This window comes from Triturus cristatus, chromosome 4_2 (genome assembly GCF_964204655.1).
Source record: "Triturus cristatus chromosome 4_2, aTriCri1.1, whole genome shotgun sequence".
NCBI lineage: Eukaryota > Metazoa > Chordata > Amphibia > Caudata > Salamandridae > Triturus > Triturus cristatus.
Window position 1 is genome coordinate 80,101,017 of NC_140586.1, and position 576,716 is coordinate 80,677,732.

The window sequence follows — 576,716 nt, forward strand, 5'->3', positions numbered from 1 at the left end:
AATGTCATAAAAAAATTCTGGGTGGGTCAGCAAAAGAAGGAATCAAATAAACTTCAGGCATTAGAATTTGTTAATTTAGAGAAAAAGATTAAGGTTTTTAAGAGATTCATTAGTTGAAGTTACACCTGGCTCCATGGAATATCGTCATTAAGGCCCATGATGTTGGTCTTAAGGCGGTGTACCCATCTTTGCTCTTTTTCAAACAGGTATTTGTCATTCGGTACTTGTTCTATGACTGTCCATGATATTTCTTCTGGTGTATGTGCAAAGTCAATGAAGTGGGTTGCCATTTTCGTTGCTCCTTTTTTGCACTTGATGTTGCTTTTATGCTCACCGATTCTTACTTTTACACATCGCGTGGTCATCCCTATGTATTCCAGTTGACACGGACATTTAATCAAATACACAACGTTGTTACTGTTGCAAGTGGTGAATTTTCTCTGTTCCCATTTGGTGCCGTCAAGAAAGGTGATGCTTGTAGTTTTTCTGGTAAGATTACAGACTTTGCATCTTCCACACGGGTGGTGTCCTTGGATTTTAGCCATGGAGGTTGATAGGCCTGTAGATTCATTGCTGCTAGGTCTAGTGTGGACCAACATGTCACGTATGCTTTTACCTCTTCTGTGTGCAAAAATGGGTTTCGGGAGGTTAAGTCCACCACTATTCAAAATGCGCCAATGTTTGTTCACAATTTTGGTAATTTTATTGGAATTAGTGTTATATGTAGTGATGCAGAATGGCCGTTCTTCTTTAGGTTTCGGTGTAATTGGTTCAAGAAGGCTTTCTCTGCAGTTGTTGCGTGCTCTTTTGTATGCTTTCTCAATAATTTGTTTGGGGTATTGTCTTTTAGCTAATTTAGCTTTAAGATCTTCCGATTGGCTTTTGAAGTCTTCAACTTCAGTGCAATTGCGTCGTAGGCGCAAAAATTGTCCATAGGGAAGGTTATCGCGTAGGTGTTTTGGGTGAAAACTCTGATATAGTAGAAGGCAATTTTTTGCTGTAGTTTTGAAATGAGTGGTAGTCACAAGTCTTCCATTTTTAGGTGATATATTTAGGTCAAGGAAAGTCAGCTCCTTATTAGATATCGTACTGGTGAAATTCAGAAATTCATCTTGGTAGTTGAGCCAGGTCATAAATTGATTGGCAGTGATTTCATCACCGTTCCAGATGATCAAGATGTCATCAATGTATCTTTTCCAGATACTGATGTTGCTCTGGAAAGGATTATTGGGATGTAGAATCCTCGTTGTTTCTAGATGATGCACATAGAGACCAGCTATACTGGGAGCAAAGGTGCTCCCCATGCTGGTCCCGTGCTTCTGAAGGTAGATGGTGTCCTCGTATCTAAAGAAATTTTCTCTCAATGCTTAGCTGCAGCATTCCATGATGATGTTTCTAGGTGTTTGATACACCCAATCAGTGTTGAATAGAACCTCCTCGATTATGTTTAGAGTCTCTGTGTGTGGTAAACTAGTGTACAGGCTCTCGACATCACAGCTAATAAGCAGTTGGTGTCTTGGGTCAAAAGGAAGGTCTTCTAATAGTACGAGGACATCTTTTGTGTCTCGCAGGTACGTAGATGTTTTTTGAACCATGGGTCTTAAGAATGCATCTGCGAATTTAGAAACTGGTTCTAAAATAGAACCTATACCAGACACAATCGGGCGACCTGGAGGGTCTTTTAGTTTTTTGTGTATTTTAGGGAGAGTATATAGATAAGGTGTTCTAGGTGGGTCTTGGATAAGAAAGTCTCCTTCTTTTTTCGTTATCCATCCATGTGCTAGTGCCTCTTCCACCATGCTCATAATCTTAATTTTCACCCTTTCAGTTGGATCATTTTCTAAGATTTTGTAATTTCTAGGATCTTGAAGTAAGCGTTTGCATTCTTTGTCATACTGTTCTTTCGATTGTATGACAATGGCCCCTCCTTTATCGGCTGGTTTTATTACCAAGTTTGGATTGCCATTGAGTTCTCGTATTGCTTGTTTTTCAATTGTCGTTAAATTCTGAAAGACATGATTAGTGGTAGGGCGGAGATTCTCCAGATCATTCATCACAGCCTTCTCAAAGGTGAGTAGTTCTATGGGAAGGGTGATATCCGGTGGAATAAAGGTGGATTTGGGTTTTAAACCAGTGTCTCCCTCTTGTGTTTCTCTATGTTCTTTGTCTTTAAAAAAGACTTGTAGTTTCAGTCTTCTCATGAAGTCTTGAATTTCTTTACATAGTAAGAAACCGTCCATGTTAGCTGTGGGTACGAAACCTAGTCCTTTTTCCAGGACTGAAACCTGTGCAGTTGTTAGTGGTTCCTCGGTAAGATTGACTACTAGATTCATTTCTTGCTTGTCGATGCCTTCGTCATGCTCCTGGTGGAAATTCTCGCCTGTTCTTCTTCTCTCGGTGTCCAATGGACATTGTTGCCCCTTCGATTCCTTCCTCTGTTTCTTCCTTGGCGTGTCCCTAAAAAAGGAGTTTGGTCAAAATAGGAGTATTCTTGAGGTGGATACTGCCATGGTGGATATGTCCCTTGAGGATGTGGGAATGGAGGTGGTCCATAAAATTGTGGAGGATACATGGTGGGTCCTTGGAAATTTCCCCATCCTCTCGGTCTTTGTTGATTGGGGCGTCTGTAGTTGTTCCTCATATTGGGATATCTGGGGCTTCTCCCATAGTTAGATCCCGAGCTGCTAGAACCAGTATCGGATGAGTCATCATCTGTAATCACTTCTTGCTGTGGTTTGTAATCCTCCCTGATATATGGATATACCCTCTCATGACTGAATTTACTGGTGTCTTTTTTCAATTTGTTATATTTACTCTGTTTGAGAGTAGCTTCAAAGTCGTTCAGCGTTTTGTTGAGTTCTTCTAGGTGTTTCTTCAAGCTGCTAGGTGACTCGTAACTTTTTAGTCGTATTTCGATAGTTTGAATTTCTGTTTTCAATTCTAATGCCAGTCTGCTAGCTGTTTTTATAATTAGAACGATCCAATCTCTCGTGCAATGCCACGATATCTGTGACCAATCTTTTTTGAACCTCATATCGTGTTGAAAAATGTATGGTTCATTGCGAACGATCAAACCCTGTGGCGCAGCATTCGCTTTCAGATATTCTGACATGAGTAATCCATGGAGGGCCGTTCTTATTTGGGTGCGTCTTAGTTCCTCTAACTCATCCCAGTCATTATTACCGAGTGAGGGTTCTGTAGTATTTAATCCTTCAAAAGTGCCTAGTGATGACAGGATGTTCTCTATTTCATCATCAGTGAATGTCAAGCCTGCGTTATCTGCCATTGTGTGTTTAGGAGTAACCAGATGGTGTTATGAAGGTATAGCCAAAAAACTGATCTAACTGCTAGATTGTACTCAGAGGAGTAGCTAAAGGGATATTGACCAGAATATGGTCAAATTTAGGGAAACAAACTCCCACAGCTGTACGCTGTCTAAATGCAAAGAAATAATCAAAGAGAGGGAGTGAAGAGGTATTAGGATAGAACCTACCTCCTATCTGATATTTAGTAAACAAAAGTGATTCTACCCTGTCATGGAGTGAAAAAAGTGATTATAAATTATTAATTTTTAATTTTGTAATGATAATTAAAGTGAGTTTTGGGTGATCCATGAAATGTCACGGAAAGCACTATGTGTTTTTAAAATACCCCTCACACACTATGAATCCCATAGTGTCATGCTTCATCATGGGGGTCTTCCCGTCCCTCTACGGGGCGGGGCGTGCTACTACCTACGACTACGCGGGAGCACTGTTGTTATGATGGTAAGGCTTATGTGTAGTGCAAGGGATGTGAGTGTTTAGAAATATGTGTAAAATATAAAGATTAAAAGAACCCTGGCTAGTAGAAAAAACAATTTTATTCTGTTCTCTAGCTGGGAGCGTTAAAAATGGGGAAGAGAGTAGGAGATATCACGAGTTAGTGGCTACCTACTGGGTCAACATGTTTCGTAAGCAGTCCCCACTGCTTTACTCATCAGGACCAGTAAATTATCCCTTAAACACTAGAGGGATATTGTATCAAGATATGTATGCCTATTCGTATCTATTAACAGACTTAAATGAAAGCTGCGCATGAGGGTACACTGACCCCAATGAAAAATATGACCAAATTGGTATCTGAAAAGAAGAAGAAGAAAAAACACTAGTAATACAAGGCTGTTTCATCGTTGTGGGGTATAAACACATCACCATACTTTAAGTATATCTTGCTGAGAATTCAGTTGATATCGTTTTCGTGATATATTTTTCTAAATATATATAGTTTTCGTGATATATTTTTCTAAATATATATTTTTCATTCTATATCTGAGCGTGTATTTTACTCATCACCCGAATTTAAGAAAAAAAGAAAAAAGGAAAAAGGAAGCAGTTAGACACAGAGGACAGACTATATGTGACATTACCACAGAAACAAACATATAGGTATTATACTATGTGGATTCGCTGGTTGTATACACATATATGGTATAATACGCATGATTGCCCACAGTCATTCACTACATGTAAAAAATCGTAATGTACATACTTTAATTAGGCGTAATGTTCAGGCTTCATGAGCACGCACTGGAGGGGAGGGCGCCTGGTTATAGTCACTATAGAATAGTAAATATCGTATTAGTGAGGGAAAAACGGCAGCCGCAGGTGGAAGGCGCAATGAACCATACATTTTTCAACACGATATGAGGTTAAAAACAGCTAGCAGACTGGCATTAGAATTGAAAACAGAAATTCAAACTATCGAAATACGACTAAAAAGTTACGAGTCACCTAGCAGCTTGAAGAAACACCTAGAAGAACTCAACAAAACGCTGAACGACTTTGAAGCTACTCTCAAACAGAGTAAATATAACAAATTGAAAAAAGACACCAGTAAATTCAGTCATGAGAGGGTATATCCATATATCAGGGAGGATTACAAACCACAGCAAGAAGTGATTACAGATGATGACTCATCCGATACTGGTTCTAGCAGCTCGGGATCTAACTATGGGAGAAGCCCCAGATATCCCAATATGAGGAACAACTACAGACGCCCCAATCAACAAAGACCGAGAGGATGGGGAAATTTCCAAGGACCCACCATGTATCCTCCACAATTTTATGGACCACCTCCATTCCCACATCCTCAAGGGACATATCCACCATGGCAGTATCCACCTCAAGAATACTCCTATTTTGACCAAACTCCTTTTTTAGGGACACGCCAAGGAAGAAACAGAGGAAGGAATCGAAGGGGCAACAATGTCCATTGGACACCGAGAGAAGAAGAACAGGCGAGAATTTCCACCAGGAGCATGACGAAGGCATCGACAAGCAAGAAATGAATCTAGTAGTCAATCTTACCGAGGAACCACTAACAACTGCACAGGTTTCAGTCCTGGAAAAAGGACTAGGTTTCGTACCCACAGCTAACATGGACGGTTTCTTACTATGTAAAGAAATTCAAGACTTCATGAGAAGACTGAAACTACAAGTCTTTTTTAAAGACAAAGAACATAGAGAAACACAAGAGGGAGACACTGGTTTAAAACCCAAATCCACCTTTATTCCACCGGATATCACCCTTCCCATAGAACTACTCACCTTTGAGAAGGCTGTGATGAATGATCTGGAGAATCTCCGCCCTACCACTAATCATGTCTTTCAGAATTTAACGACAATTGAAAAACAAGCAATACGAGAACTCAATGGCAATCCAAACTTGGTAATAAAACCAGCCGATAACGGAGGGGCCATTGTCATACAATCGAAAGAACAGTATGACAAAGAATGCAAACGCTTACTTCAAGATCCTAGAAATTACAAAATCTTAGAAAATGATCCAACTGAAAGGGTGAAAATTAAGATTATGAGCATGGTGGAAGAGGCACTAGCACATGGATGGATAACGAAAAAAGAAGGAGACTTTCTTATCCAAGACTCACCTAGAACACCTTATCTATATACTCTCCCTAAAATACACAAAACACTAAAAGACCCTCCAGGTCGCCCGATTGTGTCTGGTATAGGTTCTATTTTAGAACCAGTTTCTAAATTCGCAGATGCATTCTTAAGACCCATGGTTCAAAAAACATCTACGTACCTGCGAGACACAAAAGATGTCCTCGTACTATTAGAAGACCTTCCTTTTGACCCAAGACACCAACTGCTTATTAGCTGTGATGTCGAGAGCCTGTACACTAGTTTACCACACACAGAGACTCTAAACATAATCGAGGAGGTTCTATTCAACACTGATTGGGTGTATCAAACACCTAGAAACATCATCATGGAATGCTGCAGCCTAGCATTGAGAGAAAATTTCTTTAGATACGAGGACACCATCTACCTTCAGAAGCACGGGACCAGCATGGGGAGCACCTTTGCTCCCAGTATAGCTGGTCTCTATGTGCATCATCTAGAAACAACGAGGATTCTACATCCCAATAATCCTTTCCAGAGCAACATCAGTATCTGGAAAAGATACATTGATGACATCTTGATCATCTGGAACGGTGATGAAATCACTGCCAATCAATTTATGACCTGGCTCAACTACCAAGATGAATTTCTGAATTTCACCAGTACGATATCTAATAAGGAGCTGACTTTCCTTGACCTAAATATATCACCTAAAAATGGAAGACTTGTGACTACCACTCATTTCAAAACTACAGCAAAAAATTGCCTTCTACTATATCAGAGTTTTCACCCAAAACACCTACGCGATAACCTTCCCTATGGACAATTTTTGCGCCTACGACGCAATTGCACTGAAGTTGAAGACTTCAAAAGCCAATCGGAAGATTTTAAAGCTAAATTAGCTAAAAGACAATACCCCAAACGAATTATTGAGAAAGCATACAAAAGAGCACGCAACAACTGCAGAGAAAGCCTTCTTGAACCAATTACACCGAAACCTAAAGAAGAACGGCCATTCTGCATCACTACATATAACACTAATTCCAATAAAATTACCAAAATTGTGAACAAACATTGGCGCATTTTGAATAGTGGTGGACTTAACCTCCCGAAACCCATTTTTGCACACAGAAGAGGTAAAAGCATACGTGACATGTTGGTCCACACTAGACCTAGCAGCAATGAATCTACAGGCCTATCAACCTCCATGGCTAAAATCCAAGGACACCACCCGTGTGGAAGATGCAAAGTCTGTAATCTTACCAGAAAAACTACAAGCATCACCTTTCTTGACGGCACCAAATGGGAACAGAGAAAATTCACCACTTGCAACAGTAACAACGTTGTGTATTTGATTAAATGTCCGTGTCAACTGGAATACATAGGGATGACCACGCGATGTGTAAAAGTAAGAATCGGTGAGCATAAAAGCAACATCAAGTGCAAAAAAGGAGCAACGAAAATGGCAACCCACTTCATTGACTTTGCACATACACCAGAAGAAATATCATGGACAGTCATAGAACAAGTACCGAATGACAAATACCTGTTTGAAAAAGAGCAAAGATGGGTACACCGCCTTAAGACCAACATCATGGGCCTTAATGACGATATTCCATGGAGCCAGGTGTAACTTCAACTAATGAATCTCTTAAAAACCTTAATCTTTTTCTCTAAATTAACAAATTCTAATGCCTGAAGTCAATTTGATTCCTTCTTTTGCTGACCCACCCAGAATTTTTTTATGACATTTTGGTGGGTACATGATTGGTCTACCAAACAAGATAGACAATGTCTGAGGTCGATCCGATCGATTTACAGACCCCATTACAAACTCCCCCTTGAAGACAATGGGTGAAATACACATTCAGACATCTCTTTACGAACTATAGCACTCCGCTTTCCTGATGTTCAATGAAGTGCCAATGATCAGTCTGCTTTCCGTGTTCTCCTGCCACAATGACGGCGATATGTCTACTTTTGCTTCACTAAGCACTGAGGAAAATTATCAAGTAATGGACATCATTTTGAATGAATCATGAATTACCCATTTCTTTTTTCCTCCCTTTGTGATCGTTGTCAACTTTTTTGATTTCGGACGATTTTTGTGCCTCGCTCCCTGTCGGAGTGTTAACATGTGGCTGCTACAATACTCGCAAATATCTATTTTTCCCTTTGCTCGATATATTGACATTTTTAAAGATTCACATTGAATTATCGATTGATCATAGGTACCTTATGCTCTGTTTCATATTACGATTTTTTTACAACTTTTTATTTCCACACGTTCCGTAACCAGGAAGTGAGGGATTGGTGCCTCGAACAGTCCATGTCGGGCGGCCATTTTGAAGCCCTTTTACGCTCTAGTTTTGCGTCCTTTTCTTGCCTGCCCTCTGCCAATAAAAACACAGATACTCACTCCAGTGTTTACATCGACGGAGCAGCACGGAGGCACACGGAAGCAAGGAATGATCCTATAAACTGTAAGTTGTGACTCGGCCAAGTCGTTAAACCAGGTCAGGAGTCTGGTAGGCTCGCCTTCCACCGGCGGCTGCCGTTTTTCCCTCACTAATACGATATTTACTATTCTATAGTGACTATAACCAGGCGCCCTCCCCTCCAGTGCGTGCTCATGAAGCCTGAACATTACGCCTAATTAAAGTATGTACATTACGATTTTTTACATGTAGTGAATGACTGTGGGCAATCATGCGTATTATACCATATATGTGTATACAACCAGCGAATCCACATAGTATAATACCTATATGTTTGTTTCTGTGGTAATGTCACATATAGTCTGTCCTCTGTGTCTAACTGCTTCCTTTTTCCTTTTTTCTTTTTTTCTTAAATTCGGGTGATGAGTAAAATACACGCTCAGATATAGAATGAAAAATATATATTTAGAAAAATATATCACGAAAACTATATATATTTAGAAAAATATATCACGAAAACGATATCAACTGAATTCTCAGCACGATATACTTAAAGTATGGTGATGTGTTTATACCCCACAACGATGAAACAGCCTTGTATTACTAGTGTTTTTTCTTCTTCTTCTTTTCAGATACCAATTTGGTCATATTTTTCATTGGGGTCAGTGTACCCTCATGCGCAGCTTTCATTTAAGTCTGTTAATAGATACGAATAGGCATACATATCTTGATACAATATCCCTCTAGTGTTTAAGGGATAATTTACTGGTCCTGATGAGTAAAGCAGTGGGGACTGCTTACGAAACATGTTGACCCAGTAGGTAGCCACTAACTCGTGATATCTCCTACTCTCTTCCCCATTTCTAACGCTCCCAGCTAGAGAACAGAATAAAATTGTTTTTTCTACTAGCCAGGGTTCTTTTAATCTTTATATTTTACACATATTTCTAAACACTCACATCCCTTGCACTACACATAAGCCTTACCATCATAACAACAGTGCTCCCGCGTAGTCGTAGGTAGTAGCACGCCCCGCCCCGTAGAGGGACGGGAAGACCCCCATGATGAAGCATGACACTATGGGATTCATAGTGTGTGAGGGGTATTTTAAAAACACATAGTGCTTTCCGTGACATTTCATAGATCACCCAAAACTCACTTTAATTATCATTACAAAATTAAAAATTAATAATTTATAATCACTTTTTTCACTCCATGACAGGGTAGAATCACTTTTGTTTACTAAATATCAGATAGGAGGTAGGTTCTATCCTAATACCTCTTCACTCCCTCTCTTTGATTATTTCTTTGCATTTAGACAGCGTACAGCTGTGGGAGTTTGTTTCCCTAAATTTGACCATATTCTGGTCAATATCCCTTTAGCTACTCCTCTGAGTACAATCTAGCAGTTAGATCAGTTTTTTGGCTATACCTTCATAACACCATCTGGTTACTCCTAAACACACAATGGCAGATAACGCAGGCTTGACATTCACTGATGAAGAAATAGAGAACATCCTGTCATCACTAGGCACTTTTGAAGGATTAAATACTACAGAACCCTCACTCGGTAATAATGACTGGGATGAGTTAGAGGAACTAAGACGCACCCAAATAAGAACGGCCCTCCATGGATTACTCATGTCAGAATATCTGAAAGCGAATGCTGCGCCACAGGGTTTGATCGTTCGCAATGAACCATACATTTTTCAACACGATATGAGGTTCAAAAAAGATTGGTCACAGATATCGTGGCATTGCACGAGAGATTGGATCGTTCTAATTATAAAAACAGCTAGCAGACTGGCATTAGAATTGAAAACAGAAATTCAAACTATCGAAATACGACTAAAAAGTTACGAGTCACCTAGCAGCTTGAAGAAACACCTAGAAGAACTCAACAAAACGCTGAACGACTTTGAAGCTACTCTCAAACAGAGTAAATATAACAAATTGAAAAAAGACACCAGTAAATTCAGTCATGAGAGGGTATATCCATATATCAGGGAGGATTACAAACCACAGCAAGAAGTGATTACAGATGATGACTCATCCGATACTGGTTCTAGCAGCTCGGGATCTAACTATGGGAGAAGCCCCAGATATCCCAATATGAGGAACAACTACAGACGCCCCAATCAACAAAGACCGAGAGGATGGGGAAATTTCCAAGGACCCACCATGTATCCTCCACAATTTTATGGACCACCTCCATTCCCACATCCTCAAGGGACATATCCACCATGGCAGTATCCACCTCAAGAATACTCCTATTTTGAGCAAACTCCTTTTTTAGGGACACGCCAAGGAAGAAACAGAGGAAGGAATCGAAGGGGCAACAATGTCCATTGGACACCGAGAGAAGAAGAACAGGCGAGAATTTCCACCAGGAGCATGACGAAGGCATCGACAAGCAAGAAATGAATCTAGTAGTCAATCTTACCGAGGAACCACTAACAACTGCACAGGTTTCAGTCCTGGAAAAAGGACTAGGTTTCGTACCCACAGCTAACATGGACGGTTTCTTACTATGTAAAGAAATTCAAGACTTCATGAGAAGACTGAAACTACAAGTCTTTTTTAAAGACAAAGAACATAGAGAAACACAAGAGGGAGACACTGGTTTAAAACCCAAATCCACCTTTATTCCACCGGATATCACCCTTCCCATAGAACTACTCACCTTTGAGAAGGCTGTGATGAATGATCTGGAGAATCTCCGCCCTACCACTAATCATGTCTTTCAGAATTTAACGACAATTGAAAAACAAGCAATACGAGAACTCAATGGCAATCCAAACTTGGTAATAAAACCAGCCGATAAAGGAGGGGCCATTGTCATACAATCGAAAGAACAGTATGACAAAGAATGCAAACGCTTACTTCAAGATCCTAGAAATTACAAAATCTTAGAAAATGATCCAACTGAAAGGGTGAAAATTAAGATTATGAGCATGGTGGAAGAGGCACTAGCACATGGATGGATAACGAAAAAAGAAGGAGACTTTCTTATCCAAGACTCACCTAGAACACCTTATCTATATACTCTCCCTAAAATACACAAAAAACTAAAAGACCCTCCAGGTCGCCCGATTGTGTCTGGTATAGGTTCTATTTTAGAACCAGTTTCTAAATTCGCAGATGCATTCTTAAGACCCATGGTTCAAAAAACATCTACGTACCTGCGAGACACAAAAGATGTCCTCGTACTATTAGAAGACCTTCCTTTTGACCCAAGACACCAACTGCTTATTAGCTGTGATGTCGAGAGCCTGTACACTAGTTTACCACACACAGAGACTCTAAACATAATCGAGGAGGTTCTATTCAACACTGATTGGGTGTATCAAACACCTAGAAACATCATCATGGAATGCTGCAGCCTAGCATTGAGAGAAAATTTCTTTAGATACGAGGACACCATCTACCTTCAGAAGCACGGGACCAGCATGGGGAGCACCTTTGCTCCCAGTATAGCTGGTCTCTATGTGCATCATCTAGAAACAACGAGGATTCTACATCCCAATAATCCTTTCCAGAGCAACATCAGTATCTGGAAAAGATACATTGATGACATCTTGATCATCTGGAACGGTGATGAAATCACTGCCAATCAATTTATGACCTGGCTCAACTACCAAGATGAATTTCTGAATTTCACCAGTACGATATCTAATAAGGAGCTGACTTTCCTTGACCTAAATATATCACCTAAAAATGGAAGACTTGTGACTACCACTCATTTCAAAACTACAGCAAAAAATTGCCTTCTACTATATCAGAGTTTTCACCCAAAACACCTACGCGATAACCTTCCCTATGGACAATTTTTGCGCCTACGACGCAATTGCACTGAAGTTGAAGACTTCAAAAGCCAATCGGAAGATCTTAAAGCTAAATTAGCTAAAAGACAATACCCCAAACGAATTATTGAGAAAGCATACAAAAGAGCACGCAACAACTGCAGAGAAAGCCTTCTTGAACCAATTACACCGAAACCTAAAGAAGAACGGCCATTCTGCATCACTACATATAACACTAATTCCAATAAAATTACCAAAATTGTGAACAAACATTGGCGCATTTTGAATAGTGGTGGACTTAACCTCCCGAAACCCATTTTTGCACACAGAAGAGGTAAAAGCATACGTGACATGTTGGTCCACACTAGACCTAGCAGCAATGAATCTACAGGCCTATCAACCTCCATGGCTAAAATCCAAGGACACCACCCGTGTGGAAGATGCAAAGTCTGTAATCTTACCAGAAAAACTACAAGCATCACCTTTCTTGACGGCACCAAATGGGAACAGAGAAAATTCACCACTTGCAACAGTAACAACGTTGTGTATTTGATTAAATGTCCGTGTCAACTGGAATACATAGGGATGACCACGCGATGTGTAAAAGTAAGAATCGGTGAGCATAAAAGCAACATCAAGTGCAAAAAAGGAGCAACGAAAATGGCAACCCACTTCATTGACTTTGCACATACACCAGAAGAAATATCATGGACAGTCATAGAACAAGTACCGAATGACAAATACCTGTTTGAAAAAGAGCAAAGATGGGTACACCGCCTTAAGACCAACATCATGGGCCTTAATGACGATATTCCATGGAGCCAGGTGTAACTTCAACTAATGAATCTCTTAAAAACCTTAATCTTTTTCTCTAAATTAACAAATTCTAATGCCTGAAGTCAATTTGATTCCTTCTTTTGCTGACCCACCCAGAATTTTTTTATGACATTTTGGTGGGTACATGATTGGTCTACCAAACAAGATAGACAATGTCTGAGGTCGATCCGATCGATTTACAGACCCCATTACAAACTCCCCCTTGAAGACAATGGGTGAAATACACATTCAGACATCTCTTTACGAACTATAGCACTCCGCTTTCCTGATGTTCAATGAAGTGCCAATGATCAGTCTGCTTTCCGTGTTCTCCTGCCACAATGACGGCGATATGTCTACTTTTGCTTCACTAAGCACTGAGGAAAATTATCAAGTAATGGACATCATTTTGAATGAATCATGAATTACCCATTTCTTTTTTCCTCCCTTTGTGATCGTTGTCAACTTTTTTGATTTCGGCCGATTTTTGTGCCTCGCTCCCTGTCGGAGTGTTAACATGTGGCTGCTACAATACTCGCAAATATCTATTTTTCCCTTTGCTCGATATATTGACATTTTTAAAGATTCACATTGAATTATCGATTGATCATAGGTACCTTATGCTCTGTTTCATATTACGATTTTTTTACAACTTTTTATTTTCACACGTTCCGTAACCAGGAAGTGAGGGATTGGTGCCTCGAACAGTCCATGTCGGGCGGCCATTTTGAAGCCCTTTTACGCTCTAGTTTTGCGTCCTTTTCTTGCCTGCCCTCTGCCAATAAAAACACAGATGCTCACTCCAGTGTTTACATCGACGGAGCAGCACGGAGGCACACGGAAGCAAGGAATGATCCTATAAACTGTAAGTTGTGACTCGGCCAAGTCGTTAAACCAGGTCAGGAGTCTGGTAGGCTCGCCTTCCACCGGCGGCTGCCGTTTTTCCCTCACTAATACGATATTTACTATTCTATAGTGACTATAACCAGGCGCCCTCCCCTCCAGTGCGTGCTCATGAAGCCTGAACATTACGCCTAATTAAAGTATGTACATTACGATTTTTTACATGTAGTGAATGACTGTGGGCAATCATGCGTATTATACCATATATGTGTATACAACCAGCGAATCCACATAGTATAATACCTATATGTTTGTTTCTGTGGTAATGTCACATATAGTCTGTCCTCTGTGTCTAACTGCTTCCTTTTTCCTTTTTTCTTTTTTCCTTAAATTCGGGTGATGAGTAAAATACACGCTCAGATATAGAATGAAAAATATATATTTAGAAAAATATATCACGAAAACTATATATATTTAGAAAAATATATCACGAAAACGATATCAACTGAATTCTCAGCAACATATACTTAAAGTATGGTGATGTGTTTATACCCCACAACGATGAAACAGCCTTGTATTACTAGTGTTTTTTCTTCTTCTTCTTTTCAGATACCAATTTGGTCATATTTTTCATTGAGGTCAGTGTACCCTCATGCGCAGCTTTCATTTAAGTCTGTTAATAGATACGAATAGGCATACATATCTTGATACAATATCCCTCTAGTGTTTAAGGGATAATTTACTGGTCCTGATGAGTAAAGCAGTGGGGACTGCTTACGAAACATGTTGACCCAGTAGGTAGCCACTAACTCGTGATATCTCCTACTCTCTTCCCCATTTTTAACGCTCCCAGCTAGAGAACAGAATAAAATTGTTTTTTCTACTAGCCAGGGTTCTTTTAATCTTTATATTTTACACATATTTCTAAACACTCACATCCCTTGCACTACACATAAGCCTTACCATCATAACAACAGTGCTCCCGCGTAGTCGTAGGTAGTAGCACGCCCCGCCCCGTAGAGGGACGGGAAGACCCCCATGATGAAGCATGACACTATGGGATTCATAGTGTGTGAGGGGTATTTTAAAAACACATAGTGCTTTCCGTGACATTTCATGGATCACCCAAAACTCACTTTAATTATCATTACAAAATTAAAAATTAATAATTTATTAGTATTTGTTGGCACCTGAGGTAAGGAAGCTCTTTTGTGTTTGGCAAAGTTTAATGAAGCTCTCTTTCTATCCTTTTGTTTAAAGAATATTTAATGAGTTTTCCCCAACCATCGCAGCATTAAATCAACGTTACATACAATAGCCTCTTGCAAGAGAACTAGGTAGCATAGGACTTTTCAGGAGAAACTAGTTCCTCAACATTTTCTCCCCTAACACCCCCACCCCACCCCCTCTCTACCCCCACCCCCCCTTGTCAGTGTGCCCGCGTCAAACCCCATCCGGTTGAGGCATACAGTGCCCCATGTATCGAGAGAGCCTAACTCAAACTTATGGGGTGAGCCCCATCATTGTTCTCAAAAAGACCAGAGGCTTCACACTGCCCCACATATGCACACCACGCCTCCAACCCGACCACTCGGCACGTCTTAAGATATTGTACAAATGCCGCTTCCTCACGGAAAATACTCAAGTGGCCTCATCCTGAGCAGACTCCCCAGCGGTCCCAGGGGGCCCCACCGCAATCCCCATGTTCCGGACCATGCGTGCAGGAGCCCCACCTTCCCTCTCTTTTTATCCTTTATCTTGCAGAGAATGCTAATTTATTAAAAATTCATTTTCTACCTCCCAAAGTGAAATATTGTGTTAAACACACAAAAAGTGCTATTAAACAGAAAATAAGCCAACATGATCACACTGCTTCTGATAATAGATACACCTCAAATTAGGTTAATTTCAGGTATGTTCTAAAGCTTAAAAAAGCACGACTGAGCATCCTCTGCTTCTGCAGAGATTTGCTTTACAAAAGACACCTTGCTAATGCAGAAAAAATAAAATGTTCTTTTGTTAGACCCTCACCCACTCTAGTAGTGGCAACCTTGATCATCGGATCTCATTCTGTTCCCTAAAAACCAGGATGGGAGCTTTGAATATTTTTCACAGCCAGAGCACCTAAGAAGATAAACATTCCTTAAACCAACCTCAGTATCTATTTATTAAAGGTTGTTTGGGTATAATTGCATCAGAATCCCAAATTGGGCTAAGGATATTAGGGCCCAATTACCCTAACAATTGTCTGATAATTTTTCAGCCCTTCACCTATGTCCACCATGGTCCAGGGCTTTCATCAGAATGCAAAACACACTGCCCCGGATTTATATTCACACCATTCAAAACAGGCATCACTCTCATGCATGCAAGGTGAGATATTACTCACCTATAAATAGCTGTAATAGGTCTTGATTCCAAAGGTAGAGAAGCACATAGAAATCCAAACCATTATCCGCAAAATGGTGTCTTTGAAAAAGCTATATATCATCTTTCTTCCTGATCTTTCACCCACGGTGATGATCAATACTCGGGACTCAAACTTTGTTGGATATTTTAATAAAACTATTACACATGCTGTCATGAAAACATGTATTAGTCACTCATATATTGTTCTAATCGTACTGCAGGTGCCACGCTCTGTGTATGTTTATCTCACAGATAAAGTTTTAATCAGCATACCTTGCTTTGTGTTAATAGTGTCGCTTCGCAGTAGTCTGCGCGATATCATTCACACACTGGGATCTACCCTACTGTGGAATCCTAAATAACCACACGGGAGGACCATGCCCCTGTAGTCACACACTGTAAAGGTTTTGCATTAGCCTCAGAAAGTAGCGGGCAAAGGAATGCACTGAAGACCCCATACTGTAAAGTAAAAAAGTGAAGAAAAACAACCAAAAGGGTTGGGATAGCAATCGCTTGGTTCAGATTGCGAACAGCACCAAACAGTGGATAGCCACGCACTTCCTTTGTCAAGGGTGACATGCTGCTCTTCAACCTACTTGGAAGTCCTGCTCTCCACTCGGCTCGCAAACCAGTGAGAGCAGGACCCAGTATTTCAGTCTTCCCGTCGGCATCCAATTCCATCCGACGAAGCATGTGCAGCGACGTACTTGCGTCCTTGATCTAGCAGTAAGGATAACTTACCTGTAATCCTAGTTCTCTTTCAGGGGTATCCTCATCAAAGTCATAAGCGGGGTCCCCGGAGTACACACACACACACACACATATAGATATATATATATATATGGGTAAAAATTCAAAACCCTTAGGTACAGGATTGGTCTCAAACGAACATCCTTCTTGGGGATCAGGAAATAACAGGAATAACATCCCTGACCCCTTTCCTACACCTGAACAACATCTATCGAACCTTTCTGCAACAAGGCAAGAACCCCCTGCTGCAAAAGCAGCAAGTGGTCCTCTGAACACCAGTCCTGGCGAGGAGGGTAAGTAGGTGGAAACTCTTGAAAAGGCAGGGCGTACCCATTTTCCACAAAATTCAAAACCCAGCGGTCCGAAGTAACCGATTTCCAATCTTGTAGAAAATGGGACTCAGGCCCCCTGCAGGACCAGCATGCTCCAAGATGGGGGATCTACAGCTGCTTTCTGTGGTACCAGTGGTGGGGACAGGAGAGGAGGAGGAGGAGAAGTCGAGAAGCTCCTCGCAGACGGACTTGACCTTTTCCTCTATACGACCTGTACAGAGGGTTCTCCTGTTGCTGCAGCTGTTGATGGCCTCGAAAGGAAGCCACCTTCCCAAAGCCTCTGCACCTTTTGTATCCATAGCCTCTGGGCTGGGACTGCAAGCCCTACTGTCCTTGAAGTGCTGCAGCGCAGAATCCGCCTTTGCTCCAAACAATCTGGATACATCGAAGGGTAGATCAAGCAAAGTAGCTTGTACATCCAGAAAGAAGTCTGAAGACCTAAGTCATGCATGCCTCCCGGTAACCACCGAGGAGCCCATTACCCTGGCGACTGAGGCCGCCGTGTCCAGACCTGACTAAATGACCTGACCAGCTGCCGCTTGTGTGTTTGATAGCCCTTCCAAAAAGTGTACCCGATCATCTTCAGGCAACTTAGGAGCTACTTGGTTGACAGCGTCCATTAGTATATGAATGTACCTTCCTACAAACATGTGGCATTTGTTGACTTTAGAGCCATACTTGTTGAGGAGAACACATTTTTGGCAGACTGGTCAAGTTTTTTTGAATCTCTATCCCCCGGGGTAGTAGGGACAGACCCAGTTGACTGCTTGGAACAAGAAGCCTGAACTACCAAGCTTTCTGGCAAAGGATGGGAAGAGAGGAAAGCTGGATCACCAGGAGCAGGCTTATAGCGTATTGCCACTGACCTAGAAACTCCAAGAGCAGACAAAGGCTTCTGCCACACCTCCATAATCAGCTCCGTCAATGCCTTGTTAAAAGGCAGCACAGATTCAACAGAAGAGGAGGGAGAATGCAACACTTCAGTCAATATATTTTACCTCAGCTGAGTGTAACTGAAGGTCCAACAGATCAGCAGCCTTCCTGATGACTGTGTGGTAAGGGGCAACGTCCTGCGAAGGCAAGGCCTTCGGGGAAGAAAGTTCCCACTCCGGGGAAGTATCCAGGCAACTAGCCTCCTGTAGATCCTCGAAGTCATCCGCAGAGTTGAGATTTAACCTTCACATGTTCTTGCTGGTACTCCTCTTCCTCCAGCAGTTTCTGCGGTTCCCTCCTGGAACGCTGCTTCGGGATCAGCGGCGCCAGCCACCGCGCCGTTGACAACGGTGCCAGCGTTGAAGGAGGACCTTCTGAAGTGGGCAACAATGCCGCTCGAATCTGGGAAGACGTAGGTCCAACATCAGACGGCGCCAGAGATTGAGGTATGGGAGTCAAAAACCTCGGCGCTGGACACTGCCATCACAGAGCCGTCAGCATGAAAGGCATGAAAGGCGCCTGGGCATACTGCTGGGGGATGTCAAAATTAAAGGCAAGTAGACCCACGGGGCCAGACAGCGCACCAGTAGGGTAGGATGCCTTGGCAAACATGCTAAACATCGCATTAAGGAAATGCGACGGATCCGCTCCTGGTCCTGGAAAAGGTGGATAAGGATCCGAAGCCCCTTGGTCCTGATCTATTTGAGCCTTACGGGGCTGAGGCTGAGGCGCCAGAGATACTGGAGCGGGTACAGGTGAAGCCGCAGGAGCCAAAGAAGACTCTTTGGGTGCGGAGAATCTCTGGGCGCCGGCGAATCCCCCGACGCCAGAGAGTGGGCTGAGGTCTTTGTGAATGCCTTTGTTTTCTTCCAACATTTGGCTCCAGAAAATAAAGCTGTGTCCCACAATCCACACTGTAAGCATCTTGTAAGGAGGTCTGGATGCACCACTCAGATGGTCTCTGTAAATGAAATGGCAGTTTGGAAAGTAAGATGTTTCTAAAATAGTGGCTAAGATGCAATTTTGAAAAAAGACAAGAAATCATTGGTTGTTTAACAACCTTCTACACTGAAAGGTAGGGTGCATGTTTCTGTTTTTTAAACGCATGATTCTTATTGGTTAACAAAAAGTGCGTGAAAGAAACATTATATATGATAAGCTGATATGTTGAGAAGTCAAGCACACTTGCTGTTTTGATTAGCAACATTGTGTGTGCTGAACTTGTGACCTGTGTGCTCAGTACAGTGTTCCATGACCTGTTTCTATGGTAACGGGCAGAAGGCAGATTGGGGGAAGGGTTGAAGTTTATGTCATTTGGAAAGGGTTGAAATGTTTAACCAATAGAAATGTGTGTTTGCTTTTGAATTTATGTGGGAAGGAATGTGATTTGATGTTTACATGTATATGTGTGGAAAATGAGAGGGAAACTTTGCCATTCTTTGGTTCTGCTGACAGGTGCACAGTGCAGAGATTCTGTATAAGAAAATCTGGTGTGTGACTGATATCTGGTGTGTGACTGATATACTTCTTAATCTACAAAACATCTTGAAAGGTGAGTTATTTAATTGTGAGGGGATGTATGTAGACTATTTTTATTTTAATCAGACTAATGTATTTCTTCTGCTAAAGTGTAGGGAGTACTTTTTTTTCTCTACAATCTTATTGACAGTGTGTGTGCATGTAGAAACCATTTTGTGATAAGGATTTGTTTTTTTCATGTGTTTGTAGACATATAACTATGCAGTTTTTATATTTTGGTAGAATTAGAAACCAGTCATTGTTTATGAATTTGTGGAATGAGTTATGTTTCTGCAGTAAAATGTAGTACTCCTTGTAGATGAAGAAATGTGTTTTGGTATAGTGCAAGGGATAGTGTTGTTTGTCTAGAATCACACAGAGAGCCTGTGTGCATTTGGGAACCACTGTGAGAGAAGCATTTAGTAATATCTTGTATTTGCTGACAGATAACTCTTTTAAAACCTGTCATGTTGTCAAGTTTTAGTAGCATGAGAAGCCAGTGTTTGCTTATGCGTTGATTAAATGAGTCAGGCAATGATACAAAAGTGCACTTTTGAAATATGCACATTGTGTGCAGTTCTCTTACCACTTCCATAGTAGTAAATAAGGTTTGGTAAACTCGTAGGGATAGTGGTTGTTGTCTAGAATCACACTGTGAGTCTGTGTGCATTTGGGAACCAATGTGAGAGAAGCATATGGTAACATTGTTTATTTGCTGACAGATAACTATTTTAAATCCTGTCATGTTGTCAAGTTTTAGTAGCATTAGAAGCCAGTCATTGCTTATGCGTTGATTAAATGAGTCAGGCATTGACACTAAAGTGTAGTCGTGAAATATGTAGATTGTGTGCAGTTCCCTTACCACTTGCACTGTAGCGAATGAGTTTTGGTAAACTCCTAAGGATAGAGGTGCTTGTGTAGAATCACACTGTGAGTCTGTGTGCATTTGAGAACCACTGTGAGAGAAGCGTTTGGTAACATCGTGTATTTGCTGACAGATAACTGTTTTAAAATCTGTCATGTTGTCATTTTCTAGTAGCATCATCATCATTAGTCTTTATTCGATTTTAAAATATAAATCATAAAAGACACAAACATAAATCCAGACATCACATTTTTTTTAAAAAAGCATTAAACAAGTCAATATAACAACAAAGTTACTAATACATGATTAATAAACCCCCATCAACTACAGGATTATGAAGAATCAGTAGGCGTAATTTCAGACTGTGTTGCAACAATTTGGGCTAGATGGAGGGGATGTTTCTGGTGTTTACCACAGGCTTGCGCCCTTAGGGTCCATGCCCAACCCAAAAATTTGGCTATAGGTATAGAGATGGTTGGCGAAGTGTTAGTGCATAAAATTCTTAAAGCAACAGCACTGCTCCTTGTGCCCAAGTTTCTACACAAAGGTTTCAGCCACACTCGTCTGGGAGTGACTAGTACTGGGCAAACGAACAGGAAATGGGCAATAGATTCTGTCTGTAGCCCACAAGCAGGGCAGATTTCCTCTCGAGGACTAGACCACCTGCCTGTAAAAGATTTGAGTGGTAGGGAGCCTGCTCTCAGCTGGAAGTAGAGTTTCCTGTCTCTGGGTTTTGTAATCAGGTCCCAATATAACTCAAGGACGGGTGTGGTCTTCACCTCTAGGTAGCGACCAGCCATCCCGTTGGGGTTTGCTCCGCTCCATACCTGATGGTCAACTCGTTCCCAATAAATATCTTTTATAATTTTCTTAGTAGCATTAGAAGCCAGTCTTAGCTTATGCGTTGATTGAAAGAGTCAGGCATTGACACTAAAGTGCAGTCGTGAAATATGTAGATTGTGTGCAGTTCCCTTACCTCTTCCACTGTAGTGAATGAGTTTTGGTAAACTCCTAGGGATAGTGGTGCTTGTCTAGAATCACACTGTGAGTCTGTGTACATTTGGGAACCACTGTGAGAGAAGCGTTTGGTAACATCGTGTATTTGCTGATAGATAACTGTTTTAAAACATGTCATGTTGTGAAGTTTTAGTAGCATTAGAAGAAAGTTATGGCTTATGCTTTCATTAAATGAGTCAGGTATTGACAGTAAAGTGTAGTCGTGAAATATGTAGATTGTGTGCAGTTCCCTTACCACTTCCAGTGTAGTGAATGAGTTTTGGTAAACTCCTAGGGATAGTGGTGCTTGTCTAGAATCACACCATGAGTCTGTGTGCATTTGGGAACCACTGTGAGAGAAGCGTTTGGTAACATCGTGTATTTGCTGACAGATAACTGTTTTAAAACCTGTCATGTTGTCAACTTTTAGTAGCATTAGAAGCCAGTGTTTGCTTATGCATTGATAAAATGAGTCATGATTAGACACTAAAGTGCAGTAACATGTAGTATTGTCTTCACTGCACCAGAGCTGAAAATTTAAAAATTTTACCCAGGCACTGTCCTAGAAGTAGTCTGATGATTTAGTCAGTTTCTAAGTACTTATGTTGTTAACCATTCATTACCAAATAGACTGCTTCAAATGTCTATGCAGTATGCATGTAGTTCTCTAACCACCTACACAGTTGTTTTCACACCTTCAATTCCCTAGTCAGTATCCATACACTTCTAGGAAACACCCTGTCAGTCCCTTTGCAGTCTTCTAGTAACCCATTCAGCACCATGTAGTAATCCATTCACTGTGCCAAAACCCAAACACTTATAAATTCACTAAGACACTCTCTTTACAGTACTCTAATGATTCAGGCACTGTCTAAGTATTCATGCACTGAGCCAGGCCTTAGCACATGGACTGCTTAAAACCCCTATGCACTATGCATGCAGTTTTCTAACCACCTACAGACTTGTCTTTTACACTTTCAATTCCCTAGTCAGTATCCATATAGTCCAGCAAACATCCTGTCACTCCCTTTGCACTCTTCTAGTGACCCATTCAGTACCAAGTACTAATCCATTCCCTGTGCGAAAAGCCTACCACTTATAAATTCATCCAGGCAGTCTCCTTGCTGTAGCCTAATCATTCAGTCAGTACCCAAGTACTCATGCAGTGAGCCGGGCCTTAGCACATGGACTGCTTTAAATGCCTATCCAGTATGCATTCAGTTCTCTAATCAGCTACACAGTTGTCTTTCGCACCTTCAATTCCCCAGTTAGTATTCATATACTTCTAGCAAACACCCTGGTACTCACCCAGTGTGTCTCATTTTAGTAGTGTAATCATTCAGTCACTTAGCATGTAGTCTTTTAGTGAGGTAGGCTTTAGAGCATGAACTGTTTCAAAGTAGTATGAACTATGTATGTAGTGTTTTAATCATCGTCACACTTGCGGTTCAGGGCTATAGTTTCTTAGTCTGTTTTTATATAAAATGTGTTTGTACAGTAATGGAATACTGTAAATTTGAAAGTTATTAATATACATTTATTTGTGATTCTTTTTTGCAGATACTATTTTTCAACGTTAAAATCGAGAAATTATGCCAAAAAAAAAGAAAAAAAAAAAGTACAGAGACAGGAGGATTATTTGAAGAAACATCAACCACAAGTATTGAATGAACAAGATAATGTGGCTAAAAGGAAAAAAAATTCTGGTAAGATCACGAAGCAATTTATTAAAAATGTTTGTAGGAGCAAACAGAATGTATGAATGCTGCAACTTCAGAAACATTTTTAAGTAAGAAAAAAAATCAAAATAAGAGGAAAAGTAAAAAAGCAAATGTTCAGTCAAAGGAGATAAAGTATGGTAAAAGAAGACAAAATCAGTATAAGGAATTACGCAAAAAAATATTTTACAAGAGAGTAGTGCATAATTTGCTGAAAGATGTGAAGAAATATAAAAAGAGAGCTTTATTTTATAAAAAGAAGAAGCATATTGAAAGCATTGTGAAAAAGGCTTTTGAAGTAAAAAGGAAACTGTTTATTTTACTGTTAAACAGAATTCGATCACTAGATAAACCAATATATGTAATGAAGGCCAAAAGTAGGAGGAAAAGAGTTATTAATAAAAAAAAAAATGTTGTGATTTTTTTTTAGGAGAATGGAAACACAGTTCTAGTTCAGAGCCTTTTTTTAATGAAGAGAGTTATTCACTAAGTGAAAAATTATTGTAGGCAGTTGACACCAGTGGTAGAGGTTATGAGGTTAGTGATGGTTGTCCAATGGAGAAAGAGAAAATGGTTGAAAGAAATGCAGAAGAAGTGATAGCTGATGAAGTTTTAGGGAGACGTGCTAAAAACCCTGTGTACACTTGGGATTGCAGTAGTGTTTGTAGTGTACGACAGGAATCTATTGAAAAATGATGTAGTTTTTTACGAGTCTATACTAAAAAAAGTGTAAAACAAAAGATTAAGCTGTTGCAAGGACTAGACCCTTGCAGAGTGAGAAAACATACTGGTTTGCAAGGTCATTCTCTGGCTTGTCTTTCTAGGAAAGTTTGTGAAAGTGTTTTTCACCATTTCAGAATGCTGGCAGTACATCATACTCAAATGCGGAAGTTAGTGAGAAGGTTGTATTATGCAAAAAGTCCAGCACTAAAGTTAAGTGAGTTGAACAGTGCTCTTTTACGTAGGTCAGTTTCAGATGTGAAGCAGGTCTGTGAGGATATTGAGTTTTGTTACTTTGGACCTCAGCAAGAGAGTGAAGAAACTGACACATTAGTAGAACAAAATGTTGAAGACAATGTAGAACCTGTAATTACAGAAAAATTTGAGGATGAAATCACAAAGTTTAAGGTAATTTCAGGTGAAAGACCAAATGTTTCTTGTATTTGTTGTCGGCGAAATCACTATAAAAATCAGACTAGGGGTGTCAATCTGTATTTAAAAAGTGAAATAGAAGATAATGATAAGTGGATGGAATTTGCAACTTATTTGTTGGTAGAGGATTGTTTTGATTTGGGATGTGAGCAACGTATTTGCAAATATTGTTATAATAAATTAGATGAGAATAAAATGCCTGCTAGAGCTGTTCATAATAATCTAGAGTTGGTTGCTATTCCTCCAGAGCTGATTGATTTAAATACGTATGAGTCTATTCTGATACAATGTGTTCACCCGTTTCAGGCTATTGTTCGTATGGAGCCCAAAACAAGTACATTACCTCCATCAGAGTTGCAAAGAGGATTGAAAGGAAGAGTTGTGTATTTACCATTAGATTTAAGGAAACATTTTGAAACTATTGGTGTAGATCATGCAGAAAATGAGCCACTAGTCATTCTAGTTAATGGTGTTCCTACTAAGAATAAGAAAATCTGGCAAGAGTTAGTGGATGTTAGAAAAGTGCAAACTGCATCATTGTATCTGTTAAAAAATAATGAGTACTATAGAAATGTGTTTGTTGGAGAAGAAGAAATAGATTTAGCAGAAGATAGTGAAACATTAAGTGGACAAATTGAAAAAGTGTACATGTCCAGATGTGAAGAGATCTATGAACATTACAGTGTACATCCACTTCATTCCAAAGAGGTGATGGGGAATACAATTGAGTTGTTTCAAATGAAAAAAGCAACAGGAAGTCCCATGAGTGTATGGGAAGAGAGCTTGGAAGCTCGTTGTTTCCCGCAGTTGTTTCCAACAGGAAAAGGTGGACGATATGATGAACGTCCTGTGCAGATTCCTGCATCTGAATATCGGACAACAAGATTATATGCAGAAGATCCGAGATTTCGGCAATGTATCCCTTATATGTTTCATCTTCTGTTTGAAAGTGACTTGTCTGGACTTTCATATGCAGTAAATCACATTTTAAAAACTGGAATGCATCTTCAAAATGTAACTGCAATGGATTTTATGGATAAAGTGCATCAGAGAGATGATCATTTAGAATCTCAGTTGATTAATCTGATGGCATGTCAGCGTGGGACTAATGAATATTGGTACCGTCGACATGGAGAACTGAAATGCATGCTACGGAACTTGGGAACTCCTACATGGTTTGTTACACTAAACTGTGCTGAGTATGCTTGGGATGATTTACTTGAATTTCTTCGAGAGGCAAATTCCAATATAAAAAAATATTGAATACAAGACACCTGGAGAATTGTGCTCTTTGGATCCTGTCAATGTATGCAGATATTTCAATCATAGATTTGAAGCTATGATGTCTTTCATCTGCAATAAAAAGAATCCTCCTCTTGGAGAAGTTGTGGATTTCTTTTGGAGAAAGGAGTATCAAGCAAGAGGTGCTCCTCACATACATATGTTGTTATGGGTCAAGGACGCCCCCAAATTTGGAACAGATTCAGATGAAACTGTTTTGTCTTTCATTGAAGATTATGCTACATGTGCTCTTCCAAATAGCAGAGAAGAGAAAAACTTAAAACAACAAGTCTTACGATTTCAAAGCCATAGGTGTGGAAAATACTCTCGACGAAAGTACATGTCAAAGGATAAGTTCTATACCAAATGTCGTTTCGGATTTCCACGTCCTGTATTAGCCAAAGGAAGAGTGAACAGTTTTATGTCAGCTGTAGGACATACCATCACAAGAAAGTCTCCGAAAAACACCTACAACTTAAGAAGAAGCGAAGAATCAAAATACATAAATGACTACAATCCAGTTAATTTATCCATGTGGAAATCTAACATGGATATTCAGTATGTTGCAGACAATTCCATTGCTGTTGCTTGATATGTAACGTCTTACATTACTAAATCAGAAAAGACTGAATTGAAAGAAATGTGGGAAGAGATTTCTCACGAGAAGACTCCAAGTAAGAAATTATACAGTTTCAGTTTGAAGATGTTATCGCATCGTGAAATTGGAGCATATGAATGTTCAGATCGGTTATCATCTGCAAGTCTATATTCCAAAAGTAGAAGAATCATTTGGGTGAGTCTAGGTCTTGCAGGAATGCGAAATCGGGTACTGAAATCTGTTCAAGAAATTGAATATTTAGCAGAAAATGACCCTGAAAGTACAGATATTTTGAAAACCAATCTGTTGGACACATACTATCCAAAGAGAAGTCACCATCTTGAGAACATGTGTCTCTATGAAGTGCTGCAAAACTACACTTTTAAACGGAATATTACAGAGAACATCAACGATGTAAAATATGGAGTGATTGGTTCTGAAGGATGTCTGGTGAAACAAAGGAAAGAAAATTTAATTAATCACAGAAAACTGAGTTGCGACACTGCTGACAAAAGGGAATTTTACTATTTAGCCCTTTTGCAAATGTTCAAACCATGGCGTTCTGAACTGGAATTACTTGGAGATTTTCCCAGCTATGAAGATTCATTTAATGTTTGTAAAGATAGCATACAATGCAGTGCTTTCGCAAATTATGTGAAAATGTTGAATGATGAAATTGATCAAGAAGCTACAATTGCAGCTGAGATTGCTAGAGACAGTTCTCAAGACAGTCAAAGTTCTGCTGCACTGAGTCAAGATCCACTAGGACAACCAATTGTTGAAAATGAAGCAGCGATTGCAATGAATGAGGTGGAAACAGCAATGTATCAAGCACAAGAAGATGCAATACAGTTAGGAAACTTGGAAGAGCAACTAAATGTTGAAGAGAAACAAATATATCAGCAAGTGAAAGAGCAGATTGACCATGGAGTACTTCATGAAAAGAGAGTGTGCTCATGTACATCATTTCAACCTATCCGAATGTATGTGAGTGGTCAAGCTGGAACAGGAAAGAGTTTCTTAATTAAAGTAATTACAAGTTATCTGCAAAAAACAACTGAGTCGCATTTGTCTTGTGTTGTCACTGCTCCAACTGGGTTGGCAGCACATAACATTAAAGGAATTACTTTACATTGTTTACTAATGCTGCCAGTAGAGCATGAGAACAAATTGGAATACCACAAGCTATCTGGAGAAGCTTGGTGTGAAGTTTCAAGAGTGCTGAAGAAAATGAAACTTCTCATTATTGATGAGGTGAGCATGGTTTCAAACTTGATGCTTGCCTTTGTGCATTTAAGAATGCAGCAAATTCTTAAAACAGAGTATGACGTGTTATTTGGAGGAAAACACGTCATAGTTTTTGGAGATCTACTGCAACTGACACCGGTAAAAGGGCAACCGGTATTTAAAACACTTTCCCATGCAGATACCAGAAAGTCTCTTGGCAGTGTTGGTAATGTGAACATTTGGAGTAATTTTGAATACAAAAAACTGACAACAAATATGCGACAGGCAAATGATGCTGAATATGGAAGTATTCTTCAAGATATAAGAATTGGAATTCTTTCAAAAAAAGGGAAAGAAGCTTTGGAGAGTCGATTACTTTGCAATGTCTTTCCAAATGAAAATGCAGTTGCTGCAAAAGTGTATGTGGAAATTGCTAAAAATAAGTCAGTGATTTGCTTAATGCCGACACTGCGTGAGTGTTCAATATTCAACGAAGAATTATTAAAATTGGAAAATGAAGAAATTGTTAAAATGGAAGCCATCAATAAAATACTACATGAAGGAATCACTATTATTTTGACGGGTAAGTTGAGATCAAACCTAGATTGTTTAGAAAAAAAAATATCTAAAACTGCTGGTTTGGAAAAGACACTGTATGTGTGTGTAAACTGTCGGGTAATTTTAAGGCGTAATTTTGATGTAGAGAAAGGTTTTGTTAATGGTGCAATGAGTAAAGTGGTGGATTTTGTGAATTATCAGAAAAAAGAAGGAATTGAATTTTTAAAAATTAAATTTGATCAGATTGATGAAGTTAAAGAAATTGGTCGTTGTTCAGTTCGTTGTTTGCTTGTTAAAGATTTATATGTCCATAGGAAACAATTTCCATTTTCTCTGGCATATGCAGTGACTATTCATAAATCTCAAGGATTAAGTGTAGACAGTGCATTGGTGAACATTGGATCTACTTTATTTAAAGAGGGTGTGGCATATGTTGCTTTGTCGCGAGTCAGAACATTATCTGGTTTGTTTTTGATTGATTTTGATGAGACAAAGGTTACTGCAGATGCAAACTGTGTAAAAGAGTATAATAGGTTAAGAAGGGTGTATGCTCCAAATTTAGGTCAATATCCTGTATTTGAAAAGCGTGTGGTTGGTCGAAAAAAAGAAGGTTAGAGAATATCTGTACTGAAGATGTCAAGAAGGGAAAAGAACAAGATAATGTTGCGATTGCAGGTAAAAAGAAATTGGACACTGTTGAAGAGATTGTTGGTTATCAGTTTGAAAATAGTTCTGGTGTCAACTGCTATGCTAATGTAGTGGTCAATGTTTTTTTATATCTGGAAGGTTTGCAAGCACAAATTATGCAGAATCGGCAAAAAAGATTTTGTTCTCTGTTGCATTCTGTTTATGAAAAATTGACAACAGATAGACGTAAAATACAATCTGTTTCAGATGTTCGTAATCTTTTGGATGTGTGTTCTGGTTCTACACAATTTACACAAAATATCCAACAAGATGCTCAGGAATTTTTAATGTATATGCTTACAATTTTTGAAAATGAAGGTGTAGAAATAGAAAATATTTTTGGCCTTTCTTACAAATGGGAACATTATTGTGAAAATTGCATGTATACATGTAGCACCAATGTAGACACTGAGAGATTTCTGTATTTAACATTACCAGACTGTAAATCAGTGTCTTTCAATAAATTAGTGAAAGGTGCACTTCAAAACATGGAGTGTAGCCAATGTAAATCAGAAATGTTATCCACATTATTTTTAACAAAATATGGAAAATACATAATTTTAATGATGCAACGTTGTACAGCTGATGGAAGAAAATGGGATACTTTAATAAAGCAGTTTGTAGCAACACAAGTATCAATATCAGAAAGGACTTTTGTAGCAATTGCAATAATTTTCCATGATGGTCCTTCCACCACATCTGGACATTACACTGCCTATCTAAAATGTGACAAAGGCTGGACACTTTGTAATGATGCCCAGTTGGTTTTCAAACAATGTTTGCCTAGGGAATTACAAAATTCCTACCTAATATTTTTAAAGCTAAAGTATTAGGAAGATAATTCACTCTCTGAGGAATTTATTATTATAATTTAATAGGACTACCATTGGACAATTTACATAAAGAAGAAGTGCAAAAATACCATTTGGCCTCAAGGAAAGGTATATTTTTGAATTATGGACTTTTTGGTGGTCATTTATTCGGTGATTATTTTAATGCGGCAACATTTACAGTTTTTATAAGTTAAAGTTATAAAATGTTGTAATCTGTAAGCATTTCATATATATATGATTTGTATTTTCTGGTATTTTACTGAGAATAGTATGTTGTTTTTTTTTAACAATCTTTCTGATTGCTTTTTTTTTTGCCCGCTGTTAAGTGATGAGTACCATTGAAATCACTATTTGTAGTGAAATTCAATATATTCTGAGAACAGCAAAAAAGGCAAACAAATTACTTTGTGGAAATTATGTTGTGTTGTAAAAAATGTATTATTATATGTTCTAATTTTTTTTTTTTTCACAGATCCAAATTTTAAAATAAGCAATTTTTAACAATTTATATTTGAATGAAAAACAGCAAAAAATGAATACCATTTTTTATTCCTATTACTGTGAAGGTAAGTTTAACTAAGTCTCAATATGCAGAATGAAGAGGCCGGCAAGAAGCTACAAAGTTGAAACACGTTTCTAAAAACACTCTGTTTATGTAGTTTTGAAATCTGACCATAATCAGATATCATGTGACCTGCAAAAAAAGAGATTTGAGGGGTTCATAATATTTCACATTTTTAGCTGTTGAAGGACTGCAATCATTTCAATCATTCTTCTTTGAACATCTTTGTAGACAAAACTCTGTGCTTACTTTTATCATTCGCAAGGAAATTTAAAAACGGAAATATGTCACTTTTTGTAACATAGTTATTGTGCAAGATACTCTTTTATATTTACAAAGAGAGGAAAAGGCACTCTGTGCACTTTTTATACTCCATGTAAATACAACCTCATCATTTAGACCACTTTGTGTTGAAAGGGTGTTCTATAAGTGTTGTTGCGCATGATTGCACTTAAATCTCGATATGTGTGTGAATGGTGCACCATTCTACAATTGGTGTAGGAAAGCACAACAAAGATAATTGTTTTAATTTCTCCACATTTTTATATCTTCAATGCATGCTGAAATGTTCAGCATACATTGAAGGAGAAAAATGCATTTTCTCATTGTTTTTGTGCAGGAAGGTGTGTCTTCCTGTAGAAAAACAAACAGCACATGACACAGATATCCTTGCACTATGGTGCAAGTGTGCCTTTGTCACCACATGCCTGCAGTTTAAGCAGCCGTGCAGACAGAAGCATAGATTTGCAACAAATGTATGTACATATGTTGCATCCCTGTGCTTCGGAAGTACTACAGCACACTGGAGTTAAAGAGGTTACTGTGTGATGTCATTTGAGATGTCATCAGTGATGTCATCAGTGATGTCACTGACCATGTCATGAGTGATGTAATATGTGACGTCATCAGCAGTGTATTGCGGGGACGCGAGTTATAGTTAGCTGAACTAACTATAACAGGGGAATTTCCTAGGGTTTGCACGAGGGAAATGTCCAGCTAACTATAACACCCCTGAAACCTATGGTTTTTTCAGTGAATTTCTAAGGTTTTTTAAATGCCAATTCCTAATTATAACGTGCCTGAAACCTATGGTTTTTTCAGTGAATAAATATATATATTCACTGAAAAAACCATAGGTTTCAGGGGCGTTATAGTTAGCTGGACTTTTCCCTCGTACAAAACCGTTGAAATTCCCCCGTTATAGTAAGTTCAGCTGACTATAACTCGCGTGCCCGCAACGCACTGCTGATGACATCACATATTACATCACTCATGACATGGTCAGTGACATTACTCATGACATCACTGATTAAATCTAAAATGACATCACTGATGACATCACTGATGACATCATCCAGTGAATGTGTGTTTTTCTGAAAATTAAATATGTTTTATATATGTATATCTCAAGGTCGATGGAAGAATAAATGGGTATATAATTGTCTAAATGGATGATTTTTTTGGGAAAAATTAATTGTATAACTGACTAAGTGTATCTTAGTGAATACATGGCTTAGTGAGTAATTTTTAAATATATAAATATCTGTATCAGTCTCTCACTATAAGTGGCTGCATGGGTTGGTGAGTAGCTACATGAGTGTCTATATAGGTTATTAGTTGGTTGTTTGAGTATCAGCATGAGTGTCTGTATGGTTCGGTGGGGGGTATTACGTAGTGCATAGATGCATGAATGAGTGACTCACTGTTTGTATGTGTTGACGACAGCATGTGTGCAGGACTGTATGGGTGTATGAGTGTGTGTATGGGTGTGTTAGTGAGTGAATGACTGTCTCAATAGTGTCCTTATGAGTAACTACATATGTTTTAAACTAGTATATGTGACTATTGGTGTATATAAGTGAGTATATGTGAGAGTGAGAGATTGGAAGAGTTCCTGTATGAATAAGTATGTGTTTCTATAAGTGATTGTTTAAAAGACTAAGTATGTGTAAGTTTCTGTAGAAGTAAGTGTGGTGGTGTGTGTACAACTGTATATGCAAGTAAATGGAGGTTTGATTCTTTATTAGCATGAGTGACTATGTGTGTGACTAACTCTATGGATGAGTGGCGTTGTGTAACAGGATGTATAGGTGTATGAGTACATATGATGAGTGAGTACATGTAGGAGTGACTGTATAGGACTGTTGGTGAATGAGTGGATGTGTATGTGGATCTTAGAATTACTGAATAGGTTGTTGTAACTGGTATTAGTATGTCCATTGTTTTGAAAATTTTAGTTTCTATTTTTGAATGTGTGTATCAAAGATTATATTAGGTCGAGAGGAGGTCTGCCACTCTATCACAAGGATGATGTCATCAGTAATGTCATCAGTGATGTCATTTGAGATTTCATCAGTGATGTCACTGACCATGTCATGAGTGATGTAATATGTGACGTCATCAGCAGTGCATTGCGGGCGCGCGAGTTATAGTTATGAACTAACTATAACGGGGGAATTTCAATGGTTTTGTACAAGTGAAAAGTCCAGCTAACGCCCCTGAAACCTATGGTTTTTTCAGTGAACTTCTAAGGTTTTTAAAATGCTAATTCCTAACTATCTGGCACATGCATCAACAATGCCATTTGCGATTCCTTATTAGCGAAAAATAAGGATTCGCTAATAAGGAATAGCAAAAGGCTATGCATGTAGGAATCGCTATTCAAATAGCGATTCCTTAACTTTCCTTAATTGCGACTAGCAAATTGCGAGTAGCAATTAAGGAATGCCGTCCCATTCATTCCTATGGGCCTCCTGGCCCATAGGAATGAATTGTAGATTGCATGAGCAATTTGCGAGTACCAGTAGGTACTCGCAAATTGCTCATGCAATTTCAAGGGTGCAAGGGTGTCAAAATGACACCCTATTGCACCCCTGAAATTGATATGTGCACATATGTTGCACACACACATGCTCTAAGGGCATGTGTGTGCGCAACATGACACTTTGAAAAATGCACAAAAGTGCATTTTTCAAAGTATTTGCAAATTACCATGAAGTTCAACTTCATGAACGATCTCCACCTCCCCCTCCCCCCTTCCCCTGGACCTCACCCGAGTTTTTTGACCCTAGTCCTGATCCCTCCATTCGCACTACACACACGGGGAGCAGTTAGGCTGTTGGTTACGTTCCCTGACCGAACCCATGTCCAACCACAGAAAACAGTTGCTGGAAGTGTTATCCGACGCCCCCGAGGCGCTGCCCTACCTAGCGCGCTCTGTGTAGCACTGATGAGGCAGCAATGGCGCGCACTACGCGCAGGCGGCGGCTATGCCCGGCAAACGCGGAATGATCCACTCGAAACGCACAGCGTTGCATACCAGGCTTACACAGGCGCTCGGCGGCCTGGGGAGCGCACCACTGAGGGGACGATAGAGCGCCACTTACCGCGCGCATAGAGCTGAACTGCGAAGCTGCACACTGGGCTCGTCGGATATACACGCTGACATGTGTGTCTTTGTGAGCTATACTGCAACCTCCTCGTCGCGCTCCAACTTACGCCAAGAGTAGGACACCAGGGCTCCGTTGCCCGGAGACCTTGGCATTTGGTGGTGAACCTGGTGCCTTGCGCGATTCCCCCTACGGGCCTAGGGGTAAATCGACGGCGCCGCAATATGGGCTGGAACACAGCGCCCTCCTCTCTTGCAGGCAATGCGCTTCAGATGCGACACGACGAAACACAGAAAAGCACCATAGACCCACTTTCACACAATGTACATACCTGATTCCTATGCAAATGTTCAACTGTTTACCGCCGCCGGACCTCCGGGTTGCCGGCTGAATGGCTGTGTCTCACCATCTGGACATGTGTGTCTTTGTATTGCTGATTTGACGCTTTGGTAAATGGACGTACATTGTAAGTTGATGCAACTGCGGTTAATAAAGGTTTAAAAAAAATAAAAAAAAATGAAGTTCAACTTCATGGTAATTTGCTCCCCCTATTAGCGAAATCGCTAATTTTTTAACTTTAATGCATTGCATTTAAGGAATCTCAATTTGAGATTCCTTAAATGCAATCGCAATTTAAGGAATCGCTATTTAAAGATTCCTTAAATTGCGATTTTTGCATTTGGGATGATGCATCCCAAATGCAAAAATACCGGGAGCAAAGGGTCAGATTCTGAGAATCTGCCCGTTTGCGACCGGGTTTTGTGTTGATGCTTGTGGGCCTATAACGTGTCTGAAACCTATGGTTTTTTCAGTGAATTTCAAAGGTTTTTTAAATGCTAATTTCTAACTATGCCTACAGAGATAGGACATGTGAAGAAAGAAGAAAAAATGCACAGAAAGAAAAACAAGAAATGCAGAAAGAAGCAACAGAAGTCCTCAAAGACGAAGAAAAGTGCAGGAAGAAGGATAACGTGCAGAAAGAACAAACAGAAGAGCAGAAAAAAGCCTTGTTGCAAAATCATCCTGTACCCTCAACTTTTTCAGACGGATACTGGTGGTAACTGAGTCTGACTAACCAGTCCTAGAGCCAGTGCTATATTAAAAGTCACTTAGAATACAGTGAAAACACCTACATACACTAGGGAACACTATGCGTTGGGGTCCCCCTGTGATTAGCATGACCTCTTCTGTAAGCCCCTAGTATAGAATAGGGTAGGGGGTTTAAAACTACCTCTTAAAACATGCCACAGGGCGTGTTTGCACACGTCACCTCAGGCCCCGTCCCCTCCCTTCCCCACTGTGTAAACACGCCCTGTGGCCGTTTTTAGTTGGGAGATAAAGTCCCCTTGAATCCTGAGGGTCCCTAGGGTCCAACTAGCCCACTAGGTACCTCCAGTAAGCGCCACAGAGCTGCGTTGCAGAGATGTAAAAAGGGGCACGGCCTAGACCACCTCTCTGCAACGCAGCGCAGTGGCGCTTACTGGAAGCACCTGGTGGGCTAGTGGGCCCCCAGGTGCCCTCAGGATTGAAGGGGAATTATTTCCCCAACTTAAAACGCGCCATAGGGCGTGTTTGCACACGTCACCTCAGGCCCCGTCCCCTCCCTTCCCCACTGTGTAAACACGCCTTGTGGCCGTTTTAAGTTGGGAGATTAAGTCTCCTTGAATCCTGAGGATCCCTATGGGGCAAAATAGCCCACTAGGTACGTCCAGTAAGCGCCATTGCAGAGAGGTGTAAAAAGGGGCACGGCCTGCACCACCTCTCTGCAACGCAGCGCAGTGGCGCTTACTGGAAGCACCTGGTGGGCTAGTTGGCCCCCAGGGTCCCTCAGGATTGAAAGGGAATTATTTCCCCAACTTAAAACGCGCCACAGGGCGTGTTTGCACACGTCACCTCATGCCCCGTCCCCTCCCTGGACCACGGTGTAAACGCGCCCTGTGGACGTTCTAAGTTGAGAGATTAAGTCCCCTTGAATCCTAAGGGTCCCTAGGGTCAAACTAGCCCACTAGGTACCTCCAGTAAGCGCCACAGAGCTGCGTTGCAGAGAGGTGTAAAAAGGGGCGTGGCCTCAGAACACCTGTCTGCAGCGCAGCTCCCTGGCGCATACTGGAGATACCTGTTGGGCTAGTTGGCCCTCAGGGACCCTCAGTATTGAAGGGGAATTAATTCCCCAACTTACAACTCGCCAGGGGGCGCGTTTGCCGAGTGCTGCAAGGAGGGGGCATGGCATCCGGCGCGATGCCGGTCTTTTATTTTTATTTTTTTAAGAAGGGGGCTGTGTGGCCCCCCTTCTTTTTCTAATTTATTGGCCATGGGGACCCCATCCCCCAGGGCCAGCCCCCTAATTTTTTTTTTTAGGAAAAAAAATTTAGAAGGGGGCCACGTGGCCCTCCTCCCGGGGGACCCCAACCCCCGGGCCAGCCTTTGTATTTTATTATTTATTTATATATATATTTATAGAAACACCTAGGACATGCTGGACAAACCGTACGTACCTATCACCATGACGATTTGCGTGATATTCATTAAAAGGCGACTATGCATACAATTAATCCACGTGGAATGTATTTACACCGCTAGTGAAGCTCTGACGTGTCTGACGCCCTACCTAATCCCGGCCCCCTCGCCGGCGGGTACTCTCCAAGTAGACACCCTTGTCGTTTATTTATACAAACATGGGTAGCTATTGAAGGGCACATTTAATACACACTCACACCAAGCCATTAAAAGGGGATTCGACAAAAATTCGACAAAAACTATGCAAGAAACCCCCCTCACGGTTAATAAAACACACATCCACCGCCGGATGTGTAATACTTTTTTTTTTACTCTCTGGAAAGGAGACAAACCTCAATTGAGAGTCACAGCGCGCTCCTGGCTGAGCCCAATGCTGTGTTACACCCACCAGTGCCCGCCGAGTGCCACACACCTCTGTGTTGTATTCCACCAGCTAGTGCGTATGCTATGACACTCTCTAGCCCATGTGCACTGTAACACCACCCCGTGAACATGTCATGCCACATTTGCCTTCGCACAGGGTATATTGCCCCATCTAACGTGCCTTCCTTGATGCCTATGTTATAACGCACAGCGCTATGCCATACATGTTGCAATCTGGGATCCATATCTTTGTCACAGTGCATATGCAACGTTACACTCCACAGCACATATTTTATATTACAACTTTAGAGACTAGTTAGGTTACACAACACTGCCCTGTGCATATTACACTCCAAGGTGCATATCGCTTAGCACGCGCTAGTGCCTGTGCTATCTTGCGCTCTCCAATGAATCTGTCATTGCACACAATGTATTGCATATTATATTTCATGCCCCGGTTCATCTTATATCACACTTTTTGGGGCAAAGTTTATACCATACACTATATCTAGGTTTCATTTTCAATTGTGCTCTCAGGACTATATTCTATATAACACTACGTTCACCTACCCTTTTCACGGGCATTACATTTTGCGATGGGGGTGGAGGGTCAGGGGTGTTTCTGCCAAGTGAGCCCGGAGTCATAGTCACAAACGTCCTCTTCTTCCTGAATAAAAGTGAGATTATGCTGCATACTAGTTCATATTTCAAGTAGTTCGCACAGACACACATTTTGAAAACAATAAAGTTCCTAATACCCGTTTTGTCTGAACAGTTAGCTTGATGCCCCATCCACCTCCTCCCTATCCTCTGTTGTCTGAATACATGGACTAGCCTCCTCCCTCCTGCCATGCATGGTCGGATGTGCTGCCACTGCCCTCCATTTAGCATGATGTACCAGTCCACTCCTCCTGCCCTCCATTGCCCAATTCTATGCCCCATCATTGACCTCCTGCTTAGCCTCTGTGCTTAGCTTGCTGCCTCTATTCTCCTTCCCCCTGCCCTCCGATGTCTTTGTGCATGCCCCTGCTCCATCCATTTTTCCCACCATGTTCCATGGACCAGCCACTCCTATCTACTCTGAGTGTTCTGTTGAGCTGCCACTCCCCTCCCACCTGCCTAGCATTGTCAGATGACTGTAACCTGTCCCTGCCACCTCCACCCTGCCTGTCCACATTCCACACTCCTATCCCCTTCCTCCTGTGCTCCATGGTCCATTTTACTGCCACACCCTTCTGCCCTCCCTGGTCTGTTGTGCTGCAACTGCTCCTACTGCCTGCCCCGCGTGGTCTGTTGTGAGGCCCCTTACCCTGAACTCTCTTGTCTGTGCCCAGGTCCTGACCCTCCCTTCTTTCCTCCATTGTCTTTTGTGCATGCCCCTGCACCCTCCTTCTTTCCCATCATAGCCATTGTGCTGCCACTAACCCTCCCGCTTGCCATGCATGGTCTTCTGTGCTGCCACGGCCCCTCCCACCTTCCCTGTGTGGTCAGCAAGCTGCCCCTGACCCCCTCCCACCTTTCCTCCATGGTCTGTGTGTATGTCATCATAGTCTCACTGTTGCTCTCCATGGTGTGTCTTGCTTCTAGTGCCCATCCTGCCTGACCTCCATGGTCATCTTGCTGCTCCTGCCCTGCCCCCTTGCCCCCAGCCCTCTGTTTCCATGTGCAGACCCCTATTCCCTCCCTCCTGGCTTGTCTGTTCCATTGTAATGCCACTGATCCGTACCTCCTGCCCTTTATGGTCTGGTATGCTGCAACTTTCTCTCCTGTCTGTCCATTATGGTCAGCTAGCTACCATTGCCTCTTTTCCCTCTGTTCTCTGTTGTCCATGTACATGGTCCTGTCCCCTCCCTATTGCTTTCTATGGATTGTTGTGCTGCACTCCCGTCCCGCATGCCCTGTGTGGTGTATTGTGCTGCTGCAAACCCTGATGCCTGCCCTGTAGGGTCAGTTTGGTGTACCTCTCCATGTCCCTCCTGTCCTATGTTATCCGAGTCCATGTCCCTACCCCAATTCCTCCTGCCTTCCATGATCCAATGTACCATACTTGCGAACATTTTGAACTTGGTAAGAGGGAGATTTTGAAAAAACGTGAGGTATTGATTTTCCCCTTTGAGTTACATTGAAAAAGAGGAGATTGTGGACAGGAGACGGATCATATAAAGCCTATTTGAGCTTAAAAACATTGGATGTTTCCTGGCTGAATCGGGTCTGTTGGCATGTATGGTTATACTACCACTGCCTCTTCCTTCTGCCCACAATGGTCTATTACATTGCCACAGCCTCTCTTGCCAGTCCTGTATTGTTGGTTTGTTGCCCCTGCTCCCCTTTCCACTGCCCTCCATAGTCTGTTGTGCTGCCACTGCCCTTCCTGCCTGCCCAGTGTGGTCAAATTGTTGCCTCTGCACCCTCCTACCTGCCTTCAATTTTCAGAGTCCGTGTCCCTGGCCTCTGCCTCTCAACAGTATCCCAATGAACAACTAGATTGCTAACATTCTATATTTATTACAAAAGTGTGGAACGCCTGACGTCATCTTGATGTAATCAAAACTGTAATACCTAGAGCATTTCCGTTAGAAATTACATATATGAGAGGGTCTTATTTGCATCAAAATATGGTTAGTGCTCTAAAAATCTAAAAATGAGGACATATTTTCTGAGTTTTCAAATAGCGACAAAGCACTTTTAAATTATTTGTTATCTTTATGTTTTTTTATCCAGTTGACCACTTGATTAAATGTTGCACTTAGGGGAGAGGATGTGGTGTTACTTCCAGAGCTGCAGACGTTTGCAACTGGGGAACCAGGTTGGAGTTTCTGCTTCAGCTCGACATTCTGTGATTCTGGTCAAATCACTTAATCTCCCCATGTCTACAACCAAAATGAATTTGTTCTTGTGTGATGTAGCCAATGCTCATGTAAAGCACTCCAATACCTGACAAGTCTGCACTATATAAAACTGCAAAAACACAAAAAATAAAAAGTGTTTTGCAAACTTCTGTCATTGGGCTACATCTGGGTGGTATTTGTGCTGCATTTGGGCTCTTTTGTCTCTGGTGGCCATCTTGGGAGATTTATTTGTTACGAAGTTTCCTAATTTCCTCATTTACTGCAGTCTCCTCAATAGGAAATGCTTTCAGTTTTTTACTTTGATTCCATCAAGAAGGTATTCAGATATGTCACACATTTGCCATAAATTCTGAATGTTAGCACTCTAGTTGCTCATTAGATTACTGTAGTAAAGCTACTGCTCACCGGGGAAGTCTGCTGCTGGTATTCAAAGTGCATGTTTCAGTCTGTATGTCAGAATTTTTTAATGAAATAGAAGAGGATTTGAGAAGTCAAAATGTGCCCTAATTTTAATTTCTGCAGCACTAATCATAATTTCTATGGCAAAACGAAACCCCCTCATTTTGTTCCTTTGCAAATTAAATGTTTTAAGTGTTACCACTTTATTCCAATCAAGATGGCTTCAGGTGTGCCATACTTTTGTCATAAGTAAGACTGGTAGCGCTCTAGTTGTTCTTTAGAACACTCTGGGACGTTCTGTCATTGGGCTATACTTGGGCTACATCTGGGTGATATCTGTGCTACATTTGGGCTCTTTTGTCTCTGGTGGCCATCTTGGGAGACTTATTTGTTATGAAGTTTCCTAATTTCCTCATTTACTACAGTCTTCTCAGTAGGAAATACTTTCAGTTTTTTACTTTGATTCCATCAAGAAGGCATTCAGATGTGTCACACATTTGTCATAAATTCAGAATGTTAGCACTTTAGTTGCTCATTAGATCACTGTAGTAAAGCTACTGCTCACCAGGGAAGTCTGCTGCTGGTATTGAAAGTGCATGTTTCAGTCTGCATGTCAGAATTTTTTTACGAAATAGAAGAGGATTTGAGAAATCACTCAAAATGTGCCCTAATTTTTCTTTCTGCAGCACTAGTCATACTTTCTATGGCAAAATAAACCCCCTCATTTTGTTCCTTTTTAAATTAAATGTTTTAAGAGTTACTACTTTATTCCAATCAAGATGGCTTCAGGAGTGCAATACGTTTGTCATAAGTAGGTCTGTTAGCGCTCTAGTTGTTCTTTAGAACACTCTGGGAAGCTGCAGTAGAACACAAAGGAATCAACTGACAGTCTCTGCCCTTGTTGGATGTACATGTTTTACTGAGAATGTCAGACTTCATTCTCACATGACTGAGAAAGATAATGTGAATTTACAGAAAATATGCTCTCAGTTTAGCTTATAGATCACCTTCCAAACGTCTGTGGGAAAAGCATGAGAAAATAGTTTTCTCTCAAACATGATTCATGATATCCCAGCAGAAGGCTTTTTCACATGGTAAAATCACTTTAGAACACACCACAATTCCTAAAATGAGTATGGTACCATCAACAAGTGATTTATAATGTAACTAAAGTCTTAAAACCTTCTATTAACTGCAATGCTTTTTAATGAGGTGCTATCATGTATATTGGTCCCAAGATGTCTGCCAGCACTTCTTGGATGAAGTGCTGACAGCCAATCAGATCTCACGATGAGATGTGTGGTTAGGCTCCGCCCAGATATATATGTGATTTTACTTTTAATTTTCTCAGGAACTACTGAACGGATTTACACCATTTAACCAAAAGGCCCGACTCTGAACCAAGGGCTAACTTCTTGCCAAATTTGGTGTAATTCTGTTCAGCAGTTCGGGCTGTAGCTGGGATTAAAGGTTCCTATGGAAAATTGCATGGGGAAAACATGTTTTGGGACCCCCCTTTTTCTCGCCCCCGCTTGACGAATCACCCCTAGACTTTCAGGATATGAGCGGGCCGGAGCATCCCACCAGTTTTGAAAAGTTTGTGAAGATTTGTCAACCGGCGCCAAAGTTATTCCAAATAGAATGTTGCGGATTTCCTATGGATCATAGGTTCTAACTATAACTACCTACTGGCGACCGCCAGTAGGTAATTATATATATATATCCAAAACCAAAGACTTACCTCTAACGAAGGAGCCAATTTGAGTAATACTTGGAAGGCACTACAAGTTCCAGAAGGCCGTGTGTGCGGCCGCGCCCATAAGGGCGGAGGACTAAATAAAAAACAGGTGCAACATCCGTCTGTGTTTGCCAGTGTTCAAAAAACCAATGATTAAGGGCAGTGGCCCGAAACGCGTCTGGTTGCACTGAAATTGCCGTGCTTTTCCATCGCATCCATAAGGCAGCTTGGAATAAATACATTGCATCACTTACCCGTGTGTGGGCTCCTTCGTTAGAGGTAACTCTTTGGTTTTGGATGTTAAACGGCTTGCCTAGCCATGAAGGAGCCCCGCTGTGACTGAGCAGACCTGAGTGGCGCCGGAAGGCAGCTACTGTATCAGGACGGGAGCTGGATTCCTAGCAATGAGATGCCTGTGAGGTGATTATGGAGGGCAGAGCGACCCACTGTGGAATTTTAATGAACTTTATTACTGGAATCATGGCAGCTCATTTGAGTAATACTTGGAAGGCACAACAAGTTCCAGAAGGCCGTGTGTGCGGCCGCGCCCATAAGGGCGGAGTACTGAATTAAAAACAGGTGCACCATCTGTCTGTGTTTGCCAGTGTTCAAAAAACCAATGATTAAGGGCAGTGGCCCGAAACGCGTCTGGTTGTACTGAAATTGCCGTGCTTTTCCATCGCATCCATAAGGCAGCTTGGAATAAATACATTGCATCCCTTACCCGTGTGTGGGCTCCTTCATTAGAGGTAACTCTTTGGTTTTGGATAGATATATATATATATCTACCAAACACCAATCCTGTATTTCTCCTACAACAGATTTCACCGAGCCCAGTATCCAATTTAAACGTGGTTTATTTTTCCAGTTTAGACAAGGAACGGCTGTTTCGAAACACGTCGGGCGTTTGTTTGTCTAAACTGGAAAAATAAACCACGTTTAAATTGGATACTGGGCTCGGCGCAATCTGTTGTAGGAGAAATACAGGATTGGTGTTTGGTACTTGGAAGGATCGCGTCCTTGCCGAAGCCCGCCGCCATTTGTTGCAGAGGTAACGCAAAAACTTGAATTTATATATATATATTATTTTTCCACAAGCCAATGCAGCCTTCAAGAAAAACACAAAGCTAGCCAATGTTTCAGTTATTTGCTTCTGCATTAATGAACAAGATACTTATCTTCGGTAACGCTTTTTCTGGTGGATACAGTATCTGCCTGTGGTTTCCTCACCTTTTGAATTACCCCTGCACCAGCATTCCACGGAAATTCTTTTCTTAGCTCTTCCACGTCGACGAGGACGTCATAATAGCACGGCTCCGCTAGCGACTCCGTATGACGTCATCGGAGGCATAAGAAGACCTCGTCGGCGTGCTGACGTCAGTTCCACCCATTTTTACGTGCCCTGGAGGCAAACGGGTGGACCGACACCATAATCCCAGTATACACAGTATACAAAAAATATACACAAATACATACAGTATATAGGAAAAGAGGAAAAGCTAAAACCAAAGCATTTCCTAACAACAAACTGAATGGCAAGCAAATGATATATGAACGTCAAACAATAAGAACTTTATCGGTATATGCAGGTGGACAAAGCTGAGACAGGTGGGTTAGTGAGGAATCCACAGGCAGATAGTATATCCACCAGAAAAAAGCGATACCGAAGGTAAGTAACTTGTTCATCTGATGGATACATCTGCCTGTGGATTCCTCACCTTTTGAATTGAATCCCCAAGCTGTCGCTGTCCACCGGCCTATACCAAAAAATCTTGCAGCACAGAGCGTGCAAAATGGCCGTCCCTCCTAACCTCTGAATCCAAGCAGTAATGCTTTGCAAAGGTGTGGAGGAAGGCCCAAGTTGCCACCTTCCAGATGTCTACAACAGGACAACCTCTAGCCAAAGCAGAAGAAGAATACTTAGCTTTGGTGGAATGAGCTCTAATACCTTCAGAGGGCTCCTTCTTGGCCAAGGCGTAGCAGATCTTGATGCACAAGATGATCCACCTCGAGAGTGTTCGTTTGTGGACAGCTTTGCCCTTCATCCTTCCAATATAGCCCACAAACAGCTGGTCATCAACTCTCAAGTCACTGGTTCTGTCCAGGTAGAAGCTGACATCCCTCTTAGGGTCAAGGCGGTGAAGTCTCTCCTTCTTCTTGGAAGGGTGAGGGGGAGGATAGAAGGTAGGTAAGGAAATAGACCGCCCTAGATGGAAAGGAGTGACCACCTTAGGCAGGAAATCAGCCCTGGTCCTGGAAACCATCTTTTCTGCATGAATAGTTAAAAACTGAGGTTTAGAACTAAGAGCCTGAAGCTCACTTACCCTCGTGGCTGAGGAAATATCGATCAGAAAAACTGTCTTCAAAGTAAGAAGCCTCATTGGGCAACTATGAAGATTCTCGAAAGGAGAACCCATCAGGAAAGTAAGAGCCTAATTCAAATCCCACTGAGGCATAAGGAAGGGAGTGGGAGGAAACCTATTGGTGAGGCCCTTAATGAACCTCATAACAATGGTGGACTTAAATTAAGCAGGCGGGTCCGGCAGACAGAGAAAAGCCGACAAGTAACCCTTTACCGTAGCCACAGCACAACCTTGCTGAGCCAAGGAAAGTGAAAAACTAAGTACATCAGATAAATGTGCCTTTAAAGGATCAATGGATCTCTCTCCACACCATTTCACAAACTTGGACCACTTAGAGGAATAAACAGATTTGGTGGCATGTCTCCTGGAAGATAAAATAACATCCACCACATCCGGTGGTAGAGAGAAAGAGCTCAGGCTGCCCCGTTAAATCTCCAGGCATGAAGGTGGAGGCTCTGGAGGTGTGGTTGTAGTACCTGCCCCTGTGACTGCGAGAGGAGGTCTGCCCTGAGAGGACGACAGAGCGGACAATGCGATTAGAGGTGAAGAAGGTCTGTGTACCACACCCTTCTTGGCCAAACCGGGGCGATCAATATGACTTGGGCCCGGTCTTGGCGAATCTTCCTCAGAACACGAGGAATCAAGGGTATGGGAGGAAAAGCGTAAAGCAGTTGCAAGCTCCAACCCAACTGAAACGCATCCCCCAACGCTCCCTGCATCGGATATTGAAGATTGCAGAACAACGGGCAGTGCAGGTTCTCCTGAGTGGCAAAAAGGTCCAACCGAGGAAATCCCCCCATAAGAAAAATGTGATGGACCACCTCCGGATGAAACCCCCACTCGTGATCAGCCGAGCATCGCCGACTGAGACTGTCTGCACGCACATTTAGCACACTGGCTAGATGATTTGCAAATACACAAATCCTTTGGTCCTGAGTCCAAGACCAGAGTTATAGAGCCTCTCTGCAGAGACGTTATGACCCTACCCATCCCTGTTTGTTTATGTACCACATCGCGGTAGTGTTGTCCGTCAGTACCTGAACCGACTGACCGCGAAGGGTGGGAAGGAAGGCCTTGAGAGCCAAACGTATTGCCCGCAATTCCAGAAGGTTGATGCAAAGCAACCTTTTTTCCGAAGACCAAAGACCCTTGATCTCCAGATCCCCAGATGTGCTCCCCACCCTAGATTGGAGGCATCCGTGAATACTGTGGCCACCGGTGAAAGAGGTTGAAAAGGCTTTCCTTGAAACCGGTTACCCGGCACACCCCACTAAGACAGCTCCGCTGCAGTGTCTCTGGAGATTCTGACCTTCTCCCCGGGATCTCCATCTCTGTGCTGATACCACTACCTGCAGAGACACCACTGGAGTGCCCTCATGTGCCAGCGTGCATGGTTGACCAACAGTTTGCAGGAAGCAAACAGACCGACCAGGCGTAGGACCTTCAGGACTGGAACAACCGCTTCATCGTGAAACAAAGGAATCATCTCCTGGCTGTCGGGAATCCTCTGCAGAGGCGAGAAAGCTCGACACACAGTAGTGTCCATTACTGTCCCTATGAACAGCCTGCAATGAGAGGGCACCAGGTGTGATTTGGGTACATTTATCGAGAAACCCAAGTTGAACAACAGTCGCGTTGTTCCTTGCAAGTGACAAGCACCTTCTCTGGCAACTTTGCTTTGAGCAGCCAGTCGTCCAAATAATGGAAAACCGGAATCCCCAACCTTCTGAGATGTGCTGCCATCACCTTTGTGAAGACCTGCGATGCGGCAGTGAGACCGAATGGAAGGACCACAAACTGGTAGTGCTGAGACCCCACTGTAAAACGGAGATACTTCTGATTCGACTTCAGAATCGGGATGTGGAAATATGCATCCTGCAAGTCGATTGACACAATCCAGCCTTCATGCTGCAGCGCCAGAATAACCTGAGCTAGGGTCAACATCTTGAACTTCTCCTGCCTGAGGTAAAAATTAAAAACCCTTAGGTACAGGATCGGTCTCAACCGAACATCCTTCTTGGGGATCAGGAAATAACAGGAGTAACATCCCTGACCCCTTTCCTACACCTGAACAACCTCTATCGAACCTTTCTGCAACAAGGCAAGAACCCCCTGCTGCAAAAGCAGCAAGTGGTCCTCTGAACACCAGCCCTGGCGAGGAGGGTAAGTAGGTGGAAACTCTTGAAAAGGCAGGGCGTACCCATTTTCCACAATATTCAAAACCCAGCGGTCCGAAGTAACCGATTTCCAATCTTGTAGAAAATGGGACTCAGGCCCCCTGCAGGACCAGCATGCTCCAAGATGGGGGATCTACAGCTGCTTTCTGTGGTACCAGTGGTGGGGACAGGAGAGGAGGAGGAGGAGGAAGACTGAAGTCGAGAAGCTCCTCGCAGACGGACTCGACCTTTTCCTCTATACGACCTGTACAGAGGGTTCTCCTGTTGCTGCAGCTGTTGACGGCCTCGAAAGGAAGCCACCTTCCCAAAGCCTCTGCACCTTTTGTATCCATAGCCTCTGGGCTGGGACTGCAGGCCCAAGGATCGTGCAGTAGCCCTACTGTCCTTGAAGTGCTGCAGCGCAGAATCCACCTTTGCTCCAAACAATCTGGATACATCGAATGGTAGATCAAGCAAAGTAACTTGTACAGCCAGAAAGAAGTCTGAAGACCTAAGTCGGGCATGCCTCCCGGTAACCACTGAGGAGCCCCTTACTGACTGAGGCCGCCGTGACCAGACCCGACTAAATGACCTGACCCACTGCTGCTTGTGTGTCTGATAGCCCTTCCCAAAAGTGAACACGATCATCTTCAGGCAACTTAGGAGCTACTTGGTTGACAGCGTCCATTAGAATATGAATGTACCTTCCTACAAACATGTGGCGTTTGTTGACTTTAGAGCAGAGGTCTTCAAACTTTTGGATGCCGAGACCCCCCTGTCAACATTTTGAGGCGTAAGGACCCACTCCTGACAAAAAATTCTAAACCTGTAGGCAGGGCTACTGGAATCATGAGGCAGGTGAGGACCAAATTACGCGACAGGCTTGACTAAATTGCGTGGGAAGAAAATGTAAATGAGGTTATGTGATGCCGCGTATTTTGGGATAGAATTGCTTCATTATTTTGACATTTTTTACACACAGTAACACTAAGGAAAGATTTCACCCAATCAGTACCCGTTTATAACCAAAATACAGCAATTGTAATCAGAAACATTTCTAGTCAACCTTTGTGAACGGCCTTCCACTCTGCAGGAATAGGTGCTGCCACATTAGAAGCTCACCTGGCCCTGGCCGGGAGAAGCAGGGGTCCCTTAAAACCCTGGCGGTTTTGTGCAGAGTTAAGCAATTTACCCATGCAGCTTTCCTCTCACCCCCTCCCTTCCATCCCTCTCTCCTCTCCTAACCCCGGATCCCTCTCTCACTTTGCAGGCCATTTTCTTTCACTCCTTTTTACAATTTCTGAACTCTCCCCATTCAACCTCTCACTTCACCTTTAATCACCTCTTGCCATTCTGTCTTTTCACTGCCCTCACCTCTAACAGTCTTTTGCATTTATCTCATTTCCTCTTTGGCCCTGTAACCTCCCGTGCCCCCCAGCACTTCTCATTCACCTCGTCTCTCCATTCAAATTTTTGTCTATTTGTTCTAAAAGAAGCCCTCACCTTTGGCTCACAATCACTTCTTACGTGTCCACACTTCTCTTCGGCAATTCACATTTCTCCTCATCCCTGACCTCTTCAATCAAATTCTCTCACTCCCTTGCTGTCCTCTCTCATCCTCTCACCTCTCCTCACCAAGCATACGGGTCAGAACCGTATGCTCCTCTCGGCCTGTGCCACTCTGCTTATTGTTCCCTAATTCAAGAAGGCATGAGTTGTCTGTCTCGTAGTTTTGGTGCAGGCCGCGCAGTTATGGAACGTGCACCCTCCTTTGCTTCGCTCCACCAAGAATCTATTATCCTTTAGGAAGATATAAAAACCTTTCTCTATGCTCTGTAGGTCACCCCATTTGGCTTGTTCTTCTTCCCCTTCTGAGTGTTTCTCATTTGCCTTCAGGCAGCAGATGGTTATTACCCCCAGGACATCTTTTGGTAACAGTAGCGCACTACAAATGTAAATAATAATAGGCAGAAGCAGGGGAGTCACTAGACCAGAACTTCGGAGGGGGGTGCTAACACTCCCAGCCAGGGCTGGTCCTAACACTGGTTGCACACTGTGCAACAGTGTTTTTTGGTGCCCCACCCCCGTTTTCTCCTTCTCCATGAATTCCTTCACTGCCACTCACCAACAATGCACCTCATCTCTCTATAGCACCTTTCTGACAAACATTTAATTTTTTTATAGCACTACTCATAGTTTACTCACACTCATTTCTGTGATCTGCATGGTACATGTTCAATGTAGCAGGCACATTAACCCTCTGCACTGTGTGGGTGACAAGAGTGCCCATGTGAGTGCACGGTGAGCGATGCAACAGTGTGAGAGTAGGGCAAGAGGAGTGACTGCAGGGTGAGTGAGGTGGTGTATGAATTTACGTGCGGAAGCAAGTTCAGATTGGGATGAATGAATGTATGATTACTGATGGGCTTGTTTGATTGAGTTGCATATTGAGCAGTGAGGGGGACAGGTGAGTGAAGTGTCACATGAGTGCAGGATGAGTAGTGTACTTGTGTGACTGCAGGGTGAGGTATAGGGTGAACAGCGCAAATGCATTCTGAGTGCAGAGTGATCACTGTGAGTGCAGGGTTAGCGGGTGAATGGTGTGAGTGCATGGTGATCAGTGTGACTGCATGGTGATCAGTGTGAGTGCATGGTGATCAGTGTGAGTGCATTGTGATAGCTGTGAGTGCAGGGTGAGAGTGAAAGTGAAGGGCGAGAATGGGGAATGAGTTGTCTGAATGCGGGTGCATTCCCAGACCCATGAAGTAACTCAGCATGTTATTGACGGCGGGGTAGAGTTTAAGATCTAAGTTAAACTGTTGCGGCATTAATCGGGGATCGAGGGTGAAGGAAATAAATAATGTGCTGATCCTGCAACAAACTTACAGTCCTATGGTTAGGGTTGCCAGCAGATTATTTTGATGGCCCAGTCGGTACAAAAATAAGCAGTCACCTAAAGCTGTATTTTCAGCACTTATCTGTGCAAACTTCGAATAGCAAATATAAATAGAAAGCACTTTTAATTGTGTTCTAGGGCTGCCTCAGTGATACTGATAATTAAAGAGAACAAAGACAGAAAAGTCACATAACGAATGCATACATACTTTTTTATTTATAAGTCTATTTAGTGCCAAGAGGAGATCTTTGCAGGCTCTTTAAACAAAACACGGCAGGCATTTTTCTTTTGGCAAACCTACTTTATATTCTTTTTCATTAAATGCATTCTCACACTACAGCAGTAAATGTAAAATACCAATGTATGGAATAGGCGGAGTGGGGACCCAGGGGGTACTAGAACCCCCCCCAAAAAACTAAGCCTCTGTAACCAGTTTACAAAGGCATGTAAATATGCAAATGGTCTTTAAAGACCTGTGAAAAACTTGGTGCGCCGGAGATAAGACTCCAGACACTGCCCAGCCCCCAGCAGCTCGAGTTGCACTGCAACACCCAGGCTGAGACACAGGACGGGGGAAGAAGGGGGCTGAAGCCCTTGGGCTTGGGCAGAAGACAGTGTGACTGGGAAGGCGCGACCCCCTTTGCATCGCTCTACGGCCCCCCTGGGGGTCGCGCCCCACAGTTTGAAGACCCCTGCTTTAGAGCCATACTCGTTGAGGAGAACACATTTTTGGCAGACTGGTCAAGTTTTTTTGAATCTCTATCCCCTGGGGTAGTAGGGACAGACCCAGTTGACTGCTTGGAACAAGAAGCCTGAACTACCAAGCTTTCTGGCAAAGGATGGGAAGAGAGGAAAGCTGGATCACCAGGAGCAGGCTTATAGCGTATTGCCACTGACCTAGAAACTCCAAGGGCAGACAAAGGCTTCTGCCACACCTCCATAATCAGCTCCGTCAATGCCTTGTTAAAAGGCAGCACAGATTCAACAGAAGAGGAGGGAGAATGCAACACTTCAGTCAATATATTTGACCACATCTGAGTGTAACTGAAGGTCCAACAGATCAGCAGCCTTCCTGATGACTGTGTGGTAAGGGGCAACGTCCTGTGAAGGCAAGGCCTTCGGAGAAGAAAGCTCCCACTCCGGGGAAGTATCCAGGCAACTGGCCTCCTGTAGATCCTCGAAGTCATCCGCAGAGTTGAGATTTCCCCTTCACATGTTCTTGCTGGTACTCCTCTTCCTCCAGCAGTCTCTGCGGTTCCCTCCTGGAACGCTGCTTCGGGATCAGCGGCGCCAGCCACCACGCCGTTGACAACGGCGCCAGCGTTGAAGGAGGACCTTCTGAAGTGAGCAACGATGCCGCTCGAATCTGGGAAGACGTAGGTCCAACACCAGACGGCGCCAGAGATTGAGGTATGGGAGTCGAAAACCTTGGTGCCGGACACTGCCATCACGGAGCCTTCAGCATGAAAGGCACGAAAGGCGCCTGGGCATACTGCTGGGGGATGTCAAAATTAAAGTCAAGTAGACCCACGGGGCCAGACAGCGCACCAGTAGGGTAAGATGCCTTGGCAAACATGCTAAACATCGCATTAAGGAAATGCGACGGATCCGCTCCTGGTCCTGGAAAAGGTGGATAAGGATCCGAAGCCCCTTGGTCCTGATCTATTTGAGCGTTACAGGGGGCTGAGGCTGAGGCGCCAGAGATACTGGAGCCGGTACAGGTGAAGCCGCAGGAGCCAAAGAAGACTCTTTGGGTGCCGGAGAATCTCTGGGCGCCGGCGAATCCCCCGACGCCAGAGAGTGGGTTGGAGTAGGCGACGGCAAGATGGCATCCTTCTTATGATGCCGCTTCACAGGGGAGGCCGACTTCGATGCCCTGCCCTTTGAAGACCAACGCCGAGACCCATGTCTTCTCTTTTTCTTATGCTTCCTCGACTTCGAAGCATGCGAGGTCGATGACTTCGATCTCTTGCGACCTCTCCTTTTTTTTGCCCGTGCCATAAAGTGTTTCGCCTCACACTCTTTCAGCGCCTTCGGGTTCATCTTCCGACAGCACGAACACCCTTCGACGTTGTGGTCCGAAGAAAGACACCATAGACAGCCATCGTGGGGATCTGTGATGCACATATGACCCCCACACTCCCTGCATGGCTTGAAACCTAACTTATTCAAAGTAGCAAGTCTCACTGCAACACGAAGTATAGATAGAAACAATGTTAACCCATGTAAAATGGAGGGTCCTAGAAAAAACCGTTACGCGTCGACTGCGCAGAAAAAAGGGAACTGGCGTCAGCACGCCGACAAGGTCTTCTTATGGCTCGGATGACGTCATACGAAGTCGTGAGCGGAGCCGTGCTATTATCACATCCTCGTGGGAGAGCTAAGAAAATAATTTCAGTGGAATGCTGGTGCAGGGGTAATTCAGAAGGTAAGGAATCCACAGGCAGATGAATCTATCAGAAAGACAAATTTTCAGTTCTTGATTCTTTAAAACACACACATAGGAAGAAAAAACAGGAGGACGAAGAGACACTCGAACTCTCTTTAATGGACTGCAGAAGCTGCAATGTTACATAGCAGGCATTGTTAGCCCATGTGCTGCACTGGAAACATAAGAGCATAGAACATGAAAGAAAATGAAAGAAATCTGGCAACATGCCTTTAAGACAGCCATGACCCTCAGCTTCCCATCATGCCTCAGGGGTGACAGTTGGTCAGTTGTTCTTTGCGGAGACTCGAAAATCAGGGCACAAAGAGATGAACTAGTGGATGATTATTTGTCCGGGGAGGTGGGTGGGTTGCTTATGACTTTGTTGAGGATACGCCTAGAAGAGAACTTACCCTTCTCTTCCAGGGGATCCTCATCAATAGTCATAAGCACTGAATCGAATAGTAAGCCCATCCTCTACCTCTGTGGACAAATGATTTAGAATCAAGAGTAGCTGGTCTCAGTATTGGAATCTCAAATAGGCCTGGCCTACTTGAGTGTCTGCTCTCGTATCTGAATCGAGACAATAATGTCTTGTGAATGTATGTACCGACCTCCAAGTGGCTGCTATGCAGATCTCAGAGTTGGGGACATTGTGCAATAAAGCCACAGTAGCTGCCTTTCCCCTTGTGGAATAAGCCTTGGGAGTAGCCACAAGGAGTTTATTAGACAACTGGTAAGCTTGCTTGATACATGACTCTATCCATCTAGAGATGGAACGTTTGGAGGCTGGGATACCTGTTGTGATGGAACTATAATTCATAAACAAGTGATTAGACTTCCTAATATATTGTAATCAGATGGAGGGAAAAAGAAGCTGAGGTCCATCCGGCTTCCAAGTCGTTAGGTTATAAATCAAAATAGAATGGACCACTTGTCCTGTGTTTACCAAGGTCTTGTCGGCTGTTTCCGTCATAAAAAGACCCTCATACGTTTACACAGGTCGAGGGCGGTATATTTTCATTTTCCGCCTTTAGTGTACTGTTTCAGCATCATCATTGGGTCATTTTTAGTAAAATGCTGACCTCCACCTGGAGGAAGACCTTGTTGGTACTAACAGTAGTGGTCAGAGATAGGAGTGAATATGTGCTCGTGATAAAGTGAAAAAAATGGTAAAATCCCTAAGTCACTTTCAACCTCAATGATTTATTCGGAGGCAGTGATTGGGAGGTTTAAAAAGTGAGGTCGTGCGTTTAGAATGAGTAACTTATCGTACGCACTTCTGTATGGTCATTGGTCGACATGTTTCAGCCCTCTGTGTAGTCTTGGGGCTTTCGTCAGGACCGGATTATGAGTGTAGAATCTATTTGGTTCTGCACAAAAATGGTGAATTCACCACTCTCAATTATTGGCGGTCAGATCAATAGTATCTGTACCTAGGAGGGAAAGAAAGACATTACAGTATAACATGGGGTTTTTTCATGTAATGTTTTAGTCAATGAATAGCTGAAACAGCGTTTGTATGAACATCCGCATTGGGATAGTGTCGCGCATTATTGTGCGCGTGATTAATGGTGAAAAAAGAAGAAGAAAGCTAACATGGTAGTGCGGTTTAAAAACACAGAATTGCCAGTGTCATTATGTACATGTTCTTCAATCATACACATTCATCCCAGTGTCAAGCGACCAGCCGACATGAATGTCAGACTGAGAGCTTAAAACTCCTGTCTCATATTGTCGGAGGATAGGGGCGTTTCTATCTTGTACACCCAAATTGTCGAGTAGTTCATGTTTAGGTTGTTTTCTAGTTGCGTGAATAACTGTTATCAAAGGTGCAACGGGATAGTATTGGCATGCACGGTGACAGAACAGCAAGCAAACCAAAAAATAAATAAACTGTTGTGAGGCTTCAGTGCCGTTTGGCGTTCTCATTCAGTCATGCGAGTTAGCGATGCTCATTACCTTAAGCGCTCGGTCTATGCGCCTCATGGAGTCACCGGCAGGCTATAGAATGTGAGTTCATTCTAGGGGAGAGAGTAAAGATTAACGCGTCTTACTTGGAGACCTTTGGAGTCTTCAGAAAGGTCCGCTCGTACGCGGTTCTCACCCGTTACTTCTTCGTAATCTGCTTGTGCTGCCTCTAGCTGCGGTGCTCCGTGTGACGCGGGTGCCGGTTTCGGCTCGTTTATCATCCCGGTCATAATGAAAAGTGACAAGGGACTGTTGTATGAGTGGTTGGCATCAATGGTTGGCATGATGTCAGTGGTTCTTAAATCACGCTCATTTTTATATTTTTATATACTGCCATTGGGTCAATCAAATCGTTACTTGGTATTTAGTTATTGTCATCTTATTAAAATGAGTCCAGTTTTATCTTCATTGGAATTGACTGACTCAGGGATACAAATGAGTTCCTTCTTGATGCCCATGGAAGACAGACTTCAGTGGTCATGCAGACAAATTTCCAAAAGGATTGATATGCTTAGGAATTCTTACTTTATTGACAGAGAGTATGCCATGGGACATTATCATTCATCCCTTCTGTGTCTGTGTGGAGACGATAAACCCAGCGTTGTTCTTTTTCGTAGAGAATCTTCTCTGCGTTGTAGGGTTTTGTTGTCAAAGTCTCTAGGACTACCCATTTTAGGTCATCTGGGTTATGGTTTTGTTCGATGTAATGATTGCTCATTTTCGTGGTGATGCGTTTACAAGTTACATTACTCCTGTGTTCGCAGATACGGACCTTTACTTTTCGGCAGGTCATCCCTATGTATTTGAGACCACAGGGACATACGATCATGTAAATTACATGTGTCGTATTGCAATTCGTATGGTGACGTAATGTCCAGGTAAGGTTGGGTAGGAGTTGGAGTGTCTTCGTTGTTTTTGTGAGTTTACAGACTGAACAAGATCCGCATGGATAGTGTCCTACTACTGGTCTGTAATTCCAGAGAGTACTTACAGTAGTTTCCTGTTTGATGGTTTTAGGTCTTGTATGTACAAGAATATCTTTGATATTCTGCGTTCGTTTGTTAGCAAACCGTGGTTTGGGCCAGTCTAGGTTGTTCGATGTTAAAATACCCCAGTTTTTGTTGATCATTTTCTTCACCGTGTTTGTGAGTGTACAGTAGGTGGTTACACATGTCAGTAAGTCTACTGGATCTTCCCGTTGAACTGATTCAAGTAGGCTTTCCCTGGGCTGATTCCTTGCCCTCTTTTGGCATTTTTTGATGATCTTCAGGGGGTAGTCTCTGAGTTCTAGTTTGTGTTCCAAAGCTGCTGCTTGAATTTTGTAGTCTGTTAATTTACTACAGTTTCGTTTCAGTCGTAAAAATTGACCGTAGGGTAGGTTTTCCCTCAGTGGTCTGGGATGATGACTTTTGTATGACAGGATGCTGTTTTTAGCTGTTGGTTTATGAAAAGTTCTTGTTTGTAGGGTGTTATTCTCAGAGAAAATAGTGACATCCAGGAAATCTATTTTCTTGTTGTTTGAAGTATAAGTGAACTTTAGGCACTCATCTCTTGTGTTGATCCAGGTCATGAAGTCCTCTAACGTTTCTTGTGTGTCTTCCCAGATTAGTAGGATGTCGTCAATATACCTTCGCCAGAACCTCATCTGGTCGCGGAAGGGATTGGAGACTCCAAAGGTCTCCAAGTAAGACGCGTTAATCTTTACTCTCTCCCATAGAATGAACTCACATTCTATAGCCTGCCGGTGACTCCATGAGGCGCATAGACCGAGCGCTTAAGGTAATGAGCATCGCTAACTCGCATGACTGAATGAGAACGCCAAACGGCACTGAAGCCTCACAACAGTTTATTTATTTTTTATTTTTTGGTTTGCTTGCTGTTCTGTCACCGTGCATGCCAATACTATCCCGTTGCACCTTTGATAACAGTTATTCACGCAACTAGAAAACAACCTAAACATGAACTACTCGACAATTTGGGTGTACAAGATAGAAACGCCCCTATCCTCCGACAATATGAGACAGGAGTTTTAAGCTCTCAGTCTGACATTCATGTCGGCTGGTCGCTTGACACTGGGATGAATGTGTATGATTGAAGAACATGTACATAATGACACTGGCAATTCTGTGTTTTTAAACCGCACTACCATGTTAGCTTTCTTCTTCTTTTTTCACCATTAATCACGCGCACAATAATGCGCGACACTATCCCAATGCGGATGTTCATACAAACGCTGTTTCAGCTATTCATTGACTAAAACATTACATGAAAAAACCCCATGTTATACTGTAATGTCTTTCTTTCCCTCCTAGGTACAGATACTATTGATCTGACCGCCAATAATTGAGAGTGGTGAATTCACCATTTTTGTGCAGAACCAAATAGATTCTACACTCATAATCCGGTCCTGACGAAAGCCCCAAGACTACACAGAGGGCTGAAACATGTCGACCAATGACCATACAGAAGTGCGTACGATAAGTTACTCATTCTAAACGCACGACCTCACTTTTTAAACCTCCCAATCACTGCCTCCGAATAAATCATTGAGGTTGAAAGTGACTTAGGGATTTTACCATTTTTTTCACTTTATCACGAGCACATATTCACTCCTATCTCTGACCACTACTGTTAGTACCAACAAGGTCTTCCTCCAGGTGGAGGTCAGCATTTTACTAAAAATGACCCAATGATGATGCTGAAACAGTACACTAAAGGCGGAAAATGAAAATATACCGCCCTCGACCTGTGTAAACGTATGAGGGTCTTTTTATGACGGAAACAGCCGACAAGACCTTGGTAAACACAGGACAAGTGGTCCATTCTATTTAGACTTCCTAATAGCCTTAGACTTGTCAAGGTAGAACTTTAAGACTCTTTTAAGGTCTAAAGAATGGAAAGACCTTTAAGCTTGTGTGGTTTGATTAGGAAGAAAAGTGGGTAGTGAAATGGACTAATTGACATGAAAGTCTGACACCACCTTAGGTAGGAACAAAGGGTGGGTTCTCATTACTACCCTGTTGTTGTGAAAAACTGTGTATGACTCTTTAGAGCAGAGAGTTTGGATCTCGCTCACCTTACGAGCAGAAGTGATTGGCACCAAGAAGGCAGCCTTCCAAGTGAGATGCTGCAGGGTCGCTCGCTTTGTGAATCGGTTCAAAGGAAGGAGCCATGAGCTTGGAGAGAACCAAATTGAGCTCCAAGGGAGGAGAAGGGGAGCGGATTGGCAGAAAAACTTTCTTTAACCCTTGCAAAAAATCCTTAACCAACTGAAGTTGGAAGAAGGATTGTTCGGAGGGTGACTTTCTATATGCCGTAATGGCTGAAAGGTGCACTTTTATGGAAGCAAACTACAAACCTGAATTGGTCAAGTGCAGGAGATATGGTAAGATTATCTTCTCTTGCCCTTGGGTCGGTTGGAACCCTTTTTGCACACACCACATATAGAATCTCTTCCATTTAAATGCATAAGAATGCCTTGTGGAAGCCCTCTTTGATTCTTTCAAAATGATAATGCAACACTGAGGGGGTCCTAGATGGCCATACTGTAGGACCTCAGGAAGCATGCAGCCAAGTTCAGCGAGGGAAGGTTGGGATGATGGATTCTCCCGTTCAGTTTGAAGAGGGGATCCGGCTTGCACGGAAGCCTCCTATGTGGACGTTCCGAGAGATGTAGAAGGTTCGGGTACCAACACTGCAGTGGCCAGTCTGGTGCGATCACCCTCGCTCTGGAGTGGTAGATCTTGGTTATGACCCTCGGGATGAGAGAAAGTGGCAGAAAAGCGTACAAAACATCCCCTCATCAATCAATCAAAAGGGCATTCCCTTTTGTCCCTGGCCAGTAATATCTTGACAAGAAGTCTTGGCATTTTTTGTTGGTGTCGTCCGCAAAGAGATCGATACTTGGATGACCCCATTCTCGGAAGATGTCTGCCACCACCTAGTTGTGCAGAACCCTGTCTGGCTAAGTGACGACTAAGGGAATCTGCTTGAGCATTTTATTCTTCTTGCAGGGTGACTGCTGTAGTTGAACGTTGTCTGGACAGAAGCCAGTGCCAGATCCCCTGAACCTCCAAGGATGGGGGTGAAATCAGTTCCCTCCCTGCTTGTTTAGATAGTACAATGTTGTTGTCTGTCTGGACTAATATGGAGCTGGTTTGGATGGAGGGATAGAAGGCCATGAGGGCTAGATGCACAGCCTGAAGCTCCAGCATTTGATGTGATATGCCTGCTCTTTGGTCGACCACAGACCTTGAGTTTGAAGAGGGCCCATATGGGCTCCCCAACCCTGGAGGGAAGCATACGTGATTAGAGATTGCATTGGACGGCTCTGATGGAATGGGACTCCCACCAAGAGCTTTTTTTGACAAGTCCACCACGGGATGGAAGATTTTGCAGCCTGGGAAAGGTGGACCTTGTTGTCTCATCTAGCCGTCCGATGATCCCTTTTGTCTTCCAGAACCTGCTGTAAAAGACGCATCCTCAGCCTGGCATAGGGAACTAGGAAGATGTAAGAGGCCATTTATCCTCGGAGCGAGGCAACCTGCTAGACTGAAGGTTGAAGAGTGCGAAGAAGCTGGTTGCACTTCAAAGTGATAGATGATAGTCTCTCCTCGGAAGGATACACTTTTCCTGTGTTGGAGTCTAGTGTTGCGCCCAGATAATATATTCTTTGAGTAGGTTGATGAAGAGACTTTGCCAAGTTGACGTGAAGGCCCAGTCGCTGTAACAGAGTTGTAACAGGTCTGGTATTGGGTCTTTACACACTGGGGAGATGAACTCTTCAGAAGCCAGTCGTCGGCATAGAACAGCTGATACTACTGCCATGCATTTGGTAAACCCTCGAGGGGCTGACTTCAATACGAATGGGAGGACTTTGTACTGGTAGTGTTTGGACCCTACCATGACGGGCAGCAACTTTTGGTGGCGTGAACTGACTGGTACATGGAAATACGCATCCTGCAGATGTATCGGGCACAACCATTCTCCTTGCTGGATGTGAGGATATATTTGATGGAGAGCCAGCATGCAACTTTTTTCTCTTTGGATGGACTTGATCAGAATGGGCAGATCTACTATAGGTCTGAACTCTGCTTTGCAACCTTTCTTTCGCACCAATGAGTACCTTGAATATACTCCTTTCCCTAGTTAAGAGGGAGGAACTTTCTCTATGGCAGATTTTTATAGGAGAGTGGCTACTTCTTGCTGCAATAGTTGCAGCTGTTTGAATGTGGTCTTTTCTGGAGAGATCGCTGGAGGTGGATAGCTAAACAACAGAGAGTACCCATTCTGCAAAGTACTCAATACCCATTGATCACTTGTGATGCTGCACCAATCTTGCAGATGATTGGCAATACTTCCCCTCACTAGCGTGGGTAGCGGCGACAGGGGAAGTGACTGCTCATTACTTCGTTGGAGTCTTCACCGAGGAAGAGGACTGGGGTGGGGTACCTCTACCATTGGAAGAAGGAATACCCCTTGGTAGTGTGTTCTGGGCTGGTGTTGTTGTTGCCTTTGAGACCATTGAGGGGTTTGAACCCTGTGATGAAATGGCCTGAGGCCTATATCTACGACAGAAGTCCTTACTCTTTTCAAGGCCTACAGCCTTTAGAATATCAAGTTTTAGAGGTTTAGAATACGCTGTTGGGCTTCCAGCTTCAGTGCAGTAAGTCGGAGCCAGAATGATTGCCTAGAACATATTCTATGCGCATAGGAATGTGCAGCTAGATTTGCCCCATACGCTGCAGCGCTAATCTTCTGGTTTGCCATCAAGCCTCCTTCTTAGAGAATTCCTAGAAGTTTTGACAATCCTCTTTGCGCAACTTGTCTTTGAGTCTCTCCAAACAGTCCCATAGGGCCCTATCATAGCAACCTAAGAGGGCTGAAGCACTGGATACCTCCAAAAAGAAAACTGAGGTGCCACACACTTTCCTACCCCAAGAGTCCTGGGGTCTGCCTTCTTTATATAGAGGCAACGTTGAAGAGGACACCACTGCATGCGTCTTCTTTGCAGCTGCAATAATTACGGAATCGGTAGGGGGATCCGCCCTCAGGAACAGTGAATCTTGCTCCGGGGGCTTATACGTCTTCAAAATCTTCGCAGGAGCCGTCTTGACGATGCCAGCGTGAGGAAGGTGTCCAGGACTGGTTGAAGGAGCCCAGGTACCAAAGGTAGCAATGGTCTTGCTGCCGACCTTTGGTGCAAAGTCTCGAAAATAACAGAGGATGATGTTTGAGGAGTCGGCATATCAATATTCAACTTATGCGCTCCTCTAGCCAGCACCTCGTGGAAGGTATTAATATCATCCACTGGGGAGATTCTCAAAGGTGGACTGTCTGTCAAGGTGGGAGAATAGTCCCTTTTCGAAGAATGCGTGGAAGATGAATACCACAAAGGTGATCCATGTCTTTTATGGTGGTTACGAGCAGGGGACCTCCTTCGTGGTGATGGAGTTGCTGTTCGAGCACGTTGCTGACCTCTGGGAGTATTAGTAGGAGAAAGGTCTACCGCCTGTACCAAGCAAGCCAGAGGCGAACTGTGCAGAGGACTAGAGTAGTCCAGGTGTTGCTGCACTTGTATTGTAGAAGACTTCTGCCACTGGTGCACTGGTAACAGCCATCTGGGAGATAGGTGATCTCTGTCCTCTCTTCTATCACTCTGCAGGAGGATCTGCCGTCTGCAATGCCCCCTTCTGTGTTGGCCTATCAGGAGGCGTAGAAATAGAGCTACTCGACGTCGACAGAGGTACTTGTCTGCGATCCTGTAGACGCTGAGCGTCCCTTCAACGCTGAATGAATAGACTTCGAGCGCCTTTCCAATAGAGATCGGTGTGTCGACGCCGACAGGTATGAGTGTCTCAACGTCGAACAGCGTTGCACCATCGAGACGCCTTGAGCCAGCGCTGAGTGTTGAGAAGACACAGATGGCGTTCAAATTCTTGACGTCGGGAGAGATGTTGCAGACGGAGACTGGTGCCTTGATGTCAGGTCCATAAAGACAAATCCTCTCTCTCTCCTTGAGAGTGCGCCTTGTAGTCTTAGACGACGAGCAGCGTTTCACTACTGTCGATGGCAGTGGCAGCATCAATGGGGTAACCTGCAATGTTCTTTTCTTTGCCGCTGGAGGCATTTTCAACAGCGAGCCCGACGCCCAAGGAGAACAGATAGGATTCTTACTTCGTGAAGTAGATCTGGTTCTCATTTACTTGTGCCTTGATGGAGATCTTCCTCTGGAAGCAGCGGATTTCTGCTTTTCTGAGAGGCTCAGGAGAATGTGTCTCAGGGAGACAGAGAATACAAACACAGTGAGAGTCTGTTTTGGCCTTTCTTTGCCACAAGATGGGCAGGGATCAAAAAGAGAAGGCATATTTTGACAAAAGAAAAATTCTAAATTCTGTCAGAAAATGGTAGCGCCTCACTTCAAGAGGTGAAAGACGTCGAGTGAACATGAAAGTACAAAGGTTTTATAGGAAACATTTGACAAAAAGGCAACAAAATTCAGAGCTGAAACTCCAGGGTCTTGACTGAAGGAGTCGGAAAGAACTGATCTGTCACCCCTAAGGCATGATGGGAAGCTGGGGGTCATGGCTGCCTTAATGGCATGGTGGCAGTTTTCTTTCATGTTCTATGCTGTTATGTTTCCAATGCAGCCTATAGACTAACAATGCCTGCTAAGTAACACTGTAGCTGCTAGAGTCCATTAAAGAGAGTTCAGGTGTCTCTTTGTCCTCCTGTTTTTTCTTCCTATGTGTGTGTATTAAAGAATTAATAACAGAATATCTGTCTATTGATGCAGAAGCAGATTACCAAAGTATTGGTTAGCTTTGTGTTTTTCTTGAAGGCTGCATTGTTTTGTGGAAAAATAATATATATGTATATATGTATATATAGAAAAGCATGAGAAAATAGTTTTCTCTCAAACATGATTCATGATAACCCAGCAGAAGGCTTTTTCACAGGGTAAAATTACCTTAGAACACACCACAGTTCCTAAAATTAGTATGGTACCATCAACAAATGATTTATAGAGTAACTAAAGTCTGTTATCACCCTTTATACATTCTCCTTTTTGTGACCCTCAAAACCTTTCATTCACTACAATGCATTTTAATGGGGAGCTATCATGTACATTGGTCCCAAGGGGGCGTGGCCGAGCCGGCGACTAAGATGGCCACCTGACTCGAAAGCTTCGGAGCTGCCACACCGCAAATGCTACCAGCCAGCCTATTTCTGCAGTAAAACAACCACCCGCAACGCGAAGCAGTTGCCAGCGATGTGAGGAAGCGCCGGGTTTCAAAATGAAGTCTGGAGGTGCCCATACAACGAAGTTCTGAGCGCGGCGTTTTCCGAGCCCGACGCGGCCCTCGGAGGCCCCGACTGGACAGGGGACTCGGGTGAGCCAGAGGGAGGGGCTTGGAGCGCGCGAAAGCGCTGGCAACCTCCGACTTGTGAAAGGCACACTCAATGGCAGTGATGAGTGCATAGCGACCCAGTTGTATCGATGCCTGCATTGGCGCCTCTACCCAGAAGACTGCAGGTGGCGCGACACATCGCAGCGGGAGCGGGGACGGCTAATTACATATTCCATGATGGCGGGGAGGGCCGCGCTACGCGGGGCATACGGCGGCGCAGAAAATTCAATATGCACCACCCCACGGCAGCTGGCGCTGTAGCGGACGACTGCTGACTCCATGGCATGACCGGCGCGTATACTACTTTCAATGAGATGTGCCTCAGTGATTGAATTTCCCCCATCAGCTCATGCCCAAGCTTCTGCGCTGACTCCCACCTTAGTCGGATGCCTTATTGTGTTGCTGCCCCATTGTAGACTGCAGAACCAGGGGAAATATCATGCACTGCTATAGGGTTGGCCTGACCGCGATCTCTCCAACCAACCTGCTCCCATCTAAAGGATTGAGACGGTCTGGATTGCTGAACTGTTTGCGGGGGCCATCTGCCTTTCATACCTTGTAAAACGAACCCTCTGGCTGGCACTGAAGGTATAAGTGCCCCTCTCCTCCCACAGTACTGACAGAATGAGCTGCACCAACCCGAAGCAGCCGCAATTGAATTTTGATGGGGGTAAGACCCCCAGGCGAGAGGATACTGGCGGAGTCATCGACTCAGCAGAATCCGCTTGAGGGTGCGGCGGCCATTATGGCCGAGCTCAAGGTGGGCTTTCAAGCAATAGACGCCCGCTTAGACACACTTACCAACCATCTAGATGACATTAACGGTTGCTTAGAGGCGCAGGATACCCGGCTCGAGAAAGCAGAGCAGAGAATCTCCAACCTGGAAGATGGTCACTCCTCTATCCAGAAAAGGCTGGACAGGACAGACGGCCTACTCAAGCAGTTTACGACAAAAGCAGAAGATTTAGAAGCGCGCTCGCGCAAAAATAATCTGCACATAGCTGGGATTGCGGAATTGACTAACACAGGCCCCATGCCCAAGTTCATTGAAACCGTTGTGGACGATTTATTCGGAAGGGAAGCTTTTTCGACCGTGTTTGCTATTGAACGGGCTCATAGATCCATGGGCCCTCCACCGCCACCTAGAGCGACCCCCAGGATAATCATCGCCAAGCTCCTCAATTACAACAACCGGAATACTGCGCTTCAACTGTCCAGAGAGCATGGATCACTCACTTATCAAGGCTCCAATATCTCGCTGTTCCCTGACTTTACACCCTTGGTACAGGAAGCCCGCCGCAAATACGCTGATGAGAAATGCTTGCTTCAGAAAGCAAACATCAGCTATGCTATGCTATACCCAGTTAGACTCCGAGTGCAGATTGGAAATAAATCACATATTTTCCACACACCTGACGCGGCAGCCAACTTCTGGAAGAACCACCGGCAGATGTTGCAGCGAAATGACAAGGAGGGCCGACTCGCCTCTGAGGACTGAGACTCTTTTGAAATCTGCTGACATGTCGTGACCAGAGGATTTCGCCTCTTTCACCTAGCATATGACACATGATCTACCTTCTCTGAACTGCAACCCTCTGCGGCCTGGGCTGCTATCATATTGTCATCGCCTTATCTTTCCTTCATTATGATAGCACAGAACTGCATTCTAGTTGTGGATTCTGGCTGAGTGGTCATCTCCCGATTAGTGACTATCCTTATACGTGATGGCTCCGATGGAGTGTTGCTATTCCCCTCAGGAAAATGTCCTATGTCCTTCCCTATACCTTCCCCCCACCGCCCAACTCTGCCCCCCTCCCCCCCTTTACCTTGTGCTCACTGTTCTTCTTTGGGATTCACCGGGTGCTGTATATTTGAGTATCCGATGGGGTGGGAGTGGAGTTGCAATGGGTTGTTTATGTTTGTTTCCTTTTTAGCAGTCGTTTTCTTTGGTTGGAGCATATTAAGAGGGTACAGCATGACAAGCTTCGGTCTTTTTCTGCCAGCATATTTAACCAACTATTGTTGATAGTATGACTACGAGGGACTTTACCACTACTGATTTACACATTAGATGCCTCTCTTGAAATGTGAGGGGGCTCTCGTGCCCAAAAAAGAGTAGACAGTTGTTAGCTTATCTAACGTGGCATTCCATTCAGATTGCTTTTCTTCAAGAGACGCACTATGCGCCCCTCGCAACTCATGGGTTTGCAGCGTCATGGGGACAACACAGTTTTTTTTCCTGTTACAGTACCTACTCACGCGGGGTGTGTATCTTAGTTCATCGCTCTCTTCCCTTTCGAACAATTTCAGCTGTAACGGACCCGGAAGATAGATTTCTGTTAGTTCAGGGATGTATTGGGTGTATGCCCATATTACTTGTTAACGTATACGCTCCCAATGTGGATACACCCGACTTCTTCTCCACAATAACATCACATATTGATCGACTTAATTCATGCACCATACTGATGGGTGGAGATTTTAATCTTACATTAGACACTACAACTGACACTTCTCGGCCGGGCCGTGTCACAAAACCGCAGGCCACTAGAGACCTCCTCGCATTATTGCAGTCAGCCTTGTTGGCGGACCCTTGGTGCATCAACTACCGTGGGTCTCGAAATTTTTCTTTTTATTCAGGCCCACATGGAACTTGGTCCCGTATCGACCATTGGTATCTCACGCCACAGCTACTGCTAGAGGTGTAGAAAGTGGAGTACATTTACCGCACTATCTCCAACCATTGCTTTCCCATCGATTCCCAAACAGCGCCCCCTGTAGAGGTTCCCTGCGAATGCGTTACTGGACTCTGTATCTCATGGTGAGGTGGTAATGCTATTACAGAATTCTTTGAGCTGAACGATGGTTCCGTAGAGTCACAACTTACACTTTGGGACGCCTTCAAGGCATTTATTCGAGGAGTATGCATTTCAAAACACGCTGGAGTCTTGCGCTCTATCCGGGACAAATTTAATTTTTTTTAGCAGAAACTAAAAGATATTAATGTCCTAATGCAAGCCACCACGACATTGACAGTGCTCCGAGATCGTTCAGCTTTAATGACGGAGTTCACTGAGGCCGCGGTTCATGAAGTTAAATATATGAGTAAATATGCCAGAGCACATGTGTACGGTGAGGGGGAGAGACCCGGCAGAACACTGAAACACCTCCTTAGGCCGCAATACCAGTCTGCATTTGTCACGCAATTAGACATTGCTTCGGAAAGATTACTGACGACAGGGACAGACATCACAAAGACTTTTCTTGATTACTATACCAGATTATATCAGACTAGATTCCCACAGTCTGGACAGGCACTCAATGATCATCTACAAGAGATAGCTATGGTATGGCTTGAGGAGTGGCAACTACATTTTTTAGCTGCCCTAATTGAACGAAATCAAACAAGCAATTAAAGACTTAGCTAGCAGTCGCGCCCCGGGGTCTGATGGGCTTTCTGGGGATTTTTACAAAGCCTACCAACATGAACTAGCCCCTCGTCTCCTGGAAGTGTATGACGAGGCATTACAGAGCGGTTCCCTTTCGCCAACAGTGCGCGAGGCAATTATTACATTACTTCTTAAACCTGACAAGTCCCCCCATAAGTGCTAATCCTATAGGCCACTATATCTTCTAAATAATGATCATACAATCCTTACTAAAATACTAGCTACTCGAGTGGCATTGCTCGTAGACACCACACTATGCCCCTTCCAGGCAGTTTTTATTTTGGGACGATCTACGACGCTTAACTTACGCGCAGTGTTCTCGGTGATAAATCAGATGGAGCCAACCCTGCCACGGGCCGCAGTGATGCTGGACGCTGAGAAGGCCTTTGATTCTTTGGAGTGGCCTTTTTTAAGCGCAGTTAAGCAAAAATTGGGAATCCCTATTGGTTTTTTAAACTTGGTTCGCTTATTATTCTCTTCTTCAGTTGCTCGATTGAAGATAAATGGTATGATCACACCACAATTTGGTTTAACTCGAGGCACCAGGCAGGGATGCCCGCTCTCACCACTATTATTTATAATAGCTATGGACCCACTTGCTCGTCATATTCAAGAACGGCATTTACACCATGACTTGCAGCTACGTACAGGCCCACTCATTGCATCTTTTTATGCAGACGATGTGATGTTGTTTGTGCGTAGACCCGATGAGAATCAGCCCCCTCTTTTACGGGAGATGGTCCTGATCACACCATAATTTGATTTAACTCGAGGCACCAGGCAGGGATGCCCGTTCTCACCCATATTATTTATAATAGCTATGGACCCACTTGCTCGTCATATTCAAGAACGGCATTTACACCATGGCTTGCAGCTACTTACAGGCCCACTCATTGCATCTTTTTATGCAGACGATGTGATGTTGTTTGTGCGTAGACCCGATGAGAATCAGACCCCTCTTTTACGGGAGGTGGTCCGTTTTGGAGTGCATTCGGGCTTGATCATTAACTGGACCAAATCTGACACATTTTCCTTGACCACGGCTACTATTCCCTGTGATCTTGCATTCCCTCTGTGATGGTGCACTGACCCTCCCATGTATCTGGGTATCTATTTACATTGTAGCGCCTTCGAAGTTATCCGGTTAAACTATGGACCTGCAATTGACCAACTCCATTCACAAATTATTAAATGGACGAAACTTACGCTTTCTATTGCAGGAAGAATTGCTATTTTTAAGATGGTGGTACTGCCATGTTTTTTGTACCTTTTTTTAAACATTCCTATATCCTTAACAGTGGCCTTTTTCAATATGCTCCGTTCACTCCTAATACGTCTAATTTGGGCAGGTAAACAACCGAGAGTGAACTGGGCCACATTGACTATGCCAATTGAACGAGGGGGCTTCGGAGTCCCTGATTTTTAGGTCTCGCCTGAGCAAGCGCGCATACGCTGCTCTGCGAGACTTTTTGTAAGGGGGCTTCATTGATTGTACCTGGGGGGAAGTTGCTATTACTTGTTTGCACTGAATACTGTTAACCTTTTTTAACGGAAATAATTGTTTTTATGTGACACACAGTCATTTTTAAACACCAGTTTGCACCCGGGGAAAGCGCGGGGAGAATTTAGTTGGTCTCACCTACGGCCACGATCTCTTCCGCCGCAAACCCATTTTAGAGCACTTCCGCGTTCCTTATCGCGGTCTAGTGCTTGGGGGGAGTACAGCTGCTGCACAGCAGAGCTGATTGGTTGCGGGGTGAGCCTTAACTGCGACGCTGGAGCGAACGCGCAGCAGACGCGCGCAGAGGGCGCACCTAAGTCAAGCCCGTCTGCACCCATCCGCTCCCGGCCGGGTCCAGGGGCCAGAACCCCTGGTCCAATAATGAGATATTCCGCATTAGAACTGCAATCCCTAGCCACAGGTAACCATGTACTGAACAACAACGCCATAGCCAAACTGATAACCGAAAACATCCTGAGGCACAATGGAACAGCTAGCCCTACAAGCCTGATGCCAGCACCGCACAATAGCATCAGGCCGGGGTACCCTCCTGGTTTAAAAGTAGCAGTTTTAAACATGAGATCCCTACAGAAACATCATCTGGAGGACGGGGATATTGATATACTGGCACTCACCGAATCTTGGTATGGTGATACATCTGTCCCGGATATCTTCGCTGCCCTCCCAGGTGACTTTGACGCCCTCTGGCACAACAGGCACGACAACAGGAGAGGAGGGGGAGTGGCAATCCTTTTTGACACCAGGATCATGGCCACCAAGATAATAGCAGAGAGCGTAGATAACACAGACATGCTAGGAGTTCAAATCTCCTTTAAAGCCTCCTGCCCCTTCTCCTCGTAGTCTACCGCCCCCCCGGATGCAACCGTTGGGTTCCACAACTACTTCGTAGAGACCGTGTCTGATCTCAGCATACGCTACCTGCGACTCGTAGTAGTTGGAGATTTTAACCACCATTGGGCAAAACCTCTCGGAGAGCCACATGCCAAATTGCTCGACATGGCAATGTCCTCCATGGGGTTCCATCAACTGGTGGATCGCACAACCCACATTAAAGGGCACACCTTAGACCTGGTCTGGTCCTCTAATCCTCTGGATAAGCTAACTGATATTCTGCCCTGCGCCTGGTCGGACCATTCGTTAATCTCGTGCTGGGTTTCAATGGATAGCCCACTTTCACAAACTCCTCTCTAGTGGAGGAAAGTGCGGAGCTGGAACAAAATCCAGGCAGATAACCTAGTGGACACACTACAGAGGCTACCCTCACCCAAATTGGAGGAAGGTAACATTGACTTAGAAAGCGAAACTCTCACTAACACCTTACAATTCGCTATTGATCAGGTAGCTCCAGAACAGAGAGAAAGAATTAGACATAAAGGCAAGGGAGCCCCCTGGTTTAACGAGCCACTGAGGGAAAGGAAACAAAGCCTCCGCCAAGCCGAGAAACGGTGGCGGAAAGCTTACGACCCCGCTGAACTAACAACCTATAAATCTCTACTCACACTTTATAAAAAATCCATCATATCTAGGAAAGCTGAGTACTATGAAGCACGAATCGCCAACGCGTCAAATAAACAGAAGGAGACTTTTAAGATTTTAAAAGAACTCAGTAAAAAGTCTGATGCAAATCTCACATTAGCACCCACTGACTGCAACGTTTTACAGTCCTTTTTCCTTCAGAAAGTAACAGACATCCTCCTAGAGATTGAAAACACCCCCATCACTATGAGCTCCCGGGAGCTGTCCACACCTCTACCCCTCACCGGTCAGCTTCTCACTAGCTCAAGGTCTCTAATACTCCTGGCAAATGGCACCAAATCAGGCTCCCCTGCCGACCCATGCCCGCCACGGACCTTCAGGATGGCACTCCCTGCCCTGGAAAGTCAGATTCTCACCCTCCTGAATAATTCCTTGGTGACTGGCCAAGTCCCCGCAAACCTGAAGGAGGCCAGACTTACTCCTCTAGGGTCTGACAGGACCGAACAAAAAAATTATAGACCTATCTCGCAGCTCCCTTTCCTGGCAAAGGTTGTGGAGCAACACGTTTTGAAGACCATCTCTGCATTCCTGGAGGAACACGAGTTACTCCAATTTCACCAGGCAGGTTTCAGAGCCCACCACAGTATGGAGCTGGTTATGTTATCAGTTCCGGACGAATTTAGGATTAAGGCCGACAACAAAGAATCGAGCGCCCTGATTTTACTAGACCTGTCAGCGGCGTTCGATACGGTCTGCCATTCGAAACTATTGACCCGGCTGGCGGACTTGGGCATTCGGGGGCAGGCCCACAAATGGTTAGAATCCTTTTTATCAGGATGAGCGCAGAGGATCCAACTGGGCGAGCAGGTATTGGAAAAGGGCAATTTCTCGTGTGGGGTCCCTCAGGGCTCCGCACTGTCCCCCCTCCTCTTTAATATATACCTGCAGTCTCTGGTGACTGCGCTAGACAATATGGACTGCCAAGTAATCAACTACGCAGATGACACCCAACTCATCCTAAGGATCGATAATTCAGCTCATGCCCAACAGTCAGCCCTGAGCATACTCAGGTTCACAGTTAACTGGATGACTTCAAATTCCCTAAAATCAATCCAGACAAAACTGAAGTCCTAGCCATCTTGACTAAAAACAACCCCTGGAGCGATCAGTTCTGGCTCCAAGAGTTGGGGGCCACCCCTAACCCAGCTACCGTTGTGAAAAGCTTGGGCATTAAGATCGACTCTGAACTCTCTATGACCAATCAAGTCAATTCTGTGGTTGGAATTTGCATAGGTCTTCTAAGACAGCTGAGGAAACTGGCTCCTCTTCTTTCGGTCTCGTCAATGAAAACGATAGTATCAGCAAATATTGTTTCGAGACTTGACTACTGGAATGCGCTTTATGTCGGGCTACCTCAGAAACTTACTAACAAACTGCAGATAGTGTTAAACGACGCAGCCAGGCTAATCTTTAGGCTGCCCAGAAGAACTCGCGCCACTCCCTTGCTGTGCAAGTTGCACTGGCTGCCTATTAAGCAAAGAGCAAAGTTTAAGGGGTTGTGTATTACCCACAAGGCTCTACATGGACACGCCCCAGGCTACATAAAAGAACGCCTACTCAAATATGTGCCAGGGCGCATCCTGCGCTCAGCAGAAGCCGGCCGGCTGACCTGCCCACGCTTTAACACCATATCCATAGGAGGTCGAGCGTTTTCGGTCCTTCTGCCACAACTTTGGAATCAGTTGCCCGTTAATCTCCGTAAAGAACCCAAACTTCTCCCCTTCCACAAACAACTAAAAACTATCCTTTTTAGGGAAGCACTAGATACGGCTTAAAGTCCTTTAGTACCTGAAGACCTTCCCGTCTTTGACTCTGTTTCTCCTCTTCCAAAGCGCTAAGAGACCTGTCGGTGTACATGCGCTATACAAGAGCAAATTAACATAACATAACAAAATCTGACCACAGGCTTGTGCGTGTGGTTTGTTTTTGCTCGGAGGCTATTGGCCTTTGCGTGCGTCTTTCTAAGAAAGACAGCACGCAATTGGGCAAAGGCCGGTGAATGTCCCACCTTTGCTCCGCCCACGGCCTATTGCTTGCGGTTTTGCGCACGGGCACCATCTGTTTTAAATTATCATGCCCAGACGTGGGCACTATAATTGAAAACAGATTGCCTGGTGCTCGCTCTCGCGCGCACAGAATTTACCACAACAACCAAAGTGCAACAGAATGACAACACGCTACAATGATGATATTCAGAAGGGATCCTTCCCCTTAAGATTGGACACCTTCACGTGGAGTTCTCGTCCAGAGATCTGACAAGACTGGCGCGGTTCTTCTGCTCCGGGTCATACCAGAACCCCTGTTTTCGTCATTAATCTCCTCGCTGCATGTTGCTAGGATTACGGAGACTTCCAATCACACTGAAATACGCATACGGGCTCCGCAGCGAAGAATGTTAATTCACGTGCCACTCTGCATTGCTTCCAGGGATGGTCTGTACAGTTAAAGGACCCTGCACAGCTTCCCGCCGAAATGCAGAAGTCGGTAGTGCTGCCTTCAGAACAACTGCAACTGGTAAGAGGCCATTGCGGGCACCGCAACTTCCGGTGGCCACCGGACAAAAATGCTTTTCAGCGTTGGCCTCGCCTGACTCATTTGTGTTTTCATTTTCTGAAAATGATGACTGGCTTTATGAAGTGATTATTTTTTGTTTGTGTGGAATTCGCCGTAGCAGTTTGCATTTAGGGTTCCTAATAACGCTGAGTCCGAGTCCGGTAACCGAAGAGCTTCCACTAATGCCTCTCTAATCCACTTCCTTTACCTCACTCTTGTTATTGACGGTTGGATTCCAGGCCAGGTTTTCACGACTGCTCCCGCTGAACGCTGCGTTCAGAGCAAGAGTGGATGTGGAGGACGCCGCACTGCTCCTCGCAGGCTTTTACGCTGATTCATCCTGCCGAGCCCCCGAAGGCTTCAAAAGCCGAGCCGAGCCGAGCTGACACCCCCCGCGGCCCCCACTGTTGCTCCTGCTCCCGTGATTTGTTGTCCGTAGGTGCCGGGAACTTGTTTGGCGGAACTACAGGACGGAACCACCGGGCTGCCTGTGTTGCCTGTGCGTGGAGCAGGTGTACGGTGTGCTGCTGGGAGCGCGGTAGTGGTGGAGAGAACAAGCCAGAGGAGCCGGGCCGGAGCGAGAACGAGTGAAAAAGGCAGAATGGACATGGCAACGTGTCTTTGATACTACTATCCAGCATGTCACTAGCCAAAGCAAAGGCAAGAGCGAATCATATGCCTTCAGGTCAGTTTTGATTGCCAGTGCTTGCCGCGTTTTTGTGAAAAATTTGCAGTTGAAGGACCAAAAGTACAGCATATACCAACGGCGGTACCCTACCACTTAACTGAGAAAGCTTGGCCATATACCAGAGCCAGGGGCAAGACTTAGTGAGATTTAAATTAACGCCACAGCTTGTCAAAAGGTATAAGAAATGCGCCCAAAACGTAGAGTAAAACAATGTAAGGAAGCCAGAGAAGATAATCTGGAGACGAGTGAGATACTGGCGGGATCAAGGTCGTGGGAAGAAAGTCTGGAAAGCCAGGCCTCCCCAGAGGATACCAACAAGGGACGACTCAGGAAGAGGAAAGTCAAAAGAGTGACTAAGCAAGCCCCGCAAGCCAAAAAGGGGTTACCTCAATATCCATCACAAAAAAGAACACGGTAACTACTAACCCCATTATGGACTTTGTGGGCAAACATTATAAAGTATTAAAACTACCGGAAATCAATCTGGAAACTGAAGAACAGTCTCGATCCAAGAATGGAAAAAATGTAGAAATGGAGGAAATAACTCAGGTGGAAAGAAGCAAGGGAGGTGCTCCAGAAGAAGAAGCGGAAGAAGAGATAGAGGACCCCCTGTTAATAAATCTATCACTCCTGAGCCAAAATCCTATAATGGCGGCACCACGGCTATCATCATCCCCAAATTTATTTTCCCAGCAAATAGCAAGGAACGATGGGCCAACAGGAAGGGAAAGCTACGAGTCCAGTCCTATTTGGGGGGCAATAGTTAACCAACTTCTACAACAGTGTGGGGAGAAAAGTAACCAGCAGGACATAGAAAAGACAGGGAGCCAATTAATACATGAGAGAAACAGCCCCCAGGACCCGGACTTATCGGTTCCAGCCACGTCATCGATATTGGACTTATTACTAATGCTACAAAAAACTCTTCAGGGAATCTTAGAAGTATCAATGCTGAATAATGGAGTACTAAATTCCCAAAAGACAATCCTAAAAAAGATCGAAGAAGAACTAACAGGAATAAAAGGTCAAATGCCTCGTATGATAAGCCCAGTAGCGACCTCACAGACAATAGATCAAAGTGAAGGGTGTGTGTTGGATGAACCACAAGAGCCACCAGACAATGTGCATATATCCAAGAGACCAATGCTGGTAAAAAGGAGATGGGAACATGCAAGGCCCCACACTCAAAACAGGCCAAGTAAAAAGAAGGTCCCGCAGATAGCGGTAAAGGGAAACAAAAAGAAAAAGGCAGCTAAGGAAAAATTAAATATTTCGGCTCAGACCTTCGTACCATTAGGACCACTAGTGTCAGATGCTAGAAGGAATAAGGAATACATCAACTATACAAAAGCAGGATTGCGGCAGTAGGGTCCCAAAAGAGATGGCTCGAAAAATAAACCCTGTAAATCAGAAAATAACAACCTGTGTAAAGGGCCAAATACAGAATATACAGAGCTATAGTAATCAGGCAGGATTAGTACAACCATATGAGCAAGTAGCAGGGCCCCCAGGGAGGGAAGAGAGTAGGCAGCGAAACATAGCGTCCCCTGAGAAAGGAGGGGGGACGGGAAAGAATAAATGGATATATCTGGAACTGGTGCACACAGGCCAAAGGGGTAAGAATCAGAGGAAAATGAATCCCCTAAATAGAACCCAAGTTCTGTCAATGTTTTCCAAATGTATAAGTCTGGGATTGGCTCAAAAGATCTGAGACAGGTAGGGTTTTTAGAAAGCACAAGGGGCAGGGAAATAACAAAAGTATTACTATACTCGAACTTAGTAAAAAGGGCAATTGTGGAAGCAGCCAGTGAGATATACCAAGGGGGAGTAAGGGTGATATTAGAAAAGGAATTGAGTGAAGAAATACAACCGGGAAGGAACTTCCTAAAATACCACGCAGGCCTAGGGAAGCGTCAGGTGTGGCTGCAAAAGAGCAATGAAGAAGAGGGTAGCCGCCTGAATGTAATGATAAACAATACAGAAAAGGAGGACCTATGGGGGAATTGGAGTCAGATAAGCCCCCTAGAAGACCCCTCAGAGAGGTTTCTGGAAGGAATGGGCGAGGCTGGAGGCTTAAGTGAGATAGAATAGGAAGTGGGGTTGCCGCAAAGCCTAAGTCTCCTATCATGGAATATAAATGGGTTAGGCAATGAGCTAAAACAAGAACAGATAAAGTTGCACGTAAACAATGTAGCAATTGCCTGCCAACAAGAGACTTGGGCATGTGGCGAATCCTCCTGCTTTGAGGGCTATCACCAATTAAATCGTCTGGCCAAAAGGCAAAGATATGGCCGCCCCTCGGGGGGAATTATGACGCTAATTTCCACAAAAATTTTAGGTAATGTAGAAACATTAAAAGTAAATTGTAAATGGTTATTGGTTTGTAGGTTAAATGTTTTGACCTTGGATAAAAAGTGTGAAAGGATAATTGTTATGCATGTCTATATGCAGTGGGATAACATGGGAGAATATGTAACTGATGTAGGAAAGTGGGTTTTTGTTGCAGTAACCCCCCCTTTTTTTTGCCTAATAGCTGATGCAGTTTTCCTTGTTGTGCCCTGGGTTCCTGCCAATCAGGTGCCCAGGGCCTGTGTTCCTTCCCTAAAAACTGCCTAACTGACAAAACCCATATTGGCAAACCCTGGCCACATGTCAGCCCCTGGTAAATGGTACCCTAGGTACCCAGGGCCTTGTGACCAGGGAAGGCCTCTAAGGGCTGCAGCACTTATTGTGCCACCCTTACAGGCCCTGTACCCTAACACACACACACTGCACTTGCAGGCTGAGTGTCTGGGTACAAGACAAAACAGAGAGTCGACATGGCACACATCCCTGTGTGCCATGCCCACACCTAAACTGCCATGGCATACATCAGCCACCCCTCTAGCTGGGTGCCTTATGCCAATGGTGTGGGCACAGGAGCAGGAGCCCTGTGCCCCTACAGTACCCAGGTCTATTCCTGGGCTCTGTAAGTGCAGTGCTGCCCTTTAAGAGTACATGGTGCTGGGAGCTCGTCAAACACGAACTCCACAGCACCATAAAGGCAGCACTGAAGACTGAGGAGTTTGGTATCAAACTTCTCAGCACATTAAACCCACACTGATGCCAGTGTGGGATTTAATGTGCCAAGCACCCCAGAGGGCATCTTAGAGATGCCCTCTAAAACCTAACCTACAATCCACGTCTGTGCTGAGGCTGCCTAGGCTGCCACACACCAGACATGTTGCTGGACCCCTGGGTAGGAGAGCCCCTGCTCTCCTGGGCCTGCAACAATGCACATCCTGGGCAAGGTGCTAAATCTCCTCCCCCAGGATGGGCAGGGTGAAGCTTCAAAGGCATGCCGCCTCTGTGAGTTTCCCCAGGCCACTGCAACCCCCCACTCTGGCGGGAAGCTTGGCCGGATACCCCAAATAAGGACAAGGAATGTGCCAGCCTGCCAACCCCACCCCTCAGGTGGGGGAGGCGAGGTGAAGCACATCCCCGGGCTCTCGCCATCTTGAAGATGGGAAGCCCTACCCAATCAGGATTAGGCTACTGCCCCCCTCCCACAGGAGAGAGGCAGGATAGGGGGTGTACCCACCCCAGGACAGGGACCCATTGGTCCCTGCCCTTCACCTACCTGTAACGCCCCTAAATCTAGTATTTAGGGGCACCCTGAACCTTCCTTCCCCAGATCACAGATTCGAAACTACAAGAAGAGCAAGAAGAACAAAGACCTGCCCTGCAGCTGCTAAAAAGAGGAAGACACCAACTGCTTTGGCCCCAGCCCTACCGGCCTGTCTGCCCTCGAACCTGCTCCTGCTCCAGCGCGGCATCTCTTGTGGCCAGCAACCTCAGAAACCCCGGAGGACCTGGCTACCTTTGAACTCTGATCCCCTGGGACTCCCATGAGTAGAGGCTCTACTCAGAACCTACCTTTCACCCCTGGCAGCAGCCCGGAACCACGATCCCAGCCCACTCTGCACCCGCCAAGCCTGGCCGGTGCCGGAGTGAACTAAACCCACGAGGACGACCCCACGGCGACTGTGACCCCGAGTCCGGCACCCAAGGACCCCCCTCGACTAACCTGAAGAAGCTTGCAGCCTCAGAACAGAGTGCCACCCCAACCGCGATCAACAAGAGGGTAAGATTTCCGACATCAAAAGGCACCCCTGCACCCGGCGCCCCACGGCCCTCTGTGCCCAATCCCGGGGTACCTACCTATCCTCCAACTACCCAACTTACCCCTCGAAGTGGTAGTGGCACCTGAAGAGTCCTCGTCCCCGAGCCTGCAGTCTTTTTCCAAACCGGAGATTTCCCATAGAAATCAACTGAGCGCCTGACGGCTGAAAAGCACCCTGCACCCAGCCGCCCGAGTGGCCCTGGCAGTGAAAACTCTACTCTAACCTACTTCCCCACTTGCCCTGAGTAAATGACCAGGAGCCCAGCTCCCACAGCCGCGTGGCTTGCCCGACAGCAGCCACCAACCCAGGCCCCCCTATCCCTCATAGGATAACATTGGGCCTAACTCTCTCTGCACCCGGCCGTCCTGAACCCGCTGAGGGTGAACTGACTGTACCTACCTGACACTGGGGGAACCCTGGGTCTATGCCCAGAATTTCAACTCTGCCAGTCGAGTACTTACCCTTAAACCGCTAACTTCATTTTCCTCATAGGGTAACATTGACTGGCTTTTTCCTGAAATTTCTTCTAAGTGTGGACTTTTCAAATCTTCAAATATTCACCAAAAATCAGCCAAGTGACAAAAACGAATTTACTCACCTGTTCCTAGATGAACTCCCAGTGCTGGATCTTGGTACCCACAACTATACTTACCTTTAACTCATTTTTCTTCCATAGGAAACCATTGACTGTTTTTCTGTGAAATTTCTTCTAAGTGTTGATTTCTGCAATTTCTAAATATTCATCAAAAATTGTATAACATCTGAAAACGTAAATACTTACCTGTTTTGGATAAAAGTCCCAGTACTGAGTCTAGACACCCAGTACTGGATTACAAAAGTAACGATAACCTACTGTACCTGTAACCTACATTTCCTTCCATAGGGAATTATTGATTGTTTGCTCTGAAATATTTTCTAAGTGCTAACTTTTGAAATAGCTAAATATTAGTTAAAAATCATTGCAGTACCAAAGTCGACCTTCAACAGCTGATTCTGAGAACTGACCCAGGACTGGATCTAGGATCCAAGCCTGGAATTACAAAAGTAATCTAAAAAGTAATCTGTTGCACATAATTTGAATTTATCATTGAGCTCAATGTATTGTGTTTAGAAATAGAGTTGCCTACTGCAACTACTTGTAACTGTTTACTAAAAAGTCTATTGTCTCCTGTCGAGAAAGTATATTTTAATTCCAAATGTTGGTTCTAAAATAAAACAAGCATATATTTTTTATATACAAACCATTGGCCTAGAGTTCAGTTATTGAGTGTGTGGAACTATTTGCTGACTGAGTGTGTACAACAAATGCTTTACACTGTCCTCTGATACTGCCTTACTGCTCGATCAGGCTACCACTTTGGAGAGTAAGGTTATATCTAACTTTAACCTCTGTTAAACCCTTGGGGTCTGTGGACTCTGTACACACTGTACCTATTAAGGAACAGTATATACAGAGCCACTTTCTCACAACTGAAATGAAGAATTTTAAAGAGGTTATAGACTCCCTATTAGAAAGGTATCCCTCCGATGTTCTGTTAATTGCGGGGGATTTTAATCATAAGTTACATCCAATGAAGGCGGATTGCTGGCATGCAGAATTGTTGGACGCCTATGGAATTAAGTATGCTAGCTTCCCAGTATGTGACCCTTCGAAACAGGACCTAGACCTAGTTAATTACCTAGGGGAAAAGGGTCTATTTTGCTTAAATGGCAGATTTAAAACAGACAGCCCGGCAAAGAAGACCTTTAAAAAAGGGGCACAAAATTGCCCAATCGATTATATTTTTACACTAGCCTGGAATATGCCTCTTGTGCAGGAATTTAAGTTACATCAAAATGAGGTTAGTGATCATAATGCGCTGCAATTAACGTTACAAGGGGGAAGGATAGAACCCAGAGAAAAAGTGATTCACCAAGAAGTAGACTATCCTAGACGGGCAACAACAAGACTAACAGATGAGTACCAGGAAAAGTTAAAGGCCTTCCAATTAAAGATTGATTTAGAAAATCCTGGGAGAGTAAGCTTGGAATGGTATGAGGAGAAGATAGCTCAAGTAGTCCAGTGTCTTAGGGTAGAACTAAAAAAGAATAAAAGGAAAGGCACTATAAACCAGGCAAGTCGAGTAAAATGGTTTTCAATGGACTGTCAAATTAAAAAAAGAGAGATAAGGACAGAAGCCAGAAGGCTAAGGAAAGAGTTCAATCAAGAGAAGCAAAATCACCTTACTAAATCAAAACTTGAATTTAAAAGGATGGTCTCCGATGCAAAAAGGGCACATAAAGAGAAATGCTGGGGGGATTTACTAGACGCCATAGAGACTACAAATTTGAGACAATTCTGGAAATTGGTAAAATTAGCATCGGCCCCCCAAGTTGGGGAAATGAAGTGTGCCGTAAGTGAGGCAGCCTGGGATAAATACCTAAGGGAGCTGTATGGAGCACGTACGCCTATTGGGGACCTAGAGCCCCAAGGTTGGCAGGAACCCGCAGAAGATTTTAAAGCAGACTTTTCGGAAGAGCAAGTAGAAGCCACAATTAAAAAACTGAATTTAACTCGGGCCGCAGGGCCGGACAATCTCCCAGCGTTAATATTAAAGTCTCATACCAAATGGTGGGCAAGGTTCCTATCCCAGCTATTCCAAGTAGTACTAATAGAAGGTAAAATGCCATCAAATTGGAAGGGTGCAATAATAAGGCCAATTCATAAAAAAGGCAGTATGGGTGAACCCCAAAATTATAGACTGATAAACCTCCTGGATATAGGAGAAAAGGTATTTGCAAAACTTGTCTTAATTAGACTAAATACCTGGGTCAATGAGTGTCCAATAATACCCGTAGAACAGGGAGGGTTTAGAGAAGGACACTCTACAATTGACCATTGTTTCTCCTTATGGGCATTGGCAAGGAAGTCAACGGAACAGAACGGAAAGCTCTGTTGTTGCTTCGTTGACTTCCGTGCCGCCTTTGATTCAGTGGACCGGGATTGTCTCTGGGAACTATTAATCAATAAAAATATCCCAAATGATCTGTTGATCATATTAAGAGAACTACACAGAGGCACCTGGGCCCAAGTAATTAGGGATTCAGAGGGGTCACTAACACCAAAAATACCTATTGAAAATGGCCTAAGACAGGGCTGTGTACTGGCCCCCCTGCTATTCTCTATATTTTTATCTGACCTACCTGAGGGTTTAGAAGTGGAGGGCAGTGCCAGCCCTAGGATGAATGGCAAAAAGGTACCGTGCCTCTTATATGAGGATGACCTGGTAATAGTAGACCAGACGGAAATAGGCCTTCAAAGGAAGTTGAAATTTTGTAAGGATTATTGTGAAAAGAAATTTTTAACGGTAAATCTAGATAAGACGAAAACTTTATGCTTTGGGAAAAAAGCGATCAAGTTTAATTGGTTTTTAGGTGATCTTAAATTAGAATCTGTAAATGAATACCGCTACCTAGGAGTGTGGTTCGATAAAACATTAAACTGGCACACACACCTAGAAGCCCAAAAAGCGAAGGCACATACAACAATTGCTGGGCTAAAAATTTTTAACCGTGACTATGGCGATATGTCCCATCGTCCTTTACTAAAGGCTTTCAATGCAATGATACCATCACAAGTACTCTATGGAGCAGAAATCATTTATTTGAGCGGTAAAGATGTCTGGGACCTGGAGGAAGGAAAATGCCTGAAAAACCTCTTATCACTGCCCCCATCAGCAATGATCCAAGCATTAAGATTAGAAATAGGAACAATGGCGTGGGGAGTACAAGTACAAGTAGCAGCGATTAGATTTTGGAAACGCCTAGAGAATGATAATGGACAAAAAGTTGCATATTGGTGTCGTAATGAGATTCAACAAAGTAATTTAAGCTGGGCAAAAAGGTGTAGTAAGAAAGTGGTACAGGCCGCCGAGAATATAAAAGTGGTCTTATGCCGAGCGTTACTTAAGATAGAATGTACAAAAAAAGAGCTAAAGTGGAATGGTCAAGAAGCATCAAAAAGTGCAGACAAGGAATACCTTAGCAAGAAAAAAATCAGTAAAGTTTATGATGAACTCCTGGGTAAAGGAAAATTGGTTCCCCTATCTGGATATCTTACCAAATCCATGGTACAGACAGGAGATCTTAAGGTTCCGCATTGGGATTAACCCATGGCTAATAAATAAAGGAATCAAAAATAAAATGCTTGATCCCAAAGGGTGCTGTAAATGTAACCTGGGAACAATAGCAGACTCAGTACATATTCTGCTGGACTGTCTAACTATCCTAGAGCAACGCAAACTCTGGCTACGTCCAATATTTGTAAAATATGGCATAAGAAACCGGGCACATGCGATCGATGTAATCACAGAAATGCCCAATATAGAAATTGCAATCGCCTTGGGGAAGTTTATAAAGGCAGTACAGAATTTTATAATAAATTAGAACTGATATTTTAGAATTTTATAACGAAATATTTTATATCTTGTCTGGAACCGGTTTTTAATTTCGTAGGGAGTAGACCCACCAACAAAGAAGTGAGTTTTATTTATTAACAGATATGCATATAGGTCGAGAGGAGTTTAATTTGGTTATAATTTGGTCTGAATATTTAATTGGAAAAATTGCTTGTGTGATTGATGTGAATTGATTTTAAATTATACTAATTGTTCTGTATTGTTTAAAGATTACGATCTAAATAAACATATCTATGACTAATAACGCTGATGTGTGTCTTGAGGTTATTGTTTGTCTTTCTTCATGAAGACCGCTGAGTGGGATGTTCTTCTGGCTGCGCTTCCTGTATTGTTATCTGAGACCCCTTGGCCGATTTACGAAGTCAACTATTTAACATGCGACAACACCAGCCCATTCCTGGTCTCGTGGCCATAGCAAGAGGCCGTCTGTCGACGTCAGCACCACACTGTCCTCGGTGCATGGGGTGTGGGGGCAGAGGGCCTCTCTAGTCTAATGCCTGCCCTAACATCCAAGCTTCCTTCATGGCAAGCCAGACAGATTCCACTCAATTCCCACCCGCACCTCAGTGAAGTGAGGGATAGCAGGTTACCTTCTAAGTCTGAATCGAGCTGAGTTTCAACTTTTGCTTTGATATCCAAGCTTCCATGCATGGAACGTCAGAAAATGCCCACCCAATGTGCCTCCCGGAGAAAGTGGTCCAAAATCTGGATGTGTAGGTGATGTCTACCTTTTTCTCAACCCTCTGATCAGTACAGTGAAAAAAAGCTTCTTTACTTATTGAAACTGTTGCCACATGTTAAACCGTCAGGATAGCTCGGCGGGCGAAAACTGCCTTTGAAACATGCAGTGATCTGCAGGTCACGAGCTTTAGCCCTGGAGGGCTCCCCTAGCCTTGCAGCCTACCGAGGACGGCAATGTGAGAACTATTACATTGAGTAATTATACATGGTAAGTATAGCACGTTGAAGTGGTACTATTGTATCACAAAACGCTATATAAAAAGCCAAGTGATTATATTTAGCTGTTTCCTTCCCTCACAGGGTTTGTCAGTCAGTATTTTCATGCTTACCTGCTTTATCGATGGCAGCATACACTGTAGTCTTCTGGCTCTCGCACGCACCACTTGCGGGCTTATTCTTGCCTGCCTGCCGTCAGGACATGGGTTAGTAAATGCCCCCATTTACGGCGGCTGCCTGCGGTGTGTTTTCTTCCCCCTTGAACCAAACAGTTAACGCGACTCCTTTTCAGTTTCTAGCGGGAGAGCTTGGTACTCAGAGTAAGTAAAGGGGGCGCTTTGCTGTGGGATTGCAGGGGTCCGGCATGTAGTACTGTGTGTGTATATTGGCGATGGGGAGGGGAGTCATGTGTGTAGCCTTCTTGGTAACTTGCTAGATGATACAAATTGTGTAACATAGTATTTACATGTCTTGTATACAACCATATTGGTGGAAGCTTTAATGTAACATACAATGTTGTGTGTGCATTTCCGAATCTCTAACCAGGTGACACTGAAAGGACATACAATTTCACCCTCGCTATTGAAAAAGATGAGTGCTTTTCTGCGAGGCGGTGAAGGGGGGTTTCACATTTTGTTATGTGTTGATGATGGAGCAGGGTTTTTACTTTAAACCCGAATATCTGTTTCATTTTCGTATATTTGTATTAAAAGTACTACCGATTAATCAATAACTACTAAAGATTCGTAAAGTCTGGTCTAATCAACCTTACTAACAGAAGAATTACACGTGGGAAATGCTATTGCATGGCTAAAATAATAAGTGAACTAAGTTGGTGAACAAACTGACAAAAATAGATGTTGCTTATGTGATGTTATTGTGTTTTGCGCTTATAATTAAAATGCATTAATGGCTTTTGATGTCGCAAATGGCTAGATAAATACATACACATAAGGGTATTAGTAGGGGAATAACACTGTATAATCATTTCCGTGCAGTAATTTTGTTTTGTATTCTATTTTACTTAAGTTGACCAATGTGGCCTACCAAAAGATGGCTACCATCCGCAGCCTGCATTCAAGTTGCTGGAAAATTTGCAACGAAGCTTCGTGCTGCCTGTGACCTTGCCCTTTTGACGATCCGAAAAGCCATAATCATGACGACAAGCTCAGGAAGTCTGCCAAGTGCCCCTGAACATGGAACTGTTGCAAAATTGAAATATTGAATTATGAACTTGTAATGATCCCATAACTGAGATACATTTTATCCAATCAAGACATCCGTAGAAGTAACGAATTAGTGATGGACCCCTTATTTCCTATTCATTATTTGAGACGACCTATGTGTGAGAAAATCTTGCACTGTAACGCAAATGTACCAAGATGACATTATTTCCGCCATTCATCCGTTTTGAACAATACAAATGTAACATTGTGGAATGTAATTTTAGTATAAATATTAGTAGACTAGAGAGGTCTAGCGCCACTTCTTCCCGAACTGATGATCAGAGGTCCCGACGCTGACGGAGAGGACGGTGACTCTACATGACGGCTAGAAACTCTGATTTCTTTTACTGAGGACCGGTTCTGACTTAGAAAACGACTTTTAGCCAGAATAGGTAAACATGAAAGAAATGGTTTTGCATTCAATTGGCTTTTCTTACAATTTTAGATAAACAAATATTTCTGTTTGAATAACTGTGTCGGGTGGTTATTTCATTGTCATGTTATTGAATTTATTTGCATATGGTAAGATGTTTCTCCAGATCTTCAGCAACTAGTTGATGCCATTGACCTCAGGATATACGCAGATTGGTTAGGTATCGAAAGTGTTTCCCCTTGTACATGGCACGGATAGGGTGGTAGGTTGAATGTTGGTGTAATGGGCCCCACCAGCGTGTGATGTGTGTGTGTGCGTGTGACTGTGAGATCACTCCGTCCGTGGAAGTAGAGGGGATTCGGAAGCTCTGATCTGCACCAGTTTCTTGGTAGTAGAATGATGGTTAACTATTGTCTTGATCTGGCGAATTTGCGTGTATATAGGCTTGTTGATGATTGATTGATATTTGTACTAACACTATACATTGAAATTGTATTGAGTTTATGTATTGTGTACGGCTTCTGGGACGTAGGGAGTCGGTGACAGTTCCGTAGTAGGGCAGAGGGAGTGCTGCTTTCGGAAAAAGGCGGGATTGTTGGCCCTGTATGCAGACAGGGAAAATGCGTGATAATTGAAGTTGCGCGTCGCATTGTCTGGGTTCGATGAGGTAGCTTCGCCGTGTGTTGCCATTAGAAACGTATTTTCTGTGTGAAAGAAGTGTATATGATAGCGAAGGTTATCTGTGAAGTTCTGGTCTTAGGTCTCAGGGATCCGTATGGTATTCCGTTATCACTTATCACTAGAAAGGTAATAGGTATTCTCTGAGCTTGTTAGAAAGAGAGAGCAGAGGTAAGCGCTGCTTTGTTAACGTGTGATATAATTCTGTAGTAGGACAGACTGTTCGCTGTTCTCGGGAAAGACAGAATTCTGTGTGAATGTACTACGTTTTCTGGTGTGAAAGTGCGTGAATGAGAAAGCATTTTAGTTAATTGTGAAACTCTTAGGAGCATTCCGGAGAAAACAGTTAATTGGTGCTTGTTAGAAGGGTAGAGTAGAGGGGTGTGCTACTTTATCAACGGAAGTAACGATTCTGTAGTATGGCAGAGGTAAGCGCTGCTCTCGGGAAAGGCAGAATTCTCGTGGGAAAGGTCTTTTGCTGTTCTGTGGCTAGTGAAGCAGACAATGGAGATGTTTGTACGTTGTAACTAACAGACTCGTAGAAGTTGAAACTAAGTCTACCGAGTGGTCTTGTAAAGGAGGGGTAGACGGGAGAGACAGGAGACAGGAGCAGAAGCTGCTGCAGCAACTGCTGACGTCAGGAAGACCGCGCTGTGATTGGACAGTGGGTTAGAACGGTGGAAGCACGGTGATTGGTATGCTAGTGTACACCGCGCTAGGATTGGGAGACATACAGGGTGACGTAGACGCTCCAGGATTGGTGCGTTGGTGTGGGTCGCGCTGCGATTTGTGGACTAAGTCATAGACGTAGACGCTCCAGGATTGGTGCGTTGGTGTGAGTCGCGCTGTAATTGGACAGGAGATCGTACAGTTGTAGAAAGGACGAAAAGTTGTAGAAAATAAGGAAATGTATTACCATGCTGAAGACAAGAAAAAGAAATCCTTGTTTAGTAAGGTTAAGAACTGGTTCGACAAGGATAAAGATATCGTAACTAGGGAAGGACAGTTACTTCCTCCGACAAGGACCCCCGCATCCTTCATGGTTGCGAAGTATGGGTATCATACCTGTATATGGTTAGACAACTGGGTTAAGTATACCAGAGAAGATGGAGTTTTAGCTTTCCCGGAACATGGCTCATTTAATCTGGCCATACTGAGGAACTTACGGGAGCGGATGATGAGTCTAGAGCCTCGGCCTAGGCCGACACAATTCGAGGCATTAACCGAATGGGAAGATGAAATGCATGAGCGAGAAAAGCAGAGGAGTGGAGGAAAATATAGGTATATGTTTGGGCGAAAGTATGATCGCGAAACCCATCATGACCGAATGAGACGATGGCGTGATGCCAGCATGACTGAGGGATTATATCCTGTAAGACCAGCAGAAGAGACAGAAGGGAGAAAGTGTACAGAGAAAGAACATAATGTAGAAACAAGGAGGTATGGGGCGAATGAGTCTGATGATGATGTCTTAGAGGACATGCTCTACAAAAGACCACCTCCGTATAAACGAGAACCAGAGTTAGGAACAGCAGTTACCCCAATGAGAGACACCCTGAGGATTATAAAGACAGAGGGTACCACCCCTGGGTTGAAAAGCAGTTGTTCTCTGGCGGAAAGAGAAAGAGAGAGGGAAGGAGAGAGGCAAAGAGAAAAAGAGAGAGAGAGAGAAAGAGAAAGAGAGAGAGAGAGAGAAAGAGAGATAGAAAGGGAGAATGAAGTTGAGGATGAAAAGACCAGAGAACTAGCAAGGACTACCTTTGAATTGACGGAGAAAATCAGGGAACTGACTAAAAATCTTGAGGCAGTTACAGTACCTGAGACAATAGGTCCAGTTATGCCGATTTTCGACAAGCAAAGGATGGGTGAAAATGGGTTGACAGTTCCGTATGTGAACAATAGATTGATTGTTCCTCCAGAGCAGGCAAACATGAGAGCGGGAGTAACACAGTGGAGAACGGGAGAAAATCAGTGGAGACATACCATATGTGGAGGAGAATTGAGTGTGCAGACTAACTCAAGTTTGAATTCTGGATGTGTGGAAGGGAACAGAGGAAATCCTAGAACCACAAAGAGTGTCAGAACCAGGGGGTGCGGAGAAATCTGTGGGAATAACTGCTGAAGATTTGAATGATTGGCTGAAGGCTTTCCAGAGGAAAGAAAAAGAATCCCAGGGAATTGATGTAGCTAGGCTACGAATGGAAATGGAGGAGCTGATTGTAGGAACGATCCCTACAGAAACGCTGAAAAATTATCAGGAAGGAGAGATTCTGTTTTTATGTAAAAGCATCACATGGAGAGCAAAGAACATACATGACAGGTTGAAAGGAATAGCCAGTGAAATGGGGATTGACATGGACAAGGTAAAAGCTTTACAAAAGCCTTACCAAGTGGATTTTTCAGATAAGGATATTGAGAATTTGAACAATGCAGGCCGAACAGGGCAGATTAAGGAGATGATTGCTTTGCTGAGAAAATGGGGGGGATGTAGAAAGATGGAAAGATAGATGGTAGCGAAAGCGAGAGGATGGGGTAGATAGAACTTACCCAACATTCCCTCTGAAAGAAATAGAGAAATCAGTGACAGCTTACCCCATGAGAGAGATTCCAGGAGGTGGGTACGTACATGTCCCATGGACCAGACAGGATATTTTGTCCTTTACAAATGATTTCCCTCGACTAAGGGAGAAGCCCGTCGAGTGGTATAGACAGGTTGACAGATTTGTGAAGTTGTCAAAGGTGCTGTGGATTGACCTGAATAGTCTGTTTGATATAATTGTACCAGCAGACCTGTGGGCAGAATGTAAGATAGTCATAGACTGGCCCACTAAAGAATACCCGAGAGATCCAAAGACAGGTGCTCCAGATCCGGAGGTCATGAAAAAGTATGAACAGGTTATGGCCTTCTTGAAAAATAAGGTACCCCCCAAGGAAACAGACTGGGTTACAATAGACCGAACACACCAGGAAGTGAAGGAATCAGTCCATGCTTACTATGAAAGACTAATATTGGCTTTCAAACAGTTCAGTGGGGATGAACACCTGGGTGACAAGGATCTGAGTCATTTTGTATATAGATTTGTGTATGGCTTAAGACCTGAAATCAGTGAAATGATCAGGCAGCATACCGTAGACTGGCAGAGCAAAAAGATTGATGAGATCCTGAGAAATGCGAAATACTTCAGTGATGAGATTGAGGCAAAACAAAGAAAGCTGAAGGAAAAGGCAATGTGGGCACAGGTGAAAGTTGCAGAGAGACAGGAAGCTCAGTTGGTTGAACAAGCAAATAACCCAGGAAATAAACCCAGGTTTGGTCCAGGAAAAGGGAAAGGAAGTATTGAGGAAGCAAAAAAGAAATTCCCCTGTCACAACTGTGGAAAATTAGGGCACTGGAAATCCGAGTGTAAGAATCCACCGTCTACTAATAACGACAATCCATCATTGAATCCACAGGTGCAGAGTGAGGGGTGTGGTCAGCATCAGCAACAACAGAAGGCTGTTAAGCAGCAGAATCAGGTGCCAAAACCACCCTTGCCACAGAGAAGAGGATCCCAGAAGTACAGCCAAGAGTCGGGGTTCTACGATGAAGAACAGGTAAACAGGCCAAAACGCGCAGGCGCTGTCGCTCAATATTGGTTGAGAAACGAGGGAAGTGATTCTGAGGGAGACTTCTGACGGTGCCGAAGAGAGGAGGAAGAGTGCGTACTTGGCGCAACTCTAGAAATAGATCAGGCAGGACCTTTTGTAGACGGAAAAATCAATGGTGAAAGTGTTACTTTTCTAGTTGACACAGGAGCTACGAGATCAACTGTCAGGTCAGCCGATATAAAGAATCTTCCTCTCTCGGATGAAGCTATCCAAGTAGTTGGTGTGTCAAACACACAGATAAAGACTCATCTTACTGAACCAGTAAGGGTCAGAATAGGGAAATTCTCAGACATGCACCGATTCGTGGTGTGTGACACTAGTCCTGTGAACTTGCTAGGCAGGGACCTGCTGTGCAAGATGAATTGCACTATTTTCTGTACACCAGATGGAATGACCTTTGAAACACCAGATGAGGCTGTCTTATACAGAATGACCATGAATAACAGGGAATGTGAGGCTTTGGGAACATATGCTGTGTTTAATCCAGATGCATTACCCCCAGAATTGAAACAGACAGTGAAAGCAGCAGTTTGGGATTTTACTGGAGAGGATGTGGGCCTAATGAGAAATGTAGACCCAGTAAAAATTACTGTAAAAGAAGGAGTGGTTTACCCAAACATCCCACAATACAGACTGACACCTGAAATAATTGAAGGAATAACACCCATAATTGAGAAAATGATACAGCAGGGGGTGTTAAGAGAAATCTTGAGTAGCCCATGTAATTCGCCAATAATGGGACTGAAGAAACCTAATGGGAAGTTCAGAATAGTACAGGATTTGAGAAAAATTAACAAAATTGTTGTGTCATGCTGTCCCATTGTGCCAAATCCATCAGTGATTTTGTATCAGATTCCCCATGATGCAGAATGATACACAGTAATCGATTTGTGTCATGCTTTCTTTTCAATCCCGTTGTATCATGACAGCCAGCCGATATTCTCATTTAGATTTGGAGAACGAATTTTGGCATGGTGCCGAATTCCACAGGGGTACACAGAGAGCCCCTCTATATTTAATCAATTGCTGAAGAAATCTCTGGAGAGTTTAACAATGCCTGAAAATTCAGTCTTGGTCCAATACATTGATGACCTGCTTGTGGCATCAAAAACACGTAAAGCTTGTGAAGTAGACACTATTGCTCTACTGAACCACTTGGCAGATGGAGGATTAAAAGTATCTCCAGCCAAATTGCAATTTTGCAAGAAAGAAGTGCAGTATCTGGGACATAACATTGAGAAAGGTCTAAGGAAAGTGACCATTGACAGGATTAAAATCATTAGAGGAATGAGAGCCCCAATGACACAAAGAGAAGTGAGAATGTTCCTGGGAATGGTGGGTTACTGTCGTCAGTGGATAAGTAACTTTTCACTGATTGCCAAGCCATTGATTAAATTGACCAAAAGTGAGGTGAAAGACCCATTGGAACTAAACCCAGAAGAAATGGCAGCATTTAAAGAATTAAAGAACAGGCTATGTGAAGCTACTGCCTTAGGAATGCCAGATTACGAAAAAGAATTTGAGCTGTACTGTAGTGAGAGAAATGGATGTGCACTTTCAGTGTTAATCCAAAAACATGGACGTCTGAGAAGGCCAATTGCCTACTTCTCGTCAACACTTGACCCAGTAGCTGTGGGTTTACCAGGTTGCCTGAAAGCAGTAGCTGCTACTTGTAAAAGTCTGGAACAAAGTGAGGGAATCATAATGGGATATCCTGTATGGGTATTCGTACCTCATGATGTGGCAATCCTTTTAACAAGGAGCCGGACTCAATTCATGTCTCATAGTCGGCTGACTAAATATGAGAAAGTCATTCTTGGTGCAACCAATGTGAGCCTGGAAAGATGTGTGAATGTAAATCCAGCGACACTGTTGCCTGATGCCGAATGTGTGGGAGTGAGAAATGAAGTTGATCATGACTGCCTGGATGTGCTTGATTACTGTACAAAACCAAGACCTGATATAAGAGATCTGCCACTGCCTGAGAGTGATCATGTGTTGTTTGTGGATGGATCATGCTTGAGAACGGAAGAAGGAACATTGAGTGCTGCATATGCTGTGTGTATGGTTTCAGGAGTTGTGGAAGCATCACCTTTGAAAGGAGTTAAATCCGCTCAGGTGGCAGAATTGGTGGCACTGACGAAAGCCTGCAAAATTGGAAGAAATGTGAGAGTGACTGTAATGACTGTCAGCCAGTATGGCTTCGGAGTTGTCCATGATTTTGGCCAGCTATGGCTACAAAGAGGTTTCCTGACCTCAAGTGGAACTCCCATAAAGAATGCTGAAGTGGTTGGAAAATTGCTAGAGGCGATACAGCTGCCTAAAGAACTAGCAGTTGTAAAATGTGCTGCTCATGGTCAAGGTGATGATATTGTCACCGTTGGGAATAAATTCGCCAGTGACATAGCACAATACTGTGCCAGAAACAATCATTCCATTAACCGGAGTAAAGAGAGAGAAATATCTTCTTGTTCCTTAATGTTTACTAATGAGGTGGGAACATGGAAGGAAGTGAAACAGCTGCAGGATGAGGCAGGAGATGAAGAAATGAGAGATTGGGTAAAAGCAGGATGTGCACCAAGAGAAAAAGACCATGTGTGGGTCTATAGGGATGGAAGATCAGTTATGCCAAATAGCATGCTGTTAACAATGGCGAGGATGTATCATGGCCAGGGTCACCTGGGGAGGGATGCTATGATAAGGGCTTTTAAACAAACTTGGTATAGTCCAACATTCAGGCTGATAGCAGAGAGTCTCTGTCAGAGATGTCTGATATGTCAGCAATTCAATCCTGGAAAGAAAACAGTGGTGAGCCTAGGAACTATAGGCAGAGAGGGAGGACCCTTCACAAGAATGCAGATAGACTTCATTGAAATGCCCCAAGTCAATAGATTGAGGTATGTCCTGGTGGTGGTCTGTTTGTTCTCCAGGTGGGTGGAGGCCTATCCGACAAGAAGAAACGATGGGATAACAGTGGCCAAGCTACTGTTAAGAGAATTCATCCCAAGGTACGGGTTCCCAGTAACCATAGAATCAGACAGAGGAGGACATTTTTATAATGAAATCATGGGTTTGATCTGTGAAGCATTGAGTGTACAGCAGAAGCTACATTGTGCTTACCGACCAGAGGCTTCTGGTGTGGTTGAACAAATTAATGGTACCATCAAAAACAGAATTGGCAAAATGTGCCTAGCCACAGGAATGAAATGGCCTGATGTCTTGCCTCTAGTCCTGATGACCATTAAGTCTACTCCAGACAGAACAACAGGTTTGAGTCCACATGAAATTATCATGGGACGTGCTATGAGACATGCATTTGTACCAGTCAACAAGCTGATGACTATAACTGATGACATGATTTTGGATTACTGTAAAGGCCTGGCAGACGCAGTTCATTCTGTGTTTCACCAGGTTGGAGAAGACGCCACCACACTTGAAAAGAAACCAGCCCATGATCTAAGCCCAGGGGACTGGGTAAGGATAAAAGTCCACAGAAGAAGGAATTGCCTGGTTCCAAGGTGGGGAAGGCCAAGACAAGTCATTCTGACCACACCGACTGCAGTGAAGTGTGCTGGAGTGAAAAATTGGATACATGCAAGTCACACTCTGAGAGTTCCAAATCCAAGAGACGGCACTGGAAAATAATACTTTGAAGAATCAGAGTCCAGTGATGATACAGACAGTGAAGCAGTAAGAAGGAAAAAGAATCCTGAAAGTGGAGAAAGTGAGACAAGAGAAATTGTCATCCCACCAGAAGAGGTTCTAAAAGAAACAGTGCAAACCGCAGAGGCGAGTTCAGATTCTGAAGAAGTGCCTGAGGTTTCAACTAACAGTGACCAACACAAAAAGAAAGAAAGAAAAGAAAAGAACATTCCAACAGAAGCAACACCTGAATCAAATAAGGAAGTTGGACAAGTTCCACCTGAGATAAATATTGAAGAAGAAGGGACAGAAAAAGACAGAGAGGGACAGATTGCGGAAAAACCCCGAGGAGGTGTAGGGAACATCGACAAAAAGCTAGGTGAAGGGACAAGTAGATAGCAAGAAGATTGCGTGTCGGAGACCCGAGGAGGGACAGAAGTAGGGAAATCTCAATTGGTGGAAAAAGAGACTGTTGGAGAAAAAGAAGTTGTCGGAGATAAGAAAATTGTTGATGAACAAGAGGCAACTGAGACAGAGTCTGATGAAAGTGACAATGAAATACATGGAGGACGAGTTCTAAGAAAGAGAACTTGGCTTGGAGAAAGAAACAATAAAGAGGGAAGATAAAAGAGAAATGCTAAAGGTGATCTTTGGCCCAACAAGATAAAGAGACTGAGATACCGACTGACACGAGTTAACTCTTCGAAAGCGGAACAAGTGAACGAAGTGTCAAGTCAGAATCCAACGAAAGAAGAAGAAACAACGATATCTGAGAGAACTAAAAGAATCAGAAAACCAAACCAGAGGTATAAGTCACCAGAATGAGCGTATGTGGCACTGCCTGAACAAGGAGAAGAGGCAGACAGTCAAGGAAGTCCAGAGGAGGCTTTGCTGAAAGTGGTTGATGAAGAAGAAGCTGTGGGAATCCTGAGAGTTATCTTGTCCGACATTGGAGAAGAAACGGATGTTCAGGATTTAATACAGTTTGATGATGATGAAGAAACAGTGAAAAGTGATGAAAATCCAAATTGAATAGATCCAAAAGAAGACTGGAGAAGAAAGAAAAGTAGTAAAATTAAAACTAGTAAATTGTAATAATCTGTTGGGTACTTGCTGCCCTAAAGTTCAGTAGTGGAGTAGAAGAGGTTAAGTCAAAAGACACGGTCAAATTAACAAGATGGCTAACACTGACAATAATCAAAGTAGATGTACTTTCATGAAAAGATGGTGCAAGATGTGCTGCTGCTGTACAGGATTATTAATGCTGCTTTGGAGCGTGCTTGCTCTACTGATCTCTTTTAGAGTAACTATAGACACTTTAGAAGGACATACTGAGAACAGGACTAATATAGGGAAGAGTCCACTAAAGATAGTTCCAACTGGAACTAGTAATGTACATATACATAAGGATAGGTCAATTAATGATTTTTCTAGCAATGTGTTTTCAAAATTGTTGTATGAATACGTAAAAACAATGGAAGTAAAGGATTGCTACGTTTGCATGCAATTACCTGCTTCTGTTTCGGAAGGAGTGACTTATCATCATCTTCCAGCTACGTATGGAATTTCATGTAGTGTGTTGATTAGTATATTTTATCAGTTAGGGAAATTAGATTACAATATGCCTAATGTAGATAATATTCTTGGGCAATTGCCTATGAATAAAGAACTGAATCCTGCAAAAGAAGCTAACACTTTAGGTGGGATTTTTTTAGAAACTAGAGAATTAACCTTAGAATATGTTTTTAGAAACAATTTAACTTGTAGTTTGAAAGGAGAAGAGAAGAATTTTCTAGACATGGTTGAGAGAAGAAGGTTGAACATGCACAAAAAAGCAGAAGGGCATAAAATGAGTGAAACAATGTGGGATATTGAGAAAGAAAAAGAATTGAAAAATGGAGCCAGTCCAACTATGGCTATAGATGCACCACAGAAAGGCAAACTATGCATTACCAGGAAGAGATCCCAGTATGATTATTATTTCATAGGGACTAGTGAGTGCCATGATACATACTTTATTGCAACCGGATGGGGATTTAGAGGAGGAGAAGATCCAGTTTTTTCGGGAGTGTATTATATTTGTGGGAATAAGGCTTATTACAGGTTGCCTGACCATTGGTTTGGCACATGTTATGTTGGCCTGGTCTTTCCAAAGATTTTTCATATGGATAGAGTAGATGATGCTGAACATACTAATCCGTTAACATGCTATAGAAGAGAGACATGGACAGAAATTGTAGGAGATATTTTTGGAGCTTTAATTCGAGCAGTGGGAATTTCTTTGAATGCATTTGGCATTCGGAAGCTGTCAACAGTGGTAGATCGCTTGTCAACAAGCACCGCTGGAGGCTTTCTTTTGGTAAATACTGAAATGGTTGCTTTACGCGCTATGGCAATGCAAAATCGACTTGCCCTTGACATTCTTTTGGCAAAAGAGGGTGGAGTCTGCGGAATGCTGAAAGTTCAACATTGTTGCACTTACATTCCTGACGAAAGTAAAGATCTAAAAGTTTATATCAAAAATATTACTGATTTGCATGAAGAATTAGTACCACTGGAAGCTGAAAGTATCTGGACTAAAATGGCTAATAAAATGATTGCTATTAATAATTTTGTGGCTAAATTAGTTAGTACCATTTTTGGTAAAGTTTTGTTTCCATTAACGTGTGTAATTGTTGCACTGTTAATTCTTAGATTAGGGTGCATGTGTTGTAGATATAGAAGAAATAAAAAGAAAATTACAAAAGAAAATGTTAAAAAGAGACAAAAGAAACCAGAAAGAGATCCACAAGAAATAGAATTAGAAGAGCTAAGAGAAAGCATGTATATAGAAACTAAGAAAGAAGATGAGATGGAAACAAGAGTTTGAAAAAATGAACAAGAAGATATTTTGAATTTCTTCAAAAAGGGAAATTAAATTGATTTTTGGGGTTTTTGATTTTTATGGTGATAAGATATCACCAAAGGGGGGGTTGATGGAGCAGGGTTTTTACTTTAAACCCGAATATCTGTTTCATTTTCGTATATTTGTATTAAAAGTACTACCGATTAATCAATAACTACTAAAGATTCGTAAAGTCTGGTCTAATCAACCTTACTAACAGAAGAATTACACGTGGGAAATGCTATTGCATGGCTAAAATAATAAGTGAACTAAGTTGGTGAACAAACTGACAAAAATAGACGTTGCTTATGTGATGTTATTGTGTTTTGCGCTTATAATTAAAATGCATTAATGGCTTTTGATGTCGCAAATGGCTAGATAAATACATTCACATAAGGGTATTAGTAGGGGAATAACACTGTATAATAATTTCCGTGCAGTAATTATGTTTTGTATTCTATTTTACTTAAATTGACCAATGTGGCCTACCAAAAGATGGCTACCATCCGCAGACTGCATTCAAGTTGCTGGAAAATTTGCAAGGAAGCTTCGTGCTGCCTGTGACCTTGCCCTTTTGACGATCCGAAAAGCCATAATCATAACGACAAGCTCAGGAAGTCTGCCAAGTGCCCCTGAACATGGAACTGTTGCAAAATTGAAATATTGAATTATGAACTTGTAATGATCCCATAACTGAGATACATTTTATCCAAACAAGACATCCGTAGAAGTAACGAATTAGTGATGGACCCCTTATTTCCTATTCATTATTTGAGACGACCTATGTGTGAGAAAATCTTGCACTGTAACGCAAATGTACCAAGATGACATTATTTCCGCCATTCATCCCTTTTGAACAATACAAATGTAACATTGTGGAATGTAATTTTAGTATAAATATTAGTAGACTAGAGAGGTCTAGCGCCACTTCTTCCTGAACTGATGATCAGAGGTCCCGACGCTGACGGAGAGGACGGTGACTCTACATGACGGCTAGAAACTCTGATTTCTTTTACTGAGGACCGGTTCGGACTTAGAAAACGACTTTTAGCCAGAATAGGTAAATATGAAAGAAATGGTTTTGCATTCAATTGGCTTTTCTTACAATTTTAGATAAACAAATATTTCTGTTTGAATAACTGTGTCGGGTGGTTATTTCATTGTCATGTTATTGAATTTATTTGCATATGGTAAGATATTTCTCCAGATCTTCAGCAACTAGTTGATGCCATTGACCTCAGGATATATGCAGATTGGTTAGGTATCTAAAGTGTTTCCCCTTGTACATGGCACGGATAGGGTGGTAGGTTGAATGTTGGTGTAATGGGCCCCACCAGCGTGTGATGTGTGTGTGTGCGTGTGACTGTGAGATCACTCCGTCCGTGGAAGTAGAGGGGATTCGAAAGCTCTGATCTGCACCATTGACATTTGTGATTACTGCGCACACCTGGTTAGCCTTGTGCGAGGTAGGATGTTTGGAACTGCAAGTGCCCATTGCACAATCGGTCATGGGGTCTGTCCACAGTCAAAAGGGAGCGTTAATGTTTCTCATCCAAGGGAGAAATCTGTCAAAGGAACTTGTCTCTGGGAAGATGATAAAATCCAAACAACCTAGCCTTAAATACCACACAGACAACACACTTACAGAAAAACATGTCCAGGCATGCGCTGACTCCCACACAAAACGCATGGAAAGCACACCAAAACGCAGGGACCTACTCCCGCACAAAACACACGAATACACTAACATTCTGAAACAAGACGTGCGCGCCCCCCCCCACGAAAACTGTATCGTTCAAGCACATACAACTCCTCCGCACCCCTCCCCCCCCCCACCCCACCACACACAACCGCCCTCTTTGGGCTTGCACTGGGCTCTGTAAGGGCTGTCTGAAGAGAACCAGAAAACACTGTTGTTGTTGTTGGGATCATATTCAAAAGGGTCTGCTAGAGCCAATGACCCGCCACCAGCTGTCAGATTTGGCTCACGTGAACCCATCCAGGTCTCCACTGTGTGTTCTAAAGCTGCCCTCTCAGAGAGCCACCCTTCCTGGGGAGAGGGCAGGGAGGGAGGTCTTGGAACTGGATAGACCATGCTAGCATCCTGTTGACAATCTCAAGGTGCTGGAAAGATAACTTCTGGAGGTAGGCTCCAAGGTGGACAAAATGGCAAGGACTATAGTGATGACAGAGGCTGTGGAGAGTGGTGGGGTTAGGGCCGCTGCTGCCCTTGCTTCTTTAGCAGGGACTTGATCCCTTTACCTCAGTGTGAATTGGTCAATTTTGTTTCTCAGGGCCCCTGTGATGCTTCAGTGCTTGATCAGACAGGTGGCCTCAGAGGGGGCATCTGAGCCCTGGCTGTGTGCTAGCCAGAGCTCCAAGCCTCATCCCAAGAATCACTTTAGCATTTCCTAGATTCCAGGCCATATAAACTATTTTCTTACTGCCGTGTACACCACACTAGGGATTAGTGTTCCACAGCTGAAAAACAAGTGGCTTACATCGGAGAACACTTGCACATGTTGACTCCTTTGCAAATGCTCTCCGGTAGTTTCAGAAAACTTTCACAAAGGGGAGGGAACCCGCTCCACACGTCTCTTAGCAAGTAAGATGACTCGGCGAGTTAAAGCTGGCTGTTTATCACGTGACCTGAAGATCACCAGTTCGAATCCTGGCGAGGCACAGCCTGCCTTCCGTCCTCATCTGAATCGAGTATACAGGTAAATCGGGAAATAGCACCTGTTTACAGGGCTCATGAAAGGTAGAAGCACTCATTATTAAGCCATAGAAAAATGTAATTATTAGCTGAAGTGTGCACGACTGTTGTCCAGGTATTATAATGAGTAATCTAGAAAGTCGACAAGTTTATCGTTGGTCCCGTTTCAGCTAACACAGAGAGTTTCTGCAGCTTTCAAAAACATCAGACGTAATGCGATACCCATGCTTTTTTGGGACAATTGTTAATCTAAATTTAGTGAAAGCAGGACACCTGGCTCCTCTCTCTACGTGGCAGACAGGAGGAACTTCTGAAACAAAAAGAACAAATCCCATATCCCGTTGTTTATGCCCCCACCCACCCGCCTCCAGAACAAAAATAAACAATAACCAACCAGCATTACAACAGGCAGGAAGAAGTTGCCAGCATGACCAGGAGAAAAAGACTAGAGGTCTTTTTTATGTTAATTCTTTTTGGATAGGGTAGTTCAATTGTAGATATTGTCTTCTTGGTTATATATTTATAACGTAACAAATGTTTAAAAAACTTTTTTATTAAAACTTTTCAACATGCTGCACAGCAGCCGCAATGCTCTACACCATAGCTTAGAGAAATTGGCAAAAGCAATTGCTCTGGCTAACACTTTTAAGGTCCCAAAGGCGAGACCTATTGGCTATGCCAATGCTTGTTATCTTTACTACTTGGTTGCTCAAGTCCACTTTACGTACTACTGGTATCACCCAGACGCCCGGCTGCAATATCTCAAACCTGACAGATCGTAGGTATATCCTCACTCATTATCGACGTTATTGACCAAGGGTCTCCCACGCGTCCCACCAGCCATTCAAACTGTCCCTAACGACATGTTGGGCATGGACTAAACTGCGGAAGTACCTTAACTACACATCATTATACTCCCCACATATACCGTTGGAGGATAACCCGGCAATACCCCCTACTTTAGAAACGCTCACAAAGAAAACACTACTTAAGCATAGGCTCCTTAAGTTGGGTGATTTGTTCAGTGCCTCCAGACCATGCTTGACCACCGAATTGGCCAAACGAGGGGCTGCCACACATATGGACAATATCTTCCTCCACAGAATTAGTAGCTCTTTATTAAAGACTTTGCCAGATCTATCGTCCAAACCAGACGACTTCCCGCCACTCACACTTGTTATAACCTCGCCGGACAGTGCTCACTTGGTTTCTCGCATTTACCACTTATCTCTCTCCCTTTGCCCACCTGTGGGCATTAAGGCCCGCACATCCTGGTAACAGGATTTGGATATCACCATAACCGATATATGGCATTACTGCTGTTCTCAGTTGCGATACGTCTCTAGTAACTATAGACATAAATTGTTGCATTTTAAATATCTTCTTGGTATTTACATTACTCCAAAGTTATTATCTAAATGAACCCCGCAACGTCTAGTGCTTGTATGACATGTGGCACTCCTGAAGCAGACTTCGCCCATCTAGCTTGGTATTGTACTCCTGTAAACACTTATTGGGAAGATGTTTTCAGACATCTGTCCGTCATGGTGGAGCATACTATACCCCCCAAACCAATGACGGCCCTTTTGGGATGTTAAGCCATTCAAGAGAAGCATTAGACGTTTTAGTGCTATTGCCGTATTGATAGCTAAGCGACAAGTTTCATTACACCTGGGGCAGAACATAACCACCGTCTGTGCAGGCGTGGCTTCAAGACCTTACTTATTGTGATACTATGAGTGACATATATGCCACACTCCTACCACCCACCTTATGTCTATGTGATATTTGGCAGCCTCTTAAGGGCTATTTGCAGGCCCAATCCACAGACAATGAATGACGCAGACTTTTCCTCCTAAGGGAAATATGTACCTGTTGCTGGGACCGGGGGATGGGTGTTTTTGGAGCTACCCCTACATTGTATTATATTCAAGAACTGTAATGGTAGTGGTGTTATTATAATGGACAGGGTCATTGCTGTACTGTGAATGTTCCCAAGATATTATTTGTACAATAGCTCCACTGTATTTGACCTTTTGGTTATTTTTATTTTTTTCCTTCGTTTTCTGTAGAATGACAGGAAATGTATGGCTATTTAGCAAAATAATGCTATTGACCCGGCTTGTCACGGGACACCTGTTTTTTCAATTCCAGCTTGGTTGTAATATTTCTTGGAAAAAATTCAATAAACAAAGTTTAAAAAAATAAAAAAAGTATTTTGAAGCCAAGATGGCTGCCAACTCTTCTTGGATGAAGTGCTGACAGCCAATCAGATCTCAGAATGAGATGTGTGATTAGGCTCCGCCCAGATATATACATTTCTTTTTCCTTTAATATTTAAAAAACTACTGAACGGATTTACACCATTTCAAGCAAAGAGTGCACTCTGAACCAAGAGCTACCTTTCTGCCAAATTTGGTGTAATTCCGTTCAGCATTTCGGGCTGTAGCCACGACAAAAATTTCCCCTGGAAATTAACATGGAGAAAACAAGTGCTGGGACTCCCCTTTTCTCTTGGCCACCGCTTGACGAATCACCCCGAAACTTAAGACAGGGGCTGACCGGAGTGCCCCATTAGTTTTAAAAATTTCACGAAGATTCGTCAAACGGTGCCAAAGATATTGGCAAAAGTAAAAACCCTTTTTGAATAGAAACAAGGTCCTAACGATAACTACCTACTGGCGACCGCTAGTAGGTAATATATATATATATATACACATATATGACATCAACATCCACAATCGTGCGGATATAAACTGAGGCACTCCTTAGGGAAAATAACTATGCCGATTTATTGGGCTAAATCACAGGGTACTGACAAACGCGTTTCGGCAACAACACCTTTTTCAATGTCAGTTATGTCTTCAAAACAAACAATATTTAAACATTCAGGAAGTACATCACACATTCAAAAACATAGAAAGGGAAGATGTTCAAAGTGTAATACAATCCTGTCTATCCCGAGGCGGCCATCTTGTAATATATTGAATATCATAACAATCTATTCAGATGTGCACTAAATAGTATAAAGAACATCATTAAGTCATGATTTTAAGGGTGGAAGGTATGGAGATCTAATCCGGCAAATACAATGCTTTTACTCATATAGTCATGATAGTAGTATGGCTGTGTCCTATTTACAATCATCAAAATATCAAATAATCCAAAATCAGCCATACCTCTTAACTCAGTTCGATACTACCTCTAACATAAGATATAAGCAGAGCCCAGATAAAATCTCGCTGTATTTGGTTGATACAAAAGAACTTGAGTAAATCACGTTGCTATTGTGCTTCTGCTCGAAGTGACGGGCAGCCGGATAGCTTTGGTCCTTATTAGTGATTGCACGCATGTGTTTGAGTATTCTCTTTTTGGCAGGATGTATGGTGCTGCCGATTTATCTTTTGGGGCAGGGACATTCTAAGCAGTAGATTGTATATTCAGAATTACAATTAAGTAATTTCATAATCTTTTTATATGGGGCCCGTTCATGGGCGGGAATATTCAGTGCCTATGACTATTGGTGAGGATCCACTGAAAGAGAATCATGGAAATGGTGGTCCCAGTTCCTCTTATTTGACTCAAAACAATGTGCGCATTTGACTCCTTTTGGGACTGGAGCACCACAATTTTCGTATGCATCGCTAATGAATTAATAAGGGCCCTTTCTTTCAAAATATAGTCAGGTTGAAACTAATCCAATTACCTATAACAAACCTCGACAAATCTACGCGCCCACTCGCTATGGCGAGTCCGATTTTATCAGAGCGAGCTATATTTAGGGTCAACTAGTGAGTTCTGGCAAGCTGATAAAGTACAGTTATTCTGTTTTCTCAGAAAGCGAATAAACAAAAATATGCCTTTAAATCCTGTTTTTATCTTGTCATATTTACTCTGTGTTCAGAGACAGAGGTCAAATGTCAGATTATGTTTTACAATTTTCAGTCAGATCAACAATATTAAACACAAACTCCAGGATAAAAAAAGCAGCAAGGTTGGAGGATTTTGTAAAGTGAACTGTCTGGCAATTGTGATATACAAAGAGTGTGGAATGAAAGGCTGTAGGATGTCTATTTTTTCTAACACACAGCATTTAAATAGCTTGTAAATGATCTGTACAAAGATTTCAAAATGTATTTTAGTCGTTATGAAAACACTCTTTTGTAATTCTGTACGATGAAAAAGTGTATTTAGATAGGATGAAAACAAATCAGAACACTTTACTTGGTGATGTGCAAATGATAAACATTTTTGCTGAAACCCAATTTTCCCAAATTATTGTTTATACCATATATAGTTTTATCAGTAAAACTGCATGTAAATGGGAACGTTTGTGGCCATTTAAATGGAAAACTAGCTGTGCGCTATGAAATCATGCTTTAGTAATACATTTATTAAAAGTGAGTTTTGAAACTTGAACTGAGAAACATGCCTAGGGGTCAAGCACATAACATGTTAAATCGAACAGATTATTCAAGTCACTAGACCGGCAGGTCTAGTAACATTTTTATGATTTTTTGCGGCCTGCTATCAGACACATAATGTAAGTAAGCAATTGGCTGAAGAGTAAGTGAATGCTATTGCTCATTGGTCAATGGTATTGATCATCAAACTTTTGAGACGACCTGACATATTGGTGATGCATTAATCAAGGCACTTTTTATTAATTTAAAAAAAAAAAATATATATATATATATATATATATATATATAATAAATAGATAGATAGAGTCAAGTTGAAAGTTATTACATCAACTATAAGGAGTCTCAGGTCAGTGGGCAATTGGCTGACGTGTAAGGGATTGCTGTTGGTCAATGCTATTATTCACTGAACTTCTGAGACGGTCTGAGTGAAGGTGCCAGAGAGACAGATTTATACATAATGAAATAAGACATGCTCAGGCACTAATAATCAGGAATAAGTCATGCCTTAATAATATGATTTAATTTGTCTTGTAAAGAGGTGGAGGTCAACTCAGAAATACCCCAGATGTTTCGTCAAGGAAAAGACAGTCAAGAAAAAAGTCAGCATCACTGTACCAAATTCTGTGTCAGTTAGACTTCTACCACACATCTGGGCAATCGGTCAAATCATTATGGTATCTAAGCCAGGTTCTGCTTAAAGCAGTATACCTTGTAAAGACTTGGGACCTATTACAGAAAGTTCAACTGGTTCCAAGGGATGTCATCATTCAAGCCTTTCTCTGGGTCCCTAATCTGTACAGTATAGCCAACGTTGTTCTTTTTCTAGAAGTGTTTTTGTCATATAATCACTGTGTGATATTTTCTCTATAATGGTCCAGCATATATTGATGTGCTTGTGCTCTTTTTCTATGTAGTGTACTGTCAGTTTCGTCGATGTTTTCTTACAACAGATGGTACTACGGTGTTCACAGATTCCGATTTTTATTTTCCTCAAGGTCATTCATACATATTGTAGTTTACAATGGCACTCAATCATGTACACAAAATTTCCAGGATTACAATTTGTAAGCATATGTTTTCCCATGGTATTGGCAGGCATAGGTCCAAAGTCTTTTCATGACTAGTAAACAGACAGGCTGAACACTAGCCACAAGGATAGCCAGCTGTAACCATATGGAGATAGCAAAGGGTGTTTTGATTAGAAAAAGCATTTCTTTTTGGGTCTGGTGTGGACCACAATACTTCTGATGCTCTTAATCTTCGTAAATGAAAAGAGGGGGTTTTCAAAAGAAAACTGATGTGATGCCAGCAGTGATTAATTTGTAAAATATTAAGGGCCAGGGCTCTGACAAGGAAGCCAGTGCAGCTTGCACTACCCATTGCCCTTGTCATCGCTGCCAACACAACTATTAACCATCTCTCTCGCATGTAAATGCGACAGTTCAGATTATACTAGGTCCCCAGAGCTAAAGAAATGGCTGGGGTGGTAGGTATTAGCATTTTTAATGGATTTTGTTTTCCTAAACAAACCTTGTTCTGCTCATCTCTAAATTAGATGAGCAGCGTCATGTAGACTGTTCTAAGTTTGGTGTTGACAATTAGGTGCCGAACACCGGAAACCAAAAAAGTGCTGGTGCTGAGCACCAGCTCAAATTAAGCACGGGATCCCAGAATGCCCCAATGTTTATTATAATCTTTTAACTTGGTTGGAGGAGTTGTATGTACTGACACAAATCAAGCCGATGGTCTCCTTCTTCTTGTTATCCTAGAATAGGGCTTCCCTCTTGTTATTCCGGACTCCTTTTTCTGACTTCTAAATAATCAGTCTTGGATATTGACGTTGTGATAGCTTTTCTGTAACATTCTCTGCTTCCTTCAAGAAGTTGTTGACTTTTGATCAATTTCTCCTAATTTGTTGGAACTAGCCTACCATAAGGTTCACCCTCAAAGCCCGAGCGGGTGCACTTTTGAAGTGCAAAACACTGTTCTTGTCTGTTGGTGTGGCATATAGTTTTGTAGCAAACTTGTTTTCTTTTGACTGGATACTTAGGTGCAGGAAAGATATTTCCTGTTTACCACAGGTCATCATAAAGTTTAGAAAAGTATTGCAATCATTAAGCCTCGAAGAAAAGCGGCAGCTTTTATCTAATCGCAGTTCAATATTACAAAAACGTCAATATAGACATAGTTCTTCTCCAAACGGGTTGTTAACCCAAATGTGTTCTTTGAATTGCAAGCTATGCTGGGAGCTAATATACTCCCCATAGAAGTACCATGCTGCAGCAGATAAATCCTATCTTTGAAAACGAAATAGGTTTTTGTGAGTGCCAATTCTGCCAATTTCCTGATACGCTCAATGGGGCGGCGTGAATTCCTGTTCCCTTAGAAGGTAGACTCTCAAACTTTTGTCTTGAGGGATGCTGATATAAAATGCCTCAACATCCGGGCATGGCATCATTCTGTTTTGGGGTCTTATTCCAACTTACTCAGAATGTTAAGAGGTTTCATATCTTTCACATAAGATTTCATTTTTACCACGAGTGGTTGTAAGAACCAGTTGAGAAATTGCAATAGAGTTTCCAGAACCGAGCTGACACCTGATACAAATGGGCAGGCCAAAGCATGAATTCTTCCCTTGTGAATTTTGAGTAACGTATGAAAATACAGAATCATTGATTTAGACATAATCAGGAAATCAGCCTCCTTTAATGTTATCCATCTTTTTTCTTTTGCCTCTTAGAACAGAGTACTAATTATCAATCACCTGGAGTTTTTTGGTGGTATCTGACTGAAGTACTCTGTAATTTCTCTAATCCCTCAAAAGGGCTAGACAGGTTTCTCAGTAGTCTTCCTTAGTCTACAGTGCCATCTTTGTCTGCCTGTTTTATAGTTAGATGTGTCTTCCTAAGTAGAGATTTCAGGGCATCTGTCTCCTTACTGATCAGATTCTGGTATTCCATCCTGTTCATGTCCAAGTTCTTCACATCTTTAATAACAGTTTCCTCGAAGGCCAGCACTTCTGGAGGGATGGAAGAAATAGGTGGATTAAAAATTGAAAATGTAAATTGGTTGAGCCTTGTTCCACTTCTTTTTCTTGTGCGTTCTTGTAGTAAACTAGACTCTGTTGCAGTATCCCCCACTTTTTGCCTGGTATCCATCAGGATCCCTGTAAGTCCCTAGTAAGTGGTACCTCTGGTACTTAGGGCCTTGGAGCTAAAGAATGTCCCTAAGGGCTGCAGCATGAATTGTGCCACCCTAAGGGGCTCCCCGCCATGCTCATGCAAACTGCTATTGCAGCCTGCGTGTCTTGGTGCAGAGAAAAATGAAGAGTCAACATGGCACATACCCATATTTTTATACTACAGCTCACGATGTATGTCCAAATGTCACAAATATTAATAGTGGTTTTAAATTATTGTTAAAAGTAGAAAATGAAAAGAAGGTCCACCACCGGTAAATTGAAAGCTTCTTTATTCTGATCATCGACTCTCCTCACTTGACCAGATTATGAACATTCTACTGTAAGCTCATGTGGAACGTTCTATTGTGAGATGGAAGGAGGGGAGTGAGGGGAAGGAGGAAACCATGGAGAAGGGAGAAGGGTACAGCAATAATACAAGAAAATTAGAACACATCTCCCTACATAGGGGAGGGAGAAAGTTATGCTAAGTTGACAAGTCTATCACCACTCCATGTCTGTCCATTTCCCAGGCAGACCACATTCCTGCTTACCTTTACCACTCGTTGGGGAGGTTGGTATTTGCTCAGTCCAGTTTGTAAATGGGTGGGTTTCCTTACTAGCACAGGAATGTTAGCCTTGAGGTTATGTTCCTTAACTCCATGTTTCTGGTCATACCAACTCTTATATCTCCTTTGGTGTTGTTGGATTTTCTTTTGGCCCTCCCCCTGGTTGGGAATAACCCTCTTACCTTCTTCCAACCATAGGGGGTTCATCTTGGTGCTAGGTTCCCTCCTTCTCAGAGATACGAAGGGAGAAATCCCTGTGATGAGAGTTGGTGCAGTATGATATGCCCAGATGCATTCTTTAAGTGGGTCCTCAATCTTGTGGCCATTAGTGATGGCCAGTTGAATATGTTCTTTTACCATGCGATTTGTCCTTTCCACCAGTCCGTTTGCTTTGGGACAATAGAGTGCTGTTTGATGTTTAATTCCTCTAGGAACTCTCTCATCTCCTCGGACGTGAATTGCACTCCGTTATCTGTTACTAAAATTGCTAGTATCCCTTCATTGAAAAATATGTTTTTTAGAAATGAGGTAAGGTTGCTTGTCGTGGTGGAAGGTGTAAATTTAAAGTTGATCCAGTGGGAGGTGTAGTCTATGAGGGCAAACATGAACCTCTTTTGGGGCCCCAAGGCTTCCATGGGCCCAGTTATATCAATAGCTAATTTAGTCCATGGCACCACCGGTACCTCGACTGGAGACAAGGGAACCTTACGTACGGTTCTGCTTTTGTCACTTTTTGCACAGCTGGTGCATTCTTTAACTTTCAACTCTACCATAGAATCCATCCTAGGAAACCAAAAGCAACTTCTAACTTTGTTCTTTGTGAGGTTCCTTCCTAAGTGCCTCTTATGGGTCAAATCTATTATCTTGTTTCTGAAGTCGGCTGGTGGAACAACCTTTTCGTTGCGATACACTTTATCAGCCACAACTGTTAGTTCAAATCTCACTTCCCAAAAGTCTTAGATAGCTTCAGGGACCTCAGTGCGATTCTCAGGCCAGCCATTGACAATTAACTCCTTAAGAATGTTCATGTCAACGTCTTTTCTCATGCTCTCTTCCCATTCTTCTTTGGTGAGGGATGGTAGTTGTATGGCTAAGATGGGGACATCTAATTGTTCTTCTCTGGTACTGGCCTTGAGGGGAGATCTAGACAAGTAATCTGCCACTACATTCTGAGGTTCAGGTAGGTATTCCACTCTAAAGCAATAGTTCTCCAACCCCAGCACCCATTTGGATAGAAGTGGAGAATTGTTTTGAATACTTTTGGACGAAAACATGAACGATAGGGGCTTGTGGTCTGTGCGAATAGTGAATTTAGTTCCCCATAAGTAAAATTTAAAATGATTAACGGCCTAAAAGCATGCTAAGGCCTCTATGTCGATGACGCGGTGAGACTCAGGGACCGGGAGGCAAAGGCTATGATGGTTTCGCCATTCTCCCCTCTTTGAGATAACGATGCCCCCAACCCTTTATTGGACGTGTATGAGGATCCTAGGGACGGCGATTCAATGATCTCCTTCTTCACCGTGTCCACCATTTTGCTGAGTTTTTCTTCCCAAGTGAATTCCTTGTTTTGTTTTTTTTAGCAGTTCACGTAGTCCATCACACTTTTCAGAAAAGCTCTTTACAAACTTGGCCATGTATTCGACCAGACCTAAGAAGGACTTGAGTTCCTCTTTGTCAGTCGGGTATTGAGCATCCTTGACAGCTTGCATTAGACTGTACTTAGGTCTGAATCCTTCTTGGGAAATGGTGTGCCCCAGGTAGTCCACTGAGCCTACTTTGATCTTGCACTTGTCTAGTTTTACGGTCAGCCCTGCCTCTGCAAATCTCTTGCATACTGTGTTAAAAATCGTATTGTGTTCTTCAGCAGATGACCCATAAATCAGTACATCATCTTGGAAGCATAGGGTGTTTGTGATGCCGCTGAGGACTTGCTGCATTATCTTTTGGAAAACTGCTGCAGCAGAGCTAAGTCCGAAAGGCATCCTAACAAACATGTATGCTCCAAATGGAGAGGTAAATGCTGTTAACGGCCTTGAATTCGGGTGCAACTCCACCTGGTGGTATGCCATCGATAGGTTGATGACCGAAATGAACTTGGCCCTACCCATTGTGCTCAACATCTCGTTTATAATGGGGAGGGGAAACCTCTCTACCCATATGTTCTTGATGAGGTGGATACCTTGCCCATTGGCCTTAGAAGCTATGACTATGGGTGCCAACCACTCTGATGATTCTATGGGTTGGATGACACCCATCTCGCATAACTTATCCAATTCCTTCTTGAGGGGCTCTCTCATAAGGAGAGGGACCGGGCGGGGTCTGTGAACCACGGGTTTGGCTCCCTGTCTGACCTTGATCTTGGGTCCGAAGTCCTTCAGCCTTCCTAATTTATCCACGAAAAGATCAGGAAAGGCATCAAATAGAGCACTGTTACTGTTAGGAACTTCCACCAGAATGACTTGGTCTTTATTGTTTGGGTCAAGTACAATGCCCAGCTCTTTCTGGAATTGCCAGCCAAGGAGATTGGCTCCACACTCTACCACATACACCTTGCCCACAGTAGATCTGCCTTTGAAGCCTATGTGTGCCTTTATCATACCTACAAGGGGAATGGGGTCTTTGTTGTACCCTTCAGGAGAAATATCTGATTTACCTATTTCTATCCTTGAACCCCCCAGGGATTTTTCATAGTCCTCCAGATTGAGTGGCATGAATGGGGAGCAAGAGTCAGCATATATCTCCACTGGCTTATTGTCTATTAGAACCATGCATTTGGGAAAGTTAGGTTTAGAATACACATCTCCACTTTTAAACTGAAATACAGGGGCGTGGCCAAGATGGCGGGGTGAGCGGACGCTTCCTCCCGTAGCTCCTCCGGCCCGGCCAAGCTAAAGCCTTTTTGTTATGCTTTTCTCCCCCCGCTGAGGCTCGGCGCGGGAGAGGAGCGTGGCGGAACATCAGGGGCACACATCGGTGCTGTTTTGGTCCGGATCGCCCCGGGGGAACCCCCCCAAAAGTCCGTCTGAGATCAGGGGACGACGGCGGTGAGCCCGAGGGGCGGAGCGTATTGGAGAGCTGTCCGGGCGCCTCGGTTGGGCCTGGTGCTGAAAGCTGCGGTCTGGAGGGGATCTGGCCCGCCGCTCGACGGTGACTGAAGGAGCCTGGCGGGAAGGGGCCCGACGGTGTGGAGGGCTTGGGACGGGTGCCCCGGCACTCGGACTGGTGACGGCGACACCTGGCACTGCGGAGGCCCTGACCCCTAGCCGAGGTACGGCGGACTCCTTGTTGGGGTCGGATCATCTGGCCCCCTGTGCGTGACTAACGGGGGCCGGTGGTGGAACTTATTTCACGGCGGGGCACCTCGGAGGCCCCGGGGGTGTCGCCGGGCCTCGTCGGTGTGGCTTGCTCCGCCCGGCCGCCATTTTGTCCCCGAAGGAACAGTGGTGGCGACCTCCGCTGAGCCCTGGATGCTGGCTGCACACGACCTCCCGATATTGCTGTCTTGACTACCGGAGGGATGAGCTGTTGGGACCCCCTCGCTGCGGCCCCCTTGGTTGTCTCGCGCTAGCTCTTGCGGCTGACGGTGACCGGGCTCGGCCGCCATTTTGTCACCTGTGACGCAGCGACCTCACTTGTGGGGGATCCCCCGGCCCGAGTGCTTGCCGGCGGCTGAGCATCTCTGGGGCGCCTGGATCGGGGCCCGACTGCGGAGCTGACGATGGCTGGGAAAGGAGGCCCGAAGAAAGGGGACCGTACTCTGCCGGACATGCTTGGCAGGGCCCAGCACTTGCGGGACAGGACACAGCCCTCGCCGGGGCCCTCCCGGGCTCCGGCGGATGTGACTGGAGGGGAGCCACCCGTCACGAGGGCCTTCATGGAGGAACTGTTTAGCTCCCTCAGGGAGGACTTCCAGACACTGAAGCGGGAGGTGGCCAGCGAGGTCCGAGAAGTGCGCAGAGAGGTGGAGGGCCTAGGTGAGCGTGTGGAGGCGGTGGAGACGGAGGGCCAACAGCGAGCGGAGGAGATAGTCCACCTCCAGCAGGACGTTCTTCGCCTCCGGGAACAGTGTGTGGAGCTCCAGGCCCACTCTGAGGACCTCGAGAACAGATCTCGGAGGAACAACATCCGAGTGCGTGGCGTGCCGACTGCGGATGAGGGGTCCGATCTGGGGGGCTATCTGCGGGCCCTGTTCCGAGAAATCCTGGGGGAGGCCGCGGACTTTCCCATCAGCATCGACAGGGCGCATAGGGTTGGCCGCCAGCGCCAGCCATCGGCACCCCCACCGGACATTCTGGCCTTCCTGCCCGACTTTCCACTAAAGGAGCGCATCATGGCTGAAGCCCGCAGGAAACAGCCCCTGACCTTTCGGGATCGGCCGGTGGCGCTGTACCAGGACCTCTCTGCCATCACTCTACAGAAACGCAGGTCCTTTAGGATTGCCACTGACTTTTTGCGCGAGCATGAGACGCCGTACTCTTGGGGTCACCCCTTCCGCTTGATTTTTCGGTGGAACGGGGTATTGCATCAGCTACGCTCCTTGCAAGACATTTGTGGTGTCCTGGGGCTCACGGCAGCGGAGGAAGAGGGAGCTACGCCGTCGTGGAGGTCCTCGGAGGGACGGAATCGGCGGAGGTCATCGAGGCGGCGCTCAGCGACCAGTGCAGGGCGCCCGGACTCCCCTACCATTAGGGCGGACATGGCAGACGCCCTGAGGGCGGCGGCCGGGGACTCGATCGGCTCCTCTAGCGTGGCCTTGACGGCCTAACATACACTCCGGGGGGAGATGTCTTTAGCTTCTTAACATGCTTGGCACGGGGCGGGGGGGTTGGGGGGGAGCGGGCGGAGGTGAGTGGCTGGACGTCCACTTTGCTATTTTCTACGGACTTGCCCGTTTTGGGGCTTGACTGAGACTATGGGGTGTTTGAGTTTGGGGATGGCTAGTTGCCAAGGTTGTGTTTTGGGTGGGGGAGGGGGTTGTTTTGGGGTTGGGAAGGTCCCGTCCGATGTTGTCTTTGCCCGCTTTGTCTTGGCTTGTCCCGCGCTGCGGCCCCGCGCGCCCCACCCGCTGATTCCCTACCCATTGCATGGCGCTCCCGATCCCTGCGAGGAATGCCGGGCCTAAAGGTAGTGACCCTTAATGTTCAGGGTCTGAATAACCCGGTGAAGCGCAGGGCGATCCTGTCGTTGCTGGAGGGGACGCAGGCGGACATTTGCCTTTTGCAGGAGACACACTTATTGCCCCGAGACTGCCACAGGATGCGCTCTGCTAAGTTCCCCACCCAGTTCTTTTCCTCGGCAGCGAACAAGACGGCAGGGGTAGCCATTCTCCTAGCGGGCTCCTTTCGGGGGGAGGTGTTGCATAAGTGTGCTGAACAGAAGGGGAGGCTCCTTGCGTATCGCATGAGCCTGGGAGGCATAGCATTTACGGTTGGGTCCGTTTATAGCCCAAACGAGCACCAGGAGCGCTTCCTAGACTCCGCGCTGGTGGATGTCACTGCTTCCCCGGACCGACACGTTATCTTGGGCGGAGACCTCAACATTGTCTTTGACTCTGGGATGGACAGATCGGCGCAGCGCTTCCCGCAGACGGGGGAACTGTCCCAGGCTGGGAAAGCCCGAATTGCGGACATGGACTTGCATGATCTCTGGCGCTCCCTGCACCCCACGGATAGGGACTACTCTTTCTTCTCGCACGCACACCGCACTTACTCACGGCTGGACTACCTCCTGGTGAGTGGACCGATGCGTGCCGCTGCCACGGCGGCGGACATCGGGGTCCTGACCCTGTCTGACCACTCTCCAGTTATCGGCGTTTTCCAGTGGCCGGCGGCCTCCCCCTCTCGGGGGGTGTGGCGCCTCCGGGACACACTTCTACACAAAAAATCGGTGGTGCAACGCATCGGGGAGGTCATACAGGACTATCTCACTCACAATAGCAACACTGACACCTCGCAGGCGACACAGTGGGCGGCATTGAAGGCCGTCCTACGGGGGGAATTCATCTCTATCTCTGCAGCCGAGAATAAGGAGCGACAACTGAAGAGGGATGAGTTGACGGCTCAAGTTCGGGAGCTTGAGCAGGTCCACCGCCGTACGGGAGCGCCGAGGGTCTGGAGGCAGTTGAAGGCAGCGAGGAAGCTCCTCTCGGCTCTGGATCTTGATAGGGCGGAGTACGCCGCCTTACGTTTGAAACATGCCTACTACACTGGGGGGGACAGATGTGGCAAGCTCCTAGCACACCGGCTCCGGGTCGCGCAACAGCGCAGCGTCGTGAAAGAATTGGTGGGCGCGGACGGGGGGGTTGTCTCCGGGGACGCGGAGGTAGCGGAGTCTTTCCGCGGCTTCTACGAGGCGCTGTATGCTGAGGAGCCCTCCCCGCCACGGGAGACCGATAGCTATTTGGAGTCGGTGACCCTCCCGGTACTGGACCCGGCTCAGGCTGACCACCTGGAGCGGGACATCCATGTGGAGGAAGTGATTTCAGCTATTGCGCGGCTGAAACATGGCAAGGCCCCGGGCCCGGACGGGTTCACGTCGCTATTCTACAAGACTTTTTGCACGGCCGTGGCCCCTGTCCTTACGCGGCTGTTTAACTCTTTCTCCGCACCGGGAGCCATCCCTCCGGATCTCCTGAGGGCGACGGTCGCGGTAATCCCGAAGCCTGGGAAGGACCGGGCCCTTTGCGGCTCATACCGGCCCATCTCTCTCCTAAATGTCGACCTCAAGTTGTACACGGGGATTCTCGCAGCCAGGCTGGGTCCACACCTCCCCGACCTGGTGGAGGCGGACCAGGCTGGTTTTGTGCCCGGTAGACAGACGGTTGACAACACCAAGAGGGTGACACATGTTCTGGAGAAGGCCTCAAGGATCTCGGGGGAGCGGATGTTGTTGTCCGTTGATGCAGAGAAGGCCTTCGACAGAGTTCACTGGCCGTATCTTGAGCGGGTCCTTAAGAAACTGGGAATCGGCGATAAGTTCCGCACCATGGTATTTAATTGCTATAAGCATCCTTCAGCGTCGGTGCGGGTAAACGGGTGTAGCTCTGGTAGCTTTGCCATCGAGCGCGGCACGCGGCAGGGCTGCCCTCTCTCGCCGCTCCTGTTTGCCCTCTACATGGAGCCGTTTGCTCAGAGGATTCGTGACAATCCGGATGCTGTCGGGGTCCGGATGGGCCAGTACGTCCACACCGTCAGTCTCTATGCGGACGATGTCCTGCTGACTTTGGACGACCCTAGGAGGTCGTTGCCCACTTGCCTCCGAGAGTTGGACGCCTTCGCGGGGGTGGCCGGCTTCAAAATGAATATGAGCAAGTCGATGGCACTGGACGTGTCCCTGGCTGCGGAAACCAGGAGGGATCTTCAACGGCTCTTCCCCATGCAGTGGTCCTCGTCCACGGTGCCGTATCTGGGGATTCTGCTGGCGCCTACACTGTCGGAGATGGTTACGGCCAATTATGCCTCCCTCAGCAGGAAGATCAAGGACGAGCTTGGCCGCTGGAACAAGGGCCTGCTGTCCTGGCTGGGGCGAATCGCGGCGGTCAAAATGACGGTGCTGCCCCAGATACTATATCTTTTCCGGGCCCTTCCACTCCAACCCCCGGTGGGCTGGATACGACAAATGCAAGCTGACATCTCCCGCTTTGTCTGGCAGGGCCGCAGGCCACGCATGAAGAGGGTCCTCTCCACGCTTGCTCCGGAAGCGGGGGGTCTCGGCATCCCGGACCTCCGTAAGTACTTTCAGGCGGCACAGCTCCGCTATCTGGTGGAGTGGAGCAGGTGGGAGTCCGACAAACATTGGCTCTTCCAAGACCAGGCAGTGGCGGGCCGCACCTTACAAGAGGTTCCATTCCTGCGCCGCGCGCACCGCCCCGCTAATCTTTACGCTTCCTTTGTTACGCGGGTCCCCCTGCGTGTGTGGGACGCGGTCTGTGAGGCCCGGGGCCTTACCACCTTCCCTTCGCCGCTCACGCCCATTGCGGGCAACCCGGACTTCTCCCCTGGGATGGAGCCGGGGGTTTTCTCCCACTGGGTGCAGGCGGGCTGCAGGGCACTCTTCCAGATCTATGGCCCGGAAGGAGTGGTTCCTTTTCAGCAACTCCGCCAGGAGTTCGGCCTGACGGAGCTGGACAGATTGCGCTACATGCAAGTTCGGCATTGGGCCCTCCAGCCTCAGGTGCGTGCCGCCGCTGCCCGTCCAATTACACCGTATGAGCGGTGGTTGGCTACTCGGACCTCCGACGCTAAACTGATCACTGATCTGTACAAACACCTACAACCCCCGCCGTTTCACTACTACAATCCGGGGAGGGAGCGTTGGCACAGGGAATTGGGTAGGACACTCAGCCACAAGGAATGGGACAAAATTGCGTATCGGGCGCGGCACTCTGCATACCACACGGGCCTTACGGAAACCTTCACTAAAGTGTCCACATACTGGTACTACACCCCGGAGAGACTGTATGAAATGCATAGACACACTGACAAGAGGTGCTGGCGGAGCTGCGGGCAGGAAGGTACCCTTACACACATCCTATGGGATTGCCCAGTGCTGACCGCCTACTGGAAGGAAGTTCTGGACGAGGTGGATGAGCACTTTGGCATAGAGCTGCCGCGCCTCCCGGCGTATGTCCTGTTGGGCCTCCCCAATGACCTAATGTACCCACTGAAGTCCCGCAGGGGTAGGCAGATTGCGATAGCGCTGGGGTCTGCGGTTCAGAACATTCTGATCCACTGGCGCACATCCACCGCCCCCTCCATCACCGGTTGGTTGCACAGACTCTGGCATGTGCTGGGGATGGAGAAGCTGTCGCTTACGGTTGCGGGGGAGATAGACCAATTTGAGGAGCTATGGCAACCCTTTCTAGCGCTGCTGTCCACTGAATTCCGGGAGCTCACCTGCCCGAGGTATCTTAGGCTTCTCAGGCTGCGGCCGCCGGTGACCCCGGCGGACTAGCTTACATGTGAGATGGAGACCCCCGGCGGGGGGGGGGGGGGCTGTGCGGGGCTTCCTGGTTAGGGCTACTTTGCTGCGGGACCATAGGACGGGGGGAGGGGGGAGTGTTGTTGTTTTTGTACTGGGAGGATGGGGGATGGGAGGGGGGGGACTGTGTTCTGTTGAGGGGTTGATTGGGGGGGGTTTTATTGCTCTGCTTTTGGGTGTCGGATACGCGCGTGGGATTCCACAGCTTGTAATTCTAGCGTTCATTTACTGTGTTCTTCCCTCTGAGCCAACGCTTCACCTATTGCCAACCCTCTGGAGATGCATCCCTTCTTCTTTGACTGTATTCCACGTATCCTGCCTCCTGTCCCCCTCCCCCATGGTTTGTTTTGTCTCAATAAAAACGTTTTAAACATAAACTGAAATACAAATTCCTGGCGTTGTTCACCCTCAACATTAACCATTTTTACTATATTGCTGTCCCCAGCTCTACAAACTCTGGGGAAGTGCCCTCGTCTGTTACACTTCTTGCATGAGACGCCCCGAGCGGAGCAATGGTGACTGTTGGCCAAATGATTACTGCTGCCACACCTAAAGCATCTAAGACCTTGACCTTCTTTTATGGATTTGTTGATAGGTACATCTTTGGTTTTTACTCTGAGCACTTCACTGTGAGTATCTTCTACTTGGACGGAAACAAATACTTCTTCCGTAACTTTCATTTCTTTCATGCACTTAGCTGTATGTTCAATGGACTGCGCTAAAGTAATTGCCTCGCTCAGTGTGGGGTTTCTTGCAAGTAGTTTTTCTTGTACTCTGCTACTGTTTGTACACCTGACTAATTGACCCCTTATGAGGGAATCATTTAGTTCCCCGAACTCACATAATTGAGTGAGTCCTCTCAATGTCGCTATGTAACTGTTGATAGACTCATTTTTCCCTTGCGCTTGGCTAAAAACTTGTGACGTTCGAGGACTACATTGACTTTGTCCCCAAATTGTGTTTCTAATTTCATGAGCGTGACATCATACACATCTGGTTCATCATCTTCTTCCAGTTCTGGCAGTGTTTCGCACACCTTACGACCATGGACTCCCAAGTTATGCAATGGATGTGTTGTTTGCGCACTGCTGAAAATTTCTCCCCCCCCCCCCCCCCCCCCCCACCACCCCACCCCATGGCAATTAAATATGATTCGAATAAATTGGTCCATTTCTTCCAGTGAATTTCTGGTTCTCTGCTATCATTTAGGAAGGATGGTGGTTGACTAATACCAGGGGTGCCCATACTGGAGAAGAGGTGCTACTAAAGTACCTCAAAAGGATGAAGGGGTACTCACTGGCCAATGAGTGCAAGTACGCTGAGGTGGTTGGACTACACAATGTTCTGACAAGGAGGAAAGAAAAGGAAGGGACCCGGTACCGGGGAGGTGCAATTATGAAGATGGTGTGTGTATCACCGTAGATGGATGACACACAGTAAGGGAAAGTATGTAGTACCTTGGCGTAGGGGAGAGATGCCCTATGAATGGTAGATGACACACTGTGAGGTGAGTGTATCACCGATGACTGGGTATGCCTATATAAGGATTATAATAGGAATGCGGAGAGCGTATGCCACTGAGTAAAAGTAACATGCTAAATGGTGTGCGTGTCACCGACAGGGGGTAGCAGGAAAGCATAAGGAAAGAGTGCTCGAGCAGTTAAATTCCACACAGACGATGACTTTAAGATATGGTGAGGGCATCACCGAGAGGAAAAGGTAACACGCTAACTGGTGTGCGTGTCACCGGAAGAGTAGCCAGGAACTGAATTCAACCAAAATCTCTTATTTGTGGAGATGAATGGCACTGTTGAGCGAGACTGCCAATATGCACACACGTCGAGTGCTGACGGAACTTCTGCTGAAACCAAATGATGGCCGAATTGTCCCTCAAAACAGAAGGCGGCGGTAGATTCTTGAGGAGATGGTCAGCTGTGAGGAGACAATTATGATGTTGTCGCTGACAGGAAGCACCGTTGCTGCAGGAACCGGCTGAAGGGAGGCTGGAGTGCCGATAGGCAAACTTTCCCAGACGCTGGTGCGCTGACTGACGATTACGATGCTGTCACTGACCGGACACAGTTGAGGAGCCGGCAAGGAGAGGCTGGGGCGTCGGAAATCATCACAGGAAGGCTGGAGACACCGCAGGCTGAAGAGCTGAAGAATACCTTGCTCCCACAAGAAGTATGAACCGCCAGGCAAAGCTTTCACTAATTGGACCGGGTATTCCTCATGTGGAAATGAGGGTCGGGTGAGGTAGCGGGTCGGACAGAATGGTAGGTTCACACTGACGAGGGCTCTATGAGGGCTCGCGATGGCACAGACAGGGAGCCAGCTTGGAGCGGAGGCTTGTGAGGCAACTTAGCCCGACTGTGTCCCAGAAAGGCTATTACATGTGTGAACAGAGGAAATCCACTGGGAACTCAGTTTATGCAGTTTCGTGGGTTAATGATGGGAGACAGGAGAGGGTCCTACCAGTGCCTCGACAAAGGAGATAACTGCAGAAGTGTCCGGTATCAGCACACCACGGAGAAAGGCAAAGTCTCTAGAATAACGAAGAATGTTGCTGGACAGAGTACTGAAAGGGGAGATGACCAGCTGCCCCCTGCGCAGGATCGTCACCAGTGTTAAAAGTAGAAAATGAAAAGAAGGTCCACCACCGGTAAGTTGAAAGCTTCTTTATTCTGATCATCCACTCTCCTCACTGACCAGATTATGAACATTCTACTGTAAACTCACGTGGAACGTTCCATTGTGAGAAGGAAGGAGGGGACTGAGGGAGGAGGGTACAGCAATATTACAAGAAGATTACAACAATTATATTTGTAGCCACCCCTGACGAAGGGCTAACGAGCCTGAAATGCATTGGGTTATAAAGAAGATAGCTGCCCAAGATGAACTGTTTATACCCATGTGCTACAGAAAAAGGCCTGGATAGGCATATCTGCAGCATTAGAAACTATTGGGAAAACATGCAGCCTTCTATATAAACTGAGCAAAGTGATGAGACGAAATAAACAAGATGGATTTATATGGATTTAACAAGGATTAAAAATGGATTATTAAACTGATAATGAAGTCTGTTGTATACTTTCTGAATTCGATGTGCAACAGGCGAATGGAGTGAAATGTTGCTCCATATCTCTTGAAACAACACACCCCTGTGTGCTATGCCAGCAAAGCACTGCATGTGGTATAGGTAAGTCACCCCCTACAGCAGGCCATACAGCCCTAAGGCAGGGTGCACTATACCCCATGTGTAGGCATATCTGCGTGAGTCGATGTGTCCCTGTGATATCTAAGCAGAACATTAGATATTTCAAGTGCACAGGGAAGCCATGATGAGTACCTGGGCTGGACAGTCGTGATTATGAGTTTCCCAGCAACATGATGACTTCACAGTACCCCAAGGTGTGATACCAAACACCTCGTCTTGATAAACCCACACCGATGCCAGTGGCGGATTTATTAAGCAATGCACCCAGAGGCGACCTTAGAGATGCCCCCAGAAAACCTACCAACTTTGAAAATTGCCTACAGTCTCCCTTGGAGTAGAGGAGCTACTCCCATGCAGTCCGCAGGCACAGACAAACAGATACTTCGTAAGTAGCCCAGCTACCTTCATTTCTTCTCTGCCTGCTGTTTGTCCCTGATCGTGAGGTGAATGTTTGAGGACCCAGCCCAGCCGACCAAACGACTTTGCACCCGAGCTGCCTGGCCCGTGTCCCGACAAACTGGCTGTGCCATCTAGCTCCAAGACCTTGTGCGACCTAAGCCTCCATTTGGGAAATCTCTGACTTGCCCGCAAGTCCCCCTGTGCAGCCTATTTTCAGGTGACCCCCCCTTCATCGTAGCACGCCAGCTACCAGCCTCACCAGCACCCTGCTCCCGGTAGAACTCGGGCAGTTCCCAATTAACTGTTGATAGTACTTTGGAACTTGGCCCACTACAACTCCGTACCCTAAAGGTGTACCCCTGAAACCGAATGTACCTACCTTTATGCACCTTTGGCTGTACCTCCCATAGGATTGTATTGTGCGTAAAAGCGCACAGATATGAACGTTTTACTTACCTGCGAATATTTCTAACAAAAACAGTACTTACCTTTGAAAGAAGTTCTTGGTTTTGAAGCATATATAAAAAGAAATTTTATTTTTTCTAATTTGGTCTCGGATTTATTCTTTGAGTGTGTGTCTCATTTATTGCCTCTGTGCATACTTTATTCATTTATTTACTTGAGATTTATATAGCGCTGGCTAGACCCGTAGGTATCAGAGCGCTTTACATGAGGAAAGTTACATAGGTTACAAGTTACACATTGTTACAGAAGATACATACATCTGTTTCAAGTTACATCAGTTGGTTCATGGCGTGTCGAAGGGTAAGGGGGTAATGTAAAAGGGTAACAGGGAGGGAGATAAAGCGGAGAGACGAAGGAAAGTCTGCCCAATGCCCGGCTGGATAGGTGACAGCCGAGGGGGATGTCCACAGCCCATCTCCTCAATAGTTATCAGGTAGCTCCACCGGGCATCAGCCAAATAGTTAGGTCTCCACAGAGAAACATTTAAAGATCATAGAAGACGAGATGAATGGAGCGTGAAGGAGAAGGAGGGAGATACGACAGAGACGAAGGAAAGTCTGCCCAAAGTCAGACTGGGTAGGTGACAGCCGAGGGGGAAGTCCACCACCCATCTCCTCTTTAGCTATCGGGTAGCTCCACCAGGCATCAGCCAGAAAGCTAGGTCTCCACTGTCGGAGGAAAGTTCAACAAGGTCTAAGTCCTAAAGGGTAAGCATGATGGGGGATAGGATCACGGTCAGGTCGAAGTTATTGTCCAAGAGGAGTAGCACAATGTGGTAGGGACTACTGTGGCAGCCATCTTGGGGTCAGGCAAGGGAATTCTGACCTTGGTGTTACATTCAGCCGGTCCCATTATTGTCTTTCTCTCGAAGGGGGGTGTTTGTTGAGCAATGGAGCAGCTAGAGGCCAGAGCCAGTGACCGCTCGCCTCCCGAGGACGACAGTATTGCCGTGATATAGATACAAGGGGGAGATATGGCCGCCATTTTAGGATCAGGCGTGCGCCTCCTATATCCCTCTTACTCTCTCATAAAAATTAATCAGTCTCAACAAAAATGAAGCCATGATTCGTTTAGGGCCACAGACCGTTCGGACGCCTTGAATGTCATTTAGATTGCCGAGATGGTGGGGTAGAAGCAGCGGTGTTTCCACTTACACAGGAAGACGAGGCAAAGTAATGGAGGGCAGCAGGAGGGTGATCAGCTACTCACCAATAATTCCGCAGTGTAGTCCTTGCCAGGTGAAAATAAACTGAGCCGTGTTTGGAGCTGCGGACCACCGAGTGTAGTGTTAGGCCGCCCGGGTCCGCCAGGCTGCGGGTGCCATGTTGTGGTCAAGCGTCAGTCCCTCCAGCTCACCAAGAGTGTTGCTGATTTACGTCCATACTATTAATGCTTAGCACTACCCTCTGGTAAGCCTAACTGCTCGCCCACGCTACCACAAAAGAGAGCATTAGTATTATCTACTTTAGCCTCTGTAAACCAATTGGGAGGCCACTGGACTCTCTGCACAGTGTACTTCGTTTTAATACACTATATAGAGAGCCAGCTTCCTACAGTTCTCACTCTGATTTTACAGAAAAATAGTGCCAATTCGCAATCAGGATTTAAATGTATCCATTTGGTTGGTAGGGACATAACTGAGTCCCTTATTCAGAATTTTATTTTCGTCTTCTGTCAGTCTCTCTTTGGTCAGGTTGACCACCAGATTTATTGTCCACTTGGTTCCTTGTCTGCACTCCTTTGTGTCCCGGAATTTCCTCCTTACCCGTTTGTCTCTTCTCATGCCCCATTACGCTCTCCATCCACCTCCTCCTAAAAATGGATGATTTGGTTGAAAAAAGCAATGGGGGGTGGTAGGACCTGTAGTGGTGGAGAGTCATAAGGTCCTTGCCAATGATACAGTTGTTTTGGCAAAATATTCTGGAAAAACGTATTCTGGTAGATTTTCCCTCTAGGGTTGTTCCATCTGCCTCTGTTGCTGCTATTAGAGTTATCACTGGGCCAAACCTCAGACTCCTATCCTGAGGACCAACTGTTGTATCTTTGTGTTTTTTGTGATTCTGTGTTCTGTTTTTTATGGTCTTCCCTAATGTAAAGACAAACCCTGCGTGAGAATTTTTTTGATATCTTTCTACAATTTGGTAATATTGCTCTGCATTAAGAATTCTTTATAGTCTCCAATTTGTTTGTTCACTTCATCTCATTTCTTTTTAAAGACACTTATCCTGACTTGAGGGACGAAACGGCGTTTTCAATTTACAATATGGATTCAGGTATTGGATATGGGGAATGATAACTATCACCTTAGAAAATTTATAGTAACTTTGGCATATATTCATGCCGGTGAAATGAAAAATATACCAAACAGTCGATGGATGAAATATATATCAAAATTGACACTCAACGATATACAAATACAAGCCCTGATGAAGTTCAAGACTGCTTGAATGAAACGCTTTGGCTGGATGCTTTTATTGATTGGATTTTAGGATTTTGAATAAAGCAGGAACTTTCTAAATAGATCTAAGAACTCTTTGATTAACTTTATCACGGGTGCACCATTCCACTTGTTTTATCTTGACTTGCGTGTTTAAAAAGTCTTCACTAGCTTAAATTTTTACCAGCATGGCATTTCATAAACGTTTTGCTGTGTTGATAATTAAAATTAACAAATCACGGGAAAACCATCATGCGATCAAAGACCAAGCCTTTTTAAATTATTTATCATCCAGAAAGATCCTGGGTTCATTTTAACTAGGAGACCTGTGGAAGCAACTTTGGCCCTTAGATATTCTGTCATTATTAGGGGTGGGCGCATCTCGCAGAGTAGAATTCTGCAGTTACATAAAAACTCTGTGAGATTATGCTGAGCTCTGCATATGTTTTCCTATGGCTTGCAACAAATAATTTTGGAATTTATGTCAGTAAGAGGGGTGCCAAAATTGTGTGCCACTAGCCTCTGCCTGCCCCTGGAGAGTGACGCCCCGGCTGGGGTCTGTACGGGCTTGTTAGACTGATCTCTGAGCTGAATTGATGCCCGTCACAAAGGCCAGTAGTGAGTGTTTGAGGGTCTGTCTTGCTGTGAGTCAGGCTCTGAAGTCTGGAAAGGTGCACACTACCAAGTGGCTTGCTCTGAGCCCCAGATTGAGAATAACACTGGGAGGGGGGGGGGTGTTTCTGGGGCTTAGATCCTCAAAAACATGAGGCTCTGCCCACTACTGATCCGCTTGGCCCCCAGCGCTTTGTGCTGAGCCCCAAGTTCTGGGAGCTTCAGATAGCACTGGACTTTTAATTAGTGGAAACTCCACTATTTATCATTAATTGCCATTGTTACCGCCCACCTGGTCAATCGCCATGGAATTAAAGGGAGATGCCCAGTATGAGGAGGATCCCTTGGTTGCACTTTCATAAAATGATGAATTTTATGACGATGTTAATGCCTTGATATAATGGGCAGTGGAAGAAACATGGCACCCATGCAGCAGCATCTTCACAATAAATTGTGCATCAATGCGTGAAACTGGCCATGGGGGAGAGTTCTGCAACCCGTATCCCCCCTCCTCCATCCCAGCCCCTTTATAATGAACCCATACCAACCAAACGCCCCTGGGAGGCGGGGGTAGAACATGATGCCTTTGCATGCCTAAGGGCGTCTTTCTTGAACCAGGCCATGCCTGTCCTCATGTCAGGGGATCCTGCATCTAGCCTCACCCCCCCAGATGATGACACCCACGAGGACTCTGACGACGAGGCCGCTCCTTCCTGCCATGACGTCCTCCTCTTACACCCCCAGCCACTGGCACCTCCCCCCATGACAATGCTGTGGACATGCTAGACCTTGGGTAACTTATCCATCCCCATTCCTCTGAGTGGGCAACCTCTACGAAGGTGGCAACTTATGTGGCAGGGCAGATCAGAACCCCGCTGGGGAAAAAGGCACGTGACTACCTAAAAGCAGAATGCCCTCGCTTGTCTTCAGATGGCAAGGTAACCCTGACACCAGAGCTGGACCTCAGAATGGCCACTGGTCGGCAAGGCTGGCAGTAAGCAGAGACCGGTTATCAACTTACACAAATTAAGGTGGCTGGTTTATCGCCACTTCAAAATGGAGGGGATCCACCTCCTTCGCGATGTGCTAGCCATGGGATTGGATTGTCCACCTAGACCTGAAGGATGCTTACCTAACTATCCCAGTTTTTCCACCACACAGGGCTTTCCTCCAGTTGCTCGGGCACCAGCAAGTGTTTCAGTTCACAACTCTGTCCTTCGGTCTCTCCTCTTCCCCGTGGTGTTTCCCGAAGGTCCTCAAAAGTGTCATGGAACACCTCAGGGCACAAGGGGCCCGCGACATTATTAATTTGGACAACATGCTTTTCCTGGCGCAAGATCCCCGCCAGATGTCGTCCCAACTGCAAATGGCAGTCACCCTGCTCAAAAAACTCGGTTTTGTAAAAAAACAAGACAAAATCCCTTCTGACTCGCACCAAGAGCAGTTTTTCTGGGTTTCGTCATAGATTCCACAGAGGATACGCTAAGTCTCAACTCGAGGAAGGTGGCCAAGATCAGACACGAGTTGTGGCGAACGCTAACCAGACAGATTGCCCGTGCGGCAGATTGCCTGCCTGGTTGGTCTCTTCTCCTCATCCATCCAGGCCATCCTTCCAGGCCCTCTGCATTACTGTGCACTTCAGTGCTTAAATGCAACATACCTGCAGGTGGGACTCCCTTATTTCCAGTGGTCCTTTTGGAGGACGCGCACAAAGTGATCCTCTGGTGGCTTTAAAAGAAGGAAGCATGGAATGGCAGGGCTATTTTCATCTCGGCTCCAGATCTCATTATAGAGTCTGACAGCAACAGGTTAAGCGGAAGCGTGCAGTGTGAAAAGTTTTCAACAGGAGAGTTGTGGTCTCCTCGAGACCAGAGGTTACACATCAACTTTTTGGAACTTCTGGCAGGGTCCTTTGTGATCTGCTGTTAAACATCAGACAGGATCCAGTCCTGCACCTTCTTAAAGATGGAAAACATCTCAGTCGTCTGGTACATAAATCACCTGGGGGGTACTCAGTCCAAGGTTCACTCGGATTTAGTAACCAATTTTTGGCAATTTTGCCTGGACCATCAGCTATCGGTTATGGCGGAATACCTCCTAGGGCAGGACAACTTGGTGGCGGACTAGCAATCCCATCGCTTCTGGGACTCCAGTCTTTGAAAGCTTCACCCGGAGGTCTTTGCTAACCTCCAGGACAAATGAGGTCCGTTTCCAGTGGATCTGATCGTCTCCAGATTGGACCATCAGCTGTCCAGGTTTTTAAGTTGGAAGCTGGATCCTCTGGCAGCTGCCACAGTCGTCTTTCTGCAGGACTGTGAGCCAGAGAGAGGTTCTGTGTTTCCCCCGTTGGCGATGATTACCACGGCTTGGGCCCAGATCAGACGACAACAGGCGGATGTAGTGTTGATCACCCCGATATCAAAATCTTACGTTTGATTTCCAATTGTTCTGGAACTTTCTTGGGATTTTCCAATTCCTCTCCCCTTATTCCCAGATCTCCTCCTCAATAAGGATCAAGCTCTACATCTGATGGTGTTTGAAGGGTACGATGGTCGCTCCTAGGACTTTCGGAGCTGGCTGAGGACATCCTGTCAAAGGCATGGTAAGATGGCACCATCAAACGATACCGATGGGCTTGGAAGATATGGTGTTGTTGGTGTGTGCAATAGGGTTGCAATCCTGTGGCCACTGGGGTAGTGTAAGTTTTTAATTTTTGGGCCAATTTAGCACAGAAAGTTATGGCGTACCGATCAAATAACACTTTCCGTTCAGCTATTCAGGCTGGACATTTACCACTGAACGGGTCCCCAAAAGGGGAACACCCGTTTGTGTGTAGACTTCTACGTGGTATTAGGCTATCCTTACATTTGGAGCCACGTTGCCCAGCTCTTTGGGATGTCAACCAGGTTCTAAAGCTTTTTCTGTTAAGGAAACCTAATAGGTTCCTATCAAGAAAAGAACTCTCTGTGAAGCTGGCGATGTTTGTCTGTTTGGTGTCGCAGGGGGTTTCGAACATTCAAGCCTTAGACTTTACAGGATGGTCCTTCTTTCCCTCTGGAGTGTCGTTTATACTGAGCAGAAGTTTAAAATGTAATACTGGAGTTATAGAATATCCAGCATTCCCGGATTTGCCTAAACTGTGCGTAGTCCAGTGCCTTAAGGCATACAAGGAGATGTTAGGGGACTTCCGGCCACCGGGTGAGAGACAGCTCCTAATCACTCGCAAAAAGCTGCATAAAGCGGTTTCCGCGACGACCATAGCCAGCTGGTTATGTTGGGTAATGCAGGAGTAGATCTTAGCATCTTTGGTGCGCACTCCACTCGTGGAGTGATGGCCTCGAAGGTGTTCAGTTTAGGTGCTTGTCTGGAAGACATCATGAACGCTGCAACTGGTCCTCTGATTCAACCTCAGAAAGGTTCTACTTTAAGCCCGCGTTGGGCATGGCTCATTTGGCGGTAGGTAAGCTTTAAACTAGCATAATCCTCGTCTTTAGTCCTGACATAGAATTAAACATTTACTAGCTATCGTAATAGAAAGTTTCAATTCTATTAAAGACTCTGAGGTGAGGATTATCCCACTCGCGGAGTAATAATCCCAGCAACCCGCCCGGTGACTAGTAAGTAAAGATTTGGATTCTCTTGTTGTAATCTTGTGCAGTGTTGATAACTCAACAGAGTTGGTTATGCATATCCGGTGTACTGTGTTGACTTGCTTGTAGGCAAAGAAATGTTATTAGTTATACTTTACTTATGGATGTTCTAGTCGGTTGATATTCTTTCTCTCGTTCTCAGGAGCAGAGAATGGAAAACAGGATTTGTAAGAAAAGAGCTAAGGTGTGAGTCCCATGACAAAAGAGAAGTTGGTGATAGAGGTGGAGGACTCTGATGGCGATGCTGAGCTCTGATTGGACACCTATTGGATTATGGGACTGTTTGCACATTGTTTCTTTTTACCATTACCAGTGTTCCATGGGAAATGTGGTTCTGTTTAAGAAGTAAAAAAGGCCTGCTGTTAAATAAAGTGGAGAAAGATAAAGTATAATAGTCGCCTCCAGGTCCTTAATAGAATGAATTTTTCTGTTAGCACCAGTAGCATGTAGGCACCATGCGTTGCGCAAGAGCACGCTGACATTCGAGTTGATTTTGCTGCTACTCAAGTAGAAAATCAAATCGAGTTGCAGCAATCTACTCGAGCCGCAGCCCTCTGACCACAACCGCACGTGACCACCCACGTTACAAAATCACGCTAGGCGACGCCAAATCTTCCTCTCCAGCTTGCATTTCTGGAGCCTCATGGAAGAAAAATTCCACCATGGGGCAATTGCTGGAAATTTGCTGGAAATCCGCATTAAAGAGTAACACAGAGTGACCAAAATTCTGCCAATTCTGGGGGCGGAATGAAACATTTTGTCCACCCGATGTCATTATAGCCCCATGTAAGAGAATTTTTACTTGTATTTTTTTTACTAGTTCTGTTAGCTCTTTCAGATTCTCGGTTTGTGCTAAGGCCGTGAAATGCTTGTATAGCTGATAAGAGGCGGTGCAGATAACATAATTGATACCATTTCATCCGTGTAGGCCAGTCCCAAGTGTTCTGCCACAGTTGCTGTTGGAGGTAAGATTGCTCACCTATAAATAGCTTTAATAGGTCTTGAGTCCTATGGTAGAAACTTGCTAATAGCAATGCTATTCCCCTTGAACAGTCCTCTATTTCTCTTTCCTACTTGTGCTCAAACTTGGACTCGATTGGCTGTTCTGCTCCTTTGTTCTCAAACTTGAAAAAAAGAAGACACTTGACAACTCGGCTAAATAATGAATTCAATTTTTTTTAACACTAAAGTAATTCACTGAGAAAAATGTTCAGTAAATTTCTATTAGCACTAATGTATCTTGGTCCTCAAAATTCTGCAGATATCCAGTCAACCTAAATGTTAAGTTCCATGCTCCGCTTATTGTTGGAGACCACTTTGCTTCTGAGGCAGAGCCTCAGACGATTCCACTGTTAGAACCACCTCCCAGAACCAATCCAACTGCAGAGAATTTGACATTTGATAATCCCCACAAGGACAATTTGGTGGATAGAATGAACATGTTAAAGCAATTGCCAGATTAAAAAGATTAGTAGTCTGAGAAACCAAGCATTATGCTGGGAGACTCAGGTCCTGATTAACAAATGGCCACCACACTCGTGGTGGAGGCCCCACACTTGTGGGGGAGTTCCCACACTCAGGGCAGAATCTCTGCAGTGAGAACTGTTTTGACATGTATCTCAGGAATCAATTTGCCTTCAAATGTGCCGCCAAGAAAATACAAGAGTATTTCCTAAGGTGCAGGAACTCAACTCTTGTTGAGGTCATAGACATGTCAAAGAGCATTGAACACCCCATTCTGTCAAGTAAAGCAATGGTCAATGAAATCCAGTTAACTATATAAATGATACTGAGTGAGTGTGTGATCTTTCTTATAGAGATTAATCTGTTAAAATTCACCTGGGTAATTATGTATTTTGTCCAGCCCAGGGCACAAAAAATGCAATATCTGTAAAAAGATTAGGCATTTTTGATGTGAAGAAGCAGCAAACCTCGAGTCAAAATTAGCACTGTTGACGTCACACATGATTGTAGTATGAGTCTAACCAAGATTGTTCTGACTGTTGAGACACATTCTGATTTGTAACAAAAGCCAAAGGACATTGGTGGTTTGCGTATGTGAAGTTGCAGATGATGGTTGACTCACTCACTTATTACAATAATTTCATAACTTACTGTTTAACAATTACCGGATAAACAATTTTAATTAAGCATGACTGATGTGCACCCCAAAGCCTATGGTGAACAAGAAATTATATATTAGGGCTTTTTACAGATTCCTCGTTATGCCTGGGCAGAACTATAACAAAAAGGTATGTTGCAGTCAAAGGTTGAAATATTATAGGATGGCAAGACATGGAAAAAAGAGGTCTGCTATTGAAGCTTGGATCAGACAGTCTTATCATTTTGTCCACTTTCAGAGTTTCTACTGTAGATGATATGGATGCATATAGGAATGAGACTATGGACAAAAGTGTATGTAAATTCTGGACGTTTTTCAAGAACAAGTAGGATTTTTAAGTTGTTTTGAGCATCACATTAGATTTAAACCTCAATCTACACCTCGTATTCATAAATTAAGACCTTTTCTTGTCTATGTGACAGGTGAATTAAAACACGTTTGTATAGAATGTGCTCTGATGGTATTATTGAAGCAACTGACTCATCAGGATGGGTTAGTCCAGTAGTGATAGTGCGGAAAAAAATCAGGCAAGATTTGATTGTGTGCAGACCAACACGCCCTAAACAAGAATATCTTGGCCAATGGACACCCTCTGCCAAAAATACATAAAGTACTTACCAGTTTAGGCCAAGTATTCTTCTTTCCTAGACTTATGGTCAGTAGACCTCCAAATTCTACTGGCTATCGTATCACAAGCGTGGCTATATTTGTTACACCTCTCGAGCTTAATAATTATTACGCTTTACCCTTTGCACTAGCCTCGCCAGCAAGTTCATTTAAAAAAATGGAAAGGGTATATTGCTAATTGGTGCACCTAGAGTGCAAGCATTCCAAGATGATGTTTTAAATGTTGCCATTTCCTGTTAAACACAATATATTTTTAGAAAAGGTATTCAATATCTTAAAGAAAATGTTTATTATGATAAGGCATGGCAAATGCATATTTCTTACAAACTGGGTGCATTATTTAGGTTGTAAAATATTTGATACATGTATTAGACAAAAATGTTCTCTTTTTCAGGCCATCAATGGGGCTACATCACCAATTGGTAAAGATGCTCTGAGTTCTTACTTCGATTTAATTGAGTATGCTTGGTTCGCTGTTAGGCGTTTATCATCAAACCTCTTACACAGTTCATAAACAAGCCAACCGGTCTTGCCTTTGGGAACTACTGGCTTTGCTAATGGTTTTAGCCATGACTAAAGATTTCTTTCTTTCTTTAATCTTCTGACACAGTCATCCGCGTCATTTTAAAGGCGCATATCCCAAGCAGGGGGAAGCAACTCCGGGGAGGGGAGTATCACTTGGGGGAAGCATCACTGAAAGAAGCAACGCATAGGAGGAAAATAGCCTGGGGCTCGTGGAAGGCGGAAGCAACACTGTGTAAAAGGGGTAGAAGCAAAATAAGGACATCACTGCTGTGGGTGCGTGCCCTAGTTGTGCACACTGTCCCGTCCTAGTGTTTTTTCTTGCTTTTACCTTAAGTTTCAACCATGAAAGTGGGTGTACTCCTGACTCCCACCCCTGATGTCTGTCTCAGGAAAGGGGTCTTTTCACCCTATCTGTCTATATGGATGGCAACCACTGCTAACCATAGAGTACTAGTATCCGTGGTTTGCTTTAGCGCTGCAGATAACTAGTGGCAGATTCAGAGCACTTGCTATTAAGAGGAACTGGGAAGGTCAGAGATTGTGGCATCTATTTAAATGCAGGAGCTGTAGTCTGGAGCGGTCTACTCACAGGAGCTCAAAGCTGGGCTAGTCCTACTTCAAAATCTGTTTATTAAAATGGTGGATTAACAAGCGCTTGGTGTTTTGAGATCTCATTGAGCATAGCTGTTGGCGAAATCTAGACTGAGAGCATTTTTTCCATCTATGGTCTATGTCTTTTGCTACCATCAGCACCCCTTTAAATTTGACCCCTCTACGTGGACGTCAATTCACGAAAATGACAGGGGTAGTGGCAGTGGCTGCACATGCCCTTTGACATTCACATTCACTTTCACTCACACATACACATGCATTGCTTAGACATACACACGTATTCACACACACACTCTGCCTACACACACATTCAAACATACTCTCTTACGAAAACACAATGAAAACTGCAAGCACGCACACGTTTTTTACTTACCTCAGCTGCCAGGAAAAGTCACATTCCATGTATTTGTACTGTACTCCATTTTTTTATTAAACTAATTGCGAATAATTTAATATTATCTACTATTAGTATAATAACAAATTGACAATCAATCTTACCTAACTGCCGGGACGCTGTGGATCTGATCTTCGCTGCTGTACCCTGTGACGCTTTTGAGGCGCTACACCTCGCCGGACCCGCTTCGCGGGTCCCGCTTCGTTGCTCCTTGCTTGGGACTTGGTCGAAGGAGGGGCTGGTTTACCAGAGACTGCTGTGGGTGGCTGGGAGCTAATGCAGGGCTGCGAGGGGTGCAATCAGGGACTCCATTTCCCAGGAGTCCCTGTAAGCCTGACCAGAAACACCTGGCCCGCTCTCCCTGCTTGCTCCGCCCCCCAGCTTTTACCTCTATTTCACAGACCCTCCCTACCGCAGCACGGGAGCGCGCGGGAGCAGGCCGGGAGAAGGGCGGGACCGTTCTTTCCCGTTCCTGACCGTTCAAGACCGGACCGGGCCCTCCCTCTTGGTCTCAGGACACTAAGGTGCCAATTTGTGACTTTGTTTACTATGTCGGGACGCGAGCTGAGAAGTAAAGCTTCTCTTGTGGGGGGTTCTATTGCAGGAGGTATGGATACATTTTAATTAGGGCCAACAATTTGATTGAAAAGGAAATTTCTGTATTAGAAAAGCGTTTATCACATGAACTAATTTCTAAAAGATCATCCCTGGGAGCAATCGCCCTAGCTAAAAGCCCAGACAGGAACCTAATCCCAGTTATCACAATAACACAGCCAATAGAGCCCAACACTACCACAGGAATGGGGGGAAATGATTCGCAGGAGTTAGACATTCTAGTGAATGAAATTTCGCCCGAAATTGATTCACTCCTGTCTAATCATGGCGTCGCCCCTGAAAATGATACTACAGGGGCCCCTATTGTCAGCATTGTAAAACAAGGGCCCATTCAAGGGACCAAAGAAGGGGCCATTCCAAAAAGAAAACGGGTATATAACAGAAAAGATGGGAATAAGCCTAAACTAGCTAAGCTGCAAGGTGGTAGCTCCCAACCACCTAGGCCGATTATAGAACCAAAGGATGCAGGGATTGGAATGGTCGACTTAACCGAACCTATCTCTAATAATTCTGGGCCAGCACCTCTGGACCCTGGACTGTCTATAGAAAGCCTGGGAGCACTATTTAAATCCCTTTTACGATCTCTCGAGGTTAAACTAGAACAAATCGACCTTAGATTAAGTAACATCGAGAAAAATACAGCTGCGCTGGTGGCAAATCCAAGTGTGGCCACCAAGCAAGAGGTTGCTACCACCCCAGTCTGTGTAAATAGGGGGACTATACCTTCTATATATTTGAGTATGCCTAATAATAATAAAACTGGACTCCCTGGGCCAAATAAACCGGTGCCACAAGAAGTCCCTAAGCTGACTGTTGCTCCTTCGGTGGATGGGTGCGTTATTTCTGGGAATAAAGCGGATGGTAAGGTGGTTCCTCCAGCCCTAGTCAGAGAGTGTAGTAGAAATAGACCCCGATATCCGGACCTCCCACCCGATTCTAACCGTTTCACGGTGGTACTGGCAGGGGCACCGGCACTAGAAGAGGAGGAAGGTGAATCTTTCAGCTCCCTAAAAAGTAAAGTGATCCGCTGGCTAAATTGGAATAGACCTTTGCCATCCCACTTATCTAGTGAGATCCTGATGGTAAGACGGATACCTTGGCTGGGGAAATCGCCTAAAACTATAAATGGGGACTGTATAACAGTCAATTTCAGGGACCCTAGAACTGTTGCCCATAGTTGTGCTGGATTTAATAGGTCCCTGGACCATTCAAACCCTACCACTGTCTTTCTTTTATCCACCAACTAGCATGGAACACGGGAGAGGCCATGAGGAGTGGACGAGGGTTAATTCAAGGGGACACCGTAGGAGATATATTAGCAGGCCTGGTCCTATGTTTGCCCATGATCATTTCTGCGACTATAACCGCTTTAGCTGTCTTGACGCAGTAGATTGACTGCCCTCTGACAGTCAAATCATGGGTGACTGCTTTGATCAGGATAAAGGGCCCCTAGCGAGTAGCCTGGATAAAGTAGATGAGGTTCTGGGGGAGCAGATGCCTTTAGAGACCGCACAAGTTGAGAGTTTACCCCAGACGGTACCCATTAATTCTTTGGTACTTAATAAATCCCAACCCAGAGATGAGCCAGTCACCAGGTTATAGCCCCCTCTTTCCGTGGGAGAGCATATTGCTCCTAAGGTTAGTACCCTAGGTAAAGGTTATAATTTAGTGAGTTGGAACATCGCAGGATGGCGGAAAAAGATAGAATCCCTAGGTTGGCAGGAGTTCATTACTATGCATGATATACTCTGTCTGCAGGAGACGTGGCTTACAGAAGAGATCTATCTTGATGGATATGTCACCTTTAATTGCCTGGCACAGAGCTCAAACATGGGTAGAGCAAAAGGAGGGTTGGTGATTTTGCTCTCAGTAAGTCTTCCGGTGCGAGTCAAATTCTATACCACAGTCGGCTCACACTCTCAGGTATTATGGTTGCAGCACAGTGGAGGGCGTAATGTCCTAATCATTAACCACTATAATAATGTTTTTGATCAGGCCAGTACCCTAGTAGTTGATGAACTCGATTTAGCAGTCGACAGATTATGTGGGCTAAATCGCGTCTCCTTTGATATTCTGTGGGGAGGGGATTTTAACATTCATATGTGCCCTGATTCATTTACGAGCGTGTGTCGCTTTGAAGGGGACGGAGGGGTGGATCGGGCCCATTTTGTACATACGGCTTATGGGGAAGCTCTTAACACTCTTATGGAAAAACTGGATGTGTTAATACTTTTGCCAGGTAAAGATAATGAGGGCAATCAGGTCCCAACCTTCGTAGGAAGTAATTCAGCCACAATTATAGACTATTTATTAGTCTCAGAAAGTATTAATACTCTGTGTAGCACCCCAGAAATCCTAGATTTGGCCCTTAGTGATCATAATTGCATCACGATGCAATTGTTCTTCTGGGGGAGAAAGGATAGAATAGTGTGTGGGACTGTTGGGGATATTATCCCCCATAGACCAAATGGCACAAGGATTAAATGGGCCAGGCATAACGCAGAGCAGCTGTTGACTAAAATTGTGGTTGCCTGTCTCCAGGAGTTGGAACGCTGCCTCAATACTGATGTGGGTACCACTAGAATCCTTGTTGGGTTTGACAAAATAAATGAGATAACCAAAAAGATCTTGACTAACAACAAGGCTAAGGGACAAAGGGCTGCTATAGGCTGGTTTGATGGGGCATGCACAAAATCCCTACAAGAATTTAAAAAAAGCCCTCACTTGCAACCCCAGGGATAGGGATGTTGTCAGTTCGCTAAGGTGTATTTATAAGGAGCACTTGATCCGAAGAAAGCAGGAGTTAAGGGAAGAAGCATGGGAAAACTTGTCTAAGGCAGCTGTGTTCAAGGATACTAAGTTATTTTGGAATACTGTAAATAGTCCCTTTCTCCAGAATGAGGTTTACCCAGTATTATCTGCCCAGGTTAGCGAGGAAAACTGGGTCTCTTATTTTTCTAGTATTTTTAATCCAGGGGGGTCAGCTCTGGGGAGTGCCGTGCCTACTGACTCTAGTCCTAACACTTTCCTTAATATTACCATCGCTGAGGTGGATAATGCCATCCGGTGTAGTAAGGGAGGTAAGGCACCCGGCCCTGACGGGGTTCCGATTGACCTTTACAAAGCTGATGTACAGCTATGGAGTCCTTTTTTGACCAAGGTTTTTAATGCAGTTGCCATGGCCACCTTCCCCCGGTCCTGGGGTGAGTCTATAATCATTCCAATATACAAGAAAGGAGATAGGGGCGAGGCTAAGAACTATCGCCCAATCTCACTTCTTGACTCCTCCCTGAAAATAATGAGTAGGGTGTTATTGTTGCGACTGGAGGAATGGGCAGAGGTCAATGGAATCCTTGCTGATTCCCAGTTTGGGTTTCGCAAGGGGCTGGGCACGATTGAACAGTACATTAACCTAGATTTGATTATAGGTAAATATACACGTGCAAAACAGGGCTCTTTATTCCTCTGTTTTGCGGACCTTTCAAGTGCATTCGATCTGGTGGACCATGCATTACTGTGGACAACCCTACTGGATCTAGGTGCACCATCTGAAATTATTTATTTCCTGGCACGACTGTATAGTAAATTGTCGGCTAGGATTCGCTTTGGTCAAGCGGGAAAATGTACCCCCAATATTAGAGTGGATTGCGGTATTAGGCAAGGCTGTGTCCTCGTCCCCCTTCTTTTCTCCCTTTTTATTAATGCCATTGAGTAGAGTTGAGACTGGTTAATGCTGATGCCCCAACCGCTGAAGGACTAGCAATTCCAGTATTGCTTTACGCAGACGACACAGTGCTTCTATCTAGAACCCCTGTCGGACTGCAAAGACTCATGGATACATTTTTGGATTTTATTAAAGGGAGAAAGCTTAAGATTAACAATTCAAAAACCTTTATTATGGCCTGTGGGAAGAAAGTAAAAAAATTAAGAACCTTTGTGTTTGATGATCAAACGATCCAAGTGGTTGAGAAATGTTGTTACTTGGGTATCACTTTTAAGAGTGGTGGTATATGGGCTCAGGAGATGTCTAATGTTAGGGCAAAAATGAGGAAATGTGCCTTTGGTATCTTTAAATTTGCTTCCAAATTGGGAAGTAGGCGCATATATGACATGTTGTATATTTACCGCCACAGATGTGTATCTTTGGCCCTTTATGGTTCAGGCGTGTGGGGACATTGTCGCCATGAGGCTCTACAAGTGGAGGAAAATACATTTTTAAAAAGGCTCCTCTGTTTACCATCCTCAGCCTCTACCAGACTGACCCACCAGGAGGTCGGATTGGAACACCTGGCAGACCTCATAGGATTAAGACCCCTACTGGTATGGAGATCCATCTGGTCTAAGGAACAAACTGGCTTTACGAGGAAAATTATCAATGATTGCCTCCGTTTAGATAAATTTAGACTGATCCCATGGCTTAATTATACTATCACTACGTTTAGAGATGTGTTTAATTTGAACGTCTTTGAAGACCCTGCCTGCGCTATTGATATTCCGAAGAAGGAGTTAAAACATGTTTATTTGGGGGGTAAAGCTAAACTACGTAGTGATGCCACATGCCAGTTCTCTACCCATATATATTACCATTCTTATAATTCGGCTGAATTTGGCTTCTCAAAGTATCTCAAATTTGTCACTAAACACTCCCATCAGCATGTCCTTACTAGACTGCGACTAGGGATAGTTCATAAACTGGTAGCTTACCCTCAAATTAAGAAACAAACCTCTACCCCATGCCCGTGTGATGGGATTTCGAAACAAAGTCCTGAGCATTTTTTGTTGATTTGTCCATTATATTTGTGTTTTCGTATCACTTACCTGAAATCACTTTTTAAAAAATATTTTGTGCTCACTGCGAAATCCGCTATGAGCCTTCTATTTGCACTTGATGAACCTGATGTGTGTTATTTTACTGCTGTATATATTTTAAAATCTGTATCTACAAGAAAAAGTATGTCCTTTTTATCTTAATGTGTTTAATCTGTTTCTAGTCAAACCCATTGGTTTCCGTCTTCCAATTGTCATGAATTTTATTGTGCTTTTATGATTGTTTTCTAAAATGATCGAATAAAGTTTTTTGAAAGTGAGATTGACATAAAACAAGGAGTGTGAAGCGCCCGCCTACGTCCCTAAAGGCTAGCTGCTTCTGTTCCTGGCACTGATTTTGCCACTGCTGACGCTAGGGGTCGCAAAGGCAGTGCCAGGGGTCACAAAGGGCATGCCTGGTGTCGCACCAGCGACCCCTGTTGACCCCTTAATGACGTCCATGTCGCTCTATCTCGCCAACGCACCACAGGCACAGAAAGAAGGGTGAGATAGATCGAGAATATAAATAACACACTGTGTATCCGTTTTGTGTATTGGAGGGATGTGTGTGCTGGTGCTTCCTGTCCTACACTGGCTTATCCCGTGCCAGTGCTGTTTCTTAATGAATCCCTGTAAACCCTGTTCAGTGTACAAAAGCCAAACGATTGGTTCAATAAACAGCAATAACAATAACACTAGACTACTAGCCAATAACCTTGGGTTCGAAGGCAGAGTGCTGCCTGGAGTAACGCGCTTGAACGCCTCGTATGGGGTAGTAAGCACTATATAAATGCAATTACAATATAATACAATTGTTAATGTTCGTTTGTTTCCCTGTGCCACATTGTGCTTCAGAGCTGCCTCGGGGTTCTAGGGACCTCCCTGCCTTCGTGAGTAGTTTACATTTGAAATATCTGCAATGAGAAGTTTAATTTTCAAGTATGTGCTTAGAAACACTTTATGCAAAGCTAGCCAGCACTGTGCTCCCCTGCCGGTTGCAGATTAATATTAAGCATTCGGCAGCAGCTGCAAGGCTCTGCTGCCCACTGACATTTCAAAGATGGTGTCTGCTTTCCATTACAGACGGAACAAGCTACAGTCACAAACACTGACTACTTTTCCAGTCACAAGCCTAAAAATAACTCTTTCTTAAACTGTGCCTGACATGTATCTAACAGCATCTGGACTTTGTTTTTGGAAAAAAAAGCAGTTGGAGTTTAAAATAACCTATAATTTTCATCTTTTTGTGGGCAGCAGAAATTAGAGAGATAAGTTGAAAGAAATGGCATTCTTTTGCTTGCTAAGGAATCAATCATATTCTTTAGTCAGTATGGCAGATTAATAGCAACAAGCTTTTCATATCTTTGCCCAAACACAAAATTATCATTATTGTTGTTCCTCTGACCTTACATTTTACTTTTCTTCAGATTCCTCTTTTGATGTCCGTACAGCACTCCCCACCTTAAGGACTCTTCCCTCATAATGATTATAACAAGCATTGAAAATGCAATAGGTCTCGCCTTATATTAAGTTAAAGCCATTTGCTTTGCTAATGGTATTGTATCGCAAAGCAAATGGCTGTAACTTAATTAAAGGCGAGACCTATTGCATTTTTAATGCTTTTTTTTTATTTTTATTAAATATGCTCTTGAAGGTAAAATAGTATCGTTTGGGGATTTAAAAAGAGGGACACTCCTGTATCAAGTAAGTGTTGGCATGGAGTGCACATCCTCAAATATTACCCATCAAGCTCATGCAAGAGGTTGAGATAGGTGATGGGGTGTCCCGGAAAGTGAGATGCTCCAGCATGAGGCAGGAATCGCCTTCTCCACCATAAGCAATGTCCTATAAGTGTGGGTTCCTTAGAGAGAACTAGTAAAGCATTGCCCTTTATCGGTAAGAGTCAAGACATGGGTCATATTGTACTTAGCCGTCTCAGCTATGCTGAGACTGCTGAACATATGAGCACTGTATAAATGACATGTTAATATTTCAGGATTTGATGAAGGGGACTGTTTGGTAAAGCTGTGTCTGGTCGAAATGCAGTTTGGTGTATTTCATTTCTGAGCAAATATATTTCCTGGAATATCTATGTGTCACGAGTGATCTTTAATGATACGACAATTTTGCTGATGATTTCTTCTGCCAGCTACCAGAAAGTGCTCTGAGATTAGAGATCCACCTAAAGGAATCTACATAATCGCAGAAGAAGTCAGAACATATGGCTCGTGTGACAGTCTCTCCCAGTGAAGCGGAGAGGAGATTGTTAAACTTCTAATACAAACAACCACTGCTTCATGCTCCGAGTTCACTAGCTGCCTTTTCGAAGAAGAAATGGTCATTTTGGCAACTGGGAAGAGAAAGTCAACAAACACCAGGTACCAGCTGCTGCGCGCGGTAATTATGTAATCTTGCTGAAAGACGGATGTACAAGACCGGTGGCGAAGTTGAGATCAAAGACATTGTGGGGCTGATAAATGTGAGCACCTCTTGCGCAGCTGAGATAATTATTGGGCCGGGCAATGATTTTAATTAAAGATACTGTGCGGCTTGTAAACACCTAAGCAACATTAACTGTTCTGCATTACTACTTATAAAAATCCGACATTGAGGCCTAATAACAAGTGTATTAACTCAGATAACGAGCGTGTTAACTATTACGCGATGAGCGCTTGAGGCCCAAACTGTCTGTAGACGCAGCCACCCCGCTCATGTGAAAAAGTTTACCTCAGGAGCTCGAGGCCGCTCCCTTCTACATCTGAAGAAATGTGACGTCACCTCTGTGACACCCCCTCACTGTTACTTCCGCCCACTTTCAGATGGCCGCTCTACCAATGACGGAACCATTAGATGGGAACAGTCGTCCTTTTCCCGCTGCAACATGGAGGTGTTGCTACTTCCGCCCTTTTCAAAATGGCGGCGCTCGCGTCCTTCAACCGGTGCTTTCGCAATTTTCCAGCCCTTTTCCCGTCTGGTGCTGCCGGGTACCACGCTCGTCCCAGGCGCCATGGTCTCGGCGGAGTACCCCAGGAGGATCCGGAGTGCCCCTGGAGAACGGGTCCGCGCTTCAAAGCACGATTGTATGGACATCATGGGGATGTATCAGGGGTGCGGCCTGAAGTACTATGGCCGAGCCCGCGTCAGCTCAAGGAACTGCAAGAAGAGGAGCACGAGTGGTTTCCTTCCTTGCAGGAGATGCAGGAGCGCATCCGGGTCCGGGAGGAGCAGGAGGCCAGAACAAGGAGGGAGAGGTACTTTGGCTTAGAGAGGGTATTTGGAGAGGACATGTGGTTGCTCTGAGTAGGTCTTATACCACACTTGTGTCCTCTATAAGTTCCCTGGATGTGTTATTAGTCAGCCTAATGGTATTCAGTTTGTCGACTATAGAAAGATGGAAGGCTGTTCTGGCTGACTTTAGAGTTTGTGGCCGGAGAGAGTCTGGGTGATGCAAAGTAGAGACCACGGTTACTGATGAGGCGGGTGGTAAGTTAGGGGGCTCGTGGTACTGAGGTTAAACAAAGAAGGAAGCTGATGGGAGATATAATTTATGCAGGTGAAACGTCCTAATAAAGGTGAGGAGAACACTACGAAGGGCAAAAGATCTGTATAGACACCAAGACGATGTTCATTATAAGGGCGAGGATAGTATATAGATTAGAAGGAACGCGTGGAACTCGAAGGTGGTACTCGGGCCATCTAGCCAAAAGTACTAAGGGAGAACGTTCCTTAAGGCTGGGTATTAGGTTGAGGTTTTGAAATAGGACTAGGGGTGTTAGAGAGGTACAGGAAAGAGTACTGGAAGTCCGAATAGGGAGAACAGAAGTTCACATACTGGGACACAGATTGGGAAATGGTTGAAGGTGGGTCAAGCAAATTGCACTGAAGCTAATTGGGAGTAGTGTTGATCATGAGTAGTAAGAAATTAGTTCGGGGTGGGAATGAGCGGTTCTGAGAAGGTAAGTGATGATGGCAACTGAAGTCGGATGTAAAAGGCACTGGGTGGACAAGGAAGGAGTGCTGGACAGGGGAAGTAGTGAGCCACAGAGGACTAGCCCTGGCACGGATCAAAAAAGAAGCGCTAAAACAAGTAGCAAGAGGTAAATCAAGGCCTCTGGAATTGGGTAGTATAGGTACTCCGAGGTCAAAGGAGGGACTCAAGCTAGTTGGAGTCTTCTTTCTCTTTGTATCTTCATGTACCTCACAGCGGTGAGGGTTTATGTACCTCACAGCGGTGAGGGTGTAAGTGCACCTGTACATTTAAGTGGTTGGTGTAACTTTGGCAAGGGCCGATGCTGCTGCAGGTGGTTGCGCCGGTGCAAATTTATATTCCGGAGCAGGAACCTGCGCGTTAACTGGTGTGAATGCAGATGCTAGTACTCATGTCAGCGCGTGTGACAGTACAGTTTCAGTGAATGTTAAACATACTTTTTTGTCCTGCCTATAAAGTCCCCCGTCGAAGATGGATTATCCAACTCGCAAATAACACGGGGGCTAGGAATTACAGGGATCTGTTCAGGCTGCTGAAGTACGATTCTTCTCCCTTATATGTTACGGTGATTGCCAAATTCTTGTTTTCAATGTGGTTGATTAGAAGACGACTATTACCACATTAAGGCAATCCATGTGTTATTAACTATTCTACCCATTGTTTTTTTTATTTTTATTTAATATTTAAAACTATGTATTACCCTTTTTAACCTTGTTGGTACTGTTTTATGTGGTATGAACTTTTATGGCTTTTAGCCGAAATAAAGTTTTCTGACTGACTGACTAAACACAATTGGACTTTAATACATTCACCTTAATTTCTTGATGAGCGATCGAAAGCCCTCTGCTGCTTGAGATGCATATTGATCCCCATTTCTGGTGTGTCTTAGCAGAAAATCTGTATTTAGAACTATTGCTAACCATTATTTAAGATGTATATAAGTGTGGTCTTTGAGAAGAGCATTTCTCTCACCTGAGTATATTGTCCATTTAGTGTATCATTCCACCTCCCAAGTAATACTAGAATTGTAATGCACGAGAGACTAGTTTACTACTCAAAAGGACTCTAAAACATCAAACATAAATAATGTTTGTAATATTTTTTTTTTTGCCTCGGATGCAATGTATACTGAAAGCAGTCATTTTTTATGCAGCAGGTCTTTTTTCTCTTTAGTCAGGACTCGTAATGGGAACCATTCCTAATGGCTTTGCTACTGCTTGATTAAAGAGGTGAGCTACAGAAACCATTTGTGGTCAAGATGCCAATCGCCCTATTTTAATATGTTTCAACCTAGTACCATATTTTATAATATCTCCTCCAGTCAAAGAGAATTTTTACACATTGGCATCAGCATGACTAGCTGCATGAACCCTTTAATAAATGACTTGGAATCAACACTGTCCTTAAGGAAACGTTTTAGACCAGGCGTGGCCACAGTATGTAGGCGAGCATTTTAAGGTACCATACATGCCTTTGGCATGGGGTTTTCTTAGATTTGAAGTGTTTGTGTACTTTTGGGGGACAAAAGAGAACATAGCTGATTTTCGAGGAGAAGGCAGACTCCACAGAGCCCTGCTAAATGGATAATGGTTGACTTTATTTGCAGTGTCTGGGCCACAAAGTTCAACCGGAGGAAGAATGGGGGCGTTATTTACTCAATACCAAAGGCTGTCTGTCTTATGGGCAGGAAGCAGCTAGGGAAGATCCCTATTTGCCCAGCTGCCTTAACATGCTGGTGCTGGGTTCTTCCCCCACTTAGAATAACAAGGGCAGGGAGGCGGGAGCCAGTGTGTGTTTGAAAAATATCCCAGCTGACACAAGCTTCAGGTTTCAGGGGCGAAAGAAGAGTCCCCTCTGAACTTCTATGACAAAGATGGTGAATCGCAAGGGTGCTGGGACGCCTACAGGGCCGTACCACCCTTTGATGGAGAGCCAGCGGGACCGTTAGGAAACGGGGACAGCCACAAGTGGATTACTGCTCCAGACCTGGTGCTCAGAAAGGCGAATATGTGGATCAGGTTTGCCCGCAGGCTCGTGCACAGTTGTCATCAAGCGGAAGACCATACCTGTACTTCAGTGGAATGCTTTTTACCACTTGACTTTGAGGGGGGGTGGAAGAGGTGCCAATTTGGGGTGTTTTCTCTGCTAAAAATAGTTTCGTTGGTTGCTTTATCTGGCAGCCTTTAGTCTCGATTGGGGGCTAGGTGCTGGTTCTGTGGAGAAAAAGAACAGGATGGTTAGGATGAGTGTACATTGTGGGAGTTGTGTGCATCCTGCTGCCTAGAATATTAGGCAGTGCTCAGGCCAAGATTCATGCACGCTAGCAGGTGTTAGACTGCCCTTGTACTGAAATAGCAGGGCAAAATGCTCTTCTGGGCTGAGATGTTTTAGAACACAAGTGGCTATTCCAATGTTCAAAAGAGCTGTAGCACTCTGTGTTCAAGTGCAGTGACAGTCTGAATTGGAAGTAAAGTCATGGAATAGCAGGGGTTACTGCACGTCAGGATAGAGGCGCGTGGTAAAGCTTTGTGGGCGTCCCATTTCTAGATCGGCAGAGAATGCTGCCGGTCAGAATGTTGATGCAGTAACACAGCTGTGTGGGTCCGTTTGGCGGAAGTACGGGTTATGACAGGCCAGTATTGAGGTGCAGTAGAGAAGGTTTGTAGGAATAACCGGTCCCGTATTACGACGGAGGATTGCATAGTATTGAGTTGCACTGGCAGAGCCGTGTGTGGCTCCTTGCACTGACTGACGCAGCTGGGTGTTGACTGAAGAATAATTGGGCATGCGGGTTAGAGTTGGAATGTACTCGCAGAGTTGGGTGGTTTTGCGAGGGGACAGCAGTGGAGTAACTCGACACAGTTCCACCTCACATCGGGTATTGAGGTGCGAAAGCAGGTGGGGGTGTGGTTCTCGATATGCATTAAATGTAGTTCTTTCCTCTTTAAAATCCTACACAGTTTTCGCCTTTTAAGTAATGTCCCGTGCCAGTGAATATATGGGGGTGTGTGAAAAGTGCATGCTCGTGTCCTCAGTGACTGTATGGTGCTGGATACTCTTGCGCTTGGTTCTCAGAAATGCTGGCCTGTCCACTGCTGGCGTAGAGATGGTGATAGGTAGTACTGATATTAGTGTACATAGATCATTTCCCAGATCCTAGCAGACAGCTGTAGCACATAGGACCAGACAGAGGGCCCTCGATAGATTCTTTCCCACTGACGCCACATTACAAGGCAAGCTCTGGGCTTTTTGCCAACCTTCCACTTGGTGGCATTGGCCAAACATTTATGCCCAGACTCTGCTGGAGGCATTCAAGTTCACACCAACCACTATTGTCTGCCCACGAAGGCGGCCAAACATATGGTTTCATTGGTGCGATATTGTAGCCAAGGTGGTCTCCCCCCAAGTTCATTATTTGCCGATAATTGAATTGCTCTACTTGTGACCCAAGACGAGTGCCACTGACAGCAGTAGTCAGTTATTGTTAGATGGCCCATCATACTGTCAACCACTACCCCAGCATCGTAAGGGTGTCCATATGGTGACATCTCTATATTGCCAATTATTGTGAATCAAAAGCGCTATACAAATGAATATAACGCCTGGGGATAGTTTAGCCATGCCGTTTTTCAGGATAAACTACCCTCTGTGGGTGCTTTCCTGTCTTCGAACTGCTCTTCTTTTCAGTAGCTAGTTATTTTTCAGAGCATATCTCTGAATCCTCCTAAAAGAACAGAAAATAACTGGTGTTAAGTTGAGAAGTGAAGGGGCTTTTTCCCGTTGGTATTTACATATCCGAAAAACGTTCATATTTAGGATACTTTTCTGACTTCTCGTGCTCTTTGGAAAAACGTCCATAGCATAGCAACAACTAAAGAAAACTTTGATATTACGGGCAGTATGCATTTTTAACAACTAATGCTCTTTTTATTGCCAAGATGACAAAAAAGCTTGGACTATGCCACAAAGTGTCTAGGTGTAATAAAGTTAAGGATGAGGAAGCAAGAGCTGTTTTGGGGTTGGTACCAGTTGAAGTAGGCCCACATGGCTGGAAATTCGGAAAAACAAATCTAAAATGACAAGAAAGAAACTAGAAGGACTCTTGAGTTCACTATTTTTCTGCCCTGTATAGTTTTGAGTTGAGTTTTCTGTCAGTCGACACAACCAAATGCTGTCACTGATAAATGTTGAGAGTTAGGGTTAGGTAGGTTGGATCCATATCTGATTTTCGTGGTTAATTTTGTTGAAAGCTGTGGATAATTCAACCTGTGCAATATAGTGGAACATCCCTTCCCTAACCCAAGTGCATGACTCGAGCATAGCCCACATCCCCTCCCAATATCAGTTGGGTATTAATTTGGCCATATCTGCTTGCACTATTGAGGGGGGTCCTTAGAGGGTGGCAACTGCTATTTATTTGAATGAGGGCAGTTGGGATCAATTTGTATAAATTATTAGGATGCCACATAAAATGAATCTGCCATGGAGTCAGCCTAAATGGCCTTATGTTGGGCGACAGATGAATGTTTTCTTCCCAGTGTGCTTGCTCCTCAAAGTAACTGTTGACTTTTAAGTGGTGCGTTGTATTTAATTTCCTGATTTTCTTTCTTTGCTGCCAGGGAGGAACTGATCGCTGCCAACTTGGCCAAGATGCCCCAGATGGTGGCGGACTGGAAGCGAGAGAAGCGTGAGCGCCTTGAAAAGCAGATGGAGGAGAAAGCCAGACGCGAGAGGCTCATGGCCGAGGCCAAGGAACGTTTTGGCAGTGCAATTGACCCGCGGAGCGCTAAGTTCCTGGACATGGTGAAGGAGATGGAGAAGGAAGAGCGCAAGCAAGAAAAGCTGCTGAAGAAGCGTCTCAGAGCCGAGAGCCGGGCTGCTGCCAACCCACCTGTGGCTGAAAATCCTTTGTAGACTTCATTTGTGGGCTCAGATAACCCCACAATGGCGTACAAGGAAAGTGGCTACTGGGTACAATCAGTTTCCAAGAAAAACTGACTGAGTTTTTCACTCCTGTTTGCGCCAAATCGGTCCACTTCTTGTTTTACATTAAAACTGGAGCGGTAGCCATTGAGGCTCCTGGTCTGTTTCCGTCCTGCCTGTAATGTCGGCATAGAAATCATGTCCTTAATTTCCACAACTTGAACGAAAATGTGTATTGAAGGGTGTGGTGGTGGGAGTAGCTTGTTAAAAAGCGATTTGTCCTCATTATTGGAAAAGAGTTGAGTGAATAGTGATGTGTTTTGATGCTATGACCAAATTATAAAACACAGAATGGGATTCCACAAAACAGACGCCCTCTCTACTACATTGAAGGTAGTCTCTTCTTCCTGCTTGGAGGCCACAGTGCTCTTTGTCACGTGGATGGATGTCTTTCTTTTCCATTAGTTTGAGTCGCAAGCGACTTATTCTTCAGCATCCATTCACTTACCAGAAAAATGCAAGTCATGTGTTAGGGCTATATTCAGCTCTATCTAGTGAAAACGTTATTTTATATAGTGTCCCTTCCAGTATCCAAAGTACTAAAAGATCACAATTGGTTAACTCAGTCATACTTATGTTTTGACCTTTGAAATGATGAACGTCTGCAGTGGCTGTACTTGGATTGGAAACCGTGAACTGCAAATTCGCCAATGTTATTTTTTAGCAGTTTATTTGGTCAAAGAAGCCCTGCATCTTGATGAGAAACGCTGCATTCATCAGACTATCCACATTGAGTAACAGTTGTGATTTACATGGATTAAAATGGCGTAAATGGATTGAATAATAACCTATCATATGCGTTACTCATGTTGAACGAAAGTGAATGGCTGGACTTTCTCTTTTTTAAAAAATTTCTTTATGCTTGTGCACAAAAACAAATTCAATATGAAACCTAGCAATTGTGCCTCTTATCTTGTCTTCCTGCCAGGATACCTGCGTAATTAAGATAACCTTGCCTTTTCCTGCGTACATTACTCCCATTCTTCTTTTGAAGATCATTTTTCCCCCTCCATTATTCCCGTTCAGACTGTCGGTCTTTCTGATGTGCTTTTAGTTTGTTTTATGCGTTCTTAATGCCTCTTAAATCCTTAGAAGAAAGGTGGTGATCTGAGGTGTAGATGAAGAGCATGAAACTTCATGATAACACGGGTATGAACTGGGATTCTGTACGCAGTGTGTATCTTTTTCTGTGAACACAACCTGACTGGGAACATTGATGTTGAAGGAATGGGTGACTGGTTGTCAATTACCTTGAGTACTAGTGTGAGAATCTTTAGCTGTCCTGTTTTGTGCTGGTTTGTTTTGTTTGCAGAGTTTTATATAGCGCGAACTTGACCAAAATCCAATCGGGTATCGGAACGTTTTACATAGCACCAGTTACGTTACATTAGAATACACATTCATTCTTTGTTAGGCATCGGGAGATTAAGTGATTTGCCCAGAATCACAAGATGTTCAGTGTCATTGCCGAGACTCCAACCCAGTTCCCCAGGTCCGAGGTCGAGCGCCCTAGCCGTTAGGCCAACTCCTCTCCTCAATGCTTGTTGAATGTAGTAGGGAAATTGATTAAGTTGAAGAGGGTACACGTGGAGGTGTTGCTAACTTGTCAAATGGGGGCCAAGTATTGTACAAGCTATTTTAGAAGTCCTATTTGTTCCGAATCGGGAGATTCATCATTGCTTTCACTGCCTAGAAGGTGAATGGCTCTTTTGTATGTTGAAGTGAAAGAGGACACCTCTCACTCTGGATGTGATGGATGGTAGGTCCATTCTGATGTGAAATGGGCTCACTGCTCCATGCTTAGAGAGGGGTAACAATTCTGTATTTATAAGAGGAAATAAACATTTTGTAGCAATTGGCACAAACAGATGGAGGACCTTCTAGTGGGGTGTGTGGCTGTCTGTCATGCGGCCTTTCTGTCTGGAGTTGAGGAAAATGTCTGCAGATATGTATTAAAATAGCACAATATAGACAGTGGTGTCTGGAAGAGAGGTGTTTTTTAGGAAGAAGGGTAGGGAACCAAGGACCGAACTTTGTGGGGTGCTCCTTGGAAGATGGTAGGAGGTGGCCAAACACAATTGGTGTTGTGGGGCAAACTAGGTGTTGATTATCTGGAAACAGGAAAGGCTGGAAGGCAAAATGGGCTGGGTGATTGGGTTGAAAATATCATAGAAATAAGATGGAAGAATGGTAGTTGTGAAGTGGTAGGAATGAATTTAAAGATAGCGACCTTAGTGTGTCAGGGGAGCAGTAAAGTTTGAGCCTGGGAACACTAGTCTTTAGTGTTAGCAAATAGCAGGGGATGGAGTGGTAGTTTGATGGGGTAGCCCATGGTGGTATTTTTGGGGTATGCAGGATTGCCACTGCAGATTTGACTATGTGCTGAGGGAATGCAACAAGTTGAATAAAGCAGATGTATATTGATGGGGCAGGGAGTGGGCCTTTAGAATATGTGATAGTGGTTGACTGACTGTAAGGCATTGGAAGTTTGGTAAGGACCGCTAGAATAGTGGCTGTGATAGGTAGATATAATTTTCTATTGGCTTAATTAAGGATTAGTTCTATCTATCTCGCATCCTCAGACTTCACGTCCTTACCAGCTCTGTACTACTTTTCGTCTCTGAATCCAGATCCGTCTTCCTATTGGTGGGGAAGAGGGGGTACTTCAGGCATAATCCCCAGCCGATCAGGGGTACAAATTATTGAGAGATTTCCTGTCAGTGAGCTATCTTCTCTGAGCCATCTATGCTCCTTTTTTATGTAATGTTTATGATGGTTAAAATAGTTTGCATATTTATCAAATACTAATAAATATGGTTTCTTTTGGACTTCAGGTCTAGTTGACACCTTAACATGGATATTCTGTTTGCAGTTGGGTGAAGAGGAAAGTCCCGAACAGTGTTGTTGGTGTGCATTGGGCATCAGAGCTTTGCTTTTGGCATCCAGCTTTTAATACAAGAGTGTCTTGAAAAGAAGGGGGTCAGCTTTGGCCATTCATAATGCTTAGACATAACTCTGTCAAATGTGTTTCAGGCGCCTACGCATTTCCTACAAGAAGGCTTATTTAAAGGCACGTTTAACAAGCATTTGCAATGCAATAGGTCTCGCATTTGCTAGAGTTAAAGGTATTGGCATTGTAAATGGCAATGCATTTAATGTATTTTTTTTTTTTTTAACTGATAAATTAAAAGCGTTGTCATTTACAATCTCAATAGGTTAAACTCGCAAATGTGAGACCTATTGCGTTGCTTTTTGTTGCAGAGGAAGTGAAGGAGCTAACCAGGAGGAGGAGTCGGCCTATTAAAAAAAAAAAAAAAAAAGCGTGGCTCAGCAAAGTCGCTCCCCCCCCCCCCCCCCCACCCCACCCTATTGTAAGATTTTGGTAAGCAGTGCAGCACGCCGCCTGTGGTGAGCTGCTTACTGCAAGCTTACAATTTTGAAAAAATAGACTTTGGCGAGCCGCGCCCTCCGTTTTCTAGGACGTGGCTCGCCTTGGTCTATTTTTTTCAATGTAAGATTCTGGTAAGCAGTGCAGCATGCCACCTCTGTCGCGCTGTAGGAGAATCATCAATGAAAATAGTGCTACAGACTTTAAAGAAAACATACGTGTAACTACAAGTAAAATGACCAGTCCTAATGGGAGGTTATAAATGTAGACAAGGCGGTACTAGGAGGGACTAGCAAGCCTAAAAACAAACCAGAAGCCAGCATTTACAAAGGACAATGACAAAAGCCAATGGAAAAATGTGGGCAGGGCTTTAGTCCATACCTGAATACAGCATGCAGAGCATGGGCTGCCCAGGCTCGACCTAAAAACATAAGTTCAGCTCAAAGAGACAACAGTCGGAGGTGAATGTGCAGGAAGTGCCAGATCCAACAGAATGCAGTAAATAGATATTGCTCCATGGTTCTATTCTATGATATTTTGCCTGCAATCCAGAAAGCTAAATAACCACTTAGAAGCAGGATAACCACTCTCAAACAGTATAACCAATTTCCCACCCTCATACTCACTCTTACCACATACCTCATCATCAGATCTGCTTGCTTGTTTCTGAAGTCGCCATGGTAGTAAGGATTCACGTAAGTGCGTACGGGACATGTTTACTCAGACGTATCACACAATGTCAGAATTGCCTGCCTCAAATATACTTGAAATACTAGTGGTGGCATTGCTTTGAAAGCCACCCTCTAGCCAAGGCTACAACCCTACCATCTACACCAACTTTTTCTAACATTCTGGTGAGATAAGAGCAAGAAGGCTGAGTGGTGCTGATAGCAAGGGATGCTTACATATTCTAATGGGGAGTCTGTGAACTGCTGGATAAATGAATCTCATCCATTTATTTAGCATCTCAGTTTGGAGGGAGCCTGTCTTTGCGCTCCAAGCTCAAATATTCACAGTGCCAACCTGGCTTGTTGACATAACTCTATGTACCGTTTTTAAAGCTTGAGCTAAGACCTGCATTTAAATGAATTTGAGAACAGAGAACCTCTAAAGTGCTTTATTCTTTTATAAAATATAATGCCTCTTTCCTTACAAAGCAATACAGAAACTAGCATGCTTCTAAGCATGGCTATTCGTGATGGTACAGTTGTCTATTTGTATTGACTTCAGATGGATGAATGGCCGAATCACCCCTTCCACGGTGTTTTGATCTGCAGGCTGAATGCAGATCTCTGCAAGATGCTTTAAACGACTTTTTTTCTTTCTTTAATATTAGTGTAGCTATGTCTTCTGAAAGGACGTTATGGCTTAGTGCATTTTGAAATGGAACTTTATTTAAGCGATTTATTTCAGTTCCATAAACACAAAAATTCAGTTTTATCTAACGCCCAGTCTAAAACTAGGTTATGAAACCTAGCCACCTAAAGTGTCAAAACTGCTAAAAAAAATAGATTAAGGTGATTACGAAAAAAAAAAAAGTGAATTTAAAGCGGTCATGCACACAAACATGAACATGTCACTGCTGCCCAACACCGACTCCTTGTGAATCTGTAGCCTTCTCAGATTTCATATTCTCTAAGGCAGCACTTCTACTGATCAAGGTTGCTTCATTTAGGAGGGCCATTAAATAGGTTGCTCGTCATTCAAGATGGGCGTGAGTACTCATTCAACTGACGGCGTTAGCAACTTTACCTTAACTGTCAGAAGAGTTAAAAGGATATGCCACGTGCCAGCTCGCGTTGGATAGGGCTTATCTTTAAATCCCAGAAGTTCCTCTGAGTATGTTTGTGTGACTGACTGAGCAATTGGGGAGTATGAGGGAGTCAACGTTTCACTGCATTAAAAAAAAAAAAAAGCTGGGATTTATTCCTCCCAACAAGAAGTCTCTATTGCAGCTCTATAAAACACCTAACACATGCATTCCAAGGGCAGAAGCACACAATTTGCGCTCTGTAGGGATTTCCCGCAAGTTCTGTTGGTACAGGCGCAGGCCTTCTATCTCTTCCTGTAAGGGCGGTGCAGCTAAGTGGCTTCACCGCCCTCAGGAAGTCAGCCGTCTATCAGCGGTGACGGGGGGTGGGTAACACAAAACATTTGTTCGGTGGCCACAGCACCGACATGCACTGAGCAGGTACTGCGAAAACAAAAGAGGAATGAAGGTCTGGATCAACAAGCATTTCACATGCAGTAGGTGTCTCGTTTATGAGAGTTTGAGCTATTGGCATTGTAAATGCCAATAGGTCAAACTTTTGTAAATGCGAGATCTATGGCATTGCAAAATAGCAGCCGCCATTGTCCCGGCTGCTTGGAAATTGAAAGCGTGCTTGCAGTAGGGCAAAACCCTTTAAGGAAAATAGTGCTTCCAGACTGAATAAAACCTACCATGTCGCAACAGAAGTAAAAGGGCCAGTCGCCATTGGAGGTTTCAAATGAAGACAAGGTGGTACTAAGGAGGGACTAATAAGGCGATTAAGGAATCAGAAGCCAGCATTTACAAAGGACAGCGACACATGCTTGTCACTGGAGCTTAGCTCCGAGCATAACCGTGGTTGCAGGTCTCTGGCAAGAGTAACGGGAACAGTGGTTGACGGAATAGTGCCGTGTCTGTCTTAACGCAAATGTGTCATCTACTAACCCTTCAATGTAAGACCATGATATAATCTCCAGGGCTGTGAAGAGCCGGTAACCCATGTGGATCCGTCAGAATTCTTGGAGTTGAGAATGTACCTTTGCAACAACTAGCCATATGAGCGGTAAGTGGAACATACACTGCCTGCTAATAAATTTCGCAGAGAGAGTTGAAATGCCTGTCAGTTTAGGGACTCATTTAACCCATAGGGCTGACGTTTGGGGGAGTCAGTGGCAACTCCTCACATTGTTCTCTGGCCACTTATTTGTTGTATATCTTAGTAAGATTGTCCAGTGGTAGGCAGTGAATGTGAGATTTCCGAGAAATTGAGGCAGTGTATCAAAAACATGGTGTGACTAGTAATATGGGGATTTTAGTGGCTGTTAGGAGGGTGTTCTTGAACTGCCAGGGGGAAAGGTGGCGTAGGCTGAAAAATAGACAACATTGTGGTTCCAGTTTATAGAACCATAAGCTGTAAACCACATATACAGTCTGATTATAACATTACTGACTAGTCAGTGCCATTAGTTAATTATCTTCACTGAGCCGATGGGTTCGAGCTTGCAGGCAAGTGAATGATTAGAGAGAAAGTAACAGTAAGTAATGTAATTGATTAGTCCCAACATAAGCAATACTCTTAGCACAGAATCACGCCAACTCTGTCACCACTTCTACTGTCCCCTCCCTGAAGAGGGAGTTTTCTGTGCTTAAGGCCTAAATTTGTAATTGCGGGCTTGACATCTAAACGGCTATCCCACTCAATATTCTAATGAATTCATCAGTATCTTTTGTGTGTTTCCAGAGAATTGGATTTTTATAGCATTCTTTAACCCCTTCAGCGCGGCGGGAATTCCCCCGCGGTGCTGAAGGGTTCGAGCGCGGGCGGGTCCATGACGGAACGGTTCCGTCATGAGCACAGCGCAACCGATGCTCATGACGGAACCGTTCCGTCATGGGCATGGAAGGGGTTAAAGCAGTACATTATCTAAATGCAACACTTTACTTTAGAATCTGTCAATGAACTGTATAAACAGTTATCCACTTTACAAAATGAATCTATTATGATGTTTACAAAGCCCTTCTATTTGGTTTTGCACTGTACACTGATTTATCAGGGGTAGCAAGCGCTATATAAATTGAAACCTTTTTCCCATTTCTATCCCTCCAGTATCCTTCTCAATCCAAATAACTGACTAACATATCCACCACTCTTTACTTTCATATTTCACTATACTTATTCAGCAATAATCCTTCTTGGGTTCAGGAATATCATGATCCTTACAGAAAAAGTGCTCAACACCCCATCAGGGGTAGCCAGTGCTATATAAATGCAATGACAAGCCAATGAAAAGTATGGGCAGAGCTTCAAATCCCTAAATCAATACAGCATGCCTCGCAGAGAGCGGTGCTCAGGCTCAATCTAAGAAGGTCTGCCATCAGAAGTTTTCTGAAAATTCATGTTTTTTTGGTCTGCTGTAAAGTTTGAGTTCAGGGTACTCCGTAGCTCATGATACTGGACAACCGAGGATCTGCTTCTGATTTTAAGTTGTTTGAAGGATTGTTGGGTGATGAGGTACGTATTTATGGAGTACATGTTCCTGGTTGTTGAATTCATATTGTTGACCGCTAGGACATGTTTGTGGTAAAGAACAAGACTTTCATTCATATTTGCCCTTTGGACAAGAAGGTGCAACTCTGATCACAAAAAACAATATGCAGTGCCATATGATAGTTAAGACAAACTACTGCTCAGTTGCTCAGGCAAAACATGCATTCCGGGACATAAGTGATGTTATACGTTGTATATATGATTAGAATGCACAACTATTGCTGTTCGGGCAAGTGGAAAAAGGAAACCTAGTAAGTTATGCTTGCGTTGCTAACATAATTCCAAAAATAAACACACTCGTAGTCTCACAGTTAGTGGGTACGACTAGCTAATACTTCCTGGGCAGAGTTTCCCCTCATTAATACCAGCTGAACACCTGAATACGTAAGTCTAAATCTAGCATGGCTAGTTAACCTTTGCAAAGGGACTGTCTGAACTACTCCATGTGTGACAGGTTTTCTTTTTAATTTGTTTGACCTAGAAAAGTAAGTAAAGGATCTTGTAGCGCTCACGAATGTCGAGGCATCTGGGCGCTGGTTGTAGCAGGAAGCGAGTAAAATAGGGAGATACCACATCATTTCTGTGAAGGGAATAGCCAGGTCATAAGCATCTTCCTAAACAGTGGTCTGGCAGGTTGAAGCCTGATGATGACTGGCAGCTAATTCCAGAGCTTCGACTCTCGATAGGAGAGGCATCTACCTCCCCATCTAGCCTTATAGATTTTGAGAGACCTGAACTAGACCTTTGTTGACGGATCTAAGATTCTGCTGAGGGGCGTGCCTCTGGAAATGTTTCTGTAGGTCCAACGACTCTCCTCGATACAGAGCTTTGTGCACCAGCATAGCGCCTTTAACTCGATACGCTGCTTGACTTGAAGCCTGTCATGTTCCCTAATGCTGCTAGAGATATGGTGGTATTTTGGAATACTAAGCAGCACTCTCGCTGCAGCATTTTGCAGTGATTGGAGTTTTAGCAGTTGGAGTTTGTCTACGCCCAGGAAGAGGGCATTACAGTAGTCGATTCGAGAAAGCATTAAGGCTACAACAGATTTTCTAAGGTCCAGTGGAATTAAAGGCAACATTTTGCACACTGGTTTTAATAGAAAAAAAGCAGGAAGATGTCAAAAAGTTGATGTGCCCTGCAAAGTTTAATTGGGCATCAAACAAGAATCCTAAGTTCCCTGCTTTTGCAGCAGGATTCGGACAATGACCTGCTCCCACTGGCCACCAGGATTGGTTCCAGTGGCGGTCCTTTCCCAAACTCCATGACCTCCGTTTTGTCTGTGTTTAAATTCAGATAGTTCTGATGCATCCCACCCATGACGTGCTTCAGACAGCTGTGAAATCTCCCTGCCACGGTTTCCACACTCGAGGAGATGGAGATCACAATTTGTATGTTGTCGGCATATGATACCAACGAGATACAGTGAGCCCTAATCAGCTTGGCCAGAGGCGTAACATAGATGTTAATTAAGGTTGGTGACAGTGCTGAGTCTTGGGGTACACCACCAGGTAGGGAAAACCTATCCGATTTAACATTGTCCTAGCACACCCTCTGTTCCCTTGCAGTGAGGAACGAGGTGAGAAGTTAGGGCTGCCTCTTTGATTCCTATAGCCTTCTGCCGCTAATGCTAGATTGTTCACAGTATCAAACGCTGCTGATAGGTCCATTAAGACGCATATTTCCTCCATGGCCATAATTAGAGCTGACTCGGTGGAGTGCTGTGGTCTGAAGCTGTTTGGGGGGATCAAGGAGGTCATTGGCATCTAGGTAGCCAATTACATCTTGGTTAATAGATTTCTCTAGGCTTTTGGCCGCAAGTGGTAGGCAGGCTATGGGTCGGTAGTTTTTCACCTACGTAGGGTCAAGAGAAGTTTTCTTTAGTATGGGTCTGATGCATGCTTTCTTCCAAGAGGCGGGAAGGTTCCTGACCTGATGGCATCATTCAGAAGTGGGGCTAGATGCGTACTAATCTTATCTGAGGCCATGTGTATTATAGCGGCGGGACAGGAATCTGTTGGTGACCCTGATTTCGTAGATAGTAACAGATTGTTTACTTTGTCCACCTTGTGAGAAGCTGGTCAACTGGCAGGCGGTGGTCAAGGAGGTGGGATCCACTGTTTGTGTTAACATGGGGGACGGAGGGGCAGCGATCTTCCCAGCCAATTTGTCCGAGATCGTTCGGACTTTGGTCTGAAAGAAGTTGGCGACTTTGAACCAAGGGCTTGATCAGGAGTGAATTGATTCTCCTGTTGCAATTTGGATAAGGCACATATTGTCTTTAAAAGCTCTCTTGAAGAGTGTTTTGTTATCCTGCAAATTACGCAGCAGATGGTAGGTGTTGTGGCTAATCTAATTATTCCGAAGAAGCTGCAGCAGCAGTCTCTAATTCAAGTGGTCCTGATAACTTGGAGATGCATCTGGTGCTTGTGGAGATAACGATACATTGATACAATTGTTTTCTCTATGTTGAATGCACTTCCCTGAAGAGAACCCCCTTTCTCTGTAGCCCAACAAAGTTGGAGATGTTTCATTACCTGTCGCACTTTGAAAATTAACTTACTCCAGCCTTTCTGTGGTGGGAATCTCTGTACACGGTGGGGCGGATGACAGAGGTTTGTGAATGACTATAAACCGGTGTATGTGGGTATTCCCAAACTGTCAAGGCTAACCATTCCTCTATCCGCCCCTTCACCAGCAAGGAATGTAATCCCTGCATTATATTGTATTGCAAAGGGAGAATAATGTGGGAGTAAATTAATGTATGGTGTCTCGTTTACCTATTGTGAATGCCTAGTAGTCATATATCCAGCTACTTGCACTCTGAAATTTTCAATCTTAAATAGTGAAACAAATCCGCATTTTATGTGTGACTTCAACTGTGCCCAGTTCTTAAAAAAAATATATAAATATTTGTTGTGCTTTTAGCCCCAGGCGGAAGAGCATTACTCTCCCCCCCTCCCCCAACCCCCCCATCACCCCTATGTTATTGGCGGATTGGAGTAGCTTTGCACCTACTTTGGTGCGCTTACACTGCAATACATGAGGGACTGTTTTACATCTGAAAAATATACTCCATCATTACACATTTAATTCCTTATGTCATACATGCTTTGTATATTAAAAGGCAATTTTGTTTAATGGAGTTTTACTGCAGTATACCTTTTTATTGGAAACTGGGTGTGAGCCACTAAGTCTGTTGACTACTGACACCACCCCTCCAACAACCATTACCAGAACTACTGTTACAATGGTGAACATCACCATTAGTATCTCAGCATTTGGGCATGTCTGTGTTTTTGTACTTTACCACATCAAAGCCAGACCAATTGGCTTTGCCAGTGCGTGTTTAATAGGAAGATACATTTTCTCCACTGTGATGAGTTTGTATGGTCAGAACCATTAGCATAACACTGCATACGTTTCGCTGAACTCTAACAGTGGACCAAATATTCTATTTATTCTTAAACTTTCTCTCCCCCTCACTTGATCGTTTAGTTTCCTTCATTCTGTATTGTCTGCCATCATCTACGTTTTCCAGGCTGCACTTTGTCTAGTGGTTGCTTGTTAATCATGGCTTTCCCTGGGAAGTTTTTTTCCCAGAATGCATGCTCCAGAACCCTACATTTTTTTGGTTGAACTTTGTGTAGATATTGCTGAATTTTCATTCCTGCCTGAAGTTCATATGGCATGTTCTCATTGAGAACCACAAGCCCTTTTTAGGTAAGGTATTATTATGGTGATTTGTAAAGCGTGTGGCCACCAACTAAGATTTTCCAGCGCTAGCCTCCTCAACCAAACAGAGGACGGTCAGCAGGCACATTACCAGTTATAGAGGAGGAAACAGCCCGGTTTTTAGCTGCTTCTGAAAAACTGATAGTGATTTACAGGTTCTAAGTGAATGTGGCAGATCATTCTAGAGTTGGGGGCTGAGAAATACTAATTCCAGGCTACCCTGATGAGACTTCTAATCCTAGAAACCATTGCCAGATCATGACTGCTGGATCGGCGTCTGCGATTTGGATGGTAACAAGATACAACCGGTCTCAGATACAGTGGCATTGTATTAGCTTGACACTTGTGCATGTACCTCAAGGTCTTAAAATTGCCCCGTCTCTCAATAGGCAACCAGTGCAGGGTCTGTGGCAGACTGGCTAAAGAAGTGTACCTGGGTAGATCAAGAAGTAGGCAAGCTGCCGCATTTTGGACAGTTTGGAGCTGTGTTAGCAAGGATTTAGCTACACCCAGATACAGAATATTGCCGTAGTCCAGTATGGAAATAACCAGTGCCTGAACTACAGCTATTTGGGCAGAGACCAGAAGGCTTGCCAGAAGTTTCCTTAGCCATTTAAGGATACCAAAGCAGGTGGCAGACAATTTATTTATTTGATAGGCCATGGTCAACTTGTCATCTATCTATACTCCCGGACCTTTTACCACCTGAACTGGGAAGGGTGTCCTACCCAAGTTAGATAACCAAAGATGAAAACCCCATAGGTGGGTGTGATGGTTAACTAGCAGATCCAGTGGAGGGCCTGACCTAGTGGTTGCTAGAAATGAGATAAATGAAGACACCTCTAGAAGACTAAAATATTCAAGGTGCTAGATGACCAGAAGGGGGTTTATCCAAGCAGGCTGTGTGAGTATCAGAAAATGTAGTTTGGGTATCCTCCTATCTTATTTTTATTCTATTAAAAAGCCCAATTTCATCACATTGGGCTTGTGATAGTGGAGTAGAAGAGGCCATAATAGCCTGATAAGAATCATTCCTAACTACACCAAGTTTTAGGGCAGTTTTATTGCGCCCGCAACTTTATCCGAATAATACTTGGCTCTAGCAGTGCAACACTTTTTCTGATAGCCCTTTTATAGCTTTGTTTATCCTTATTACTGTAGGTTTATTACCACGTTCTTTCCAGACTGTTGTATTCCCTGCCTCCCTCAAAAATGGTAGAGTGACTCGTTGTACCACGAGGGAAGGGTTCTCTTTTGTTTCCTAAATGTAGTAGGGGCTAAAACATCCAATGAGGATCTGATCAACTCATCGAGGTTGCAAGAGTCTTCTTCCACAGAGTGACTCAATACGGGACGATTGGCTTCGAGTAATGAATTTAAAGCAGGAAAATCCAACTTCGACCAGCTCCTGCCAGTGGAGCTCATCTAACAGTCTTCAATATGCCCTCCTGAAAGAGCAAGGAGAGAGAACGGGACTGCGAAATGGTCATACCATGGCAGGGGAAGTGGCTGGTCAGTCTGGATATTATTGAGGTTTGTAAAAATAAGATCCAGCAAGTGACCAGCGGCTTAAGTGGGGAACTTCATAAAAAAGCTACATATTAAGTGCAGCAAGATTCTCTATTACAGATGCAGCTGTGTTGCAGGCTGCATTATAAAAGTATATGTTAAGATCGCCCAAGATGTTGGAATTGGCACATCTGAGAAAAAATGATGCAAAAGCTTCCGAGATGCTTGAACTCTAGTCAGTCGCATTGACAGGTGAGTAATATATTAGGGTTCCAGACATGGTGATGTTATGGGCAAGTGATAGCGAAAAAAACACGCGCTTCAGAATCGGGAATTGACAGTTTATCAATTTTACATACATAGTGCTCTTTAAAAATAATAGCAATACCACTGCCTTTCCAATTTTCTCGGTCCATTCTCAGGATTTGGTAAGAAGAGGGCAGAGCTAAAATCACATCCAGCCCTGAGGCAGAATTTAGCCAAGTCACTGCTCTGTAAGAAAGATTGCATCTGGCCCATGGTCTGTAAGAAAGTTGAAAATGTCCCAGTGATGCTTCACTAGGGACTGGCAACCAAGATTGACTTAAAGCCTCCACAATCCTGTCAGCCGACAGCTTTTGATTTTACTAAATTGATACATATTAGTTACTTAGAGGAGCGTTCATCCAGCCTGCTTCATACATTGGTTTGTTGCTGTGTCACTCACCTTTTTTTATCCACCCACTAGGTCTTACAGCATGGGACAATGGGTAAGTCTACTACAACTATCGGAAGAGTGACTTCTGCTCTTTTATGAAAAGCACAATTGCACATAAAATAGTTCCCTTCAGGGTCCAGGAGTACTAAGGCAATGCACACTTTCTTTTAACCAATTCATATATTCATGGATGTTGCTAGCTGTGGGGCTCCGCTGTGCTCTTTTAAGGATGGTCTGGCTCACAGACCTACTTTCTTTTAAGGGCTGAAGTACACTCCATTAAAAAAACATAATCTGTCTGCAAGAGTACGAGGTAGGTGAGAAGGCAAATGGTAAGCCTTTATGGGGTAGCAGCAATGCAGTGAGGAAATGGTAGAGAAGCTGTCGGAACCCCTTTCAGAGTTCCAATAAATGGGAATTCGGCTAATGATCCAAAAGAAGTCATGGCTCTAGGGTGGTGTGGCTTGTGTAGATTTTTCCACTTTTTCTTAACCAGACTACTGTAAAAAACATCAAACAATTTTGGGTTGAGTTTATTACACAGATCACCCTGCAGATATCCAAGTCAATACAAGAAAATGCAGTTCCAACACCATACTTTACATCACGTGTGTTTTCATCTCAGGGTGAGATGGCCTCCAGGTGGTACCCTTCCATCCATTTCTGGAACATAGACATCTATGAGAACATGGTGACCAACCATATATGTCCTACTGTCTTACTTTCCTACAGTTCTCTCTATAAATTGGATCCTCACATAACGTGGTTGTATCTAATAAATGACCTGAAATTGTTATTAGAACTTTTCTAGTAATTAGGTCCCCTGTCAGTGTAGTCTTCACAAGCTTACTGTGGGCCCGAACAGTGCAGCCAGCCTCCATGTGAAATTTGAGCTCTTAGGGACCCACTGATCAGGAGCAAACAAACTGCCCACCATCCCTTAGACGAGGCACTCTTTTGGTCAAATGTAAATAGCATTCCATCAACAGTCATCATTCTTGTAAGTGAAAGGTAGCTTAGGTGACTAGGATAGCAAGAAATAATTAATTGGGTGCCACATGTTTTTCTGGCATAAAGGCAGATAATTGAACAATAACCAGGGATAAATATAACTCAAGAAACAGAGACGTTGAAAATTGCTTGCAACTCATCCCTTCTGTTGTTGGGTAATAGCTCTTTTGTGGTTTCTTTGGGTGCATCTGACTTTTTATTTTTAGCCCTGTATTTCCCCTCAAGGGCAGAGCCTGTCCTCTTTTCTAATGATCACCACATTGGGTCTCTTTGGGCACCCTTGTGCAAACCAAATCACCAACTATCTTGCCCAGCTCTCTCGGACTAGATAGCTTTGAATCCATTGGTTGCTAGTGTGACTTCTCTCATGTACAGTTTGTAAATATTTTTTCCTTATCTACCAAATTGTGGAGCCCCTCATAGGTATTTACTTTTCTACCATTTATCTAGCATTCCATTGACTTTACAGAGGCATCAACAAAGTCGACCCATGTCTGAATTCACCCCTTGTGTGTGTTCCTGAATTTTATCTGTACTCTTCTGGGGTTAAACCAAATATCTTGATGAGTGCCTCCTTCATGTGAGAGTTTGACTCTGCCACCTCATCGTCTAGTGTCAGCAGCCTATCTTTCCCTATTGCTGTAATCAGTTCCCACAATAAAGACCCCCAATGTCCCCACCCTTCTCACCCTTAGAGCTTTCTCATAGGATGCAAGACATTTATCTATATTATCCCCCCACTACATATTTACAAACAATACAATTTGGCAACCTTTGATCATAGCCACTGCCTGCATTCACCTCTGGCTCCTAGGCGTTGACATGGGAAAATTATTTAATTTTCTCTCATCGTCCATCGAAATCCCCCCACCGCTCTTACCCGCACAAGCTGCGGCTGGTATTATATGGTATGGTTGTGTGACCGTACCATGTAATACACTAGAAAAAACTGCCTCGAATCCAGTCAGGCTTGTTTGCAAAACCTTTAGCGGAACCCTGGGTAGCTGTGGCTGCAAGCAGCAAGGCTTAAACAAAGGAACTAGTGTAAAGCATTTAGAAGCACCTAACCACAAAATAAGAAAGTCACACAACCGGAATGCAATCCGACTTAAATTTATAAAAATAGATTATATTTTTAGAGTCCACGATTAACCAAATCCACTAGAGGGTTCCAGCGATATATATCTTTTAAGTAAATGCTAATTTCAGTACTTTTGACACAATGGCAAATAGTCATTGGTAACTGTAAAGTTTGGAAACTTTTGAAGTTTAGAAGAGTTGTGTTCTGCTACTCCAGCCCAACTCGGACAACCAAATCCATCAGGGAGGGGGGTGCACTAAGGAATATTTGGACAGTTACCTCTTCACCAAAGCATTCACCATACCAGATTTGAACTTTACATCACAACTGCCATAGACTTTAATGGAGTGGTCCTTATCCTGAGGATGCAGGAGAAGGAGGAAGCTCTGGGTGTTGTGCGTATACAGGGTCTCCTTGAGGTTACTCCTCGGTCCATAAGTCAGGTTGGGTAACATTGTTCGCAGAGGATCCCTCGAAGTCCTCATTGAGCTAGTAGAAACCCACCTGTTGCTGGGCTACCGCTCTTTGATCACAGCAGGTTCAGCGGTGTTCCTCTTGGGTGACCAATCTGGATTCAGATGATACCTCAGTTGCAACTTTTGGCTGTCGAGGATCGATCTCTTTGGGCACCCAGCGACAAATCTCCTGAAATGGTTACTGACTTAATGAGCTGGGCTACTTCAGCTCAGTTACGAGTCTCCCGAAATGGTTACTGACTTACCAAGCTGAGCTACATCAGCTCAGCGACGAATCTCCTGAAATGTTGACTGACATACCCAGTTGGGCTGCTTCAGCATTGATGGCCCTGGTGTTGGTTCCAGCGGGTCAGCTGACTGACCCATGCAGTAACTTCTTTGGATTGGGGCTTAGGAGCGTCTTTTCCTCGGGACAGGAGCAGCACACTGAGGGACATATTTACAAGGGCTTTATCTGCGCTTTTGTGGCTTACAAAGCCAAAAAAGCAGAGATAAAACCAGCGCCCTATTTACAAGAGGGTGCTAACATGTATAATCGCATGTTCGCACCCTTTTTCCCAACCCCTCCCTTTGCATCTCCAATGAGATGCAAAGTGGGCGTTACTGGGCGTAACCCGGATGGACAACATTGCAAATATCGCTGATGTTTACATCGCGATATTTACAAGGCAGGCCAGATGATTTTAGCAGACGTTAGATTTTGGCGAAAACTGCAGTTTTCGCCAAAACCTAACGTCTGCTAAAATCCTGACTTAGCCATCCCTAACAAAGGGGGTGGATTAAGCTGATATGACCCTGTGGGTCCTATCGGCAAGGTTATCGCCCTTTTGCAGGGAACATCGCTGGAAAACCAGCGATGTTTCCTGCAAAAGGACTATAACCTCGCTATCTCTGGAAGTTTTATCGCCCTGGAGAAACGCGTTGTTAGTAACGCGCTACCAGGGCGATAAATTCCAGAGATAGCCTGCGATAATATTATTATCGCTAAGCACGGCCAGCGATAATTATCGCTGGCCGTTGATAATATGCCCCTGAGTCTTCCCTTTGCTAGCACAAGGTGCGGCAGGTGCAGTCCGGGCAGACAGTGCAGCCTTTCTTTGCTAGGTCCAGGGATCAGCAAGGCAGTCCTTCCTAGGTTCTTCTGCAGTTCCGTATTGATATCATGTTCAGGATGCCATATCTATTAACATGTCTGAACTGTTCCTTGGATGTTGGGAGCTTGGTAGACCACCCTTGAGGTTAGGCTACTTGGGGGAACTAAACGTTCACGTAAACACGTTTGGGCACTGATCTCCCCTCTCTGTTCCCGCCACTAGCCTGTCTACCTTAACAAAGGGGCAACCCTTCGGGAGTGTGATTGCCATTTGTCCACCAAAGGCAGTTTCACCTTTGAAGCTCACCTTTTGAGCCAAAACCTTGAGTGGCTTCCTGCAAGGGGGAGGGTGACACCTCTCCCTGTAGCAGGCTTCTATTGTCCCTGAGCTTGTGAGTCGTTTACACGACTTCCCAGGAGCACAGAAGGTGGTCTTGTGGCCAGTGACCGCGTGGACAAGTGACATTTAATTTGACTTGGACATTAAGTCGAGTTTAATATCATGATTAATTTGATACCTTGTAGTACTATTTTAATAGACCCATTTAGAAGTTAGTCGGGCTGAGTGGTCAGTCCTTAACTCTGTTGTAGCCAAAGGGGCTACTAACTTTTTCCACAGCAAAACGACAATTTGGAAATTTTGCTGTTAAGACATATAACAGGTATATGGTCTACTTAACAATACACCGCTCCCTGCCTCAGCACTCCATAGGCCTTCCTTAGAGGAGACTTGTATTGTTAGGGGAAGTGGGACTTTGCCACTGGTTTGAATAGTGAAATCGAACTAGCAGTTTTGAACTGCTCTTCCAGTCTGTAGCGGCAGGCTGGGAGCATTTTGCACTTTGTCATAAACAGGGTAGCACAACCAGTGCTGCTGCCCTTGTTGGACATTTGGTCTTACGTGCCCTGAGTATCATATACTTGGGACTTTTAAGTAAGTTAGCTGATCCCAGTTAGAGAGTAATCAATTCAGAATACACTTCGTAATGGGTTAGAACACTGGCACTGAGGCCTCCGTGCACTCTGCTACCTGTAAAACCAGCAGTACAGTCCAAAATTGTGGGGGTGATCATGCAAAAGAAAACAAGTTACTTACCTGTAACTTTGGTTCTCCAGTATTGGTAACTTTCATAGATTCCCATAGCTTGTATCATTCCCCGTCGTCGGAATGGGAGTCTCGGTAAATAAAAATAACATAGCAGTAGGCACAAAAAAGAAGAAAAGGCCTAGGCCTCATCTCATTTTGTAGCATATCCACCTCTTTTTGTAAAAGAGACTAAAATAATGCAACATCCAATCAGAATAGCCTCACCCCACAGAACCTTCCTGAGAGAACCTAAGAGCCTCACATTTTTGTAGCTGGTGTGTAACAGTATAACAAAACATTCTGAAGGCTGAGCTTTCGCAGGGGAGGAGGGTGGGTGCATGGGAATCTATGAAAGTTACCAATACTGGAGAACCAAAGTTACAGGCAAGTAACTTGTTTTCTTACTCCAGTATTGGAACTCTAGCTTGTATCAGAGTAGCTAGCAATCAGAAGCACATTTTGCTCTCTCATTGTTGTTTCACCCTCTCCTCTCTCTTTTTTTGTTGTTGTAAATGAATGCATCAAGCCAAAAACATTAACAAACTGTGCAATAACATAAAAATAAATAGCAAATGCACATATAACCCAAAATCAAAATGTGCCAATAACAAGAAAGAAAGGAGGAGGAAAGAAAGCAAAGCTCACCACTCAATGGAAGAGGTTCCTCAAGACCGCCTGGCCTACAGCCGTGTTTTCCTGTGTCGAGGCCTCCAGGCAGTAATGTCTTGTGAAGGTGTGCACGCTGCTCCAAGTTGCAGCCCTGCAGATATCTTTGATCTGGACCCCAGCAAGGAGGGCCGTAGAAGAAGCCATGGACCTTGTAGAATGTGCTCGGATTCTACCCTCCAGGGGTTTGCCCGCTGCTGAATGACAAAAACTTATGGCACTGGCCACCCACCGAGCAATCCCCTGCTTAGACAGGGGCAAGCCCTTGCGGGGAGCGCTAAACAAAACAAACAGTTGAGAAGATTTTCGGAATTCTTTAGTACGGTCCAGGTAGAACTTCAAACATCTCTGCACATCCAGAGAGTGGAGTGCTCTTTGTGCCGGCGTAGAGGGCTGAGGAGAGAAAGCCTTAAGGATCACCGGCTCATTGAAATGAAAGTCCGAAGGCACCTTAGGTATGAACCATGGGTTAGTCCTTAGGATCATTGTATTTTTCTTGAATTGTAGGATGGGTTCCTGGATTGTCAGAGCCTGTAATTCACCCATTCCTCTTGCAGAAGTGAGAGATAGGAGAAGCGCCACCTTCCAAATAAGGAATTTCAAATCTGCTCGATGAATCGGCTCAAAGCGGTGCGTCATCAGCTGGGTGAGAACCAAAGTCAAATGCCACATTGGAGGCGTAGGCCTCACTGGAGGAAAGACTCTAAAGAGGCCTTTGAGAAACTGCTTGACAATCCTGGCTGACCAAAGAGAAGGTCCAGATGCAGTGCGTATATAGCGAGAAACTGCCGCCAAATGAACCTTTATGGATGAATGAGCCAGTCCCGCTTTAGCCAAAGACATGAAATATGGAAGAACTTGGTGAGGTTGAGATGAAAAAGGGTTGAAACCCTCCTGTTGACACTAGATGCAGAATCTCTTCTATTGTAAACTGTATGTCTTATTAGTAGAAGGAGCTCTGGCCTGAGAAAGCACCTCCTTAATCTCCTCTGAGAGATCTAGCCCAAGAAACTCTTGCTGGTCAGGAGCCATGCTGTTAGGTGTAAGGAGTGAGGGTCCGGATGCCAGATCTGGCCCTGGGACATCGTGAGAAGGTCTGGGACCATCCGTAGCAGCCGTGGAGGGACCAGAGAGAGGAGATGAAGTTCCGTGAACCAGACCTGCCTCGGCCAAGCTGGAGATATTAAAACCATCTTGCACGGTTCCGTTTTGATCTTCCTGAGTACTCTGGGTATCAGCGGAATGGGGGAAAAGCGTATACAAATGCGCCTGACCAGGCTATCGAAAGCGTATTCCCCAGCGATCTGTGATGGTGTCACTTGCTGGCGTAAAACTGGAAATTTTTGTTCTCCGGGGTGGCAAAGAGGTCTATCGGAGGTCTGCCCCACCGGTGAACAATTTCCTGCAAGACAGTCTGGTTCAGTTCCCATTCATGGCTGACTGATGACAGCCTGCTGAGCATGTCCGCCTTTTTGTTTAGCATTCCTAGAAGATGTTCTGGCTACAGAGATATCCTGTGAAGGATAGCCCACTTCCAAATCTTCTGGGCTCCCTGTGACAACGGAAGAGATCTGGTACCCCCTTCTTTGTTTATGTAGTGCATGGCTGAGGTGTTGTCCGTGCAGACGAGAACCGTTGATCCCTGCAGCCGTGGAAGAAAAGTCCGTAGAGCCAGACGAATCATCCTGAGTTCCAGGAGATTGATATGAAGAAGGCGGTGCTGTGGCAACCAATGTCCACTTACATGTAAATCCTGTAGCACCGCGCCCCAGCCTTCCAGCGAGGCATCTGTAGTCACAACCTGGGGAGCTGGATCGATTACGAAGGATAGACCTTGGGATATATTCTGCTCCTTCGTCCACCACAAGGCGGCCTTTTTCATAGCCGGAGTGATTAGCACCTTGTCGTCGAAGGATCCGTCCACTTGTCGCCATTGTAGGTCGAGCTGTTGCTGAACTGAACGCATCCGTAACCTGCAGTGAGGTATTAAAGGAATGCAAGACGAAATTGTTCCTAGCAGGGATTTGTCATGGTGAACTGAAAGATACTTTCTTCTTCTCAACAGCTGAGCCATGGACATCAGTTTCTCTTGTCTTTCAAGGGATGGAGAAGCCTTGTTGAGAGACGTGTCCAGAATGGCTCCTAGGAATCGTGCTTCTTTGGACGGACAGAGAGATGAATTCTTCCTGTTGAGAATCAGGCCCAGATTGCTGAACAGACGCGTACATGCATTGACTGTTTCTTCCGCTGACTGTCTGGACGGGGCCTTCAGCAACCAATCATCCAGGTAGGGAAAGATTTGAAAATGCTGCTTCCTGAGGAAGGCTGCCACCGGCGCCAGCACCTTTGTAAAGATCCTCGAAGCAGACCGAAGTCCAAAAGGTAGAACCTTGAACTGAAAGTGGCTCTTGCCCACTGTAAACCGTAGAAACCTCCTGTGGGCTGGATGAATGGGTATGTGAAAATAGGCATCCTCGAGATCGAGAGCGGCCATAAAATCCCCAGGGTTGAGTAGACGTAAAATGTCCTAGAGAGACACCATCCGAAAGGATTGTTTTATGAGATAGGTGTTTAGCTCCCTGAGATCTAAAATGGGGCGCCACTTCTCCGGCATCTTCTTGATCAGAAAAAATCTGGTGTAGAAACCCGCTCCCTTCTGAGAAAAAGGGACCGGCTCTACAGCCTCTTTGAGGGGCATCTGATGAACTTCAAGCCGCAGAAGATGCAGATGTTTCGAAGGCATGGCAGCAGGGGGCTTGGAAGGTGGAAGATGTACAAATTCCAGCGAATGGCCACATTGAATGATGTTGATTACCCAACGGTCTGATGTTATCTGTGGCCAGTTGTGGTGGTATTGAGATACCCTGCCCCCCACAGATGTTGTCGTGGAGGGGGATACAGCAGGAAGAGCCAGTATGCCGCTATTGTCGCTTACAGGTGTCACACCCCTGGCGATTCTGTTTCCCTCTAGAGTTAGACCTAGAGAAAGAAGAGGTCTGGCCTGGTCTTTGTTAGTAAGATGGACGATAAGACTGAGGTGCTGAATTATAAGAAGGATACCGTTGCTGTTGGTATGAACCCCTGTAGGTCGTAGTACTCCTTCCTCTGGCTCCACGGAAAGGAACCTTCTGATAGTGTAGGGTTCCTAAGGATCTTGCTGTCTCCGTATCCTTTTTGATGTTTTGGAGGGCATCATCAATATGTTTACCAAATAATGCTTCCCCATCAAACGGAAGTTCCAGGATTTTATTCTGGACCTCCGGCCGGAACCATGTCGCCCTCAGCCAGCCTTGGCGACGGAGAACAGATGCGCCTGCAAGCAAACGGAAAGCCGTCATGGCAATGTCCATTGCACAGTCAATAATCTCAGCTGTCACCGCTCCCTCCTGCAAGATTTTCTTTGCTTCCACTTTGTTTTCATGAGGCAGCTGGTCTAGATATGGTGAGAGGTCACACCACATCTGACGATCATATCTGCCAAGTATTGCCAACGCATTCGCCGCTCTAATCAAAAGACTTGCCATCGAGGAAAATCTTTTCCCAGCATTATCTAGGCGTCTGCCTTCCTTATCCGGAGGAGTAGTAAGAGGCGCAGAAGGATTACATGATTTTTTCTGAGCCGCCTGAGATATGCTTCGGTTGACCTGTTAAGGATGCTGGACTGTCTTCAGGGGCCTTGTATTTTTTCACCAGACGTGGCAAGACTGGAATGACAGTAGCCGGATTCTTCATTACCTTAAGACCTTCATCCCAGACATGGCTGACAATAGGAATGGAACGGACCGTCTTCCTATAAGGTTCTTTAAAATCATAAAGAAAACATTCAGTTTGAACTGAAGGCATGGGAAGTTTAAATCTGTTTGAAGCTCTTTCCATCAATTTATGAAACCCCCCAATGTCTGCCGGGGGAGAATCAGCTGTATCCGGTGTTGAAGAAGCTGGGTCCAGTATAACATAATCATCCCACTCAGTACCCTGATCCGGCCTGGTTATATCGCCCTGATCCTCGTCTGAGGAATCAATCTGCAACTCTGGAACCACCGGAGGTATAACTGGACTGGTTAATTGAGGCTGTGAAACCATCTGGGACAATGGTCTTGGCGAAGACACAGAACGAGTTGGCGGAGCAGAAACAGTCTGCGTCAAAGGAAGCGAAGGAGGAGATGGCTGTATAGTCCTGCAACATGTCCTGAAGATCCGTCAAGAGGAAAGAAGGTACAGAAACTATCTCCTGTCTAGTGTCTTCCTGACGTTGAAAATGGTGATGATATGAGTGCCCATGAAGGTATTCACCTTCAGAATCAGTGTCCTGGCACTTGACTAGAATCTGTGAGGGGCTATTGGCATAGCCAAAAGAATCATCCTCACCCTCCGAATTGTCTTCCTCCTCCAGCAACAGCACGGGAGGCAGAGGGGTAACGCTTCTTGGAGAAGTCATGTATGGCGTGATTCTCGTCAAAGAAATGGTGATCTTCTCTGTCGACGAAGACGTCGTCGGCAGTACCGTCTATGGTGGAGAAGAAAAAGAAATCGTTGTCGACGAGGTCACTGACGGAAGACCCACCGACGACGAGCAGATCGTTGACAAATGAGATGGGCGTCGTCGACACTGTCGTCGACGAGACTGTCAACACTACCACTGTCGTCGTTGTCACCGTCGTCGTTGTTAAAGCTCTCGTCGACGTCATCGTCGTTGCAGCTATCGTCATCGACACCTTCGCTGACACCTTCGTCGATGTTGAAGGAATTGTCATCGTCGACGACGAGCCAGTCGACATCAGCATCGACGGATGGAGACTTGAAGGCACCGTCGACGATCCTGTCGATGGTGGCACTGTTTTAACTTGTACCTTTGAAACCTTCGTCGACGGAGTCTTTCTCAGCGTTTTTGACGATTGACTATTCTTGTCAGACTTCTCAGATGACAGAGAACAAGGCTTTTTAAAAGGTTTATCAGACTTTGCCACTGCTCCTGCAGAAGGTAGTCCTTACCTCTCCTTTGCACCATGGTGGGGAGATTCGCTAGGAGTCCGGCTCTCAGACTCACGGGGGGTTCTTTTTTGATGCCTTTGCGTGATGGTCTGTAGATGGTGAAGGGGAAGCCCTACCCCTCTTCACTGGCCTTCTGGACGAAGTGGCAGATGACGAATCTTCACTATCATTTGACAGTGTTTCCTTTCTCGACTTCAGCTTGTCGAGCCATGTGTTAAGGCGACCCTCGTGGTCCCGGAGAGGCTTTGTGGAAAATGTGCGGCAGATCTTGCAGTCCGGTGCCTTGTGGTCCGGATACAGGCAGTAGATGCAGTCTTTATGCCTGTCCTCCACATACAACCTTATCTTGCCACTGGTGGAACAAGCCTTAAAAAGGGCTTATTTCTCCTTGTCAGACATTCCCAAAAGAAATATCAAACACTTCTGAAGAAAAAACTGCTGAAAAAACAGTAGAATAGAGTTGAAATGAGCAGAGCTCAAAGGAGACTCCCTAAGCACAATGTGCGGTAGAAAATCTGAGGCTCTGAGGTTCTCTTAGGAAGGTTCTGTGGGGTGAGGCTATTCTGATTGGTTGTTGCATTATTTTAGTCTCTTTTACAAAAAGAGGTGGATATGCTACAAAATGAGATGAGGCCTAAGCCTTTTCTTCTTTTTTGTACCTACTGCTATGTTATTTTTATTTACCGAGACTCCCATTCCGACGACGGGGAATGATACAAGCTATGGGAATCTATGAAAGTTTCAATACTGGAGTAAAGAGGCATTTCCTTACACTAGCCTTCATATCTAGTGGAACTTTCAGCTTTGACTGAAGCATTGGGGATAGTCTCCTAGCTGCCCTTCCAGAAGAGCTATAGCCTGTGATTTTGTAGAGGCGAGGGTTTAGATGCTAGCCTGACACCAGGGGAATGCTCCCTTCAAGAAAAACAATTTCAGCTTCTGTCAGGCCTTTCTGGGACAAGTTGGGAATGTACATGCTTCTCCACCACCTTTGGTGCACAATAGGCTTACTGTGCAGTTGAAGGGGGTGTTGACCCATGCCAGGAAGGGCTGATCAGTGCTTAATTTATAGAAGAATAAGTGCCAGGGTCCAAAGTTTTGCTCAGAGGCCAGCGGCCACCACTATCAAATGTCAGAGTGCCAAATACCAGGGCTACGTGATGTTATTTCCATCTCATGCCTCTTTTTATCGACCACCTGACACTCTCTTCTCCTATATCACATACTTGCTTTTTTTTTAATCCCTATTTTCTCCCTTTGTCAATGTTTTTCCAGGATTTACCTTCACCTTTCTTTTGTGTTTTTCTCTCTCTTGCCCTGGGTTAAAGTGCTGGTTGCCAAAAATGAGTGCTGGTGAGCCCCACCTGTAACCACCCATTCAAATTAAGCACCGGGGCTGCCCACATTTCATTTATTACATTTTCAAAATAAGTATAATTGGGATCTAGTGGGTCTTTCTTCTTCACAAGCAAGCTTCCTAGGACAGGTTTCTGGCATTTCAGCCGTCTTCAGCCAGGCTTGATTGAATCCAGTGGCAAAGTGAGCAAGGGACTCACGTCTGAGCATACCCTGCCAACTTATGGCGAACAAAGTGGTCCTAGGAAGCTTGTTTCCGGTCCAGGGAAGGCATGGCTTGGCAGTTCGGGCTGGACTGTTCCCATGAGGCACAGGGTCAGACTGATTTGCATATGGCCATTTCTGAACTGGGGTGGCAGAGTGGGCTAAAGAACGGTGATGGATCAAACCCAGATCTGTTGACTGGGTGTGAGTGTTTGATTGGTTCTGATGCTCCATCCATTACCACCCCCTTTTGTACCGCTTTGTTCGTCATAAGTTGGCAGGGTATGAGTAGCCGCACGCTATACAAAAAACCTGTATAACATAACATAACATAACATAACAAATTGCAGTGTTCGGGGGCCTGGCACACAGGTGTGTCAGGTAGTGTTTTCACTTTTGTGTGCACAAAAACATGCAGGCTGCAATAGCAGCCCTGCATGAGTTTGGTGAGGGGTCCCTCAAGGTGGCGCCCAATCTGTGCTGCAGCCCTTGGGGGACCCTCTTTAGTGCCTCAGGCCCTAGGTACCAGGGGTAGCATTTACTAGGGACTTATAGAGGGTGCTAGAAGCATTGCCAATTGGATGGGAAATTGTACCGTTTTGGGAAGGCACACTGGCACTGAGGACCTGGTTAGCAGGACCCCAGTACAGTTCAAAGTTACATAAAATACCAGGCAAAAAGTGTGGGGGGTGAGTACTGCAACAAAAACCCAGTTTCCTATTAGAAGCCGGTCCCATGGAGTGGGCCTTGGCATAACCTTGCTTGCAGCACTCTAGGGCTGAATCAGCGTTCGAGCAAAAAAGGCATGCTCCATCAAAGGGCACATCCTGAAGATAAATAGCTGGTGCAGCACAGCCAGCCAGCCATGAAGACAGCAACCAAGTGACCCATGGACTGCACAACCATCATATCCAGGCCACAGGAGACAGTTTGTATGGCTGCATCCTATATATCATGTACCACTTCAGCAAATGCAAACTGTTGACGCTGGTCAGGAAGATTTGGAACCCCCAACTAGGTAATCTCCTACAGAGCACAGGAGTAGCAAGCCAGAAGATGCATTGCCTTATTGGTTTGATGAGCCAGGCTCCCCAAGGACGACCTTCTTCCACGTAGCTGCAATCTGCCTTGACTCACTTTCAGGAGCAGTGGAAGAAAAAGAGCCAAGGTTCTGTTTAAAAGAGGTGTAAGCCTGATCAAGACTCTCCGGTGAAAGGTGGCCCATCAAGAACTTCATGTCACCCAATACAGGACAATGGCAACGGACAACTGTTGGATGGGGTGTTAAGTATGTCATAGGGAAGGTGGTATAGAATGTTTGCTATGTAATGTAGAATGTGGGGCATTGAACTGTGTTGAGCTAGCGGTGTAAAGGCGTGTTGCGCTGTTCCTCATCAGTGGGTTATTACTTTGGGACTAGAAATAAACCTTTAGTTCTTCATCGTCATTGGCCTCCTCTCGTCTTTACAGTGGCAACGAGTTGGTGTTAGTGTCAGCCCACTGCCATGGAAGAATATGGGAACACATCTTGAACGCTACTTGTGTGGAGGAAGGCCTGCGGCGCCTATTCTGGTTTGGTTACGCATGTATTCTACGGCTGGATTGTCGGGAGTGGGTTTTATTAGGCGTAGCACTTACTGTACTGCATTCTAGTTTATGTTTGCTGGGATTCTTACTGCTGCGGCCGTTGGCGAGTACGCTTGTGTGGTATGCACAAGACTCTGGTTTACGGCTTGGTGTTCTATAACTCCTGCACTGGCTTAAAGTGCTCATGGAGCCGAGTATACATCACACATCAGCCTGTTGGAGTGCTCAAGGTCTATTGGCTTCAGAAACAAGCTTGTGCAGCTTTTTGATTCACTTGAGAAGCTTGTTAGTTCCACACAAAAGAGATGAGGTCCATCAGAGCTTTGATGAATGGAAGCAAGGGTTGCACAGTTGTGGAGGCAGGCTGCACTAACATTGTGCCCCACTGCTAAGGGAAATTCCAGAACTGCAGCAACCTTTCACAAAACAGCCCTAAACAAGGCCATCCATAGAGCATTTCAGGCCCGACTTGTAGAAGTATCCAGGCCACGGTCATTCTGCAGTACCAGACGATCACCTTCATCCGTGCCAGTAGGCTCTCCTCACTGCTGCTATCTTCAACATGGTAGACTATGTTCAGCATTTGGGTGTGGTCAGCATTGGAGCCAAAATGTGATTCAAAATGACTCAAGTACTCCTCACGAGGCAAGGATCTGTAGGAAGATTACTCCTCAACCACCTCCTGTGTCTTACATCCGACCCTGATCAAATGGCCTTCTTCAAAAATGTTTTCACTTTCTGTATTCGATCCGAAGACGGTGGCAGAGTAACTGTAAGGCTATGGCAGCAGAAGAGGTACTGCTGGTGCAGAACGGACTTAGAAAGAGGCAGAGTGGAGCTGATTAGTGCTGGGTCAGAGCTGCTGGTGGAAACCCTGTGGAGGTGCTGAAGGTTCCCTAGAGCCAAGTCACATAAGAGGGAGCTAGAATGGAGCATAAGTGGGCAACATAGCCTGGCTAAAAAGCCCCAATTTGAGTTCCGGAAACTCCAGAAAAGGATTGGGGTGTCCAGCTCTGAAAGTGGCCCCTGTGTTCTCTTCACCAATATAAGCTACGAGCAAGATGTTGAGGCCCGGAGTCGGAGAACACCACTGCTGACTGGAAGACATTTGCTTCGAATGAGACCAGCATTAAGGAGTAGAAGAATCCCTCCTGTGGTGTTTCTTCCAAAATGATGTTCTTATCCTTGGAAGCATCCCTTTTCGAATACCTGTCAAAATGGAGCTGGAGCAAGTCCTGGAACAGAAGAACCTGGAGCGGTGATCGGTCCGGCATTCATTATGAGCCCACTCCATTAAGAGCTTCACTTCTAGCTCAATGATGGTCTTGGCGTGCATGAGATCACACTTCTCACACAACCCACTTTCATGTTTGGACTCCAAATACCAGAGACCGGCTTCACAGGGTCCGCAGGCAACACCTATTTGCTGTAGGAATTATACTGTTTAAACCTTGAAATCTTTAACGGAGACACAGTGCAAAAGAACACATTTTGAGGAAATAATTTAAAGGAGAGCAACTCCTGATCTGCAGTGAAGGATTTATTTATTTATTTGCAATTTCATATAGCGAATATGTCCCGAAGGAATCAGAGCCCTTTACAACAAGCTGGATCTAAAGGTTAATAATAATAATAATACAGAGTTTTATAGAGCGCGAACAGTTACCTCACGAGGAGGTGTCCCGGCGCTAAACGCAGAGCAGAGAAACAAATACCGAAGTGCAAGTCAGTCAATTAGCGCGGTTGGGTGAAGAGCCAGGTTTTCAATATTTTTTTAAAGCAGGGTTCAGAGGGGGCCTGTTGGAGCTCAAGGGGGAGTGAGTTCCAAAGCCTTGCTACATTGGCCGAGAACGTTCTCCCACCCAGCCGAGCCCTTTTTTCTCGAGGGACTATTAGCTGGATCCGGCAGTTAGAGCGGAGAGCGCGGGACTGCGTGTATCTTGGCAACCGATCCCTCAAATAGGTTGGGCATAAGCCAAACAAGGATCTGAAAGCTAGCGTGAGGGACTTGAATTTGATCCTATGGGCTACAGGTAGCCAATGAAGTGCTCGAAGATGCGGAGAGACAGAATGTTTAAATGGAATATGCATTAGCAGTCTCGCAGCCGCATTCTGAACCACTTGCAGGTGTTGAATTAAATATTTGGCCAAACCTAGGAGCAGGCCATTCGCGTAGTCCAATCTAGATGTGACTGTCGCATGGACTACTGTTTTCCTGCAATTTACCGGAAGAAATCGCAAAATTTTGCCCATCAGCTGTTGTGTATGTGAAATAAAGGACAGATTGTTGTCCCATCGCACTCCCAGATTTTTTGCCGAGGGACTGGGGGAAGGGGGGGAACCCATTGCCATCGGCCACCAAAGCTCAGAGGGGGGCGGAGTGCCTTTGCCAAAGTACAGCACTTCTGTTTTATCCGCGTTGAGCTTTAGTTTATTAGTATTCATCCAACGCGCCACATCAAGGAGACAGCCTTTAAAACTTGACAAGGCTGCTTCTGACACCTCTGCATATGGAAACACAAGCTGGGTGTCATCGGCATAAGATACTGCCTTGACCATGTAGATATTAAATAGTAGGGGGCTGAGCGCCGAGCCCTGCGGTACGCCACAGCCCAGCGGCTTCGGCGTAGAGGAAGCGGACCCCAAAGCCACCTTCTGGGTGCGCTGGGACAAGTATGAATGTAACCAGTCCAGCGCTTGGTCTTGTATGCCCACTTCTGACAACCGCATCATCAACCTTGCGTGGTCGGCGGTGTCAAAAGCCGCCGAAAGATCCAGGAGGACCAGTAAAGCTGAGTCTCCCGAATCCAACGACCATCTTATTGACTCTGCCACCTCGATCAAAGCTGTCTCGGTGCTAAAGCCGGGTCTAAAGCCCGATTGAGTCTCATGTAGAATATTGTTGTCCTCTATATATTTGCTGAGCTGCCGCTGGATCATTTTCTCCAGCATCTTGCCTGGGGCAGCCAATAAGGAAATAGGGCGAAGGTTGCTGAGGTCCTTAGGATCTCCATTAGGCTTTTTCTTTAGTGGGAGCAGGGTGGCATGTTTCCATATATCTGGGAAGACCCCCAAAGAAATAGATGTATTCCAAACATGTAGTAGGGATGGAGCCACAAAATCCTCGATTGAACACCACAATTTAGGGGGGCAAGGGTCGTCCGGTGAGCCCGATTTGTAGCAACTTAATTCCTTCATGGCCGCGGGCAGAGTAACTGGTTGAAAGCAAGTTAACGGTCCACTTGTCAACACTTTGGCAAACTGATCTGATTTCTCTGTTAATACCTCTGGGCCAAATGCGTCATAGACACGCTTAATCTTTTGATCAAAGAAGTCCGAGATTTCATTGCAAAGGGTGACCGAAGACGGTATCTCCCTTTCAATACATCTAGGTTTAAAAAAAGACTGAATCACTTTAAAGACTTCCTTGCTAGAGTGTTCAGCCTGTTCGATCGACTCTGCAAAAAACTGTTTTTTAGCCTGTCTGACAGACTTTTGAAATTTGCGGGAGGCCACCTTATATTGGGTCCTTTCCTGGGACCCATAGTTTGCCCTCCACAGCCTCTCTAACCGTTTACATTTAGCCTTCTCAATTCTAAGGTCCTGAGAGAACCATGGGGCAGAGGGCGAATCCCTCTTAGACATAGCGCGTTTGGCTGGGGCAATGGATGAAATCATATTCCCAATCCAGTGATGAATCCGCAGGGCGTCAGTGTTGGCGTTCAGAGTTAACGGGGTTTGTTTTGTGCCAGTACTGAGCCCATGGCGGTAGGGACAAGTTTCGACCATTGCCTTCTCAAAAAAGCGCGTTTGATTGGCCTTAGTCTGTCGGCTGCCAGGTTAATTAAAAAGGGTATGAGCAGGTGGTCGGACCAGAGTAGTGGTAGGGTTTCTTCCATCATCACCTTTTCAACATTGGACAAGATGAGATCCAGTGTATGACCCGCTCTGTGTGTGGGGCCCTTATTAATTAATCTCAAATTGGCGGCATTTAGAGTGGCCCTAAGTATCTCTGCTTGAGCACAATCCGAACTGTCCATATGGATGTTAAAATCTCCCACTACAAGGAAGTAAGGATGGAGGAGGGAGCTCTGTACTATTACGTCCAGCAGGGAAATAAGGTTAGAATCGTTCCCCCCAGGTGGGCGGTAGATAACTAGACCTGCTAAGGAGGTCTGAGAGCCCACCTGAATGTAGAAGTATAATCCCTCCATACCCGCAATCTGCGTAGGGGCCGAGGATGTTAATGTGAACTGTTCTTTAATTATAGCATCAACCCCTCCGCCTCTTTTTCCGCCCAATCGGTTAGCGAGACACATTGTGTAGCCCGGGGGCACTGCCAAAGCTATTGCAGTCACATTATCCTCACTAAGCCACGTTTCAGTCAGAAATAAGACATCCCAGTCATCACCTTCCAATAGCAGCCAGATATCATTGGCATGCTTTGAGAGGGATCTGCAATTCAACAGCCCCGCTCTCAAGCTTCTATTACTTCTATTACTGAGCGGTCTGGATTTGCGGAGCCCCATCTCCTCCTCATTATCCCGCCCTCCGAAGGATTTCCCACACGTCCCACAAGCGTATGTGAGGGGGGGAGAACTTAGGTCAAACCTGTAAGTGCAGCACATATTGTTTGTATTTAGCCTCCATAGGTCATCTCGAGACCACACGATCCTCCCCCTGTCTGTAGCGCTACGAGCAGCCTGCCTGGCCCCGGGCGCAGACGGGCTTGCCTTTGGCGCGCCTTCGGCGCGCCCGCTGCGCGCGTCCGCTGCGCGTTGTCCAGGGCATCCGTTTTAAGCGTGAGGAAGTAAGACAACTAGAACGCTAACTGCCGTGCACCGGAAGTGGCAGCCTCCCTCCACATCAATCGGGACGGCACCCGCGGTGGAACGGGGAGGAGCAACCGGTCACGGAGGTCGTCAGGACTAGATTAAAATAGCTCTTATGCAACAACCAATGTTCTAAAATACATGAATGTGCAAATAGCGCAATTTAAAACATAAATGTGCAAAAACGCTAAGGGGGAGTCACAATTTTAAAATGCCGGTAATCAGGTGTAAATTGCGTTATAATATGGCTACATACAAACAATTAAAAAGCTGACTCAAAGAACTGGCTCAAGCAACACAGGTCATCAAGCAGGACTTGGCAGTATTATCTTTCTACGCGCGTCCGCTGCGCGTTGTCCAGGGCATCCGTTTTAAGCGTGAGGAAGTAAGACAACTAGAACGCTAACTGCCGTGCACCGGAAGTGGCAGCCTCCCTCCACATCAATCGGGACGGCACCCGCGGTGGAACGGGGAGGAGCAACCGGTCACGGAGGTCGTCAGGACTAGATTAAAATAGCTCTTATGCAACAACCAATGTTCTAAAATACATGAATGTGCAAATAGCGCAATTTAAAACATAAATGTGCAAAAACGCTAAGGGGGAGTCACAATTTTAAAATGCCGGTAATCAGGTGTAAATTGCGTCATAATATGGCTACATACAAACAATTAAAAAGCTGACTCAAAGAACTGGCTCAAGCAACACAGGTCATCAAGCAGGACTTGGCAGTATTATCTTTCTACGCGCGTCCATCGGGTTACATTACTAGTAATTAAACTTAATTGATTAATTCAGTGGATGTGTGCAGGAGTAACCACAAGAAACGGTTACAGCACTTGGGCAGAGGAAATTCACAGTTAAAGCATCAATTTAGATGGTGGGGTTAAATAATGAAGGCAGGTCAGATCAGAGAGGAGGGGGTGCATAAGTCTGGTCGAGGTGCATTAACCAAGATGTCTGTCAAAAAGGAGGAGCTTGAGGTCAATGGAGCAAAAAGGATGCAGAAAAAAGGAAACGTATGTTAGCAATCCAGGTGACACCTTATATTGCTCCAAGATGTCATGTACTGGCAGGATACAAAGTCAAGTCAGAGCTGCGGCACCATTTGTCGGCACAGGAGATTGATTTCAACTTTTCTGGATGCAGTCCAACTCCTGGTCGAGATTAAACAGGTGAGGAATCTGCAGGTTTAAAATGTCTTATGCTGCCTTTATGCCTGTTACATGATTCTGGGATTCTGTGGACTCTGCTGTTGGTTAGATGCCAGTTTATAGAACGGATGATCTTGCTTATGTTCAGGGTCACTGGAATTATGTAGCACTGGAGGATCAAATAGTGCTACAGATTTGACTAAATTAGGAGGCAAGAAAGCACAAACTATGCAGCACATTCTATTTTACTAGTTTGTCATGTTAAGACAATATTGCCTGGGCAAAGGTTGACCTGATTAGTACCAGTTTAACACGTGATTAGAGCAATCAGCAACTGAAAGGTTGCTGATTTATTCATTTTTTATTATGGCAGTTTTGTTTTTGATAACCAATTTTAGTGATTTTGGTGAAAACAAACAAAAATAGAACTTAAGACCAGCAGCAAATAGAGACATTGGTATACAGCAGATACATGGCATCATTGTGGCATCGAACAAACCGTTTGAAAAGCATAGAACAAGAGAAAGGACAAAGTAGACTCCCACGCGAGGCCGCAAATGCACAGGCAGAATGTCAATTGTCTAGCACCCCCACCCATTTGCCCCATACTTTACGGTACTTCGCCAGACATCCCCAAGCCTCATACAAAGGCTTTTCCTGTGCTGCGCACCAATCTACCCCCCTGCGCCACAGTGCCATTGTTGGCGCAACCGGGTTCAACCAGTTAGCCGCAATGTCCCTTTTGGCCACCATCATGGAAGTGTTCATAAAGAGTTTGTCTGCTCTGGATCCCCCAGGAGCGCATTCAGTGGGTTATGGGGAACCTCCCAGCCCAAGACCTCGATGAGTTCCCCTACCACGGATTCCCAAAAGCGTGTAATAACGGAGCAAAGCCATACCGTGTGGGAAAAGCCAGCTTGTTGTAGGCTACAATGGGGGTACAACGTGTGTGGTCTGAGCCCTGTGCTGTGGAGACGCAACGGTGTGAGGTAGGTGACATGGAAATAGTATATTTGCACTAGACGGAGCCTCGCAGAGGTTATGATTGTTTTGGGTGTCATTAGTGCGTCTCTCCAGTCCTCATCATCCAGGGTTCCGAGCCATCCCTCCCACTGGTCCCTAAGTCGGTGTAGTCAGGTGGGAGTATTATTCGTTAAGGAACGATAGATGCGTGAAATTCCCCCTTCCCCAGGTTGCCTGTCATGATTTGGGCTTTGGGTGGGCTGTATTCTGGCAGTGAGGTACCTTCTGAGATGTGGGAGCAGAGGGCGTGACGCAATTGCAAGTACCGGTAGAACTGTGAGGGGTGTAAGGAATACCGTGTTTGAAGGTCCTGAAAGGAAGGTATGCAGTGACCTCCCCATATGTCCCCAAGCTGCGAGACGTCAACGAGATCCCACGCTCTAAAGCCAGATAAGTTGGCAACCTCCTGGAGCCAAGTGCCCTGCCTACGTGGGGTATATTGAGTCAGTCTGCCCGATCAGTGGGTGTGGCGCAGAAGCTCGCCGGGCCAGGAGCACTCCCTGTGTCACGGGAGGTAGGGTTCTGGAAATGGTTTCCCCTTATAGCATCCCTTAGATTTTAGACAGGCCCAGGGCATGCAGTTCCACTCTATATGCTGGATCCGACCAACCGCCGTTGAACCAGTCGTGTATGATGAGTAGCGGGGTTGCTAGATAATATAGGTTCAGGTTAGTCATTCCCAATCCTCCATCAGAGGGTGGGATCCGACATTGGGCAAGAGCCAGACGGGGCCTCCGACCCCCCCAAAGGAACTTGGTAACTAGGCTGTCCATATCCCTGAACCATGTTCGCGAGAAGCGGAAAGGTGTATTCTGAAGTACATATAAGAACCTGGGCAGAATCATCATTTTGAATAGTAATATTCTGCCCATGGGGTTCAGCTTCAGCGCCTGCCACCTGTGGAGGTCAGCACGGACCCTCTTCACTAGTGGGGACACATTGAGCGACCAAGCGATGTCAGGGAGGAAGGCAATCAAAATCCCAAGATACTTGAAGGACGGTCTCCGGATGGGTATCGTGGTCTGCCAATCAAAGCAGTCTCTCGAGATATGGAGGGGGACCAGGACGGACTTGGTGTAGTTCAATCGCAGGCCAGAGGCCTGCTCAAAGAGACTTAACACTCGAAGACAGCGGGGTCCAGACTGGGCCGGCTCGGCCAGAAAGAGCAGAACGTCGTCCGCGTAGAGAGCAATTTTGTCCTCGTCCAGGATAGGCCAATAAAATGTGCTCTTAGGATTCCCCACTTGTTTTATTTTCACTATTTCAGAACATCTAAACACACACTAGGTCCCTCACACCCACGCCACCCATACGGCAGGAACAGAAGATCTCCGGCAAAGAGCCCCTTCATGGGTGCCCGTTGGGTATTGCAGCGCCGACCCGACGAGGAGCAGACCCATATGATGAAGCATGACACCTAGCTTGCTGGGTGTGTGAGGGCCTTAGTTCCGAAAGAAGGATTTCTCCTCCTCTTTGGGTGCCTGGGACACCACCTGCATGTAAAGGAACTGCATACCTCTTTTTTGCATATAACTTTGATTGGGCTAGTACGCTGGACCTCTTGAAAAAGCCCTTTGTCCCTCTCTTTTTGTAATATAGGCCATTTTCATCCTATAATCTGCGTGTCAGACCATATGAGGCAAGCGATGGGCTCCATCGCTAAGGCGAAGAGGAGGGGCGAGAGGGGGCATCCCTGCCTTGTACCTCTCCTGATAGGGAAGGGCTGTGATAATGCCCTATTGACCAGTACTCGGGCCTGCGGCCCACTATATAGGATCTTCACCAACTTACGGAAGTGTTCCCCCAGTCCCGCCAACACCTCCTCATGGTACCGTCAGTCTACGGAATCAAAGGCTTTCTCTAAATCAACGAGAAGGAGCACCAAGTATGGGGTCAACAACTTGCGGTTCGCTAGGGCTTGGTGGAGGCGCCTGAGGCAGTGTCTGGTACCCCGAAATGGCATGAAACTGCATTGGTTGGGATGGACCAGTGTGGCCAGGTGCGGCCGCAGGCGGTTGGCCAAGACCGACGCCAACACCTTGACCTCATAGTTAATGAGAGAGATGGGGCGGTAGTCGGAGCAGCGCCTCGAGGAGGGTTGGGACTTCGGGATCACCACGATGATGGCAGTATCCGTTTTTGAGCGGAACGAGCCCCTGTCGGCCGCCTCGGCGTACACCTTCAGGAGATGGGGAACCAATGTGTCCCGATAAGCCACGTAAAACTCCTGTGGGAACCCGTCTGGACCCGGGGTCTTCCCAGAAGCCAGGTGAGATATTGCATCATTGATCTCCTCTTGAGTAATAGGGAAGTCCAAAGCCGCCATCTCAGGCGCACTGAGCCGCGGAAGAGAGATCTGTTCCAGATGAAGCAGTTCCAGGAGTGAAAGAGTGTGGAGTAGTGTGGCTCACTGGTTAGAGGCGGCAGACCCGGAAGCAGAGGACGGCCTGGGACCAGGGTTCAATTCCCGACGCGGCAGGGTCGTGGACCAGGGCCAGCGGACTCGATAATTCTCGCCTCGGTGCCCACTCTAACCAGGGATCACACTCGGCAACTCTGGGCATTAGCTTGCCTCATCTCCACAACTGCCCCCCACATTCGCCGGGGATGCCTGGTTTCACCTTGGAGATACCCAGGAGGGACCATCTCACAGGGATAGCCAGGACGGGTTCCCCAGCGGTCTACAGCGCCACGACGCCTCGGCAGCAGTGCGCTTTACAAAAAACACATACAACATACAAAGACTGGGATGCTGTGCGGAGTAAAGTCCAGCGTAGTAGGTGGCAAAACATTGGCCCCGCCACAGGCGAGCGCTGGATCGACGCATTCTGGGGCTATAACTTCTGGGATTATGCAATTGGCCAGTGGGTATGTGGCCACTCGATGAAGGAGCTTCCCATTCTAGTCTCTCCATCCGTACACTCTAGCTACAGAGGACCTCCACAGCAGCTTGGCAGCCTCCAAGGAAGTCTGCCTGTTCTCATCTCTCAGAAGTGCCAATCGTCTGCCTTGTGAGTCGGTTCTCCTCTCTGGCGATTGGTTTTTAATGAGGGTGGCTTGAGCTTCCAAGAGTGTGTTCCGGGAATCCTGCGCAGGCCATTTGAGCTTGAGCTGGCCCTTAGCGAAGCCACGAATAGTGGTTTTACCGGCTTCCCACAGGGTACCCGAGGTAGAGACGGAGTCCCGGTTGGTGGCGAAGTATTGTTTGAGCTCATTACCCACCGATTTCCTAAAGTCCTTGTCTTGGAGAAACCAGGCGTTCAGTCTCCATATCGGATGCAGCAAGTCCGGGAGGTCGCCCATGCCCATCGCTATTGGTGAGTGGTTGGATATACCCCTGGGGAGGATGGCAATGTCTTTAATTTCCCAGCAGTCCATGGCAGGCATTAAAATGTGGTCTAGCCGTGCGTGCGTGTGGTGTGCCGCCGAGGTGTGTGTGTATTGTTTGGTCAGTGGGTGCCAGATTCTCCAGGCGTCACAAACCCCCAGGGTGTTCGCCCAATTCAAGAGATTTGCATGGGTGGTTCTAGTGGTCGAAGGGGCGCTAGCGGTGTTGAGGGCTGGGGTCATGACTGCTTTAAAGTCCCCCCCCCCAATTATTGTCATCCCAGAGGGCAAAGCGGTGATCTGCTCCGCAGAACGCTTGAGGGTGGAGGCTAGAAACGATGGCGGCGAGTAGATGGATAGTAGGTTGAGGGCCCGACCCCCTGTGGTCCCTTCCAAGGCTATGAAGCAACCCAGAGGATCGTTAGTGGCTTTGAGCAACACGAATGGGAGAGTGCGTCTCATGAGAATAGCCACGCCTCTCGACCCTCGGTTAAAGTCAGAGTGCCAGACCCTGTTGTAGCCGTACCGCGCCAGGAAGGGGCAGTTATTGCCTATCAGGTGGGTTTCTTGGAGCAGCAATATGTCGGCTGCTTGGCGTTCTGCATACCGTAGGACCGCTGTTCGTATTATGGCATTTATATAGTGCAGACCTCACCACATGAGTAGCAGTGCGCTTCACATAAGACAGGTTATACTTGCAGCAATATAGAGAAATGCAATTTAAAAATATAACACAACTAAAACAGTCTATGAGCTAAATTAAGCAAGTAAACAAACGCAGGAAACAAATAATAACTAACATTACCACGATTTTCTGGTATCCAGTAGAATTTTAGAGCCTTTAAAAATCAGGATGTTCGAATTTCATCTGGGACCTTCATGGAGGGTGTTCCGAGTTCTGTGAGCTTAACAAAAGAAGGCTTAGTCCAGAGTTTTTGATTTCTTTGTCAAGAGCATTTCAAGAACCAGAAACAATTTCTATTCGTGATTTTTTTACCTCCTGTGCAGTAAAGTTTGTTTCTTAGATAGGGTGGCAGAGCAAGTCGAATCACTTTGTGAGCGAGACAGGGTAATTTAAAGTCAGTTCTACATTTGAGTGAGAGGCAGTGGAGGATACAAAAGGAGTATTGTTGCCTGATTTTTTTGCTCTGTTGACCAAGCATACTTCGGAGTGTAGGCAGACCTAAAGGTGCCATGCAGGATTTGCGCAGGCCAGCTATGAAGGAGTTACCACCATCCAGATGAAGCAGAACTAACCATTGAGCTACTGATCTAAAGACTAAGGGCCAGATGTACGACCATTCCAAATTGCAAGTCGCAATTTGCACTTAATTGCGACATGCAAATTGCGAGTTGCAATTTGGAATGTACAACAGTGTCAGAGACTCGTGAATATTAATGGGCCACTCGCAATTTGCGACCCCAGTGGGAATGGCTTGCCCTCCCAGGGATGGTGGCCTGCTGGGCTCAGCAGACCTCCATGTCTGGGACAGCTTGTCAATAAAGCAGTTTTTTTTTGTAAATGCAGGCCGTTTTCCTTAAAGGAAAACAGGATACATTTAAGAAAAAAAATGAAACATTTTCGGTTCATTTTTTAAGGGCAGGAAGTGGTCCCTTCGACCACTGCCTGCCCTTAAAAAATATTTCAGATCCAGTCACAAAGGGGAAGGGGACCCCATCCCATTTGCGACTGCATTACCACCCTCTTGAAGAGGGTGGTAATTTGCAGGTGTTTTGCGACCGCAACTGCGGTCGCAAAACATTGGTACATGGCTTGTGACTTGCTATTAGGAAGGGAACGCCCCTTCCTAATAGCGAGCTGCAAAACACTACTTTGTGAGTCGCAAATTATTTGCAACTCACGAAATAGTGTTTGTACATGGCCCTATCAGAATTAGCATGCACAAACGGGTCGCAAACCCTTTTGCGTATGCTAATTCTCGTCGCACATCTGGCCCTAAAGGTAGAGGGTGGGCTTGAGCTTCCTAAGGAGACAAAATTGGAAGGAGACAGTTTTGGGCCATCTAGATAAGTGAGATTGCTTTGCTAGTTTCTACTGATCACAAAGCTAAGTGACTTTGCTGAGCGTACCAGTGATGACTAGAGGAAAGAATATATGAAACCAAGAGTGTTCTCGGTGAAATTGTGGGGGAGTTATTTTGAGTAAGGGAGAAGAAACCCTGTGTGCTGGTGTTTGCTTTGAGGAAGAACATGTTCATCAAGTCTATTAATTTTACCAGGAAGTTCTTTAAAGATTATGTTTGAAGAGTTTGTGATTTCAAGTAAAGTTGGTTATCATGAGCATACTGATGCAGGTTCATGCCCCTTTCTTCGGGTATAACACTTAGCCTTAGATATCCGCATACTAATGAATGTTTGTGCCATTTTGTACCATACCACTCTGTCTTGGGGCACGCCACTCATTACTAGTAAAGTAGGGGACCTACATGAATCCATTTGTATAAACTGAGATCTTGAAGACAGAAAAGAGAACCATTTCAGTATGTGACCTGTTCCCTTTCAGCTTGCAAGAAGGGTTTAATAGTCTATAGTGTCAAATACAGTAGAGAGAGAGAGAGAGAGAGAAATAGATAGATAGAGCTAGCAGGAGGAGACAAGCGCCACCGCCAATCAAGGTTTTAAGAATGCCATCTAGAATTGTAGCTGTTTCCATTCTATATTTAAGAAGAATTCTAGACTGATAAGAATGTAGGTATTTTACATAGGTGAGCAATACTTGCATAGAGACAACTTTTACAATCATTTTCCTAACACCGGTAGTTTGGATACTGGACTGAGATTTTGAAAAACCAGGGGGTCAAGAAGGGGAATTTGACCAGATTTTTGAGACAGAGGATGTGCCTCTTCAAGTGATGCACTGACAATTTCAGTACGAGAGGGACGGTTTCTTCAGAGGATGCTTGCATTCAGCTTGCTGGGGTTGGGTCATCTGCTAGGCTGGATGCTTAGATTCAGATGAGGGTCAATGGATTGGAGGTCGACATTTTTAAGGATGACCTTTGTAGAGGGTCTGGCGCTGTACAGCAAACACATGGTACTTTTTTAAATAACTTTTGATTTGTTTGAGCTAGAAACAAATTGCTTTTGTTAAAGTGTGTAACTTCTGCAGAAGATGGTGTAGTATATGTCAAGTGTGCTAAATCCTTAATAATGATGAAAACGTGTGTTGATGTAGTACCACAATTTCCAGTGACACTGTTTATATAAAACACATATTTGGAATGTGTGCTCCTGGAAGTGGGGTTTGAAGTCCTCCAAGGGAGTAATTGGCAACTCAGTGGAATTTTCAAATCATGTGCCTATTACTTACTTTACCTCTTCCCATTTTAAAAGAGTTTTTCGTATCCCTTCATCTGATCCACTTTAGGATTTCACCCTTGGAAGGAACATCTACTCCACTAGTAGAAGCTCAACAGTCACGCAGTATGTCGGAGGCAAAGGGCAGTGCATGAAATATATTGCAACTCATGCCACCACTCTTATCCGCTGCAAATATAAAATAAAGGACGCAATAATATTGCACAAAACAAGAAATTATTTTATTTTATACAGAAATAATAACTATATTTACTTATTGATATAGATAATATATTAAAATATTTTTACAGACCTTGGACCATGGTCTGAAACTTGTTTTTGAATTTATATTTAAATTACAATCAGAAAAAGGCACGATCTTTCATTTAAGCAAAAGCAACCTGGATGGCAATTTAGCCAAGAACAGAGAAAGTTTGTCGAAAATAGCAGCATCCAGAATTTCCAGTTGTAAAGTTGCAGACTGGGAAGTTTTAGAAATCCTTCATTTTTTGGCATTTATCATCCACAAATGAATGCTATGAAAATTGTTGGCCCGTGACGTGACTAGCAAGAGCGTCTATTAGTGAGGTGGTCACTGGCTGCACAATGAAAATATCTCTTATCAAATATTGTGAAGAGGTTTGGTTGCGTTTGCCGTAGTCACCTATACCGCCATTTTTATTCGCACAGTGAAACATTTTAGCAAGAGACAGGCCCAGCTCTGCGGCTGCATAGTATTAAAAATTCAGTAGTACTTAAAGTTAAAATACCTCATGTGCCAAAAGTGGGTCAGGTCTTATTAAACCTTCTGCTTTCCTCAAAATTAATGGTTGCATTTGTCGACATTAGTTCATCCAACATAGATCCTTTAGGGCTAGAGCCATGTCTTGTTTTGAAGATAACCAGAGCCTGTGCAAATGAGTGATTACATTAATTTCATTTGAATGTATGTTTATATCCTGAAAATCTGTCACAGATCTAGCCAAGTTCGACAAGACTAAATGAATTCGACAAACAGCTTTGTGCTAATTGGTCGACTGGCCTGGGTTTCTCGGGAAAATGAGTGATCTTCCAGCAGGTTTAATGTATCTAGTTGGTTCAAACACGTTTGCACAACAGACTTGTCACAAGTCTAACTCCAATTTCCCACGTTTGCCAGACATTGAACTGTTGATCCAGGCTTTATTTATTTGGCATACGTTTCTCTAACTTCCTGCAAAGCTCCCATGTCCTATAATCACGCCAAAGTTTCCTTGGTCAAGGGGAAATATGCTTCTTTAAAAAACATTTTTCCTCTCTAGTTTGCCCAACAAAAACTCGTTATATTGCTCACTATTTCTTAAAAATATTTTCTAATCATTTTCGGTTTCCTTCAGATTTGTGAAGGCACGAGTTTGAAACAGGAAGTGTAGTGTGCAGATACAGTAGAGGCAAAGGAGCAACATTAACCTGCACCTTGCTTCCTAACAAGGTAATACAACCTGTTGCTTTGCACCTTTCTCTCTGTAATTAATCTAAATGCAATTTCTCTGACGTCTCTAATGGCTTTTTATGAGCCAAGGGCAGATCACAAAATGGAAAACTACCTGAGTTTGGCAACTGCCAACAAAAACATCTGCCACAAAAAGCATATATAGTAAGGAACATATCTAAATAAAAAAAGTAATGTGCTCTTGAAAAAGAGAAACTTCTGAAGGGGGTGTCAAAGCCAACCTAGATGGTTCTATAGGTGAGGTAGCCCTGCCATTTATGTTTAAAAATTACATTTGAGTTTTAGGGACCTGCCTGGGAAGGAGGGTTGCATTTTCCGCATCTAGCAGTACTGTAGCACCTCAACTTGGAAACAAGCCAATGTGGTATTGTGGGGTTCCCAAAGAACCTACACAGCCTTTCATGACACAGTCCAACCCTGCTGACCATTAAAATCCTAAGTAGGGAACTGACTACAGCACAGCAGGAATGTAGATGATGACACTTTTCAGCAAACATGGTATAAGAAGCATTAAACAGTATGGCTTCATTTCAGAAGTAATCATATGTACGGCTGGTTGGGGTCCAATGGTAACACAAAAACGATGCAATAACTTTCAAAATATCTGTGGAACACTGCAGTTGGAGACAAGACTGGTATTGCGAGATTTGGATACTGAGCATCAAGTTTAAGAACTACATCCAAATATACATAGCTATCAAATAATTTTTCGTTTCTCTGTTAGGGCAAGAAATACAATTAAAAAAATTGAAAAATGCTTCTAATCCAAAGTCGGGTAAAATAGAAACATTGCCAGTGATCACAAACACATGCCTGACGATTTCCCCACAGAACTGAAGCATGCTCGTTAAATCGCCCACAGGCCTTCAGAGGGGTTAGAGACACTGGAAAACGAGGGCTGCCTCTGCCGTGTAGAAAATTACTGCGACAGAGCCAAACTGACTTGGGTTGCTTGGCCTTTGACAATGCCATGGCCTGGGAATCCAGACACGAAATGGTGAAATGGAGGGACTTCTGCGATTTCCATTACAAATCTACATTTTTTTGTCATAGTCCCTTACAGACACTTGGGACAAATCATACTAGAACCAAAGACATGCACGTGTGCATTGGGCTCTGTGCTAGCCCAATTTAGTCCATTAAGGAAAAAAGTTAATCCTTAGCATCTCTTCAACGATTTTTTTTTAGATGTAAACTTTCACATTATATAGAGAATTCAATACATTCCGAAGATAGCCAAGATACATTGGGTACCCTGGCCCAGGTGTGTTTCACACTAAGTCTCTCATTGTGCACAAGTCCTGTTAATCGCACAGCATCTCGTCCGCTAGCCACAAAAAAATAGGTCTTTGATGCTTAGGCCTTAACATATAAGGTGTGCAAGACAGGTATACTTGAGAGAACCCATGCATACCCAATGGTATTAGGACAGTCTAATAACCTGGATATCATGCGCATAGATGCTGCAATAGGGGCAGGCGCCCACTCTTCCAGAACATGGATGAGATGATTTCCCAGGCCTTCAAAGATTCGCCATGCCTTCTTCCTCCAACATAAAATGTATGGCTTTTCTCACTATACGAAAAACACAAAGGTGCATCACAAGTGAGGCACTGGAAACCAACATTGGGCAAGGCCAGTTCTGAGATTGGTCTTTGATGTGTTATTTCGGTAGATGACGTGTTTGGCGAATACAGGATTTTAAGCTTTTGGAGGAAGAAGGAATGTAAACCTTCATTAAAGGGCGGTGCTGCAGTCTCCTTCTTCTGCAACAGTCTCTTCTTGCTCACCAGCTTTCAACTTGGTAAGGGCTGCATGAATCCGGAAGAGGGTCCGTGATTCCATCGAGTATTTCTTATAGTTGTTTCTGGAAAAACACAAACACTTGGAAATGTAAATTTAAAGAACTTCGGTAAGAACGCGTAAACCAACAAGGTAATTGTACAAGAAGACGCACAAACTCCTATTTTAACTAACTTTTGACCGTATGGAATACAGTCTTACTAATTCGACAGGAAGTCAGATTATGACCTGCATCACCCCTTCTATTGGTTGCAGGTTTCACAAGGTACCCAACTTGCTCACTGTGCGAGATTCCAGTTTATTGGAATTCATTTTCAGTGGCATCCAGCAAAGGCTCCATCCAAACACCAACTCTCCATAGTAACTGCAAAACCCTCAACTTCAACTCAAAAGCCCACCTACTCTGCCCTCCACATCCCAATGTGACCACAGCCCTTGTATCCTGCTGCTGTTTCTCAAGGTCTCAATTGTCGCAACCCATACTGCTTTAGTAGCTCAGGCCCAATCGTTCTGTTACTCAATAACCTCCATTAGGAAAATAATGTAGTTGCGTAAGACCCCAACACAGTCTTCTCGTAACGCTGCTGTATCCAGTTCTGCGGGTTTGCAAAACCTTGCTACACATTTCCTGTACCGTGAGAAGAGAAAAACATGTGTGTTATGTAGCACTAAATGAATATCCTCCTAAAACATGGTAAACTTACTTGGCCCGTCTCAGATTGTGAATGGCCTCCTCGCTACGACCTTGCTGTATGTAAAGAAGGCTCAGTTCAAGCAGAGCGTTGGGGATCAAGTAATGGTCATATTTTATTTTCTTCTCACTGCAACAAGAGGGAAGTAAGGAAAAAAGGTTTCTTGTCAAGGTGTGCACATACTCGAATTTCGATCGATCCATGCCTCTGCCCACCCAGCCTCACCGCAGCTTCTGACCCAACTAAAATCACAGACACACCACAGTGAGTCCATTGAAAATGGCAGCTATTTTTGATCTTCAAGTGTGCAACGTGGCATCCTATCCAGAAGCCAAGGTACTCAATGTTTGTTTTATTTTAAAGCGTTCAACTTTACTAGGCATGTAGGGAAGGTTGAGAGCACAGTCTGTGGGTAATTCCCAAGTGTGATCAGTAGTTGTAATACCAAGGGCAATAGAGATAAGTCTCAGAAGACTCCAGCACTGGTCGTCAGAGAGGCTTGCTCGACATCCATCTCCATAAGAGGGCGGAGTTCAGGAACTTGGTCAACGCAGGCTTACATGGCTGAAAACCAGGGCTGATCCAAGACGTCCCTGCCTGCCTGTTAATAGCCAGACATAGGCTTCACTGAACTTACTTTCCGCCTGCTTGCCCTGCCTGATGAGAGCAATACCCACTGACTTGTTTTGTCCACCTAGAAGACTAAAAGATAACTGCATACGATTTCAGGGTGACCTGAGAGGCCTCACATCCCTTCTTCCTGTAGGCCGGAAGCGCAGTTTGAAGTTCCAGCAGACACTTGCCACATCAATCTCCTTCGCTCATCAACTGCCCTGCAGGTCAGACGCCCATGATCAATTCGCCACATCTGGTGATTATGGCTGTAGGCAAGAATCTAGGAGTTCCCTGGCTCAGCCAAATTCTTTTCTATCCTATTTTCTATCTCAAAGAGGTACAATAAGATTTAATTGTATATTCACTCTCTCAGAGAAACACAACTTAATCTTCAAGAGACCCCCCACAACTTCCATCTTGTACTCCTCCCCATAAAGCCCTGCGATGGGAATGAAACTCAGCGTGTAATGTTTTACAAATGCCATTAATGCCTTACAAACTACAGCTCCCAGCAGCACTCTGGAGCAGGCAGGTGGATGGGATCAGTGTGTCCAGCTTAGACGTTGAGTGTGCCCAGTCCTGGCCCAGCTGGGGCTCCTTAACACCTATTTGGTCTTCAGTGTTGGGAATAGCTTCTTCTGCACCCTATGTCCAAAACTGTGCCGGAACACCTGCTAGTACTGTTGTTTGGGAACCAACATCTAAACACCCTCTCTTGAACCTCGCCCTGAACCAGACTAGTCTTCCTGCTTCTTTATTATGCTATCCATTCAGATCCAGTTTCATGGCAGTCTTCACATCTTAAATCCTCCCTCGCTCCTTCCACTGTTCGTTCTAATGAACACTCGAGTCTGTTTCAATATCACTTCTTTTCTAGTTTGTTTACTTTAAATTAAAGTAACCATGGCGCCCATGGGCTGACACCGTGATGAGCGGAGAGACAGATGGACCGAATGGGGCACTGAGGGGCAGATACAGAGATACAAACTGTGGGTTGCGAGCCGATTTTTGATAGGTCGCAAAAGTTTAAGCAATTAATAAAGATGTCTTTATATTCTGCATTTATCTTGTCACATTTGCTGCGCGTCTAAAACTCAGTGCCTGGATGCAATGCAGCTCTGTATGCATAACATAAAATATGCCCTCAGTTTATAATACCCTTTCACACCTAACAGGGCACAATAACCAAAAGCTGTAAAAGCAAAGGGAAATAAACATATAAAATATCCCATGCCTTACAAACAGAAGCAACCCGTGTCTGAGTCATCATGAACCATTGATATCCAGGGTGTAGGAAGCTTGACTGTCTCGGATAGGTGCTATGTGGCCCATCGTAATGGCATCTTCGTAACCACTGGCGGCGGTGCCCTGGAGTCAGCCGTCTTTTGTACAGACGACCACCTATTGAACATTCATCCCAGTACTGGGCTCGAGAAAAGTAGGTGTTCAGTGGATCACTGCACAAGATGATTTGTACCCTGGTTAATGTTCAGCTTGCAACAAGAAGGGGGAATTGAAAGCGAGGCCTCCCCTGTTCATGGGTTATAAATGGCCCAGTTGAAACGAACGGAGAACTTAAGTCAATTGAATCAAAGCAACCTCTTCACTAAAATCAAAACCCGGCTGATTAATGTGCCCAAGAGCACACTGGAGGTTGCCCCCTTGCCCTCCCCCCAACCCCTGGAGAGAAACTCTGACTGGTCCATAATTCACTCACAGCCCCTTTGTGTCTATAGGACCGTGGGGCACGAGACATGCCTAGTGCTTTACACTCCTGACCCCCAGCTCTGGCCTCACCTCTGGTGGATGTAGTTGAAGCACTGCTCGGCTTGGGTGGTGCGTCCAAGATGTTTCAAGCACAGACCTTTCATGAGCAGCACGGAGCAGCAGTCGTCGTGCAGGTATTCGTTGGCTGTCAAGAAGAAAGAGATTGGAAGTGAATTGTTCTTAAAGCGCTCCGCGATCTTTCAGCTGTGAGGATGACTTTTTAGCGTTCGCAGCAGTCCGGTATAAAAATGTTACCATCGTTTAACAACCTCCCCTCCTACCCAAACCCACATCCGCCCTCCTTTGAAGCCGAGATCCCCCATGGAAGCATTCTTCAAAAGCGCCACTTAAGTCAGTCGTACTGTGATCGTCCGCTGTGAATCAATTCTACGCTGGTACTAGTGTCTATCTGCCACCAGCAGCTACTACTCTGTGTATCAAAGCACCTCTTTATGCACGCTCAAGTAACGAATCCCATGTCATACCTTGACTGACCACTGGATGTCACCACTGCACCAAGATTACAGTTTTCTTTACTAGGCCATTTTCTTTTTCAGAGGAAGTTAGCGCAACCAAGGAAGGAATTATTAGTGAGGGAATAGAGAAACTGTGATCTTGAGAGAAATTATTAGAATTCCAGGAGCACTTCTGTCAGCTTGGAGCAGACTGTGGTTTCTGTGGCGTATTGCAAAATGATGAGACCCCTTGCAGAATGTTATCAGGGGCCCATGATTCTAACATATCTCACAGATATTCATTGGCCTTGGGCAGAATGGGGGTTCCTTGTAGGTTGGGGAACCCCTGCGGCGTAGGAGCCTTTGTTACCCCTGTGGTGTATATAATCAAAGAAATACATATGCTGGAGATAGGGCGAGTAGAGCAATCGAGCGAGACAGCGCAGAACCATGAACCGCATTATATCTGTGTAAAAGGCCGCTTTAATGAAACAGGTGCTGGTCACATCAAACAACCTGGCAACTGCCTCACAAATTATCTACAAGCTTCACTATATATTTAATATGTATCTACCAACCAACACCCTCCTCTCCTAAACCCAAATGTGTTCTCTCAAATGTACTTCCTAAACCCATCTCCCCACATTCATAGGCACAATGTCATAACTCTGGCCTTCCTGGCCAACAGCTCTTGACCACCTAGTCGAACTTGCCATGACAATATCACAACTCTCCCTCGACTCCGCACTCTGTTCCATCCTTCGAGCTGATCTGTGTGAACAGTAGCAAAACCAACCTTGCAAGCAAAAACGTACCTAAAACTTACCAACCTGCCAACAGTATAGCATCTGCTCACCAGCAACAACTTATACAAATCAATAATTCCACCCTACGCACCTATACTATTCCAGTCAGCCATGAAAAGCAAATGTCATTTAACAAGGGTGACTGAAATTATGCAGTTCTGAGGCTGCTGACTTTTATGCATAATCATGGATTTGCCGCATCTGCCACATAATCCATCATCTGCAGATTTTAACAAAAAAAATGGTTTCTAGCTCAAACGAACCAGAAGAAAACGAGTTACTTACCTATAACTTCAGTTATCCAGTATTGGTATCTTTCATAGATTCACATGCTAAGAATCATCCCCGCCGACGAGGTGGGAGTCTCGCGGTACAATAAAATATATACATAATAGTCATACAAAACATTACACAATAGGCTACTATGGACAGCAAAGTCACTACATTAGCCTATCTTAGTCCTTCTGTAAAAAGAACCAAATGTGGAACACAGTCAATCAGGCTGCAGCACCCTCTTAGAACACTCTACAGAGAGGCAAACCCTCAGATTTTCGTAGCACAAGTGACAGTAAGTATGTAATAGCAATAAGGTGAGCCTCTCCGGGGAGGAGGGTGGGTCGCATGTGAATCTATGAAAGATACCAATACTGGATAACTGACGTTACAGGTAAGTAACTCGTTTTCTTATCCAGTATTCGGGTATCTTTCGTAGATTCACATGCTTAGAATCAGAATAGTTAGCAGTAAAAAATCCTTAGCTGTATAGCGGATGGTGGGTATCATAAGAAAACAATAGATACCTCGTAATACCAATACAGAAATGCAATACAACATTCTAACCCAAATAAGGGAAAGCATTATATACATACGTATATATGTATATATATGTGAGAAGCACAGTATGAAAAACAGAAAGAAACAATACACCATGTATATGTTAACATGTAATGATAAAATCACCTCCTTACAGAGGCTTACCTTATTTAATAAGGTTTCGCAACACTGCTTGACCCACAGCTGTTCAGCTTCTGTCGCCAGACCGAGACAGTAATGCCGTGTAAAAGTGTGCACATTTTTCCAGGTCGCAGCACGGCAAATATTCTCCAAAGGTACTCCGGCAAAAAGAGCAGTAGATAAGGACACTGCCCTTGTGGAGTGAGCCTTGAGTTTCATAGATAAAGGATGTCCAGCTTTAGAATAGCAGAATTGGATAGTAGATGCAATCCACCTTGCAATGGTGGATTTCGTAACAGCTGTTCCTGGCTTTTGACCACCATAAGAAACAAACAATTGATCAGACTTTCCGATGGACACAGTACGTGAAATATAGAATTTCAGACACCTTTTAACATCCAAGGTATGCAAAGTCTTTTCAGCAGAGGAAGACGGATTGGGAAAAAAAGAACGCAGTATAACAGGCTCATTAAGATGGAATGTAGAGGGAACCTGCGGAATAAACGTTGGATTAGTTCTGAGGAGGACATAATCATTGGTGAATTTCAAATAAGGTTGTTTGATAGGGAAAGCCTGGATTTCACTAACTCTCCGAGCAGAGGTGAGTGCCACTGAAAGTGCCGTTTTCCAAGAGAGGTACTTGAGGTCAGCTTTGTGAAGAGACTCAAATGGATGCTTCATGAGCTGTTGTAACACCAGATTAAGCCTCCATTCTGGAGGAGGAGCTCTGACGGGTGGAAAAGTTCTGAAAAGCCCCTTTATAAATTGTTTGATCAAGCGATTAGAGCAAAGGGATGCAGCTCCTGCAGAACTTCTGTAGGTCGATATGGCCGCTAAATGTAGCTTAACAGACGTAAACCTTAGGCCAGACTTAGATAACGAAAGAAGATAAGGCAGAACTTTATCTGGAGAACATCGTAAAGGATGTATATCCCTATCACTGCACCAAGAACAGAATCGTTTACATTTCAAAGCATAAGTCTTTAAATTAGAAGGAACTCTTGCCTTAGCAAGAATATCTCTACAATCCTGAGGTAAATCTATCTCCTTGAATTCTGTGAATCCAGAAACCATGCATGAAGATGCAATTGGACTGGACGAGGATGAAGAATCTGGCCTTGCTCATTTATAACAGGGTCGGAACTGCAGGAAGGCGGTATGGTCTGCGTTTGGACAGTAGGAGAAGCTCCGTAAACCAATGCTGACGTGGCCACCGCGGAGCAGTGAGGATCATGCAACATGGTTCCATTTTGAGCTTGCGCAGAAGACTTGGGAGCTATCGAAAGGGGGGAAATGCATAAGCAAAGATCACTGTCCATCTCATCATGAAGGCGTTCCCCCACGAGCCCTTCTCTGGTTCCCAACTGGCAAAGAATGGGCACTTCAATTGTTTTTGGAGGCAAAGAGATCTAGATTTGGTTTGCCCCACATCCGAAATATGTATTCCACCACTGATTGATCCAACTTCCGTTCGTGACAGGACTTCGAAGTCCTGCTCAGAGTGTCCGCTAGAGTTTTGTGAATTCCCGGCAAATGTTCCACCTTTATCGTGATGTTGTGAGGAAGCAGCCATTCCCAAATGCTTAGAGCTTCTTGAGACAGTATGTGTGAACGGGTATCTCCTTGCTTGTTTAAGTAATGCATGCAAGTGGTGTTGCCGGTTCTGATGAGAACTGTTGACCCTTGAAGCCTTGGGAGAAAGGACTGCAATGCCAGGAAAATGGCTCGAAGCTCTAGGAAATTGATATGCATATTTGGCATCGCAGCGGACCACTTTCCTCGTATGCAAAGATCTTGAAGGTGTGCACCCCACCCTTCTAGGGAGGCATCTGTAGTGAGAATGAACTCCAGCACAGAAGGAAGAAAAGTGAGCCCGATTGAGACATTCTTGGAGCGCAGCCACCAAAACAGTGCTTCCCGCATAATTGGAGTTAATTTCACTAGGTCGTCGAATGACCCCAAGATCTGTAGCCATTGGCTGTCTAGTTCCTCTTGGATCAGCCTCATCCTTAGACGGGTGTGAGGTACCAACAGAATTGCTGAGGATAGTATTCCCAGGAATGATTTGATGAGTCTCACAGAAGCGAACCTTCTTTTTAGGAGTTCTGATGCCAGAGAAATGAGACGTGATTGTCTTTCTTTGGACAAGAATGCCTTGTCCTGGATAGTATCCAACACTGCCCCTAGAAATTGAATCCTTTCAGAAGGACAAAGAACTGATTTTTGAATGTTGAGGGACAGTCCCAGGGATTGAAATAGTTGAAGGCATGTGGACATTGCTCGAGAAGCCTGACGAAAAGAAGGAGCCTTTATTAGCCAGTCCTCCAGATAAGGAAAAAGTTGTATGCCTTGAAGTTGAGATGAGCTGCTACCGGAGCCAGAAATTTCGTAAAGACTCTATGGGCTGAATTTAGACCGAAGGGGAGGACTTTGAATTGAAAATGAGCACCTGCCACAGTGAAACGAAGGAATTTCCGATGTTTAGGGTGAATGAGGATGTGGAAGTATGCATCCTGGAGATCCAATGTTGTCATGAAATCTGCATGATCCAGAAGCTGAAGGATTTCTTGAAGCGTGACCATGCGAAAGGATTTCTTTTGAAGATACTTGTTCTGCTTTTTTAAATCCAGGATAAGTCTCGATTCCCCGGACTTTTTCTTTATTAGAAAAAAGCTGGAATAAAACCCTTTACACACCTGAGAGCGAGGCACTCTATCGCTCCTTTTGAGAGCATGGTTTTTGATTCCTTCTTGAGAAGAGCAAGATGTGGAGGATGTTTCTTTAAAGGTGGGTGAGGAGGAGGGATACTGACAAATTCCAGGGTATGCCCAAATTTGAGAATATCCAAGACCCACTTGTCTGTGGTCAATCTTTTTCAATGGTTGAGATGTCGGGATACATTTGGAATCCCGTAAATAAGGTGTGGCAGAGCTGCTGCAGGTGCTAAGAAGTCATCACTGTTTTCTAGCAGAATTCCTGCCTTGAGGCTGTCGTCTTCTATCCTGCTGTCTATAAGCGGCGGCCGGAGGGTTTCTGTAGGACTGCTGCTGTTGCCGCTGTTGATAGTTATGTCTTCCCTGATTGCCTTGGTACTGGTATCTTTGATAGCCACCATGAAAGGAATACGATCCTCTGCCCCTAGATCCCTGAAAAGGAGTCTTCCTATATTGTAAGGTACCAAGGGCTCTTGCAGTGCCAGTTTTTTTTTTTATGTCATGCAGTGCCTCATCTATGTGTTTTCCAAATAACATATCACCATCGAATGGCATGTCCAAAATCTTTGTTTGGATCTCAGGGCGAAAGGTGGTAGATTTCAACCATCCCTGACGTCTGAGGACTGCTGCTCCAGCTAGTTGACGAAAGCCCAAGGAGGCTAGGTCCATAAAAATATCAATTATTTCGGATGCAGCCCTTTCTCCTTCAAGAAGAATTTTTCTTGCCTCCTGCTTCTTGTCATCAGGTAAGTAATCGTGATATGGAGCAATGTCCGACCATAATTTGCGGTCATATCTCCTTAGAATCGCCAGGGAGTTTGTAGCACGAACTGAAGCACCCGCCATGGTGGTAAATCGCTTACCAATGTTATCAAGGCGCCTCCCATCCTTATCCGGCGGTGCTGTAACATGGATGGATGGATTCCGAGACTTACGTTGAGCAGCCTGTGAAATAACGGAATCTGGTCTAGGATGTCCAGACAGGCAAGCAGGAGCATTATCTGGTGCTTTGTACTTTTTATCGATTCTAGGAAGAATCGCAGGCACTGAAAATGGATTTTTCATTATCTTAGCTCCTTCTTCCCAGATATGATCTATTGTAGGGATAGAACGGACGGACTCCCTACTCTGGTCTTTAAAATCGTAAAGGAAACAATCTGTGTGGTTCAGAGATACAGGAAGATGAAATAGGGTTGCCGCACTCTCCATTATTGCATGAAAACCTCCAATATTGCAGGAGGGGAATCTACTGCCTGAGGAACTGGTGAAGATGGCGTAGGAATCAAGTATTCATCCCATTCATCCACAGTCGTGAGCGAATTTGGTAATTTCCCATCCTCTGCAACAGTATCGGATTCGACATCATCATCATCCTGGACTAAACGTTGTGCAGGTAAAACATCCTGAGGTTCATTAATAGGGGCAGAAGAACCTGCGATCTGCAAAACAGGAGGCGTAGTAGGTTGTGTTGGAAAAGGCGCTGCTGATGGAAAACATGCATTATAATCCCTCAACATAGCCGTCAGATCTTGCATTAAGGCAATAGGCATTTGCACCATAGGTTCCTGCTGAAATGCAGTCTCTTGAGGACCTTGTAGAGACTCACAAGGCTCATAGTACTCTTCCTCATTATCTTCATCCTGATATTTAATCCGGAGTTTAGAAGGGTTGCGTGCTGGGCTAAAAAGTCTATCATCATCTGACTCCTCAAGATAGTGACTAGGAGGCAAGGGTGAAATATGAGAAACGTCCTGATAATAGTTTCTTGAAGATGGGAACGTCGACGATAATTTTGATGTCAAAACTGGTGTAATATGTGAAAATGCAGGCCTTTTACACTTCAGCGTCGACGAGATGTACATAGACGGTGAGTCAGTACCAGTCGACGACGATGTTGTTGTCGTCGAAGCCGCTGCTGTAATCGACGGTGGACTCAGACGGGATTTGTATCGTCGTCGACAGTGGACCCGTCGACGGGAGTTGAACCGTCATCGACGGCGGAAGAGTTGATGGCGGGTGTCCCATCGACGACGAGGTAGGCGTCGACGAGAAATGACTAGTCGTCATCGTTGGTATCGTCGACGGCGATGAAGCAGGTAATGATATCATCGTCGACGGAGCGATTGTCGACGACGGGATGTTCTTCGTTGACGAAGAGGAAGCACTCACCGTCTGAGGAGATTGTCGCCGACGGTGCTTTTTTCGACGTCGACGGGATCCTGATGTTTTGAGGCAGTTTTCACTGAAATCTTTCCTTTTTCACCAGATTTCACCTCTGAAGAGAATGAAAGCTTCCCTCTTCTAGAGGAAGAGTGACCAGTCTCAGAGTGAGGCTTCTTCAAGGTCTTACTCTGTCACTCAGGGGGATTATCAGATCTATCCCTCTTCTTAGTTAGAGGGGTGGACACCTGAGGACTAACTCTGCCATCATCTCCTGAAGCGACATCAGATGTAGCCTTCAACTTCTCCAGCCAAACCAGCAATCTTCCTTCTCTGTCTTTCAAAGTCTTGGCAGGGAAGATTCTACAAATCGTGCAGTCTTTAACCTTGTGAGCTGGGTAAAGACAGTAAATACATTCCTTGTGGGGATCTTCAAAATGTAGTCTCTTCTTCCCACATGAAGAACAAGGCAAAAACAAGCTTTTCTTAGAAGAATCAGACATAGCTACTCACAAAGTTCAACCAAAGGTGAAGAAAACTGAGCAGAGCTCAGGGAGACTCCCTGTCACACGACGTGCGGTAGAAATTCTGAGGGTTTTCCTCTCTGTGGAAAGTTCTAAGAGGGTGCTGCAGCCTGATTGGCTGTGTTCCAAATTTGGTTCTTTTTACAAAAGGACTAAGATAGGCTAATGTAGTGACTTTGCTGTCCATAGTAGCCTATTGTGTAATGTTTTTTATGATTATTATGTATATATTTTATTGTACCGTGAGACTCCCCCCTCGTCGGCGGGGATGATTCTAAGCATGTGAATCTATGAAAGATACCCCAATACTGGATAAGTTCACAAAAACGTTGCAACATGTGTTCACGCACAGTGAAAGTCTCTTTGCAAAGATTAACTGGTCATTTTTCAGTTTCTTATTTCTGTATTTGGTTGTTAAACTAGTACTAATGAAGTGAAATCTTTGCCAAGACTGTGTTACCTTGCGTAAAAATGACAAAATAATTAAGTAATACTATCAAAAAATGAGCCGCATCATGCTGCATACTTTGCCTTTTCTTTCTGCATAATTTAGTCAACCCTGCTGCATACATTTGTGCTTTCCTGATGCATAATTCCAGTGACCCTGCATATAACTTCAGTCCCACCCACAGTGGTCCACAGACCGCATCACATGTCCAAACAGCCCTGGGAAGAGACATCTTTCTTCGCCTCCCCGAAGGCACAATGCAGTCCATAATGATAGAAGTTCAATTGGAGTTAAAGGGGTTTCCAATGACCTTTATTGGCTAAATGCAGTGAATTTCTTTCCATTTCTGTAAACATAGATAGACTTGTTGAGGAAGTCACACACAGCAGCCGCATTAGTTGCAATGGTGCATGATTTGGGCTATTTTAAACTATTTTTTTCGATTCTGCAGATTGACAGATTACATGCCACTATTATCAGAAGGACGGTGCTTTAGAGACATTTTCTTTCTTTTTGAGCTGACTATGGACTCTGGTGCACTGTTTTGCACACAATAATGAGACAGGAGTTGACTTCATTAGTAGTCAAACCTACATAATGAAACCCAATCACAGTTTCATGCCCGTCTGCCTCCAAATGCAGGGGCAGACGGTGCATGTGGTCTAACTGGAGCCAGTAAAAAAAATATTGCAATTTTATAGCTTTTCATTTTCAAGCAGGGTTAATTCAAATATCCAGGTTTTGCATATATTGTGGTCCAGTTGTAACAAAACCAAAGTCCATGCTTGCTTTCTTGCACAGCCATCAAACGTATATCCAGAAAGTTTGGAAGGCACCCCAAAACTCTGCAAATGGATGGGAGCATGGGGCTTGTTTTGGAGCAAGCCGAGGTGCTTGAATTTAGCCTCAGTGCATCTGGCCAATAAAGTCTAGTCCACACAATATGGTCCCTCTAAGAGGATAACTATGGGGGCTTGTGTAAAGGCATAGCTCACTGTTTTAGCTGGGCAATGTAACAAAGAAGATTCTCGTAGTAATCTTGAACTTAGCGTATTCGTGAAACAACGGTGTGGTAGCAACTGGCTCTTGCGCCTATGCATGACCAATATTTACTGAGAATGGCTAGCACTTCAACATTCTATGATGTGTGCGCGGCACGAACAACATCACCACACACTTCCTTACAAATAACAATAAACCAGTTTAACACAAAATCATTTAGACCTGTGGGTGAATTAATTCGTCGACCTAAACGTGTAACCTTGGAGCCGATATCAGCTGCCTCAGGTTGTGGCACTTTTGTATCAGTGTTCTTTGAACTGCATTTTCCCTGTGCGACATTTGCATGTGGTTTAGAAAAATTGGTATAGTAATGTTTCCTGTTGGCAAATTCACCATTACCAACCATATGACTGCAACTTCCATCTTGTGTCCTTGTGCTCAATAAATAATTGGTATGCTACATACTCTGTTTAAAGTCCACCCCTTCCCTTCTTCGGTTCATATAGCATTCCCCCCTGTTTTCTTACCCTGCCTGCATCATTAAACTTGGATTCACTATTTTAACTCCTACAAGGATTCCTTTTTTTTTTAATAGGGTTTTATATAGCGCGAACTAGACCCGAGAAATCGAGTATCAGAGCGCTTTACATAAGCACCAGTTTCGTTACAGATGGACACATTTTGTTAGGCATGGGGGTTCTCCAGGTTCAAAGTCAACCGCTCTAGCCGTAAGGCTACATGCTCTCTCCTTACTCTGACAAGACATCTAACATATATATTACATTTGATTCAACGTTAATGGTGGCCACAGTATGGTTTGCTTTTCAAGAAACGTTTAATTATGTAATTTTCAACTTTCTGTCTCCTATCGAACTCACTTTGGAACATGTGAAATCGCTCATTTCACATATGTATCAATATTAGACATAACACACAACACATTTGTCTTCCTCTAAGTAGATAAAAGGGTGTTTCTAGAGCGGTGTGGCTCTAATCGGCCAAGTCAAAGCTTGAAGGCAATCAAACAAATTTGAGTTGTTCGGAAGGGCCCACTGCTAATCCATTGTGTTTTAACCATGTGAATTCATATCCCATCCTTGTCGCCAGTGTAACAAAGGCATTTATCATTGTAATGTTGAGCTGAGTGTATTCGTGAAGAGACTGTGTCAGCAGATGGAGATACCCTGCAGTGGAAGCAACCTCGAAGGTATAACCAGCACACACACAGCACACCACAAGCTCTGGCAACATTCTATGATGGCCGCGCGATAGGAACCGCGTCACTACGCACATCTCGCACAGTCTGCTCAGTATGGCGCCACATGTCCTCCATTGGCCTCAGCTGTTTCCGCAGCATACTGAAACCGTTCCACACGTTCACATTTTTACACTTACCTGGAGAGCCCTGTAGCGCACGCTCTGTCTGGCAGAGCGTCTCCAGTGTCTCCTCCACCAGCTTTGCCTGCTTCCCCAGCACAGTGAAGCCATTCCACATGTACATCATCTCCTGTGGAGTAAAAGAGTCCATGCACCATTAACATCCCAGGGAAGGAAGTGCCACTTGTACCACTGGGCGCAATCACCCAAAAATAACCTCTTACCAGAGCCGGCACCGGGAGCCGCACTGGGTGGCTGTCCTTGTATCGTCTTGCTTTCCGGATGGCAAACTTCTCTGTCGGAGGTGACTTCCCGGCAATCCTCTGCTTCAGAGATGGCACAAGTCTAAACATTGAGGAGAGGACGTGTTAGTGCAGCGGAACTGACCTTTTCTGATAAAGCAGCATGCTACCCCGCTACTAACTTGTGAAAGCATGTAGCAGGTCAGGATTGGGGTGCACTTCCAGAACTAAGTGTTTGCACCAGTGCTGGAATGAAGAGGTTGCCGTTGCCAGTGTTGATATGTACTGAGAGGGATGTGAGTGGATGCCAGTGCTTGAAGTGAGGGCATGGACTAAGGGGAGTTGGCACAGCTGGACGCTTAGCGGCTGATTTACAAGCCCCCAGCAACACTTTTGTGCCGCAGTTGCTTAGCTTTTGTGATGCAACGGCGGCATAACCAATGCGGCCAATTTACAACGTGACGCATCAAGGGAGATGCGTCAAGTTGTAAAGCTCTGCATCACATTATACCTGTGTCAGGTATAATGTATGCAGGGTGGGCGTTCCAATGCAGGAAAGCCTCATAAAAGTGACACAGTGAAATCTACAAAATTTCACTGCACCTCTTCTAGGACGCCACTGCATCAAAACCTTATGCCTGCTTGAAGCAGGCGTAAGGAGTGATAAAGTACAATAAGTATTGGCCTCAACATGCATTGCTGGAGTTGCATCGTGCTTGCGACACAATTCCAGCAATGCGTAACGTTTGGGCCAACAGATGCATCAGAATTTCTGACGCATTTGTCAATTCTTGCGCCATGGTACACCATATTGTAAATACGCGGCATCCATGGTGGCGCAATGGTATCGCAAGTTGGCGCTGGGAAACTGACACATCTCTACAGATGCATCAGTTTCTTGTAAATCTGCCATTTAGTTCGTACAGTTTTTTGTGAAACACCGAATGGAGTGAGCAAACTGCTCCCTAAACAGTAATCACATGGTCTTCCCTGATAGCAACACTTGTTGAATTTGGTAGTGGCAGGAGATTTTTAGCACATTGTCGCCACAGTACCTGAAGAGCTCCACTTCCTGCTCCCCAAAGGGGCGGGTTTCCTCAAGGGGCAGCATGCTCAGGAAGGCGGCCTTCATATAAACGTACATTGCCTGAGGAGGGAAAAGAGGAAAGCATTGCTAGAGCTGTTAACCAGTAACACAATTAAGCAAGGCAGAAACGCTGCAGTAACTCCGGACACTCTGTAAGCAAAGTCTATGGAGTCCAAAACACTCAACAGCACCACAGTGACAAGCATGTATGGCAAGTAATCATGCTGGGTACAGCGGTCTCCAAAAACAGTGACCACCTCCTTGCACCAAGCGCTCTACTCATCAACAACCAGCACAAATATCCAGATGACGAAGCATGCATTAGCTGCAGAGAGGCACATACGGTCTTCGTCCTCTAACTTTTATGAGAATCCTATCTGGATATCGGGGGGTTTGGGATATTTTACCAAACCTCATGTGAATGGGCTACAAGGTGCCCTGCCACATATCCAAATCTGGACAACCAACTTGGTGCCCAGGTAACTTATCGTAGGGCCCCCATTCCAGAGAGGCCACACTTATGATTTACACTGGATTATAACCAGATGCCATTTACTTACGGACATATATTCATTTTCTTTTGTCCTGATGAAGACCCGTGGTGATGCTAGATATGAGCCCAAAACTTAATAGGGTCAAAACGTTGACGATTACTACAGGTACTCCATATTGCGATCAAGCATATCACACATCCTAGCAATAAGGACATAAGCTTGAATCTATTTGAACTAACCCTGGACCCCATCATTTAATTTCTTGTTTTGTACTGTTGTGTAACATATGTAATGTTTAAATGTTTGTATTTGTGACACTCTGCACCCACTGTATATTTTGTACCCACTTGTTGCTTGTGCACTCTTCGTATATTGAAACCAAAGGCCCCGTGGGCTAGTGTAAGCACTCATGGTATATGAATATTAATATACCTCCTGATTCTTTACTGGTTTCTGGGGTCATTGACTCGTTATATACTTACATTGGTGGAGTCATCTATTTATAAAAAAAAAAATTAAAGTGCCAAAGAGGTGGTGAGCCCAAATTAAATAACGAACTAAGTGTATTAGAGTGAAATACCCTACAGAACCAATTGTTTCTTATACCAATTGACTTCCCAGGTTCTGGGGGATACGGGGTCACCCCATTTGCTTTAACAACTGCGCTACATGCTGCAGAGGCCGCCACCCCCAAATCTGTCTTTCACACTCCTGGCCCGCTAACTGCTGCTCAGTCCACCCTGACAAGCCTTTACCTTGGACCAGCGGCTCTCCTTGCTCAGAAGGTCTGCATAAAAGTAGGCCATTTTCCACATCCCCTTATATGCAAAGCACCACATCAGTTCCCAGTAGCACATGTGGTGAAACTGCTTCCATGCCTGCTGGGCAGCACATCCTTCCTCAAAGAGAGCAATGGCCTAGTGTGAGACAGAGATTGTCATTGTTAAGCCTGAGAAATATCATAAAGACAACAGAGTCCGAAAGCAACACTAAAACAAAAAGAATGCCAAGATAAAGCTAGAGAGAAAGCCCAGTGAACAAAAGCCAGAATCAACCGACATTAAATCACATACAATAAAAGGAAATAAGGCTAGATTAGTCCAGAGAAGGCACAGAGGAAGAAAACTAGGATTAACCAAAAACAAACAGAATGAATATAATCTAACAAGATTATATGTTCATAATAAATCCACAAAACCTCTGAGACCCTATTTGAAGCAGGTCTATTGTGTCCCTCATAATTTGGGGACATTTTAGTAGAAATCAAATATGCTGCAATAAAATATACTTAAATATACTGCAATATTACAAGAAAGTGTTCCAGCAACAGCTACCAATGAAAAAGTAGGTATGAACCAGAAAGGAAGAAGGAAGAAAGAGAACAAGCGTTACTTATAAAGACACCAAACCACATGAACAAGATGAATCGTGAGCATGCAAGAGTGCGTGGACTGTATCCATTCCAGCCTTCAGGAGCTCGTAGTTTATTTATTTTTGGGAAGAGCTCTCACCTCATCAATGTTGCCTTTTATCTCTTCTATTCTCCCAGCGAAGAACAGGAAAATAGCGCTCTGAAAGGGGGTGAGACAAGGTCCATTAAGTACAGCCAATAATCTTACCATACAGAGATCATTGCAAAGACCATCACCAACGATGTGCAGAAAACAGATTCTGGCATCCTGCTTAACACTTACATTGTGCCATTTTATTGGCAACCCTCAGAAATTTTGACAAGGTTGAGATGTCTAAAAAAAATAATTCAAAAGCCTGGGAGTAGGCACAGACTCCATGTTGTACACAGGGTCACAAACTAATAAAGCAATCCCAGGTGCTTTAAAATATCCCCCAAAAAAGTATTCTGTCCGGAATTTCAATCAGAAGTATATAGAAGTATATATTAGCCAAATTGGATTGCTGGAATACTCTTTGCGGAGAAATTAACAACTTCTTCATCTGGAAAAAAAGTCGTTTTGCAAAACCCATTACATGAAATCTACATTAAAAACACCTCATTGCCAATCTATTAGCCAACAGTGCCTGACAGCTGTCCACAAAATACTCTAAAATAAAAATTGGTAATATCTGTATATGTCAGTCATGGTTCAGATCTTTAGGAAGAAGTTACTTATATATATGGCATTTAGAATCACTGCTAGAAACATTTCTCTTTAGACAAGGCTAAACTGGACGAAGGTAGGGTGGTGTATGGAATGGACGCCTCCAGCTGCGAGCTCCATATGTGGCTCCCATACTTTAGTGCCAGGAGCACTGTGATTGGTTCTTTTTTAACCATGATTGTAGGAGAGTGGCATCGACTGCATAGTTGCCCCCAACTTTTTGCTGATGTTTTGACTGTTTTCTGACTCTAGCCAGGCTGTGGCCCTGCTATCCAGGACCCCAGCCTATCTGCTTCCTCTCTAAACTAATGTGAGTATCCTAGGTACAAACCAATTGGATACTGAGGACACCCTATTAGCCCCTTGTAGATGGTACCCTAGGTACCCAGGGCATGGGTCCCTCAGAGGCCTACCAGGGGCTGCAGCACTCATTGTGCCACCCCTGGGACAGCCATACAAACTGACACCACCAGACCACTACTGTAGTCTGGGTAAGGTGGTGCTTGCACCCCTTACAGGGATATAGGTATCCTGTATCCCACTTAAATACAACACATATATCCTCATAGGTCACCCCTAAGGCAGGCCTTGCTAATCCTACAAGGCAGGGTGCTGAGATATATGTGAGGGGGAACCCCTACCTGAGTAGGGCCCCTCTGCAACCTTCGTTAAAACTATTGCTGGGTTGTTTGTAGTGCAGCCATACCATATACTCTTAACCGCATTATTGCTAGAGGGATGATATGGTAAAAGCAGCAGATTTTAGACACCAATTTAAAAGTGCACAAGTAGTACAAAATGGATGCTACCCGCCACCCACACGACTCTGGCTGCCTGTTGCTGGGCAGAACTCCAGCCACGGCAGCTGGACAATAGGGATCTTGTTGCAGGGAGGTGTTCCCAGACAGACTATGTGGATTGGAACTGGGTGGGTGCACCATAGGATGTCTTTCAAACTTGCATGTAGGCTTCTCCAGTGCCTACTTCTGCATACACCGCCTCAAACCGGTTCAGGGGCATCCTGTCCCCTGCCCAGACGGGAAAACACACAAAGAGGAGAGGGTGTAGCCACCCTTTCCCGCCTGAACTCTCATTGGTGGGCTCTGATTCAGACACTCCCCTAATATCTGGATAAAGGTGGGTGCAGGGTCCCAAGAGCCTCAGATTAATCTTGGACTTCAAAGACTTGAACCTTTGACGAGCTGCCGCACAGCTGAATGAAGAAATCTCCCTTGGGGTAAAGAAGTTACCCCCCTGCTTGGCAGGCACCTGAAACTCTGCAAGTGACCCAGTTGGAACTCCGCTGCTCCTACGGACATCGAAGACTTCTGCCTACCCTGAGGTGGATTTCCAAGCATCCTAGAGGCCAGTGAGTGTGCACAGCAAAGCTCAGCACCGTGGACCCTGTGGGTGCCGAGATCCCCAATACCCCAGGACACCGGCCACCTCTTGCACAGCACACGACCCCGACCAGCGGGGAAGTTGTCCTTTGGCCCATCATTGAGCCAACCTCTCAGCATTACTTGTGCCAAAGGACGACGCTCCAGCCCGCTCCGGCGACCCGTGGGCTCATCTTTACGCACTCCAAATTGCTGCCTCCCGTGGTCCCTTGTCGCTCGACTGGTGGGCCCTAGCGGAGGTCAATCTTTACTTTAAAGGGCTCCTCTGGTTTCTCCAGGCATGCTCTACAGTCTCCTCGCTGGAGACCTCGCTCAGACCTCGTGGGTCTGCACCGTAGCTGTTTTGTGATCCTTGCTTGGGTTACGGTTGTCAAGGCTTAGTGGATCCAATCCAGACACTAACACCGCAGCTGCCTTCATCCTTCGTGGGACAGTCGCCCTCCAGAAGCTGGCCTTCCTTGAAGCCTCCTGGACCCCGTGGCTGCTGATCCAAGCTAGCCGTCTTCAACCTGAAAACACCCGACATTGAAGGGCTCTTTCTCCTGAGCTCCCTGGTCACTGGCTAGTGCCCCAGACTCTGTCCCCTCTGCTTTCAGGTCCTTTCCTTCAAGATCTACATCTTCAATCTGCACGACATCGACAACGCTTCACGCCGGCAGCAGTTCTTCACCTTTTTCTATTGAAAACAAGATCGCGACCCGACATCGAAAACGACCTATGCACCCGGCTTCCCTGGGGCAGGTAACAGTGGTACCTCGGTACTGTCGTGGGTGTGGGCCCTCCAAAAGCTTAACTCTAAGCTCCTGAACTCGACCTCCTGCTAGAAGTGTCCAGATTCTTGTAATTTCCAACCGCAACATTTCCCATAGGGTTTAATAGAGATCCCGACTGTAGTTTAAACACTGCACCCGTCTCCCGTGGGTCCCCTTCCTCACTACCTTGGGTGGTTTCGTAAGGGGCCAGTGACCCTAAGTGCCCTAGGCACTGTCTGCAGAACTGTCGTGGTTCTTATACCACTTTTTTAATATATGGTTTGGCCCCCCCCTGGGGCCCTGTGATTCCAGTGCTATTAATTGTTGTTTAAATGCTTTATTGAATTGTATCTTTACCTCCAGCCTCACAAGAGACTAGTGGGATTTGTTCTTAGTATAAATACATATATTTTTAATATATACCTGTGTGGACTACTTTTTCATTTGGTCATTCAAGAGGTTATCCATGGTAAAACAATAAGCTTAACACTCCTTCAAGACTTAGCCTGAAGGCTGCTCTCCACAGCTACCACTAGGATAGCTTTCTTTAAAGGTTGTCTTTTAACCTATCACCTTAAGAGTCGAATTGGACTGGTGCAAGGTGTCCCCTATAACTAGTGGACAGCATATGCCAGGCCAATTTCTCACAATGATTGAGTCTTTCTGGTGGTGAACGAAAGAAAGAAGACCGGTATCACCGAGAACGCAGGAGGCCTCAGCAATGTGGAGTAATTTGTGAAGGAACCACCCTCCAATGGTAGAAGAGCGGGTAACCAAGATGGTGCCTAAAACATGCACGGCCCACAGAGCTCCTGGCCTGCCCAGTGAGAAAGAGGTCCTTGGAGGCCCAGACACATTGTAGGAGATTGTCGAGGTGTGTTCCTAAATGTTGGAAAAACGAGGAACCACCACTTAATATTGAAGCTGGAAGGGGCCCAAGCCCCGTTCAAGGCAGTCTATGGAGTAGTCGTCCTAAGAGGTGTGGATGCTACCTGCAATTCGATCCGATGGAGGATCTGACATGCTTTTCAACGCAGTACAGTACCGGTGGCCTCATAACGGCTAAGATTGAGTCACACAGGGAGAAAAGTGACATTTTAAAGTACATGCGTGGAAGAGAAAGGAGGATGAGACAGAATAAACCTCCGTCAAGGGACTGCCAGAGAGATAGTGGTTCTTGACTGTATCGTGAACAAGCACTGGCAATGCCAAGAGGAGTGGCTTGAAAGGAATGTTGTTTGGTAATGTGACTGTATACAAAACAGTGATGGATGGAATGCTTGAATTAATTTCAGCCACTGGTAATCACTAGGGCTGCATCCCAATCCATCATTATTCTACAAACCATGCCGCCTCAATTTGGACTAAGCTATATGCAAATCAGTCTTGACCCTGCTTCAATGGGAACAGTCCAGTCCGAACTGCCAGCCAGATCCTCCCTGAACTGGAACAGAAGCAACTAAGGACCGATTTTGCCCTAGTTACTGGCAGTTTTTAATTCTGACAGGAGAGTGCCTGCACCTCTCAAGAAAAACGTAATACTTTTAATTGGAGAGTACCAGCACTTCTCAGAAACAAGCAGGTACTTTGGCACAGAGTACCCGCACTTCTATTTTTGCATTTCAAGCGCTGCTAATCTTGGGATCCGGTGTATCGTGCTAATCGTTAAAATACCTTGTCAAAGGTTGTAACCATTTAAATACATTTACAATTACATTTTCCCTGTTAACCTGTTTTCTCCATTTCTACTTTTTTTCCTAGTCTTTACCTCTCTAGTTTTCACATTGCCCTTCACATATTTTAATGTATTCTCTTATGGAGGACTTTTCTCACGTATTTGTAAGTCATATGGCACACTAGTGTAACAATCAATGGTTTGGTTGGTCGCTGGTAATAATGTTCGCTTTGGCATTGTACAACCTGAATAAAAAGTATTGAGAATTAAAAAGTGCGAGATTTCCTGCTCATATGAAAACCATACACATTTTGCTCCAATAAAGCATTTCTCAAGTCAAAATACCTATACAATATAGATCACCAGCACTTTGTGGACTTACTGCCATTACCATTTCCAAAATAAAACAAATCAAAGGTTTTTGTGTCTGAGAATTTGGGATGATCATCATCAAGGTAACTGGACTAACATCCTCAGTGAACAATAACAAAGATCTATAACAACGAATGTCATCATTTACCTGCATTGCTAACAGTTACTATTCAGGGTGACAGTAAATAAGACAAAGTCTGTACTGCAAACTTAATTGGTCCTTTTTATGTAGTGAAGCAAGGAAATAGCGCCAGTGTCACTGAAAGCAAACCCATCATAATCCTCCCATGTCAGACTAATGCCAGGAGTGTACCGGAAGCTGCTGTCACCAAATGGGAACATTTTAAAGAACTAAACACACAATATATATAAGAGGGTCCAAAGGGGATTAGTTTAAGGACCATAACACCTTCAATCCCCAGCAAGTACAGAAAAACTAACAGAAGATCTTAGGTCCAAACATGACAGACAGAAAGTCCCTGAATGCTGTGAACAAGACGAGGGCCTCTTCAAATAGTCGGTATATCACTGAGCCAGAAGTTAAGAGTCCATCAGCCCACCCTTATTGGCGGAGCTTCGTCATCTGAGACTCTGAGGGATAGAGGTCTGGGCCCATGATAACGAGCCAGCCGGCCCTGTTGGGTGCCCGTCCAAGTAATCCCAAAATAGAATAGTCTCCTGGCGCAGTGTATAGAACAACTATTGAGGACTCAGAAAAAATGTGCAGTGCTCTAACGTGAAAAGTGCATTAAAAACGACTACATGGGCAAAAAATATGTTTATTAGGGATTGCCCAGGTGTCATATCTAAAACCAAAAATAGTCTTAAACAAAAATTACTATTTCCTGACTTGGTCTCGTGGGGTCGACATGTTTCAGCCGTAATGGTTGACTCACCCGGCTTTCTTCAGGACCTAAATTGATTGAAAACAAGGCTACTGCAGGATAAATCTATTCAGTGAAAAATAATGTGAAAAAACAAACACATCCTCTAAGATAATACGACGTTGTTATTAAATAAAGTGTGGCAATAGCCACCCTACCTGACTAACAATCTTTTTGCTCAGGTACAAGAGTTTATCTTCTTTCCTAAAAAGATTGAGAAGAAATCAAACCATAAGAAAGGTCTCTCACATGCAAGTACACAGCATCAATGACTCCTATCATGCAGTGCCCTTTTGTGCACTGTCATCGTTGTCAAAACCATAGCATTGCTACAAATCAATAGAGTTTTTTAGAATATAAATTGGACTCACCCAGCTTTCTGTGGGAGAAAAGCCTCACCTCACCCGGCTGACTGCTCGGTGAAGGAAGCCCCGCTCTGTTAAAATGTAAGGACAAAAGAGAACAAGTTGCATGTAGATACTAGTCCCTTGATACTCCTTACAGTATATTCAACATCTCAAAACCACTAAATCCCTAACTCTGATAAATAAGCCCCTCATGTGTGACAAGACAGACATGCCAGGAAGATTCTCAGTTCGTACAACTACCCCACCTGTGAATTTGCATATTACTTAGCATAGGCAGGAGCTGTTACTGGCCAAATTAGTATAATTAAAAAACAGAAACAACAGAAAAAACAGAAAAAACCAGGGGGCCTGTCTCCCTTCATACAATTGAGGAAGTATCACCCTCTCTCTATGGGCTGATGGCGTCAGGTCCCTCTGGAAAAGCGGTGCTACCCGCTGTATTATCTTTCATTAGGAGAGTCCAATAGCATGATATTCTCCCCAAAACAGCCAAAGCAGAAAGTCTACTAGCAGCGGTACCAAGGATTTCCCTCTCCTTACCTGTCCGTCGGTACTTCGGACCAGACTACAAGCAGTCTGGGAGGTGACGACAGGAAGGAGGGGAATCCTTAAATACCCGCTCTAATTGGATCGTGACGGCATTCACGACAAACAGCTGTTGAGTGCAATCTCATGTCCGACCAGCATATTGAAAGGCGCATGCGTAATGGTGACAACACTCGACTTGATGCGCATGCGCGGTCTGCATAGTTATGAGAAGATAGTGTCTGTGCGCGCGCTAGATTCTTAATATACAAGGGAAGCCGGTGTCGGAATGGATAAATTAAATAAAACAACATCGTTGCCCATAACCAAACCACCAAGCATTCCGCGTTTATTAGAGTTAGAATGTGGGGATACTCTTTGGGAAAGCATCGGCGGAGAGACACTAGTCTCTGCGCATGCGCCCGACTCAGGATCGTCAAGATACTGGCAGTGACCACACATATTCAGTGGAAGGCGCCTACATCATATGTCTCTGCGCGTGGTGCCGTAAAAGCGCAAGTTCTGTAGAAGGCGCCTACAACACATGTCTCTGCGCGTAGGGCCGACTTGAATTCGTCAAGACACTGGTCCTAACCACGCATGTTCTGTGTAAGACGCCTGCCTCGACTGGAGCCCCAGGGGTGCACTTCACCTCAATATTCATGCACCGGGCAGCCGGAGCAGGCATATGGATGGTGATTATGATTCATGCCACCGTTTTAGTATGATGGGCACACACACTCTAATCTGACTACAGGCAAACCCATTTTACGGATACTATCACAGCTCAAATGCTGGATCGCTTACTCTCATTTCTCAGGCCTAATAATGTGGGGCATGCTTCGATAGGTAAATTGAAGTCAAAACACGTACAAGAATTATATTCATAAAATTCAGATATGCTGTCTGTAAGAATAAGCTGGCTCAATTCTCAAGATACGCTCTCATCATAGGTGTATGGGTGTGTCTGAGATATTAGATAATAACCAACCTAGACGTTCTTCGTCACATCTATCTAGCGTGAAAGATATTAATAGATTCTGTAGGCATAAGTCATATATACAGGATATGACAGTCCTTATCCACTGCATGCCAGGGATACCCATAATCCTACGATCCCTCGCCAGTAAGGACAAGGTATACGGTGCTGTCCTTCATCCTACTGGTACTAAACTGAAGTATGTTAATTGTATCAAGACATATGGGTGTTCATCGCTATAGTGCCCTGGATGTTAATACTAATCTAGCTCATTGCCTTCATGATACAAAATTACTCATTAGTGAAGGTATCCCTGATAGAGGACAGAGATGATGGTGAGCTGCACAGATTATCATCCACTTCCGATCGAAGTCCATGGAATATGGTCATTCAGGCCATGTGTATCCGTTTTCATTTTGAAAATCCATCTTTGTTTTCTTGTGAACAGGAATCTGGAAGTATCCGTTATGTGTTGGGGAATCAGAGGTCGTTCAAGCACGATCCACCTCAGATCATCGGCTTTATGTCGTTTAGCCAAGAAATGATCTGTGAGGCAAGTGGACTGTTTTTTACATCGGATCGTGCTCTTGTGCTCACTGATGCGGAGCTTAATCTTACGTGTCGTGTGTCCAATGTACTTCAGAGAGCACGGGCACGTGATCATGTATATCACGCACTCAGAGTTGCAATTAGTGTGACTGTTTAGTATCCAAGGGCGACTTGTACCTATATCTACTGATATAGTCTTGGTCGTCTGAGGACAAACGCTACAGGAGCCACAGGGGTAGTGACCTCGTACTGGTGGTAGTGACCATAGAGTGTTACTGGTACGTGCGAGCTGCGTTGGTGGTCGTGTGTGTACCAGGCTGTTACGTAGACTGGGACCCTTTTTGAATGCAAATAGGGGTGATGGAATAGTCTCTGAGGCCACATTCAAAATGTGCCAGTGTTTCCGTATCGTTTTCTGTAATCTGTTGGACAGGGTACAGAAGGTTGTTACAAAAGTCAATCTGTCAGTAGGGGTCCTAGAAATGCTGTTATCCAGTAACGCATCCCTGTTATTGTTGGATGCTCTCTTCCAGGCCTGGCGTACTAATCGTTTAGGATACCGACGTGACCGAAGTTGAAGTGCCAGTTCGCTGGCATGTTTGTTAAAGAGATCCTTGGTGGAACAGTTGTCCTGACACGTAGGAACTGTCCCACAGGGAGATTTTCTCTAAGGGCCCTCGGATGATGACTATCAAACAATAGGAGAGAGTTTCTTGACATAGGTTTCTTGAAAAGTTCACAATGTAAAGTATCCCCAACGGGAAAGATGGAGATGTCGAGTAAGGACAACCGTTGTTGATTATACTCGACAGTGAACTTCAAAAAAGCATTTTGCTGGTTGAGCCAAGTATGGAAAGCCTGGATCTCTAGGCTTGTGCCTCGCCAAACCACTAATATATCATCTATGTACCTCTTCCACAGCACCAGATGTTTACGGAAAGGGTTGCTGTGGTTCAGTACATGATGTTGTTCGAATAGATGAACATAGAGGTTGGCGAGGCTTGGCGCAAAGACACTCCCCATGGAGGTGCCCGAGATTTGCAAGAAAATCTGATCCTCGAATCTAAAGAAATTTTCCGTCATTGCAATCCTGGCACACTCCATAATGAAGTGGACGGGAGTCATACTGTTCAGATCACGTGCTTCCAGGAGTCTTTTAATGGAATCTAGAGTCTCTAGTTGCGGGATACAAGTGTAGAGTGACTCTACATCAAAACTGGCCAGAATATCGGTACTGGTGTTAAACTCGATATCTGGCAACATCCGTAAGACATCAGAGGTGTCTTTGAGATAGGTGGGCATCTCTGACACCATAGGTCGTAAAAAGACATCCACGAACTTAGATAGAGGCTCTAATAGTGAGCCTTATTTCTACTGCCTCCCTAAGATTCATAAAAACCAACACCCTCCTTCGGGACGTTCCATCATCTCTGGGATCGGCTCACTATTAGAGCCTCTATCTAAGTTCGTGATCTGAACAGTATGACTCCCGTCCACTTCATTATGGAGTGTGCCAGGATTGCAATGACGGAAAATTTCTTTAGATTCGAGGATCAGATTTTCTTGCAAATCTCGGGCACCTCCATGGGGAGTGTCTTTGCGCCAAGCCTCGCCAACCTCTATGTTCATCTATTCGAACAACATCATGTACTGAACCACAGCAACCCTTTCCGTAAACATCTGGTGCTGTGGAAGAGGTACATAGATGATATATTAGTGGTTTGGCGAGGAACAAGCCTAGAGATCCAGGCTTTCCATACTTGGCTCAACCAGCAAAATGCTTTTTTGAAGTTCACTGTCGAGTATAATCAACAACGGTTGTCCTTCCTCGACATCTCCATCTTTCCCGTTGGGGATACTTTACATTGTGAACTTTTCAAGAAACCTATGTCAAGAAACTCTCTCCTATTGTTTGATAGTCATCATCCGAGGGCCCTTAGAGAAAATCTCCCTGTGGGACAGTTCCTACATGTCAGGAGGAACTGTTCCACCAAGGATCTCTTTAACAAACATGCCAGCGAACTGGCACTTCAACTTCGGTCACGTCGGTATCCTAAACGATTAGTACGCCAGGCCTGGAAGAGAGCATCCAACAATAACAGGGATGCGTTACTGGATAACAGCATTTCTAGGACCCCTACTGACAGATTGACTTTTGTAACAACCTTCTGAACCCTGTCCAACAGATTACAGAAAACGATACGGAAACACTGGCACACTTTGAATGTGGCCTCAGAGACTATTCCATCACCCCTATTTGCATTCAAAAAGGGTCCCAGTCTACATAACAGCCTGGTACACACACGACCACCAACGCAGCTCGCACGTACCAGTAACACTCTATGGTCACTACCACCAGTACGAGGTCACTACCCCTGTGGCTCCTGTAACGTTTGTCCTCAGACGACCAAGACTATATCAGTAGATATAGGTACAAGTCGCCCTTGGATACTAAACAGTCACACTAATTGCAACTCTGAGTGCGTGATATACATGATCACGTGCCTGTGCTCTCTGAAGTACATTGGACACACGACACGTAAGATTAAGCTCCGCATCAGTGAGCACAAGAGCACGATCCGATGTAAAAAACAGTCCACTTGCCTCACAGATCATTTCTTGGCTAAACGACATAAAGCCGATGATCTGAGGTGGATCGTGCTTGAACGACCTCTGATTCCCCAACACATAACGGATACTTCCAGATTCCTGTTCACAAGAGAACAAAGATGGATTTTCAAAATGAAAACGGATGCACATGGCCTGAATGACCATATTCCATGGACTTCGATCGGAAGTGGATGATAATCTGTGCAGCTCACCATCATCTCTGTACTCTATCAGGGATACCTTCACTAATGAGTAATTTTGTATCATGAAGGCAATGAGCTAGATTAGTATTAACATCCAGGGCACTATAGCGATGAACACCCACATGTCTTGATACAATTAACATACTTCAGTTTAGTACCAGTAGGATGAAGGACAGCACCGTACACCTTGTCCTTACTGGCGAGGGATCGTAGGATTATGGGTATCCCTGGCATGCAGTGGATAAGGACTGTCATATCCTGTATATATGACTTATGCCTACAGAATCTATTAATATCTTTCACGCTAGATAGATGTGACGAAGAACGTCTAGGTTAGTTATTATCGAATATCTCAGACACACCCATACACCTATGATGAGAGCGTATCTTGAGAATTGAGCCAGCTTATTCTTACAGACAGCATATCTGAATTTTATTAATATAATTCTTGTACGTGTTTTGACTTCAATTTACCTATCGAGGCATGCCCCACATTATTAGGCCCGAGAAGAACAATTGTTACTTACCTGTAAACAGGTGGTTCTCCAGTATTGGTGTCTTTCATAGATTCACATGCTTGAATATTCCCCGTCGTCGGAGTGGGAGTCCCACGGTAAATAAAATAGCAATATATATATATATATAGTAAAATATATACATAAGTAATCACATAATTAGCGTATATAGGTGTAAAACACACATAGTGTACCTATAAGAGAAAAACTCCATAGGAATACAATGGAGAGAGACAAAAGACCTTTGTAGTCTATCTCTGTCATTATGTAAGTCCGAACTCCAGCCAATCAGGCGTCAGCCCCTCTCTAGAACCTTCTCCTCAGAGCTTCTCACCTCAGATTTTCGTAGCACAAGAGTGACTGTAAAGTGCATGAGGAGAAGAGAGCCTCTGAAGGGAGGAGGGAGGGTCGCATGTGAATCTATGAAAGACACCAATACTGGAGAACCACCTGTTTACAGGTAAGTAACAATTGTTCTTCTCCAGTATTAGGGTGTCTTTCATAGATTCACATGCTTGAATATAGAATAGCTAGCAGTAACAATCACCATTGTTTCCATGTCAAAATAGATTCAAAATATATATAAAGATAATCAATCTTCTTATGCATAAAAACAGTATCGAACAACTGTAACATTGAAAATGCATAATATATATATAAATGGAAACAATGTGGAGGTTGGAGGAAGAGGCTCACCTTACTTAAAAAGATTGCGCAGCACTGCCTGTCCCACTGCAGCATCCTCCTCGCTTAAAGTTGCCAAGCAGTAGTGCTTAGTAAACGTGTGTCTGGTCGACCACGTAGCTGCTCTGCAGATGTGTTGCAAAGATACTCCAGCAAATAAGGCAGTAGATGATGAGACTGCCCTGGTGGAGTGTGCCCTCACTGGAGACTGCAGAGGCTTATTTGCCCTTTGGTGACAAAAAACAATAGCTGCCGAGATCCAGCGTGCAATCGTTGGTTTAGTAACCTGACGTCCTTTATGACAGCGTCCATATGCTATAAAAAGTTGATCGGATTTCCGGAAAGAAGCTGTCTTACTGATGTAGAACTTTAGACACCGCTTCACGTCCAAAGAATGTAATCTTTGTTCTGCAGGTGTCTGAGGATTGGCAAAAAAGGTCTTTAATATTACTGGCTCATTAATATGAAAGTCAGTAGGCACCTTGGGTAGAAATGATGGATTGGTGCGTAACACTACAGCATCCGGTTTGAACTGCAGGAACGGAGGTTTGATGGTAAAAGCATGGATGTCACTGACACGACGTGAAGACGTTAGTGCCAGAAGTAGGGCTACTTTCCAAGTGAGATATTTTAGGTCGGCCTTGTGAATGGGCTCGAACGGAGGTCTCATCAATTGCGCTAACACAACGTTGAGGTGCCACAAAGGAGGAGGACGCCGAACTGGCGGAAATTTACGGAATAAGCCTTTAAAGAATTGGCGGATTATTCTTGAGGAACAAAGGGAACTTGATCCATCTTGCCGGAAACGGGAAATAGCTGCTAGAAAAACCCTTAGGGTTGCATGCGACAGTCCAGAACTGGCTAGGTGCAGGAAGAATGGTAGCAATTGCTCTGCCGTGGAATGCATCGGATGGACTCCGTTGGCAGTACACCAATGGCAGAATCTTTTCCATTTGAACTTGTACGTCCTGATTGTAGAGGGTGCTCTTGCCTGGGCCAAAATATCCCTACAATCCTGCGGGATGTCTAGGTGGGCGAACTCATGGTGTTCAGGTTCCAGGCCGATAAGCTCAGTGAGGAGGGATTTGGATGACAAATTCTCCCTTCGCTCATTGTGAGCAGATCCGTCCGATGTTGCAGGAGGATTGGTTGGCATTGGGACAGGAGGAGCAGTTCTGAGAACCACGCTTGCCGTGGCCAGCGCGGGGCTATTAGGATCAGGTGGCAAGGTTGTGTCCTCATCTTCCAAAGAACCCGAGGTATGAGGGGTATTGGAGGAAAGGCGTACGCAAATAGATTGCACCAGTTTATCAAAAGGGCATTCCCTTGTGATTCCTTGTGGGGATGCCAGCTTGCGTAATTTCGGCATTTCCGGTTCTCCGGCGTAGCAAAGAGATCGAGTTGCGGACGGCCCCATAGTTGGAATATCCTCTCTAGAGTGGGTTGGTGTAACTCCCACTCGTGGGTCGAGGAGGAGGACCTGCTCAGGGAATCCGCTAGGACATTGGATACTCCTGGCAGGTGTACTGCCGTAATCATGATCTGATGACTGAGAGACCCGTCCCAAATTCTTTGAGCTAACCTGGAGAGACTTGGGGATTTTGTTCCGCCCTGTTTGTTCACATAGTGCATACAGGTTGTGTTGTCTGTCTGTATTAGCACCGACTCTCCTTGGAGCAAAGGTAGAAATGATTTTAGAGCCAGAAAAATCGCCATCAGCTCCAACTTGTTGATGTGCCAAGATCTTTGATGTGTTGACCATCTTCCCTTCACAGAGAGATCCTCCAAATGTGCGCCCCATCCCTCCAATGAGGCGTCTGTTGTGAGTGTCCTGTCCGGTGGCAGCGACAGAAAGGACATGCCTTCCGTCAAGTTGGCTGGAATTGCCCACCATGCGAGTGCTGACTTCATTTGATCTGTGACACATATCATGTCGTGGAAAGATCCCGTTACCTGACGCCACTGAGCATCCAGAGCTTCCTGGATAGGACGTGTCCTGAGCCGGCAATGAGGGATCAAGGCAATGGATGATGACGCCATTCCCAGAAACGATTTTAACAGTCTCACAGAAACTGACTCTTTTGATCTGATCAGAGCCACCAGTCGCAGCATCTTTTGTAGACGCTCCTGGGAGAGGAATGCCTTTGCTGACACAGTTTCGAGAGTTGCTCCCAGAAAATCTCTTTGTTGGTACGGATGAAGTTGGGATTTTTCCGCATTTACGGACAGGCCTAAAGAGCGAAACACGTTCTGGCACAGAAGAGTGTGTTGTCGCAGGTGAGTGCTTGACTGAGATTTCAGGAGAAAATCGTCCAGGTATGGAAATATTTGCACTCCCTGGAGTCGCAAAAACGCTATTACTGGAGCTAGTACCTTCGTGAACACTCGAGGGGCCGAGCGCAGGCCAAATGGTAACACTTTGAATTGGTAATCGTGATGACCCACTCGAAAACGCAGGAACTTTCGATGCCGCTGTAAAATAGGGATATGAAAATAGGCATCCTGGAGATCTATCGTCGCCAGAAAATCTTCTTGCAAGAGTAAGCGCAAGATGTCTACTAGCGTCATCATACGGAAGGATTGGCTCTTTATATATTTGTTTAGTGCCCTTAGATCGAGGATGGGCCTCCACTCTCCGTTTTTCTTTGTGATCAAAAAGAACCGGGAATAAAAACCTTTTCCCTTCTGAGACACTGGTACCAATTCTATAGCTCCTTTTTGCCTTAAAAGTCGAACTTGATGTAACAGTTCTTTCATGTGAGCTGGTGGTGGTCCGGAGGGTGGTGTGGGAGGAGGGAATTTGGTGAATTCTAAGGCGTGTCCCTTTTTCACAATGTCCAAAACCCAACGGTCCTTTGAGATGGAGGACCATTGGGAAAAGAACAGAGAGATTCGACCTCCAACCTTGTCCGTCTGGTAAGAGTCACTGTCTCTTTGATGCGGTTCCTCTGTATGAGGATTTTCCTCTATATGACTTGGAGGTTTGCTGTCGTGATGTTTGCTGTTGCTGGCCATAAGAGTAACGGTTGGACCCTTGATTGTAAGGTTTGTATTGTTTATTGTCTCTTCGAAAACTTGAGGAGGTGCCGCGTCCGCGTGCACCACGAAAATTACTCCTCTGAAATTGAAGGTTTCCTAACGATCTAGCTGTCTCAGTATCCTTCTTTATGGACTGTAGAGCTTCATCGACGTGGCTCCCAAATAACGACTCGCCGTCATATGCCATGTTAAGGATCATGGACTGAACCTCCTGACGAAAGGATGTCGATTTTAACCATCCTTGCCTACGCAGAACAGCCGCTCCGGCAAGCTGACGGAACCCCATGCAGGCGATGTCTACTGCACAATCGATTATTTCCGCCGATGCCGCTTCTCCCTCTTGGAGCAACTTCATTGCCTCCACCTTAGATGGCTCTGGCAACTCCTGAACCACATCCGAAATATCAGCCCATACTTGTCTGTCATATCGTCCCAAGATGGCCAAGGCATTAGCTGCTCTAACCACAGTAGAGGCCATAGAAGAGAATTTACGCCCTATGGCATCCATCCGACGTCCGTCACGATCCGGAGGTGAGGTGATAGAAGATGCAGGATTTTTCGCCTTACGTTGCGCTGCCTGCGTAACGACAGACTCAGGTTTAGCCTGACCCGTGAGGCATGCTGGGGTTCCTATTGGTGCCTTATATTTCTTTTCTAATCGAGGCACCTGTGCTGGCAAGGTATTCGGTGTCTGCATTAATTTCTTGCCTTCTTCCCAAATAAACTCAACTATGGGAATAGCATGAGTCTGTTTGTAAGGTTGATTCTTGAAATCATAAAGGAAGCAATCTTCCTCCCTGCGCTCCGTTGTTAATTAAAACGGTGTGATGCCCTTTCCATCAGTTGGTGAAAATTGGCTATGTCCACTGGAGGTGAATCCCCTGTTACTATCTGTGAGGGGGATGGTGTTTCTGCCTGGTAATTGTCCCACTCCGCCATATCATCATCATTGTCATCTACATCCCCATCATCATCTGGGATTTCACCCCCTTCTGTGTCCTGAGGGCCTTCCTCTACAGGCTCATAATGAGGCAACAACCTTTCCGGAACCTGTCTTGGAGGTACAGGCGGCATCTGAGGAGCAGGATTTACAATAGGTACCGGTGGAATAATTGCCGGAATCACCGGGGTTGACGGAACCTCTGAACGTTGAGGGGATAGAGGGAACCGTTGGTTGTAGTCGTCCAACATGCGTTGGAGATTAGTAATGAGCGACAAAGGAAGAGTCGCCGTTTTATGCTTCGGAGGGGCCTGGTGTATGTAAACCGGATCTTCATCTTCACTACTGACATCCTGGCACTTAATAACTAAGTCGGACGGACTTTGTGCCGTTCCAAAAGACTCCGGTAACCCCTCGGACTCCTGATCAGAATCCGTAGCGAATAATGGTGAGGGAGGCTGTGCATCTCCCACAGGAATATTGTGTTCCTGGCTATCCGGGCCCACAGTAGGAGGTAATGGTGTCCAAGAAACTCCAGTTAAAGATGAAACCGACGCTGAAGCTAGCTGAGGTAGCTGTTCCCTTCTTGTTTTCTGGGTAGACGCAACACTGCTTATTCGTACCCTTACGAATGTCTGTGGAGATGTACTCGTCGACGGAGCCGTCGTCGACGGAATGATGGTCGACGGAATTATCGTCGACGGAGTCTGCGGCAACAAAATCGATGTCGTCGGATTCGCCGTCGACGAAGTCGCCGTCGACGGGGCCACCGTCGACGGAGCCACCGTCGACGGGGCCGCTGCCGACGGAGCCGTCGTCGAGGTCTTCGTCGACAAGGCTTTCGTCCACGGAAGCACCGTCGACAGTGTCGTCGACGGGATCTTCTTTTTCTTCGTCGACGGAGTGGGCGTCGACGAGCTCGACGACGTCTTCGTCGACGACACAATCTTCGTCGACGGAACCTTTACCTTCTTCGTCGACGTCGAAGTAATGGGCAAAACAGAAGTCACCGCCCTTGAAGAACTGATGGTAATCGTCGACGAGGATAACGTCGACAGAACGCTCGTCGACGACGAAGCAGCTGACGTCGTCGTCAGAGTCACCGTTGACGAGGTAGAAACAGCAGATCTCGTCGTCGGGAGTATCGTCGACGAGGCTGACAATTTTTTCCCTGAGGAATGGGAAGTAGACGCCTCAGCAGCCTGAGAACAGTGTCCCTTAGGCGACAAAGCAGTAGGTGAGACAGCAGAAGTGGCAGTTGTCAGAGGCAAAGATAGCTTCTTTTTCTTCAGGAAAGGAGATGGTAACTCCTGCACACTACTGCGCTTAGAGGCTGGTTGAGAACGACCAGAAAAGAGACTTTCCACATCAGAGAGTGGGTTATCCTTGTCCTTCAGTCTCTGTAGCCATAATAACAGGCGGCCTTCTCTGTCCTTTAGAGTTTTTGTAGAAAAAGTTCTACAAAATTTACATTTTGCCACTTCATGGTCTGGGTATAAACAGTAAATACACTTACTGTGTGGGTCCTCAGAGAACAAACGCAGCTTTCCACATGAAGAACATGGTCTAAACAAAGATTTCTTACTAGAAGACATCCTCACTGACAAAAACTGAGCAGAGCTCAGGGAGACTCCCTGTCACACGACGTGCGGTAGAAAATCTGAGGTGAGAAGCTCTGAGGAGAAGGTTCTAGAGAGGGGCTGACGCCTGATTGGCTGGAGTTCGGACTTACATAATGACAGAGATAGACTACAAAGGTCTTTTGTCTCTCTCCATTGTATTCCTATGGAGTTTTTCTCTTATAGGTACACTATGTGTGTTTTACACCTATATACGCTAATTATGTGATTACTTATGTATATATTTTACTATATCCAAAAAAACCTCCTCCCAAGGAAAGAGCGGAGGCCACGCGGGGGACGAGTAGGAAACGCTTTAATGGAGTTGAGGCGGCATAATGCATTTCGGCCACAATCGGCCTTCGTCAGATGCCTTAATCTTCAGGAGCCATTTGCCACACTTGAATAAGTAAGTCCAGCTGCTTCCCCATAGGTGGGAACCCGCTCCGCCCCCTTTCCCTGAATGCTTGCTCACCAGATCGAAGTTCATCGGAACTACGGGTCCCAGAATACATCTGTAATCCTGGTAGGTGCTGCAAGGGGGATATGCTGTCCCAATGGAATGGCAGGATGCTGGACATACTGTGGTGCAATGATGCCAAATTCCTGTAAAAAATAAAATCCCAGCGTCTCCTCGAGTCCCCAAACTCCGCTTCTGCCCCTCGCTCCAGGTACCACAGAAGGCATAGGCAAGAGTGTGAATGCATCCAGCCCTACGTTTCGCTGTCTTCTGGTGTCCTGGATTGTATATATATATATTGCTATTTTATTTACCGTGGGACTCCCACTCCGACGACGGGGAATATTCAAGCATGTGAATCTATGAAAGACACCATAATACTGGAGAAATGAGAATAAGCGATCCAGCATTTGAGCTGTGATAGTATCCGTAAAATGGGTTTGCCCGGTGCATGAATATTGAGGTGAAGTGCACCCCTGGGGCTCCAGTCGAGGCAGGCGTCTTACACAGAACATGCGTGGTTAGGACCAGTGTCTTGACGAATTCAAGTCGGCCCTACGCGCAGAGACATGTGTTGTAGGCGCCTTCTACAGAACTTGCGCTTTTACGGCACCACGCGCAGAGACATATGATGTAGGCGCCTTCCACTGAATATGTGTGGTCACTGCCAGTATCTTGACGATCCTGAGTCGGGCGCATGCACAGAGACTAGTGACTCTCCGCCGATGCTTTCACAAAGAGTATCCCCACATTCTAACTCTAATAAACGCTGAATGCTTGGTGGTTTGGTTATGGGCAATGATGTTGTTTTATTTAATTTATCCATTCCGACACCGGCTTCCCTTGTATATTAAGAATCTAGCGCGCGCGCACACACTATCTTCTCATAACTATGCAGACCGCGCATGCGCATCAAGTCGAGTGTTGTCTCTCCGCCGACGCTTTCACAAAGAGTATCCCCACATTCTAACTCTAATAAACGTTGAATGCTTGGTGGTTTGGTTATGGGCAACGATGTTGTTTTATTTAATTTATCCATTCCGACACCGGCTTCCCTTATATATTAAGAATCTAGCGCGCGCACAGACACTATCTTCTCATAACTATGCAGACCGCGCATGCGCATCAAGTCGAGTGTTGTCACCATTACGCATGCGCCTTTCAATATGCTGGTCGGACATGAGATTGCACTCAACAGCTGTTTGTCGTGAATGCCGTCACGATCCAATTAGAGCGGGTATTTAAGGATTCCCCTCCTTCCTGTCGTCACCTCCCAGACTGCTTGTAGTCTGGTCCGAAGTACCGACGGACAGGTAAGGAGAGGGAAATCCTTGGTACCGCTGGTAGTAGACTTTCTGCTTTGGCTGTTTTGGGGAGAAAATCATGCTATTGGACTCTCCTAATGAAAGATAATACAGCGGGTAGCACCGCTTTTCCAGAGGGACCTGACGCCATCAGCCCATAGAGAGAGGTTGATACTTCCTCAATTGTATGAAGGGAGACAGGCCCCCTGGTTTTTTCTGTTTTTTCTGTTGTTTCTGTTTTTTAATTATACTAATTTGGCCAGTAACAGCTCCTGCCTATGCTAAGTAATATGCAAATTCACAGGTGGGGTAGTTGTACGAACTGAGAATCTTCCTGGCATGTCTGTCTTGTCACACATGAGGGGCTTATTTATCAGAGTTAGGGATTTAGTGGTTTTGAGATGTTGAATATACTGTAAGGAGTATCAAGGGACTAGTATCTACATGCAACTTGTTCTCTTTTGTCCTTACATTTTAACAGAGCGGGGCTTCCTTCATCGAGCAGTCAGCCGGGTGAGGTGAGGCTTTTCTCCCACAGAAAGCTGGGTGAGTCCAATTTATGTTCTAAAAAACTCTATAGATTTGTAGCAATGCTATGGTTTTGACAACGATGACAGTGCACAAAAGGGCACTGCATGATAGGAGTCATTGATGCTGTGTACTTGCATGTGAGAGACCTTTCTTATGGTTTGATTTCTTCTCAATCTTTTTAGGAAAGAAGATAAACTCTTGTACCTGAGCAAAAAGATTGTTAGTCTGGTAGGGTGACTATTGCCACACTTTATTTAATAACAACGTCGTATTATCTTAGAGGATGTGTTTGTTTTTTCACATTATTTTTCACTGAATAGATTTATCCTGCAATAGCCTTGTTTTCAATCAATTTAGGTCCTGAAGAAAGCCGGGTGAGTCAACCATTACGGCTGAAACATGTCGACCCCACGAGACCAAGTCAGAAAATAGTCATTTTTGTTTAAGACTATTTTTGGTTTTAGATATGACACCTGGGCAATCCCTAATAAACCTATTTTTTGCCCATGTAGTCGTTTTTAATGCACTTTTCACGTTAGAGCACTGCAAATTTTTTCTGAGTCCTCAATAGTTGTTCTATACACTGCGCCAGGAGACTATTCTATTTTGGGATTACTTGGACGGGCACCCAACAGGGCCGGCTGGCTCGTTATCATGGGCCCAGACCTCTATCCCTCAGAGTCTCAGATGACGAAGCTCCGCCAATAAGGGTGGGCTGATGGACTCTTAACTTCTGGCTCAGTGATATACCGACTATTTGAAGAGGCCCTCATCTTGTTCACAGCATTCAGGGACTTTCTGTCTGTCATGTTGGACCTAAGAACATTTTAAAGAAACCAAGAAATACTAGTGAATTTGGAACTCTGACCCTGCAAGTAAAAAAATATAATATTTTGCCAATTCACTATTGATCATTTAGTATACAACATACAATTTTAGAATGTAAGAAATTTGCAGAACCCATATTTTAAGAATTTTAATATCAGTGTAAGAGACAAGAAAACTGTTTGTGTTCGTTTTAAAAATGAAAAGACAATTTAGAATGCTGGTAGAATTTATCATTCAGGAGGACATTTTATAAGAAGTTGAAAAAAGCAATTTTCTGAAATCCCTGCTAATTAATATTCACTCATGTACACATATCCCCATCCCCCCCGATGTCAATACCACCTCATCAGTTAGAAATTCTGCCCATAAACAACACATGCACAGTCAACCCAATGAGCAATAAAAGATGCTTAAGGTAAAGAAAATAAAAGTTGCTCCATTTGTTAGACTACGAATTTCAAATATAAAGTGGTGAGCAATCTATGCCAAAGCAGAGCCTTCTAATAAAACAATCAAGAATTGGTGGCAATCATACAACAAGGTAGCTTAGCTCCTTGGATTCCCCAGCTCCATCAGGGAAATTCACAAAGTGGTGATGTACAATATTCCATGACTATCAAAGTCCCAAAGCCTGATTGGCTCACATGCCTCTGTAGCTACAGAGACCCCTTTAAGCAATGCCTTACTGCTGCCTTACCGTTGGGTAGCGGTTGAGGTATGGTTTGAGCAATGCTTGCGCCTCAGACTGGCTTTCTTCTCCAGACCCTGTGAGTTTAAGCAGAAAATATTTAAAAATTACATCAAAGTTGACAAGGACAGACATTTGACAAAGCAGGAAATTTCCACAGGCAAAACAAAAAGGAGGGGGGGGGGCGTGAAGAAGGAGAAGAAAGACAGAGGCAAGTTGAGGATAAGTGGTGGTACGAGGAAGAATATTTGTACAAGAAGAGAACACTGATCATTGCGGATGGTTTGTAAAAAGAAAGAATTCTTAAGAGCCTATTGTTCATGTTCATTTGCGTATTGGCAGCATGCGACAAACATAATGCATAAAAACAAAAAACTTATTTTACATGTTGGTGTCATTTTAAATGAAATACATAAGAAATTCCCTATATATGTAATGTGACACTGAAAACCAAGAGTCAACCAGCATATTCTGTTACGAATAATGTTCAATTTGGTGGCATTGACAATTGAGTAGACAACGTTACATCAAAACAACATCCCTATTGTACACAGAGGTGAGCGAGCTAAGAAATTAACAGGGAGAGTCGAGCCAGACTCGAGCCAAGGAGCGGCTCTGGCTCGAAGAGCCCTCACAAGAGCTGATCCTTGAAACGTTTTGGCATGTAAATCATGCAACAAAGATAATTCTAAGTCTATTTTTAACACACTGAAGCATTTCACCTTAATACGTCAGATTACTTGATAAGTTTTTATTACAAGTAATAATTTTTAAACATGAACTTAGAAATATTCCTGCCACGAACCCTATGACAATGCAATAAGTAAATTAGGAGGCAAGTCAGTTGTCGTATTTCCCCTATATTTGGCATATACTCTTATTAAAGATGGAGCAACATTATGGGCTATTAAATCAAACACAAGTGAGATTTTGTGACACTGCTAGTATCTTTAAGTATTCATTCCAGGTATGATCGTAAGTAGAAGAGAGCCCCACCAGGAGCCGCCTCCCTGCTGCTCAGCCCATACACCAACTGACATTCTCACTCATCCAACGTTCCACAGTCACCTCTCACCAACAATCCACTCCACATTCACACTGGCTGAGCAGCAGGTATAACAACTGCACACCCTGACTTCGCATTTGAAGGTGGTCCCATATGTGATAGTGACCAAAAACGAGGCTCTGTGAAATAAAGTGTTTGCCTAAAATCACACAATTTGGTCAAACATGGAAACTGGTTTTGAGCCAACGTTTTACAGTATCACACCAAATCAGCCACTAGATGGAGATCTCTCTCTGACATCAAAGTTTAATGCTGTGCCCTTAATAATTCTTGGAGGATAACATTTAGAACATGAGTTACAGGCAGAATCCATATTTGTTTTTGGCAGTTTGACATTTTTTTCTCCATCATCCATCTGCACAGAAAGAGACACCACTGTATTTCCCAACATCCACCTGCACAATAAGTGACATCACGGGATTTCGCATCATCCCTCTGCAGAGGAAGTGACATCACTGATTTCCCACCAAAGCCATCTTTAAAAAAAAGTCTTGAAAAGAAGAATCCAAGCAAGAGGACTTCAGTTCCCTTCATTCATCTGCACAGGAGATTACATTACTTTCAGTCTTTTGCCTACTTCAGTCAAGTCTCGAGGTTGTCCCCTTGCCTGGGTGTTCCCATGAAAGGGCGAAAACAGTCAAGGGTATTGCCTTTTGGGTCTGTAAGGGCGTGGGAAGGGCCATGGGTCAGAACCTCTATTCCACTGAAATGTTCAAGGTAAGATATAAGCATGGGTCTTACCTAGTCACCCATTCTGGTACTTACCACACAAATGTAGATGACAAAGGCTCTCACATAGCATTCACAAAACACAGAGACCCAACCCTGTACAGATCCACTAACTACCAAGCACCCTCAGACTACAGAACATACATTCCAACTCATGCTCAGCAATGATCACCCTGCAGTGCTCCACACACCAGACATAGCATACCCTATCACCTATCAGAAGTTTCATGCCCCCTTCATCAAACAAACATAGTTAATGCCCTAATCTTCGCACATTTTAGACGTCCTTCTTTCTACAGGCTACAGCATCCATCACGTGGACCGTACACATAGGAAAGAAAGTGGCCTCACTGTTGTCTATAAGTCCTCCTGTTTCTGCACCCCAGGTAATCAAGTAACACTCAACTCCATGAATCTGCGCCATTCCATTTCTCTACAACTCAAAGTGCTCACTTCAATTTCATCTACAAGCAGCCCAAGCAAAACAAGGGCTTCATGGATAAATCCTCAGATCTCCTCCCCACCTTGTCCATCCAACATGCCCACACCATCCTCTTGGTTGATTTCAAACTTCCCAGACAACTCAACCTAAAAAAATAAAGAGACACCCCTCTCAACCTCATCGATGCACTCAATGTTGTACAGCATGTGACACATCCAACACACTCTAAAAGCCACTTTCTTGACCTTGACTTCTCAACATCACCAACACTCCACAATGCAAACCAGCCATACCCCGACGCTGGACTAAACACTTTACCATCCCTGTCTTCATGCTTGAGTTCCTACCAACAAAACTATGGTCAACACAAAGCAGACAACCAAACCTTCAGATCCTTCAAAGACTTCTCCATAGGCTACCTAATGCTTGAACTCATCTTTCACCCTGTCAACTTCATGTGAAATGCCAACACCCTTTTAAAGAACTTCAAATACTTTTTGGTAAGCTTTTTGAACATCCAAGCACCAATAACACCACGCAAGTGAAAGCCAAAGTCTTCAGCACCCTGCTACTCTGAAGAACTTGTTAACAGTAAACAATCCATCCACAGAAAAGAAATATAATAGAAGAAAAACAGAACTCCCAAGGACCTCTTGATACTGAAATTCCTTTCCTCAAAACGCAGACAGCTCATCACATCAGCCAAAGCAAAGTGCTACACCAACAACATCAATGAAGCCACCAACAGAAAAAGAACACTGTTCAAGACAATCCAGCACTGCATCAACCCTTTGCAAGACCCCCTATTCCTTGCTCCACAGAAAACTGTAATGACATCAACCTCTTCTTTCATAAATAAAATAAAGAAGTTCTAACAGCATATCGAAGACACCAAACATGCTTCAATTCTTACACCTATCCCTCCTCATAGAATTCACAATGGTCAGCCTTCAGTCTTCTATCTCTTCCAAATCTCGCTTAAATACTCAACTTCCTTGAAGTCACTTTTTATGAAGATGATGTCTTACCATTGCTCTTCATCAAAGCTCTCTCTGGAGATGCTCTTACCCCTACTTACCATTTTCAATTCCTCCCTCACTCAAGGTATCTTCTGGGAAGCTCTCAAGACAGCCACATCCTCCCACTCAAAGAAATGTATACTAGACACTGACGATCTCACCAACTACCGGCCCATTACACACCTATCATTCATCGGCAATATCAGTGAAAAATCATCTTCTGTATGACTGCCAGTTTTACCTCAGAACTGCCTGTAGCATGGAAACCACTACCTTAAACATAATAGACAATGCCCTTTTGACCACAGATAAAGATGACCCATGCCTCCTGAAATTGCTGGACCTCTCAGCTGCCTTTGACACACTTGACAATCCCACCCTCATACGCAGTGCTCTTCAAGCCATTGTATTTACATATGTGTGGTGGTAATGCCCTACTTCATGTCCTCTAGATGCCACACTGGTACCCTTTAGGGGCATCCTACATGCTACAGCACATCTGATCCAGGGCCTGAAGAAATATGCCCACATCACCCCAATCCTGATTGAATTTCATTAACTCCACTTTTCAAAACAAGCTGCATCATTTACAAAGCTATCTCTGCCAGCACCCCCACTTATCTTGCAGACAAGCTCACCATCTCTCATGTATCTTACACCTGCAGTAAGGATACCATCGGATTGCAGACTTAGAAGTGTAAAGAACAAAACAATAAGACAGAAGGCCTTTTCCCTCTATGCACCCAGGATCTGGAACAACATCCCCGTATCCATCAAGACTGCACAAATACTGCTCCAATTTAGGAAAGAATTGAAGACTCACCTCTTTAAAGAACACTACATCACAATGCTTTAACAATTCTCAACCCTTACTCGTTGACTGTAGGCTGGTAATTGACCATGCACACCGCTTCGCTGCTTTTTGGCTAGGTAATAGAAATACCACACACATACATTTATAGCGCAAACCTTGCCCAAAGACATAAGAGCACTTTACAACAGACACCGACTAGGTTACACTTTTTTTTTACTGCACAGGGAGGTTTGCCAAGATTCACAGGATCTTGAGCTGATGCAGGATTCAAACCTAGTTCCTTAGGTTACTTAGTTAGCGGCTGTAGTCAAAAGGCAACTTCCCCCTCGTTGAAAGCTTGGCTCATTTTAGGTTTGAGGTTCTAAGAGGACCTTGAGCTGTGCCAGAGCCAGGTATCTGGCTTGAGCTCTCCGTGGCTCGCCCACTTCTATGTGATTTTTCAAGAATATACAAGTGACTTGAAACCAAATAATTAGATTGGGCTAATCAGAATTGCTCAGTCCAAGGACGTTTTATGACCTTGTAGCACCAAACTTGGCTCTTCTTTTCACCACTGATCCAATCACTTTTTTCACTAGAGCACCATGTGTGCCTGCTCTATATCTGTGAAAGATACTTGCATTGTGGTTATTTGCGCTACACACGGGGTGTGTATTTACATATGTGCAAATGTGTATGTATCTTGAACTGCTCCTGGATATGTGTTCAGGTTATGAGGGAAGCTTGCGCTGCAACTATCTATAGTGAACATCTGACAGTGAGCGCATCATGCACTTGTTCAGTCTGTAAGGGAAGCTTATGAAGACATTAGCCATATTCACTAAAATCTTAATTTATATGGGACGCATGCACTGTAACACTGGCTGTGGAGTATGTGCCGGGGATACGGGTCGATTGTATGACTCAGTCTCTACATGCGTGGTCAAGAGACGGCTCGTCCTTGCATTACGCCATTTCTGTGCATGTGTTAAAAGCTGCATGGACTATGGCCTGATGCCTTTACTGTACCTGTTCTGTGTATGTGGGGAATCCTGAGTGGTCACTGACCATGAAATACCTGTTCAGTAAGGGAGGCGTGAGATCGCTGCTTCCTTCACTATACAAAAGCCAATGCGAGCTGCCTTGTCAATACTGGTGACTGCTGCCCTCATAACCCCCCCCCCCCCCCCTGCATAGAGATGGGTAAGCCACTGAAAGCTAGTCAGGCTCAAGCCTGAAGCCTGGGTGTGGCTTAGCTCGATGTTCTGTTGAAACATCGAGCCCATAACGAGCTGAGCTTTCGACTGACTTCTGCCGGTCACGCTTCCTCTACCCAGGATGTGGCATTACATCCAGAGTTGCCCACCTTGGAACTGGGGGAACCAGGTTCAAGTCTGGGCGTCGGGTCAACATACTGTGATTCTGTGCAAATCATTGAACCTATTCAATCCTTTAAAAAAATAATGTGACCTAGTGTAATGTAACTGGTGTTCAGGTAAATCGATTTAATACCTTCGGTCAAGTTCGTACTATATAAACACTACAAAAATGCAAAAAGAGGTCAAAACAAAGCAATAAGATAAAAAAGGAAAGACAGCTAGATACTAATTTAGTGGATGATTTGTACCAACTGAAACAAGAAAACTTGGATAAATCGTGGCATAAAAAATAAACTTTTTCAATTCTGAAAAACCTTTATCATATTTTATGTTTATGTGATGTGTGTTCCATGATTTACATAGCAAACATTTTCAGGGCTCGGCTCATGCTTGGGCTCTAAGAGTCACTGTTAATTTGTTGGCTCGCCAACCTCTACTCCTGCATGTGATAGATGGACTCTCACCTTTTCCCTCATGTGCTTACCAAGTATGAAAGTGAGGAAGGTGTAGTAGCACAAGAGAAGCATCACACACAGCAGGGACCGCAGGTTGGGGGAAGAGGCTCCTTCGTGCAGACGAGACAGGCCATATTCCTAGAGGCAGGGAAAAATCAAGAGCAGGGACGTGAGAGGCGGGAGGCTGCAGGCGTGCCTGGAGGCTAATTTGCGGGCAAGACAGGCTGACAGAGGTGAGGATGCAAAAAACAGAGGGATACCTCAGCTGTGAATGGAGGGACAGAATGGACAGGACAAAATGTGGCCAGCGAAGAAAGTGAGAGTGATGGTTGCAAGATGAGGGAATGCGTACACAGATACAGGTGAGAAACTTAAGGACTGAGTGAAAACAACAGACGGAAACCAGATCTAGAAAGTACTGTTCAAAAGAACCCGTAAGGTACTGGTAAAAGGTTTATGGTGCCAAGTGAGAGGGTCTGGCACGCACAAAGCGAACAGGCAGGGGACAGCCGGTTTATGCCCAGGTCATGGTCTTACCTGGTCTCCGGAAAACCCAGCAAACTCGAGGAGCTTCAGGATCCGTGGAGGAAAAAGAGACAGTGTCTACAGAACAAACAGAAAAGAAAACTTTCAGGCGAATTTGTCTTCTGGAGAGTGGGTCTTAATCCTTTCCTGCTCTGGTCTCTTCTAGCACCTGAGAAATTCTCGGAAAAGTGAAGTGTAAACCTAGGGGTGCAGGGGTCAATATAGATTCCAAGTCATATCCGAGATATCCCTGCTAGAGCCCAGGGATGAACCTGTGGAGTCCCAGGTCTTGAAAAACACAGACTACCGCTGGTGTCCACAACAGATCTACAAGAGGCCCATGATATGTACCTTCATCGCCTGACTCACTACAAACCCATCAGGCTATACGATGCCCTTGTTTGTGCCCACCATCAGTTTACATGGCCAACATGCAAGGAAGGAGGACGCGTACAGTAGAGCCCAGAGTGGAGGTTTCACAATAGAGAGAAAAAGCTGCAAGTAAGGAAATCCGTTGAGCTCGGACTGCCTTTCAAGAAAGTTGAGTCGAACAGGCAAGGTACTAAAAACAAGGAGTGAGTGACATGAGGACCATATTTCCTGCAAGACACAGTATCAGTGTTGTAGAGTCAGTCCGGGAACAGTCCCAAACACTGTGCCTCAGAATGTGTACACCACTACTTCTGTGAAATGCAGGCACAAATTAGACTCCAGCTTGGCGAAGGAGAGGGAAGGGAATGGCCTCATATTTCATGGGGGTGAAGGTAAAGATTTTTTTAAAATAAAAAATTACTTTCACATGGAGAAGAAAATAAAATAAAAATCTGAAATTAAATTGTATAATGCCTATTGCCGTTGTGTGTTTGTAGTCAAAGGGAAATCTACTCCCCATGGTGGATAGGTGATTGCACAAAAGGGTCTCCAAGCTCCGTATGATCTGGTTATTCGGCTACCATGGAGAAATGCAATGCCAAATGTTCCCCCGCTCTTCGATAACCAATCACAGGCAGTTTTCACCCTCCATCCTATGAACCTTCCACAAGGTGTTACATGGTGGTGGGACCAAATTTCACTGACAGTAACTACTCTGTTCCATTCATCATAGGCACTCCTGCTCATAGTCCTGCCCTTTAATAAAATCACACCAAGGAGGATGCTCCTTCTCGGTACCAGTTGCTCACTCTGGAACAACATTCTCCATCACTGATCATTAACCATGAGGCAAGCAGTGAAATCCAACGTTTTCCCAATAACAAAATAATAGCAACCACTTGTAATCCACACAACAGAACCTTACATCATCCATTCCACGTCAATAACGCCTCAGGCAGAAAACACATATAACATCCCTAAAATCCACCAGGGTAACGGCATGTAAGCTTTGTAGACTGTACTTTGCATAACATGCCACATGGGAATTAACAGTATTCCCAATAAAGCACAAGTCAGATGGTTATGCATTGGTTCGTTTTCACGGCTTTTGCTGCAGTTTCCATCTCTGTACCCATTGTGACTCTGAAGTTCTTCCCCTGACTTCTGCAGTGGGATTTTCGGTGGGGTTTGCAGCTGAGTAATCCTTCAAATTGAATAAAAGTGATTTATCATGTTTTGGCACAGTTTTATCATTATCATGCATACAGGCTTGGATACCACAGGACCCAATGGAAGTAATAAAATGGGTACCTGCTCCAGGGTATGTAGTAAAAGGCATCCTCAACTGGGGAGCAGATGGTCCCGCACACATCCTGGGCCATGGTGCCACTGCACCTGCTCTACTAAAGGCGGCAATGCCTTTGCTTAAACCCACCACACAGTTGCTGCATTTTCTGTACCTAGCTCTGCAGCAAATTATGCCATGGGAGCCTCCAGCTTGCTCAGATTTGCTTAAGATCATTCAGAAAGAGTGGTGCCATTTGAAGGTGCCCAGCTGAGGGTCAGCCTCAAGTAGTTCTGCATCTCATGTCAGCAGGCTTGCCACAGTGTCCTGCAGTTGGACTTTAAGTTTATACATATACCGTTAAAGGAACAAACCTCAGACCTGAGTCATACGTCCATGCAAGTGAACCACCATCTTGTTCTGCCATAATGGCAAGACCATCTGTGCAGCATATTGGCCGACAGGCATGCTGTCACTTTTACACCATGTGCGTCATGCAGCACACCACATGCATGCAGGGAGAAGTGAAGGTAGATATCTCACGAGGATGAACGAGTTTTACACAAATCCTTTCCCATAACACATCTTGTTTACACAGCACATTGAGCCATTCCATAGAAAGAGGAAGATGCAATTATTGATGCAGGCCCCATCAGTGTTGTATCTATCTAGGGAGAGGCTTCTCAAAAGTACCAAAATCCCACACCACACAGTGCTTCAAATGTGGGCAGTGTTCAGGGTGCTGCAAGGATCTGTACTGCTTGCCACTGGACGGATGCGTGGCAACACCTAAATTTCATGACTACTGCGCCAGGAGAAACAGTGTGGATCACAACCCACGGCGTGGGTGAATTGCAGGCCCTCAGTGCACTTACCCTCATTTTTCGTATAATCCAAGAGTAGTTTCCTGCTATGCAAGTCCAAAATATATATTTAGGAGGGGACAAGCTGAAGTTGGACAAGCACTTCAATGTCGGAGGATTCTTTTCTTTGTTTAAAACAATTGATTAGTTTTGTGTTTAGCGTAACAGCATACATGACAAGTACAAGGTATTTGCCAATACATGGGCATGGGCAGTAAAACAGTGACAGGTATTGCCCCCAACATTTCAACAGGAGAAATGGCAGAAATCTGTTGTCGGGGGGGAAGGGGGGAAGAGTCCTTGGTTTAACTTGTCCATCCAAAGTCTATATGGAGACGGTCCCTCCACGAAGAGGTCGAAAACAGTGGCAGGGAGGGGGATTTCTGGGGACGAGGTGGGCCCCGTAAAAAAGTAGAATAATGACAGTTTGCGAACTGTGCTAGGGGAGTGCTTAATTTGAGCCACTGGTTTCCAGTGCTCGGAACCGGCACTTAATTGTCAACACCGGCACTTACAACGCTTGTGGTTGCGCTGTTTGTGTTATTTAGAGATTAGCAGATCAACCATTATTTATTAACTCAATATACAATAATAACTAATACCTGCCAACCAAGCCATTCTCATGCTTTTGGGGGCCCTAAATAGTCTGAACTGTCACACTTACACACTGGTGTTGTCATTGGCAGCGCTGGCACAGGCAGTGGGTGGTGCAAGCTGCCGTGGCTGCCTGATGAGGGCAGTGGCAATTACTTTTTTACAAACTAAGCACTGGCAGGGATACACGGTGGCTCTTATCAGGGATCTGAGATCAGAACAGTATTCTGTAGGAGGACTCTCTTGACAACTCTGGCAGGTTCAGAGATATGAGTCTGAGTAAACTGGAAATGTAAATAACATTTGGAAACAAGACCCAAACCAATGCCTTAAATCCACCAGAAAGATGATTTCCAACTGGGCCTCACCAGGTTGAATGCCCCTATGCCCAGGGCTATCCCGCCCTCCAGGTGCACGTGGGCCCGTCCTTTGGTGAAGTGGTTGGACTGGATAAAATTGTTCAGCTCCCTTTTGGAAAAAAGAAAATGGGTTTTATTATCATGGCAAAGCAAAACTGAGAAATAACACATTTACTCAGTGGAGCATAGAAAAGAAACCCTCACTTTGCAAAACCCTAGACCAGCTATTAATCATGTTTTCATGCCACAATCAGGCATAATCTGCTATTGAAGAAAGGAGGGGGATAAGGGTGTAGGTGGTGGCAGAGGTTTTTACGAAATGAGGTGATGCTTTCTAGATATCTCAGATACTCAAGGAAAGAGTTTCACAAACAATTTAGCATTCTTTTGTTGCAGCGGATTGGAATATTTGAGATTCCAGTCGCAATAATTTTTGTTTCTGGGATTTTACATCTCCAGGCATTTTTAGGGTGGAGTGGACAAAAGCAGGTTGTTGATCTTTAAGGGCTTTGAAGACAAAGCAGATAAGCTTGAGCTTGATTCTTTCCTTCAGAACCAACCAATGAAGTCTTCTCAATACTGGCGTTAAACTTTCAAACTTTTTGGAAAAAGATACAAATTTATCTGCAGAGTGTAGTAGACCTTTAGGAGTGCCAGGGAATGTATAGGAGCTCTCTTAGAGTAGGGCATTCCCACGGCTCATTTTGGACACTACAAAGGCTTGACCTACTGCATGAATAGTTGATGCTGAGCATTGAGTGAGACGTTGAGGAAACCATGCACCTTACCTGTATAAGAGGAAACTGCTACGCAACCTGATTCCTCCTTTGAAGAAATGAACCATGTTTTCATCCTGTAGGGCATTAATCAGAAGTAGAGAGAGATTAGCACACAGAGGGGAACAGGGTAGCAGGGAAGCAAGGGGGGGGGGAGAAGACATCGCCAAAGAAAGTGAGAAAGCAGCACAACGACAAGGTGACGGACAAATGAACTCCATGAGGTCATCCAAGAAGGACTATAATGCAGATCACCCCACCACCCTGTGCGGCAGATTACTTTTGGCTTTGACAGAGCTGTTGCTCTTCTGCCCTTCTTTACCCATTTTGTCCCTACAGATTTTGAATGGGGGATAAGCTTCAAAGTCACTGCTTCTTATAATAAGCACTGTTCGAAAGCACTACAGGAAGACTGGAATGGTCAGCTTATGCCAGGCTTCTCCCAAGATAGCTCGCAAGCTACCGGTAGCTCTCCACCAACCTGTAAGTAGCTCTCCTGTGTCCAGCCCAACCAACTAAATTATTAGCTTTTGCTTGGCTGAATTAATATATGTATACCAAAATAGAAAATTGTGCATTCAACATGAACATGAGTGTATTTTCAGAACTCATAAGCTGATGCTTGGAGAAAAATAGTTGGAATCCCATAATATACTTAAAATTAAGAAAAAGTATTATCTTGTTGCTAGGGCCATACAAGCTATAGCTATTACGTATTACTAATGTAAAGGCATTCAAAACTGATATAACCATTGTTACTTTACTGCCTGCCTGCCCGATGCACTGAGGTGATCACGGCTAGTAATTGTGAATTGTGTGGCTACTAATGTAGTTTTGCCTGAAGTGGTCGCTATTGCACTAAAAATATAAGTAGCTCGGGATGATTTTCATTGATCATAAGTAGCTCTTATTACAGAAAAGGTTGGAGACCCCTGGCGTCCACCAAAGTTGTTATCTAGAGTTTTCAACATTTTACTTGAGCCTTAAAATAGTTTTCAAGAACTTTGGCACTTCCTGCTAACAAACAAAGCTTGTACTTAAGTCGGTCGCAGTGCTGTTCATCAAAAGGTAGAATATCAATCCAAGGGTGTATAATTTTGCCACAGAGACTAAATAGCTCACCCTGATGTACCAAATAAGGCAAGCATCATTGAAATTCTAGGTGTTGAAATACAGACAGTGGTGGTTCTGACACAAAGATAGTTAGAAAAATAAATATAAATGGCAAGAATTAGGTGAAAACATTAGAATGGGAAAAAAGAGTGTGGAAGGCCGAGTATACAAGTAGCGAGGAAGAAGTCAGACAGCAGATGGAATAAGAAGGTTTGCTAGAATTGGAGAAACAAAACACAAATGCAGAGAGGGCAAGAGTTTGATGGTGCTCGCTGAGTTTTATTTGTAGGACGCCTAGAACAAGATGCTTATATTCTGGATTTTGAATGTGAATCTTTCCTAAACTGATTCTGTAAAATTATAGATTATGTCTAAAAGCCGGTCATACTGTATACTACACTCATTCTTACTTTTTAAAATTCTGATTTAAATTAATATCCAGGGATCGATTCTTGTCCTTTGCTAAGTGAATGGCCAAGTGTTCTTCTAGACCTTCAGTTTATCTTTAAACATTGTTGATGACATCAGTTTGGATGCCAGCCAGTACATTTACCAACTGTGAAACCTATGCTTAGACCTGATTTCCTTACATGCCATGTTTTTTTCTTGTCATTGTTTTTATTTAAATGTTTTCAAAAATGCAGGACAAGGTATATCAGATTCACATGAGCAATACAAAAAAGTGCAATCCCAGCCATTTCAATCATTGTGATGCATTAGGAGTATATGGTATGGATCACACATTTTACTAATACACTACAATTCCCACAGTCACTTTTCCCCCAGCACATCCATCCCATAATTATCTCTAGTCATCCGTTCAAGGAGGACTATTAGGGGAATGGGACCGTTTGATAATATTTGAAATCCCGTATGGTAACCTTCATGTGCCGCTCATCGGCTAGTGCCCACTTCACTAAGTCTTTTGTCCATCTTGTAACATCAGGAGCCTGAGTTGATGCCCAGTGTATGGCAATCTGACGTCTCACCAGTACCATGCCCAACGCCTCCAATCGAGTTTTCTTTTTAAGATGTTTTCGCCATGGCACTATACCTAGTAAGCACATTTTCATAGACCCTTCCAATGCTAGCCCTGCAGCATGAGCCAGGATTCAGAGCACTTCCTCCCTGAAGTTTGGAATGAGGGCCAGGGACACACCCATGTCATATGGAGAACGTCTGTAGAGGGCTGCCTGCATCTTCCACACGCAGCGGGCGTAGCAGGCTAGATACCTGATCATGTTTAGGTGTCATGTAGATTCTATGTAAGTAGTAAAACTAGTTGAAAGCGTGCATTAGGGGACACCTGTTTAAGTTTACCACAAGCCTTCTTCGATTCCGCAGTTGTTAGTTCTTCTAGGCAGTCAGTGCTCCAACGGGCTCTAGTCCGGTCAGTCCTTCCTCCCCTATCAATTACTAGTGTGGCATGTAGGTGTGTTATCAGTGGTCTACAGCCAATGAGTTCTAGCAACCTCTGCATGATTTTGTGCTTTTGTGGCTTATCAGGAAATGTGGTGCAAATCATTTGGGCAGTGTGAGCTAATCTCCAAACTCTTTCTGAGCTTGTGTGAACAAGATCATTCGTTTTTGAGAAACAAGTCACCTACAATTTTGCATCCCCCTTCACGCCAAGCATCGAAAGGCATGTCCTTTTGCATATTATAAAATGGCCTTAATACCTTTAGAGGCATGACCTTCACAAAAGCGAGCCCGTCGAATATTTTACAGACCACTTATGCCACACATCTACCATCAACCATATCAAATACAGAAAGTCTCTAGGGACTCAATTTCCCATTATAAATACCGCTGAGAAACTGTGAGGGTTGTGGGTACCCGCTAATAACGACTTCTCCCAGTTAGGGGCCTTAGCAAACCAGCTTACTGCATGCTGTAATTGTGATGCAGTGTTGTATATAAACCGGTCAGACAATACAAGTCCAACCATAAGAGTTTCAAGAGTTTCCGTAACACCGGGCTCCCTTTCACAGCCCCTACTAACGGGCATAGTAACTTTTCTAAGCAAGTAAACGTTGAGGCCAGTATTGCACACATCATATTCTGCAACACATCCAGGTAACGCGTCAAGAATACCATTTTAGCCAAGGAGATGCGTCCAATTATAGAGACTGGCAATGTCTTCCAATAGTCCACAGAGTGGTCAGACCACCCAGCAACCTACCAAAATTTAGATCATACTGCTCTAGCAGGCATCTTGTCTCTCATATCCCTAGGTACAGAGAGCTGTCTCTCCTCCATTGTAATCTAAAGCCAGGTGTCAGTCGACCCAGTCTAAGCAGTGAGAACAATTTCAATTTAGCTCTGTTTGTGTGTAGTCAAGAAACCGTTACAAACTCAATCAGTTCTTCAACAACAGGGGCACAGACCTGGCCAGGTGGCCGGCTGCACAACTTTAACACAACAAGGACCAAAGCCCATGCGGCACAAGAGTGCACACATGTATAGTCATCCAATAGTGTTGAATTCTCTTCCCAGATCTAGGGCCTTCAACACTAAGTCCTCCTCCTAGAGTGCATGCATAATGTAATTCGGCTGTTTCATATTATACTTTCTGCTCTTCCCAGGGATGAACCCCATTTGAGCTTGCTGTACAAGTGTGTTAATCAGCAGCAGCAGTCTAGTCGCCTAAACCTAACACAGAAGCTTAATATCAGTGTCCAGCATTGATAGCGGCCTGTGGGAGAGGCACGTTGGGTCCCTCCCCCCTTAGGAGTCAGCACTGTCACAGGTTCTCATTGATGGCTGGAGGACTCCAGTCTATCTCACCTCCATTAAGACACCTATCACTTCTCCAACACTAAAGAGGGAAGAGCCTGATATAACTCAGCTGGGAGACCCTCAGCTCCTGGTGTCCTCCTATGAGTCATGTCCACATATGCCTCATTGAGCTCCTCCAGCTCAAGTGGGCTTTCCAGGCAGTGCCATTATTCATCAGTAAGCCAGGGCAGATCTACAGCCAGGAGATAGCTCTCAAGTGTTTGCTCAGATACAGTGTGGGATTATGCAAATCCCATCTGTAGGTCATCTGTGCAGGTCTCATTTATCTGATCTCTAGCAATCCTATCTGGCACTCCCTCTCTAACATAGGGTCAGTTTGTGTGTATGTGTTCTGTCTCTTGTTAGTGACCAGGTGTTAGGAATGAGATTTCTGGTTGGCTAGGGCATGCGCCTAAGCCAGGCAGAAACCACCACTCTAGTCAGGGCAAGGGAGTTACACACTGAAGATAATCCCTGCTCACCTCCTTGGTAGCTTGGCAGAGCAGTCAGGCTTATCCCAGAGGCAATGTGTAAAGCATTTACGCAACACACACAGACAGCAGCGACACACTAGGCACACCACAAAAGAAACTATACACAAGGTTATATCAAAAATAGCCTTTGTATTACTCATAAAACACATTAGAACGCAATCACATATATACACTGTGCCACCTGGCACTAGGTATGACTTTACAGGGAATTATATACATTACAGGGCCAATCGGGCCACTGTCATCACCATCATAGCATATACAGTTAGCAAAGCAACCAGTAACTACTGGTAAAACACTGTACTTAGCATAAATACGTTCTGCATACCTCTATCCCAGTGCACCACTGTAAACAATGGTCATAGTACGCATAAATCACCAGGCCAATCGGGCCCTGTCCTCTTTAGTACATACACAACCGCTAAAGAGGACAACCAGTAACTACTGGTAATATTGCATGTAGCATAAACACATTATGCATAATATCTTAGGCATGCATCCTAAATTACCACACTCCTACGGTGCACACATTACCCCAGGGCCTTACGTTCCACCAGAACACAAAGTGATCTCCAGGCCAAATGGCCTTCCTAGGGGGCCCGTCTTGGGTTGTCCCGTAATGCCCTTTGTCCCCAAGTCAGGGCCTTCTTGGCTGCCGATGCAGCACTCAATTCTGGGCACAATCCTCTCCTGGGGAGGGGGTGCAACTCACCCTTGTCACCCCCAACCATGTGTGCCTCATGTTGCAGCTGCTCGCAATCTGGCGGTGCAGCTGCATGAACACAAATCGGCACCAACAGTGTGCCCTCCCAACACCCTCTCGCTGGGGCTTCTCTTGTTTGTTTGTAGCTACCCGCGATCTGGTGGTGTAGCTGTGAGCATCCCCCGGGCACCACAGTGCGCCCTACAGGCCCCACTAACCGGGGGTTCTCCTCAAGTGGCCGGGAAATAGGCGGGATGTTGGTAGGGAGCACCCGAGGCTCTCTTGCTGCGTCTGGCGATTACTGGGGGCCCACCTCTCCCTCTACTAGGCGGGGAGGTGGGGAACTGTGGAGTAGAGCCCAAGAGGATCCGGTTCTTCCCCTCTGGGGATCTCGGCTACCACAGGCTCGACAGCACGCGGGGCTCTCCTTGAACATGGGAGCCCCGCCTACAACCAGGCGTCCTTCACCTGGCTTCCTGCATGGCCACAGATTCCTCTTCGGAGGGCGCGATGCCCTGCCCACCGTCAGGCTCGTCTCGCCTGACTTTCTGTTCGCGTTGGCGGCCGCTTCTTCGCCGCAGTGGCCACAGGAGCCTCTTTCTCGTGCTCTGCAAGGACGATATGCACAGCGCCCACCACACCCTGATGCAGAGGAGCCCATGCTAGGGGCTCAACACCTGGGACTACTGGCTTGCTCCAGCCCACGTCCAGGGCAATGAACAGAGCACGCAGTGCTCGGCCGGTCTCACCCCAGCAGACACCACCAGGAAACAGGCAGCACTTCTTTACCAGAAGTGCACAGGCAGGCCAGCACATTGGGTCTCCTGGGCAGATAGCAGATCCGCCAGCAGCCAAGCAGGGCTGCAGGTCAGTCCCCCGGTGGCGGTTCCTCCTGGCAGTCCGGCAGCCTGCCGGCCTCAAGTAAGCACAAAGCAGCACACCTTACATGGGGTCACAGCCCCAATCCTTATACCACACATCTTCTTTGTTCTGCCCTGGCACAGGGCTTGGGACCCAGTTCAAACCAGTTCTTGGGGGCACTTAACAAGTGCAAAACAGTCCCCATTGACAGTGTAGGTCCTGGCCCCTGACACACCACAGGAGAGCGGAGCCAACATTGTATAAGGCAGGCACAGACGTATTCAGGGTCAGGGACTACTCCTCCCACTGCTCCAAATGCAGATCAGGCCTATTCAGCCTAGAGCTGACTCACCCAGCCCCTCTGGAGCCACTGCACCTCCCCAGTCTCTGTCACTCCAGAGCCAGACATGCAATACACATCAGGCAGGCACAAAGACACATAGCACACAGAAATGTCCACTTCTAAAAGTGCCATTTCTAAAATAGTGATAATAAATCTGCGAACATGATTACACAGCATTTATTACCACTATTCCAAACATACTAAACTTGACCACTCTACTCCTCTTAGGTCAGAATTACCACTGAAGCACATATCAGGGAATCCCCTATGCATTCCAATGAGAGGGCAGCCTCACTGTAGTGAGAAAACCAAGATGTCTGTTTGTCACTATCAGGACACGCCACACAGTTAAGGCACACGTCCTACCTTTTAACTATAGCGCACCCTGCCCATAGGTCTAGCTAGGGCCTAACTTAGGGGTGACTGATATGTAGTGAAAGGGGAGTCACAGACGTGGCAACCACTTTGTGTGCCATGTCACAGGGGCAGTAAACTGCGTATGCAGGCCCTGCAATGGCAGAGGCATGAGACAGGTTTGAAAGGCTACTTTGGTGGGTGGCACAAGCAGCGTTGCAAGCCCACCAGTAGCATTTAATTTACTGGCCCTGGGTATCTGAGATACCACTTTACAAGGGACTGATAAATTAAATACGGCAAACAGGTGTAGACCAATCTTACCACGTTTGCCATAGAGGGCACATGCACTTTACACTGGACAGCAGGAAGGCAAAAAGTTCAGGGATGACCCTGCAAAAGGGCAGAGTCTAACACCAGGCTAGCGTTTTCCAAAATGTATCTCCCTCCCGAAACAAAAGCAGCCAATATTGTGTGTGTGTGTATGGTTCTCTAGTCTGATCCATGTTCCCTCAATCTGCCTTTGTACCTGAACAATTCACCAATTCACAGAGACACATTGGGCCATGCATCAGCATGGTTGTCTATTGATGCCTGATCCTGTTCCAGGTCAACTAGTGTCTGCTCCAGTCGCCTCTGCACCCCAAAAACCTGGGCTAAACACTCCTCCCCCCATAAAGCCTCTTTATGTGCCACCAACTGCAGTGCTCGACTGTCTGCAGAACCATGATTATTTCAGAAAAACAATGTAGTGTACTTCTTAACTTGATTAGCAAAAGCACTGTCAGTCAGTGCGTCTGTTTGCAACTTCCACATCGGGATTCTGGGTCTAACCCATCTCAGCATCACTGTGATGAGCGGTGGGGAGTGGTAAGAGAGTTTACAATTTATTGCCCGGTTTTTATAAATGTTAAGATCTTCCCCATGACCCAACACATAATCGAGCCGGCTATGTGCACATGCGAGTAATGATAGTATGACATGCATGGAATGGTAGTGCCGCCAGACCTCCATGTAACTGTAGGTCAACCATCACCCCACTCAGTGTTGTCTCCATGTTTGGTTTTAGGTCTTTTCCCTGAGGAAATGTATCTCTTTGCCAGTCTCGGACACGGTAAAATGTCCCCTGCCTATATGATTCATGTACCCAAGTACAGGACAATTTGCCTCATCACTTCAGGGAAGAAATGTTGATCGTCTGCATTTGGAGCACTGGTGTTTATTAGGCAAGTGTCAAACCCATCTAGCACTCCAGCAACAATCACATATCTGTCCCTAGGGACAAAGAGTACCTTTCGTTCTGCTAAGGGGACCCCCAGCAGCAATCCGTGTCACCACCAATCTTGCATAATTAAGAGTATGTGGCAACGAACATACTCCATCTTTTCCTCAGTTTCACCACCTCCTCTTTAAGCAAGTGGGTCTCCAGCAGAAGTGCAACTTGCACCTTGTATCTACGGAGATGAGAATACATTCTATATCGCCTGGGAGCAGCTATTGAGACTTTGAACATTCCACGTCATCAGCACTATAGCTATAACAGGTGATGGTGTTCAGCGAGAGCCGCCGTCGTGGCCAGGCCACCGCAGTAGGTGTCATCTCTGCTGTACCGTCCTGACTATAGGTAACGGCTCCCGTTCCCAGTAATTCTCCATGAATCATGCAGGTGCTCATGAAAACAAAGGATAAACACATCTAGTTTTATAACTAGCACAACACCCCCCTGCCGCTCCCCACTGGAAGACACAGGACCCTCCCCAACTGTTAGTCCACCCAGGTATATCACTGTTTTGCTGTGAATGATGAAAGAGAGTGTACTGAACCCCCACTTCCCCACTGAATTATCTAATCCCCAAGTCTAACGCGATCCCCTCAGTTAAAAGGGCCATAAGACGGAAAGAGAAAACACGTCGGCAGGAATCGACCTGCCAGGGGCCGCCTCAGACCGCGCACCCCAGTGCTTAATTTGAGCAGGTGCTTTCCGGTGCTCGGCACCGGCACTTAATTGCTGGCACACTTGTAGTAGTGTTATTGTTAGTAGTTGTGTAAGCTCTGATATTAGCAGCGCTGGCAGTGGCAGTGTGTGGTGCAAACTGCAGTGGCCTCATCACGAGGGCTTTGGCACTTATTTATTTACAAATTAAGCACTAGCGCAACCTCAGCTGGTACAAGTGCACCAGCGCTGGATGCCCAGAAGGGAGCGATGTGGGGTGTGATATGGTCCTTCCTCCTCCAAAGGGTGGGGGTGCAAAGTACCGAATGAGTAGTTTTCGCTCGCCAGTTTTTTTATGTGAAAAACACCAGTCGTGTAGAACTGTACTTTCCAGACATCTGGACTCCCAGGATACTTGGAGGCTTATTTACTTTTAACATGGAAAAAGTGACGTACCAAGGCGCAAGAGGCTTGTAGATAAGCCCACTGATCTCTGTCCACAGCCCATGCAGTCCCTCAGTGCTGTCCTACAGTGCTGTGTGGCAGAGTCAGGGTGCACACAGGGGCTTATTTACAAGCCCCTTGCACCGCCGGTATGTCACTTTTTCCCATATTAAAAGTGACACACCAGTGGCGCAAAGGGCTTGCAAATAACCCCTCAGTGTCTCCGCAAGATCCACAAACTCTTAGGAACATATTTGCAAGGCCCCTGTGACACCAAGCGTCCCTTTTTTTTACGCTCCGGTGGCGCACAATGCTGATCCATATTTACAAGGCCATGAAAAGCCTTTTCATGGCCTTGTAAATAGGTTGTATGACAGAGGCACACATGGCTAAACCACATGCACCTCTACCACGCAGCCTGAACCACAAATACATCTTAACCACGTATTTTTTTACCACACATTCCTTTACCATGCATTTTCATTGTAAAGACATGAATGGTAAGGGGGTATGTTTGGCTAAGGTCGCCACTAGACCCCCCCGCCCTAAGCCCTAAAATTCAAACTCCCTACCTCCACCCCCGCTCTGAGGACTAAAACCTGCCCTGCCCTTAAAACTACCTCTTTTCCTCTCCTGCCCAGAGGTCAAAAACCATGCCCCTTACCATATACTACCCCAAACCCTGCCTGCCCCCTGTGCTGTCCCTAAAAGCAACTCAAACCCTTCCACTGCCCTGAGGCCTAAAACTCTTACCCCCATTTAAGAAAACTACCCCGATCACACCCCCCCACCCAGAGCCCTAAAAATTCCCCCAACACACCCCTAAAAACTACCCCCCCAATACCGGCCCCAGCCCCTCTTACCTGTGTGCATCTGGAACTTCCTATTCCGATGCTTTGCCTTCCCATCCTGGACACTAGAGCGCTACCTGCCATAACCATGCACATGCGTGGTTAACGCAGATGCGTTGTTCAGGCAAGCGTGGTTATGCTTCCGGTGTTCTGGCATGCATGGCTCTGCCTGTGTTGTTCCGGTCGTTCCCCTTGTAAATATGGCCCCCTTTCACGCATTACTCTGCGTAAAAGGGGCGTTCCATGGGTGTTGCTGTTGGTGTTCCCACGTACCACCCATGTATTCTGATGCATTCCCAGATTTACAATGGTTTGTAAACCTGGGAATGTGTCAGATTCTAATGCCTCTTTAGGAGAGGCATTAAAGTGGCGCAACGAGGAGAAATACCTTTATTTCTCCTTGTTTTTTGCTCTTTCTATGTGTGCTACATTCTGCACCGCCAGATTCAACAGCGGTTCTATACTTTTGGAAAGTACTGCAATTAATCCTGCCATCTGCTAACAATATGCTAAATACTTGTTTGTGAACATCAACAGAAGCAGTATTTGTTTTAAATGTTAAAAAATAAATGAAGACAAGAGACATGAAATAGCTTGTACTATGTTGACAAAAACGGTATACATTTGTGATATATTATTTGGTGACTGGGCACACTGGGTTCAACCTTAGCTACTTGACCTTTGAATTTCAGGATACTAGGATTACCATAGTACACTCCCCACACATACTCAGTATGGCCTTTGAAGCCCAAGTTTGGGGTGGTTGAAGTTTCAGCAACTTGAAAATGCTCTAACACATGGTATTTTGGACTTCTTTTCAATAAGCCAATCAAGAACTACTAAAAAAAGTGGATACGGTTGGCCCTGGGAATGTTTACCCCACTGGTTAGGGCATGCCCAGAAATCACTCCCACCCACAACTGGTGGCTATGCATAAATGTGGCACCTCAAGACACCCACTTCAGAACACTTCCGGGACCTGTGGAAGATCAGAAGAGGACTGGAACTGCTGTCATTGACACGAGAGAAGGTCCGAATGATTGACCTGCTCCCTCTTGTAAACAGGACAAAACGTGGACTAAAATGGTCAGTGTGGCTACACTGAGGAAACAAGCTACAATAGGCATCTTCCTGGAACTAACGGGCTGACCAGTGGCAACTGGACCTGGACTAAACCCTGCTGTTGTGCTCTGTCTGACACACAGTCTCTAAGCGCCTCCCCTGAGGAGCTGGGAGCTTTAGAAGTGTACTCCTGTGGTTGACTGGGACTTAGGAGAATGCCAGGAGGTAACATTTTTGACCAGGATGAACCTGGTTGTTGTAGCCGAGCCACGCTTCATCAGAGCCAGCCTGAAATTAGGCCGAGGTCCCAGTCTACTACGACCATAGATTATCATTGGCACTTTGTGCTTTTTGGTGCTATTTTCCCTAAAGCCTTTAAAACTCATATCTCTGGTTCCCCTTATTAATGTTTGTAATTGTGATGCAATTTTGTTTATTCAATTTTACTCTATTTTTCCAATTCGGTTTGAGATTTCCAATGTTTGGTGTTTTGACTATATTACTGTTTTGGTACTGCATAAATAGTTTACCGAGTGCCCGAATTTAAGCCTGCCTGCTTTGTGCAATACATTCCAGAAGTCCAGCTCAGGGTAATTTAGTGACTTGGATGGCTCATTATGACAAGAGTTGTGACTGTTCCTTAAAGTGAGCAGTCGCCACCCCCAAATAATAATCCAACTTCTTACACATGGAAACAGTTTTTTTCTTTCATATCCAATCATCAAAGCACAGTAAACCAGATTTTTAGGTGTTCTCCTGAGTAAATCTCGATGATATAGGTCCTATGTATCTATACTATCAAACACCCAAGGTATTTTTCAAATTTTGTAATGCCGGTAAGCAGACACCAAGCTGAAGATCATAGACCACTGTCTGTATTTGTTAAGTAGAGGGTTCTGTGTTCTGGATAATAGTAAAATGTTTTAAAATAAACAATTTTATTAGGTTTTGCATGTACAGAGAACATTAATCACCAGGGATGCCTAAGGGCATCATCATTTGCCCGACCCCCTAACGTTCCCCAAATCAGCCAGGATTCCTAGGAGGGGGTGTTTGGGTGTTAGTTCAAGAGAGTGGCCAAGGACCCGGGTCAGTGAGTCAGTAATCTATCTCCAGTAAACCGATTCGAGAGACATTACCATGTCACATGGGAAAAAATCACCTTGGTGGTGGGGGCAACCAAAGCAAGTGTGGCTGGGCAGTTTCCCAGAGTGCCATAATTTCAGGGGGGTTAGATATGTGCTGTATAGGTAGTTGAGCAGGACTAGCCAGAGTTGGGAGAATATGGAAATTTCACGCTGGGTCATGTGAGGCAGTCTCCAGTCAAGGTCGTCCAGGGGGGCAACCCATTTCTCCCATTTCTGCCTCGAAGAGATTAAGACATCAGGGTATTGTAATGAGGGTGTGGTATTTGCCTGAGACACTACCCCTGCCTGGTTTGTCCATCAGCAGCTTAGCTTTCAGCAGATTGTACATGGGGAGCTCATCGCAACTTTCCTTGTACATGCTAAGGGCATTTCTGAGTTGCAAATATTTGTGGGATTGGGTCTTAGAGAGGGTATATTGAGTCAGAATGTCTTGGAACGATCTAATGTGGGACCCCTTCCAAATGTCTCGGAAGGTCGTAATGTCTATCTTGTCCCATCCATGGAAGCCTTGAAGGCTGGAGGTGTGATAGAGTTGTTGTCCTTTCCACAAGGGGGTCTGCTGGGTAAGCCGATTATGCCAGCCCATTAAATACAGTGTGGCCACCCATGTCAGGAAGACCACGAGTGGCCTCAGGGAGTTGTTGTAGGAGAGGGTCCCGGTACAAAAGTCCCATCATCATGTGAAGGCCAAGGAGGGACAATTTGGCTGGGTAAGCGGGATTGTCCCACCCTCCTGTCAGCCAGTCATTAACCACAAGCAGTTGAGTTGCCCTGAAATACAACTGGGAGTCCACCATTCCCATGCCACTGTCATAAGTCGATTTGGCCCAGACTATGCGGAGTGTGTGGTCAGCCCATAAAAAGGCCCGTACCGTGAACCATTTGTCCCTGATTGTCAACAGAAGATTCTGAAGGGCGTATAAAAACTAGAGGAGGACAGTGGCGGCAGGTGTTAATGGGCGAGGGGCCTTACTAGCAGCAGTAGGATACAAAAGAGAGAGAATGAACATTATGAAGCAGCTTCATAAAAGTACTTACTTCTTCAAGTTCCTGTATAAATGCGATTATGTTTTTTTGTAGGACTTGGGTGATATCAGAGTCTTCCTGCGCATGTGCTGGCCGGGCGCGGACTATTGCTCGTCCTTGAGGCCCAAGCGAGGAGAGTGACGTCAATTAGAGGTGGGTGTGGCCACACAATGCGGCAGAGGCTAGATTTTAATGGGGCTTTTAAGGTATGGCCCAGGGCAGGGTCAGCAGAGCACTATTTGCGTACAGGGTAAGAGGCAGTGCAGTGGGTGGCACCAATATAACCACTCCCTCGTATCCGTAGTACTGTTTATGCTTCCTAATTGGATAATGGAAGCTGGGGGTTTGAGCTGCAGAAGAGATCGGCTGCGCAGCTCCAATTTTGGGGATAATCAGTGTGCTACAGGTGTGCTGTAGTCCATGCGTTGGCTGTTTAGTGCAGAGAGGTGGCAGTGACGCCTGCTTTGGCTCCATTTCCTGCCTTCCGACAATCGAGGGTGAGGGAGACAGGAACCTTCAGGAGGTGCTTGTGTCAAGGTGAGGTAGTAAGCACTAGGGTGCATTCTCCTCACGTAGCATGGAGACGGCTGGTGTTAGGCCGGTGCAGCTTGTGCTTGTTTGAGGATCTGCGCGATGGCCCCCACCAACATCAGTGTCAGTGTCTTTCTTCCTTCATGTGGGCCTCCTTTGACCCCCTTCAAGCACAGGGCCACTGCCTGATAAGGTGTTCGTCTGCCCGCCGCACTGGATAATATGGCACTCTTTCTACCTATCTCTTTTATCCAGCAGCTTCATTGCAACACCAAGGTGCCCTCCTGCGAAGCCACTTTTTTTGGTCAGCTCCCTAGCTGGAGGTTAGTTGGTTCTAACAAACCACATCCCACTATACTCTTTTACGCCCTACCACTTTGAAAAGTCACCGGCCACCACTTCAGGAGGACCATCGTTTTGAAGATGGCTACACAGCCCAATATGGTGAGAGGCAGGGCTGCCCAGTGTTGCAGGTCTGCTTCCATCGCTGATAGTAGGGGTTTCATTTTGGAGCTACAAGTTAATTCGGGAAGTCAAGACATGTAGATTCCAGGTATATGAAGCTTAAGAGTTTAATGTGTATGGAGGATTGCCATAGTGTATTAGATGTGTCTGCCTGGATTGGAACCAACAAGGATTTACTTTTGTTTATTCGGAGCCCAGGGGCCCCTTCATAGAGCTCAAGGAATTAGAGGCACCGAGGTTCGGTGAGACTTGGGTTAGCTAGGAAAAGGAGGATATCGCCAGCGTACAGTGCTATTCTTTCTTCAGTTGTGCTCTCCCATTTCCCACTGCCTCGGTATATATGTTAGAGATGATGGATCATGGCCTCCTCATTTGTCAGGTTAAGTGTGGAGCCCAAACCCCGCCCACCATCCAGGAGGCTCAATTGTGTTGGCAGGATGGGCAACCCATCCGGCTGACGTCCCTCTGCGCCATGTGGGGCTAGGGAGTCTTGAGAGCGTACCCCCACCCTGCAGGACCCAACCCTTCATTGTTGCTTAGGTTTTGCCACTTGGAGCTCCTGAAGGAGTCGTGGTTCCGAGAGCATCTTCGGGTGTGTTCCCTGATCCTACCAGTGTCGCCTTTCTGCAACCTCCGGAGTTTAAAAAAAATTAGAACGACCCTCGTGTCTCACCTTGAGTTTCACCGGGAAGATAAGTATGTATTGAAGATTGAGGGCCTTAAGCTTTTGCTTTACCTCATCAAAGGATCTTCGTAGTTTCTGCTTCTTACGGGTATAGTCAGGAAAGATCATTATTCGGGAAGACTGAAATGTTAGATGCCCCGCTTTACAGGCCCCTCAAACATTTTCGTCTCTGTCGTATTAATTAAGGATCCGGGCGACTAGAGGACGCGGTGGGGTGCCCTGTGGGGGCCCTTGGCCAAGGCTCTATTTGCCTACTCAATTACAAACCACTGCAAGAAAACATCCCCAGGCACCCTTGTTCATAGCCAGGTGCTCAGGAAGGATACAGGTTCCGACGACTCGATGTCCTCTGGGAATCCGGCGCATCACAGATGTTGTGCGGTCCGTCATTTTCTGCTTACCGTTTGAGGGAGGCAGTGAGAGAGCAGTTTCATCACTTTGGATTTAAGGAAATGGACGTCGTCCTCAACTGTTGAAATTCTGTCTTTTGTTTCAGTGACCCCGTGGGCAATGTTCTAGAGGTCCTGAAGAAGTGACACATCAACTTTCACTTCTCCGATCTTATTTTCAACAGCTTCTCTGCACGCCTGGATGGCTTGCAGCATGGTATTTAAGTCAGTTGGATCAGAGGAACCCTTATATGGAGGGCGAGTTGTCTGTTTTCCTGATCCCTCCGGGGAAGGGGGGCAGTTGTGTATTAATCCATTTTGGTTTGGGCATGTGAGGTACGTCCTTTCTCCTTCCCCATTTTGGGAGCCAGCAGATGAGGCGGTATCCATGTCTATATTTAAAGTTCCTTGTTGGTCAAGACAGTCACCAGGAGGCGGGGTGGCATGGATCGCCCGAGGGACTGCGGCTAGGTGGGCCCTGGAGCCTTTGCGTTGAGCATGTTAATGGGGAGTTATGACCTTCCAGTTGTTGTCTCCCCAGGTGCAATTATCTGGGCAAACCTGATCAGTCACTTTGGCATTCACAGGCCCCATGCCCGGACATGAAGAGATACCTCAGCCCACTTTCCCCCAGTCCATCTTATGCAGCACATGCAGCTGAGGAGCAGCGTAGGGGTCTCTCAAACAGACAAAGGTGCCCCCTCTGGACATCGCATGGTGCACCTTCCCCACCGGGGGAGGTTACTGCCCGGTTCCTGTACCCATTCACCAACCCAACCAGTGCCAAGGGCAACGAGTTCACAGCAGGGTTAGGAGCTCGGTGCTTGCCAGGGGAAGACACCCTCAAGGTTGCAGGAGGGCCATAGAGGGATTAGGAGATTCACCGCAATTGCAATACTCATTGCGAAACGTCAAATTTCTCTACATTGGGGCAGAGCGCAAACACCAACGATACAGGCCTGGCTCCGGGACCTTAGCTACTGTGACACCATAAGTGATGTCTATGCCACATTATTACCCCCACTTCATGCCCTTGCAACATCTGGTAACCGCTGAAAATCTATTTACGTACTTACGCCCTTGAAGGTAGTTGAATGAACATACATAAGCGCCAGGGTGAGGTGACATGGGAGGAAATTGAAGTTAGGTGCTAATTGAGTAGCTCGATAAATAACACCACTAAAAATTAGATGGACTGTGAACATTGTTATGATAAATGTATCAGATATACCAAATTGTGCTTATAATTGCATATTTGCTTGGGAATTGCTCCTCTGCTTTTTGTTAAGTTGTAAGAATTTGGGAGTGTTATATATTATTTGTACGGCACTGTATGGTCTGCACAAACTGGACATTGATACGCACTTCCTGATTGATTGTTCTCATTGAAGAAATGCAATAAAATAAAAAAAGATTGCGGGAGCGCCATTCCGGGCTACCAACGTCTGCAGGAAGCTGACTGACTGTGAGGATTGTGGAGTTTGCCCGGGAGCTCCTTCAGAGTACATCCGCCATCTTTTTTCTTGCTGGCCACACCCCCAATGGGAGAATTTTTAAAACCAGAATATTGGCATTTGCCCCTGCTTAGTGATTTCAAGTAAAATGCAGAGTATTGATTTTGTGAGAAAATTCTACATATATCTAATAATGATCAATTCCATAACAATAGAGTACTTTCAAAGTGTCTCATCAGAGAACAGCTGCATTAAAAAATATATTTTTTATATGTTGATCAGAAGGAGTATAGTCTGAGTAACATACTTTAATAGAGTCACAGTATTTTGACTTTTTCCCCCAACAGATTTATGAATCTATTATTAAGCCCTGGGAAGCGACAGCTAAGTTATATTGCAGTGGGTAATCAGAAATTGACAAGCACATGCGCATTCCCATATCTTGGTTTGGTCTTTGCTGCGAATGGCTCCTGGACTGAGCATTTTGCTCACTCCAGGAGCAAGTTCTCAAAGGCCACCAATTCAATTCTTAGCCTTCCCCGCCCAAAGGCAAATGGCGCTATATCTGCCATTTAAATTTTTTTTAAACTACAGTGCATTCCTGACGCGACCTACGGGGCTGAGATTTGGGGTACTGCTGACTGTCCCGGCATCCAACAGGAAGAAAACAGGTTTTGCAGGAAACTATTGGGCACCCCAATCTCCACCCCACAATATATTTGTCATAGGGAACTTAACCCTAACTTTATATCGGATTTCATCCGTGCCCGTCCCACCCTCTTTTGGCTATCGATATGGAAGAATCAGGCTGCCTCCCTCACCAGAAAGATCATCAGTGACTGTCTCTTGTGTGACAAAGGGATGGAAATCCCCTGGTTAAGTGGAGTATATCAAAGCCTGTGCAGTGTCCACAAAGGAAATATTTTCCTAAAACCAACCACAGTTGACACTGTGCCAAAAAAGGTGCTCAGAGATGCGTTGTATGCTTTATACAACGAAGAAAGAATTGGCCTGGAATCTAAAAAAACCTCTGTTCTCAGATATATGTCTATTGCACAGGACTGTCACTCTCTACCCATATATCTCACCCTACACATGAGCCACTGGGAAAGGAGCTTATTATTTCGCCTTAGAGCAGGAATTATTAGATATGCATTATGTTTCCCTCTTGGTCATCACCACAATCTCGACCATGTACCATGTCCTTGTGATGGGGTGAGTGGTCAATCAATTTTACACTTTTAATTTTTTTGTAAGTATTATATTAAATATACTAAGTGGCTATTAAACCCATTTTTAAAAAAGAGAAGGCCAATTAGTCTGGACAATGCCTATACATGTTTAGTCTCCCTGGCAGATGAGGAGCTGATTTTTCGCATAGGCACTTTTCTAAGAATTGCTATTAGAGTACGTAATACCATGCTCGACCCTTGAGCCCCTATTTGATTGACTATTTTTGCACTACTGTTAGTTGGCACAGTATTTTTACCAATAGCAACTATTTATTACCAATGAAGTTCCTTTTAACATGTTATGAAATGTTTTAATTGTTATAGAGATATTATTGTAAAGGCTTGCTTACTGTGTATTGCTAATTATTCGTTTTTGCTTTTTATTAATTGTTGTGCTTTTATGAGTATTAAGTTACCCGAATAAAGTTATTGAACTGAACTGAAGTGGTGGATTTAGGGTGGTGCAACTGGTGCCACTGCACTGGGAGCTGAACTAGGCGGGGCGCTGCATTTTGAAACATCGTATGGGGTTAAAAGCACCTGCTGAAGAGTTCCTTATATGCCCAGCGATTCTGATGAATAATAAAAAGATTAAGATAACTCTGGTGATTAAATACCTCTTGAAGAGATCTGAGTTTTCTTTAGTTGCAGTTTTGACTCATCATAAAGTGTCGCAGGGGCTTAATGTGCCTGCTGCAAAGCACGAGTAACATGCAGATCGCAGAATTCCAATCTATTTGGATACCTAAGTGGGTCAGTGCTTTTGTCACAGAGATCCTTCTGTTACTTGCATTTCTTAAGTTACAACCCTTCTAATAAAGCACAGTGAGCTTTAAACTGGCATCAAAGAGCTGCATGTAAACTGTTAGGCATAAGCTTCAAACCATATGTTTCCCCAATCTCTTGCTATCCTAGGGTTGCTAAAAGGGGTTTGTTTACGTAAAAATACATTTTTATTTGTAAAAGCAACCTCAACCATTGTGTTACATTTTAAATCCTGAGTTGGTGCTTCTCCCGACCAAGCACTCTACAAATATAATGCCTACCAGTATGAATGACGTGACTCCTACACCTTGTAGGCCTCACTTATGTTACATTTCCTATACTTTGATTTATACACTTGTATGACTTAATGACTCTTTATAATGTAAAGTGCTCTGACACCCTACATTTGTATGAGTATAGCAGTAAAAGAAATTAAATGCAGGTGAGAGATGGGCTAAGAAGAGATAAGTGGCACCACTGGAGAGTGGTAGTGAGGAAATCGGTGGAGAAGGTCATGATGGGACCAACAAAGATTGTGACATCGGCCCCACCAGCGCTGAATATAGGCGTTTACAACGCATGCGATTACAACGCGGTCGTTTAACGACCACGTTGTTACTTCGCATCACCATTACAACACAAGTCGTTACAACAACTTGCTCTAGGGGGCGCACTGGACTTAGGAATAGTATAATTTACTATTCCAACTCCAGTGTGTGCAACATTAGGGAAGGTGTTGGAATAGTAAATTATACTCTTCCTTAGTTTTGAGCGTCCCCTAGAGCAAGTCTTTGTAACAACTTGCGTTGTAATGGTACTGCGATGTAACAACGCGGTCATTGTAACAACCGCATTGTAATCGCATGCGTTGTTTCGCATGCGATGTGATGGCTGTTTCCCACCCGTGCTAAAGCCAACCGTGATTATTGTGATATATAAATGGTGTTTGTAGAGAGCCCATTCTTATATTGCACCTTTCCATCTTTGGTGCGGAGACGGGCACAATATAAAAATATAGGCTACCTGCTGTTGATGCAACAAACTGTTTGTAAGAAACTGGGTTATTGGTTGGGGAGGTGAAACCCCTTCTCAAGCAACAACCACATTCCTTGTCAGGGTGAACCTCAAAAGTCACTAAATTAAACCTCTGGTAGCTTGGCACAAAAGCAGTCCGGCTTAACTTAGAGGCACTGTGTTAAGTACTTATGCAGCACAAAAACAGTATTAAAGCGAAAATACAATACAATAAAAATCCCTCGCCAATTTTGAAAAATAGGGAGCATTTTAATAAATAAAATGATGCAAAAACGAAATAAATCGAATCAGTAGAACGGAACTTATACATTTTTAAAGTTTTTAGTGGTAAATAGCGCCTAAAAGATCCACGCCCCAACCAGGGGTATCTGGTTGTGTGGTACTGGGGCAAAGTTAAAAGTCAAGGCCGACCATGATGGAGCACGATTTGGGTACATGAGGTGGATTAGGCCCAGTCTTAGCTTACCTTCTGACTTAGAAGACATTTTGATGAAAATGTCCAGGAGAAAGTAGAGTTTTCGGCGCAGAACGCTGGGCCAAGTTCTCAGTGGAGCCTAGGACAATGGGGGGGGGGGGGGGGGGAATGTCAGGATTTGGTGCTGCGAAGAAGAACTTAGTAGGAGCTACTGCGAAGTCAGGCCTACCGGCGATGCACCTTCGGCAGATTGTCTGACAGGTAGGTTCTAGTCTTCTATCGATTCTTCTGGCACTTTTTGGTGACATTTTTTTTAAGTCCCACCTTTTAGTGTTCAGCAGGAGCAGCCTCTAACACTACTTCTAAGGGTCCAGGGCCTCTGGGTATCACTTGGCTGATTAGGACTCACTTCAGCAGAGGCCAGGTGCAGGGCTCAAGGTCTTTGGAGCTTGTTATGTCCCTGTAGCACACACTGGGGGCCAGCCAACTAGCCCTTGGATTCAATGTGATAGTCTTGGGTTCAAGGAGATGGTCGTCTCTCCTTCAAGCAGCAAGGCAGTCTTCAGGCAGTGGGCTAGTCCTCTGAACAACAAGTCGGCCCTCAAAAAGGAGGGCAGTCCTCTGGTAGCAGCAGGGCAGTCCTGCTGAGGGTTCAATATTTATAGCTTGTGCCAGTCCTTGAAGTGGGGGTGATAGACTGGCTACCTCCATATATGGTTCTGGAAAGTTCTTCCCTTCCCCTGCCAAAGATCCAAGTAGTCTAGGGGTGAAAAGAAACTGATGTCAGTTTCCTATGTATGTGTACTGGTGATATTCATTTGAAATATAAGTGGGGCAGGGAACAGCTCCGCCCCACCCATCCTGCAGGATGGCTCACCCTGCCAACACCAAGTCCTCCTTTGGCTCACTGTCTGGGAGGAATATACAAAGGCCAACTGACAAGCTGTTCATAGTCATGCGACCCAGGACATAGGCAGCAGGCACCAAATGTTTACAAGTGACCCAGGACACAGGTGAGCAGGCACCAAATGGTTAGGACAAAAAATGCCTACCTAATCGCCTGTGGGCCAAACTCCTTTTTCTAATCACGACTTTCTAAAAGTGGCATTTTCAGAAATTGTGACTTAAAATCCACTGTTACATTAAAGAACCTGCTGAACAGGTTGAATTACAATTCCAGTCCAAACTTGATATCCCAATCTGCTCACCATGTAAAGGTTGCCACATATTAATTGTAATAGGGGTAACCTAATATTATCCAATGGGAGAGACAGGCCTTTCAATAGTGAAAAACATATTTAGGAGATTTTCACTACCAGGACATGTAAACTTATAAAAGTATGTCCTACTTTTTAAATACAGTGCACCCTTCCCTATGGGTCGTTTAAGACCTCCCTTATGGGTGACATAAATGTATTAAAAAGGAAGGGTTAGGCCTGGCAAAGGGTTTATTTTCTACAAAAGTGGTATGCAGTTCCTAATATAAAAGCAGGCGAAAGTGTGTTTTGTAATGGGCTCTACACATGAGTGTGGAGTCGCAGGAATGGGGAGAAGAGACTTCTCCTCTTGGAAAAAGACCCTCACACACCCAGCCAGCTAGGTGTCTTGCTTCATCATCGGGTCTGCTCCTTATCGTGTCGGCGCTGCAATCCCCGATCGGCACCCGAGATGGGGCCTTCGGGGCGGAGATCTTTTTTCCATATGCCGGTGGGTGAAGTGCGTGTGAGGGCCCTAAATCAGTGTAGGTGATGGTGATGTGTAGGGAAAAAGGTTTAAAATAGGGGAGAAGATCCACTCAAGAAAATTTTAATGAATGTGGCCCCTACCCTAGTTAAAAATAAAACAAAGCGCGTATCTCCACTCTAAGGATGTGAAGTTTATGTGTTTGTCAGGAGGTCAACATGTTTCTTGCCCATTAATCTATTAGATGGCAATTTGTCACGACCAAAAGGATCTACCTACACTTTAATGGTGGTGGTCATTAATGAAATAGACAATAGACAAGTGACCACCCTTACAGCACCCAAAAAAAGTGTGGTACCTGTAGATCTAAAAACCCACCCCATTAGGGTCAGGGATGCACGGCATCAGTACCGGCTGGTGCAGACACTAAAGTGTAGTGTCGGTTCCTCTGGAAACGGGTGGCGGCAGTCCTACCCCCACACAGCCGGTCCGGGCAGTGTGTGAAGGAGCCGGCCACTTACGTCTAAGTACCCGCGTCCGGCCGCCTGCGGTGGACAGAACTTCCGGTTATCCTACCTGGAAACCCGGGAACCAACTAGTGTCTGCACCAGCCGGTACTGATGCTGTGCATCCCTGACCCTAATGGGGTTGTGTTTTTAGATCTACAGGTACCACACTTTTTTTGGGTGCTGTAAGGGTGGTCACTTGTCTACTTCATTTCATTAATGACCACCACCATTAAAGTGTAGGTAGATCCTTTTGGTCCTGACGAATTGCCATTGAATAGATTAATGGGCAAGAAACATGCTGACCTCCTGACAAACGCATAAACTTCACATCCTTAGAGTGGAGATACGCGCTTTGTTTTATTTTTAACTAGGGTAGGGGCCACGTTCATTAAAATTTTCTTGAGTGGACCTTCTCCCCTATTTTAAACCTTTTTCCCTACACATCACCTACACTGATTTAGGGCCCTCACACGCACTTCACCCACCGGCATATGGAAAAAAGATCTCCGCCAGGAAGGCCCCATCTCGGGTGCCGATCGGGGATTGCAGCGCCGACCCGATAAGGAGCAGACCCGATGATGAAGCAAGACACCTAACTGGCTGGGTGTGTGAGGGTCTTTTTCAAAGAGGAGAAGTCTCTTCTCCCCATTCCTGCGACTCCACACTCATGTGTAGAGCCCATTACAAAACACACTTTCGCCTGCTTTTATATTAGGAACTGCATACCACTTTTGTAGAATTTAACTAACGGATATGTATGCTGGACCTGGATAAAAAACAGTCCGTATTTCCCTCCCTTTGATTCTCAAAGGGTTTATTTTGTCAGGTCGAATTGGCAGTTTAAACAGAACTATAGGTTCCAATGGCAGGTCTGAAAAATGTTTTAAAGTGGTAATTAAGTGGGTGGACCAATGTGTGCAGCCGGCCCATTCGTAGCAACTTAAATTTACAAGCCCTAGGTACACCTAGTACCATATAATAGAGACTTATAAGTAAATTAAATATGCTAATCAGGTGTAAGCCAATTGTACCATGTTTTAGGGCGAGAGCATAAGCATGTTAGCACTGGTTAGCAGTAGTAAAGTGCACAGAGCCTAAATGTAAAAAAAAACGAAATAAAAAAACACAGGAGGGATGAAGGCAAAATGTCTGAGGGAAGACCAAACACGATAACGGGTCTAACACCATTGCACTCCAAAAGATGCAAGTTGTGAGCATATGAGGCTGAGCTATAGCTTCGAACCTAGCCTGCTACAACAGGTGCTGGGATGAAACTGCCCCTCGATGTGGTGAAAATCTACGTAAAATCGCAGTGCCTCACTCCCAGGACTATGATGTATTCACCTATCTGCTGATCCACACCAACATGCCACTCTCAAACCCCGTGCCACTCCCGCCCCTTCAATGTCATCCCTTCATGTGGTATTACGAGTCAAGATATTTAAATTTCCACAGTGCTAAATTTGTAAAACAGTGCCGGGACCCAAGGCTGTGATCAGAAGCGATGTACCGAATACAAAGGCAGCATAGTCTTCAATCCACCTCATGTCTCTTTACTCCACTGTGAGACACCCTCTTTCCCTTTATCTCACTCTTGCAGGTCCCTCGTTTCCCATTTGTGTGTTTTTCCCTCTCTAGCGAAATGGCCCCACCGGCTACCACTGTATCAAATTAAGCACTGCATTTCCATTGACTGCACTATCACGATCATGAGTGAACATGCACTCCATAAATCTACTGCCCTCCAAACACTCTTGCCTCCTACCATGGGGTTTACATGCCCAGCCTGTACATTGGAACCAACCAGTAAGCCTTCCACAACCCCATATCCACACTCCTCCATGGGTACATGGTAACACATTTTACCTCCCCGAACACCACCTGCTCCCCAGGGTCACCAAGACTTTCCCTGCTCCAGTTACCTGTAGGAAGGTCAGGGCGGCTCTCTGCAACAAGCACTCTGCGTAGCACACCTCGGCATGAATCTCCTCTGAAAACAAGAATATATTCTGTAATTAACAGGGTTTGAGGGATAATGCGTACACCCACATGCTCCACCTATGTCTGATCTCATTACCTCTTGTGGTTTTTACCTTCTGAAACTCAACAGACCTTGGCCCTCAGTCTTACTCTCTTGAGGTCTCAATGGCCGTAGAGGGACACATCTTGGGGCTCAACCCCCAAGTCTCTGGACACTTCAGTCCGGAGATTTCTAGTAACAGAAGCATAGCTGTCATTGATGCAGCAGTGCCAGAGCACAGGGATATGAGGGGCTCACAGCACAAGATGCTTTTGTCAAAGCTGCTGACATACCTCAAATATGGCCAACTCTCCCTAACAAACCACAGGTGTTTAAAGCCCACTTTCCTTGGCCGCATTAGGACCTATGGCAACTTTGCTTTGACGCTACCATCTACAGAAAACGCCATTCTCTGAAGATCTCTTTGGAAATGATTCATGACCATTGGCGTCTTTGTCCATCCTTGAACCGAGACTGCTGGTTTAATGTTCTGCACATGAAGACGAAGCTCAAGGGGGCGTGGTTTGGACGCCGATCGGGATGGCGGCGTGAGCCTGAAGCTCCGTGCCTAATCCCCGATATTTATCCTGAACTCCGGCCAAAACGCGCCGCAGCTGGCGCGAACCTGCTGCGCTGGGCACCGGGACGACAGTGGACGCCGCACACGGGACGGCGGGGACCCAGGCGAGGTGCTAGAGCCGGGACACGGAGCGGGACGAACGGCGGATGCAGCACAAGATGGCGGCGGCCCCAGACGGAGAAGAGTAAACAGCCCCAGACGGAGGCTGGTGACCGCGGAGAAGCCGGCCGATGGTGTAGCGGGGAGGGGCTGATCGCCTATTGCCCGGGGCTCCGGGACCACGGTGTTGGAGCGCGGCGCTCTCCGCCGCGGCGGTGACGGCGGATCCCGCTGGCCCCTCCCCCCTCGGGGCACCCGGCACAGACTACGGAGGGGACAGCGGAGCCGGCGCTGGACACCGGAGCAAAGCGCCTGCCCGCTGGCGAATGCGGCAGCTGGGCTGTGGAGGGGACGAGAGTGAGAGCGGCGGAGGAGCTGGCGGCGGAGCCGGGCGACTCGCGCCCGTTGGTGGTGGCGGATGGTGATGGCGGCCTGAGGAGATAGCAGCGCTGGGTTGCGGGAGCGCTGCGGAACGGAGGGCCTGAAGACCGCGTGGAGGCGCCCTCCCCCCGGAGGTGAGGTTGACCCATTGGGGTGAACTGAGCGGGAGCGACCCCGGCCCTGGAGTAGGAAGGTGGTGAGCCCGCGCTGTGTGCTGACGTTGGGTGAAGCCGCGGAGGACCCGTGCGCTGGTGGCGGGTGGCCTTGGCGGGAGGACGACCTGCTGGCCACGAGCGGAGGGACCCTGGGCTGCTGGGCTGCCGGGCCCTGGGGGAGCGGACCGCCCCGAGGAGTACATTGAGAACGGTGAGCGGGTGCCGGACCCTGGCTCTTCTCTCCCGGAGTGGACGGACGGCGCAATAGATCTGCCTGCTGGTGGGGCTCTGAACTGGAGCTGGTGCAGGGCGGGATGGCCACGAGGGGTGTCGCGCCGCATGTGCCCCCTAGGCACGACCGGGCGGCGGAATCGGCCGCAGATGGAGGACCCCAAGATGACCCGGGGGACACAGCGCAGGAACGGCGCTTAAACAAACGGCTGGATGGGATCCTGGAGGCAATCACAGCGACCAAGGAGGCCTTGCATCAGGACATAGCGCAGGTGGCTACTGGGCTGGGACTCTTACGGGCCGATCATGCCAAACTGGCGGACAGAGTCAAAGACAACGAGGTGGCGATCCGGGAGCTCAAGCCGGCGGCGGCGACCGCAGAACGCAAAATCGCTGAGATCCTGGGCCGTTTGGCGACGCTGGAGAGGCGAGCGGAAGACGCCGAAGGTCGCAATCGGAGAAATAACGTGAGGGTGGTGGGCCTGCCGGAAAAAGTTGAAGGGGATGACGCCGTGGCATACATGGAGGACTGGTTCAGGAAGACCGTGGCCCCGGAGGGCCTCTCCCCTTTCTTCTCCCTGGAGCGGGCGCATAGGGTCCCGGCTCGCCCGCCGGCGCAGGGCCGCCCTCCCAGACCCATGTTGGTCAGGCTTTTGCATTATAGGGATAGGGACCTGCTGATCCAGAAGGCGCGTGCAAATGGCCCCTTCCAGGTGGCCAACAGCTCGGTCACGGTGTTCCCAGACTACACGCAGGAGGTACAGAAGAACAGGGCTTCCTTTCTGGCCGTAAAAAAGGAACTACGGATCGAGGGCCTACAGTACTCCCTGCTGTTCCCAGCGAAACTGCGGGTAATCCTGAGCGGGACGACCCACTTCTTTCAGACCCCTGAGTAAGCGTGGACATGGCTGGAGTCGTATCGGGCGGGCACGGCCCGGGGTAGGACGGAGGACAAAGGGAGGCAGAAACCGGTCCAAGTGCGGAAATCTCAACGTATCCGCAAGCGCAATAAACTTCAGAGAGCGGAGCGGGATGGACAGTTGGCGGACGACAGGCGGAGGGCGCTGGCAGCAACGGCGATCATAACGGGCTCTCAGGGGGAGCAGACTTCAGTGGGCTCGGATTCTGGCGAGGAGGCCGGGCAGTCCGGCGGAGAGATGTCGGAGGTTGACAGCTCCGGGGGGCCGGTGGTCACCCCACAGACGGCGGATGGACTATTTAACGGGTGATGCGGAGGGTGGGGCCACATTCGTGACTCCGGGTCTGACTGGGGGTCCCGGTGCTCGACGGACTTGCAGGTATGGTGTTGAGACATTCGGGGGATGGTGGGTGCGGGGCGGGGGGCTTGGCCTGCCCTAGGTCGGTTCTGACCACCCTCGAGCGGCCCTTAAGGCTTTCTGTGGAGACGACCACAGAGTAGGGACGGTTTGGTGGGTTGTAGGTTTGGATGGGGGCTGATAGTGTGTTATTAGGTCCTGTTCTGGGGAGTGGGTGGGGGGGAGTTTGTGGGGTTGTTCTGGTTGCGGGGTTCTGTTGCGCTGCTGTAGGTGGGCCGGGGATGTTGGTGTGCTGGGGGGGTACTGGTTGCAATGGGGACATTACCTAATTTGAAATGCCTCACGTGGAATGTTCGTGGCCTCCGCACTATGTCTAGACGACACAAGGTCCATGCCCATCTGGTGAGGCGAGGCATACAAATCGCACTCCTGCAGGAAACTCACTTAACTCAACAGGAACTCACTGCGCTGCAGAGGAGATGGCGTGGCCAGGTGTTTGGGACTACATGCTCAGCGTTTGCCAGGGGAGTGTTGATATGGGTGCGGGCAGGAATCCCATTTCAGGCCACGACTCAGCTGGTGGATCCGGGGGGTAGATTTGTGGTGGTGAGAGGGAAGCTCTATGGTCAGGATGTGGCCTTATGCAGTATATATGCCCCCAACGCGGACCAGGCCCGCTTTTTTGTTAGCTTGACGGGTTCCTTGGCGCACTTCTTGGCGGGCCCCATATTGATAGGAGGGGACTTCAACTCGATCACTGATGTGGCACTGGACCGGTCGCATCCGCCGTTGGCTGACTCGCCGGTGCGCCGATTAGCGGCGCACAGGGCGGACTGGCAGGAGAGGTGGGGGCTGAGAGATGTGTGGAGGGAGCAACATCCGGGACACAGGGACTATTCCTTCTTCTCCGCGCTGCACGCGCTGCACGTTAGGATAGATGCTGTGTTGTGCAGCAGGGACTTGGCGCCCGTGATGGCCCATACGGAGTACCTCACTAGAACTATATCAGACCATAACCCGCTGCTGTTGACGTTGCAGTGGCGGCGGCCGAGATCGGCGGTCCCGACATGGCGCTTGAGGCCAGAGGCATTGGAAGATCCAGTGTTTAGTGATGCGGTCAAGCGGGGCGTAGAGCAGTACTTTACGGAGAATGAGGGTTCAACGGCCACGAGGGCGATGGAATGGGATGCCATGAAGGTGGTGACCAGAGGCGTTTGTATGGGAACATTTGCGAATGTGAGGGCTACTATCCTGACGGCTCTGGAGAAGGCGGAAGGGGTGTTGAGGGAGCTGGAGCAGCGTAGGCCTGAGCGACCAGAGTTGCAGGACAGGCTGCTTGAGGCGAAGGAGGTGGTAGCGACGGAAACTGAGCGGCTGCGGGGCTTTGACTACAAGCGGTATCTCGTCAGAGTGCATGCGGAACGGGACAAGGTAGGAACGCTACTGGCTAGACTAGCGAACCCGGAACCCCGGGGCTGCCCGGTTCTAAGTATTAGAACGGAGACGGGGGAGATGGTTTACTCGCAGGGGGCGGTGCTCCAGCGGTTCAGGTCATACTATTCGGTCCTCTATGAGAGCCAGTTGGGGGTGGAGAACTCCGAGATAACTGAATACCTGGCGACTCTTTGCCTCCCCCGGGTAGATGCGGAAACTGCGATGGTGCTGGGAGGCCCCATTACGCTGCAGGAGATTCGGGTGGCTATTAAGCAGATGGCCAGAAACAAAACGCCGGGGGTTGATGGCCTGCCGATCGAATTCTACGCGCAGTTTGTGGATGCCTTAGCGCCCAGGCTCTTGCTGGTCTACACTGAGGCCATGGAGCTGGGGAGACTCCCCCAGTCGATGAGGGAGGCCTTGGTGGTGCCGTTGTTGAAGCCCGGCAGGGATGCCTCGGATGTGACATCATATAGACCTTTGTCTATGCTGACGGTCGACTACAAAATATTGAGTCGCATATTAGCCACTAGATTATTACCGCACATGACCAAATTGGTTCACGGGGACCAAGCCGGTTTTATCCCCACCAGGAGCACAGCCTGGAATATTCGCCGCCTGGTCCGTATCATGGACAGCGTCTGGGACCCAGCACAGCGGCCGGCAGTGCTCGCCGTGGACATCGAAAAGGCCTTCGATAGCCTCGAATGGGGATACCTCGACGCGGTGCTCGAGAAGTCCGGCCTGGGGGAGGGGTTCGGACGTTGGACACGGGTCCTTTACTCCTCTGCTACGGCCAGGGTGCGGCTGGGAGCGGTCGTGTCCGCAGCATATCCAGTACGCAGGGGCACACGGCAGGGTTGCTCGTTATCTCCCCTGTTGTTCGCCTTGGCGATGGAGCCTTTGGCGGCGCAAGCGCGGACAGGAGCGGTGTACGGCGGGGTTCGTTGTGGGGAGGAGGAACATCATATATCCCTGTACGCGGATGACCTCCTGCTGTACCTGGAGGACTCCGGTGACGCCTTGGAGGGGGCTGTGGAGATGCTCTCGCGCTTCGGCGAGCTCTCGGGCCTCAGGGTCAACTGGACCAAAACCTGCGTTTTCCCGCTGCGGGCAGATGTCCCATATTGCCCTCCCACTCGGGATGTGGTATGGGAAGCTAAATGCTTTACTTACCTGGGAGTCCGGATATACCACGATGTCGAAAATCTCTTGGACGGTAATGTAGGGCGTTGCATAAGGGCTTTGAGGGGGTGCATGGCCTTCTGGGCTGCCCTCCCGCTCTCGGTGCTGGGCCGGGTCGCGTTGCTGAAGATGGTGGCTCTGCCCCGACTGCTCTATTACTTCCGCACACTGCCGATATGGATCCCGCAGAGGATCTTTAAAGAATTGAAGTCGCAGATCATCAGCTTCCTATGGGGGACGGGACGGCGACGGGTAGCCCTGACGGTTCTGCTGCGGCCTAAACTGGAGGGGGGACTGGCGGTCCCCGATTTTGAATTATACTACCTGGCGGCGCAGCTACAAGTGCTGACACAGAATGTGGCCAGGGTGTTCCGGGGCCCGGAGCCGGGACGAGGGACGGGCATCCAGAGACATGTCCTGTCTTACATAGTCATGCAACAGAAATTAGACCTGAGAGATTTGTCCATCGAGGAGCGGACTCTCCGGCTATGCTGGCAGAGGGGCATGCGGAGAGCAAAGACGGTGAGACCTTATGCACCGGAGATCCCGCTGGGGATGCTGACGGCGCTGCCACATGGAGGCGACTGGTCCCCGCTAGCGGAGTGGGAGGAGCTGGGGTTGCAGATGGTGGGGGACCTCTATATCGATGGGGTGCTGGCCCCCTTCGGGGCTTTGCAGGAGCAGTTTGGCCTCCCGGATGGGAGTTATCTCCTGCACGCGGCGGTGAGCGCGGCAATACAAAAACACTGGAGAAAGGGGCTGGAGGAGCCCTCTGTGGCACTAACCTGTCAGTACGTGGCAATGGCGGCGGGAACGATTAAGGCGGTGACATGCCTACAGGCTAGACTGCTGCAGGAGGGGTTGGAGCCGCTAGCGGCATTAAAGGAGCGGTGGGAGGAAAGCATAGGCAAACCCATTCCGGACACGATCTGGAGCCACATCATGCGGAGGACATGGAAGGGTAGCGGGAATGCCCGCTTTCAGCAGGTGCACTTCTTCATCATTCACAGGGCGTATTTGACCCCGGGAAAGATTAGCCGGTACTTTAAGGTGCAGGAGGCCGCTTGCCCGCGCTGCCTCACACTGGGAGCTGAACTAGAGCATATGCTGTGGGGGTGCCCGAAGCTTGGGTCGTACTGGACTGAGGTGGGAGAGATATTGAATACTATAACGGACCGGGAGGTGGAGTTTGATATGGGGGCGTGCCTGCTGCTCTGGTTCCCTCACACAGCAAAGACAAAAGTGACGAGTAAATTTATTGACTTGGGGCTTATGTTGGCTCAGAGAGAGATTACGTGGCACTGGAAGTCCCGGGAGGGTCCATCAATCGGGCGGTGGATGTCCGAGTTATTAAAATGGTCTAGATGCGAGAGTGAAGTCAGACGGCGGCAAGCGATTAAGGCGGACAATGAAAAGGGGTTAGAGTGGGTAAGGGCATGGGAGCTGATCGAGCAGGCCCTGCAGGATTGCCGGCTCGAGCGGGCGGAACGGGAGCGCGAGGAGAACGGAGTTCCTTGAGGCTGAGGACAATAGATATAACCCCTGACGGATGGCACGACTTAGAGTTAGGGACCACTGGAGGGGCCCACAACAGCAGCAGTTGGGGGGTGGGGTGGGAGGGAAGGGAGTTCCTGAGGTGGGAGGGTAATGCTATATTGAGTTGGATGAGGAATGTAGCTGTTGGGACAGAAAAGCAGAGGCTCCCATGGGGCATGATCCAGGCACCGCTATGAGGCGATAGTTGTGTTACATTGCTTAACTGTCTCTATATATGCCGCCCGGCCCCCGGGATGTGGGCTGAATGGCTGTGTGCATTGCTAAACCGAAGAATGTGATCGGAGATTGTAGGGGGTGCCGGTTGCCCCGATGGTTATTTTGCTGACAATGTTGCAATAAAAAACATGTTTTAAAAAAAAAAAATGAAGACGAAGCTCAACTGAACCACAGATGCCACTCTAAAGTCACATGGCCTGATGTCTAGTGGCAACACCAATTGTCTCCCTACACCAGATGACTGCGGTCACAAGCTTGTCAACCACCAACATTTGTTCAAGAATCTAAGGCATGAGCATTAATTATCTGAACTGTGGTTCTAGATTGTAAAATGATTATAGCACTTTGAACCAAATGAACCGGCCTCTGGGACTTTTTTTGGTAGGTGTATAGACATGGTGGCATCCAAGGGCTGGTTTATGCACCCCAGTGTCCAAAGATGGCCCTAGAATCACATTCTGGCTGAGCAAACAAAAGGAACAGCTAAGCTTCAAACTCACCTTCTGTGAAGGACTCGCCATTCTGTTTATGAACAAGACTCGAAAAGGACACCATAGCTGTCTTCTTTCGGAACCTGGGCCAAAAAGAGACAAAAAACAAAGCAAGGTCATACATTTGATCATTAAAAATTACAAAGAAGGGACTTTGGAGGGTTCTGGTGTATTGAAGAAGGGCCGCCATCTCTTGGGTCAGGGGTGCTGGCACCAACAGAGGCAGGAAAGCTGCCAGATCCAACCACGAGACCCAAGGCCTACACACTGGGGCGAACCCAGTAGACCAATAACATCTACCAGACGTTATCACCATGGTGTCCAAATAGCTGCTGTGAGACTTGTGTGCTTCATAGCACTGAGCAATCTAAATTCTTGATTTAAAAAATGAGCTTCCCCTAGGTCGATTTTGCTCTGATCAGCTGGTTTAATTTTTAGACTACTTTTTAACTTATGTGCTGCCAAGAAAGAGGTTTTATTTTCAAGTATTAAAAGATGTTCTGACCCATAGATTAATGGATATTATCTTTCGGGAGTTGGTGGTTGGTTTGTGGAGTAAAGTCTGTCTGTTTTATTCAGTGATTTAACAGACGTTTGTCATCACTTTGCACTCGCCTCAAGGACTGGACTTACGTTTGACATCTTACATCACCGCAGGTACACTACCAGTCATATCTTGTGCCATACATCACTGTAGTCCTCATCATGTGACATCATTCCATGATATGGACATGAGTATATAACATCACTTTAAGACAAATACATGCGTGACATCACTCCGGGAAAACACGTAGCCTATGAAAAGCCCTAAGAGCAGCTTAAATGCTATCAAGCAGTAATGCAGTAACCAAGAGGAGAGATGTGTCTTGGGAGACTATGGCAGGGTTGGATTGTAAAATATTCTGTCCAAAAAGGGTCATTAGTATGGATCTTACCTTTGGCAAACCTCCTGTGCTTCTTTCATAGTCTGCCAGGCGTGCAGAATGTCCTCGTGCTCAAAGGTCATCATGGCCCGCATTTCCAAGATGGAGGCATAGACAAGGGCATGGTACATGCTCTCCTTGGCCCTGGAAATGAAAGCCAAAAGGAACCAATGACAAAGTCTGCACCGGAGAGGTGGCAATGAGAGACCATTCTAACAAGGAGACAACAAATCACAAGCTGGACAGGAACTTGCAAGTCCAATGTCTAAGGACCATTGCTTTAAGACCAAACCCACTAATGGAGGGAAAACAACTGACTGACTGAACTAGGGAATCAAGAACCACGCAAGAAGGCGTGTAGGGTACACCATCCTGCACAAGCTTTGAAGCTTGGCACCTAATACCCAATCAAGCTGTGCCACAATCACTCTTGGTGCACAAGCTGACCACCTGACTCTAGAGCAACACCTGCAGAAGTCTACTAAAGAACTTGGGGAAATGGAGGATGGTGTTGAGGCAACAGGAGCGGGCCAACTCAGATGAGCCTTTTCCAGCAGGCGGGTTCTTTCACCATGATCCATGGTGTAATAAATGCTCTTCCAATAAATCAAGTAGATTATTTCCTTGAAAGAAGTTTGAGATTTATTGATGAAAAGACCCACGACCTTCTCCTTCCAGCACACCGTCCGTTATGCAATTCAATCCCAACATTCTCTAATGACCTAGTAAGAATTCTACACACTACATTCCTTAAAGCAACCAACATTAAATAACTCTTATACCCCTCTAAACATAAGTAATTTACAACCACATATTACACATCCCCCTTTCCATAAAACAAATGAGCAGTAGAAGCAATCACACAAACAAAAATATATACATATACCATAAAAATGCATACTAAATACATTGACTCTAAAATTTGATGATGTAAAATCAAACAGAGGAAATATACATATTTACAAATCATTAATAATATACAAAGTCCCTTGAATGAATAGGAGCAGATCTAATTCTAGAACTACTCCTGACAGAGGCATCTCCACCACCTGTAGACTGGAAACTAGATGGCAGTGAAGGAACAACTATATTGTCACCGCCACTCCCCATACCATTTCCTTGATCCAAGTTATCACGTACATGGCTACTGCGGCCTGCACCAGCATGAACATCTAAGTCAAACCAATCCTGTCTTATCTTGCTACCAAATGCCTTCACCCTTTCATAAATGATGCCAGCTTGCTTAGGAGTAATTTTGACTAAAGCATTGCAATTCCACCACCCCCTATCCTGCAACAGAACTGCTGTCCTGTTCATACTTACAACTTTAACAGGTTCAGAGAATTTCGACTGCCCCTTACTTACCCTATACGGTTTTCTGATAAGGACCCAATCTCCCACACTCAACGTTCCCTCCTTAACATGCATCCTGGAATCATAGTTCTTTTTATAACACTCTTGTTTTTCACAGACACGTTCTCTGAGACTCTGTAAGTCTACTTTATGATAACGTTCCACTTTATCCAACAACCAATTTGGACTAATGGCCGTAATGGGTTTCCTTCCTCTTAACAAAATAAAAGGAGCTACATCTGTTGTACTCTGTGGTGTAATATTATAATTCCACACTTTGAACTGTAAGTACTCTTTGACATCAAGGTTATTAGCAATCGCCGTTTGAACACCTTCCTTAATTAATCTATTAGCCCTTTCAACTAAGCCATTAATTGTAATAAATGCTCTTCCAATAAATCAAGTAGATTATTTCCTTGAAAGAAGTTTGAGATTTATTGATGAAAAGACCCACGACCTTCTCCTTCCAGCACACCGTCCGTTATGCAATTCAATCCCAACATTCTCTAATGACCTAGTAAGAATTCTACACACTACATTCCTTAAAGCAACCAACATTAAATAACTCTTATACCCCTCTAAACATAAGTAATTTACAACCACATATTACACATGGACACCTGTCTGTTCCACACAAGAGAAACAAGCTTGCAACGAAAGCCGTTTAGCCACCCAGGCTATGGGTGTGTGCCACGTCTTAAAAAACGTCAAAATCAATGAGAGGCAGTGGCAGAAAGTCTCTGAACATGGCTGTAATCCGTGTTATTAGTGTGTACTAATGTGTACAGCGTATAGATCCATTCAGAGTAAACGAAGCAGTGCCGCACTGGCTTCAAGGAGGGAGACGTAGCCTCGACAGACAATCTTCAGGTAAGAGGATGACCTCAAGGCTGGTGCAGGCGCGCGCATGGCCAGGTGGCAGCTGCCGCCGCTGCCAGGCCTTCTGATCCAGGAGCCTCCCACATCCGGGAAGAGGCCCGCCCACACAGATCCCAGGCTTACATCACACAGTGCGAGGTGCAGCTGTACTGGAACGTTCACTACACCCACGACACGTACATTGTTAGCAGCACACGCTTCCCTCACACAGAATAATTCCAGTGTACCAGGAGTGCCTTCTTCTCTCACAAACGTGAACCGGAAGCAGTCCGAATAGGAGCAGATCAAGCTTTCCTCACAAACAATATTCTAACAGTCTAGAGTGCCGCGTGGCACGTTTCCCTCGCACTCAAAACAGGTACAGACAGCCGAGGCTGCAGGACTCCCGAGTGCAACGTTTCTTCACCCTTTAAAAGCACAGGGTGCACTGGCAGGTGAAGCGTCCCTTCCTCGGACAGTGCTTGAACAACACACGCAGATTAGTGCAAGCTTCCATCACACAGAACGTATGACGCGCGGTAGTAGCGGTGCAAGCTTCTTTCACACAGAACGCCTACTGCTCGAAGTGCAGCTGCATAGGCGTCAGTGTCACGGAACAAGGCCGGGGATGTCACCCTACGCTTTGAAGGAACATTTTAGAATATGCGGCAACGTGATGAAAATTCCATATTCATATTTTTATCGGACGGTAGGATGTCCACAGCTGTCTCATTTCGTTATATTATCCAGAAAGAGGGAGTCCCAAGGAGCGGTAGTCTCGATGAGGGTGGGGGAGGTGTGGGCAGGGCCGACTCTAGGGCGGTGCGATCGCACCGATCGCTGACTTGGGGTGGGGGCGCCGTGTTCATCGTTTTAAAAGACCGGATACCGCGTACATTGTCCCAGCAATATTCAGCCATCAATAAAATTGACAACTCCGGTGATTAATGTTCTTCCTGGAGAGAGACCCGGAGCTTTCTCTAGTGAACGTTTTGACTCATCACAGCACAGAGGGATAATATGCCTGCTGCGAAGAACGTTTCCCTTTCAGATCACAAAGTGCATATAATATAAATATGTCAATGAGTTACTGCTTTCATCAGAGACCCTTGTTACTTGCAGTTTATAAGTTTTAAAATCCTGATAGAGAGCAGTGAGCTATTAACAGCCATCAAAGAGCTGCATGCAACCTGCAAGGAACATATTAGAGCTATATATTTTTGCCCAATCTTTCGTTGTCCTAATATTGCAAAAGGGGTTCATTTGGGAAAAAATAAATTCTTATTGTTAAAGAAAACACCTAACAATGGTGTTACATTTTAAATTCTGAATTTGTGCTTTTCCAGACCAAAGACTCTTAAACTATACAGCCTACCAGTATGGATGACATGCGACTCCTACTCCTTGTATGCCTCTGTTTTATGTAACATTTCCTATTCACTGATTTACACATGTATGATTGTCTCTGTACAATACATGTGTGATGTTGTGTTCTAACATCTTAAACTGGTATGAGTGGTGCTATAAAAGTAAATTAATCTAAGAGACAGTGGTTATGGAGAATTGAGGGGCACTGTCAAATGGTGGTAGTGAGGGAATCAGTGGCAGAGGTGGTCATTGAGGGGGCGCCAACTAACATTGTAGCACAGGGCGCCACCAGTGCAGTGGGTGTGGGTGTGGGGGGGGGGCTGGGAGTCATGAGAGGGATCCTCTATGCTATTCAGAGGTGCCTGGCGTTGCTTCACTTGGGATTGCCAGGTGTGTAAACACCTGGCCTGCTTCCCGCACACGGTTCTACCCGCTCTTAGGAGAAGGAAAACGTCAGTGGCAAAGGGCAGGGAATCAGGAACCCCCGTGCTTCTGGACTCCGACTGGTTACACCCCATAGAACCCGGACACCCCCCATCTCGCCCCTGCTCCCCCTCCATCCCATGTACCCACAAAGTAACCTCACTCCTGATGTGGGAAAAAACAGGCCATTCCAGGGCTTGCAGCGTGTGATTGGTGGCTGGAAACCATTATTTCGGCTATTTTCTGGACAGCTCGTAATGTGGGCTATAATGTCAGAATAACAAGCTCTTTAGTGCTTTATATAATGGAAGGGACATAGCAATGCTTAAGGTTTACACACATGGCAGTGCAAAAAAAGCCACCAAGTGACGCTTACATATAGGGGTGTAGTTTGGTCAGTAAGATGGTTGAACACATTCTATGAGAAGCAGGGCAGGGTGAGTGCTTAAGGGGCAGCAGGGAGGTGCGAGGGGAGTGACGCGATCTGGCGGCAAGGCGGAGGGCAAAGCGGATCGGCAGGGGAGCGCGTCACGCGTATCCCCGCCGGGCCTGCATGTTACTGGGGGCCGCTCGGATGCCAGAGGAGCGGCCCCAGAGGAGGGAAACAGTGTGGTGCAGCCTGGCGAGGGCCGCTCGTATAGTGGAGTGGCCCCGCTAACCAATGCAGCTTTGAGGCAGCGGGGCAGCGTGCGAAATGAGCGCGCTACCCGGAATACGTTGGGGAGGCGGGGCGGGGGGGATACTGGCGCAGACTTGGTGAATGTGTCCCAGAGGCAGGATCGGAGGTGGAGCGCGTCGCGTGGCTCCCCTCTGCGCTCCCAAGCTGAGAGGGGCCGCTCGTATGTGAGAAGAGCGGCCCCGGCTAGGGCAGCAGGTGGGGGGTTGGTCATGGAGGCATGGGAGGGTGCAGGGAGCCAAGTTGTGTTAGATACACAGTTGGCGGCGGGGGGGGGGGCAGTAGGTTTCTATCGCGGCGGGGAGAGTGGGTAGGGTACCTGGGCTAGGGGCGCAGGCCCAATTGGTAGGAGTGGTGGGGGCACAGGGGCAGGCAGGCCTGAGGGGGCCTCTGGGGGGGTAGGGGGTGAGGCGGATGGGGGGGGAGTCACCTCTTCTCATAGATTTGGACGGAAGCGAACATGATTGGGTGGGTTTGGACATCTTTCCATCGTGGGCGGAGGGGTTTTCAGGGGCACAGGGGTCGGTGGAGCAGGATGGGTTGGGGCACAGGGGTCGGTGGAGCAGGATGGGTTTCGTTTGGGGGCAGGTCCCGAGGTTTCGGGAAGGGGGGGGGCTTTTAGGGGCAGTTGGCGGGAGGCGATCTAGAGGAGGAGGGGGCTGGGCTGAGCTGGCGGGGGGGTCTGGGGCAGGGGGCTTGGTGTGGAGAGACGGGGAGGGGGACCTGGTGGACGCGGAAGAGGTAGTAGACTTAAGCGCGGGCATGGGTGGCGAGCACTTTGGGGGCTGCTAGTAAGAGGGGTTGGGATGGGAGAGAGAAGAGAGGTAGGCCGAGCACACCAGACCATCCTTTTGTTGTTGCCGGAGGCCGAGCGACGACCAGAGCATCGCGGGGTGCCAGACTTGGTAGGGCTGGGAGCGGCCCAGTGGCACCAAGGAGAAGGGAGGGTGGAGCCTAGGGCGGCGTACCCAGTACCAGCGGGGGATCCCGGCGTGACTGGCATAAGTAGGCCCGGGATGGGTTCGCCGGCCCCAACACCCACGGGTACGCAACGTCCCGGGGGACAACGCGTACGACGGAGCGACGCTGAGGACGAGTTTTGTCTTTCTCGTAGGGTTCATTCTGCGCCACCAGCGGGGAGCGCTGGGGGCGTGAGGCAGGAGGAGCTAGATTATGAGGAGGATAGTATGGAAGAGGGAGAGGTGCGAGATGTTGACGTGGAGGGAGAGGGGGGCCGAGTAATGTGTCTAGTATTTTCCAGGTGTCACGACGCCAGGCGCTGCCCACGGGTCGGACATCGCGATGGGAGGACAGCTCGGCATCTCGGCCAGGACGCAGGGTGGAACGGCGGACGGAGTCCTTGGCGCCAGGTAAACGGTCATTGCGCGGGCGTCCCGTGATGGTATCGGTGGGCGTGGGTGGGGCTGAAAGGGAGGAGGTGGGGGGGTAGGTTGAACAAGGGTGCTTATGTGGTGGATGTTGGGGTAGGAACGGAGGAGTCAGGTAAGAGTGCGGTCGAAGGGTCAGGTAAGACGGGCAGAGACGTGGAGAGCATGATGGACAAGAAGGTGACGGTGGAGATTCAGACGGGAGAGGGGGAGATCAAATTGGAGAGTAAGGAGGTGAAAATAAAACGGTTGCCATACATGGGTGTTACTAAGCCTTTGGGCGCTCATCTAATGTTGTCCACCAAGGAAAGGATTTGGAAAGGGGAGTATGTCGAGATGCTTAAACTCCTCCATAGGGAGGTGAGAACTAAAGAGGGTTAGAAAGAGGAGGAATTCGAGTTGGCTAAAAGGCCAAAGGTGCCGTTAACGATTTGAGAATTGGACGGCAGCGTTTCTCATTTACGCTAGCGTGTATTGCGAAAAATTCCCAGACAGGTCGGTGGCCATGTTTAAATACATGGACGTGATCAGGAAGGCTCAGATTACGGGGGGCGGCTACGCCTGGGCGCAGTACGATGAAGAGTTCCGGGCACGCATGGCGTGGGACCCGGAGGCGAAATGGGGAGAGCTTGATACGGATTTGTGGCAACATACGATGGGGCTAGCGGGGTCTGGAAAAACTATTTTGTACGGCCAGCGGGCTCCCGCTTGTGTATCTGCCCTTTCGAGGAGGCCCCACCCGTGGGGGGGTGGGGGGAGCAGGCAGGGGGCAAAAGGGGCTTGCTGGGATTATAACAAAGGGTTGTGCACAAGGGAGTACTGCCGTTTCTGGCATGATTGTTCCGGGTGTGGTCAATTGTTGGGGCGGCCAGGGGCAGTTGCAAGGCTCCCAGCAGTGGCAGACGGGAGGTTTTAAGGCAGGGAGTCAGCAGTAGCAGCAGCTGGGAGGGGGGCGAGGGGCTAAGGGGCCTGGGCCTAAGGACTCGTACTCCGGTTAATATTGACAATTTGTTGGCAGCCTTGCAGGTGTACCCGGAGAGAGAGGTTGCGACTGGGGTTTCTGGAGGGTTTCAGACTGGGGTACGAGGGACCAAGGGTGAGGAGGTGGACGGACAATTTGAAATCGGCAAGAGAGCACTCTCAGGTAGTGCAAGACAAGCTCGATAAGGAAGTGCGTGAGGGCCACATGGCGGATCCCTTTCAAGACTGGCCGTTGCCAAATTTGATTGTGTCACCCATTGGAGTGGTGCCTAAAAAAGAGCAGGGTCAGTTTCGCCTCATTCAATATTTGTCATGGCCTGAAGGAGGTTCGGTGAATGATTTCATCGACGAAAGGCTGGCAACAGTTTCTTATTCATCTGTTGATGTAGCCATGTCACTGGTGGTGACCACGGGCACAACAGCAATGATGGCAAAGTGTGACATAAAGTCAGCTTTCCGGCTGCTTCCAGTTCACACTGATGACTGGGATCGTTTGGGCATCCAATTTGGCGGTCACTGGTACGTGGACAAAGCTTTGCCGATGGGCTGCTCTATGTCATGCGTGCTTTTTGAGTGTTTCAGCACGTTCCTACAATGGTTGTTTACGGAACGGACGGGTCACCAAGGAGTTACGCACTACCTGGATGACTTCTTTTTTGTGGGCACCTCAGGCTCCACGGACTGCCAGAGGGCTCTGGACAGTTTCAATGAGATCATGAGGGAACTGGGCGTGCCGTTGGCACCTGAGAAGACTATGGGACCCAGCACGGCCCTGTCCTTTTTAGGGATTGAGTTGGATTCACGGTTGATGGAGGCACGCCTTCCTGCAGACAAAAAGCAGCAAATATTGGAGCTGCTGGAAATCATGTTGTCAAAATAGAAGGTCACGGTTAAAGACATTCAAGTACTGCTGGGTCACCTCAATTTCGCCTGTCGGGTGGTCGGTTTGGGGAGGACTTTTTGTAGGTGACTGTGCAGGGCACTTGCGGGGCAGAGGCCTCCACATCATCATGTACGTCTGTCAGCCGGGGTGCGGGAGGACTTGAGGATGTGGCAGTTTTGCAACATTTCAACGGCATACTTTTGTTGATGGAGGCGGACATGTTGTGACGCAGCAGGGAGTACTGGTTTTGGTCTGTACTGGCAAGGGAGGTGGTGTGCCGAGCATTGGCCTGAGGAGTGGTTGGAAGGGGGCAGGAGCATTGCCTTCTTGGAGTTTTTCCCTCTGGTGGTGGCAATAACACTTTGGGGGGAACTCTTGGCGCATGAGAAAGTCACCTTCCGAATTGATAATATGGCGGTGGTGCATATTGTAAATCGCCCGAGATGAACAGGTACTGAAGTTGTTGAGGGTCTTCGTGTTGATGTGTTTGAAGCATGATATTGCTTTTCGAGCGGTGCATGTGCCGGGTGTGGACAATGACATTGCGGATGCTTTGTCTCGTTCACAGTGGGGGAGATTCCGTGGGCTCGCCAAGGACGCGGAGAGGACCCCGACCAGAATGCCGCACCAGCTGTGGTACGTTGGCAACACAGGATGTTGCAACTGGTTCTAGGTTCGCTAGCTCACTCCACGAAAACAGCTTATCGGGCAGCATGAGAGGAATTTCTGCACTCTGGTGCATGACGGCGGGCCTCTTTTGCGGCTAGACAAGAGGAAGTTCTCCAGTTTATCTTGGACTTGGTGGAGAAGGGTCTTACGAAGGTCACGATAGCGGGCAAACTGGCGGGGATTGCTTTCATCGGGAAATTATTGTGGGGCTATGCCCCCTCCGCGGGGGAACTTGGGGCTCGCATTTTGGAGGGTTGGGCGCAGGAATGCGGACTTTCAACCCAGGTGCGGAATCCTTTGTCATGGGAGCTGTTGGAGGAGGTGATTTGGGGTGTTGCCTGGGTTGTGTTTTGAAGTTGGGGAAGTGGTTCTTTTCTCCACACTGATGTCCTGGATGTTTTTCGGGGCCTTTCGGGTCTCGGAATTGTTGGGAACCAAAGCGGAGCAGGGGCTGTCTTGGAGGGAGGTTTCTTTTAGTGCCGATAGGGTTCACATATGGCTGAGGAAGGCAAAGACGGATCAGAGGGGCAGGGGAAAATGGGGTTCTTTGCAAAAGGGGCTGGCTTCACAGGTTTGTCCTTCTCAGTGGGGTCTGAAGTGGAGGTCTTTTTCTGGGGCTTTGGGGGTTTGGTCTTTTGGCATGGAGACGGTCGCTGTGTCAAGGCTTCACAGCTTTTAGCGGTACTGCGGAAAGCGCTGGGTAAGCTGGGGATCGACGGGAAGGATTTTGGGACGCATTAGTTTCGGATTGGTGCAGCTTCAGAAGCTCACTCTAGAGGCTGGGAGCGAGGGGACATTATGAGGTTGGGTAGGTGGTCTTCGGACTGCTATCAGCGTTATGTGCGCAGCGTACCTGGGGGGTTATAGCGCATTTGTTCCTTTTTTCCTGTTGTTCATTCATGTTTCTCGTTGCAGGTTCGGTGATGGGTCCCCTCGCCAGGGAGATGTCCATTTGGATTGTCGGCCATTCTTTTGTGAAACGGGCGCAATTCCAGGCCCGCTCAAGCTATTTTGGGGAAAGTTTGGGGTTTAATAAAGATCTCTTTTCTGTGGGTTGGCTTGGTAGGGGTGGTATGCGGTGGAACGAGCTAATACAGGTTCTCAGCGGGATTTTGGTGGCTGGTAGGTGCCCGGATGTGCTGGTACTTCACTTAGGGGAGAACGACATGGTCAGGGAGACGGGCTTGGCACTTATGCGTTGCATGAAGAGAGACTTGGCTTTGATTAAAGCTCAGTGGGCTGGTTGTTCCATTGTCTGGACAGAGTTTGTTCCTCGCAGGGTTTGGAGAGGGGTGGTTAACCCGGGTGTGGCGGACAAGGCCAGGCGTAAGTTGAACACGGAAATTATGCGATTTTGTCGGCAGTCGGGGATTTGCAGGATTGCGCATAAAGATATTAGGTATGACACGCCGGATTTTTTCAGAGATGACGGGGTCCATTTATCCCATCTGGGTATGGACTTGTACCTATTGGAATTGAGGGAGGTGTTGGCCAGGTTACTGGGTGTTTATAGGCGTTGAGAAGGGAGTAGGGGTGTTGTTGTGGGGGGGGGGGGGGGGCAGAAAAAGGGGGGAGGCGGCGTCTCCGCCTACACTCCCGCCTTTTTCTGGGTGGTGGGGTGGTTGACAGTTGGCCGGGATTGGCTGTAGTTTTTTGTTATATGTTGGTAGTTTGCGAGCAGGAGCAGGGAAAGGGTAACCAGGTAGGATAAGTTTAGATTAGAGGTTGGTTAGTTACAGTAGCACAAAGGCAGGTCGGGATTAGGGTCAGGGGAGGTTAGGATTTGGAAATGCTACATTGTGTAGGATTGGGTACTATTATGGTTATGGAATGTTATGTTGTATTTTGTGGGGTGGGGGATCTGATGTGGGGATCGTAGGGGTGGGGGGAGGAACAAGGCGTCAGGAAATTCTTGTATAGTGAGGTTTTTAGTTTTGGAAAGCAGTTGCCAAGGGATGAAATTGTGATATGCACCTGTTTCAATAAAGCGGCCTTTTTCTCACACAGTAAGTTGGTCTAGTGTCGGCTTGCTCCCCCCCCCCCTCCCCCCTTATCTCCCAATGTCAGAATAACAAGCTCTTTAGTGCTTTATATAATGGAAGGGGCATAGCAATGCTTAAGGTTTACACACATGGCAGTACAAAAAAAGCCACCAGGTGACGCTTACATATAGGGGTGTAGTTTGGTCAGTAAGATGGTTGAACACATTCTATGAGAAGCAGGGCAGGGTGAGTGCTTAAGGGGCAGCAGGAAGGGAGAACAGTGAAGATTGAGAGTAGGTACATGCAACTTAATATTTTGTAAACTAACCATTTTTTAAGACCTTTAAAACAGACGAGTGTAACGTTCATAAATAGGAAATGCCCTCGCAAATGGGCTAGGGTGTGGGGAAAGTGAAACGTGCACAGAGGGAGCATCTGTTCGCCCTCAGAAGAAGATAATGATTCGGGTGAAGACATGTAATGATGTGAATTAACTATGTATCAAAGCAGAAGTGTTCAATAAGTGACTGTACAGAAATGACATTGCGATTATACAATAACACATGCAGATCTGTATTGTTGTACTGAAATTTGAATAAAACGTTTTAAAGTTTAAAAAAAAACCCAGACGAGTGTGTATGTGAAAATCCCAAGTTAAAGGGAAAAACATCTCACCATACCCGACGTAAATCACCTAGTCTCAACTATTTACTACAGAACACATTTATTTGGGGGGTGTATGTAACACCCCAAACACCCTCTCCCCCCCGAAGTTACCTCTCTGCTCACAGACAGGGCATTGAGGAACTGTGCCTGATAATCATGGTCTAGTTAGGATGAGGAACTGGTGCATATGGAAACAAGCACAGCAGTGTGTTCATTACACTATAGTAAAAAAAATAATAAAAAGTGCCATGGCGATTTGTGCTGTACGTCCTGGGGGTGGGGGAAACCATCATGTCAATCAGTGTTTTAAATACTGTTAGGTGGGCACTAATACAACTGGATCTTTATTAGGGCTAACTTAATGTGAGATGCTGAAACCGGAATGACATAGCTCGCTCTAGACTGGTGCCATTTAAAAGGACTCGTTTCCCTTCAGAGCAAACATTGTGCTTCAAAATACACCATTTGGCACAGTTTCCCCCCAATGTTTTCAAGAGGAGAAACTCCTTCAGCCCCTCATTTGGGAGGGTCAGGCTTGCTAACGTGTGGCTGGTTCAATTTGAGGTTTTTTTCCATTCGAAACCAGCGAGGAGGGGACAAAAACGATCTCCATTACTTAGAAGCAGGAACAACAGTCATGTAATCTCATCCGACAAATAAACATTTGATGGGCAAGGAAGGATTTATTAAAAAATGGATTGTAGAGGTTTTGAGAATAGGAAATAATAGGAAGTAAGTGTAAAACACACACAATTTACTCATGTTAACTGGATTTAAAAGACACACATAAAAAATATATCTATAGAAAGCAGACCAAGAGATCAAATTCAGAGGGTTAAAGAATATTGCCCCCCCCCCCCAGCCCAAAAAAAGAAATCATAGGAAGAAAAGGGATTAGGCTAAATGAGATGGACAACATTCCAGATATAAAACACACACTGTTTTGAAGTCCTCACTGACACGATGATGCACCTTTGCATATACTGAAGACTACAAAAAACAAATGACATGTATTTTAACAGCAAAGAAAAGGACATATTTATCCTGATGAATACTAATACTGATGAACCAAAACTCGGTGTGCAAAGTCGATTGATCAACTTATGAAAAAATGAATGAAATGAGAGAACGGTGGAAGCCTACGTATAAGTGAGATGTATTTAATGGACATGCCACCAAGTGATATATAGATGCTCCCTCAATCAGAATTTATCTAGGGAATTAGTTTGATGTGTGAATGATGGGACGTGATGTCTATTTGTTGGAAATGTTAATATAGGTGTGTCATGTATTAGAATAGTTATTGAATCTTTGGCAGTAAATATAAAAATGATAAATGTTTGATATCACGATTGGAATGTATGTGTCAAATAATTATGCAGCAAAAAGACATTGTGATTCACAACTCTCTTATTAATGAAGAATACGGAATTATGAAGAGGAAGTAATTAAACTCAGAGATATCAATTTGTTCTAAGACAATATCAGTGCCAAGATACTCCCATTATAAATAGGGTGACCATTTTTGGATTGCTGGATCAGTTTGAGCCATGGCTCAAATTGAATGTCAGTCCAACCCCAGTGCCTCTCCCCCCTTGAGTGTACTTGTTGGTTGTACATACCTGGGTCGAACCCGGTCCAGGCTTTCACTGAACTTGTTGCCAAGGAAGAGTTCCACTGCCTGCATGCACTCATCCAAGGAGCTCACCAGGTCCAACGAGGGGCAACTGTGGATCAAAGCAGGCAAACGTAAGTTATACTACTGGGGAGTGCAACAAAGGGGGCTTATCATGCCCACACCCATATCCTCTATTTGGGCAGCCCTCACAACAGCAATTCCGGACTCATAACCAATTGTGAATCTCAATTAGAGGCCGATGCTGCCTTCTCTGGCTAGCACTTTGCAGACCTTCAAAGTTTCACATGAGCAGATCATACTGGCCAGGTTTTCAGGTCTGGCTGGGCAGTGTAGCTGTAGCCTCACCTTATGTTATCAACAGAAAAAAGGGTTTAAAAAGTACTTCTAAAAGAGGGGCGTTGTCTCTGTCCAAATGTTAATTACTTTAGCAATTGATTTTGATTCAGCAGAACCTGCACACTTCTACTGAAGAGAATGCTCGTATTGTGTTTTTGCATTGAGGCAAATGTTATGCTCAGTACAACAGGACAGAGTGGGTTATAGTAAAAAGTAATTGATCACGGCTCTAGGTCAGCGATGCTCAAAGTGGGCCCGGGGGCCGTATGCGGCCCTTCTCACCTTTATGTGCGCCCCCTGGTCAAAAGCAGCTCTAGGCTACTGTTCAATCAACTCAGCACTAACATTAAAATATGTTATATAAACTTGTAAGTGTTTATTTAAATGTTAAATGTAGTTAAAGAAAGGAAGTAAGTAGGGCGTCCTGCCATGCTTAACTTTAGGAGCACCTTCATTCATTAAGACATATTGCAGCAAAAGTGTAAAAATATGATAAATTCTTCAAAATTCAGTGTATTTTATTAACATGCAGGACAGTTTCACATTAGTTAATTAGTAGATCAGATTATATCAGTGCACTGAGAAGTGACAGTTTTGAAATATGAATTTAGAAACATTTATGATTCACACCTCACCCTGACAACAATGCCCACAGTGAACTAAAAGGCAAGTTAGTTGTTATGCGCACCCTTTGGGTGCCCCAGGTTACTATTATACACGAACAACATTATAGTTTATTAAATCAAACACAGGAAAGCTTTGTACACAGCGCACATCCTGATGTTATGTATTTCAAACAGATTTTATTGAATTTCTTGGTACATAAGGGGCCGAAGCCCATTGCATATATTATGAGCACACATCAAATCAGAAAGACCAATAGTTACATAAACTACCAAATAGCTTGCGGAACCTGCAGGCTGAACAATTGAGACATGACACAGGCTACCACAGACCTCACTCAGCGCAGGATGTCTAGATATGTGTATACACGGGCGATAGTGTTATATGACTTGAACAATGTAATGATCAGATAGATGTGTAATGCAATCCCAAAGAGGGTCTGTTTGTGATGGGGGGGGGGGGGTTAAATCAATGCCTCGGTATGTAGCTCAACGGGAGCATATTTTCTTTGTTTCCGAGGACAGCCTCGGGCCTGGAAAACCGCAATTTCTGCTCCCATGCATCTGTCCATCGCCTTTTTCCACCCACCTATTGCTGGGGGAGAAGTCCCTTTCCAGGTTTGAGCAATGTCACGTTTTGCAAGTGTGATGCCCAGGAAAAGCAAATGCTGTTTGTAATTATTCATGCCTATCCCTTCTGTGCTATGTAGCAGGAACAACCTAGGGTCAAAAGGGAGATCCCACGATAAGACCTGTACTAAGCAGGACACAGTTTTATGCCAAACAGGCTGCAACGTGCTGCATCCCCAGACTGTGTGTAGGAAAGTGCCCTCTGCCTCTCCGCATCTGAGGCATGTGGGGGACTGAATGACCCCTATCCTCCATAGGCGGGAGCGTGTGACATATACACAGTAACAATATTTTAATCGGATGAGGCGGTACCGTGTGGAGACCACCGCACCGCGGGGGCTTGGGAGGGCAGCCGACCAGTCATCGTCCGTCATGTCAGGTAAGTCTACTTCCCATGCCTCCCTGGTCTTATGTAATGTAGTACGGGTGTGGGTGATTAATGTCTGATAAATCTGACGAATCTTGTGGGCTCCTAAGTCCCCCATTAGTAGTCTATCCTCCAGGGGATGAAATTCTAACGTTCTGTATTTCGTGGTCCTCCTATATGTGAGAATGAAGAAAAAGGAGGGAAAATGAAATATAACTATGACCTAGGATGACAAAATTTGGGTAAAGCGGGGAAGCCAATATTGATCCTAGGTTTTGTGGTTCCACATTGTGCTATTTAATTTAGCCACTAGATGTACATGCTTCGCTTCCCCTATAGCCACCTTAACTCCAACCACCCCGCCCAACCCCCAACCACCACCATGCCGGCATCAGTGCGACCTTCGTCACACCACCCACCAAAGGTTTTGGCCCGAGAAAATGTTTGCGAGGACCCATGCTCTAGGCCTAATCTGCTTATTATGAAAAGTCACAACAATAGCAGTAGACTCGACTTTTTTATTGTGGTTAGCATATGTTAAAGCCAGTAAGCTTTTAAAGGTGGATTATCATTACATTGTTTTAAAGCTTGTAGACCAGTATTTTTTAATTTTATTACAGGGGATATCACAAATTACCATAGTAGGCAAGGGTTTTGGTGTAGCTTACTTCAACACCAGAAGATTTGCACTTTGTGAATTCTTACAGCGTTGTTTTAGGAAAAAATTGTATATTCAGTCAATCAATCAGCATATTGTTTTGCCAGCTGTAATTTTGTATAAATCTGCAGTTTTATGATTGTAGGCAGATAGTTGTTTTGTGCACAGCTTATGCTGCATACAGCAGGCTTGGGTTTTGTGTGGGGACAAGCCAATGCTAAAGTTTATATGCCTGATTGATACCTTGGGAAAGGTTATGTATGGTACCATTGGTCTGATCTATTTATTACAAAAATGTTATGGCCAAAGCAACAAGCCTGACTTATTTGGTGTGAACGTTAATTGTTAAAGATGAGTCTTTCTAGGAGGATTGATATTAGCATATGTTACGCCTGTCGATGGGTACTGCTTCGCACACATTCCAATGGATTCATATAATTGGTAAGGCATCTGGTGTTGTTTACCGCTCTTACAAAACCCTCGGGTAAAAGATTTCAACAGTGAGAATCCTTGTTAGGCCCTTTCAACAGGAGTGTGTATTGTGTTGCCAACTCTCATTGTCTACATATTTCAAATTTTATGGCTTTATACATGATAGTTCCTTTGCAGGAAAGCTTGTGCTCAATATAGTAAGCCTAAGTTGGATACGGCGGTGAACAAATGATAAACTCCATACACCTAACTGGTTCATTAGGAAATGTTATGTGAGGGGCCATAGGTCAAACCTTTTTATTATAAACAATTACAACATAGTCAGTAGGCCAGACGTATTTATTATGAAAATTATTTACTACCACAATTATGGCCTTAGGCCTTGTTAATGCCTGTAAACGGGCATTTCAGACCTGCCGCATACACGGCACCACTGTGTTTCACACAAAACAAGCTCCTTTCACACAGTCACATGGCGAGGAGCCAATATCACCCAGTGACAGAGAAGGTGAGTTGAAAATCCCAGCGGAGAGCATTTACAGCTCACATAGTTGGGAGGCAAAGCACAGCTGATGTTCATGGGATTTTGCAACCTCCGCACAACATCAGAGGCAGCTTTTGAATCCTCGCTATGTCCTTTTTAGAAGGGTTACAGAGGCTCAGGGACAGTGACCTACACAAAGCCCTTCGCCTCTCAATTGCCACACCTTCTTAGAAGCACTTTGATAGCTATATGATGTTATTTTAAAATAATCTTGTGAAGCACACTCTCATCAAAGTTTCTAGGGAACAGAATGGGAACCAAGCCAAGCCAATGCACATTAGGAAAGAATAGAGTCTCATATGCATGCCCAAACAGTCAAGTTTTAAGCTCTTTCCTGAATTTCAAATAATCAGATTGAAGGCATACCATTAAAGGCAGGCTGTTCCAATTTGTGGGAGTTTGTACAGAGAACCTAACACTGCCCATCCTTTTCCGGTTGAATTTTGGAACAGTGGAGAGATTGAAGAGGAGGAGCGTAGTCTCTGAACACAAAGGTATTTCACAATTCTAGTTTCTAAAAATTCAGGGCCCTTAATCCAAAAAGCCTTAAATATGATGCAGCCGGCTTTGAAAATAATCATTTATCCAAGCAGGAGCCCATGAGGATCTCTTAACAAAGAAGTGATATGACAGTTCCTAGGTTGTTTAGAAATAAGTCTAGTAGACTGGTTCTGGAGAATCTGCAATCTACAAAATTGTTTTTTAGGTAGGCCAAGATATAAGAAATTGGCGTAGTCAAGCCAAGATGTAATTAATGCTATAACCACTATGATTAAGGCATCGTGAATGAGGTACCGGAATATCTTTTTTATTTTTCTAAGAGGCCAGAAAACAGTTTGAAACCTCAGAACCAACCTGAGGTTTCGAGGTGAGCTCACTGTCAATAATGATGCCCAAACATTTTGCTAAAGTTTTAGGGTCGGGGTGATTCTCCATTTCAGAAGGCCAGGCAGAGGAATGCTATGTATTTGTTTTGTTATTCAAGATGGCAATTTTTGTCTTTTAGGCATTAAGCTTTGGGAAATTGCTCCCCATCCAGTCCTAGATGAAATGCATGACAGAATGGAAGTTTCTCTGGGGCACAAGAGAACCATCCATTCTGAAAAGTAACTTAGGGTCATCAGCGTAGTTATATAGTTTACAACAATTCATCTCACATAAGGCTTAAAAGAGGGCTGGTTTAATGTACATATTAAATGCGATAACAATAGTGATTGGTATAATGGCACAGTATCTCCGGCCCCACTCACCAGATGTAGTGTTGCTGCAAGAAACCCATCTCATGGGAAATACCTGCAAGTGCCTCCAAAAGGGTAAATATATTATACTTGCATTTGCTGGCTACACGGAGGGCTCCGGAAGGGTGGCAATTCTAGTTAAAAAAACACCCACCTTTTCAGGTGACAAGTAAATAGATGGATCCAGAGGGCCGCTATTTGGCAGTGCAAGGTTCATGGAACAAGAAGACAATTTTGTTTATCAACATCTAAGTGCTGCTGAGATTTCAACGAGGGGTCCTCGACTAGTTAGGACCCCTTCTACTAAACTCAAATGCAGCCCTCCAATATTATAGGGGGGATTTCAATGATGTAATATGTGGGGCACCGAATGGGTCTGGGGGCGGGACTTACCTCGGAGAGGATCCACAGACCTGGAATTATTTGCTTGGGCCATGGGCCTCGTCGATGTGTGGAGGGCTCAGCATCCCTGAGACTGACGGTTTTTGTTCCTGTCAGGTTCACATGCAATGCGAGAGGAGTTGGCCTAACGGCTAGGGCGCTCGACCTCGGACCTGGGGAAGTGGGTTCAAGTTTCGGTAATGATGCTAAACCTCCTGTGATTCTGGGCAAATCACTAAATCTCCCTGTGCCTAACAAAAAATGAAAGTGTGTCCTCATGTAAGTAACTGGTGCTATGTAAAGCGCTCTGATACCTGATTGGATTCGGGTCAAGTTCGCGCTATATAAAACTCTGCAAAAAAAATGCTCTCTAGGCTTAACTATCCTTTTCTCCCGGTTGTGCAAATCCCATTGATACAAGAGGCAGTGTATCTCTCCCAGAGTATATCGATCATTCACTGCAATGAAGTAGCATGCCGGAAGCAACAGAAAGAAAGGGAGGTGCAGGAGATTGAGTTACCACTTCCTGCGTTAGAGTCGGAGTGGATGCAAGGAGAAGACCCCCAGATGTACCTCCAGTTGGATGCACTTGGGGAGCAGTACCATAATCTTGCTCGCAATGCAGCGCAGGCTCAATACCTCAGCTGAAACTATACAAGACAGGTGACAAGGTAGGCCACCTCTTGGCATGGTTGGGTAGTAGAGAAGAGAGGGCTCGATAGGTGGCAGAGGTGCACAACAAAGAAGGCGAGATAGTCAAAGCGGATAAGGACATAGCAGAGACATTTGCTTGTTACTACCAATTGCTCTACAAGGCTAGGTGAGATAGTTCGGACACAGATATTGAGGCATTCTTCGGGGGAAGTCCAGCTACTAGTACTAGATGTGAACAACTGCGAGATCCTGGGGGGTGACCCCATGATTGAGGAAATTGCAGAAACATTGGGGGCGATGACTTTGGGGAAGGTACTTGGGGCCAATGGTCTCCTGGTGGAACTGTTTAAACACCTTGCCCCACTTCTCAAACCGCACCTTCTTAATGTGCAGCAGGCAGCTAGGAGAGAAGGCCAGCTCCAACCAGATTTGAATCATGCCCTCATTGTGGTGAATCCCAAGCCAAATAAACCCAAAGATCATTGTGCATCATATAGGCCTACCTCTCTCCTCAATACAGAGAGTAAGGTGTTGGCCAAGATGTTAGCCATTAGATTAGATAGAGTTATCATTTTATTTGGACGGGCTTTATGCTGGGCCAAGCCACTTGCCTCAATCTCAGATGGCTTCAGGTGGGGTTGGATGGAATGAGGAGGAGCCAAGACCCCAGAACCACACTTTATTTAGATGCTGAGTAGTCCTTTGATTCTATAGACTGGTCCTATCTCTATGTGAGGTTGCAGTGATTTGAGTTTGGGCCTAAGTTCTGTGAATAGGTCACCCTACAATACGGAGCCCCTATGGCAGCCGTGAGAGTGAATGGTGAGTTGTCTGAGCCATTTCAGCTGGAAAGGGAAACGAGACAGGGGTGCCCGCTCCCCTCACTCCTATTTGCGCTGTGCCTAGAGCCCTGGCAAGCAGGGTATGATGTCGAGCAGATGTTTTGAGGTTTTCGAAACTGGTGAGGGAGCCCGAAAAAAAATCACACTGTACGCAGATGACATATTACTCTACCTCATGGACCTGGCAATGGCAATGACTGAAGTCCTCTCATTATCGCATCAACTGGGACACATCGACCCTATATAAAATGGGAAACAGGGGGGGGGGGGGGGGTTGGGATGGGGTTGGTTGGACGGATGTGAACCTTGAGGAATAGGCTTAAATTCTTGGGCATAGAAATTCCCACTGATAATGAGAGGTTCCCGGAGAGAACCCTAGGGAGAGTGCTGGATGAATTTAGTGGAGCTGCATAGAGATGGGGCACATTGCCATTAACAAATCTGGGAAGAGCCTCTCTATATAAAATAACTCTACCGAAACTGCTGTATGGGATCCAGAACACACCCTTTGTGAAAACCAGAGGCTTACTTCCACAAACTTCCCATTATCTTGAGACGGTTTCTTTGGGACAGAGACACCGCAAAGTTAACCTTACCGACTTTATATAGGACCTGGTATAATGGGTGAATAGCCTTGCCAGACATCTATTATAGGGGTAATGCAGCTACAGGGCATCAATGACTGGGGGTTACCCTCATAGTGCCCCAGTGACTCGTGATGAGAGGGCACGGATGGAGACAAACACGTATGTACACTACATATATGGCAAAAAGGGGAGGAAGTGTTTTCCCACGCTGACAAAAGCGACCTTGAAGGTGTGGAATGATGCACAGAAGGCTACTAGATGGCATGGGAAGTTAATGAGGCCATCCCACTGTGGAAATGTACAATCCTAAAAGGAATCCATAAGCTCACAGGTTTTCAAAAATGGAAATTGGAAGGCAGTGTGACCCTGGTTGACATTCTTCATCAGGAAGTGAACAACTTTAGGATGATTACCAAATGGCCCCCTCCCAGAGGTATAAGTATCTGCATTTGACACATGCACTTTGGAAAGAATATATTACTTGGGGGGGATGTTGCGCAGTACTCTCCCCTGGAAAACAGGGTGTTACAGGGAGCAGTTGCCCAGAAAGTGGCCACCCAACTCTATGGAACCTTGATCAACCATGCCCCTTACGGCCTTCGAGGCCTAAGGGCCAGGCAGAAAGCAGGTATTGGGGACATGGAGGACATAGACTGGGAGGCAGGCCTTGTACACTCAAGGGAAGTGGCTGTGATGTCTCATCTGAGACTAGTACAGCTAAAATTATTGCATTGCATTTAGTACAACCACAGCAAATTATTCAAAATTGGTAGAGCATCGAGCCCCAATTGTTTGAGATGCGCCAACAGGGTGTGAACATTCCTACATACTGTATGGGGATGCTCTAAGATAGAGGGGTTCTGGGTAGAAGTGATACCAGAACTTGAGGCCATTATGGAACTGGTGATTCCAAGAACGCCCCAGATGATAATCTTCAGGATTCCGAATGATGTGGACTTCCCATGTTGGCCTCTGGGATTCTGCTTGTTGGGGTTTATGGTGGCCCAGAGGGACCTCGCCTTGATATGGGGGGCAGTTATAAGTTCCGTCATTAGCACAGTGAAGGGTGGGAATGTACATATGCAAGGAGGCAGAAAGGGTGGTGTTTGAAAGTAGGGGATGATGAAGAAGTTTGATAAAGTTTGAGGAGCATGGTGAACCTATCATGAACTGGATATGTTGCGAGGAGACACGAACCGTGACACTCGATCAGACTGTGGACAGAGCTCAGACCATGGAGAAAGGACACTAAACACTAAATAAGGGTCCTGATGGAGGCGGGGGGGGGGGACATAGCCCAGACAGCAGGGTGCTGGCCATGGGAAAGGAAAGGAGATATTCTATATTGCATCTACAAATTGAATTGTGTTCTGGCTGTACTGTATGCTTGTTTTTGCATAAAAATATTTATCGAAAAAATGTCTTCTGCCACGAATAAGGAACCTCATGGGCAGCAGCTATGAAAATCACCTTCAAACAAAACAATTACAGCACAGGAAACAGCAGAGGTCTGGTTCATAAAACTAGGCACAGAACAGGAAGTAGCAGTGCATCACACAAAACAGGTAACAGGTACAGCAAGAGAAACTGTTGAGACTTCCTTCATCATAAGACAAGAGCTATACGAGAAGGCACCAAAGATGAAAAGTATGAGCAGCAGCTGTGGAAGCCGCTCTTGCAAGACAGCCACAGTGCAGGAAGTAAAGCATTAGTGCAAGCATTATTAAAATGAATTAGATTCAGCATGGTTAAGTCTGCCTCCTTCACAAAGCACTTGCAATATGGAAATTATCAGGAACAATCCAACTCATAAACAGGTGCAGCACAGGAATTAAGTAGCAATGCAAGCTTCCCTTCCAAATCTGGTACTGCATGGGAAGCAGCTGTCAAGCCTCAGTCACACAAAACAGGGCTTCATTAAAGCAGACTTGCAAATTCTGTTTCAGGTGCAAACCTCAGTTTGTGGCAAATAATGATGATATATGTTGGCTAAGTAGCACATCCAGCAGGTTCTTGAACTCACCATATGAATCAAGTAAGCCTGGTGTGAATTGTGTGCCTGGCGCAAATAATGTGAGCAAGTAGCACACACTGTCCGTTCTCATTTGAATGGGGGAAATAGAATGCTGTTTGAGTGTTAGCCCCCATTTCTTGGCCTGCAACTTGGAATGGTGCAATAATGTCGCACCCACCAAATACTGCACCTGGTGATATCAATGCATATTAACAAAGAGAGGAGCATATTTACCAGAAACTGGCAGAACGCAGTGTTTTGCCAAAATTGGTAACACCAGACTCTGTCAGTTTCAAAATGCGGAAATGCTTCTTATTTACAAAAATACGATGCACCCCTGCGTTTTCCCTAATGCTGGTGCTAAAGAAGCTGCCTAGCACTAGCGCAGGCACCCTTGCGCCATGTTGCAATGGTGCATGCGCTGCAGAGGTGATTGTTTATGTGCAGGAAGGTGCACATAAACAATCTTTACCGTCGATTTGCTGTTTCTTTGTGTGCTGTAGCAAACATTAAAAGAGCAAAATACAAGGAGAAATGAAACATTTCTCCTTGTATCGCCTGCTTAAGACCATGTATTCCCTGGCGATATTTCCATACCTTGTAAATATGGGGCAGCATCAAAAAGCAATGGGTGTTGCGGCAGAACGTCCACTGCTACACCCATTGCACGACAATTTTATGCTAAGTGTTGTGTGAATAGGGGCATTGTTTACAAGGCAACGTAAGCCATTTTAAGTGAAACGCCGCCTTGTATATAAGGCAAAGCACTACATGCCACCAGAATGTCGCAAAAAGTGATGTTCTGGTGGCGTTAACTCTTGGTAAACATGCCCCAGAGATTTCGGCGCTTACAGTGTGGCAAATAGCGGAGCAAGTCTTCGTAAAAAATGACAGCACAGAGGGTCCCATACACGCACGAACAGCAGTGGGTTGATGGGCAGGGTCGTTACTTATTTCTCCGGGGTAGGGTAGGTGGGGAATCTATGATCCTAGGTAGCGTGTATGCCCCTCCCCCATTGCAGTGGAATCTCATCGAGCGGCTACAATTGTTGTAGGCCGATATGCCGGATGTAATGTCGGTGGTGGGTGGGGACTGGAACGATGTCATGAGCACCACGGTGGATAGGTCAAGGGGGGTGGAGGGTCGTGGGAGAGAGTTCCCTACCAAATTACATTCTCTTGTGACAGGCCTGGACTGGATGGACACCTGGCGGCGGGCTCATGGCGCGGTTCGGGAATATACGTATGTGTCGGCAGTTCACCACTCCTTCTCTAGATTGGATTACATCTTTGTTCCCCGGGGCACGGCTGGGAGGGTGGTGGAGGCGGTGATACTGCCACGGGGGCTCTCAGATCACTCCCCAGTGCTCGTATGTTTGGAGGTAGGCAGGGGACGGCAGCCATTTCGCTGGCGTCTGGCGGGGTGGAATCTTCAGAAGGAGGAATATGCAGCGCACATGGGAGAGGCCATCGCACAGTATTTGCTGGCAAACGTGGGCTCCATGTCGAGTGCAGCTTCTCTGTGGGAGGCGATGAAGCCCACGCTGAGAGGGGTGGATATCTCGTGGTGTGCAGCAGCTCGCAGGCAGCATAAGGAACAGCTGATCCGGGATGAGGCGAACATAGAAATTCTCGAGCGACAAAGCAGAGAATCGGGGGATGCACTGGAGGTGCGTAGACTTTTGTGGGCTCAACAGGAGTGCGCAGCCTTACAGATGGATGAGGCACGGCAGGTGTGGCTGGCGAAGTGCAGTAGAGTGTACCAATGGGGGGATAAATCCAGTAAGATGTTGCATCGCTTGTGTCAGGGCACTTTTCACGCGCAACCCTTACCGGGCGTACAAGACGCGGAGGGTAACCCAATTACTGACCCTGTGTTAATTGCTGAAAGTTTTGCCGCACACTTTGCGGATCTTTATGCTCCCAGGGTGTGCCTGTCGGCGGATATGGTGGAGAAGTTTATTGTGGATCTGCCCCCCAGGGCGCTATCAGATGAGCTGCAGGACGGGCTGGAAGCCCCGTTGACAGTGGAGGAATTGGGGGCGGCCCTGGGGGAGCTTAATCCTGGGAAGGCTCCCGGCCTTAACGGGTTCCCGAGTGAATTCTTCCGTCGGTACCAGGCGCAGTTGGCCCAACACAACCGCGCGGTGGTGGAGGAGGCTCGGGATAGCGGTCGCCTCCCTCCGGATTGGAGGCATGCAGAGGTGGTGGTATTCCACAAGCCCGGCCGTCCCCCGGAGCACCACGCCTCATATTGTCCCATATCTCTCTTGAATGTGGAGGGTAAAGTTCTGGCGAAGGCCTTGGCCAATCGACTACTGCCTCATATCACATCACTCGTGCACCCGGATCAGGCGGGATTCATGCCTCAGCGGGCCACCCGGCATAATATTAGAAGGGCGCAGGTGGCGATTGCGGCGATCCAGAGGCTGGGGGAGCCGGCGGCAAAACTATTGGCAAACATGGACAGGGCGGGCGTTTGATTCCCTGAGCTGGGTCTATCTATTTGCTCTGCTTCCTAGACTAAATTTGGGGCCACGCTTTCTTTCCTATGTGAAACTTCTGTACAAGGGGTTGACCACGACGGTGCGGGTGGCGGGGGCCACCTCCTCTACCTTTGCTATACAGAGGGGAACGCGGCAGGGGTGCCCTCTTTCGCCCTATTTATTTGCTCTCGCCATGGAGCCTCTGGCTGCCTGGGTGCGGGTGGACGCCTAGGTGAGGGGATTTGAGTGGGCCACGGGTCTCTCGGATAGAATAGCGTTATACGCAGACGACGTTCTCTTTTTTCTGACGGCAATTGACAGGACGGCGCCACGGCTTCTGCAGATAATGTTTATCTTTGGAGAATCGTCGGGTCTATATATGAATCCCCGCAAATCCACGCTGTGGGTGTTGGGAGGTCGGTCGAAGGTGGGCTCGTGGGCGACCGAGGTCCAGTCTGCGGCAGGCGGCTTGACATACTTGGGGGTGGTGCTCTCGGATTTACCGGCAGTGGCCTGGGAGCGTAATGTGACGCCGGTATAGGATCGTGTTCGGGCGGACATTCAGATCTGGTCTCGTATGCCACTGACGCGGTTTGGTCGATCGGCCATCTTTAAGATGGTCGCGCTCCCCCGACTCCTGTACCAGTTACAGAACCATCCCTATGTGATCCCGCCCAAATGGTTCCGGATGGTGAATTCTGTACTGAGTCAGTTTCTGTGGGGAGGGGGGATGGTGCGAGTGGCCATACATACGTGCTTCCTATCTACTTATAGCGGGGGTCTGGCGTCTCCATATTTGCTCTCGTATTATCAGGCCTCGCACCTGTTGATCTTCAACGAGTGGTGGTATGGGGAAAGGGGGGACCCGGCGTACGCCCTGGAGCGCTATCTCATGGGGAATCACATGCTGCACACAATATTAAACTCGGGGAGCCTGCGGAGTCAGCTGCCACCAGTCACTCGAGTGGTGTTCACGGTTTGGAGACAGGCGCTGAGGCGCATGGGATGGTGGAATGTTCTGACCCAGGAAACTCCTCTGTGGGATAATGGGCGGTTGCCACAGATGGCGGCCCTTTGGGGTGGGACGCCATAGGCATCTCCACCCTGGGCGATGTCCTGAGGGGCACGACCCTGAAATCTTTTAGGGATCTTCAGGAGGAGTTCCATATGCCACAGGCGCAATTCTATTGTTACCTACAGCTGCGTCATGCGCTGTCTACTAGCCTGCAGGGCTTGGAGTCCATACCAGAGTTCAGTCCGGTTGAGGCAAGAGTTTTTATGGGGGACCTGCATGACAAAAAGATTTTGCGCATCTATAGGTCCCTGGTTATACACTGCTCCCCTACGTTACGGAAGCTACGGGAGGACTGGGAGGCGGATGTTGATGGACTGGAGGAGGAGGATTGGACGGAGGCCCTGGCGTCACCGCGGGGGGCGGCTATAGCCATCCGCTTACGACTTGTCCAGTTCAAATACCTACACAGATTGTTCTACACTAGGACACGGTTGTGGCGGGCAGGAATGAATGCCTCTCTGGACTGTCTTCGTTGTGGACGGACGGAAGGCACATTTATACACACTGTATGGCAATGTGCGGCATTGGACCGCTTCTGGAGGGGAATATTTGCTTGTCTTTCAGAGGTACTGGGGTGGGAACTTATCCGGGCACCGAAACTGGCGCTGCTGCATGTTATGGAGGGGATGGGGGGGAATATATACAGGCTTCATCTCCTGCTCCTGGGCCTAACTTTGGCAAAACAAGATATTGCTAGGGCATGGAAGGCGGCGAGGGCTCCCTCTGTGGCGGCCTGGAAAAATGGTCTAGATTTCTGCATGGGACTGGAACAACCTATCTTCGTGGCCAGGGGATGCCCGCGTAAACATTATCGAATATGGAAGAGATGGGCGGAGTACAGGGGCCTCTGGCTAGACCCTCCGGTGGTGGAGGAGCCTACGCAGTTCATTTAAGACCGGAGGTTGGCTTATGGGGAGGAGTGGGCAGGAGCAAAGGCGGTGGTGGGCTTGGGGTGAGACCCGCGGAGTGCTCCTTTGGTGCTGCATGGGGAGGGAAATGGACTAGTGCGACCTTTGGGGGGGGGGGGGGGGAGTGGTGGAGGGTAGGGCAATGTCGTTAAACGTCACTGTGTTGTGCTTAGATGTTTATGGGGGAGGGGGGGAAAAGTTGGTTGCTGTAAGGTATGTCTTCTGTTTGATTTGGCGGGGATCTCTGGAGGGCAGAGCTCTGCGACCTATATGCAAATTGACCAATAAAATCTGTTTAAAAAAAAATAAAAATGACAGCACAGGAAGTAAGCAGCAGTGCAAGCTCTTCGTCAAGAAGGTGCAGAGACAGAATATCGAGTAAAAAATATCGAGTTGCACAAATATCGAGTCAATAATATCGTGGTCGGTAATATCGATTTAAAAAATATCGAAGTGTTTAATATCGTTTGCAAAAATATAGTTTTTATTAATGTTATGTATTTTAGTATATTTTTTATATGTATGTGATGTATGTTTTTTGTATAAGAATTGTTTTTATTTTTAATATACGTGTTAAATTTTGAGTAGTTATTAGTTTTTTTTATTTTAATATTGCGTTTTTAGTTCTGTAGCGGGTTGTGGGTTTTTAGGGGAATAGGGTGGGAAGTAATTTAATTATATTACATTTATTGATTATTTTTTTATTTATTAATATTTGTTTAATTGAGATGTTATAGTGTTAAATGTGTAAAGTAATTTATTAATTAATAATTGGTTGTTAATTGTAATTGATTAATTGGTAATTAATTATGGTAATTGTGTAATTAATTTTAGGTGTGTGTTGTGGTGTTTACAGGAGTAAAGGGTGGGAAGTAATTTGTATTTAATTTATATATAGTTGTTAATTAATGTTAATTATTTGATATTTATTTTGGGTAATTGTTTATTTTTGTGTGTGTTGTTTTTACTTTTAAAGGGGTAAAGGGCGGGTATTAAATATATTATAATTACTTTATTATTAGTCGTTAATAGTAATAGTTTGAATTTAAAAAAATGTTTTAATTGTGTTTTGTTATTTTATAGTTTAATTTAGGTGTGTGTTGTGGATATTATAGTGTTAAAGTGTGTGTAGTCAATTAATGTTTAATAGTTTTATTTAATGAATAATATTTTTTTAATTGATTATTAACTATGTTAATTATGGAAGTAAATTCATTTTAAAATGTTGAAGTGTTTTGTTATTTGTGTGGTGCTATAGGGTACAAAATAAAATAAATACATTTATGTATTAAATCATTTTTGTGTTTGAAAATATTTTCTAGTTTAAAAAAATATTTTTTTATAAATGTATTATTATTTTATTTATTACTTGTAGGTTTTTGCTACATGTAATTAATATTATATGTTTTCTTTTTATATATTTAATATATTTGATTTTTCATTTTTCAAATATTGGTTATTCATTTTTATGATTTTTTAAAAACATTTATCATTTTTTATTTTTGTTTTAACTGTTTGAGTGTGAATAGTAATTTTTGTCTCTCCGCTACCCAACACTTATCCTACTGTTGCAGTCTTTGGAGTAGGAATAGTTTTTTTACCCCTCCGCTATCCAACACTTTCCCTACTGTTGCACTCTTTGGAGTGGCAATAGTAATTTTTACCCCTCGGCTATCCAACACTTTCCCTATTGTTGCACTCTTTGGAGTGGCAATAGTAATTTTTACCCCTCGGCTATCCAACACTTTCTCTACTGTTGCACTCTTTGAAGCAGGAATAGTAATTTTTCCCCCTACGCTATCCAACACTTTCCCTACTGTTGCACTCACTGGATTTGGAATTGTAAATTTAATTTCTCCGCTATCCAACACTTACCCTACTTTTGCACTCACTGGAGTGGGAGTAGTTATTTTTACCCCTTTGCTATCCAACACTTTCGCTACTGTTGCACTGATTGTATTGTAAAATTTAAGTTTAAATATTTTTTTAATAGTTTAATTTTTTATTTTATGAAAGATTAAAAAAAATTTTTAAATCATTAATATATATTGTTCTTTTTTATATTATTTTAAACTTTTAACATACAATTAAAATATTAGTTTATTAATTGTTTTAAAGAAAAAGTTACTTACCTTCGGTAACGATGTATCTGTAAGAAACATTAGTTAGTTAGATTCCTCACCTTAGAATATCCCCAGGCGTCAGACTGGATCCGGAAGATTTTTCGTCAGCAATACCCCTTGCGCGTCGCTAGGCGTCGTCTGCGGCTCCGCGTCCGTCGTCGGCGTCGTGCGCCGGATGACGTCGTCGGAGTACTTAGACGCCGCACTCGCGCGCTGACGTCAGTTCTTGTACATAGATTTCCGCGCCAGGAACGCAGAGCCATGCAAAGACCGACACTGGTGCCAAAAATAAAATCTAGGGGCCTGAAAAGGATAACCTTAACCCTAGATGTCAGTTCGCAGAACGGGGAGGATGGGTGGGTCGGTGAGGAATCTAACTAACTAATGTTTCTTACAGATACATCGTTACCGAAGGTAAGTAACTTGTTCATCTGAAAGAAACACGTTAGTTAGATTCCTCACCTTAGAATAGATACCCAAGCAATACCATCCCCGGTGGTGGGTCTGCGAACCAAGATCACACCAGAAAGTCCTGGAGGACAGAACGGCCGAAGAAGCCATCCCTCCGGACTTGGCTGTCAAGGCAATAATGTCTAGCAAACGTGTGTAGCGAAGCCCACGTTGCCGCCTGACAGATGTCCTGCAAAGGGACTCCTCGTCCCAAAGCAGTAGTAGCCGCTGTGGCCCGAGTAGAATGGGCGCGCAGCCCAACAGGAGGGTCCTTTTTCGCCAAGGAATAGCAAATTTTGATGCACAAAACGACCCACCGAGAGATGGTCCGTTTGTGCACAGCTTTCCCCTTCTTAGCACCCACGTATCCAACGAAAAGTTGGTCGTCCACCCGGAACTGCTTTGTGCGGTCCAAATAAAAGGAGAGCGCACGTTTTGGGTCCAGACGGTGGAGCCTCTCTTCCTCTTTGGAAGGATGCGGAGGCGGAAAGAAGGTGGGCAAGGTGACAGACTGCCCAAGATGAAATGGAGTCACCACTTTCGGAAGAAAGGAGGGACGAGGCCGAAGGACAACCTTGTCCGGATGAACAGAGAGAAAGGGAGGCTTTGAAGATAAAGCCTGGAGCTCACTCACCCGTCTAGCCGAGGTGATGGCTACCAGAAAAGCAGTCTTAAGCGTCAGCAGACGAAGAGGACAATTATGAAGAGGCTCAAAGGGAGCACACATTAGAAAGGTGAGAACAAGATTCAAGTCCCACTGAGGCATTACAAAAGGGACAGGAGGGAACGTGTGAGTAATGCCTTTTAGAAAGCGTGTAACAACAGGGGACTTGAAAAGAGAAGGCTGATCAGGAAGCCGCAAGAAGGCAGAGATGGCAGCAAGATAACCTTTCAGGGTGCCCAGGGCAGAGCCCTGCCGGGCCAAAGAAAGAAGAAAGAGGAGAACCTCAGAAAGAGGGGCGGAAAGGGGATCCACAGCCTTTGCTGTGCACCATGCCACAAATTTGTTCCACCGGCAGGCGTATACCGTCTTTGTGGAGGGACGCCTGGCTGCCAGAATGATATCACAGACTTCAGGAGGCAAGTTAAATGGCATCAACTGTCGCCGCTCAATCTCCACGCATGGAGGTGGAGGCTGGACAGGTTCGGGTGGAGGACCGTCCCCTGCTGCTGCGACAGAAGATCCTCCCGAAGGGGCAGACGTATCGGAGGATCGGTCAGCATACTGAGTAGCTCGGGATACCAGTACCTTCGTGCCCAATCCGGAGCCACCAAGATGACTTGGGCCCGGTCGTGCCTGATCTTCTTCAGCACTCTGGGCAGAAGTGGTATAGGCGGAAAGGCGTACAACAGACCGCAACTCCACTCGCCGAGCGAGTGCCGCCTTGGAAACTCCAACGCGCAGAACTGCTGACATTGTGCATTCTCTTCGGTGGCGAATAGATCTAACCAAGGCTCTCCCCACTGCTGAAAGAGACCTTGCGCCACTTCGGAGTTCAGACGCCATTCGTGATCCATCATGCACCGGCGGCTGAGTTCGTCTGCTCTGGCGTTCAGAGAGCCCGCCCTGGTGTTCCAGCCATGTCCAGAGGCGCAGAGCCTCCTGACAAAGGGTCCACGACCCCACCCGGCCCTGTTTGTTGCAATACCACATGGCGGTGGTGTTGTCCGTGAACACCTGCACGACACTTCCCCTGACAGAGGGAAGGAAGGCTTTCAGTGCAAGCCGGATCGCTCTCAACTCCAACAGGTTGATGTGGAGACGAGACTCCGCCGGAGACCAGAGGCCTCTGATCTCCGCCTCTCCCATATAGCCACCCCATCCCAGGAGGGACGCATCCGTCACTACGACATGCTCCGGTTGGGGAAGGGAGAGGCTCTTGCCCTTGACCCAATCGCGGTCCGTGAGCCACCACTGCAACTGCTGTGCAGTGCCCTCCGAGATCAAGACGTGGTCGGACAGGTTGCCGTGATGCTGGGCCCACTGAAACTTCAGGTCACACTGCAGAGCCCGCATGCGCCGCCTGGCGTGATGCACTAGTAGGATGCAGGAGGCCATCAGCCCCAGAAGCCGCAACACTAGCCTGACCGAAACCCAGGATAGAGGCCGAAAGATGGGAATCAGGGCCTGTATATCCCGGACCCGCTGTTCCGGCGGATAGACCCGGAACTGCGCCGAATCGAGAACCGCTCCGATGAAGAGGAGCTTCTGAGAGGGACTCAGGTGTGACTTCGGCACGTTGATGGAAAATCCCAGCAAATGCAGGAGATCCGCCGTAGTCTGGAGGTGGGAGACGACTGTCCGGGGCGAGCCCGCCTTCAACAACCAGTCGTCGAGATAGGGAAAGACTGGAACCCCTGATCTGCGCAGATGAGCTGCGACCACCGCCATCACTTTCGTGAACACCCGAGGGGCACTGGTAAGGCCGAAGGGGAGCACGGTAAACTGAAAGTGCTCTTGGCCCACCGTGAACCGCAGGTAACGCCGGTGGGCCGGCAGGACGGGAATGTGGAAATATGCGTCCTGCAAGTCCAACGCTACCATCCAGTCTCCAGGGTCTAGGGCAGCCAGCACCTGAGCCAAAGTTAACATATTGAACCTCTCCTTCCGGAGGAAGGCATTGACGTTCCGGAGGTCCAAGATAGGGCGTAGGCCCCCTTTGCCCTTCTTGGGAACCAGAAAGTAGTGGGAATAGCAACCACGACCTACTTCTGGGCTCGGAACGCGCTCGACGGCCTCTTTGGCCAAGAGGGCCGAAACTTCCTCGTGGAGAAGATTCAAATGATCCCCCGAGATACGGTGGTGCTGCGGTGGCATGGCTGGAGGGGTCGTCTCGAGGGGGAGGGAGTAGCCCCTTCGGACGATTTGCAGCACCCACCTGTCCGATGTGATGGACCGCCAGTGGAGCAGGTGATGGCGAACTCTGCCGCCGACTGGCGTGGAATGGGCCTGTAAGCTCGGACTAGGAAGGCTTTGAGGCGGATGCTGCCGGGGTGGATGTGGGCTGACCGCGTCGGCCTCCGGAACCGCCTCGGCGGAAACCACTTCCGCTACCGCGCGCAGGTTGGTTCTGCGGCTGGTGGCTAGGCGGACGTGAGGAGGCACCCCTTCCTTGGCCACGAAAGGGGCGAAAAGCGGAGGTGTGCGCCCGCGGAGCCGAGAGGCCCAAGGACTTGGCCGTAGCCCGGGAGTCCTTAAAGCAGTTCAGCGCACTGTCCGCCTTCTCACCAAACAGGCGAGTGCCATCAAAAGGCATGTCCATGAGGGTGTTCTGGACATCCCCGGAAAATGACGTGGACCGCATCCAGGCGTGACGTCGAAGCGCCACCGTGGTGGAAATCGCCCTACCTAGCGAGTCCGTCGTGTCAAGCCCACATCGTATGGCGTGTCGTGCTGCATCCCTCCCATCGGCCAAAGCCTGGGTAAGACGTGTCTGGACCTCCTCCGGACACAGGGGCAGCACGTCCTCCACCGCATCCCACAGGGAGTGGGAATAACGGTCCAAGAGACATGCGGTGTTCAAAGACCGCAGGCCCAAACTAAGGGACGAGAACAGTTTCTTGCCAAACTGCTCGAGTCTCTTGGAATCCCGGTCCGGCGGGGCGGTCGGGAAGGAGGATTGGGAGGTAGAGGCCTGGATAACCAGACTCTCGGGGGTGGGGTGTTGGGACAGAAAACTGGGGTCGCCCGGAGCAGGGCGGTGGCGCCTGGCAACGTTCCTATCCACAGGAGGGACTGTGGAGGGCTTGGACCAGGTGCCCTGGAGAACGTCAGTGAGGGCCTCATTGAACGGCAACAGAGGCTCAGTGGAGCTTGCGGCCGTTTGAAGCACCTCAGTGAGGATGTTAGTCCTCACAGCCACGGCAGGCAGCTCAAGCCCAAGGGCCGCGGCCGCCTTTCGCAGCACCACAGAAAATGCTGCACCCTCCTCCGAAGCCACAGTCGGAGGAGAAGTGAATCCAGTGTCCGGCGAGGTGTCCAGCCCACTGGCCTCCCCCAGTTCCTCTGCCCAGTCCTGTGAAAGCTGCGACTGAACAGCCATAGGGTCTTCATACCCCTCCCAGTCGCCCCCGTCATCCGATTCCTGATACGCAGGAGGAAGGATCGGAGCCGGACGGTAGAGCTGATGAGGCTCAAGCGGCGCCGGACGCGGCGTCGGTCGACGCCGCAACGGCGTCGGGTCCGGAACAGGGCTAAACTGGGGTTCGACGCCATCCGGTGCCGGCGGCGGCGGCGCCGGCACCGGCATCGGGGGCACCGGTGGTGTCGGCGTCGGTGGTTCAGGCGTCGGCGCCAGCGGAGGAGGCGTGACTAGGTCAACCGGCGTCGATGGGGGCCCAGGCATGGGCCCCGCGGGGACCTGCGGCGTCGGGACCGGAGTCTCCGACGGCGCCGGGGCCGGAGCCGCCGGCCCGCAAGGTCGCCCAGTCGAGTCTGCGGGGCCCGAAGGCGCGCCAGCGGGCGTCGACGGCGGGGCCAGCCTCCTCATGGCCGAGAGGAAGGCACTGACCTCCGCCGGCGTCGCGTCAGTCCCAGGGACCGGTGGGTATGGGGACTTGCGCGGCGCCTGCGGCTCCGGCGGAGCCGCGGGGGTGGAACCACCCGGACCCTCGGCCAAGTCGCGCGACCGGCGAGGGGAGTCCGAAGAGCGATGTCGTCTCTTGGACTTCTTAGAGTGTTTGGACTTACCCGACGACTTGGAGCCCGACGATCGATGGTGGCGTCGGCTGCGGCTCCGCGAGCGATCCTTGGACCTCCTCCTGGACCGGGATCGCGCACGACGCGGAGCCGAGTGGCGAAGCTCGAGAAGCTTGCGGGACCGCTCCCGCCTAGCCTTCGCAGTCATGGCCTGGCAATCGGAGCACGACTCCGCGTCGTTGTTGGGGCCTAAACAGTAAAGGCACCGGCGGTGGTGATCGGTCACCGACATCAGTCGATGGCAATCATCGCAAGCCTTGAACCCAGGCATCCTACCGGCACCAGACGTCGATTGACAGGATCAAAAAGGATCAAAAAAGATTTAGTCAAAAAAGACTAAAAGGGGTAGCTCTCCCGGATCTGCGCTTACTGGCGCGGAAAAAAGAAGAACTGACGTCAGCGCGCGAGGGCGGCGTCTAAGTACTCCGACGACGTCATCCGGCGCACGACGCCGACGACGGACGCGGAGCCGCAGACTACGCCTAGCGACGCGCAAGGGGTATTGCTGACGAAAAATCTTCCGGATCCAGTCTGACGCCTGGGGATATTCTAAGGTGAGGAATCTAACTAACGTGTTTCTTTCAGATGTAAATATATATGCATAAATTATGTTGATGTATTTATTCATTGTTAAGTTTATTTGTTATAATTTATTAAAATGTATATTAGATTAATTTTATTTTCCTAAAATTATATTTAATATATATTATTTTAGTTTATATTTATATCAAAGTCTATAAATCTATATTTTTTACATCAATATTTTTTAGTCAATATTTTTTTACCTACCTGTTTAAGTATAGGAGTCAATATTTTTGTTGTCTATATTTTTGACTCAGTATTTTTGGCATCGATAATTTTTACATCGATGTTGTGTCAGTGAACCCTTCAAGAAATAAGTCGACATATGCTGCAGTTTCGAAGCCTACCTCACAAGACAGATACACTATAGGCAACAATCGACCATCGACAGTGGATCGACGACTGCGCCAACACTCTTGCCACGTTCAAGAAACCCTCCAACAGTCACACCAGCAAGAAAGCCAGTTGGTTCACTGAAGACCTGCAGGCCTCCAAGCAAACCTGCCGAAAGCTAGAGAAGAACTGGCTCCGTGAACGAACACCGGACAGATACGCAGCCCACAAGAACGCCACCCACATACACCAACACCTCATCAGATCCGCCAAAAGGGCCGCCTTCAAAGACCGCCTAGACAAAAACGCACACAACAGCAAAGAGCTCTTCAACATCGTGAAGGAACTCTCCAACCCCAGCTCCAACACTAACGACATCCCACCCTCGCAAGACCTGTGCGACTCGCTGGCCACCTTCTTCCATCGCAAGATCGCAGACATCTACGACAACTTCAACGGCATGACCTCTCCGACAAATGCAAAAACAACAGTTGATGGACAGAATGCAGAACAATGTCATACATTCACCCCAGTACAGAGATCTGGGCCTAAATCCATCGTTTTTTTGCTCACCATGCCGTTCCAGTTTGAACCCAGCCATATGCAAATCAGTCTTGACCCTGTGCCTCATGGGAACAGTCCAGCCCGAACTGCCAAGCCTAGTCCTCCCTGGACTGGAAACAAGCATCCTAGGGCCGGTTTCGGGGTTTCACCCCTCATCAGCCAGGATAGCTTGATTCCAGTGGCATGGAGAGCACGGGAACCACGTCTGGGCATACCCTTACCACTCAGGGTGACAAATGCAAAAACAACAGTTGATGGACAGAATGCAGAACAATGTCATACATTCACCCCAGTACAGAGATCTGGGCCTAAATCCATCGTTTTTTTGCTCACCATGCCGTTCCAGTTTGAACCCAGCCATATGCAAATCAGTCTTGACCCTGTGCCTCATGGGAACAGTCCAGCCCGAACTGCCAAGCCTAGTCCTCCCTGGACTGGAAACAAGCATCCTAGGACCGGTTTCGGGGTTTCACCCCTCATCAGCCAGGATAGCTTGATTCCAGTGGCATGGAGAGCACGGGACCCACGTCTGGGCATACCCTTCCCACTCAGGGTGACAAATGCAAAAACAACAGTTGATGGACAGAATGCAGAACAATGTCATACATTCACCCCAGTACAGAGATCTGGGCCTAAATCCATGTTTTTTTTGCTCACCATGCCGTTCCAGTTTGAACCCAGCCATATGCAAATCAGTCTTGACCCTGTGCCTCATGGGAACAGTCCAGCCCGAACTGCCAAGCCTAGTCCTCCCTGGACTGGAAACCAGCATCCTAGGACCGGTTTCGGGGTTTCAGCCCTCATCAGCCAGGATAGCTTGATTCCAGTGGCATGGAGAGCACGGGACCCACGTCTGGGCATACCCTTCCCACTCAGGGTGACAAATGCAAAAACAACAGTTGATGGACAGAATGCAGAACAATGTCATACATTCACCCCAGTACAGAGATCTGGGCCTAAATCCATGGTTTTTTTGCTCACCCTGCCATTCCAGTTTGAACCCAGCCATATGCAAATCAGTCTTGACCCTGTGCCTCATGGGAACAGTCCAGCCCGAACTGCCAAGCCTAGTCCTCCCTGGACTGGAAACAAGCATCCTAGGACCGGTTTCGGGGTTTCACCCCTCATCAGCCAGGATAGCTTGATTCCAGTGGCATGGAGAGCACGGGACCCACGTCTGGGCATACCCTTCCCACTCAGGGTGACAAATGCAAAAACAACAGTTGATGGACAGAATGCAGAACAATGTCATACATTCACCCCAGTACAGAGATCTGGGCCTAAATCCATCGTTTTTTTGCTCACCATGCCGTTCCAGTTTGAACCCAGCCATATGCAAATCAGTCTTGACCCTGTGCCTCATGGGAACAGTCCAGCCCGAACTGCCAAGCCTAGTCCTCCCTGGACTGGAAACAAGCATCCTAGGACCGGTTTCGGGGTTTCACCCCTCATCAGCCAGGATAGCTTGATTCCAGTGGCATGGAGAGCACGGGACCCACGTCTGGGCATACCCTTTCCACTCAGGGTGACAAATGCAAAAACAACAGTTGATGGACAGAATGCAGAACAATGTCATACATTCACCCCAGTACAGAGATCTGGGCCTAAATCCATCGTTTTTTTGCTCACCATGCCGTTCCAGTTTGAACCCAGCCATATGCAAATCAGTCTTGACCCTGTGCCTCATGGGAACAGTCCAGCCCGAACTGCCAAGCCTAGTCCTCCCTGGACTGGAAACAAGCATCCTAGGACCGGTTTTGGGGTTTCACCACTCATCAGCCAGGATAGCTTGATTCCAGTGGCATGGAGAGCACGGGACCCACGTCTGGGCATACCCTTCCCACTCAGGGTGACAAATGCAAAAACAACAGTTGATGGACAGAATGCAGAACAATGTCATACATTCACCCCAGTACAGAGATCTGGGCCTAAATCCATCGTTTTTTTGCTCACCATGCCGTTCCAGTTTGAACCCAGCCATATGCAAATCAGTCTTGACCCTGTGCCTCATGGGAACAGTCCAGCCCGAACTACCAAGCCTAGTCCTCCCTGGACTGGAAACAAGCATCCTAGGACCGGTTTCGGGGTTTCACCCCTCATCAGCCAGGATAGCTTGATTCCAGTGGCATGGAGAGCACGGGACCCACGTCTGGGCATACCCTTCCCACTCAGGGTGACAAATGCAAAAACAACAGTTGATGGACAGAATGCAGAACAATGTCATACATTCACCCCAGTACAGAGATCTGGGCCTAAATCCATCGTTTTTTTGCTCACCATGCCGTTCCAGTTTGAACCCTGCCATATACAAATCAGTCTTGACCCTGTGCATCATGGGAACAGTCCAGCCCAAACTGCCAAGCCTAGTCCTCCCTGGACTGGAAACAAGCATCCTAGGACCGGTTTCGGGGTTTCACCCCTCATCAGCCAGGATAGCTTGATTCCAGTGGCATGGAGAGCACGGGAACCACGTCTGGGCATACCCTTCCCACTCAGGGTGACAAATGCAAAAACAACAGTTGATGGACAGAATGCAGAACAATGTCATACATTCACCCCAGTACAGAGATCTGGGCCTAAATCCATCGTTTTTTTGCTCACCATGCCGTTCCAGTTTGAACCCAGCCATATGCAAATCAGTCTTGACCCTGTGCCTCATGGGAACAGTCCAGCCCGAACTGCCAAGCCTAGTCCTCCCTGGACTGGAAACAAGCATCCTAGGACCGGTTTCGGGGTTTCACCCCTCATCAGCCAGGATAGCTTGATTCCAGTGGCATGGAGAGCACGGGACCCACGTCTGGGCATACCCTTCCCACTCAGGGTGACAAATGCAAAAACAACAGTTGATGGACAGAATGCAGAACAATGTCATACATTCACCCCAGTACAGAGATCTGGGCCTAAATCCATGGTTTTTTTGCTCACCATGCCGTTCCAGTTTGAACCCAGCCATATGCAAATCAGTCTTGACCCTGTGCCTCATGGGAACAGTCCAGCCCGAACTGCCAAGCCTAGTCCTCCCTGGACTGGAAACCAGCATCCTAGGACCGGTTTTGGGGTTTCACCCCTCATCAGCCAGGATAGCTTGATTCCAGTGGCATGGAGAGCACGGGACCCACGTCTGGGCATACCCTTCCCACTCAGGGTGACAAATGCAAAAACAACAGTTGATGGATAGAATGCAGAACAATGTCATACATTCACCCCAGTACAGAGATCTGGGCCTAAATCCATCGTTTTTTTGCTCACCATGCCGTTCCAGTTTGAACCCAGCCATATGCAAATCAGTCTTGACCCTGTGCCTCATGGGAACAGTCCAGCCCGAACTGCCAAGCCTAGTCCTCCCTGGACTGGAAACAAGCATCCTAGGACCGGTTTCGGGGTTTCACCCCTCATCAGCCAGGATAGCTTGATTCCAGTGGCATGGAGAGCACGGGACCCACGTCTGGGCATACCCTTCCCACTCAGGGTGACAAATGCAAAAACAACAGTTGATGGACAGAATGCAGAACAATGTCATACATTCACCCCAGTACAGAGATCTGGGCCTAAATCCATCGTTTTTTTGCACACCATGCCGTTCCAGTTTGAACCCAGCCATATGCAAATCAGTCTTGACCCTGTGCCTCATGGGAACAGTCCAGCCCGAACTGCCAAGCCTAGTCCTCCCTGGACTGGAAACAAGCATCCTAGGACCGGTTTCGGGGTTTCACCCCTCATCAGCCAGGATAGCTTGATTCCAGTGGCATGGAGAGCACGCGACCCACGTCTGGGCATACCCTTCCCACTCAGGGTGACAAATGCAAAAACAACAGTTGATGGACAGAATGCAGAACAATGTCATACATTCACCCCAGTACAGAGATCTGGGCCTAAATCCATCGTTTTTTTGCTCACCATGCCGTTCCAGTTTGAACCCAGCCATATGCAAATCAGTCTTGACCCTGTGCCTCATGGGAACAGTCCAGCCCGAACTGCCAAGCCTAGTCCTCCCTGGACTGGAAACAAGCATCCTAGGACCGGTTTCGGGGTGTCACCCCTCATCAGCCAGGATAGCTTGATTCCAGTGGCATGGAGAGCACGGGACCCACGTCTGGGCATACCCTTCCCACTCAGGGTGACAAATGCAAAAACAACAGTTGATGGACAGAATGCAGAACAATGTCATACATTCACCCCAGTACAGAGATCTAGGCCTAAATCCATCGTTTTTTTGCTCACCATGCCGTTCCAGTTTGAACCCAGCCATATGCAAATCAGTCCTGACCCTGTGCCTCATGGGAACAGTCCAGCCCGAACTGCCAAGCCTAGTCCTCCCTGGACTGGAAACAAGCATCCTAGGACCGGTTTCGGGGTTTCACCCCTCATCAGCCAGGATAGCTTGATTCCAGTGGCATGGAGAGCACGCGACCCACGTCTGGGCATACCCTTCCCACTCAGGGTGACAAAAGCAAAAACAACAGTTGATGGACAGAATGCAGAACAATGTCATACATTCACCCCAGTACAGAGATCTGGGCCTAAATCCATCGGTTTTTTGCTCACCATGCCATTCCAGTTTGAACCCAGCCATATGCAAATCAGTCTTGACCCTGTGCCTCATGGGAACAGTCCAGCCCGAACTGCCAAGCCTAGTCCTCCCTGGACTGGAAACAAGCATCCTAGGACCGGTTTCGGGGTGTCACCCCTCATCAGCCAGGATAGCTTGATTCCAGTGGCATGGAGAGCACGGGACCCACGTCTGGGCATACCCTTCCCACTCAGGGTGACAAATGCAAAAACAACAGTTGATGGACAGAATGCAGAACAATGTCATACATTCACCCCAGTACAGAGATCTGGGCCTAAATCCATCGTTTTTTTGCTCACCATACCGTTCCAGTTTGAACCCAGCCATATGCAAATCAGTCTTGACCCTGTGCCTCATGGGAACAGTCCAGCCCGAACTCCCAAGCCTAGTCCTCCCTGGACTGGAAACAAGCATCCTAGGACCGGTTTCGGGGTTTCACCCCTCATCAGCCAGGATAGCTTGATTCCAGTGGCATGGAGAGCACGGGACAACCACTGAGACCTCCACCCCCACGACCGCCATCCGCACCAACCGCCGGTTCTCCTGGACCAACATCAACGACGACGACACCATCAAGATCATGAACACTATCCACTCCGGATATCCGTCAGACCCATGCCCACACCACATCTTCAACAAAGCCAGCACCGCCATCGCACCCCATCTCCGGAAAACTATCAACATTTTCTTCGAGACAGCAACCTTCCCGGAGAGCTGGAAGCACGTTGAGATCAACGCCTTACTCAAGAAACCCAAGGCGGACCCCAAGGACTTCAAGAACTTCCGGCCCATCTCCCTGCTCCCGTTCCCGGCGAAGGTCATCGAGAAGACCGTCAACAAACAACTGACCCGCTACCTCAAGGAGAACAGCATCCTGGACCCGTCCCAGTCCGGGTTCCGCAGCAACCACAGCACTGAAACTGCCCTCATCGCCGCCACCGATGACATCAGGACCCTGCTAGACAACGGAGAAACCGCGGCCCTCATCCTCCTGGACCTGTCAGCTGCCTTTGACACGGTCTGCCACCGCACACTATGAACAGGCCTCCACGACGCCGGGATCCAAGAGAAGGCTCTGGACTGGACCACCTCCTTCCTCTCCGGCAGAACACAGAGCGTCCGCCTTCCCCCCTTCCACTCCGAAGCTACCGAGATCATCTGCGGCGTACCCCAGGGCTCATCCCTCAGCCCAACACTGTTTAACAACTACATGGCTCCGCTCACCCACGTCGCCCGAGTACACGACCTCAACATCATCTCCTATGCCGATGACACCCAGCTGATCCTCTCCCTCACCAAGGACCCCCATACCGCCAAAACCAACCTCCACGAAGGAATGAAGGCCGTCGCCGAATGGATGAGGAACAGCCGACTGAAGCTGAACTCTGACAAGACGGAGGTCCTCATCCTCGGATCCACCCCTTTGGCCTTGGACAACTCCTGGTGGCCGAACGCACTGGAAACAGCTCCAACACTAACCGACCCCACACGCAACCTAGGGGTCATCCTCGACTCCACCCTCTCCATGACTAAGCAGGTAAATGCCGTCTCTTCCTCCTGCTCCAACACCCTCCGCATTCTCCGCAAGATCTACAAATGGATCTCCACCGAAACGAGAAGAACGGTCACCCAGGCCCTCGTCAGCAGCAGGCTGGACTACCTAAACACCCTCTATGCAGGAGCCTCGGCCAAACTCCTGAAACGGCTTCAATGCATCCAGAACGCCTGTGCACGCCTGATCCTCGACATCCCTCGCCGCAGCCACATCACACTCCACCTGAGAGACCTGCACTGGCTCCCCGTCAACAAGAGGATAACCTTCAAGCTCCTCACCCACGCACACAAGGCACTCCACAACACCGGACCAGTGTACCTCAACTGACGACTCAGCTTCTACACCCCCACCCGCCAGCTCCGTTCCGCCAAACTCGCCCTCGCCACAGTCCCCCGCATCCGAAGAGCGACCTCCGGCGGCAGATCGTTCTCCCACCTCGCCGTCAAGACCTGGAACGCCCTCCCCATCCACTTACGGCAGACCCAAGACCCGCTGACCTTCAGAGGACTCCTCAAGACCTGGCTTTTCGAGCAGTAGCAGCATTCCCCACCCCCCAGCGCCTTGAGACCCTCATGGGTAAGTAGTGCGCTTTACAAATGATATGATTGATTGATTGATTGAATGCAGTATGTGGTGTGCACAGCTAATAAATGGCACCATGTCATATGTTAGAGGATTTGGCCCAACAGCTAGAGTAGTCGACCTTGAAACTGGGGAACCGGGTTCTAGTCTTGGCAGGGGGGTGCTCCACATACTGTGATTCTGGGCAAATCACTTAATCTCCCAGTGCCTACCAAAAATGAATATGTCCGTTTGTAACGTAACTGGTGCTCATGTAAAGCGCTCTGATACCTTCGTGCTATATAAAACTAAATATATATATATATATATGTGACACTTCCAGCCAGCCGATGCTTTTTATCCTGCAGCAACAGAAAATTATACGACCAAGGGTCAAATATTTCCTAAAAATTTGCAACTACCGGAAACTGTCAAATATCATGGCCCAATTTGAAGCTACACGTATGCATGTGCCACAGCCAATTAAGGCCTCTTTGAAGTCGCTCAGAGAGAGCCATCAAATGTAATGTAATTATGATCTTCAAAGTGAACATTTTGACCATAGCAGAGGAGCTCTAAAAGGTTCAACATACAAAGCTCACATCTTTTAGATGGAATGTTTATTTCAAAAACCGTTTATTTTTTATATTTTATTGCAATCCAAGCAATTAGAGCCAGAGGTATACACAATGTTGAGTTCTAACTATAGGAAATCAAAAACGTACAGTTAGGGAAGCTAGCATAGGTTAGGGAGATAGCTCAGCTAATGCCCTCATACAGCAGCACCTGGATTCAATGAGGCTCCATGCAGAGGTGTAAATCAACATGATGGGGCTCCCATACAGAACGTGAGGAGTCTCCCCTCATATCCCATCTCCATCTTGCACAGCCATTCATTGGCATTAGGCTGAACGGAAGCTCCCTTAACAGTTTGGGAGCCCCTCCAAAGGGTTGGGGATCCCCATGCACCTGACTCCATGTCAGCCCTACACTCGACCCAGGAAATCCCCACACTTTGCAGCTGCCCGAGGCCACCGCAGGGGGCCACTCAGGAGGGAGGCCCTATAGTAGCCTCTGGCTTCCCCCCACCTTTCTCCCCCCCCTTCCCTCGGGGGGGTGGGCTTGAGGAGGAGTCCCCACCAGGGTCGTGGGTGTGCCGCGTCACGTCCGGTGCGCTGGGCAGGGTGTGGGGTACTTAAGTCCCCCCCACCATTTTGCTGCCTCTTTTGCATCGGATGCGCCGCGGACACCACGCTACTGGACACGCTGTCTGCTGTCTGGTCGTTGGGAGCTGCTTACATGTCCACGGTGAGTGCATGCAATTACCCACCCCAAGCCCGATCTCCCCTTGAGGGGTTGTATACAGGGTGGGCAGCCCAGCTTAGGCTGGCGGCTGCCGGGGTCGGGGGGAGTGGGGTGCGGCTCCGGGTGTGGGCCCACAGAGCACGCCGTCGGTCGCCAGCGCTGCTGGCCCCTCTTGCTGCTGGGGTGCCTCGGGCTGTGCCTCGGTGGGGGTTTCAGGGGGCATGGCTCCCGGCCACTGGGGTTCCTGCCGCCGGCCCTGGCGCACGTGGGACACACCGCGACATAACTGACCCCGCGTGTCCCGCCCCCACCCTAGCACAAGGGCCCTGTCCACACGGGTTGTATCACAGGCAAACGAACCGTGGAGGTATACCCCTGGCCGAGTCGACTCCTGTGGGCCGCGAGCAGGGCCTGGCGAGAGTCGCAGGGGCAGGGTAGGGGGCAGGTTCACACACACCAGGGAGGCTGTGCTCCGTTGCGGCAGGGCTGGGCCTCCCCGGCACACCATTTCTTGACCCCGATCGTACTCACCCGGAGGTGTGGGCGCAGCTCCTTACGGGTGTGGTGCCGTTTGCGCGATGGCCATAACAATGATGCGGTGCCTGGGGCGCTTCATGGCCGAAACAGGCTGCGGTGCTGAGTGCGCCAAATAGCCAACAAAGGATGCGTTGCGCTGCGTCGTAAGGCCCTGGCAGTTATTTACGAGTAGGGGATGTAGCTCAGCGGGAGAGTGCATGCTTTGCCATGTATGAGGCCCCGGGTTCAATCCCCGGCATCTACTACATGTGTTATTTTCTAAAACAATACAACAATCAATGTTTTGAGGCAGACGAGTAGCGTGGGGGTCTACAAGCTGCGCACGCACTGCGAGGCACGAACGTCATGAACCAGTGGTTCGCTCCCCCACCGGGAGCCCCGAGCAGCTGCCCTCCCGGCGGTGGGGGCAGCCGCTTTCGGTCCCGCGTCCCGCGTCCCGCACGGCCTGATTGCCCTTCCAGTATAGGGCAGCGGGCGGGCAGCGGAACCGGGTGAGGAGCTGCACATCACCCGAATCCCTTCAATGGCAGGCGAGTCTCGGGGCGTAGGGTCAAGGGCTGAGTCCCTTACTCCCATTTTATGCAGATTAAGCTGAAGCAGGGGAGTGACGGTACCGCCCCCCCCCCCCCTTAGCAGGGCTAGGATCCCGGTTCGAGCATTGAGCCTTTGTTAGCTCAGCTGGTAGAGCGGAGGACTGTAAGGGAGTGAGTGACACCCTTAGTTCTATGGATTTCTGCAAACTCTTCGCTTTTGGCCCTTTCAAACCCAGGTTAAATAAAAGCTGACAAGTTGCCAAATCCCGGCGCTTCTGTTTCAATTCACACGGGGCTAGCCATGCTGTCTCTTCAGCCCGGTTGCTGCAGGCGCTAGGTAGTGTCTTGGCCCTCATCTCCGTAAGCACCCTCCCAGGTGGTCCCGCTGGCGGTGAGTCTCACATGCCGCCCCAGCTGCTGCTCTTTAGCGCCCAATGTCCCCCAGCCGCTGCTTCATTTGGGCTCTTTTCATCCAGCGTGACACCAGCGGGGGTGTACGCTTCGCCAGGCTGGGATTGGGGTTGGGGTCGGAACTCGCGGTGGTTCGCTGACCAATTAGGCCGGTACCTGGGTCCCCATGCACCCTGCCCTGGACATAACCCTCCCTTCGGTTCGAGAAGATGATGAGATTTTGCGGACTGGGGAGGCCCAGTTAGTCGCGCTGCCACCCTGGCGTGGTCCCTCGAATGGTAACAGGCATGGCTAAGGCAGCATCGAAGTCACACTCCAACGCGTGGGAGTATGCGGGCCATGCTGAGAGATGGTGTAAGGGGATAGTACAGGGGCCCTTGCAACTGATGTGCTTAATGACTCGAATACGACAACACGGATGTGTACAATGTATTAATGTTGTTTTGTTTTGTCTATGCAGGCAAGGGACAGATGTCAATTCACTCCCCCCCCTAAGGATTCGCTAGGAAACGCACAAGCAGGTAAAGGGTAGGAGCCGCAAGGGGCAAGGTTACACGTTGGGCGTTAGACGCCACGCAGTGTGGCGCACGCGCTGCGAGGGTGCCGTCAGCAGCTCTACTGCTTAGTCCGGCATGATTTTAGGTCTCACTGATGCCTCCAGGTTCATATAATCTGTCATCTCAGAGGGAGCACGCCATATGTGGAAATTGTTTATCCGCCTGTCTCACGCCGCGCTGTTTGTTTTTCAGCCACGACTCGTGCCCTCGGAGTTACGTCGACGTGCGGGTGCAGCTCAGGCCCAGTTGTGAGAGATGATTGCTGAGGTAATGCACGCGGTTGGGCAAGTCGGGGGTGCAGGGCTGGGAGGGATGCAAGAGCCTCACCACTGAAAGGGGGAGGGTGTCAGGACGGGCTGGAAGGGAATTGGCGCCGTGCCTGCGCCCGGTAGCCGGTGGGTGTCGAATGGATAATAATGTTCTTCTTCATCCGCACGCAGGGTCCACCGTGATCCTCCCCTCCCCCCCCCTGCTACAACACCAGTGCCATCAGGACAAGAGAGCAGCAGCTAACAGCGGGAGTAAGTAAGGGGTCGGGGGCTGGGGACCGAGCGATCGAGGGCCAGGACAGGAACGTCAAATCGTCACCACCAGCGGGGTCATTGGCTTACAGTTCTATTTCTTTTCCAGGTGAGCTGTTTCCGAACTGACCAGATGAATAGCCTGGGATCCTCCCCGCTTTTCTCCCAGATGTCCCTGGTGGAGGATTCCATGCCAGGAACCTCCAGGACCCGCTGCATGCCAAGAGCCGGACCACCGGCAATGCGCGGACTGTGGCCATGCCGGTGGCGGATGCCCCACTTCCCCCCGCAGTCGGACCGGTGGTACCCACGGTCAACGCTAAGCCGTCAACGAGCTTTGCCACACATGACGAACTGGGTAAGCTCACGGACACACTATCGGACTTCATGGTTGAGGTCAGAGCTGGCCTCCTAGCGGCTAGAAACCCCAGAGTGGTCTCCATCACAAACAGTGGCATGGGGGTAGCAAGTACAGTACCACCCGCGCTGGCACAGGGTTGCCCATCGATCACGCACGTCTGGGGGGGGAGGTGGGGGTGTAGTTGATGAGCGGAATTGCCAAATGGCAGTCGGCAGCAAGGGGTTACAGGGCCTAAGCCAGAGCCCGGGGCAGTTGAGTACACACATCACACCTACGGTGGCCGTAGCTGTAGGGGGGATCACATCTGATCTATGTAGCCAGTGCTCCCCCCCATTGCAACTGCCTCCGCCGCAACCCCGCCACCCGCGCCCTTAGAACCAGTTACTCCCACCCCCTCCGCTGTGTCGCACCCTGCGCTCCCTACGCCCGTGCCACTAGTCACATTGGCCCCCCTGATATCAGGCCGGTGCTCCCTAGCGTGGGAGGTGCCATTTGAGGCTAAGGAAGGAATATGGAGGAGGGAGTTCATCGATATTTTTACCCTGCTGAAGCATGGGGCCGAGGGGGTGGACACCAGGAGAATGGGTGGCAAGGAAGAAGACAAGAAGGTTTGCTTCCAGTTATGGCCGGAAAAAACAATTAAGAGATGGGGGCAGGCAATCGCCATCCTGGCAGCGGTAGTAATGGAGCGATACCCCAAGCAAGGGCCTGGTTTGTTTCAATATGCCAGCATCATCACCGATGAGGCAGAGACCAACGGTGGTATGGGCTGGTACAAGTACGACTGTGAGTTTAGGAAAAAGATGGCAATATGCCCGGAACTGGGGTAGGACCAGTTGGAGGTGCGTCTTTGGGTCCAGCACATGGGCAAGGGCAGGATTGAGTCAAGCGAGAAGCCAAGCATTAACGTGAAGAAGGGTGAGGCGAGCAAGGGCCAGAGGCAGGACAGGAAGGGTCAGTTCAGGCAGCCCTTTCGGGGAGGCCGTGGTGGGGGGCAGAAGCAGGGACCCAGAAGAGTCTTCAGTGGGACGTGCAGACTGTACAACGCGGGGTCATGGTCCTGGGGCAAGGCCTGTAGATTCGCCCACACCTGCAGCAAGTGTGGCGCTACACACCCAGCCTCTTCTTGCGACAAGCGCGTGCCCGCCTTGGGGCCTGCCCTACACGACAAGTAGGCCTCCGGCCAGGCCATCCATGGCCAGGTCCTCCCCCCCCCCCCCACCCTCCCTGGATATCCCTGCTCGGCCTACCTCGGGTGCCCCTTCGGGGAGTGCCGGGACAAAGGTCCATCCCCCATTGTCATTTCCAGCCTGCTACCTTTATTAAAGGACTATCCTAATGCCAAGGATAGATTGTTACTGGCCCACGGGTTTTTGGAAGGCTTCAGAATTCCCTACCAGGGGTCCCTGGTATGCCGGGATTCTGAGAACCTTAGGTCCTCCAGTTGTAGGGGACAAGATTAAGAAGGAAGCGGCCCTGGGGAGGGTGGCGGGCCCCTTCCAGCATCCTCCTCTCCCGAATTTTGTGGTCTCTCTCTTGGGCGTGGTTCCTAAGAAGGAGCCAGGGGCTTTCAGGTTGATCCAACACTTGTCGTACCCGGATGGGGTTTCAGTGAACCACTGGCTCGAGGAGAGTTCCTGCTCTGTTTCATACTGTTCTCTCGACATGGCGGTGGACATGGTCAGGAGGGCAGGCAGGGGAGCATGGTTAGCCAAGGCTGATATTGAGTCAGCATTCCGCCTACTACCAGTCCACCCAGAGAGCCACCACCTCCTTGGGTTCAAGTGGCAAGGGGAATTCTTTTACTACAAGTGCATGCCCATGGGGTGTGCTGTGTCCTGTGCATACTTTGAGGCATTCAGCTCATTCCTGCAGTGGGCACTTTCTGGGAGATTTAACGTGGAAGGGGTGACCCACTACCTTGACAATTTCCTGTTCATCGGGGGTGTTAGTACGCAGGAGGGTAGCTGGGGGTTGCAATGCTTTCAGGATATGAGCGAACACCTGGGGTGCCGTTAGCACCTGGCAAGACGGAAGGCCCTGCGCAGGTTCTCACTTTTTTGGGCATCGACCTGGACACGGTTATGGGTGTGTCTAGACTCCCTACTCAGAAGGTGTAGGCTTTGCGACAGGACATCCAGTCATTGCTGGGGAAAGACAAGACTCCTTTGGGTGTCATCCAATGCCTCTTGTGCAAGCTCAACTTTGCAGCCAGAGTCATCCTGGTGGGGAGAGTGTTCGCTAGAAGATTAGCCAGGGCCACGGCAAAAGAAACACCACCTGGTTAGGGTGACAGCAGGCCTGAAGAAGGACCTGGTCATATGGGGGGAGTTCCTGTCTCACTTCAATGGGACCGTCATCTGGAGGGCCCCCTGGGCGGACAGTCCCAAGCTCAGCCTTTTCACGGATGCATCAGGGAGGGAGGGCTTTGGGGCAATCCTGGGCAAGCAGTGGTGTGCATAGGAATGGCTCAACGCCTTGCGCAAGCGTGGCATCACTGCCAAGATCACAGTCCTGGAGCTGTTCCCCATTGTCATTGCACTCCACCTGTGGCCTGAGACCCTGCAGACAGAAAGGTCCTCTTCTGGTCGGACAACATGGCTGTGGTGCAGGCCATCAATGGGCAGACAGCCAAGTGCCCGCAGGTGCTCTGTTTGCTCAGGGAACTAGCCGGCGCAAGCCTGCGTTGCAACCTGGAGTGTAGGGATAGACATATTGAGGGGGTCAAGAACGTGGCTGCTGACGCTCTCTCTCATTTTCAGTGGCTCCGTTTCCGGGAGGCCTGGCCACAGGCGAGAGCGGAGATGACCCCCTTCCCAGCAACCCTCTGGAGGCTTTTGGAGTGGAACAACAGTTGAGAGCACTGGGTGAACGGTCCTTAGCCCCAGGTATGAGGAAACGATACCTAGCCCATTCGACCTCCTTCTACAAAGTGGCGGATGCCTTGGGACTGTCCGGGCAGCCCATAGAGGGCAAGGTACAGGCGTTTGTGGTATGGGCTAAGAAACAGGGGATGAGCCATTTATGGGTTTGTGGTCATTTAGCGGCAGTCAGCCATGATGTTAAGTTGAGGGGAGGCCAGGACCCAGCCAAGTCCTTTGTCATTAGGGCAGCACTGAAAGGGTGGACCAGGGACGAGCCCAGGATTCCAGACAGCAGGTCCCCCATCAACTTTCCCACCCTGCAGTCCATTTTAGACGTCCTAGGAGGAGTTACCCACTCGCCCTATGAGGCTTCCCTCTTTGCCGCAGCGTTCTGCTTGGCGTTTTTTGGAGCGTTCCGCATTAGCGAGTTAGTGGCCCAGTCCAAAACAGACAGGTCAGGAGACGCATTGGGCATTTTTTGCCATGAGGGTGCTATGCGTCTGTCCTGGTGGAGAGAGAGAGGCCCTGCAGGGCACTAATGAATGTGCAGTGGACCCCCAGCATGACCAGCAGAGTTGTAGACAGCAACTGTTTGGGAGACCAATTCTCCTGAAAACAGCACAAGACTCCTAATTTTCAGTACAGGGTCCAAGTAGCGCACACTCCGATCTCCTTGCTGCCATACTTTTTATGTATTTATTTTACCCACTTCTAGAACGGTAATAAAACATGAATTATGCACCCTAACTCTGAACTTCTATATTGAGATTGGCAGAGAAAACAGGATGACATTGTTTACATACGGCTCTTCTGGCGCAATGTGAGCTGTGTTCGTTTTATTCAGTTTTGGAATTTATTAAAGACATCCCATGAAGTTACATTTTAACATCCTTGAATAACGTATACAATTATGGATGGGTAACAGTGAATTACAGGGATTCAAATTTGGTATTCAGGCTAACAGGGAGTTGACACAGTCTACTCTTGGTAGCACCAGCAATTGGTCTAGCTGTTTAAAATCTTCATCTAGAAGGAATAGCTTAAACCCATGCAGAAGTTCAGTTTAGAGTTATCTACCTTTTGCTATACAGGGGGTATTATAGCTGCAATGAGTTGTTTGAGGGGAAAGGCAGAAGGGTCGGACTGGGACGAAAAATAGGCCCAGGCACCAAAGTGAAAGTGGCCTCCATTAGCGCACCAGATAGCTAAAAAAGTATCCCACATTGGCAAATCAGGCCAGTTTTTAACTTGTACAGACAAGCTGTATAAGTGTTTTTCAAGCTATGGAAGACAGCATGGGTTTGAGCTTACAGCAGGCAACATTTGTGGTAATTTCAGGAATATCAACAATAAAAAAATGACCCAACTGTGTCATAAAACAGGAACAAGCTGCTAAAATACCGGCCTACACACCAATCTAACAGACCAGCCCATCTGGCACTGCCTGATTGCCCTGTAGGCTAGTCCGAACCTGAAAAGGAGAGAAGGAAGTCTGGACAAGAGAAAGTGAGCAGAGAAAGAATGGTGCAAGAGAGAGGGGAGTATGACAGAAATTTGGACAGGAGTAGAGAAGAGATGGGTAAGAGAGGGATGTCGAGGCACGAGAGAAAAGGGATGATTTAGCATGAGAGAGAGGATAAGGAGGTGATACATGATGAGGGGTTGAGGGGTAAGAGAGTAAGTCTGGATGAGAAGGCAAGAGAAGGGATAAAGAGGTAAGAGGGAAGTGGTCGGGTGAGGAGACATAGGGGATCAGGAGGCATGAGAGGATGAAGGAGGAAGCAAGGGGGAGCTGGGGGTAAGAGATAAATGGCAAAGGAGGCAAGAGAGGAGGATGAGGGGTTGAATGAGCAAGAGACAATGATGGGGGAAAATGGGAGGGAGAGACATGGGATCAGGGGGCACATGAGAGGAGAAAGAAAGGAGCAAGAGAGAGAAAGGGGATGAGGACGAGAGAGAGAGAGAGAGAGAGAGAGAGAGAGAGAGAGAGGGGCATAGTTTAGTGAGATTCAGTGAGTGCGAGTCCCACATTTCCCAACTAACAAAAAAGCAGTGGGCAGCAAGGTCAATGGGTGAGATGACCAAGGTTCATTATGGACTTTTCCCATGAGGAGCAGGTTCAGTATTGATTTGCACTAGGTGGGCCTCTGAGGCTGATTAAGAGTTTTGTGGACAGATACTGGATTGCATTGGTGACAGAGTTCCGTGTCTGCCAAGCTTAAGGTCAGCCCACCTGATTTTGAGTTGGTTGGACTGCAAGTTTTACACCAACGGAGTAAAATTTACTGCATCATTATAAAGCTTTCTTCTACAGCCTGGCAGAGTATGTCCCATTCTATGAGCACCATCCAACCGTCTGCTCTATTTAGAGTGGATGTTTGGATGGCTTTTTAGGTCTCGCCTAGGCAGCGCTTGCTCCGTCTCTTCAAGACATGCTGTATTCAGGTATGGACTTAAAGCTCCGCCCATTTTCAACAAATCTTTTCAATTTGTTCCTGTTACTGTCCTTTCTAAATGGTTGCTTTTGATTCATGAATAGGCTTAGCCGACCCTCCTTAGTACCGCCTCTTCTACTTTTGTAATCTCTCATGAGGGCTGGCTCTTTTCCTTGTGTTGTTACTCTGCAGGTTGTATTAACAGCCTGTGGGCAATATTTAAGTACTTTCTCCTACCAGCTGTTGCAGCTAGGACACTCTCACGCAACCACTTTTTTTTTATACCAGCTGGTACGCCATATGTTTTACCGCTTCCAATGCTCAAACGGCATGACGCGAGGGACCATGGTGTACTAAAACATTTTGTTTTCCAAACACTGCACCATTTTTCGTTTTTTTTACTAGTGGGAAACATCTTACGCTCAGAACAGCAGCATACATAAAACATTTTTTCTCAGACCACATTCCGCGCTTTATCTTTAACACAGCGCCCATGTTTACATTCACAACACAGGTGCACGCGGTTAACAATGGCGTTGTGGCTCGCAGCCCCTCAACCCCATCCCACCCTCTGTGCCGCGCTTAATGTTTCAGCATGGCGCCCATGGACAACTGATCACAGTCACTCTCCGCTCTTACATGCTAGCGGTTTCTTCAGAATATATTTAACTTTACTGCGTTTGCATGAGCCTCGGTTTACTGCTGTCCTCAGACCACCCTGGTGCCGTGGCGGGGTGCGAGCTGCGCTCGGCTCTCAGCTGACGGGGAGTGACTCTGGCTGACTTTTGGAGCGAGGCTCGTTGCCACCGCCGGGGCTCACACTACAGTATCTAATCCTGAGATATCTTTAACATGCAGCGCCAGCAGATCACTGCTCTCCTCAAGCTGCGCTGGAGTGCTGCCTCAGCAGACTGGACACTCCTACACCCCATTGCTTCCTACCCACCCGTTCCTCCATTGTAAGCTGCCTAGTTCCTTTAAGTGTTTAGGGAACTGGAAGGCCGTTTGGCAATCGTTTTATTTATGTCTGCTGATGCCTTAAGTATGCTGGTAAGCTGATTAATTTTTCTCTCTTTGATCCTGCTTTGTTTGAACTAGGATACCACTGGGCTTCTAAAATTCATGCGCCTTATTTAAAAAAAAAAGGTCACTATTCCTTTAACTTTTTTGTGCTGAAAAAATGTGTATTTCCTATCCATGAGCAACTGTTTTTCTAAACCTGTTTGGAATAATAATGAACGATGACAACCTTCCTTTGTTTGAAAATGTTAAGTGGGCACATTCTGAGAATCTGCACAGTCTTCGAATATCTTAAGTGGTTTTCATTGTGTGTGACAATCTTCCTTATTATGTGCTCTTTTTGGGTGAGAAATGTCACTTTTGAGAAGGTCCAAGTGTCCAGACAATTGAGGAACAACGTAGTTTCAGGGTTGAATCTGATCCCACGATGAATCTGAGGACCCACCTACAGGGGAGCCCTTAAGTGCCCTAAGGAGAAGGTTGGTGCGACTCGGGGGTCCCTCCTGGAGGACAGGCTTGACAGAGGGGGGGATACATCCCTGTCCTTTGTCCAGTTTTGCTCCAGAGCTGGAACCAAGTGAACTGGCTCAAACTGGAGTATGCAAGGAGTGCACCATCTGGGCCCTTCAAAGCAGTCTGGTGGTACTGGCAAGCACCCCCACCCCAGCCCAATACACTAAGTCCTGTCTGGGAGGTGGTCACACCTCCCTGGGACATGAAACCTATTGTTCTACCTTCCCCTGCTCGAGCCTGGCTCAGCAGCCGGAGGGCAGAATTGTGTCTGTGGTCAGTAGCCACACTAGCATGCTTGCAGACCCTGAAAGCCTGTTACTGGGAGAACAGAGGGGTCTCCTAAGGGACCCCTCAGTACATGGGATCATACTTCCAACACTGGAATCGGTGTTGGGGTATGATTCCAACATGTTTATTACCCATCATGACTGGGTTTGGTGCAGTTGTCATATAGTTAGACATCTCGAAGTAACTGATGTCCACTATATCTTAAAATGGTTGACCACACTTGCAAAGCCTAGGAGAATCAACTCTGGGGTTTGCAGGGGTGTCCTGCTCATGCATTCTTGCAATTGTAACCAAGCACCCTGCCCTCTGGACTGCAGAGCCCAGACATCGTTTTTAAGTGCATTGACCTCAGATATAAGGAAACTTATATCATTCGTGAGAGGTGCAAGCAGCAACTCACACAGGCTGCAATGGCAGGCCTTTAGTCACAGTTTAAGTGGCCTCCCATGGGTTGCACAATACATGCTGCATGGGAGACCCCTGGTGTACCTATGCCCTGGGTACTTCAGTGCCATATACTGGGGACTTATAAAGGTACGCCAGTAACCAATTGTGGAGGTTCAAAGTACTTACCAGAACCAATTTAGGGAAGAAAGCACAGATGAAGGGTCCTGCTTAGCAAGATCCCAGCAAACTAAGTCAAAAACACACTGATACGAGGCAAAACGTGGGGTGTAACAATACTAGAAAGAAACTACCTTCCTACAGTTTGCATTTCAGTTTCATAAATGAAAAGTGTTTTTCAAGATGCAATAGTGTTACACTTTGAAAGCACTCTTTGGGCCATCATTACAGAGCTTTGAAGCCACAAGACTTAGTAACAAGTGCTACAATGAATACATATTAAATTCATATTACAAAGGCTGTATGTTTTGGTACACTGGTGGCTTTTGGAGAGATAGCACTTCTCATTTATCTACAGCCTCAAGTACTGCGATCCCCAATTTTAAGAACAGCATCACATTTTGGGCAGGGACAATATTCCCTCAGTAGACATCAACCAAGAAGGCAAAGAGCAAATTTAAACTCAACTTAATGTGCTATCCACAAATACAGGAACAATAGTGGCACATTAATTTCACTAGTCATAAGTCCACCTCACAACTGAGTGGTGTTTTGGTGTCGCAAATTCTAGGCCTACCCAACGGCACTCATTTTATTAAACTTTAAAGAAATGTTGATCTTTGGTTATCAATCCATCTCACCCATAAAGAAAGAAAAACGTGTAAATGGCAAACAGTAGAAGTGTGAGGAAGATCAAAGATGTGAAAGTGACCCAAACGAAAAACTGTAGATTGGGTCTAGAAAAAGAGGAGTCATAATACATTCTCAGCCCAACAGCAAAATAGCTTTCTTCAACAACAGTTAAAAAGGAAATCCGTGCCCACTTTTGTTAGGAATGCATTAAGACACCTAGCAGTCAGACACTATAAATAGGGACAACACAATAGATCACCTAGTCCTGAAGAAGACCTCACAAAACCAAGTCAAAACATGTTGACCAAAGACCAGGAAGAAATGTTTGACTTGAAGAGGACTCTTTCAAACACTGGGGATTCACTGTTATTCTACCTTTTCCCTAAGTGACACCTGTAAGGTGATGGTGTCAACTGTGCACATGAGTCACAAAATAATCCAGCAATGTGCCCAACTAGGACAGGGGAAGATCTCTTGCATAGCTCAGGAGAATGTGCTTCCCCATGGCATGTTCTCCATACCGAGCTGTAATATTTTTGACTCACACTTCAGCACACACTACTATCATGTATCCAGTAACCTGGACAAAACTCTACACGTCTGCCAGGAGAGGCTGCCTGGATCCTCCTTCAAAGAAGAGAGCTAACTCATTGCTCTTGAGAGGTCTGCAAGAGCCTGCACGACATAAACGAATCTGAAGGGACGGGGCTGTAAAGGCGCCTAAGCCAGTGAACTCAAAGCCGCCCATGTAATACGAGGAGAGACGTACACTACTGTGCCAGAAGCAGTGGTCAAAGTGGGCAGGATCGGCAGGGTATGGCGTGCCCCTACTTTTTTCATTCAATAGATTCCGTTCCCCTACTTTTTTTATTTTAAACATGCGTCCCAGGGCGGCAGAAATAGCCAAGGCCTATGGATAAAGCTCTGCGTTCGTGGCGGATCGGGACGGGCGGGGTGGGCATAGAAGGAAAAGGACTTTTCCTTCTTGCCCAGAGATGGCAAGGACTGATTCCACTTCTGCTCTGCCACTGACAGCTACCCCATCCCCCTGTCTTCCTCTTATTCCCTCTCTTTCCGTCTAGCTCCTCCTCACTCACTGAAAACCATGACTTCAAGAACCAACTCTAACCCTCTCGTTCCTCCTTTCATTTACTTGTTCCCCTGTGAAATGGATCCAAAAAAGAAAAACACTTTTGCTGAAAATGTCGATTTTTTACAGAAATTTTTCCATTCCAAAGGGCAGCCTCTGGAATAAAAGGTTCAAAATAAAGAAATAACTAAATAAAGCAAGACAGAGTGGTCGCAAAGTGGCCAGATTGATTTTATTAGCACCCAAACACATCAGCGTCACTTTACAGAGTTTGCCAGTGAAGCACTACTTTTGTTTTCTTGTCTTTCTTTGTGCAGCATTGTTTTCCCCAGGTGGGGAACGACACCAATCTTGGAGGTACTGCAATGCCTGATTAATGGGTGGACTGGAATACAAAATGTGTACACGGATGTGGTCTTTTTAAACCATATTGCTTACGTTTCGTAAGAATATAAGAAATGGACATTGAAATGGGTCCCTTCCGGGCCCTGTAGTCATGTCCTTAACTTTTCAGGCTAAAGCACTCACTGATTTCTGAATAGTGAATGTAAACGTTTCAAGGTAAACATGTTGTTCCTGCTTACATTTCACATGCTTTACTTAATCTTGCACTCCCTATGAGTGCTTGCTTTTTTGAGGATGTTGTTACTTTTTTTTAAGCAGCATATTGCTCTTGTCTAGTGCGTAATTTGAATTGAGTCGCATCCAGGTGTTTATAGCGGGGTACATTTGGATTGTAGCTGAAGGCAGTGCGAGTTTCTCTCAGTGGGGCAGAATGGTGTTCAGTAGGGAAGAGGATGTGGCACTAATGTCAGAGCTGCCAAATATGGAACTGGGGAACCAGGTTCAGCCTTCATGACCAGTCCACCAGACCACTCTCCTGAGGGAGCACATTCCTGTGCTAGACCTTAGAAGGCCCCACAAGACCTTAGAAGCCCTGGTGTCTTAGCACCAGCAGGTGGACCCTATCAATCAATCAGGGGAATTGTAACCCGTGGGGGTCTCAAGGCGCCCGGGTGGGGGGCGGAGGAGGGAGGGGTTCGCAGGTCCGTTCAGTCGAAGAGACAGGTCTTGAGTGTCTTCCTGAAGATGTTCAGGGAGGGGGCGCGCGCGTCTGATGTAGATCGGGAGCTCGTTCAAGGTCTTGGCTGCAATGTAGGAGAAGGCTCTTCCACCCTAGAGGCGGCAAGTGTGGGTTAACCTTGAAGGCCTGTCCACCACAATCCATACTGAAGTTCACCTCCAGTCTTGTGGGCAGGCCTAGGAAGCAGCATACCCTAGAGACACAGTGACTCTGTCACTGAGGTTACAGGACCCTTGAGCAGGGTGGCTCTAGGACAGTACGACCAGTGTGACCGCACCGGGCGCTGACTTTGGGTGGGGGCGACATGTTTGCAAGTATATTATGGTTTTAAAGTGCTTGCTGACTCCTTCCTGGGCTCCAGCAAATTTCGGCACCAATTAAAATGTCATGATAACTTCGGTGATTAATGTTCTTCCTAGAGAGAGATGGAGATTTTGTCTAGTGGAAGTTTTGACTCATGGAAATTTAGCACAGAGGGTTAATGTGCCTGCCGCAAAGAACATGTACCATGCAGATCACAAAGTGCACATAATATTAATAGGTCAGTGGGTTACTGCTTTTGTCAGAGAGATCCTTTTGTTATTTGCAGTTTATAAGTTAAAAACACAAATATAGAACAGAGAGCTATTAACTGTCATCTAAGAGATGCATGCAACCTGCAAGGTATAAATTAGAGCGTTATGGTTTTTTTCCCCCAGTCATTGATTATTCTAATGTTGCAAAAAGTGTTAATTTGGATAGAAATCAATTCTGGTTATTAAAGAGAACCCCCAACCATGGTGTTACATTTAAAATTCTGAGTATGTGTTTCTTCAGACCAATCACTATTAAACTATACTGCCTACTACTATTGTTGTTGTGTGATTCCTACACCTTGTAGTCCTTAGTCTTAGGTAACATTTCCTATAAAGTGATTTACACACGCATAATTGATTGTCTCTGTGTAATAAAGTGCTCTGACACACTTCACTGGTATGAATGGTGCTGTAAATTAAATTGACTGCATCTGAGAGATAGTGTAGTTATGGAGACTTGAAGGGCACTGTTAAAGGGTGGTAGTGAGGGAATCCGTGAAAGAGGTGGTCATTAGGGGGCAAAAATAAACACTGTTGCACAGGGAGCCACCAGCGCTAAACCCGGCCCTGTCCTTGAGGCCAGTCCGCCTCACTCATTGGTACCTCTATTGGGCTTGTTTCAGCAGTAGTAGCTGTAACTCACCAGGGATCGGCAATACTGGATTTGCACACACACCAAACTAAGTTCAGAAACGTCACAGTCTCTCTGCTTCATGCATAAGCACTTTTAACAGATGCTGCCTGCTTTGGGGCCCCTGAAATTATGCAGCAAAGAAGGACAACATTATGCCACAGTGTTGACTAAATTATGCAGCAAAGAAAAGCTGCAGCGTAATGCAGTATATTTTCTGATACTTAAATATTTTGACATTTTTACACATGCTAACAGTCTCTGGATAGAGTTTGCCTTATTAGTACCAGTGTAACATACGAATGCAACAGTGAGAAAGGTGATCAGTAAACATTTGCAAAGAGCTGTCCACTTTGCAGCAACACAAGTCACATTGTTAAGTAACTTTTGATCTGTTTGAGCTACAAACAATGTATTAGTTAAAATTGTCAGATTATGCAGCAAATGTGTCAGAGTCATAATTGTATAGAAAACATTTTCAAACTAGGATATTTTGCCATTCATGTTTGAACTGCTCTGGCCGAAAAAGGGAGAAGTGCTGATGACAGAAACTCCAAGCCTCAGAAACAAATGGCTTGTACATCCACTTTTAAGAGTATTTGGGACATTCTGAGATTGGAAACATATCCCACTTTGTGAATGTATTTTAATGTCAATAACTCATATCAAACCTTAAATAATCATGTGTATCCATTGGTTGAATTAAATAACATAATAAGCTGCAACTGGTCAGTGAAATGCCAAACAAATACTCAAAATTGGAATGTATTGGGCATTTAGGCCACACCTCCGACTCCACCCACTGGTCCAATCCTCAGGTTATTCCCACCCTCTGATTCTCCGATCAGAGTTCCCCTACTTTTTTCCCCCACTTCGACCACTGGCCAGAAGTGATACTTGAAGTCGCTGTCATGTCTGCATAGCGGTCTGCATAGCGTGGTTGACTGCATTGATGGTTTAAGGAGAAGAGTCTAGTTTCCAATTGTGTACTCTTGATCCAGTAGGCCTGGCAACTCACCCCCTAGCCGCCATGAACTCAAAAACTACCATGTGGAGTGTTCACAGCAGGTTCAACATAGACAGATTTGTGGAGTCTGTATGTGAACCATACCACTTACAGGAAGCACTAGGAGCAAAAAAGCACAACACATCAACAACGCACATTGGAATGCAATGGCCCTTTCTGAAGTCACTGGATTTCCCTACAAGGCATGCAGTTGCCATTCCAAATAGCCAGTTACTGAAAATATGATTGCTTACATTCAACCCATTTATGGCCAATTAAGTGAAGTGAATATTTAACCTCCAGGCTTTCACTCCCAACATAAGTTGTTCTTCCTTTTTCTACTATCTTTTTTCCCACTTTGACATTTCTAATTATCAGTGAAGTCATTTGAGATGTCATAAGTGATGTCACTGACCATGTCATGAATGATGTAATATGTGACATCATCAGCAGTGGATTGCGGGCGCGTGTGATGTAGTTAGTACAACTAACTATATCGGAGGAATTTCAATGGTTTTGTTTGAGTGAAATGTCCAGCTAACTATAACACCCCTAAAACCTATGTTTTTTTCAGTGAATTTCTAAGGTTTTTTGAATGCTAATTCCTAACTATATCAGGCCTGAAACCTATTGTTTTTTCAGTGAATTTCAAAGGTGTTTTAAATGCTAATTCCTAACTATATCAGGCCTGAAACCTATGGTTTTTTCAGTGAATTTCAAAGGCTTTTTAAATGCGAATTCCTAACTATATCAGGCCTGAAACCTATGGTTTTTTCAGTGAATTTCACAGGTTTTGTAAATGACAATTTTTAATGTATTAATTGTTATACTGATTTTTTTTTATACTGATTTACTACATTTTTTAAACTATTTATTTTTAGATATTTTATTTTTTTAATTACATTATAATTACATTATACATTACAATACAAAATATACTTTCTCAGAATGAATTACTTTAGTTTAAATACTTTGCAAATAGGCAATAGAATTTTAAGTACAGTAGTTACAGTTGTTGCAATGGGCAACACAATATCAAACACAATGCAACATTGAGCTCAATGTGAATTTCTAGTCAAATGCAATTAGTTACTTTATGGATTACTTTTCTAACCACAGGACTGGATCCTAGATTCAGTCCTTGGACATCTCCTGTAAACAGTTGAGTAAAAGCATTTTGGTTACAGTAGTGATTTTTAAGGAATATTATTGTATTTTAAAAGTTGACACTTAGAAATTTTTTCACATAGAATCACCAATGTTATCCTATGGCAGAAAATTCACTTAGCAGGTAAGTAGTGTTATCGTTACTTTTTCTTACTCAGTGGTGGATCCTGGATCCAGCACTGGTGAATCTCCTGTAAACAGTTGAAAGAATGTGTTTAAGTCATACAGACGATTTTTTAGGAATATTTTTAGTTTGTGAAAATGGACACTTAGAAACTTTTCTGGTGAAAACCACACAATGGATTCCTATGGAAGGAAATACAAGTTACTGGCAAGTACGCTTAGAATTACTTTTCAGGGTCAGTGCTGGTCTAAAAGATGCAGCACTGGGTTCTCTCCTGATAACAGGTGAATAAATCGGAATTCGTAGTTCGTCTGATTTTAGAGGAATATTTGTACGTTTCAAAAATCGACACTTAGAAACTTTTCTGCTGAAAACCACACAATGGATTCCTATGGAAGGAAATACAAGTTACTGGTAAGTACGCTTAGAATTACTTTTCAGGGTCAGTGCTGGGCTAAAAGATGCAGCACTGGGTTCTCTCCTGATAACAGGTCAGTAAATCGGAATTTGTAGTTCGGTTGATTTTAGAGGAATATTTGTACGTTTCAAAAATCGACACTTAGAAACTTTTCTGCTGAAAACCACACAATGGATTCCTATGGAAGGAAATAAAAGTTACAGGTAAGTACGCTTAGAATTACTTTTCAGGGTCAGTGCTGAGCTAAAAGATGCAGCACGGGGTTCTCTCCTGATAACAGGTGAGTAAATCGGAATTCGTAGTTCTGCTGATTTTAGAGGAATATTTGCACAACGGTGAAGGAAGGGGGCGGGGCCTGAGGTGACATCTGTGCAAACACGCCCTGTGGCACATTTTAAGTTGGGGAATTAATTCCTCTTCAATCCTGAGGTCCCCTGGGGGTCAACTAGTCCACCAGGTACCTCCAGTATGCGCCAGGGAGCTGCGTTGCAGAGAGGTGTTCAGAGGCCACGCCCCTTTTTACAACACTCTGAAAAAATTCTGCGCCAAAAAGAATCCCAACATATATTAAACTTCCGAACGTGGACCCCAAGAGGGCTCAACCAAGATGAGGAGTTACATTTGCATCTAAGATGTGATCGCAATGGGTTAGGGACCTTGTGAACAATGATGTCAGATACAAATGCTTTAAATGGTCATCAGCCATGTATAATGAGTACCTTTATATAGCCTCCCTGTACTTGATTTTAATGTGTGAAGATAGTGCAACGAAGTTTGATCCAGATTATAGCATAACCGTGTAATTCTAATACAGTCCCAATGGGTGAGGCTAACAAAATGGGGCAAGTTACAGATGACCATGCAGTGCAGTTAGTAGACACACACTGGTTAGGAATGAATGGATTAAGGATTAGATATGCTCTCTTGTAATGATATCCAAATGGATGGGATTCACAGTGACTAAAATGTTGAATCATGATTCACCCCGGGGAAGTAAGGGCCCACTGGAGGGCAGGATAAAAATGGGTTATAGGGTAGGATTGTGCTCTTTATGGGCAGAACCACAATGAAATCCATTACAGAACCACACTGTCCAATAAGAAAGAACACCAGGGGTGGGAAAGTTTCCTATTGAGGCCTCATTTTGGACACAATTAACCATGCAGAAATCATTGCAGTCTAGATAGTACGGCTAAATGGCAATGGGAATATTAGAATGTCGATAGAGAGCTATAAGGGGCACCCTGATATAATGGAATTCCCACTGGAGGGTGATTTTGCTTGAATAGCGCTGCGCACTAATGCGCTGTAACTATAGGATGAACCGAGGGTTCGATTCCAACTTACTTAGCAACAAAATTGGTTTTGATATCTGTGATTTTTACAATCTCTAAAGTTTAAATCTCTACATCCTGATGGTATCTGTTTTGATAAAAAATGTGTGCTAACATGAATGCAAAGATACATAAGTAGCCGTGTGTAAAATAATTACAGTAGCATAAGATTAAGTCATCGTATGCTAGAATGTAACTAAATTCATTGCAGAACTGATTTATAGAAAATGTAGTTAAAGGTTGTAACGAGAACTCACAAAGCGCCTGTTTGATATGACTACGATTACCATAATGCTATGAGACTACATACAGGATGTGATGTCATGTGGTTTAAATACGGCAGAAATGGAATGCTGCTTTGTGTTATCGTTCTCCCCGTAAACAAGGTCTCAGCGGAGACTGAAACGCGTAGGGGTGTGTTGGCATGCTGTGAATAAACACCCTTGAACTACAGAAATTGGATGAGTTGAATAATTTATTTGCAAAGAAGTACGGAGCTGTGAGTGCGGTGAGAAGTCCCTTTGGGAAAAGTGTTGTAACAATATATCTATATATCTACCTATATATCTATATATCTACCTATATATATAATATATATATATATATATATATATATATATATATATATATATATATATATATATAGAGAGAGAGATATATAGATATATATATACACAATACCTACTGGCGTTTGCCAGTAGGTAGTTATAGTTAGGACCTATTTTCCATAGGAAATCCGCAACATTCTATTTGGAATAACTTTGGCGCCAGTTGACGAATCTTCGCGAAATGTTCAAAACTTTTGGCCAGCTCTGGTCCGCTCCTATCCTAAAAGTCTCGGGATGATTCGTGTAGCAGGGGCTGAGACAAAAGGGGGGTCCCAAAACGTGTTTACTCCATGCAATTTCCCATAGGACCTTTAGCCGCAGCTACAGCCCGAACTGCTGAACGGAATTACACCAAATTTGGCAGAAAGGTAGCCATTGGTTCAGAGTCGTGCTTTTTGCTTAAATGGTGTAAATCCGTTCAGTAGTTCCTGAGAAAATCAAAATCACATATATATCTGGACGGAGCCTAACCACACATCTCATCGTGACATCTGATTGGCTGTCAGTACTTCATCCAAGAAGTGTTGGCAGCCATCTTGGGACCAATATACATGATAGCACCTCATTAAAAAGCATTGCAGTTAATAGAAGGTTTTAAGACTTTAGTTACATTATAAATCATTTGTTGATGGTACCATACTCATTTTAGGAATTGTGGTATGTTCTAAGGTGATTTTACCATGTGAAAAAGCCTTCTGCTGTGATATCATGAATCATGTTTGAGAGAAAACCATTTTCTCATGCTTTTCCCACAGAGGTTTGGAAGGTGTTCTATAAGCTAAACTGAGAGCATATTTTCTGTAAATTCACATTATCTTTCTCAGTCATGTGAGAATGAAGTCTAACATTCTCAGTAAAACATGTACATCCAACAAGGGCAGAGACTGTCAGTTGATTCCTTTGTGTTCTACTGCAGCTTCCCAGAGTGTTCTAAAGAACAACTAGAGCGCTAACAGTCCTACTTATGACAAACGTATTGCACACCTGAAGCCATCTTGATTGGAATAAAGTGGTAACTCTTAAAACATTTAATTTAAAAAGGAACAAAATGAGGGGGTACATTTTGCCATAGAAAGTAGGATTAGTGCTGCAGAAAGAAAAATTAGGGCACATTTTGAGTGACTTCTCAAATCCTCTTCTATTTCATTAAAAAATTCTGACATGCGGACTGAAACATGCACTTTCAATACCAGCAGCAGAATTCCCTGGTGAGCAGTGGCTTTACTACAGTGATCTAATGAGCAACTAGAGTGCTAACATTCTGAATTTATGACAAATGTGTGACACATCTGAATGCCTTCTTGATGGAATCAAAGTAAAAAACTGAAAGTATTTCCTACTGAGGAGACTGTAGTAAATGAGGAAATTAGGAAACTTCATAACAAATAAGTCTCCCAAAATGGCCACCAGAGACAAAAGAGCCCAAATGTAGCCCAAATATCACCCAGATGTAGCCCAAGTATAGCCCAATGACAGAATGTCCCAGAGTGTTCTAACAAACAACTAGAGCGCTAACAGTCTTACTTTTGACAAAAGTATGGCACACCTGAAGCCATCTTGATTGGAATAAAGTGGTAACACTTAAAACATTTAATTTGCAAAGGAACAAAATGAGGGGGGTCATTTTGCCATAGAAATTATGATTAGTGCTGCAGAAAGAAAAATTAGGGTACATTTTGACTTCTTAAATCCTCTTCTATTTCATAAAAAAATTCTGACATGCAGACTGAAACATGCACTTTGAATACCAGCAGCAGACTTCCCTGGTGAGCAGTAGCTTTACTACAGTGATCTAATGAGCAACTAGAGTGCTAACATTCTGAATTTATAGCAGATGTGTGACACATCTGAATGCCTTCTTGATGGAACCAAAGTAAAAAACTGAAAGTATTTCCTACTGAGGAGACTGCTGTAAATGAGGAAATTAGGAAACTTCTAAACAAATAAGTCTCCCAAGATGGCCATCAGAGACAAAAGAGCCCATATGTAGCCCAAATATCACCCAGATGTAGCCCACATGTAGCCCAATGACAGAAGTGTGCAAAACACTTATTCTTTGTGTTTTTGCAGTTTTATATAGTGCAGACTTGTCAGGTATTGGAGTGCTTTACATGAGCATTGGTTACATCACACAAGATCAAATTCATTTTGGTTGTAGACATGGGGAGATTAAGTGATTTGACCAGAATCACAGAATGTTGAGCTGAAGCAGAAACTCCAACCTGGTTCCCCAGTTGCAAAGTCTGCAGCTCTGGAAGTAACACCACATCCTCTCCCCTAAGTGCAACATTTAATCAAGTGGTCAACTGGATGAAAAAACAAAGATAACAAATAATTTAAAAGTGCTTTGTCGCTATTTGAAGACTCAGAAAATATGTCCTCATTTTAGTTTTTTAGAGCACTAACCATAATTTTTATGCAAATAAGACCCTCTCATATATGTATTTTCTAAAGGAAATGCTCTAGGTATTACAGTTTTGATTACATCAAGATGACGTCAGGCATTCCACACTTTTGTAATAAATATAGAATATTAGCAATCTAGTTGTTCATTAGGATACTGTTGAGAGGCAGAGGCCAGAGGCACGGACTCTAAAAATTGAAGGCAGGTAGGAGGGTGCAGAGGCAACAATTTGACCACACTGGGCAGTCAGGAAGGGCAGTGGCAGCACAACAGACTATGGAGGGCAGTGGAAAGGGGGGCAGGGGCAACAAACCAACAATACAGGACTGGCAAGAGAGGCTGTGGCAATATAATAGACCATTGTGGGCAGAAGGAAGAGGCAGTGGTAGTACAACCATACATGCCAACAGACCCGATTCAGCCAGGAAACGTCCAATGTTTTTAAGCTCAAATGGGCTTTACTTGATCTGTCTCCTGTCTACAATCTCCTCTTTTTCAATGTAACTCAAAGGGGAAAATCAATACCCCAGTTTTTTTTTCAAAATCTCCCTCTTACTAAGTTCAAAATGTTCGCAAGTATGGTACATTGGATAATGGAAGGCAGGAGGAATTGGGATAGGGACATGGACTCGGATAACAGAGGACAGGAGGGACATGGAGAGGTGCACCAAACTGACCCTACAGGGCAGGCATCAGGGTTTGCAGCAGCACAATACACCACACAGGGCATGCGGGCGGGAGTGCAGCACAACAATCCATAGAAAGCAATAGGGAGGGGACAGGACCATGCACATGGACAACAGAGAACAGAGGGGAAAGAGGCAATGGTAGCTAGCTGACCATAATGGACAGACAGGAGAGAAAGCTGCAGCATAACAGACCATAAAGGGCAGGAGGGACGGATCAGGGGCATTACAATGGAACAGACAAGCCAGGAGAGAGGGAATAGGGGTCTGCACATGGAAACAGAGGGCTGGGGGCAAGGGGGCAGGCCAGGAGCAGCAAGATGACCATGGAGGTCAGGCAGGATGGGCACTAGACACACCAAGGAGAGCAACAGTGAGACTATGATGGCATACAAAGCAAAAACCAAAGGAAATGATGGACGTAGTGTTGAACATTGCAAGCACTCAGCCCGAACTGCCAAGCCATGTCTTCCCTGGACCGGAAACAAGCAAGTTTCAGCACCCCGTCCATCATTTCCTTTGGTTTTTGCTTTGTTCGCCATAAGTTGGCAGGGTATGCTCAGACGTGAGTCCCTTGCTCACTTTGCCACTGGATTCAAGCGAGCCTGGCTGAAGACAACTGAAATGCCAGAAACCTGTCCTAGGAAGCTTGTTTCCGGTCCAGGGAAGACATGGCTTGGCAGTTCGGGCTGGACTGTTCCCATGAGGCACAGGGTCAGACTGATTTGCATATGGCCATGTCTGAACTGGGGTGGCAGAGTGGGCTAAAGAATGGTGATGGATTAAACCCAGATCAGTTGACTGGGGGTGAGTGCTTGCAATGTTCAACACTCCGTCCATCATTTCCTTTGGCTTTTGCTATGATGGCATACACACAGACCATGTAGGGAAGGTGGGAGGGGGTCAGGGGCAGCTAGCTGACCACACAGGGAAGGTGGGAGGGGCCGTGGCAGCACAGAAGACCATGCATGGCAAGCAGGAGGGTTAGTGGCAGCACAATGGCTATGATGGGCAAGAAGGAGGGTGCAGGACCATGGTGGATTGAAGGGAGGGTCGGGACCTGGGCACAGACAAGAGAGTTCAGGGAAAGGGGCCACACAACAGACCGCGAGGGGCAGGCAGGAGGAGCAGTTGCAGTACAACAGACCAGGGAGGGCAGAAAGGTGTGGCAGTAAAATGGACCATGGAGGACAGGAGGAAGGGGATAGGGGCATGGCATGTGGACAGGCAGGGTGGAGGCGGCAGGGACAGGTTACAGTGATCTGACAATGCTAGGCAGGGGGAGGGGAGTGGCAGCTCAACAGAACACTCAGAGTTGATAGGAGTGGCAGGTCCATGGAACATGGTGGACAAAAAGGATGGTGCAGGGGCATGCACAAAGTCATCGGAGGGCAGGGGGAAGGAGAATATGGGCAGCAAGCTAAGCACATAGGCTAAGCAGGAGGTCAATGATGGGGTATAGAATTGGGCAATGGAGGGCAGGAGGAGTGGACTGGTACATCATGCCAAATGGAGGGCAGTGGCAGCACATCAGACCATGCATGGCAGGAGGGAGGAGGCTAGTCCATGGATTCAGACAACAGAGGATAGGGAGGAGGTGGATGGGGCAGCAAGCTAACTGTTCAGAGAAGGTGGGTATTAGGAACGTTATTGTTTTTAAAATGTGTGTCTGTGCGAACTACTTAAAATATGAACAAGTATGCAGCATAATCTCACTTTTATTTAGGAAGAAGAGGATGTTTGTGACTGTGACTCCGGGCTCACTTGGCAGAAACACCCCCTGACCCTCCACCCCCCATCGCAAAATCTAATGCCCGGGAAAAGGGTAGGTGAACGCAGTGTTATATAGAACATAGTCCTGAGAGCACGATTGAAAATGAAAACTAGATATAGTGTATGGTATAAACTATACACCAAAAAGTGTGATATAAGATGAACCAAGGCGTGAAATATAATATGCAATACATTGTGCGCAGTGACAGATTCATTGGAGAGATAGCACAGGCACTAGCGCGTGCTATGAGATATGCGCCTTGGAGTGTAATATGCACAGGGCAGTGTTGTGTAACCTAACTAGTCTCTAAAGTTGTAATATAAAATATGTGCTGGGGAGTGTAACGTTGAATATGCACTGTGGCAAAGATATGGATCCCAGATTGTAATGTGTATGGCATAGCGCTGTGCGTTATAACATGGGCATCGAGGAAGGCACGTTAGATGGGGCAATATAACCTGTGCGAAGGCAAGTGTGGCATGACATATTCACGGGGTGGTGTTACAGTGCACATGGGCTAGAGAGTGTCATAGCATACGCATTAGCTGGTGGAATACAACACAGAGGTGTGTGGCACTCTGCGGGCACTGGTGGGTGTAACATAGCATTGGGCTCATCCAGGAGCGCACTGTGACTCTCAAGTGAGGTTCGTCTCCTTTCCAGAGAGTAAAATAAAAAGTATTAACCATCCGGCGGTGGATGTGTGTTTTATTAACCGTGAGGGGGGTTTCTTGCATAGTTTGTCGAATTTTTGTCAAATCTCCTTTGAATGGCTTGGTGTGCGTGTGTATTAAATGTGCCAGTCAATAGCTACCCATGTTTGAATAAATAAACGACAACGGTGTCTACTTGGAGAGTACCCACCGGCGGGGGCGCCGGGATTAGGCACGGTAGGGCGTCAGAGCTTCACTAGCGGTGTAAATACATTCCACGTAGATTCATTGTATGCATAGTCGCCTTTTAATGAATATCACGAAAATCGTCATGGTGATAGGTACATACGGTTTGTCCAGCATGTCCTAGGTGTTTCTATAAATATATATTTTTTAAAATAATAAAAAACAAAGGCCGGCCCCGGGTGATGGGGTCCCCGGGGCCATAAGTGGCCTGAAAGGGGGGGGGGGGCAACGCCACCCCCCTCCTAAAGAATAAAAAAAAAAAAAAGGCCATGCCCTGGGGGTTGGGGGTCCCCGGGGCCGATTAAGGCCTTGGGAGGAGGGCCACGCGGCCCCCTTCCAAGTAAAAAAATAAATAAATTAGGGGGCAGGCCCTGGGGGATGGGGTCCCCAGGGCCAATAAATTAGAAAAAGAAGGGGGCCACACAACCCTCCTTCTTAAAAAATAAAATAAATAAAAGAGCGGCATTGCGCCGGAGGCCACGCCCCCTCCATGCAGCACTCTGCAAACGCGCCCCCTGGCCAGTTGTAAGTTGGGGAATTAATTCCCCTTCAATACTGAGGGTCCCTGAGGTCCAACTAGCCCAACAGGTATCTCCAGTATGCGCCAGGGAGCTGCGTTGCAGACAGGTGTTCTGAGGCTACGCCCCTTTTTACACCTCTCTGCAACCCAGCTCTGTGGCGCTTACTGGAGGTACCTAGTGGGCTAGTTTGACCCTAGGGACCCTTAGGATTCAAGGGGACTTAATCTCTCAACTTAGAACGGCCACAGGGCGCGTTTACACAGTGGTGAAGGGAGGGGACTGGGCCTGAGGTGACGTGCCGTGCAAACACGCCCTGTGGCGCGTTTTAGGAGGCAGTTTTAATCCCCATGCCCTATTATATACTAGGGGCTTACAGAGGAGGTCATGCTAATCACAGGGGGACCCCAACGCATAGTGTTACCTAGTGTATGTAGGTGTTTTCACTGTATTCTGAGTGTCTTTTAACATAGCACTGGCTCTAGGAATGGTTAGTCAGACTCAGTTACCACCAGTATCCGTCTGAAAACGTTGAGGGTACAGAATGATTTTGCAACAAGGCTTCTTTCTGCTCTTCTGTTTGTTCTTTCTGCAGGTTATCCTTCTTCCTGCACTTTTCTTCGTCTTTGAGGACTTCTGTTGCTTCTTTCTGCATTTCTTTTTTTTCTTTCTGTGCGTTTTTTTCTTCTTTCTTCACATGTCCTATCTCTGTAGGCATAGTTAGAAATTAGCATTTAAAAAACCTTTGAAATTCACTGAAAAAAACATAGGTTTCAGGCATGTTATAGTTAGGAATTAGCATTTAAAAAACCTTAGAAATTCACTGAAAAAACCATAGGTTTCAGGGGCGTTATAGTTAGCTGGACTTTTCACTCGTACAAAACCATTGAAATTCCCCCGTTATAGTTAGTTCAGCTAACTATAACTCGCGCGCCTGCAATGCTCTGCTGATGACGTCACATATTACATCACTCATGACATGGTCAGTGATATCACTGATGACAACTCAAATGACATCACTGATGACATCCTTGTGATAGAGTGGCAGACCTCCTCTCACCCTAATATAACCTTTGATACACACATTCAAAAATAGAAACTAAAACTTTCAAAACAATGGACATACCAATACCAGTTACAACAAACTATTCAGTAATTCTAAGATCCACATACACATCCACTCATTCACCAACAGTCCTATAGTCACTCATACATGTACTCACTCATCATATGTACTCATACACCTATACATCCTGTTACACAACGCCACTCATCCATAGAGTTACTCACACACATAGTCACTCATGGTAATAAAGAATCAAACATCCATCTACTTGCATATACAGTTATACACACACCACCACACTTACTTCTACAGAAACTTACACATACTTAGTCTTTTAAACAATTACTTATAGAAACACATACTTATTCATACAGGAACTCTTCCAATCTCTCACTCTCACATATACTCACTTATATACACCAATAGTCACACATATTAGTTTAAAACATATGTAGTTACTCATAAATACACTATTGAGACAGTCATTCACTCACTAACACACCCATGCACACACTCATCCACCCATACAGTCCTGCACACATGCTGTCTTCAACACATACAAACAGTGAGTCACTCATTCATGCACCTATGCACTACGTAATACCCCCCACCGAACCATACAGACACTCAGACACTCATACTGATACTCAAAAAACCAACTAATAACCTATATAGACACTCATGTAGCTACTCACCAACCCATGCAGCCACTTATACACAAAGTGAGAGACTGATACAGATATTTACATATTTAAACAACAGATATTTACATATTTAAACATTACTCACTAAGCCATGATTCACTAAGATACACTTAATCAGTCAGTTATACAATCAATTTTTCAAAAGCAAATCATCCATTTAGACACTTATATACCCATTTATTCTTCCATCGACCTTGAGATATACATATATAAAACATATTTAATTTTCAGAAAAACATGAATTCACTGGATGATGTCATTTGAGATGTCATCAGTGATGTCATCAGTGATGTCACTGACCATGTCATGAGTGATGTAATATGTGACGTCATCAGCAGTGCATTGCGGGCGCGCGAGTTATAGTTAGCTGAACTAACTAGAACGGGGGAATTTCAATTGTTTTGTACGAGTGAAAAGTCCAGCTAACTATAACGCCCCTGAAACCTATGGTTTTTTCAGTGAATTTCTAAGGTTTTTTAAATGCTAATTCCTAACTATAACGTGCCTGAAACCTATGGTTTTTTCAGTGAATATATATATATATATATATATATATATATATACACACACACACACACCTTGGTTTCCCAGCTCCAAAGTCGGCAGCTCTAGCCATGAGACCACATCCTCTGCCCAATGCATACAAACACTACAATGTGCAGACTTCATAGCAGATACAGCGCTGACAGTTTTACAGCGCCTGTACCACTTCTATCTACAGCAAGCAGCAGCCTGTCCGGAAATCACTCGAGTCCCCCATGGGACAGACAGACTCCATTCTGAAGACCCAATACACACTCACACTACTGGCAGCTTATTTATTTATGCATTTTTATATAGCGCGAACTTTACCAAGAGGTGTCAGAGCACATTACAATAGAGCAAAGTAAATTACATAAGGAATGAGATTAGCATGGAAGTAGGTAAATCTACTTTATAAGTACAACAGTTACTCGTGGTGAGAGTTACAGATTAACAAATTACAGATTCACTCAAGATTACATAATAAGAAAAAGTGGAGCGATTAGGTTTATAAAAGAACAGAATACATATTTACAAAATTGAAGGGGAGGGTCCTAGTAGCTCTGGTGAGTGACATGTACAAAGGCCAGTCAGTGATAATGGTTGTGCCAGACGTCACAATTCCAAAGGTTGAGAGCATATTTGCTCGTTTTTATGCTGGACAAACACAGGGCGTTTCAGCACATCCCTTCCTCCTAGTGACGATGAGAAGGTAACCACCCCTTGTCCAAACAACGGCAGGCTACCTAAGTCCAGGGCAAAGGGTGGTACACCAGGTGCGAGCAGGGCCTGCAACAGCTTCGGACCAGGGTAAAAGAACAAGTTCCTTTTGAGGGCGCACACCTAACACTTAAAGCCTCTTGGCTGGCACTAGGGATAATCTAGGTCTCACAGCAAGGGGCAAGCGCGGGCGCTGTGGGGCATGAAGGCTTCCATAAATCTAAGATTCCTTTATCAGAGAAGAAATTATGACAAAGAACTCGTGTGGATATAACATCTGAAAATTCAACCCAGAAATCGACAACTATTTTTAATACATTCTACCCTCACGGCTAACGATAACAGTGAAAGAGGCACTAAAACAGATTTTCTGCATGTTTTTTGCTACTGTATAATTTTTTCAATTATAGTTCACTTGGTTGTTATGTTAATTTAGCTTATAACGCTCATGAATCACCCCCAAAGGAGTAAGTCATCACAGCAGAGACCAACAAGCAAGGTAGCATTAGTGTTGGAATAGTTCAATTTTGATCAGTTTTCTGAAAAGGTGATCAATGCACTTCCATATATGAGTAGGAAGTTTGTTCCAGTAGCAAGGAGCCAAATAAAAGAAGGCTCTGCCCCCGAAACAAGTTTTCCTGATTCAAGGCACAGTAGAAAATGACTTGCCCATTGATCTTAGAGGTTTGCCTGGCAGTTAAGGGATGAGTTTCTCCGCTAGGTATCTTGGTCCCATGCCGTTTAGCGCTTTATGCACTATACAGCATATCTTAAAAATGATTCTTCTGCACACAGGAAGTCAATGGACTGAGAATGCACAAGGGGAGTAGAAGCAGATCTGGCTGGCAAATATTGGATTAGGCGGACTGCTGTATTTTGAACCACTTGGAGTTTATCAAGTAGAGACTCATTAGCGGCGGCTAAAAGAGCATTACAATAGTCCAGGCGACTGATCACCAATGCCTGTACTAAAGTTTTGCGCACCGAAAGTGGGAGTAAAGGAAAGACTCTGTGCAACAGACTAATCGTATTACCTCAAGGCTTTTGAAAGGAACTTTTGGGGTGGCTTATGGCAAGCAGAAAATGATATGCATGAGAAAATCAAGGGGTAGAGTTAGAGATAAGAGGGACATATCCGGAAAAGAGAACCAGGTTCCAAGTTAAGTGACATAGTGTCAAATTTGAGGGGGAAATAAAAAATCAATAAAGCTATTAAAAAAATAATAATAATTAAAAAAGGGAAAGTGCTATACTGGGTTGAAAGGGCCATGGACCTCCCAGGGGCTTGTAATATGATGTACTCTGGTATGTTGAGGACGCCTTTCAAGTCAGTTACTCCTGACTGCCTTTGCGGAGTGCCACTTTGCAATTATTGTCAAATAAATCAGATTCCCTACTCAATTGAAGTTCAGCTTCTACTTCAATTTGCGACGAGCCTGACAGAACAACTTACCTGCTGGTCAGTAACCACGGCTGGACTGGGAACCGAAACCTGCCCTGGCAAACTGCTCGGGCGGCCACCCTTGGGGGCTAGGGGGCGGTACAGCCGAGCTGGTTGCTAGGGCCGGTTTCGGCCAATTTTGCTACTGAGGGCTGATATTGCCGGCCCCCAGTAACAAAAACGGCCACCCCAGGGGCCCAAAACCGGCCCCCACCCTGGCGGCCCACCAGGGAAATGCCCGGAGCCCGCTACGGCTAGTCCGGCCCTGTCAGTGACTCTTTCGAGCCCGTTGCAGTGCAGAGTGCAGAGGACAAGGACCAGAGATGAAATACGAGAGAGACAAGAGAAAGTATTTTACTTCGAGCCGCAGCTTTAGAATTAGTGACTGGTGTCTGGGGGTGCTTTAATAAGGACAGGCGTGGGGTAACAAGATGAACTGCACGCCATACACTGTGCCTACTCTGGTTAAGCATGACAGCCACCACAATCACATTTCCCGAAGGGATGCTCAAACAACCTACTGCTCGTGCTCCACATATGTTGGCGTAGACTTTTTTATACCATTAATCGGGGTTGGACTGCAGCATAGGCAGGGTCACAGAATCATGCGATTGTGTGGCTGCAGAGTTATTTTGCATAATTAGAGACTTGGGCATTTGCCACATAATCCCTCATCTGCTGCATAATCTGCAGATTTTAAGAAAAGAAAATACTGTTTCTGGCTCAAACAGTTCAGATGTTACTAAAAACACAGCAAGCGGCGCAATGGAAGGCCCTTTACAAAGGCCCTTTACAAAGGTTGAATGACCACCCTTCTGGTGTTTATTTCTATATTTGGGTGTTAACCTGGTACTAATGAGGTGCAGCCAACACACAGATAGCTTTTACAAGTGTACAAATGACAACATAATTAAGTATTACTATCACAAAATGTGCTGAATTATGCTGCATAATGTACTCAACCTACCACATACTTTGACCCTTCCCTACCACACAGCATAATTCCAGGGGCTATGCCTATAGGGCAATAAGGCAGTGTCCATTGGGCTGTTCTGACAGCTGTGTGTGGGCCATTTTTAGGTCTCGCCTAGCGATGCAGCACAAATGTGCTGCCATCGCTTTGCGAGGCATGCAGTATACACTGTAGTGTGGAAGCTTTGTGGAAGCTCCGCCCACTCTCTGGCCATTGGCTTTTGTCTTAAATGCTGCCTTTCGATTGATTTGAGGCTTGTTGGTCCCTCCTCAGTCATCATTTGTATCCTTCCACGGCTACTGGTCCCTTTACTCCTAACACTATTTTCTTCCCTGTCTCCCCCCAGCCCCCTCCCTGCCCCCTCCCTCAGTCTGTGACTTCTCTCCCCTCGCCCCCCCACTCCCATTCAAGTCTTTTTGTGACTTCAATGCAATAGGACTCGTGTAAATCACAACCTGCTTTGTTTACGTGTAGCGCGCCGTGCGCACTTTCACTTTCTAAGCAGCCGGACAATCGAGCCGGTGCTGTTTGTGTCTTCAATGCAATAGGACTCGTGTAAATCACGACGTGCTTTGTTTACGTTTAGCGCGCAGTGCCACTGGTCCGACTCCCTGTTGCTGTCTCAAGCCGTGGGGGAGGCTGGCCAGTTATCGTCAATAAAGAAGGAGCCGGGAGGGCAGCCCATTGTTTAGCACCTTTGCCACCGCGCCCCGCCATTGCAGTCAAAGGACGCCCCTGCCGAGAGACCGGAGGCAAAAGAGTCGACCACCGAACAATCAGCCAGTGCCACTGGTCCGCTGAGGCAGCCGTGACCCAAAACGCCTGCTCCGAAAATCCTCACATGTTTAGTAACTCGAGGACTGGCTGTGGGAGAGGTTAGAGGGGTGGATTCACTTGGACGCAATCTTGCCACGCATATTATACCTCAGAGTAAAGTTGATTGATTGAAACATAGACTAGGAATATGATGGACTTGAGAAATATGAAAGTTAAAATACCAGTAACAACATCCATTGGTGCGCTGCGAATTGACTTTTCAATAGCACATCGGCAGCATTGTTGCTCACTGTTATCTTTGATATGCTTAGGATGCTATGTCTGTGCCATGGGATCTCTCCATATCAGCAATCATTTTTACTTCTGGAACCCCAATTTTGTGAATCAACAACATCTGAAATGTTTTTTCATATGCGGTGATGTCTCCCTGCCTACAGAACACGTTGGCTTCCTTGCAAGGTGTTTGAAAACAGCGTGAGGCAAGATGATTGTAGAGGGCCCCCTTACAGTCCATGGGGGAGAGGGTTGGAGGCTAAGATTTAGTTACCCCACTGACGCTTTGGTGTAACTTGAAACAGCATGCATGCTGTGTTCATCGCACATTATTCCTCTGTGGTGTCACCCAACACAGAATTGATGGCAGAAGATTTACGCGCATATTTGAGTTAGCACTTATTCTGTGACTTAATAACACACTCAGCAAAGACCTCCACGAGCGATATTTAGCGGTATAAGCTCGCAACTACCGCGTCACTCATAACAAGCTGCTTAGATTTCAGAATGCTTGGGGTGCTGTACTGTACAGAGCTACCAGTGCAAGTTTTAATTCTGAAGTTTGTAGAATGGGTTCCATGACCCCACTGTGCAAAATGTAAGAGCATTTACAGGTTAGAACATTATTTCAACTGCGCAATTTCTCGTATGGCTTGGAGTTCAAGCAGCTCATGCATATAGATGACTTAAATCTATACAAACAGAAAACTCTGGAGGTGTTAAAGCCAGACGTAATGTCGTTGCCAGTGCTTGTTCAACCTTGACATTCCAGCAAAGGTTAGCCCGATGTCAAACCATAACAAGTTTCACAGATCATATTTATTTCACAGATCATATTTCAAGTTCGGCTCGTGTCTTTCGACTACAGAACACGCTTCTGTTTCAGTCTAATTATTGCTCATGATCAGTTTCAGTTTCATACCACACTGTTCTTTACCTCCACATTCCTCTGCTGCTCCACGTCCCTGACAAAGCAACACAAGCATTTGCAAAGCTAGCTGGTCCGACTTATGCTGCCAGCCTTTTGACTTTGTCAATGCTTTAGCTTTGTCAATACATATTGGTTTTTGTAAAACTTTATTGTTTGGGACTAACAGTTACCTTAACCTCTTTCCATGGCACCCCACTGAGAACAAATGCTCTTTTCACCCGGTTATAGCAGTTGTGTAAGGCTAAATGAGAAGAGTTAATAGAACACCCAGGATAATGTGCTGCATGGCTAAAAACTTTTAGGATCCTAAAGGCGAGACCGTTGCATTGCAAATGCTTGTTTGGCTGGGTGTGGGCCTGTTTTATGGTCTGGTGGGACAGTTTTTACTGTTGATTTCTCTGATATTACCACAAACATTGCCTGTAGCAAGCATAAATGAATGAAGTCTCCCATACCCTGTAACACACCTGTAACGCCTGTCTCTACAAGTTCAAAACTGCCCCAATTTGCAAACATGGGCCCTCTTTTTAGCAATCTAATTCATGGCTAGGGCTACTTTTATTCCGGTACCCAGGCCTATTTTCTGTCCCAGTCCGACCCTAGCATGAATGCTAGACTGCATACGCTATTCTGGCCTTATATGACTTTGGACGAACCATTATAAGAGCACTAATTAAACTTCTCAGCTGATATCTGCTCCAGCGCTTGCACATCCCCCACAGAACTCTGGCACAGAAGCTTAAGCCCTGCACATGCCCCTTTCCGACGTTTGGAAAAAAAGTTACTGTTTGGATTTGAATATTTTTGCCACATGGTGCCCAGAGGTGGTCGTGCAAGCTTTACCTCGTAAACATTCAGTACATTTACGGTACCCCATCCTTTATGCTGTGACGCTTTTCCCTTCCAACAGTTAGTGTGAAAGGAGTGTGTTTGGGACACAGGAAGAGCTGACCACTTTACACTAGAGCCCCTGCTGGCATCAAATAACTATCCTAGGAGGAATAAAGTCCTTCAGGGCGACACTCAGCAAGGAAACCAGAGCCAACCCCTATAAAGTGAGAAAAATGTATTGAACGTCTTGAATATCTCATGGTGGCCTTGGATAGTCGGGGATCCAACGTGCACAGAAAGAAAGCATTACTGATCAGTGGTCTTGTTAAGGAAAGGCAGAACATTTTAGGTACCTGCCCGTGGCTAAAGATAAGAAAGCCCAAGACATCCGAGACGTTTATGTAGAAGTTAAGGCCAGGATGGAGAACGGATCAGCCAAATCCATGAATTTGGTAATTAATCATCATAATCTTCTTCTCAATCGGAAAGGGAAACTGTTGATGAATTTGCTTTTAACCTCTTCAATGCCCATGACGAGCTGGTCTCGTCATGGGCCGCGGTGGCGCTGTGCCCATGACGAGACCAGCTCGTCATAAACCCCGCCCGCTAATGAAACGGCCGGCACAGGGCGGGGAAAGGGGCGGGCACTGAAGGGGTTAAGTTGAGAGATCTAGCCATAACATGTCAGCATGATGTAATGGCGGGAGAACCTAAAATCAGTTAGTTCAACAACATGCAAGCAAACAAATACAAGACAAATTATTGGCAACTAGGAATCAGTCTCTTACAAAAGCTCTTGAAATAGCTAAGGTAGTAGAAGAGCCAAGTACTTGCATGAAGGAAATTGAGAACTCAAAGAGTAGGAAAGGTTCTGATGTGGCTACAACAGGGGTTCAGATTAGTGAAGTGAATGACATTGGTAAAAAAGGGACCTATAGGTGTAAGCCCTGTTCAAGCAGGGTTAGTGTAAGAATATGGAATTTGGGAGCTCATGCCTGCAACAAGCATGGAAGCTATTTTCACAATTCTGAGTCGAAAAAAGTATTTGATGGGATAAAGAGTTTGGAAAATGTGGAAAAAGGGGCCATTTCGCCAGAATTATGAAGAAGAAAAGAACAAATGACTGTAGTTTCAGTTGATAAAGATGCAGAGGATGTAGAGGATGTAGAAAAGGTGTTAAGTGTAGGGCCATGGTACACATAGTACGATCCGCGGGCCTTCATTGGCGGGCTTGCCGAGCCGTTTCTACGTTTCCAGTGAGGCTAGCAGTAAACACTGAGGATGACCGCAGGAGTGTAAGTAGTGAATATGTATTAAATAGGTATTCACTACGTATATTCCTGCGGCCATCTTCTGTTTTTACTGCCGGCCTCTGTGACATCATGGTACCGTCGGAAAGCTTCCCAAAAGGCCCTTTAAAAGTCAGCTGTAAGCGCTTTCACAGCTGACTTTTAAAGGGTGTTTTGAGAAGCTTCCTTTTGGGACAGAGACAGATAGAGACAGAGACAGATAGAGACAGAGACAGATAGAGACAGAGGCAGATAGAGACGGAGATAGAGATAGAGACAGAGAGAGACAGGGACAGAGACAGATAGATACAGAGACAGCTAGACACAGAGACAAATACAGATAGACACAGAGACAGACAAAGACAGATAGAAATAGAGACAGAGACAGATAAAGACAGAGATAGAGACAGATAGATACAGGGGCAGATAAAGAGAGACCGGTATACAACAGAGACAGATAGAGACAGATATACAGACAGAGACAGATAGAGACAAATACAGATAGGGACACATACAGATAGAGACAGAGACAGATAGAGATAGAGACATATAGAGACAGATAGAGAAAGAGATAGATTGAGATAAACAGAGATAGAGATAGACAGACAGAGATAAAGACAGAGAGAGAGATAGACAGACAGACAAAGACAGAGACAGAGGGAGACAGGGACAGACAGAGACAGATAGAGACAGAGACAGACAGAGATACATATAGATAGAGACAGAGGAAGATAGAGACAGATAGAAACAGAGGAAGATAGAGACAGATAGAGACAGAGGCAGATAGAGACAGAGGCAGATAGAAACAGAGAGAGAGAGAGAGAGAGAGAGAGAGAGAGATGGAGAGATGGAGAGATAGAGCGATAGAGAGAGATAGAGAGTGAGAGATAGAGAGAGAGAGAGACAAAGATAGAGAGAGAGATAGAGAGAGATAGAGAGAGATAGTGAGAGAGAGAGAGAGAGAGAGAGAGAGAGAGAGAGATGGAGAGATGGAGAGATAGAGCGATAGAGAGAGATAGAGAGTGAGAGATAGAGAGAGAGAGACAAAGATAGAGAGAGAGATAGAGAGAGATAGTGAGAGAGAGAGAGAGAGAGAGAGAGAGAGAGAGAGAAAGACATAGAGAGAGAGCGAGATGGAGGGATAGAGAGAGATAGATAAAGAGAGAGATATATATAGAGATGTGTGTAGGCCGGGTCTGGTGGCTCAGTGGACTAATGCGTCCGCTGCAGGGGCCTGTGTTCAACCTCATGGTCACCGTTTTTTTTGCTCTAGCCCCGCCCCGCCCCCCCCTGACCCCGCCCTCACCAGTGCGGCCCTCGGCCACAAACCACACTGTAAATTTGGCGCTCTAGATAAAGTTTGTGAGTACCCATGGTGTAGGGGATGACGGGGATGTGGTAGGATGGAGATGCAGATCAAAGACTACCTATGTGGTAAATAATGAGGAGATAGAGTGGATGGTGGATTCAGGAGCAACATTTATGATCATTCCCTGGAGTATGTTGGTAGAGACTTAGGATAAAGTAAGTTTACAACTGAACAGCATAAACACAAAGGCTATCAAGGTACGATGATCGATGCTTTTGATTACATGTGGGCAAAAATTGAATTCAGATAGAGTCAAATAGAAGGCAAAATGTATGTGGCAAAGTCCAGGCAACCAATTTCAGGGTGTATTCATCAGAACAACCTCCTTAAAATCATTATTCCAAAGGGTCATGATAAGGTTAGGGTTGTTGAGAACACCAGTGTCAACAAAATAATTAAAGATGCCAAGGCAGAGTTTTTGTAAGAGTGGAGTATGCTAAAGGACTATGTACATAAAATTATTTTGAATGAGGGTACTATTCCAGTCATACATAGGGCTAGAAGGATACCACGAGTGGCTAGAGATGAAGACAAGGGCATGTTGGTTGAAATGCTTAAGGCGGCATCCTTGAATTGGTTGAGGCAGCGAGTGGTTCACTGTGATAACGCAAAAATCCAATTGCTAATTATGATTTTGTCTTGATTTACGCAGTCTAAATCAAAATACTGTCATTAACAGATTCCCTCTTCAAAAACAAATGAGATGGCACTGAGTTTGAATGGGGGTAAGCCCTGCTCAAAGCTTGATGTGAGGAGTGCTTATCACCAAATCAAGTTACACCCAGACTCTAAGTCCTTGACCGTTTTCATCACTCCCACAAGTTGCATTTTTTTCGAGACGAAATACTAGCCTTTGGGAAACCTATTGAAGAACATAAAATGTCTTTGAAGGAATTTTTTGAGCAGATTGGAAAAGTCAGGTTTAACCTGAAGTAAAGAGAAGTATACATTTCTAGTGGAGGACATTGAATATTTATGCAACACAAATTTTTCGGAGGGACTGAGACCGAAGGCAGATGTAGTGAAGGCAATAAGGGAAGAAAGATGGATGCCTTTACGGGCTTGGCACGTCTTTACACAGGTGATTTGTGCTCTGCTGGCTATTTGCAGTACAGAAGGAGAAACACTCTTGTTCGCCACCTTGATGACTTGGATGTTTTTTGGCACCTTCTGGGTGTCAGAATTGTTGGGGGTGGGGGGAGTGGGCGTCTTCTGTGGGATGCAGTGGTGTTTCAAGAGTCTGGGGTAGGAATACGGATGCAACATTCTAAAACGGATCAGAGGTCGACGGGAATGAAGGTAGTTGTCAGTTTATCCGGTGGAGGGTTTCTGTCCAGCAGCATGGTATTGGAAAGGATAGGTGCACAGAGAGTCACGCGATGAGGAAGTTTTCAGGCACGGGGATGGCGAGCATGTGACCGCTTCCCAACTGCTGGCAATACTGTGGAAAGCACTCACTAGGCTTGAGTTGGTAGCCATATAGGATGCCACGCATTCCTTTCGCACTGGGGTAGCGACAGAGGCGGGCAAGAGGGGTTGGTCAAGGGTGGAAATTATGGGGCTGGGTAGATGGCATTCAGATTGTTTTAAGAGTTATGTCAGATCAGGTGTTGAGGAAGTATTTTGCGGTGTTTTTCCCTTACTGCTGTTTTATATTTCAGGTTTAGTTCCAGTGGCTACTGGCTTATCGTTGAGGATTGTGAGGCATTTGTTCATGAAATAGGCTGACCGGCAAGCCAGAAAGAATCACCAGATCAAAATCTGGATTTTGATGCAAGTGCACTTTCGGTGGCATGGTATGGGAAGGGTTTGGTGCACTGGAAAAAGCTGCTGCCCTGTCTGAACAGGTTTATACAGGGGAAGAATTGTCCTTGTGTTCTGTTGGTTCATTCAGGGGAAAAATACTTAGTCGTGGAGAAGGGCTTGTCATTGCTGCGGGTGATGAAGGATTTGAGGGAGATCAAGGCACAGTGGTCAAGGTGCTTCGTGGTGTTGCACTGCGTTTATTCCCAGGAGAATTTGGAGAGGTGCTTGCAAGCCAACAGTTATTGACAAGGCGAGAAGAAAGATAAATATGGCAATGTGAAGATTTTGCAGGAAGGAAGGACTAGGCCACGTAGAGCATTTCGACCTAAGATATGATACAGTGGAGTTTGTACGGGGGATGGGGTACATCTTTCCCATTACAGGATGGAATTATGTTTGTTGGAGGTAAATGAATTTTTAGCATGGACCTTGAGGGTGCAGCGGTGAGCTAAACAGGTTGTTGGGGGGGGGGGGGGTTGCAGAAAAAGGCAGGCTGGTACCTTTTTCTGAGTGGCGGTTAGCCAACAAGTTTGCACGGGTTTAGCTAAGGTTATTATTTTTGCAATAGGCGAACCAGGCTAAAAGGGAGGGTGTGAACAAGCTCACACTGGAATGAGACAGGAAGTTAAAGGTTATGTTATAGGAGGTTAAGTTTGGTAGATGTTAATAGATTCACTGTTAAATGGTAGGGGAAGTTAAAATGTTACAATTGCAGGAGAACAGTGTGTTAGGCGGTAGATACTTGCTGGGTTATGTTATGTTGGTGCAGGACTCTTAGGGGAGGGGGGAGGAAATTGGGTGAAAACTTTGCATAGTGAGGTTTTAGTTTTGAAAGGTCCAAGAATCTTTGAGATGCTCAACTGTTTAAAAAAAGCAGCTTTTTTCACACATCAAAAGTGTCAGGTCTTTTGCTGCGCCTCTCTCACCCAATAGGGGTTTGGGGGACAACCGACTGAAGGGAGGTCTGACCCCTGGAGTTTTGGGGGAAATTGTGTGGTCCAGAGGACTGTGCACATGTGGGCTACATTCTTTAAGGTATTTAGCCCAAGGATATATATTAGGCCATTCTGGGCTGCCTCCAACTATTTTCTGGGGTGTGACACAGGGCATCACTGGTGAGCCGTTAGACCAACATTTTCCCCACCCACCCATCCCTATGATTAGAGGGTTCTGTGAAAATCAGAGGTGACTTTTCGCATTAAGGTTTGGCTGGTTTGTTTGGAGCAGGTGCGCAGGATTTTAAGAAGTTATTGGATGGTTGTCGCTTTGAGACAGGTGCGGTGGATTGATGGTTGGCCAACAAGTTTGCATGGGTTTAGCTAAGGTTATTGGTGTTACCATTGACAAATCAGGCTGAAAGGGAGGATGTGAACAAGCTCATACTGGAATGAGGCAGGAAGTTAAAGGTTATGTTACAGGAAGTTAAGTTTAGTAGATGTTAATAGATCCACTGTGAAACTGTAGAGGAAGTAAAAAGGTTACAGTTGCAGAAGTGCTGGATGTTAGGAGGTAGATACTTGCTGACCTACATTATGTGGGGGTGGGACATTTAGGGGTGGGGTAGGAAATTAGGTGACAAACTTTGTATAGTGAGGTTTTAGTTTTGTAAGAAGGAAGGCCCAGGAATCTTTGTGATGCACACCTGTTTCAATAAAGCTGCCTTTTTCACACATCAAAAGTGTCAAAGGTCTTTACTGCGCCTCTCTCACCCAAACCTGTTCCAACATCGGTCAGGATGGAGGCACTACACTGAAGTGATTGAGTACACCATTTGAGCAACAGGGAGACCAATAGGCAGTGGCGGCTCCTCCACTAAGGCGGAGGAGCATTGCCTCACAAATTTTTAGCAGTAAAATAAAGGGAAAATAAAATGATAATAACGCAACGTTATTATCAATTTTATTTGTTCCTGCTGCTGATTGCTTTGCAGGGCGGGGCTGCTTTGATGACAGGAGCAGGGGAGTGGTGAGCACACTTTGTAAGTGCGCATGAATGTTTGGCCAGCCGTCTTGGGTCGGCCAATCATTCATGCGCACTTTGCATGTTCTCCACCCAGGCTGTATTGCAGCCAGGGTGAAGAACATGCCCAGGCTCTTACTGCCTCTCTTATCCTCGAACCACAGCACTCAGACCAATCACACCGCTGTATTGCAGTGTTGTGATTGGCTATGGGGAGCCTGGGTGTGTTTCCTGTTTCAGGCCGGAGAGAGGGACTACGGAGGGAGACGCGGCGAGGTAGCGGCAAAAAGGTACGTTTTGTTTTTCACTCACTTCCCCTCAATCTCACCCCCACCCCCTGCTCCTCCACCCCCGAACCGTGCCGTCCGCTACTACCAATAGGAATGAACAGGGAATCACTGGTTAAATCAGGTGCATTATAGAAAACAATACTACAGCCATAGGGGGGTCAGGCACGGTTCTGAGTGCTGACCCTGTGAGTGCAATTCACAATAGTAACAAGGAGAAAATAAAGAGGAAAGAAAATGTGACAGGCATCTGAGAGTCTTACTACAGTATAAGAGTGGTTGGCATACCATCAATGAAGGTAGAGCAATGAATGCAAATGGTACTACAGAAATGCATCAAATGAAATATGTTTTACTAGGAGAACGAGGAAACACTAGCAATCGATGGGCCAAATAAGAACACAAAAATTGCACATTACTCTACAAGAAGCACTATGAAGACAGAGGGTGAGAAAGAAGACCCAGAAGAAATTAAAATACGACGCTGCACCAACAAAGCTGAGGAAGCGTAGACCAGAGAATGCAATATACAGTAGATTTCCACACTATTGGACTAACAATTACTATGCCTAGAAACACATGAACATGCAGAAGTCAATGTGTAAAAGAGTGTAAGAAATGTTAATAAGCAAATAATAAACAGTAGAAACATCAAACTACAAGCCAGACAGACGAAACACTTTGCAACCTATCTGTGCATAATACATGGCACTCAGAGGCAAACAAAGACTGTAGTAAAATAACAGAATATGACTGCAAACAAACTGCAAAGGGACGTGTCAGATGACGGAGCTCGCTAAGCTACTCTAGTCAGAGTGACTGAGTAGACACTTGAAACAGAAACATGCAGTGATCCTCAAGTCACAAACTCCAAATCTGTTCATCCTTCCAAAGTAAATCAAGCACCATTGAGACACGAGAAGAGACAAACAAGCAGCATGGGGGCAGGTGAATGGCCCTGAATGAAGCAACAGCATTTGTGAAAACGAATACAGCAACTCTGTGTAAGTATTTAAATTGGGGAAGAGCACACAACAAGATATCAAGAGGGAGTGCTGTGCTTCATTAGAAACGGTGTTTGCCAGTACTCAGCACTGGCTCTTAATGTTTTTATAACAGTTTACCACATGATGGCGCTGTTAATCTACGTTTGAAGTGAGCATATATAAGCAGCGTATTTATCAATAAATATATGTGAAAAAGCAATAATACAAGCAAGTCTGTGCCAATCTGTTGCACTCTAGGGGTGTGATAACTAGTAGTTGCATTGGTATTGTCAAGTGTCCGTGACAGTGGGTAGTAAAAGCTGCAATGGTCTCTTGAGAAATACCTTAGTCCCTGGCACTAACATTTTGTCACAAATTAATCACTGTGGGAGAGGTACTACCATATGTGGTGACAACAGATTGACACATTAGAAAATAACTTTATAACAAGTAACACAATGCCTGAGGAGGGAAGCTCCTGAAACTCAAATCCCTGCCTCGAAGTGCCTCCGCCAGTCATGGAGGTCGACACACGATCTTTGAGACCAAGTTGCAAGAGATGGGTGGAGTTGCTAGATGATTTTCTTGAGGCAGCAGGAGAATCATAAAGTAAAATTTTCAGCTCCTGGTTCATTTAGTCGGACATGATGGCTGGTGACCAATCAGAACATTTTCTACAAAGGAGAATGAGACGGAGGCATACAAAAAAAAACATCAAAGAACACCTTTTTGAACTTTTTAAGGGAAATGTGAACCAAGAGAAACTCATTTTCAACTTGGCATATCAGGAGCCAGGTGAAGTCCTAGTACTTTTTATTGTAAGGCTAATTAAGGGGACCATTAGGATGGCGGGCGGATCGCCACCGCCCGTCTGGCGTCGGCGATCCGCCCGCCATATTCCTCCGCCCACCTACCATTTCCCCCGCCATGTTACGATGGCGGTGGGCACCCCAGCGGACGGAAAGACCATCTGCCGATTTTCCGCCGGTCGGACAGGCGACCGGGCAGAAAAGGGCTTTAATACGGTGGTGGTGTCTGCAAGACACCGCCATCCTTATTAGGAAGCAGGGGGCAATTGGCCTTTCGCCGCCATGGAAAGGCATGTGGTCTTTTTTGTTGGCGGCCCGTTGCGGGCCCCCGGGGTGTTGTGGGGGCGGGTGGTGCACTTGGGGGGTACCCATGGTACCCCCCTACATTTGCATGCACAAGGTGGCAGGCACCGCTCGCTGTAATGTTAAAAATGCGGGATGCGCCCGCCAGTGTGGCGATGTGCATCCTAATTTGTATAGCGGGACCGCCTCAATATCGGCGGTCGGTCCCGTGCCCGATGCGGTGTCCGCCTGCCATCGTAATAGGCCCCTAAGCTATTTATTTATTTATTTAAGGAGTTTTATGTAGCGCAAACTAGACCCATCTGAGTATCAGAGTGCTGTACAAATAGCAAAGCAAGTTAAACACGGTGTAAAAAAAAACAAGCAATAAACAAATAAGATTACCATAAGCCATATGTTATACAAATAGCAAATAAGTAGTATTAGAAAAAGCAAAAACAGTCCGGAAAGAAAATATGTACACTGAAAACAAATGACTGAGAATACCCAGGACATAGAAATGCATGTAGGAAGGGTAGTCCGACTTATGAAATCATGACTCATGGACCTTATCAGTAACTAATGCTGAAGGTATCTATTCAGAAACAGCTTTTTAAATTCTACTATATCACTGTGTCTTCAATGCATTCATGTTTGAGCGCACAATTCAACTGTGGGTCTATCACTAACTACACAACACAAACATCTCAAAATCCACTCACTCTAAACGGAATCCTCGAAGGGACTAAAGCTTGTGAGCTTGCTAAAGACAAAGTGGCACACAGTACAGCAAATTAAGACCAAACAAACAGCTTCAATGCAATATGTTTGGCATTTGCAAGAATTTAAACTATTGGCATTGTAAATGACAATGCCTTTTATTTATGTGTTTTCAAAAGCAACACATATATAAAAGGCATTGTAATTTTTAATGCCGATAGCTCAAACTCTTGCAAATGCGCAACCACTTTAATGGTGGACACGCCTATTTCATTAGACGCTGCTCCCGTTTTCAGGTTATGGTGAGCAGCTTCTAAAGAAAGGGGCGTGGCCAACATTAAAGTGAAAGCACGGTATGGGGCACTTTCACGTAAAAAAAATAAAGAAAGAAAGCTTCTGTAGTGCGGCCTCTAAAGTGAAAGCAGACCGCGCTGCAAATTAATTCAATAAAGAAGCGCAGCTGCTAAAGTGAAAGCGGACCGCCCTGCAAATTAATTAAATAAAGAAGTGCAGCTGCTAAAGTGAAAGCGGACCGCACTGCAAAATTAATTAAATAAAGAAGCGCGGCCACTAAAGTGAAAGTGGACCGTGCTGCAAATTAAGAAACAAACATTACAGATTTTAATTGGAAACATGTTTTAAATATCAGAATTATGCAATTTTAGAACTCTATTGATGCTATTTTTAGGTTTGCTAAAAGACTGGGACATTAAACCAACTAAGGAGATTTTATGCATTTATAAGAGTAAAAGCCTTTCTGTGGTAACCTTTGAGACAGGGGTGTGGGGGCACGTAAATTGTAAATCACTCCAAATAGTAGAGAATAAGGGGCCTATTAGTAAGGTGGGTGGATCGCCACCGCCCAAACGGCGGTGGCGATCCACCCACCATAAAACACCACCCGCATACACATTACCCCCGCCATATCAGTATGGTGGGGGGTACCGCGGCTGACGGGAAGACCTTCTGCCGCTTTTCCACCCGGTTGACCAGTCGACCGGGCATAAAAGGGTTTAATATGGTGGCAGTGTCTGCTAGACACTGCCATCCATATCAAGATGCAGGCGGGAGGCAGCCTTTGCGGATTTTAGGGGGGGCCCATGGGGGGTACCTATGGTACCCCCCTGCATTTGCATGCACAACATGGCAGGCACCACGCGGTGCCTGCCACGTTGTGCATGCAACTGCACAACATGCATTTTTGGAATTGCGGCGGGTGATGCTGAAAGCACCGTCCGCCGCAATGTTAAAAATGCAAGATGCGCCGCCAGTGTGGCGGGCACATCCTAATCACCCCCACGGGACCGCCGCACTTATGGCGGGCGGTCCCTTTTTACGTTTGTCCGCCCATCCTAATGATGCCCCTAAGTTTCTAAGAAGACTTCTCTCAGTGCCCCAGAGTTCCGCTGTTTTGTTTTGTCATGAGGAAGTTGGTCTGACTTATTTGAAAGACTATAGCAATCTAACCGCTGTTGCTCTGATTAAAAACTTGGAAGAACCCAGTGGCTGACCTCTGCAGAACAATACTGACAGACAGCATGAGGCTGGGTAATAGCTCAGACATATCTTGGCTTAGGTATGTCAAATCGAGATTTGCCAAAATGGGTGTCCCAGAATATTACACAAATCCTGACACATTCGAAAATGTATCATCTGTCACTATAAAGTCACTGTTTTATCAAAGTTATGTCCGGGCTGGCCCTATATGTAGTGGAATTGGTCAGCCAGAGCGCCTTTCATAACCACAAAGAGAACCTACCCTGTACTTGCAAATTGACTTAAACGAAAGAAGGACATTTCTGTTGACAAGGCTGCGTTTAAAAACTGTACATTCCTCAGCTGATTTCTCTATTCAAGGTTCGTGGCTTGCTTCACTCCCTGTTTGTCCGTGTGACAGTTGTTCACCTCAAAGCACTATGCATTTTATTCTATTCCGTAGATGGTGAACAGACAGAATATCGAGTTTTTTATTTCGACCTACCATAATATTGAGTTTTAAATATCGTAGGTCGAGAATATCGACAGCAAGAATATCGTGGTATAGAATATCGACAGTAAGGTAAGAAATATCGGGGTTTTTTATATCGAAGACAGTAATATCGTTTGTAGAACTATAGTTGTTAATAATATTAATGTTTATATTAGTGTTCTGTATTTTAGTATGTGTGTTAAAAGTATGTGAGGTAATTTTTTGGTATAAGTGTAGTTTTTTTATGTATGTGTTACATTTTTAGCAGTAAATATTTTTATGTAAATTAATTTTTGCGTAATTTTGTTCTGTAGTGGGTTGTGGATTTATAGGGGAATAGGGTGGGAAGTAATTTAATTATAATAAAGTAATTATTAATATGTATTTATTATTTATAAATCATTTATTATTAATTAATTAAAACACTTGGGTATTAATTAGTATTAATTAATGTATAGATATTTATATTAATTGTGTTTTTTATGACTGGGTTGTGGGTTTATAGGGGAATAGTGCGGGAAGTAATTTAATTATAAAAAAGTAATTATTCACACTTATTCATTAGTATTTATAAATAATTTATAAATAATTAATTATTAATTGGTTATTTATTTTTAATAATTATTCAATTGATAAGTATGTAAATTGTAACCCTCTGCTATCCAACACTTTCCCTACTGTTGCACTCACGGAAGTGGTAATAGTAAATTTTACCCCTACGCTATCCAACTCTTTTCCTACTCTTGCACTCTCTGGAGTGGGAATAGTAATTTGTACATCTCCGCTATCCAATACTTTCCCTACTGTTGCACTCACTGGAGTGGGAATAGTAATTTGTACTCCTCTGCTATCTAAAACTCTCCCTACTGTTGCACTCACTGGAGTGGGAATAGGTATTTTTACCCCTACGCTATCCAACACTTTCTCTACTGTTGCACTCTCTGGAGTGGGAATAGTAATTTTAACCCCTACGCTATCCAACACTTTTCCTACTGTTGCACTCACTGGAGTGGGAATAGTAATTTTTACCCCTTCGCTATCCAACATTTTCCTAACTGTTGCACTCTCTGGAGTGGGAATAGTAATTTTAACCCCTACGCTATCCAACACTTTTCCTACTGTTGCACTCACTGGAGTGGGAATAGTAATTTTTACCCCTTCGCTATCCAACATTTTCCTAACTGTTGCACTCTCTGGAGTGGGAATAGTAATTTTTACCCCTCCGCTATCCAACACTTCCCCTACTGTTGCACACTCTGGAGTAGGAATAGTAATTTTATCCTCTCCGCTATCAAATATTTTCTCTACTGTTTTAGTTAATGTAGTGCAATATGTATTTTAAAAAGATTGAAAATATTGTTTTTTTTTTTTTATTTCAAATCATTTTTTATTGAAAAAACAAAAAGCATGGAAAAGACAAGACATACAATAAATGACACATGAAATCTCGTTACATAACAAGGCGCTAGTCCTGAGCTTGGTGATTCTGTAGGTGGTACACCTCCATTCCAGATACATATGAGTACAGAGTCATCACAATCGGTACAATGAGATCATTAGAACTGAACAGAACGAAAGGACCTCACATCCGAGAGCATCGACTAACTCCTGGACTAGCGATACCATGCGCTGTTAAGTAAAAATAAAAGGACTGAAAGACTAAAAGACTGAAATATGTCATGGTACCACTGACAGCGCATCATTGTCCCTTCGCGCTAGTGCGGTAGGGTGCCCTGATAGCCATTGCCCTATACCTATGTGTGCAGCCCTATCTTCTCTATCCCTATCCTCCCTTCAGGGTGGGTCAAATGAAAATGCCGATCTGTCTAGGGCCTTCCATAGCCTCTTGTGGGGAGCACGCCACGGGGAGGAGTGCAGAGCCGGATTATCCGCACCTCTTAAAAACGAGAGCCATTCCTGCCAAACCCTGAATGATACCTCAGATGCGCTCTTCCACTTACACAACACCACCTTGCAGGCTAAAGTGAGCAGAACATCTAACAACTGACGATCATTGTCATTGTGTAAATCCTGATCCAACACTCCCAGGAGCACGTAGACGAACTCTCTTTTAGACCTGAAATTAAGTATATGATCTATACAGTCAAACACTTTCCTCCAGAACGGACCCAGCGCGGAGCAACCAAATAACATATGGGTTAAGTCTCCCACCTCCGCGTCAATGTTCCAGCAAAGTGGACTGTCCCTCAACTTAAGTTTATGGAGTTTTTCTGGCGTCCAGTATGTCCTATTAATGAGCATGTACTTGGTTTGGGCTAAAATCGGTGAGATCTTATTCGTTAAGGCAGTGGTATGTATCATGCCCCAGTCAAATACTAAACCAGTAGAGTTTGTCTCAGATTCCCACTTAGCTTCATTTTTCTTATGTGCCCTGTTCGGTTCAGGTAAGAGTAACTTGTAAATTTTGGACACAAAATGACCTGATTTCAGAAATCGTGGAACCTGGGTCTTAAGCCAAGGGTCTGCCGCGCTGAGGGAGCGAGGAGACAAAACAACCTTGAGTTTCAAGAAATCATAGAAGTCCATTGGTGACAGATTATGAGTTGTCTGAAGCGAAGAAAAAGGCAACGGGTATCCCCCCTCAAATAAATCCCGCACTAGGTTAATTCCATTTCTGGACCAGCTCTCCCACAGCATGGGTTTCCCTCCCATCTTAAGGGATGGGTTATACCATAAGGAAATCAAGGTAGACTTCCTCCAAAGCAACCCCACTTTATGAGTCTGATCAAGCCTCAACATTGCTCTTCTGGTGTTGAGTAGAATGTATCTGGAATGAGGCAGGTGAGAAAGGTCCATTGTGAGCAGTGCCACTAGAGGAGCGTCCCCAATTAGGGATTTTTCGATACCGATCCACAGCGGAGTATACTCCGCCCCCTCAGTAAACCACTGTGCCCCTTGTTTGCAGAGAAATGCCGTCTGATAATCCCTGAAGCTAGGGAGACCCAGGCCTCCTTTGCCCTTTGATAACTGAAGTTTTTTCATTGATATCCTAGGCTTCTTCCCCTGCCACAGGAACTCACCAAACAGCCTCCCTACCTTTGTTAAGAAGGCTTCCGAAAATACCATCGGGAGCATACTAGCCAGATAGTTCACCAGAGGAGTCACCATCATCTTCAGAGTTTCCGCCCTACCCCACCACGAAAGGAATTTCGGCGACCATCCCTCCAGCAATTTAGTTATTTTTTTCAAGACTAGGTCCTCATTAACCCCCAGTGTCGTGATTAGGTCTTTGTCAAATTCCAGTCCTAAGTATTTAAAGCAACCTGGCTGCCACGTCAGGCCAGAAGTCCCCATAACTTCCCTGTTTCCCAAGTTGTTCAACATTTTAACCTCAGTTTTATCTTTATTCAACTTGTATCCTGACACCCTGGAAAAGTCGTCGATGGTAGTCATGAGGGCCGATATAGCCTCCTCCGCCCTTTCTGATACAATTAGGACATCATCCGCATAGGCGGTCAGTTTTATAACACAATCACCAAATGGAATTCCAGCGATATTCTCATTAGTTCTCAAGTGGTGCAGAAATGGTTCAATGGCCAAAAGGAACAGTGACGGTGAGAGCGGACATCCCTGTCTAGTGCCTTGGTGCAACTGAAACGCAGAGGAGAGTGAACCTCCAGCCCTAACTCTAGCAGTGGGACAGGAATATAGCGACATCACCATCTTCGTGAAGGAATTGCCCAAGTCGAATTTATTTAAGACCGCATTCAGATAGGTCCAATCGACTCTATCGAAGGCCTTTTCGGCGTCAAGTGTAATTGCGACAGTGGGAGTAGATAACAGTTTTGCTTTTTCGAGCACATGAGCTAGTATTCTTGTGTTGTCACTTGACAATCTGTGTTTCAAAAAGCCCGCTTGAGAAGCGTGTATCAGTTTGGGCAGGACCAACTGAAGTCGATTAGCTAAAATCGTGGCTAGGAGTTTGCAGTCTAGATTTATAAGCGATATAGGCCTGTAATTCTTTGGGAGAGTTGGATCCTTCCCCTCCTTTGGAAGTACCGCAATGATGGCCTCAGATAGCGTGCCATTCACTTCACCTACAGAGCTAATTTCTTGAAATAGGTTCAGTAGCGGTTGTGAGATGAGAGAGGAGAAACTCTTATAAAATCTGGCTGTGAACCCATCCGGCCCGGGTGCCTTACCGCATTTTAATGATTTAATGCCTGACTCAACTTCTTGAAGCGTGATGGGGGCGTTAAGCTCGTCGCGCTCCATATTAGAAAGGGATGGAAGATGACACTCCCCCAGATAGCCAGCAATGTTTGGCTCAACAACTTCTGTATTTTTGGCGTAAAGCTGTTCATAGAAATTTTTAAAAACCTCCGCCACCTTGACCGGATCTGAATGCGTAGTCCCTCCCTGATCTTTGATGGAATTTATCATAGTTTTCTGTATTTTGAATTTAAGGTATGCGGCTAGGCTCTTCCCCGCCTTATTAGATTCACATAATTTGAATTGTTTCCTCCTATTGAGCCAAATCCCTGCTCTCTCACTCACTATTTTGTTATACTCGTACTTTTTGTTGGCCAGTTTATTCATAGTTTCTTCCTTCCTATCCAACAAGTGCTTCTTCTCTAACCCCGCAATTTCAACCTCCAGCGTCTCCAGCGCCTTGTTGTGGTTTTTGTTTATAGCCGATTTTATTTTAATTACGACTCCTCGTATCGTGCTCTTCAATGCCTCCCAACGGGTCAGGTCCGTAGTGTCCCCCCTAATATTGTGCTGTAAATATTCTTTAATTGCGGTCTCTAACATTACTCTATGTTGCTCCTTTTCAAGGACCTCCTCATTAAATCTCCATATTGATTGTCTGGTGGACGATTTGACGTTGGATATGGACAGGGAGATGCATGAGTGGTCAGATAAAACCCTGGGTTCTATGGAAGATTCTTCTATTCTGGGAATTCCATTTTTAGTGATAAATAAATAATCAATCCTAGAGAATGAATCATGTGGAGGAGAATAAAAGGTGTAATCCCTCCCATCGGGGTTCTGCAACCTCCATGTATCTACAAGCTGGAAACGGGAACACAGGTTAGTGAAGGCCTTATGAGATCTATTACCCCGGAAGGAGCATCTGGAGTCTCTATCTAAAATGGGATCAAATGGGAGATTGAAGTCCCCTGCAAGGATGTGTATGGCTGAGTCGGGGATAGTTTCTAATTGCTTGGTTAGGTCGGCCCAGAACGTCAGATCACATGTATTAGGAGCATATACATTCGTGACGTAGAATTCAGTATCGTCTTTAAACAACTTGGTCATCACCCACCGTCCCTTAGTGTCAGTAGTGGAGGAAAGTAGATCAACATTAGCTTTTTTTGCAATCAGTGTCAGGACCCCATTTTTCTTCCCTATCGCACTTGAACCCGCTACCTCAACAAAATATTTATTCCTGAGACTGTGAAACTGCTGAGTGTCAAGTTTAGATTCTTGCAGCAGGACAATATCGCCTCTTTGCCTCCTTGCATAATCCAGCACTTTCTGGCGTTTAACGGGCTGGTTAAGGCCTTTGACGTTGAGAGAAAGTATTTTCAGATGATTCAAGCCTGTCATTCCTACAGGAGTATTAATCGTAGACAGTACCATATCTAATCAGTAGCTAAAATGATAGAGCATTAACAGTTTACCCCTGAGTGTACAAACGTAAACCCCCTTCAGGCTTCCCAACAACCCCCCCACAAGCATAGCAACAATACTAGGGTTACCAGGGTCATTATACTGAGTCCGACTAACTGAGGCTGGCGTCGGCCGAAAAATGTTAGCCGAAAAGGTTCGGCACCGCATTCTATCCGGGCCCTGGTGTAACAATCGGCAAAGGCATTGGCAATAAAATGACGTGGGACCAGGTGTGCACCATACCATGACATAGACAGAACCGATATAAAAGGAAATAAATACAAAAAATAGACATTCACCCCCCCTTGCCCCCCTCTTCCCTCCCCCCTCCCCCTTCCGTCTCAACCCACCCTCACCCTCATCCCCACCCCGAGAAAAACTAGTAGACATGGTGACTCGGAAAGATGACATCCTTCCCTTGGACGAGTTCCTCGTGCATGTCAACAATTAAGGAGTTAACCAACTGTATGAAACATTACATAACTGGTGCATAACCCATAATTACTATGCTTCTTACAATCAGCAGCATTTCTTAACGTAACAACCAGTGAGTATGGACAAATGAAACTTGGATCATCCCCAATGGCGCGTAACCTATGCATAACCTATGCGTAACACATGTTTCCCTCAAGCAGAGGCATGCATCAAAGCGACAACCAGCGAACAGAGGCATAGTGCACTTGGACCACTCCCAATGACGCCTCCCCGCTCCCCCACCCGCGAGATCCTTTTTTGAGGAGACATTAGATATACCTCCATAGCTATGGAATCCACTCATATATCAGTTACAGACCGGTGAGTAGCATTCTATTGGTGATTAGCATTCAAATTGCACACATTCTATGTGATAGTACAAAAAGAGGTCTGAAGAGGTCTGAATAGGTCTGGTGCGACCCTCTACTTGAGCACAATAGACCAACACCAACGCTGTAATACCTCAATATGTCAGCAATATATCAGCAATATATCAACAATATATCAACAATACGTCAGGACCCATCGTTATATTGCCATCAACGTAACATCGGCACAACAGACTGCCATAGTCCTTTAAGAGACCTATTTTGAGGAGGAAGCAGAGACCACCGACGAGGTCTCCATACGTTGTTCTACATCGCCTTCCAGGATTCGCCCCAATTTCACTGGATCTGTGAAGACCTGTGGAGACCCTCTGATGACTACCCGGAATTTTGCAGGACCCACAAAGCCAAACTGATGGCCCAGCGATTTCAACTGAGGACGTAGGGCAAGAAAGGCTTTCCTCGTGTCAACAGTTTCTTTGCTGTAGTCTTGAGATATGTAAACTTTATTGGATTTCCAAAGTGTATGATTGTTCTTACGCACAAATGACAGTATTTGATCCACGTGTTGATAACGTAAGGGTTTACAAACAATAGGCCGTGGGCCTTTTTGACCCGGTGTAATTCTTCCAGGGACTCTATGAGCTCTATCAAACTCTAATGGATGACGGAAATTGAGATTGGTGGCCTGCGAAAACCATGCCTCTAGGAATGGGACACACGACTCGTACGACTCTTCGGAACCCTCCGGAATTCCAAAGATCCTTAGGTTCCCTCTCCGATTTCTGTCCTCCAATTCCGACAACTTCCTTGACATCTGCTCCGAGGAGATGTGCAGGCGCTTAAGTGAGCTACATGTTGCAACCTCCGTGTCCTCCAGCCGACTAATTCTTGACTCCGATTCTGTAAGTCTGGCATTTGTATCCCTGATGTCTTTCCGGATAGCCACAATCTCTTCTTTCGTGGCTTTCGCAATCTCCCTAACCTCTTCCAATCTATTTAGTATCATGTCCATCGTGTCTGTTACATCTTTTTTACCTTTGACAGGGGAGATCGGATTAGGAGGTTCAGCCTTGAGTCTTTTGAGATTTTTTGTGTCTTTGTCCCCCATCTTATTCGTTTCGAAGAACCGCCTACCGGACTTGAGATCCCAGCATACGATTTCCACTAAGGCCCTATCAGATCGAGGCCCAGTCAGCTAGCAGCAAAAAGCCTCCTGTTCGGACCTACAGCCGTGTGCCGATTAGATATACAATGTTGTTCTGATACTGCTGTGGTATCCCTCCACCGCCTGTCACCGGTACTATCGGGAGATCAGAAAGTTGATAGCTTAGAGTGCCCCATATTAGGCCTGTACCACGTAGAGAGAGTGATGTCGATGGGTCCAGGTGCAGAGTTAGGCACATAGCACACCACGGGCGCCCAACCCAACCTGCAGCTCCACCTCGTCATATTCAAACATCATCTTAGCAGATAGTGCAGAAGCACATTATGAGGGCAAATCCGTCAGCAGACCATCTCTTAGATCATTTGCCTTCCACCCTTGCCGTCTACAGTGCACTTATTACAGACCAGTGACCTACATGTGTAGCCTGAATGCACAAATGCAGTGTCGAGCTTCAGATGAGCCGATGCTGTTCGTGGTGACACTAAAAGAATCCACTAGTCGCCGCTTTACAACCATCGCCGTCACCCGAAAAATACATGGGAGTTTCTTGCAGCATCCCTGTGTTTTACATTGGAAACCAGACATCTGCTGTCGCATTCGCGGCCTCAGTAGCTTCCGTAGCGCTCTGGTCCCATGACATCGCACTCCCCATCACTCCATTAGCAGACCGATGCTGGTCACCCACCTCAATACAATAGCTCCGCCGAACCCACATGGGCCTCACAAACCGGCAGAAGCCACTATCGCCGCCATCTTGATGTTTCGTGTGCCTGAGGCTCTCGTAATCGCTCTATGCGAGGTTGTACAGGTTGACACGCCCGCGTGATAGAGAATATACCATCCCTCCTGCAGGTCAAGGACGTTACTTTCCATGCCGACCACCTCTCTCAGGCCAGTGCACACACGCTTTGACAATCACCCAGGGACGGCCGCCATTTTACCTCACGGCGTTCCACATGGCTGGGACATCAAACATCGACGTAGTCAGACCCCAATACAACATAGAAATTGCTCACGATTGCCGTATGTCCTTAGGTGCATCAGGGTCCCTTCTGCTGTCCGCCGATCATAGTTCCAGGTTCGCGTTAGTACCGGCGTGATCCGCCGGGTTCGGCAGGGTCCCGTGGCCGCAGGCGCCGCTCGCAGCTACCGCATGGGAACCGGCTCCAGTGCTCCGAGTCAGATCTCGTCCTCAGAGGCACCCAGTTGACCCAGATTCAGCCTAGGCGGAGATACTACCCTCCGATCCTCCTGTGTGTACTTTCACCGGCACAGCATGGCTCGTTACTCCCAAAAACGATCCGTGATCGCCGTCCACGGGAGGAGCGCCGCGCTAAGCCGCCATCTTCTCCGGCGTCCAAACCACGCCCCCAAGATTGAAAATATTGTAATGATTTAATTAGTTATATCTCTTTTTAATTTTAATTTATATTATTGATGTATGTGTATATATATATGTATTTATAATTTTAATATGTTTTTAACAATTTATAAGTTATTAAAAGAATTATTTATAAATAGTATTAATTACATATATTATGTTTTTTAGATATATATGTTTAATTGATTTTTACATTATATGTATTACTTATAATTTTAAACATTTTAAAATATTTTTAACTATGTTTATTTTAGTTATATGTTTTATTTACTTTATTTTACATTATTTTTTATACATTAAAAAAAAACAATATTTTTAACAACAATATTTTTTATCGCTATTCTTGTACTTACCATTATGTGGATAGGACTTTGATATTCAGGACATCGATATTCTTGCGTCGATATTTCTGTAGGTCGATATTCTGACCCTCGATATTCTGTCAGTGGTCCTCTATAGATTTTATACCCCCCAGAGGAGACAGTTTATTCACCCTTTATTACTTTCTGCAGGGATTACGAACTACAGACTGGCAATGGAGTTTTTACTCTCCCTAGGAACTGTTGAGATCATATATTATATTTTAAATGATCTTTTTACTGTTTTTTACGGTCCGCAGCTGATAGTGATCATTTTAAAATTTGTAAATTTTGTGTATGTGGACTTGCTGTCTTTTAAATGAAACTATGTGTGTACAAATAAAGTATTCTTGACTTGACAGAAACAAATACATTAATAATAACAATGTAAAAGTGGGCGGTGACGTCGTGGGAGGGATAGGGGAAGACATGTAAGAAAATAGTGCTCACCTACTAGATAAAGCAGACCGTATGAGACCACAAGTAAAAAGTCCAGTTGTTATGGGAGGTTACAAATGCAGACAAGGCGGGACTAGTAAGCCTATTCACGCATGAAAAGCAACGATTTTAAAAGGACTGTAACAGGAGCCAATTGAAAAGATGGGCGGAAAATGGGCGGAGCTTTTATTCCATTCCTCAATACAGCATGCCTTTCAAAGCAGCGCATTCGCTGCCCATGCTCGACCTAAAAAGTAGGATTGTCTCCCACAGCATCAAAGAAAACAAAAGCAACAGAGAGGAAACAGAGGGTTACAGGGTCAAGCAAAGGTCCCAAGAGAGCAAAGATAGGTCAGCAAGAAGACACCACAATGGAAGATGTAGAACACAATATCATCATCTTAGTTACCCACCGCAAGAGGAGAGTAAGGCTGAAACCTGGCCACCTAGAGACAAGGCCAACCGAGATGCACACACACCGAGATGCTGTTTGTTATTTGGGGCATGCAGCTCCACAGACACATGCGAGGAGGCGTCGAGCAGTCACACATTCCAAGAAAGTAGAACCTTACAACACCCGTTTTGAGTGGTCAAAAACAGAAACAAACCAAAGAAGATCTAGTAATGCAAGCAAATCCTGGACATTGCGACACAAACACCCTAAGAAAAGGCCCCACAAAGAAAAGGGAGTTGATGGGCACGAGTTCATCACACAAGAGAGGGAAATCGACAAGACTTGCACTACCCAAAGAGACAGAGCAAGAGGCATCCATCAAGGACAAGAAGAACCATCATCAGATTAGGATGAGAAACTCTGCGAGGCTGTCAGATCAGAGCAAAATTCACCAGCTCTAAGCATCACATGGAAGTGAGGATGAGAGCAGCGAGGTGTGACAGCTAGAAATTCTTGCTACTATTCTGGGAGCCATTTATCACATCCCAGCTACACTTCTCTTCAGGCTCAGGGAGCAGTCACCACAATCTCTCCGATCAACACAAGAAACAGTCACATCAAGGTCAAGAAAACATCACTGCAGAAAAAAAAGAAGACACCTCGGACTCGGAGAGCTTGGCTAATTCTGAAGGCAACAGACTATATTCCAAAGGCCTTCACAATCTCCATCTACATACACCACCTGGCGCTGCATAAAATCATTACCATCATGCCAGCCCCTGCAACAGCTTCGCTGACACAACAGAGTGTGAGCTTACAGGTCCAGATGCACCAAAAGACACAGACAGAATTTCTCCTCAAGAGGTAAAACGGTTAAAAAGCCCTTTAAGCATTTGGGGGTGCAAGTATTTCACAGGGACAACAAACTCATGGTTGGTGTTGAACTTGGCCCTTTCTGCAGAGTCATCCCAAACCTTATGCCTTCACTCCTACTTTTTGCCGAATTCATTTGTGTTGGCCTTAGGGCTCTGGGCACTGTACCACTGCTAACCAATGCTGGATTGCTTGTGTCATCCCCTTATAACGTGCTGAATTGGTTTAAACCCAATTGGCACATTTAATTTACTTGCAAGTCCCTAGTGACGTAGCACTACTTGTGCCCAGGTCCTGTAAATTAAATGCCATTAGTGGGCCTGCAGCACTGATAGAGCCACCCACTTAAGTTGCACTTTAAACAAGTCTCAGGCCCACCATTGCACCTTGTGTGTGCAGTTTTGCGGACCTGACAAAGTAAACAAAGGGCTGCATACCCCCTGTAGTTAGTCTGGAGCCAGTGACAGTAAGTTAGGACATCTGTGCAATTCAAAAGCATGCCACTAGAAGCTTCTCCCCACTTCAAAGGCACAACTTTGTATAAGGTATCAGAGCGCTTTACCTGAGCACCAGCTACTTTCATTTTTGGTAGGCACGAGGAGATTAAATGATTTGCCCAGAATCAAAGGAGGTTTAGCGTTCCAGCCGAGACTCGAACCCGGTTCCCTAGCTTTGAGGTCAACTGCTTCTAGCTGTTAAGCCACATCCTCTTCCCTGCTACAGTGCTATGTGTGTCCCCTGAAAGTTCAAGCTTAGGAAGCTATACTGGTGCTGGCTCAGGCAGGTAGATAAACAAAAAAACAAAAAAAAAGAATCAGCTTCATGAAGGGGAAGCAATTTTTCTGTGAAAGCACACAACCTCTGTCCAATCAAAGATGTACTGCTGTCCACCAAAATGTGGGTGAAGCCAAAGCCCCTTTCTGTAATACTCCTGAATGCTCTTTTTAGGTTTATCACATATGGTATGTAGACAGCTGCACATGTCAAGCCAAACCTAAAAGCTGGCCTTAGCTGACGTGACAGTTATTAAAACACAGCAAAGATTTACAGGCAAAGACCGACAAACAATGATTGGGACATTAATATAATGTCATTAACATCTAAATCCAACGAACACATACCATAAAACAAAATACATCCTTGTGCAAAGACTACTACCAAATAACAGAATACTGCAACAAGACCCTTGTGTGCACATATTAAAACAGGTTGGCCTAGTGGAGTAGAGCAGATACATTATATGAAGATTAGGCATTTTATAATAGAACAATGAGAAATGATTTAATGAATGTTAAAGTAAACTTAACGGACGCATGCCAGTATGTAGGGTGGTCAGGACTGGTTTGGATGGGCATAATGTTGGTTGTGTACTTGTTGATCTAATGAAGAATGATATTGTTTGACTATACCAAAAAGTGAACATAGTTATGATAAAGACGTACTATGTAATGACAATTATTAAAAAGCAATTTTTAAAATGTGTCATCGCATGGGGGGAGATATCATGTTGGAGATGTGTAATATTTTGGTCTAACCTACTAGACAGCGCATGCCCTGCCTGTTGTGAGACGTATTTTTATCTTACAGTGGGCTTAAAGCACACCCATTTCTGGTTCTATTGTCAATTGCATTTGCTTGTTTCTTATTCATTAGCTTGTGTGGGCTTTACTTCCTCTTTGTAAGTTTGTCTTCCCCATGGAGCCTGGACGCATTCTGTCCTTCCACGGGTCTCTTTTCAAGTGCTACTTTTTTTTCTTTTTGTTTACGCACTGCAAAAGAGAGAATGTGTTTTCCAGCTATCTCCCTTATATTCATCCCTCCTTCGCCACCCTCGTATTGCTCTTTTACTGCCTGTGGGCTTCTCCCTGCGCTCCTCTGTGATGCTTCTCCCCGCATTTATTTCTTGCCTATGTGCTTCTGCCCTCCAGCTCTATCGTGCATCCTTTTGCTTCCCCCACATCACGTTCATCTCTCAATTTGCTTCCCTCCCTATGCCCCGTGTTGCTCTACCCACCTGCATCCGTATGTTGCTTCTCCCACCCTCCTATTGGTTCCCCAACCCCGCCCATCCATGATTCCAGCTCCCCCCACTACTTTTTATCTTTTTGTTAATAGAATCCAACTTGAATCATTAACCAAACACGCTCATGCCTACAAAATGATTGGGCAAGCCTCTTCATAGGCTTTTTTTCTCTTTTTTTTAGCTATATGCAACATTGGCTAAAACCATTGGCAAAGTCAATAAGTCCCAAAGGCAATACCTACTGGTTTTGCCAATGCTTATTTCCCAAAGATGGGGAAAAGGTCATGTCGTAAGGAGGACAATAGGATCTTGTGGGTGTCAATCCTCCTTGAACACAATCGTTAATTTGAGCCAGTGGTTTCCGGTGCAGGGCTGCTCATCTAACACAGAGATGAGCAGAACAGTGGTTGTTTAGGAATACAATACAGCCGCGGTCCGTGCAGGTAGCAGCAGTGTGGCCGGGTGAAGGGATTTCGAGGGACGATGTTGAGGGACAATTAAATAAATAATTAATTTTCCCTCTGCATCGTCCCTTGAAATACCCCCCTACCTGGCCCCACTGCCCTACCACTGTTACCTGATACCTGCATGGACCGCGGCTGATACCATATAAATTATTAAAATACTAATACCTGAATTCCCAGCCATTCCTTTAGCTTTGGGGACCTGAAATAATCGGAACCGTCACACTTGCAGGTGAGAGAGATGGTTAGTAGTTGTTTTGGTTCCGCCATTGGCTGCAAAGATAGGGCAATGGGTGGTGAAAGCTGCAGTGGCCTCCTGGTCAGGGCCCTCGCACGTATTATTTTACAAACTAAGCACTGCTTGAACACTGGAATCCACTCCCTGTCCCAGGGACTAGACAAGAAGTATGGGATGGAACAAGACATAGCTGGTCTAAGTAGGGACAGCATGGGTTCAGGCAAGCTCGCTCATGAACAAGCAACTGAGAGGCAACAAGAAAAAATTAATCATTCAACATGATTCCTGTGCCCCTGTGGTCTGTACACACCTACATGAAAGATGGATACAACACCTACACGGTGCTGAATACAGAATAACAACCATAATTTAACTCGGAGATTTGTATTTTGGTGTACCATTTCTTTGAAGCTCGGGTTTTTAACAAATTCAGCAACTTCTGACTTAGTGGGGAAAGGGTAAATATATTTGACAGAAAATTGTGGTATGCCGAAAAGGTGTGGAAAGAGTGCAGTGACATCTAGTGACAAGGACTGTTAAAATTCCAACTCAACTAAGGACATCGGGAAAGGATGGAGGGTTATCGTGAAGGGCGGTTAGTTCACTTCGGGCTGGATTCTCCTTTGTGGAGGTGAATTAAGAGTTGCATATGATACCCCTTGCTTGTGCGTTGGTACCCCAAACGGTACTGGGTTATCCCATTGTCTCAGGGGCCATGAAGGCAGCAATGGCTCCCAAAGATTTGTTCTGTTTTTGTACTACCCACCATCCCACCTCACCTTTCTCCTCAGCAGTAAACAGAAGGCTATTGAGAGGCTCGTCAACCCTTTGATGTCATAGGCAGTCAAAGGCTGTGTGATAATATTCCGTTATCCATCCCATTTTCGGTGACCAGATACCCAAGTCTCAGGATGGTCATGCTTTTGTCATTATTTCATGTGTCTTATTTTACTCTGGTCAACACATTACATTGTTATATCTCAATTCATTTACGGGCCAAAATGATGGTGGGTAGGGGAGGGAAGCAAGCCCCGAACTGGGAATTAGGCTTTAGAGAGGTACCGGCCGGCGACAGTGGGTAGTTTTCAGAACTCAGGTAGGGAGTAAATTGTACACAGGCGGCAGCCTCAGAGAGGCAAGGGGGTCACATCAGGAGTCAGTAGGGGACATGATAGGTTGCATTGCATGCATCTGTACAGCGCACTTCTATGGCCCTAATGCACTTTGGAACTCCAGCCTCCTTCACGGTCCTAGTATCCTCGCTGACCGAAGGCGAACGAGGCTAGAATACTCTCTCCAGAGAAGACAAGCAAAGCTTATGTACTGCTGGGAAGTTATGTAATGCTGGGTAGTTATGTACTGGTGCGAAGAGTTATGTAATGCTGCGAAGTTATGTACTGCTGGGAAGTTGTGTACAGCTGCGAAAGTTATGTACTGCTGGGAAGTTGTGTACAGCTGCGAAGTTATGTACTGCTGCGAAAGTTATGTACTGCTGGGAAGTTATGAACTGCTGCGAAGTTATGAACTGCTGCAAAAGTTATGTACTGCTGGGAAATTATGTAATGCTGGGAAGTTATGTACTGCTGCAAAAATTATGTACTGCTGGGAAATTTATGTACTGCTGCGAAAGTTATGTACTGCTGCGAAAGTTATGTACTGCTGCGAAAGTTATGTACTGCTGGGAAATGATGTACTGCTGGGAAATGATGCACTGCTGGGAAGTTATGTAATGCTGGGAAGTTATGTAATACTGCGAAGTTATGTACTGCTGGGAAGTTATGTACTGCTGGGAAGTTATGTACTGCTGGGAAAAGTTATGTACTGCTGGGAAAGGTTAGTTATGTACTGCTGTGAAGTTATGTGCTGCTGGGAAGTTATGTACTGCTGGGAAATTATGTAATGCTGGGAAATTATGTACTGCTGCAAAGTTATGTACTGCTGGGAAGTTAGGTACTGCTGGGAAAGGTTATGTACTGCTGGGAAAGGTTATGTACTCCTGCAAAGTTATGTGCTGCTGGGAAGTTATGTGCTACTGGGAAGTTATGTGCTGTTATGTGCAGCTGGGAAGTTATGTGCTGCTGCGAAGTTATGTACTGCTGCAAAATATGTAATGCTAGGAAGTTATGTACTGCTGCAAAGTTATGTACAGCTGGGAAAAGTTATGTACCGCTGGGAAAGGTTATGTACTGCTGCAAAGTTATGTACTGCTGGGAAGTTATATACTGCTGCTGGGAAGTTATGTACTGCTGCTGGGAAGTTATGTGCTACTGGGAAGTTATGTGCTGCAGGGAAGTAATGTGCTGCAGGGAAGTAATGTGCTGCTGGGAAGTAATGTGCTGCTGGGAAGTAATGTGCTGCTGAGAAGTAATATGCTGCTGAGAAGCAATATGCTGCTGGGAAGTTATGTACTGCTGCGAAATTATGTAATGCTAGGAAGTTATGTACCGCTAGGAAGGTATGTACTGCTGCGAAGGTATGTACGGCTGGGAAGTTATGTGCTGTTATGTGCTGCTGGGAAGTTATGTGCTGCTGCGAAATATGTAATGCTAGGAAGTTATGTACTGCTGGGAAGTTATGTACTGCTGGGAAGTTATGTACGGCTGGGAAAAGTTATGTACTGCTGGGAAAGGTTATGTACTGCTGCAAAGTTATGTACTGCTGGGAAGTTATGTACTGCTGGGAAGTTATGTACTGCTGCGAAATTATGTAATGCTAGGAAGTTATGTACCGCTGGGAAGTTATGTGCTGCTGGGAAGTTATGTGCTGCTGGGAAGTTATGTACAGCTGGGAAGTTATGTACTGCTGCGAAGATATGTACTGCTGGGAGGTTATGTGCTGCTGGGAAGTTATGTACTGCTGGGAAGCACAACAATAAATAGGTACACGTCACGTCCTGTCTACAGGCTTCTTACTAGTGCTTCATTTTTACATCCCTTTAGGGCCGGTGCCACACTATGCCCTTTGTGTAAAGCTGCCTCGTGTCATCACCACCCATGGTGACAAGAGGATATCAGATTGCAACACATGATATCAAAAACGTCCCTGATGCAAAAGGAAAAGTGGCACCCAAAGGGGGCTCAAAAATCTTTACACCAGAGCCGCTTAACATTTGGCAACTAGAGTGCTATATGTGCCCATCACATTACCAGGATATTGTGACCCGTGCCCATCCGTGGGTGGTGATAGACCGGTGAAGTCAACAGATAGTGGCTGGCAGTTTGTAAAGCCTTATTTCTTCCATCTGCAGGACGCGCACTGCCATCCATCCCTCTCCTGCACACCAAGGCCTGGCCTAGCCAATGGGGTCTTCAACCTTTTCTGTACTGAGAGCTACTTATGTTCAATGAAAGGCATTGAGAGCTACTAATATTATTGTATAATCTCATTTTTTTATATGTATATTGATTCAACCAAGCAAAAGCTTTCTAATTTAATAAGCTGGTCTGCACACAGGTAAGCTACTCAGAGGTAGCTGGAGAGCTACAGTAGCTCACGAGCTACTGGTTGGAGACCCCTTTAGTCTGTGGAACTATTTATGTAATGTTATATTTTGAAATATTTAAGGAACACTTACACCCTAATGTGTCTTGGAGCTGAGAGCACAAAGGAGGAGTCTGCTACCCCTAAACTCCATCCCAGTTGTCCTGCTCGTCTTCAGCAGCCGTAGCGTAGGTTGTGCCAGCCCCCCACATCCCCTACATTCGCTGTACACACACTAGGTGCTTCGAAGTGGCTGTGCCCAAGGATGGACATACCTAGAGCCGTCTCACTCTGCTGCCTTCCTTCAATGGAGTAGCTCCAGACCAGTGGCGCTTTCCAATGTTGGCAGCTAGGGGCGCACAGTGGGATTAAAAGATTGGGAAATTCAACTGCTAAAGCACAAATACAAGCCTTATGCAGAAGTACTACATTAACCGCCGACATGGGTGGGAATTATGTCATTCCCATGGTTTATCTTCCATAATTCATGGGGACTGCATCATTTCCACAAACCTAAAAGAAGTCAACAACATGGAGTCCTATTTCCTCCTCACCAGCTTACTCGTTTCTAAGCAAAGCAACTATTTGAAAAACAAAACACTCCCCCAAAGAACTATTTGCTGTTTGTACAAGCAGCATTATCGCCAAAGAAAGGAAAAGGAAACAACAACTTCAATTTCCCGACAAAGTACGGCCTACTGTTATCTGAACACAAGGGACAGCAGCTACAAAACGCTTCATTCTTGGATGTGTTATAGTTTAAAATACCGTCAACAAATAAAGCAGGTCCTGCAACCCTTCCTACCGGCTATCAAAAGCATGGAATCCTCTCCTATGATTAGAAGGACTGGTTTGACGACTAGAGATTGCAGAGAGGGACACATTCCAGAAGCCTGAATTGACATACATAAGATTATGGCATGTTGTTCTTGGCAGGGACTCTCGGTAAACACCCACAAAGCAAAATGAAGGCATGTCTGGCGATTAAACTATAGAGCAGCCATACATATATCTTATATTTCCTAGTATGCAAAGCAGTTTTTTGAAACAGGTTTTTGAGCAACAATACTGGGAGGAGAGGTAATAGACTGGGTCAATAGCCTTAGATTCAGAGATTAACTAGAGGTACAATTACATACACTGGATGTAAATTGGAATAATTTTGGGGGGGGTGACCAGCAAGATGGCCGCCATGTAACCCTCACCCACCACGGTAACCCCTTGGTGGCATGCTTCATCATAGGGTTCATCCCTAACCTGCTACGGAATGAGGCGTGCTACGACCAACGTATACGTGGGAGACTCTGTTAAAAATATCTGGCTAGTGGAAAAAGGACTATTTTATTCAATTCCCTAGTCAATATGATTAAAAATGGGGATGACGAGAAACTATTAGGGTAATTGATCCTTTGTTTCACTGGTCGACTAGTTTCAAGACCTACCTCAAGGCTTTTCATCAGGATCTAAGGGGGTTACTCCCTGTTACCACTCCTACAGTCATCAAATCTCTTAAAAAGTGAAAAATTAGATATAATGAAAATACATGAAAATAAAGGTATACCTCACCTATTTAGTCTGTTCTTAAGTTTTCTACAAAGGTTGGGAAAGAAAACGAGTCATTAAAAATACGCATGGGCCGTGGGCCTCATAAATGTATTATGTGTTGCCCATCATGCACTAAAGTGAGTGGATAGTGATATATTTCTCATACTCTGAACATGTGAGCACACTGTGAAAAATGATTTCAATGCAAGGGTTAGGTTAGACACACAGTACCTACACACACACAGGACCTGCTCCCAAAAAGAGCAATACTGCATGCAATACATTGCATACATGTAAATATGCCCTAGTTAGGTCTCATGAGTCCAACCGGGGGAGAAGGGAGGCCTGTAGTCATACTCTGGTAGTATAAAACACAGTATTTCAAACAGGACAATTAGATGCAGCAAAGGTTTAGAAAACCTCCTATAGTTAGAAGGAGAGCTCCACCAAACCTTAAGTCTCGGAATTCTGAAATTTGTCATGGTAGGACTTACTTTGTCAGGGCTACTCCCTTGTTATGGGATTACGCATTTTTCCGTGGCTCCGGAGATGTCGGAGGGGCGTGGCGTGTTAGACGTGCTGATGTCGGCGTCCTCGGGGCGGTACGGCACTAGACCGCTAACTGTCTCGAAGAGAAGAGCTCTCTCTTTGCCTAGCTGAGGCGCGTCCCCTGTCCCTGAGTTCGCACCTGGGCTACTCAGGGGAAAACACATTTTTTCATGTTTCTATATTAGTAATGCACGATGGGAAAGTACCCACACAATCTGAAAAAAATTAAGCAGCGGAATTATTAGGACCATTTCCTTTTAAGCTTTAATAATCAAAGTAAGTTGTTGTCAAGAAATGGGGATGTACCCGGGTTCGCCTGGAGCAGAACCTGAAAACTTCTAATAAAGTTATAATAAAAATTATGATACAATACACCTTGCTTTTGTCTGGTGTCAGTTGGTGCTAGATCGCCAACACCGGTATATACAAGGTGGATTAATTTGTAGACATATGTGTGTCGATGTTGGTGCAGACATAAAGGCCATCCATTGTTACTATCAGACTTAGAAAAACACCATTGGGAAATGATCACAGTGTTAGAAAGCTTCTCAGGCGCTGAGGTGGTCACAGATGGATATAGGGTTAGTCATATAAACTGACCCCAGGCTTATGAAAGTATCATGAGGAAATGGTCACAATGCAAGAAAACTTTTCAGGCGCTGAGGTGGTCACTGGTGGATCTAGGGTTAGTCATATAAACTGGCCCCAGGAGATGTTTTCATTCAGGCCGATCTCGTGTGACTTGAGTCTTAGACCCACCGCTGTTCTTTCTCGAACAACTAAGACTCACTTGTTCGATTACTGCCCAACGTAAGTCGTTAACAGTATGGTGGTGTTCCATGTAATGGGTGGTCATTTTAGATGTTGTTCATTGGCATCTGAACTTACTACGAGGCTCGCAGATTCTGGTCTTGATTTTACAACATCATCCCCATATAGTGTAAATTACACGGGCAGGTGATTATATAGATCACCCTCTCCGTGTTGCAGTTGGTGAATAGTCATAATTCCCATTTGTGTTATTATTGAAAGTAATGGTTTTCCTGGTTTGTGTCAGATGGCACACACTGCAGTTGCCACATGGGTGGTGTCCGTTGAGAGGTGTGATGAAACTCTTTCCCATTGACCTGTCTGTAGGGGTGCGTGATCTGGTGTGTACCTACATGTCCCTAAGGCTTTGGCCTCTTCTGTGGGAGAACATCGGTTTCGTTACAGGTGTATCGCTGCCATTCAGAATTCACCAATGTTTGCTGATAATATTTTCACCTCATTCGATACACAGCTATAGGTGGTGATACAGATGGGGCGAACCTCTTTTTCTTTCTGTACTGGGGGCTCTAAAGGGGTTCTCTGTTATTTTTGCTCTTTTCATAGCTTTTCTATGTGGGTATTTCCTTGCCTCTAACTCGGAACGCAGATCTGCAGCTTGTGTGTTGTAGTCACAAAGTTCAGAACAATTTCGTCTGAGTCTTAAAAATTGTCCGAATAGTAGGTTTTCCCTCAGATGTCTATGGTGAAAACTGTCGAAGGGAAGTAGACCGTTTTTTGCTGTAGGCTTGAAATGGGTTGTGGTTTTAAGGCCTCCTTCCTGTGTGAAAATGTTCAAATCTAAGAATACCAACTCTGTTCTGGAAATGCTGTGTGTAAATTTTAGGAAGTCATTCTGCCTATTGTTAGCTGTTTTTTCATCACCATTCCATATTACTAAGATGTAGTCAATATATCTTTTCCAAAGTATAATGTTAGTAATGTAGGGGTTTAGTGTTGCTAAAATCTTTTGTTTTTTAAGGTAGTGTACATATAGTCCAGCCACACTTGGAGCAAATGTGCTACCCATGCTGCTACCATGCTTCTGTAGTTAAAGGGTGTCTTTGAATTTGAAAACGTTCTCCGTCAAGGCTAGTTTGCAAAATTCCATCACTAGGTTGCATGGAGTCTGATACTCCCAATCTGTTGCGAAAAGGACTTCTTCCAGAATGTCTTGTGTTTCTGTGTGTGGTAGGCTACTATAGAGGCCTTCTATGCCCAAACCAATCAATAGTTGTTTATGGAGGTCAAAAGGTATGTCCTGCAATGTTCTTAATACATCTTTAGTGTCCTTTAGATATGTTTCGGTGCCTTGTATGATAGGTCTCAGAAAGGCATCCACAAACTTTGAGAGTGGTTCAAGAATCGACCCTATACCTGAGACAATGGGGCGTCCCGGTGGTTGGTGCAGATTCTTGTGTATTTTGGGAATAGTGTAAAAATATGGGGTTACTGGATATTTGTTGGTCAGGAAATCACCTTCTTTCCTGGAGATCCAGTCATGGGCCAGGGCTTCTTCTACCATCCCGCCAATTTGACTTCTTATTCTCTCTGTGGGGTCTCTGGAGAGGGGTTCATAGTTGCTGGTGTCATTCAGCAGGCGGAGGCATTCCGCCTTGTATGCCTCCCTTGTTTGATTGACTACGGCTCCTCCCTTATCTGCGGGTTTGATGACTAAATTGTCATTATCTGAGAGTTGTCTTATTGCCTGTATTTTTCTTCCTTCGAAGTATTATGAAAGGGGGGTGTGGTTTAGAGCTCAAGGAAGATGACGGTGCAAGCGAGTAGCTCTGCCTCAAGGGGACGCATAAACAGAATTTTCATGAAGAATCGTGGAAAATATTCTACCCGTTTTGGCCAGAGATGATGCTGCGGCGACAAGGAACAAAATTCTGATGGTCTAAGACCTCTAGATTGTGGCGTCGAGGTGCGCCGGCTTTCATTGCTGACTCATTGAACAGCGGGAGCCTCCATACTACGGAACAACAAGGCCACTTGAAACCTCTTAGACCTGTGCTCACGGAAAACCACCCTGAGCCTCCCTAGATCACTTAAGAGTCTACAGCTCTAAAAAAAAAAAAAAAAGGAGGAAACTGGCAATTCCCACTCTGATACAGGAGACCTTGCTCCATTACGGATAAAACCCTCAAGCAGAACATCCGGGGAGCCTAACAGAGAGGAAACGCAACACCGCAGTACCGCAGTACCAGGGGTGCTTGACAAGATATTAAAACAAAAATGGAACCAGAGCCAAAAAAACTATCTGAGGAAAACAAAGACTAAAAATAAGATGAGAAGAAATTGACAAACAAACATCTCCCCGGGCAACTCACCACAATTCTACCCCGGCCGTTCCCGGTCGTTCTCATCTCAGCGATTGCGGGGGCTAAGGATCGTGCAGGTAGAATAATGAATAATAAATGGAAATTCGAGTGATTTCGATTGTCTACAGCGACGTACGTGGCGTGCCTGGCTCCAAAATGGCACTTGAATTGTGACTATGACAAGCTGTGAACTGTGTGTCCTTAACATGCTGTGTGGATTGTGAAACACACTTGAACGGTTTTTGACCATCACTTGCGGTGGACAGAGGATCATACCCAATTACAAACAAGCGAACTACATGAGGAAGACATCGACGCAGGTAAATAACAAGTAAAAATACAAATTTACTGGATTTTGAGACATTTTGAATGTCTACAGCAACGCACAAGGGGTTCCTGGTCCCAAAATGGCCCCTGAATTGTGACAAAGACAAGCTGTGAACTTCCTGACCTTAACATGGAGCAGGAATTGTGAAACACACAAACGAATTAAGCGAATCCACTGGAGCATTGGTCCACAAAATACCCAGTTTTTGAAGCAATGGAGGAGTATGGCTGGAGTAAATTTTAAGCATTAGCTTTACGCATTTGCTCTGACAAAATTCTAGCATCCAAAACATTAAGACAACGGGAGGCCACTACTTTGGAATGCGAGGAGTCTTTGCTGCATTAACCCATCAAACCATTATAGCCTTGGCACTGAAATTACTACTGGAATTGAGTTACCACTCACCAATGTTGTTGCTGGATACTGCTGGTGAATTCAATCCCTCCAGGTGCACGACGATCATTGCAAGCAACGGAAGGGGGACTACAAAAGGTCAAGTTACAGTGCACAACTCTTGATCAGGTAAACTTCAGAGTGAAGATATGGCATTCGTCAGCAAGCACTCATTATTACTGGTGGCGCCCGAAGCTGATATCTGAACAATCCCTCCTGTGGTTGAATATATGCAAAGTCCTAGAGTTGGGAAAATCTCCGGTAATAGTATGAGCAAGAAAGAAAATAAATCGACCCTCATGAGGGTCAAATCTGATCCGCCAAACCCAGACTCCCTGGTCAAGAACAAACAGGACATACGTGCAACGATGGAAACAATCCTAGTGAAACTAGCAGAAGTTCACGAACTAGCAACATCTACAAAAGAAAACACTGACTCCATGCACTTAGAAATCTCAGCAATGCGCCTAGAAATTAAAGAGACCAACAAGAAGGTGGTCAAAGCAGAAAGCAGAATAAGTCAACTGGAGGATAATATGACCTGCACACAAAAGTCAATATCAAAGATTGAAACGTCCTCCAGATCATATGCAAAACAACTATCAGACCTAGAAGACAGAAATCGGAGAGGAAACCTGCAAATTTTTGGCATGCCAGAGGGCAGCGAAGATGAAGCAAGCCATTGTGTGACCAGTGCTTAATTTGAGCTGGTGCTTTCCAGTGCTCAGCACCGGCACTTAAATGGTTTCCGGTGCTCAGCACCGGCACCAAATTGTCAACACCATAATTAAAACAGTCTACCACATGGTGGCGCTGCTCATCTAATTTAGAGAACAGCAGAACAACGGTTGTGTAGGAATGCAATATAAATTAAAATTGCTATTACCTGCCTCCCCTGCCATTCCTTTAGCTTTGGGGACCTGGAATAATCTGAACTGTCGCATTTACATGCGAGAGAGATGGTTAGTAGTTGTTTTGGCAGCAATGGCAAGGGTCATGGGTGGTGCAAGCTGCAGTGGCCTCCTGGTCAGAGCCCTGGAACTTGATATTTTACAAATCAAGCACTGTGTGTGACCCTCCTAGAGAAATAGATACAGCAAGCCACAGGTCTGATCTTCGAAAAACCGCTGGAGTTTGATAGGGCTCATAGAGCCCCAACAAAAAGAATGGTCAGCCACCCGCATCCAAGGCCCATTGTCTGTAACCCACTAAGATACCAGCATGTACAAATCATCCTTGCCTTTATGAGGAAACAAAACCACATTATATAGAACAACAACAACATTTTATAACACTGGACTACTCCAAAACCACAGTAGATACCAGGAAAAGTTTTCTTGCTCTACGACCCAGGCTGAAAGCGATGGGATATCAATTCTCATTCGCGGGTCCCTCTAGATACCGCGTACTTGCACAAGGTACTCCTCACCTATTCACAGAATGGAGAAGCTCTGGGAAGAATACTGGATAAGGCGGAGGAAAACAGGATGGACATCTCTACGCCAAGCGACCCGGCAGTGAGACCGAATCGGTTAGACCGTAGTGTTGACCTTCACCAGTAATGTGGTAACCTAAGGCACCCTGGCAGCACCCCACCAGGAAGTTGCAGGTAGAATAGGAACACCAGTGCATTATTTGAAAAAATGAATAAATAAGTACCAGGGCCTTGCAAGGAGGCCACCACAGTTTGCACCACCCATTGCCAGCGCTGCCAATGACAGTACCTGTTTAAGGCCCTCAAAACTATAAGAATGGCTTGGACGGGAAGTATTGGTTGTTTTTTATGTATATTGAATTACTAAACAACCTTTGAAGTTGAAGACGATGAAGTCAATCCACTCCGGGGCCCCCACGGACCCCTACCCCACCACATTTTCAACAGAGCCGCCGACACCATCGCACCCATGCTCTGCCACACCATCAACCGCTCCCTGGCAACCGCCACATTCCCCGACGACTGGAAACACGCCGAGGTCAATCCCTCCTGAAGAAACCCTCGGCGGACCCCACCGACCTCAGAAACTACAGACCCTCTCCCTGCTCCCGTTCCCAGCGAAAGTCATCGAGAAAGTCATCAACAGCCAACTGGCCACATCCTTCGAAGAGCACAACATCCTCGACTCCTCCCAATCCAGCTTCAGAAAAAACCACAGTACGGAAACCGCCCTCCCTGCTGCAACAGACGACAACTGCACCCTACTGGACAAAGGAGAAACAGCCGCCCTCATCCTCCTCGACCTCTCAGCGGCATTCCGACACAGTCGCTCACCGCACCCTAATACACAGACTCCACGACGCAGGGATCCAAGACAAGGCCCTCAACTGAATCAGCTCATTCCTCTCCGGCAGAACGCAGTGGGTCAGACTCCCCCTTTTCCTCTCCGACCCTACACCTACCACCTGCAGAGTCCCCCAGGGGTCCTCCCTCAGCCCTACACTCTTCAACGTCTACATGGCTCCGCTCGCCCCCATCATCAGAACCTACGGACTCAACATTGTGTCATACGCAGACGACACCCAACTCGTCCTCTCCCTATCCAACGAACCCAATACCGCCAGACACAATTTTCGAGAAGGCATGGAAGCCGTCGCCAAATGGATGAAAAACAGCTGCCTACAACTAAATACCAACAAAACAGAAGTACTCATCATGGGCCCAAACCCCGACGCATGGAAAGACACCTGGTGGCCCCCCGCCCTCGGAAGCCCGCCCACCCCCACGGACCACGCACGCAACCTGGGAATAATCCTGGACTCTGAGCTCAAAATGGGCTGCCAGATCAACTCTATCTCGTCCTCCTGCTTCCCCACCCTCCGCCTCTTATGTAAGACCTTCAAATGGATCCCCCTCGAACACAGAAAGACCGTCACTCACGCCCTGGTCACCAGCAGACTCGACTATGGCAACTCACTCTACGCCGGAATAAACAAAAACCTCACCGCAAGCTACAGAACATCCAAAACGCCGCCGCAAGACTGGTCCTCGACCTGCCAAGACACTGCCACATCTCCCAGCACCTGCGCACACTCCACTGGCTCCCCAGTGAAGCTAGAGTCACCTTCAAGATGCTCACTCATGCCCACAAGGCCCTCCACGACATCGGACCAGCATTCCTGAACAGCCGACTCGAATTCCACGCACCCCAGAGGACCCTATGATCTGCCCAGCTCTCCTACGCTGTGGTCCCCCGTACCAGAAAGACCAGATTGGGAGGCCGCTCCTTCTCCTTCCTCGCAGCCCGAGTCTGGAACACCCTGCCGCTCCACCTCAGACAGACAACATCGCTCCCCATCTTCGCAAGAAACCTCAAAACCTGGCTTTTCGACAGACCGCCCCCTTGATGGACTGGAGCCTGCTAACCCCATCCCCCCACCCACCCCCAGCGCCTTGAGCCCCTTTCGGGTGAGTAGTCGCACTTAACAAACACCTGATTAACTGATTGATTGTTCCTTTTTAAATTACACAAACAAAGCCACCATGTGGCAACTTGGTAAGTGCTGTTGTTGACAATTAAGGGGAATTATATGGGGGGGAAGCGCACACCTGTTTAATATAATTGACTGAATTTTCAAATTGTACACAATGGTGAAACAGTGTTACGCTTGCTGTCTGGTCAAGCGTCTATAACTAAAAGAAGAGATTACAAACTGGCAGGGTTGTATACACTGTGCACTGTGCAGGGGGTTGCTAAAGAACCCTGTTACCTTATGCAAAATTGTTATAGAACATAATAAGTGAATCGAAGCATAAATAGGTTGTTTGCATTATATTTGTTCGTCAAAATATATGCATGAAATTTCCTCAATCCAAATTAATAAAACATGATAGTATCACCAGTATATGTCATGTTACTTAAATAAACATAGCATATAGTCATTACATCATGCTAGTCACATAAATCAATATACAAGACATTTGAGAGAAAGCCCGATGCATTTCGGGACTGGCACGTCCCTTCGTCAGGGGCAACCTGTAGACAAAAATATCAATATTACAAACAATAATGATTTTTTTGATGTTTTTGAGGGGACAACATGTGGGTACCAATGCATAAGATCACGTAGAGCTTTAATAAAGCTGTGCTTAATTGTTATGCTAATGTTATTGCTTCACCCTTGTGTGGTTAGTGATGTACTAAATTACTGGAATTAAACAATTTTGAAAAGTATGCTGTTAGTTTTTGAATAAGAAAGTTTGTGAATAAGACGTTGTGTGAAGGGCTTGACCGGTCAGAGACTGGAGAGACGAGAAGTGTAAAATTGTACCTTAGATCTCAAAGATGTCAGGCTAGAAAAAGGTTCCAACCTGAATGCTGGAAACAAGAAAAGGTGAAAGAAAGAAGTGAAAAAATAGCTGCAATGTGAACGTAGATGCCAATGTGAAAAGAAAATAGAACTGAGCTCACCTTGAAAATGTGGGAAACAGTGGTTTCCCACTGGAAAATGGTATGGCTAAGCGATGCTAAAAAGTAAACAAATGAAAGGAAATGAACTGGTGAACTAAACGCTAAAAAGCGCTGACTCTGTGAAAATGACAATGAAAGAAAACTCACCCCGGTGGGCGTGTGAAGAGATGGCCAAAGGTTGAAAACGTTATTGGCAAATGACCTCATCAAATCACTTCATACTGCAAACAGAGAATGACTGGCGTCAAATCAAAAGTGTCAGGTACGCATAATAGCAGGATAAAGAACAAAATGAAGGCAGGAAAACACTCACCGATGATGATTTTCTTAACGCGGTAACGGTGAAAAACTAGATGGCAGCTGAACCGACATGCAACCCATTCGGGCGCGCGTTTAAATGCGCGTGTAAAAATACATAAAATAAAAGAAGGACTGATGGAAAAGGCTATGGCGGTCATCTTTGAATGGAGAATGGAATAGTGATAAATATGCAAGAGAATGTAAATGTTGTATACAGATAAGTGTACTAAGTGATCAATTAAATGACCGCGAACGGAACAAAAAAAGTAGTAGGAAAAAATACGAAATTGTGGAAAATACAGACGGAAGATCACTAAGATGGGATGATTAAATAAATAAATCGCTCCTTGGTGATAGGAAGTAATGGTAAAGAAAGTGACAGCATGTCACTGCGAGAGATTAATTGGACTGGTGACTACTGGAAAATAAACAAGAAGCCATGAGGATGTAAGAGGAACATCACAAATAAAAGGTGGAGTAGAAAGAAATACGGCGAACGAGCAGATGGTATGCATATTAAATGCAAGGAAGAGGTGCAAGGGACAGTGGCATAAAAAACTGACTGATAATGATGGGTGTGGAAGCAGGTGTATACACGGGGTGGACATATTCAGAAAGAGATGAATATGTGAGAGAAGAATAAGAAATATAAGTGATGATCACCACCTTGAGTGTGGATATTTACAAACTGCGTAGTGTTTATACAAACAGATATTTGTTAAGGGATACATTACAAGAAGCAACTCATGTCAAAGCGATCATTGAGCCCTGCCGGGAACATAGTATTAAATTTTTTGATCCAGCAAATTTCCCTTTGGAACAAAATTTTTGTAACGTCCATGCCTGGTCGTACAGTTAATTTTTCAATTATTTGAAATCGCAGTTGTGATATTGTGTGTTTTGCCTCATCCCAATGAGTGGCTATACTAGATGTAGTGGTTTTAGTTCTAATCTTACTTTTGTGTTCAGTTATTCGGACTTTGACTTTCCGTTCAGTTTTGCCCACGTAGGCTTTACCGCACGGGCACTTAATACAATAAATTACATTAGAAGAATTGCAGTCACCCGTGTGATTAAGCCTGATTTTAATACCTGACAAAGAGTGAGTTAATGTATTGCCAACTATAACATTGTTGCAATGGATGCAGCTATTACATTTTTTGGTGCCTAATCGGTCTTCGGTGTTCGTGGCAAAGATAGTACCGTTTGAAGATTTTTCCCTTTAGTGTAGGCAAAAAGGGGTTTGTCATGAAATAGTCAGTTGAAGTCTTTTTCGTTTTGCAGTAATTCCCATCGGTTAATGATAATTTTTTTAATCGTTTGTGAAACGGTAGAGTATCTAGACACAAATACTGTTCTTAATCCTGCTTTATGCGTACCTGACACTTTTGATTTGACACCAGTCATTCTCTGTTTGCAGTATGATGTGATTTGATGAGGTCATTTGCCAATAACGTTTCAACATAGAGTACCTTTGGCCATCTCTTCACACGCCCACCGGGGTGAGTTTTCTTTCATTGTCATTTTCACAGAGTCAGCGCTTTTTAGCGTTTAGTTCACCAGTTCATTTCCTTTCATTTGTTTACTTTTTAGCATCGCCTAGCCATACCATTTTCCAGTGGGAAACCACTGTTTCCCACATTTTCAAGGTGAGCTCAGTTCTATTTTCTTTTCACATTGGCATCTACGTTCACATTGCAGCTATTTTTTCACTTCTTTCTTTCACCTTTTCTTGTTTCCAGCATTCAGGTTGGAACCTTTTTCTAGCCTGACATCTTTGAGAACTAAGGTACAATTTTCCACTTTTCGTCTCTCCAGTCTCTGACCGGTCAAGCCCTTCAGACAACGTCTTATTCACAAACTTTCTTATTCACAAACCAACAGCATACTTTTCAAAAAATGTTAATTCCAGTAATTTAGTACATCACTAACCACACAAGGGTGAAGCAATAACATTAGCATAACAATTAAGCACAGCTTTATTAAAGCTCTACGTGATCTTATGCATTGGTACCCACCCCTCAAAAACATCAAAAAAATCATTATTGATGTTGTTTGTAATATTGATATTTTTGTCTACAGGTTGCCCCTGACGAAGGGACGTGTCAGTCCCGAAATGCATCGGGCTTTCTCTCAAATGTCTTGTATATCGATTTATGTGACTAGCATGATGTAATGACTATATGCTATGTTTATTTAAGTAACATGACATGTACTGTTGATACTATCATGTTTTATTAATTTGGATTGAGGAAATTTCATGCATATATTTTGACAAACAAATATAATGCAAACAACCTATTTATGTTTCGATTCACTTGTTATGTTCTATAACAATTTTGCATAAGGTAACAGGGTTTTTTAGCAACCTCCTGCACAGTGCACAGTGTATACAACCTGCCGGTTTGTAATCTCTTCTGTTGACAATTAAGGGCCATTGCCCAGCACCGGAAACCACAGGCTCAATTTAAGCACTGGGGAAAAAAAGGACATATTTGGGTCATTAACACCTACCCTGCATTGAAAGCAGTCCTCTAGCCTCCAGTCAAATGGGAAATAGGGGGTTAGCAGAATGGCCGGTCCAGCTCTAATTGCTTGCAGGGTAAATGGACCTATTTCAGACGTGTGTATTTCTGCAAATCAAAGCTGTTAATCCAAGCAAGATATCTCAGTTGGTTGAGAGGTCTGCTACACAGACCCAAATTTATCCTGCAGATTACAGGTTTGAAACCTGAAATGGCTGGTCCAGGCTTCCATCCTAATGAGATTGATAAAACACATCTACCAAGGAGTTAGATAATAATCAGACTCACTTTGGAAGGGAGCAACATGATTTATAAGACTTGAAAAAAAAATCCATTCAGCACAATGCACCTTAATGGGGAGTTGACTGACTTGGAGGACCTAGAAGCTCACTGCTCTCTGGGCACTGGCAAAGGCCCATCGCTCTTTGGGGCAGCACACAAACTCTTTCAACATGTTCAGAAATCCTCTTTGGGTTATACATTTGTGTCCGGTCTATTGAGATCAGGGGCCACCACCTTTAGGATGGCTGATTTACATCATGGTTAAAGTAATGTTTTTTCTACATGTGCCTCATTTCTTAAGATCAGCAACTGCAATGTCTGTGTCAGGCAACCAACCTCATTCGTTGTAGCAAGTACGTAATCTCATGCTTTTGACTCGACCTTTCACTTTATTGACCATATTGGTCTCAATCTGTGGGTCAAATCTTGAATTAGGTTACTAACTTTCTTCTTTGGACTCTGTAATTACCCTCCTAGCAAATGGCCTATGAACTCTGTGTTTTGCCTTCGGCAACTATCCTCGATCTTTGTATTCCATGACTGGTCTCAGTCATTGAGCTCATTAATTTATGTTCTTTAATTTTAGAGAGAATTCTTAGCATGTTGAGACTACCCTTTGTCTTTAGGATGGATAACACAACTCTGAGTTAGGGTTTGGTTTGACAGTTCGGTGACTTCCCTTAGTCTTTGTAAGATACAACTCCCAACCTTTTATTTTAGCCAGGCGGCACAATCCTCATTCAGCGACTACTCTCATTCTTTGGGTCTGCTGATTATTTCTTTTTTGACTTGCCATTTTGTTTAGCGACTATCGACAGTGTTTGAGTTTGGCATCTATTCCGTACTTGTGTTCAATTTTTAGGTTTGGTGATTACTCTTCCTTTTTGACTTTGGTTGTTAACCTTAATTTTAAGGTGCAGTTACTCTCCTTGGACTTTGGGTTCAGAGAGTACCCTCAAACCTAGTGTTCAATTTTTAGGTTTGGGAACTATCATAAATCATTCGGGCCGGGAACTATTATAAGTCTTTCAGGTCTGCAACTATCCGCAGTACTTGGGTCTAACCTCATTCTGTGCGTTCAGCAAATACCGTCTAGTTTCTGGTTCGGTCCTAGGGTTAAGTAATTAATTATTTTGTTCACCAACTGTTCTCGTTCTATTGGTTCGTTCTTTGGATTTGGCAGCTACCATCAATGTTTTTATCATAGTTTTTGAGGTATAACCTGTGGCCACTGTGTTCATACTTTGAGGTTGGTACTTCATCTACACCTTTCTAGACTAAAAGATTAGCCAGTCTTTTTTTATGTGTGACCACACTGGACCTTTAGGCTTAGTGACTAGCTCTAGTTTAGGATTTCAGACTACCCTCATTTTTGTTTTATTCATTGTTTGGGTTTGACACCAACAACCAGAGATAGAGTTTAATCTTTGACTGGAGATTCTTACCATCCTTTGGGTTTATTCTTTGGGCTCAGCAACTGCCATCATCTTTGGTTTCAATCTATCGCATATTTAGTTATCCTTAATAACTGGGTGTAGGAAATGTGCCTTTTCTGTGTTGTCACCCTGGATTTTTCACATTTTGCTGGACACTACATTTTTGCTGACTTTAGAACCGGTGCACTTTACGTCCCTAGTGGACTACATCACCTTTTGTGCTGCCCGTTGAGCTCACGGCAAGATGGCTGCGCCCTAGAATAGCTCTGCCGGCTGGTAATTAAATCCAGCAAGACTCCGGGCCAATTGCAGGCATCACGGGCCCAAAATACAGAGAAATGCTTATGATCCACCCCTGTATGCATCCAGACAAAAAAGAACGACAGAGAACCGTCTGACCCGCGGCTGGGGCGAAACCGAAATTCAAGGCAGCCTGTAGAAAATGGCGGACAGATGCCGAGACCTGAGGGGGCGAGGTTGTGACGGAACTGGGACGCCACCTGGAATCCCTGCGGATTGTCCGGACCTGGCGGGGAACGGGCGTGGCCCGGTGCGGTAGCGCAGAGAGACTGCTGATCTGGAGGCGGACCCCCAGAGGCCTGGACATTGGTACTGGAGCCGGAGGCCGCAGCCCTGGGGGTGAGGCCGCGGCCCTCACCTATGTCCTGGCGGTGCCCAATAGAGTGCCAGGAGCCAGCCGGACAGAGGGCCTCCGCGAGCTGAGCAGAGCGGTCGATCGGCACCAGCTCTGATCGCCGCGACCCCCGAGGTGAGACTGTGCTGCTATCCTGGGCCTCCCTGACTCCCGACGGGGTGGCAGAGTTTGGCCAGGTGACTGCTAAGGGGTGGCGGGGTTCCCTGGCTAGGGACTCCCCCCCCACTAAAGACTTCCCTGCGCTCTTGTGTCTGACAGGCATCACTTGGAGGGCCTGCTGTGGGTCCCGACGGGGGTGGAAAGAAACGGGCCGTGATCAGCGGACCACACCCAGCCCCACGGAGGCCCCCCAGTAAATAACAGCAAGACTGCAGCACAAGACCCTTGCGGGCCCTTTGTATGATATAAAAGCACCCTTGGCGCGCTAATGGTTGGGCGCCACCCGATCATGGACAGTCTCTCAGCATTGAACTAATGTGACAGTGTTTCTGTTGTCTGGCTGCCGCCATTGACATTGAAGAGCGCCTCGTGGCACAGAGAATAAGTGCTTAAGAACATAGTCCTAGTTGTGAGCCCATACCTTGGAATAAATGGATAAAGCAGTGCATATAGTGCGAAACTCCTGGTGACTAACTGCGGCGGTAACCAGAAGTGTACACACTCAATAGCCAAAGCGGATATTGAGCGGCCCCCCTGGGTGGCGGGTGGCTTCGGCGACATCGCTCTTTAGAGCTGGTGCCGTTGGAATAGAGCCGGTCGGTCCAACGGAGGGCACAAAGTGAAAGACACAAACAAACAAAGTATTGCGAAGCCATACATTCAAGTATTTTGCTCAACCCAAAAATGGGGAAAACGGACATGCAGCAGACGTGCCTCACCTTTGAGGCAAAAAAAATGCACAAGCCAGCACAGCATGCCCACTCGGATTCGGAGCAGGACCCACCATCACAGACGTGCGGCTTGCTGGAAGCCACCCTACAAGCCATGCAAAAGAGCCTCCTGTCCATTGACGGGAAAATAGATGCCCTCAACACACACATGGACAAGATGGCCTCAAGGCTGGAAAAACAGGACGGCAGGCTCACCGAGGCAGGGCAACGCATCTCAACTGCAGAAGATGATGGTCACACGCTAACCCACAAACAACTAAACATGGACAAAGTGCTTGCTGTCATCCCAGCCAAAAATGAGGACTTGGGGGCGCGATCACACTGTAACAACTTACGCATTCTGGGAGTCCCGGAATCCACCAACATAGGGCGGATGGAGCACTATGTGGAGGAGATGATCAGGAAAATCTTCAGCAGTGAGGAACTATCGGCAGTGTTCGTGATAGAGCGGGCATATCGGTCCCTGCAGACACGGCCCCCACCTGGAGCACCGCCGCGTCCAATAATAGCGAAACTCTTGAATTACAGGGACAGAACCACAATTTTATGGATATTGTGCGAGAAAAGGTACTATTCAATTTGACAGAAATAATTTATCCTTCTGTCTGGACTTCACAATGTCAGTACAAATGTCGCGTCGAGAGTTCGGACCTGCGAAAAAGAAATTACAGACACTAGGCCTAAAATACGCCATTCTATATCCAGCACGCTTGAGGGCGGAGCAAGATGGCCACCCTCTCATTTTCAATAACCCCAAGGCAGTCATGGACTATCTCAAGAAAGCAAAGAAAGTGCGGCCACCCTCCACTAATGATGATGAAGGCAAGGATGCCTCCTCGACCCTGGGCGAATGACCGGCTCTACCAAAGTACACAATCAGACAAGTATTAGTAGTAGAAATGTTAATATACGTTTCAATTTGTCACTAGATACTATATGTCACTCCTAAAGGTGCAGATATAATACGGAGTGGAGACAGAAACTAAGGGTGCATAAGACACCCACCCATAATTGCAAACATGGACCAGATGTTCTGGGCCTTACAGTCACGCTCCAGCCCCCTTTGGCCCATGGAAGGGTAAAGTGCTCTGGCACCCCCCAAACAGGTTAGACCCCAACCTTAGTTGAATTTTTTGGGATATATTGCTCTCCCTGGCGAGTGCGGAAATGTTTGATGTTATATGAGAAATGTTTCCTTCACGAAGGGCATGGCTTTGGCACTGTTATTTTGCCAGAGTAGGAGGGGCTTTCATTTTTATGATTCTTTTATGGTTTTATATTTGCAGTCACCGAGCGCCCACACACCTTTATACCAACAATCGCAACTACTTAACTGGCTTAAAGGCGTACTGCCAGTTCGCTCCGATACAATAGTAATGTCATCCTAAACTGGTTACATGGAATGTACGGGGGCTGAACAACCCCAAGAAAGTCAGGCAGGTCTTCGCCTATCTTGATAGACACCAGATCGACATAGCGCTCATCCTAGAGACGCACCTTACAACACACACAGAAACAAAAATTGCCTCCCGCTGGGCACACGACAAAAGGGCACCCTCATACTCATCCTATTCGAGAGGGGTGCTCACTCTAAAAAAAAAATTAAAAAACTATTGTGCTGCCCACTACAGTGGCAGTGCTAACATCGCTTCAGGCCTAATACTGCAGCACTATAAAAAGTGCAATTCGACTTGTCAAAGCCTTCCTTTTAAATATTGATAATTCAGCTCTATGTAGGCCACAAGGCAGGGTGAATGGTCCTTGAAAGTAGAACTTTTAGAAATCTAATGTTAACATGCACTTACAGTGACTAGCACCCAAACACTATTTTCATTGTGGTAGGCCTAGCTGTCCTATCTAGAAAACGAGCACAGATTAAAAATCCCAATGCTCAATTTTGAGAGTGGGAGTAGCTAGACAAATACCTATAAAGTCAATTCAATGGTGAAGTCAGATTTGTAAACAATTTTTAAGGAAGAAGTAATTTTTAGAAAGTTAACTTTCTTTGTCTGACGTTCTTGGTAGCTAATTTGCATTGGCTCCCCAGCTTATCCCAGAAAGTAATTAGCCTTGAATAGGTGTGAAATGCCTCTCTGGGGCAAACAACAGCATGACCTCAATTGACAGCGATAATGATTCTGCAATCTGCTGAATATGCGGGAGCTGTGGGCATCCTTTTTAATACTACTGTGTCAAATCATGCTCTAGAGATCTGCTGGGTTTACATATAAGACTTGTGGCACACTTGAAAGGGGAGAGAACAGACTGCCAAGTGAAAGCGTGTGGATCCATTATCTGTTTGCTGAAGGACTCTGTTTTTTCCTACCAGACCTCTTTCTGTCTCTGGTATCACATATCACTCTTCAGGCATACGTGAAGGAGGAGAGAAAAGGAAGCAAGACGATTCTTGTGGATCTACTGTCTGGTTGCTGAAGGACTCTGCTTTTTTCCTACTAGACTTCTGTCTTTGGTTTTATTGGGAGTATAGTGACTGCCGCAAGTTCCATTTTAGTGTTGGATGTGGGAGGACACTAAAATTACCATAGTACACCCCCAACAAACACACACACACACCCGGAGAGCCCACGTTTTGTGTCACTGAAGACTTGTGCCATGTTGAAAAAGCCTAAGGTCGGTAGATTTGGCCCCGGGAACTTTTAGCCAATTAGTTAGAGCATGCCCAGGAGTAATTTCGACAGATCAGCTATTGTAAGGTATAAATATCACACTAAAACACACAGGGTACTCAAGGTCTGGTAAACAAGTGGCAACGTGCTGTTTGAATCCACAAGAGGCAGGTTTTGGGCCTCAACTCAGCCCTCGATCCAGCAAGGATTGTCACAGCAGACGGCAAAGTCGGAGCCCTGTTATACCTTGCCTGGAAGCATCAGGGTTAGGACCAAATCCTAACTTGAGGCTTCAGACAATGGTGGATCTGTTCCACAGTTCTAGATCATTGGTTGTATTGCACTTCCTTTTACCTGATTCTTTCTATCTCGTATTTTTTTGCAGAGTGACTAGAAAACAGTTCCTGATGAAGTCCTAGACACCTATTTAAAGGTAACAAAAAAGCTGAAACATGTTGGCCCTTCACTTGCGGTTGGGTTGAAGAAAGTTCTCCATCTCTTGTTCTAATCCTATTTCTTGGGGACATAATAAAGCTAGTCTTAGTTCCACCAAGAGGTAGTTTTATGTTTCACTTCATTATCCCTGCACTCTGCACCATCACCCACACCCATTGCCAATATAGGGAGTATAAATCCAAAGAGCTCCTCTCCTGTGGGGGAGTTGTAGTTCTTACCATAGACTTTGCTTATGGTTTAAAAACTAACCTTATGAAGAAAAACCAAAGGATGGGTGAGGGTTTCTGTTCTAACAGAAAATTGCTTTTGGAGGGATATAGACAGAGTTCCCCTAGCCAAGTTAGCACCACGTTGCCACTTTGGTCACAAGATCTCAAACACCCTTAGTAATTTTGTGTGATTTGGCAATAAGTACTTGCTGGTCTTGAAAAGCTCTCTGACCCTCTTTTGTGGGTTTTTTTCCTAAATGTGGCACCTCCAGGAACCTACTTCAGAACATTTCCTGGACCTGCGGAAGCTCAGAAGATGACTGGACCTACTGTCTGTGACAACCTGAGATGAGCCCTGGAAGACTGGACCTACTCACAGGACAAAGAAGTGGACTCCAAGGTTAATAAGGCTTTCCTCCCTCCTGTTCAAACTAAAGGGAGACAACAAGTTATAAGAGGGCTTTTCCTGGAAGTACCCAGCTGAACAGTGGCAACTGGACCTGGACTGGACCCTACTATTGGCTTCTGTCTGACACCCTATGGGTGTCCAAGTGCCTCCCCTGAGGTCCTTGGGGGGCTTTGAAAGTGTCCTCTTGTGGTGGATTGGGACTTAAAGTACTAAGTCAGAAGATAAGATATTTGTCCAGGACTAACCTGGTCACGCTTTATCAAGACATCCTCAAATTCCACCTAAGTCCCGGTCTAGCATAACCTTTGACTGTTATTCGCACTTTGTGATTTTTGACGCTATAGTTTCTTAAAACTTTAAAGATTCATATGTCTGGGTTTTCTTTATTGAATGTGTCATTTTGTTTATTAAATGTTACTCTTTTTTTGTAATTTGGTTTGTGATTTTTATTTTTTTGCATTTGGACTTTGACAGTTTTGGTTCTGTATAAATACTTTACACACTGCCCTAAATTAAGCCTGTCTGCTCTTTGTCAAAGCTACCTGGGGATTGAGCTCAGGTTAATTTCGTGATTTTTAAGGTTCATCCTGACAAGGGATGCGATTGTTCCTTGAGGTGGGTAGTTACCCTTCCCAAATAATAATCCTATTTCTTACACTGGGTTTGAATATTTCTTCCTCTTGGGCCTACTTTTGCCAGGTCTTTCAAATCAGCTGTTCTTTTTGGTCACTGGATTCGGAGATAACCCTTCTTCTTTGGAATCAACTCATTATTGTGTTCAATGACATTCCAAGAGCATTTTGGCTGTACACCTTCCCACAGTATTGAAAACCTGTGATGTCTCTCTTGTAAACCCTTGAGGGCTGATGGGTGCAGATTGGATATGACTTGCAAGACACCAGGTCTACAGGTTCCACACGCTCGGGAAAAGTGCTCTGAGATTTGTGGCATGGCGGCAGCCCTGAAGCAGGCCCTACAGTCTCTGCCCAAATCAACTTCATCACACAGGTATGCTCCTGACACCTGACTGACAGAATCCATCGCCCATATGTTATGTAACACACACTCAAGCAGCTGTAAAAAAATATGGAAAGAAGAGCAGTGGTCTTCTCAGGTGAGGTATAAAGGTTGCTGGGTGATATATCATATGGTTTAGAGAACCCTTACCATATAGAGACTTAGACAGTGTTCATATCGGAAAAAACATGTGTTAGCGTCCATAGAAAGCTAAATTCAGTCCCATACAAGCAACTCCCCCATACTTGTCATTGTTCTGTTCCGACCTGGTGAAAGCTTTGTTTAAATCAGAGAAACTCTTTATGTTTTAGACCTACTGTCCATAGGTAGCAAAAGTAAGGGTGCTGGGGTGCTGCAGCACCCCAAAAATAACTATATTGAAGTTCAGAATGTGAATGATCAATAAAGATGCCTTTAGAGTTTGTATTTATTTTGTCACATTTTCTGTGCATTCAAAGACAAAGGTCAAATGTCATGTTATGTCTTCTGACAAATTACGGCTTATTCAGATACTGGTGTATACTTGTATTTCTCTGACTGCAAAGTACAGGATTTTGTAAAAGTGACCAAGGTGACAATCTAGCTGTGGTACAGGAAGAGAAAACAAAGGCTGTAGGATGTCCGTTTTTTTCTAACACACAACAACAACTTAACACCTGTAAATGAATTGTACACAGTTAAAATACATCAGCAATTAGGAAAGAATAAATGAAGCACATTTTTGGGTAATTCTGAAGGGTGATGGTACCAAAGATGTTAATAGAATCAAAACAAATCAAGATCCTTTACCTGGTGATGCGCAAATGATAACTAAACTCTGAGAAACGATTTCAAGTGGTGTAACGTTGTGATTCCCATCATCCAAACAGGTTTCCGCAAACATATGGGAACAACAACAAATATCTTGGCCCTAACACTCTTAATAGATGCCCCTTAATTGGCCAAATACCCGCTCTATGTATGCTTCATTGATTTCACCTCCGCCTTTGACAACATCAACAGAAACACACTATGGGAGAAGCTTTCCAATAGAAAAATTCCACCAATTTTACTATCGCAGCTGCTGCTACTACATACGGACACGTGGGTGCAAATCAAGTTGGGATCAGGCGATAGCTTGTCAAGGAAAGTACAGACTACCAAGGGTCTCAAACAAGGGTGCGTGCTAGCCCCGACCCTTTTTAACATCTTCATGTCGGACCTCTCACCCAAGTTAGATGACAGCAACTCTCATGCCCCTAACCTAGGAGGCCTAAATCTCTCGAACTAGGGTCATTCCAGCCACAGAAAGAATCGGCAGTAAGGAGAGGAATTACAACAGCAGTTGCATTGAGGAATCTTAAAATGAAAACAGCTAGTCGTAGCTTCACCCCTCTACTACAGGTGATCCAAGCTAAACTTATACCGGCGGGGGCGTGGCCAAGATGGCGGGGTGAGCGGACGCTTCCTCCCGTAGCTCCTCCGGCCCGGCCAAGCTTGAGCCCTTTTCTTATGCTTTTTTCCCCCCGCTGAGGCTCAGCGTGGAAGAGGAGTGTGGCGGAGCATCTGGTGCGCACGTTGTTGCCGTTTTGGTTCTGATCGCCTCGGGGGAAGCCCCCAAAAGGTCCGATCGAGCTCGAGGAGCGACGGAGGGCCTGAGAGGCGGAGCGCGTCGGAGTGCTGTCCGAGCGCCTCGGCTGGGCCTGGTGCTGAAAGTTGCGATCTGGAGGGAATTTGGCCCGTCGCTCGACGGAGGGTGAAGGAGCCCTGCGGGAGGGGACCCGACGGTGCGGAAGACTTAGAACGGGTGCTTTGGCACTCAGACCTGTGTCGGCGACACTTCGCACTGTGTAGGCCCCTGTCCCTTGGCCGAAGTACGGCGGACTCTCTGTTGGGGTCGGACCATCTGGGCCCCTGCGTGCGACAGCCTGACACCGGCGGTGGAACCTATTTGATTGCTGTGCGTTTTGGGGGCCCCGGTGGTGTCGCCGGGCCTGGTCGTTCTGCCCTGCCCCGCCCTGCCGCCATCTTGTCCCCGTGGGATCAGTGGTGTTGGCCTTCATCGGAGCCCTTGCTGGCGGATGTATGTGACCGCCGCTGCTGCCGGGCTGACTTTTTGGGGGATGCGCTGATGAGGAGCCCCCCACTGTAGCTCCCATTGCTGTCTCGGATGGGCACCCGCGGCTGGCGGTGACCGGACTGGACCGCCATTTTGTCACCTGTGACGCAGCGACTCTGCTTGTGGGGGGACACCCACGTCGAGTGCTTGCCAGCAGCTGGGCATCCCTGGGGCGGCTGGACCAGTGCCCGACCGCAGTGCCTGCGATGTCTGGAAGAGGAGGCTCGAAGAAGGGGGACCGCACCCTGCCGGACATGCTTGGCAGGGCCCAGCAACTGCGGGACAGAACACAGCCTTCGCCGGGGTCCCCCCGGGCCTCGGCGGACGTGACTGGGGGGGAGTCACCCGTCACGAGGACCTTTATGGAGGAACTGTTCAGCTCCCTCAGGGAGGACTTCCAGACACTGAAGCGGGAGGTGGCCAGCGAGGTCCGGGAAGTGCGCAGAGAAGTGGAGGGCCTTGGCGAGCGCGTTGAAACGGTGGAGACGGAGGCCCAACGCCGGGAGGAGGAGATAGTCCATCTTCAACAGGACGTTCTCCGCCTCCGGGAGCAGTGTGTTGAGCTCCAGGCCCACTCTGAGGACCTTGAGAACAGATCACGGAGGAACAACATTCGAGTGCGTGGTGTGCTGACTGCAGACGAGGGGTCCGATCTGGGGAGCTACCTGCGGGACCTGTTCCGAGAGATCCTGGGGGAAGCTGCGGACTTCCCCATTAGCATTGATAGGGCACATAGGGTTGGCCGGCAGCGCCAATCATCGGCACCTCCACCGGACATTTTGGCCTTCCTGCCCGACTTCCCGCTGAAGGAACGCATCATGACTGAGGCCCGCAGGAAACAGCCCCTGACTTTCCGGGAGCGGCCGGTGGCGCTTTACCAGGACCTCTCCGCCATCACGCTGCAGAAACGCAGGTCCTTCAGGATTGCCACTGACTTTCTGCGCGAACACGAGACGCCGTACTCTTGGGGTCATCCCTTCCGCCTGATCTTCCGATGGAACGGGGTGCTACACCAGCTACGCTCCTTGCAGGACATTTGTGGAGTCCTGGGGCTTACGGCGGCGGAGGAGGAAGGAGCTACACCGTCGTGGAGGCCCTCGGAGAGACGGAGCCGGCGGAGGTCGGCGAGGCGACGATCAGCGGCCAGCGCAGGGCGTCCTGATTCCCCTACCATCAGGGCGGACATGGCCGACGCTTTGAGGGCGGCGGCCAGGGACTCGGCCGGCTCCACCGGCGTGGCCTTGACGGCCTAATACTCACTCCGGGGGGAGATGCCTTTAGCTTCTTTAAATGCTGGGCACGGGGCGGGGGGGTCGGGGGGGAGCGGCTGGAGGTGAGTGGCTGGACGTCCACTTCGTTCTTTTCTACGGACTTGCCCGTTTTGGGGCTTGACTGGGACAATGGGGTGTTTGAGTTTGCGTTTGGCTAGTTGCCAGGGTTGTGTTTTGGGTGGGTGTAGGGGTTGTTCTGGGGTTGGGGAGGTCCCGTCCGATGTTGTCCATGCCCACGCTTGGTCTGTTTTGGCTTGTCCTGCGCGGCTGCCCCGCGCGCCCCACCCGCTGATCCCCTGCCCATTGCACGGCGCACCCGATCCCCGAGAGGAATGTCGACCCTAAAGGTAGTGACCCTTAATGTTCAGGGTCTGAATAACCCCGTGAAGCGCAGAGCGATCTTATCTTTGCTGGAGGGGACGCAGGCGGACATTTGCCTTTTGCAGGAGACCCACTTACTGTCCCGGGATTGCCATAGGCTGCGCTCTGCTAAGTTCCCTATCCAGTTCTTCTCCTCGGCAGCGAACAAGACGGCGGGGGTAGCCATTCTTCTAGCGAGCTCCTTTAGGGGTGAGGTTTTGTATAAGTGTGCTAAACAGAAGGGGAGGCTTCTTGCGTATCGCATGCGCTTGGGAGGCACAGCGTTTACGGTCGGCTCCGTTTATAGCCCAAACGACCACCAAGAACGTTTCTTAGACTCCGTGTTGGTGGAGGTCACTGCTTCCCCCGACCGCCACGTCATTTTGGGGGGAGACCTTAATATTGTCTTCGATTCTGTGATGGACAGATCGGCGCAGCGCTTCCCGCAGACGGGGGAACTGTCCCAGGCTGGGAAGGCCCGGATTGCGGAGATGGACTTACACGACCTTTGGCGCTCCATGCACCCCACGGATAGGGACTACTCTTACTTTTCACACGCACACCGAACCTACTCGCGGCTGGACTACCTCCTGGTGAGTGGACCGATGCATGCCGCTGCCACGGCGGCGGACATCGGGGTCCTGACCTTGTCTGACCATTCACCAGTCACCGGCGTTTTCCAGTGGCCGGCGGCCTCCCCCTCTCGGGGGGTGTGGCGCCTCCGGGATACCCTTTTACACAAAAAGTCTGTAGTGCAGCGCATTGGGGAGGTCATACAGGACTACCTAACTCACAATAGCAACACCGACACTTCGCAGGCGACACAGTGGGCGGCATTGAAGGCAGTCCTCCGGGGGGAATTTATCTCTATCTCCGCAGCCGACAATAGGGAGCGGCAACGGAAGAGGGACGAGCTGACTGTTCAGGTCCGGGAGCTTGAGCAGGTCCACCGCCGCACGGGGGCGCCAAGGGTGTGGAGGCAGTTGAAGGCTGCGAGGAAGCTCCTGTCGGCATTGGATCTTGATAGGGCGGAGTATGCCGCCTTGCGCTTGAAACATGCCTTCTACACTGGGGGGGACAAATGTGGCAAGCTCCTAGCACACCGGCTCCGGGTCACGCAGCAGCGTGGCGTCGTGAAGGAACTTGTGGGCACGGACGGGGTGGTCGTCTCCGGGGACGCAGAGGTAGCAGAATCTTTCCGCGGCTTCTACGAGGCGCTGTATGCTGAGGAGCCCTCCTCGCCACGGGACGCCGAAGGCTATTTGGAGTCGGTGACCCTTCCGGTGCTGGATCCGGCTCAGGCGGACCACCTGGAGCGGGATATCCATGTTGAGGAGGTGATTTCCGCTATCGCGCGGCTGAAGCATGGTAAGGCCCCGGGTCCGGACGGGTACACGTCTTTGTTTTATAAGACTTTTTGCACGGCTGTGGCCCCTGTCCTTACTCGGCTATTTAATTCCTTTTCCGAACCGGGAGCTATCCCACCGGATCTCCTGAGGGCGACGGTCGCGGTAATTCCGAAACCTGGGAAGGACCGGGCCCTCTGCGGTTCGTATCAACCCATCTCGCTCTTAAATGTCGACCTCAAGTTGTATACAGGGATTCTAGCGTCCAGGCTGGGTCCACACCTCCCCGGATTGGTGGAGGCGGACCAGGCTGGCTTTGTACCCGGCAGACAGACGGTTGACAATACCAAGCGGGTGGCGCATGTTCTGGAGAAGGCCTCGCGGATCCCGGGGGAGCGGATGTTGCTGTCCGTTGATGCGGAGAAGGCCTTCGACAGAGTTCACTGGCCGTATCTCGAGCTGGTTCTCAAGAAATTGGGAATCGGGGATAAGTTCCGCACCATGGTATTCAACTGTTATAAGCATCCTTCAGCGTCGGTGCGGGTCAACGGGTGTAGCTCCGGTGGATTTGCTATCGAACGCGGCACGAGGCAGGGCTGCCCCCTCTTGCCGCTCTTGTTTGCCCTCTACATGGAGCCGTTTGCTCAGAGGATTCGCGATAACCCGGATGCTGTTGGGGTCCGGATGGGCCAGTATGTCCACACTGTCAGCCTCTACGCGGACGATGTCCTGTTGACCTTGGACGACCCTAGGAGGTCGCTGCCTGCTTGCCTCCAGGAACTAGACGCCTTTGCCTGTGTGGCCGGCTTCAAAATGAATATGAGCAAGTCGGTGGCGTTAGACGTGTCCCTGGCTGCGGACACCAGGAGGGACCTTCAGCGACTCTTCCCCATGCAGTGGTCCTCGTCCACGGTGCCATACCTGGGGATTCTGCTGGCGCCCACATTACCGGAGATGGTTACGGCCAATTATGCCTCCCTCAGCAGGAAGATTAAGGAGGAGCTTGGTCGCTGGAGCAAGGGCCTACTGTCCGGGCTGGGGCGAATCGCGGCGGTTAAGATGACGGTGTTGCCCCAGATACTGTATCTTTTCCGGGCCCTCCCTCTCCAGCCCCCGGCGGGCTGTATACGACAAATGCAGGCTGACATCTCCCGCTTTGTCTGGCAGGGTCGCAAGCCACGAATGAAGAGGGTCCTCTCCACGCTTGCTCCGGAGGCGGGGGGCCTCGGTATTCCGGACCTCCGTAGGTACTTCCAGGCGGCACAGCTGCGATATTTGGTGGAGTGGAGCAGGTGGGAGTCCGACAAACACTGGCTCTTTCAAGACCAGGCAGTGGCGGGCCGCACTTTACAAGAGGTTCCATTCTTGCGCCGCGCGCACCGCCCCCCTAACCTTTACGCTTCTTTTGTTACGAGGGTCCCCCTGCGGGTGTGGGACGCAGTCTGTGAGGCTCGGGGCCTCACCACCTTCCCTTCGCCGTTCACACCCATAGTGGGCAACCCGGATTTCTCCCCAGGGATGGAGCCGGGAGTTTTCTCCCATTGGGTGCAGGCGGGCTGCAGGGCGCTCTTCCAGATCTATGGCCCGGAGGGAGTGATTCCGTTTCAGCAACTCCGCCAGGAGTTCGGCCTGACGGAGCTGGACAGATTGCGCTACATGCAGGTTCGGCATTGGGCCCTCCAGCCCCAGGTGCGTGACACCGCTGCTCGTCAAATTACACCGTATGAAAGGTGGCTGGCTACCCGGACCTCCAACGCTAAGCTAATTACCGACCTGTACAAGTGACTACAACCCCCGCCGTTTCACTATTACAACCCGGGGAGGGAGCGCTGGCACAGGGAATTGGGTAGGACACTCAGCCACAAGGAATGGGACAAAATTGCGTATCGGGCGCGGCACTCCGCATATCACACGGGCCTTACGGAGACCTTTACTAAGGTGTCCACTTATTGGTACTACACCCCGGAGAGACTGTATGAAATGCATAAACACACTGACAAGGGGTGCTGGCGGGGCTGCGGGCAGGACGGTACCCTCTCACACATCCTTTGGGATTGCCCCGTGCTGACCGCTTACTGGAAGGAAGTTTTGGACGAGGTGGATAAGCACTTTGGGATAGAGCTGCCGCGCTTCCCGGCGTATGTCCTGCTGGGCCTCCCCAATGACCTAATGTACCCACTGAAGTCCCGCAGGGGCAGGCAGATCGCGATTGCGCTGGGGTCTGCGGTCCAGAACATCCTTATCCACTGGCGCACCACCACTGTCCCCTCCATCACGGGTTGGTTGCATAGGCTTTGGCATGTGCTGGGAATGGAGAAGCTGTCGCTCACGGTGGCGGGGGAAATAGACCAATTTGAAGAGCTGTGGCAACCCTTTCTAGTGCTGCTGTCCACCGAATTCCGGGAGCTCACCTGTCCGAGGTATCTTAGGCTTCTCAGGTTGACGCCGCCGGTGATCCCGGCGGAGTAGATCACATGTGAGACGGGGGCCCCGGGGGGGGGGGGGGGGTGCGGGGCTTCTTGGTGAGGACTAATCTGACGCGGGACCATAGGACGGGGGGGGGTGGGGTATTGTTTTTTCTTCCTTCCTTTCTTTACTGGGGTGATGGGGGTTGGGGGGGGGGTGGATTGTGCTTTGTCGAGTTACTGCTGGTTTTCATTGCTCAGATTTGGGGTGTTGGATATGCACGCAGGGATTCCACAGTTTGCATTTCTAGCCTTTCATTTACTGTGCTTTTCCCCTGGCCCATCGAGCTATCCATCGCCAACCCTCTTGAGTTGCACCTTTTTTCTTTGATTGTATTATATGTACACTAACCTCCTATCCCCCTCCCCCATGGTTTGTTTTGTTTCAATAAAACGTTTTAAACATAAACTTATACCGGCCATCACCTACAGAAGTGAATGCTTACGAGGCACTGATGCGCGTATACTGGACAACATAGTAGCAAGGGCAATGCGAATTATATTTAAACTTCCAAAGTACACATCCCAGGCACAAATAAGGCTTGAATTTGGCCTGAGGAACCAAAAAATAGCAAGAATGGGGGGCGCATACTCCAAATGCTGGCATAAAATACAGGGAGCTGAAGTAACAACATTGGATCACCATCTCTGGAAGGAGCTAGAAAGGAAAAATGGGTGCGCAGCCGCAAGCTATCTAAAGCATTCAATAGACACCCTGGAACTACAAGATCTTTGGGAAAGCACTGGATCGCACAACAACTTCAAACAACTGGTAAATAAATCAGTAAAGATCCTCTCGCAAGCAGAGGACAAAGCAACACTAACCAACAGGGCCCATGGCTGGATTGTCATTCAAAGCTATACCAGCAGCTTCCATCAAAGTTACCTAAGCGTCGGCCTCACACGGATCATGAAGGAGAAGTTCCTACGACTAAGGCTGGGCATCCTTCCATCACAATACCATTTGCCCCCGTGGAAACGCCCTCAAGCGATAACTAACAGTCACCTATGTGGGGTCTCAAAAGAGGACATCCTTCATTTAATATGTATCTGCATGGAACTTGACAAGGAGCACAGATCCCACTTAAAACCTGCCTTAAAGAAAATGGGAATAAGAACATGCAGGCAGGCGGTTAAAGCATGCTTTGACGGCAAAAATATTCAACTAGCGTGTCACCTTGTTAAATTTCTGGATAAAGCGGAAAAAAGCTGTATTCTAGTAAGGAGTGATTGGACGAAGACATCTCATGCCGTACTTAAGTCTCATTGCCTTTTGGCAACAAACAAGGAATAATTACCTCTAAGTTAAAACATATAAATGCCAAAACTTCGGTCTCTTCTATCTTCTATTTTGCTTTGAAGGAGGCTCACGAAATGATACACGCTACTCCACAAACTAAGCAATGACCTCTTGACAACCCGGCTTCTTTTTAGACATGTTTGTATATCTGAAACTGTCTTTCTCCTATCGTTACATGTACTTTATGGAGGCAGTGTTCAACCCGGCAGTGCCCATTTTATTATAATACTCCATATCCTTTTTAAACGTTTGCACATTCGAAACTGTTTTCTTCTGTTGTCACATGGACTTTACAGAGGCAACGATTTTAAGTAATCATGCTACAAAAGAGAATATAATTTTTTTATCACAAACAGTGTGCTACTGTGGATTGGTTACTATGTCACAAAATTGATGTAGCTGATTGCAACTAGTTAACACATTCTTCCGGACGACCACTTTCTGACTGCCACGCTAGCTCGGCCATGTTTCTTAAAGCAAACTTTACAGAAACTTGCACTGCCCTAGGAACTTGTAGGAGAATGGACTCCAAATGTGACATGTTGCACTTCATCGCGGCTCCTTTTGCACTTCACTGCACACACTAAATGCCAATTTTTATACTCCTCGTAGTTTTTTGGAATCGTAATTACTCAAACTTTCTTAACTGTCTCTATTTACAAAAAGGGTTGTTTTAGGCACTTTTTACTTGTAACCTACCATGCAGCTGACTGTAATGGTTTTGATCAATTAAGCATTCTTATATGTGTCGCTCGATGTAGCTGATTGCAAAAGTTTTTATTAACTAAGCAATAAAGATTATTATTATTATTTTAAAAAGTGGTGTAACGTAAAAGGATGGGGCCTCCCTGCAGAATGTGAAGGGAGGGGTCCCTCATCTCACATATCTCACAGATGTTCATTGGCCTTGGGCGGAATGGGGCCCTGCTGTAGAGTTGTGGGCTTCTGATGGGGTCCCCTGCTCTGCAGGGACATATGTTACATCCCTGCCTTAAAGTTTTATCAGTAAAATTGCATGTCTATGCAAATTTGGTGGCTATTTCAACGGAAAATATGCTGTTTATAACAGTGCGAACCACAACACTGCTCCGAAATACACCACCAGCTACATGCCACCCCGTTACCTCTGTAATGCTGAATGGGCGTGGCACATTTGCTACGCTCGAATTTTCATAATCCCTATGATTTAGGTGATGTAACAATAATGGCAGCACCCCCACTCTGAAAATTATTCCGGCACCACTGCTACACACTCCCAGGTCTGTGGGACGCATATTGCAGTATACTACCCCCTGCCGCAAGGGGTGTGATATGTCGTGACAGATAATCCTGGCCACCTCTCTCTGCCAGGCCACGAGTCAAGCAGAGTTTACCGACAACTGGTTGCTCACGAGTTAGCACTCAAGGCAAGTATCAGGTAACAGGACACTTTGTTGTGTGTACACACACGCCTGTCCTCCCGCACCACGAACTCAAATTATATAGTAACGCAGCTCTGTGACACGTCACGCTGGTCCCTGTGACTGTGAGTGCTAGGCCGTGGGGTGGGATACCGCCCAGGCGTTATAGTCACGAAGGAACTCATGTGGGAAGGGTGGGTGGGGGGTGATATGCTTTTGTCCTGGAAACAAAGCAGAGGGTAGACTAAAAAAGTGAGAAGTAAAAAGACAGATGGGAGGGGCAAAAGAGAGGGGGAGACTAGTGGGACAAAGGGGTGACATGTTAAGACAACAGAGAAGGAGGCTGAAAGAGAAGGATATAGTGTGTAACAGGCTGATGGGGGTACTGTAAACAGAGGGGGTTCACTGGAAGCAGGAATATATAATACAGGCAAATAGGAGAGGTTACTATCTGAAATTAATGGGTGAATGAATGCCTGAAAATGGGGTGAGATTGTTATATTACGAGAATGATGGTACAAGGTGCGACACGTTGAGAGATTACATGCTTGGAGTGTGGATGGCACTGAGAAAAGTCAATTAGGGCATGCCGGGCTGAGAAAGGGATAGAGTTTATAACCTACGAGAAGGGTGAAGATGTGCGGTGACAAACAGAGTGGGGAGTGAAAAGCGGTATCAAGCTGAGAGGGAGGAGTGGTGACATGCTAACAGACGGGCAGAACGGATGATCTACAAATAAAGGACATGGGGTGGGCATGCTGACACTGAGAAGAGGGGGGGGGGGAGCGGTGACAGAACGAGAGAGGTTATAGAAAGAGTTAAGAAACACCGAGAATGGGGTTAAGGAATACCGAGAGCGGCGAAGGGAGACAGGCAAAGAAGAGAGTAGGGGAGACTGGAATTGAAAAACCAAGACTACTATGATTATTGGTAGAGGGTGAAAGGGTAGTGTGGGGGTGGGGGCAGAGTTTGCGGGATGGGGGGAAGAACAACGAGGAACTCAAGTCAAAGAGAGCGAAGGAGGGGGTCAAACAGTACGGCCAAGGGGTGACAGGTGCAAAAAAAAGCAGATGTGCGAGAAAATAGCAAAGCGAAAGCAGATCGAGTGAAGGGCAAGTTGTGAGCAGAAACGGGAGAAGGTAACTGAAAGAGAGATGGAGTCGTTTGAAAAAAAGGAGGGGGACAGAGAATAAAATGAGAGAGGGCTGATACTCTTGAAGAAAGTGAGGGCGGGGTTATAGTACAGCGAGTAAGAGGGATACCTGTAAATTATAAAGCGAGCAGCAGGTGCCGCACACGCACCTCGCACTAACGGGAGCCAGTCCACGCCTCTTACCTGCCAGCTGCACTCCCGTCCTGGGCCATGTCGAGCCCGGGTTGGTGGACAGGCCGAGGCCCGGGCGCAGGCCGAAGCTCCGGGATGTCGTGAAGCGTCCGCGGTTGTATAGCTTCGGTTCGGAGGAGGCACGCGAGGCCGAGGATCCGGTGGCCCCCAGGCCGGAGCAGGATAAAGGGAGACAAAATCCTAATTCTGAAAGAGAGGCCCCCGGCGAAGCAGGCGTGAGTGAAGTACGGGGCAGCGCTGTGGAACAAGTACAGGAATGTGCTCGGGAGAAAGAGGCGTGGGCCCTGCCTGAGAGCAGGCTCTCGTCCGCCCTGCCTGAATACACCTGTACCCGCCCAGAGACCATGTACCGCCCTTTATACACCTGTGCACGCCCTGAGCACACCTCTACACGCAGTGCACCTCTACCACCTTTAATAATGTTGTGCGTGCCTAGATCGCACTTGCACATTGACTGTGCCCAGAGCATTTGTACCACCACCATCAGCACACCTGAGCCCAGAGGGCACATGCACTACCCCCAGTACACAGCTCGCTGGGAGTGCGCTCACACACTCACAGCGCACCAGTTCCGAACTCTGTACACATACACACTCACAGTGCGCCAGTTCCGAACTCAACACATATTAACGCCCTGGCTGTGCCTGCACCGCCCTCAGTACACTTGTACACGCCCAGTGCCAAAATCACACACTGGGGCATATTTACAAGAACTGACGCATCGGCATTGACGGTCAGATTTTTTGTGCCTGCTGCAAATGCGATTGATATACAATGTGGATTTACAATATTAACAATAGACTGTATTTACAGTACAGTGCTCCATGGCGCAAGGGTTCACGCATGCGTCTGAAATTCTGATGCATCTTTTGGCGCTAAAATGACGCCTTGCTGGAGTTGATCGTAAGACTGACGCAACTCCAGCAATGCGTCAGAACACAGAGGCAATTCCCCTGTTGAAAGCCCTGCGTCAATCCCTTTGCCAGCTTTACGAAGCCGTATGGATTCAGACGCAGTCCAGTCGAAGAGTGACGCAGTTAAAAGTTGTAAAATTCACTGCGTCATTTCTACGTGGCTTTTAAAGTGGGAACGCCTACCCTGCATAAATTATACCTGGTGCAGGTATAATGGAAACGCAGGCCTCTGCAAACAGATGCATTTGCCCCAATGGCTGTGTTTGTAAATATGGAGCACTGAACGCGCCACCGCTGCGTCAAAAAAACATGGCGCTGCGGCGGTGGTAGCTCCTTGTAAATATGCCCCACAGTGTGCTTATACCATGCTTAGTACCCAAGTGAGTGTATTGTACCTGTATTGCCCTCGGTATATGTGTGTGTGCCCAGAGCGCACCCATAAATTTACAGTTCATATGTACTGTCCTCAATAAACCTGTGCATGTCCAGTGTGCACATGTACACACCCACAGTACACCTGCACTGCTCTCAGTATAAATGTACAGACCTTAGTGCATCTGCAAACGCCCAGTGTGCACTTGTACCGCCTTCACAAACCTGTGCATGTGTAGAGTACACAGTTCCATCCTCAGTACACCCACCCTTGTCCAACATGCACCTGTGCACACCCTTGCAGGCTCGGACCGTGACCGAAAATAGACCCAGGTACCAAAATAAAAGTGACCCAATTAGTGAATCAGAAAACTAAAAAAGTGGCCCATGTTTGCAAACTGGGACAGATTTGAACTTGTGAAGACACACTGTATAAATGTTTTGAAGAAGACAACATAGATTTGTGTTTTCTGCAGGCAATGTTTGTTTTACAATCAGGGAAATCAACAGTCAAAATAGGCACAGCAGACTATAAAACAGGCCAGAAAACAGCCAAAACCCTGACCCATATATTGACCTGTTAGACTAGTCCGTTGGGTGCTGCCTTATTTCCCGATAGGCCAGACCAGCCCTGCACTGTTGTTGCACCTATTCCGTCCTCAATAAAACTGCGTGCACCCAGAGTGCATCTTTACAGTCCATAGGACACATGTGTGCCCAGAATGCCCCAATGCACTGACAGTGCACCTATACATGCTCTCAGTATTAATTTTCACACCCAGATCACACATGTGCATGGCTTCAGTACACATGCAGTGCCTTCAATGCACATGTGCATGCCTAGAGTACCCAGGCATGCACAAATACAACTGTACCTCCCTCACCTGTAAATGCAAAGACTTCCCTTGTACCGTCCTCAATACACCACCACCTGCCAGTGTGCACCTTACAGGCCCTCGTTGCACCTTTTATGTGCCTCGAAAAAACCATAAATATGGAGCATTCCTGTCCTTTCCCCATAATGTAGGGCAGCGCAGCAAGGTGACTTATTTGCGATTAGCGCTGTGTTAATTTACTTAAGGTTTATAAAGCTACTTAGGGCCATGCAAGGTGGCGTTGTGTGGCTTCATAAATCTGGTTTTTGAGTTGCTTCTCTCTTGCACCATGTTGCGTGCTACAAGAACGACGCAATAGGGTGCATAAATATGTCCCTTAGAGTCAGAATGCCCCTCTACTTACCATATGCACATGTACCCTGTCCTCTAAATACAACAGCAAAGTCATGGGCGCGCTCCCAGTGTCTCTCACTAGGGCTCTTCCTTTCGATTCGAGTGCTCACCTCTGGTGAGGAATACCCTATCATTCCAAAAAGGCAAATACCAGTGTTAGCGCTTTTCTTTGTACAAATTTTACGACCACAAACCACTGTCTGATGAATTGAAGTTCACAATCAGTTTGTCTCATCAACAAATCAATGCAGTCAAATAACATGAAGTACACGAGGCCCCATAAGGAGGCCAAAGAATGATTTCATTTTCAAACCATAAAGGTTTATTTAAGGTTTAAATGTTTATAGAAGGCAGAATCATCTAGTATCAATCAATACCCAATATATGAATCCATCGATTAAGATGAAATTGAAATCAAATCAAAGTTATAAAAGAAGCAGATGGAGTAACAGAGAGTCGCCTCAAAGGGACAAGTTTAGAAAATCAGTTCGCTCATAAACAGAGTACCCTAACACTTCTGCTCTACTCTAAGCTGCATACAAGCATTTCTCTCTGTGCATCCCAAACTATGATCTACTCTGCACTAGCTTAAATTACACAATTCTAACATTTCCTCCTTTGTACATAGTTCCCATAAAATGATTCTATCAGGTTAGAGTAAAAGACACAACCTTGAGTTCATTAGGTTCTCAGGATCCTCGACAATACAACTTTTTTCAGCGTTCTTCAAAGATATATATATATATATCTGCAACAAAAAGACAAACATTGGATCAGCCTGTACTCTGCAGGTGTCTTCTTGGATTCAATGCCAACTGTGCATTCTGCAATGATTACAACAAAAGAAAACATTTCTTCTCATGAGAAATTAAGAAACAGAACACCATGTTCGACAGCATTGACATTCAGCTTGCCTAGAAATAAAAGTTCACGTCTCATGAAGCAAAATGGCGACCAACGTTAGGCATTTTAAAATGCAGGCCTATATTAGCTACGGGCAAGCTAAATGTGAATAAACACACGATTAATAATACTCGCATGTTTACATGTTAATGCCGAATTTATGCAAAAAGATATAAAACCAAAAAAACACCTTCACATCCCTCCTCTGGTGATTCTGAGAGACAACACAAATTAAACCTTCATGAACTGAAATCTTCAATTACAAAGAAGTTGTTGACTTCACCATCTTACGTCTAGGCCCCTTTAGTTTTTTTAACCCCTTCCATGCTGCGCAGATTCCGCCGCTGTGCTGACGGAATCTTGCGCGGGCGTGGTCATGACGGAACGGTTCCGTCATGAGCACAGCTCAACCGTGGCTCATGACGGAACCGTTCCGTCATGAGCACCGAAGGGGTTAATTCACAAATACCCTTATTGTGACTATTCTCAAGCTCAAGCCCTTCATGTTTCTTCTTTCATCCTCTTGATTTAGGCACCTGCTTCTCTCCATTGCACTTTGACCTACCCTTTGCAGGAATACTCTTTACCCCTCTTATAAAAAGAAATAAGCATATTACACAAATCATGATTAGTACCTAAGTTTATTTATTTGAAAAGTTTTATATAGCGCTGGCTAGACCCGGACTTAATATTGTCTTCAAAATCCCACCACCAATATCACTAAAACACTCACCAATCACGAGAAATCTGTTTCCTATTGGTTCCTATGCACCTGTTTCCTCTATCTCCTTCATCTCAAAAGAAATGTCCGACATCTTAGTAATGAACTATTTATTTGATTATTTGTATCAGGTACATAAGGGCATCACTTCTTGACATGAAGCATGAGGCAAACTCTGCCCTCTTTTGCCAGTAAGATATTAAAGCTAGCATATTCTGCAAAACCATTAGGCATATAGTCATAAACTCAGAATTTATTGCAGTTAAGCTCCAGCTGTGCTGGTGGCCAAATGATCTACCAGGGACCCGATGGGAAAGTGACCTAGGCTGTCACCTGACGGACAAAATATCGACTGTCTGCTGTTTAATGACATGCTATATCTCTCCTAACCACTGCCATAAACGTATCCATTTTAAGTTTTTATGTCGCGCTTACGTTACCCCCGGTTGACCTCCATAGAACTGATCACACCAGTTGTCCCGACTGCCCCAAATGCCATGACATGGAAGCAAACATGACCTGGACTTTTAGGCATGTTGCACACTACTGGACGGAGGTATTTTCCTGCCTGGCTCAAATGGTGGAGACAGACATTGACTCGGCTCCCCTATGGCCCTGCTTGGTCATGTACAGGATCCTCCAAAAGGCATCCACCGGTACATGGCGATGGCCCTCCTGCTCTACAGGCAGGAGACTACCCTTCACTAGGGTGATAGAGTCTACCCACCGTTAAAGACTGTCTCGTGAGCCTGGCCTACTGCGACACCACCAGTGAGCTATACGGCACACTCCAGCTCCTATCCTCCAGGCATGAGGATTTCTGGCAGCCCCTCTGAAATTATTTATTATCAGCGACATATTCTACTAAACAAACTCGGAACATGGGCGATTCGCTGCACTCTCATACACCGCATGCGACCTCAACTCACCGTTCTACTCACCCCTACGTCCCTGAGGGCCCACTCAGATCCCCCACAGCATGATCCTTACGTCCTGCCCCCCATCCTCCCTTTAACATTTACTATAAGCACTCCAATTCCCTCCTCAGTTCCATGACACCCGGAAATGTCACAAGGCGTGAGACAAATACCCATACAGAAAACTCACAGTGCCACAACTGGGAAGACATAGTTCGATGATACAGCGCATTGTTGTTGAAGTTTGATTGTGTACTAAAAATCGAATCCAACACCTGAGGTTGCCTTAAGCGCATATACTGTTCCCTACATTGCATTTTCCCTGTCTTCGTCACATCACTACAGCTGGCAGACTAATTTTTTCCTATAGTACAGTCCTAGATGCTGTATTTGAAATTGTACTGCTTATGTTCTGGAAGACTGGCATGCTGTAATATACAGCAAACACAAGGAGATGATGGACGGAGTGCTGAAACTTTTCACACTCCCCCCCCCAGTCACAGATCTGGGTTGAATCCATCATCGTTCTTTAGCTCACTTTGCCACCTCAGTTCAGACCCAGCTATATGCAAATCAGTCTCGACCTTGTGCCTCATGGGAACAGTCCAGCCCGAACTGCCAAGTCAGGTCTTCCCTGAACCAGAAACAAGCATCCTGCCACCAGTTTCGGGGTAACATCCCTCATCAGCCAGGCTAACTTGAATCCAGTGGCAAAGTGAGCAAGGGACCCACATCTCGGCATACCCTGCCAACTTAGGGTGAACAAACCAAACACAAGGAGATGATGGATGGAGTGCTGAAACTTTTCAGACACTCACCCCCAGTCATAGATCTGGGTTGAATCAATTATCGTTCTTTAGCTCACTTCGCCACCCACCCTGAATCACCACCCTGCTGGCATCGATGCAGCCCCGGTCACATCACAGACTAAACTTTGTGGCACTTGGGAAAATGTTTGCAAGTGCCCCTATGTAGAGGTAAAGGGAAGAAGGTTAATTTTAGGGTTTAGGGGTATGTAGAGGGATGCAAAGGTAATTTTAGGTTTCAATGGTGGTAGAGGTAAAGGGAGGTAATGGTGATTTTATGATTTAGGGGTAGGTAGAGATTAAGCGAGGTAATGATACTTTCAGGGTTCATGGTCGGGTAGAGGTAAAAGGGAGGAAAGGTAATTTTAGGGTTTAAGCGTGGATAGAGGTAAAAGGAGATACGAGTTATCTTGGGGTTTAGGGATGGGTAGAGGTAAAAGGATGAACATTTTAGGGTTTAGGGGTGAGTAGAGTTAAAGAGAGGTAAGGAGTGAAAAACAAGTTGTGCTGGGCTTCATATATATATATATATATATATATATATATATTCACTGAAAAAACCATAGGTTTCACACATGTTATAGTTAGCGGAAATTTTACTGATAAAAAAACAGTGAAATTGCCCCGTTATAGTTAGTGCTGGCAACTATAACACACGCGACCGCAATCCTCTGCTGATGCTAATACTGTATTTAGACACTTATTTGCCCATGTCTTCTTCCATACATTTTTAGCTATACATATATTACAAATATTTTTTTTTCATAAAGACACATATGTCATCAGCAGAAGATTGCGGTCGCGTGAGTTATAGTTGCCAGCACTAACTATAACGGGGCAATTTCACTGGTTTTTTATCAGTAAAATTTCCGCTAACTATAACATGTGTGAAACCTATGGTTTTTTCAGTGAATTTGCAAGGTTTTTTAAATGCTAATTCCTAACTATAACGTGTGTGAAACCTATGGTTTTTTCAGTGAATTTGTACGGTTTTTTAAATGCTAAGTTACTTTACGCCATTCGAGGCGTGCGCGCCCACTTAACGCAGTTCGTTCCGTGCACGGTTTTTATCAACTTTAATAAGCCCTGTACATTTGGTGGCCTTCGGCCACCAAAAGCACAGGGGGTGGGGTCAATGTGGATAGTGTTTTTTTTATTTCGATTTTATAATTTCATGTTGCCAAAATTTAGTTTTTTTTACCTATTAATAAGCCCTGTACATTTGGTGGCCTACGGCCACCAAAAGCACAGGGGGTGGGGTAAGTGTGAATAGTGTTTTTTTTTTTTTTTTTTTTTACCGTACGCTTACGGTAAGCGTACGGTAAGCGTACTCGGCGAAATTGCCGAAAAAAAAATAAAACCGTTTTTGCTCTTGGGGGATGTTTGGGGACTCCCTCAACATGACTATGTGGGAGGGAGTTGTCAAAACAGCCCCGTAACATGTTTTTGGCCATCTTGTTTGATAAACAACACTCAGTGCGAGAGACAAAATGGCGGCCGCCGCTTCCTGGTTTCGGCCGATTCGAATGTTTACTAAGATCTAAGAGCCAATCAGAATCGCGCTCGCGCACGCCACCGTACGCTTACGGTAAGCGTACGGTAAGCGTACCGTAAGCGGGCTCAGATATATATATTGATTTAAAGGCTATTTTCTCAGAATCTACTGAACAGATTTACACCAAACCTACAAAAGGCACTTCCTTGACCTAGGGACTACCTCTCTGCCAAATTTCTAGTAATTCTGTTCAGCCGTTCGGGCTGTAGCTCGTTCTAAAGGTCCTATGGAAAAATGCATGGGAAAAACGCGTTTTGGGACCCCCCTTTTATCTCAGCCCCCGCTTGACGAATCCCCCCGAGACTTTCAGGGTAGGAGCGGAGCGTAGCGCCCCACCTATTTTGAGAAATTCGCGAGGATTCATCGACCGGCGCCAAAGTTATTCAAAATAGAATGTTGAGGTTTTCCTATGGAAAAGGGGTCCTAACTATAACTACCTACTGGCGACCGCCAGTAGGTAATATATATATATATATATATATATATATATATATATATATATATATATATATATATATATATTTCCACCAAAGTGCCATGAAGCATTGGGACGGCACTCGACAACACTCTGCCAAAGGGCTATATTATGCAGCTTGCCTTCCTGTTCCGCTTTTAAGTAATTGCTGCCAACGCGTTTAAAGGTATTCAAACCTCTTCTTCCTGGGCTATAACAAGCGCCATTCGAAACTTGCATTTACCATATTTCCAGTTTCTTTTATTTGCATGTCAGCCCCCAGTGGGCATGCGTATGTGCAGTTATTAGTGCATGGTGGGACACAGAGTCCAAGTGCAAGTACAATTGTTCCTTATAGTAAGTTCAAATGTGCCTTTGTAAATTTAAAAACTTCTTATTTCCTTAGTAGGTAGTTGAACAGTTAGGCAGGCTCAATTTGCATGAGTAGACACACAATAGAGTTCCTGGACTTATTAATAACACCACAGGGGAACACTCTATAGACTAGTCTGTTTAGAAAAGCCACAGCAGGGAACACTCTTCTTTACGCTCTCAGCAGCCACCCAGATACTCTCAAGTGGAGTATCCCTTATGGTGAACTGCTGAGAGCGAGGAGAAACTGTAGCACCACCTCTGCATTTACGCAAGAACAAGAGATCATGGTTAAGAGGTTTCTGGATAGAGGCTATCCTCTGCGGGTTCTCCAAAAGGCAGTGAACAGGGTAAATCAAATTGACCGTGCCCAAACACTTAGTAACAGGACAGAAGACAGTAATGGCAGTGCCACTGATAAACAGGAAGAATACAGAGTAATTCTGACCTTTAATGGGAATTCCAGACAAATACAAAAAATACTTGTAGACAAATGGGATATACTTACCAGTGACCCCGTCATTGGTCAAACCTTTCACCACAGACCCAGAATCACATACAGAAAAGGCAGTAGTCTTAGGGACATTCTCATCCACAATGACATAACTCCTAAATCCTCTACAAGTGGACACGGTTTGAAAGGTTTTTATCCTTGCGGACATTGTAAAGCCTGCCGCAACAGTTACATGACCAAGTCTATCAATATCCCAGGTCAAAGATCACCCAAAAACATCAATCAATTCTTGACCTGCAGTACGACTTACTGTGTATATGTACTGGCTTGTCCATGTAAGCTATGGCATGTGGGAAGTACCACATTTATGGCCAAGAAGAGGGTGCTCGAGCACATGCGTGCCATAAACAAAAAGGACACCCACTACCCCATTGCAAGACATTTTGATTTATTTCATCTTTCGAATAGCTCCCTTCTTAGCTATTTCGTGATTGAAGAAGTTCATAAAGGCCCCAGAGGAGGCAACAGAGTTCTGCAACTCCGAAAACGCGAATCAAAGTGGATAATTGAACTTGAAACTAAGAATACTAAAGGCCATAATCTGGGTGAAGAACTGAGCACACACTTACGTAATGAATAATATATGCCTTAAATTGTGTAAACCCGCTCCAGCAATTTTCTGTAATTTTCTGCAATATTCTGTACCATGATGATAGTTTACATTTTAATCATTAGGCTCTACTATGCTATGAATAGTATGTCTAAACCAAATTTTAACACCACTTTCTCTTTTCTCTTTACACAGGAGAAAAGGAAGGGTTGTTCCATCTGCGGACTGTCTCATCCGTTCTGGCCCCCCTACCCTTTTCTTCCCCATCCTGTGGGTCCACTTCAGTTAAGACTTTTATTTTCCTTATCCTATTTGTCCACTGTTCTTTCACTTATGACACTTTTTTCTATAGGAGGCTTACATTTTTGTGCTTAAACAATATTATTGTTAGACTGTCTGCAGTATGAACCACTAGGGTTAATATTTACTACTATGATATGACACAACCTGTGTTCGCAGCTCTATGTATAGGTATTTGCCACTATATGTGAATTTACACCACTAAGGTGCATATATATTCAGTTAAAAATTGTGCACAGGTCTTTGCCTTTGTTATTTGAACTTACACCACTAAGGTGCATGTATATTCAGTTAAATTATTTGGTGGCTAGTATGAGGTGGTACATCGTTTCTTAAATACGTAACGGCACTGTTCCCCCGCTAGGTATCCTCTCCCAATTCATATACTATGGAATGTTGAGATACTAACTTTTGATCTTAACCTTGATCGTAACAGGATGCTATTGATTTTACAAGCACACGTGCTATACCATGAAATGTGTTTACTTTGCCAAGCCAATCATGGCCACCTTAGATTTCACGTTTTAAAAACCCCACAATCATGTCTAATGTACGTGCTCGTGATTTTGGAACTGTAAGTGTCTCAGGATGACATACATAGGTTTAAATATTATGCACTACTGCGTACTATACGTCCTAGCAGAAACCCTAAGAAACGAGCAATATGCCAGTAACCATTGTGCCCATTAAGTGATGGCCCACACAGTTCCACTGTTTTTACTGCCGTGTATATACCCTTCATTTATGTTATCATCTATGTAATGCCTCCTCACTGTGTGCTTCACTGTGTGAACAAGACAGCTTGCCTGTCGAAACGCGTAACCGAGCTGATTAAACCTGCCTGGTTTACTTTCCGAGTGTACGTCTTTCTTGAGAGAGCTTTGTGTGGATTAATAATTCGTTGGGAGACCATCCGGCGTGACAAACCACCTGTCTAGGGGCCACGACTCCAGCAACAAAGGTCGCTCCGTGGAGTAATATGTATATATATATATATATAGTTAGCTGGCCACTTCACTGGTACAAATCCATAGAAATTCCTCCGTTATAGCTAGTTCTGCTAACTATAACTTGCGGGCCCCCAATGCACTGCTGATGATGTCACATATTGCATCATTCATGACATGGTCAGTGGCATCACTGATGACATCACTGATAACATCTCAAATGACATCTCTGATGACATCATCCAGTGAATGTGGTTTAGTTTGAAATTTAAATATGTATTATATATATACCAATCTGTATTGAAGATTGAGTGGATATATAACTGTCTGGATGGAGGATTTAGTAGCTGTCTGACTGTCTGTTTAAGTGAATAATTAAAAGTGTCTCACTTAATACATGGATTAGTAACTAAACTATGTGAATGTGTGCATCACTGTCTCTGTTGTTGTATAACATGCTGCATCCGTTGGTCACTAACTACATGAGTGTGTATATTAGTTATTGATTAGTTGGGTGAGTATTTGTATGGGACACTGAGTTTGTGTGTGGTTGGATGGGGTGTGTGTAACTCTATGCATAGATGTGTGAATGGTTGATTGACTAGGTGTATAGGTTTAAGAATGCATGTGGAAACAGTTGTTTGGATGACTGAGTGTATTTATTTGTGTGTTGGTGAGCGAATATATGTTTTAGTTGTACATCTTCAACAAAGTAAAAAAATAAAAGGCATTGTATGAGAGAGTTGGTGTATATAAATAAGTATGTGTAAGAGTCAGTAATTGTGAGAGTAACTATATGAATGAGTGTATAATTGTAATGGTGATTTCTTAACATATTACCTATGAGTTACTATGTGTTTGAATAAATGAGGTGTTGTAGGATAATTGTGTAAGTGAGTAAATGTAACTGTGATAATAAAAAATCATGAGTGAGTAGGATGACTGCATAACCGACGAAGATGACTGCTGATGTGTCAATGTCTATATATGTGTGTAAGTGCATTTGATAGTGTTCTATTAATTAGTGACTGCATGTATAAATGATTCTGTTGTTGAATGGGTAGTTGTGTGTGTAGACTTAGGAATCAGTGAGTGGGTATGTAGTAATTGGTATTGGTGTGTCAATGGTTTCAAATATGGTACTCTGTAGCCAGCACCTTGCAGCTTCGCGGCTTCGCGGGTGCCGTTCTGTGGAACCGGGACATTCCCGGTGGTGTTTGGGGCGGAAAACAAACTCAGCAAGTGCAGCAGGGGTGGAGCGCCGCAGGGACTCGCTAGTCCAGGAGTCCCTGCGAGATCTGTCTGACCCGGCCTGCTCACCCTGCTAGCCACGCCCCTGCTCGTCACACGTTCTATAATTTTGGAGCGCATTTGGACTCTTAGACTCTGCCGTTTGCCTGAACATTGGTCTACTCCCGGTAAAAAACAGTATCCCTAAACCTAGTTCCCAATCTAGGGGTCTGATATTGGTTGTCGTTTATTTTATAATTTTGTTTTAAGTCATTTCATATTAAGTGCTATTCGGATTTAATATCTATTTTTTTTTTTTCTCTCATCTGGTAATATCTGTGCTGGTTATTTTGTATCTTTGTACCTTTGTACCTTTCTCCAAGGCAACATGCCCAAGTCAGTCGGGAATTTCCGCCCCATTGTCTCTACACTTGACAACTACTTAGTTAAAGTAGTAGACAAGATTAATAAGGAACGAAGACTGTCCCTGGGTCTAGGAAGTGTCCCTGACCCCACGATCCAACTAGTCTCTGCTGAGATCCCTGTCCCTTTGCCTACCCCCTTGTTGATTCCCACCATTGATGACAGTTGTGTAACGGTCTCTCCGGATTGTCCAACCAGGGAGGGAACCAACGAAATAGAGCCATCACAGGATATCCTTGACGTTGACGTTGAGGACCCTCACAGGGAATCTGATGCAGAGGAATCCGATGCAAACGAGTCCCATAATGACTCTGACGCCCCGGGTTCCGTGGCCCCCAAAACTCATAGAGTGTTGAGGTCAGGGAGACATCTAAATAGACCTGTACTGTCTAAAAAGGGGGGTCGTAAAAGTAAAAAGAACACTGTCTCTGTATCAAGTGGGGGCCCCATTGAGCCAAATTGTTTACATAAGGACGTTTATTCCACCCACTTGAAACTAGCTCCGGATCAGCTTGAGCTGCTTATTGGTATGATTGATGCCAAGTTAGACAAAATTGTCCTTCCACTCCTGGATAAACTCGAGGCTGTTTCTAGGGAAGTGATTAGATTGGGTGTGTTGGTGCAATCCGGCTTGAAACTAAACAACAGTCCGCAACCAGCTACTGTGGCTGCTGTGGCTGGGGGCAGGACTAGTAAGCCCGTGCAATCCAACAAAGGCACATCCAGTGTTGGAGTGGCCTGTGCAGGCTCTAGCATTCCTGCACAGCCAAACAGTAGTCCCATAACAGTTATCGAGCAGCAGGGCGTAACTGGCAAAACAAAACTATCGTCTACAGGGGACACTATTAATGTCATTGCAGTAACACCTTTATGCTCTAGTGATGTCCCTTTGAACCCCCCCACTACCCGTGTCCCGGGGAATCAGTTGAAGACTACCGAAAGGGGGAAGTCTAATAATTGTGGCCTCTCTCAACCGAACCTCCCACCGGACTGCGCACCCTATGTAGCAGTCCTGACTAACGTTACACCAATTAGGGAGGATGGGCTTCACCGCTCTATGGAATCACATGACTCCCTTAAATACAAAACTGTGGCATGGCTCAATCGGGAGTGTGGCTTTCCAGTGGCCCTGGCGGACCAAATCTTGGCCACAACTAGAACCAACTGGATTGGCACGTCCCCGAAGAACATCTCTGGGGATTGCGTTATTATTAATTTCAGTAACCCACACCTTGCCACGACAGCTCTGATTCGAGCCACTTCTCGCCCCTGTAACGAGCAGGGCATTTCACTCCGTCCTTTGGGCTTTTTCTATAGACAACACACTAGCCATCATCCTAGTAACCACGGGGGGGGGGAGAGAACGAGGGGAGAAGCTTTGCATAGCTTTCCAAATAGTTTCCAGGTGAACACCGTTAATCGTTTCCAATGCTTTAGTGGGCTGGATCAAAACGATTGACTGGAGTTGTGTACGGTATCCCTTGAAACCTTGGAGAGACAGGCTCTGTCTGATATGGGACAAAGTGTTTGTATATCAAGGCCTATGGTTAACATTTCTGGGATAACTGTAGACTGTACGCCTATGGACAAGGAGGGTGATCCAGTAGGTTGCTCGGAGTCATTACTGGAGCTGTGTACGGTACCCCCAGAAATCTCGGAGAGACAGGTCTCGTCTGGTATGGGTCAAAGTGATTGTATATCAGGGCCTATGGTTAACATTTCTGGGAAAACTGTAGATTGTACGCTTATGGGCAAGGAGGGTGATCCAGTAGGTTGCCCGGAGTTATTATCGGATACTTCTAACATCGCTATTTTCCAGCAGGGTAGTAACTGTTCTCTTATGGGGTCAGGTATCGCCGGTTTTTCCAGCTGTTATATTGCCAGTTGGAATATTGCGGGTATCAGGTCCAAATCAGATTGTCTGGGTTGGACTGAATTTTTAGCCCTCTTTGATATTATCTGTTTACAGGAAACCTGGTGTAGGGACTTTAAAGGATATAATGGTTTTGTCTCTTACCAGCTACCTGCTACCGGTTCCCTATCAGGTAGAGCTAAGGGGGGCCTTTTGATTTTGATTTCTGTCCAAACTCCTCTGCTGGTCAAAAAATACGTACAAGTTGGGGTTCATTCCCAGATTTTATGGCTGCACAAAACAGGAGGTAGGAATATTCTCTTAATACATTTTTTATAACAACGTTTTTGATGATACTAGGGATCAGGTGGTTAGAGCACTATCAAGTGCATTGGATGACACCCTTAAGGATTCCAATGTAATCTTTGATTTGTTCATGGCAGGGGACTTTAACGCCACTACCTGCCCACTCTCAGATGTCAATGTATGTGGGGCAGTGGACTGTCATGGAGATGGAGTCACCCATTTTCAACATAACTATTATGGAGATGCCTTAAACAGTCTCCTTGACTCACATAACATGTATATTATGGTTAACGAGAAAAATGAACAGGAGGAGATTTGCCCAACTTTCACAGGCCGGGGAGCGAATTCTGTTATTGATTTTATTTGTATCTCCTTGAGTCTTGAGGCCTGTACTATGGCACCTAAAGTTATAGACATTCAGCTTAGTGACCACAATTGCCTGATAGTAGAGGCCATGCTATGGGAAAACAAAGGGACCCGCATTCCGGGGTGTATTGTTAACAACATTGAGGCTGTGCGCCCTAATGGCACCAGACTCAGGTGGAAGGGGGATAAGGCTGAAATCATGTCTGATTCAATCATCACTAGTTGCCTGGCAGGTATTACAGGGATCTTAGAAGATAATCAAGGTACCACTGGCTCTATTGAGTATTTTATTGGTATTAATGCGGTCATTGACTCTAAGCTTACTAGTACACTCAAGTACAAGGAGGAACGCCTGCGGGGGTGGTTCAATTCAGCTTGTACCCTGGCCCTAAAGGAACTAAAGTCAGCTTTATCAGCTACGCCAAGAGATAAGGGTTTGGTTGTAGATCTTAGAGCCAGATACAAAGAAACCCTTAAGTGGAAGAAATTGGAACTCCAACAGGAGGCATGGGACAATTTGACCCTGGCTGCTGAATTGAATAATTGTACCCTGTTTTGGAAAACAGTTAATTCCCCATTCCTCAAAGATGATAAAATCCCTGAATTAACTTCCAACGTTATGAAGGAAGAGTGGGTCTCTCATTTTTCTAAAATCTTTGATTCGAACAGTGCATCCAGGGATATAGGGGATAGGTGGCCGCATACGCCACTGAATATCACCATCCAAGAGGTTTTAGATAGCATAAGGGTCAGTAAAGGAGGAAAAGCACAGGGTCCAGACGGGGTACCAATCGATGTTTATACATTGGTCCCTGAAGTATGGGGGCCTTTGTTAACTAATATTTTCAATGCAGCAGTCCGTAATGAGGTGCCCCCTACCTGGGAAGAATCCATCCTAATCCCAATATTTAAGAAAGGAAACCGAGGGGACGTTAAGACTATCGTCCAATCTCCTTGTTGGATTCTTCCGTAAAAGTAATGAGTAGAGTGCTTCTAGTAAGGTTGGAAGAATGGTCGGAGGATAATGGCATTCTAGCAGAGAGCCAGTTTGGGTTCAGGAAGGGTCGTGGTACGATTGAGCAGTGTCTAAATTTAGACCTGCTCATCGGTAAATATACCTTGGCAAAGACCGGCACTATTTATCTCTGCTTTGCGGATTTGAGTAGTGCCTTCGACCTGGTGGACCATGGCATTCTCTGGGCAAAGCTAATTGAAATTGGGGCACCCGAGGGCATTGTGTTCTTTCTAGCACGTCTTTATGCCAAACTATGTGCTTGTGTCCGTTACGGTTCCAACGGGGAATGTACAACTAAGTTTGAGATCGGGCGTGGAATTAGACAGGGATGTGTGTTAGCCCCACTGCTTTTTACCCTTTTCATCAATGAGATTGATTCTTTTCTCAAATCTCTGGCAGTGGATGCTCCCAAAATTAATGAGGACAACGTCCCTGTGTTACTTTACGCGGATGACGCGGTCCTAATTTCACGCACCCCAAACGGCCTTCAACGGCCGATGGACGGCTTTTCGCAATTCATTAAAAGCAGAAAGTTAGTGTTAAATAAATCTAAAACCTATGTTATGGAATGCGGGCGAAGGAACAGAAAGAAACAGTTCTCATGTTTTATAGAGGGACAGAAGGTCCAGGCCGTTGACAATTTTTCGTACTTGGGGGTCACTTTTTCAAATAATAACATTTGGGCCAATGAACATAAGAATGTCCGGGCTAAGATGGCGAGGAGTGCACATGGAATTTTAACAATGGCTACGAAACTGGGAGACAGGCGGGTCCATGACATGCTTAAAATTTTTCAGTCCCGTTGTGTCTCGATTGCCTTGTACGGAGCGGGCATTTGGGGCCACGCCCCGGCAGGGTCTCTTCAGGTTGAGGAGAATGTATTCTTGAAGAGAATTTTGTGCCTGCCAAGCTCTGTTTCTAATGCTTCAGTGCACAATGAACTGGGTATTCACCATCTTGCCGACTTGATCCTCCTTAGGCCACTGATGCTATGGCGTTCCATTTGGATAAAAGAAGAGACCTCATTGTGCAGAGCCATTATTTCTGATTGCCTCTCTTTGGACCATCATTTAAAGATCCCATGGTTAAAGTATATTGTGGATAATTTTCGTGAGATCTTTAACATTAACATCATTGCGGATCGATGGGGGGCTACTGAGCTGTCTAAAATCGAACTTAAGCACTGTTTTTTACAACAGCTTTCCACCAGGAGGCATCAAAATAGCTCTGAACTCTCATCCTGTGTTCTTTATCACGATTTAAATGAATTTGTGGGTTTCCAACCGTATTTGTCACAAGTGACCTGGAAGGCACATCGGTTTGTGTTGGCTAGACTTAGAACCGGAGTAGTCCACAACCTTGTTGCTTTCCCCTCTCAGCATTTACATCCCGCTGGCCCTTGTCCGTGTGACAATACCACCCCCCAAAGCACTGTGCACTTTCTTTTGCTCTGTCAGCTGTACAAATACCTGCGGATTGCTTATTTGAAACCCCTGTTTGCTTAATTTGGAGTCAGGACAATACGAGACTGCATGAGCTTGCCTTTTAACTTACAACACCCCGACGTTTGTTTTTATACAGCTACCTTTCTCCTTAAATCAATTAATGCAAGGAAAAGTATGCTTTTTTAACCTTTTTAAACTGTTGTGTCTCCTGCTTTTGACTGTTGTTTTATACTGTTGTCTTTTTATGCTGTGCTTTTATGGACTTGTCTTTTGCTCCGAATAAAGCCTTATGAAATGAAAAATGACTGCATAACCGACTAAGATGACTGCTGATGTGTCAATGTCTATATATGTGTGTAAGTGCATTTGATAGTGTTCTATTAATTAGTGACTGCATGTATAAATGATTCTGTTGTTGAATGGGTAGTTGTGTGTGTAGACTTAGGAATCAGTGAGTGGGTATGTAGTAACTGGTATTGGTGTGTCAATGGTTTCAAATATGGTACTCTGTATTTTAAAGTGAGTGATGAAAGGTTATACTAGCGTATGATGAGGTGTATCAGATTGTCACATGGATGATGTCATCAGTGATGTCATCAGTGATGTCATTTGAGATGTCATCAGTGATGTCATCAGTGAAGTCACTGACCATGTCATGAATGATGCAATATGTGACATCATCAGCAGTGCATTGCGGGCGCGCGAGGTATAGTTAGCAGAACTAACTATAAAGGAGGAATTTCTATGGTTTTGTACGAGTGAAATGGCCAGCTAACTATAACACCCCTGAAACCTATGTTTTTTTCAGTGAATTTCAAAGCTTTTTTAAATGCTAATTTCTAACTATAACATCTCTGAAACCTATGGTTTTGTTCAGTGAATTTCAAAGCTTTTTTAAATGCTAATTTCTAAGTGTGATATTAGTTATACCTATTTTTTTGTACTGATTTTCTACAGTTTTTTAAACTGTTTATTTATAAATATTTTATTCATTGAATAACATTATATATTTTTCTGATAATTGCAAACAAAAACAAAAAAACAAAAATTCAAACAGAAATATTGATTACTTTTTTTGTTTTCATTTTTTATTTTAATATATTTATATTATTTTCTTTAAAAAAAAAAATAGGAGTCGCGCACTCCATGCGTACACATCACGGTGGGTGCGCGGATTCTAGCCGCCATTTTAGAAAAGTTGTGAAGGATCCGCGTATGGTGTGCGACGGCTGCGTGTTTTTCAGTTAATTCACATACATTTAATATTACGTGATGTGCGCGATTGGTATGCGACCAGTCCGCGACTCCTGCTCCCGCGCATTCGCGACACATGCGCATTACGGTACGAGATGCTTGCGCGGTGGCGGGTCCTGTGTGACGTCATATACGTGCTGGGGCACGCTGGGTGCGTGACTCCCGCAAAAAAAAATTATGTTCCAAAATGATATGTATGTGTCTTTAATATACATATTAGGGCAAGAGATTATCGAAGATATTCATAAAAATAATATATTTGTACTTATAATAAACTTATATTATTTTGAAATATATTTTCGCGAAGTCGGGTGCATGCATCGTGAGTGCAGAGAACCAGGTCAGCAGAGCTGCTGTAAATCCAGAGAAACCAGGTCAGCAGAGCCGTTGTAGAGCCAGAGAACCAGGTCAGCAGAGCTGCTCTAGAACCAGAGAACCAGGTCTGCAGAGCTGCTCTAGAGGCAGAGAACCAGGTCAGCAGAGCTGCTTTAGAGGGAGAGAACCAGGTCAGCAGAACTGCTTTAGAGCCAGAGAACCAGGTCAGCAGAGCTGCTCTAGAGCCAGAGAAACCAGGTCAGCAGACCTGCTTTAGAGGGAGAGAACCAGGTCAGCAGAGCTGCTTTAGAGCCAGAGAACCAGGTCAGCAAAGCTGCTCTAGAACCAGAGAACCAGGTCAGCAGAGCCAGTTTCGAGCCTTAGAACCAGGTCAGCAGAGCTGCTCTAGAGGCAGAGAACCAGGTCAGCAGAGCTGATTTAGAGGGAGAGAACCAGGTCAGCGGAGCTGCTTTAGAGCCAGAGAACCAGGTCAGCAGAGCTGCTCTAGAGCCAGAGAACCAGGTCAGCAGAGCTGCTTTAGAGGGAGAGAACCAGGTCAGCAGAACTGCTTTAGAGCCAGAGAACTAGGTCAGCAGAGCTGCTCTAGAGCCAGAGAAACCAGGTCAGCAGACCTGCTTTAGAGTGAGAGAACCAGGTCAGCAGAGCTGCTTTAGAGCCAGAAAACCAGGTCAGCAAAGCTGCTCTAGAACCAGAGAACCAGGTCAGCAGAGCCAGTTTAGAGCCTTAGAACCAGGTCAGCAGAGCTGCTCTAGACGCAGAGAACCAGGTCAGCAGAGCTGATTTAGAGGGAGAGAACCAGGTCAGCGGAGCTGCTTTAGAGCCAGAGAACCAGGTCAGCAGAGCTGCTCTAGAGCCAGAGAACCAGGTCAGCAGAGCTGCTTTAGAGCCATAGAACCAGGTCAGCAGAGCTGCTTTAGAGCCAGAGAACCAGGTCAGCAGAGCTGCTCTGTAGCCTAAGAACTAGGTCAGCAGAGCTGCTCTAGAGCCAGAGAACCAGGTCAGCAGACCTGCTGTAGAGCCAGAGAAACCAGGTCAGCAGAGCTGCTTTAGAGGGAGACAACCAGGTCAGCAGAGCTGATTTAGAGCCAGAGAACCAGGTCAGCAGAGCTGCTCTAGCTGACACTGACTGACTGACACTGACTGACTGACACTGACTGATTGACACTGACTGACACTGATACACTGACACTGACACTGACTGACACTGACACTGACTGACTGACAATGACTGACACTGATTGATTGATACTGACTGACTGACACTGACTGACTGACTGACAATGATTGACTGACACTGACTGACTGACACTGACTGACACTGATTAACTGACACTGACTGACACTGATTGACTGACACTGACTGACTGACACTGGCTGACTGACACTGACACTTACTGACTGACACTGACTGACTGACACTGACTGACTACTCTCTACTACTCTACTACTCACTCTCTACTACTCGCTCCCTACTACTCTCTCTCTACTACTCACTCTCTACTACTCACTCTCTACTATTCTACTACTCTCTACTACTCACTCTCTACTACTCACTGTACTACTCACTCTCTACTACTCACTCTCTACTAAACTCGACTATTCACTCTCTACTACTCTCTCTCTACTACTCACTCGCTAGTACTCTCTACTACTCACTCTCTACTACTCTCTAGTACTCACTCTACTACTCTCTACTACTCTCTACCACTCACTCGCTACTACTCTACTACTCACTCTCTACTACTTTCTACTACTCACTCTCTACTACTCACTCTACTACTCTCTACTACTGACTCTCCACTACTCTCTCTCTACTACTCACTCTCTACTATTCACTCTCTACTACTCACTCTCTACTACTCACTCTCTACTACTCTACTACTCTCTCTACTACTCACTTTCTACTACTCACTCTCTACTACTCTACTACTCTCTCTACTACTCACTCTATACTACTCTCTACTACTCACTCTACTACTCACTCTCTACTACTAACTCTCTACTACTCTCTACTACTCAGTCTCTACTACTCTCTACTACTCACTCTCTACTACTCACTCTCTACTACTTTCTCTCTACTACTCACTCTACTAGTCACTCTACTACTCACTCTCTACTACTCTCTATTACTCACTCTCTACTACTCTCTCTCTACTACTCTCTACTACTCACTCTACTACTCACTCTCTACTACTCTCTCTCTGCTACTCACTCTCTACTACTAACTCTCTACTACTCTCTAATACTCACTCTACTACTCACTCTCTACTACTCTCTACTACTCACTCTCTATTACCCACTCTCTACTACTCTCTACTACTCACTCTATTACCCTCTACTACTCACTCTCTGCTACTCTCTCTACTACTCTCTACTACTCTCTACTACTCACTCTCTCCTCTATTACTCATCCTCTACTCTCTACCTCTCTCTACTTCTATCTCTACTACTCTCTACCTCTCTACCTCTACCTCTCTACCTCTCTCTACCTCTCTCTACACGCACACATATCCACATATATATATGCATATATATGCATATGCATTTATTAGTATGTATGTGTAAATATATATACATACATATATAAACATATATATAATCTGCATATCTATATAAATACAAATATAAATGCATGCATACATATACATATATGCATAGATATGCATGTTATGTACATGAAAGTTTGAAAAACACTAATAAAAGCAAAGCTAAAAAGCCACCTAATTACAAACAGAATTGCTTTAACTTAAACGAGGACGAGACCTATTGCATTTTCAATGCTTGGTTCCATCAAGGAGGCATTCATATGTGTCACACATTTGCCATAAATTCTGAATGTTAGCACTCTAGTTGCTCATTCGATCACTGTAGTAAAGCTACTGCTCACCAGAGAAGTCTGCTGCTGGTATTCAAAGTGCATGTTTCAGTCTGCATGTCAGAATTTTTTAATGAAATAGAAGAAGATTTGAGAAGTCAAAATGTGCCCTAATTTTTCTTTCTGCAGCACTAATCATAATTTCTATGGCAAAATGAACCCCCTCATTTTGTTCCTTTGCAAATTAAATGTTTTAAGTCTTACCACTTTATTCCAATCAAGATGGCTTCAGGTGTGCCATACCTTTGTCATAAGTAAGACTGTTAGCGCTCTAGTTGTTCTTTAGAACACTCTGGGACATTCTGTCATTGGGCTATACTTGGGCTACTTCTGGGTGATATTTGGGCTACATTTGGGCTCTTTTGTCTCTGGTGGCCATCTTGGGAGACTTATTTGTTATGAAGTTTCCTAATTTCCTCATTTACTACAGTCTCCTCAGTAGGAATACTACAGTGGAGGCTGAGTTTTAGATGGCATACATTGTTAAGTTAGCATAAGCGTCTTAGATGTTAGAAATGCCATCTTGCCACTTTGCTGCTTTTGCACATGACACTGCAGATAGATGTTATCATTTGAAAAATGCTTGCTTGCCTTTTCTTCACATGAGAACTGTCTGTTGTTCACATACCTAGAAGTGCACTGCGACCTGGGTCTGAACATTGTGTGCAGAAACAGTCTGGGTCACCAAACAATGTATGTTTTTGAGTTCAGGTTGATCGGACCACGCTCTAGCCATAACACGCACACAGCTGCAAATGTCTGAAAGTTGAGCGCCTTTAATATTGCAGTTTGCATGCACTAGACACATTCTGGAGAAGAACTTTTCCAGGCGCGGAGCAAAGCTGATCCTGTGATGTGATTCACCTAAGCTGATCTTTACGGTATGGGGTTCCCCATTCAAACCTAGAGACCTTCTATTAGTATAATAATACTAGCTTACTATTGAAGGGAGGGTGGTTGTATTCCACGGTCATTTGTAATATGATTTCTCCCTTCATTTTCTATGGTATTGTAACAATGCCTATGGTTTTATTTTTAATCATTTGTCTGCTTATGTTAGCCAAAGTACTGCATCTTAGGACATGTAGTTTATAAAATAAACATTTTAAACTTTACTGTGTCTCTGAATACTCTTGTTGTGGACTGATATGAGAATAATAACGAACAGGTATTTCAGATTCCCACCATTCCTGAGAGTACTCTAAAGTCGCATGTTCTGGGTTGTCTAATCATTGGTAGCTTCTATATGGTATGAAGAGCGAATGAGACACTGATGCTGGTCGGATAGGGGTTCTGGGTACTGAGGTGAGTTTTTGGTACACCGCAATTCACTGAGGTCCTGGTTTCCTGTGCATAGTTCTGTGCATGAGCAGAATCCCTGCAACATGGCGCCCAACGTGAAGCCTTTATATTTGAGACGCCTTAGTAGTGCTTATATTAGTCCACGACACCCTCACTCTTGTTTCCGGATGCGGGAGTGACGGTTTTAACCTACCTATTAGTTCGATAGGTTCAATCAAGCTTGTTAATCAAAAAGGTTTTATATTTTTTGAACCCTTGTGCTACTACACATTGTTTTCCTCTCTGTGCCCATATGGCGGTCGATATTGCAGCACATAGCCGGACACCTCTGCGACATCATTTGACGCAGTTTGGAGTGCCGGATGATGGGATGGCCGTTATATTTGTGGTGAGTGCCGATGCGTCATACCCTACGAGTTGTTTTACTCTTGGGTGACTATGCCGGCGGTGAATGCGGATGATAACATGTTTCACTCCTATACCCCCACTCGACTCCCAGCAAATTATACGCCATATCGGACACAGGAGATTCCTATTTCTGCTTGGCAGCATCGCATTTGGTTTAATGGCGCCCTTCCCCATGCGGTTACACCGGTTCGAATGGGCCCTTTATCAATTCCAGGGGCCACTTGGACGGTCTTAGCCAGATTTACGCCTCATACTCGTTATTTGCATGTTGCGGTGGATGAGTTGCGTGTCCTACATACAGCCCTGATTACGGTATATCGGGCTTTAGTGCAACACGTTTCACGCAACGTACAGGTGGGGGCACCTGTTGTTGCGGGTCAGCCAGCTGGCCCAGCCAGGATTGTTATTAGTCCCGTCATGGTTAGTTCAGTTGTGGGCAAGCGCCCCCAAAATAAGACCGATTTGCCTTATTGGCTTGCTGAGAAATTTGACCAGCTGGAGGAAGTATTTCCGCACTCTACTCCTGTGGAGAAACACAGGATCCTCACCATTAGTTTGCAGAAAGACTTAGTCCCGGAAGTATCCGATTGTGACAACTGGGGGAAAGTTTTTGCAGCGGTTTACTCTAAGTGCTTCGGCACCCCATCTATAGCCGTGCTTCCCTCCGTCATTAAACGTGATCAAGATCAACACGGACCGGAGGCGGTGGTCGAGTTGGGGATGCGGCTTGTCGACGTGTTCGACGTAGTTGCCACTCTCGTCCTTGGTAACCTCAAGGGGGATGCGGTACACTTTCAAGTGGCTAATGGTTTAGCCCTTGTTGATGAACTCGATGAGCCCCGTGAGTTGCCTAAAATTATTGCGGAGGCTTATAGAACTATTGGCCGCAGTAGTTTGGGGATTAAGCCTACTATTGTCATTCCTGACATACAACAGCAAACTAAGGTGGGTTCGTCTGGTAAAGACGATTGTCCAAATCTTCCTAAACAAAATTGGAAATCAAAGAAACAGGGTAAGCAGCAACAGAAACAGGGGTCTCATCCTGCCTCCCCGATACAGGCGACTGGTGAACGCACATATGATTTGCGCGATCGCACTAGTATTAGGTCACCTGATAGATTTCAGGTTACTGAACAACGTTCTCCTCGTTCTTCACAGGAAACATCGGCCTCACAGTCCGGTGGCGGAGAACGTGGCAAAGGACGGGGTGCCCAACAAGAACGTGAGCAACCCAGTCAGCCTGACGGTAAAGGCAAGCAGGACGAGTTTGCACGTCAACGTCCCCCGTTTCAGAAGAAGAAAGTTGCTGCATTAACAACGAGGTATGCCACAGATAGTGTGGACGCAGCTTCGGAACCTGACATGGGCACTAACACTGCTCGACAGCGCAGCGGAGGTTACAGTAGTGAGGCAAGCACTGCGTCCATATCTGGAGGCGACAGCAACTGATACGTTCATAACTATAGAAACTGCTGATACTAGAGTGGCTCCCCCTGACAGACTATATGACATAGTCCTCTTAACTGAAGGTGACATACAATGCACAATACAAGGGATTTTTTGGGATAATCTGACCTCTTCCTATGATATTCTCTTAGCGGAGGCAGACTGGCCCCCGGCTTTCATTTTGGATGCTCCTAGAGAGGAGGAGGTAATCCTCCCATCCTTTGCGCACACAGTGCCAAAGGAGCACGCGGAAAGGTTTGCCGAAGAGTGGGCTCAGGTGCTTGCTCCTTACTCAGGTTGGGTGGGATAAACTGTCTCTGAGCCATGAGATTCCTTTACGGTCTATGCCCCAGCCACAGCCCCAATATCCCATGCGTCGCGAAGCTAGATCACACGTCGCGGAAATCCTTGACCAATTGGAATATCAGAGAGTTATTGAAACATGTGTGTCACCCAATGAATAATCCTTTATTCACTGTAACGAAGCCTGATGGGTCGTGCCGCCTAGTTTTGGATTACCGGTATTTGAACTCTCACTGTCGGACATGTGCGGTACAGAATACCCACAGTTCTGCTCTTGTCGATAGTCTCGTGAGAAAAAGGTTTAAAACCACACTTGACATATCCAGTGGCTTTTACAGCCATAACCTGTCCTCTATTAGTAGTCAGTGGACAGCGTTTACTTCTGGCGGCAAACAAAAACAGTTTAAGAGATTAGCCATGGGCTATAAAAACAGCCCTGGCGTCTTTGCCGCACGTGTTGTCTCTCTGTTGGAGAGCATTGACCCTGATGCGTACTCGTATGTTGATGATATCTATCTCACGGACGACGAGTTATGGCCGCATCTGTGTCGCGTTGATCGCATCATTGTCATGTTTGCAGACTTCGGTTACAAATTTAACTTTGCGAAGTCTCACATTGCAGAGTATACAGTGTTGTTTCTGGGCTACAAGCTCAACAATGAGGGTAGAGGGTTAGCTCCTCACTTTCTGGAGAAGTGCGCATGCTTGCGTGCTCCTACAACACTGAAAAAATTACAGTCTTTGCTGGGCTTTCTGAATTTCGGTCGTACTTATATTCCCGATTATGCCCAGCGTATCAAGCCGCTATATGCCTTGGTACAACCTACTTTTTCCAAATCGAGCTGGCTGCCAGAGCATTCAGCTATCTTGCAATCTCTGCAGGCTGATCTTCTTGCTTCGAAATACTTACTGACACGTGATAACCACACTAACCTGGTCTTCAGAATTGTGCCGGGCGCAGTGGGGTTCACGTACTTAACTTTCAATGAGGGCGATACCGTCCCCATTGCCTACAAATCACACCTGTACACTTCGGCTGAACTGCGCTTTTCCTCTGTTGAGAAAGTATTGACTGCAGTACAGATGGCGATTCTTAAAGAACGAGCACTGTCGCAAGGGAAACGCATGTTGGTGGTTACACCATATCCTGCTCTAGAGGCAGTGACGAAAGCCAGTGTACCTAACTCTAAAGCTTTACATTCACGTTGGATACAATGGGCCACTTCTTTGACATCGCCAGATGTCACTTATATCTTTGATGCCTCATTGCAGACTCAGGAGTACTTGCAGTATGAATTCGTTCATCCAGCTCCTCTGTCTTTGCGCCCGCTTGAAGATTACCATTGTGTCATTTACACTGACGGTTCGGCGCAACCGGCGACGGTATCGAAGCATGCCTATTCAGCGGCCTGGACAATTGTAGCGGGTACTTTGGTGAATGGAGAATTCAAGTCCGATGTCGTGCATATGCAGTCATTGGGTGATTGTACCGCACAGTTGGCAGAGCTTCGTGCTCTGGTGCTTGCACTGGAGTTTGCTGATCCTCGGGTTACTACTCTTATAGTGAGTGACTCGTTTTACTGTGTTCAGTCTTTTAACGACAATCTATTCTTTTGGACTCAAAATGAATATCGCGATTCCAAAGGTAGCACAATTAAGCATAAAATGCTTTGGGTTCGAGTGGCAGAACTTAAACTGAATCTGCCTCTTGTGAATGTAATTCACACTCTTGGTCACCAACGATTTGGTGTCCATACTGTCGGCAATAGCTTAGCTGACGAAGCAGCGAAAACAGCAGTGGCAACATATTTAGTAACAGCAGTTACAAGATCCAAAAGTAAGATCGATGATGACATCTTGGCAGCTATTGCTGCGACAGAGAAGGGCAGTAATTACCTTAGAGGTTTCCCTTCTCGGTACTCTTATCATTTAAGTCCTGATAAAGTCCCCTATGTGAGAATTAACAAAGTTGGTGACAGATTGATTCCCAACGCGGACTGCAGACCTTCTTTGATAACAGCGGCTCACGAAGGGATGGCCTCTGTCCATGCCGGCGTTTCAGCTACTGTTACTCTGTTACAACAGCGTTACTGGTGGCGCGGGTTGTATAAACAAACTCACACTTATGTTCTTGATTGTGACATTTGCCAGCAGATTAAACCTTCGACTGCTGCGCGCCCGCCACAAACTCAGTTGTACATATCTAATAAACCACTTGGGTGTGTTTATTTAGATCACTGCGGTCCTTTCTCCTCTGATACTGCGTACAAGTATATCTTAGTTGCAGTGGATTCGTGCACACGTTTTCTTTGGATATAGCCACAAAGGAGTGCTGATGCTCGAACTGTCATAAGGGATTTGCGTGTCTTTGTGGGAATTTTTGGTGTGGTACCTTTCATTCTGACCAGGGCCCTGCGTTCGCCTCTAAGGCGTACAAAGAAGCCATGAGATCTTTGGGAGTCCAAGTCAAATTTTCGTCTCCATACCGGTCTGAGGGTAATAGTGTTGTGGAGTGAATGAACCGTGACTTAAAGCAATCTCTGACAGCTAGGGTTGTAGGCACTGGACAAAACTGGTTTGCCCATCTGTATAACGTACAACGTGCAGTTAATAATCTCCCTAGAAGGTCTCTGAGTGGGCGGACCCCATACATGATGCTCTTTGGCATAAAAATGTTTGTCCCGGACCTTGATGGTCTAGACATGGCGGCTCCAGCCGCTCCCTTTGATGTAGATGATCACTGTGCTGTACTACAGAATCTACAAGAGACCAGAGACAGTCTTGCGAAGGATCACTTGCCCTCCACATCTGATGCTGCACTTCAGATTCCGGTAGTCGGCTGGCTACTTCGAGTTGGTAACCTGGTCCGTGAGAAGGTGGAGAACAAGAAGGAGTTTGGTCCCTCTTATCGTGCACCAGTTCCAGTGCTTGGCGTGCAGGGTACAAGAACAGTCATTTTACCTCCACTTCCTGGTCGCAAGGATAACAGGTACATCTCCATTGACAATGTCAAACTACAGCGAGTGGCTGATGCTTCTTAGTATGACTCCAGCGGTCTCTTGCCCTGCGACGCTGAAAAATTCTCTTTTGGCACCGGCTTCTTCCACCATGCCTGATATTGCCATCGAGATGCATACAGTTACTAATCCTTTGCTGACACCACCGGCTGATGGTCCACCTGAAGATACCGAGTATGCTTATTCCACAGAGGTTACATTGCCTGTTTTACAACCTACCGCAGTTAACCAGTCAAATTCCACCTTTGACACTGATTCTATGACTTCCAGTACTCCACCGAAAGTTTCTATTTTTTCTGTTTGGTTTAAAAGACATTTTTTAATTCCCCCTTGGACTTATATTTGGCTGGTGCTCATATGTATTTTTTTGTTTATGTCCATTGGATTTGTGGTGGTATTTTTTCGTCTTGTAAATGGACACTACCTGAAGGAAAGATCTACAATTAGACTAATTGATGGAACTTTGGCCCTTCACTCCTCATCACACATTATGAAGAGGGACCAGACTTTTGTGAATATCACTCCCTGGCCTGTGTTAGATGGGATTGTGAGGGATGCTGTTAAATTTCAAATTCATGGACCCACTGAGGTTATTAATGTTCCGAATGTCCTTCGTGTTTCTATGAGAGATGTTGTGAAACAAAACATCCGTTCTGATGATTGGGACGTTCAGGCCATAGAGGCACTGTTTTCTGATTTGAAATATTATGCTGCTTTTGATGCTGAAGATTTATATTTAGACACTGCTAATTATGGTGAACTGTTTTGCTATCAACATTATGGCAATCATTTCCTACATAAAGCTAATACGTTTCGGAATTTTGTAAATTATACACAATGGGAACATTGTCTGACGCCCTGGCAAGGCAGCTCAAACACTTTGGTGAAAAAATTTGTGTATTTCACTGATTTTAAATCTGTTTGGGGTTCTAAGACGTGGCAGGTGCAAGGAACAGAAGCTTTGCATCGAGCCTGCCTCATCCCAAACCACATGTTGTTTTTGAATTCTTCTATTTTTCAGACCACCTGCTTTGGATTGGCCACTTCTAAAAAGTTGAGTTCCCCCTCTATTCCTGATCTGGGTGCTTATCCTAATTGGGATAATCATACAGATCTGTCCCTTACGGAGTTGCAGTCGTACATTACTAATACATCCTTCAACATTTCTGACTTTGATCATGAAGGATGGCTACTATGGCAGATAAGCTCAGATTCCTGTCAACACCGGTTTCTGAGTCTAAAACCAGGGTATACGCAGATCCGCGTAGACCCGCGCTTTGAAACTTCCCATTCAGTTACTACTTACTCTGTAGGGAAGTTATGTCAGAATTGGCTGCAACATTCCACCTTGGCATCGGTTAAACTTCATTTATCAAAATTAAATTACAAAATAGATTTGAATGATTTTGTTAAAGGTCCTGTAGGTGGCAGGTAAAAAAGATAGGTGTATGCTGTTTATAACGAAGTTTGGAAATTATCGCAAATTGAAGCAGCTTCCAGATTGAGGGCCATTGATCAAGCCAATATGGAAAAAGTGCTAGCTGTTATCGATAATAGCATTAACACCCTTTCTTCCAGAATTTACACATTAGATAATATTGTTTCATCTGTTGTTGATATTATACAGGATGATATGTCTGTTTTATATCATGGTCAAAATCAATTGCATTCTATCATGCAGTTTGCATGGACATTGCAAACGTTAAAGGCTGGGAAAGTTCCCTGGGACTACATGAATACATCTTCCTTATTCCTTACATTTAATCTGACTGCGAAACAGCAATTCATGTCCATGAAGGATGCAACATACTCATTACTGCATATTGAAAAATTAGAACCTTTGCCTTTCTCTGTGGCCGAATTGAACTCAGCTGTGTGGCTTATCCACGGGTTAATCACTTTGCCATTTCCTTTGTTCAAGTTCAGTTTGTGCATGAAACATTATGCCCTAGGCAGATATGAACCGTTGGGTACTGCTTTCCTGCATGAAGTTTGTCACTCCCCTTTACATACAGATGCATGAAAGAAGGGAAAGAAGTTTATTTGAAAGGTGTGGAATGCACTTCCACACCTGATCACTCGGTAGTCTGTAGACACATCCAATTGCATGGTGCATGTAACATTCAGGCACCGAATTTAGCTTGCGTCCTAAAAGGGGTTCCAGTGCCAGCTATTTTAAGATTTGCTGAAATGAGAACAGCAGCAGTGACAAGGGACAGAGAGCTTGTTCAGCTGCACACCCCCCTTTGGAGATGCATAGCAGTGATTTTTCGAAGGGCAGTATGGATTCTTCCAGCACACAAATGAAAGTAGGCCATTTCGTTTTCTGCCATAAGAGACTGTGCAGCATATGTTCATTTGAGAACTAAAGAACTTTAACAATTATACAAAAACGATCTGTCTATGATTGGATTAAAACCATTAAGTGCATACCAAGATGGCAACCAGCAATTTCAGGAATGGAATACTGAATGGCCACAGTCCTTTGTTGCTGCCTATGGCTCTAATCTCCATTTAAAAGAACTTTATTGAAACAAACGCTATTTTTTGGTGCACAGCAGCAGAGCACTGACGAAGGCAGCACGCCGAAATGCATTTGCTCATTATGCTCAATAAAACCAACAGTGTCACGTGAGTGCTGCCGTGTTGGAGCCTTTATTATTACCGTGATTTTACCCTTCACGTTAGCGGCCAAAGCACCCGTCCAGAGTTCAGCAGTCAGGGTGAGATTGGAGCTTGGATATATATATATATATATATATTCACTTAAAAAAACATAGGTTTCACACATGTTATAGTTAGCTGGACATTTCACTCGTGAAAAACCATTGAAATTCCCCCGTTATAGTTAGTGCAGGCAACTATAACTCACGCGACCGCAATCCTCTGCTGATGACGTCAGATATTACATCACTGTATTTAGACACTTATTTACCCATGTCTTCTTCCATTAATTTTTAGCTATACATATATTACAAATATATTTTTTCAGAAAGACACATATGTCATCAGTGATGTAATATCTGACGTCATCAGCAGAGGATTGCGGTCGCGTGAGTTACAGTTGCCTGCACTAACTATAACGGGGGAATTTCAATGGTTTTTCACGAGTGAAATGTCCAGCTAACTATAACATGTGTGAAACCTATGGTTTTTTAAGTGAATTTGCAAGGTTTTTTAAATGCCAATTCCTAACTATAACGTGTGTGAAACCTATGGTTTTTTCAGTGAATTTGTACGTTTTTTTAAATGCTAAGTTATGTATTTTTTATTTTTTTTTAAAGTTTTTTCAGCGTGCGCGTACCGTACGCGCACGGTGCGCTTCGCGCACTGTGCGCGCGCTGCGGGCGCTTGGTGCGACGATGCGTTGTTCGTGCTGTGCGCGTACGGTGCGCGCACCCCGCGATTTTTCGCAAAAAAAAATATTATTTTTTTTACCCTTGGGGGTCCTTCAGTGACCCCCTGACAAAGGCTAGGGGGTCAGGACCTGTCCATCCTGCCCCCTTCTCACGTTTTCCCCCTTTGTTTTTCATTGCCTCAGACTGCGAGAGACAAAATGGCGGCCAACACTTCCTGATTTCGACCGATTTGAATGTTTACTGACATCTAACAACCAATCAGAATTGCGCTCGCGCACGTCACCGTGCGCGTACGGTATGCTTACCGTACGCGCACGGTGCGCACTTATAGATATATATATGCTTTTAACTGCAATTTTCTCAGGAACTAATGAACGGATTTACACCAGACCTGCAAAAGGCACATCCCTGAACTGAGGACTACCTCTCTGCCAAATTTCAAGTAATTCTGTTCAGCCGTTCGGGCTGTAGCTTGGACTAAAGGTCCTATGGAAAAATTCATGGGGAAAACGCGTTTTGGGACCCCCCCTTTTTCTCAGCCCCCGCTTGACGAATCCCCCCGAGACTTTCCGGGAAGGAGCGGAGCGGAGCGCCCCACCTATTTTGAAAATTTCGCGAGGATTCGTCAATCGGCGCCAAAGTTATTCCAAATAGAATGTTGCGGATATCCTATGGAAACACGGTCCTAACTATAACTATCTACTGGCGACCGCCAGTAGATAATATATATATGGCGATGAACTTTGGCGAGCTTTCACTCCACAATGCTGTAGCTCCTGTGAAATAAAAACGGAAGATTTAACCTACCTGAGTGTGGCTATCCTGAATGGGAAACTTTGAGATGTGGATTTAAAGACGGCTGGTCCCGGTCGTAGGAGAAGCCCCGCCGCGTTGTGAGCGGACCGAGTTGGAGTCAAACGGCTGCCAATTCTATGGACAGGAGGTCGTTGTCACAGGCGTGGTAAAGTGCAACATTGCAGGAAGAGGACGCTTTCCTGACCCACTGGGGTTTTTTTATGTTTTTACGTTTGTCAGCGCGGAGCAGCTCACTGTAGCAACACAAGGCACTACAAATACCATCAGGCTCAGCGCGAGCCGAAGCCCACTGGGGCAGGTGGGTGATGAGATAATTGGACTGCCATTGTTTGCACGCTGATAAATGTTTGCCTCTGATGAAATGCCTCACAGCATGAAACGCGTCAGGCGATGAACTTTGGCGAGCTTTCACTCCACAATGCTGTAGCTCCTGTGAAATAAAAATGGAAGATTTAACCTACCTGAGTGTGGCTATCCTGAATGGGAAACTTTGAGATGTGGATTTAAAGACGGCTGGTCCCGGTCGTAGGAGAAGCCCCGCCGCGTTGTGAGCGGACCGAGTTGGAGTCAAACGGCTGCCAATTCTATGGACAGGAGGTCGTTGTCACAGGCGTGGTAAAGTGCAACATTGCAGGAAGAGGACGCTTTCCTGACCCACTGGGGTTTTTTTTATGTTTTTACGTTTGTCAGCGCGGAGCAGCTCACTGTAGCAACACTAGGCACTACAAATACCATCAGGCTCAGCGCGAGCCGAAGCCCACTGGGGAAGGTGGGTGATGAGATAATTGGACTGCCATTGTTTGCACGCTGATAAATGTTTGCCTCTGATGAAATGCCTCACAGCATGAAACGCGTCAGGCGATGAACTTTGGCGAGCTTTCACTCCACAATGCTGTAGCTCCTGTGAAATAAAAACGGAAGATTTAACCTACCTGAGTGAGGCTATCCTGAATGGGAAACTTTGAGATGTGGATATATATATATATATATATATATATGTATATATATATATATATATATATACGAACAGGCTTCTGCACTGAAAATGCCATGACCTTGCCATTTACGGCGGTTGTCCGTGGTGAGGGGGCGAGCCTCCAAATAACACAGAACTCACTGTAGTATTCCAGAAGAAACAACAGCATCCACGGACTCCAACTTGCTTCTTAAGCAGTGATTTATTGGCAAGAATTTGGCATCTCGACGCGTTTCGGGACCCTGTCTCGTGATCAAGGGACAGGGTCCCGAAACTCGTCGAGATGCCAAATTCTTGCCAATAAACCACTGCTTAAGAAGCAAGTTGGAGTCTGTGGTTGCTGTTGTTTATTCTGGAATACTACAGTGAGTTCTGTGATATATATATATATATATATATATATATATATATATATATATATATATATATATATATATTACCTACTGGCGGTCGCCAGTAGGTAGTTATAGTTAGGACCACGTTTCCATAGGAAAACCTCAACATTCTATTTTGAATAACTTTGGCGCCGGTCGACGAATCCTCGCGAATTTCTCAAAATAGGTGGGGCGCTACGCTCCGCTCCTACCCTGAAAGTCTCGGGGGGATTCGTCAAGCGGGGGCTGAGATAAAAGGGGGGTCCCAAAACGCGTTTTTCCCATGCATTTTTCCATAGGACCTTTAGAACGAGCTACAGCCCGAACGGCTGAACAGAATTACTAGAAATTTGGCAGAGAGGTAGTCCCTAGGTCAAGGAAGTGCCTTTTGTAGGTTTGGTGTAAATCTGTTCAGTAGATTCTGAGAAAATAGCCTTTAAATCAATATATATATCTGAGCCCGCTTACGGTACGCTTACCGTACGCTTACGGTAAGCGTACGGTGGCGTGCGCGAGCGCGATTCTGATTGGCTCTTAGATCTTAGTAAACATTCGAATCGGCAGAAACCAGGAAGCGGCGTCCGCCATTTTGTCTACCGCACTGAGTGTTATGTATCAAACATGATGGCCAAAAACATGTTACGGGGATGTTTTGACAACTCCCTCTCACATAGTCATGTTGAGGGAGTCCCCAAACATCCCCCAAGAGCAAAAACGGCATTATTTTTTTTTCGGCAATTTCGCGGGGTACGCTTACCGTACGCTTACCGTAAGCGTACGGTAAAAAAATAAAAATAAAAAAAACACTATCCACACTTTCTCCACCCCTTGTGCAAATGGTGGCCGAAGGCCACCATTTGTGCATGGCTTATCAGAGTTACAGAAAATTTTCCCAAAAAATTTCAACAGATTACCTATCACAAGGAAGCGCATAATATGTCCTCCATGTGCGCACGGTGCGCGAAGCGCATCGTGCGTACATGGCCCATCTAGCGTAACGTGGGCACGGCACTAACTGCGTAAAGTGGGTGCGCGGTGCGCGAAGCGCACCGCGTGCTCACTGTGCGCGCACGGTGCGCGAAGCGCACCGTGCGCGCACGGAACGAACTGCGTTAAGTGGGCGCGCACGCCACGAATGGCGTAAAGTAACTTAGCATTTAAAAAACCGTACAAATTCACTGAAAAAACCATAGGTTTCACACACGTTATAGTTAGGAATTAGCATTTAAAAAACCTTGCAAATTCACTGAAAAAACCATAGGTTTCACACATGTTATAGTTAGCGGAAATTTTACTGATAAAAAACCAATGAAATTGCCCCGTTATAGTTAGTGCTGGCAACTATAACTCACGCGACCGCAATCTTCTGCTGATGACATATGTGTCTTTATAAAAAAATATTTGTAATATATGTACAGCTAAAAATGTATGGAAGAAGACATGGGCAAATAAGTGTCTAAATACAGTATTAGCATCAGCAGAGGATTGCGGTCGCGTGAGTTATAGTTGCCAGCACTAACTATAACGGGGCAATTTCATTGGTTTTTTATCAGTAAAATTTCCGCTAACTATAACATGTGTGAAACCTATGGTTTTTTCAGTGAATTTGCAAGGTTTTTTAAATGCTAATTCCTAACTATAACGTGTGTGAAACCTATGGTTTTTTCAGTGAATATATATATATATATATATATATATCCGGCTCACTCTCCGTCACGCCCCTTCACTCGCGGTCGGGTGTTCTCAGCGCGGTGACGGATACCGCGCACAGTCAAAGCTCCGGGTACAAAGGCACCAGCACTCACGGGAACAGTATCCAAGTTTTTTCCAAGGATTAGCTTACAGCAAAACGCGTTTCGGCTATCGCCTTCGTCAATTGCCAGAGGCGTCGGCTTTCAATGGACATAAATACTTCATTTGAAACATAAACATCAACATAGGACTTACTTCAGTCCGAATTGGCGGCCATTATTAAACGTGCAAACAATATTCTTACTTGCAATATAATACAATACAAATCTTGCCCTGAATGGGCCTTCAAACTAACATCACACCCTGGATATATATATATATCCAAACACTCAATCCTTCTTTCCAAAAGATTGCGCCGAGCCCCAATTTGGTTATTTAAGCGTGCTTTATTCCATCAAGTTGTGGCAAACAACTCCTGACGCGTTTCGAAACCAACAGGTTCCTTGGTCACGGGTCGATACGATGTTAGCTCTTGTCACATGATATAGTACAAAATGTGTAAACAATATAAAGAAAGGACTACATTGCTGCCTGGTTCGTGTAACAAGCATAACCGCCATCTTTGAATAGTAAAATGACACTGGATTTAACAAGTGATTTCTGGCGTTTTGCTTCTATTTTACAACAGTCAAATTAAATTTCAATGAATTGTGTGCTGGAGATTAATACAGCTGAAAATACAAGTGTAATATTCCAAATTGTAAATTAATTCCATAACATGTATTAATTTCATGATTGGTCAATCACAATTCAAACCTAGTAAATTAAAACCATATTGATTCAGCCCTAGTGGGTGTGCGAGCAAAGACAATTCCTATCTTCTCCTTTTCTACGCCCGAGTGGGCTAATCATCACCAATTTTAATCGTGTTTCCATATATATATATATATATATATATAAAAAAAATACCCTTTCAGGCATAGAGTGACGAATAAATTATGCAAAAAAGAAGTAGAGAACTCTGGGTAGTTCTCAAGTTTAGGTGGAAAGCAGCTCCTGTATAGAGCACTCTCAACACCAGCGACACTCTAGATCTGTTCACCTCAAATGTCTGCTTTTCTATCAAAGTCTTTAAGCATAGGATTAGCACAGTGCTATCCACGCCGAGATAGAAATGGACAAAGTCTTTTGCCATTTCTACAGCAAAGTCTTTAAGCATAGGAGTAGCACAGTGCTGTCCTTGCCGAGCTGTAAAATGACAAAAGCCATTTACCACTCCAGGCACAATATTACAGCTTTGAATTGGTAAAATACCAAACAAGCCAACCTGAAATTAGTAAAAGCAACCCGTGACACAGTGTTTTGCTCTAATTAGAGCTCTTCAGAGAGGTATAGCTTTGTCCAGACACAAGGGAGCACCCAGTATAAGTCAAAAAAATACCCTTTTAGGCATAGAGTGACGAATAAATTATGCAAAAAAGAAGTAGAGAACTCTGGGTAGTTCTCAAGTTTAGGTGGAAAGCAGCTCCTGTATAGAGCACTCTCAACACCAGCGACACTCTAGATCTGCTCACCTCAAATGTCTGCTTTTCTATCAAAGTCTTTAAGCATGGGATTAGCACAATGCTATCCACGCCGAGATAGAAATGAACAAAGTCTTTTGCCATTTCTACAGCAAAGTCTTTAAGCATAGGAGTAGCACAGTGCTGTCCTTGCCGAGCTGTAAAATGACAAGAGCCATTTACCACTCCAGGCACAATATTACAGCTTTGAATTGGTAAAATACCAAACAAGCCAACCTGAAATGAGTAAAAGTTGGGTTGCTTTTACTCATTTCAGGTTGGCTTGTTTGGTATTTTACCAATTCAAAGCTGTAATATTGTGCCTGGAGTGGTAAATGGCTTTTGTCATTTTACAGCTCGGCAAGAAATGTAGAAATGGCAAAAGACTTTGTCCATTTCTATCTCGGCGTGGATAGCACTGTGCTAATCCTATGCTTAAAGACTTTGATAGAAAAGCAGACATTTGAGGTGAGCAGATCTAGAGTGTCGCTGGTGTTGAGAGTGCTCTATACAGGAGCTGCTTTCCACCTAAACTTGAGAACTACCCAGAGTTCTCTACTTTTTTTTTGCATAATTTATTCGTCACTCTATGCCTGAAAGGGTATTTTTTTGACTTATACTGGGTGCTCCCTTGTGTCTGGACAAAGCTATACCTCTCTGAAGAGCTCTAATTAGAGCAAAACACTGTGTCAGGGGTTGCTTTTACTCATTTCAGGTTGGCTTGTTTGGTATTTTACCAATTCAAAGCTGTAACATTGTGCCTGGAGTGGTAAATGGCTTTTGTCATTTTACAGCTCGGCAAGGACAGCACTGTGCTACTCCTATGCTTAAAGACTTTGCTGTAGAAATGGCAAAAGACTTTGTCCATTTCTATCTCGGCGTGGATAGCACTGTGCTAATCCAATGCTTAAAGACTTTGATAGAAAAGCAGACATTTGAGGTGAGCAGATCTAGAGTGTCGCTGGTGTTGAGAGTGCTCTACACAGGAGCTGCTTTCCACCTAAACTTGAGAACTACCCAGAGTTCTCTACTTCTTTTTTGCATATATATATATATATATATATATATATATATATTTATATATACACACACACACACACATGAAGCAGGGACTGTGAACTGCTAAATTTGCTTTTCCGTAAATCTGTGTTTTAATCATGACTATAATTCTTTCTGAAACTCATTTAGGAATATTTACAAATGTATAAAAATGTATTTGTGACTATAGTGATATAATCTGTTTTCTCTCCAGGAGTTTCATGTATAGGATAGTTTTCTCCACGTGTCTGTTACACATATATATGTATATATATATATATTCACTGAAAAAACCATAGGTTTCACAAATGTTATAGTTAGCTGGACATTTCACTCTTAAAAAACCATTGAAATTCCCCGTTATAGTTAGTTCAGCTAAATATAACTCGCGCGACCGCAATCCACTGCTGAAGACGTCACATATTACATCACTCATGACATGGTCAGTGACATCACTCATGACATCACTGATGACATCTCAAATGACATCACTGATGACATCACTGATGACATCATCCAGTGAATATGTGTCTTTCTGAAAAATAAATATTTTTATGTATGTATATCTAAAGGTTAATGGAAGAATAAATGGGTAAATAAGTGTCTAAATTGATTTTTTTTTGTAAAATTAATTGTATAACTGACTTATTAACAGTATCTTAGTGAATACAGTGATGTAATATGTGACATCCTCAGCAGTGGATTGCGGTCGCGCGAGTTATATGTAGCTGAACTAACTATAACGGGGGAATTTCAATGGTTTTTTACGAGTGAAATGTCCAGCTAACTATAACATGTGTGAAACCTATGGTTTTTTCAGTGAATTTTCAATGTTTTTAAAATGCTAATTCCTAACTATAACGTGTGTGAAAACTATGGTTTTGTAAGTGAATTTGCAAGGTTTTTTAAATGCTAATTTCTAACTATAACTAGTGTGAAACCTATGGTTTTTTAGTGAATTTGTAAGGTTTTTTAAATGCTAATTTATGTATGTATTATTATATTTTTTATATATTTATTTTACAATAAACTACCTATGTATATAGTTATAGATTGACTGTATCCTGTAATATGGAATGGCTCGTTTAAAATGTTCTTTTTTTTTTTTAAGGGTTTTACACCGTGCACCCTTCGGGGTCCTTCAGGGACCCCCTGACAAAGGCTAGGGGGTCAGGAACTCTCTACCCTGCCCCCTTTTCACGTTCTCCACCTTTGTTTTTCACTGCCACACACAAAATGGCGTCCGACACTTCCTGATTTCGACCGATTCGAATGTTGACTGACATCTAACCACCAATCAGAATTACACTCGCGCACGACACTGTGCGCGCACGGTGCGCGCATATAGATATTTATGTACTTTTAACTGCAATTTTCTCAGAAACTACTGAACAGATTGACACCATATATGCAAAAGGCACATCCCTGACCTGAGGACTACCTCTTTGCCAAATTTCAAGTAATTCTGTTCAGCCGTTCGGGCTGTACCTCCGACTAAAGGTCCTATGGGAAAAAGCATGGGGAAAACGCGTTTTGGGACCCCCTTTTTTCTCAGCCCCCGCTTGATGAATCACCCCGAGACTTTCAGGGTAGGAGCTGAGCGGAGCGCCCCATTAGTTTTGATAATTTCGCGAGGATTCGTCAACCGGCCCCAAAGTTATTCAAAATAGAATTTTCAGATTTCCTATGGGAACTCTGTCCTAACTATAACTATCTACTGGCGACCGCCAGTAGATTATATATATATATATATATATATATATATATATATATATATATATATATATATATATATATATATATATAGCCCACCACAACCCCTTTTTCACTCCTTACCTCTCTTTAACTCTACCCACCCCTAAACCCTAACATTATATATTTGTATATATATATATATATAATATATATATAGTTTTGGACATTAGGGAGAGGTTAATAGCCAATGTTGCATTAAATATAGCCAAAGTCTCAAAGAGGGTTTAGAAAGATTGCCCAATGGGGCATGAGATATACCGAATTTAAGGTTGTTAATTGCAAGTGCCCAATGAGGCATGAGATATGATAGAAGGTATTGGCGTTCAAAGAAATTGCTGTAAATACCGAATTTAAGGTTATTATTTAGAATTAAATGTGATAGAAGGTATTGGCGTTCGAACAAATTGCTGTAAAAAAATACAGAATTTAAGGTTATTATTTAGAATTGAATGTGATATAACAAATTGTTCTTATTTTATATCCAAATGTATTTTTTCGCACTCATTATGACCATTTTTTGACACTTTCTCTGACCTTATATAAAACGTTACAATATGGCCGCCATTGTAGGCAAAACAATCAATGCAATAGGCGCATATCCCTTTCTCTATGTTTAGTTATGTCTGTTTAAAAGATGAATGGTAACTGCGAGGCAGCGTCGTGACAAAGACTTCGCGCCGAAACACGTAGACGCTCTTTTACCGTTGTGTTAGTATGATGGAATAAACCACATCCTGATTCAAGCAAGCCCTGTGGAGTGCTGTTCCTTCCTGGTGTATGCTAGAATCGCGCTTTATCATAGACCTCCGATCGAAATCTCCAGGAGGCCTGAACAGCGGAGAAGAACTGGCTGTTCATTTAGGAACTTGACTGTGGGGAGATACCGTCTACATCTGAGCGTCACAAGGGACATGTTACTGGCCAAAAGCACAGTATCCTTAGTTTGTGGTCACAGAGTAGGCCCATCCAGGGCAGGATAATGTACTATATAGTTATGAGAATGATTAGAACTTAAGATTGCATTAACAAGTACAGATTGGGTGTGACAGCTGAGCATACATGACCTATAGGAGGCGCAAATTATTATGGTGATTCGGAGAACGTTAGGCTATTTAACCTGATGAAGGAGGTATGAGGTCATGTGATTAATGCTGTATTGGGTATGTTACCCAAATCAACGTGACGTTTTTTCAGCTGTCCCCTCATATATGGGCAATAATGAGGATAGGGCTTGCACGCTCAGAGATCGCAATTTTTGTATATATTGCATATAGACTGCAAATAGAAATTGATTGATATGAAATGTAATGGCAAAGTAACCACAACGATGATGAACATGCTTATAACGAAATTAATAGGCTGTTTGATTAATTTATTATGATTTATTATAGTTTTGACATGTTCCATGATGGCGCTCAAAGAAATGCGTTATTATGTTTGTCCGTTTTCAATTTGAATGAATTAATCACGTTACATATCGCCATGACAATGGCGTCTGCCGACATTGATAAAGGTAAAATGCCGAAACGTGTTCGTTTTGTAAATATATCGTAATAAATGCGGAGATTTGAGGAGCGGGATATATATATATATTCACTGAAAATACAAAGAAAGGTGCAGAAAGAAGCAGGAGATGTGCACAAAGAACCAACAGAGAAGCAGAAAGAGGCCTTGTTGCAAAGTCATCCTGTGCCCCCAACCTTTTGCTGACGGGTACTGGTGGTTACTGACTCTGACTAACTAGGCCTAGAGCCAGTGCTATGCTAAAAGACACTTAGAATACAGTGAAAACACCTACATGCACTAGGGAACACTATGCGTTGGGGTACCCCTGTGATTGGCATGACCTCTTCTGTAAGGCCCTAGTACGTAATAGGGCAGGGGGATTAAAACTACCTCTAAGTCAGTGGTGCAGAAAGATGCTTCTTTAAGTAGTATTCACGTTTGCAGAGTGGTGGGGAAAGGGTGCCCAGCACTCAGGAATTCCGCTTCATAGGACTTAGAGGAGGTACCAAGAGGGCTTCTTGGCCCCCAAAGTCCCTCAGGAGTAAATTGGACTTCATCCCCCATCCCGACGACAACCTTGGGTGCCAACTACCCCTCCTATTACCTCCAGTATGTCCCACACAGTAGGATTGCTAAGTTCTCATAGCAGGCCATGCCCCCTTTGCCCACCACTCTGCAAACGCGCTCCCTGGCGCGCTCTTTGAAGGGGATTGAAGTCCCCTTCACTGCTGGGGGCCCTTTAGGGGCCAACTTGCCTATGTCTTACCCATTGTTCCCAGTAAGCTGCGCACCTAGGCACGCGCGCACAAGTCTCTCTTAGAGCACACAATTTGGCATTTGAGGCGCGCACAACAGCAGGTTAGTCCAGTAGCAAGTGCCTCCTGCACTTGCTGCATTTCTTTAGTTGAAAGGGCACGGCTGCAGGACAGATTGTAAACCTTTGTGAAAGTATTCATGTTAATCGGAGCGCCCATCACGCGCTGCAATTAACATGATTACTTTAACAAAGGCATACAATCTGCCTGCAGCCGCGTCCTTTTAACTAAAGAAATGCAAAGTCAGTGGTCGAAGTGGGCGGGATCGGCAGGGCACGGCGTGCCCCTACTTCTTTAATTTGATTGATTCCGTTCCCCTACTTTATTATTTTAAACACACATCCAGGGACGGACGGGCGGGCAGAGAAGGAACGGCAACGTCTCTTCCTTCCTCCTCAGAGAAGACAAGGTCAGTGTCGACCTCTGCTCTGCCGCTGACAGCTGTCCCCCTCTCTTTCTCACTCATCCTCCCTCGCTTTCTGTCTTGCTTCTTCTCACTCACTGGAAACCGTGACTTCAAGAAACAGTTTCTCACCCTCTCTTTCCTCCTTTCGTTTATTTGTTCCTCCGTGAAATGGATCCACAAACGAACAACACTCTTGCTGGAAATGTCTTTTTCGGACATTTTTCTATTCCAAAGTGCAGCCTAGAGACGTAGAGAAATAAAAGGTTCAAAATGTGAAAAAATAACTAAACAAATATTGCTTTATTTTATAGGCGCTTTAGAGAGATCTTAGAGACTAAGAGCACCAAAATGTAAAATGATGCACTGGCCAGAAAGCTAGACTTTCAAGAACACTAAGGTCAGAAGAAGTGAAGCACGTTTCAACATAAGCCCAGGAAACAAATATAACAGCTTATCTCTAAGGAGTCACAGGACTCTCCCAAGACTAAATGGCGGCCGCCACTGTAAACGCCTGAAGTTACTTGTGGTCCATAGCATCCTTGCTAAGGCAATTGTGATCCATAGTTGCTGCAGCTGTGCAGATGGTTGGAATTTAGAATTCGTGTAGCCGGTTAGTCTGAGAAGTCATCAAAATACATGTCTGGAATCAGAGAAGTATTCCCATATAAAACTTGTTTAAGGATAAAGACTTGTATTTTTTCTATTTTCACAAGGAGTCATCTACAGGATTGAAAACTCATAGGATTATGGGCAAATATATTATGTTTCTAAAAGCACTTGCTGCCTCCTTCCTGGCCTCCAGCAATTTTCGGCAACAATAAAAATGCCATGATAATTCTAGTGATTAATGTTCTTCCTAGCGAGAGATGAAGTTTTGTCAAGTGGAAGTTTTGACTCATGGAAAGGGAGCGTAGAGGGTTAATGTGCCTGCTGCAGAGAGCATGTACCATGCAAATTACAAACTGCACATAATGTAAATAGGTCAGTGGGTTACCGCTTTTGTCAGAGAGATCTTTTTGTTACTTGCAGTTTATAAGTTGAAATCCTAACATAGAACAGTGAGCTATTAACTGTCATATAAGAGTTGAATGGAAACTGCAAGGTATAAATTAGAGCATTGTTTTTTGCCCCAGTCTTTGATTATCCTAATGTTGCAAAAAGGGTTCATTTGGATAGAAATCAATTCTGGTTATTAAAGAGAAACCCCAACCATGGTGTTGCGTTCTAAATTCAGAGTCTGTGTTTCTCCAGACCAACCACTATTAAACTATACTGCCTACCAGTATGGTTGACATGGGACTCCTACACCTTGTAGTCCTTTGTCTTATGTAATATTGTCTATACAGGGATTTACACATGTATGATTGATTGTCTCTGTGTAATGTATGTGATGTAAAGTGCTCTGACAACCTACACTGGTATCAATGGCGCTGTACATCAAATTAAATGCACCTGAGAGAGAAATGGAGACTTGAGGAGCACTGTTAAAGGATGGTAGTGAGGGAATCCGGGCCAGCTTTAGGGTGGAGCGACCGGTGCAGCGGCACTGGGTGCTGACCTGTTTGGGGGGGGCACTGGCCTCGGGGGGGGGTGCAGTGTTTAGCAACAACTTACAATTTAAAATCACCTGCTGCAGAGTTCCTTGTGCCTCCAGCTTTCAGGCACCAATAAAAATGTCATGATAACTCTTGTAATTAATGTTCCTGCTAGAGAGACTGAGATGGAGTTTTGTCTAGTGGCAGTTTTGACTCGCCTTAAAGTAGCACAGCAGGTTAATATGCCTGCTGCAAAGAACAGATCTATATTTTATGTGGATAGCTGAGTGGATTAGAAAAGCCAGCCTTCACCAGCACTTTAAAACAAATTAAATGCATGTGAGAGAGGATCTATGGAGAGATAAGGGGCACTTTGGCCAGATGGTAGTGAGAGAATCCAAGGAGGAGGTCATGGGAAAGAGAGGCGCCAAAAAAAGATTGTCACACAGGGTGCCACCAGTGCTAAAGTCGTCCCTGCCCTTGAGGCCAGTCCGCCTCATCCATTGGTACCTCTATTGGGTTTGTTTCAGCAGTAGTAGCTGCAACTTACCAGGGATCAGCAATGCAGGATTTGCACGCACACCAAACTAAGTTCACAAACATCATGGTCTCTCTGCTTCATGCACATGCATTTTTAGCATGTGCTGCCTGCTTTGGGGGACTGAAATTATGCAGTAATGGGGGGCAAAATTATGCCAGTGTTGACTAAATTATGCAGCAAAGAACGGCTGCAGCGTAATGCAGCATATTTTCTGATACTTTATTATTTTGACATTTCTACACATGCTAACAGTCTCTGCGAAGATTTTGCCTTATTAGTACCAGTGTAATACATAAATGCAGTAGTTGATTAACATCGTCAAATTATGCAGCAGATGATGCATTATGTAGCTAATATTGCATAGCCATAATTATATAGTAAACATTTGCAAACTGCTGCAAAGCACGTGTACCATGCAGATCACAAAGGGCATAGAATGAAGATTAGTTAGTGGGTTACTACTTATGTCAGAGAGGTAATTTTGTTACTTGCCGTTTATAAGTTAAAATCCTAATATAGAACAGTAAACTATTAACTGTCGTCAAAGAACTTCATGCATACTGCAAGGTATAGATTGGAACGTTATGATTTTTTTCCCCAGCCATTCATAATCCTAATGTTGCAAATAGGGTTGATTTGGGCGCAAAGTGCTTCTTATTAAAGAGAAATCCTAACCATGATGTTACATTTTAAATTCTGAATTTGTGCTTCTCTAGACAAAGCACTCTTAAACTATACTGCCTATCAGTATGAATGACATGTCACTCCTATACCTTGCAGTCCTCTGTCATATGTAACATTTCTTCTACACTGATTTACTACCAATGATTGATTGTCTCTGTTGGGGGGGGGTGTCCTGGAGCCGATGTGAGAGGAGGCAGGCTTCGGAGCTCCGGCCGGCATAACCCCGGTAAATGATTATCCTGAGCCCCGGGCACATATATTTTGTGCCTGCTGAATGGCGGACTGTCCTGGGAATGCGTTGCTCTCATTATTGCAGCTAAGCGGGCTGCATGGCAGAGAAAAACCGGCTGGCTATGAACTGAGAGTGAGCGGCCCGGAGCAATATAAGATGGCGGCTGACGAGGGGAGGAGCAGCTAGCCCTCGACGTTCTGACTGGACCCTGAGCAACCGAGGGCCAAGAGTATCTCCCATGATACTCAGCGGAGTGGCCCGGAAGCGGAGACGCCGTACTTTGAAAGGTGTTGGCGGAAGACCTGGTAGACCCCTCACACCCGTCACAGCAAGGCGAAGACAGGGACTGCACTCGCGGCCGAGTAGCGGAGAGGCCTATGTCGGAGGTGGCACCCAGTTGAGACCGGAAACTCCTGGGTGTGTGCCGTAGTGCAGATACATTAGACGGCAGCTGTTGTTTCATTTCCCTGCAGACCAGTAAGGAGCAAACTGTTTGTGGAGACAGAGATTCGCCATTGGGAGGCCTTGCGGGGGAGCTGGCGTGCGGTACGGCCTAGCCGCAGCATGAATGAGGGTTGGGAGCGTGCTTCCCCCCCCTCATGTCCTGATACCTGAAGAGTGCAGTAGTGGATGGCTGAGCAGCTGGGAAATGTTCGCTGCAACAGTGCAACATTAGCAAAAGCAGCGAATGCATGTTTAAAGTGTCCCCTCTGATGGTAAGGTTGATCATTGAGACTATACCTGAGATCATGGACAAAAGTGGTGTTCTGCCATTGTACTGGCTGCATAATGAAGGGCCTAATGTGACACGCCTGGGCGGGAGGAAGAGGTGGGGGGGAACTGTTGGGGATAGTTTGAATAGATACACAGGAACCGTGAAGTTACAGCTAAGCAAATGAGTAATTATCAAGTTGTTAAGTCAGCCGTGGATGCCCTGGTAGTAAACGGATGGAGCCAAGCTATTAGATGCCATTGATAAATGTTTTACCACTGTGGGGCATTTCTTTGCAATATCATAATAGGAACTAGACGAATGAATTCAAAGTTGTATTGATAAATGTGATAGTGATGGTTAGAAATCTCAATAAAATCTGTTTGCAAAAAAAAATAATGATTGATTGTCTCTGTCTCTGTTTAATATGTGTGCAATGGAAAGTACACCCTACACTGGTATGAGAGACGTTATAAAACAAAATTAAATACATGTCAGAGAGAGTTGTAATGGAGACCTTGAGGGGCACTGTTTAAGGATAATAGTGAGGGAATCACTGGCGGGGTGGTCATTGGGGTGCGCCAACAAACGTTCTCACACAGGGCGCCACCAGCGCTAAGGCCGGCCCTGTGCGGGGCATATTGTGTGCCTCTGAGAAAGTATTCATGGTAATTGCAGCACATGACTGGCACTGCAATTAATATGAATACTCATACAATCTGCACTGATATGTGTTGCTGCAACCACACGCGCGGTCGGGTTACTGGCGCACACAGCCTTGGCTGCAGCGCACAGAGACCTTACAGTGCCGCACACAGAGGGAAAAAATTAGAGGGAACATTTGTCTTAACACCAGTAAGCCCCAAACAGTGGGATTGCTGAGAGGTGGACAAACGCCACATCCCCTTTCTCCACCACTCTGCAAACGCACCTCCTGGCGCATTTTAAGTTGGGGTATTAAGTCCCCGTCATTCCTGAGGGTCTCTGGGGGCCAACTAGTCCACCATGTACCCCCAGTAGGCACCACACACCTGGATTGCTGAGAGTGGTCCGAGGGCACGCCCTCTTTTTACACCACTCTGAAAACGCGGCTCCTGGCTCACTGCTGCTTGGGGGATGAAATCCAATTGTGTCCTGAGGTCCTCAGGAGACAAGAGGCGCGTTTGTAGAGTGGCGTAAAAAGGGGCGTGGCCTCGGACCACCTCTCTGCAAACCAGCTATGTGGCGCTTACTGGAGGTACCTGTTGGGCTAGTTGGCCCCCAGGGACCCTCAGTATTCATGGGGACTTAATTTCCCATCTTACAACACGCCAGGGGGCACGTTTGTAGAGAAGAGCAGGGAGGGGGGCCTCCGGCGTGATGGCACCTTTTTTTTTTTTTTAGAAGGGGGGCTGTGTGGCCCCCCTTCTATTACTATTTTTGGGGCCCTGGGGACCCCATCCCCCAGGGCCTGACCCCTTTTTTAAAAGAAAATAACAGGGAGGAGGCCGCACGGCCCCCCTCCCGAGGCCAATTTCGGCCCCAGGGAACCCATGTCCTGGGGCATGGCCTCCTTTTTATATGCATACTTAAAGTGAAGGGGGGCCGCGTGGCCCCCCTTCCCAGGGCCACATTTAGACCCGGGGACCCTATCCCCAGGGCATGGCCTCTTGTTTTTTTAAATATTTACAGGGAAGGGGGGCCCGTGGCCCCCCTTCGCTTGGCCACTATTAGCCCCGGGGACCCCATCCTCGGGGCTTGGCCATTACTTGTTTTATTTTGGAGGAGGGGAGCTGTGCGGCCCCCATCCCCAGGCCGTTTTTGGCCCCAGGGACCACATCCCCCAGGGTCCAGCATATTCTTTTTTATTTAAGAAAAGGGAGGGGGCCACTGCAGGCCCCGGGGACTCCATCCCCAGGGGCCGGCCCTTTTCGTTGGGGACCATGGGGGGAGCCCCAATGCCCCCACGGTCCCGCCGGTTCCCCACCTCCTGCGGGAGCCGGCATTGCTTTTGAGCAAGGGGAGCTGCTGACATGCAGCTCTCCTTGCTCAAAAGCAATCCTGCTTTGCTTCATTGAAGCGAGAGCAGGATTTCCTGCTCTCTCTTCAATGAAGCAAAGCAGAGTTTACAATGACAGGGCGGGCGCAAACAGCAATGTCCTGGGGGTGGGCACCCTGAGACATTGCAGGAGCCGGCCCTGGGGGTGGCGGCCCCCAGAGCCATCAAGGGCTCTAGGAGGGGGGGCCGCGTGTCCCCCCTCCCTCAATTTGTAAAGCCCCGGGGAGATGGTGGTCCCCGGGGCTGAGGGTCCGTAACGGACCCCCGATTTTGAATAATTAGTGCCCTGGGGAGGTGGTCCCCGGGGCAGTGTGGGGGAGCAGGAGCTCCCCCCACACCTATTTACATGTATTTAAGCCCTGGGGAGGTGGCGGTCCCCGGGGCTGCAGGGGGCCACGTGCCCCCGCGCATAATCAATTAAAGCCCCGGGAAGGTGGCGGTCCCCGGGGCTTGGGGGGCCACGTGCCCCCGCACATAATCAATTAAAGCTCCGGGAAGGTGGCGATCCCCGGGGCTTGGGGGGCTGGGAACCCCCCCATGTCCAATTAAAGAAGCCCCGGGGAGGTGGTGGTACCTAGGGATGCAGGGGGGGCACGAGCCCCCAGCATATAATTAGCATCGCCCCAAAGAGGTAGCAGTCTCCGGAGCTGCAGGGGCCACCGCGGGCCCTCGCTATTTCATTTTGGCATTGCGACCGCCAGTAGGTAATATATATATATATATATATATATATATATATATATATATATATATATATATATATATATATAAAACCTACTGGCGGCCGCCAGTAGGTAGTTATAGTTTGGACCTATTTTCCATAGGAAATTCGCAACATTCTATTCCCAATAACTTTGGCGCCGGTTGACGGATCTTCGCGAAATTTTCAAAACTCGTGGGTCGCTCCGGTCTGCTCCTATCTTGAAAGTTTCGGGGAGATTCGTCAAGGGGGGACTGAGAAAAAAGGGGGGTCTCAAAACATGTTTTCCCCATGCAATTTCCCATAGGAAACTTTAGACACGGCTACAGCCCGAACTGCTGAACGGAATTACACCAAATTTGGCAAAAAGGTAGCCCTTGGTTCAGAAAGATCCCTTTTTGTTAAATGGTGCAAATCCTTTCAGTAATTGCTGAGAAAATTGAAACTAAAAAAGTTTTGATATCTATGGCCGCGCAGGATCCGCGCACCCTCCCGATCTCGAGCTTTATGCTAATTGGCTGTCAACACTCCAAACCAGTAAGTGTTGGAAGCCATCTTGTGCCTCGGTAGAACCGAGGCACAAGAAATCAGTGAAACAAATGCGCAAAAGTGGGCAGGGTAGAAACACCCTGACCCCCCTAGGCCTGCTTAGGGGGTCCCACAAGGGCTTCGTTAATAATTAGCTGCCGGGTGGGCCAAATTCCGGGAGCAAACTTTGTATTGTGATGGGGGGCCCCCAGCCCCAGGGACCGCCACCCCCAGGGGCTTATGAGCTAAATGAAATATGTGGAAGGCTCAAAGGCCCCCCAAGCCCTGGGGACCGCCACCCCCCGGGGCTTATCTAAAATATTTGCGAGGGCTCATGGCCCCCCTGCAGCCCTGGGGACCACCAGCCCCCGGGGCTTGTTTTTCTTTTTTTTAAATAAAAAAAAACCTGTGTGGTGGGACGTCAACCCCCCCTACACGCCCCGTGGACCGCCACCTCCCCGGGGCGCTAAATATTAAAATTAGGGGGGTCCGTGACGGACCCACAAGCCCCCCCGGGGACCATCACCCCACCGGGGCTTTGAAAAAGGTGGGAGGGGGACCTGTCATGGCCCTGGGGACCGCCACCCCCCAGGGCCGGCTCCTGCAGTGTCCCGGGCTGCCCACCCCCGGGACACTGTAGTTTGCTATGGCAGGGCGGGAGCCTCGCGGCTCCCGCCCTGCCATAGCAAACTCTGCTTTGGTATTTGGAAGAGAGAGCAGGAAACCTGCTCTCTCTTCCAAATACCAAAGCAGATTGCTTTTCCACACGGGGAGCTGCATCTTAGCAGCTCCCCGTGAGGAAAAGCAATGCCAGCTCCCGCAGGAGGCGGGAAGCCGCTGGGACCGTGGGGAGATTGGGGACCCCCCACGGTCCCCAACGGAGAGGGCCATCCCCCGGGGCTATTAGTGGCCCGGGAGGGGGGCCACGCGGCCCCCCTCCCCAATTATAAATACATAAAAAAAAAATTAGAAAAAGAGAAAGGCCGGCCCGGGGTATGGGGCCCCCTCCAATTAAATTACATAAAAAAAAGGCCATGCCCCGGGGGCTGGGGTCCCCGGGGCCAATTATGGCCACTTGAGGGGGGCCACATGCCCCCCTTCCAAATCTATTTTTTTTTTTTTAAATAGGGAACAGGCCCTGGGGGATGGGGTCCCCAGGGCCAATAAATTAGGAAAAGAAGGGGGGCCACACAGCCCCCCTTCTAAAAAAAAAAAAGACCGGCATCACGCTGGAGGCCCCGCCCCCTCCCTGCAGCACTCTGCAAACACGCTCCCTGGCGCGTTTGGAGATAGGGAACTAATTGTAAAAAGGGGTGTGGTCTCTGAACACCTCTCTGCAACGCAGCTCTCTGGCACACACTGGAGGTACCTGGTGGGCTAGTTGGCACCCCGTGACCCTCAGGATTGAAGAGGAATTAATTCCCCAACTTAAAACGCGCCACAGGGCGTGTTTGCAAACATGTCATCTCAGGCCCCGCCCCCTTCCTTCACCATTGTGCAAACGCGCCCCCTGGCGAGTTGTAAGTTGAGGAATTAATTCCCCTTCAATACTGAGGGTCCCTGAGGGCCAAAAAGCCCACCAGGTACCTCCAGTATGCGCCAGGGAGCTGCGTTGCAGAGAGGTGTTCAGAGGCCACGCCCCTTTTTACAACTCTCTGCAACGCAGCTCTGTGGCGCTTCCAGTAAGCACCACTGTGCTGAATTGCAGAGAGGTGGTCCAGGTCGTGCCACTTTTTACACCTCTCTGCAACGGCGCTTACTAGAGGTACCTAGTGGGCTAGTTTGACCCTAGGGAGTCTCAGGGTTCAAGGAGACTTAATCTCCCAGCTTAAAACGGCCACAGGGCGTGTTTACACACTGGGGAAGGGAAGGGACGGGGCCTGAGGTGACGTGTGCAAACACGCCTTGTGGCACATTTTAAGTTGGGGAAATAATTCCCCTTCAATCCTGAGGGCCCCTGAGGGCCAACTAACCCACCAGGTGCTTCCAGTAAGCGCCACTGCGCTGCGTTGCAGAGAGGTGGTCCAGGCCGTTGTAATGATACACAGCACTTCCTAAGGTGGGCAAACTTTCAACACTCCCCCAAAGGCAAGGCAAGAAAACAATATCACATGAGTCTCCTCTAGAACAAGGTAACACACACAACACTTCTCTAGAGCGAAATATACTTTGCACATCACTTGCCAGGAGTAGAACAACTTCCTATAACACAATTACCTGCTAGAAGGGAATTCACCCATCCTTCTACAACAGAATACTTGGCCAAGAAGGGTCCATACCTCCTGCAACAAGGAAAAGACGAATTGGTATATCTGGTATGTATTTATTATTAAATAGCACCACACGGTAAGCCAAATGCACCTATCATAGCAGACTCTAACATATCAATAGTATGATTGAAATACACTTGCAAAGCAAATATATATGTAGAAATATATATGTATGGATATAAGAATCAGAAAATAAGAAGGAAAGAAAAGAATCAGTAAAGAATCAAGAGACAGTTAGTAGCAGAGACACCTCACCTACTGCTTCATCATTTCACCCCACTTTGCTCAAGGGGAGTCCATTGCTTGAACCGGGTGAAAGCTCAGAGGTGACACCAGCTCCACTCTTCCGTGACAACACGTCTGCTCCACGGCGTGATCTTCCACCAAGCCAGTGTAGGCTCCCCTTTTTAATACAAATTCAAACACAACGAAGCTTCTAGCAAGTCTCGCCCCCTCGTTCTCATGAGAGCCCGTACCAGCCCGCTCCAAGGCCACTGCATCGGTTGATCAGGCCTTTGCTATGGCTCCGAGACAGACCATGTACATTCCTCTGATAAGAACCAGTTCTCTCTAGTCAGTAAAGTGCGAAAAACAAGAGAAGAGCAAAACATGCCCTCCCCACCTCTGTAGCTTCGTGCAGGCACAAAAAATAGCTTCAGTCATGAAAATGGAGTTAGTTAAGCCATGCACACAAAGGCCCAAAGAAAGATGGAATCAGAAAAGCAAGGATGACATGAAACCATGTCAAAGGCAATAGTTCAACACATAATTCACATAACCCAAATAACACTATAGACTTTATCCCTCAGTATACAACATTGAGCACATGTGTGCACCACCAACCACAACACTGCACCTCAACATCCCATACCTTCTATTCTTGGCAAGACTATTCTACTAAAAGACAGCAAGATTACAGGACAGAAGAGAAGCAGGCATATGCAAACCCATCCTACATTAAGGCTAGGGTAACATAATACACTTAAGTCAGTACAAAATGATGGTGGTTGAGGGTCATCATAGGGTGTCAGACCACAAAAGTGGCTCATTCACTACAACCGTGCCGCTTTTTACACCTCTTTGCAACAGCGCTTACTGGAGGTACCTAGTGGGCTAGTTTGACCCTAGGGACTCTCAGGATTCAAGGGGACTTTACCCCCAATTAAAAACGGCCACAGGGCATGTTTGCACACATGTCACCTCAGGCACCCCCTCCCTTCACCAGTGTCGAAACGCGCCCTGTGGTGCGTTTTAGGAGGTAGTTTTAATCCCCCTGCCCTATTATGTACTAGGGTCTTACAGAGGAGGACATGATAATCACAGGGGTACCACAACGCATAGTGTTCCCGAGTGTATGTAGGTGTTTTCACTGTATTCTAAGTGTCTTTTAACATAGCACTGGCTCTAGGACTGGTTAGTCAGACTCAGTTACCACCAGTACCCGTCTGAAAAAGTTGAGGGTACAGGATGATTTTGCAACAAGGCTTCTTTCTGTTCCTATGTTTGTTCTTTCTGCATGTTTTCTTCTTCCTGCACTTTTCTTCGTCTTTGAGGACTTCTGTTGCTTCTTTCTGAATTTCATTTTTTTCTTTCTGTGCGTTTTTTCTTCTTTCTTCACATGTCCTACCTCTGTAGGCATAGTTAGAAACTAGCATTTAAAAAACCTTTGAAATTCACTTAAAAAACCATAGGTTTCAGTCACGTCAAAGTTAGAAATTAGCATTTAAAAAACCTTTAAAATTCACTGAAAAAAACATAGGTTTCAGGCACCTTATAGTTAGGAATTGGCATTTAAAAAACCTTAGAAATTCACTGAAAAAACCATAGGTTTCAGGGGCGTTATAGTTAGCTGGACATTTAACTCGTACAAAACCACTGAAATTCCCCCATTATAGTTAGTTCAGCTAACTATAACTCACGCGCCCGCAATGCATTGCTGATGACGTCACATATTACATCACTCATGACATGGTCAGTGACATCACTCATGACATCACTGATGACATCTCAAATGACATCACTGATGACATCCCTGATGACCTCATCCTTGTGATAGAGTGACAGACCTCCTCTCACCCGAATATAACCTTAGCTACACACATTCAAAAATAGAAAGTACAATTTTCAAAACAATGGACATACCAATACCAGTTACAACAACCTATTCAGTAATTCCAAGATCTACATACACATCCACTCATTTACCAACAGTCCTATACAGTCACTCATATATGTACTCACTCATCATATGTACTCATACACCTATATATCTTGTTACACATCGGCACTCATCCATAGAGTTACTCACACACATAGTCACTCATGCTAATAAAGAATCAAACATCCATTTACTTGCATAAACTGTTATACACTCACCACCACACTTACTTCTATAGAAACTTACACATACTTACTCTTTTAAACAATCACTTATAGAAACACATACTTATTCATACAGGAACTCTTCCAATCTCTCACTCTCACATATACTCACTTATATACACCAATACTTACATATACTAGTTTAAAATATATGTAGTTACTTATAAAGACACTATTGAGACAGTCATTAACTCACTAACACACCCATACACGCACTCATCCACCCATACAGTCCTGCACACATACTGTCTTCAACACATACAAACAGTGACTCAATCATTCATGCATCTATGCACTAAGTGATACCCCGCACTGAACCATACAGACACTCAGACAGTCGAAAAACCAAGTAATAACCCATATAGACACTCATGTAGCTACTCACCAACCCATGTAGTCACTTATACACAAAGTGAGAGACTGATACAGATATTTACATATTTAAACATTACTCACTAACCTATGTATTCACTAATATATACTTAATCAGTCCGTTATACAATCAATTTTACACAAAAAAAGATCATCCATTTAGACACTTATAAACCCATTTATTCTTCCATCGACCTTCAGATATACATATATAAAACATATTTAATTTCAGAAAAACACACATTCACTGGATGATGTCATCAGTGATGTCATTTCAGATGTCATCAGTGATGTCACTGACCATGTCATGAGTGATTTAATATGTGACGTCATCAGCAGTGCATTGCGGGCGCGCGAGTTATAGTTAGCTGAACTAACTATAACGGGGGAATTTCAATGGTTTTGTACGAGTGAAATGTCCAGCTAACTATAACGCCCCTGAAACCTATGGTTTTTTCAGTGAATATATATATATATACACCAGTAGGTAGTTATAGTTAGAACCTAGTTTCCATAGGAAAAGTGTTTTTTTTGATTTGCCAATAACTTTGGCGTCGTTTGACGAATCTTCGCGAAATTTTCAAAACTAATTGTTCACTCTGGTCAGCTGCTGTCTTGAGAGGTTTGGGGTGATTTGTCAAGGGGGGCCGAGAAAAAAGGGGGGTCCCAAAAAGTGTTTTCTCCATGTTAATTTCCATAGGAAACTTTAGACACGGCTACAGCCTGAACTGCTGAATGGAATGACACCAAATTTGGCAGAGATAGCTCTTGATCCAGAAAGCACGCTTTTTTTTAATGGTGTAATTCCATTCAGTAGTTTTTGAGATATTTAAAGATAGCGATATTTTATAATTGTGAGATCTGATTGGCTGAGCCCTCCCGAGCATGAGCTTGCCTCTGATTGGCTCCCAATACTTCAAACCAGGAAGTGATGGCAGCCATCTTGTGCCTCGGACCAAGGGAGAGGGAAAAAGGTGCCAGTAAGATAAAAAAAAGGGGGGCAGGGTAGGAACACCCTGAACCCCCAGGCCTAAAAAAGCATTTTTTTCCTTCATTTTCAGCTTGGTCGCCCTGGGTGCGCGAACCCCATCAAAAATTTTAAAAAAACAAAGCGCTAGCTCCTGCGCTTCGTTTTTTAAAGCCCCCGGTTGGTGCAGGTCCTGGGGGCAATCCTTGATTCTGTAGCGGGGGCTCGCAGCCCCGGGGACAGCCACCTCGACGGGGCTTATATTTAAAATGCATGCCCCCCACGCTGCCCGAGGACCGCCACCTCCCCAGGGCAATCCTTATTAATGTGCGGGGGCTTCGCGGGCCCCCCAAACTCCGGGAACCACCACCTCCCCAGGACACTCTTTAAATAAATGCAGAGGTCCGTTGCGGACCCCCGAGCCCCGGGGACCACCACCTCCCCGGGGCTTTAAACAGTAAGGGAGGAGGGCAGCGCGGCCCCCCCTCCTGGAGCCCTTGATGGCCCTGGCTCCTGCAATGTCCCGGGGTGCCCACCCCCGGGACATTTCCATTTGCAATGACAGGGCGGGAGATGCGCGGCTCCCGCCCTGTCATTGCAAACTCTGCTTTGGTTTTTGGACGCTTCCAAAACCCAAAGCAGATTGCTTTTGCACAAGGGGAGCTGCATGTCAGCAGCTCCCCTTGTGCAAAAGCAATGCCGGCTCCTGCAGGAGGTGGGGAGCCGGCGGGACCGTGGGGGCATTGGGGCTCCCCCCACGGTCCCCATTGGTAAGGCCAGGCCCCAGGGGATGTGGTCCCCGGGCCCAGAAGTGGCCCGGGAGGGGGGCAACGTTGCCCCTGTCCCGCGAATTAAAAAAAAAAGGGGTCTGGCCCTGGGGGATAGGGGCCCCAAAAATAGTACAACAAGGGGGGCCACACAGACCCCCTTCTAAAATAATAATTTTTTTTTAAACGGTATCTCGCCGGAGGTCCCGCCCCCTCCCTGCACACTTGTAAGTTGGGGAATTAATTCCCCTTGAATACTGAGGGTCCCTGGGGGCCAACTAGCCCACTAGGTATTCCCCAGTAAGCACCAAAGATCTGGATTGCAGAGAGGTGGTCCGAGGCCATGCCCCTTATTACACCACTCTGCAAACCCGCCTCTTGGTGCACTGCTGTTGGGGTCATGAGGTCCTCTTGTGTCCTGAGGACCTCAAGACACAAGTGAACTTCATCCCCCGAGCAGCAGTGCGCCAGGATGCGCGTTTGCAGAGTGGTGTAAAAAGGGGGCATTGTCTCGGACCACTCTCACCAATCCAGCTGTGTGGGGCTTACTGGAGGTACCTGGTGGGCTACTTGGCCCCCAGGGACCCTCAGGATTTAAGGGGCGTTAATCCCCCAACCCCGAACGTGCCAGGAAGTGCACGCGTCTGCAAAGTGGTGGAGAAAGGGGGCGTGGCCTGGTATGAGAAGTTAGCAATCCGACTGTATGGGACCTACTGGAGGTAATAGGAGGGGCAGTTGGCCCCCAAGGTTGACGTTGGGGGCTAACTACCCCTCCTGTTACCTCCAGTAAATCCTACACAGTGGGATTGCTAAGAGGTGTTCGGAGGCCACGCTCACCTTTTCACACCACTCTGCAAACGCGACTGCTATGTTATAGTTAGATATTAGCATTTAAAAAACCTTTGAAATTCACTGAAAAAACCATAGGTTTCAGGGACGTTATAGTTAGAAATTAGCATTTTAAAAAACCTTAGAAGTTCACTGAAAAAAACGTAGGTTTCAGAGACGTTATAGCTAGTTGGAAATTTCACTCGTAGAAAACCAGAGAAATACGGCTGTTATAGTTAGTTGAGCTAACTTTAACTTGCACCCCCACAATGCACTGCTGATGACGTCACATATTACATCACTCATGACATGATCAGTGACATCACTGATGACACCTCAAATGACATCACTGATGAAATCATCAACGTGATCATCTGATGCACATCCTCACACCCTAATAAAACCTTTCAAAAATAGACTACCAATATCGAAACCTTAGACACACCAATAGCAGCTAGTACATACTCGCTCAGTGATTCATACGTCTACACACACATCCACCCACTAACCCATACAGTCACTCATACACACAGTTATTCATCAATCCAGCCCGATATATCCACTCCTACACCCATATAGACACTCACACACACTACCACTCACCCAAAGAGTTACTCAAAAACCTAGTCAGTCACCCAAAGAATTAATTACACTGCCATTTACTCACCTATATAGTTATACACACACCACATCACTTATTCATACAGACACGTACTGTCTTCAACAATTACTGACATAGGCACACACTTATCCATGCAGCCACTGTTACAATCACTCACTGTTACATTCCTCACTTATATACTCCAACACGCAAAAGGCAATCTGCAAGAAACTCGAACGTGCTTGGAGGAGCAATTATAACGAGGCCGAGCGGAAAGTGTATAGATCCAGTCTTCATACCTACAAACAGACTATCGCCTCTGCTAAACAAATATATTTTGCTGCTCAGATCTTAGAATCTAAAAACTCAGCAAAAGAACTGTTCAAGACTGTCAAACTTTTGGCCTCACCTAAATCAAGCCCTGTCCAACCTAGTCAACAACTCTGTGAGGAGCTAGCCAACTTTTTCTTGACTAAGGTTGAACGCATTTTTGAGCCCTTTAACAAGGGATCTAATGACACTTTGGAGCTGTGGATGGGACTCCCAGGGTCTGAGCTTGCTGCCAGCCCAACTTTCGATAAATTTCGGACCATCTCCTTTCCAGACATTCAAACAGGCATGAGGGAAATTAACTCTGGCTCCCCTTTTGATCCCTGCCCCAGCAGAGTGGCAAAACGTGCATCCGGTCCGATTGGAATGAAGCTTACGAGCATTTTTAACCTTATGTTCGAAACCGGTCGATTTCCGAAGCAATGGAAGCTTGCTTCCATCCTACCTCTTCTAAAAAAAAACAACCTGCCTCCAGATGACCCCAATAGCTTCCGACCGATCGCCAGACTCCCCTTTCCGGCCAAATTGGTAGAAAAATCCATGAATAAACAACTAAGTCTCTTCCTAGCCGAAACTCAAGCATTTGACCCCACACAATACGGATTTAGGCCAGGTCATAGTACTGAATCTGCCTTGATCAAAGCAACGGAAGAAATTAGAGAGGCGGTGGACCAGTAGGGAAAGCAGCGCTGATTCTGCTTGACCTGTCGGCAGCGTTCGACACCGTCCACCACTCTATTCTTCTGAATCGCCTAAAAACGTGCGGAATTGTCGGAAAAGCATGGGACCTCATTAGATCTTTTCTCACAGACAGAGAACAAGTGGTTACCTTGGGGGAGTTCCATTCTAGACCTTTTGCCACACCTTGTGGCGTCCCTCAGGGGTCTTCACTTAGCCCCACGCTTTTTAATATTTATGTTAGTGCTCTGGCCCCGGTGATCAGCGGGTATGGATTTGGAATCACGTCCTACGCAGATGACACCCAAATTGTGGTCTCTCTGACACCTGAGGGCGAGCTAGACACGGTAAAACGCCTACAGGACTGTATGCTAGCAGTGGTGAGCTGGATGGCGAAGAACTGCCTCAAACTAAATTCAGATAAAACTGAGGTTATTCTGTTCGGAAATGTTACCAATTTCTGGACCCCTGCCTGCTGGCCGGACTCACTTGGCACGCTTCCACTCCCGGTCGTCAAAGCAAAAAACCTTGGCATAATTTTGGACGACAAATTAACCTTTGACTCTCATATTAAAGAGGTGACGCCCAAAACCATGTATACCATTAGGATGCTGAGGAAAGTGCTACCCCTACTTCCATCGGACAGTAGACACACAGTGGTCAGGGGGCTGGTACTTGCCAGGCTGGATTATTGTAACGGTCTGTATTTAAATGCGCAAAGTAGAGCACTGAACAAGCTTCAGATTTTACAGAATGCTGCTGTCCGCCTCCTTACGGGCGCCTCACGGTTCGCCTCGGCGTCTGCAGGAAGAAAAACTCTGCATTGGTTACCAGTCAATAGCCGCATTCAGTTCAAGGCTTTGACCCTGACCTTTAAGGCTCTGCATGGCTTAGGCCCAGATTTCTTGAAGAAGAGATTACACTGGTACATGCCAGGCAGAAACCTACGCTCTAAAGAAGCAAATTTGGCACAGGTTCCGCGAATTAGGAAAGCTCGCTGGGGAGGCAGAAGTTTTGTCTGCGGGGCCGCCAAGGCATGGAACGAACTTCCTCTGTACCTTAGGTCGGCAACGGATTTGCTGTCTTTTAGAAGGGAACTTAAGACGTGGCTGTTCCGTAATGAATAACCCTGATCTCCTCCTCCATCTGCCTTTGACTCAGCCTTCTTAGGATCTGCTAGACAGCGCCAGGACGCCTCCGGGTAATTGTCGCGCTATATAAAAACCAATAACATAACATAACATAACAAATGCTGCCTTTCACATATGTAGTTACTTACACATATACCACTAACTCATCCATTCACTCCCCAACACAGCTATACGTACACTCACTCACCGATACACTACCTAACACACACACTCATAAACGCATACACCCAGTGAATCACCCACTCACACATCCATGCAGGGAATCACACCCCTCCACCCACACAGACACTCAGGCACCCATATAGGTTCTCAGACAACCAATCATTCTTCAATATACCTTGGTGTATATAGATATAACGTTCTTGAAATTTTTAGAAACACTCAGTCAGTGGATGATGTCATCAGTGATGTCACTGAGCATGTCATGAGTGATGTAATATGGGACGTCATCAGCAGTGCATTGTGGGGGCGCGAGTTATAGTTAGCTCAACTAACTATAACAGCTGAATTTCTCTGGTTTTGTAAGAGTGAAATTTCCAACTAACTATAACGTCCCTGAAACCTATGTTTTTTCAGTGCATATATATATATATATATATTCACTGAAAAAAACAAAGAGTACAGGCTCAGATTTCACTCGTACAAAAGCAGTGAAAATCCAGCAGTTATAGTTACCTGAGCAAACTATAACTTACGCCCCGCAATACAATGCTTATGACCTCACATATTACATCACTCATGACTTGGTCAGTGACATCACTGATGACATCATCCAGTGATTGTGAGTGTTTTCTAAAAGTTTATGAGTGTTAAACATATATACTAAGGTGCTACAAAAGTTAAATTAGTATACTTTGTGCACTATTGAGTGATACTATTTCTAAAATATATAATGTGACTGGTTGTGTGACTGTGTGCATCTGTGTAAGTTGGTGTGTGAGTGGCTGTATGGGTGTGCAAGTGGGTGTGTGAGTGGCTATATGGGTGAATAAGTGGGTGTGTGAGTAGCTGTATGGGTGGATAAGTGGGTGTGTGAGTAGCTGTATGGGTGAGTGCATGGCTGTATGAGTGCCTGTATTGGTGCGTGAGTCGGTATATGAGTGGCTGTATGGGTGAGTGGCTATATGGGTGTGTGAGTGAATATGTGAGTGGCTGTATGGGTGGGCGAGTGAATATGTGAGTGGCTATATCAGTGACTATGTGGATGTGTGAGTGGCTGCAGAGGTGAGCTGTATGGGTGACTGACTGGCTGTTTGAGTGGGTGTTTGGTTAACTGAGTGGATGTGTGAGTGGCTGTATGGGTGAGTGAGTAGACGTGTGAGTGCCTGTATGGGTTTGAGAGTGGGTGTGTGAGTGGTTATATAGGTGAGTGAGTGGCTCAGTTGAGGGGCTGTATGGGTGAAAAAGTGGGTAAATTAGTAACTGAAGGAGTGAATGACTGTATGGGTGAGTGAGTGGCTGTGTGAGTAGGTGTGTGGGTTAGTGAATGGCTGTATAGGTGAGTGAGTGTGTGTGTGAGGTGCTCTATTAATGAATAAGTGGGTATGTAAGTGGTTGTATGGGTGTGTGAGTGGGTGTATGAGTGGTTGTGTTGGTGTGTGTGTGGTTCTGTGGATGATGTTATCAGTGATGTCATTTGAGATGTCATCAGTGATGTCTGTTACCATGACATGAGTCGTGTAGTATGTGAGGTCATAAGCAGTGGCATTGCGGGGGCATAAGTTATAGTTACCTCAGGTAACTGTAACTGCTGAATTTCACTGGTTTTGTACGAGTGAAATCTGAGCCTAACTATAACCTCCTCGGTAACCTTTGTTTTTTTCAGTTAATTTGTAGGGTTTTTAAAATTCTATTTCCTAACTATAACATCCCTGTAACCTTTTTTTCAGTGAATTTCCAAGGTTTTTAAAATGTTATTTCCTAACTGTAACCTTTGAGAGTGGGTGTGTGAGTGACTGTATAGGTCAGAGGGTGGGTATGTGAGTTGCTGTATGGGTTGAGGACTGGGTGTGTGAGTGGCTGTATGGGGCTGCGAGTGTTTGTGCAAGTGTCTGTATGAGTGTATGACTGGGTGTGTGAGTAGTTTGAGGGTGTCTGAGTGGGTGTGTAAATGGATTTCCAGTCAGTAAGGGGGTGTGTGAGTGGTTGTATGGGTCTGTATGTGGGTGTGTGAGTAGCTGTATGGTTTTATGAGTGGTTTTGTGAGTGGCTGTATGGGTCTGTGAGTGGGTGTGTGAGTGGCTGTATGGATATGCAAGTGAGTGTGTGAGCAGCTGTATGGGTGGGTCAGTGGGTGTGTCAGCGGCTGCATGGGTATGTGAGTGGGTGTTTCAGTGGGTATGTAGCTGTAGCAGTAGATGTGTGAATGACTAGGGGTCTGTGAGTGATTTTGTCGGTTTGTGAATGGGTGTGTAAGTGTCTGTGTGGGTCTGTGAGTGGATGTGAGAGTGGCAGAATGGGAGTTTGAGTGGGTGTCTAAGTGTCAGTAACTGTGTGAGTGACTGGACCACAACAGAACCTCACCTGCCCCTTTATCCAACAAGAGTCCACAGTTTTGCACAAAATATCTACCCAACTGGAGTACTTTCTACTAGTTATTAACTACATGCTACCTGGTTGGGTAAATGTCCAGGGTGTATTCTACACTACATCTGCGCAATGGACCATGAGGTAATGTCTCCAATGACTTTGTGTGCATTTAATTTCGGCAATATGATTGTTCCTGCAGCGTCTTCATCCACAATTCTGTGATAACATGAATCCTTGTCAAGAGAAGAGGACAAGACTACAAAGAGGTGTATCTCCACCAAACAGAGGTACCTCCTCCTAACTATGTGAAGTAAATGCTTCTTTGTTTGGTGGAGATGTTCTCATATTTCTCTGCATCAAGAACATGTCTCCAAAATCGGTAGGAAATGCGCTCAGGGGCCTTTTGGTAAGCTGTCCTTCAAAATGGGAAAAGGCGGCAAGACCTTTGCATACTACTAAGGAAAATGGGGCGGGGCCAAATGGCTAGAGCATGCAGATGATTTGGGGCATTTGGATACTCAGGAGAACTATTGAATCTGCTCTCACCAGGAGAGGGCAAGAAAGAAACCACTTGTCACAGTCACTACGGATCAGATTGCGCTCCAATAGATCATACATTTTTTCAACTCCTTCAAGGATGTCAGTTCGTTTTTCAACGTGGAATATAAGAGCAAACACACTTGCTTTGCCTCCCCCAAGCCCATGAAGTTAGGATCATTTGTGCTATAAACAAGGGGAGGGGGCCATGCGGCCCCCACCCCAGGCCAATTTTGGACCCGGGGACCCCATGCCCTGGGGCCTGACCACTTGATCCTGGGTGGCCTGGAGCCCACCCAGGGCACCCAGCATGCAGCGCAGGGGAACGCGGGGGAGCCTCAATGCTCCCACAGTCCGTGATGGCTCCCTGCCTCCAGCGGGAGCCGGCATTGATCTCACACACAGGGAGCAGAAACAAATGCTGCTCCCTGCATATGGGGAGCAGCATTCTGATTTGTTTTCTTTTCAGTTTGACATTAGGCAGGAAAACAGAGGAAAACTGCGCTCCCAGCGGGCAGGAGTAGTTTTCCTGCTCATGCCCACCAGGAGTGTAGTTACTGTTTACTCTTACTGCCAGCCAAGCAAGAGTAAACTGGCCCGTGCTAGTGAGCTAGCACGGGCCGGCCCCAGGGGGCGGGAGGGCAGTCCCCGGGGCTGCATATGGCCCGAGAGGGGGGCTGCGCGGTCCCCCTCCCTCTTAATTTATATTTTTTGCCACGGGAGGTGGGGCTTTCCAGGGAGATGTGGGGACTCCTGTCGCCCCCTCCAATGTAGTTTCAAAGCCCTGGAGAGGTGGTCAGTAGCGGCTGCTACGGAGCCCAGGTGGTAGTGCAGGGGGCAGGGTGGGAGAAAAAAAAGAAAACAAACAAAATAAATACACTTACCTGAAATGGCCACCGTCTCTCTTTCATCCTCCTTCCCTCCAACATCTTCCTGCACTCCCAGCCAGCAGCAGGAAGCCCCCACCCTCCCCATAGCCAATCACAATGCTGCAATGCAGCGTTGTGATTGGTCTGAGTGCTGTGGATCGGCGCTCAGATGGGGACTGGAGGGTTTCCATGTTCCTCACTAGGCTGTGTAATGCAGCCTGGTGGGGGACATGCAACATGCGCAGGACTGCTTGGGGTGGCCCGAGAGGGCTGGCCAAGCAGTCCTGCGCACTTCAGGAGTGAAAAACACTCTTCTCTCCCTACTCTGCCAGCCCCACCCCACCCTAGAGCCATTGAAGTATATAGGGAAAATACAATGATAATAACAACAGTTATTATCATTTTATTTTTCCTTTTGTTCAGTGGGGCAACGCTCCTACGCCTTAGCAGAGGAGCCGACACTGGAGGTGGTGGTAGTCCCCGTATTCCTCTGTGCAACAGGAGGGGGTCCACGTGTCCCGCTCTAATTACCCATTAATGCCCTGGGTAGTTGGTGATCATGGGGGCTCTTATGAGCACAATGAGGGGCGCTCTGTGTGGCACTCCTTCATTATTTACATAAAGCCCCCTTCTTAAGTTTATTATATTGAAAATGCCCCAGGACCTGGCGCCCCCAGGCGCTGAAATACAAACAAGCTTGAAATCCATCACTATGATTGCGGTGAACATTTTGCAAAAGGCTTTTTGGGACAGGCAGTGTCCCTGGGAAACTCCAGCACCAGGCCTTGGGGGTCAGGGTATTCCTACCCTGCCCCCTTTGCTTTTTTTTACCTTTTTGTTTGGGACTTGGCTGAGTCCAAGTCCCAAAGTGGGTGCCAACTCTTCCTGGTTGAAATGTTGACAGCCAATCAAATCTCAGCACGAGATCGGGAGGATTCATGGAGGGTCCGCGCCTCTAGATATACAAACATTGTTTTTCATTTAATATCTTCAAAACTACTGAACAGAGTTACACCAAATAATAAAAATGGCTTTTTCTGGACCCAGAGCTAGCTTTCTGCCAAATTTGGTGCAATTCTGTACTCGAGTTCAAAGTTTGTATGGGAAAGTGCATGGAGAAAAAGTGTTTTGTCTCCCCCCCCCCTTTTTCTCGGCCCCCAGTTGATGAATCATTGCGAAACTTCCAACACAGCATCTGAACTGAGCATCTTTCTAATTTTTAAAATATTGTGAAGGTTCTTCAAACGACACCAAAGTTATTGGAAAAACAAAAAATGCTTTTCCTATGGAAACTAGCTCCGAACTATAACTACTTACTGGCAACATATATGATACGACCCCGTCTTCACCAAAAAGAAGGACGAGTCGCACTCCCCAGTCAGGCTCTTTATTTGAAAATTAAAAAGCAGCATGCAAATCCAATTGATAATTCTTTCTTCTAACGCGTTTCGGTGTGACTGAACCTTGTTCTCAGATGTAGAGCTGCCTGTGCGCTAACTCTGTTTTCGACCACAACATAATACTTATAAAGCTTCTTTGAACAGGACTGCTGATTGGTCAATTTACAGCATTCCCCACAATTTAAATTCTTCATGTGCAATCTATAGTTGTTAATTATCCCCACGGGTGGCTCGCTGCTGACAGTCTCATTTGTTCTTGAACCTTGAGTCCTAATGTCTTTCCCAATGTATGCTGGTATGTGTGGCCCAATAGTTTATTTACAAATGTTTTGTCGCCCTCCAGAGGGCACATATTAGCAAATTTGTTGGCCTTCAATAGGCATAGCAGCATTTGAATCTCTTGAGTGCTTTTTAGGTCTCGCCTGACCCAGCGCATGCGCTGGTCTGGCGAGACTTATTGAGAGGGCTCCAAAAAGTGCTACCAGGTCAGCCTAGAGCCACAGTGCATGTGCGCTGGCGCGCGCCGCTCTTACCGCGATTACTTTCACTTTAGCGGCCGCACGGCCGCTTTGATTCGTGATCGCGATCACTTTCGCGGCCGCTCTGCATAGCCAATAGGTCTCGCTTTTGGGACCTTATAAGTATTTAGTTATGCAACTGTTGCATAGCTAAACACTTATAAGGTCCCAAAGGCGAGACCTATTGGCTATGCCAATGCTTGTTTGTTTTCCACCTGGTTGTTGCGTTCTGGCTGATCAAGTAATCAGCTGAAATAGACCAGCTGTTGCCGCACTTTCAGCGGCTGGCAGCCCACGCCCGCATTATTTCTGAGGCTGCACCCTCCGAACTGGAGACATTATCTTGCTTCACTTTGACATCTGCAACTTTTGACACCAACCTGTTAGTAATAGCCAAGGTTGTACTCAATCACAGTATTGCCCTGTAGTGAGACGCCTCAATGGGTTTAACATACTCGAATTGGTAGTTCTAACAGTGTAAATTTGCCCCATATATATATCGAAGTCAACAGAGGTAGTCTGAGTTGGGCTCCGGTATCCCTGAAACACCAGCAATGATTCCTCACAATCCAAAGGAATATTAAGGCACTCCTGTATGCAGATATCAAAGATTTGGGGTCAGATTTACAAAAGTTTCAACTGGCGATGTTTTGCGTGAAAGAAAATGCGCCGCATCAGCGCCAGTGTTCCGCGTAAAGGTCGCAAAAAAAAATAGCATTGCGACGTAACGAAAAATGTCACACCGTCACGTTAACTTACAAAAAAGAAACGCGGCAGCGCAAATGTGAAAATACACACCGTGAAGCAGAGCAAGCAACGCAAAATGGTACATAGAGGGCAAAGCCAACAAGATCTCCAAATAAACAATGAAGACGTGTCAAAAACCGCAGCAGGATCATCACAAGTATCCTCACAGGAAGGAGGGCAAAATAGGAAATTAAAATTCACCCCCGAAGAGGTAGAGATCCTAATAGCAGAGGCAACAAAGCAACAGCACCAACTTTTTGTCAATTCCAAGCTATCTCAAGCTAAAAAAAACAGCATTATGGAGAGCAATACAAAATATAATCAATGCAGTTTCCCCAACAGTGCGAACTGTTGATGAGGTAAAAAAAAAAAAAAAGGCTGCATGACTGCAAGAGGCGCCCAAAAGAGAAAATGGGTTCCGGACACTTACATCCCACTAAGATCAATGGAGGAGGACGTTTCAGCATTAATGGGACCAGAACTGGTTAAAGGAGTAGAAGGGCCAGTGTTGTGTTTTACAATTGTGTCCCTGCGCAGACACTGTATTGCGTGCGCTCTCGGGTGTCACCTCTGGGCACCCGTACCGTGAGCGAGGTCACCAGCTGTCAGCTGCCGTTGACAGCTGATCACCCTGCCACCTGCACGTTGATTCTGCGTCCAGGGCTTTTCCCCCTGGGCCCCGTGTTGGCATTGCGAAATAAATACTTCAACATTCCACAGTTGACTGGCGTCATCTTTACAAAGTTGCGACGAGGGCCAACACGGGACTCCCACGCGACTAGAATTTTATTTTAAAGAAAAGTTTATTTGAAAGAACTTCTTGGAAAAAAGAGACATTTCTGAACACTCCGGCGGAGTCATTAAATGAGAGGAAGAATTCGGATAACAACGGTGCACTTCTTCATGACAGGTTCGAAGCTTATTATACGTAAGGAAAATCTTCGTGAAAATTAATGTCAAACGAAGTTTTGAGACTGACTGCTTTGATCATCTTAAAAGAACTGTAGTATATACCAGAATATTTCTGTGAGGAAACGGAGTACGTACACTGAAGATTACCACTGGAAAGGAGAAAGAAGAATTCCTCTTCAATCTGCCCAACGGAAAAAATAACGAACTCTGAACTGTCACATTGAACAGCTGAACGGCGCGTCATCCTTGTCATTCCTGTGACTCAGCCACGTACAGGAAACTACGTGGCGGCCATTTTAGAGAAAAAAAGTCTGCGTGCCAGCGTACGTGCACTGAACGTAAGTGCCATTTTGAGGAATGTAAACAAAGCACACAGCCATAGCAACGACGCGTTAATGTTTAACGCGTGTATCTCCTGCTGCATCTGTCCCGGAGTGAGCGCGTTTGTTCTAAAAGAAATTCTACACGGAGATTAACGCATTAATCTTATGAGCACATTACTGAGATATTTACATGTTGAGCTGTGCATGGAGTGGAAGAAAAGAACAGTTAATCAGCAAATAAGTTGAAAGTAAAAGTACACTTTGTGCAAATAAACACTTCTACATTACTGCCTGTAATATAAATATGATGTGTTTGGAAACCATGGTAATCGAAGAGTAGAATCGGAGAACCTTAAGTGAGTTTAAAAAAAAAACAGAATATACACTTACAAAGTACAAATTCTACAATTATTGGTTCCAATCAAGTTACACCTGCAGCACAGCGATTTCAAATAAAAAAAACAATAAACCATTATCTAGAAAGTAAAAATGGCTTCAGGATGCATATGGAATTTATCTCCACCGGAAACGTTTCTACGTGGCGGCGGAGAACCAACTCTAAAATGGGAGGAATTGAGAGAATATTTTTTGAGTTATATTTCAACCTTAGAGGAGGATGATGAAGTGAAACCTGAAAAAAAATACAAGATGTTAATGCATTGTCTTGGGGCTGGAGGCATAAAAGTTTATAATTCAATAAACAAAAAAGTGAGAGCAGAAAATGAAGGAGATGTATTCTTGAATGCAATTGACGATCTGAACACATACTACAAACCAACGGTATGTGTGGGTGTGGATCGTTATAAGTTCTTTCATCGCAAACAGGGTAAAGAAGAATCTATTGACGACTATGTCTCTGTATTGAAAAATCTAGCGATAAACTGTAGATTCGGAGTGCTCCATGATGAGTTTATAAGAGACCAGATTGTGATGCAAGGGTCGAACGAAAATATTCAAGACAACTTATGGGCGAAGGGAGAGTATCCTCTACAGAATATAATCGATATAGCACGCAAGGCAGAGCTAACAGGTCGGTGCGCAAAGGCAGTTCTAACAGAAAATAAAGACAAGAAGGATGGTGAAAATATTAACAGAGTTTGCGACCAGAAAACGAAATCTAGCCAGAATTGGAGACAGAAAGAATTCAAGCCACAGTTCAGAAGAAGTGAAACACAAAAGTGGGGACAATGTTACAGATGTGGCAGTGGTTTACATCTAGCAAATGATTTGAAATGCCCTGCTCGTGACGCAAAATGCACAAGTTGCGGCATCAGGGGTCATTTTTTTTCCAAAGCATGCAATAGACGGAAATCTAAACAAATAAGGATAGTAGATGGAACCGATGAGTATGAACTTGAAGAAACAGATGAAGAAAACATGAACATGTTTATCTTAAATATTGATGAAGAACAAGATGTAGAAACAAAGAACGGAAATGCAACAAAAACAAAGAAACAGATTTGTAATATGACTATTGGGGAAATTGAGATGAGTATCGTTGCAGACTCAGGTTCGCCTTATACGATGGTAAATGAAAAAGTATGGTTGGAAAAGTTCAGAGATATAATTGGAGGTCACTTGAAGAGGCCAGATATAATCATAAAATCTTTCACAGGCGAGCGGATAGATGTTTGTGGATACAGAGATTTAAAATTTGAATTCAAAGGCAGAGAATCCGCAGGAAAATTGTATGTTGCAAAGGTCGGTCCATCAGTCTTGGGGTGGAAGGACCAAGGACATTTGGGTATAATGTTAGATCCAACAAAAAGTGACCCAGTAATGAGTGTGACAGAATTCGATGACCAAGCGAGTTCCCTAAAAAAAAAATACCCAAAGATTTTTAGCAGTAAAGTAGGCGCATTGGTTGGATACCAACACAGAATAAGACTCAAGCCAATAAATATACCTGTAGTGCATAAAGTGAGAAACATACCCTTCACAGTAAGGAAAGAGGTCAAGGACCAACTAGATAAACTTCTTGAAGAAGGGATAATTGAGAAGGTTGAAGCGTCAGAGAGGGTTGCACCCTTGGTGATCGCGAAACGAGCCGATGGCAAAATGAGACTTTGTGTGGACCTTCGTGACCTGAATAAAAGCATAGTAGTTGAACAATACCTGCTCCCAAAAATTAATGAGATGTTATCAACAACAAAAGGAATAAAGTGGTTGTCAACAATAGATTTAAAGTCGGTTTATCACCTAGTGCCACTTCATCGTGACAGTAAGAAACTGACGACTTTTGTTACACAATTTGGATGTTATAGGTTCACGCGTGTTCCTTTTGGCCTCGCATCTGCAGCCGCGATGTTCCAGAGGCTCATGAACAACATATTTGAAGGTGTACCAGACATCCTAATATTCCAAGACGACATCTTAGTCATGGGAAGAACTAAGGTGGAACATGACAGGAGAGTACATCAAGTACTCCGCATTCTGGAGGACAAAGGTTTAACTGCGGAGTACCGGAAATGCAAATTTGCATGTACGTCGGTAAATGATCTCGGTCATTGCATTACAGGGGACGGTATAACTCCAAAGAGAGAACTGCTACTGGCAATAAAAGAGTCACCCACCCCCACCAACAAGGATGAGCTGAGGTCATTCTTGGGAATGGTGGAGTTTTATTCCAAGTTCATTAAAAAAATTTCACAAAAGACACATGAACTAAGACAACCTATTAAAATGAGGAACAAATTTGTGTGGACAGCGGAATGTGAGGAAAAATTCAAAAGTGTGAAGGTAGACTTGTGCACTGCACTTCCCCTTCAAGGAATTGACTCAACCTTGAAAAACTTTGTTACCACAGATGCCAGCAGCAAGGGTTTAGGTGCAGTGCTGACCCAAAAAGACACCAGAGGTAAGGAATATACTGTTGCATTTGCTTCACGTTCACTCACCCCTGCAGAAGAAAACTTTTCAGTCATTGAACGAGAAGCCTTGGCTTTCAGACATTTTGTATGGGGTAGGAAGGTGACATTATGCACTGATCATAAACCTTTGACGAAAGTGCTAACAACAAAGGGTTTATACACTGCGTCCCCATGACTGGCTAGACTATCGGTGCGTTTATTCGATTTCATGTACGAAGTTGAATACGTCCATGGAGTTAAGAATGTTGTAGCCGATTTTTTGAGTAGGATGCCTGTAGGTAACGCTAGTGAAGATGATGAAGCAAAAATGGAGGAGAGTGCCATTGCTGGCGTTTTGGATCAAACATGCGGAATAACCAGGGAGGAGTGGTTAAAGGAGCAGGAGAAAGATGAAATACTGAGCAACGTTGTACAGATGATCAAGAATGGTTGGGTACAAAAACAAAAACTAACTAATGAGTACAAAGCATATAAAGAATGAATTATCATATGAAGACATGTTCGTTCTAAGAATTGGAAAATATGTCCCACCTTGCACAATAAGAAGTAAAATACTGAAGTTGTGTCATGATGGACATTTAGGAATTGTAAAAACTAAAGGAAGAGTAAAAGAAATGTACTGGTGGCCTGGCATAAATTTGGACATAGAAAGAACGGTAAGGGAATGTACCTTGTGTATTAACTCCGACAAATCACAAGTGACTTACCGACCGCCTTTGCAGCCATTACCAATACCAGGAATGCCATGGGAAAGAGTGGGAATAGACGTGATGGGTCCCATTCAAGACAACCACGAAAAATGGTATGTGTTGGTCATGATTGATCATTTAACAAAATGGCCTGAAGTAAGATTCACAAAGGATCCGATATCTAAGAACATCGTGAAGTTCATGGATGAGGCCTTCACCCGTGAGGGTTTGCCAAAACAGATTGTAAGCGATAACGGCACACAATTTACCTCTGATCTGTTTCAAAGTTACATCAAGAAAAACAGCATTGTCCATAAGACCACATCAGTGTATCATCCTGCTGGGAATGGGGCATAGGAGAGATTTAACAGAGTCATAAAGGGTGTAATTAAGATAGCCAACAGCAACAATCTGGATTGGAAGCAGGAAACTCTAAAGACTGTTTGGGCGTACAGAATAACCCCATGTGAATCCACCGGTCTCAGTCCTTTTGTCATGATGCGTGGAAGGACCCCATTGTCAAGAGACAATGTGGGTTGGATAAGAACAGGCAAGAGAATAGACTGGTCAACTCCGCGAGTTTTGGAGAAACTCCGGCAGTCGCAGGCATCTGCTAAAGACTATTATGACAAAAAACACGGGAGTAAGCCTGTAAATCTAAAGGAAGGAGATGTGGTAAAAGCAAAGAGAAGTGGGCACATTGCCAAAGGACAGGACAAGTTCACACCTCCTTTAACAGTACAAGAAGTCTACTGCAACTCTGCTCTACTCAGTGATGGAAGGGTGTGGCATTTCTCAAATCTTGCACCATTTAAGCACCAAAGTAATGACTCAACTACCGGCACATTCCAGGTGGGAAAAAATGACAATAAAAGAGGAAATGAACGGAAACATCTTTGCTTTTCTGATGAGGAAACTGAATGTGAAGACAACACAGAGGACAGACCAGTTGGTAGTCATGGAGAGAGAATGAGTACCGGGAATGTTGATAGACAACCACTGCTCGCCACCAGGGAAGGAGTCAGACGGATGTTGCCTGCATTACCAGAACGATGCAATGTTGACCCTGTTACAACCAGTAGGTCTGGAAGACTGTTAGGGCCACCAACCAGGTTTAGAGATTTCGTTTGCATGTAATAAGTTCTTTCCATCTTTTCTTTTCCTCATATCTTTTTCCCCCTCACCTTTTTCCACAGGAGGAAGATGTGTTGTGTTTTACAATTGTGTCCCTGCGCAGACACTGTATTGCGTGCGCTCTCGGGTGTCACCTCTGGGCACCTGTACCGTGAGCGAGGTCACCAGCTGTCAGCTGCCGTTGACAGTTGACAGCTGATCACCCTGCCACCTGCACGTTGATTCTGCGTCCAGGGCTTTTCCCCCTGGGCCCCGTGTTGGCATTGCGAAATAAATACTTCAACATTCCACAGTTGACTGGCGTCATCTTTACAGCCAGATACAGCCATGATTGTGGACAATACAAGTACCAGCAAGTGAATGTGCAACTTGTATTTATACACATCTAATAGCAAAATACTCACAGCAATAGTACATCCACAGTGGAACCTCACTATATATGTCAAACAGATGATAAAGGTCACATGTACTCATATGTCACCATGATCAGACTCTAAAGCAGAAAATATGAAGGGCAAACATTGAGCACGTCAGTCCTAAACAATGTATTGTGTAGGTATACTATAGGAAGAGGTTATACGACAAGTGGAATCAAGATTTCACATGCATAATTCTTGGTAGAAATTGAGATATATGTGATGCCAAATGTGTAAATGAACATATGTACGCTTACACAAGATATATACCTAAAATATCCTAACAACAATACCCACTTGCATGTTATCAGACAGATAACATTTGTGGGTTTTGTACTTGCAGATTCTAGTAAATGGACCCTACAAGGATGTGTTGCATCTACTTTCTGCCTAGCTGCGGTTCCGCCTTTAGGGCGGAGGAGCGTTACCCAACCTGCTGGGAACGCAGCAGCTGCAAGAAACAAAAATTAAATAAAATGGTAATGGTGATTACCATTCTTGCGCATGAGGATGGGTCAGGGGAATTCTAACTTGCAGACAGTTGCCTAAAATGCGCATGTCGGATCCTGCCACGGCCAGCCCGACATACACACTTCAGGCCGCAGCAATCTGTGAGCTGTATAACAGCCCAGAGGACTGCAGACACATGCTCCTAGCTAGAAAAGGAGCACTGCCTTAAGCTGATCTGACTAAACCTGGAGCTGCTTTCATACATGAGAGCAGCTCCATGATAGGTTTTGTTCATTTGCTCACTCTTCACTGCTTGATATATCAGTGTATGAACACTTTGAATCTCCAGTTGGCAGCTGTTTCGCAATTTCATAGCAACTTCAATGGTCTTCCTTGCTTAAGACACATGGCAATTGTTTTCCACTGCCCTTCTATTCAATTCAATAAAAAAATTCTTTATTTCGGACTTTATGGCTATAAAAGCACAGAGAAAAGAATACAGCACAGTTTATACATATAAATCTTACAAAGATAAAGTGCGCGTGCATTGCAGTACTTAAAAAAGAATTCTGAATATGGGTGTAAAAAAGGTACTGGTTCGAACTAGATGTTTTTTAAAACATTTAAAAAGGTCGTTAAAAAGTATTAATACGTTTTATTGACATTAAAAAGCTAAAATTATCAGATAGACCCAGTTTTTAATATGGATGAACGTACACACCACATAGAAAATAAATAACGAAAGACTCAATACACTATGGGCAGACTAGTGTCGTATTTTAGGAGCCTATAGGCCTCCACACAATGCTTTATCCCAAGATTCCGGCATACCTGTTGTAACCATCGGTATCTAACCTTCTTGTATGCCGGGCAGACAAATAGTACATGTTGATCCGTCTCCGGATTATCTGCACAGATTGGACAGCCCTGAGTCAGAGTGTTTCCCCATTTATTTGTAAATACACGCAGTGGTAGTACACCGTGCCTAAATTGTAGATACAGTTTTTTTGCAAGGGGAGGCTGTATGACATCAAGAACAGGTTCTAGCTTATATTGATCTTTGGCCTCTAAAAAAGATAGGGTCAATGTGCCAGTGTCGGAATTGGCCTTTATCTGGTTAAGTTTAAATTCTCTAAAAATCTTTGAAAAGGCCTTCTTGGGAGTTATTGTGCAAGTTGCTTCAGCATTAACCCATAGGTCTCCCATCCTCCTCATAGCAGCAAAGGTGTTTTAAATATAGGACAGCCATGGGATTTTGCCAGCTCTCTGCAAATTTAGGACCTCCTTTAGCTCTTCTCTAAAGAACTCAAGTCCTGGAGTTCTCCAGATACGTCTCCAATAGAGAAGAGGCCTAAGGGCAGCTTCCTCTGCAATTGGGCTAACCCCAAGGTCCATACGAAGTGGCATCAGTGGTGTGCTTTTAGGGAGACCTAGTAGCTGCCTTAAAAAGAGTTCTCATTCTTTGAGAGGGAATCAGATGGTCGATGGCCCCAGATTTCTGCCCCACACAAGGCCGCTCCCCTACCCTGAGCGTTGTAAATTTCCATTGCTGGACCAACCATTTTATGAGTACACTTCCTAGACATCTTTGCTATCCCCCTGTCTGTCTGTGCCAGCTTTAAGCTAGCCTTTTTAATTTGTGCGTTCCACTCCATTTTGTCAGTGAGTGTTAGGCCTAGGTAGTCGAAAACAGTCACTTTCTCTAATGGTTTCCCATCTAAAAGAGGGTTTGGTCACGTGGTGTTACCTACATTAAAAACCATACATTGGGGGGCAGATTTATGTTTCCTGGCGCATCCCTGCAAATCAGCAGGGATGCGTCAGGAAAGATGCGTCACGCAAGTTTACCCTTGCGCCACCACAGATGCGCCGCATTTACAATGCAGCGCATCGTGGCGCAAGGATAAACAGATGTGTGACGCATCTGATGGCGTAAGGGCGGCGCATTGCTGGAGTTGCGTCGCAAGCACGACGCAACTCCAGCAATGTTTAGGGGCTGCCCATACCTAACATGCTGCGTCATGCCTTACGCCTGCTTCAAGCAGGCGCAAGGTTTTGACGCAGCAGTGTCGGAAAAGTGACTGAGTGAAATCTTGTAGATTTCACTGCGTCACTTTTCTGAGGCTTTTTCCGATGGAACGCCCACCCTGCATACATTAAACCTGACGCAGGTTTAATGTAGCGCAGAGCTTTACAACGTGACTCATCTCCCTAGATGCGTCACGTTGTAAATAAGGCGCAACATGGCGCATGGTTTACGCCGCTGCTGCGTCACAAAAGTGACGCAACAGCGGACGTAAAAGTGGCGCAAGTCTAACATAAATCTGCCCCTTTGTTTTTAGTGAGTTGATCTACAGACCCCGATTTTTACAAAATAGATGGAAGATATCCAAGGCCCTCTGTATTCCCATTGGGGACTTGGATAATAAGAGGGTATCATCGGCGAACATCAGGGCCGGAACCCTATTGTTCGCCAGCCTTGGGGCATCTATGTCCCTCCCAGCATTTTGAGCCTCCACCAGGCCATTGATAAATAAGCAAAAGAGGGTCGGGACCAGGACACATCCTTGTCTTACCTCTCTGTCTATTGGAATGGGGTCAGTAAGCTCACCGTTTTTACCGTACCTAACTTGAGCGTAGTTGTTTTCGTAGAGCTGCTTCATCTGGTGACAGAGTATCTGATCTATTGTGGACATCTTGGCTCTAAAACCTACTTGGTAGGGACTGAGTATAGAATGCTGCTTCATCCAGCCTTCCATGCGATCCAATAGCACTCGTGCATATATTTTTGGGGTAACATCTATGAGGCTTATTGGACGATAGTTAGCGGGGAGGAGTGGTGAGCCCTTTTTATAAATTGGGATAATCTCCGCCCCCAACCACGGGGGAATCGGCATTCCATGTAGGATGGCATTAAACAGGGTCCATAGGTAAGGGGCCCAAATATTAGGTTTGTTGCGTAAAAGGTCACCCAGTATCTTATCTAGACCTGGCGCCTTTGAGGGGGATACCCTTCTCAATGCACCCATTATGTCTTTCAGGGAAATTTCAATGACAGTGGAATTATGGGACTGCAGGGAAATGCACTCATTAGCTTGTCGTGCTTCTTCGTCTTCCCTTGTGTAGAGGGCTTCAAAATGGATCTTCCAGATTTCTGGCCCCAAATTTAGTTCTATTGCCGACTTGCCCTCTCTGGAGCATAAGGCAGATCTCAAGATTTCCCATTTGTCTACCTCCCACTGTTTTTTTGCCATGTTAATTATATTTTTATGAGCTATCCGCTTGTCTTTTATCATGGGGCGATCTTTGTTTTGTATAGCTGACACTAGTGCTTTCTTAGCCCCTAGGCAATCACCATTATACCAGGGGTGGCCGGTGGGATCTTTTTTCTTAGTTTTTACTAAAGGGAAAAAAAAGTTTGTCAAGTCACACACTACGCCTTAATGGTTTTTCCCAATTTCTGTTCAGGTAGTATCGGAGGCAACATTATACCTGAACTGATCAGCGGCCTCAAGGTAAGGGATGATAGTTTCGTAAGGGGATGCTATCTTTTCCTGCGAATTACTGAGAGCCCCCCATTTGACTCTCCTCCTACAATTGGATAAAAGTGGCCTAGATCCAATTGGATACTGATTTGCATGAATATCCATAGGACAAAACAATACAATCTCTAAAATCAAGGCATTATGGTCGCTATCGTGGCGGGGAATGACCTTAAAATCAATCACCCGGTGCCAAGATTTAGTGTCCAACAGGATATAATCCAAAATGGAGGAACAGCCCGGTCTATTGTAGGCACGGTTTGCCGGGAATCAGATTTAGTGCGCCCATTATAAGCCCTAATACAATGGGTCAGTATGAGGGTTTTCATTTGGAGTACCAATGGGGTCCAAGCCAGAGTGGCTGGTGCATTCGATTCTGGTATAGCCCAATGCTGGTCTTCCTCATTGGCATCACCTCCAATTATGTCTTTCAGGGGTTCATACTGACAGTTGAAATCATCAGCGAGAACCACCGGAGTATTATCTGGAATAGTGTGCAGAAAACTGGACAATTGTTTAAGAGTTGACGACTCCTGGCCATAGCTAACTGGGCGGGAATAGACATTAATTATAGCCACTCTGATCTTAGTGGAAAAGGTCAGAATGACACAGAGTATATCCCGTGAAGATATCTCAACCTGTTTTGCAGTGCAACCCAGATGCACGGCAATCCATGTGCAAAGTCCTCCCGCAGGTCTACCCCTTCCCCCACTGGTGGCTGCTAGGCAAAAGGTCACATAGCCTAGTCTATGCGTGCCTTCCCTTGTTTCTTGAAACATGCAGATATAATTTGCATGGATGAGGGCTCCCCACTCTGGATTTTCTAATTTGGGGGTAAGGCCCGCAATATTCTACGATAAAACATGAAGTTTAGGTAGATTTCTTGGTGGCTGGTTTGAGTTATCAGTAGCTACTACAGCCAGCTTAAGGCCATTCCCATTGCCATCAGACTTAGTGGGTATGATTGCTGTGGTTGACTGCCACTGGGCTCTGGATGTTTGCACAGAATTCATTGATGTATCTGGTGTGGTATGGGTATGAGAGGGCCCCTCCATACCCTCATTTTGGACACTTTCCTCCCCGGCAGCCCTCCTTAATCCCTGTATTAGTTCCTGTCTAGATCTAGCGGAAATCTTATACAGTTTCCTCCCATTCGGGTGGTTTCCCAAATAATCCCTCTGCAAACTTGGCTCTGGTTTTAATGGCTGAGATGGTTTTAGTCAATCAACTTGTTCTAGGGGTGCAAATCTATTTACAAGTGGAAGGTTAAAAAACAACTAATTCAATTGGTCTTGCCCCACACTGGAATTTTGCTCGGGCGGTGTCTGGGTCCTGCTCCACGGACTGTCCATGGCTGCTTTCTGGGATAAATCTCGGGGGATAGAAATACCCCAATGGAAGGGGTCTAATCCCCCCTTCATGTCATTGACTGTTTCGCATTAGGAGGGTCCTTACAACCTGGGGATTTCTAAAATTGATTACAATAATGTCACCAGGTATGTCTTTTATTTTTTGCCCCACCCATCCCACCCTGCGTGTGAATAAAATCTCGTTTGCATCTCTATAAGAAAATTGGAGTTGATTTGACAGCCAAGAAATACATTTGTTTTTTAATTCATAGTGCAATTCCCTTTGTCCTTTTTTGAGTTCTGGAACTTTAGGTAGGATCAGAACATATGGCATGGAGGGGGGAGATTAATGCATGGTAAGGCTGGGCTACCCTCTAGTGCCTCTGTTCTTAGGTCCTGCCCCCCAGTTGCTCTATGCTCTAGGCCCGGGTTCTGTGTATTAGATTCAGCTTGAGCTGGTCCTACAATGGGTCTTTGTTTCCTACCATCCTCCCTACCCTTTCTAGGCTCTTGGCTTTGTAGGCTAGTAGCCCTTCTATTCATTTTACATCACATTGAAATCACATGACTAGATCATTATGGATTTCAAATATGCTTTCCATGTACTTGTAATTTGAAGTAGAACAATTCTGCTTTGTGTCTGGGCTTTGGCTGTTGTGTTGTCAAATTTGTTACTAATTTGTGGTATAATGTTGGACAGATAATATGGTATGCCTGCTGGGTACAATTTAACAGGTATGATTTGTTAAATAGCTTGTAGATGTTAGATGGGACATGGTGGAATAATTGATATATGTCAACAAACTTCATGCTATAAGTCATTTCTTTTAAATGTGGAATATGTGTCCCATGTGCCTAATCATTGACCTAAATCTTGAGATGGTATGTTACACTTATACTTTGTTGTAGTCAACTTACATTTTCAAAAGACACCAGTTTACTTATTTATCCTCGCTCAAAGAAAGATGGCACATTGACGATTAATCTTTAAATGTACATTTATTCGTCAAACACATATGCTTCACATTTGGTAGTTCTCTGGAAAACAAGTAAGTGCTTGTTGACACACCACCACTACATTATCTAATCAAACTAAATACATTTTACTTAGTAAAATGAGAGGTCCAAGCTTTAGTACACATCTTGTTGTGTGTAGATGTAATTCGTTCTTCAGGCATGCAGTTCCTTTTGCTTCCTTCACGTAAAGAAATTGGCAACAATAGCATTCCTACAGCGTCGACCTTCATTAGAGCCCTTTTCGTCATTTTGTCTTTCATCAATATTTGGTATGATGTGTTCAGTATTTGCTGTATCATCAACAGACATGTCCGAAATGCCTCAGATTGCAATATTGTGTAATATGCAACACACTACAATCATGTTGCAGACTGTTGTTGGCCTGTACAATAATCGCCCACCAGATAGGTCAAGGCATCTAAATCTTGACTTTAAGATTCAACAGCACCTTTTTATTATTCCTCTTGTCCTGCTGTGGGCTGTGCTGTATGCCTCTTCAGCATGATTGTGTGGCTGGGCAAATGGTGTCATTAGCCATGGACTTAGTGCATATCCCTGGTCACCTGGAACAATATAGACATGAAGTTACATTTATGTTGGTGTGACACATTGTCTATTTAAAGCTTTTGTTTTTGTGACTTCATACAGTGTATGATATAATTGTGGACATGTGTTTACCAATCAGAGATGTGGGTGACTAATTCTCATACGACCAGACAGTATTGGCAGACCAGGACCATTATTTGCTGTTAGCACCATCTATGACACATTATCAACATTGCAGGCACACATGCACTGACTTGTAGATACAATGTATTATGTGATGTTACATCCCGGTGTCTCCACTATGCTTTTATTAGTTTTAGTATGAGTTATTCATACATTATTTCAGTGATACAGACCAAATGGTGGTAAAGTTGTATTTTTTGGTACTTTTAACTATGTATAATCTAATACAAATACATACCCAGCAGTACACCTTGTCCATATATTCCACTTTCCATGATTTGTTTGATCCTCGATGGCCGAAATATGCAGGCGTCATGTGCTGAACCTGGATATTTGGTCACAACGTTGATGAAGCAGTATTTTTCATTGCTAATAGCCTGCACATTTATTGAGTAAGTATGCTTACGATTTTGGTACAGATGTGCAGTTCCAGATGGTGGGAGAAGGTTGACATGGATATAGTCTATTGCACCAACAACATGGGGGAAGTTGGCTACTTGGTAGAAGCCTTGCTTCACTTTCAGGATTTCTGCAACAGATTTGGGGAAGCTGATATGTTACGGCGTCAGACTCAATATAGCTTCCAAGACTTTGGGCAGGAACGCTGACAAAGCTCCCTCTGACACACCAGCCACAGCATCTACTGTATGCTGGAAGGATCCACAGGCTAAAAGGTGTAGCACAGACATCAGTTTCACATGTGCTGGTTTGGCATGTGATTTTGTAGTTGTAGCTTCAAGTGCTGGTGCACTTTTTTGGAGCAGACAAACAATCATGTCCTTGCTTAATCTGTATTTTTTTTATTATGTCCTCCACACGCAGATCAAACAAGGATACCTTTTGGTTGAATATTCTCTCCTTTCGCTGTCTCTTTCTTCCTTCTGCAATGAGGTGTTGCCTGTGTCTGACTATCACTATCTCCATTTTGGTAACCACTGGTCAATTTCTCCAGTATTGCTCCTTTCACAGGACTCTGCTTGTACTGCTCAGCCTTCTTTTGCCTCTGCTTTATATTTGCGCTATTTTATTGCGCAAATGCCGCATGCGCTACCTCGCAGAGATTTGTGCTACTTTAATAAATATGATTAGTGCTGGTTTGGACATAATTTTGTGTGAAACACCAAACCACGCCAACTTTGCATGGATTTGCATGTTTTGCACGCAAAACGCCAGTGCTATTTTGAGATGAGAATGTGGAGCAAAACAGGTTTTGTGTGACATTGAAAATGTCTGCGGGACTTTGCGCCTCTTTGCGTTGCACAAAATGTCATGCTAAACTTTGTTAAATCTGGCCCTTAGTGTTTAAGGTGTTCTATATAGGAGCTGCTCTCCACCTAAACTTCACACCTGCCTCTTTTATGCATAATTTATGCAGTACTCTAAGCCTGAAAGGGTATGATTTTTTCTTATACTGGGTGCTGCATTGTGTCTCGACAAAGCTACACCTCTCTGAAGAGCTTTAGTGACAGCGAAACACATGCAAGTGGTTGCTTTTATTTCTTACGGGTTAGCTTGGATGGTATTTTACCAATACAAAGCTGTAATACTGTGCCTGGATTAGTAAAAGGCTTTTGTAATTTTACAGCTTGGCATGGATAGCAACTATAACGTTACTTTAACCTTTGGTTTTTCAGTGAATGTATAGGTTTTTTTTACATAAATACCTAATTACCGTACGTAAATGCAACCCCTGCCGCTCATTGCCTTTGGCCGTGCGCAGCGGGTGATTGCCTGCAGGTTCTGCATCCAACCCCCTCTTCAACCAACCAACCCCACACTGTGCAAAGCCCGTGGCCATGCAAAGCGCAATGTTGGCCATAGTGCCTGGCCCTGGGGACCCCATACCCCAGGGAACTTTAGTTCCTCTGAGTCCTCCCCATGCGCCTAGGGGGTGAGTGTTTCCCTACCCTGCCCCCATATATTTTTATTACTTCAGGACAAGCGACTAAGTCCCCAAGTTCTGTAATAGCTGACAGCAAAAATGTTCTCATGTTACTGGCAGCCAATCAGAGCATTCTCTCTCACAGGAGTCTGACTCCTGTGGAAGCTAGATTGCCCAAGGGAAATACCTCTCCTAGGGCCAATTATAATATTTTTTAATTGGCGCTCCCGCAAGAGTCTCTCAAGTCTCTTGTGGACCCGACACCAAAAATATAAAAGTTTTTTTACCCTTATGGCATCATTATGGGGTTTCGACGTTGGGCAATGCAGCAAGTCACCTTGCTGCGTTGCCCTACGTCAAAGTGAAAGGGCAGGAATGCACTGTATTTATCCAATACGGTGCTCTCATGTCCTTTCCCCCTGCACTGGCATCATTTCTGAAGCCTAGCGCCAATGCAGGCACTCTTGCACCATGGTACAAGGGGGCCTGTGTTGTAGGCAGGATTGCTTTTTTGCAGGAAGGGGCACCTTCCTGCATGAAAACAATCCATAAAGGCATTTTCCTCCTTCTATATGGGCTGCAGAGTGCACACCTGCCCTGGGGAGGCATACGATTTTGAGGTAGATTGCGTCAAAACTCATGGGACTTGGTGGGAACATCCACCACAACGCCCATTGAATGCCTCCCTTGCGCTGAGTAAGGCAATGCAGCGATTTGCCTTAATCAAGATTTATGAGGCCATTTAAAGCCACGCACTGTGGTTTCATAAATCTGACTCAGAGCCTTGCGTCATGCATGTACCACTTTGCGTGGTGCAAACGTGACACAAGGCTCTCATGAATATGCCCCTAAATTTCTCAAAAAGTACTGAATGGATTTACACCAAATCACAAAAAGCACAATCTGCGTACAAAAATCCAGCTTCCTTCTGAATTTGGTGTAATTCTGTTCAGCAGTAGCCTTGTCTAAAGAAATCTATGGAAAATGCTTGGGGATTTTGTTTGTTTCAAATCTTTATTTCAGCAGTCAGCCATAAAAGAACACTAAAAACAAAGAAAATCAAAATATAATATATAAATACATGATAGAAACAGTCATTTAAAAATCCAGCACATTGCCACAGGACTCATAATGAAATAAAAACAACATGATAAAAACAGAACAAAATGCAACACTGTCAGTACTCCAGCCAGACGAAGAGAGTCTAAAATTGGGGTTCCATCATCACATAAAAAGCTGTGCAAGTTGTACTAATTGACTGGAAATCACCACAGGCAGAAAGCGCAAAAGTGACAAAGCAAATAAATAACAACACAATACCATAAGAACAGGGAGTTAACATTGTGCTGGCTCAACCTCAGGATCACAGGTCTTATTAAGTTTTAATCTTATACAGCACATAAGGAAATAAAACCTAGAAACGGCAAGAACTATAGGTCAGCTGGTGACAGTTTTCAGAATCCTTAGGGCTTTCATAAGGTGCCTGGTCCCAAGATTGCGACATAGCGGAATTAGCCATTTGACTCTGGGCTTTGAACACACAGTGCAGAAAAAGAAAATGTGGACCACTGTTTCAGGTGCGGAACCACAGAATAAAGAGCTTCTTGGCCAAGACAGGTTGGGTCTCATCAAGGTACTGCTTGGCTTCAAATCCGTCCTTCCTCGCGAGAAAAACATCAGTCAGAGCCATGAGAGGGTCTAGATAAGAGAGAGCTCAATTTGAGTTGTTTGTAGTTATTCTTGAGAGCAGGTTTGGAAGTGATAGAAGAAGCCATTCCTGGGTCCTCCCACAAACTATCATGCCCCACCTCCCTAAGAGTCTCACTTTTGTACTTTAACCATAGGAGATCTCTAGAACCTGAGAGACTATGGATTTCCTCCAGCCGTTGATAGGAGCGAAGCTTCGGAGTGGGCCAGATTCTTTTCCAGTATAGGATCACCCTAATCAGGGCTCGACAAATCTAAAAAAATCTTACTTGACCTGCAGGTCGAGTGAGTAGACTTTTGTACTCGACCTAACATCAATGCACTTGACCCACAAATTGATCGCATATGAATTTTTTTCAAAACATTTGCAGCGCCAACAACCCAAGAAAACGTTGGCCAACCAAATTAACAGCAAATTTTATTAATTTATCACCCAGTACCTCCCTTAGATGTGTGTATCAAAGTGCCGTGGTGAATGTTTCTGCGAACATACATGGCAAAAAATACCCCATAAACTTTAACATGTCACTGAAATAACATCCATGACAACATATCAGGCACTTACTTGTTAGTGAAGATGCTGATGCTCTGAGCTAAGGGTTGCATCCTTCATATGCAACACTGCCTTCTGTCCTTGCTATTCTGTCTTGAAATAACTTTGTGCAACAGGACCAATGTACTTGTATCAATCGAGGTTGAAACAGACTGAGCCATCGGTATTTATGGCCAGAGATCAAGTGCTTGTTCTTTCAAATATAGGGACAGTTTTGCATATTCATGGACCTGGAAGGTTGTGTCAATGTAATTGTCATTGTCCTGTGTTTCCTCTCAGCAAAAGCACTACTGTTCGGGATGAAAGTGTCAACTTTCGAGCTGTCCACTTGTATTTGCATTAGCGCTCCGTCAGCTTTGAGGCAGAATGTAGCTCATTTTGTAATCAGTTTGTGCTGCCAAGTCCTCAACGTTTCGTTTAGATTGCTGTAGCTGTGGCAGTGCTTAATTTGTATTAAAAAAAAGTGCCAGGGCCTTTGTCAGGAGTCCATTGGCTTGGCAGTTCGGGCTGGACTGTTCCCATGAGGCACAGGGGTCAAGACTGATTTCCATATAGCCAGTCCTGAACTGGGGTGGCGAACAGTGAGCTAAAGAACGATGATGGATTCAACCCAGGTCTGTGACTGGGGGTGAGTGTCTCCAAAGTAGACAAACAGCTGCTCTACCATGGCAAATTGTAAGAAGTATGGTCAAGACTGATTTGCATATAGCCAGTCCTGAACTGGGGTGGCGAACAGTGAGCTAAAGAACGATGATGGATTCAACCCAGGTCTGTGACTGGGGTGAGTCATGTCTCCAAAGTAGACAAACAGCTGTTCCACCATGGCAAATTGTCAGAAGTATCATTGACAGACACCAAACAGTGAATGGTAAAACACAACGCACCAGCATTTACTAACTTTTTAAGGAAAATGGTGCTGATTTGAACATAGAGAGTAGCAATAAACTCAGTCGCTATCTTCTGACTCAGTAACAGTCTTGTTTTGACAAGGATGTTTGTGGCCCATAATATGTCTTGTTCCTGGATTTGCTGAAAGCCAATGCAAAACGGCTGGGTTTGGATCAAAAGTGTCTAACTCCGGCCCATCTACTTGGATTCGCATTAAAGCAGACATGGTGTCACTTTTTAGGGACGTACGGAGCTAATTTTTTATTCGGTTCATGCTGCTAAACCCCCGTTCACATATTGCTGTTGTTGGACTGATGGAAAGCATGATTTCTAAAATTGGAAGGACATGTTTAACTTATTCTGGGCGTTTTTTCAATAGCTGAGTGAAGAGGGATACAGGCTTATGCGACGTCATCCGATGAAAGACGTACAGTTTAAGCCACTCTCCAGGGGCAGACTGAATTTCTTCATCAGTAAGTACCTTTTTGTAGCATGTAACAAAGTCCTCAAATTCTTGATCCCCAAAACCTCTAATCTTTTCAACAGAGTCGGGCCACAAAGTAAAATCAAAAATGTTAAACAAAGAATGTGGCTTGCCTGAGATGTGCTTCAGAAACCGGTCACTTATAAAAGAAAGAGCATTCTCTATTAACTCAGTAGTGTCTTCCTTGACACTAGTTTCATTAGAGCTGCCTTTTCTAGCAGGCTTTGCCTGTGTTAGTAACGGGACCCCTGCAAAATTTCCCTCTTTAAAAAGCAATTGAAATTGTGTTAGTGCTTTTCCTGGCTTTGTTTTCAGCTGTATTAGCTTCTGTTGAAGCACCTCAATCCTTCTTGCAACTTCAGAAATAAGACTGTCTTCTTGTTGAAATGCCTTAGACACTTGCTGAAGCAGCTCTGTGAAGTCTATCATGAAGTGCAAGAAATAAAGAAACTTCTCTGATTTCATGTCATGAAGCAATCCTTTGGCTTTGTTTGAATATTCATCACTACCAGTAGCAAGGTGCTCAAGATGAAGTACTGTAGATTCCCAGTTTGTCTTAAGCGCTGTTACTGCCCTGTGCTGACTTGCTACCCATCTGATTTGCTGCAAGCCACCAAAATGTTTTAATGCTCTTCCAGATTATCAGCTATCTCTTTAAGTTCCCTTCTCCGCTTAGGTGAATAATAATATAGTTTGAAACATCCTTTGAGCACCTCTTCAAATTTGGATATGTATGAACTTTTTCTTTTAACATCACACACAGCAAGCTCTAGATTGTGAGCTACACAGTGCACAACTGCAATGTGATCGCAATTGTCCCATCCTTGATGTTTGGAGACTTCGTCCAGTAGCTGCTTCACAGCACCAGATTTACTACAGAGGTTCAGAGCAGCTCCATCTGTATTCAGACCAATGCATTTCTGGCTCAGAATATCCAGAGATATGCCCATGCTTTCCAGGCCAACTATTAAAGCATTTTTCACTCCGGATGCAGTGGAGTTTTTCATGCTGACAATGTCACACAGATGGGTAACAAGGGTGCCTTCACAAACGAATCAGTTCCTGTTCCTGAATTCCTTTGTCAGTTGACCCATCTGACAGAACACTGAGGAACCTAGCATTTTCTATCTGGGATCGAATTGTCATTTTTAGGGTCTCGGAAATTGCTATTACAAAGTTAGGGCATGCATGATCATTCGTATAATTTTCGAAATTCCAGTCAGGATTGTTCTTTTTCTGAAGTGTGCAGAGTTTTGGAAACTTAATAAAAGCCTCACCTGCTTTTGCAAGATAATAGGCTGTATTAAATAAAATGTTTAAGTGCCCGATATTTTTTTCATGCATTTTTGTGATCGATTTGGCTATGCAGGTCTCCTGTGGGGTTTGAATTGCAGCTTCATGTAATATGCCTTGTTCATGTGATTTGCTCTTGTTGTGCCATTCCAACGTCTCCCTTTTGAATTTTTCTGTCACACCAACATATAGGGAAGACTTGGTATCTGCGAGATGAGGAAATTTCCTGAAAACTCCACAATACAAAACTTGAGATTTTTTAAAACTGGTCTCGACTAGGACAGCTCCATTACTTTCCTTTTCTTCAATCACTGCCCACTTGAAATCTTCAAGCCATTTCTGTTGTACAACTCTCTGTCTTATTGTTTGATCATACTCCCTTTGCTTTTGGTGGATTTCTTCTAATGACTTCCTTTTCCCAACTGCTGAACTCTCTCCTGCATTATTCAGTGGCGTTTTAGCTCCAGTGGGTTTTCCCAACCACAACCTGATGTCTGCCATTGCAGCTGCACTCTCTGCCTGTTGTCTGCCTTGTCCTCACTAGATAGCCAGCACTGCTTCTGTCCGCTCTGAGCTAGAATCAAAAACAATGACTGTAACTAATTTAAAATAACATGAAGTCTGTGTACAAACTACTAAACTACATTTGCTTTCCATTATTAATTAAAGATCATGGCTCCAATTACTTAATACTGCATGATCAGATCTGTAAAAGCACCCCAATTTGGAATGCGCTCTAAGCCATAATAATCAATGGTACTGAACGATGTGCAACACAACCAGTGCTTTCAACTGAAATAACTCACTATCGGGACTAACTGGTCTGCTCTTGAGAAGTGCTGGTTCTAATATGTATTGCAGATGGGGGCAGGGTTATACCTGTAATTTCAGTAAAATTAAAAGTTCTTGCCCAACGGTTTAACTAAAGTCCGAACTGAAAAGAAATCCACTCAGCTTAAACTTATGTCTTAGCGCTCGCATCAAAAAACACACCAACAGTACTGGCTCCCTTACCCACTGAGAATGAGTAACTTACAGTCAGGATCCCCGAGACAGGAGTGACGCTTGACATTTTTTCTAATAAATATTGCTTCCCTTCTTAATGAATAGATGCGAAACTGGTGTGCAAACCCTAAGCAAGGCAAAAGTTCTCAGTACAATTTTAAGATGGTCTAAGCATTGGCATAGGCAATAGGTCTCGCCTTTGGGACCTTATAAGTGTTTTACCAATGCAAAAGTTGATGTTGTTGCACCAAGGATATTGTGCTGCATAAATACTTATAAGGTCCCAAAGGCGAGACTATGCTTGTTTAGGGGGCAGGTTACAGTATATTTGTTGGCCAGTGGGCAATGCAAGTGAGCAAGCTCAAACCACCCAGGGGTCTCTGCAAGAAAAACAGTAAAATAATGGGGCCAAATTGTGCATTTGAAGCCCTTTATGTCAGCGAAACGATCAAAAACTAATTTCTGAACATCTGCTACTCATAATAGAGTTGCTTTGTGCAAGCTCACTCCTCTCAGTTAGTAGTGTTATGGAAATTTCCCAGCCCTCATAACAAAACTCACTCTCAGACTGCCGAATTTAATTGCACAAATATACTGCATTTGCTCCTCAGTGATGCAGGTGCGCTTGTGCCATTTTAACAGTTTGCTCTCATATGGGACAACTTTCATTTTGGCACTGGACTACTAGGACACACCAGTTGTTCCGAATTCCCAAGACAGGATTTCCGCTCCACAAATAAACTTACTATCAAGGTGGACTTACATCACAGCAATGCACCAACAACAAGACTAACAAAAGAAAAGGAGGCAAGGTCAACTTACCCACCACAGACACATGGGCTCACCAGCGCGCCAGCTGCAACACTGCTTAAGCCAGGCAGGCACGCACATAGCAGTTAAAACGTCTCCGGTCAGGCACACTTACTGTCACATATTAGAAAATCCTGCTCCCTAATAACCAGCACGCAGCAAAAATAAAAGCTACCAGGTCTCTCTGATCTGGACACAACCTTAATCATTCCAAAAAGTACTCCTGGCATAGGCACTGACAAAACCAATAGTCTAGTTTTAATGTGACATTGGGGTCTGCCCTGTGGATTCTAGCAGCGCAGCTGAGGCGGTTCCCTGCAATTGCACCATCTTTTTACGGAAACAACATCTACGATAGTGAAGCTCACTCCCCCCTCCCAAAGCCTAACTCTGGGCCTAAACGTACTTTTTGGGGGGAAACTGGGGGTGTCGTAATTAGCGGTCACACAATCTGCACAATCCGCACCTTAGAGGTGATGAGTGACACTTTCTTGCGAGCAAAATCAAGCAATGAAGGTGAGGGAAACATACAAATATTCACAAATTACACCCACTTGAGCAACGAGAAACAGTGTCAGCATAGTACATTCACCACACAATGTTCCAATGCAACTTGCATAAGCAGGATTATTATAAGCTCTGGGAAGACATTTCATTTAATTTCCTTTGTTTCTTCAGATAACCCATTCTCCTGTCCAGATTCAAGTGAAAGGGGCTCTCTTTAAGGTCCCAGAATTAGCTACGGCCAGTGAGTGGTAATGAATTATACCTTGCTGTCACTTGAAGTTGCAAAAAAGTACGCCTCCAGCAATTAGGCCGCTTCAAAATTGCACGACGGAGGGGTATAGGCGCAGAATGAATGTTATTCTGTGTTATGGTGGCACATGAAAGGATACATTCACGCAACCTTTCATTACTTATTGCAAACCTTACTTACAGACCTTAACTTTATTTGTGAAGGCTCTTGCACTGACAGAAGTACGGACGTTTAAGTGCAAGTATACATGGAACCCTACGCCGCATAAACACCAAAATCAGACTCTCTTCATCCGGAAAAGCGTCACAAACCTGTTTTTAAACAGTTTCTATATGGGCGCACGCACTGTAAACAATTGTAGGCCCCTGCTGCTGGAGAAAACGCTTTGCCGTAATTACTGTGCAGCCCAAGCATCGTGAAGAGATTAGGGAAATACTAAAAACACACGGGCCAAATGCAGCACTAATGAGAAATCACAAAAAAGGACCGGACGCTTTCAAGAAGAACAAATAATAATTAAAAAGTCAGTCAAAATGCAGCCCTTTAGCACGATGTTCCGAAAGGGGGTTAAACTGAAGGGGGTTCTTGGTCTATTCTTAAGTTATTATCGGGTCAAGGGAGATGAATATTTAATGTAAGCCTAGCCTGCACAATTGTTGGTTCCAACTCAGGTGCTTCACAATATTGCCCACAACTTTATAATTTACGGACGGATTCCACTGTCTGTCAGCTGAGTAGTCTGAGCGAGCGGAGCCTGTCCCAGCATCAAACAAGAACAAAAACTGACATACTATTATTATTATTATTAATGTATAAATGTGGTCACTGGATATTCATCGCCCTTTTGTCTAATCGCTCTGACATGTTCTTGTATTCAGGATTTTTTGTTTAACATCTGTTTATTGAAAGCAAGCATATAGAGACATATGGCATAGTAAGAACAACAGCGATTATGCATCACAAGCTAGGGTGGTACAGCAAGACAGTGTAAAAGTGACCCATCAGGGTAACCCTCCCCCCCCCCCCAATTATGGTAACCAAGTACGATGGAGAGCATGGGACCCTCCCAAGTCATTCACAGCAGGAGCAAAAGTCTTAGGCCTAGGAGAGGCATAGGGGGAGAACAAAGGTACAAAAGCCCCGATTCCAGAGATCCAGGGGAAGAGTGGGGTAATACAAAAGTTGCGGATACAGAAGGATCCTGATGGGTAGTGCCCAAGCTATAATGAAACTCCCAGCACATGAAGAGAAGATACCACACTTTGCGATAATATTAAAAAACTTCTGCCATATTGAAGAAGAGCAAAAACAGGTAACGTAGGAAGGAGAGAAGAAGTAGTCAGAAAGAATAGAGGAACAGAAAGGAAAAGGATAAGCGAGCAAAGGAAGCTGTCTCCCAGAGGAGGGGGAGCCGAAGCTGGATGCGCTTTGGGGGACCGGGGTCCAGGGAGGGGGCAGAGACGCTTGTGGAGGGGGGGAGGGGGAGGGGATTCATGATTTTAAACATCTAATGCTGCTCCACACATATTATTTCATATACACAACCATCTACATATACAGAGAAACAAGTATTACAATTTACAAAGTATTCAATTGTATATTCCCTAGTTGTGTTGTATTTGAATTTGGTGTTTCTTTTGTACCCCAGATGACGGATGGAGCATATTCTACACATGTAGAAGCCTTTGGGCTTCGTAGGTATCCAAACTTTAGAAAAATTAGTTTCCACTGTGCCCTTCACATAGCTGGTACAAAGTATTTGTTTTAGGGTAGTGCCCCTACGATATGTCACTCTGGGTTTGGGGATATAATCCCTTTGGGGAGCCCTCTAGAATCTAAAATATGCCAATTCTTCCTTAATTTGTCATAGATGTGATTACTATAGATGTATTGTGTAATAAAAGTAACCTCTTGATTTCTCCTGTTGCCAACATGTCTACATTCTGAACTAGGACCTAGCTTTGTTTTCAATTTAATTTTGTGACCCTCGTTTCTGCTTTGACTTGGCAGCCATTGTTTAAACCTCTCTCTTTGAAATCCTTTTTGATCCTCTCCACTCTTTTAGCAAAATCGGATTTTTGACTGCAGTTGCGCCTCACCCTGACCATTTACCCATATGGTATTGCTTCCATGGTCGTCTTTGGGTGGGCACTCGTGGCATGAAGCACACTGTTGCATGCAGTTTTTTTTAAATGTCACTCTGTATAGCATTACCATCTATAAATAATCTAATGTCAAGAAAATCCATTTCACATTTATGATGCTGGATCGTCAACTTAACATTAAATCTGTTATCGTTCAGATAGGCATGATAGGCAAGAAGATCTCCCATAGAGCCATTCCCTAATGATTAAAACGTCGTCTATAAACTGACCATAGAATATGTTGACAGTCCACTTCTGGGACCCTGGGCCCCAGGCATTCTCCGCCTCAAACAGCCCCATAAAGAGGCTTGCGTAAGACTGGGCGAACCTGGAGCCAATGGCAGTCCCTTGTTTTTTTAAGATACCACTCTCCATTGTGAAGGAAAACATTTTATTGAGTAGGATTCTGGCCATCTCTAATAACATGTGTTTGCTCAAAATGGCTTGCATTATGCTTGTCTAAATTATGCTTTTAGATTATTCAAACCACATTCAGTTATTATACAGGTATGCAAGCTCTTGACGTCCATGGTCACAACCATTAAGTCATCACTGTCCCAATGAAAATCCTTCAACTTGCATAGAACATCTTTACAGTCTCTCGAATAAGAAGGAAGACATTTTTACAAATGGTTGTAAAAAAGCATCCACTTATTCTGCTATTCGTTCATTTGGTGATCCATTACTATATATGATTGTTTGGGAGGGAAAATTGGCTTCTTTATGGATTTTAGGTAATACATATATGCACTGATATCTGGGACAATGGACGAGCAAATATTTGCATTCCAAATCAAATCAGTTAATAGACAAGATTCATTGCAATCTGCCAGTCTTGCATTAATGTTATTCAGTACTGACCATACCATACTTTATCTTGCAGTTGTCTATCTCCCTCAGATAATCGCTGTGATTCATGAGGACTAGGTTCCTGCCTTTATCAGCCTCTCGTATTGCAATGTTTTTTTTTTTAAATCTTAAGAACCTTTCTATCCATTCTAGTTGGATTTTGTGCATGTTTACATTTGCTGCCTTTATTGTGAAGATCTAATTTGTATAGATCTTGTGTGACCCTATTGTAAAATTAATCTATCACTGTATTTTGTGAGTATGGAGGCATATCTAGATGCTGGTTTCAGACCTCTATCTAATTTCACATCTTCCTGAACATTCAATTCTTATGCTATCTGCGTTATATCCCCCAACATCACCATAATCATATATACATAATGGAAAAAATTGCGACTCACCTCTCCTAGACTGCAAGCCAAATCGCCCTGCACTCCCGACTCCACTGAAGAGCGCGCGTGGTGGCGTGCTGCGTCACTGCTGCACTTTAAGCAGCACATCGCGGGGGCAGGCCAAAATGATGTCTAGGGCCGTCATTGGTAGCGCTTTCGCACGCTACACGATTGACGGCCCTGGGACCCACAAAACGATAGGCAGCGCGCCACACCACCACCACTATGCTAGGTGGTGCGTGCACTTGATTGGCGTCGTACCCTGCTGCCCCTAGAGCCTTCACCGCACACCGCACCACCACTTGATTGGCGTCGTACCCTGCTGCCCCCTAGAGCCTTCATCGCACACCGCACCACCACCACTATGCTAGGTGGTGTGTGCTGCCCCCTAGAGCCTTCACCTGCTACTGCAGTGGCAGATAGCACTCGCCAGGCCGGTCAAGTAGGCCTGAAAACTGGCTCGCCCTTCAAAAAAATCACTCGCATTTGCGAGCGGTCGAGTACATTTTTCGAGCCCTGCTAATGTCGACCCTGACGGAGATGGGCCTGTGCCCAACATCCAGCCCAAGGGATAGCAACGGCATGGACGTCATTTGGGGGTAGTCAGGGGTCACAGCTGTGACCTCTACCTTGCTCCCTGCTACTCCTGGCACTTTCTTTGCAACGCCTGGCCTCAGAAGGGGCAAAACGTTACTGGAGTAATCAGAGAGTACCACATGTCTAACAAAGTGATGTTACCCATTCCACCCCTTGGATCAGACCTCTGTTTCTAACTCAAGGAGAACTCTGCCCATAAGGACAACAACCAACAAAGGCCACTGACAGCTGTCATTGTCAAGAGCCAGGCACCATACTTCCACTCTCCTTCTCACACCAGTTCAGGGGTGGTATCCTGAAACTGGCCTGCCAGCCCAGGGACCGTACCTTGAGGCTGAACAGGTGCCTGGTAAGCCAGGACTTCCCGGTAAACCTACCAAGGCCCTCAGGAGTGACACACTGTCTATGTGTCATGAAAGGGTCTGCCTGGTGCAGGCTTCCTGTCCACTCTCTCTGTTACAGTGCAGGCAGCACCTCCAGGTCAGAAGTGACCTCATCAGGGTCACTCTTTGGGTGCTCTTCAGTCAGAGCTGGAATTCCCCGATACACTGGTCCTCCCACTGTGGACTGTCTCCACCTCTTGCCCCTCTATCTGGGCATCCATACTTTCCCTTTGGGAATAGTATCCTCAGAAACCTGGGCTTTCAGGGCTCCCACCCCTCCCAGCTCTTCTAACACCGGTGGTAACGTATTTCCCAGAATGCAGTCAATGGGCATCTCGGGCAGGAATGACTATGACCCTCCTCTGGGTCACCTTCCCACCCTATTCCAGGGACACCAGAAACAAAGGGCATATAAAGTCTGGCCCTAGGGGCCTGGTTACCCTACACACCTGTCCAGTGTACTGATCTGGGAAAGTCAACCTTTCCACCACTATGGTCTGGTTTGCACCTATAACTCTCAGAGCAGTGACAGATATCCCTATTACAGTGATCTGATGGGAGTGATAACTCCCACACACAGGCATAACGAGACAACCCTCTGAGTCTATCACTAGGGGAGACTACGGCATGGTCTACCCTTTGCTCCTGGGAACTACTTCCACTAGCCACCCCTGTAGAGTACCAACCAGTGGATGGATTCTTAGGATAGATATAGTCCCCCTGCTTGCAGACAAATCAAAGCACAGGGGTTGGAAATTGGGCTCCCTTAGCCACTGCCCGCCAGAATCTCTCTGTTTCTCAGAAGGGGCAAGGAACCCTTTCCCCATCTTATTTTGAGACATGTTTGTGACACATAGAACCTCCATCTCACTCTGCTAGGGGAAACTAAACCACCCCCTTCTTGGGGTCTGTCCCAGGTACCTTCTTTTGAGCCTTGATACTGAGATAGTGGTTCGCTTCCTTGGCAAGCTCCCTGGGACCAGTGAGCTTGCTAATTATTAGATGTTAGCATAGCTCTGGAAAACAATGACTGAACCTTTCATCTCCTGAAAACAAACTGTACAGCTCATATGTTTTTAGTCTTGGATAAATGTAAGCAGGTCAAATCTCCCTTCTTTGGACAGCAAGGCAGCCCTTCAAGCTGCAAGGTAGTCCTTCTTCTGAATCTTCCAGAGATCCAGGAGTATTCTGATGAGTAGTTCTGAAGATCCTCTTTGTATGCAAAAACAACAATTGATGGACAGAATGCAGAACAATGTCATACATTGACCCCAGTATAGAGATCAGGGCCTAAATCCATCGTTTTTTTGCTCACCATGCCCTTCCAGTTTGGACCCAGCCATATGCAAATAGTCTTGAACCTGCGCCCTCTTTGTATACCTGGTGCCAGTCTTTGTGTGGGGCAATTCCCTAACCTACCTCTAAAACTGGTTCTAGTCAGTTCTATCCCTTTCCCTGATCCAGGCTCCAAATTGTCAAGGCTGAGAAAAGGCAGGGCTGGCTTGGTGTCAGGCTCCTTTGTGTGTGCTGTAGGCAAAGCCCTTTGAAGTGTAAATAACACTGGGTAAAGCCTCTCCAAAAATGATTCAGCAAAGGAAAGCAGAGGAAGGCAAAAATCTGGGATGGCCCTACAGAAAGGACCAGGTCCAACAGTTATCCCTTCAGTCAAAGCTGGAGAGGGGAAGGGGGAAAGGGGTAGGAGACTGGCATGCCAGAAACCCTGTTCGGCTCTCTTAGGAGCAATTATGAATGGTTTTGCCAACTATAATTTTGTAATTATTAGTAATTTTATGCACAATATTTAGCTGTTTTTGTACTAAAGTAATTTTTAGATCTGGATCAACAGCTTAAACTATCTGCCAGGCTCTTGTGATCAAAACAATTCATTAAAACTACACACATAATTATTTATACTTATAGAGATGGGCTCTGGGCCAGTCCTCCTCATCTTTTTGCGTGTTTGAGTGTCATTCACATTTTGCTTCCGCCCATAACATCATACAGCATGGGACAATGGGTCCGTTATCTATATTGCCCTGTGAGTGATAGCAATTTTCCTGATCACATGTTTATTCACGTCCACTTGGAAATAAGTGCGCTTGAGGTTAAGGTTAAGGTTAAGGTGACCCTTGATTCTGCTCGCAGGGCCGGTCGCTCCACACGCCGCACGGCTCCTCGTGTGCGCCTGTGTCTTCTGCCCCTCACCGCTGCCGCCGCGAATTCGCCGCTGGTGAGCCCTGTGCTGCCTGATCTGTGTTCTGCTTTTTCTTGTGTATAATCTTTAGTGCGTTTTTCAGTCCTAGTGTTCCCCCTGTGCCTGTATTGGCGGTTCCCCCCGCTTTTGTGCCCCCCGATCCCCGCCGCTGCCCCCCTGCGGCCCCGCCCCCTTTGCTTTCTGTTTCCCGCTCATTGGCCGCCCCGCTGCTCCTCCCTCCCACTTGGCCATTTATGGAGGACACCACAGGGAAGCGCAGAGGACGCACGCAGCGGGTGCACCGATGGCGCGCCAAAGGCAAGCCCGTCTGCGCCCGTCCGCGCCTGGACCGCGCCCAGCGCCAGGACCCCTGGACCCCGAGGCCGCCATAACACCAGACTGCTCTACGACTCCAGCACCCTCCACGCACTCAACCCCGGATGGAACCACCCCTGCTACCAGGCCACCCCGAAGCGCACCTGAGGGCCCTTCACCGGTCGGAACTGCAGCTTCACAAGCATCCGGCATGCCAAACCCTCCACCAGAACCCAACCACCTCCGCTGCATCCTCCTCAACACTCGCTCCGCTCGCAAGCACGCCATCGAACTCTGGGACCTCCTAGACTCAACAGCCCCCGATGTCGCCTTCCTGATGGAGACCTGGCTGAACACCAAACTCGGCGCCAGACATCGCCATAGCCATCCCAGAGGGTTACAAGACCTCCCGCAGAGACTGCACCAACGGAGTGGGAGGAGGAATCGCCATCATCCACAAGGACATCCTCAGAGTATCGACCAGCACCGACGACACCCTCACCACCGCTGAGCACATGCACTTCCAGATCCACACCAACCCCAACACCACCCTCAGAGGAACACGTCTACAGACCACCTGGTCCCCGACAGCAGTTCAGCGACACCCTCGCCGACCTCATCAGCACCCACGCCCTCGCCTCAACAGACTACATCCTCCTCAGAGACCTGAACTTCCACCTCGAGAACAACAACGTCGCCAACTCCACCACCCTGATCGCCAACCTCGCCAACCTCGGACTCAAACAGCTCGTGACAACTCCCACACCACCGAACCCTACTGGACCGAACACAGATGCGTCCACTTCACCTTCAGGAAACCCACCACACACCACCGCACCCAACGGCTGCCACACCGCTGCTGGGGCAAGGTCACCAAGGACCAACTGACCACCACACTTGCCCTAGGACCACCTGCCGACCCCACCAACCCTGACACCGCCGCCATCAACCTCAAACAATGGATCAGCGGCTGCGCCAACACCCTCGCCCCACTCAAGACCTCCACAGCCAATCACACCAACAAGAAAGCCGCATGGTCCACCGATGACCTCCGGCCCGCCAAGCGTACCTGCCGGAAGCTGGAGAGAAATTGGCTCCAAGACCGGACACCAGACATCCACACCGCCCACAAGAACGCCACCCGCAGACACCACCAACTCATCAGGATCGCCAAGAGGACCGCCTTCAAGGACCGCCTCAACAACAATGCACACAACTCCAAAGAGCTCTTCAGCATCGTGAAAGAACTCTCCAACCCCAGCTCCAACACAAACGACATTCCGCCGTCACAAGACCTCTGCAACTCTCTGGCCACTTTCTTCCACCGCAAGATCACTGACATCCACGACAGCTTCAACTCCGACACCCCCACATCAGCCGTCGAGACCACCTGCACGCAGGCCCCCACACGCACCAGGCGCCTGACCTCCTGGTCCAACATCAGCATCGAAGAAACAATCAAGACCATGAACTCCATCCACTCCGGATCCCCATCTGACCCATGCCCTCACCACATCTTCAACACAGCCAGCACAGCCATCGCACCCCACCTCCGGAAGACAATCAACATCTCCTTCGAGACAGCATCCTTCCCGACCAGCTGGAAGCACGCCGAGATCAACGCCCTTCTGAAGAAACACAAGGCGGACCCCAAAGACCTCAAAAACTTCCGGCCCATCTCCCTGCTCCCCTTCCTGGCGAAAGTCACAGAGAAGATTGTCAACAGACAGCTGACCCGCTACCTCGAAGACAACAACATCCTGGACTCATCCCAGTCCGGCTTCCGGAGCAATCACAGCACCGAGACCACCCTCATCGCCGCCACCGACGACATCAGGATCCTGATGGACAAAGGAGAAACAGCCGCCCTCATCCTCCTGGACTTATCCGCAGCCTTTGACACGGTCTGCCACTGCACCCTAGCAACACGCCTCCACGACGCCGGAATCCAGGAGAAGGCCCTGGCCTGGACCACATCCTTCCTCTCCGGCAGAACCCAGAGCGTCCGCCTCCCTCCCTTCCGATCCCAGACCACCGAGATTATCTGCGGCGTCCCTCAGGGTTCCTCCCTAAGCCCGACGCTGTTCAACATCTACATGGCACTGCTCGCCCGCGTCGCTCGACAACACAGCCTCAACATCATCACTTACGCCGACGACACCCACCTGATCATATCCCTCACCGAAGACCCCCACACCGCAAAAGCCAACCTCCACAAAGGAATGAAGGCCGTCGCCGAATGGATGAAGGACAGCAGGCTGAAGCTGAACTCAGAAAGACGGAGGTCCTCATCCTCGGCCCAACCCCATCAGCCTGGGACAACTCCTGGTGGCCCACTTCGCTAGGAACAGCCCCAGAACCCACCGACTACGCACGCAACCTGGGGGTCATCCTCGACTCCGCCCTCTCCATGACCAAGCAAGTCAACGCTGTTGGACTTGGCCCTTTTTGCAGGGTCATCCCTAAACTTTTTGCCTTCCTCCTGCATTTTTTCTGACCTGTTGTTGGCTGTTTTATGACTCTGGGCACTTTACCACTACTGATCAGTGCTAAAGTGCATATGCTCTCCCCATTGTAAAATGTATATGTTGGTTGGATTCCATTATTGGCTTATTTGGTTTACTGTCAGACCCCAGTAAAGTGCACCAGGAGTGCCAGGGCGTGTAAAGACAAATACCGCTGGTGGGCTTGCAGCACTGGTTGTGCCACCCACAGAAGCGGCCTGGTAAAATGTGTCTAGGTCTGCCATTGCGGAATCTGCGTGCAGTCTGGTACTGACATGCTGACTGGCAAGTGCCCACACTTGCCAGTCCCTAAACCTTCCCTTAACTTCATGTTAGTCACCCCTATGGTAGGCCCAAGGGCAGGGTGCGTTGTAAGCATAAGGTAGGACAAGCCCTGATGTGTGTGGCATGTCCTAATAGTGAATTACAGCCCGTTTTCACTATTGTAAGGCTACCCTGTTCTCATAGGCCAGAATGGGCTGTTAAGATTATTACATCCTATGATCCTAACAGGCCCAGGGAACATGGTAGAAGATCGAATTTAGTATGCCTGAACTCGGAAAAATAAGGTACATCTTTTCGTAAGGTTTATTTTAATATTCTGCGTTTGCAAATGCCACTTTTAGAAAGTTGGCCTTTGCTTGCCTAACCATTTCAGCCCGCCTCTGCGTGATGTGTATCTGCTGTCTGGCTTGTGTGAGGTACAGGGCTGGGGGAACCCAGATGGGCAAGGCTAGGTAGCCTGGTGGTGAATAGAAAGATTGACAGGTAGATGGGTGGGAGGAGTACACCTGGACTCTGAATAGGACTGTGCTCTGCCACCACAATGCCGGCTCCGCCCCCTGTGGAGCGTCTGATGACTCTGCCCTGCACTCTGAAAGAAGAAGCCTGCATCGCGTCAACAAAGTGCTCCAGAACTAGACTTAACTAGGCAAGGGCCCCCCTGGCCTGGGAGATTAAAAGAAATGTAGTATAAATGTAGGAGCCCTGCTCCTAAGAAATCAGATCCGCTTTGAACCAAGAAGAATCTCTGCCTGAGGAGGAGGCGCCAGGAAAGCTGTAAGGAGGAAGACTGTCCCTATCCTGGGGGACTGGCCTGCAGTGGTGACCTTGCTGCCAAAGGAGAGAAGAGGAACCTTTTGCTAGAGACGTTGCTTTATTTTTATTTTCAAGAAACTTGTGCTTTTCGAAACGATCTCCAAGGGCTTGGAAGCGAGCTTGCCCCCTGAACTGAGCCCCAGGACCATTGGGCTCAACCTGACCTTCACTCGCCCGCCGCTGGACTGTGGTGTTCCTTCCCTCGCCAGAGCCGTGACTCTCGTGCCCCCAGCCCCTCCTTGAGCCATGACCGGACTGCTTAGCCGCCCCTGCCTTGGGAAGAGCCTCGCTCGATCTGAGCCTCTCTCAGCCTCTCTCCCTACGCCGTGCTGGGCTGCCCCCGTCACCTCGCTCGCCAGAGGCCCGCTGCGCACCTTCACCCCTCCCGCCGGAATCGGCGTTGTGAGCATCTCCAAGCCTCGGACGGCCCGGACGTAGAAAGCGCTCTTGCTGTGAGCCTGAAGGACCAGACCCCCTTCGTGAAGCGTGGGAGGCCCCGGACGCCGCCTCGCCCTTCTGAAAGAGCCGCTGAGTGTCCCGCAACCACCTTCACGAAAAGAAACCAAGGTACTGTACTTACAAACTCGACCGCGAGCTCGCATCGGATCCAGGGTCCGCAACGTTCTGTTTTCCCTGCCGTCTGACGCGTGCCTCCCGGTGGCCCACAGTTCACCTTGTTGCCCGCATAAGAACTTTCCGTATAAAGAGAACTTTCCGTATTCATAGAGATCGTGGCCCCACCGTTTCACAGTTACTGGGTCTTGTACTAAATCTGCTGAAAATATATAAAAGCCTTATTTTTGTATACAACCGGCTTGGTGTCCGTTTGTGGTGCATGCAAAGTATTTACTGTGTGTATAATTGCAAGTGCTTAACCGTGTACGCCCTGAAGTTTAGCTTTGACTGCTCGCGCCACGCACCTAGAGGGTGAGCAGGGGTTATTCTAAGGAGTCATCCTTCGCCCTGACTAGAGGTAAAGGGTCCCTGCTTGTCGCTGGTACTTGCCTGCGCCAACCAGAGTCCCCTGATTTCTAACAAACGCCATCCCCGCGTCCTGCTTCAACACCCTCCGGATGCTCCGCAGAATCTTCAAATGGATCCCCTCCGACACAAGAAAAACCGTCACCCATGCCCTCGTCACCAGCAGACTGGACTACGGGAACGCCCTTTACGCAGGAACAACAACCAAGCTCCTGAGACGGCTACAACGCATCCAGAACGCCTCGGCACGACTGATCCTCGACGTCCCCAGACGCAGCCACATCACCCCCCACCTGAGAGACCTGCACTGGCTCCCCGTCAGTAAGAGGATCACCTTCAAACTCCTCATCCACGCACACAAAGCCCTACACAACACCGGACCAGCATATCTCAACGACCGTCTCAGCTTCTACACCCCCACCCGCAACCTCCACTCTGCCGACCTCGCCCTCGCCACAGTCCCACGCCTCCAGAAAATCACCGGCGGCGGCAGATCCTTCTCCTACCTCGCCGCCAAGACCTGGAACACCCTCCCTACAAACCTACGTCAGACCCCGAACCTGCTAGCCTTCAGACGACTTCTCAAGACCTGGCTCTTCGACCAGTAGCAGCAGCAGTACCCCCCCCCCCCCCCCCCCCCCAGCGCCTTGAGACCCTCACGGGTATGTAGCGCGCTTTATAAATGTTATGATTGATTAATGGCTGATTGGAAAGTTCTTTAGTTGTACATTTTCTCTTTTTATATGTCAGCTTTCATTTCTTCCTCCTTTATAATTGTTTTTTTTTTAGGTCCCAGTCAATTTTCCAGGTAATGCTCCTAGGCCACTCGCTTCCTGCTCATTTCAGGTGCAGAGCCGAATCCTGCACAGCCACTACTTCCAAATAAGCCAGGTCTCTTGGAATGTTACTGCCCATGGTATATCACTGTTTACTGTTTCAAAATAAAATAAACACCAGGTTTAGAAGCAACATGTTGGCATCTTGGGTCAGTACAATGATGATACACCATGTACAAAACCCTTCCAAGATGGCCCCCGAGAGTTTAATTTAATTTGTTATCTATTGTCTACTGCATGCAAATACACAAGATGTTTAGACACCAGCATTTTTTCCTCGTTCTACTTTTACCCTTGAATTCACACTGCATATGCTTTTTAGGTCTCGCCTGAGCCAGTGTATGCGCTGCTCTGCGAGACATTTAGTAAGCAGGTTTTCGAAGTGATACCACACGCTTTTGCTGGCCTAGCGCTTGCATGCACGTGCTCGTACACGCGCACAGCCGCCAGCTTTTAGCACCCGAGGCGCCATCTGGAGCGCGATTACTTTCACTTTTGCCACACCACTCGCATGCTTGCTGTCGCGCGCGTATGTGCGCACCCCTGCTTTCACTTTTGCCGCCGCGCGCACGCGCTCGCACCTCCCATGTCCTTTTTTTTTTCTTTTCACGTGCTTGTTTCATTGGCTGACTTGCCCTTGCTCAAGCTAGTGAGGCTTATGTCGCGCTGAAAAAAACAGGAAGACTTGGTGGTCTGTGGATGCGGGATCGCTGCAGGTGAGAAGACATTCTCCAGGCAGATTTAGTGTAATCAGATTGTGTTATAGCCGAGGCCCAGTACGAGCGGCGGATTGTGGTTACACTGATGGCCACAAGCACACGCTTTATACCCACGTGACAACCTACAGGATAGCATGTGTAGACACCGTCTTTCCTTGCTGGTTGCCATCTTAGGTTGGGAAAACCAGCAATGATATAACCGGTGATCTAAACCACGATGGTGGTGCCGCCTCTTCACAGGTTGGAGTGATCTTGCAATTCTGATATAAATTAACCCTTGTATTCTTCTAGCAGTTGGCACCGCTCGACGTAGAGAAGTAGCTTTGCTATGGTTGCTTTAGTATATATAGGTGACTAAATCTGTGATTGAAACGATTGGCAAGCGTAACGCTTTGGTTGCAGAAACAGCCTGAAGGACTCACGGGCTGCTAACCATGACAGGACATGAAGAATGGGTTTTCTGGTGGTTGTGCACATTTTTAAATTGCATAATATCCGCAGGTGAGGGTTCACGAATGAGTACAATTTGTGATACACGTTCTGTGCAGGCAGGCTCAAGGTTGTATATATTCTGTAAAGGGCATTCTATGTTAGAAAGCATTTTGGAGACATAAAACAGTTCTCTGTATTTACCCACATAGAGCTGTTATCTACATCTTAAAGTCAGATGACAGCACTGCGCTTCCATACCTGTCAACTCACCAGCATTTGGGGTAGGCGTGATCCGATTTTTACCTTTTTTCACCTGTCTGGCAAACAAAACGACTCCATAGTCTTTAATGGAGTCACACACATTTCAAATCTATACCAGCCCCAAGAGAACTGTTCATTCACCACTTTCCCTATCAGGATCACCTTCTTAAACGCCTTACTTCACCAGCATTTTTTAGGCCAGTGGTTGATGGGCACTTCAAAAGAGACTTTGGAGATACTACGTCTGTGCACTGAAGTGGTTGAGCCTTTGGTATGTATGTCTTGGACACATTGTATGCATGATGGTAGCATGAGCTGTGTCTCAAGTATTCTGGTGCTACACTAATGGTCATAATGATCTCGAGCAAGTTAAGATTCTCTCCTCCTGTCATTCATCGCTTCCTCTCTGATCTTTTGCATATTGAGGTCAGTCTACATTCCTATCACCTCTTCTCCCTTCCAAAAAAAAGATAACATCCTTCTGACTCCATCCCTGCTTCCCTACACACTCCGCTTTAACACACAAAAGACTTTAGCCAATTCAACAAGGCCCTTAATCATGTTTTCTTAGGCACTGTTGCTTTCACACATACTCTCTACTACTCTGCGGTCTTGGGTCACGCCTGATGTTTTCTTGATGAAAACCTTCTTCACACTCTTTTCCAGAACATCTTGTCACTACTGCTCACCGCCAAAGTTTCTCATGCACAATCAGTGATCTAATCTCACTACACACTTGTCACTCGCCCCTTACAATCAGTAATTTAATCTGTCCACCACATGTACTTGTCAGTCACCTTTCACTTTCAGCTAAAAAATTAGCATTATGCTTCTTTCCAAGATCATCACTGTTACGACAACTTTACTTACCACTCCACCTTCTCCATTCTTCGGCTCCACTACCTGCAACCTCTCTCCTCTGTCCTGTCTGATTCCTCTACGATTTCACATCTGGAGTTTATCCCTAATCTCAAATAAGGAAACCCATCATTTGGCCCATTAAACTCCTTCCCCCACAAACAATTAACCCTAGGTACTGTCTTCCAAGATCCTTTTCTGTCTTATCTCTTTTTTCAGTCACTCCTTCCTATCTGAAACGTGACCACCATTATTCATATCTACCGTGGTACTATCTGTACTTACAAAAACAAATGTTGCCCCTCTAACTCTCGTTCAATATCCCAGCACCCTTAAAAAAAAAAGCACAACATATTTTTTACAAATTCCCAATCAGCTTACTTCACATTTCTTGGCTAGCAACCTCCTCTTACCCTTCAATTTGGGCTTTAGTGCTCTTCATTAAATTGAAACTGCACTCTCTTATGTTGCAAACGTTATCATTTTCCTCTTTCTGTACCATTGGTATTAAGATTTCTGCTCTACAGAAATTTGGCAGAACATGCTCCTACTTTGGGAGTTTGTTTTCTTGATCAGATACTCTACATATGGTGCCTGATCATCAAACCTGCACCAATGGCCCCCTTCACAGAACAAAGAACCAGGCAGTGGGAGATCTCTAAATATGATGAGAGATCTTCCGCCGCCGGATGGCCAACAGCATGGCCTCCGCCTCTATTTCGGACCGGTGAAATATATATCAGAATCTAACCCACACCCTAAAAGAGTAATGTTACTTCCTTTGATGTCACAGCGGTTCAAAGGGTGTGAGAGTCACTTCAACTAACTAAAGCATTGGCATAGCCAATAGGTCTCGCCTTTGGGAACTTAGAAGTGTTTAGCCATGCAACAGTTAATGTTGCACCAAGGATATTGTGCTGCATAACTAAATACTTATAAGGTCCCAAAAGCGAGACCTATTGGCTATGCCAATGCTTGTTATTATAGATGGGTGAGTGGGTGAATTCAAGAATGAGTCAGGCAGTGGATGAATGCCTACATGAGTGCAAGGATGAATGATAGCGTGGGTATCGATGAGTTATTGAGTACCTAAGCACACCATTAACTGTAAAGGCACTGCCAGTTAGCTACTGACATTGCCATGCCAACATTTGTGGTATGGAGTCCTATGCAGAGGAGGTGGGTTCCCCTGTGTTTTACTGCTGACAAAGAGTAACACATTACACTCACTCTGTAGTGTACCGACTTTAGTGCTGCTGTGAAGGTTGGTGTGTTTCCTGTGTTCTTTTGACCTGCTGCATCAAGGGTGAGTATTTAGAGGGGTGTGCTTCATGTCATGATGTGCTGCTGTAGGTGTTATAAAGAGTTGTATAAAATTGTGTACAGTTTTTAACTCTCAAAAGTCGAGAAAGTTACAGATATATTGTGCGAAATGCCCTCTGGAGTACCTGGGGGCATACCCAGCTTTCAAAAGTCACTAGAGTTATGGGCAAGAGAAGAGGCTTGAGAAAAAAAATAGCTCCAGCAATACTTTTGTTCTAACTAGTCCGCTACAAGAACTGTTGTGCACAAACAGTCCTTATAGCAAAAACTGAGCTAATTTTTTGTAGTTGTGTGATTACCAAAATTATGCGTAGTACAAATTTCTCAAAATGTCAAGAATTACGTGAGCAGATCATTTCCACCACCGCTGGTGTTTTGGCACTGTCATTGCATTAAGTGCCACCTATGTGCCTTTGCACTGTGTTCGACTGCTTGAGAGAGGGGTGTTGGTGTATCTAGTGTATCCTGTTGTTTCATGGGCACTAAAGGCCTAATTTATAATGAGGCTGCGCCAGCGGAGCGTCACTTTTTGCGATGTTCCGGTGGAGCAGGGGGTCTGCTCCACATTTACCAGACAGCACTAAGCCACTTTGTGTGGCTTCATGCTGCTTTGTACATTTTTGTTTCCTTTAACACAGCTTTTTGCAGCACACATAGAAAGAGGAAAAAGCCTCTTGTGATTATTTTTGTGCAGGAAGGTTTCCCTTCCTGCACAAAAACAATCATCCCTGCAACGCAGGCACCCTTGCACCATGGTGCAAAGGTGCCTGATTTGACGCATGGCAACCCACTGTGCGCCAGCGCAGGGGAAAAGGACAGGAATGCGCCATATCTAATAGATACTTCGCATTCCTGCCCTTTTCTTTTGCCATGGGGCAGCACGGCCGGAAGACCTGTAGCACTGCCCTATGGTAAAATCTTGTAAATAAGGTCCTAAGTCTTGAGACATGACAGTGCTGATTCCCGATGCAGTAAAATTAAGCAGGTTGGGGAGGTCTACTCATTCCATTTACTTCCATTCAACTGGTCTATTACATTCCAGTGTGTTGAGGCTTTGAGCCTTTGGTGCTCAACTAAGAAGGTCAATGAAGGCTGGTTGCACACCAGCTTTTTTGGAATATCCACATAAGATACATTTACGAATACAGAATCTAAATTTAATGTGTTTACATAATCACTGAATATCCTGCAATTCGAACAGACTGTGTTCATCTCTGCTTTTCTTAAAGCTTGACCTATAAAAATGCACATTTGTAAAACGTTTTCAACCATTAGGGTATCTTGGCACTGAATAACAGATGTTTATAGTCACCTAACTCAATGATACTCATTTTGTTGACCACAGGATGATGCAAAGGTGAGTTGAGTGGTCCCACAGGGGGTAGAACCGGTTACCACAAGGTGAAGCACGCATCCCTGCAGTGCATAAATTCGTCCATTAAGCAACTAGACCTAGATACATTAACAGAAGTGCCCATTGATCTAGCCTTACCCGAGTAATCCATAGATGAATCTTTTTTTGTATGAAGTAATCACAAAGTCAATCCCAGATCTCTCTTCTGGGTGCCTTCCACCGAGCCATCAGACCCGAGTACACTGGCACAAGTGTCCATTGAGCCAACTTTACCAGAGTATTTCATAAATAGGCTGTCTGGAATTCGGTTTAGACCGACTCTGCCCGACAGTACCCTACCGGATGAAAATCAGCTGACGCGGTTTAAACCGAGTGTCACTGATTTTCATAGTTGACGGGGGAGAGGAGCTGTTGTGGTCTGCCGTCTGTCTGACTGCGGCCACACCCGAGTACTTCACAGGTCTTTAAAAGGACCATTTACATAACGAGGCTTTATTGTTCTTTCGCCCCTTCTCAGAGCCCCTGGGTGCGGGGCTGAGCGCAGAAACAGTCTTCGTTGCTTGCTGTTTTGGCACGTCTGGCAGCCGGCCCTGCAGCAGGGAGCTGATTATTTTCAGCGCCCATAACTTGTATGTACACAGGTGCCGGCTTCGTTTTAGCAAGGCTCTCAATTCAATGTTTCTTTGCATACACGTTAAAGGTAGCACAGGCGTTGCGCTTTACATTTAGCACGGTGCCCGTTTTTATTTTTAATTACCATGGCGCCACCCGCATACATTTTATGTACACAGGTACAGCGCTTTGTTTCAGCACGCCACCCGCCTATTGTATTTTGCGTGTATTATTTCCCTAGCCAGAGGCTGTGCTCGGTAAGACGCCACCTCTGACCTAGGAACTGCAAGAGTACACGAGGCTGGCATGCATTGTGTCGAATTACTTTAGCCGTGCCTTTTCTCTTCCCTAGTGCAGGCTGCTCGAGTCCATTAGAGAAGTTAGTCAAAAGAGAAAAAGGGCATCAGATGATGTTCACCCGCACTCTCGTGCTGCCCATGACAAACCGAACGCCTATGTGGGCTGTTCACCCGCTAGCGCATGGCTTTCATAGCGCAAGAGCTCGGAGTGCAAAAGTATCAGCTGAGCTCAGTTAATTAATGCCCTTTCAGTGTGTGCAGGACACCAGTTCCAGTCTACGAAGTCGAGGTGGGTGATCTACAGTTTGTTATTTTATTTTGCTTGTGCTTTATTTTAGACGTTTTTCCTATGGCAAGAGTTGTGATTCTTGCACCAAACTTAAAGCTGCTATGCTTTATCACTGCTGCATATCAGTTTGTTTTACTTGTTTTTTGTTTTCTGGATACATGCACACGGACAGCAATGGTGCTTCAGCACAGGAGCTACTAAAAGTGCGTTAGCGTTTGTAATTTAAATAAAAGTGCTGTCCTATATAAAAAAAAAATTCTGTTGCAAGGTTATATGTTGCTTTTAATATGTGTATGTCGTATGCAACATTGGTTGTTTAGTAAGCATTATTGTCTGTATTTTCCATAACATGAAGGACGTTGTTTTTCTACTATTGAACTCTTTTCTTTTTCTGCATTTTTATATCTGTTCTAATTATGAAAAAGCCCGCAGTTGTATAGCATACTTTGTCAGTGACAAAGACATGGACTTTGTAACTTGCACTTTTAATAAATTGCGTCAAATAATTTTGAGCGAGTAATTGTTCTTTTAATGTGTTCTTACTGGCTGTTTTATATGAATTGTTTTTATTAATTGTATGGCATTTCAGCCAAATCAATAAAGAAATAAAGAGTGGTGGGTTGGTTTGCTATCACCTGTAGCAACCTTTGGTTCCATAGCTGGCCCTGAGGACCATAATATCGGTTCCCTTTCTTAGATTGAGTGAAAGCCATGTCCACCAATACAGAGGAAATGACTAGACAAACGGCAGGATTGTGTTGCTCTCCACAAATAAGAGTCAGAGAAAAACTCTAAGGGCCTGATAAGGAATGAAGGCGCTGTTCATCACACATTATCAATAACTTTACCCGGGTCTGATATTTATATGGTCTATTACACGTTTTCTGGGACTAACATGCAGGGTTTGGTGAATAACGCACCAAATTCTGCATGGTACAATAAAAAGCATACATGTTTCTCATCAGCAGGTTTCCTATAGTACAACATACTAAGTCAAATCCAAAAGCTACAGTATATTTGTCACCAACTGTATTATGAAAATGATTGTTTTGCTAAAAAAACAAAAAACGATTGTTTTGTTAAAACCAAACAAAAAGACAATATTTTGACCGCCCCAGCCTTTAATTCATAGACCAATATTTTCCCTTCTACACATTTAAGAAAATTTGGAAGTTGAAGCTAATGTTCAGATAGAAGATTAGTAGAAAGCACACTCCCGTCAGATTTTCATTCTGAGTTTCCTCTCTATGGAAGAACTAAAACGTAGTCAATGAGCACAGGAGAAGCAGCTTTATCTGACAGATAGAGGAGACAAGTTAAATTGGTTTAATTAAACTGGTGGACCAATTTTGACATCATTAGATCACCTATGACAGGGTGTGGGAACTAGGGCACGTGTGTCTGACGGGATCTGCTCTCAATTCCCAGCAGAGAACAGCAGGTTTGTCTGCATTTTGACACCGAACTCTGTCCTGTGGGGCCATATGGATGTAGTTGGTTAAGAGAACTGAATCATGTGCTCTTAAGTGACAACCTCCCGAATACACCAGGATCTTAATGGGGTTTTCAGGATGCAGCAAGACCAGTTCGGTGTCTGGAAGTGGTGCAACGACAGACGCAGCACATCTAGATTCAATAAAACTATAAACCAGGTCTTGTTCCTTGATAGAATCCATCAAGACACCCTCCCCTTCAAATAGCTGACCGCCTACTCTCTCTTTGAGAGCATCTTTTCTTTGAGCCTTGTGTCTACATAACAAGTACAGGGGTACGTTTCCATCTTTATTTACTACTTAAGCTAATTCACTTGTAACCATTCAAAGGATCTTGTTAGTTCTGGAAGGCATTCTCTCACGGCTCCAAAACCACAGGTCTATCTAGTTTAAAATTCGGTAATGGTGACTTGTTTGAATAAGTGTCTGGCATTTCCATAATTTCATTATTATGTAAAGCACGCTAATTATTTGAAGTGTGCTAATTACTAAGGAGAAATCTCAAACTAATAAAGATGAAATTGTCTTTCCCTGGCCTTATTGCAGAGCACCCGGCCATCCTTCACGCCGAGAGTGATGCTGATGTCCAGCAGGCGGGGGCTGAGGTAGATGAGGGGAGTAGGAGTTTGATTTGTGGTAGTGCTTCTTTCTGCTCTCACTTTGTTGGCACTCTTCGGTTGTATTTAAGTGATCATGTTGATAGGCAGCTGAAATAGCAAACCAGTTATCATTCTTTTACAAAACATGTTTTTGTAATCATTGTGATACTGCAATGGCAAGATTTCAACTTCACAAACTCAAACACTTAAAGCATTGACTCTTCCATAAACCTTGAACATAACAGCAGGAGAGGATGTAGTCTAATGATTAGGGCGGTGGACCTCAAATCTGGCGAACGGGGATCGAGTCTCGGCAATGACGCTCAACATCCTGTGATTCGGGTTAAATCATGTAATCTACCCGTCCCTAACAAAAATGAAAGTGCCCTTGTGTAACGCAACAGGTGCTCATGTGAAGCGCTTCGATACCTTCAGGTCGAGTTAGCACTATATAAATCTCAGAGTGGAAAAAAAAACAGCAGTGAAAACCAGCCTAGCTTTACTCAGAGCCGTGCCATCATGCTACATGATTTGTGAGGAGTGCCCAAAACCATGAACATGTCACCCAGCTCTCACTTTCTTCAAATGACAACACATTGATTCTAAATGAACTATGAGAACTGCCTGCCTTGCCTACAACGCCCGACACCCCCAGAAATCTCTCATTTCCAAAAAGTTCTCTCTGTACCCCGCAGTTCAAGAGGTGTGCCTTGCACAGAGCCACCCTTTTCAGGCAAATTTCAGAAAGTGCTGACTTAACCTTCGACTTGTAAAAATGTATTTGGATCTCATATACACTGTACGTACACTGTCTATATACCATGCATCAATGCAGAAAGCAAGCAATAATAAAAGCGAAGCGTTCCATAAACACCGGTAAAACACCGTTTCAGTTGTTTTTTATGGCGCGAAAATGAGTAACCACTGAAAAGCACTGTTTTTTGAGGTATTGAAATCACTGGAAAACACTGAAAAAACACCACCAGAATTCACCAAAAATAGAAACTGAAAACAGGAAAGCCTATTCATAAATTATTCTTATTTTTAGGTCGAGCCTACGCAGCGCTTGCACTGTCTCTTAGAGACATGTTGCATACACTTTGTGGGCTTGCAGCTCACTCATTGGCTTTTATTTGTTACTTTGATTGTCCTTTAAAAATGCTTTCTTGCTTGTGGTTAATCTTTGCTCTTTGTCCCTCCTTTTTGTGTTTTGTTTCCTTTCATGGAGCACTGCCTATTAACTGGTATCTTTACGCTTTCGTGCTTATGTGTTCGTTTTTGGGCACTCATTTTTTCTTTGTTTCCTGCTTGTGTTTGTGGAAACTTCTCTCGTGTTTGGTTCCTCACGGCAGCTTAAAGGCATCGTCTTTCAGCCCGTCTCCCTTATCTTGGGCGCTGCTTTTCACTTTAACCCCTCTGCCCAAAATCTGTTTCTTCTCTACCGCGATACATTCCTCAGTAAAGTTGTTTGTAATATGAAGTTGCTTTGGCAAAACAGTTTTGAGTGGGCTACACTATTCCGTAGCAGGGGGTTCATAGGACCTTAACGCAGGTTTACAATCCTCATATGTTGTTAATACTTGCAAAAATGCCTATTTATATCCATCGCATAGTTTTGCAGCGGCTTCTTATGTGTCTGCGTCGAGAGTTTTACACCTCCTCTTCCTTTTCGCAGTGGTTCATTCTAATGGGCACAGTGAAGTTAGACTCTGCGAGGGAGGTGAAAGTTTAGCTGTACCATTGTCTTCCATAGCTGGGGGTTCACATGGTTGCTGCTGACCAACGAGTAGAGCGGTAACGTGTAGTCGCTATCAGGCTCCTCTGAATCCCGTGGATAAATTGTTATCTTGCAAAACCAGGAGTGCGTGCTTTATATTATACGCATTCCCAATATTTTTCCATGATACCCTCATCGCGATTCAATTGGGCCGCATACCTCCTACTTCGAATAATCTATTTGTTTTGGTATCCTCACGTAGTGTAGAAGTAGAATCTATTAGAATGGTTTTAGTTTGCTTCATTTACACATGCATGTTTCAAGACTGCTTTGAGTCACTTGTCCATAGGAGAAAGTGTCAGTTTATGAACTACCTTCATGCATATGAAAGCTACTTGGTGTTACACATGAGTTCCCTCAGTTTATATGCTTTACCGCTGGAGCCATCGCCACCTTGCAAAACCGAACACACAAAAGGCTGATAGCCCATGTCACTTGTAAGGCGTCAGTCAGTGTTGGTTTTTAGACAGAAGACTTGTTTGTATAGACGGACTTGGCACGCCAGGGACATTGGAATGCTTAAGATTGAGCACCAGATATATTATACAAGGTTACATTCATTTTTATAGGCATGGGTAGATTAAGTGTTGCATCAAGAATCACGGGGTGTTGCACTGACAAAGAGAAATCAAACATGCATCCCAAGTTCAAAAGTTGGCAACCCTGTCCGTAAGGCCACATCCTATGCCTGCCACTCTACCCTCTCTCTGCATTCCTCATCTTGTCCATGTGTAGAAAGCGAGGAGTATTTGTGATGGGGTGGGGAGGGAGCCATGGAAATCACATTTCAGTCAGACATCACAGGTCCTCATTTAAAGTGGAGACAGGGTAGTGCACTCAAATTATTTTTGAAAGCGTAATACAACGCAGTAAAGGGTGGCAGTCCATGAACATATCAATACTGGTCTGGTGCTTCGGAGAGAGCCTGGACTCACATACAGCAAGGCTCCTGCACTGCTTAAACATTTGAGCTTTTGTAAATTCAGTGCATAATTTACAGCAGGAGGTGAGTTAAATCTGTCATCTTATTGTGTTAAGCATAACTTGCCCCTAACACTGATTCTTCAGGCTGTTCAATACTCTAGTGATGCAGTCTCACAGAATTTTATAGTGCTGTTGATTTGCATCAATGCACTTGTCTTTCTGTCTGCGCGTTAAAAAGCCTTGGAATATTTCCATAAATGTTTCTAGAGGTAAGCATGTATTCTGGAATCAGACGGCATGACCCAGTGTGCAGTAATTGTATAGTTCTTCAATCCTCGGCGGCACAGCACCTAGAATAAAGTGCTGAATGGCTAAACACTTATAAGGTCCAAAAGGTGCAACCTACTGGCTAGGCCAATGCTTGCTTATGAAGTAATGATAGTGCCTGTGCATTCGGCTCACTATATAAAACGTGAAGTAGGTAGTGGTAGCTGCACAGCAGTGCAGAGCGGAAAATAATTAAAGTGATTTAAAAATAAAACAGTAAACAATAAAGGTTTTATAGCAAATGTATCATTGATAAAGTAACCAGACAACTCCAAGTCATGAAGAAAACGGTGCTCCTACCCTGTATTTTCATTTAACAATCGAATGCATTCTGCGAGTTTTGGACCTAGTTCTCCACAGCTGATGCATTAACACAACGGACAATTAGTAAATGAAAAGCCCAGGACAGCAGTCCTGCATCCTTGACACTGAAGGGTGATTCTGAGGGGCATATTTACAATATTTGGCATAGGGCAGTGCTGCAAACCTTCTAGCTGTGCTGCCCTACATCAAAAGAGAAGGGCAGAAATGTGCCCTGTCTACAAAATAACGCACATTCCTGTTCTTTCTGGTGACACCGGTGCACAAACTGCAGCCGAGCGCCAACGCAGGCACCCTTACACCATGGTGCAAGGGTGTCTGTGTTGTTGGCATGATTGATTTTGTGCAGGTAGGGACACCTTCCTGCACAAAAGCAATCAAAGGAGGTGTCTTCTTCATTCTATGTGTGCTGCCGAATGCAGCACACGTGGAAAGAGGAAAAAACGAGGAGAAATGTAAACATTTTTCCTCATTAGGCCTGCTTTGGCAAGGCATTAGTTTTGGTGCTGCACCAGATTTACACTATGTTGTAATTCTCAGGCAGTGTCAAAAACGATGGGCATTGCGTGGGAACACCCACAGCAACACCCATGGAACGATCCTACCACGCAGAGTAAGGGATTGCCTTACTCCATATTTACAAGGCCATGCAAAGCCACGCAGGGTGGCTTTGCGTAGCATTGTAAATATGGGCCTGACACACTGTGCCTCTGGGGCGTCACAAAAGTGACGCTCCAGCGGTGTAAAAGTGCCGTAGGGGTATTGTAAATTTGCCCCGGAGTCTACGCCAGCGTGATAATCAGCATTTCAATGACCAAGATATATCTGAAGCCATTACATGAGCCAATCTAAAGAGGTGGACTACTCGATTTTTAATTACACATTTTCATACCTGACCTCTCCAAACAAGAAGTGAATCCATGCCAATACAGAACATATGCTCAGTGAGTTACACACTTTCAACTGAAGTTGTGTCATTTGCATGTTGTCATTTTGAACCATGGTAATGCTAGCGCAACCTTCCTTTCTTAATAGGTCATGTAAGTACCATTTAAGTGGGTAATACTATCACCTGTTATTTACTTCACTTGGAAAAGGCAGACGTGAGTGGCACTTCTGCGGAGGGAGCAAGATGGTGCCTGTGTGATTCCCTGCCTCATCGCCACCCGCGCCACGCACTCTCTCGGCCATCGGCTATGCAGCCTGATTGGAAGACACTCCTCGGTTGGGATCAGTCTGCCTCGATTTGCTGCTCTGGGTGCACTTGTGGATTTCTCCTCCGACCGCGCAGAGCTTCGCGGCTGCGACCGCGAAAAGCTCTGAGAAACCTGACAGCTCCAGGACGTGGAGCGGAAAGTAAGCGTTTCGAAGAGCGGAGCCTTGCTCCAAGCCTCGGTGCTCGGACTGTGTTGCTGTTTTCCCTGGGGCGCTGGAGCGGTCTTGTCCTCCTGCTTGGTCTTTTTGCTGAATGGCTGCTTTCTCTGCTGGGTTGGCGCTGTTCCTCACGAGACTCAATTGCGCTAATTGCTGGCTCTTCAACAGATGGGTGGAGCATGTCGTCTCACAGGGTCCGGGGGGCAAAAGGCAAAATACCTCCAAACCCTAGCTCCGGCCCCACAATTGCAGCACCCCATTCTCTGGAAGCGGAACCAATCCCCAGAAGCAAGCGAGAGACTTTGGGCCCTAAGAAAAACTCAAATAAACTTACTGGTGGGGGACCCCCAAAGGACGGGGGCTCCTCCCAATCCTCAGTAGCCAAACTGGTCTCTGTACCGGGGTTGGTGACTAATTCAGGCACTGGCAGCGGGGGAAGACGCACAAATGGCTTGAATGACAATAAAGAAAGTGATTAAACAAAATCAATCTCGGCCAGCCCGGCTAAACTCCCTGATGTACAGCCAGACCCACAGCTTATTTCTTCTCTACCCGGCATAGAGCCCGGTTTGATAGCCCAACCTCAAGGGCCTCTAATAGCTGATAAAGCGACCCTCAATTCGGAAGTTTCTGCTCCCCCGGTTGAGACAGACCTGTTGATTGGTGCTGAATCTAGCTTGATTCCAGCAGTAAGAATTCCCCAGGATCACGATATCTGAGGCTCTTCGCTCACTGATACCTTTGAGACAAAAATATTAGTACACATTGGCTACAAAATCCTGGATCTCCAGATCCTTTGGGGGAGCTCTTTTTCTCGGTTTCAGACGGTTTGAATTCTCCCGCTGAAGCAAGCTCATCCTCATCAAGCGACAGCGACCTTTCTGAATCCAATTTCAGCAATGCCTCTAAAGGAAAAAGTACGGTTCAAAAACAAAAACACCACGGGATTAAAGGCAGGGGGAAGAAGCTAGACAAGACAGACCATCTCAAATGGGACTATTCAGGGTCTCATCTCTCTTTTTCCCCCAATAGTGAACCTGCTAAGACGGCCCACACCCCACAAGTTCAGTCCGAAGAGCCCTCGATGACCGTCATTCTAACTTCAATTAAGCAATTCCAAGAAGAAGCCCGGGTAGATAGCCAACAGGCTAAGTCTGCCGCAAAAAAACGACAAGGGGGTCTCCGAAAGCTTAATAAAACATGCTCTGATATCTGTGAGAGACTGACCATGGTGGAAGGCTGCACTGATAGCCTCGAATCAGATGTTGTGCTGCTTAAAAGTCAATGTTCTTCCCAGGGTGATCGCATGACCGATGTCATGTGGAAGTTGGAAGAACAAGATAACAGGCAGCGCCAAAATAACCTCCGCCTGCTTGGGATCCCCGAAGGAGTGGAGGGGGAAGACCCTCGGCACTATATAATAAAACTTCAAAGGGGGGCCTTCCCCAAACAGACCGAATGGTGCTGAGATCATGAAATCCAACGAGCTCACCACTTCCCCCTCACACTACAGAAACAGTGTGGCAGTTCTAATGAATCCACAAAGCCTCGAGCCTTTCTGGTTTTCTTCTGGAACTTTTTATTAAGACAGCTAATCTTTGACCAAGCTCGACAGTACTCTCAGAAATGTTTTGATGGGGTATCTTTCTTCGCCAAACTTGACTTTTGCCATACCACCGTGGAGCGAAGATGGCACCATCGTCAAATAATTTCCCCATCCCAACAGCTGGGAGCACAGGTCTTCCTCATGAACCCTGCTAAGCTGAAGGTCATCTTGAAAGGCGTTTCACGAATTTTTACCTCAGAAATCAAGGCTCAATAGTTTCTCACTGGACTTAAGGCCAGAAAGGTGCTAAATTAATGTTAATTTGGGCTCAACTTGGTTATAGTATAGCTATAGTCGATCTGTTTTGGTTAGATATCTGTCATCTCTGAAAATTTACCTTAAATACTAAGACAGCCTCTATTTAAACGTCTGGGCTACCCTCAGGAAAGAGTTATTCGATCAAGAGACCCAGGATAAGAGCTACGCTGAATTTTCTTTCTCTTTCTTTTTTTCTTTTTCTTTTCCTTTTTCTTTCACTTGTCATTCTTTTCACGTTCCTTCTCGCTAGTATATGCCGCATGCTAAACATGGGATTACTCCATATGGCGAGGGACGGGTGGCGGGGGTCAAAATAGGCTCCATCATTCAGGGTTTTCCTGATTGCAAATTATTTTGGGGGGGAGGGGGGTGGGGGGGTTTGGGAGTCAGGTTGGGAGGGGGGGTGGGTGTTCTGGGGGGGAAGGCTGAGTCTAAAACTGTTGTTTTTGCTTTTTTGATGTGTCTAATTTTCAACTTTTATGAGCAGATCGATGCCAAAAGTATATTTAAAATGTTCTATAGTCTGACACGGGTTATCAAACCGCTCAGTTTGGGAGGCCTCAGGGTGTCTCAATGTGTCTTGATGTGTTTTATTCATTATATTGGCTATACGACATATGGGCATAATAGGGACCTTGCAAGCACATTGTATGTATACTACACACATTTATTCACTATGTTCTTTTACGGGGGGGATTTTCTTTAAAATTGTGATGAGTACAACAAATCTTAAAATTATTTCTATGAATATCTGCGGGTTAAATAATAATCGAAAAACGCAGAAGGTTGCCCAGAACTTACGGTTGCTGGGGGGCCAACATTGTCTATCTCCAATGGACACACATAGAATGCTCGCAGCTGCATCTTCTAAACACTCTGGGATATAAAGTTATTGGGGGAACATCACAAGGGACCCATACGAGGGGAGTTGCTATTTTAGCACGCTTTAATTACTTACCTCAGCCAACCAGAGTCAAATCGGATCCCCAAGGAAGATGGGTGCTTGCAGAATGCCATATAACCCCTGCCTTTTCTTTTACCCTTTGTTCTATATACGGGAGCGTCTTGGATGACCCTAGCGTGATAGACCGGGTTTCGTCAGAATTGGCACATTGGCCCTTCCCCGTCATCATATGCGGGGATCTTAATATCAATTTACCCTGCAACTGGGGGTTAAATTCCCAATTCCGGCTGGCTACTCACAAACCCAAAGTGCTCCAAGCTCTTAAAAATCTTTTACATATTCATGGGCTTGTGGATGCCTGGTCTTATTTAAATCCAACTTTGCCAGGCTACACATTCTTTTCCGCGCCCCATAAATCTTTTGCACGCCTGGACTTTTTCTTGGTTTCCTCTTCTTTAATCCACAATAGCAAAATTGACCTGCTTCCCCGCATTCTTTCCGATCATAACCCTCTATGCCTCAATATTCGGGGTTTGATCACCCGCAAGGAAATCTCATCTTGGAGCTTTGAGAGAGCACTCCTGCTGGACGAGGGCTACCAGATTCATATGAAGCGATGGATACAGACCTTTCTTGATAATAACTTAGGTTCAGCCCCTGAAATGGTAGTTTGGGACATGTTAAAAGCTTGTGTTCGGGGTGAAACCCTGCAATTCTCACTGAGGAAAAATAAACAGGAGAAGGCACAGCTGGTGGAGCTACATGCAAAATTGGCTAAAACAGAGGAAAACCTTATTGCGGTAGTTCAAGCCAAGGGAGAGGTAGATCCGGCTCAATTGGCCGTGGCTGCTGCCAGGGCCGAGATCTGATCAATTTTGGCTGAGAAAGCCGCTTCCAAATGGGCTGCTGCACGAGAAAAGGCATGAGTGTAGTGAAAAGATTGGCCACCAGTTGGCAATGAGAACCAGACAACGGACCACTGCTAATCAAATTAAAAAAATTAGGACCTCCTCAGGAGTGATAACCAGAAACCCGGAAGAAAAGCCTTCTGCAAATTTTTTCAGGGCTTATATTTGGAGGAAGCGGCGGCGTCACAATTGGATGGACAATCTGACCTTAAAAATTATTTGGACCCAATTGCGCTGTTATTGCTTAGTAGAGAGGAGCGGGAGCAACTTGAGGCTCCTCCAACATGGGACGAAATCGCCAAAGCTTTGATTAATCTACCCGATGAGAAAGCTGCTGGGCCCTAATGTATCCCAGTCGAATTCTATAAGGTTTTCCTTTGTCAAATTAAGGATATTTTTAATGCCGTAGTGACACAAATCTTCCATGGGGCCACCTCCCCTCAATCTTGGTCCATTGCTAAGATTATTGTCTTCCTTAAAAAAGACAAACCACCAACAGAAATGGGTTCGTATTGCCCAATCACCCTTATTAACGGTGATTCAAAAATATATTCTAAAATTTTTGCCACACGACTCTCGGCCAAGATTGAAGGCCTCGTTTCCAGGTGGCAGCATGGGTTTATACCCCCCAAAGGTACCACCAAACATATTTGGAGGGTCATCATGCTTGACACTGCACAGGTTTCAGGAGACCCGATGGCTGTAATACTTCTTGATGCCGAAAAAGCATTAGATCGGGTCTCCTGGAACTTTCTTTGGGGCGTCATGGAGAGAATGAATTTCAGGCCTAATGCCATCAAGGCATTATACCTCACACCTATGGCTAGGGTGTCTATTAACGGGTCTTTGACGGAGCAAATAAAAATCTTGCGTAGGACTCGACAAGGTTGTCCCTGCTCCCCACTACTTTTTGCCATGTACATTGACCCCCTTATCAAAAAACTTGAAGAAAACCAGGCTATACAGGCAATAAGTAGATTTGGCCTAGCAACTAAAATCATGGCCTATGCCGATGATTTGGCTCTGTTTACTTCGGATCCAAAGAAAGCCATTCCCGAATTTGAGGCTGAGGCCCAATTATTCGGCTCCATTTCAGGATATAAATTGAACAAAGGGAAAACCCAAATTATAATCAATAATAATGTCACCTGGAACGATGGAAGAGTCGTGGCTAAAGCTAAATACCTGGGTATTGACATCTCGGCTGATACTGACCTGATAGTTGGCCAAAATATGGACGCTCTTGTCTCAGAGACAAAGAAAGCTGAGCCGTCTTAACAATCTACACCTTTTCATCGTTGGTCGCTGCAATATATTAAAAAAAAAAATATTCCTTAAACTTTGTATTTGTTCAGAGCTATACCTTTGGAGTTTAATAAGACAACACTTTTAAGATTTGACAGGCTATTTTCCCAGTTTGTTTGGGCATTCTCTCAACCTAGGAGGGCCTATAAATTTCTGTCCCTTCCCCGGGAAAGAGGGGGGTGGGCCATACCTAATCTAAAAATATATTATTGGGCCACCGTTTTACAATCGTGTCTTATACTGTTGCAAGACTCTCCTCTAACCCTCGCTGCAGGTCCACCCTCACCCTTCGAACTCTTGCTTGGCCCCGAGGCTTGGGGTTGCCTGTGGCGACAGTTGGAATTTGGATATTATAAAAGGGTCAAATGTAAGACCCTTTTAGGTGTATATAAGGTTTTCTCCGCCATACGCAAGAATCTAGGTATCGGTAGACTATACTCCCATCAAGAATAATCCCAATCTACCAGATATCTTTGGATCATCGTACTTTCAAATCTGGTTAGATGAGGGGGTAAAGAAATTAGGCGACCTTTGCTCATCTGAAGAGGTTGTGCCCTTTGAAAAACTTCAATCCCTTTATAATTTAGATAATAGGGACTTCTTTAAATATCTTGCTATTAAGTCTTTCTTTTTACGGAAGACAGGGGGCCCTCAGGATTTTCTAACTGCGAGTTAATCAGGAAACTTCGCAGAACTACACCTCCACGCATTGGTATCATCTATAATTTTCTCAATAGCTTAATGCCTGACGATTTGACCAAAGTTTCAACTAAGTGGCGGCCAAAACTGAACATTTCTAATAATGTCTTCACCTTGGCGCTTAAATCTGCCCAAAATGATCTGCTGTCAGCTAGTCTCTAAGCGCAGTTTTATAAAACCTGTTTCTTTTTATATTTTACTCCCTCCAGGATAGCAAAATGGGGGACCGGGAAAGGCACATATTGTCCGCGCTGTGATGAATTCAGCGCCCATTCAATCCACGTTTGCCACATGTGTAAAATTGGAGCCGCTATTAAATAAAATTGAATCCTTCCTAGGTCATGTGTTACTTCAAAATGTACCATTAACACCCTCCATCATACTGCTTGGCGTACAGGACTTGATCGACAGAAAGAATGGGGGGGCCCTAATATTCATTGCTATGGCTACCTACAGGCTGAGCATTGCGTCTGCCTGGATAGACCCTAATCCCCCATTGTTTGCGCAATGACTAGCTCGGTTTCATTCAATTTTCTCTCTTGAAAAATCAGTTTACTCCAAAAAGGGTTATCGTGCAAAAAAAAGAGGATTAGTCATCTGGGAGCCTCTTTCTCGCTGGCTTAATTCACCAAATCTTGAAGTAAGCGAGGATAGTGCTCAAGGGTAGCATTTTATCTAAATAAGGCAACCATTTTTCACTCAAATGTGAGGTATTTACTCTGCCGAGGTACTGTATTTTCTGCTTAATTAGGTACCCTCACACCGGTCACTTTATATTATGTCCCTTAACCAAATTTATTAATTAATCTATATTCTTTATTTTTTATGATACACAGTTGCACTGGTCACTTTACCACATGCTCTTTCAGCCACATCGTTTAATATTTATTCTGCTGTGGTGTTGGCCACTTTATCTCATGTGTTTAGCTTTAATGATTAACTTTTTTACAGGTTTTTAAAGATTTTGCACTTGTTGGATACTTTCAGCCCTGGGGGGGCGCGGGAGGGGTGTTGCTACTCATTGTATCTTTGTATTCTATGTTATGTATTCTGTGTTCACTGCACATAAATATAAAAAAATAAAAAAGTGGAAAAGGCAGATGTGTGCTACGTGTAGACTTGCAGCGCCGGCCTTTATGCACGCTGGCTGGGGTGCGCGCAAACCAACAAAAAGGACGCCACACCAGTACTGCGGGTTGGGTGCTGACTGCCCCTGAGCGAGCACACCCCTTCCTTTTATTATGCACTATCCGCCCGCCAGCGGGAGCGCTTGGGTGCAACATATCCGGCCATGGCTGGGGTAACAGCTAGACCGCTCACATATTACATCCCATCCCAACTCAGTCTTTTTTACTTCCACTGGAAACCTGTTGCTTCACTACTTGGCAGGCGCAGTCTTTCAGGAGGGAACTTGGCCTGGGGTTCTCTCTGTCTGTACCTGGGGTGACTACCCCTGGCGGCAACGCAGGACTCTGGTTGCTCAGGGGCTGTTGTTGCCGTCACACAGGTCCCAGGGGTCGGTGGTTCAGGCCCCTGGTACACCTCGCTGTGTGCCGCTGGGGTTGTTGGCAGTACAGTACTCACAATGGGTTCTTCTTGCTCTGTTCCGTTGTTTTCTTGGGTGCTATCAGCTTCCATGGTGGAGGAAGGTTCAGCCACCCTTTTAAACCAGGAGATGTTCCGGGTCACTTTCTCTCCTTCCTTCGCTACAGTTACCATGGTCCCTTTCACATCGACCACCGTCCAGTGGCCCGGTTGGTACCTGGTCCGGAATTTTCCCCCTGGCCTCCAGTTCTTCACGATCACGGTGTCCACTCTTCGTACTTCCCTGGGAACTGCCCTCCAGATCCTGCTGGCGGCCAGATTTTTACTTCTTCTTCCGCTCGAGGACGTCTTCCTCGCGGTATGGAAGCGGGGTCCACCCTGGGCAGACAGGGAGTGTATCTCGGTAGACCCCGTTGAACATCACCGCCCATCGGGTGGTGCTGTCGGGGGTGCTCCTATACTCCCAGAGAAATAGTTGTAGTGTCGCTCAGGGTCGGGGGATCGCTAGGTGGCGCACTAGCGAATGGTCGCCTTCGTGTAGGGCACCCGCAGTCCGGCGGCATTTATCCGTTTTAATATCCTTAAATGGAGACTTGAGGAGCAGAAATTGCACGCAGCAATTGACAGTGAGGTCCTGCGTTGGCTGGCCGAGTATCAGTGCTATAGACGTTCTGCCGGAGAAGATATGTGCCACGGAAGTTCTGGCGGTCTGAGCGACTGGAGAGAGTGAAGCGTTGCACCGGCGGCCCATCCTACGCGAGGCCGAGGCTGCGATAACGGCTGTAGGCCCCTGAAACACGAGAGGCGTGCAACGCACCCGGAGGGACGGCGCGGGAGTGGCGGACGGCGTGTGGCCCCCAGAACAGAGGTATTGCTGGCAGAGTCGGTGGAGAGACTCCCCGCCCCCCCCTCCCCCCCCCCTGGGAGGCTGGGGGACGGTCGTTCTGCCGGGCGCTGTGGCTGCGGGGACATCGGCTGTCCGGGGGCTGCCAGACCCTGTGGGCTGCAAGGGGGACGAGTAGACATCTGCCGGGAGCGCGGGTGAGGAGCTGTGGAGGCCCCTTCCGCCGCTCACACGGCCGGACCTGGAGTGCCGCGCAGGATCCCCGAGGTGCGTGAGAGGTGGGGGCGCTGGTGATCGGTGGACTACGGGACCCGGAAGACGCCCGAGGCGGTGACAGAGGGCCACACTGGGACTCCTGCAACTGCCTGAGTAGAGTGAGGGGCCGTGCCGGGAGAGAGCATATAGCCTCGGTCCCGGATTGTTCCGCGGGACACCGAGAGCCGTTGCCTGCGGCTGGTGTGTTGAGGCTCGGTGGGAGACGTCAGCGCAGCCTCCCTCTGTGTTCTGTGCGCAGGCCTGTTGGGGCTGAGCAGTGGAGCTACAAGGTGCTGTCGGGGAGGCTTGGAGGCACTACATATCGTGCAACGAACGCGCCTCATCTGAGGTCACAAGCGGCAGCGATTGAATACACTGGCCCTGGTATCGGAGCTGATGACAGGGTGGGAGTCCTGAGGCCTGAGAGTGGGAACACATTCGGAGCTTGTGGAATGGTAAGGATGGAATACTCTCCTCTCCCCATTGACATTGAATGCTGATTGCGACGAGATTGGGTTTTGCTGCCTTGTGTTGTTCTGAGTGTTCTTACCAACGGTGCGAAATAGGGTCCTGCTGGCTGACCGCGATGGGCAAGACGGACGCGAGACAATCTAAGCTAACGTTCGACTCCAGCAAGAAGGGGTCTAAACCCGTGGATGGGTCGCAAGTTCCGGAGGGACCGAATGGAGCTGCGGGGGACTCATCGGATGCGATGGCGAACCTGCAGGAGGTGTTGCGCGAGATGCGCCAAAGTTTCGCGACGATCGCCGACAAAGTGGATAGGATATCCTCGCGTATGGATGCAGTAGTATATAAATTGGATGCGCACGAGGAACGCCTGAAAGGAGCGGAACAACGGATATCGGATACAGAGGACACAGTGTCGCAACATACCTCGCAGCTATCCAGAATGGACAATCTGCTGCGCATCATAGCGTCCAAGAACGAGGATTTGGAGGCGAGAAGTAGACGCAATAATGTCCGCATCATAGGTATTCCGGAGACGACCAATGTGGGCAAAATGGAGGAGTATGTGGAAAAGATGTTGCTAGCGGTGGTTGGCTCGGAGGTGTTTTCCCCCCAATTTATAGTGGAGAGAGCACACCGTGCTCTAGGCCCCAGACCAAAACCGGGAGCGGCCCCCAGGCCCATCATTGCCCGGCTATTGAACTATCGTGATCGTGACGCAGCTCTGCGGGCGGCACGGGGCACACGGCCCCTATCATATGATGGTAACTCCTTTACGTTGTTTCCGGATTTCACTCCGGTAGTCCAGGAGGAGCGTAGGAAGTTCTTAGCTGTGAAGGCCAAGCTGCGAACCTTGCAACTGGATTATGCGTTACTATACCAGGCTCGATTGCAGGTCACGTATCAGGGCCGGCAAAGGTTTTTCACGACTCCTCACCGGGGAGAGGACTTCCTCAAGCAATACAAGCGAAATCACAGGCCTGGTGCGGAGGCGGACGCTGAGCAGGCACCACTGCACGGGGAGCGGATGGATGGAGAACAGTGAGTGGGGTGGATACGTATTGTGCACTGACTCCACGGGACGAGTAAGTACTCTGAATGATGGGGGAATTGATAGATACGGACATTGCACTGGACTCGATGTGCTGCATATCTCATCAGGTTTGAGGAGACGGGGGACATGGGCGTGAGCCCTGAACACTTTGTAATGCTGAAGGAGGTTCTGTACATAATGTCAATGTTTCTCTTATATAGGTTGTAGATCGCAAAGTGTCTGGAGGAGGGATTTCAAGTTGCCAATGATTATAACGCCGGACACCCCCTCTGGGTCATCGAGTCCGACTACCGGATTGGTGGAAGTCTGGAGTAGATGAGGGGGAATTAGTGGTGCCACCTAGATGTGATTCCCGACGGGCAATACCCTAGAGTTTATGGGGTGGTGTGGGGATCAGTTTAGCCCTTGTTCGTGGGGCAATTGTGGGAGGGAAGGGGAGGGAACATGGCTGGCAGGTTGGGGTTTGCTTCAGTGGGTGGGGGGAGGGTGCGTGGGAGGCAATGCAGGAGGGGGTGTTTGGAGTTTGGTGTTGGGGGAGTGGGTCTTGGGATTGGGCGGGGAGTTTTGTTCACAAAGTGACATAGGGCTGGAAGTTTACTGGACGGCTGCGTTGCTTATTCACGGGGGTATAATTCTGTGGATGCTGGGGTCTGCACTGATGAATGCACGGGTACATGAGCAGGGGGTGGTACCGGGTGCCATATGGCTGCTAGGAGCGGGGGAATTGGATGAGAAATGACCGAGAGGGCACGAAGAGGCAGGGTCACAGTTTTGTCATGGAATGTCCGTGGATTGAATGATGCTAGAAAATGCAGAAAGGTGATGGCTTATCTAGAGCAGCATCAGGTACAAATTGCATTATTGCAGGAAACACACCTTAGTCCCAGATCGCATTATACACTGGCTAGCAAATGGGCGGCAGTACGCAGTTTCTCGTCCTACTCAGGGTATGCTAGGGGGTGGCGATATTAATCAAGAGGACGGTGCCTTTTGTGAAGCTGGTTGAGCATGTGGACATAGACGGCCGATATGTGTTGTTATGGGGCAGGCTGGGCACTGACACGATCACGATCATAAATTGTTATGGTCCTAATGTGGATTCGCCTGCCTTTTTCACACAATTATGGGGTAAGATACTTAGCACTGGCTCCATGCATATTTTATGGGGTGGCGATTTTAATGTGGCGCTGACCCCGGGATTGGATAGGTCGGATAACGGTCATCAGTACAACAAAAGAGCGCAAGATGCTTTAGCAGGCGTCTTGGAGGAAGGGGGCCTGATAGATAGTTGGAGGCTTGTACATGCCGGGCTGCGTGAGGGTACACACTTTACAACATTTGCTAACACATGGGCTAGGTTGGATTACTGTTTTTTGTCCCGGGGCATAGCGGTGGATTTGGGAAGGGTTACGCATCTGCCACGGACGTATTCGGATCATTGCCCGGTTATGGTTCAGGTAGCAATCCCAGGTTGTGGGGCCGCTGCTATACGTTGGCGTATGCAGCCCACTGCCCTCCTGGATCCCCTGTTTCAATCAGAGCTGGGGTAGGAGATCGCAGAGTTTTTTCCCCGTAACAGAGGTTCGGAAGCTAGCGTAGAAACCATCTGGGAGGCATTCAAGGTGACGGTCAGGGGCTATTACATTTCAAAGAGTTTTGGGGTCCTGAAAGACATAAAGGGGACGCTTGCAAAATTGGAAGTGGAACTTAAGGGGCTGGAGACTAGGATGAACCGGGAGCCGATGGGCCCTATTCATAAAGAATTCAGAGAAAAGCTTACGCAATATGAAAAGGAAGCGGATAGGGAGGCTCGATTCAGAGGCAAATACTGGCAGGCACGCAGATTTTGCGAGGGGGAGAGACCAGGGCGCGCGCTGGCGGAAGTTACTCGGCAACCGCGTTACACGACACACATATTGGAGGTATGCACGTCGGAAGGGGTTACACTTCGGGATACCAAGGGTATTTTAGGGCACTTCACTTCACACTACAAAGAGCTTTATACGGCACACGGCGATGGCGAGATTGCATTTGGGGATTTTCTGGATGATGTGGCGTTGTGCTGGTTGAGTGATGACCATAGACGGTTTCTTGGTGCACCATTTGAATTAAATGAAATCCGGGAGGCAATTATGTCTCTTAGCAATGGTAAGGCGTCGGGCCTGGATGGGCTGCCGGCGGAATTTTATAAAAGCTATATCGATATCATGGCCCCAGTACTGAAGGAGGTCTATGAGGATTCTCTGGAAGTGGGAGTGTTGCCGGGGTCCATGAGGGAGGTGTTGATCACCTCGTTGTTGAAGCCGGGCAAGGATCCTACTGACTGTGATGCGTATAGGCCGCTTTCCCTGATCAATTGCGACGCAAAAGTGTTGGCAAAGGTGCTGGCCAATAGGCTATCGTTATTAATGACTAAGATAGCCCTCCCGGACCAGTCCGGGTTTATCCCTGGGAGATCTACGGCCCATAACTTGCGTACCCTTTTCTCTCTGATGCATACAATAGCACCGGAACTGCCGGTGGCTGCCATATTTCTTGATGCTACCAAAGCATTTGATTCGGTTGAATGGAATTATCTCTTTGCTATTCTATACAGAATGGGGTTTCCAAAGATATTTGTTGCCTGGATACGGTTGCTGTATACGGACCCGAAGGCGAGAGTTCTAATCAATGGTGACATGTCGGACCCGATCTCGCTAACCAGAGGTACCAGACAGGGTTGCCCGTTGTCCCCGTTATTGTTCGCTATTGCGATTGAGCCATTGGAGTGCCGGATCCGACAACTGCATAAGCAAAGCGCCTTTAAATGTGTCCAACGCCAGATAGATGTATCATTGTATGCAGATGATTTGACGCTATATGTGGTGGATCCTTTAACGAATCTCAATCCGTTGCTCCGGGAGTTCTTGGTGTTTGGTCGGCTGTCTGGCATACAAATCAATTGGAAGAAGTCGCAGTTTTTTCCCCTGACTCCTGCGGTGCACCGCTTCTCCTTGGATTACCCGCTTGAATGGTGTGACTCGGATTTACGTTATTTAGGGATCCAGATATCAAGGCTTAAGGAGGAGACGGTGCGCTTAAATTATGGTACTGCCATTTCCAAACTAACTGAGGATGTGACGCGCTGGATATCTCTGCCCTTCACCATGGCTGGAAGGGCCTCACTTATTAAAATGGTGGTGTTGCCCCGGTTTCTATATTTATTCCAAAATGTCCCTTACTACCCGGGAGCCTATTTTTTCCAGACGCTCCGCTCAGAATTAATAAGATTGTTCTGGGCTGGGAAGCAGCCACGGTTAGCATGGTCAATCATTACCCAGCCCTATGGTGGAGGGGGATTTGATGTCCCTGATGTTTTGGCCTATTATGTTAGTGCTCAGGCCCAGTTCGCGTACCACTGGTTTGTGCCTACGCCATTCATGCCGCAGCTGGCTGTAGAAGACTGGATAGGTAGACCGCTGCCACTGAGAGGAATTATTCAGGGCCCAGCAAGCGTGCTCGAGATGCCGGCTGCAACAGTGACTTGCACGATGGATGCGTGGCAGCGGATCCTCCGAAAGGTCGCACTTACGTTCTTATATGCAACAAAATTGCCGCTGGCTTACCACCCGGGACTATCCTTGTTGCAGGAACGGGGGTTCCAGGGGATGTGCGTCGGACTGGGGGTCCGCTGCTGGGGAGATCTATTCCTGAATGGTCGATTCAAAACGAAAGAACAATGGTTTCAGGGGGAGCAGCCCACACCGTTGGAGGTCTTTTATTATATTAGGTTGCGGCAGGGGCTGAGAGCTGTATTACCGCATTTCCCAGAGGAACCTGCAGTTGTATTGCCTTTACAAGTTCTACTTGCGTCTGCGGAGGGTAGGCATCTAGTTTCGCACTTGTACCGGAGTATTCGAGAACAAAGTGGAAGTGGAGAGTGCAGAGCGCTCAGACAGTGGAATGCGGATCTAGGGAGAGACATAACGGAGGCGCAGTGGGTGTATTGCTGCGGGCTAACCTCACAGATATCGGCTAGCTGCAGATTACGAATTATTCATTATAAGTTTCTGCAGCGAGTGTATTGCACGCCTGCGAGGAAGTTGCGGTTTCGTCTAGCAGATAATGACAGGTGTGAGCGCTGTCACTCAGAAGGTGCTGTTTTTTTGCACTTGGCATGGCTATGCCCGGCAGTGGCTGAATACTGGACGCAGGTCCACAAGGCGCTGACGGATATGATAGGAGACACGGTTGACTGTGATCCACTCACTATGCTGCTGGGTTACACTATGAGCATACCCAAGGTGCATCGGAAATTTGGGGATATTGCAATTTTGATGGCGAAACGGAGGGTGGCCTGTAGGTGGGGGAGGGGCCGTGCACCGAAATTTAAGGAGTGGGTGGCTGATTTACTCTATTGTCAGGAACAGAACATACTATATGCAGAGACACAACCAGTGAGTAGTAGAGCCACGGACATATGGGACCCGTTCAGGGCGTATTTGGCGGCTGATAACTTTTCGGGAGGAGACGAAACTCTGGAGGCAAGCGGTACTGGCCCTACTGTTGCGACATGAGGTCCAGAATCAAGGTGTCGGGATCTGCTGGGATGGTGTGCTTGACTGGTGGATGATTGGTGACATGTTGGGGTTATGCTTCTGGCAGGAGCCATTACAGCTATGACAGCACAACCAATGATGTGAGGGTGAAGGGCCGGACTGCCCAGTATGTGAGCTGCCCAGGAGGGGGAGAGAGGCACTGAACTTGCACAGACACAGTCGGATGGGATGTAGTAGATAGTTCATGGGGGTGAGACGAATTGGCTGGATGTTGAGGAGTACGGACGGGACTACTGTAGGGTAGTCCTTTACTGTGGAGCACTCCCGAAGAGGCTGGATCAGGAGCTATTAGAGTGCGGAGTCGCCGACAGACGTGTGTTCCCGAGCTGTGGGGGGGCCACTGCTGTGTATCGAGCATGCGACTAATAGATGGGACTTTCTGTTTAGCATCGGGCTGTTAGGCATCCATCCCTTGGATTGACACTGCCGATATTACACAACGTAGAAGTGGGAAGGTGCACCAAATGTACTGCCATGACCCTGAGATTGATAGGCAACGAGCTGGACTGATAAGGGGAATATTGAGCAACACCCCGCCGCCGGGCCTCCGGGTTGTCGGGCAAATGGCTGTGTATTACAAGGTTGATGGTAGAGAGTGGTATGGAAGTTAGCCGGCCCGAGAGGTTGTAGGCGTGAAGATGTAAAGTTGATGCAACTCATTAATAAAGGTTTTGAAAAACTAAAAAAAAAAAAAAAAAAAAAGTCGCTCAGGGTCTGCATTCGTTGGCACAGCGATCCGCAAAGCCTTGTTGAGGGTCCTCATGAACCTCTCAACCTCCCCATTTGCATGCGGCCATTGTGGGGAGATGCAGCGATGCCGTACGCCGTGTTGCTGCATGAAGTTATGGAACTCATTCCCTTGGAAGGGAGGCCTGTTGTCGCTCTTCATCTCCTCTGGGCACCCGAACATTGCAAAGGTCTTCTCAAGCACTGTGGCAACCCGGGAGAATGCGGTGGAGCTGACCACCTCGACAGGGGATACTTTGAATAGGTGTCGATCATCACTACGGTCGTCCGACTATCGGGGAAACTCAAAAAAATCGATGCTCACCTTCTCCCATGTGGTTTTGCCCTGTTCTTCCGTCTGGACGGGCGCTGGTCTCTCCGAGGCACTGGTCAACTGGCAGGCCGGGCATCTTTTCACGGTTTCTTCCACCTGAGTCTCAAGCCCCGGAAACTACACCTTTTCTCGGATCCAGGCCTTCATTTTCTCGACTCCTTGGTTTCCCCCGTGGGCCAGCTGGGTTGCTTGATCTTGTAGAGCTGCCAGTATGACGATCCGGGACCCTCTTAGCAGAATCCCTCCTTGGTTTACGCTCAGTTGGTTCCTGATCCTCCACATCTTCAGGAGGCTTTCCTTCTCAGACCCGGCCAAGTCATTGGCCGATTGCAGGAATTGGTGCAAGTGTCCACCTTGGACGGCTGCTCGCACTTTGGACAATAAGGGATCCCCTTCTGCACCAGTGGCAATGTCAGGGCTTTTGGGTACGTGGTCGTTGAGATCATGTTCAGGTGGGCTTCCAGTGCATCGATGACCTATTTATCTCCTTGTTCCTCTTGGGGTGTTGGGTGTCTCGAGAGGAAGTCTATGGGATTTTGAGCACCTGGGCGGTAGGCCACTACCATTTCGTATTGCTGGAGTCCGATGGCCAATCGCTCGATCCTCGGAGGTGGGTGTGGTACAGACCCTCTGAACAGCGACACTAAGGGTTGGTGGTCAGTAATGACCCTGAACGCCTGGCCACAGATGTACAAATGGAAGTGACGGCACGCCCAACGGATGGCCAGGGCTTCCCTTTCAATTTGTGCATAGCGCCTTTCAGTGGGTGATAGTGCCTTGCTGGTGTATGCCAGGGCCACCCATCTTCCAGGTACCTGCTCCTGGGTTAGTACTGCCCCGAGGCCCACGGGGCTGGCGTCGACTAGCATTTCAGTCTGCTTGGCAGGGTCGAAGTACACCAGAGTGGTGTGGTCGAGGAGGGCAGTCTTTATCCTCTGGAATGCTGTTTCTAACAGGGATCTCCATTTCCATATTGCGTCAGCCCGGGTGACGTTTCGGAGTGGCTCCGCGATGGTGGCCAGGTCAGGGATGAACCGGCCACCGTATGTGGCCATCCCCAGGAAGCTTTGTACTTCAGACATTGTCACTGGGGCGTCCTTGATTGCTTAGAACTTCCACAGGTCTACTTGGATGCCTTCCTGATTAAACAAGTAGCCAAAGAATTCTATTTGTTTTTGGAAGAAAAGGCACTTTTCCCTGTGTAGGGTGATGCCACGGTCTTGAAGCCCCTTCAGTGTGGCCCTCAGATGGTGGTAGTGCTCGTCAGCGGTTTCCGGGTGAATGAGGATATCATCACTCACGTTCAGCACTCCTGGCAAACCAGTTAAGATCTTCCTCACTGCGTCCTGGAACACCTCCGCTGCGGACGATATCCCAAAGTTGAGGCGTTTATATCTCCTTAGTCCAAGGTGGGTACTGAACCTGGTTATGTAGTGGCTCTCTTTGGCTAAAACTAGCTGATGATAACCTGCGTTCAGGTCTAATTTTGAAAACCAGCGAGACCCGTTGATGTCGGCCACTATGTTATCCATCGTTGGTGTGATGTGACGTTCGTGCCTGAGGGCCTTGTTGGGGAGGCGCATGTCTATGCACAGCCTGATGTTTCCTGGCTGTTTGGGCTTCTCAGCTATCACCATGGGGGACACCCACGGTGTGGGTCCAGAGACCTTTTCTATGACACCTTGGTCTTCTAGTTTTTGTAGTTCTTGTTCCACTAGGGGTCTGAGGTGGAAGGGAATCCTCCTGTGTCGTAGTGCCGTCGGCGTGATCGACGTGTTAATGTGTAGCTTGACTGGTGCTTTCTTAATCCGACCTAGGCCTTGGAATAAACTTGTGAATTGGTCTAGTAGCTCTTTGGTTTGATTTGCCTGTACACTCCTTGCAAACATTACCAGTCCTAGATCTTCGGCCGCATGGCTGCTCAGTAGAGTGTCGGCCTCTTGGGTGATGACATGAATGTCGGTCGTGATCTCGTCCTCCGCTCATATTGGTACTGTCATCTTGCCCTGGAGTGGAAGGGGTGAATCGCTCCCATACGCAAATATTTTTTTTTGGATGGTTTGAGCTCTGGTTTGGGCCTCAGCCGGTTATATTGTTGCATCCCCATGACATTCACCAACGTGCTGGTGTCAATCACCGCGCTCACCTCTGACCCGGCGATCTTTACTGTGCACGTGGGCTGTGGCCTTCTTCATTTCTTTAGTGCCCACGTGAATGACACGAGGTACGTTTCTCCTTCGTCGTCCTCGGGGGATGAATCCTCAGCTTGGTAGGCGGATCACTCATTCTTTCTTCCCCATTGGGATGATGCCAGGGCCACACTCGACAGTTGTCTTACGAGTTTGCGCATGGGCCTGGCTCCTCTGTTCTCCCTACGCGGAACCTTCCGCCAGCACACGGACACGAAATGGTTCGGAATTCCACAGTTGGTGCACATCTTCCCATGGGCGGGGCACATGTGTGGTGGATGTTGCTCATGCCCACAGTACCCGCATTGGCCTCTCGGAGTCTGGGGCGGGCGGTCCCGTGTCCTGCTCCTCTTGTCTCGTGTCGTGACGGCATCAGTTCTCGGTTTTGATGGTTGCGCTCTTTTCGTTGTGCTCGTCAACGCCAGGTCCATTTCGTCTGCCCGTGCTGCTGACAAGTTGTGTGACCTGGCCATGACTAGTATGTCGTTTAGGGGTATGTTCGGCTGCTTTAGTATGAGCCCCCGTAGTACCCTGCTGCGCACTCCCTGGATGAGCTGGGTTCGAATATCTTCCATAGCCCTTTCTTCGACTAGGTGCATGCTCGCTAGCTCCCTAAGTCTAGTGTGGAAGGCGTCGATAGACTCCTCTTCCCGTTGTCTGGCTTGGCGCAACTTAAATCTTCCATAGTCCGGATTCAGTTGAGGGTCGAAATTGGCATTGGGCGCTGTCACCGCTGCGTCGTAGTCAGCGGGGGCCCCGGTGCCCGGGAAGTGCTTGAATAGCAGGTAGACCTCCTCGCCTGCATAGTGAAGCAAAAGCGAACGCTTAACGGCCCCATCAGTGGCTATAAAGTAATTTTCAAGGCGACCCAGCCACGTTTTCCACCATGGGGACGCTGTCGTGGGGTCAGCTGCCTCACTAAACGGAGACAGTACGCCTGTAGGCACTTGCTGAGTGACAATGCGGACCGGTGCCGGTTGGCCATCAGTATCGTCTCCCATTTTCTTTTCCTTATGGGAGAAGTAGCTGGTAGGCCTTGGCGGGGAGTTGCGCAGCCTGTGCTCACGTTCCTAGGGGCTTGCCGCCGCTGTGGCGCTGTATGGGTGGGCCCACGGTGGTCTTTGGCGGAAGTGTGTTGTTCTTCCTTCCTCCAGCGTGGGTATGGCATTGTGCGCACGGGGTCTGCTCATTTTGGGGCTAACTGCAGTGGTTCCTGTATGCGGCATGGGCGGTGATGGAGCAGGGTTTCGCAAAAATAATACCTGCTCGGATTGAACCCTCAGTAACATTTATTAACAGTGTGCTATGAAAATGTTATTAACAAACACTATAATCAGGGAAAATGTTTTCGCGCATGTGTAAAACTAATGTGAGTACTAATGCATGAAAATTAAGCCGCATTCTGTTTGGCTTTAAGAAAAATAATGACTAATGCTGCTTTTGTGCATGTTAATAATACATTGCTAGGAATAGCATGAATTGTGCATGGGTTAGTGCAATGCTGGGATGGTGCGCTTTGAAATTACATTTCATGGAAATAATAAATGTTTGTGTTTGATTCTTGTAGAAAATACAAGCATGGGTCTACTTTCCTGCATGCCAGTTTGGGGTTAAATGTTTGCTAGAAGAAATAAAGAGAAATTATTTTGCTCTGAAACGAGAGCAGAGATCGCAAAAGCATGAATCCGACCTTCACGGTGTGCTGACTGACTGCCAAGCTTCGGAAGACATTTCGATAAGCAAGTGGAAGCGATTCAACTTCCTCACGAGATGGCAGAAGCAAACAGGGAGAGCATGAAAGACTTGATACATTGATACATGTATTACTCTTCAGGAAATATGTGTTGTGTTTGTGTTCAAAATTGTTTCCAGGGGTAGAATTTGTGGTCATGATGAATGTTCAAGACAAAGGGACATTTAATTTAGAGATCACGCAGAGAGTGGTGTTACAGAACACCCCCGTTCTTAGCCAATAAGAGTATGAGATTTTACGAATACTGAAACAAATGTGGGTTGGACATTTAGGTTTTATGGTATAACTGGGGTGCCCTGGTGAGTGTGGTTGGTAGATAGCTCGGCTGGTGGTAGCTAGCGGTAGATCGTCGCTGTCATCGGTTTGCTGTTTCCAGATAGAGGCCTACCTGTTTCCTGATTCCTGAATTAATCTTTGAAATCGATTCTTTGAGGGCCTTGCTGTCCTTTATGGCCAAAGGGGTAGATTTCCCTGTTCCTTACTTGGGTTGGCATAGATGATTCTCGAATTTGCATATTCATCTGCGAATTTATTTTGTCTCTGAAACTTTTCTCTCTTCGCCTGTCCACTCCTTCAATGCATCATTATTATGCTATGAGTTTGTTTCTGTATATTGCTAATATATTTTCACTGTGGTGTCCATGGTTTGCATTGTATAACAAGTACTTGATGAGCATTTTTTTTACTTCGCATTAATCTACGATAAAATTATAAAATTTACGGGGCGTGGCCGGGAGCGTCAAGATGGCGGTCGCACTTTAGGAGTGCTCTGGACCCCTCCGTCATCCGCTCCTCATCCGCACCATCAAGAGATCCCTTAACCTCAGACCTGCTTACCTGACTGCCAAGGGCTCTGGAACCCTGTTTGGGCGCGACATCGGGAGCTTCTGGGCCCCATAATCCGCTGGGGAACCGGCCTTGAAGCCCACACAAGATGGCGGCCATGTGGTGGTGGGCCCTTAATCGGCCCCGGGCCTCGGATCGGCCCTGAGCTCTGGTGTCGCCGCGTTGAGGTGAGAGCGGGCTCTGAACAGCCGTGAGTGCCGCGGGGCCCTGGAGCTGCCTGGCGTCCCGAGGTCAGCTGCCGCGTGGTGCGGGTGCTGCGACCTGCTAACACGGAAGGCCGGTCCGTGGCTGATCGGAAGGGACGGCCTGCGGCGGTGAGCGGCACTGAACATCCATTCCCTGACTCCCCGGTATTGTCTTTGACGCCGGGACTGCCTGCTGGGTATTGCTGACGGCAGATCTCCTGGAGCTGCCCGCGCTGTTCTGATCGGCTCTGCGGTCCCAGGCGCTCCACTCTCTTCCGGCACTGGTGAGTGCCTGACTGTACCTGACTGTATCGAGGGCAGGGGGCGGCCTGACAGGAACTGGGCGTCGCAATCTGCCGCTGTATTGGGGGACCAGCCTGCTGAACACCCGTGCATACCTGCTTTGCCCAGAGCCAGCGCCTGCCTGCTGTGTCACACCGCGAGGGCTCTGTGGGCCTTGAGCGCCGCGAGGTCTAAAGTTAGGGGCTGTTTCAGACATCCCATGCGGCTCTCCTAGACGCCCCCTTGCCTCCACTTTGAACTCTGACTGTGGCCTTTGTGAAGGGTACTGGCAGTGCAGAGAGGACCTCGGAACGGTGGCTACCGGGTAGCGGTGCTCTGAGCCCCTGGGCCCCTTCGCATCAATCCTCCGGGCCCTGCTTGGTGTTGGGCACTCTCTGTGCATCCTGGTAGGGGGGCCCTTCGACTGTACGTGTCAGGCAGCGGGCGCCTCTTCCCTCACCTTTCCTCCTCAGGAGTTATCTGCCAGCACCTGCCCTGTTCCGGGCCCACGCTGATTCCCTGGATGGGCGAATTCCCTGCGGCCTAGTGGCTCGTGGACTCTTCAGAGGCCGACCACCCGTCTTCACCGGTGAGCGGGGTGTGGGCCTGGGGGTTCGGCTGCACTATCAAGCAACGGGCTGGGGGGTTGATACCGGCACCCCCCTCCTCTGGCCCTCCGGGGTACCCAGTGTCCTGCGTGGCTCCCTCCGAACTCCCCGGTGAGGCCCTGGGGTGTTTTGCTGGCGCCGCATCCTGGATACGGGGGCCCCCTACTCCTCAGGGATCTGCCCCCGCAACGCCATCAGAAACAACTGGGCGCAGCATCTGGCGGGTGCATGCCCTGGAGTTTCCAACCTGCCCGCCGGCGGTGCTTCCCGCCGGCCGCAACCTTCTCCACTGCCTTGGCGATACACGGGAGGTACAGGGACGCCATACCCCATGACTGATTGCCTGGCGTTCCATGGACGTGGGGTCGGGCTAGACCACGCACGGGGCCCCCCCTGGGTTGCTGATCTGTTGGTCCTCCATCTCCTCCCTTAGGAGGCTCCGCCCCACATCCACCAGCGCCCTTACCGGCATGCCTATCACCATCTCTGCCCTTGCGGACTGGGCCGTGGGACGCTTGGTTCGGCCACTGGACCTGGTCCCCCCATGCTGCACGCCTTCCCACGTAACCCTATAGCTCCACCTGATGGTCTTTCGGGCTGGTGAAGGTTCTTAGCCCTTGTGTGGGGTGTCTGCGGTTCCGGGTCCCCCGGCCTGGTCCCCGAACTCTCGGCGGAGGTAGGATTACCCGGCAACTATGGGGAGGGACAAGGGCCTCAAGCCCACACAGGCCCCCACTCAGACGAAGATGGGCCGGTTCACCACCTCCGACCCGGACCCCCCTGGGCAGGCGGCCGGGGCTCCCCCCCACCCCAGGACAGGGATCTGAACACCATTCGTCAGGCAATCAGTGCCTCACAGGCGTCCGTTGAGGGGAAGATCGAAGTAATCAAGGTGGACGTCTCACTCCTCCGGCAAGATCTCTGCAACGCCACCGCGCGACTCACGGAGGCCGAATCCCGTATATCCACAGCGGAAGACGACATCTCACAATTGAAGGAACAGGTAAGCTCACCTCCGCACCCACACCAAGGAACTCCACCGGCGTGCCGAAGATGCTGAAAATTGCGCACGTCGCAATAATCTCCGCCTGGTGGGGTTTCCCGAAGGGGTCGAGTTGAATTTGGTGGTCACCTTCGTCGAGGCCTGGTTTACATCGTGGATGCCCAAGGATGCTCTCTCTCCTTGTTTCGTGGTTGAGAGGGCCCATCGTTCTCTCACTCCTAAGCCGCCCCCTGGAGCTCCACCTCGCCCCATCATACTGAAAGTCCTTAACTTTAAAGACCGGGATGCCATTCTGCGGGCGGCTCGGGCCCATGGTCCCCTCAGGTTCCAAAACCATACTGTTATGGTATTCCCGGACTACACCAGGGAGGTGCAAGATCTCCGTCGTTCTTATACGGACGTTAAAAAGAAACTGCGCGCCCTGGGCCTACAGTACCAGCTTCAGTTCCCTGCACGCCTCCGAGTCATCTTTCAAAACAAAGCTCAATTTTTTGACACGCCCCAAGCGGCATGGACATGGCTGACGGAAGAACGTCCCCTCCGCCAGAGGCGGGACCCATCCCCGGGCCCCGCGGGCTCCCAACCCGTGAGGCCGCGGTTGCCGGGGCGCCGGCGGCGCACGCTCTCCCGCAGGGCTCGGCGGTCTCGGGCAACGGCATCCAGGTCCCCAAGCATGGCAACCCATGGACTCCGAGACTCGTCCAGCCAATCGGGATCTCCGTACCGCACCAGGCACCGATCCGTTGACGAGCTACCTGGGATATCCTCATAGCCGACCCAGGAGGGTTCCCCCAGGATTGACTCAGACCTCTCCCGTACTCCTACTCTATGAGGTTCTACTGAGCTAGGTCTGCTGCCTCTAGGTCACTAGGTGGGATTCCCTCCTGATGAAGATCTTGAACATTGGTAGTTTCACGCTCACCCCCTAGTTCCATTGGCCGATCCACGGTACATCCGTTCATATGGAGGGGTCCTCCACGCAACCAACCCGAGCGTTCTAGTTTGGTTACTGTTACAATGGGGGGGGTCGACAGATACTTCTGTTCCTGAAGTGTAGGGAGGGGGGAAAGTTTGGTACTGTTTTTTCCCTATATTGTTGTTTTTATTGTTGTCTACCACGGACCATCTTGCGCCGACCCACCAGGGGCCAGGTACGATCTCACTGCATGTGCTCACCCGTGCGGAGGCAGGCTCTCCTGCGCGCTCCCACGTCCCTGTAGGGTTGCACGACCCAGATCCACGTTCCACCCGCCATGACCGACACAACTGTTCCTAGGGCATCCCTTCACATTTTATCGTGGAATGTCAATGGTCTCTTGGACCGGCTTAAACGTACGGAAGTCCTGCACTATGCACAGCGCCTTAGCGTAGACATTCTCTTACTTCAAGAAACGCACCTGATGGGTATTTGTTGCCCCTTTCTGGCACGCTACGGGTACGAAAGAGTGTGGCACTCAGGCTTCTCTAGGGTTTCCCGAGGGGTGGCTATCCTCCTAAAACGCACCCTGCCATTTGTACTCACACAGGTTTTTCACGACCCTCATGGCTTATCGGTGACCCTTTGCGGCTCGCTGGCCGGTTCCCCCCTCAACCTTATGTCCATCTACTCCCCTCCCACGATGCTTGCAGTTACCCTTAAACACACTGTGGCCCTCCTGAATGCTTTGCCTCTGGGCCCCACGGTCATTGGGGGCGACTTTAATGCGGTCTCCTTCCCAGACGTCGATACGACGGGCCCTCCCTTCACCACTAGACTGGCGCAGGTGAAACAGCTACGGAGCTGCTCCGAGTCTTTGGGCCTGTGTGATGCTTGGCGCACCTGGCACCCCCGCATCACCCAATTTACCCACACCTGTGCAGCTCACCGTACGCAGGCACGCATAGATGAGATTTTTGTCCCCTCAGTTGACTGCTCTGGGATTTTAGATGTCCGGATACTTCCTAGGGGGATTTCTGACCACTCCCCGCTGCTTCTTAGTACAGAGGCTCCCCCCCCCTCAGCCTGCCAAACATGGAGAATGAATGCATGGTTCCTCCAGGATAGAGAATTCAAAAAGGTGGTGGGGGTGGAGCTCAAGCAATACTTTTTAGCCAACGAAGGTTCGGTGGCTTCTCCGGGTACCTTATGGGAGGTGGGGAAGGCTACCATTCGGGGTGTTACAAAGGGTCAGCTTAGGAGTCAGAGACAGGCGCAGCTGCAGGAAATTACCTCGCGAGAGGCAGAGGCGCTCCGCCTTGAGCACTCCCTTTTCCTGTCCGACGACGCGGTCCAGGTCAGACAACTCACTCACCTTCGGGCCGAGATCAGGTAGCTATCCCTAGATGCCGCTAAGCTCCTTTGGAAATCATCAGTGGCAAGAGTATATGGCTGGGGAGATAAAAACGGTACGATCCTGCATCGTCTGGCCACGTATCCCAGGGCCAACCGCATCATCCCGGAGGTGGTGGACGACGAGGGAGCAGTGCACAGTGCTCCACTGGTGATGGCCCGCGTCTTTGCCCGCTATTACCAACGACTCTATGCAGCACGGACCCCTGGCTTATCACTCTCTGCCTTCCTCGAGCAAGGACACGTGCGTCTCCCTCGGCTGAGTTCCATCTTCAGAAGGATCTGGACCGCCCCATTTCTCGGGAGGAAATCGACGCAGCAATCTCCCTCATCTCGTCGGGCAAGACCCCGGGCCCAGATGGCCTTCCTCAAGAATACTATGCGCTGTATTGCGAGACTCTTGTACCCCGCTTGGCCGATCTATTTGAGGAAGCACTGGAGAAAGGTTCCTTCCCATCCGAGACGGACATCGCCACCATTGTGGTCCTATCGAAATCCCAGCCCCCCTCCCGTCACTGCGCGGACTATTGCCCCATCTCCCTTATCAACACGGTGATCAAGTTGTATGCCGCCATACTCGCTCAACGACTGTCCCTGCTGGTTCACCCAGATCAATGTGGCTTTATGCCCATGCGTGGGACCAGACACTGTCTTCGGAGGCTACAGCTGGCTCTAGCCCACCGGCACCTTCTCATGCGATACTTAGCACTCCTTTTTATAGATTTCGAAAAAGCCTTTGACTCGGTGGATTGGGCATACCTAATGGACGTGTTGGCCGAGATGGGGTTTGGGCCCCACTTTAGGGCTCTGGTCCGTTTCCTTTATGCTCACCCGTGAGCGTGTGTGTTGGTTAATGGGGTGCTATCGGAAGCCTTCCCTATTGCCAGGGGGACAGGGCAGGGCTGCCCTCTTTCGCCCCTGCTCTTCGCCCTGGCGATGGAGCCTCTGGCCTCTCTGGTGCAGGCTGAGGATCGCGTCCATGGCTGGGAATGGCCAAATACAGAAGCGGACAAGATTGCCCTATACGCAGACGATGTCCTGGTCTTTCTGGCCGAGCCCGCCGTATCAGGGCCGCGGTGTCTTCAGATCTTGCAGTCCTTTGGGCAAGCATCCGCTCTCCAGCTGAACCCGGGGAAGTCGGCTCTGGTCCCACTACACCTATCCAGGGACTGCTACGATTGGCAATCCACCATACCGCTCCGGCGTCAATCAGTAAAATACTCTTACCGAACTGGGTTGGTCTCTCAATGTAGCCCCATTAGTAAAGAAGGCTAAGGAGGACCTTCAAAAATGGAAGACCTGTTCAAAATGATGATCCTCCCCAGATTTCTTTACGTCCTTCAGAATGCCCCTTTCTGCTTCCTCAGAACCTGGTTCAGGGAAATTAGGATAGTCTCGCTACTAAATTTCTTTGGAGTGGGGGGAGAGCGCGATTGGCCTTGACCACCTGCCAGATCCCCTCCTTTGATGGGGGTATGGGATGAGGCATCTGTATCTTTACTTTTTGGCTGCGCGTCTCCTAGTAATCCACGATTGGTTCAACGGGGGCTGGTCCGACCCCGCCTATCGGCTCTTGCTGAGCGAACTAGGCCTACCCAAAATCCAATCAATGAAGTACGGGGGACCCATTCCGTCTCAGTTGCTTGATGCGACACGTTCCGTGCCGTTAGCCTGGCAGGCTTCTCTACGCCACACTCGCTGTACGCGTAGGCTGACCCAATGCTCACCCCTCTGACAGGGAACTTGGCTCCACGAGGTTAGTGGGCTGCAGGGGTTTAAATCGTGGGACCTTATTGGAATCTCGCAACTTGGGGATGTCTGGGCCAACGGCCACATGCATTCATTTCAGGGACTCCAGGCCCGTTACTCCCTTCACCCATCCCAATTCTATAAATACATGCAGCTGTGGCACGCCCTCCGCACACATATCACAGAAGAGACTAGGCTCTCGGAGTACAGCCCTCCCGAGGCACAAACTATGTTGGGTGACCTGGGCAAAGGGGGTATCTCCCGCATTTACCGCACTCTCGTCAATAACACTCCCACTTCGCTGACAAGTTATGGGACCAATGGGTGGATTGGGTAGGCCCTCTTGACGAGGCAGATTGGCGTGACGCCTTTATGGCACCAAAGACGATTACCGCATCCGCCAAGCTTAGGTTGATCCAGCTATACTATCTGCCCGCCGCTTACCTCACGCCCTCGTGCCTTCACCGTGCGGGCCTGTGCCCAGATGCATCCTGTGCTAGGTGTGGCCACGCCCCAGCTGATTTTTTCCACGTGGTCTGGTCATGCCCCTGATGGAGCGGGTAAAATGTTTTCTTTTTATATACCCAATCCATTTATATAAGTTTATATTAAAAGGACTAATAATTAATTCTAATAATTAATTGATTGATGTGATGGTACTAAACCAACCTTATTAACCAAGAGAATACACGTGGGAATGCATTTGCATGGCTAAAATAATAAGTGAACTAAGTTTGTACGCATATTAAAACGATAAGTGTTGCTTAGGCAATGTTAATGTGATTTGCGCTTAAATAAACCAGCATTAACGGCTTTGAATGTTGCGTATGGCTAGATAAATGCATACACATAAGGGTATTAGCAAGGGAATAACACTGCTTTAATCATTTCTATGTATTAATTACGATTTTGTGTTTCTTTGCTTAAAGTTGACTATTCTGGCCTACCAAAAGATGGCCGCCGACTGAATCCTAACTAAAGTACATGACCTCATCATTCGAACAATGGAGAAAGGCGCCTGCACTGACTACGTTCGTGTCCTTTCCATGACCGGACCGACCATGCCCATGATGACTACCCTGGGCGAGGTGCCAATGTCCCTGAACCTGAACTTAATGTTGCCAATGAGAAAAATTAACTACCAAAAGCCACCCATTTCCAATAGACTGATACATTTTTGACCTGGGAACAGCCTTTCCCATACGCCTAAAGTTGATCTTCGTCCACATGTGAAAATTGGAAAATGTTTCTTAATGTATTGAGACGTATTCGAATTCAGCCAATCAGTGGCCTGAGAATAAAGAAAATGTTACTGTTATATGTAAATTTTAGTATAAATATTAGTAGTCTAGAGAGGGAAAGGACCCGCTAGCTGATCGATGCTACTCTATGCGACACTCTATGCTGCTCTTCGCTAGAGATCCTTATGCTGACGGAAGAGGACGAGGACTTTAGAACTCCGATGAACTTTCTGAGGACCAGATCTGACTTAGAAAACGACAATTAGCCAGAATAGGTAAATATGACACAAGATAAATATGGCATTATTAGGATTTAACCTGCATTTTAATTAGATAAAGAAAATCATTATTTGAAGAACTGTGTCGGGTGATTATTTTCTTGAAATGTTTATTGATTAATATGAGAGTTAAAGTGGTTTCATCAAATTCAAAATCAACTAAATGATCCAATTGGCCTCCGGATGGAGGAACTGTTAGGGTAATTCAGTAAAGTGGTTTCCTCTATCCAAGTGAACGATTGTAGTTCGGGATTGGATATCCCTCTGTAAGGCACGGATAGTTTGATGAGAATGAATGTTGGTGTAATGGGCCCCACCAGCGTGTGATGTGTGTATGTGCGTGTGACTGAGAAATCATTCCGTCCGTGGAAGCAGGGGAAGATTTAGTGACCCGAACTGCACCAGTATTTCTGGTAGCTAGAGATGGTTTTTATTGTTTTGGTTTGATGATTTTGGCATGTATATAGCTTATCGATTATTGATTGGTATTGATATATGTACTAACACTATATGTTGAAGTTGTATTGAGTTCTATGTCGTCTGTACGGCTTCTGGGAGGTAGGAAGTCGGGAACTGGTAGCAGTTCCGTAGCAGAGCAGGGATAAGTGCTGCTCTGGGGGAGGACGGAATTGTGTTTGCCCGTAGGTACACGGGAGAAACGTGTGACAATTGAAGTTGCACGACGCATTGTCTGGGTTCGATTCGGTAGCATTGCCGAGTGTTACCATTAGTGATATTACTGTATGAGAAAGGTGTGCATGATAGCAAAGGGTTACCTGTGAAATTTTGGTCTTAGGTACCAGGAAACCAATTGGTATGCCGATAACGCTTATCACTGAAAAGGTAGCAGGTGTTCTCTGAGCTTGTTAGAAGGACAAAGTAGAGGTAAGCGCTGCTTTGTTAACGTATGTTATAATTCTGTAGTAGGACAGACTGTTCGCTGTTCTTGGAAGAGGCAGGATTCTGTGTGAATTAACTATATTTTATTGTGTAAAAGTGCGTGAATGGAATAGCATTCGGATTGATTGCGGAACTCTGGTTTTATTTCTCAGGAGCATTGCGTTTCCACCTATGTGTCTTAATTCCGGAGAAAACAGTTAATTGATGCTTGATAGAAGGGTGAAGTAGAGGTATGCGCTACTTTGCCAACGGACATAACGATTCTGTAGTAGGGCAGAGGTAAGCGCTGCTCTCGGGAAAACAGAATTCTCGTGGGAAAGGTCATTTGCTATTCTGTGGTTAGCGGAGCAGACAATGGAGATGTTTGTATGTTGTAACTAACAAGTATTGTAAAATTGAAACAAAGTCTACCGAGTAGTTTTGTAAAGGAGGGGTAGACTGAAGACAGGAGTCAGGAGCAGGAGCTGCTGCAGCAACTGCTGACGTCAGGAGGACCGCGCTGGGATTGGACAGCTAGTCAGTGACGTAGACGCTCCAGGATTGGTGCGTTAGTGTGAGTCGCGCAGGGATTGGAGGTTGTGACAGTGACGTAGACGCTCCAGGAGTGGTGTGTTAGTGTGAGTCGTGCAAGGATTGGAGATTGTGACAGTGACGTAGACGCGCCAGGATTGGTGCAGGAGTAAGAGTCGCGTTGCTATTGGACTAAGGATCGTACAGTTGCAGGAAAGACTAAAGGGTTCACGAAAGAAAGGAAAATGTATTATCATTCACCCGAAAAGAAGAAAAAATCTTTATTTAGTAAAATGAAGAACTGGTTTGTGAAAGACAAAGAGATAGTGACTAGGGAAGGACAGTTACTTCCCCCAGCGAAAACCCCCGCATCCTTCATGGTTGCGAAATATGGGTACCATACTTGCATCTGGTTAGACAATTGGGCGAAGTATACAAAGGAAGACGGAGTTTTAGCGTTTCCAGAGGATGGGTCCTTTAATTTGGCAATATTAAGGAATTTAAGGGAAAGGATGATGAATTTAGATCCACGACCTAGGCCTACGCAGTTTGAGGCGTTGACAGAGTGGGAAGATGAGATGCATGAGCGAGAAAAACAGAGAAATGGCAGTAGGAACCGATACATGTTTGGACGGCCAAATGATCGCGAAACTCACTGTGATCGAATGAGAAGGTGGCGAGATGCTAGTATGACTGAAGGACTGTTTCCCGTTAGAACTGCAGGAGAAAGTGAAGGAAGAAAATGCCTAGAAAAGAAAAACAATGTAGAAACTCGGAGGTATGGGGCAAACGAAACGGACGACGATGTCCTAGATGATATGTTTTACAAAAGTCCACCTCCATACAGGCAGGAATCAGAAACGCCAACCGCAGATACACCGGTGAGGGAGACCCTGAAAAGCATTAAGACAGAAGTTGTGACTCCAGAGGTGAAGAGAAGGAACTCTCTTAGGGAACGGGGAAAGGAAAACAGGGCAGAGAGTGAAAATTCCAGGGAATTAGCAAAAACCACATTAGAGTTGACAGAGAAAATAAGAGAATTGACGAAAAATCTGGAAGCAGTTACTGTCCCTGTGACCATAGGTCCTGTTATGCCCATTTTTGAGAAACAGAAAGAAAGCGAACATGGTTTAACCGTTCCGTATGTGAGCAGTAGACCAGCGGAACAGCCCCAAATGAAAACGAGGGAAAATCCTTGGAGACACACCATGAGGGAAGGTGGATTGAATATGTCAAACAACCCGTTTTACAGTCCTGATTTGGTAGAAAGAGACAGATTAGCAGGAGGATCAATATTAGAACCACAGAGAATGACAGAACCAGGCAACGTAGAAAAATCAGTGGGTATAACATCAGATGACTTGAGTGAATGGTTGAAAAGTCTACAGGGAAAAGAGAAAGAACCCCAAACTATTGATGTAGCCAAATTACACATGGTGCTAGAAGAGCTAATAGTAGGGACAATCCCCACAGAAAAGCTGAAAAATTACCAGGATGAAGAACTATTGTTTTTGTGCAAAAGCGTCACCTGGAGAGCAAAGAATTTGCATGACAGACTAGCAGAAATAGCAAGTGAAATGGGAATTGATATGGACAAGGTAAAAGCTTTACAGAAGCCATATCGAGAGGATTTCACAGAAAAAGATATTAAAATCTGAACCCTGCAGGACGAATAGTCTAGATTAAGGACATAATCACAGTGTTAAGGAAATGGGGAGATGTGGACAAGTGGAAAAGCAGGTGGTATAGAAAGCGGGATGACCCCTCAGATAGAACATTTCCAGCGTTTCCTGTGAGAGAAAAGGACAAGGTGGTGACAGAGTTCCCTATGAGAGAGATTCCAGGAGGGGGATATGTGCATGTCCCATGGACCAGACAGGACATTTTGTCATTTACAAATGACTTCCCTCGATTACGGGAAAAGCCGGTCGAGTGGTACAGACAGGTAGACAGATTTGTTAAATTGTCAAAAGTGCTGTGGATTGATCTGAATAGTCTGTTTGATATAATAGTGCCAGCAGACTTGTGGGCGGAATGCAAGATAGTCATAGATTGGCCAACCAAAGAATACCCGAGAGATCCCAAAACAGGAGCCCCAGACCCAGAGGTAATGAAGAAATATGAACAGGTTATGGTGTTCTTGAAGAACAAGGTGCCTCCCAAAGAAACAGATTGGGTTAAAATAGATCGAACACATCAAGAAGCAAAAGAGTCAGTTCACGCATACTATGAGAGGCTAATTTTAGCTTTCAAACAGTTCAGTGGGGATGACAATCTGGGAGAGAAGGACCTGAGTCATTTTGTGTACAGATTTGTGTATGGTCTGCGTCCCGAAATTGGGGACATGATTAAGCAGCACACTGTGGACTGGCAGAGCAAGAAAATAGACGAGATCCTGAGGCATGCTAAATACTTTAGTGATGAGATTGAGGCAAAGCAGCGAAAACTAAAAGCAAAGGCAATGTGGGCTCAAGTGAAGGTTGCAGAGAGACAGGAAGCTCAGCTGGTAGAACAAGCTAATAATCCAGGCATTAAATCAAGATTTGGCCCAGGAAAAGGAAAAGGTAATATAGAAGAAGCTAAGAAGAAGTTCCCATGCCACAATTGCGGAAGATTAGGGCACTGGAAATCAGAGTGTAAATATCCACCAGGTACTAATAATGAAAATCCATCATTGAATCCACAGGTGCAGTGTGAGGGGAGTGGCCCACCGCCGCAACAGCAGAAGGCTGTTAATCCACAGAATCAGGTGCCAAAACCGCCCTTACCACAGAGCCGGAACGCCCAGAGATATAGTAAGGAGACGGGATTCTACAATGAAGAACAGGTAAACAAACCGCAACGCGCAAAAGCTGTGTCACAATATTGGCTGCAAAATGACGAGAGTGAGTCAGAGGAGATTTATTGACGGTGCCGAAAAGAGGAAGCAGGGTGCGTACTTGGCACATCTCTAGAAATAGATCAGACAGGACCATTTGTAGATGGGAAAGTTAATGATGAAAACATTACTTTTCTAGTAGACACTGGAGCTACGCGATCTACTGTCAGATCAGCAGATGTGAAAAATCTTCCTCTTTCGGATGAAACAATCCAAGTAGTTGGTGTGTCAAATACCCAGATTAGAACGTACCTTACTGAACCTGTAAAGGTCAGAATAGGGAAATTTTCAGACATGCATCGATTTGTGGTGTGTGACACCAGTCCTGTGAATTTACTAGGTAGGGATTTGCTGTGCAAAATGAATTGCACCATATTCAGTACACCAGACGGAATAGCCTTTGAAACACCAGATGAAGATGCTCTGTATAAGATGACCATAGCTAACAGAGAGTGTGAGGTTGCTGGAACCTATGCAGTATTCAATCCAGATGAATTGCCCCCAGAATTGAAACAGACAGTGAAGGCAGCAGTCTGGGATTTCACTGGAGAAGATGTAGGCCTGATGAGAAATGTAGACCCAGTGAGAATCGCTGTAAAGGAAGGAGCAGTTTACCCAAACATTCCACAATACAGACTGACACCTGAAATAATTGCAGGAGTAACCCCTTTGATTGAGAAAATGATTCAGCAAGGAGTGTTAAGGGAGATATTGAGCAGTCCATGTAATTCGCCTATAATGGGACTGAAAAAGCCGAGTGGGAAGTTCAGGATTGTGCAAGATTTGAGAAAGATTAACAAGATTGTTGTATCATGTTGTCCCATTGTTCCAAATCGCTCAGTAATTTTGTATCAGATTCCTCATGATGCAGAATGGTACACAGTAATCGATTTGTGTCATGCTTTCTTTTCCATTCCGTTGCATCATGACAGCCAGCCGCTTTTTGCATTTCAGTTTGGAGAGCGTATTTTGGCATGGTGCCGAATCCCACAGGGGTACACAGAGAGCCCCTCCATTTTCAATCAGTTGCTAAAGAAATCTATGGAAAGTCTTACCATGCCTAAAAATTCAGTTTTGGTCCAGTATATTGACGACCTATTGGTGGCGTCAAAGACACGTGAGGCCTGTGAAACAGACACCATAGCTTTGTTAAATCATTTGGCAGATGGAGGACTGAAGGTATCTCCGACAAAATTGCAATACTGTAAAAAAGAAGTACAATATTTGGGTCACACTATCGAAAAAGGGCTGAGAAAAGTAACCATAGACAGGATCAGAATCATTAGAGGAATAAGAGCTCCCATGACCCAAAGAGAAGTGAGAATGCTTCTAGGAATGGTTGGTTACTGTTGTCAGTGGATAAGTAACTTTTCCCTGATTGCCAAACCATTGGTAAAATTGACAAAAAGTGAGGTCAAAGACCCCCTTGAACTAAACAAAGAAGAATTGGCAGCATTCAAACAGCTGAAGAACAGTCTTTGTGAAGCCCCAGCTCTGGGCATGCCAGATTATGAGAAAGAATTTGAACTATACTGTAGTGAGAGAAACAGATGTGCACTCTCAGTGTTAATACAGAAACATGGAAGGCAAAGGAGACCAGTGGCATATTTCTCGTCAATGTTAGATCCAGTGGCGATAGGTCTGCCAGGATGTCTGAAAGCAGTAGCGGATACATGCCGAAGCCTAGAGCAGAGTGAGGGAATCGTGATGGGGTATCCAGTAAGAGTGTTTGTACCTCATAGTGTGGCGATCCTTTTAACAAGGAGTCGAACACAGTTCATGTCACACAGTCGGCTGACTAAGTATGAAAAGGTCATTCTAGGTGCAACCAATGTGAGTCTGGAAAGATGTGTGAATGTGAATCCAGCTACACTTTTACCTGATGCAGAGAGAGTGGAGATAAGAGAGGACGTTGATCATGATTGTCTGGATGTGCTTGACTACTGCACGAAACCTCGACCTGACATAAGAGATCTGCCACTGCCAGAAAGTGATTATGTGTTTTTTGTGGATGGATCCTGTCTGAGAACAGAGGAAGGAGTGTTGAGCGCAGCATATGCAGTATGCACAGTTTCAGCAGTTATAGAAGCATCAATCTTGAAAGGAGTTAAATCCGCTCATGTAGCAGAAATAGTGGCATTGACAAAAGCATGCAAAATTGGGAGAAATGTGAGAGTGACTGTGATGACTGATAGCCAGAATGGCTTCGGAGTTGTCCACGACTTTGGCCAATTGTGGCTACAAAGAGGTTTCCTGACCTCAAGTGGAACTCCCATAAGGAATGCAGAAGTGGTTGGAAAATTGCTTGAGGCAATACAAATGCCCAAAGAATTGGCTGTGGTGAAATGTGCTGCTCATGGGCAGGGTAGTGATTACATCACTACGGGGAATCGCTTTGCAAATGACATGGCTCAGTATTGTGCCCGAAACCAATACTCAATCAATCGGTCAAAAGAAAAGGAAATGTCTTCTTGCTCCATAATGTTTACTAACGTTGTGGGAACATGGGATGAAGTGAGGCAGTTGCAGGATGAAGCAGTTGATGAGGAAATGAAGCAGTGAGTAAAAGCAGGTTGTGCACCCAGGGAAAAGGATCATGTGTGGGTCTATCGAGATGGAAGACCAGTAATGCCTGATAGCATGATGTCACCCATGGCACGGGTGTATCATGGCCAAGGACATCTGGGAAGAGATGCCATGATAAGGGCTTTTAAGCAGACCTGGTACAATCCAAAATTCAGGTTGATAGCAGAAAGTCTCTGTCAAAGATGCCTGATATGTCAACAGTACAATCCTGGAAGGAAAACTGTGGTGAGTCTAGGCACCATAGGCCGGGAGGGAGGACCTTTCACCAGAATGCAAGTAGATTTCATTGAAATGCCCCCTTATAACAAACTGAGGTATGTTTTGGTGGTAGTTTGTCTGTTCTCTAGGTGGGTGGAAGCATACCCAACCAGAAGAAATGATGGAATCACAGTGGCCAAGCTATTGTTGAGAGAATTCATCCCAAGGTACGGGTTCCCAATAACCATAGAATCAGACAGAGGAGGACATTTCTACAATGAGATCATGAAATTGATTTGTGAAGCATTGGGTGTACAACAAAAACTGCATTGTGCCTACCGACCAGAGGCTTCTGGTGTGGTCGAGCAAATGAATGGTACTATCAAAAACAGAATAGGGAAAATGCGTTTGGCCACAGGTATGAAATGGCCTGATGTCTTGCCTCTAGTTTTGATGACCATTAGGTCCACTCCAGACAGAACTACAGGTTTGAGTCCACATGAGATCATCATGGGACGCGCCATGAGACACGTGTTTGTACCAGTCAACAAGCTGATGACTATAACTGATGACATGATTTTGGATTACTGTAAAGGCCTGGCTGACGCAGTCCATTCTGTGTTTCACCAGGTTGGAGCGGATGCCACCACATTTGAAAAGAAACCAACTGCTGTGAAGTGTGCTGGACTGAAAAATTGGATACATGCAAGTCACACTTTGAGGGTTCCAAATCCAGCAGACAGTATTGGAAAAGAATATTTCGATGAATCAGAATCAAGTGATGAGTCAAGCAATGAGAATATTAAGTCAAAAGAAAATCCTGAAAGGGGGGGAAATGAGCCAAGACTAGTTCAGACTCCAAGAGAAGAAATTCTGAGGAAAAGATTGCAGATTTCAGATGTTTCAGATTCTGGAGGTGAACAAAACACCAATGGTGAACACAGAAAGAAGAAAAGAAAAGAATGTCCAGTCAGAAGTAACATTTACACCAAATGAGAGAATAGAAGAAGTTCCACCTGAGAAAATATTGGAAGGAGAAGAAGGGACAGTCACAGAAAGAGCGGGACAGATTGCGGAAAAACCCCGAGGAGGTGTAGGGAACTGCAAAACCCAGCTAGGTGAAGGGACAAGTAGTCAGCAGGAAACTTGCGTGCCAGAGACCCGAGGAGGGACAGAAGTAGGGCCAACCCAAGAGGTGGAAAAAGAGATTACTGAAAAAGAAAAGTCAAACGAGACAGAATCGGAGGACAGTGAAACTGAAATACCAGAGGGTCGAGTTCTAAGAAAGAGAACTTGGATTGAGGAAAGAAACAGTAAAGACGGCAAAACAAGAAGAAATGCTAAAGGAGATCTTTGGACAAACAAAATTAAGAAACTGAGATATCGATTGACACGAGTCAAACCCTCAGAAGCTGAACAAGTGAATGAAGTAACCAGTCAGCATAAAGAGAAAGAGGGAGAGACAGAAGTGTCAGAAGCAAACAAACGACCAAGAAAACCAAACCAGAAGTATGAGTCACCTGAATGGACGTACGTGGCACTGCCTGAACAAGGAGAAGAGGTAGATAGTCAAGGAAATCCAGAGGAGACTTTACTGAGATTGATAAAAGAAGAAGAAACAGGGGAAATCCTGAGAGTTATCTTATCCGATATAGGAGAAGAAGCGGAAGATCAGGAAATCCTGTATGTGGATGACGAGAAAGAAGTGAAAAACGACGAGAGGCCAAGTTGAGTAATTTCAAAAAGGTCCTTGTAGAAATATAAAGGATTGAATAAGAAATTGAAGTATTTGGATCACCTGATAAGGTCTTAGCTCTTGTAGGAAAGCTGCAAGAGGTGGAGTAGAAGAGGCTAAGTCAAAAGACACGGTTAATTCTAACAAGATGGCTAACATAGATAATAACAAGGGTAGATGTACCTTTATGAGAAGATGGTGCAAAACATGTTGTTGTTGTACATGACTATTAATGCTTCTTTGGAGCGTACTCGCTCTTTTGATCTCCTTCAAAGTAACTTTAGATACACTAGCAGGACATACTGAGAATATGACTAACATAGTAAAAAGTTCACAAAAGGTAATACCAGTTAGAACAAGCACTGATCATATGCACAAGGATAGGTCAATAACTGATTTTTCTAGCAATGTTTTTTCAAAATTATTGTATGAATATGTAAACACAATGGACGTAAGGGATTGCTACGTATGTATGCAATTACCTGCATCTGTTTCAGAAGGGGTGACTTATCATCACCTCCCAGCAACTTATGGAATAACCTGTAGCGTTTTAACTAGTATATTTTATCAAGTAGGAAAATTAGAGTATCATTTGTCTAATATAGATAATATTCTTGGACGATTGCCAATGAATAAAGAATTGAATCCAGCTAAAGATGCTAATGTATTAGGGGAAATTTTATAGAAACTAAAGAACTAACCTTAGAATATATTTTTAGGAACAATTTAACTTGCAGTTTGAAGACAGAAGAGAAAACATTTTTGGATATGGTTGAAGAGAGAAGACTAAAAATACACAAGAATGCAGAGGGACATGAAGAAGGGGAAAACATTTGGGAAATAGATGGGAAAAAGGAGACACCGGGTGGAGTTAGACCAACAATAGCTATAGACTCACCCCAGAAAGGCAAATTATGCATTATGAGGGAAAGATCCCAATATGATTATATCTATATAGGGACAAGTGAGTGTCATGATACATATTTCATTGCATCCGGATGGGGATTTAGAGGTGGAGAAGATCCAGTTTTCCCTGGACTGTACTATATTTGTGGGAACAAGGCTTATTACAGGTTGCCCGACCATTGGTATGGCACATGTTATGTTGGCCTGGTCTTTCCAAAGATCTTTCACATGGATAGAGTAGAAAATAGTGGACCAAATAACCTACTAATGCGTAGCAGAAGAGAAACCTGGTTAGAAATTGTAGGTGATATTTTTGGAGCCTTGATACCAGCAGTGGGAATATCTTGGAATGCAAATAATATTCGGAAATTGTCAACCATAGTGGATCGCTTGTCAACAAGCACCGCTGGAGGATTTCTTTTGGTAAACACTGAGCTGGTTGCCATGCGTGCTATGATTATGCAGAATCGACTTGCCCTTGATATCTTATTGGCAAAAGAGGGTGGAGTCTGTGGAATGCTGAAAGTTCAACATTGTTGCACTTACATTCCTGATGAAAGCAGAGATCTAAAAGTCTATATTAAGAATATTACAGAATTGCATGATGAAATAAAACCACTGGAGGTTGAAAGTATCTGGACTAGAATTAGTAATAAGATGGCTGCTATAAAAGCTTTCTTAGGTAAATTAGGTAGTACTATATTAGGGAAAATATTATTTACATTAACATGTGTGATTTTCATATTATTAATACTTGGATTAGGATGTATGTGTTGTAGATGTAGAAGAAATAAAAAAGAAGGTTAAACGAGAAATTTACAAAAAAAAGGAAAAGAAACAAGAAAGAGATTTTAATGAAATAGAATTGGAAGAATGGAAGGAGAGTAGGTATGACAAAACCAAAAGAGAAGATGAAAATGAAACAGAATTTTAATTGAGCAAGAAGACATCTCAAATTTCTGTAAAAAGGGAAATTAATTGTTTTGTGGGTTTTGTTTGTGGTGATAAAATCACCAAAGGGGGGATTGATGGAGCGGGTAAAATGTTTTCTTTTTATATACCCAATCCATTTATATAAGTTTATATTAAAAGGACTAATAATTAATTCTAATAATTAATTGATTGATGTGATGGTACTAAACCAACCTTATTAACCAAGAGAATACACGTGGGAATGCATTTGCATGGCTAAAATAATAAGTGAACTAAGTTTGTACGCATATTAAAACGATAAGTGTTGCTTAGGCAATGTTAATGTGATTTGCGCTTAAATAAACCAGCATTAACGGCTTTGAATGTTGCGTATGGCTAGATAAATGCATACACATAAGGGTATTAGCAAGGGAATAACACTGTTTTAATCATTTCTATGTATTAATTACGATTTTGTGTTTCTTTGCTTAAAGTTGACTATTCTGGCCTACCAAAAGATGGCCGCCGACTGAATCCTAACTAAAGTACATGACCTCATCATTCGAACAATGGAGAAAGGCGCCTGCACTGACTACGTTTGTGTCCTTTCCATGACCAGACCGACCATGCCCATGATGACTACCCTGGGCGAGGTGCCAATGTCCCTGAACCTGAACTTAATGTTGCCAATGAGAAAAATTAACTACCAAAAGCCACCCATTTCCAATAGACTGATACATTTTTGACCTGGGAACAGCCTTTCCCATACGCCTAAAGTTGATCTTCGTCCACATGTGAAAATTGGAAAATGTTTCTTAATGTATTGAGACGTATTCGAATTCAGCCAATCAGTGGCCTGAGAATAAAGAAAATGTTACTGTTATATGTAAATTTTAGTATAAATATTAGTAGTCTAGAGAGGGAAAGGACCCGCTAGCTGATCGATGCTACTCTATGCGACACTCTATGCTGCTCTTCGCTAGAGATCCTTATGCTGACGGAAGAGGACGAGGACTTTAGAACTCCGATGAACTTTCTGAGGACCAGATCTGACTTAGAAAACGACAATTAGCCAGAATAGGTAAATATGACACAAGATAAATATGGCATTATTAGGATTTAACCTGCATTTTAATTAGATAAAGTAAATCATTATTTGAAGAACTGTGTCGGGTGATTATTTTCTTGAAATGTTCATTGATTAATATGAGAGTTAAAGTGGTTTCATCAAATTCAAAATCAACTAAATGATCCAATTGGCCTCCGGATGGAGGAACTGTTAGGGTAATTCAGTAAAGTGGTTTCCTCTATCTAAGTGAACGATTGTAGTTCGGGATTGGATATCCCTCTGTAAGGTTGGTGTAATGGGCCCCACCAGCGTGTGATGTGTGTATGTGCGTGTGACTGAGAAATCATTCCGTCCGTGGAAGCAGGGGAAGATTTAGTGACCCGAACTGCACCACCCCCACCTGGCGCGATTTTGGGGATCTATTGAAGAAGAGCTTACGGAGGTTTTGGGATGGGTGGTTCCCCATGACCCACGTCACTCCCTACTGGGGATCACAGACGGGCTGGATGGGACCAGAAACGAAAAGATATTCTTCAACACAGCCATGATTGTAGCCAAACGCGACATAGCGGCGGCATGGAAATGCCCTGACCCACCTGACCCTGGGAAATGGCGTAAGGGGGTGGATTGGTGCGCGACCCAAGAAAAAATCCTGTACGCAGAGGATGTCCAAGAAGTAACATAGGGTGTGGGGGAAATGGCTGGGTACTGTGGAATGACCGATATACTTTGCTTAACTCCTGCGCTTGTGTACGCCTGATGGGGCAGGGGATCATGGGATGTCATGCTCCTGTTAATGTCTATGATTTACTGTGCTTCGTGTTTTTGCAGCTCTTCCTTTTTCTTTTTGTTGTGTGTAATTTTTCTCAAAACAATAAAATTGTTTATCAAAAAAAATTATAAAATTTACACTGAGTCTGTTATTATTTAGTAGTATAGTATAGATGAGTATAATAGTTATTGTTATCAACTAATTGGTCCGTCGACACAGACAATATATGTTGTAGAGAGGAAATACAAGTTTTGTGAGGTACTATGGTAAATTGAGTTTAAACTTACATCACACTGACACCCAGCGTGAAGGGATCAGTTGGGTACTGTCAATGAGCCTATGTTTGTGAAAAAATTATCGATCCTTTATCGCTGGATTAGCGGTGCTTCCTGGGGCCGCGTGGGCAGCCTGTCGTATGGATGCTGCCATGTGTGAGCCTTACTGCGGGGGCAGAGGTCGCGCCTTACCGGCAGTTGGAGGCTGCACTGTGGATACTTCGGCTACCGCCTTGATTGTGTGCTCGCCTCTCGTCTGGGCTGGTCTGCGGCAGGCAGACGTGTTCTCCCAGCCCGATGTGGGTGTAGTGCTGCCTGCCGATCCTTGAAGGGGGGCGGGAGCGTGTATCTAGCCCCCCATCCTAGCCATAGTAGGCTTGCAGCGCCGGGCTGGCTGGGGTGCGCGCAAACCAACAAAAGGGACACCACACCAGTACTGCGGTTTGGGTGCTGCTGACTGCCCTCGAGCGGGCACGCTCCTTCCTTTTATTATGCGCGCTCTGCCCGCCGGCGGGAGTACGTGGGTGCGACATATCCAGCCATGGCAAAAGCTATACCGCTCACATATTACACTAGGAAGTGCTCTATAAAAGCTATTGTTATAACTCACCATTCTATGAGGGCCTTTCTTTCTTATCGTGCAAAAATACGTTGGTATTTCTCAAATTCCCTCCCCCTTAAAAACTTTTCCAAAACTGCACTTACTCCAATACAAGCCCGTTGACAAAGAAAACGTTTCCAACCAAGCCAATTGACAAAGAAAACGTTTCCACCGTGAGCACCAACACTCCTGGGTGTCCCAAAAAGTGATATGGGCGAAGGGTTGCAAGAATAAAACAAGCATTGGCACAGCTATGCAAGAACATAAAGCCCCTTTATTATTTATCACATCCTCATACATGCCAACATTTCAGAACAGCAAAGTGGGAGATTTAAAAAAAAAAAATAATAATAATCGGGAGAATGGGGCCTTCAATCGGGTTTCTGTCATGTATGGACTTTGGAAGTGTGCTGCTGCAGGATCGGACATTTGAAAGCAAATTCACGTGTTTTTTTTTTATCACCTTTCAGAAGCATGGAGCGCAATGGCAGGCAGAGAAAGAGGGGGATGCAAGAGTTGTGCACTGGCCTGGCAGGTTGCGGTCAGTGCATACACCCCCCTCCCTCCCCCGTCAGCCCGGGCTGAAACAGCTTCCGGGCCCACACACAGCCCCCCCCCCCCCCCGTACGTCACAGGTGTTTAAAAGACCATTCGGTTGTTAATGGGGCTTTGTTGGTTTTTCACCCTTTCTAGAGCCCCTGCATCGCCATTCTGACTATTGCTGGAAGAATGCCGCTGCCCGCGTCCCACGCAGTGGGACATCAGCAGGGCAGCTCTCTAGTGGCCGCCCGTCGCAGCCTTCCCCCTCTTCTGCCTCGCGCGTGAGGCTACGCCCAGGGAGGAGACCTCCCAATAGTGTGTAGGTGGAGGCGGGCCGTTGGGGGTGGGGGGCGAGGCTAGCCCCCCTACTTAGGCGTCCCTCTCGCCCAGTTCCTCCTCTGCTTGCTGCGCGCCGCTCCAGCTCGGACACGCGTATTCCCGCCGTTCGTCACGTCGTGTGTCGCCCCAGCGTCCTCCTCGCTGCCCTGCACACCGGTTCTTTCGTCCGTGCCTGTTTTCGGTGAGTGTCGTTGCTTTGGGCAGCAGAGTTTCTTGAAGTTTGCCAGGTTTGTGGATAGCGGCGAGAGCCGTTTTTTGCGGGCTGTGCAGGGCGGAGGGCGGACCGTGTGGCAGGAGAGCCTGTTTCGAGTACGGTCGTTGGGAGTAGCGGCTCGGTGACCGATCGTGGCTGATTGTGACGCGCTAGGATCGGAGGCACTGTGGCATGGTTGTTGGGGTCTGATCGCTGTGAGGAACGGTTTTAGTAGCAGAGCGCATTGGCGTATTGTGCCATGACCACCGCAAGTGCAGAGCGGGGTGGGGGCCCCATTGTCGTCGGGTCGAGTTCGCACTATATAAGTATGTAGGGGTTGACTGCTGTAACTGTTGAGCCAATGTCTCGGCGACGGCGCAGCACTGATAATTGCAGTAAGGGTATTTTGCGGTAGCTCGTTGTTTTGCATGAATGAGTCAGCTGCATCTGTATTTTCTTCTGCCGTGCTTGGCGAGGTCAGGGGGGCTGCTGACCACGAGTCGGGCCTCGGCGGCGCTCCTGCCACCTCCGGGGGAATGGGTGCGGGGCTCGGCCGCCTTTGGGGCAGCAGATCAGGGTTGCGAACCTTTGGGCGTTTGGTGCGCGCCAAGGCGGTTCGGCAGAGTCGCGCTTTGTATGTAATGATCAGACCCATGGGTGAATCGGGGAGGGGATGTGGCGCCTCGGCTAGCCTGCCGACTTTGGGGCTGTGTGCCAGGGTTCGAGCCTCGGGGTCGCTTCCTGTGATTCTGGGGCAGGTCGCGTGGTCCCTCCGTGCCTGAATGTGTAGTGTAGATGCGGTGCTCGTGTGAAGCGCTCCGCTGCCTTCATGTCGAGTTCGCGCTATATAAAGATGCAACGCTTTTTCAGCCGTTGGGCGCATATAATGCCTGCTGTGCTCGCCACACCACCGCGGGACCCCCCCACCTCCCCACCAACGCTGCAGAGTTGGAGTCTGCTTGGGCCCCCCGCAGATCGCCGGTGGTGCACGCCGGTGGTGCACACGAGATCTGTCGGCGCACCTCCCCCCCCCTCCTTCCGGTGGCCGCAATACGGAGCGGGTGTGAGGGGGGCATGCATGGTGCGGCGTGCGAGGGATCGGGTTCTTGCCCATGAGGTCGCGTCTGTTCGCGGTTGCCGGAGCGTGCGTGCTCTCGAAGTCACGGTCCTTTGTTGCCCGATGGCGGGTTGCTAGATTAAGGCGTGCTCATTTGGTGATGCCTGGAAATCACGTAGAACCTTATGGTGGGTGCTTCCGGGCCCGGGGACCAGAGGCCTCTGTGGTCGCGGCGTGCACAAAGGGTATCCACTCTCCGCAGTGCCGAGAGGCAGCGCCTCTCCACCCAACTTGGACCGGGCAGTCCAGGCTGAAAGGCGCACGTGCATCTGTGAGTATGCCCCGCCCCACCCCTCCGTTATCAATCAAGTCAGGCTCTGCGTGTGGTGGGAGGGGGCCCGTTGTGTGTCCAGGACATGTAAATGGAGAGCTATTTTAATTCTTTGTGGGTTGAAACACTTTGCCAGAGTCGTGCAAAGTGCTCTGCAACACAATTTCTCATATACGTATGGAAAGTGAATGCATTTTTCACTGTCGAGCAGCCACCTCACCGAGCTCATCTGTAGAAGCGCAGTAATGGGCTTGTTTGCATATGGATTGCCAGGGCGTGATTAAGCCACATTTCAAGGATTGTATTGTTTTATCGCCGGTTCTGACTGTGGCTTAAAAAGGTTTGGATGGTGCTGGGGAGGTAGTCACGCTTGGCCGGTACGTTAGGCACAAGGTGTACTTAGCATGACTAAGGATGCTTTTCTTCTCCTAGAGACCCGGAGATCTGCTCCCTTGGCTACAACAAATAATCATGTGACGGAGTTTGTTTCAGTCCCAGACTTGTGAGAGTAGATTAGGCCGATATAAGTGTTTAAACTTCCTTATTTTATATTTGTCGTGTTTCCCACAGTTGAAGCGGTCTGTTTGAAAACAAACCATACCATTTATAAAGACTGGAAATATCGAATTCAATATTCAGTGCGGGAGGTGAGCACCGGACACATACAGGGCGGGAGCAGGTCTGGGGGTGACACAGCTTTCCGAGAATCCTTTCCCAGGCGCTTCATCAAATTCCTCCTCCTATGTTTAGCCTCCAAAAGCACGTGGGGCCTGGGTCACCTTAAGCAGCCTGCAGGAAATTGGAAAGATTCTGTATTGGTATAATTGTGCTTTATTGTTCGTAATGCTTTTATCGGTGAAGTCACTGTGTGTTTATCGGTGGGGACACATCCCTCGGGGTTAAAGTAGGATATACTGTAGACGTCAGGCAACCCTCGAACAACAGTTGGATATGCGAATAATTATGGCTTAGATGCATCGATACTACGCGCATGTTATAGACGTGTGATGATCCCCGGTGAACATTATGTTCCAATCGCAGTCTGGTCCGTTCCCATATTGTTGATTTCAGGTACCCATAGAAAGCACGAAGGGCAGGGTAAGAAAGGCGGCGCACTAGTTGAATCGGGGAAATTGGCATGCACACCATGAGACACAGCATTAGTGGCGTGGTTTTGGGTTCCGGCTGGGGATAGATATATGCCACCTGGCGGACACTATGGGGATAGTTCTATTACTCGACACGCAATGAGTGTCAGTAAAATTGCTGATGACGCGGGCCATGTCCAATTTATATGGCTCCTCCCATCAAACTCTCGGTCGATCCTGGCCTAATATATGAACTCTGGGTCAAGAATTAATATTCAGCGGAGGGACGAGCTTAAATTGCAGGGGCGTCAATTGTTTTCGTAGCAGCAACGCAAACGGTACACATTCCGGGCGCTTGTACTGCAGGGATGTTTACGGTGTGGTCTAAAGCATTCTATTTATCTGAAATGCACTGTGTGGTCGAGAAAGATTAAAATTTTCGGGACAAACGCCGGGCACCTTTGTGCCAGACGCATGTTCACAATTTGGTCTACGCCGCCCTGTTTTCGGGACATGCATTGTTTTTGGGTTGTTTAATTGTTGCAGATACGCTCGCAGATAGAGTTCGCGCTATATAAATAGGCAACAACAAAGCAGAGCTAACAGCCAGGGGGGGGGAAAGCATATGCCAGAATGTGTAATGTAAATACGGTGCTACGCTAAGCGCTCCATACCTTCGGGACGAGTTCGCGCTATATAAATATGCAACAATTTTCAGCCGTAAGCGCATAGAATATCTGCTGTGTTCGCCCCGTGTCGCTGCGCTTTGCGGTCATAGGCCTGAGACTGGCAGAGTAGCGTAGGGGCCAGCTGCAGTGTGTCCCAAGCCTGACAACCTGATGGTAGTTCTATTAAGCCCCCAGAATGGAACACGAGTGATAATAATATCAACTTATTTGTTATATAGCGCATCTAATCAGAGCCCAGCGCTACTTACAACGCGCTGTACATAACAAGTTCTATTAATGCGCAATTGAATGGTACTCAATTTATCGGGCGCCAAAGGATGTAAGGTCATAGTGTCATCCCAGATGTGATCAGGAAGCGCCAGATTCTTAAGGCTCACAACGAATTATTTGATAAAATAAGGTTTCTTTTTTCACGCCACTATGTCGGTGCCACGAGTCAGGATGACTCGTGCGATCCGTTACCATCCTGGAGAAAGATCAAGAATTTGTAGAGTGGAGGTTTTGACTTCAGTGTAGTAGTGCAGACGGTTAAATAGGCCCGCTGCAAAGAACGTGTGCCAAGTAGATTTTCAGAGTGTGTATGATGTATAGAGGTCAGCAGGTTACTGTGTTCAAAGGAGGCACCCTTTTGTCACTTGCAATGTAGATCTTACAGCCCTCATAGTCAACCGTGAGCTACGAACGCTCATCCTAGAGCTGCATTAACACCACTAAGCAGACATCATTAGAACATTGATTAGTGTTGCAAAGAGGGTAAATTTGGCTGACTCGACCGAGCTTGTGCTTCTCCACGCCAAGCAGCCTTAAACTATACTGGTATTTCATGCCCTGCGCAATTGAGTCCATTTCCCTCTAGTTCCCTGGGAAAGGTTTGGGGGGGGGCAGGGTGATCTATGACGAGTCTGTACTCATTACGGTTTATGGTAAGCGTTTGAGAAACATATGGTATAGTTTTTTACTAGTTTAGCTCTTGGCCAATGGTAGTTTTCGTCAGCCAGATTCGGAATAGCGGGTATTGCAAGACACTAGAGGCGGTTGCGTGTATGCCCAAGTTGCGGAATGGCAGGCTTTGCAGATTAATTGATTACATGAATAAAGCCGCAGGTTATAGCTCGAACAGTGCAACTGTCACTAATCTCGTTGGCATTAGTTCCATGCCGGTGGGTACGAGTGGACAAAGTTGTGTCTCCCAAGTGGTGCAACAGGATACGGGCAGATCTATAGGTAGATATATGTTCCCTGGCAGCAGGTGTACAAATAGGTCAAGGTTCAGCCTACATCCCAGTCTCAACCATGCTGCAATGGTCAGCTTGTGGAAAGGTGTATCACAGAAATTGAGCGACCAATGTTATTAATGTAAGTTCAACGCTTGAGTCAGGAGATGCTGCTGTCTCTCCTCCTCGCCTTGCTATTTAAAAAACAGCTGGGGTAAGGTTTCTGAAATTAGTCATAGTGACGGCTTAGCGTATATAGAAAAGTCAGCAGCCTGTGCTGTGTTGAGGCAAGTGGTGGGCTTGGGTTTGTGTATCATACATAACATCTTGAAGGTATTGTGTAGTTCCACGCTGAGGTCAAGAGATGCGGCGGCCTTTCATCCTTAGCCTTGCGTTAGGAAACGGCTGGTGTGATATTTTCTGCAACTCAGTCATAGTGGCAGCTTAGTCTATACAGGAAGGCAGCTGCATGAGCTGTTTTGAGACAGGCGGAAGGCCTGGGTTTGTCTATCATACTTAGCAATTTTGAGGTTATTCTCCCTGTTCCACAGGGAGGCCAGGGAAAGCACGGAGTGGCATGGTTGACCGAGACTTAGCCTGGCTTGCAGCTTCTGCGACCTTGTGAGGTTGGTTTAGGTATTGTATGAAGGTGACAGAGGCTGTCACTGTGGTTTGATAGGCGCCATGGCCAGATGAAGGTTTCAGTGTTAGGCCACAGTTGGGGGTGCAATTCCAGGCGAAAGCATTAAACCAGACAGCCCTGGGAATTAGGCAGGCGTACGATTAGCTAAGATTTTGGTCAAACTGAGGGAAAGCTTATCGACCACAGATGATTGGGGAACCAGAAAACGCTTTACAAAGCAATGCTGTAGATTTCCGGTGGAATGCTGTATGGAATGGATAGGCTTCAGGGATAAGGCCGTGACCTTTCTGGAAGGGGCATTCTTCTTCGACCTGTGTCGAACTGGGAAAGGAAGTGAGGAGGGCAGGATAACTCTTTATTCTACCTGTGTTGGCACATCTTGCCAGGAGTGATGGTCAAAGGTTTCGCCTTCAGCCAGCCTAGGCAACGCCCATCCACTCCAAGCCAATTGTTCATGGCGGTTTTGGGCCGCATTTACACAGCCCAGTATTTGGCCCCTGGGGTTGTCAGTGTCGCGAATTACTAAATTTCACTGACCTGGAGGTGGGCCGGGTTTTACACGAGCAGAAGTTTGGGAGTGCAAGCCTCCACCTGGGGGGGTGGCTGGCTGGATCTGATGAACTACTTCAAACGGTCACAGCACTGCACGTGGGAGAGTGTCAATGACCTGTGCATACTTTAACCAGACACCCGTGTATGGCATGCCCTCAGCTACATAGCAATAATGGAGAGAGCAGAGAGCGACCATGAGCATGACCAGAGACGTGCAGCTCTCCACAGACATTTGACAGGTTAATGGGCAAGGCTAGCGAAAAGCCAGATGTAATGTCGTCATTTAAGGCGGACGTGCCCCAGGTATTGGCAAGATAGAGACACTGTCAACTATGAAGATATGAACGAAATCATAACTGGGGCTCACAACAAATCATTTGATAAAATAAGACGTTTCATTTTCAAGCCACTATGGCGGCAACACGAATTACCTATAGCACAGCAACACCGGTATAACAAGGACTGTCGGCACACCTATTGACCCTTTCCAGCAGCAATAAAGTCCGAAAGCCAGCTTCTATTCATCGGATCCGCTGTCCCAGTGGAGAGCAAGAAAAGATTGGGATGGACAGCGGGACTAGTGTAAGACTCTATCGTCCAATTTAATGTAACTTAATTGCAAGTAGAAAGGCTAAAACGAGGAGATGTTGCTAAGTTATGGGTCAGTTTGCAGTAAACAATAGGATAATACCTTGTGAAAGCAAGCAAATTTATATACCCGTGATGTGAGCTTGTGTTTATATACGTAGGTAAAGTGGCTGAATCACACGCTACCTTCGCCCTGCTTGTTGTGCTGTTGGGAACGCAATTACAAGCCAGGAAGGCACTTAATTTGGCCAATTGGAAAATCTTAATAGGATTGCAGGTTAGTGCCAAATTCACCTATGCCTGTTACCTATGCCATATCTCCCAGCCTGAGAAACAGATTTAGGTGTTGCACTTCCCGCTCAGCCTTTCTTGGAGCCAGGGAGTTGGGAAACATTCACATATTTGGGTCCCCGAGCTGAGAGATGTATTCTTCGGCAGTTCGGTCAGTCAAATTGGCTTTACCCGGAGTCATGATAAACGGCGTCCGATTAGCAGTTGCGTTAAAAATGTTTTGCCCAGCCGAGAAATCATGCAATCCTCGCAGTAGCAGCAGCAACTCAGGAACCATGACGCTATCAATACATCACCTTTGTAGATAGAGTGGAAATCAAAACCTTCGTGCTAGGATATGAAGGGAATCGATGGATTGAAGAATTCAGCTATGGTTCAGTTCTGGCTCCATGTGCAGGTGCTAGATCCTCCCATAATTACGTTAGGATGATCTGCTGTGGCTTCGCTTAGAAGGTTAGGAACACCAGTCACGTCTAAGCTTACGGCAGTGGGGCCAAAAGACATCCTTTGTTCGTCTGCCCTGGGCTTTTGAGTAATGTTGCTAATTATGCCGTCATTTACGGGTTACAGGACAGGACCCTAATTTAGCCCATTAAGCTGGCTCGCAGGGGCAGGGTACATATAACAGCAAAGGGAGGAAGGGGGGGCTCTGGCAGCGACGGTTGCCTCCCCAGAGCTGTGGCGGAGTTATAGGGCGATCTGGATGCAGATGGGTACAGTAAGGGTACCTCTGCGACAGGCGGTACAGTAAGGGTACCCCTGTCCGGCACAGTAAGGGTGCCCGAGCCAAGGTCCAGGAGCCGAAGGGGGTTCTGGGAAGACCGCGACGGCGCCCCTTTAGTCCTTCGGGCGGTTGGGGGGCCTGACCAACCGGGGGTGTGCCACAACACGCTCCGCCCCTGTCAGAAGAGGCGGGAGTAGGAGACAGATCACGTGACCCAGTGGATGATCTGAAAATAAATATGCATCGACCCACCGTGTGTGCTGGCTCACCAGGCGGGCGGAGCAGCTAGGGGCTGCTTGCCCTGGATCGCCCGTAAGATAACCCATTTTTATTGTCATACTTATGTTGTATGAAATAAACCTGCAGCAGTTCTTCACCCACAAAGAAAGTGTCAGTGTAATCATTGGGTGACGTCTGTGCATGTGTGTTGATTGAAGCGGATGACGGTGTGGTCACTATGCCGCTGCCCGCGTCCCACGCAGTGGGACATCAGCAGGGCAGCTCTCTAGTGGCCGCCCGTCGCAGCCTTCCCCCTCTTCTGCCTCGCGCGTGAGGCTACGCCCAGGGAGGAGACCTCCCAATAGTGTGTAGGTGGAGGCGGGCCGTTGGGGGTGGGGGGCGAGGCTAGCCCCCCTACTTAGGCGTCCCTCTCGCCCAGTTCCTCCTCTGCTTGCTGCGCGCCGCCCCAGCTCGGACACGCGTATTCCCACCCTTTCCGCTTACCCTGCGTGGCGGAGACAGCGCGTTATTGGAATGTTTTAATGTTTTCTTTTGCGTTGCAGGCGGAGTTACAGGGCGATCTGGATGCAGACGGGTACAGTAAGGGTACCTCTGCGACAGGCGGTACAGTAAGGGTACCCCTGTCCGGCACAGTAAGGGTGCCCGAGCCAAGGTCCAGGAGCCGAAGGGGGTTCTGGGAAGACCGCGACGGCGCCCCGTTAGTCCTTCGGGCGGTTGGGGGACCTGACCAACCGGGGGTGTGCCACAACACGCTCCGCCCCTGTCAGAAGGGGCGGGAGTAGGAGACAGTGGATGATCTGAAAATAAATATGTGCCACACTGCCGGGCATCGACCCACCGTGTGTGCTGGCTCACCAGGCGGGCGGAGCAGCTAGGGGCTGCTTGCCCTGGACGCCCGTAAGATAACCCATTTTTATTGTCATACTTATGTTGTATGAAATAAACTGCAGCAGTTCTTCACCCACAAAGAAAGTGTCAGTGTAATCATTGGGTGACGTCTGTGCATGTGTGTTGATTGAAGCGGATGACGGTGTGGTCACTATTAGCACGTTACACATTACCAAGCCCTGTCAGCTGAAACCCCGAGGAATCGGGTTTTTGCTTGCAGGAATCGGGAGGCGGGAGACTAGCCTTCAAATCGGTAGTCTCACGCCTGAATCGGGAGTGTTGGCATGTATGCATCCTGCACTCCTAGTTCCAATGCCACAAGCCGTGGCAAGACGGAACGTGTCTTAAGTCGCTGCGTCATAAGGTTGAAGGGCTTGCCCCTCCCGCATAACAAATTACACTCCTGTGCAGGTGTGCCACAACCGGGGTCAGACTGGCCTATAGGGCAATCAGGTTGAGCCCTAGTGGCTGGTCTGATGGGTCAGCGTGTGGCCGGTTTTTTGGAGGACGGTTGGCCTGTTTTATGGCCTGGTAGGTCGGTTTTTACAGTTGGTTTACCTGATATTACAACAAACACTAACTGTTGCAAGCACAAATGTGTGCAGTTTCCCGTACCTTGCGAAACATCTATGCAACGGGTCATTACGTGTGCCACTTTTTTTTTATCTATCTGATTCGCTAATAAGACTTCTTTTATTTGGGTGCACGGATTCTGCCCCAGGCCCACCCTGGCCACAACTCCTGCAGTTTGCCTCCGATGGAACAAAGAAACGAACCACTGAAATGTTTGAACATCCCACTTTGGCCAGGCTGGCTTACGGGCAAAGCAGGTAGTTTTCCCCTCATTACTGACTTAACAGGATTTTCCACCCGAATCGGGATTATAAAAAATGCAGTAAAAACACACCTTTGGGATTTCAACAGACGCATTTCGCCAAAGAAAATTTGACAGACAAATTCTGAGGAAAATTCCTTTTATAAATACCTATTTTCACAGTTATTTCCCATTCTGTATGTGAAATCCCATAATAAAGTGGTATTAACCGCCATACCTGCGAGGTTGATGAAGTTAGAACCATTGAGAGCTTGATTACGAGTTAGGCAGAATTGCAAGAGGTAGTTCCGGGTGGTTGGAATGACCGTTTCCGGGTTGTATCCCCTCATGGAATTTCACCCTTGAAATAGGGAAGAATTGCGCAGACACGGAATTATACAAATCTGCAGCAGCTGTTTTTTTGGCATAATTATGGTTTTGCCACGTTTGCCATCTAATCCAGTATCTACTGCATAATTCGCCTTTTCTTGCCACAATAGCAATGACAATTAATTTGATGTCCCCCTGCCGCATAATTCCAGGGGCCCTGCTTATAATCGAGACCTGGGTGCGGACATTACATAAATCTCTCTGCGGACTTAAATGTAAAATATTGGCTCAGGATGGTGAAAAACCATGACAAATCATACTTTGTGTGAAATTTCTTTTCAAACGGCACTGTGTTGTTTAACAAAGTGACGTCATCTTGTCCTCTCATTCAGTCACTTAAAGTGTGTAAAAAAAAACAAAAAAAACGAAATGAAAGTGTCTATATGTAATGTAAATGGTGCTCATATAAAGCACTCCAATAACATCAGACACAAGTGAGGGCGCAGGAGGTGGCCGAAGCTGGGGGGTGGGTGGGTTGGGGAGCGTAGGTAAAACAGAGAGCAGAGAATAGGACTTGGTGGTGGGTTAAAAACAGCGGGCAGTTCGCTAAAATAAACGGCATGGGTGGTAGGTTAGTACGCCAGGGAGGAGAGAAGACAGCCTGCAGATGCACTCGTATGGAATGTTTGATAGAATATGTTGAAACAATACCTTCAGAGAGCTGTCCCCCCTCCCCCATAATAGGTTACCCAATGACACACACGAGACAGTTGGTGTTGGGTAACAATGCTGCAGGTTTATTACATAATTCCAGAATATGTAATGGGTAGGTTATCTTACGGGCGATCCAAGGACAGGCAACCAACGGGGTCGCCTGCCCGCCTGATGAGCCAGGCAGCGCGGGAGCGATGCCCGCCGTTGCTGCCCTCCAGGTGATTCTTTCTATGATCACATGCCGTTGGTAATTCTACTCACGCCGGTGGGAGGGGGTGGGAGGGGTGACCTGTGCCCCAGGGCCACTAAGGCGCCGACCGCCTATTGGCCCCCTGCGGGTGCCGCGGTCAGCGGCATAGCCAGTGGAAGGACACTGGCCACTAGCCAGTGACCGGAAGCTGTACTAGGGCTAAGCTCCACGACATGGCATGGACAGGCAAAGCAGACCAGGAAGACATGCAAAGTGAAAGCAGAAGACGTGGTGACCAATCAAAATCATGTAAAACAGAGCAATGTTGGAATTAACAAATGGTAAGTATGGGGGGTGGGGGCGTGGGGAGCTGTAAATCCCTATTAAGATTTTTGCTAATTACAAGAGATTTAGCAAGCGCCGTCCAGGGGAAACCAAACAAGAAAATAGGCTCAATGACGTAAGCAGCGGCAGATATAAACATGATGTAATAGTCATAGTACCCCCAGGGGCACCCCGCTGTCCCCCCTCCCCCATAGTAGGTTACCCAAATGACACACAAAAGACAGTTGGTGTTGGGTAACAATGCTGCAGGTTTATTACATAATTCCAGAATATGTAATGGGGGGGTTATCTTATGGGCGATCCAAGGGCAGGCAACCAACTGGGTCGCCTGCCCGCCTGATGAGCCGGGCAGCGCGGGAGCGATGCCCGCTGATGCTGCCATCCATGTGATTCTTTCTACGATCACGTGCCGTTGGTAACTTCTACTCACGCCCCCCTATCGGGGCGGAGCGTCGCTTAGCAAGACCCCGGTTGTTCAGGCCCACAACTGCCCGCAGGACTAGCGGGGCGCCGATACGGCTTCCGGGACCTCCCCTGAGGCTCCTCGGTTTTGGCTCAGGCACCCCTTATGGTGCCGCGCAGAGGTACCCATTGTACCGGCCTGCTTCCAGAACGCCCTGTAACTCCGCCTGCAACGAAAAAAGAAAACATTACAATGCTCAGAAACCCCCCCCACCCAACGCCTACGCCGGGTAAGCGGTAGGGAGGGAAATGGCGAGGTGGGCGACAAAGAGGTCACCAGGAGGGTGGGGGAAGGCTAAATAGCCTCCCCCTCACACCAGGGCCAGGAAGTGACACGCATTGCGCGTCACTTCCGGCCAGCCCGAGGAGGGGGGCTCCGGTCTGCGTCCCCGCCCCCCCCCCCTTGTGGGAGGGGGTGGGGAGGGGTGACCGGTGCCCCGGGGGCACTAAGGCGCCGACCGCCAATTGCATAGTACCCCCAGGGGCACCCCGCGGTCCCCCCTCCCCCATAGTAGGTTACCCAAATGACACACACAAGACAGTTGGTGTTGGGTAACAATGCTGCAGGTTTATTACATAATTCCAGAATATGTAATGGGTGGGTTATCTTATGGGCGATCCAAGGGCAGGCAACCAACTAGGTCGCCTGCCCGCCTGATGAACCGGGCAGCGCGGGAGCGATGCCCGCTGATGCTGCCATCCATGTGATTCTTTCTACGATCACGTGCCGTTGGTAACTTCTACTCACGCCCCCCTATCGGGGCGGAGCGTCGCTTAGCAAGCCCCCGGTTGTTCAGGCCCACAACCGCCCGCAGGACTAGCGGGGCGCCGACACGGCTTCCGGGACCTCCCCTGAGGCTCCTCGATTTTGGCTCAGGCACCCCTTATGGTGCCACGCAGAGGTACCCTTTGTACCGGCCTGCTTCCATATCGCCCTGTAACTCCGCCACAGCCCTGGAGGCGGCTCACCGTCGCAGCCAGGGCCCCCCACCAAACCGCTATAGTCTTACCTGCAACCTCTCCTAACTAGGGGCTTCCTGCAACTAGCTGGAAGGGAACCATCCTAGCAGAAAGAAGAATTTGAAATTCTGCCACCTCTTGACAGTGTGACAGCGCTAGAGGGACTCAAACCTTGTGAGATCCCTTATATCCACAGGCCCAAGACTTACCAGTGAGCTATAGCTCCTGGTGTTGTAGATGGCCCCATCTATGTCCCCAAAGCCCGAGACGCCATCCCAATCGGATAGGGTCTGCTGAAATAAAGGACCTGTTGGGCCTGCGAAAATGTGCCAAGAACTATTCGCCC

The 576,716-nt window shown here is 46.0% G+C and overlaps 2 protein-coding genes across 3 annotated transcripts; one reads left to right on the plus strand and one right to left on the minus strand.

Annotated features, from left to right (window-relative positions):
- The first annotated feature begins 136,678 nt into the window (after window positions 1-136,678).
- GADD45GIP1 (GADD45G interacting protein 1) lies at window positions 136,679-145,630 on the plus strand. Its single transcript, XM_085600621.1, has 2 exons — window positions 136,679-137,082; window positions 142,439-145,630. Exons 1-2 carry the CDS (start codon window positions 136,682-136,684, stop codon window positions 142,731-142,733), a joined length of 696 nt encoding a protein of 231 aa, XP_085456747.1. The 5' UTR covers window positions 136,679-136,681; the 3' UTR covers window positions 142,734-145,630.
- Window positions 145,631-183,852: 38,222 nt separating this feature from the next.
- LOC146833028 (tetratricopeptide repeat protein 39A-like) lies at window positions 183,853-407,772 on the minus strand. Of its 2 annotated transcripts, none has more exons than XM_085600625.1 (18): window positions 407,449-407,772; window positions 281,657-281,761; window positions 268,800-268,931; window positions 267,874-267,947; window positions 260,161-260,228; window positions 235,978-236,042; window positions 235,199-235,298; window positions 231,729-231,794; window positions 231,221-231,329; window positions 225,318-225,385; window positions 203,778-203,837; window positions 203,022-203,183; window positions 201,741-201,832; window positions 200,668-200,788; window positions 200,462-200,573; window positions 190,034-190,148; window positions 187,634-187,750; window positions 183,853-186,993 (listed from the first exon to the last, which is right to left on the minus strand). In XM_085600625.1, exons 1-18 carry the CDS (start codon window positions 407,475-407,477, stop codon window positions 186,864-186,866), a joined length of 1,725 nt encoding a protein of 574 aa, XP_085456751.1. In that variant the 5' UTR covers window positions 407,478-407,772; the 3' UTR covers window positions 183,853-186,863. The 2 variants fall into 2 exon arrangements, with proteins under 2 accessions (XP_085456751.1, XP_085456748.1); XM_085600622.1 differs by lacking the exon at window positions 407,449-407,772 and adding an exon at window positions 376,754-376,816 and having other exon boundaries at window positions 185,681-186,993.
- Window positions 407,773-576,716: the final 168,944 nt, after the last annotated feature.

Bases quoted from the DNA above. Each gene is read 5' to 3' on its own strand.
- LOC146833028 (XM_085600625.1), bottom strand. From the start codon at position 407,477: ATGGCCCAGGACGGGAGTGCAGCTGGCAG. The intron at 260,229-267,873 runs GTGAGTTTGAAG...TCTTGTTTTCAG, and splicing joins TGGCGAGTCCTTCACAGAAG to AGGAGATTCATGCCGAGGTG. The intron at 231,795-235,198 runs GTGAGGCCCAGT...TTTGTTCTGTAG, and splicing joins GCATAGGGGCATTCAACCTG to ACACTGTCTCTTTTTCCTCC.
- GADD45GIP1 (XM_085600621.1), top strand. From the start codon at position 136,682: ATGGGAACAGTCGTCCTTTTCCCGCTGCAACATGGAGGTGTTGCTACT. The intron at 137,083-142,438 runs GTACTTTGGCTT...CTTTGCTGCCAG, and splicing joins GCCAGAACAAGGAGGGAGAG to GGAGGAACTGATCGCTGCCA.